Source organism: Sturnira hondurensis, unplaced genomic scaffold (assembly GCF_014824575.4).
Source record: "Sturnira hondurensis isolate 20B ecotype Veracruz unplaced genomic scaffold, ASM1482457v3 Scaffold0006437, whole genome shotgun sequence".
In the NCBI taxonomy this organism is placed as follows: Eukaryota; Metazoa; Chordata; class Mammalia; order Chiroptera; family Phyllostomidae; genus Sturnira; species Sturnira hondurensis.
Genome location: NW_028079068.1, coordinates 8,140,211 through 8,716,926, shown reverse-complemented (window position 1 = coordinate 8,716,926; position 576,716 = coordinate 8,140,211). Strand labels below are relative to the sequence as shown.

At 42.1% G+C, this 576,716-nt stretch overlaps 2 protein-coding genes, 5 long non-coding RNA genes and 3 pseudogenes across 11 annotated transcripts; 3 read left to right on the top strand and 7 right to left on the bottom strand.

Annotated features, from left to right (window-relative positions):
- Nucleotides 1-24,403: 24,403 nt before the first annotated feature.
- LOC118989142 (uncharacterized) lies at nucleotides 24,404-134,642 on the bottom strand. Of its 2 annotated transcripts, none has more exons than XR_005066957.1 (5): nucleotides 133,881-134,642; nucleotides 112,323-112,446; nucleotides 91,000-91,166; nucleotides 47,463-47,517; nucleotides 24,404-25,843 (listed from the first exon to the last, which is right to left on the bottom strand). It is a non-coding gene; the product is annotated as an uncharacterized LOC118989142 (long non-coding RNA). The 2 variants fall into 2 exon arrangements; XR_005066958.1 differs by lacking the exon at nucleotides 133,881-134,642 and adding an exon at nucleotides 118,097-118,974.
- A 23,204-nt stretch (nucleotides 134,643-157,846) lies between these two features.
- MKLN1 (muskelin 1) lies at nucleotides 157,847-495,394 on the top strand. 3 transcript variants are annotated; one of them, XM_037049180.1, is made up of 21 exons: nucleotides 157,847-157,983; nucleotides 186,346-186,468; nucleotides 189,177-189,244; nucleotides 283,255-283,391; nucleotides 369,371-369,440; nucleotides 377,037-377,179; nucleotides 378,365-378,453; nucleotides 389,754-389,863; nucleotides 392,704-392,896; nucleotides 409,689-409,766; nucleotides 411,561-411,626; nucleotides 419,078-419,190; nucleotides 425,621-425,833; nucleotides 433,773-433,994; nucleotides 436,878-437,007; nucleotides 462,785-462,932; nucleotides 463,880-463,994; nucleotides 465,248-465,387; nucleotides 472,612-472,714; nucleotides 479,377-479,431; nucleotides 491,152-495,394. In XM_037049180.1, exons 4-21 carry the CDS (start codon nucleotides 283,384-283,386, stop codon nucleotides 491,271-491,273), a joined length of 2,118 nt encoding a protein of 705 aa, XP_036905075.1. In that variant the 5' UTR covers nucleotides 157,847-157,983; nucleotides 186,346-186,468; nucleotides 189,177-189,244; nucleotides 283,255-283,383; the 3' UTR covers nucleotides 491,274-495,394. The 3 variants fall into 3 exon arrangements, with proteins under 3 accessions (XP_036905075.1, XP_036905076.1, XP_036905074.1); XM_037049181.1 differs by lacking the exon at nucleotides 283,255-283,391; XM_037049179.1 differs by lacking the exons at nucleotides 157,847-157,983; nucleotides 186,346-186,468; nucleotides 189,177-189,244; nucleotides 283,255-283,391 and adding an exon at nucleotides 327,721-327,859.
- On the bottom strand, nucleotides 215,677-233,621 carry LOC118989139 (uncharacterized). Its single transcript, XR_005066954.1, has 6 exons — nucleotides 233,325-233,621; nucleotides 224,492-224,604; nucleotides 223,835-223,954; nucleotides 218,517-218,743; nucleotides 218,037-218,164; nucleotides 215,677-215,720 (listed from the first exon to the last, which is right to left on the bottom strand). It is a non-coding gene; the product is annotated as an uncharacterized LOC118989139 (long non-coding RNA).
- Nucleotides 238,162-239,799, top strand: LOC118989190 (60S ribosomal protein L28-like; annotated as a pseudogene).
- Nucleotides 284,420-327,628, bottom strand: LOC118989140 (uncharacterized). Its single transcript, XR_005066955.1, has 3 exons — nucleotides 327,467-327,628; nucleotides 319,091-319,176; nucleotides 284,420-284,457 (listed from the first exon to the last, which is right to left on the bottom strand). It is a non-coding gene; the product is annotated as an uncharacterized LOC118989140 (long non-coding RNA).
- On the bottom strand, nucleotides 321,806-325,149 carry LOC118989141 (uncharacterized). The gene is made up of 2 exons (XR_005066956.1): nucleotides 324,784-325,149; nucleotides 321,806-322,007 (listed from the first exon to the last, which is right to left on the bottom strand). It is a non-coding gene; the product is annotated as an uncharacterized LOC118989141 (long non-coding RNA).
- Nucleotides 358,911-360,013, bottom strand: LOC118989189 (14-3-3 protein theta-like; annotated as a pseudogene).
- A 10,555-nt stretch (nucleotides 495,395-505,949) lies between the features above and the next one.
- On the bottom strand, nucleotides 505,950-521,032 carry PODXL (podocalyxin like). Its single transcript, XM_037049293.1, has 11 exons — nucleotides 520,619-521,032; nucleotides 520,345-520,543; nucleotides 516,710-517,003; nucleotides 515,760-515,816; nucleotides 514,220-514,750; nucleotides 512,551-512,843; nucleotides 512,122-512,193; nucleotides 509,769-509,916; nucleotides 509,440-509,501; nucleotides 508,999-509,166; nucleotides 505,950-507,978 (listed from the first exon to the last, which is right to left on the bottom strand). The coding sequence occupies exons 1-11, from the start codon at nucleotides 521,030-521,032 to the stop codon at nucleotides 507,781-507,783; spliced, it is 2,436 nt and encodes an 811-aa protein (XP_036905188.1). The 3' UTR covers nucleotides 505,950-507,780.
- A 2,902-nt stretch (nucleotides 521,033-523,934) lies between these two features.
- Nucleotides 523,935-525,435, bottom strand: LOC118989205 (vimentin-like; annotated as a pseudogene).
- A 28,324-nt stretch (nucleotides 525,436-553,759) lies between these two features.
- LOC118989137 (uncharacterized) lies at nucleotides 553,760-555,403 on the top strand. Of its 2 annotated transcripts, none has more exons than XR_005066953.1 (2): nucleotides 553,760-554,695; nucleotides 554,995-555,403. It is a non-coding gene; the product is annotated as an uncharacterized LOC118989137 (long non-coding RNA). The 2 variants fall into 2 exon arrangements; XR_005066952.1 differs by having other exon boundaries at nucleotides 554,793-555,403.
- The last annotated feature ends 21,313 nt before the right edge of the window (nucleotides 555,404-576,716 follow it).

Sequence of the window (576,716 nt, the reverse complement as noted above, 5' to 3'; positions counted from 1 at the left end):
GGGACGTTTACTTTGGGGAGCATTCAGTGGACAGCATTCAGTTTCCTCCATTTAACCAGGTCACCCAGGCATGGAATGCACAGCCCTGCCAGACACAGAGCATTTGGGATGCCTGAGAAACAACAGCTTGACCGAGCTACTGATGCGAAGAGAGGCCACGGGTTTCCTCTTTCTCTGCTTTGAATGGCAGCCTTGACGTCACAACAGCTAGGAACCACTGGAGGGACAAATAACGAGGCGTGAGCCAAGAGCGCCCTGCTCTGCTGCAGGGCCATTTTAATCTCGTTCTGGTATCTTCTGTGGCTGCAGAGTGTCAGCAGGCACAGAGGTGAATGACCGGAGCTTAAAAATAAAGGAAGTTTCTGGGCTGATAAAGCAGACCTTTAACGGGTGCAGACCATTGTCTCAAAAAAGCCCGGAGAAACTATAGCTCCTGAATTAAGGGGGGGAATTAAGTTTGTTTCGGACAGAACAGACCTCCCAGGGAATGCAGCTGAGTCCTCTGCACTTTCCCTGAAGAGCTGAACTTCCTATATTTCCAAGCAAACTCTTCAGTGAGGGGCTGGCACTTAAGTCCTAGGGAAGGCAAGGAGCAGGCAGATAGTTTCTGAGAGAGACTCATCTCATTTTCTAGGATAAAAACACCCTTTGCAGGATTTTACAATAAAAAGTTCAAGCAATTAAACATGCACATTAGCACCCAACCACAGGTGTCTGAATAAATGGGTTTATTCAGAAAATGTTCAGTTGCTGACAGGTGTAACTCACCATTACCAAAAATGAGTTGTCTGTAAAAGTCACTGGAGCAGGTTGAAAAGCACAATCTTTCGCATTTCCATTTGACATCAAAAGTATACATTATATTTAGCGATGTGCCTGCCAGACCTGCCAGACTGTTTGTACGCATCATCAGTGCGATGCGAACTACGGACGCACCACACCGGGCCATCTGCAGGCAGGGTCTGAACGCGCCCCCCCACGACACGCACAGGCCCGAGAACAGCCTTCCATTCTGTTGCTACACCGTGTGTCCTGAGTTCGGGCCCCTCTCTTGGGGGCCACTAACAACTTGCACCAGAATCAGACCCTCGCCTCAACCCACAGTCTTCATGGCCCCCAGGGACAGCAAAGGCCGGAAAACCAGGGGCAGGAGGGTCACCTCTGAGGGGTCAGGGTGTGGCTGGAGCACAGCGGAGAATGATCTGCTATGAAGATTTATGCCCTTCCAAAGACGAAAGGGGGTAATATTCGGACCCAACGCTCTCTCGTAAGATCCCACAACGGGAGTACCTCCCTTGGCCTCCAGGCTGTCTCTCTACAGGTACCTGAGGCCCATTGTTCTGGAATCTGGTCTTTGGACTCACATGGTTCTTACTGGGTAGAAAACACTGTGTCTTGTTCCTGATGTTTAAAACGCCCAAGTGTGTTGTTCAGTGATTACACAATGGAGAAGATACAGCAAAATTATTTTTAACTACATTTTTTTTCAAACGGTCGGTATACTCAAGAGGTGAAAGTTATTCTAGCCCTACCCTTGTTTTTATTTTATAGGAGCTTTTTATAGTTTAAGAACTATAATTAAATTTCCTCTGAACTGATTTATTAAAATTAAGTTTCCATGAAGGGGATGATGGGATTTCTCAAACAGTGAAGTTTTCAAAAGGATGACAGTTTGTTTTTTTACTCTAATGTAAGAAATAAATAATTCTTTTCCACCTGCATCTTGATTAGAATTTTGTCAGTGTTCAAATTCCTGGTTATAAACCACAGTGAACAGTCAGTCATTCATTAAGAAGCAACTATTGAAAGGGCAATATTTAAGCAAAAATAAATCATAATGTGATTGAAACGCTACACACGTCTTCACTTCAAGACAAGCGCTGTGCCCATCTGGGTATTTAGTGGGTGCCAAGCACCACTGGGCTCTAGATTGAATTATGTAATAAAGATAGTGCCACACTTAATTTGTTCACGGAGAGACCCCAAACTGCACGGTATGATGGTGGTGATGACGGACAGTGAGGAGAACCGTCAGCCTGAGAATGAACTACTGATTTTTAAATTATTTACACAGAGGATCACTCACAAATGTGAACGAACGTCTACTGATCTCGTGCTGCAACGAGGAAAGGTAATTTATAAAGATCATTTTCAGCTGTAGTAGGTTCTGCTTTCGTTTTTCTCCCATTTGAACACTAGTCATTTAAAAATCCCTTCTGCTTTTAGTCAGAAAGGCCAAAAAAAGGGGAGAGGAGATCCGTCCCCAGGAGACTCACCGACGATGCTGGGACTCGAGGCAGCAGCCCTGTCACCTGAACGGAAGGCACTGCACTTGCTCGACTAGGTGGTGAGGCCTGGGGAGAACTCAGTTCCAGGGCCCTCTTTCCAAGGGACCGTGGGAGGGAGACGTGCTATGCCAAGTGGGTTCCGGCAAGTGCAGAGGGCCCGGGTTCAGAAGTCCCGCCCCCCACAGCCCACTTGCCATCCGTGGTGGCCATCCGCAGCAGGGACAGTGGCCCTCTTGACGTCCATGTCTCTCGCCCACCAAGTTTTGCGCTAACAGCAGACCCGATTCCTGTTTTTGGTCTGAGGACGGTGATGGGACTTTTCTGTAAATTTTCTTTAGGAGTGAACAGCTATTGTAAACACAGACATGAGCTCTCCCTTTTCTAGTTCCTCTCCTGGAAATGGTAGAGACTATGTATGTCCTAGCTTCAACCTTATTTATTAAAAAGTAAAATGAAATAAAAGTTTTCTCCTCTGGTTTTATCATAACTCAACCTACAGTCATCATCCGACCCTATAACATACCTATGAAAAATGAGTTTTTACAGATCGGCCTTTCAGCTTGTTAGAAAAATCCCTCCCCCCACCACCCCTATTCTTTACCTATATGCAGACACTAACACCCAAGAGTGATGACCATACTAGACAGCTTTGGAAAACAGCCGTCTGTATGCTTACACAGCTCCGCTCTGCCGTTGGCCTTGGTTTCTGAACAGCCAGGCGGCTCTCACCAGGTTTAATTCAGATTCTTTACTGCACACGTTCTTCCCCTCCGCAGCACATCCTGGCCTACGACGGCCTTTGCGAGCCTGTATGCTGCCCACTCCTCCCGCCAGTCTGCAAACCCGGAGAAGGAAGAATGTATCTGTGGTTATCCTTGTGCGACACTGTGGAGGGATGGAAGGAGGGCAGGGCAGGGGAGCGGGGGAAGAGACGAGGAAAGAGGGAAGGAACAGAGCCTCGCAACAGCAGCTGCACCGCTTTGAGTAAACGGAAAGAGTACTTTTAGAATTTCCTCAGAATTTTCATTCATAGAATTGAAAATTCTTTGTAACCATTATCTCTTAGATCTCAAATAACCCCCAGTGACCTTTACCATTCAATTACAATGATTATTTGTGACACAGAGGCAGAGCAACGAGGAGCAATTTGTGCCTCTCCACGACAGCCACTGCAGCGGGCACTGCTGCGTACCGACCTTTCCAGTCATCTGCGTGGAACGGCAGACCTACGTCCCTCTGAGTCTGAGACTGTGATAAAGGTCTAGCATTTCTTTCTGTCCATTCAACATGTCCTGGAAACAGAGAGCCCACTTTTACCTGGGGGATATCTGTGGAAAGGAAGAATGAGTTCTCAAGTTCTCCTCCAGTTTTCACACCCACAGGAACACGTCCGTAGCTTCTGGTGAAAGGATATCTCTCAATGATGAAACCATTCACCTACACTAAGCAGGGGCGGTGGGTCCCCTGTGGTAACCTCCCTCCTGGAAACTATGTTCAAAACCCAGTTCTGCCCTGAGCACCATGACCCCAGCCTCGGACATTTGGCTTTCTAAAACTTCCTGCTCAGTTAAGTTTCCCCATCACTTTATCAAAATGTGTATTCCCCCAGGGTCCACAAAATGTCTAGCATTCTTCTGATGACAAAGTAATAAACCACTCCCTGTATTCTCTGCACTCAAGCAGTCTCCTTCTCCCTTTTCCTGGGAGCCTATACCTTTTCCTTGACTGACATGGCTTTAGAAAACACGTACATTCACACACATGGAGCTGACTGCACGGCACCCATCACGGGACAAGACAGGCAGAGGTGCCAACTCTAACAGCCATGGACCTGGGGCCTGACCTGTACCACCAGTATCCCAGGAATGTGACCTTCCCCATCATGCCCGCCTGAGGACAACCAGCTGTGACCTTTGGACTCTGTGGGCAGGACATGACACAGTCCAGTGTCATTTGTAAGAGTATTTCCAGGTCTAGTTGTGGCTTTGAGGCCACACAGAAGTCTTAACCCCTCCAGCGAGCCCCAGCAGGAGAGGGAACCAAGGCCAACGACCTGTGATCTAATCCCAGAGCCAAAGTGAGTTTGTCGAAGGCCCTTGGGAAAAACTGTGTTTTCCCTGGCTGGGGATTGGCTTCCTTGCTTTAAAAGAATTCTTAGAATTTATTACAGTAAAATTAAGCACTTTCAAATTTCTGCCAGATCCCCTGGAGAAACAGGATTTTATTAACACCAAATAAATGCAATGTTTGAAGGGCAGAAGACCCAGATTCTAGTCCTTGGCCCACTACTGACTCACTGGGTGGCTTCAGGCAAATAACTTAAGCAGACATCGTTTTCAATAAGTACAGAGTGGGCACTTGGTAGGGGGCCGGTGCCCTGTGAGGTCTGCGGCGAGGCTCACTGGTGAGGCTAAGTCGGGGAGACAGAGCCCTCCACTCGGCCCACTGCCTGGGGTGCTGTGTTGTGGCTGGTTTCGAGGTGGCCCTAAAATTTTTGAAATCCTGAAGCCGAAGAAAGTAGGCGCAACCTGTCATTTATCAAAGGGGGAAGATTCACATGGCAGCTAAGAGCACAGTCTTTAGAAGCCAACTCTGTGGGTTCAAGTACCTGGGTCTCCCATTTATGACTTTTAGGTTTCTCCTCTGTCAACTATGAATAAACAGTGTCTACCTGTCACAGGTTGTTGTGAAGATGAGCTGAGTTAACACATGTAAAGAAAGTACCAGGTGAGCATTAGCTGTTAGCTAAAAGTTAACAAAATATTAAAATTAAGTATCAATATAATTGAGTGTACATGGTTTCATTTTACAAAGCAAATTGATACACAGTTTCATTTGGATCTCATAAAACTCCATGAAAGATAATAAAATAACAACTCCCAACCTTTCACAGCCCTTGAGGGTTTGCAAAACACTTCCCCTCTATTTTCTCTCAAGTTCATATTCCCATCATTTATTTTTTTACAAGTCACACTTTAGCGAAGTGACCAGGTAGATTGGAAAAACAAAAAACAAAGATAGAACTTTAAGAGATAAAAAATCATAATTAAAAAATAAATATCTCAAGTGACAGCACCCTAGAAACAATCGGACAGGGAACGCTTTCGATGCCGTCCACGTGCTGGTACCTTCATCTCAGACCCCTCTCCAGAATCAGACTTGCATGTCCATGTATCTACCCCACGCCCCACTGGAACCCTAACGGACACCTCAAAGCCGACGTCTCAAACGGAACTGTTGTCTTCCCTGCCCCTGTAAACAAGATAATGGGCAAACTGTGATGTACTCAGACACAACTGGAATATTGTAACGACGTGCACCAAGGGAATGCAGCCATAGCCAACAACATGGATGAATTTTACCAATACAATACGAAGCAAAAACACAGGCTGCAGAAAACCACACCAGGTGCGACACAATTCTTATGTGTGTAAAAATACCGTGAGCAGTGCACGTGTATGTGACAAAATGTGTGACATACGGGTTTTAAAAGCCAAGAGAATTACAAACGCAAATTTCAGAGTCGTGAGGAAGCTGGAGGACAACAGGAACGAAGCGCTACAGTGAGAAGTGCTTCGAAGTGTTTGTGATGGTCTAACTCTAAAACTAGGTGCTGGTTCCCTGGAGCGTGCGTTGCTTTCATTGTGCTTCAGCGCTTACTCACATGTTACAGATAACCTTTTGTGTATATCAAGTAATCAACAAACTGAAAAGACAAACATTCTACCTCTAAAAACGAATTGTACTGAAAGTCAGATTTCAAAACCAGCAAAGCAATGACGGAAAGTCAATCTTGCTAAAAATATGAACAAATTAATGTACACTAACAAAGCTGGTTACGGAAGGTAATTACTTTAACGAGGACTTATGTAACAAGGATGAACACAACACGGTATGCAGTGCCTGGATCAGACGCCTACGGGAGAATGACCAGGTTTACAGGTCAGAACAAATTTGTTTATCAGGAATCTTTTCTCCTGTTTTGCTAGGCTTTCTTAAACACGGAATGGATTGACGTTACTGGTTTCGTGTGATTTGTTGAGCAGGCGGATGATCCAAGGCCTCGGAGGACGGGAACGGCTCCCTGGCCTGCCAGGTCTTGGGCCTCGCGAGGCTGGGGCTTGTCCAGGAGCAGCTCAGAGCTGCGCCTTGAAAGCCCGTGTGTGATTTTAGAGTTACTCTACTTTTCTCCACCAGCACTGACGGCAGACAGTTTGTTGTGGGTAGACTCACAACAAAATACTCTTTCCTCTTTCTAACACATCTAAGATGCCATTACCCACATGAACATGCCATCACAATCTATTCTAGGAGGAAGTAAAGAGCTTAAAGCAACGCCAGGCAAGATGTGCCTTGTCGATTTATCCGTTTGAACAAGCATAAAAACGAAGAGAGACCTGTGCATTTCTTGTCCTTTTCAAATAGGAGCTGGTTCTGTTGGAATGGCCAGGGAGAAGACAGTTGGATTCAGATTTGGCACAGGCACGGGTTTAGGGAAAGAAACTCTTTGTAGCTGGTCCTAAACATTACGGTAACTTGGACCGAGTGAGTTTCCAGGGGAGAAGTCGCCACATGTTGTAACAGAAGCGACTGGGTTTGGCAAGGAAGGAAACAGAAAAACCACACGAAAGCAGCGACGTCCCCCAGCATGGCGAAGCGGCGCAGGCCGGGACTCCTGCCTGTGACCCCCGCCTGCCCTCCTCTGTAGTTGATCGGGTGAAGCAGTGCCCCTTTCACATCAGTCTTCACCACATTCCGGAAAGCTGTATCCTTAATTTCCAGTTAATTCTTAAAACAGAGCTTTCTCTTCCTTCCTACTGAAAAAACGAACAAATAATTCAGACTAGAGAGTCAAAAACAGGAGTGCCAGCAAAAATTCAGGGTTTGAGAAGGAGGAGGGGGTCCATTTTTCAAAGATATTAATTTTATAGCTCCAATTAGATACAACCATGCTCTTGTCATGTACGCACCATTCCTCCCCATTTAAATTTTGGAAAATCACATTCTTGCCTGTATCTGTCTTGCTATTTTGACTGGTCATTCCCAAACGTAAGCTGCCCTACTTCAACGCCTTCCAAAGCCAAGAGGAGGCTCAGTCTGCTACAAAGCAGGCTGCTAATGAGTTTTTCACTGAGTGATTCTGCATTCTGGCATGGCCTTGGTTTGGGTATGAATTCCAAGGCTATTGTACTAACAATAACAGAGCTTCTAGCTCTGTTCAGGGTTGGTTTTTGTTTTTTGTTAGGTGAAAAATATTAGAAAAGGCATAAACCTTGCCTCACAGAGTAAGTATGTACACAGACATGTGTATTTCATGAAACTTACAAGCACAGAGGTGAGTCTTCTAGACCATACCATCTGTTTTACAGAAAAAAATTACATTATTTAAGTCCTCAAAAGTCATCACATACTCACGATTACAGACAAGAATGTGAGGCTAAGTACTGAACACTGCATAGCTCTGATTTATATATATTTGTCACTTTCATTATAGTTTGCCATTTCCAAGAAGAAAAATAAACTGATAAAATGGTGCTGAATACAGTATCTAGTTTCCAGTTATGAAAAGCAAATGAAATGAACTGAACTTTGACCAAAGAAACTGAACAAAATATAAACAATACAGTTTGGGTTTCCAAAGTAGCTTTCCACGTTATTACCATGTACTTCTTTTTTTAAAAATTATTTTATTGCTGTTCAAGTACAGTGTCTGCATTTTCCCCCCACCCCAGCCAAGCCCACCTCCCTTCCCTTGCTTCCAGCCCTACCCCTTCGTTTTGTCCATGGGTCCTTTATAGTACTTCCTGAAAACCTTCCCCTAATTGTCCTCTCCCCTCTGGCTATTGTTTAAATTGTTCTTAATTTCAATGTCTGTGGGTATATTTTGTTTTTTTTTCTTTTGTTGATTATGTTCCAATTAAAAGTGAGATCATGTGGTATTTGTCCCTCACTGCCTAGCTTATTTCACTTAGCATAATTCTCTCTAGTTCCATCCATGCTGTCACAAAGGGTAGGAGTTCCTTCTCTCTCTCTCTCTCTCTCTCTCTCTCTCTCTCTCTCTCTCTCTCTTTCTGCCACATAGAATTCCATAGTGTAAATGTACCATAGTTTTTTGATCCACTTATTTACTGATGGGCACTTAGGTTGCTTCCAGCACTTGGCTACTGTAAACTGTGCTGTTATAAACATTGGGGTGCATAGGGTCTTTCAGATCAGTGTTTCAGGCCTCTCAGGATATAATCCTAGCAGTAGAACTGCTGGGTCAAAAAGGCAGTTACATTTTTAATTTTCTGAGGAAATTCTATACCATTTTCCACAGTGGCTGCACCAGTCTGCATTCTCACCAACAGTGCACTAGGGTTCCCTTTTCTCCACATCCTCTTCAACATTTGTTGATTTTTTTACGATGGTCATTCTGACTGGTGTGAAGTGGCATATCTCACTGTGGTTTTAATTTGCATCTCTCTTATGGCTTGTGATGCTGAGCATCCTTTCATGTCTCTGGACCCTCTGTATGTCCTCCTTGGAGATGTGTTTGTTCAAGTCTTTTTGCCCATTTTTTAATTGGGCTTTTTGTCTTCCTGGAGTAAAGTTGTGTGAGTTCTTAATATATTTTGGAGATCAAACCCCTCATCTGAGGTTATCATTGGCAAATATGTTTTCCATTTAGTTGGTTCTCTTTTCATTTTAATGCTGTTTCCTTTAGTCATGTAGAAGCTTTTTAATTTGATGAAGTCCCATTTTGTTTATTCTTTCCTTTATGTCCCTTGCTTTGGGGGACATATCAATGAAGATGTTGCTGTGTGGAATTGTTTGAGATTTTCCTGCTGATGTTTTCCGCTGGAACTTTTATGGTATCACGACTTACATTTAAGTCTTTTATCCACCTTGAATTTATTTTTGTGTATGGTATAAGTTGGTGATCAAGTTTCATTTTTTTGCATGTAGCTGTCCAGCTCTCCCAACACCATTTGTTGCAGAGGCCATGTATTACCATGTATTTCATTAAAAAGGAACTGAGATTGTGTTTAGAAGATGGTGACAAACCGAGGTGTGCACACGCACACACGAACAGGCACGTAGGAACATGCATGTGGAGAGTGCGAGACAAAAACACACAGAGAAAGAGAAACAGAGAGGAGTCTGGAACCGTGAAGGAAACAGGGACTTCAGGAATGTTTCCCCAATACATGATTTGATGTTTCCTTAAAAGCACCAGTATTATTTAAATGCTGTCCCCGACCAGCGTGGAGTACAAACTATAGGACATGAGTCTTGAATGCACAAGGATACACATGGTGTCACTAGACTTCTTGGGCGAAGGAGTTTTACTGAATGAGAGCTGTGGCCCCTCAACAAAGGCAGGCCCTGGAGCAGGGACAGAGTAGATACAAGTGCCTGAGGGCCAACTGCGTGCGTCCAACCACCCCTGTCAGGCCAGCCTGCTCTCCTCCCAGCTCACTGCCAGCTGATAATGATCACAGAGCACACGGCGAGTCTGTCAGCCACTCAGCCCATATGCATTAAGCACCTACTATGTGTCAGGCCCTGCACTTAAGAGATGCTGAAATAGGGTGACTCAATGAAAAGAAGTTCCTGTCCTCATGGAGCTCGTGGTCCTGCAGGGAAGAGTGGCAGGCCCCTGGCGGGGGGCGGGGGGCCGGGGAGGGGCAGTGGCAAGGACACAGGGAATGATGGAGCGTGCCGGCTGTTGTCACTGCTCTGCCCCCTACCTCGGAAACGTGGTTTATCACTCTCATTGTTGCTTCCTGTACATGTACAATGGGATGATAACATGGGGAAGACCATGCTGGATTATGTTTGTAAAGCACTTAAAACGAAGTCCCTGGCACCCGTCAGGCCCAGTAAATGACTACTGTGCCAGTGATTCCCTCAGAGAACCAAGGGACATACACGAAGAAGCTGGTTCCTCTTCCCCAGCACACACTGAGGTATTGGACAAGGCGCTAACACGCACCACTACCTTACCACATTTCTGTAGGACTTCTGGCAAATGCGATGGCCGCCAGCATGCCCAGGCTAGACCAGAAAGTCCCAGAGCCAGCCCGTCCCCTCCACATTACTCACCCACTTCTAGTGACCTTCTCCTTTCTTCTGCTGTTACATTAACTGCTTCATTTCCGCAGTACTACATTCTGACATCTCCCCTTCTCCGTTTGCAACTTCCTGCTCTTCAGCTCCCTTCACCACTCACTTAGGATGACCCAAACCAACAGTCCCAAACCCCCAATCCGGTCCTTCCACCGTGTCCCCTAGTTAAGTACCAGCAACAGCCCCACAGAACCCTAACACGTTAACTCTTATTCCTCTCCCCCCCTCATCTTCCACATCCAACAACTCCCCAAGTTCCAACACGACGATGTCCTCCCTGCCCTCCCTGCTCTCCAGCGGACAAAATGGCCTTTCTAAAACCAAGTCTGATCGTGTGACCCCAGTGGGCACCGTTCACGAATACCTCCCTGTGTCCTTCGGAAAATAACCAGACCCCCCGGCACAGCTTCTGAGACCTCTCCACAGCCGTACCTCCCTGCAACTGTCTCTCCGTTCCAGCCCCACGATGTCCAGCTCTCCAGATCCAGTGTCTCTCTCTGGCCTCTGGGTCATCTTTCATCTTGGCACTCGTCCTTTATGTGTCACGTGAAGTTCCACCGCATCTTTCAGAGATATTCCCTGTCCCCAGACTTGGGTAGGTCCCCTGGGTCAGTGTTTCTAGGGCAAACCCGCCCCTGCAGCACACTAACCCAACAGCACAGAGTCCCCTTCACTAGTGCACGTCTGTGACGCAAGACTACGTACGGCTCTCTCCTTCACCACCGTACTGCCATGGCCATGCTGTGCTGGTCCATAAGACAGTATGGACCAGCAAGTATTTGCTGAATAAGTGAACAAGCAGTTGATTTTTAACTCCTTGTACCTGATCCTCCCAAGTTTGCCCTTGAGACTCAGTTCCACCTCTCCAGCCCAGATGGACCACCTGCAGCACCTGCACGGAATGGGCACAAAGGGGCAGAGGTTGTCTTCTGCCTCCCAAACCTAGCACAGTGGAAACAGCAGGGGCTGGACAGCAGGGGTGCTGACGAGACCCCTTCTCCAGCCCACTAGCCATACAACTTCAGACAAAGCTCTCTGGGCCTCAGTTCCCTCACCTCTGAAACAAGGACCAAAGTACCAACCTTACAGGATTAGATAGGACATGGCTGAATGAGATAATATATGTGAATGCCTTGAAGGCGGCACAGAAGCAATATATGGCTGCTGGGTTCAAACACCTGGAATTGTTTTTTGCTTCCACCTTCCCCCCACCTGGGCCAGCCCCCATTATCCAGGCAGTCCTTAAATTTTGTCTCTTGACTCTGCCTCGTTTTCTGTCGGCCCTCATTCAGGCCCTCCTCACTGCCTTCCTGGACTATCGCGGCAGCTAGGACGGGCTCCTGGCTCTGGTTTCCTCACGGCCCTGCCACCCCACATGCTGACACCAAAGTAGGCTTCCTACAGGAGATCCTACTGCCACTCTCCTGCCCCAAATTCTTCAACTGCTCCCCACAAGACTCGGGATAAAGTTACAATGTTTAGTTACATGACATTCACAGCCCTCCCTCTCTGGCCTCAACAGACCTTTGCTACCTTATCTTCTCATTAGTCACTCTGACACACACTGTTGCCCAGCAACATCAAATCAGTCACTGCCCACTCGGTACACTGCTACTTCCCAGCCCTACCTCTGCCTCTGCTCACGCTCCCCTGGACTGGAACACCGCCCTCAAGTCCTCACTTCCAACGCTGCCTTTCTTTCGATGGCTGCCTCAAATATGCTCCTTAACCCATAAAATAGTTCTTGATCGCCCTAGCAACAGAAAACCTTTCTTTCCTACCATGTACTGTGTTTTGTTTACTTCTCTCTCCATGTTTATAAACATTCTCTATGTTTACCCTAGTTTTATCTGTGCACAGAACCTTAGCTCTGGGGGCAGCACCACAGCCAGGCCTGGGCTGTCACGTGCAGGAAACCGCCCCAGGAAACGGTGCTGACTGTGCGCAGCTACAGGGTCCTGCTGAGGAGCACGGTATCCAGGGTCCGCCATCCATCAGCGCAGTCTCTGACCATCAGCTTTCAGAACAGCACCTGGCACTGAGTGACACTCCACAAATCACAGCCAAACGAGCCTATCCGCAAGGGAGAGCCACTGTTGGCCACAGGACAGAAATTCTGTCCCTGTGAAATAAAACACAAAAGAAGATGTGAAGCCTTTTCTCTCCTACAATATACTTGAGAGATGCAGGCCAACTTCAAGTTCACTGTCTCCTACAAGCTATACAGCTATTTTCAGCAATAAACATGACATGAAAGGCTTTCGAATATTTAGCATGCCAAAAGTACTAAATTAACACGGAAATAAAAGCAACTCTTCGAATTCTGGCTGGGTGGCTCAGATGGCTGGAGTGCTGTCCCATACACCAAAAGGTTGCAGGTTGGATTCCTGGTCAGGGCACAAATCTAGGTTGTAGGTTCAATCCCCGGACAGTACATGTACAGGATGCAACCAATCAATGTTTCTCTCTCACATCAATGTTTCTCTTTCTCTCTCTCTCTCCCTCTCTCCTTCCTCTCTCTCTGGAATCCATAAATACATGTTTGGGTGAGGATTTTTTTTAAAAAATCATCCTTCAAAAGTATCCTTTAGAGAAAACAGTTTTTCTAACAACATCTAAAACCTTTTTAAGACCTCACCTTTTATTTAACCAAAACTTCTTTTGGTTAAAAAAAGAAGATGTCCATTAGAACAAACACCTTTTCTCATAAGACTTTTTCAACTGGCTGAGAATTAAAGAATTTCAGAAATAAACCCAATCTCTTCATTCTTAAAATAGAAGAGATTTGTCAGGACTCTCATATCCAAAATTCTAGTATTATGTAAGCTGCTTTATAAATCATACATGCAACAGCTCTCGTTTCCCTCAGATTTTATTTTAACTCCCGCTGGGCTCCTGCAGCACCACGCGAGCCTCTGTTGTCGCCCCTGTCAGCCCGCAGCGCCCCCTCTTTCCAGGCCTTGTGTCCCACCACACTGCGCCCCCTGGGGGGGCCAGGCCCGGGACTCGCTCGTTTCTGAGTCTGCCGCACTTCCTACTAGAACACAGGACGTGGCTCAGTAAAACGTTCACATGAATCCGTGACTCTGATCCGTTCTCAGACCGTAAACCCCGTCATCAGACCTGACTCCTTCCTACTGTGGGCAGTAAGAAAAGGGTAGAAGGCTCCGAAGGCGATGGCAAGCCCCACGTACTAATGTGTCCCCGGGAAAAATGGCATCACTGCAATGAAAGGTAAATTCTTCCCAGCTAACACAGTACGTCCAGGAGGCGACGTTCACTTGCACGTCTATGTGTCTTTTGCTATGTGAGTTAAAATTAATCACACTCTATCAAAGTCACACCTTTTAAATGTGCTTCATTTAATGCACTTATTTAGTAGCCCTGAAATAAACACTGATGGGTAAAAACCAAATTAATTTAAATCACACCTTAAAAAAACAGTTATGGAAGTACCTAGTTGAATATGTAAAATTATCTCATGAAAAAGCCAAAAACACCTGCCTCTCCATTAACTGCTGAATTCAACCAACAGTGTCAATGTGCACCCTGCAGTGGTCAGGAAGCGGTCCACTTGTCCAGCACTACGCAGCTACACGAACCGGGCGTCAGCGGTCTCTGGACCTATGGGTACAGGCTGCTCTCCCCAGGCCCAACAACGCACACACGCCCCATGTTCCCAAGACAGCTCATACCAAGTCGATGACACATTTGAAAAAATCTCCACATAAAATTACAGACATGACTCTCACATTTGGGCTTTCCAAACATGATGTGTGCGTTTATGAAACACCATGCTTCCACGTCATCAGGAATTCTGAAAGACGGCATGTTCTGGGAATCCGGGTCTACTCCTCAGCGGAGGGGCCAGACAGGGTGTGTAAAGGGCCAAACCTTTTCAGGTAACTGCTGACCCTTGGCGTTAAGTGTATAAAGAAGTGAAAGCAAAAATAGCCAAGCATTTCAGAATTTTCCATTTACAATGGGACTTTTAAATCAAAAACAGAACACATTACTTCATATTTTCTTAAATACATCTAAAACCAGCACACGTTCCCTCCATTTAAAGAGGCAGAAAGGGAGGCAAGAGCTCAGTCATTTTGTAAGATAACTCAATACTTTCAAAAGCAATTCGGCCATGAACCCAAACTAACTAAATTTTCCCATAACCTCTTCTCATGAGAAAGGGGCTAAAAAGGCTTATTATTATTTAACTGAAGACTAAACAATGTGAGTTATTTCAATAACTGGTCCAAGAAGCATCAGAAGACCAACCTGGGACATCTGTTAACATCCTTGTCCATAATTTCCCTTGAGACAATACGCATGTATCATAATTAACAGGTGTCCTGGATTTGGGTGAGAATAACACTCCTTCACATGCCCACTGGAGGCTACTTGCCGCCCCCTTCTGATTACGCCCAGTGGAGCATAAAATATTTTCATGATATAGCAAAATCAATAAAAGTATAACTCCCCCCTTTTCCTGCCAATAATGCCCTCAGTAACAAAAGGGGCAAAAACACCACCACAGACATCATGATACTCTCAGACAGAATTCAAGCAGAGTTCTAAACAAATCAACGCACGCTATAAACTTCTGGGGGGACGTGCCTCCCATGCCTATGTTACTACTCATTCTGAGATAGGCAGATCACCAATGACCTTCTGGGTCACTGACTCAACAGAAAGCTGACTATAAAAAAGAGCGGGAGAAAAACAAAGGATGGGGGGAGTGCTTCCTTCCACCCCTGGCCCCTACTGCCTTGAATGAAAGAAGACAGATGGCAGCCACCTTCCCCTTAATTAGGGGGGGCAGCTCTGAAGGGGACAGCCCTGCTTGCCGGGCACCATCCTTAACAAATCATCTCGACGGTGGTGCTCTGCTCATGCACCCCCGCTTCAAACTGCTCCCAGTCTTTAATGTCTACACTGAATCTCTGTAAATTTCACTGTGAAAAACTACAGCTCTGAGCACAATGCTGTAGGTAACAACGGCACTTAGAGATGTTTGCTGAATTAATTCTCACTCATTCACGGAAGGAGCCGGAGGGGTTCCCCATGAAACGGCGACACCCCACGTCCTGTCACCGCCACGTCGAGACACAACGGGAACGCTCATGGCACAGAGGCCCGGACTGAAACTGACTGCCACCACACGGGGCACTGGATTTGGAAACCAGACCCCTGACGCTGCTCCCACTGCCACCCTGCGGTCACTGCACCCTCCCACCTTCGAAGTGTTGCTGGGTAAGTGGCCAGGACCCTCTGCAGTCAGCACAGTCCATGCTACGAGGAAGGACCCTTGAGTCCCAGATCGCCAACTACCCTGCACTTCTTTCTGTTTGGCACTTTCAAAACCACGGAACTTTGTATTAAAAATGTATCAAACCGCGCGACACCTACGAACGGTGGGATCAGCGTATAAACGAACACAATGCAAAACGGGGGCCAGGTGGTAGAACTGGTCCGGCGCCACGGCATCTCCGCACGGGCAATACAGCCTCTCAGTCACCTGCCACAAGGTACTGCCCCACGCCTACGAACCCACAAGGCATGAAACATTCGAATGGGAAGGGGAAGTTCAGTTTCTGTTGACAAGGTGAAGTTCTTTACACATTTTATCCCCCTTTTATATTAAATCGTTTTTTCCCACATTATTAAATAATTTGTATTCCTGGGCTCTTTTCCACTCCCCGACAGACTCTTCTCTTTTTCATCATTTTTTTCAATTACAGTTTACATTCAGTATTATTTTGTCTTAGTTCCAGGTGTGCAGCAGAGTGGTTAGACAATCGCATACTTTACACAGTGTGCTAACCCCCGCCCATAATTCCGGTACCCATCTGACGCCATGCGCAGTTACGTGCTATTGATCTTATTCCCTGTGCCGTTCTTCCCATTCCCGGGACTATTCTGTGACTGCCGATCTGGTGTTTAAACTACAGCCCCTCATCCAGGAGCCCTTCCCACCTACTTGCTGCAGTTCCCACACAGGGACACTGTCTTTCTATTTCTCGTGTGCACAGGCCCTGTCCTGCTTCCCAGTGAGAATAAGGGCAGCAAACTGGGGCTGTTTTGCTAGATGTGCTCCTGGCACAGAAAAAGCTCTGTCTGTGTCATTGTCATTCAGTTAATGGCAAAGTTCTTGAACCATTTGGGGAAAAAAAGAGCTTTTGTTTTCTCATTGATAATACGTTTCAGTCTCTTGCTATCTCTTAACAAGCCAGCCAGCACGTTAGATACAGGAAGACAGAAAAGATCAAAGAAGCAATTAGCTATTTAACAAACTTCATATCCTCCTTCCCAACGAAGGGGAAAACACTTGGCATTTGTCAGGTACTGGGTGTCTAATAATGTTAGCAAGAAAAAACATGTAGAGGAGTGACTAAGAAAGAAACAAACAAACTTACTTTGTTTTCCAGCACAGTAAGCAGATCAGGAACGAGGCGAGGGTAATTCCTTCCTCGGGGCCCTGCTTTCACTTTAAAAGCAGTGCCTGCACTCACACCCAGGTTTGCGCGGACTCCCAAATGCCTGCACGTCCCCGGATGCCCTGAGTTCACAGTTGTCTCGAAGCCCCAAGGACCAGGGATCCCCGGCACAGACTGAGGCGACCTCTGGACGCCATGCTGGCACCACTCCTGTGGTCACCACATGCGCCCGGGACACCCGCTGGTCACCCCAGGAATCAGGCCACCAGCAGATAGCTGCTCGAACGAGTGTCCAGAGACTCGAGCCTCTGGCATTCTCAGGTTCAAGGTTGGAAAATGCATTAAGACAAGAACCACGCAGTCAGCACTATTCTGCACCACTAACTTTCTCGTATTTAAATGCTCATTTAAATAAGAGCAAAGGGAACAAAATTAGAAGGCGTGTTTCACTGTTGACTGTGACTGGCATCTGCTGTGTACTGGGTCCTATCTTGCCCCCTGAAACTGCATTTAAGATCAGAAGTATTTTCACTCCTCTGTAAAAAGTGAAGATTTTTTTTTTGAGAAAGTAAAATAAAAGCAGGAAAACAGTGTAACTCTGCTTAAAAATGCAACCCTTACTATATCTCATCTGGTTAATTTTTACAACTAAAACGTAAAAACACAAACAAACAAACAAGCTGAATGTTTGTTTTGAAAGTCCTTCATCCATGTACTGCCCAGCCCATAAAAACAGAACTTCTCCCAGCAAAACGGGACACTTTGACCTTGTTTACTGCAGTGTTTTGAAACTGCTGTCTCGTAACTCCTGACATCACCGGCTGCGCATTAGCACCTCGGCTGCTGCTGGCTGCACAGGCGCGGCTCCCACCCGCTGCCTTGCCTGGCACCCGGGTGAACAAACACTCCACAGAACAGAAAGCACACCGGCGTTAGCATGGACCCGGCGGAGCTCACAGGATACCTTTCCCAAGGGTCACATCTCTCTGGTCACTTTTACAAGAAAACACAAGCACCCAGCACGGGACACTTTTGAAAGCCTCAGCGTCCAGACCTCATGCAGACCATTCTTTCCTCTGACCCTCTCCCCGATCGCCATGTTGGCAAGCATTTCTGCCCCAGACATTTGCTAACAGGAGATCCCGACCTACTTTCTCCCAGTAAAAAATTCCCACAAACTTTCCTGGAGGGTAATTCATTTCAGCATTTTTTAGTTTCAAAGAGTACTGATGTTTTGTAATTCTGATCTTCAGATTCACACCCCCCCCCCCCGCCCCATTCCACGGAGCACGTCTGTGGCGGTGTACCTGAGGGCTGCGTTTTTAAAGCAGGGATCTTTGCCTGCAAGTCCCGCAGACTTCCCTCCTGTGTTCCTCAACTCTCAGTCCGTAGACAGCAGAACCAAAGCAAAGGCCAGTTGCCAACACCTGTAGGTTCGTCACCACCACAGTTCGGGGAACATCTCCCACAACCCAACTCTTTAAACAAAACTAAATCCCTGCTGGTAGTGCATGTTACAGGGAAGTAACTAAACATCCAAGTTCAACCTGTCTGGAATCAATTGACAATGTTCTTGTTCCTTTCTTGAAACAACTCAGAAAACACCAAGTCCTTTAACTCTAGTCATCAAGAAATAAAGAACATGAAATACATATTGGAGCAATGCTGGCCCTTGTTTGCCAGAGAAGAGTGAAAAGAAAAAACATCCACAGTTAATAAAATTAATTAACACAAGCTAAAGAACTACTAAAAAGACCCTCCAAACATCATGCTGTTACTATGACAACTTCAAAACTGTTATGGGAAAACGCAAGGGATTTTAAGATCCATGACAAACAAGTGTCATCCAGGCTGCTAGAAATTACTGCGACTTGTATGAGGCAGCAGAAACACTAAGTGACCATTTGTAATTCCAAAATATCAAATCGTTACCTTTTGAGAGATGCTGTGCTCCTCTCATTCAGAGCATGAAAAGTCTGACAAGTGCATGCAGAGCTCTCTCTGTCATCGGAACCCTTCTGACACTTTCCCTCCTGTAACTGAACCACTCCCACGGTCTATCTCGTCGGTGCATTATTTTTATAATGAAAGCAAACTTGGACTTACTCTGAAAGGGACAGGGCAAGGAAAAATCCCCGACAGTCTCATGTTTCCAAATACAAACAGGGAAGCACACACTCCGGTTTTTTAGGCCTTGAGAGTAAAACAGCAAATGAAAACAACATTTCTCCCTTAAAATTCCTGTTGGTAGGTATTTAGACTGATTTACATTTTACATAATCTGATGGCTCAATCAGGAAGTAAAAATTTTAAGTGCTTGTATTATGGACGGGAGGAATCACATGACCCACAGCAAAAAAAAAAAAAATTGCAGCAGACCAACACACGAAGAAAAACTTAACAGGGTTTAAAAATACTGTCTTTAGGATTCACCGAGCCATGAATATATTATGGGGCTTTTGAGAAATAGTAATTTGTATGGAAGCTTTGAAAATAAGCCCTCAGGACATTTTAAAAGTATTATGAGATCAAAGCAATCACAGTGAGAAATGAAAGTTTAATTAATACAGGAACTGTTTCTTTGAAGATCTTATCCATTCAAAGTTTATTTTTTAAAGGCCATTTTTCAATGTTATTGGAAGATCAGGCCATACGTAAGTGCAATCCCACAAATGACCGGTGGCAGCCACGTACAAATACTCCAGCGTTATCCGCCACGGAGAGCTGCGTGTTCCTGGAGCACAGCAGCCAACTCTTTCGATTCACCCGGACTCCACAAAGGTCTACTGGCGCTCACGCAGTCACGGCATTTTAGTACAGGAAATGCATTCTCAAGAGGAAAACGTCAGGGCCACAAAATTTTCATCTGAGGCATGTAAGCTGTAAGAGGGTCATCATTAGGTAGTATCTGAATAATCCTTGTGTGTCACACACCATGTTCGTACAATCAATGTCAGAAAGTGGGAGAGGAATGTGAAAGCACTTTAATGAGTGTAACAGACTGACAGGTGACTTTATTGCACCAAAACGCCTTGAAACTTGTTCTCCGTGTTTCTTTTCTAAAACAGAGGCGGTTAATATAAGTGTCTTTGAAATTCAAAAGGTTTGGCCTATGACTGTTTTATTTCTCAATACAATTTCTATTACTAATATGTTAACATATAATAACTAACTAATAGTGATGATACAAAGCAAGGTTGAGAGCAGGTATTTACATCTCTAAGCTGTAGCTTTTATCACTTCAGTGCTTCACATTTTTTCCAAATACTTTTCCTATTTGTATTTTAGCCTTTAAAAAATTTTATACCACAGCTCTAGGCAAGTGGCAGGGCAAGGTCAGTAAGAGGAACGGGCTGTGGCTATTTCTACATTCCCAGCTCTCCTTTCCTTAATGCTGAAACACAAGAGGCAGCAGGGCACACGCAGCATTAGGAAAGACAGACATCTGTCAGACAAAAAGCCCGAGGCTGATTAAGAACAGTTCAGAAAGGTTGAGAAGCACAAACTCTCCAAGGGAGAGTTTCAAACGACACTGTAATCGTCTCCCTAAACTTGGTCTCACGCTGGGTAACTGAGTTAAGGAAAAACAAACCAGTTACAAGACATCGTCAAGGCACAGTCTTGCTCTGCGATTTGCCTAGGTCATACTTTATTGAACATAAATCTCAAAGTAGACACCTCGACTCCCCAATGCTACAAATCAGGAAACTGGAGGAGCTGACAGACTTTGCTCTGTCACACAGACTGACAGCTGACACTGGCCCCAGGATTCCTGACTTCCTTAGGCTACGGCTCCCTGTCACCATGCGCTGCCTCATGTCTACAACCCGAGGTTCAACTAAGTCTCTAAAGAGTGGAGCCCTGGTTGCTGATCTTAGTCGTGAACAGTCGAAATAGGGTCAAAACGCAGAGAGGCTCACTCTGGCCCACCCTCATTATTACCGGGGCCACCTCAGTCCCCCACCAGCCTGCGCTGAGCATCAAACGTCCTGAGCTGAGCAGACGCAGGGCAAGCTCCAGGCTGAGGGGTAAAGCTTCTGGGATGATGCCGGCCCCTCTCCCCGGAGCCTGCCCCCACAGGTCAATCGAAGCCTTCTCATGTTTTCACAGTGTGGAAATCAAGGCATTAAAATAAGAAAAAGCACTTATTGCCCTAGCTGGTTGGGTGTCTCAGTTGGCTGGAGCATCATCCCATACACTACAAGGTTGTGGGTTTGATCCCAGGTTGAGGCGTATACAGGAGGCAACCCATCAAGGTTTCCTCCTCTCTCTCTAAAATTAATAAATACATCCCCAGGTAAGCATTTAAAAGAAAGAGAAAAGGCACTAGTTTTAGTTCATGTCACAGCTTTCCTGAAATTTTGGACAAACGTGAGAACCACACAGTATTCTAGAAAATAAAAAAAATTAGCTCCCACTTTTTAATCTTCACCAAAATTAACTATATGGAGATTTAAGAGTTGAATGTTAAAAGAGAAAAAAGAAAGCAACTAGGAAAATTATTTATGAATTTGAGATAGAAAAAGTCTTAGCTTTAGAAAAGTAATGAAAAAAGTTAACAGGTAATCTGAATCAACCTGACTGAATTGAAATGCAAAATCGCTGTATGTCAGACAAAAAAAAAAAAAGCAGCAGACAAACCTGAAAGGTAAACAGAAAAATAAAATACTCGCAACAGGATAATATACTTTATATGATTTATCAGCATAAAAGCTAAATGACACTGAAAGACTATGCACCCCCAAATACAGAGGCCAATAAACATGAAAAAGTGTTGAACATCACTAGCAAACATGGAGATTCTTTTCCCCAAATTCAGAGATGGACAACAAAAAAGAGCAAAGCTGGTGAAGCGACATGAGACAATCATTTCAGGAAATCAGCAATACCTTTTTATAAGCCTGCAAACTGCTCTGACTCATAACATGTCTATAAATACCTCCGAAGAAAACCAATCACAGCTACACAGAACGGGAACTGCGCAAGGGCAGCCTCCCAGTAACACAACACAGGGCACAATCCAAACACCAGAAGGGGGGAGAGCACGTGATTTCATAAATTATAACGAACCCCTATGTTTAAAGGACGTTTTTTGGAGAAAATGACACTGCAGATCACAATGAGGAATGCGAGGTGGGATGCTGCTGAGGGGGAAGAAGTTGGAAAGGAGGGAGGGAGGGGGTAAGCGAATGGTGGGGCAAGAGAAGCTCATCTCAAAAGGCGGCTGGAAAAGGATACATTGAAAAAGCTCTTTTAAGAAGGAGAAGACAGAGTTTTTGGATTGTTTCATTATGTCTTTATAATACTGAGATGTTTGACATTCTCTGTGAAACACATGATTTTTATAATTAGAAAAATGTTCCTGAGGCAAACGCATATCCCGTGAAGTGTTTCTCGGTCACGCAAAATAATTAAAATATTTACAAAGCCCTTTTAAACAAAAGAATGCTTATACGTTATTATTAAGTGCGGGAAAGAAGTGCAAAACAACATGATCTTATATATATATAAATTCACATTAAAAAGACTGGAAGGATAGCCCTGGCCAGTGTGGCTCAGTTGGTTAGAACATCTTCCCAAACCCTGAAAGGCGATGAGTTCGATTCCCGGTTGGACACATACCCAGGCAATGGGTTTGATCCCTGGTCTGGGTGCAGTCCAGGTGCACACGGTCCCCAGTCCTGGCACCTAAGGGAGGCAACCAATCGCTGTCTCCTCCTTCCTCTCTCTCTAAAAAAAGCAATGAAAAATGTCTCCGGGTGGATTGAAAAAAAAAAAGAGACCGGAAGGATATGCATCAAGATGTTAACAGTGGCTTCCTCTAGGTAGTGTTATTGTGTATAATTTTTGCTATATCTTACAAGTTTTCTACAATTGCCATGTGTGGGTTTCACGACAATGAATAAATATTAGTATCACGACGGCAGGGCTGGCACACACATCAAGAAGATGCTATCATTCACAGTTAAACTTCAAAATACAGAATGTCTATAGCCATAAAATTCTGTCTGATTATAAAAGGATTTTTTAAAAATTTAGAAACCCCTCGTGTGGCTTCAGAAACCAGCAGGCACTGGTGCGTGTGTGGGAGGTGGGAACACATCATATTCTTAGCTGTCAAACTGTTTTCTCCGTGGAGCGGCTCTGTGAGGGTCACAATGAGACACGAAGCCCTCGACCTCAGGACATCATTAGGAAAACGGTGAGGCGGGTCAGTGGGGCGGAGGAGTGAACGGCCACAAAGGGGGGGCAGGAGTCCATGAAAACAACAGGCATCCAGACAGAAGATGATGCGAGAAATCACGGGGTCTCAAGTAGCTGAAAGAAGGGTCTCGAAGAGACGTATGTAGCCCTGTGTCCACAGCAGCCACAAAAACCAGAAGCAACGCCAGTGGCCACCCATGGACGAATGGATAAACAAGACGCGGTCTCTATGAACAACGCTGAGTCCTTCAGCCTCGAACAGGAAGAAGATTCTGACGCTGCAACGTGAAAGGGCCTTGAGGACGTGACGCTAAGTGACATAAGCCGGACAGAGAGAGAAGCCACACTGTATCAGTCTGCCACCGACATGCGGTCCCCAGAGCCGTCCAACTCGCAGAGACAGAAAGCAGACCTGGGGTTGGTGGAGGCTGGGGAGAAGCGGGAATGGGGGGTTAGTGTTCAGGGGGTGTGAAGTTTCGGTTTTGCAAGATGACAGCGCTCTGGAGATGGATGACGGCGGTGGCCGCTCAAGGACGCGAGGGGGCCTGATGCACTGAAGCAGGCCCTCAACAATGGTGAGGACGGTAGGTTTTAGGCTGTATGTGTTTTGCCCCAGTTAAAAGCTATGCACACACACTGAATACACTGACGTGAAGGAAGGAAATCAGAAGGCCTAAAGAATGCCTTCTGATGGCGTGAGCGGAAGTTTAAAGAATGTCAAGGGTGCCAGCATCAAAAGCAAACAGACCTTATTTCTGACACTAGATTCTTTACATGTAATCACAGAAGTCAGCTCAGGAGAGGCGATGAAAAGCGAAAACAAGAAGGGCATTATGTGTAACTTGAAGAGAGCACACTAGACCTCTCTGTGGCTTTTTGAGGCCTTCTCATCACAGCCTGAGAAGTTCCCCACCACTAGGAAAGAACCTGCAAGTCCAAGTAACATGACGACTTTCTCACCAGCTCACAGGAAAAAACCCCGTAGCGACGAGGGGAACCCACCCTGAGCATGCTCAGAACGCACCCTGTCCTTACTGCACTATCGCTGCAGAACTGAGGGGTCTGGGGGCTGCACAAAGGCCCTTCCTGGAGCTGACCCGGGAGAGCTCTCGCCCAGGCTCACTCGGTGATGCACACTGGGTAGGAAGGCACCTGCCAGCTGTGGCCAGAGCCAGTATCGGCTGCATCACAGGAGCAGAGCCAGACTGGGGTGGGGGTCCTCAGGACGGCAGGAGTGAGGAAATGGAGGCAGCACATGCACCCAATTCTTCCAAGGTTGGCCCTGGCGATGCAGAAGGCCTGTGTCTTCTTTTTTTTTTAATTGACAAGATTTGAGTAGTTTTAAATGCTGTTGGAAAAAAAAAATCAATGGCAAATGGGAAGCATAAGGTCAGAGAGAGAAAGTCCCTGAGAAGGTGAGAGGGGTTGGGGAGGGCTCCCAGAGCCCTGGACACGAGGACAGCTCCTGCACTGACACAGGAGGCAGGGGAAACAGGGCCGGGGCAGACGGAGTGTGGTGATGCCGGCAGGACCCTCGGCAAGTGCGCCCTTCGGCGAGTTCTCTCTTCTCTGTGACGTGGGAGGGCGGCTAGCTACAGTGAGAAAGAGAAACGCATGCGGGAGCTGTGGGATCTGAGCGAGGGCTGGGATGGGGGGCACGGCCCCCACACAGTAGAACTGTCAAAGGGGCCCTGTTGAACTCGTTTCTCCCTCACGTCAGATCACAAGGGCCATGTGCCAACACTCTCTGCATCTGCGGCACTTACCAGACAACGCCCAACCGCACCTGCACAACCAAGACCAATGCTTCCCATGGAATACGATGCCCATCTCGTGACCATGGGGAGAGAGCTCACCATTCACTCAGTGCAACCTGGTCTGTCTGTGAAACCCAAGTATCACGTGTGAACTGGACTTGTGTCATCAGTACAGCATTAATAGCCTTCACGTTTGCTCCGAGCTGGATTTTGTTTCCGGGTTATCCTTAACCCTTCCGATACGCACACAGGACTACCATGAGGGTCCACTCTGCCTCCAGGGTGAGCAGGCAGCACCAGGGGCAAAGAAGGCCGTCACGGTCACTTTGCTCAGACTGGGCTCCAGTTCCTGCTCTGGCCACGAAACTGCTAGAGAAAGCAAAACCAGGGCCAGGAGGTGAGCATGACCGTGAAGTCCAAACACAGGCGAGGAAGGTGGCATTTCAGGAGACTGGATGTTGTCTTTTCTCTGAGCTAGCCCAGCCCAGGAGGAGGAGAGTACGATGTGAGCTTAAAGAGTATCTTTCCTCGTAGAGTCTTTTTATAGAGACAACGAAGTTCCAGTCACTGATAGGAAGCACCCCCTGTATTTTCAGGGCACAGGCATCCCAGGGAGCTCAAGAGAAAAACCTCTACTGCTACACACGTCCCTTTGGGAGAGAACAGGAATTCACAGTAACACCTGTCCAGTGCAGCCAGCCGGGGTGTCTGCTACGAAGAGAGAGAGAGCTGAGTCACGGGATAGTGTAAATGTAATATACTTTTGCTTTTCAGATTCTTCTTTTAAAAACATTCCCTTTTCTGTGAGCCTTTATTATAAAAGTAATACAGTAATCACTGCCAGCCAACAGCTAGATCGCACTCACCATGACCTGGGGACAGCTCAGCCTTCTTGCCTCCTCCAAACGTGTGGCAGGCATGCTTACTCTCCTGGCTTTAGAGAAAAGCACCGTAGGGCCAGCTCCTTCGCTGTGGGGACCAGCAGAGCCGGGGGGCCAGTCCAGGAGTCCAGCTACATCTCTGCGCCACCATACCACGAAAGCAAATTCTAAAAACGAAGGAGTCAAAAAGAGACAATCATAATCTGTTCTACCCCTTGAAAAGAATAATTCTGGTGCATTTCTTACTCCATTCATCCTTCACTTTTCCAATTAAAAAAACCTTTTAAAATACTTTTTTTACTGTATTCAAGTAAAACTATTTACAAAAACCTTTGCAAGTAAAGATTCTAGTCATAGACTTTCGGCCAAGATGGAGGCATAGGTAGACACACTGTGCCTCCTCGCACAACCCAAAGGACAACAAAAATTTAGAAACAAAAAAACAACCAGAACTGATAGAAAACTGAACTACACGAACGTCTGACAACTAAGGAGTTAAAGTAGACACATCCATCCAGACTGGTAGGAGGGGTGGAGTCAGGCTGCCAGCGGAGCGGGGTCTCGGCAAAAAAAAGTGGTGGCTTGCAGACCCTGGGCGTGCAACACGGCAGTCGCCGGGCCCGGGGAGGCAATGGGCAGACACGGCGAGGCGCGCGAGGTGGCTGGAGGTGGCTGCCCGGTGGCTGGTCCCACATTCACGCGCAGATAAACCAGGTGAAACTGGGGAGCAAGACAGAGTGGGCAACCCGGGGTCCCAGTGTGTGGAACTAAAGCCTCAAAACACCCAGTGAAGACACCTATGTGGGTTGAGGGGCCAGGAGAGACTCCCAGCCTCACAGGACAGTACCCTGGAGAGACCCACAGGGTCCCCGGACGCATACAAACCCATCTAGCTGGGAATCAGCACTAGGAGGGCCCAGTTCGCCTGTGGGAAGTGGCTGAAGAGACTGAAATCTGAGAGAGTGCAGAGCAGACGCCATTGTTCCTCTCAGCCCCCGTCCCCACATACAGTGTCATAACCGAGCCACTGGGTTGCCCTGCCCTGGGGACCACCTAAGGTTCCGCCCCTCACTAAGTAACAGGCAGGACAAGACAAAAAAAAAAAGCCCAAACAGAAGAACAGATCAAAGCTCCAGAAAAAACACAATTAATGGATGAAGAGATAGCCACCCTATCAGATGCACAGTTCAAAACACTGGTGATCCGGATGCTCACAGAATTGGTTGAATTTGGTCATATATTAGATGAAAAAATGAAGGCTACGCTAAGTGAAATAAAGGAAAGTGTATAGGGAACCAATAGTGACAGGAAGAAAACTGGATGCAAATCAATGGAGTGGACCAGAAGGAAGAAAGAAACAACCAAGAGAAAAGAATGAAGAAACCAGAATTCAAAAAAATGAGGAGAGGCTTAGGAACCTCCAGGACATCTTTAAACGTTCCAACATCCGGATTATAGGGGTACCAGAAGGGGAAAAGAAACAGCCACGAGTAGAGAACTTATTTGAACAAATAATAAAGGAGAACTTCCCCAACCTGCCAAATGAAATAGACTTCCAAGAAATTCAGGAAGCTCAGAGAGTCCCAAAGAAGTTGGACCCAAGAAGGAACACACCAAGGCACATCATAATTACGTTAGCCAAGATTAAAATGAAGGAGAGAATTCTAGAAGCAGCAAGAGATAAGGGGACAGTCACCTACAAAGGAGTTATCATCAGACTGTCAGCGGATTTCTCAAAAGAGACCTTGCAGGCAAGAAGGGGCTGGAAAGAAGTATTCCGAGTCATGAAATCCAAAGACCTATAGCCAAGATTGCTCTATCCAGCAAAGCTTTCATTTAGAATGGAAGGGCAGATAAAGTACCTCTCAGATAAGGTCAAGTTCAAGGAGTTCATCATCACCAAGCCCTTATTATATGAAATGTTAAATCTAAGAAAAAGAAGATAAAAACATGTACAGTAAAATGACAGCAAACTCACAGTTATCAACAACCACACCTAAAACAAAAGCAAAAGCAAACTAAGCGAGCAACTAGAATAGGGACAGAACCCCAGAAATGGAGATCACATGGAGGGTTAGCAACAGGGAGTGGGAGGGGGAGAGAGGGGGAAGGTACAGAGAGTAAGTAGCATAGATGGTAGCTAGAAAATAGACAGGTGGGAGGGGAAGAGTAGTATGAAAAATGTAAAAGCTAAAGAACTTAAGACACATGAGCATGAACTAAAGGGAGGAAATGTGGGTGGGAGAGGGTGTGCAGGGTGGAGGGGAATGAAGGGGGAAAAATGGGACAACTGTAATAGCAGAATCAATAAAATATATAAAAGATTCTAATCATAAACTTGTTTAAAGTCAGCAGATCTATTTTTTTGCATACACTATGCAAAAGTTATTAAAATAATTTTCATTCACAAGCTTCTCACATTATGAAAATTTTCATTCTTCAGTAATATTTTTTGGCTGACCCATCCTTAATACAGTGAGTTCCAAATGAGGCATTTTGAATCCACCCATATCCAAGTTTTCAAATAAAAAAAGCCAAGTCCAAGTGCTTGCTTCTCGCTAAAGTTGCCCTCAGGCCCAGGCTGGGCCTCACAGATCTGACAATGAATTTCTGTGCACACAGAAACGTTACATTTAACGTGGGAATGTTGGAACCTCTGGCAGCCCCAGCCATCTCGGCTTCATAAACAAGCAAAAAATGCCCCCTACAGCTCTGTCAGGGATCTTTGACGCAAGTGCCCCACGACAGGAAAGTTCTAGACTGCCAGCCACCCGAGGCTCACTGAGGTTGACTAGCGTGAACTGTTGTTTGCTGGACTGCAGTGCCAGCACGCACACTCTGTAGGTCCCTCTACAATGGATCCACATGTCCATGGACAACTGAGTTTCAGCAAAGACATCGAAGCTGTTCTGCAGGGAAAGACAAGTATTTTCAACATTTCAGGCTGGAACAACCGAGAAAACACTGACAAAAACACGAACCTTGGCCAATAGCTTACCCAGTGCTCAAAAATTCATTTGAGATGGATCACAGACCAAAGCATGAAAGTTAAAACTATAAGCCTTCTAAAATAAAACTGATTCATGTGGCTCAGTGGGTTGGGCACTGTCCCGCAAAGCGAAAGGTCATCAGTTGGATTCAAGATCAGGGAACATGTCTGGGTTGCGGGCTCCGTCCCAGATGGGCACACAAGAGGCGACCAACTGATCGGTGTTTCCCTCTCACATCAGTTTCTCTCCCTCTCTTTCTCTCCCTCCTCCTCTCTCTATAAAATAAATAAATAAATACAAACCATTTTTTAAAAAAGATAAAAGAAAACACAGAAGAGTATCTTCACTTAGAAAACACAAGTACTGATAACATCGGGGGAACTCTGATTACTTAAACTTACTTCAAAATTAAAGCCTTCTGCTCATGAAAAGCCATTTTTAAGAAAATGAAAGGTAAGCCACAGACTGGGAGAATATATCTGGGAGCATATCCACATTTATATTTGTGTTAAAGATTAGACAACTACCACTTCTTTCACAGATTTTTTTTAAATGGCTAAGGTGGATGTTTTACAAGATGCATCTACTCTTCTGGCAAAAAAGCTGGAACATCATCTTAAGTGAGTGTGTGTGAGTGTGTGTATGTGTAGGGGGGGTATGATTAATGACTACAGCCTCCAGAGCTGCAAAGCGTGTATTTGTATAATTATGTCAGCTCATTGTTTCTGGCCAGCCAAGTTATTCTGAGGGTTAGTTTTCCCAAACCCCAACACCCACTGCAGTTATTCTGACCTCATCTAATCTTTGCCCTGGCTAAATGCCTGGCTAGAGGTATTTCTGATTTAATTCTTCTGATACGCTTCTGACAAATCCGGAAAAGGAAGGACTTTCACTTGTTATGGACTGGAAGCCTGTGCCCCTCCTCCCAAATGTATCTGTTGAAATCCTAATCTCCGGTGTGATGGTATTAGGAGGTGAGGCCTTTGGGAGTTGATTAAGTCTTAAGGGTGGGGCCCTCATGCATGAGATTAGTGCCCTTATAAAAGGGACCCCAGGGACCCTTGTCCCTTCTGCCATGTGAGGACACAGCGAGAAGACAGCCTTTTAGGAGCTAGCCTCGAGATCTGTGAGGAGTAAATTCCTGTGGTTTATATGCCACCCAGTCTATGGTACTTTGTCATGGTAGCCGAAATTGACTAAGACACCATTTCAAAATGATGGTCAGGGCACACGAAGGATCCCATGGCAGTTATAAAAAAGTATGTACACCCACCACAATAAAAATACTATCAATCAATGGCTGAGAGATTTCAACAAATGTCAGGGAGCCAGTAAATGATGAAGTACTGACTGGGGAGGCTGAGCAGAGGCCGCTTCCAGCCCCGGAGATTCTCTGCGAGGGCTGCCCCTGAGGAAGGCGATCCCTGACAGAGCCAGGGGAACCCCAAAGGGGCTCAGAAACAGCAAGTACAACACAGCACAGAAATGACTAGGAGGGAAGAAAGGAGAAGATTAATAGGAAAGTCTCGGTATCAACAATTGTTCCTTCCAGGCCTAACCCCTGTCTTTGTAAGAAACAACAAATGTTATAGGTCCCCAGGCAAAAGCTTTAAAAGATGACAGTTCTCTAAAGAAATTAAACAAAATGCCTGGTGAGGACTAAACAGCTGGCGTGGTTCTGAGAGCACCACAGCCAACCCCTCCTCACTCGGACACGCAGCGGCTCCCCAGCACGCGGGGGGGCTGCACTGCGCTACCAGAGGGAAGTCTGCCAGACGCACCCATGAGTACAGAGCCCCCCCCCACCCCGGTCGGCCTCATGGCCCCCTCGTCTCTGTGTGGTCGATCCATCCGAGGTAAACACACATTTAAAGAAAATCTGCAACATGAGAGTGGAAAACTGAGATAAACAAAACACCCGAAAGTTTTAAAACCGAAAATTCAAGTCAGCAAAGATATTCTATAACAAACTCAAAAAAACAACTTTTTTAGTGTCTCTAGAAATACATGAGAAGCAATAACCATATCCACGTAACAAGTACAAGTACTCCCAGAAGAAATACCAATCCCAGAAAGAAAAAGTCCATGAACTTAAAAATGGGAGCCCCCAACAAGCACTAGCCTAGAACACCACGTGCACGCGCCTGGGTTCCCCATCGGCACACACCTGTGATTCCGATGATTTAACTCTACAACACACCCAGCGCCTCACCCACAACGTGCTGTGTTTACCGCACAGTCAGAGGTTTAAGATGGCACACACAGAACACGTTCATGGTACAGAGACACAGTGCCCACTGTTCAAGAAAACCCGTGTCTGGTTTTAGCTGCTCTGCTAGTTTTCAGGACAGGATGGGAGAAACCAAAGCTCCTGGTGTTTTTAGAGGGACATACTAAACGCTCCTGGAAGGATTAATAAAGAAGAGCTAGCTAAATGGGAAGACTTCAAGATACTGAAACGTATTAATGAGGTATGTGAAATTTCTGGAGAACTTCACAAAATGGTAAACATCCCGCCCATCCAGATGATTTGCATTCTGTCCTTCCCAAAAGCATAGCAAGGGACTGGATTACTGGTTCAAAACCTTACTATTCCCAAAGCCCTTTTTTATAGCCAAAAATACTGTAATGCCCTACTTGCTATTCTGAAAGAAGACTCATTAATGAATATTAACAAGTATACATGTAATTTTTAAAATATCAATATTCTAAGTGTAATGTAAAAGAAACTAAAAAGCAATTTATAATAAAACTATGTATTTCAATATATAAAAAAGTTTCAGGTTCAATTAACCATGAAACAGATGCTTATAATTTACTTATAAAGAATAAGTGTGGACTGTAAGAGATCGAACCAGAAGCCTTCCATGTTGAAAGTGTGAGAAAAAGAGCAGAGGTGGACAACAGAATGAAAATGAATATATTGTATATATATTAGAAGTATGCACAAGTTATTCTGTGTTTTTATGTAAAATAATTACCTACGCTCAGATAATTATAGACTAATTTTTCACTGCATAAATATCAAACAGGGCAGCTGAAAGTCATGTGGGATACAGAGCAGCTTTTTGTCTTTTCCACTGTGAAACATCTGAAATCTCTGACTCTTGACACAAAATGACCTCCATTGTGTCAACAGAAGCAAACACCCTCCCGACTATCTATTATGTCCACTAGGGGGCGGTATTGTCCCCATGGGAAGCCCTGTTTGGATGACCTATGGGAGTTTCCTTCTCGCCTTCCCTAGTCTACCACACTGAGAGTCAAATCCTGAAGGACAAATAAGCAACATATATAAGAAATACACTAATACGGAAAACACTATAAAGAAATTAGTTTAGGCTTATGGCATTAACAATAGCTATATTCAACACTGTTTCCTCTTACTGAATTCAAGATCATTGGTTACTCCACACAGAATATGGAGTGAGAAGCTGTATCTTTGTAACACTTACTTAGATAGCAAAAAGTGATTCTGGTTTTTAACATTCAGATCTGGCTCATTAATGATAAAAAGGGGTTTTTCACAGAACTCTACCACATTCTCATCTCCTCACAACAAGAAGTAATGCCTTCTTTCACATGTGGTCATTACAGGAAGGGGGAACCATTTACTGTCAGTGACTTTCTGATGCAATTCTACCACCTCTTTCAAAGAGAGAATTCATCCAAGAAGCCTTAGTCACTGCTTCAAGGAAAATGCCACTGCGCTGAATAGACACAGACTAAACCACACGCCGAGAAGCCCCGGAGCTGATCCCACGGTGAGAAAACAGACGGAGACCACCTGGCAGAGGGGAGATCCCAGGTCAGAACAGACTAAGCGGCATGCCTCAGAATTTGGTCTTTAATTCAGGGAAAAGGCTGACAAGACGTAGCATCATTGCCTCATAAATCAAGCTCAGACATCGATTTCCCCTCTGCCCAACTTTTAAAGCACACTTCCTAAAAATACAAGACTTCGGTTCTAAACCAGGAACTTATGCGTAATTAGTATCTTAGCAACTATAGGCATTGCAGTTTTAAAATTTCATGCCCTGAAAGGAAAATGGAATCCTATACTTTAATATTTAAAAATGAAACTACATTTTGAAGAGAATGGATTTCCCATCAAAAGGATGATGTACTGAGTAACATTATAAAGCGATTCAGAGAGAAAAACTTCAGTTCTGTGCTCCTCTCAAGGAGAGGATCAATTTTTTCTAAAATCTCAAATCTACCCAAAAGGAAAAAAGGAGCCGTTCCTCCAGTTTCTCCTTACCTGGATTACCAATAATTCTTCTGAAGAATCGGAAGGCAGATGCACGTCCTCATTTCTGCGGAGGAGGCAACGCAAAGTCTAAAGCCCAGGAGTCGCCCAAGACCCGGACTATTTGCCGCCGGAGCCTGAAGTCCCCCTGATGAATGAAACTGCACATCGTGATATACAAGTTCTGAGCCAGCTATTGGCTAAGTGAGGGCAATGCGTGTGGAAGTCTGATTTGCCACTTTCAGGGCATGCCTCTTACATCCCATCTCCGAAAGAAGAGAGACACTCCACTCCTGAGTGAGTCAAAACTAAAGAAAGGGTTCGTTTTTTTCTGTAGCATTCTGCCTAACACTACGGAAACCACAAGGAGAACACACCACAGATCTGACTCCACCAGGCAATGTCAATGAAGAAAGAAATTACGATGTCGACACTGGAAATTCACAAATGACTCTCACACCACAGCCCAAGTTCTTTTGTGTTATGAATGCCTAAGAGTTACACATTGGTATAGACATGGTACACACATTTTAAAGCCAAGAATTCTGAGCCACGGTTTGGGGGCTCACAATTACCAAGTGGTAAAAAAAATCTCAGAAGACATTTAACCTTTGTGCTACACTGACAATCAAGCAATTAAACCAAGAATGATGGAACAATGGTGTAACTGATCTCTCTAGAATTGGAGGTTTTTAATACACAGTCCTTGGACCATGTGCATCAGAATGACCTAAGACTGGACTCAGAATCTCTGGGGTGGAGCCCAGGCATCCACGTGATAACCAGCATTCTAGACTATTCTATATACTTTGCAAAGCTGGAAAGCTGTGTTTCCTGCCACCAGAACTTAACAGCAGATTATGGCTGCTGCCATCTTTCTTTATTATTCAGTTATCTTGTCTTTGGTTACTGCTGAAGCCTGAAGCAGTGAGAACACTAACGCCCCCTCGGGACACAGTCTGGCTTTGCCTGGTCTCCCTCCCCACCCTGCCCTGAGAGAGAAGAGCTCAGGCTGCAGAACCTTCAGAAGCTGAAAAACGCAGGGCGTGAGGTTGAACGTGAGCATTAGTCAGGGATGCTACCAAACTGTAGCATCTTTGGCTGGAAAACACAAAACGCACTGCTGAAAACAGGAGGAGGAACAGAGGGAAAGCGGATGCTGACGTTCGCTGACTGCGCACAGTGCTCCAGGCAGCACATCAACGACCTCATAGGCTTCTCTTTGCCAAAAAATGTCTCACCGAAAACCAACCTCAGCAGTGTACGAACACACACGCTCAGGAGTCCTCCCAGGACAGCAGAGGCAAGCCAGCAATGCGCTCCCCAAGGAGGACTGGGTGCTGGCTTTCTGTGCCCGCCTCCAATCCCTGTAGTCTACATGAAGAATTAAAAAAAGGAAACTCAGAAACAGTGTCAGAAATGTATTCACAATGATGTCATCTTCCCCTAGTTCTTGGTTCCTTATATATCCAAGCTAGGATTCTGTGAGCCTTCAGAAGGTTCTGACTCGCTTTCCATGATCTATTTTAACCAGTGAATTTTCTTTAGTCCAAAGGGCTGGGGGTGGGGTGACCCCATTATTACATTATATATAGGAAGTTAAAATTCGAATATCACAAGCAAGTACAAAAAATTGTCTTACTCCAATGTGCATGAAGTTTCTAAGCAAGCCTCCTGGGTTCGGGGAGCCCAACTCGGAAAACAGTGTGTTCATGCACAAGCTCTTCCAACTGCTCCCCTCTGTGTTTCAGGACGACGACACGCTCCGACGTCCACACACAGGCAGGACTGCGAGGAAGCTGACCTGCGCCTCTAGCTCCCTACTGTGAGCCGACCCTAGTGCACTGGGTGTTCAGAACTGGGTGTTCCGAGTGTGCGGTCTAACAGGTGACACTGGGGTGGGTCAGGGCAGTGGTTCTCAAACGGTCTGTCAGCACCGGGGCCCCTTTCTCCCCCAGATGAAATCTCAGGGGAAAGCCCAACGACACGTGCCAGATGAAAGCCCGGCATCCCTAGTTGATGTGGTGGACCGGCGGGTGCAACGTCCCCCCTCACTTGGGCTCGCTTACTCATCTCGTCCCCACGGCAGCTACTGAGGCAGCACTGCCAAAACCCAAGGGCTCTATGTTATCCTGTCTCAGACCTTGACGATTTTTAAAAATTCGTACTTTACCACTTTATTCTATGTGTGCTTTTGTATCTCAAAGCTGAACATCAATGAAATTTTTTCAAAGTCACATCGTGTTTCGAATGCTGCGCAATAAATACACTGAGCTGGAATCCGTTAATCTATTTGGCTTGTACAGACCCTCACATAAAAATTTTGATCTCTTTTGTACCTCTTTGGTAACAACACCCTTAAGCATATGTGCAAGTTCAAGGTCACTCAAGGACCCTCTGCCATGATTTCACGCTCACTGGCCGCCATTAGGTTGCTACATATGGCACGACAGTTTCAGACTACATAGTGAACTCAAGCCAAAGAGAGAGAGATGCACTCATGCCCTGAGATCTAAAATGAGGAACAAATTTGAAGTGTTGCTAGTTAATCATTTCTAAAGAAAGGAGAATACCAGGTCAGCACAGAAGAAAACAAAATGCCCTCATCAAGAGACAGCACTTTAAAAATTCTGCTAGCAGAAAAATGTAAGAGCCTTCCTTTTAAAATATTTTTCTGACTTTTGTTTCCCAGTTTAATAAAAAAGACAATGTGGCCCTGGCTGGTGTAGCTCAGTGGATTGAGCGCGGGCCTGTGAAGCAAAAGATTGTGGTTCGATTCCCAGTCAGGGCACATGCCTGGGTTGCAGGCCAGTTCCAGCAGAGGACGCTCGAGAAGCAACCATACATTGATATTTCTCCTTCTCTCATTCCCTTCCCTTCTAAAGATAAATAAAAAAAAAAGACAATATGCCTCATCACACCCCAAGAGCACATGTGACAAACTGGCCAGAGTGAAGGGACTGTCCTGGGTCACCCGGGAGCACCACCTCCATCAGGGAAAGGCCCCGGCCTTCTGGGACCACCTGTCCCTCAGCAGAAACAGTGTCCCAAAGCAGCAAACGTGACGTCCGAGAGACTGGCGTCAGCACTCACACACACAGAAGGAAGTGATCTGCCATTTCAAAACGCATGCTGAACCACAGTCTTACTTCAGAATCCGCTGGGTTCCCCTGTGATTTCCATTTTAATTTATTATTGAATATATGGAGGTACACTAGTAGCACTTGGATGACTTTTAAATGGCCTCTTTCTGGGAACAAAGCATGGCGAAAAGGAACACTGACATGAAGTAGTCCTCAAATGCTTAGTATGTTCCCCAAATTTACTGCCATTGGTGACTGAGGACTGGAGCTACTCCTCCCCCAGGAATGGTGCTATTAATGACAGTCACATCCCACAGGAACTTATTCCACTCACAACGTGTCTGTAATACACCCCAAATCAAATGTCTATTGGAACTGTGTTGCAATACTAACAATTATATAAAGAATAGCATAAACAAAGAATAATTACTTTTCTGTATGCAACGTGTAAGAAGGTTTCATCAGAAGAGCGTGAACCAGAATAAGACGCTTAGGAGATCTGAAAGTCAATGACACTAGTCACAATCCTTACTGTACCTTTAAATATACTGTATTCTTTTTTTCTTGATGATTACATACCTACTCTTTAGTTTAGCAGCTATGACTATTGTGATTGGAGGCTCGCCAACACTGATCAAAGAGGGAAGAAAAAAACTAAGAAAGACATTTACCTGAAATATAGAAAAAAAATACGACACAGACACGTGTATGGCATTAACAGACTACAACCTGACAGGGGAATAGGAAAAGATGAGAATGTAACGTTCAGAGTTGTAGGGAAGAGGGAGGAGGTGCCGGGGTGACATCTCCCCTGAGCCAGGGCGGCCTGGCTGCTGCGTGGAGCCGGGGATGCGAGGCTGACCCAGGCACTGTGCGGCCGGGCCCGTGAGAGAGTGCGTGCGAAGCAAGGGTTTCTAACCTGGGAAAGCTCTGGGTGGCAAACTTGGTAAGGATCTGGCTGCTGATCTTTCAGATTTGGTCTGGCTGGTGACTCAGTTAATGAGATCAGAGTCGGGGGTCAGCATGGGATGTGTGCCCAGCTCCATGGTCACAGAGCCTGAATGGCCCTAAGCAGTCAGCTCCCAAGCATGTGGTGCTGGCCAAGAAGGACCAAGCCACAGCCCGTGGACAGCTCAGGACAAAGCCACAGTTCTCCGGAGCTCCGCTGGAAAGATAAGTCATTTTTCTACAAGACTCTGTGAATTTCTTAATTAACTGGGGAGGGGTGGGTACAGCAGAAACTAGGTGTCACAATCTGAAAAATTTGTTTCTACTATCATACCTAAAGTTAAAATGTTTACTGAAAATGAGTATTGGACCCTATCTTATAGTGACAGGAGTTTTATATATTTTTAACGTTCCTAAGGTGCTAAAAGTGAACCTGCAGTACAGTGCCATTTAAAGGCCTTTTAAATAACACAAACTTTGGCCTTCCTAAACAGATGGGTGGCATTTAAGTGTGTGTGTGTGTGTGTGTTTAAAGCTGGGGAATTCCAGTTCCACTATGAGGGGAAGTTAGGAGAGAGACTGAAAAGGAAGGGAATTATCGGTCATAAAGGTACCCCCCCCCCCCCCGCCACCTTTGCTTCTGGACAAGGCAAAGTGATCTATCTAATGCACTGTTTCCCCAACTTCGGAACAACCCATTAACGAGTCCTGAAATTTCATGCATTGCCAGCAACAGTTTTACAAAAGCAAAGCACAGTGGAAGAGATAGAAAGTAAGAGGTCATCACACTTAGTGGAACTATTGTTTCAGAAACTTGTTTCATTTAAATGTGTGTGTTGCACACACTGTTTCCTGATGTACACAACCCTTTCTGTGAATCCCAGGCAGAAACCGGTCATTAGGGAAGAAGATTAAAAATCCTGTTTGAACCAGGGTGTGCAGGTCATGTGGGATGTAATTTAATCAGTGCTTTCTCTGCCTCCGTGGCCTTATCTTGGAAAGGAACCCACAGAGATGCATTTACATTACTAACCAACGATTCCTAAAGATAACAGGCAAGTCTTTACTCGCTCATTCACCCTGGTCAGTGTCTATTCTCCCTATGCAGAAGTTACGGAAGAGAGGGCAAAAAAAATGCTTTCTAAGTCAATAGGGTCCTATAGTGATAGCTAATACATACTGAGCGCTCACCGTGTGCCTGATGGTGGTCTAGGCCCTTCACACATCAGGAGGCACTCAATCCTCTCAATCCCCCTATGAAAGTAAATACGAAGGTTGTCCCTGTTTTACAGATACGAATCTAAGGAATTAAGCCAACAGCCAGCATCCGACCCAGGAAGTCTGAGCCCAGAGCCTTCACTCTCAATGCACCAGTGACCACCACAAACACCCGTAAGCGAGAGAAAGACTGTGACACCAGGAAGGAGGGAAGGAACTGGTAAGGGAGACTGGAACCCCAAAGGCCAACTTATGCTGTTACCACCACTAGGCTGTGCTGTCCACCCCTATTTCTCCTGTGGGACAGTCCAGTCCACAGTGTACGCCCAAGATGGCTAGCTTCTTCAACACTCTGATACCCCGGGTGCATTCCGACCACACTCCCCAGCAAATTAGTCCCAGCTCCTTCTTTCTTCCCTGCCTAGAAAACATATAACAATGTGACTGAGTGGGTCCTTACTTTTCTGTAATGAATCTAAGTCTTACTTCTTTATCTGTTATATACTTACTCTGTCCACTAACAGGTGTATGAATAAAGATATGGTATATAAACACAATGAACTATTACTCAGCAATAAAAAAAGAAGAGATCTTGCGATTTGCGACAAAATGGATGGATATAGACGGGACTATACTAAGTGAAAAGTAAGTCAGACAAAGACAAATACCACATTATTTCACTTACACACGGAATCTAAAAACACAAGACAAAGGAGCAAACAGAACAAACCAGAAACAAGCGAATGGCTGCCAAAAGGGAGGAGGCTGAAGGATGGGTGAAATTTAAAAACAAATGAACAAACACACAAACGTTTTAAAACTTCATTCTCAGGTGCTGGTACTTAAGACATTTTTTTGAAGATTTTATTTATTTTTTTTTAGACAGGGAAGGGAGGGAGAGAAATATTGGTGTATGAGAGATACATCAATCGGTTTCCTCTCACACGCCCCCAACTGGCAACCTGACCCAGGCCCCCAGGCATGTGCCCTGACTGGGAATCGAACCAAGGACGCCTTAGTTCTTAGACTGGCACTCAATCCATTGAGCCGCACCAGCCAGGGTGGTACTTAAACTCTTACATTAGCCAATCATTTCTGACACATCTCCCAAGTCTTATCTCCACAACCTAGTGACTCCTGCAGCCGCAGTGATGACTGCCAGTCGAGGTGACCCAGGGCTGGTGAAGGGACCTCCTTCTTTGTACCCACCTGTGTCACTTCACTCTCTTCATCGCTTGTAAACAGGATCGAAAGAAATCGCAGGTAAAATATACACTGTGACAAGTGTACCCGTGTGTTTTAGAAAAATATGAAAGAATTATATGCCAAAGATTTCCTTTTCCTCTCATCTGCCCACCCTTGTCCTCGGGTTCTATAGCCAGCCCTAGAGATAGGGCCCATTCAAACAATAAATAAAAATAACTCTCTTCTTGGTAGCATGGTTACCTCCCCCAGCTCCCAGGCCCAAGAGTAAGAACCTAACACAACACTATTTAAATGCTGAGTAGCCACTGTGCATCTCTACCTATTGAAGTGAGAGGGAAGTACTTCTCCTCCTGGCCAGTGCAAATAAATCCTGGAACAGGAGGGAACCAGTGTTCAGGTCTTCATCTGACCACCACACCTGACCACCGAAGTCGAAACTCCCTCTTTGAAAACACCTGGTGGCCAAACACAGTACCTTTCAAACTTTAAGAGATTTTAGTGCTTCACAGTGCACTGGACATTTTGATGTAGACAATAAAATTATTAGAATTCAGGACTATTTCAAAGTACAGTGAAACACTCAGATAACAGACGAAATCTGAGGTTTACATTTACTGTGCCAAGATCTCACCACACTCCACTTGTATATGTATTTTCCAAGCAGTCTGTTGGACGTAAGGCATGGCTTAATACACCTATTAAAAAACACATATAGGGTAAGTTCTCTTTGGAGAAGTTGTCTCCTCAGGCCCTCTTCCAATTTTTAATGGGATTGTTTGTTTTTTTGGTGTTGAGTTTTATAAGTTCTTTATAAATGTTGTATATTAACCTCTTATCGAAAGTATTGGCAAGTATGTTCTTATTCGTTGGACTGTGTTTTCATTTTGTTGATGGTTCCCTGTGCAAAGAAATGTTTAGTTTGATGTAGTCCCATTTGCTTATTTTTTCTGTTTCCCTTGCCCAAGGAGAAATATCAGAAAAAATATTGTACAGACGATGTGTTGTAGACATGTGCACCTGAAACCTGCGTGATTTTGTTCACCAGTGTCACCCCAGTAAATTCAATGGAAAGTAAATAAAAATACATAAGGCACAGTGTTGACAAAAGAAAATTTCTACCTGAATAACACTCTGTACATGCCGGTGTCAATGCCATACTCGAAGCCCAAAACACAATTTTACTATTTACTATTGTAGTAACTTTTAGGTTATTTCTAGGTATATTCAGGCTACTTCTTCTCCAGGTCAGATTCAAGTATTTCTTTATGCCAGATATTCGTTGTGTCTACAACCAACACTTTTCACTTGGGCCAAGGGGCACATTTTCTGCAGTGAGAAGAGGATGAGTCACGTATGTACCAACCTAGCCAGCCAGCTTCTAAGAAAGATGGAAGAAGAGAATGCCTGCACTTGACACGTAGGACACTCACCGGCGGCACTGCAGGCCGGGGCTTTTTTGGTGATGATGCTCGGTTTCCTGCCCCATTTACCCTGTTTCCTTAACTATACTGGGGACCAAGGGCATTCATTTTCAGGATATACATTCATATGAGAGCAGTAGTTGTGAAAATTAGATTTTAAAAAAATGGGAACGTTATATGATTTATGGGGCAGGGGGTGGGGGAGTCAAATGTAAAACTGTAGCCTCAGCAAGCACAGTGCACTGGTAAGTTCAAGGGCAACGTTAAAAACGCTCCTCCACCAATAAAAAAAAAAATCAGGTGTATAATAACCATCTACACAGGAGCATTTTATGTATTGAGGGAATTTGCCAAAGGCCTCCCTAAAATACAGGAATTAAGGGTCTTCTTTCCTGGGTTGAACGGGGGTACACAGAGCTGAGAGAGACATGGAACTTCTCAGGGAGCAATGACCATCAGAAAAGAAAGTGATTCCAGTTTAAAAGTTATCCCATAAGAACTTCACTATCAGTGAGAAAAAGACTTAAACATTTTTTTTTCTCATCTGTGCACATGCTGGGCTTCCCCCAGCAGGGCAGTGGAAAAATTACCATGCATGGGGATGAGTTGGCTTTGCTTTCCACTACGCTTTGCTGAGACACAGACTTTCCAAGGAGTGTGTTCAAAAACAAAAGACCAAAAGACTACAAAACTCAGGCTTAATATTCATTTTTGAAAATTACTGAAGTGCAGAAAACCCTTTCACAATGCATATGTATATTAAATCATATACACTTTAAATATTTTGCAGTATTATTTGTCAATCATACCTCAACAGAGCTGAAAAAAGTCATTAAAACTTCTGGTTGAATAAGTACTATCTACCTGTTGGACCAGTTTTATGTGTTAATTGCTCTGGCCTTGTGCAAGTCCCACCAGCTCTCAGAAACTCAGTTTCCTTACCTGTAAACTGAAAAGGTTAAGATAATGCCCTGGCCATGTGGCTTGGTTAGCTGGAGCATCATCCCATGTGCACCAAAAGGTTGTGGGTTCAATCCCCAGTAGGGGCGTTTATAAGAGGCAACTGATCAGTATTTCTCTCTCACATCCATGTCTCTCCCCGCCCCCCCCCCACCTTTTCCCTCTCTCTAAAAATCAATAGACATTAAAATGAAAAAAAAAAGAGGTATTTTTAAGGAATTCCAAATGCTGAAATTTAAATTATTTTGTGCCTTATTTTCTCCTTCAAATATCTTTGATTTAATCCTACACTAATTTCACCTTAAGAGATTGGGGAGGAAGCGCAGTGGGGGGACAGGAGGGCTTGTTCAGACAGATGCAAGCACCAGGCCTGCTTCGCCTGGGACATGTGTTTTAAGAACAGGCGAATGCATCTGAGCCGACAGTGGAAACGTAATGCACCCCCTGTGTACTAATTCTAACTCTGGCAGCATCTGCAACACGTCCTCAATTGCAGCTACACCCGTCTTTCACAAACGCGTACCGGTGAGCCACTTCCAGATCGACTGCAAGCTGACGTGCACTCTGAAAAACCACCCGAAGCCAAAACTGAAGAAGAAAATGAGTCACTGTGAAGGACAACTTTAGACCAGCCATGCCATGGTTCCTTTCCACTAAGGTGGCAAACTGAACAGTTTACAAATATATTCATTTGCCCCTTCGGTCAGAAGTGCTAGATTTACTTTCTTCCAATCAGTGATGTAGACATACCGAAAATACTGAAATCCTTTGGAATCCATTTGCCTAAAGGTCCATTTCCTACTAAAACAGCAAGATACACTGTGTACAACTAAAAATGCCAGATATTCAGGAAACACAGCCAAATATTCTGGAAATACATTCAGATACTCATGTTGGATATGCAGATTTTAAAGAGAAGTGCTCCTGTATGTATTACACAATTCTGTCCCCGAGGACTGAACAGCAGACTGTAAAGTGCAAATATTTATTTGAAAATCTCAAGTATCAGGGGCATCAGAGTAATGCTCCAAACTTAGGGAAACCTGACTCATTTTTACATTGCATTAAAACGTCCTCCCTTTTAGTTAAGTAGTATTTTCCTTGTGGGGCAACCACAGCTAAACAACAAAGTCAAACCAAAAGATTTTTTTCCTAAAGCTTTAAATTGCGGCAAGTAACTCGGAGCCCACCGGCATGTGGTTTTGCAAAGTCTATGGCTATGGGTGGCTCCCACCAGGATTCAGGTAACTGAGTTCTTTCACACACTAACCCAACTGCGCTTTCTTCCATCATTCGCATTCTGTAAAACTGGACAACAGCAACCTACCCTCACGCTCTTCACCCGATGCTCGGCACACCAGACACACTCACCAAATGCTATTAACGTCACTGTTTTCTTTCTGCCATACAAATTATCACAAAAAATAGAGACAGAGCAAAACAAATCCATCCCTCAACAGAGAAACACAACTAAAATAAATGTACTCGGAGTGCCATGAAGTACTGTTGTACGTGGCAGCTACAGCAGCAGCTGCTCTGTATTGAGCACTTACAGTGAACCGAGCACTTACAGTGAACCGGAGCATTTTATTTACCTTCTTTTGTGACAACATAAACGCTTAAGTCTTTAGTACTGTTAAGCACTGAAGCTCAGAACGAGCCACCTGTAACACACTCACTGCTGCCAATCTCGTCTGCTGCTTCGTTCCTTCACTCGCACCTCTGAGAGACGTTCTTGGCCGCCTGCAGGGACCTCTCACCCCTTTCATCCCCAAGCCAGGTGCCTATTCTCACTCCAGTTTCCCCTCCCAGGAAACAATGGAGAAAAATGGCCAGAAACAGGGGACATGTAAGAAATACTTTTTAAACACGTTGTTCTTGTCTGAGGCTCTTCAACTCGGACAGTATTTTATGTTCCCAAATAATGCTTACATGTCTGCCATCATTTGTCCCCTTATGCCCTTCTCTGAAGCCAGTACAATCTTGTCCTGTGGGACTCAGTTTGCTTTTGACAATGGATGGAGGAAGAGATGAGCGCTGATGAAGTGGGGCTGGGGCTTCGGGCACGGATTCCCTCCCTCTCCCAGATGCTGGCAAAGGTGTTGGCTGGAGGGACCATCATGTACATTCAGATGTTTTCCTACCGCCTTCCAGGCAGGGGCTGTGACTGGAAGTAAACAAGGACCGGAAACTGTGGCATGCTGTCTCACTCACTGTTAATAGACCTTTAGAAATAGTCTTCCAAGACAGGTGATTATTCATGTAGTTAGTTTGTTTATTTATTTATCTTAAATGCATTGGGGTAACATTATTTAATTAAATTATATAGTTTCTAGGTGTGCAATTCTGGAATATATCATCTGTATGGTGTATTGTGTGTTCAAAACCACCAGGCATTGGTCTGTGTGCCTGTTTTCATGCCCATACCAGGCTGTTTTGATTACAGCAGCCTTGAAATACAGTTTGCTATCAGGTGTTGTGATCCCTCCTGCTTTGTTCTTCCTTCTCAAAACTGCTGCAGCTATTTGGGGTTGTTTATGGTTCCACATAAATTTCTGAAATGTTTGTTCCATATCTGTGAAATATGGCATTGGTACTTTAATATGGGTTACACTGAATCTATAAATCGCTTTGGGTAGAATGGCCATCATAAACAAATCAATAAACAAGTGTTGGAGAGGACTTGGAAATGCACTGTTGGTGGGACTGCACACTGGTGCAGCCACTGTGGAAAACAGTATGGAATTTTGTTTAAAAGAACCATTTTGTACATTCTAACCTTTAAAACTTATTGTATATAGTGAGTAATCTTAGATATATATATATAATTACGTTTCTTTTATAAATAAACTTGCCATTTAAAATCATTGAGAATTTTGCTAAAATAAGCATTGTACAGAAGTCACTATGATATTTTAATTAGGGCTTCAACATAAGTAAGCAATAAATTTTAGACTGTTTTCTCCAGCAATAGACTTAAAACTAGAACCAAATGTATTTCTCATGTAACAAACCAAGCTGCAAACTTATGCTGTTTAAAACTTAAGTTCTTAACTATCCTGAAGAGTGCATTGTCGTTTCCAAAAACTTTAAATGGATCCTGTTTACTGGGTGCTTTACTAAATGATCGTTTTGTAGCCCCATTAAGAACACACAAAGGTAAGGAATCACATTTTCCCACAAAATCCCTTCCTCTCATGAGGTATCAGCTTCTTGAATGGGTGACATGGTATGACTACATTTCAGTTCATCAAATGCTAAGGTGTAAATACTAAAGATTCTTGAGGAGGTTAGGTGACTTACTTCAATATATTCCAACACACAAACTTGCCAGCACACTGTGGAAGTGTGAGGTCCTACAAATGACAACGCAATTGACTTTAAAATAGAGAAACAGTGCAGTACTACCTTTGGGCCAGCAGGTGTCTCTCTGCAGCCCATGACGCCGACCAAAAAGACAATGGAATACAGAAGCACCCCCCACCCCACCATCCCCCCCCAACCCCACCCATGTGGTTCTGGAATCCCTGGGACAGTAAGGACATGAGTTCTGAGATCGGACCACCAGATTGTTTCTGAGAAACCGAATAGGGAGAATCTAAACAAATAAATTTAGTGAAAAATAAGTTGTTAGTTTTTGGAAAACTATATTTAACATGCAAGATGAAATAGTACAGAGAAATCTATTTCATTCAGAATGGTAAATAAAATGATTCTTAGCTACTGGTCAGGAGAGCAATGTCAAAGGTCAGACAGAAAAAGCGTTGAGGCACGAAGAGTATGTGATCAAATAGGAACAGAAGCTTAATTACAAAAGGAAAGGGAGAGTTGGAATGTGAGAGTTAAGTTGAGGCAAGTCTGAGGGGGATTTTAGGCATCAAAGAGACTTGTGCCCATTACTGCTAAATATGGAGAAGAACGTGCTCCCACCACAGCCTAAAATACTGCGAGTCTGTCCAAGTACATGGACTCACGGGTTATGAAACCCATTTTGGGGAGCAATACAAAGAGGAGCTCAACAGCCACGAGGGTGTGAAGCACAGCGTAAGGCAGACAGTCCAAGATGCCACAATGGCCATGATGGGGGGAGGTGGGTACCAGACTTTCGGGGGTGGCCACCTCCCAGGTTACACAAGCGTCTCGCCACTATTCTGCACACCTGGAACTAATAAACTATTGTATGTCGACCGTGGATGAACATTTTTAAAAAAAATTATTTAAAGAAGGAAGAGAAAAAAGAAAAAGCGATGGGAAACAATAGACCAGAAAATTCGATCACAACTCAGAGTGAAGGCCTCACTCTGGGAAACCATACGTGTGCATGCACAAACATGTGTGATGGATGGGTCCTACTGTAACACAGACGGGTGCGCCAAAGAAAAGGTCCGAAAGCCACCGCCACACTGAGTGCCCCAAGTGCCTACCTCTCTCAAGTCAGCAATGTCATCTGTAATGCCATCAACTAGAAAAACCACTTCCCAACGAGACTGGTTGGGAAGTCTCGCTGTAGGAAGTGCGGAGGCGGCAGGAGAGGGCTGGCTGGGCACCCATGGGCGGCAGTTGAAGTTCCAGAGGGATATTTCAGCAGCCAGAGGGTTCCCCCTGAGAAGAGTGGGGTCTAAACCCTAAACTGGGGTCCCCAGCCTACAGCACCAGAGTTGGGAAAGGACACCAGAGAAGAAAAACATGGCAAAACAGAGAACGGTGGAGTAGTTAAAATAGACTCTGTCAACTGTAAAACAGAACTCGGGGGAAGGAAGGCACGACATGAATGCCAACTAGAGAAAGGTCTGACTCTATGTATGAAATCGGACTGTGGGCCCCGGCCCCCACCTGGCGTTTTCTCCCCACCCGAGTACAGTGTGCGGATGTGTCGAGGGAGGGGGCCCAGGGAGGCAGGAATGCTAGAAGGGAGCGGGGAGGCCAGACCTGGATCCTCACTCTGGCCAGAAGACCCGAGTCTCCCCACACGGCGAGGCAGAAAGGTGCAGGCCCAGACCGATGGGGCCGGTGGGGAGAAAGATGACGGACTCAACGCCACGATCTCCACCACCAAGCACAGACCTCGGCACGGACACGGCCCTTGCACGTGCTTTGTTCAGCGTGTCTCAGTAACACCAACAGTTCTGACGTGAAGTCAGGCCGAGCAGAGCCAGGGGTCTGAAATGTCTCACTCCGAGTTACCACCAGGAAATCTGGGAGCTGCTCTTGGTATCGCCTCTCTGCCTTCACCCTCCACAAGCCCTTTCCGTGGCTGTCTCTAAACTGAGCCATTTCCCCAAATGGCAAGGAACTCTCTCTTCAAGAATTTTAAAGCAGCTTGTTTTGTTTCCAAATTGAAACTGACCTGCCACTGGTAAGGTCATCATGAACGGAAGCTCAAAGGCAAAAATTAATGGGAGTTCATAGCCTCAGGGTGCGCAAAGATGAAGAAATTAGGTTTTCCGGGCCACTGTAAGAGGTCATGCAGAGACCACGCCAGAACTTACCAATGGTGTTCAGGCCACCTTTAGAAATAATGGATTTGTTTCTGTTGGATAGTCTTTGGTCATATGATTGGTTTGTTTTGGGCTCAGGTACGTTTAAAAGAACTTAATAGCAAATACTTATGTGGTATTTACTATGTGCCAAGTACTCTTCTAAGGACTTCACAAATATTTACTCATAAAAACTTAACCAATGCATATACAACCCCTGCTCATTCCAGTTACCTGTTCAGTGGTTTATTCCATTCCATTAGAATTGTCTGTTTCTTCCATTTTCCTCCTGCAAAAAGGTAAGGAAAACATTGCTAGTGAGTAGCCAGAAATGCATATGTCTTTTATTGCTGTTTGACATCTTCTAAACTTGAGATGGGGCTTCACTGAACTTCAGCCCATCACTTCAGCTGCCTCACTCCCTCAGTCCCCGAACAGAACCGTCAAGGCGATAACCCTATGTGTGTATGTACTGGGAGATTCGAAAAACAAACACCTCACTGTTCCTGAAGAAATCGACATGCGTAATAAAAGGTTACATGCATAGAGAAACAATTTATAAGGTTCTCCTTGCCTCTGAATCCTTCTGCAAATAGATGGCTTTTCAAAGCACATTCCCTCTGAAGTTTTTTCAGGTGGGCAGCACCTTTCCCCCACTGGGTGAAATAATTGCTGTTTAAAGATAGAAACAATTGGTGGGTGTAGCTATTACAGATTTACTTAAATTTTTTTTAATGATCATGGGAAAGCATCGTTAAAAGGGAAAATTTTGCCCAGGAAAGGCAGCTGTTCAGAGAGTCTCCACCAGGTGACAGTGGCCTTGAGGGAATTCATGATGTCTACATTTTGTCCCTGAACTCTGCAGGCTCCAAAAATATCAGGTCCAAACGTCACTCGGGTTCCAGGAATGCTCAAGTGCATCGATACGGACTCAGGCCAACAGCGCTCACAACAGCCTGAATCACAGGGTGTGGCAGGAGTAGGTTTACAGTTGTGAGCCCATGACACGCGGAGTTTATTCTCATGCTATTACTTATTAATGACTGTAAACCAACTTTCCTCCCACCCTGTATCAAGCTACGATGCCTGTGGGCTCATCTATAAGGAAAACCCTAACTGTCAGAGAGCCTGGACACTTGCCTGTCCAGCCAGCTTGACCAATGTAGCGACGTCTTTAGACAACCCGTGTTCCTGAAACCCCAGGATAGGCGCCGCCTGGGCAGGTCAAAGATCAAGCCAAATTAGCAGCAGGCTGCCCGTGAACCTGCCAGAGCAATCCCAACCCAGATGCCACCGTCCTCCGACGCCCTCTCTGCAGACCAGTGGCCATCGTCCTCCCAGACAAACACGAACGCCTCCGGCTGTTCCCTCTGCTCCCACTCTCCCCCCCCCAGTTCACTACCCACAGTGTGTCCCGAGCAAACCTTTAAAAATGAAAGCAGACTGTGGCTCTGCCTTACCAAGACCCCTTTCAGGCTCTACATCCATCTAACAATAAACACCTGGACGTGGACTGCAGGCCTTGCTCTGGTGCTGCCCACCTGTCCCGCCCCCTCCACCCACCGCTCTCCCTGTCATCCTCACGCTCCAGCCCCTCTGGCCTCCTCTCTCCCCCTCAGATTTCGCATGCCCCATTTCCTCTGCCTGGAGGCGAACACACACACACACACACACACACACACACACACACACACACTCTGCCCCTTCCCTCCAGAACATGCATACAGCTAGTGACCTACACACACACACACACACACACACACACACACACACTCTGCCCCTTCCCTCCAGAACATGCATACAGCTAGTGACCTGCACATCTGAGCTCAAATGTCACAGGACCCCAGGGCGAGGACAAAGCTCCCAGACACCTTGATCGTCTCCTTTATAGCGCTTACTGAAGCTTATAGTCACACATTTCTGAGGTTATTAACCTACATTAATCTCTCATGCGCTGGCTGGGAAAAGCTCCGTGAGGGTGGACACCATGCCCATTCTGTCAGCACGCTGCACAGCAGCGGACACCAGGACATACGCTGCTGCATGAGCACTGGCTCTGGGCTATCAGAATCGGTTGCGCCCGTCACCACAACAGGGATGATTCTGCCAGGCAGGCCACACGGCTTCCCTGGGTGGGCTCTGTGGCCCTCCGATGTGCCCTCCCACCTCTGGGGCGCCGGTAATTCGATGAGCACCATCTACACTCTCTTCTGTAACCTTTGTTTCCTCGACCTCCACGGCCAAAATAGATCTTAAGATACCAGAAAAGAAACAGAGCACAAAGTCCAAGATACCTCTGGATAGCAACTGCGCAGAGAGGACTTGTGGCAGCGGGTTACTAAGAAACACTACAAACAAAAGGAAAACATACATTGTAGCCAAAGGAAGTCCTTGGTGAGACAACGCTGGCAAACAAATGTGCCGGCAGGCGCACCCAAAGCAGTAGTCCTCGGAGGAGGGGACACGAAAGGGGGGGTTTGCGGTAGCACGCTGCCCTGACAAAGGGGCTGACGGCAAGAATGCGTGGAGATCCACGAGGGAGGCTCCGCACACTGCACCTCCTCCCACCCCCAGGGCCTGACTCTGCGTACCTGGTACACAGAAGGCCTGCTGTGTGGCCACTGCGGTCTCCCATTTGCCTCACAAATCAACAATTAAATGACATTCCCTAACTTACTACGTAGAATGTTTGAAATGGTTCGCAGCTGTGCTTAATATTTTAAAGATGTTCTCCTGGCATTTCAGTCCTCTGATGTGATGAGGATGAGAGCAAAACTGATAGGAAGAAACCCCACATGCTTCTGGCTCCAAATTCATATCTGGTCTTGAGTTTGGAGAGGGCCAGCTGCACGCACTCACTCAACAAATAGCAAGCACCTTGAATAAGCCAGGCATTGTTCTAGCGGCTGTGCGCGCACACTCAACAAGACAAACCCCTTCTACTCACAGAGCTAACATTCTCGGAGAAGACAGACAATGAACGTAAAGTAAAATACAAGGTATGTCAGGTGTGTGAGTGGAAAAGTGTTGAATTTTAAATAGGGCGCTCAAGGACAGCCTCACTGAGAAACTGACAAATGAGTAAAAGACCTGAAGGAAGTTTGGGAATGAGTCACGGTAGGTATCTTGCGACAGTTCCAGACTGACAGGTCAGCAAGTGCAAAGGTCCGAGGCAGAAGGGTAGCCTGCCTGACTGGGACATGCAGAGGAAACGGTAGTGGGACATGTAATCAGAGAGGTGAGGACTGGGCTTCTGGGGCACGATGAGGCCATGGAACACGACTGAGATGTTCTGGGCAGGGGCAAGTGTGATCTGAGGCTGCTGTGCTGAGAACAGACTGAGCAGAAAGCACGGGAGGAAGCAGCAAGAAGCAAGATCAGTTACTGGGCCCTGGAACAGCCCGAGAATGAGATCACGGTGGCTTGTACTGGAAGGCAGCAGTACTCCTGAAAAGTGAACAGATTCTTCCTGGAACTTGAAGGACATGCCCTGTCATCCTAATCCTTTTACCACTACAAGGTATTTTTGTTTTTGTTTTAGTTGTTACTTTTACAGAAGAAAACTTGGTGACTTTTTACCTGCCGTAGAAGAACAGAGGACCACCACAGATAGTGGAAAAGACCAGACAAAAAGAAATCTTTGCATCACGCTGTCAAAGGACTGAACACACACCAGTATTGGTTATTAATGGTCACCTGCTTGTTCCATTAACATCTCTCCTTCGCTTTGAAAGTGAAGGCTTCCCTAGGTCATTCCACACATGTGACCGTGATAGGTGACGACTCTTTCACCAAACGTTTTCCCCTTGAAGATCTACAGCTGTTCCAACTGGAGAAACCCCAAGCAGAAGTCTTCTTAATAGATCCAGGTTTAGGTCACTGAGGGCTAGCCCTGACATTCGTCAGTGGTGCCAGTTAGCCCAGAAGCATGCTTGACACATCCCTGAGGAAGCCACACTCTGTCACAGACCCTGTTCCCTGAAAACCCATGAGGACGACACGCTGTCAAGCACAGGAAGGGCATGACAGAAGTCTAAAAAAATTGAAAGTACCCTTTTTATTCTCTCCTCTGTGGTTTATAGAGTGGGGGGAGATGCACCCTGAGGACATTATACTAAGTGAAGTCAGTCAGTCAGAGAAAGACAAATACCGCATGATTTCACTTATATGTGGAATGTACACAACAAACTAAACAAATGAAACAGACTCACAGATACAACACACTGGTGGTTGCCAGGTGGGAGGGTGTTGGGGGACGGGGTGAAAAAAAGGGGCAGGGATTAAGAAATCCGAACTGGCAGCTATAACAGAGCCACGGGGCTGTAAAGGACAGCACAGGGAATACAGTCAATAATATTGCAGTAACTATTTATGGTGCCAGGTGAGAAAACATCAAGTGGACCCCTTTGTGGAGCCCATGACTGTCTAACCGCTATGCTGTATGCCTGCAGCTAATACAAAATACTATTGAATGTCGACTAATTAAAAAAATTAAATTAAGATAAAAAGTATAAGCAAATTAAACACAAATAAAAATAAAAAGAAAAACTACTTTAAAAAAAATAGGGGTCACCGCCTGTGACTGCTGTTAACAGAAGCCACTCCAACGCTCCAGGGTAGGAGAGCAGCGCCCCCTCCACCTCCACCAAGGAGCAGCTTGTCCCTGCCGCGCAGACTCCCCTCCTCGAACGCTGATGCGCTTTATTTGTCCAGCGTTCCTCAAAGTGTGCCCAGACAGGCAGCTCGAACGCTGATGCGCTTTATTTGTCCAGCGTTCCTCAAAGTGTGCCCAGACAGGCAGCTCGTCCACGTGGCCCTGGCGCAGCCATCGCCCACTGGAGCTGCGCGCTTCAAACTCAGTGCCCACAGGACTCCCCTGGGGGCTCTTAAACGCAGGTGCGGAGTCAGAGGCTCTGGTTTGGGCCTGAGATGCACNCACTCCAACGCTCCAGGGTAGGAGAGCAGCGCCCCCTCCACCTCCACCAAGGAGCAGCTTGTCCCTGCCGTGCAGACTCCCCTCCTCGAACGCTGATGCGCTTTATTTGTCCAGCGTTCCTCAAAGTGTGCCCAGACAGGCAGCTCGTCCACGTGGCCCTGGCGCAGCCATCGCCCACTGGAGCTGCGCTCTTCAAACTCGGTGCCCACAGGACTCCCCTGGGGGCTCTTAAACGCAGGTGCGGAGTCAGAGGTTCTGGTTTGGGCCTGAGATGCACTTCTCGCAGGCTCTCCAGGGGTGCTGCTGTGGCGTGTCCACAGACCCCAGTTTGAGCAGGCGTGGAGTGGTGGGAACCCTCGCCCTCCTCTCTCCTTCCCCCTCCCTTCCATGCCCTCGCCAAGACCCCTGACAGAGACGGAAACCACTGCAGTTAAGACATTGTTTTACACTGAAAACCAGACTTTGCCTTTCGTAGTTGGGTGTTGAAATCCCGGCAATCAGTCTTTTCTGGAGTACCCTTAACTGGCTGATTAGATCAGAAACTTCCACTGAGCCACCACGTACTGTTCTTTCGTTCTCCCTTTCCTTCACTCAGCCCCTCCCACGCTTGCAGAAGTCCCTACAAAGGACCACTGCTAATAAGCACGCTCCCGTCTCCGGGAGGTGCACAATTCCAAAACGAATGAACCTTCTCCGGCTCAGCCTTTGTGTGCTCAGGCTACTCCACAGACAAGCCGGGCTTGGCTGGGTCAGCACAGATTTTTGTGGGTGACTGCTTGCAGATACTGGCTTCCTAACAGTGAGTCCTAGCGCATCTCTCTCCAGGACCCAATCCCACCACTTCCAGACAGAAGGGTCTCCTATTACACATATGGCCAAATCGCTCCTACAGAATACAACCCAATACTTTCTAATTACAGATCATTCACGTGGAAATGGAACCTGAGTTACAACATTCCCCTTGGATTCTTCTGAGTGACTTTAATTCATGACCATTCATTTTTGTTCACATTTCACAGGTTTTTATTTCTTTCTTAACTTTCATCTGAAGTATAATAGTGGAGAGACTGTAAAAAAACAAAACAAAACAAAACCAAAACTACGTCTCCAGGACAAGGATGCCCAGCGCGTGCGTGTGTGAGAAAGGGCAACTTTCCCTTTCTCTAAAGCTCTAAGACAACGAAGGGAGATGGTGCAGAGGGAAAGAGGCAGCACTAACCCCTCAGACCGCTTCCCTCCTCCGGGTGCCTGTGAAACCAGACGGAGGAACCCAGCAGAAAAGAGGCCAACAGACAGGACGGCCCAGTGGCAACGGTTGCTTTGGAGACCAACCCAGGAGACCACAATCACCTGTTTGCACACTCCTTAGAGACCAACTGGAATTATCGCTGGGTTCTATTCAGGCAACAAACTATTAGCCAAACTCCAGTGAGGAGGGAGAAGGCGCACACAGCTTGGGGCAAGATGTAAAGGAGAGGCGGACCACCTACGCACAAAAGCATGTGGCAGAGAGCAGACAGGCTCCTTCCGCGCTGTTCTTCTGGCCTGAACCCAAAGGTGAAACAGAAGAGGAGGACTTGGCACAATATAAGGAAACGCTGTCTAACAAAACAGACTTCTCCACCACACAACTATTTTTTTTTTGCAGAGTGTTGCGCGCCCACCACTGCTGAGAGCCTCATCCCGCCACCCTGACCCTCCCCAGCATCTGCCCATCACAACCCCGCCAGGTACCTGCCGTTCCCCAAAGATGGCCTCACCGCCCTCGGCATTCCACACACTGTGCCTGGGATTCCCCTCTGTGAATCCCGAGCTGTCTCTTCTTTCTGCACAGGGTGAGAGCCTGCTCCTCGTCCAGGTAGTCTCCACACCTCGTCCCTGCGCCCCTCGCTCTGCTGCACACACTCACAGACCGGGAGGCCCCCGAGGGCAGGAGCATCAGGGGGCACTTACCTGCGCGTCTGCAGGGCCCACGGAGTGGCCTGGACAGAGCACTCGTTTGATGACCAGTGAAGGCAGAGGAGAGGAGGGAGGTGAAGAGAGAGAAACGGTGCCAGTGGTGCCAGTCAGCCCTACATTATCACCTGTCATGAACACTGCAGACGGGACTCTGATACTGGGAAGGAAGTCGGTTTGAAAGAACCTGTTCTATGTAGAAAGACATAAATTACTGTGGCCTTCACTGAGGTTTATCATTTCATGTATATTTTAATCTAACTATTTTAACAGCCACTTAAAAATAGGCCCAATACGTGTGCATGTTATTTAATAGTGAAAGTTATTTTTCCTGTAAGCCAGCATACTAAAAAAAATATTCCATTGTTCCCGGGAAGCCTACAGAGCACGTGCCCATGGCATTTCCCTGAAGCCTGGACTGCGCACAAATACAGCGAGTACAGGGACCGCTCCTGGGGGAGCGCCAGTGATACTCTGCAAGCCTGTTGAAGCTCTGCATGCCAGAGAGCGAACTGTGTCTTCAAACTCCCCCCGATCTGTGCCATCCTCTGTCCTAATTACTAATTAAGACAAATGAAGGACTGTTTATTTTACAGTGTGTTCTTGTTTTCCTAAGAACCTACACCCAAGCTAATCTGCTTTTTGGTCCACCACTGGCAATTTTCAAAACATGGCAAGTGGAGTTCTGTGGTCACTTATATGAAGAGCCATTCTGATTGGGACTTGTCAAGGGAGTGACAGGTGAATCAACCTGGGAACTGCAGAGCCATTGCTGTAACAATAATCACTACTTGGAAGGATTTCCATAAACCATGCCAGCCTCTCCCAAAGAGCAGAAGACGACAAGTGAGCCCACACCTGAGACCAGACGACCGTCCCACAGAGCCTGGCTCTGCATCAGCACCAGCATGCACACTGGGTACCCTCCCCCCTCCCCCGACAGACGGCCACGAACACACTCCCCTCCGGTACCTCCCAACAGCTTGCTGCCTTCAGTCCCGTGTACTTTTCTGGGCTGCTGCCCTGGGTGGCACCAGCTGGTTTCTGGGCCCCGTGGGTGCCACTGCCACCCCAGGATGCTGTGGGGCAGGGCGTGACAGAGGCCACCGCCTCCGGGCAGACGGTGGCAGGGCCTTTTGCATTCATTGCAGCTGCCCTCCCCGTTCCTTATTATAGAGGAAAGCACAGTGGGTCTTCTCCGTAAATAGACCATGGCAGTCTAGGAGTTAATGAGGTCTTTACATCACTTCACGCAACTTTCGAGAACAGCCTTGAGGTGTGTTTTTCAGAGGCATCAGGCACAAGTCCTCCGGCCTCTGCCACCATCACAGCGTCAGACAAGCTTATTTTACCATTAACTCTTCCTTTAAAAAGCCTCTCTCTCTCCTCCAGGTTTTACAGCGGCAGTGAGGTGGGCTGGCCAAGCAGCAGAGAACGTGGCAACTGGCGCCGGTGCAGACCCCGAGCACAGCAACAACGGGGCAGCCGCCGCAGACCAACAGCACACACACGGGGGAACAGGATGTCTGGTGGTTACTCTAGACTTGAGGTTGCTGGTAGATGGGGTACAACTTTCAAAACAGAATCTTCTTTACTTTTAGCTTTGCCAGTTCTTTCATGTATTTGAGCCGTGGGGTTTGCTGCCTCCGAAACGGCTCAGTCGGCCATGGGGGAGAAGACTGCTTCTTGGGAAGCCCCTCTGGCCTCTAACTACTCCTGGGCAAAGGCCGGTCTCCCATCTCAAAGCCCGACCAGCTTATCGGAAAGAAGACATTCAACACCTACCACCCCTGGCTCCCATAATCTGAAAAGGAAACCGAGGAAAAGCAGCGTCCCTGTGGGTCCAGGAGTCCTAGGTCCCCATTCACCTGGAGAGGACCCCGGGGTTGGGGGAGGGCATTTACACAGAAGAGGAGCTGTGATTCCACAGGCTCAGAGAGGTCAAACGGCTTCCGAAGCTCAGCTCCGGCTGAGGGCATTTCCCTGGGCTGAAGCCCTTTTCTAACCTGTCCCAGAGTGCTTCCCTCAGGACAGGACCCAACACACGCCCGTTCTCACAGTCACAGAAAGAACACGACGTAGCTGGGACAATGGGATGCAACCTTCAATAGGCTGCAAAGGAAAACATGAAACAAGGCAGGAACCAGTAACTGAAGGTCACAGGTCCCGATGCGGCCCATTCCACGGGAACAGGAAAATAAACCCCTCCCTACAGGCTGTACTGAACCACCCTCAACCACCTCCCCAGGACGTAACACGTGAGACACACCCCAGTGCGCAGGCCGAGTGGGCAGGGGCAGGGGGCCTCTGCCCCCACTACAAGAACAGAAAGTTCCAGGAACATTTCCAAAGGGCCTTGTCACAGACTTTGCAACTTGGGATCCATGCAGGGAGCCCTGTGGGGACCTGTATAGCATATGCTGCCACCCTGGGCTTGGGGGAAGTTGCCGAGTGCAACTCCAAGGGCCAAATACGGAGCCGAACTTTAGAAAACCCACACACAAATGAGAAGGGGGAGTGTTCTCCTGGAGTCAGGTGAAAAAGCATTTTTTTAGAAATGAAAACACAGGGTCCAGCAGAAGTAACACATACCTGAGTGTGGTTGGTAGGGTAGTAACGGGTGGAATAATTTATCGTTTTAATTTGAACACTTCACGTAAAATGTTATATGGTGTGTTTGTGATATTGTTAGGTTACAGAATTACATGCTTATGATTCTGTAGTGTAAGATTTTGTAACAAAGAGGGGCATTATTTGCGCTGGCCCCTGTCTCTGTTTCTCTACATTGAGAATGAAATGACTGGGACCCTGGCCAGGTGGCTCAGTTGGTGGAAGGATCATCTCGTGCACCAAAAAGCTGTGGGTCAAAGCATATGCCTGGCTTGCAGGTTCAGTCCTCAGCAAAAGTGCATACAGGAGGCAACCAATCAACATTTGCCTCTCACATCGATGTCTGTCTGTGCCTGCCCCCACCCACCCCCCCCAATCAACAAAAGCATATCCCCCGGTGACAATTTAAAAAAAAAGAAAGAAAAGGAATGACCAGGAAGCACTGGTGACACCACAATCCCGGGCAAGAACAAGGAGTTCACATAAGCCTGGGTGTGTCCTTGCTCCCATTCCCGCCCGCCCACAGTTCCTGGGGCAAACAAATTCTTGGCCGAGCAGGCATGTGTGGGAGGCCTGATTTATTTTCCAACTATTAAAGCTTTGCCCAGAACTACTTAATCTGAAATGTTCAAGGTCGTGCATTCAAACACAATGCTACAGCCTTGTAAAATAAGCAACTCTGGGGTCTGTGGGGAGTGTGAGGAGAGGGGAGAGGAGTTAACCATCCTCATTTGATCTAGCTTCTTAACCCACTCTTACTTTGAACCTGCTACATATTCTCAGGAAAATGGATAAACCTGAAAAACACACAGCTAAGAAAATAACAGCTGGTTTTAATCAAATGCTTACTCTAAATATTGTTACTATTTATTAACGTATCTGACCATCAATGGTCCTTTGAAGGGGCACCAACCTCCTATGAGCTCGTCCCCATTTACAGGTGCACAGAGACTGGGCGACCTGTCCGCTGCCCAACAGCACCTGTAGTCCCGCCTGCACGGGGCTGCACTCCCCCCCACCCCCTGCTCTGCTCTCCCGACCCAGCGTGTGACAAGAGTTCTTTTCCGTTATGGCACGTCTAAATGATTTTTCCTGTGCAGCAGAGTTTTGTTTAAGCCACTTTCCTGGGAAGAACATTATCAGAGCCAGTCCCCACCACAAAGTACAGATAGGACAACACCAACTCGGCTGCTTAAAAAGCCCTATAAGCTGGAAAAGTCCCAAGGCTCAAACCACAATTCCCCTCACACATGGCTGATTACAAGCAGTTCTACGCAAAGCTTTGATCCCTGTTAAAATGTAAAAAGCTCTGGGAGGTGTACAACACTTTGTGTGGTTATCAGTTTGTAGGGGAAGTTACATTGTTATCTTTTTAAAATACAGTTTAATGATAAGAACTTCAGGTGGTTTCCAGGTATCCAATTCACCTGTCCAGTTCTGACTTGTTCCCTGCCGGGTGCCTAGAACTCCCCAGGACCTGGCACATAAATAGGTGCTCAATGTACCAATGTACCAGCGTGGGTGAACAAATAGGTGAGTGGGAGGAATGAACGGCTATAATTCTCACAGAGGCCAGGCTTAGGACAAATTTATGATGCACGCAGACATTAAAGGGGCAGCCAAGTTGGGCAAAGCTATCACTGGAAAGGTCTAAATCTGAACAAATTGCTCTCTGATGGTATTAACTTCGGGAATAAAAACCCTCAGGCATGTTTAAATATACAGGAATGGTCCCTTTTGGAACTTATTAATGGGTTACACATTTCAAAATGCATATATAGCTAATTTATTAATAAAGAAGGAAATCTGTTTAAGAGGGTTGTGGTACCTACATTTTCCCCCTAAAATTATAACCTCCCAAATGGTAAAGTGCCCTAGAACATTTATTCTCCCTAATATTCTCATATCCAAGTCCTGTATGTCCTCAGGACCTCCCCATGTCTCCTCTTCCAGGAAGCCCTCCATGATTTTCCATGCAGATACCTAACTCTCCAGTCTGTACTTAAGAGCAGTCAGTTCTTTCTTTGTGTACATGAACTCACTTTCTGAATTGTAGGTTTTTTTCTCTATACTCCATAGTTGTCCCCAAATTTATTTCTGTATTCCACAGGAAACCAAACATTTTTCCTAACATAAATCAAGCATCCAATCAATATTAGAGGCTAATGTTTTTTAAAGACTCTTATGAAAGTGCTCCAAGGATACCACCACCATCTGTTTCTAACATTTAGATATATTTCAGCTACTTTTATAAACTATAGTTCCTTTAAAAGTGACACCCAAATGGCCTGTGCGCCAACTTCTTACCCACTGCAGACGTTCCCTGGCACCCCATGCCTGGGACTGGGTCTGGGAGACCCAGGCAGTCCCCACGGCGGACCCTCTGCCACCTCTGTGCCACGTGGACTTCTGGTAGGTGTGACCCTGGTGGGGGAAGTTGTAGTCCCGTATCAGCCTTGTGAAAGCCACGGGCGTGCCCGGTGTGCTCCCATGCGGCCGTTCAAGCACACAAGCACCCAGGACGGCCCGCGTGTGGGCTCCCATGAAGTGCCGGGCGAGACTCAGGGGCCATCGGTGCGGCCTTGCCTGCATCACAGTGGAAAGTCCTTTGTGATAATACCCTCCTTGAGAGAGGGTAAATGTTTATTCTAAGAATTAGATATTTCCTGTATGACTTCAGATTTATGATAAGGAATGTGAGCAATTGTTTCCATAAGTTTAGGTACAGGGTTACAGTTTTGAAACAAATATTCCTTTAGACTGGTTGAACTGAAAACTATCCTGGGATCCCAAGGCAGGTTATTTAAAATTCAACAAAATTTAAAAAGCTTTGTTACAATTTCCAAATAATTATAACAGTAGTTTTTTAACAAATATTATGGATTTAAAGCAAAGTATATAATTTCATTAAACAAAGAAGATAATAATATGAATATAGCTATTATACAGTTATCAACACCTGATTTAAGATTTTAACTTTTTCGTTAAAATCTTTGTCTCGTTCTCATTCTGCAGTACACATTGTAATTGTAAGCTTCGGAAAATGTATACTAACTCTGGCTGGGTGGCTAAATTGGTTGGAGTGTCAGGGCATGCACCGAGAGGTTGCGAGTTCGATTCCCAATCAGGGCATATACCTAGGTTGTAGGTAGGTTCAATCCCGAGGTGGGGCATACAGGAGGCAACTGATTCATGTTTCAATGCTTCTCTCTCTCTTACCCTCTTCAAAATCAATAATCATACCCTTGGGTGAGGACAGAAAAATACCAGTAAAATGTTACTTTATCTGTTTTATATGGTAGACTTCATACAAGCGCTCATTTGAAAAAAGGACTTCCTATCCCCCCGATAGGAAGGAAAACCCCCCGAAAGTCTGAAAACCGGTCTACGGCTCATAAGCAGCGATCTGTGGACCAGCTGCAGCGGCCCCAGAGGAGCGCTCTCTCTCAGGAATTCCTGGGCCCTGTAATTCCTTCCCAGCAGACATGGAATGGCGGGGAGAGCCTGGTCTCAGGGGTGAGAAAACAATACGNTGCTTCTCTCTCTCTTACCCTCTTCAAAATCAATAATCATACCCTTGGGTGAGGACAGAAAAATACCAGTAAAATGTTACTTTATCTGTTTTATATGGTAGACTTCATACAAGCGCTCATTTGAAAAAAGGACTTCCTATCCCCCCCGCAAGTCTGAAAACCGGTCTACGGCTCATGAGCAGCGATCTGTGGACCAGCTGCAGCGGCCCCAGAGAAGCGCTCTCTCTCAGGAATTCCTGGGCCCTGTAATTCCTTCCCAGGGATTTGTAATTCCTTCCCAGCAGACATGGAATGGCGGGGAGAGCCTGGTCTCAGGGGTGAGAAAACAATACGAAGGAAACCACTGATCTAATCAACACATCACCATCTTCACAGAATTCTTGGTCAGAGGCTCTGATAAAATCAAGACAGAATCTGTCAACAACACACCCTCGGTATGCGAACTCTTTCAAAAAAGGAAACAAAGTTAGTTTTGCATTTTATGTCCTTTAGTGAACTCATGTTGGACCTATTAATACCGCCTAACTTTTCTCAAAGTTCACAAATCACCTACTTGACTATGTTTCACTGCTGATCAAGCAGCCACAGAGAGCACCCATTTGGCTTCCAGGATGTCTTGCTTTATTTAAAATTTGGACAAAAGAAACCTCAAGTTTAAATGAGAAATAAGGTGTCCACTAAGAAAAACACTCAGTAAACATGACACAAGTTTAGGAAAAATGAAAGTTTGGACAAAGGTGGTTTTTCTCCCGTGTTCACCCCTTTTTAAGTCCTGCGTGGTTTTTCAAAGGGGGTCAGCACTGGGTCTTTGCCCGCCATCTGCAAGCTCCTCCTGCAGAGCGGAGTTGGAGACCATCCCTTTCATCCAGCCACGGGCTACTCCGCACACTGAGCTACACTTGCCAAGGGACAGACAGCTGCAGTTCTGAACTCCTTTCGGTCTAAAACTCATTTTTCTGGCTTAAAAAGATCGGGAGTTAAAGCAGCAGTTCCGCAGAGACACAGACTTTGGACGTGGAAAAGTGGGGTGCAGCTACTCCACCCCGTCTTTTCCCAGGTAAGGGAAACAGGCTGCAGAACCGTCCTCAAGGTGGAACAGCCCTCGGCTCGGCAGCCTCGGTTCCAGGCCCGAGGTACAAAGAGACCTAAGTTCACACGCAGATTCTTCCTCTCACTAGCTGTAGGCTCTTGGCCAAACCCCATAAGCCACAATTTCCTTATGTGTAAAAGTGGGAATACCACCATCCAAGATTGTTACGTAAATTAAAACAAAGATACTTACTGCTCTTCCAGAATAGTAACTGACTCCAAGTAAGATACTTTGAGTGTTGGAGTGTTTGAAGGTAGAGACCAAAGAAATTGGGAATCCCTCAGAGCTACGGGTATGAAGGTTCTGGGCTTGAACAAGACACTTACTTATTCTACCCCAGGTCTGATTTTTCCAAAACTGAGAGAGGAAGGCTTTAGGGTCCCAGGAAGGGCAAGCCCTGGCACACTCGAGAGACCTGCTGAAGTAGGGATCTCTGATGAAGATGGCTGGCAAGGTTCTTGGGGGGATGCTAGCAACCACCTGGCTTGGGGCAATTCTGCAAAGACTCCCTTGGTGAGGGGGCAGAGTCACTAAAAGAGCCCCTCTTGGAGCGGACCACAGGGGTCTGGGCCTAAGCAGGAGCAACTGTGAATGGATGAGACCGGTTAAGTCCCTCTTCCCGTCTGGGACGAATCTCAACAATGGCAGAGAATACATTTCCAACAGTCTGAAAAGTGGGAATCTTCACCAGATTTCATTTATTTAGAAAAATGATTTGATCAGGTTCAGCCTAAGGTCACACAGCCAGTAACAGCTGAGCTGCGATTCAAATCCAAGTTTGTCTGATTCCAAAGCACTCACTCCTATTACCCGGGCTGCCTTTGCTGAAAGCATGAGTTCCACTGGCCCTGTTTCCTTAGGTGGAGATTAGTACCTAATTTTCCAATTGAAAATATTTTCTAACTGACAAAAAAACTTTTGGCAGGACTTTCAGATGTCCTAGATCTATGGGGCCGCAGCTACAATGCTCCCTCCGCAAAGAGGAAGACTGGAGGAAAGAATATGCTGTGAAAAATATGTATGAAAACCATGCAGGTGGGAATTCTAGAGGCACGTTTTAAACCCAATGTAAGAACAGAATCTTGGAGAGTAAAGTAAAAAACGTTTCCCCGGTTCAGATTAGGCCCTGGGGATGACTCAGGCAGCCAGTCGGTTATGCTGCTGGTGAAGACAGCCTGCGCTCATTCCCACCAGCACTGGGCATAAAGTTGACAGAGTGGAGTGTCTGGCTCTCTGTACACCTCGGCTCTGAAGGAGAATGTGAAATAAGCAGGAGTCTTGTCCAACAGCCAGGTATGAGGGGTTTGAGGAGAAATCTCTGACGAACTGATGAATTTAACTTCAACCAAAGAACTCTTTGGTTTTCAAATTATACTGTTATCGAACTCCAGGGGGTTCGCTGCTTGGCGTGCCCGGTGCAAAAAGACATGGTGGTCTCAAGGTAGACTTAATGGACTTGCAGCGAGTAAAGGGGACAGAGATTCGAATCTAAGCTCTGCTCCGGCAAAGGGAGGCTTAGACATTGCTGACGCTCTGTCTGTTACCTGTTGACGTCTTCTTTGCAGTGTGCTGCACTCTTATCAGGTTGGGTTCCCCTCAAGCTGACCCTGTTTACAGCTGGTCTGCGTAACACTGTGCTACATTTTAACATGTAGCAAGAACAGCATTTAGTAAGAACGGCCCAAACCTTGAGACCCTTGTCTGCTCTAAATATAGCCACTAACAAAGGCCACATTTATACCAATGACTTAATGCCACATACCAAAGGAGACAGTTTTAAATCAACACGTATTTCCTAGTTGTGAAATATATGGCTTGCGCATGTGTGAAAAGATGCTGAAAGAATTTCTATTTGTCAATGTCGAAAGTAAAAACCCACGTACCAAGGTGTTGGGAATTAGGTTTACCTCGAAGGCCTGGCTAGGACGGAGACTCTGGAAGGGTCACCAAAGCCCTGCTGGCAGACCAGCACCAGGCCTCACCTGCAGCCCGTCAGAAAGGACGAGTCCCCAGCTCCACCCCAGGGCTACTGAATCAGAAGCTTCACTTTAATGAGACCCCCAAGACCTGCATGCACATTAAGGTTTAGACGTGCTGCACTTAAGTGCAACCAGGAGACTAAAGTAGAGGTCTCCGTTCTGTAGCTGTTATCATCTGCCAGATCTTTCTCCTGAGTAAGAATGTTCCTTAAATACTTCAAAGGAAGAGAAAGGCTATTTACTCGCTTTGGGAAAAGGACCTGCCTCCCCTCAACCTGCCCAAGCCCGACCTCAAGGGAGTGCGCCACCTCAGAAGCTTCTCCTGACCACACCACGGAGGCTTGGCTTTCACTTTTGTTTCTAATTGTCCTCAAATGATAGCGACTCCTAGGACTTTAAAAAAATCTCCTAAACTGGAAAATAAATGTAAAAAATTTATTTTACCTCTTAGCATCCTTTCTCTTTCCACAGCAAGTCATTAACAGTGTGTTAATTCTTAAATATGAACGGGGCATTGTAGATGAATACAATTTGTGAAACAAAAAGAGACTTTTTAAAACAACATCACATCCTCGACTCAATTGCCTCCAGCTTCTTCCAATTTACCTTTTGTTTAATTTAGATTTCTAACCCTGATCCTCCTTAGAGCAGAGGACAGATTTTACTCTCACTGGTGTCAAATACTCAGAAAAGCTACCAGTAAAGGGGAAAAATATTTATGGTTTCACATTTAGGTAATACTAATACACATACTGATATTTGCAAAAAACAATCAGTATACTTAATCCAAAGTTAAGAAAACCTGAATTACAGGAAAATTCTGTACTTCCAAGTTTAAAACAAATTTTAAATTATGTTTGAGTGTGTATACATTGGACAGAACAAAAAAAATGATTCAGCAAAATAAAAAAATGCAAATAAGTACATAAATAAAGAGAAAAACAGTAAGGGGATCATCAGAGTGCAAATTAACCTTAAAAGGTAGCTATATCAGTGAAGAGCTATGAGCTATTTTGCACTGAAAACTTAAGCACCCATTCGATAAACAGGATCTGAGTTTCTCTGATGGGCTAGCATGACACACTGTTTTAGTGGTCCCCAACGAACCGCGTGGTCCCCAGTGGCCTTCTGGGAGCCACCCCGTGGGTCATGGACCAATGGAGTGTTAGCAGACATAATTGCAAGCAGAAACTTGATTAAGCACTTGTATGGGGCTTCCCTCTTAGAATATCTACTGATATTCAGCTGCCATATACAGAAGACCAAGCAAGCCAGAAAGAAAGAGATCAAAACCTTCTGGCTGACCGAATCAAGGTGATGGACCTGTGAGAGAAGCCATCTTGGATATTCCAGCCCAGCCACCATCTTGCTGGAAACACTCTCGCCAGTCAGAGACCAGCAGGAGAACCACCTAGTGGAGCCCCAGCCAACTCAGAGACTCGTGAGCAAACGAAAGGACAGTTGCGCAAATCCAATACATTTTCTGATGGCTTGCTATCCAGTAACAGGTAACAAAAAGAACTAAGAACTATATCTGGCTTAGAATGCAAGAGACTTAAGGTACCTTTTTTCTGTCTTCTGTCACTGAGTTACAAAAGATAAGCTCATATTTAAAAGGACATTTAGTGCCCTGGCCAGTGTGGCTCAGTTGCTTGGAGTGCCACTCATAAACAGAAAGGTCATGTGTTCAATCCCTGGTCAGAACTCATACCTAGGCTGTGAGTTGGATCCCCAGTTCAGGTGTACATGGGAGGCAACCAATCAAGGTTTTTCTCACATTGTTCCTCCCTCCCTTCCTCTCTCCCCCCTCCGTTCCTGTGTCTTAGAAATCAATGGATGTATATCCTCAGGTGAGAATTTAAAAAATAAAAGAACATTTAGTAAGTTCAGATAGGGAGTAAGTAACTAAAGATGATTCTTTCAAAGAATTGGAGAGCGTTACTGATAAAACAAAATTAATCTTTTCTCTATAAATATAGAAGCTGGGATGAAATATCACTAAGGCAAAAGCAACCAGAACAGTATCTTGGAAATCAGAGACCTCAAGGCAGTTTTAAATGCTAGAACATTTAAAGCACAAAAGTCAGAAACATACCACTATCAGGGAAAGTAAACCTGGGATTCAGATAGAGGTGTAATAATGATTTGAGCCCAGAAAATTATTCTCAGGTTTCTATTCCAGATCTTCTGCAACCGAACATAAGGAAGAGATGGAAGAATGAAGGGAGAATGGGAAACACTGCAAAAACAGAGAATGTGTTTACCAGGGATTCCAAAAGAGTTGAAATATGAATTAAATGGTGTAAGAAGAGAATGATTACAACCTACTTGAAATAATGCTTTCACATTATTAAGTCATTTTGTGTTTACTGTCTTTTATCAAACTCACAACAACTTGTAAGGCAGAGATTCTGAACTTGAGAGAATGAGGTTCGCAAGCTCCCACCAAGAATCCTTCCCCCAGAAAAGGTATGGGCCCCAGAAACACAGAACTACATACATAGTTTTTTTAAATTATATTTTATTGATTATGTGTAATGTTAACAATTGTCCCAATTGTTTCCCCTTTGCTCCCTCTACCAACTGGCTGGGGGTAGTACTGGGCCTGCAGCCACTTAGCCAAAAGTACAGGAGCTGGGGGCTAGCATGCTAAGGCTGGTTACTGCCTATTTGGGGCAGGCCGTTTTAAATTTTCTTACTCTACCAAGCACCCTTCACTCCCTCAGTCAATCTCCACACCTTTGTTCTTGTCCATGGGTCACATGTATAAGTTCCTTGGCTACTCCATTTCCTGTACTGTAGTTTACATCCTCAAAGCTACTCTGTGACTTCCAATTTGTACTTCTTAACCCACTCACTTCTTCAACCATTCCCCCAAACCCTTCTCCCATTGGCAACCATCAAAAAACTTTCTCCATATTTATAGAGAGAGTTCTGCTTGTTTGCTTAGTTTGTCTTTTAGATTCAATTGTTGATAGGCATGTGTTTATTGCCATTTTATCGTTTATGGGTTTGATTTTCTTTTTCTTAAGTAAGTCCCTTTAACATTTCATATAATAATGGTTTGGTGATAATGGACTCCTTTAGTTTTTTTTGTCTGGGAAGCTCTTTATCTGCTTTTCGATTCTAAATGATAGCTTTGCTGGGTAGAGCTATCTTGGCTGTAGGTCCCTGCTTTTCATGACTTGGAGTATTTCTGGCCAGTCCCTTCCAAAGTTTCTTTTGAGAGGTCAGCGGACGGTCTAATGGGAACTCCCTTGTTGGTAACTAAACTGCTTTTCTCTTGCTGCTTTTAAAATTCTCTCTGTATCTTTAACTTTAGACATTTTAATTACAACGTGTCTGGGTGTGGACTTGTTTTCATCCATCTTGTTTGGGACTCTTCTGTGCTTCCTGGACTTGCATGTCTATTTCCTTCACCAAATTAGGGAAGTTTACTTTCATTATTTTTTCAAATAGACTTCCAATTTCTTGTTCTTTCTCTTTTCCTTCTGGCATCCCTATGAAGCCAATGTTGGTACACTTGAAGTTGTCTGAGAGGTTCTTTACACAGTTCTTGTATTTTTTTGATTCATTCTTTCTTCTTGTTCTGATTGCTCCCCCCCCCTTATGTTACATAACATTCCTTTGATTCTTGGCATCATCTTTTCTACTGCTGATTCCCTGTAAGCTGTTATTTCCATTCACACATCCTTCATTTCTGCCTGGGTCTTTTTTATTCTGTTGAGGAACTCACTGAGTTCCTCATAACCAGTGTTTTGAATTATGCATCTGATAAACTGCTCATCTCCTTTTAGAAAAAGATCTAAACAAAATTTTAGCTTTGATCTGTTCTTTCATTTGAGCCACAATTGTCTCATTTTGGCAGCCTCCCTGTTGGTTTCTATATAGTAGGCAGAGCTGCTTTGACTCCGTGTCTCGGTAGCATGGCCCAATGTACTAGGTGTCCTATAGGGTCCAGTGGCACAGCTTCCCCTATCACCCAAGCTGGGTACTTGAGATGTGCCCTTTATGATGGCTGAGTACACCTTCCTCTTGAGGTTGAGCCTTGACTGCTGCTGGCAGGTCAAGGGAGGGATTAACCCAGGCCAGTCAGCAGCAAGGACTGGCTGTGACCACTGATCACCAACCTCCACCTTCCGTGGAGGATCAGATGTGCAAGGGCAGAGTGATTCAACGTGGTCTCTAGCTGCCCACCAGGTGAGCAGGCTCTGGGATTTCCCATGCGGGGCAGGCCAGGGTCAGCCCCCACCTGTGTTCCACCCAGGGCCCCACAGCATGAGCTACAAAGCACTCTGCAGAGGGCTGCTATGTGTACTAGGCTCGGAGGTTCCCAGGCGAAGCCAGTCTGTGATCCAAAGCTGGCTGCTGGTAGTACTGGGCCTGCAGCCACTTCGCCAAAAGTACAGGAGCTGGGGGCTAGCTTGCTAAGGCTGGTAATTGCCTGTTTTGGGCAGGCCATTTTAAATTTTCTTACTCCCGCCTAAAACCATGGTCCACACCACAGGCCACATGACAGCTGAGCTGCAGTCCATATTCCTCCATCCAGCCCTCTCTGCCTGCTCACTGAGAACACCCTACATGTACAGTTTTAAGGAGGACCATCTATGAATTCCATGTTAGGAATCTATACCCTCCAGGAAAATAGGTATTAGCCTAATTTCACTGATGAGTAAACACAAGTATTCAGAAACTGAGTTATCTAAGATGATATATCTGTGACTGACAGAATGAGCAACAGAACTTCAGAAGTCATACCACTAAACTCTCATCCTTGACTTTGCTTTACAACCAAGACAGGACTGCTGAGCCAAAGGAAAAATAAGTGCTTTCCAATTTGCTACTTAAGCCATCCAAGAAATGGAGAGTCCTGTGAAAGTGCAGGGAAGGCGAATGGGCAGGGAGACCAGCCCCTCCCCGGCCACAGCATCGGTAATGCAGTCAGCAGCACGCATTCGTATCTTACATGCCAGACACCCACCAATTCCAAAGCTCTTAACCTGGGATGCAGTTTCTGTTCAATGATTTCAACATGGAATTCGTCATCTAATTTATAGCTCTGGCACAGATGGGCTCAGCGTCCTCTCTTGTGCCCTAACCAGCTTCCCACAGGTTCTCCTGGGAGCAGCACGACTGTGGCTGAGGAAATGAGAGGGGTGGGCAACTCAACTGTGCTCAGACCACTCTTAAAGCTTCTCTCAAGGGCTCTAACGCGTTACTGTTCGTGGTCGTAGTGGCTTTCCGCACGGTGAAGGCTTCCCGCCTGTGAGTGGAACATACACCTTCTTCCCTTACTTATTATTAATTCACTGGTCCAAGCCTAGGTCTTCTTGCCAGTGGGGATCGCTAATGTGAACTTTACGGATGTAGGCTGGAGATTAAAGTCCACACGTGAATTTGGATGATACAATGCCCAACAAGTGTAAAACATTTTATTTTTATATTTTGGGTGGTTTAGTATTACTTGCTTCTCTTATTCCGTAGCCACTTCAAAGCACTAAGAAAAATCTGAATGCAGAACGGACTTTTCTGTATTCTAGTTGATTATTTCATCATTAAGTTGAAAAGCTTCTTGCTGATACATCTTTAGGGACAGTTACCAAGTTAACTTTCCCCTTCCTCCATGCCCATGGGAAACACACACCACCCCAGGTCGGGTACTGGTGAAGTTGTTGCCAAGCTACTCTATCATTTCCAACATCCCTGGTGGCAACTACCACACCTGGACCAAAAAGATGAGGCCATCTGGGAACACAGATACAGGCACTTACAGCTAAAAAACACTAGGGGCAGATCACTAGGAATATCCATCTCCAATCTCAGTCTTCAATCAGAAAGTTCTATTGTACAATAAAATCATCCTTAAAAAGACAAATCTTTAAAAATATTTACCTGCCTCTCTAGGCTGCAGCCCCACCCTTCAAGCCCCTGCCCCATCTTCTACTTTCTGCACAACTGCCACCCCTTGGCACTAAAACTTCCCATAAACCAGAGCAATTCTTTCTCTGCGGGAAGGAAGTTCCCAGAGAGAGCTCCCACGGCATTCCACCTCCCTTGCCCCAGCAGTACCATGGTCTTCCTCCTTGTGCAGTTTCATTTCTTCTTTAAGCACCATGAGCATAGGACCTGTGTGGTTTGGTCTTTCTTCTAGTGCCTAACACCTTGTACATACAGTGAGTGTGTGACTTGGAAAGGCATGTGGATACACACGAAGATTTACTGAGCACCTATTATGCCCCAGGCACTGTGTTTTACCTACACTACTGTTTTTTTATCTTTACAACATCTCTATCACATATCACCCTCATTTTGCAGGTTAGAAAACCGGAATTTAGAGAGGTTATGGGTTGGCCAAACTCACAGAGCTAGTAAATAGCAGAGTTGAATTTCAAAGCCAGGTCTGACTGATTCTAAGAGCCAATGAACTCATAAAGTTAATACCCAGTAAGTGTTCAATAAATCATTTAGTGAATAGCAATTCTATGCAAGTACTGTACTGAGAACACCTGGGAATCAAATGCTTTAAATTCAGCAACTACATGTAACTATACTAAAAAGTAGAAAGTGGCACATCCGAGAAAAGAGTTTGCGTAAATGCTAAGAATGTTCAGAGAAGCACGAGACTGCCTTTTCTGGAGGTGGTGTGGGTGAATGGAAGGGTGGGTGCAGAATTAAGTAATTGTGAGAAAAGAGGGCGCTGAACTGCAGCTTGGATTTGGACAAGCAGAGATGAGAGATAATAGTATGTTAAAGATTAAACTAGACTCACCCTAGCATTCTTCCTAAAGCAGAAAGGCAAAGTAACAAATTACACTCAGTAAGACTGTATTGTTGACTGCAAAAACAAATCCATACACTTGTTTTTATGTAATATTAACCCTGGAAGCATTCAGTAAATAGTTACTGATGAAAAGGAATAAGAAAAGGGGCTGCGGGGGCCTGTAGTATTCCTTAGAATATTTAACTCAAGCGTACCGTTCCACAAGCAGCCTGGTTTTATAATACATGTTAATTAAACCTCCTCCTAGTCACTAACAATCTTTCATTAAGTTGTATGTGCTCTCTACCGAATCCTAAGTCTCTATGTGTTCTTCAGATTCGCTACAACTAGCCCAATCACTATCATGCCACTTTTTCTCCCAAAACTAAGGACGGATGTATTTTAATCTACTTATCTGTATACCAAAGGATTTTTCTTTGGAAAACAGCTTTGTGTTACAAAAAAAAGTCAAATAACCAAATGTGCTCATCCAACTAAAAGAGAAACGAGGAGCCATTGACATACAGAACAGTTTAGAACTATAAAGGCAGATTCACTGCGACAATAAAGTATCTGATCCACTTCGACAGGAAAACGAGCGTTCCTCCGATCCACGTGTCAGCGAACAAAACAAGCCAGGAGTCCTGTGCCGTACGCAGTGGAACCCACTTCCTCCTTTCCTTCCTGGTCTTTTGAAAAGACATGTTGCAGTGAGACTTTCTTTCAAGTAACGGCACCCATTCTCGTGACAAATGTTTGCCATGAGTCGGGGCGGGGGGGGGGCAGAAAGGAATAAAAAGGCAAAGAAAACAGAAAAAAGAAACAGACGCCATCTGCCGACAGAAGGGAGAACAAAGAAACTTGCGAGCACACTTCCAGACCAGTGTTTCAGGCAACACTGTCAATCAGCTTTTCATCCTTCCTCATGAAACAGGAAATTACACTATGAAAATATGCGGAGAAAGTCTTTTGCTTTCGTGTATTTCGTGCCCCGAAAACTACTATTACTTCTAACTCAAGTTACCAGGACACACGTGCGGACTACTTTGGTCATTAGAGTAGGACCACTCTGAACAAAACGAAATGTCCCAGTGATGTACTTCAGCTGATGCAGGCAGAGCTGGCTAAGGGATGGTTTCTTTGGCTAGGAGCAGTCATTTAGGTTTTAAACAAACCTGGGACAGGAGAAGGCAATAGATACTAAAGTATGACCCTTTACAGTCCGCTTTTGCTTTTTTTTTCCTTGAAAAAACGGTGCCCCTAGTTAGTTTGATCTTTTATTACCCCAAAATAGGGTATTGGACATTACTCACCACTGACTGCAAGCTAGCCAAGCAATGTATCAATTACTCATTCATTCTTTGTTACAAGAAAGCATAGAATCTTACTGTCAGTTTATACTGTTTGTACATGGAGCGCCAGACTGAACTGTCCACCAAGCAATCACACAGCTATGCCTGCACCAGACACTCACTACCTGGCCCCACCCACCAGCCCGGGCCTTATTTCTGGCCTGTCGCAGCATCTTTCCGCTGGAGGGCTATGCCGTGTGCAAGGACAGAGGCCACAAGGCAGGCGGAGTTTCAGAAATTACGGCTGGCATTGTCCTTCAGCCTCAATCAGGGACTGACCAGCGCCTACACCCTCAGGTGGGATACGCTGAGGCACAGGCTTTACACCTGCTCCAGAGTCCCCAGCAGAGTTGGGCTCCAAGTGCCTGCAGCGGTGACTTGCTTGCTACACTACTGGTGCTTCCCTCTCTCAAGGCGTTTCTTTCTCCTTCCAAGTAAACTAGGTGCACTGGCCTCCACGCCTCTCTCAGGGGAACTCAATCTGAGAAAGCACCTCATAGCAGGATGACCTAAAGACACACTTATGAAGCACAGCAGATTCTTGTCTGTTTCATCTTAAATCTTTCAGCAACAAATAAATCAGCTTCAGATTCCCAGTCGTACCACAGAATTAGCACACACAATCTGGAGATATCTACACGATAAAATGTAAAGATAAAATATCAGTGGTACTTTTGTGAAGATTTAAGAAGCGGCCCAGGCCGGGTGGTTCAGTTGGTTGGACCATTGTCTCATGCACCAAAAAAGGCCACAAGTTCAATACCTGGTCAGAGCACATACAGGAGGCAACCAACTCATGTTTCTCTCTCTCACGTCCATCTCTGTTGGTCTGTCTCTCTCCTCCCACTCCCTTTCTCTCCCCAAAATCAACAAATTAATTTTTTAAAAATTAAGAAGCAGCTAGACTCATCAGTCATTGAGAGTACTATGATTTTTTTTTCAGTTCTGACAGTGAGTTAATTCTATTTCAAACAGACAAAATGACTTCGATAAAGTAAAAAGAAATCCTAAAGCACAAATCTGTTATGTGGAAAGTTCAGTTCCACAAACAATTCCTGAAGACCTACTGTGTTCCAGACAGTGTGCTTGGCCCAAACTGAGACACAAAATGAAGACAACACAGGCCCTGTCCCCCTACGGAAGGCACATTCTGGAGAGGGAGACAGACCTCTGCTGGGGTACGAGAAGTACGACAAGCTGTGGACAGGGACACCAGAGGAAGGTCTGTCTGTACCAAAAAGAAACAAATAAGCTTTTGCTAAGCAGGTCCTGTCTAAAGGAGGCTTGAAAAGATGCCTGCGGGAGCCAGCTGGTGTGGCAGGCGAAAGAGCAGACCAGGCAGCAGCAGCAGCAGTCTGTGGAGGAGCAGGGGCGGGAGCCGCTGTGTGTTCATCTCTCCAGGGCTCCGGTTCCACAAAAGTAAAGTTAATAGCCGTACGCAAAAAATTGACTTTTCTCCCAACTGTAATATCCTCACAACTATTACTTACTTTACAACAACTAGAGAAGTTTTCTGCCTCAGAAAAAGCCTCTAGAACCAGCATTTTAGGCCCTCATCTATTACCCTTGTGGCATAAATAAGAGAAAAACAATCTGACTCAAACTCTAGTTACTAGCTACATACCAACTACGGACCTTCTGGAAAAGATAAAACTATGGATGCAGTTAAGTATCAGCGGTTGCCAAGGCTGCGAGGAGATGGGGGGCAGGGGCACGAGCAGGTAGAGCCCAGAGGGTTTGACACAACACCAAGACCTGGGCTGAGCATGACGTGTCAAGGCACGTTCATCACCACTAACAAGTGTACCGCTCTTGTGGGGGATGTTAAAAATGGGAGAGGCTATACCTGGGTGTCGGGGGCACAGACGAAATCTCTACCTTCCTCTCAATTTTGCTGTGAACCTACATCTGCTCTAAAAAATATATATATATATATTTTAAATCACAAATGTTCATTATTACTTATTTAAAAAGTGGAAAACACTCCCTTTCTAAGAAATAAGATTTCTTCTGTCCTTTTCTGCATTTTTGGTTTCATTTAAACTTATTCTCTGAATTTCAATAGACATTGATTGCTACTGTCCATTAACCAAGGCAAAGAATTCCTTTAAATCTTCACGCAGGAGATGAGAGTCTGCGGCCAAGACGGGAGACTCTGGACACTGTGCTGCAGTTCGGTGCCCTGCGAGTTTTCCTGATGGATTCAACAGAGACACAGCAATGCTACGACCTTGGGGTAGTTTTCCTCCTTTCTGGCTGTCATGAAAAAAACCCAATGCCCTTACATTTTGAGGTCAAATTACAGCTTTTATCCTACGTGGAGCACCACCAAATGGGGCATAAACAGAAAGCTCTGGTTACAGCACATCAACAGCATTGTTTCATTATTAAGACCAGAGAGAGTCTGTTATAAAAGTGTAAGAAAAATACTCAGATTAACTTCGCGAATATTTATGGCAGGTGCTATTCTGACAATAAAACAGGAAAGAAAACCTCTGACAAGAAAAGGATCCAAGTTCACGCAGTAACCAACGAGCAAGGGTCGTCTATGATCTTCACGAAAGAAAGATAAAATTAAAACAATTCAGGCCTCCTGGCATCAGTACCCTGGGTCTTACAGAAAATTCCCCAAATCACTCTTTCTGAACCCTTAACTCCATAAACAAAAAGCAGGCCCCGACCCTATAAACTATGGCAAGAGCTACAGCCCTGTCTGGTGACTTGTTCATTTCTTCGTTGCTTAGAAGCCACTGGAAGTAACTCACGTTCTGCATTCTCTTGCAAAGACAGCTTATTTTAAGTCATCGTTACACACACAAATAAAATGACTTTTCAGAACACTTCTTTACTGGGCACCATCTATGCCCCCGTGGGTTCTCCCTCTTTTTGCTCATCCCGCCTATCCCAGACCGTGGGAGAAAATCAGTCATCAACTCTCTTGTTCCTGTCCCTTCCCAGTCCGGAGATACCACAAAAAACCTTGAAAGTAAGAAACAAACTCAAGTCATTTCCACTAAGAAGTATTACAAAAGGCACATCAAGAGACCTTGGCCCTGGCATCCTTACTTACTAGCGGTTAGGCTGTGGCCTTTCTAAACCTTGGTTTCTTCAACCAGCAGGTGAGGAGGCAGCATGAGATGGCCTCTGAGGGTATGTCCAGCCCTGAAGGTTTGCTTCTATGGAAATACACACAAGCAGAGAGGCCCTGACTGTTAAGAGAATGTGGCCTGGCATGTGAAGCAAACAGGACAGCAAGAAAAGTCCCACGTCGGCAACAAGATTCCAAGCTTGCATCTCCCTGGGAACTCAGCCTACTCAGAGAGTAATTTCCAAGACCATTACTAACTGTCTATACAAAGAATCATGAAGTAGGTTCCACAGGAGGTTACATTTAGAAAGGTATCATTTCCATGTTCAAGTAAGTTTCAGAAACTGTGCTCAATAGTTAGATTTCTTACCACCTAAAACTTTAAAAAATGCTCAGTGCGCACTGTAAATTTCCAGGAGGAGGATTAGAACTCAGCACTTTCCCTAAGTTATTTGCCACAGGAAACACCACAGAATCCTTTTTCATAGAGCAAATCCTACAGACACAGTGTTCCCCAGGGATATGCTCACTTCAGACTCCACTGTAAGTGACAAAAACAAGTGAACTTGACACACCACCCAGGGCACCCACAGCAGCACTGGCTGTAGGTCAGGATCCTGGTCTCTGCGGAAGGTTCTGCTGCCAACTGGTTCCTGGCCCTGGACCCAGCTGAGCAGCCACCCCTGCCTGCTGGGCCCCACCTGCCCTCCAGGCATCAGCTGGCGGCCTGGCTAGCCCAGGGCAGCAGGACAGGCGGCCATCTGAGGTTCCAGGTCTAAGTTTTGCAGAGATGCCAGCTGCCGAGGCTGTCCTCAAGTGACAATTCAAAAAACCATGACCCTTTTCCCACTGCCATCTTGATTTCTATGTTATCACATAATGGATATGGGGAATGTTCTGAAGTTGTTATTGCACAGTAAGGAGAATTCTAAAACATCCCAAATTTTGTTCATGTTGATATAACCGAAGAAAATGAACAACAAAACCTCTCCTTGCACTATTTATTTTCCTAGAAATGTCCCAATTAAGCAAATGACAAGCAAATACTGGAAATTAGTGGAAAAAGACAGGTTTCTTTGAAATTAAAAAAAAGGTTTTTCTGATAAGTATTATTGACTGAAAGGCAGTTAACATGTTTGTCACTTTTGAAAAGCCACAAATGAGTTTCTCTGAAAAACCCAACGTCTTTTTAAAAAATCCACAAAATTGGGACTCTGCCAAAGCGTGAATGTTACAAAACCAAGTGGCACATGCCCTTCTCTGAGCTTCACGTCACCGAGTGACGCGAGGACCTGGCCCCTGGCGGTGGGTCAGACAGCTCGGATGTGGATTCCCATGCTGGCTCTACCGGGGGTCCCTGGGCAAGTTAACCTCGGGGTCCCCGTCCATCACACTAGAACCGGAAGGCCTCGGTCCCAGGGTGGTTAGGGTTTTCAGTTAAGACAAAACTGAGTTTGCCTCGCAGATCAGGAACTTGCATTAGTCAGAACTCAGTCTGGCTGAGAGCGACAGGAAGCCCGAAGTAGCAGTGGTTTGAACAAGAGGAGTTTCTTTCTTCATCAGGGAAAAGTCCAGCAAGGTGAGCGTCCCCTCCATCTACACAGTTGCTCCCCCACGTGTGATCTCAATTTCATGGGCCAAGAGGGTGACACCCACATTCCAGAAAGACAAAGGGCAAAGGGGGACACATATCGTCCCTTAAGGAAGGTTCTGGAGAGGACCACGTGATACCACATACCTCCCATTATCCAAAGTTTAATCACCAGGCTCTACAGCTGCCACGGGCCCCAGCTATGACGTAGGGACCCAGTGACTCAGTAAAGAAGTGGTTATGGATACTGGGGGACAACCAGCAGGCCGGCTCCACCATGACACCCCCAAACGGCTCCCATCTCACACAGCTTTACCTTTGGGCGGGATCACCTTCCGTCTGTGCACGCAGGTAACAGCCACACCAGTTACTTGAGGCTGGCATCCATTCTGAATGTCTGGGTTCCCATGCTGGGCTGGTTGTTAAACACTCTGCAAACTGCCCTTGACTTTGGGAAACACTGCCTTCAACTTCCACAACGAACAAGATTTCCTTTGTAACATACACAGTTTAGGACATAATATTCCCCTAACTGGTTTTAACATAGTTCCTCCCCTTAATTTTCTTTCCTGAAAAAGTACAGATCCTAGCAACTTGCTTTAAGAAAAAATAAATAAAAATTTTGCAGAATTACAGGTGTCTGTTTTCAAAACCTAGTAAGACCTCCATTCCCTATATAGCCACTCCATTTTTGATGCCATGGTCCTCTGGAAGCTGAAACACAGAGACTTGGTGCTGGAAAAAGACAGCTTTGTCCCCAGAGCTCAGGGCCTGACACTGCTGGACCTTCCTGCCTCTTGGTCATTGATACAGTTGTAAGCAAAGGATGGGGGGAGAAGGGACAGTGTGAATTATGAAGTCCATCCTCAGTGCCCATGTGACTCAGACATAGGCAGTATGTGCTGAGTAAGCGGTGCTGCACCACTATTCAAATGAAACTCAATTAACACCAGTATTCATCTTTTTGAAAGGCGGGAAATGGAGCAGGGTGCCCCAGATCTAGAACAATTTCTTTTCAACATCATCCTCCTGGGCTAAGTATCTCCTAAAGTTTAAATCAGCATCTCCTGAGCTATGTTAAGAAAGATAATTTGGTACTAGGAATATTTTTTCTTCTAAAATGTATCACATTATACGTAACAGGACAGTTTTAAATGGCTTTAATTGCCATTAAATAACCAGCCCATAAGAAACGGCATGCTGACCTCGGTCTGCTGAGCCTTCATCCGAGGGTCACGTTAAAACCTCTGGGCAGGCCTGGCTCTCTCAATCAGCTGTACAATTAACTCTTTCTGTACTAAGTGCCCTTTACCTCCGGAATAGTCTATTCTGCATCCTGCACATTTTAAGGATGTGCTTTTTTTCCCTTCCTTATTTTATTGACTGATTTTTTTTTTACTAAGTGTCGCAAGCACATAGTCACAAGGCACATAAAGAAAAGGCTGCACAGTGACGAAGTCGTTCTCTGTCTCCCGTCTCCCTCTGGTACTGATTCTCTTCCAGATGGAACTACTCCTGTTTCCCATAAACTAGTCCAGATGATAAATGGCAAGGCAAATACAGCCTGTTTTGCACAAAAGGATGCATTTCAAACATTCTATTATTTGTCATTTTCATTTTTGTCAGCACTCATTGTAACTAACATTACTAAATATTTTCTATTCTAAACTGAATGGTAACATTTACTGTTACAGGCAGGAGCTGTTTAACAGTATGTGTGTTAAACAATCACCAATTCTTACCATGAGAAGCTATCTGGACCAATTTTCTTTCCCACAATTAACCTACTAGGGCACACTAATTCTCAAAAGATAAATATGCACCTTCTGAGAGAAGAATCAGAATCTGGAGTGGGGCAGGCAGGACAGAGAGAGCTTTCCACACACTCCCAGAAATTCTGGCATGCCCTCCTGGGCAGAGTCCCCCCAACCTCACCTGTGCACAAGTCACTGCATTTAATGGAAACGTACTTGAATACAGCTTTCAGTGCAGCGCTGTCCAAGAGAACCCTCTACAAACTGGAAACGTTCCATGTCCGCGCTGTCCAACAGCCACCACATGTGGCTAACAAGCACTTGAAATTGGCCAGTATAATTTGGTTCCTCAATTTTAATTAAGATAACCACACGCACCTAGTGGCTACCAGTGCTGGTCTACTGAATAATGAGAAGATAGAAAAAGATGAAAAGCCCAGTTGTAAAATAGAAAAACAGTAAAAAAAAATGTGTGTGTATGAATATGCACAGTAAGCAAAGCAAATTAACCTCAAGATGTCCTGAATCATCTTTCTTAACATACACAAGGCTGAGTGGACTATTTCCAAAAAGATTTTGCTTAAATTTGGAACAAGCATTAAAGATACGTTGCAATTACCTCTAAAATCTAAAAATAGTTTCAATTTACTAAACCGTTTAATTATGCACTCTGTTTAAAATTTTTCCTGGCATGATGTTTCCTGTGGAACACACTAAAGTAACAGTTACTCTGTTAGGTGAAAAAAAAAACAAACTGCAGAAGAGTGTATATAATACAATTATTACGTCAACTGTGCATCTACATACACACACACACACACACACACACGGTCTGTCTGGAACAAGCCCAGCCACTACTAATATAACCAGAACGGTTTGCACGGCACTGATGTAACCTGGCAGCCAAGGACAGTGGACTGGAAGGCACACGCATGAACAATGGCGACTTCACTGTATTAGTGGGGGGTGGTAGATGCCATTGAGTGAGCACGTGTACTGTGTGGCCATCACATTCAAAATGACTGAGCAAGAAGAGAAAGGAATCTGCATCAAATTTTTCATGAAGCTTGAACATTTCTCTGTGGAAACTATTCAGATGACTCAGAAGGCTGCAGTTATGGGCAACTGGTGATTGGCAGCTTCATCATGACAATGCACCTGCTCATGCATCCAGTCTTGTGCAGAGTTTTTTGGTGAAACACCAAATCACCCAGGTGACTCGGCCCCCTACAGCCCAGATTTGGTGCCCTGAAACTTCTGGCTTTTCCCCAAACTAAAATCACCTTAGAAAGAAAAGAGATTTCAGACTCTCAATGAGATTCAGGAAAATATGATGGGGCAGCTGATGGTAACTGGGAGAAATGTGTGAGGTCCCAAGGTGCCTACTTTGAAGGGGACTGAGATGTCACTGTCCTATGTACAATGTTTCTTGTATCTTGTATCTTCTTCAAGTAAATGTCTCTATTTTTCATAGTACATGGCTGGATACTTTCTGGACAGACCTTGTATGCACATGCATTATGTTTGTATATGAACAGAATGCATCCAAAACAGTGCTGTTCAACAGCACATTCTGCAATGATGCAAATGTTCTGTACCTATACTGTCCAACATGGTAGCAACTAGTCACATACGGCTACTGAGCCCTTGAAATACAGCTCATATGACTGTGAGCCCTTGAAATACAGCTCATATGACTGAAGAACTGAACACTTATTCATATTTAATTGTAATTAATTTAAATTTAAATAACCACAAGTGGCAAATGGCTACCTTACTAGATGGCACAGGTCTAAGAGAATAAACCGCAAATTATTAAAATAGCTACCTCAGAGGGATTACAAGTAGAAGGGAAAAACACAACTTTTTACTTGAACTAGATACACCACTATACTATTTGAATTTAATTATTTTGTTTTGTACAGTGGGCATGGATAACCACCCATGGAACAAGCAAATAAAAAGGCAAACTATCAGAGTCAAGCAGGCTGTTTAGAAAAAATGGACATGGATTGGGTGCTGTAAACAACAGAAATGTATTTCTTACAGTTCTGGAGACTGTGAATCCAAGATCAAGGTGCCAGCACGGTCCAATGCTGCTGAGGGCTCTCTTCCTGGCTTGCAGACAGCCACCTCCGGCTGTGTCTTCGCAGGGCAGAGAGGGGTCCAGCTCCGCCCATCCCTCTTTCTCCTCTAACAAGGAGCTAATCCCATCATCAGGGCCCCACCCTCTTGTCCTTGTCGAATCCTAATTATCTCCCAAAGGCTGCATCTCCTAATACCATTAAGACTGGGGGTTAGGGATACCATCTGTGAGTATCAGGGGATGGGGACACGAACATATAGTCCATAACAGGAAAAGACAGGGAAGGGAGATTCCGTCTACTTCCGGTATTTTCCTCCATTCTCTTAGCTCACCAGGCACTCTAGAAATGTGCACTACTCGGTTTCTAAAACCTGGTTCTTGAAGGGCTGGGACTATGGTACTTCTAAGAACGGCCACGTCTCAAGACTTTGGAATATTTCGATCCCAGTTTGTAAAGAAAGCAATAGTGATCCAATGTTCTCATCGCTTTACATAATTTCTCGATGCCCTCAACAACTGAATGGTGTTTCAAATAATGCCTGTAAGCTAGCATCCCCAATGCAGGCTTCCTGGTCCTAGGCAGCCTGTACGTCCATCAACGCTCAAAGCTGCCTCCTCGTGCCCCATGAAGAGGGTTAAGGTGCTTGGCAGGGCGAGTCTGGGGGTGGCTGCTTAATGGCTGCAGAGTTTTCTGTTTGGGTGATGGAAATGTTTTGGAACTAGACAGAGGTGTAGTTGCACAACATGAATGCACTAAATGCCAACAAACTGTTCAGTTGAAAATGGCTAATTTTATGTTATGTACATTTTACCTAAAAAAAACCCCCCAAATCTATTTTTATAAAAGGTAGGGAGGGGGGCAACATTCCATCATCAAACACAGACTTACACTGAGAGCCTGGGGGTGCACATCCCCAGCACATCCCCCCCACGAGTCCCTACCAACCTGGTCTTTGCAATCGACCTGTGAGTGTTCCCCTTTCCCAGCAAAACCTTGTCCTTTGCCCATGCTGAGTGACGCTGTAAAACCCACTGCTCTCCAGTTACTCCCTGTCAATATTTTGTCATGTTGTTCTGCTGCTTCCTACCCACAGTCCCTAAGGAACTCGCACTACCCATGCTCCTGGCATCTAGCACTGTGGGAGAACACCCCGTTCCCTTCCCACAGTGGTAAGAAAATTCCCCAAGAAACTGAGTACATCCTCCGTTGCTCTGGCTTCGCCCAACCACTGCGGTTGACTATGTGAACAATCAGTGCCATCATTATGACTGTGGTCAAGAAAATGATAAACCAATTGCGGGTGGGCTAAATTAATTAGCTGACTGTTCTAATGTATGATACCATCAGACAGTAACCCCTGATGGGAATGCTGATTGTCTTTTTCAACCACTTAAGGTAGAAATTCAGGCACAATCAAAGCTGCTTTCTTGCGCTCTGTAAAAAAGGTTGACATGCCAGCCAGGGCGGGGGGTGGGGGGGGACTAGAAAGTGGCTGTTTAATGGCCGCAGGGTTTTCTTCTCAGGTGATGGAAGGAGGGGATGAAGGAAACTGGCCTGCCTTGGCTCTCTTCCACACTGTCTCATCCACTCCGCTGTCCTGGTCATGCTCTAGAATGTGTTTCTGAAACACGTTCGACCCTAACACCCTTTTCACACAACACCCACCAACATCCTCCTGGTAACGCCACCCCTCCTTTCCCTGTCTCTGTAACTGGCACCTTCCTTCACCTAGACAGACATAGCGCGCTGTACAAAAATCTCGGAACTGTCTTTGGCTCTCCTTTCTTTTGTATCCCACAAGTGATCTATAGCAAATTGTACCAGATCTACCTCCCAAGTCCCCCCACAACCACCTCCCCCGACCCCCACTGCCACCAACCCGGCCTCAGCCACCACCTCCTCTCACGTACACCACACCGCCTCCACTGTGGGCTCCCACCCCAGCATCCAAAGGGACTTTTTAAAATTAAAACGCCTAACACATCTTTCCCTCTTTTCAGAAAATCTCCCCAGGCTCTGAGAATCAAAGCTAAACTGGCCCCCAGTTTAGGGCCCTACAGGGACTGGACCCAGGGCACCTCTCCAACTTCATTTCCAAAGGCTTTTTCCTTTGTTGCCCATCGGCTCCCACAACAGCACTGGGGCCACCGGCTGTTCCTCTAGCACAGTCTCACCTTGCGTGCGACCTGTGAACTTGCAGTCCTCTGTGCCTGGAAGGCTCTCCTCACCCCACTGAGCACAGGGGACTGAATGCTGTGTTCTCCCAGAGCTTTGATGTTAGACCCCTAACGCCCAAGGTTTATCTGGAGGTGGGGCCTTTGGGGAGGGGGGTGATTAGGCCAGGAGAGCGGAGCCCTCGTCATCAGGATCAGAGAGAGCCCTTCTGAAGAGACAGAAGGCAGATGCGCTCTCTCCTCCAGGTGAGAACCAGGAAGGCGCCTCCCACCGAGGCCCCACCCGTGCGGGCACCCTGGTCTCAAACTTCTGCCTCCACACTATGGGACACAAACGTCTGTTGTTCTTAAACCTCCCCGTCTATGCTACTTTTGTTAGAGCAGCCCAAGCTGACTAAGACACTCAAGTCTTTGGTTAAATGTCACCTCCTCAGAAAGACCTGGTGACCGAGCTGGAACAGCAGCATGCCCTCCACTCCCACCTCCCTCTACCCCCTCCTCAGCTCTGCTTTTCTTCACAGCACTTCCTGTCACCTGACATAGTTACCCCATGTCCACTGGCGCCCCGGGGGGCTCCCCCACCAGAACAAGAGCTCAGAATGGGCAGAGATGCCCTTTGGGGCCCTGCCACATCCCCAGCACTCAGAACGGTACCTGGCTGGGAGTAAAGCTTCATAAATATTTATTGAGTAAACAGTTCTCAAAATAGCCTCTCAAAATAGTATGTGAATTGTTTGTCTAGAATAAGACAATAGGCCAAGATGGAGGCATAGGCAGAAACGCTTCACTTCCTCGCAGAACCAAAAGAAGGATAACCACCAATTTAAAAACAATAAACAACCAGAAGTGCCAGAGTATCAAACTGCACGGAACTCTGACAACCAAGAAGTTAAAGAAATGTTCATCCAGACTGGTAGCAGGGGTGGAGATGGGCAGCCTGGGTGGGGAGGAGGTATGGGGTGGACCTCACAGGCAGAGGCAGGGCTAGCTAAACGGGAAACTGAAGACTCAAAATCTCTAGCTATAAAATACTTCGGAAAAAAGAAAAAAAAAAGGAAAAAAGAAAGAAAAAAAAGAGAAAGAAAAAAAAGAAAAAGAGAAAAAAAAGAAAAGAAAAAAATAAAAAATAAAATAAAATAAAATACTTCGGGTGTTGTGAGGTGGGAGAAACTCCAAGTTTCACAGGAGAGTTTGTAGACAGCAACGCAACACAACACAGCAAGGAGGATGCCCCGCCCTGGTGAATACCTAAGGCTCCACCCCCTTACTAGGTAACAGGCCAGGTGTCCCAAGACAAAAAAATATGGCCCAAATGAATGAACAGACCAAAACTCCAGAGAAAGAGCTAAGCAACGAGGAGACAAACAATCTGATGCAGAGTTCAAAACACTGGTAATCATGATGCTCACAGAACTGATTGAGCTTCATTGCAAAATGAAGGAAGAAATGAAAGCTACACAAAGTGAAACACAGCAAAATATACAGGGAACCAACGGTGAAGGGAAGGAAACTGACTCAAATCAAGGATTTGCAACAAAAGGAAGAAATAAATATCCAACAGGAACAGAATATAGAAATAAGAATTCAAAAAAAAATGAGGAAACGCTTAGGAACCTTAGGGACAATTTTAAGTGTTTTGACATCCAAATCATAGTGGTGTCAGAAGGAAAAGAGGAAGAGCAAGAAATTAAAAACTTATCTGAACAAATAATGAAGGAAAACTTCCACAGTCTTACAAAGGAAATAAACTTCCAGGAAGTTCAGGGAGCTCAGAGAGTCCCAAAGAAGTTGGACCCAAGAAGGAACACACCAAGGTACATCACAATTAGCCAAGATAAAAATTAAGGAGACAATCCTAGAAGCAGCAAGAGATAAGAGGACAGTCACCTACAAAGGAGTCCCCATCAGACTGTCAGCTGATTTCTCAAAAGAAACCTTGCATTTCTTGCCTGCAAGAAGGAAAGAAGCATTTCAAGTCATGAAAGTCAAGGACCTACATCCAAGATTGCTCTACCCAGCAAAGATACCATTTAGAATGGAGGGGCAGATAAAGTATTTCTGAGATAAGGTCAAGTTCAAGGAGTTCATCATCACCAAGCCCTCATTATATGAAATGGTAAAGGGACTTATCTAAGAAAAAGAAGATAAAAAGCATGTATAGTAAAATGACAGCAAACTCACAACTATTAATAACCACATCTAAAAGAAAACAAACTAAGCAAACAACTAGAACAGGAACAGAACCAGAGAAATGGAGATCACATGGAGGGTTTCCAATGGGGAGAGGGAGGGCAAGAATGGGGGGGTAGGTTAAGAACAGAATAGGAAACAAGCCAAGGAACTTGTATATACAACCCATGAACTAAGGGGGGGTGCTGGAGAGCTGCAGAAGCAGGGTGGAGATGGAATACAGGGGAGAAAAAAATTGGGAAAACTATAATAGCATAATCAATAAAATATACTTAAAATAAAAACTGAGTAAAAACAAAAGGAGTTGAAGTGGGAGAGAGGGTAGAACTATTGGGTTGGCCAGAAAGTTTGTTTGTTTGTTTTCTGCAAGATGGTGTTCACAGTGCTTAGTTGTCTTTAACTTCTTTCACAAAAAGTTTGTTAGATTGTATTATGACAGCGGCTGTATCAGTGTGCATTTAAAAAACATCAAAATGGGTGAATTTTTGTGAACCCATTTTAAAACTGAAGATGGAAGAAAATAGGTGACATTTTTGGCATATTACGCTTTATTATTTCAAGGTAAAAACACAACTGAAGCACAAAAAAGATTTGTGCAGTGTATGGAGAAGGTGCTGTGACTGGTCAAACATGTCAAAAGTGGTTTGCGAAGTTTTGTACTGGAGAGTTCTCACTGGACAATGCTCCACAGTCAGGCAGACCAGCTGAAGTTGACAGTCATCAAACTGAGACGTTAACTGAGAACAATCAATGTTCTACCACATCAGAGACAGCCAACATACTCAAAATATCCAAATCAATGAAGTTACTGGTAAAATGAAAAACACGTCTTTTATTCTACAGAAAAGAACTAAATGGACTCTTTGGCCAACCTGACATTATGATCAGAACACAGGAAACACACACACTCCAGAAAAAACGGAAACCTACTTCCCATCGGTAGGGCCAGGCCAGACCTGGTACAAGCAGCTTAAGTCCCTCCGAGAAGTGCGGAGGTGCTGGTCTCCCGCTAACTGAAATAGACACACTGAAACAGACCCAGTTGGACTATTAGAACTAAACTATTGCCTTCAGCCATCTAGAAAGTAGCTCCTGTACATCCTCTGTAACAGATAACCCTGCCTTTTTACCCCTTTTGTGGAGGCAGAAGTTTTTACCCCTTTCAGGGGTAAAAAGAGAACTAGCTACATCTCTCTCACACCTTTCAGATGTAAGGCACTTAAAATTTCAAACCCGTGGGGAGATATTGTAAAGCAGGGGTGTCGAACTCATTTTCACCAGGGGCCACATCAGCTTCACAGTTGCCTTCCAAGGGCCGGATATAATGTTAGGATTGTATAAATGTGACGACTCCGTAACAGTTAAGCAAGAGCTCGGTGCTGCCACCGGGTAGAAACAAGGTGGAGGGCTGGATTCAGCCTGCGGGCCTCGTGTTTGCCACCTGTGTCTTTAAGCTTCAGTTTGAAGTTGGCTCTTTAAGAAGGTACCAAAGGGGCAAATAAAACAACTCAGTGAGAACATGTTACACATGAGTATCACAGTGCCAACAAATGCACTATAAACTGAATAAAGGCAGTATAATTTTCAGGCAGAGTAAGGATTCTGCCCTCCAGCAATTGCGCAGAAACCAAGAGAGAAATAAAAACATCACAAGACACGATTCCCCGCTAGCTAGCTCTCCAGCTCCTCACTGAAGCGAGTATTCATCGTGACACAGTCTGTCAGAGCCCGTGAGTTCTTCTATCCGTGGTCCGCCTTCTAGAAGAGGCGACGTGGGGAGCAGAGCAGCCGTGCTCACGGCACTTAAGAACTCGAGCTTTAGGGGGGTGGGTGGGCTGGAATGGGAGCAAAAGACAGAAAACTGTACCTGAACAACAATTAAAATAAATACATTTAAAAAAAACCCCACGAGCTTTGCAGCCCAACTCAGACCGTGTCCCCCTGTGCGGCTGCTGTTTGACAGACTGATCAAATGACTGCACGCCTCAGAGCCTCGGTGCCCTCCCGATGACACAGGGCAGAATGGGCAACATGATGGGCTTTTTTAAAGATCATATACAATGACGTGTATGAAACGCTCAGCACCGACTTTCACAGCCTTTGTGATACAGTACTGAATTACTATGACGTCCAGATGTTTCTTACAATCACCAGAAGGTGTGTCATTCTCATAACCTTTGCACTCCCAAGTGTCCATCTCTGGAACGGAAGAGTCGATAAATTGATGAATAATGTCTCCTGAATGTTCATACTTTTACGTGAAAGCCAAACACAGAGCTACGACTTAAAAAAGAGCGAAAAAAGAAAGGACCATCGAGCCTCACAGAGGTGGCAGGTGGGAGTGGCAGCGTTTACAAGGAGCAACAGGAAAGTGGGCAGCAAGCCTCCAACAGCGGAGGGAGGAGTCAGCACGCCAGGGCCTGAGGCAGAACGGATCTCGGCTTTCTTGGCAGGAGGGGGCCACAATCTGCAGGGCACTGGTGTGCCTCACCGAAGACAACGCTTCAGAGCACTAATCATAAAACTGATCTATCTGGGGAATTCCTGCCCACTTCTAATCTGAAAAATGCCAACCGAGCCTTCCCCTCTAGGGACTATTTCTGCAGAGTGTGAAACGATTCAGCAGTTACTGTCTATGGCTTGGCGTAGCATCCAGCTAAGGTCCCAGAGTGAGGCCCATGCAGGCTCACACACACAGCACAAGAGCGTCCGGGGCGTGCCATTCTACCATAAATTCTAGTCTTTCTCCAGCAGAAGGTAAAGGAGAAAAGCTTAAGAACACTTCACTGCAGTTAGAAAACAGACATCAGTACTTGCCTTTTGAGAGAAGTCAGTTTGACAGAGATGAAACCAGCCAAGATGACAAAGGCAGTGCAACAGGAGGAAGAAAAACCCGGAGGCCATCAGGTGGTGGATCCCAGGGGACAGAGGCGGCTCAGTGGCAGGAAGGATGGAGCCGCGCTACACCAGTGCACCACCTGACCGGAGCAAGGGGGAGGAGAAGCAGCACACATCTGAGGAGTGAATGAGCTTAGTAACGGTCACTAGGCACGATCGGAATGACAGCAACCTGAATAACACGGCGCAACCACCGCCCAGTGCTGGGCAATCCCTGAATTCATGCAAACAGGTGCCAGTCTGCCCGGTTGTAGGATTTTCTCCAACACTGCTCAGCAGCCCGGGTGTAAGCAAAGGACAAGATAGTCAGGAAGTGTATGGCTTTGGCAAGACAGAGATTTAAAACCTGGTCCATGGATGCTCAGCTGGAGGGAAAGGAAGATAGGAGGGAACTGACAGGTACAGAGCAATGGAGCCAGCAGACTAGGGAGCTCAGAGTGATCGAAGGAGAGATGGGCTGTAACTCTGTGGGACCAGGTGGACGGACAGGTAGGTGTGGTCAAATAGGGACCCCCTGACTTACTGACCTGAGCCATGAGCAGCCGAGGTCTAGGGGGTGGGGAGCTGGAAGGTGGTGAGATCACAGAGGATGAGAAGCCACCAAATCCATGCAGTCCGGGATACAGGTGGGTCATCCAATGAAGCTGGGACAGGGTGGAGCACAGGTATCAGTGGAGAGTGGGGGTAATGAGAAAGTCAGCAGGTTACGATTGCAGGGAGTGCAAAGGCATGGTGAGACACACGACTGATGCTCAAAAGGGCACCTTCTTCATTACAGGAAGGTGAAGAAGCCAAAACCCAGTGGGGGGCAGGGCTAAGGATGGGCACCGGCAATTCCATCTTCTGAATAATTTCGCATCTCTGTAATAATAAAATTAATCTACCTAATTGGTAATGCCTGCCAATTTTTTAATCTGAAAGATAGGAACCAGTGTTTCCCCCAAATTTATACAGAATAAATACTAGTAGACTATTACAGGTTTCCTAAAATAAAACCCTTGGTGATTGTGAAATTGACCTCAGTATCTTTAAAAGGGGTCACACATTTACCCCCACACTTACAGAGTTAAGTAAGTAAATCAGTTATTCCTATTAGAATTTTTAAGTGCCAAGTTTTTACCACATCCCACACCAGTTGGAAACAAAGGTTTGTCTTTAAATTGGAACTCTTTTTTCCTTGTCTTTTGTACTGAAGATGCAGTACTCTGGTGCATTTTTACTATCTCACCATCTTCTCTTATCTTGTCACCAATTCAACCTACGAACCCATTTATGCCGCGGCATTTTGTTACTAAGCAAGTACAGGGTTGGCCAAAAAGATCCCTTGTTTTTTTCCTGTAAGACAGTGATAGTAGTGCTTCGTTGTCTTCAACTTCGCTCTCAGCAATTTTGTTAGACTGTATCGTGGCAGCCGTCATATCTGCGTGCATTTTTTTTAAGCATAAAAATTGGTGAATTTTGGGGTAGCCATTTTAATATCGAAGACAGAAGAAAATAAGCAACAATTTTGGCGTATTATGCTTTATTATTTCAAGAATGGTAAAAGTGCAACTGAAACGCACACAAAGGATTAGTGCCATGTGTGGAGTAAAGGCGCCGTGACTAATCCAAGTGTCACAGTGGTCTGCGGGATTTCGAGCTGCAGACTGTGCACCGGACAATGCTCTCCAATCGAGGAGACCAGCTGAACTTGACAACAGTCAGGTTGAGACATTAACCGAGAACAATAAACGCTCTATGTGAGGGAGATGAGCCGACACACTCAAAATATCCAAATCAATACAGTCTTGGGTGAAAATGAAAAGGGTGTCTCTTATTTCACAGGAAAAACTTAATGGACTTTTTGGCCACCCCGATATTCATGGCTTTTCTACTCCTCTGAACAGAGGAACAGACCTGCTCAGGTATGGCCTCCTTTGGGGAAACTTCACCGACACCCACACCTCTAGTCCCCTGTTTTCCTGCAAGAACAGCTCACAGCTCTGTTAATGCACTCAGCACACTGTCAACCAAACAACCTTTACGACCTTAGACAAGTATGCAACCTCCCGGAGCCCTAATTTATTCATGTGAAAAACAGAGAAAACAACAGTAACAATTAACAGGGCTTTTGTATCAATTCACAAGTTAAAACCAACGTCTAAACGGCCCTCAGAGCAGTGCCTGGCACACACAGTAAGTGCCACACAAGGTTTTCCCAGCACTAGAACCACCATAGTTACCTAAATGTCTCTCCTGTTGGGCTCGCCAGCACCTCTAGCATAAAGACAGGGTCTTCATCTCTGCATCCCCTGTGCCCAGCACAGTGACTGGCAAACAGGAGAAACTCAGAGAATGAATGCATCACACATCAACTAATAAAAGGATGTTTGTCTTACAAAAATGTGAAAATGTATGTATTAAAAACCATAAGCCAAAGCATTACCTTCTTTATAACCCACCTGGTTTAAAAATCATTTAAGGCAGTTCATAAACCACAGCCTGGCACTTCCAGTATGTAATTAAATGAAACGAGTTAAATGTAAGGGTAGAACTGCTTCATCAATGCCACCGAAATGTCAGGGTCAGAATGGTTTTCTTTAGGATTAAGTACGTACATTTACACACACTGTTTCTCTAAGAATGAAACCTGCTTCACTTTGGCTACAGAACACACAGTGTCCAGAGCCTCGGCTCAGAACAGGACCTGCTGTCGTGGTTTCTTCCACAGATCCAGGGAGGAGGGGAACGGCCAAGTTCACCTACTTAATCTGCCACCTTTCTGCAGCAGAGTCTCCAAGTGTTGGCGACAGAAGGGAATCAGCAAGCGATGTCCAAAAGAAAACCCAAGCCTTTGAGTTTTGAGAAAACTCAAGCCTTTGGCTACAAGCTCCAAAGGCTCCTGAAGCCCGCGGGTGTTCCGAGTGGGGAGCCGGCTCCCCAGGCTCCAGGAGAAAGCAGCCATTTGCTGCTGTGTTTCAGCCTGAGTTTCACATTTCTTCACAACAGCTGGTTGGAGGGTCATAACACCACCCTCTTTAAAACTGGCACTGTTAGCATTTAAATATTCTGGTTCTTTACAGATTTCTAGCTCTACTGAAAATGAGTCTATCACATAACTGGTAGGAATTTGCTCTTTCCCGACGCTCCTTACTTATTAAAAGGGAATTTCAGGAAAGTCCATGTTAAATAAAGTCCGAGAGGAACAGAAATGACCACCACATGCAAGCAGAAACCTATATAAGAAGGATGAGAGTGAAGAGACAAAGGAGAGCCTTCAGCGAACCCAGGCTGTTTGCGTGCACTTGGCCGGAAGAGTCCCCATTCCTCCTCGAGGAGGGACGAGCCTGCTACTTTCTCCCCTGAGCCACAGAGCGGTATGTTTCGGTCATCTAAGGCAGACTAAAGTCACTAAAGCACTGGGACAAGTAAGTATCAACTCAAGCACTGAAAGAAGAAACAAATGATGAATAAACTTCTCTTCTCCACACCCTAGAATTCCTACTCATGACAACAAACTCAAACGGGCACAGGGAAAGATAATGGCTTTTCCAAATAACATCACAGCAGTAACTTCTCCTCTGTGTTCCCAAATGAGCCAGCATTAATAAATACAAACATTCCCATTAGAGAAAAAGTAGTAAAAAGAGAAAGACAAAGCACAACACACACATGTCTTAGCAGTGTGTTTTTCTACAATTAAGTGTTAAGCCTTTAAACGAAAAAAAAAATGAATTCTGAGGTCTCAATCTGACAGGGACTGCATTTGAGGATTAAAATTTCCAAGTACATACCTCTTAGTTCCTCTTCTTTTAATTACTGCATAAATGGTTGCCTAGGAAACCTCCTGACTGGATGGAGAGGCTCAAGTGAACTCTCAGCTTGCAGGTATGACTCACTGACTGCCTCTGCTCCCATACGTAAGTCCTCCTGGGTCCGTAGAGGCAGATATTTTTGCAACCTGGATGACATTAGGAAAGCAAAATGAGAATAATTATTCCTTTTGAACGCAGGTTTCTAACAGGAATAAAAGTTAAGGACAACACTCTCTCCACATCAAGTGTAGGAAAGACATATTCTCAAATACGCCCAAAGACTCTGTACCAGGGAATTATGCAGTGTTACTTTTACGGCAACCTGTTGCCGTGAGAGTGATTAAACGGTGAACAGAGACAGTATCAAACAGTAAGACCACAGAGAAACCAGAGGAGAGTTGAGGGGTCTGACCTCCCCAAACCACTGCAAATGCCCCATACCCTGAGGTCAGGTTCCCTCGCGTTTCTCACAACCTGGCTACACCTCTGCCCTAAACCCTCTGACAGTGACAAGAAAACACAGCAAAGACCACCAGGCGCCAGCAGGTATGTCACCTGGGACAAGGGCACCTGTGAGGGTTCTATCTCAACCTCGGCAGATGCCCCCCAGAGGACTAAAGCAGATTCGGCCTGCAGATTTCTGAGGAAGGGTAGAATCTTATATAGTGACGGCAAATTACAGCAGCAATCACTGAGAACAGCCTCAAGGCCAAGGCCGAGCCCAGATGACACCATGGCTCTGGAACTGCTTTGTTTAATGCCTCCCTGTGTCCACACTCTTCTGCAGTGTGACAGGGGGCAGTCCTCCCATCAAAAGGTGAAATATATTTCTCCACCCCTTTGCATCTGGGCTGGCCCAAAGGGGCCTGCCTCGCAGCCTCAGCTCTTGAAACTGCTTCTGGGACCTCAGGACACAGATGGGACCAGCTGGGAAGGACGGAGCAGGGCAGCTGGGCCCAAGGCTGGAAGCAGAGTCTGCCTGCCCCTACCCCATACCAAGGGCCTGGACTCCTTTCTCTGAGATCTTATCTCAATCTGGCTGCTACCTCTAACACCTTTTCATCCTCATCTCAACATCGTCATCTCGCTCTCATTGTGGTAAGAACAATCACCATCTCAGTTTTAAAGTTAAAACCTATTCCTCCGGAGAAGAAGCAACTACTAAGTCCCGCCTCCACTCCCCAGCTACACTCCTGTCTCAGAGCTATTCCAGGTGGAGGGGTGGGGAAGGAAGAGGGCAAAGGAACAGATGGGCCGCACTAAAAGCCCTCATCCTTTTCCCTGGAAAATTAACGGATTCTGTTAACGCCTACCCCTGCTACTCCACTGCGGCCAGTGCACCGCTCATGTTCATGGCTGGGCTTCCAAACTCCTTCGGCAGCTCCCCGAGGCCCTCAGAATAAAAAACATCTACCCTGTCGTCAGCTTAGTTTACACAGCTCTGCACCACAGACCCCTGAAAACTTGACTGCACTCCACGATGACCTTGAACCTATAAAAGAAAAACTGCCCCAAACCGGGTCTGGAACCGAACCAAGTGGCCTACTACATAATCCGTAACTTTCCAGTGGGGAGAAATCAACAGCATTTCAGATCAAATGCTTTTTTCTACTGCAATTTTCTAATGAACTTCAAGAAGACTGAGGCTTGTTCTGGAGAACTCATTCCCATTTTCCAGTTCAACTCTCAATTACCAGTTAGAGCCTAAAGATTTTTGGGGTCCAAAGTGGCGGCAGATTAGGTGGAAGCTACACTAGCCCCTTCCCAAGACCAAACTGGAATAACAACTAAATTACAGGAAAGGCAGCCCAAATAACCAGCTGAAGACCAGCTGGAGAGACGCCTTATACACGAAGGACTTACAGAAGACACACTGAGACTGCCAGGAGGTGCGAGAGGGCTGGCGGGGGCTCCCACAGCAGCAGCTGAAGTTCTGAAGGCATAGCCCAGCTGAGGGGGATCCCCCTCCCAAGCGTGGGGTCTAAACACCAAGCTGGGCTCCGCAGTCTAGAGCACCAGACCTGGGAAAGGCGCCAACATAACACCTGGCTGTGAAGAGCCGAGGGGCTCCTGTCCGCCAGGGCAGGATGGCTCAAGATGCAGCCACTTACCCTGGGCTCCGGCAGAGGAAGGGCAGAGTGGACCAGAGCTGCCCGAGGACAGTCTGGGGTTGACAGCTCTTGGGAGAGAATTGAAGGGACAGCCTGTGCTGAGTCACTCTCCCACATGGCAGACACCACCTTTCTCGGGTGGAATACTCCCCTCCAAACGGCATCAACGGGGGGGGGGGGGGGGGGGGGGCAATAGCTCTACCCTCTGGATTCCTGTAACCCCAGCCAACGTAAGAGCACTTAAATATGTAAAGCAAATCTCGACAGGCATGAAGGGAGAGACTGACAGGAATACAGTCATAGTAGGGAACTTTAACACCCATGGACATCAATGGATAAATCTCCCAGAAAGAAAATCAAGATGGAAACAAGGGTCTTAAATGACTCACTAGATCCAATGGATTTAACTGGTCTCTTCAGAGCACTCCACCCCAAAGCAGCAGAATATACATTCTTTTCAAGTGTGCACAGAACATTTTGTAAGATAGACTCTATGTTAGGACATAAAACAGTATTACTAAGTTTAAGAAAATTGCAATAATGTCAACTACCTTGTCGGACCATAATGCTACGAAACAAGAAATCAATCACTCAAGAAAACTGAAAAACACAGAGAGACATGGAAACTAAACAACATGTTACTGAACAATGACTGGATTAACAATGAGACCAAAGAAGAAATCAAAAGATACCTGGAAATAAACAGAAATGAGAGCACGACAACCCCAAACCTGTGAGACACGGGAACACATCCTAAGAGGGACAATTCGCAGCACCACAGGCCTACCTCAAGAAACAGAAAAGCTCACTGTCTAACTAGATACTTAGAGGAACTTGAAGAGAGAACCACAAACAAGGCTCAAAAAGTGAGTAGTAAGAGAGAAATAATAAAGATCAGGACAGGAATAAATGAAGTAGAGTCTAAAAAACAAAAGATCAATGAATCCAAGAGCTGGTTCTTTGAAAAAATAAACAAGACTGACAAACTCTTCACCAGGCTCATCAAGAAAAAAAAAAGAGAGAAGACCCACATAAATAAACTCAGAAATGAAAAAGGAGGAGTAACAACTTTTACACCAAAGAAATACAAAATACTGTATGAGACTATTATGAACAACTACACACCAACAAACTGGACAATCAGGGTACATTTCTAAAAACGTACAGATTCAAAAACTAAATCAGGAACAATCAGAGAACCTGGAGTCCAGCTCCCAACTAGTGAAAGGGAAGCAGTAATCAAAACACTCCCGACAAACAGGTGGTTCACAGAACTAGAACAAATATTCCCAAATTTTATGTGGAAATACTAAAGACCCCAAACAGCAACAGCAATCCTGAGAAAGAGCAACAAAGCTGGAGGAATCATGGCTACCTAGTATCAAACTACAGTACAAGGCCAGAGTAAGCAAAACAGCATAGTACTGGCATGAAAACAAACACATAGACAAGGGTAATAGAACAGGGAGCCCAGAAGTAAACCCGTGCTTTAAAATCAATTAATATTCAATGAAGGAAGCAAAAACATACAATAGGCTAAAGATAGTCTATTCAATAAATGGTGTTGGTAAAATTGAATACATGCAAAAAATGAAACGAAACCACCTTCTTAAGCCACACACAAGAATAAACTTAAAATGGATTAAAAACTTAAGTGTTATACTAAAAACTATGAAAATCCTGGAAGAAAACATAGGCACTAAGCTCTCGGGCGTTTCTCATAGCAACAGTTTTTCTGATGTATGGCTTCAGGCAAGGGAAACAAAAAATGTGGAGCTGTATCAAACTAAAAAGTTTTTGCACAGCAAGGGAAACCATCAACAAAATGAAAAGACAACCCACTGAATGGAAGAACATATTCACAGTAATACATCTGATAAAGGATTAATATCCAAAATTTATAAAGAACTTTTTAAACTCAAGACTAAAAGAACCCAAACTCCAATTTAAAAATGGGCAAAGAACCTGGACACTTTTCCAAAGAGGGCATTGTAGATGGCCAATAGACATATGAAAACATGCTCAATGCCACTAATCGTCAGAGAGATGCAAATTAAAACCACAATGAGCTATCACCTCACACCTGTCAGAATGGCTACCATCAGTAAATCAACAAAGAACAACCGCTGGAGAGGATGTGGAGAAAAGGGAACCCTTGTGCACTGTTGGTGGGAATGCAGACTGGTGCAGCCACGGTGGAAAGCAGTGTGGGGTTACCGTATTTTTTGGGCTGTAAGATGCACTTTCTCCATAAATGTGGGAGGAAAACTGGGGTGCATCTTATAGTCCAAATATAGCTTCCCTGGCTTGCTATGTGTGTGTGGGGGGGTGGCAGCCTATGTTATTTATGTTATTAAATATTTTACCACATTTTCTGTTTCAATGTTTTTCTTATTTTCCTCCTCTAAAACCTAGGTGTGTTTTATGGTCCAAAAAATTCAGTACTTCAAGAACTTTAAAATGGAACTGCTTTACAACCCAGTGAGTCCACTTCTGAGACCTCCTTACCTGAAGAAACCGGAAACACTAGCTCGAAAGAACGTAAGCTCCACTATGTCTACCGCAGCGTTATTTACAACCAAGATTTGGAAGCAGCCCAAATGGCCATCAGTAGATGAGTGAATTAAAAAAGCTGTGGGACATTTACAAAATAGACTACTACCTGGCTGTGAAAAAAAAATTTTTTACCCTTTGCAACAGCATGGATGGACCTGGGGAACATTATGCTAAGTGAAATAAGCCAGTCAGAGAAAGACAAGTACCATATGATATCACTTATATGTGGAATCTAATGAACAAACTGAACTAACAAGCAAAATAGACCGACTCATAGGTAGAGAGCAGGATGACAGCCGGGGGTGGGGAGGGGCTAGGGAGAAGGGACCAAACAATAAAGGGAAAAAGCGGAACAACTCATGGACATGGACCACAAGGTTGTGACTGCTGGGAGTAGAGGAGTGGGTGGAGGCAGGAGGGGTATAGGGAAGATAAATGGTAATGAAAAAATACAATAAAAGATAATTAATAAATAACTTTTTTAAAAAATACAAAATTTTTAACCAGACATTCTTTTCAGTGATCTACTCATTCTTTCTCCCTATAAGGTACTCCTACCCAGAGCGAATCTACCAGGGGCCTCTTCCCTTGCACTGCAGAACTGCAATGAGATGCTGACACATGCTCATAACTGAACTGTCTGAGCAGTTTTCTTAACCAACCCTAACCTCAAGTAGGTCCTAACACCCTGCAGTTTCCAGCACACTCCTGGGTCTCCAGCCTCTACAGGCCACTGAATAGGCAGCAACCTCCCCCAAGGGCACCCTCAGAACCTGATAGAGGGCTCTGAGGGCACCCCCGGCTCTCTGTCTCCCCCGACTTATCACAACCCCCATCTTCCCTAAGTTTCCTGGCAGCCACCGCCCCCGCCCCCAAAGCCAGGCCCTGTGTCAGTGCTTCCAGAACGGCTTGCCTCGAGTATCCAACTGCTTCCCAGCCACAACCACGGCCATGCTGCGCGTACTGTCTCTCTCTCGACTCCAAGCTCACGAGGGCAGCCTGGCCTTTGTATTTCCGTACCTACCACCTCATCGCAGAGCCTGGCTCAAAGTGGGCACACGATAAACGTTTGTGAGCTTAGGGCTGCCGTCAACCCCATTCTAGATGCTCTGAGTTTGGACCAAGACAAAATCAGATGGGGTAATCTAATACCAAGACTCTGATTTCTGCATCTGAGTGTGACGAAGCTGAAAAAAACTGTACTGAAAGAGGTCACCACTCAGCAGCCTAGAAACCATCCCTGAGATTCAGCCTGGCTGGTTCTAAAGACAGCCTCCCTCTGGGAGGGTGGCCGGGAACCCAGCGGGCAGCCCCACAGCTAGCGCTCTCCTACGAACCCGGCACACAGCCGGACCTTAAGGACTGACTCGGACCCCCCGAAAAGCACAGACAGGCAAGCCGGAGGCAGTTCAGATATAAAATTTCTTGAAATTTTTTTCAAGAAAAATTTGGGGGAAATGTGTAAGGGGGAAAATACAGGGTATTTTAGAGAAGCAGGAAAATTCAAGGAGAAATAAAACGTGGATAACAGCTTTAAAGTGTCCTTACAAAGAGGAATCTTCCTGGCCTAAGAACATGAAACCTCAGTTTTTTCGTGAAAACGTCAGGTAAGTTTGAGATGTAAAGGCCTGAGAAATGAACTAGGAAAACACGAGAGAAACTTTTTTGTTTGTTTGTTGGCTTTGGATGGGGTTGGAAGACTTCCCAAAGCCTCCTGGGAGTGCAGCATTGGTCCCTGCCCATTTCCCTCCATCAGTCAGTCCTCTCTCTCGGGAACTGTCCTGAAGAACAAACACTGCCCAGAAGCCTGGGCACCATGTTGGCAGAGGACAAAGCAGATGACCCCCGGGCACTCTGCTTTCTCTACACCAGTTGCTGATTTCCCTCTAATTTAAGAAAACATCCATTTGGTGCCAATTCCGCAAGTGGGCTTGCGGAGCGGCAGAGTGGGTGGATGGCAGGCTCCTGTTCACTGCTGGGGTTCTCCCCGTGACCCTGGGGAGACAGGTGTGTATGTAAGCGTAGCCTCGTCCCCCAGAAGCCAGGCATTCCCTCACAGAGGCTTCGGAACGCACAGCTGGTCCACAATGGAGGCTTCTGACTTTTTCACCACACGCCACCTGCACATGGTACATCATGGCACTTCATCTCAGGATATTTTCCCCAAAATTGCTCCACATTTATTCTTTTCTAAGACCACTCCAAGAAACTGACCTCTACAGTAACAGCAGATAGCAACCCTGTCAGACCAGAGTGACAGAAACCTGCCTGACTCTGAGCTTCAAGGACAGGAGAGCCTGCAGCTCAAGAGGCGGGGCAGGGGCACATTTAGTGTGGAGGAGGGCAGGCACCAGCCCACTGTATCCCAGGCTCTGCAATTTTCCTTACTTACTGCAGGAAAAAAAAAAAAGCCAGGATATAACCAAAGATCAGATACCTAATGGGCCTTTAACCTACCTGAGAACAAATCAATTTTTTGTATTTCATTTCATCAGGCTCAGCTTTTCTCATTCTTACACAGCCACATGCAGAAAAAAGAATGAGTAATACTCAGACACAGTAACGGCACACTTGAACAGCCCTCACACAACGGAGCGCTGTGGGACGCGTGCGATGTTCACCCCACGCCACACTCTTCACACACGGGAAAACTTCAGAGGGGGCTTATTATAGAACACGTGGGAATCCCCTGATGAATTTAAGGCTCTTTCAAGTGACTGAAAGCAGAATCGAGGGGCCAGGGAAAGGATTTCCCCTATGGCTGATTAAAAGCACTATTCTGTTTTTGAGTTGTCACACCAAGGCACCATGAAGTGAGCAAAACTCTCAATGTATTTTTTTAAACGTTTTCCTCTAGTACTGGGTCCTAAGACTGACAAAGACAAAATACTCCTAACGCACGCAGAACTACATCTTACGTAAGTTCACAATCACGAGAAGGAACATGAAGTTCTGATGTTCTGAAAATAGACTTTAAGTGGTCCACTTAAGTGAAATGTTTGCAACTATGGAGTCCAATGTCTGCAAATGTGGATTTGCACAACTGGTCATTTTGGGCATCACAAACTTTACTACAAAGTTTCTTTCTGAAGCAGTAAGTTACCTTAAAAGCATGTAAAATGATGATGCAATGAACAAAAACATTATACATGTAATTTCAAGAACAATTTCTTATTGTACTAAAAATAACTTATTCTCCTTTCATTCTTATTTAGGAATGGACTGGAAAGTAAAAATATAGTCGTTTGAGTTGAGCACAAATATCAGACAAAAAAAAAAACAAAACCAAATCCATTGAGAATTTCATCTCACGAGCAACACAAAAACCAGAGGCAGTCTGTGACCTGAACTCCTATGCCTGGCTCAGCGTTGGCACTGGCCGCAGAGGTGGGTGCAGGGCCACCTGCTGTGACGTCAGAACCTGTGTCACAGGGCATCACGATTCATGAACTGCTAGAGCAATCTCATACACAGAGAAGTTTTCATCAAAATAATCAGACTAAATATACTTTGTTACACTGATTAGATAAAGCTCCAGTATGGATAAAACATTCTCACGCTCGAGTTCCTTCCCCAACTGTAGAAGCCAAGGCTTCCTTCTGCAGGAAGAATTAAGTACCAGTTGTGTGGCCCCATGAGCAGAACGGCCCAGGTGGCACAGGATGCCCTGCGCAGGGTCTAAAGATGCTAAAATGAAACCAAGAAACTAAACGTGGAAGGACTAGAGGAAAAATTCGACACAGCTACTAACTACAGCAAATCCGCCTTAGGCCTAGCTATTTTTATTAATTCCTAAGACTTTAAACACACAATCTATACGGTGGCCAAAAAAAGTATAGCCACGGTTCAAATACAACAGGGCACAGATAAACAGAACGATTAACAAAGTTCTTAAACCAAGTCTACACTGTACGTAATGCCTTATTTATGGAAAGGGGGCAGGGGATAGATTTACGGGGGAGAAACCTGGTGACCACTCCCCTGGCGGCCAGATGATCAAGGTCAAGTGGGTCTCATATTCCCTTCACACAGTGGGGATGAGAATGTCACTTCACCCCTGCAGTTGTCCTCTCAAAAACCCATAATCCCGGCCTAAGAAAGGGATTGGAAAAACAGAAGCAGAAGTCCAAACTCAGAGACATCCTCCACATTATCTACCAGCATTCCTTCCAGCTGACAAGGTCGCCCGTAACAAGCAAGTCTGAGAAACCGTCACAGCCCAGAGGACACTAACACATGATGACAAGATGTAACAGCAGACGCTGGGTGGGTCCCGGAAGAGAAATGGGATGTTATGGAAAAACCAGTGAAATGTGAGGGAATCCCGGAACAGAAATGGGATGTTATGGAAAAACCAGTGAAATGTGAGGGAGGTGTAGAATGAACTTCACAATAAAGAAAAGCCCAGAACCAATGACGTCACTGGTGAATTCTATCAAATACCTAAAGAAGTATTGAAACTACTTTTCTTAAGTTGGTACAGATATAAGGACAGACATGTAGACCAATGGAACAGAACAGAGAGGCCAGAAATAGAAGCGCACACACACACAGTTAACTGATCTCCAATAAGGGCACTGCAAATACATAAAGGGGAAAAGGACACTGTCTTCAATAAATGGTGCTAGGGAAACCGGATACCCAGATGCTAAAAAATCAAACTGGAGCCCTGACTGGTGTGGCGCCGTCGGTTAGGTCAAAAGCAAAAGGTCACTGGTTGGATTCCTAGTCAGGGCACATGCCTGGGTTGGGGGTTCAATCCCCAGTTAGGGCAGAGGCAAGAGGCAACTGATGGATGTTTCTTTCTCCCCTCTTTATCTTCCCCTTTCCCTTTCTCTAAAAATAAATAAAATCTGAAAAAAAACATGAAATTAGACCTTTATATCATATACAAACATCAACTCAAAAATTGGTTGAAGACTTCAACGTAAGATGAAAACGTAAGATCTGAAACTATGAAACTCCTAGCAGAAAACATGGGGGGGGAAGCTCCATGACATTGATCTTGCAACAAAAGCAAAATTAGACAAGAGAAACTACAAAAACTAACAAGACTTTGCACTGCAACGGAAATAATCAACGGAGTGGAAAAAATCCACAGAATGGGAGAAAATATTTGCAAACTGCATATGGATATACAGTTATGGATACGCTACTACTCACAATCTATAAAGACACCCTACAATTCAATAGTAAATAAAATGATTTAAAAATGGGCAAAGGACTTGAATAGACATTTCTCCAAAGACTACATACCTGTAGAAAGATATAAAAAAGATGCTCAAGATCACTAATCAGGGATATGCAAATCAAAACCACAATGAGATATCATCTCACCTGTTAGGATGGCCATTATCCAAAAAAATATAGATAAATAAATAACAAGTGTTGGCAAGGATGTGAAGAAATCAGTAGCCTGGCGCACAAGCAGGTGGAAATAAATGTACAACGGTGCAGCTGCGGTGGAAAACAGTATGGAGGTTCCACAAAATATTTAAAATAGAACTGCTATATGATCCAGCAATTATATTTTGGGTACATTCACTCCAAAAGAATTAAAAGCAGGGTCTCAGAGACATTTGTACCCCTGTTCATTGCAGGATTCTTCTTATTAGCCAAGAGGTGAAAACAGCCATCCACGAATGAATGGATACAGAAAATGTGGTACACACTTACAGTGGAATATTAATCAGCCTTTAAAAAGAAGGAGCTCCTGCTACACTCGACAACATTTTAGAGGAACCTTGAGGGCATTACGCTAAGTGAAATAAGCCAGTCACAGAAGGACCAGCAGTGTGTGAGTCCCATTTACACGAGGTACCCAAAGCAGTCCCAGTGGAAGACGCAGGCGCTGAAAGGAGAACAGAGTTGCCAGGGGCGATGAGGAGTTGCTGTTCAGTGCGTAGCAAGTTTCAGTCATGCAGAATCGAACAGTTCTCGAGACCTGCTACCCAATATTGTGCTTACATTAACAATCATGTACTGTACACTCAGGAATTTGTGAAAGTAAAAAAGGAGGAATCACCATTCTCTTTATGTTCAGGAATACATACACACTTAGTGAAAGTGTAAAAACACATGCGAGAATGATAGACACCAAATTCAGGATAGTTACCTCTTCTGGAGGGACACACGTCATGTTTTAATAATTGTGTAACATTTTAATTCCATAATCTCCCTTACACTTTCCTCACATGCCTGCAATATTCCGGACTTTAAAAAAGGTAACTTTAAAGAAAAGAACAACTTGTCCCTGTATCATTTATGCTCTACCATCTTTTTACCACAATAAACAAGAGGGATGACATTCATGTGGACAACAGATTATCACGGATGTTACCAAATTCTGAAATAAGAACATATTTTGTAGTGGAACCAAATAATAAAAAAAGAGCAACAGCATTCTCTTCTCTTTTATATTCTTTCTTTTTTTAATGTTGCAATCTCGAAAGCATTTACAAGTTGGAAACTCCTTAGTGTACCAGCAATGATCATCCTAAATTGGCTCCGACACAGATAAAATCCTGTGTAACTTCTATAGTAGTTCTACTTCTCTTTCTCCTGCTTAAGAAATTATCAGATTTCAAGGGAGTAAAGTAGAACTATAGGGATAACTTTGCTTTTGTCAAGTTTCAAACACAGTGGCACCATAATTTGAATCAAGGCATTATGACTGTGAGCGAGGAACAAGCCTCAGAGAAAACTTCTAAAAGTAGTATTCGGAATAAAAAGAGATGTCCAGAATTGTTCTTTCTAAATTCCAACACTTTCCGATGTAAAAAGCTGCTAAAGTATAATCGTAATTATGTAAAACACAATGTGTGCATGAGACAAATGCTAGCAAAATAAAAAAGTCCCGGATAATTTAAATAAAAAAACACACTGACACGAATCATTCACAGAGCTGACATAAAACTGTTTCCCTAAATAAGAGTAATTGCACAACTGCCAACTTCACTGTTTATCTCTGATCTTCATTTCCAATGTCAAAGTATGTTAAAATTTCATCCATGCCCTTGAGGCTGGTCCACAGAAACCTCAAGGTTTCAACGTGTCTTTCCACACTGCCGCCCAACCTTGCGAGCTGTGTGTGACAGCAAAATATCACATAAAGTAACTCAGAAGCTGGGACGAGGGGGAAGAGTGCGGGGGATGGGGGCAGGATGAAAAACTCAAAAGATTTCCTAACTTACTAATTCAGGGCAAAACAGGTGTCATACAGATTCAAGGTATGAGCACCAACCATCCCAACTTTTTTTTAACCAACTATAATTATTCAGGACCAGTACTAAGGAACTAAACTTTGTGTTCTATTATTTGTTTGATAGAAAAGATTTATAGACACAGTTGGAAAAGGAGGAGGAAAAAGTAATTTAAAAATCAAAATTCTCAAATATAGGCAAAAAAAAGATTGTTTTACCTGGAATGAAATCTGTAATGATCTATGTTTGGCAAAAGCTTTCCTATTTTAAAGACATTTTAGTCACAATCTCTTCCTTTTCATCACTGTATGTTTCGAATGCTTCTGCTCCTTGACACTGTCAAAAAGTCTTTTTCTTTAGCAGTTTCCCAGCAATCACCTGGATCCTAACTCTTCAGGCACATTTTAGAAGGGAATTCAGACCTCAAGTTCAGGTTAGTGACAACATAGGCACGCCCTCTTGTGGCACAAAAGAAAACTGCCTGTGAGTGGTACTCAAGCCCAGGAAGTTATTTCTGAGTTTCCCAGCAGTGGAGACAGTACTTAATGTCCTCAAGCAACTGATATTCCTCAAGGTAGCTCAACCAATATATTTAATGTAGCACCTGACCACACATTACAAGAAGGTAAGTCTGAGGCAGTAGGCAGAACCTATTTCCAACTCCTACTGTTCGATGTAGTTTCAAAGCAACAGTTTAGGTTGTATTTTTTGTGTATACGCTCATGATCATTAACAAAATAAGAAAGTGAATAGTGGGCAAAACTTTTTCTAAGAAAAAGGAGTTATTTTCCACACTCGCAAAAAGTACAAAGGTAGGGTATTACTCTGTGTATCATGGATCTACTTATTACCAAAAGCACTTCCTTCAAAGGGACACGGCAGAAATCTCGATTCCCCAGATTCCCCAGCTTCCCCAGAAGCTGTCTCCTTCATGTATCCCCCCCCCAGTGCATGTGACGCTTATGTCACACCCCTCGCTTCTGTATCCCCACACGTATGTCTTGTCTTCCGAATGACTGACAAATACGAGTGTCCCAACAAACCTTTGTTGAATATAGGATATGTTTTGGGAAGAGGGGAAAGGAGAAAAAGTAGAATTTGGTTAAAGAGCAGGTACCTTATTTGGAAAAATGGCTTCATGAATTTCAGTCAAGGAATTAGTTGCTCCTGCAATTTTTTTGTTTGCATGAACTTGGGCAGAATCATGAGCAAAATGTTCTACGGCTGTTGATTTTTCATTAAAAAATTTTTCTACCTGCAAGATGTTCACTTTTACCTAAGGAAGTTAAATCTGACCTCCTATTTCCTGTACAAGGACATAGGCGCAAAGGCACGAAGCCTCTGGACCCAGAGATCCCAATTCCTAGCCTGGGGCAGAACACGGCTCAACCCCGCTGGAAAGTGCTCCAGAAGCGTTTCTCCTTTTTGGTTGTGCTCTAGGCCCGCCACCATCACACCCACAAGGCTCTCCTGCCCAGATTCCCTGATGTCTTCACACGTATAGGGTTGGGGACAGGCGAGTGGACACCCTAGGCCTAGGAGGATGTGCCTTTCTGAACCTAAGAGAGACAAAGACGTCAGCTGCCATCAATCTCCTCCCTGAAGAACTGAGATGTGAAGACAACCTCCCACCACACATTTGAACTACTTTGCACAAATAGAGTATTAATATTAGGAAGCTGGCATTTCTCTTAATAGGGAATGTTGACAATTATCAAACATAAAACCAATCACTCTAAACCAATGTTCATATGCAAAGGAAATAAAGCTGTTACTGATCACAAAATTCTGGCAAAGGCAACTACAAATATTTCTGTTCTACTATTAGTGGGGATATAAGACTGAAAGCAACAAATGAGCAAACAAGACGGACACACACACACTCAGACACAGACAACAGAACAATGGTTACCAGAAGGAAAGGGGGCGGGGAGGAGGTGGTGACAGGAGGTTTGACCCCAGGTGGCAAACAAACAATGCAAGGTACAGATGACGTATTACAGAACTGTCCACCTGAAAGCTGTGCAATTTCATTAACCAATGTCGCCCCAATAAATTTAATTTTTTAAAAACCCAAGGAGTATCTGACATAGAACATTAATTCCACGGGCCTCACACCCAAGTATTCCAAATCAATACATTACAATGAAATCAGCAATACACTCTAATTTCTTGAATGATCATATTAAAGGGAACTTAAAATTTCCATGGCCACACATTTTTTAATAGTTTTGTTGAGGTACAACGTATATGCCATGAAAGCCAACCATTTAGGTGAGCTTTAGTAAGTTCACATGACGGCACGGTTATTCCCAAGAACACATCCATCACCCCAACAGCTCCTTCATACAGTTTACAGCTGATCTGCTCCACTGATCTGATCTACGGCTTTGCCGTTCCTAAAACTTCACGTAAATAGTATCGTGTAATACATAGTCCTTTGTTTCTGGCTTCTTTCATTTGGTATAATGTTTCTGAGGTTCACCCATGTTATCATATACATCAGAAGGACATCATTCTTTTTTGTAACTGAACAACATTCCATTGTGTGGACATTCTGTTCCATTCATTCACCAGTTGACGAGTCTGGGTTGCTTCCAATTTTTAACCATTGTGAATAATGCTGCTGTGAACGTGTTGTTGTTTTTGTTTGTTTGTTTGTTTGTTTTTGAATGGGCACATTTTTAAGAATAACTTTATCAAAGTATAATTGTTTCACACTAAATTGGACATATTTAAAATGTACAATTTGACATGTGTATACACCATGGAACTATCGTGCATCACCAAGAAAAGGAATCTATCCATCACCCCCAGTGTTTCCTTGTGCCTTTCCCTTTGGGGTCCTCTTTTTCCTTCTCTCCAGAGCCATCCTCAGGCAATCACTAATCTGCTCTCTATCACTGTGGATTAGTTTGCATTTTCTAGAACTTCACCTAAATGGAGTGGTGGGGGGCAAAGGGGTGTCTGAATTTTTCATGCAGCGTAATTATTTTGAGATTCATCCACATTGTTGTGTACGTGTATATATAACCCACTCCTTTTGACTGCTGAGCAATCACAAATAAAGCTGCTATGAACACTGTATACAAGTCTTGGAACATTCTCTGTCATTTGTCCTTAGATCACAGGTAGCAAACACAAGGCCCACGGGCCGAATCCAGCCCTCCACCTTGTTTTTATCCAGCAGCTGCGCTGAGCTCCTGCCTAACTGGTAAGAAGTAGTTACATTTATACAGTCCTAAAATTACATTCAGCCCTTTGAAGGCAAGCATGAGGCTGATGTGGCCCCGGTGAAAATGAGTTTGACACCCTGGCCTTAGAGCATACCTAGAATGGAACTGCTTAAATGTACATTAAACTTGTGAAGAAACTGCCAAACTGTTTTCCGACATGACGACGTCACATTGTATTCCCACACCCACATTGTGTAAGGGTTAGGGTGTTCCCCCTTTCTCGCCAACAAACACTCGGATGTAATCGTTTTAATTTTATTGATTAGAGTGATTGTGAAGCAATTATCTTATCTACAGCTCTAATCTGCATGTCCCTAATGACTAATTACGTATGTTGAAACTCTTTCCCTGTGCTTATTCGCCATTCATACATCTTCTTCAGTGAAATGTCTATCCAAATCTTGTGCACATTATCTAAATCAGGTTGCTGTCTTATGACTGATTTTTTCTAGATAAAAACCCTTTATCAAACATATTTTATAAATATGTTTTCCTAGCACGAGGCTTGACTTTTCACTTTCTTAATGGTGGTGTCGTTTGAAAACTAAGACTTAAATTTTGATTCAGTCCGTTTTATCATTTTTTCTTATACTTCGCCCTTTTTCCATCCTACTAAATCTTTGCCTACCCCAATGACACAAAAGACTTCCTGCCATGCTTTTGTCCTCATATTTCGGTCTACAATCCATTTTTAGTGCATTTGTGAGTGTGCATGCTAAGGTAAAAAGCCAAGGTACATTTCACTTCGCGTGGCTTTCCACTGTGGCAGTCTCTTTGTTGAAAAGGCAGCGCTGTCTCTCTTGAATTACACCAGCATGTTGGCTGAAAAGCAATTGACCACCTCTGTGTTCTATTTCTGGATATTCTGCTCCACGGACTGGGATGTGTGTCTGCAAATACCACACTGTTTTTATTTTTGCAGCTTTACAGTAGGTTTTGACATCAGGTCGTTTAAATCCTCCAACCTTATCCTTCTTTTTAAAAGTTATGTTGACCATTCTACATTCTCTGCATTTCCATATACATCTTAGAATCTGTTTGCCAATTTCTGGAAATTTCTTTTTGGAGAGATTCTTCTCCAAAAATCTTTTCTGAGATTTTGACAATGACTTCGATGAATCTTTAGATCAATTTGGGGAAAGCTGCAGCATTTAACAAAATTGAGTCTTCCAACCTATAAACTCAGCGTATATTCTCACTCATTTAGTTATACTTTAATTTTCTTCAGAAAAAATGTACTTTTCAGGGTACAGGACTTACACTTTTATTGTTAAATTTATTCCTAAGTATTCTGGTCTTTTTGATACTGTTATATCTATTCTTGACATTTCATATAATTGGAATCATATAATCAGCTTTTTAGGATTGTCTTCTTTTACTTAGCAGAATGTTTTTAAAGTCCATCCATATTACAGCGTCTTTCAGTACTTCAATCTTTCTTATTACCAAATAGTATTCATTACGTGATACACTACATTTTATTCGTCTCATTAGCTGATAAAGCTCAGGATTCTAAGCGTTGATGGTTCTTTTAGTAACCTGTCTGGACTTAAACTACAGAATCTGTCTCTTTCAATGAAGTGTAGCCCCTGATGATTTTGCTGAGTTTTCAAAATTCTCATTTCTAGTTTCTGGCCTGCCTCCCTAGACGTTACCTCTGTGTCTGCCCAGGTTAGTGTCACCCAGCGGTCAGAGCAGAGGCTGTGCCCAAACACTCTGCACCTGTAAGGGTTCCCCACTCTGCTGATGGAGTTGTCTATGGGCCAAGGAGCATTCCAAGTTGCCCCCGAGCTTCTGAGGGGCTTCCCCTGGCTTTTGCTTTTTGTGTGACTCTCTGAGTACCCATCCCCGGGCCATGCAAAGCTTAGCAGTCGCCACAGATGTGTGGAGAGCCGATCACAGGGCTTCTATGGCTCTCTCATCGCCAGGCTTGCCCTGTTCAGTTTCTGCCTGGTGGTCCCAAACCAGGACTGAAAACCTGAGATGGCAAAGCTGTAGGTCCTCTCCATCCTGTAGGAACCGTGGATGCGGGTTTTAGCCAGCAAAGCTGTGGGGTTTCCGCCCACAACCCCAGCCTCCACCACGAAGTCCCTCACTTCTGGTAAAAGCTGTAGGATGATAAAACTGCAGTTCTTACCAGCTGGGGTGGGGGTGGGGGAACAGAAGAGGCCCCGTGCACGGTGGCCACCAACTCCTCCTCTTCCTACCCAGAACACCAGCACATTCACCACCCGCTTTCCCAGTGCCCAGAAATGACTGTTTTTGTCAACTGTGTCCACTTTTATACTTGTTTTGTTGAGAATCACTCGTCTTCACATCATCATTAATGGGAGTGACCTTGGCTACCCATTTTAAATTTCTCAATTTCCCATCACATAATCCCTTATGAAAATAAAGTATGACCCCAATTCCACTTCAAGTATCAAATATAGAAATGCTCTCAAGCCTGACATAAAATTTATCATCATAGTTTGAATACTTTCCATTAAGAGAGTGGCTCTTCCACATAGTTTCAGCAAACTAACATCAACGTGCCAAAACCATCAGATGTTCAGTGAGTCTGAGGTTCCTCGGGGACAAGCTGACTGATTCTCTGGCTCTCGGCCATGTCTCTGGACCGCAATACTCTTCGACAGCCCAAACACGGTGGACTTGGGGTGTCATTAACAAAGCCCGATGTACATAATTCTTGAAGACTCTACCAGTATTATTATGCACTGTGATTACTCTCAACCCGATTTTGTTACATTCCATTCTTCTCCAGGTGTTACAAACACTAAATCCTAAAGCCTACCTTGCTTTTAACACTATTACTTGATATTTACAGAATGCTTTATAGTTGGCGAGGCACTTTCACCTACTACCTTATCTGAGCCTTGTGAAGACCCCATGGAGTAGGTAGAGCAATTATCATCCTCGTTTTCTATCTGTTGGAACTGAAGGACACAACGATTAAGTGTTCCACCCAGCTGTTAATCAGATCTAAGACCCCGGATGTCTTGTCTCAGGGCCTTGGGAGTGTCTCTGCCTCAACTTCTTCCAATGCTTTTGGCAACTTCCTTTAAGTTGAGGAAAAGAAATTACCCCCAAACACTAGTTCTCCCAACACTTCCAGAGGTGGTGAACTGGCTTAAACATTTGTTTCCTTAAAATTTTTAGTTATCAGGATATGAATGCAGAGCCTGAGCAAGAAGAAATGAAGCCAAATTTTGTAACAAGTACAAAAGCGAATGTTAATGCAATCTATGCCCACCTCTGTGCATGCACGCACACACACTCTACAAAACACAAATCTACGAGGGAAATAGTGATTCTACCCACCCCCACCCCCCCACCACACACAGACACACGGGTGATGGTGTTAAGTGTCACAAATCCGGTGGTCATTCCAGAAGATCTTAAAATCTTCCTAATGCATGCACTCAGAGGAACATGTCATTTCTCTCACTGAAAAAAGTAAAACCAAAACTTCCTTGACCCCTCTTGATCCTACAGTTTCTCCACCGGGAGCCTGTATATCCCCTTCTCTGATTCATTCATTTCCTTTGACTCTCCCTCCAATTTGCTGAGACACTCTGGTCCTCCTTATCGCTAAACCCGGCGGCCAGCTGCAGCTCACACCTTACCTCACCTGCCCGCAGCATTCCCACGGTGGCCATTCCTGCCTCCCTGAAATGCCGTTTCCTTGGCAACTAGAATATCCCAGTTCTTGCCTCAGGGCCGTTCCTCGGTCTGCTCAACCCTTGTTGCACCCATCTCTCGACCTCCAAGTGCTGCGGCCGTCCCCGGCTCTCTCGTTTTCCATCTACTCTCACTCCCTTGGTGGCCCCAACTCTTCTTGGGGGTAAATGCTAATGGCTTTGACCTCTCTCACTGAACTGGACTCTGCTCCTTGACCTTTCTCCTTAGATGACTGAAGAAGCATCTCAGATTTAATGTGTCCAAAACTGAGCTCCAGGTGCTGCCCCAAATCTATGTCTCCCGCAATCTTCCCAAATTCTCTAAAAGGCAACTCCATCCTTCAGTGGTTCTGGCCAAATGCTGAGTCAACACGGACACAACTCTTGCTCTCCCATCCCATGCGTCATTTCATGACGCCACAGTGTAACTGGAATTCCACCGCTTCCCATGGTTGTGGTCTCAGGAACCCCCCCCCCCCCCCCCGCTTCTCAGCTGGGTCACTGCAAGCAGCCTTGAACTGGGCCTCTCTGCTTCACCCTTGCCATCCCCCATCCTCAGCCCAGGGCATTCCCATCACAGCAGCATCAACAGAAAACCCATCTTGCTTCTCTTCTCCAACCCCACCAATTCCTCTTCATCTCGCTCAAAGCCGAAATCCTTACAATAACCACTGCTCACGTGATGGGATCACCCGTCACCTTTCATCTCCTCTCCCCATCACTCACTACACTCCAACACCACTGAGCCTCCGTCTACCATTCCAACAAGACTCACGCCTGCCTCAGGGCTTTCGTTTCGCTATTTCCTCTCCCTGGACCAGCAGTCCCCAGCCTCTCTGGCACCAGGGACCGGTTTTGTGAAGACGGTTTTTCCACACAGGGGGGTTGGGGGAGACAGGAGAGGAAGCTCAGGCACCAAAGCGAGTGAAGCTTCTCTTGCTTGCCCACCACTCACCTCCTGCTGCGTGGCCCGTTCCTGTTCCTCCCAGGCCACCGACAGCACCTGTTTGCAGCCTGGGGACTGGGACGCCCTGGCCTAGACCTCCCTTCCCCAAATAACCACAGGGGGCTTTCTCTCACCTTCTTCAAACTCTCAGCTCAAGTATCGCCCTTTCAGTAAGTGGACTTCTCTTACATTTTATGCAGAGAACGTACTACCTTCTAATGTATTCTATATTTTACTTCCTTACTGACTTTAGTCTCTCTGATAGAATGTCAATTCCATAAAGACAGGGGGGTTTGCTTACTTTGTTCACTATTGCATCCCAGTGCCTAGAATAGTGCCTGGCAGGTGGCAGGTACTCAATAAACATTTGGTAAACCAAAGAATCCTATTTTTCAAACAATACAGACTTACGTTAATTGATCCATACACAGACCAGAAGATTAAAGGCCTACAGAGGGCTGAATAATAGATAACTAAGAATGTTGATTGTATATGATGATACGGACTAGTTTCGTCCATTAGAAATACACTGTAAGCCACAAGCAATTTTCAATTTTCTAGCAGTCACATAAAAATATAAAATTAATTTTAATGAGTTATTTAACCCAGTATATCCAAAATATTATCACTTTAACATGTGGTTCATACAAAAATTATGAGTAAAACATTTGAGTCTTCTTTTACATTCTAAGTCTTTGAAATGTGGTGTTTTACACACAGCACAGGACTAACTGCCTATCAAGGGCCAATGGGTCCATGTGGCCAGTGACTGCCAGGGCAGCACAGATGCAGACCAACATTAAAATAACCCCATGTGGTGAACGTCATATGTATTACTGTTTTTAAACTTGGCATTCCAGAACAAGGCTCTGGCACCACCACCTCATCGCTTCCCAGTTTTGTCAAAATAGTTTCAACAGACCTAACGAGAGTAGTAATAGCTTCCATTCTGAGAAACAATGTATTATCAAAATAACTGGTTCAATTTTTTAAAATTTCATTCAGATGTTCTGATTAGCAAGAATAAATGCCCTTATTCTCTCAGAAATAAAGTTAAATTGGATAAATTCTGTGTTCTTATCCACATTAGCAGGAAAAAAGTCATCATTTCCAAATAGACAGGCTATTAAAATTCAATTTACACTAAAAAAACAGTATTTATTTCAAGTTAACCAAAATACACTGTGTTAAAGACAGATCTAGTTGCATTTAAAAAATCCAGAACAGCTGCCTTAGTAATAATTTTGCATTTCATTATATAAAAGTGAAAAAAAAACAGTAAGGAGAATGCCTTTAAATTTTTTATATATGCACTTAAAGCCTCACTATGCTTCTTATTAGCTCAAGTATTATGCATGGAAATGCTTTAATTCTTTTTAATCATCAAAGGATTAACCTCAGAATCTCATTATTTATAAATATTCACTTATTATAATTATAATAATTGCCATCATTATTCAACAACAAAATTTAAAGAACCCAATTAAAATACGTAATATTTAAAAACTTTCAAGTTATAAAATTTCACTTTTAAAAAACCTAAGACGAAACCCACAGCAGCAGCTACTTACTCAGCTGTTACAGGGTGTTGCCTCCCACAAGGTGGCAGGGTGGAGCTCGGATCGGCCAGGCAGAGAAGCTCCAGGCGGTGAGTGTCCCAGCTCTTTCTGACTCCGGAGAGCGTTTATAAAACGCCTGCGTGAGAAAGAAAACTGGAATCACAACCAAGATAGAACTCTCGCCAGTAGACTGTCTAGACAGGGAGTAACTCCTGTTTCTTCTTTTCTTCCTCGCTCTCTCCTTTGTTTTTTAAATGAGGGCTCCAAACAAGTTAATTCCCGGCCTGGGCGTTGCAGGTGACCCGATAGAGCCATACTGGGTATTACAACCGCCCTTCTGCTTTAAGAAACCTTTGGGGGAAGCCTAAATCAGTTCTATATAATGTGCACCCTGTACCACAACTTTTTTTACCCGTCTGACCCTTCAACTGGTGAGATCCTCTATCCCTAACCATATAATTTATCATACAAACCAAGGCACTTTTGAAGGTGAAAAATAGAACTTTTGAGATTATTTATTAACCAGTAAACTTATTACATTGCCTCTATTCTAAAAAATAAAAATAATGTACATTCACTACATTAAAGCAAAAACTCTAAAATTTCTTTATATTATGTAAACACTTAAAATATAAACATATACTTTAATCTGTTTTCTTACTTAGATTGTATCTATAATATTGTGTCACTGGTATTTTTTCTCCGGGAGAAAGGTTGATATGGCTGTATTATTTTTAATTTTTCACAAAGTCGCAACAAATTTTTGCAAAGTTTCATAGTTTTTAATCCTCACCCGAATATGTCTATTGTTTTTAGCGAACGAGAAGAGGGAGAGAAGGAAACACCGAAACATCGGTTCCCTCCCGTACGTGGCCAATGGGAGACCAGTGCGCGGGGTGACGCTCCCACCCGCTGCACCACCTGGCTCCTGCACAAAGTCTCACTTTTTGTTCAACTGAAATCACTGATATCGTCATCTGACTCTTCTGTATCGACATTATTTTTAACCAGAAAATGCTCTTTCCACAGCTGCTGAGAAACCTGGTACACTCAAATCAAATTCTACCAAAAAGGGTATTTTCAGTTTTTTACAGCAAAATAATAAATATTTCGGTCCAAATATTTTCATAGCTACTATCTTTTCCCCTAGATTGGCATTCTTTCCCCCCCCCCCCCCACTGTTGCTTGCTCCGAACCACTGACCATGACACACTGCAGGACAGACGGGCTTTTTCCCAGTGCAAATCCAATCCTGTCACTTCCCACACAACAACTCTTCCGTGGCTTCCCACGGCTCTTAGGGTGGAACCCAGAATTTTAACATAGGCACCAAAGGGCTGCTCGACCCGTCCCTTCCTAACTTCTTGGGCCACAGCGGCCACCCGCCACAGCGCCAATTCTCCCCCGCTCCAGGGCTGCCACATGTTCTGTCCCCTGCTCTTGGAACTCTCTTCCTTTCACTCACGGCCACCTGTCATTAGCCGTGGCCTTCTAACGCCGCCAGTCTAAATCGCACCGTGGTATTCTCTCTCTCCAAAGTACCAAAGGCTTTGTACTTTTCCTACTAAGCCTCCATCACAATCTGTATTTACCTATTCGTGTTTTTAGAAAGCTGATCCTTAGCAGACGACAGCCTGAGACCGCAGGCTCATTCCTGTGTAACGTGCCCCTTTGTCACCACTCTCTACCCAGAACTGAGCTCAGTCCCTGGCACCTTCTGAACGTTCAGTAAATATTTGGTGAACAGAAGAATGAAAGACTGAGCAGAAGGGGGCAGGGAAACAAAGGACACGTCTAATTATTTCAGTCAACTTGTTATCTGTGACCAAACCACCTCACAATCCCAAATCCAAGTACGTCAATTTTCCCTCTATACAGGATGGATCTCATCAGCATATAAACGGTGAGACAGAGAGAACACCTTTCTCTGGGCCCCACGTCCCCAGGAGTACATGTCCCATTTCTCTCGGCATACTCCAAAGAGCTGTCTCCCATTCTCACTCGAACCCACCATTCCAATCAGGCTTTTGTCCCCACGGCTCTCCTGAAACTGCTCGTTTAAGTCACCAATAACTTCCATCTCAAACTATCCAACAGCCAGGAACTGAGGCAGACACTTCAAATGAATTATCTCATCCATTTAAACCATTCAACACAATCGCCCTATGAGGCAGGTACCACTGTTATCTCCGAGAAAGGTTAACTAAACTCATTCATGGCCACTTGGGTAAAAAAAAAGCATGGGAGAGCTCTGGCTGGGTGGCTCAGTTGGTTGGAGCATCATCCCATACACCAGAAGGTAGCAGGTTCGATCCCTGGTCAGGGCGGACAGGGAGGCAACTGATGGATGTTTCCTTCTCACATCCATTATTTTTTCTTCTCTCTTTCCCACCTCCTTCCCCTCGCCCCTCTCTAAAATTAATGAATATATCCTCAGATGAGGATTTTAAAACATCAATTATTTCTCCATAAAACTGGAAAAATAACTTTTAAAAAGGCATTGGAGGCTATTTTTACTCAATCTAACAGTTTCCATCTTACCAGACCCACCTGTGGTATCTGACAGAGGTGGTTACTCCCCTCTTTATTTAAACTCTCTCTGCCTGGCGTCCAGGACCCCACCCTCCCCTGACTCTCCCGCTTCACTGGCCACTTCTTCTTGGCTTACTCCACATTGCCAGCCTCTTAATGCCAGAGCGACCCAGGGTCTCACTTCTCAAACTGCTTTCCACTCTGTGCGCCTCCCCTGGAGACCACCTCAGTGGGTCTTGTAACAGCCTGAACGTCTCCCCTGAACTTCAGGCTCCTATTTTCAGCTGCCCCCTTGTATCGTCCCTCACATGTGTAACAGTCATTTCACACTTCACATTCCCTGTTCAAACTCCCCTCAAAGATGTTTCCCCTCCAAGACTGAGGCTCCTCCAGGATCCCCCATCTCAGTAAATGATAAGTCAATCCTCCAAGTCACCCCTGGCTTTTTGCTTTTCCTCCCACCCCACATCCAAGCCATCAGCAAATCCTGTTAGCTCTGCCTTCAAAACATGTCTGAACTCTTAACTTCTCCCTCCTCCACCACCGCTGCCACGTGAGCCCCCTCCATCTCCACGGGGATTACCGAAGAGCTTCCCGGCTGATTCTTCCCTTGCCTCACTGCACACCGCTTTCAAAATAAAAGGCCAGGGTCATACCGATAGAGCAACATGACAACGTGGCTCTCCTCTGCTCCAGACCCACCGATTATTTCCCATTCATTCAAAGTAAAAGGCAACATGAAGGCCGCCTACAAGGCCCACATCTGGCTGCAGGGAACGGCAACCTCCCCTGCTTCATCAGCTGCCAGCCTCTCCCTCGCTCACCACACCCCTGCCCCGCCGCTGACATTCCGCCAGGAGGTAAGCACACTCCACGCCTGGCCTGAGGCTGGCCACTCACTAACCCCTCTCGGGAGAAAGCCCTTCTTCACGGACACTAGCAGGGCGCTCCCCCACCAACTTCAGGCCTTTTACTCAAGGGCCCATCCGTCAGGGGCCTTGAGGCCACTGTGTTTCAGGTAACACCACATCCCTACCGTTACACCTTCTACTCCACTTTCCCTGATTTGCTTTTGTTTATATTCATTCATAACACCCCCCACTGGGTACCTCCACACTTTTTTCTGTCTTCTCTCTAGAGAATTCAAACTTCGTTAAGGAAAGAAATTTCTGTTTTACTTAATACTACATTTCTCCAGTGGCAAGAAAATGCCTGGCACATAACAGATCTCCGATATGTTGTATAGTTAGTTAATAAAAGGAATGGTTGAGAATATTGTGGGTAGACAATTTAACTAAATCTCCAGACCCTAAGGCTCTTATCAGCACAGTCTTAAAGGGCACCGGCTTTGCAGTTAGAATCCAATTTTGCATAGTAACCTGAACACAAAATCTTCGTATGACTCTATCATTCATGATCCTATTTCCCACTGATATTTTATTGACAGGTTTCCTGTATTACATGAATGTTACTAACTTTAAAAATTAAACACGATAGTTTAGAATATGACATCTGGGTCACAATTCCAATTCCTCAAATTGCACTCCAGTCACCTGATCGCTGCCCTCCTTTGGTGAGGTATACGGTCATTTACTAATGCTTCTCCTGGGAGCATGGTCTTCGCAGACAGAGTCCCCGTGGAGCTCTCAACGCTACGTGATTCGCTGCACTACCTGGAGGCAGACTTGGCAGCCACACAGAGGTTTAAACTGGGTGGTAGGAAGAACAGTGACTGAGAGACTGGCTGGGGCTGCTGTCTTTTTACCAGGTTTTTCTTTAAACTTCTCAGGTGTATCTGTAATTGCCTTAACTCTCCCAAAGGCATTTCTCAGCCTGCAGGCAAAGTATTTCAAGGTCCTTTTCATGAGTAAGCCTGTCTTCCGAGAATGGCACAACGCACCAGCTGCACCAGCCTGCACACGCTCCAGGTCTCCACCAGGTTCCTAGTGGATCCCACTCACAAATATTTTATCAATGCAGCATCTTTATGTGCTGAATGAACTATGGTCCACAGATAAAACTGTAGAAAGTTGGATTCTGATGTAATTATTTGACTCTCGAATACTGTTAAACCTTGCCTCATTTCACCAAGCAATTCCAAACCATTTGCATTTTTCCTGAGTCATTAACCTACAACTTACTGAATAAAAACTATACTTTTAACACAATGCTATTAATGCTTTTAAATGTCAATATAAAACACTGCTAAAATCAGGATAAATCCAACATGTCCCAAAGCATATGATCTAGTATAAAAATTCTACAACTGTATGTATAGCGAGAGGATGGTGTTATCCTCAATGTTAATCAAGTACCTACTGTGTGCTGGGTATTTTACCCATATCATCACACGCAATCGGAATGGTGAGTATTCAGCACCAAACTTCTAAACCCCCCACGGCACCTCCTTAAATCCCACCAATGCATCCTTTTACGTGCTGACTGGCCGTAGTTCAGTCCTACGAAGCAGAAATTGGTCCGTTTTTGCCAGAATAAGGAGCTAGTATCTAATGCCTATAACAGAACTGTTGTATCTAGTAAATATGGAAAGATCAATCTTAACCCCACAGGACAGGCTAAAGCGTCTTAAACGTTTTCAGTAATTCAGCCTCGTAGGCTCAAAGGACGCACACATTCGTCTTCAAAGGATACAAACCATTCTTCAAAGAAACTGCACTATGATGACCCTACCCAGGTTTTTCAGTTCAGGTTTTCAGAAGATGGACAGTTTGTTGTATTTTTCCCTCAAATAATTCAGGCAAAAGTTGTTTTCTCCGTGTCATGTAAGTTGTGAAATCTCACATTATTTTTTGTTATGAAAGCATATTAATAAGCGTAAGCTCCTTGAAAAGAAATATAAAGATTCCATTGCTGTTCTTTACTCCGAAGTGAACTGGCCCTCTGAAGGGGCAAAAACAGAAGCCCAGCCCTTAAAATTCCATGAAAAATGTTGTTTGCTTTCTTCGAAGCTAAAGAGCTCCCCATTAGTCATCAAAATAAAACTGTTTCCAACAGCAGGTGCTTGTCGGAGGACTTGAGGTGAACAGAGTAAAATCGGCACCCACACCACACACACTGACGCCACCTAGTCTCCCAGAGGAAACAAACAACCTGGCGGTCCTACCGGTGACCATGATTTCCTAAGCTCCTCTCCTGTGTATGGTTTCAGACCAGCAGAGGAGCCGGAGTCCTGCTCCCCAGCTGCCCTGCGCCTGGGCCCTGCACCTGGGTCCCGCACCAGCCAGCACACGCACCTCCTGACCACCGCGTCCCAGACTCCTTCGCCACCGCCTCTGGAGCCCCGATCTACGGGAACGTGCTCCTGGGCCTTTTACATAACTGTGGTTGAAGATATTTTTCACCAGGTTCTTTAAACAAAGATTCACGTGACACATTTCTGCTCAAGTTTAGTTCCAGGAAATGTTTGGTTTCTGCAGATGTTTATGTGCTTCCGGTTGTCAGTACATGAAAACGCTAGAATCCTGCTTCTGTTTCTCACTTGAGCATGCAGAAAAGGCAAAGTCAAATATATGACCAAATCTGCTCTGAAAACAGATTCACGGGAGCACTTAATCTTTCAACTTCTTTGAGATGAAGTTGGCTTTATTTTTTTTTATAAAGTTGCTTTATCTTTTGGCCTGAAATGTGTTAAAAGTTGCTTTAAGTGTTTTCAGAACCAAGAAAAGCTGCAAAATGTAAATGACATATATAATGTTGACCTGCTTGTAATTTCCAGAACAAAACGGGAAAAGAAAAGCACTGTGGTGTTTTTTACACCGAGAAGGTATAAATGCCCAGAATTAAATTTTCTGCTATCCTCAAAACACAAAAGTTTCCATAAAAAACAGAACAGTACCCTCCCCGATTTACCCAAATCTGGTTCACCAGCTCAAAATACTCAGATATGGCATTGGCTGAGGTTCCCTACCAATCCTAAAATGCCTGAAGATTTTATAAACTGCTTTTTGTTAAGAGAGTTCTTCAAACATTACTTTGAAAATTAAAAACATTTTAGAAAACTGAATTAAACTGATTTTATCACAGGTGTACACTGTAAGTCACTTCACTTGGAAAACAGTCCCACTTCTACGGTGGGTGTCATGATCATTATCAGGCAAGAACGGTTTGTAGCTCCTTCACCCCTTCTCAGCACCGGCGTTCGGCGGTAAGTGACCCGAGCAGCAAGTCACGAAAGTGTCCATCAAAATCTTGAAGGTATTTACTATTACTATATTTATACTGTCTTCTTTCACAAAGCATTTGAAACAGCCTATAAAAATCCAAACATTACAGAAGAATTATATTTTATAAATATAAAAATACAGACAATGAAAAAGCATGCAATTATGTAGGCCAGAAGGTTCCTTAAATCTAGCCATAAATTTGGCCCTACACTGTCTGGTCGATAAAACAAAAAGAGAAAACCAATCAATTACAAAATTCACACTGGCCATGATGGATTGGTAAGTCTCAGGAAAAACAGAATTTGTTCCGGTATGCAAATCTGAGAAACGTATCTCTCACAGATTATGTAAAAAATATATTGGGGTCTTTTTCAATACTGTCCCTGAGCAATATCCTAATTGGTTCAGCAGTTTCTCATAGTATGTAACATATACAGTAAAAATATAAAGCTCTTGATAATCTGGACAAATAAAAGTATCCAAGAAAACTTTCTGCAATAATGAAAACGTTCTGTATCTATACTTTCCGATATGGCAGCCACTAGCTCCATGTGGCTATTGAAATGATACTAATGCAAGCAAGAAACTGAATTTTTTGTTACACTTAATTTTAATTTCAATAGCCTTATTAGAAAAGCAAATGTCTACCCATTGGACCACACAGGTCTAAAACCTGTTATCAAACTCTTTTTAATAGCTAATGTATTTGGGGGTGGGCAAACATACATGGACTCTAACAAAAAATTAGAAATTGTACATATTTACTTTCATAGGTTTGAGTTTATAATATTCATTTATAGTCAATGAGAATGAGTTTTCCAATAAATAAAAATTAGCCATTGAATGTTCTGAGTAATAAACTTAGATTAACCCCAGTAAACACTTTATTTCTGTATTGTGTTAAATGCACAGTGCAACGCCCACATGGGACTTCTAACTACACATTCTGAGCCATCCAATTACCGAAGGCCACACACAGCAGCCATCTACTCAGAACACCTAAGAAAACAAGGCATGGCAGTAGGGCAGTTCCAAGTGTTTCTCTTCACGGGAAGAACTTCCCAGGAGCCCACACGGCCATCCAAGAACTACTCTCCGACTTGCCGATGAGCGCTCAGGTGCAGGAAACGAGAATCACAGGGCAGTACAGACGCATGCTGGCTTAGAAGCCCTGTGTCCCCCAAAGAAACCAATACCTCACTGATTCAAGCGACAGCTTCCAGGGTCCCGCCAAAGTTTATGCCACCTCTGAAATGTGCTCCCAGTTAATGCTTCTAATCAAGAATTTAGGGTTCGCCCTGGCTGGCGTAGCTCAGTGGATTGAGCGAGGGCCTGCGAACCAGAGTATCGCGGTTCGATTCCCTGTCAGGGCACATGCCTGGGTTGCAGGCCAGTTCCCAGCAGGGGACTCACAAGAGGCAACCATACATTGATATTTCTCTCTTTCTCTCCTTCCCTTACCCTCTAAAGATAAATAAATAAAACCAAAAAAAAATATTAAAAAAAGAATTTAGGGTTCATGTGTAGTTCTTTCCAGTGCTAATATATTTACCAAATAAATATCACTTTTACCACAAGCAATGTTGCCTAGTAACATGGTTGACTTTCCACTTTTAGCAGGATTCAGAGGAAATGAGTATAAAGTTCATTTAAGGTCAGATTTCTCCTTAGAGAATGAGAAAAAGTTCTGTTAATTCTTTAACCATTATGCATGTTCTTTTTTAAAATTTATTGATTTGAGCGAGAGGAAGGGGAAAAGGGATAGAGGGAGGTAGGGAGGCACAATGATTTGCTGTTCCACATATTTACACATTCATTGGTTGATTCTTGTATGTGCCCTGACCAGGGATTGAACCTGCAACCTTGGCTTACTGGGATGATGCTCTAACCAACTGAGCTACCTGGCCTGGGCTGCTGCTCATGATTTTAAAAGTATTCCTAGCACATCAAGAATAGAAAAGAATTTCCTTCACAAAAACCTTTAAAAAAGTTACACTTAATTATTAAATAATAAAAGTATTTCCTTTAAAAACCAGGAAATGAGATCAAGGTGACTACAACCATTAATTCTATTCAATAAAATAAAGGTCCTAGTCAATTTAATAAATGCAGTTACATATATAAATTTTAATGAAGTGACAAAACTTTTTAGCTCCAAGTGATAAATGTTGACACGGGCAATTATGAAGAAAAGCTATTAAAACTAATAAAACATTAATTCATCAATGTTGCTGGATAGATATGCAAAGAATAATATAATACCTAAAAGCCAAAAAAACACCCACTACTTTGTAATTTCCATAGAAAAAGCTACCACTTAAGATGGCAACTTAAACAACAAAATGAGACACAGACCCCTGAGCTCACGGAGAGAAAGCAGACTGATGGGCGCCTGAAGCAGGGGAGAGGGAAGGTGGGCCAAAAGGGTGAAGGGGTCCAATGGGGATGCAACACGCAGCATGTGGACCACAGATAACAACACTGTGTTACATGTTTTAAATTAGCTAGGCGTGGATCTTAAAAGTTCTCATCGCGAGAAGAAAAAATCTGTAACTGTGTATGGTGACAAATGTTAACTAGGCTTACCGTGATTATTTCATTTTCTCGTACACCTGAAACTAATATAATGCTGTGTGTCTATTATATCTCAATTAAAAAAAACACCAGAACCAAATCTGAATGAAAAATTGATCAACGTATCTCTAAACTTTTTCTTAGTTCTGATTCCCTACTTATGTCATTTTATGTTTTTGCTGTAGAACAGCCTCAAAACTTCCTTGAAAACAGGTAAGCCATTAATTAATAATAAATTTATTTTTAAAAAGATCCCACCAAATCCCTGGAAGTAAACACCAAACCGAAGACTCCACTGGCAAGAACTACGCGATGACACTCGAGGCCCCGTCACTGACTTGTACAGGGAAGCCCACGGTGGTCTGGGGCGGGGACAACTCCGGCACAGGGCAAGCTGTCCGGGTTCTGTCACCTCCTGCGTGACCACAAACCTAAACAAACAAAAGCACAACGAACCCACCCCACAAATCCTGAATCAATTGTGACAGAAAGAGCAGATGAGAATCTCGGGGTGGAAAGTATATTTTTGATTTAAAAAATTCCCCCTCCTAGTCCTGATATACTCCCCCCATGGTACCAACAAAGTCCCTGATCCCTGCCCCATTTGAAATAACTCAGTTAAATTTATTCTTTAAAATTGCTGAATGCCCCACAAGTACTTTATTGAGCATCTACTGTGTGTCATGGTCAGAAAGAGAATATTCTTATACCTCTGCACAGCAACAGCTTTCTGGGCACATTTAGGGGTTAAAGGATGAGCCCTAAAACCTCAAAGATGACTGAACAGAAAGTTAAGTGATCTCTCTCCCCTGAGTAAGTGTTTATATTTCAGAAGCATGAACCAGAGCCACTGGGATATCCCAGGAGTTAAAAATTAGGAATCTCTTGACTTAGCTTATTGCTGTAAGTAACAATCTGTCCCTGCCCCAGAAACCTGGTGCTGACTTTCAGAAGAATATGAATAAATAAAGGTATTAAAAACTTACCAGTCACTGGGCACTATGCTAGTTTTTAAGGACAGAACTGTAAACAAGAGGAAGTGCCTATGCTCAGAGCTCATCATCAATGTTGGCACTGGAAAGTAAACAATCGTCACCACACGGTGTGACAAGTCGGCGACAGGAGATGTCCCGGGAGCTGGGAGAGGTCTGGGAATCTGAACGGAGACCTGGCGCATGAGGAGTTAGCCAGATGCCTTCATCGAAAACAAGAGAAATCCCAAACCAACCAAGCTTCACTTTCTTCACGTAACAAGCAACAAGCATTTTCAACTCTTAACAAGGAAGGATGGCTCAGTCAGGCCAGACAAGGCCCAAGGGCCTCCTGTTTTTCTCCTTTCCCCTCAGTGCGGTGACGGTGTTTGGGCGGGGTCCCTCTGTGCCTGGGTGGTGGCGGCCGCTCAGCCCCAAGTGGGCTCAGCTCCCAGGTTAACTCGCGGAGGACAGCCGACTTCCTGTCCCACGGGCCAGAACTGGGTCACGTGCTCACGCTCCAACCATCAAATGGCAGGAATGGAACCCTCGTGACACCAGAGACTGGGGCCTCAGCCCACCCTCCCCAAAGTCCATGGACACGCCGAGAGGAGTGGATTCTCAAACAAAACTGCGTTTCTGTTAGAAAAGATGACAACACTGAAAGGTTGCAGGGAAAGCTATGTGCTATCGTCACTGGGTAGTATTTCGTTTTTATATAGTACTGTATTTGGCACTAAGAAGAAATATAAAGAAAAAAGACCACCTTATTCTTAACCATATGCAAATTTACATTTTTTAAGTTTTCATGGAGAAAAACTAAAAATAAATGAAAGCAGTACAGTATGAGCTAAGTCCCACGAAGGCTGGGAGGTCCCACAGCAACTGAGGGAGACCCGGTCGTAAACAACCAGAGGCAGTTCTCAAAGAAGGAGATTATGAAATGACCAGGAGGCTGATTTATGTTCAAAGGCACAAAGGTAAAATGTTAGGGATGAACAGCTATGTTTACACAGCTGTAAGAGAGACTCTGTGGAGAACACTAGAACACAATGCCCACGACTGCATGCCCTGCTGTATAAAGGCACTGATATGGATTTGATGAACGCATGAATGAATGAATGAATGGGCTTGGATCTGAATACTATCTGACTGGAAACTACCAAAAGTTTCTAATCAGAGGACATGTATGACCAAAGCTATTTCTGATGAAAAACTCTTATTTTTAACCAGAATGGACTGGAAGAAAGTAAGACAAAAAGTGTCATCCATTGGGAAGCTACTAAAATCGTCCAGGCATAAGGCAATCAGGGCCTTGATCCAGGGGTTCAAGAACTAAAAGTCAAAATTACAATTTTAAAAAGCGGTGGTTATGCATAGTTATTTTATTTACAATTATCACAAGCATATAAAAAGTGTTACATTTTTAGATTCCTTTATTACTACATTATGAAAAATAGGGTAGCTAATCTTTCATTTAGTTTAAGCGATCCTGAATTTTAAAAGCAGTTTCTATAGCACTTCAATGGGCGTTTTGCCCTAAGTTTCCTTTTCAACTCCAACAGGAACCATGCACAACTAGACCTAAGTCCACCAGAACCGTGGTCTCTGGGGCCTCCTAGTGCTAGCTGTCTAGAACCACAACTTCGGTAGCAAACTATTAAAATTGTGCAGGCGTGCCTCATTCTATCGTGCTTCTTTGCTTTATTGCACTTCACAGATTCTGAGTTTGCCACAAATTGAAGGTAAAAACCCTCCACCAACAAAGAAGTTACAACTTGCTAAATTTAGCCTATGATAGTATTTATTTACCAATAAAAAGTTTTTAAATGAAGGTATGTACATTGTTTTGCAGTTTTTTTAGACAGTGCTATTGCATACTTAACAGACTACAATATAGTCCCAATATAACTTTTATATGCACCGGGGAACCAAGAAGTTCATGCGACTTGCTGTATTGCAATATTCGTTGTCTTCAGTGGTCTGGAACCAGACCTGCAGTGTCCCCAAGGCACACCTATATAGACTCATTCTGTCCTCTACTTTTTCTTCTACCTTTACATCCAGTTTTAAGGACATCCCCCTAAATAACACCTCATACACCATTTCACAAGCATGCTAAGGCTATGGTGGAGGTAAACAAAATATCTACAAAGCTAAGAATCATTAGATCATTCACGCTTATTATCTCCAGCATTATTATTTTCTATAGCAACCTACAAGAAGCTACTGCTAGGGATCTTTCTGTTTTATCTTTGTTTCAAACAAGATTTTACTTATTGTTGGCTCATATCTTACATGCCATTTCGTCTTTATTTCACCCCTGGCAACTTCTTTCTGTACATTTGCTTCTCCACGACCATTCATTATAAAAGATAAGTGCTTCTACCTGTCAAAAGACTCTAGTAACCCTTCCTCATGGAAGAATTTCCGATTTTCTGGCTGGACTGGGGGTATTTCTAGCTCATTATGTGCACTTGGCAGAGCTCTTGCTGACCAGCAGTCTTGGCCCCACACAAATGGGGCTCCACTTCCAGCCAGACCCTGAATCCCCCAGCCCCTCTTGGAGGCAGCAGAGACGTTCCAGCCAACCCGAGAAAAGACGATCAGGTCAGAGAGGAGGGCTGGGCAAGGGCTGGCAATGGGGTCTAGTAACAACATGCACAGCACAAAACATCCAAGTGTCTGTTCCAGGGAAGCATGAATTTTAGGAATACAAGCAGCCTCCATTCTTCATAAATGAAGAATCTGCACCCTTCAGTTTATAAATGATAAAATATTTTACCAGAAGAGCTGCACTGGCTCCAAGTCACATGTCCTAGCTAAATTTAGGCACCTGGGAAATAGCTGAAGATGAGGAAGTGATAAGTACAGAAAAGCTAAGCAAACAAACAATACCCTCCTCTCCAAAAGGACAACACAAACCAGGGAAAACAAACCAACATAACGTGTTAGAAGAAACCACCACGCTGTGAATGACGTTTTATAGTTATGCTAATATAAAACACTGATTACTCAAAATTTAATTATAATGAGAAAGGAGGAGGGCCCTTCACCTAGGATAAGGGTGTATAAGAAAGATAAATCCTCTTCATCTGTCATGAGATGTCGAAGGTAATGCCTAAGGCTGCAAAATTAAAAATTGGAAAGAACAACAGGCCAGCTAGCGATTTGGAGATAAAGAAGAACCAGGTCTCCAAGATGAACCCCAAGAGCAGGGACTGGGGAGGAGTGAGAGTGGGGAGGGGTGAGAGCTGGGAGGTGGCCGAGTTCTGCAACAAGCCTTGTACAGCTCCTAGACACTTGAAATTCTGCGCATATGTAACTGAGATTAAAATTAAGTGACCAATCAGAGAACAGAGCCTCAAGTTTCTAACTGTATAATCCCTTGAGAAAACACTGATATTTTTGATATTTTTACCTACAATTTAATTAATGTTCTATTGTCCTTGTTGTGACTCTTCATGGAAGCAAAAAAAAAAAAAGTAAAACATTCACCAAATGCATTAGGAACATACGAAGAATCTGTACGAGGTGCTGGGCAAACGGGAGTGAGATCCTCCTGCAGAAGGTCACTGTGTTGGAGAAACAGGTAAACACACAAATAACCAAAAAGCAATGAGATTACTTACGCACTCTTAACACTAACCATCCTGTGGGCCTTGGCTTCCTCATCTGTAACATGCCTCATCGGGTTTTTGTGAATATTTCATGATTCACATAAAGTTCTTGGAGCACTGCTTGCCAGAACATAAGCCGAGTTAAGGCTGAAAGACAAACCCATGCCTGCCTGACTTGAAAGCCCATACTCATTCCGCCACATCACATTTCTAAAATCATCCTATTCTTTTTGTAAACCAGAAACTCACTTTGCTCCTGGATCCAAATGGTATCAAATGAACAAATAGTGACTCTGTATGTATGAAAATGAAGAAGAATAGAATCTAAGGGTAAAAAGAAAACCACTTTTCCAGCTTTTTTTCCTTTTCTGGTTTTAATTATTTACAAATGTTTGATTTACTTAAAAATAGTCCCCTATGTCTTATGAGTTAGGCATAATGAAAAGTAAAGTTCTTAACTTACGAAGAAGTAAAATGTGGTAGTGAATTATTTTCATAACCAGAAAATAGATTAACATACCACTAGATGGCACTGTACTAGATAACTTTGTTCAAAAAAATTTTTTTTAGCACAGATCCAACTTCACAAATTAAAAGAATGTTTTCTTGCAACAGAAGAAGGTAGGCTTATATTACTCCTGTTTTAAGCTATTTCATGGCTTTGAAAATAAAGACATGGTTTAATGGAAAAGAAAACAATTGTATAATCATGTTAAATTTTATTTTTAAGTATTCTGATATCTTAAATATCCTGATATCTTCTAAGAATAAATAATTCTGAATGTCCCTCTGGTTTATAGTATAACAAATAAGTAGAGGAACACATGGAGGTTTGAACTACACTAACTTGGGCAAGGTAGAACTACATTTCCCAGAATTCCCTTCCATAAGTGGTTCTAGGTCAGAGCTGACCAATAGAGGAAAGTACCTGAGATTTGAAAGGAGGAACTACATCAGCAGCTGTTACTCTCTGAAGCCATTACTTGCTTCTTGGTTAGAGGTGGTGACAGACACGGACACTGCTGGGTTCCAGCTTACCCTCACACCCCTTTGGTCGGCATTCAGCTCTTTTTCCCAAATACTGGGCCTACTGACCAAGAAACACCCAAGGACCATCACCAAACCTTTGACAGGAGACACAGAGGGGACATTCAGGAAGTATTTAATTACCGACTGATGTATATTTAGTTAGCCACAATAACAGTTAATGACTTAAGCTCCTCTTCACGCAGCAGCTTTAATGTATTAATATGTGCCATTAATTTAAAGAATTATATAACCTTTTGCATGTTATCAAATATTACCTAACCTTTTAAAGAATAAATCACATCACAGGGTAATTAGTAGAGTACTGAACATCTACAGATACTTAAGTTGAGATGTCCGAGAGAAACAGCTGCGGTTTCCATGGCTGAAAATCCTCCAACATGTATAGCCGTCTGGCTTCAACAGTCCAGCCAAATGCCTGCGCTTGAGAGTCGATCACCAAAACGGCTCCTTTACCAGTTTTATGTTCAGTGCTGATGATCTACACCTAGTGCTTGAATCCATGAGCCGAGTCCATAACAGGCTCAATAACCGTGTATTAAAAGAATTGGTAAGTTATCTCCCTATTGATTCAGGCTGTTCAACTCCTGTAACATCTGTGTTACCAGAAAGTAATACAAACAAAAACACCACAGAAAATAAGAAATATAATTTGCTAGACCAGTTTTGTGAATTAAAAAAAAATAAGACTTTTTGTTCTCTCCTGTTACTTCTTGTGTTCGCCTTTGGAAATGTCATTTAGTGGCAGTGCTTCCATACAGGGATCACTCCAAGTTGTTTCTCTAACACTGAACTTCCAAAAAGTTATAATGCCGTGGGGCCCGTCGGGCAGCATTCTCTCCATCCGTGCGTGTTGTCAGTGTTCACGGAGGAATTCCTGCATTCCAAATCCTTTACAACCATCATCTCCCAGGCCTCTTGCACTCCTCTGAGACAGCTCCTATCATAGAGATCCCGGTGCTGACAGGTACTAGACGGATAACCCAATAAGGCATAGAGGGACTGAGTAGCTTTTCCACGCTTATACATCCAATACATATCGAACCCGGGATCTGAACTTGGACTGGTCTGACTGCAGAACCCAACTTCCCAACCACCATTCAACAGACCATCCTCCCCTCTCCCATTAGATCAGACAACTTGAGAAATAAATGTCTGCCTCTGATTCATCTTAGTATCTGCTCATAGCATGTAATGCACTTGTATTTAATATGTGTCAAGAGTTACCTGTTGATTAAATATACTCTGAGTGCAAAAACTAGCTGAGATATATTGCTTGATTATCAAAGAATAATTCCTGCTTCAAATTAAACCAGAGAACACTGTACTAAGTTTCAGAAAACTTAACAGGTCAGACAATGACAACAAAAACCAGAGGGTAATTCAATTTGAGTCACGGATCCTCCATACCTCAAATCTATCCTCATCTTTACAATTCCAACTACATTACAGGAAATCACACAGTATTATTGTATCTTTAGACCCCTATATTCTACTGACTACTGGGCTTTCTTCTGAAATAAACTCCAGGTCTCTGCCCCTCCCGAACTTACTGTGGCTAAATGGGCCAAATCCAGCCATGTTCTGAGAAATGACAATTAGAGAATAACTTGAAGCATACAATGCTGTGTAAAAAAAGATTCTTTGCTGCCAGCCCTCCCCAACCCCACCCCCAGAGATGCCACCCACAGGTTTTGTTGCCCTCACTGAATTAATGCACCGAGGTTTTGTCCTGTGAAGACACTGGATCCTGCTCTCTCATGTCTGCTAGCAAGAATCCCCTTCTTGGTACTCCTAATGAGTAACAGACGGCCACTCTGTTCAAATACACCAAGACATTTACTACTGTGCAATTTGAGGTACAAATGTTATCCATTTGGACTACATCTGAAGCACAATAATCTCACAGTAAGCAATTTTATGGTAGGTCTAGAACACTACCAGGACTCCTTGTTCTTCCACGATTTCATTCCCCTCCGGCCAGCAATTCCGTAGAGTGAGTCCTTTCTCTCCTTTCTTTTCCCAAGTCAGTCCTTTCTTTCAGGCCACTCTTACCTTCACTGACAGACTCCAGCTGAGCTCTTCTCTCACCTCCTGAGGTACAGAGAGCAAGTCCTTTTCCCTTTGGGCCCCCGATGCGGTCATTTCGAGTCACCGCTCAGCCAGCAGCCCACCATCTAACCCTTAGAGTCTCCCTTCTCCTTGAGCACACTCGCAGCCCCACTCCTGTCTGTTTAGCGTGGGCTCTCAATCCTTGCTAGTCGTCAGTTCCTTCTACGACTCTGCCAGCATCACCCACTCACCTGACTCAGCAAGAGTCACACAAATTGCATACTTTAAAAATACCTTAGCTGTATCTCGAGCATTGTTCTTTCCTTCACATGTGAAGAAAATAAGGCCTGAACATTTGATTGCAGTTTAAGTCCCTGACTCTAGGTAGGCAAACGCCCCCGGCTGTCCGTGACTTTTACAGGGGGAAAGGTTTCACTACAGACATTGGCTGCTTTTAAATTTATGCACTGAGAACAAGAGAAGAGCCTTGAAGATACAGCTAAGGAGATTCCGCACTTCCAAACACTTAAACGTATCACTGTAAATGTTCTAGTTCTGCCAACCTTCAGAAAAAATAAAGAGCAGAGAGAAGTATCTATCATCGATGATATGGTATTACTTGCCCTAAGGAAGAATGTGGGGTGTTTACAGTCCCTCTGATTTATGCTTTGTTTCCACCATTACTCTACAAGGCCATCGGATCCATTCTAATGATCCCAGAAGCCACTTACCCTTTTCCAAGCATCCACCCGAAGACTGAACCTGGCTTCTAGTCTTCTTCTTTCTTTAAACTCCTTCCAGAAACGGGCTTCAGAGATTAACTTTCTAAAACCAACACGAACTGCAGACTTTGAGTTTCTTTAACAATTGGTCACAGCATGTGCATGAAACTCAAAAACTCACTGAAAGCTTTCAAAGCACCACACTGAACCAAGATGCAGAGATAAGCCGAGCCGTCTGACAACACAGAGCCCACTGGCGTCCTTCCACGAGGGTCCCAAGTTCCAGCAGTAACTGCTCTGTATCTGACTTTTTTACTTTGTCAGCATCATCCACTCGAACAGCCTTGCTATGTCACTGTCATTGCTTAGATCTGTAAGGAAAAATGTCTTTTACCGGCACAACCCAGAGGACTGAAAAATTCAAAGAATTTATAGGTTAAAAAAAAAAAAAAAACTTTAGCCCTGACTCAGAGTTGGCCCCACTCAGCTCTCCTTCTCTATCCCTACAATGGCTGTTCCAACCACGTGTGACACATTCAGGCCATCGCAGCATACCTATACTAAATGCCTTACATTAAAATAAAAACCTTCCAGGCCCGGCCGGTGTGGCTCGGTGGGTTGAGTGCCAGTCTGCAAACCAAAGGGCTGCTGGTTTGGTTCCCAGTCAGGGCACTTGCCTGGGTTGCAGGCCAGGTCCCCGGTAGGGCGTGCGCGAGAGGCAACCACACATTAATGTTTCTCTCCTTCTCTTTCTCCCTCCCTTCCCCTCTCTCTAAAAATAAATAAATAAAATATATATATATATTTTTAAAACGAAGACTTTCCTCCACCCTTTATCTGTGATCTACCTCAATTTTAGGCTCATTTTTATAAAAACGTAGTCTATACTCCTCGTCTCTACTCATTAAGGACCACTGTGCTTCGTCATTGAAAGGAAGTTTCAAGTGACACTATGTAACGATTATTCTCACTGAGCGCCTCTGACTTGGTCAAATCCCGAAGCCTCACTTGACTTCTCACTCCTCTCCCCCACCACCGTAGCACAGGATATTCACCACTTCCCTTTCTGAGTCTGCTCTCAGACAGTCTTTTCCTGAGTACGCCCTTCGAACGTTGAAGAGTCTGGAGCCCACTGCTCAGCCCTCTGACACTGCCCAGCGAGCTCTCCTTTCCGCGACATCACCCACTCACTGCGTGACTGCGCACTCTGTGCCTTCCACTCCTCCACTTCAGAGTCACATTTCCAACTGTCTGCTGCTTACCACCATTGGGATGCCCCATTCCCAAATATCCAAGCCACACCCAAGGCTTCCTTTGTACTCTCCTATCCAGAGGCAAAAATCTACAACAGTCTCCTTTTTTTCCCATTTCTCTCACAACGGATCTTTATCGCTCCAGTCACTAAATTCCACAAATTCTACCTCCCAAAACCATATTCTCCACTGTCTTCTCTTCCACAGCTCCCCACTGTCAATGCTTCAATCCAGGCCCTTCATCTCATTCATTTGGACTACTGCTCAAGCCTCCTAACTAGTCTATTCTCTTTAGTTTTCCCCTTCCAGCCCGATTTTCACGTGGCTGTCAGGCATTTGACGGAAAGCGTGAACCTGGCCCTGGCTGGCGTGGCTCAGTGGGTTGGGCACTGTTCGACAAACAGAAAGGGCACTGCCAGTCTGATTCCTGGTCAGGGCACATGCCTCGGTTGCAGGGCAGGCCCCTGGTTCGGGTCGTGCAACAGGCAACCGACTGATGTTTCTCTCCCTCTCTTTCTCCCTCCCTCCCCCTCTCCCTAAAAACCAATATATAAAATGTTTTAAATAAATAAAAACTAAAATGTCAACCTGTGCCATTCCTCTGATTTTAACAACCCCCCCCCCAAGTTCCTCATGGCCACAGTGGCAACGACCGGCTACCAGCATTATACAACACAGGGCCCCTTCTGATCTCATTTCCCCACTGCTCCCATAAGCTTCTCAAAAAATGATCCTTACACCTCCACAGCTTGGTATTTGCTCCTTTCTCTTCTCCACATGGTGAGCAACTACCTCCTCTCAAAGCCTCAACTCAAATGCCAGTCTTCCCAGACCTCCCCCAGCCAAATGGATGACACGTTTCCAGAGCAGTTTGTTTGTACACGAGGCCTCTGCGGCAACGCTTGCCACACAGCGTCGCGCTCACTTGTCTCTGGCTCCCCAGTCGTCGCTGAAACCCACCCAGTGGAACACCCCAAGACCAGGATCTGTCCTCGCTCGTTTTCAGTGCCCCCCAGATCCTTTGAGGCTCTTGTGATCTCTGTCTCATCTCAGATCTCCCGACCATCAAAGCTCGTGAGTTCGCTGCCACACCGACGGACTGTGGTGAGTGTGTTTCCCACAAAGTGTGGGGAAACCAGTCATCTGTTTATTTAGCTAACGTTTACTGGATGTGGGATTCCCAGATGAGTAAGGCTTGACCCCTCCTACTAAAGAGCCCAGTCTAGTAGGGAAAACAAGCTCACAAACAGACGCTCCTGCAACGTGTTGCAGAAGCCCAATGACAGTTATCCCAGGAAATTTTGGAGACAGAGAGGTATGGGCGAGACCATTAATGCAGCAAGCGTGGGGCATGAGAATAGAAAAAGGCCCCTGGAGGGATCTTCTGGGCCTGATGGCACCTGAAGTGAGTGCCAAATATACCAATTAACCACATTAAGTTTCTGTCAGATGCCACATACAAGTAGTAAGAGAGTCATGACATTATATAATAAATATCTGATATAATACCTACCTGATTATATCATATGATATCATGACTTTTAGCAAATATATCCAGATCTCCAAGTGTGAAAACAAACCACACAGCCTGTGATCGATCACCTGAAACACTCCCTTCTCACTCCCTCTTTTCTGTCCTCTGACACCCACTGACCACAACCACACGTAAGAACGTCCAAGGCTGTGTTGGCACGTGTGGAGTCCGTGCCTCTCTCTTCACGCCCCCTTCACTCACGTTCTGTGCTATCCACACCAAAGTCTCTCTGGCTTGCCTCACACGTCCAATCCCTGCTCACTGTCCTCTGACCCCTGCCTGCTCTTCCCACGCTCACCTGCCACCCACGCTGCAGAACCAGCCCGAGTCAGTTACTGCCCCCTGTTCACTCAACGGTGATGTTACCGAGAACAAGCATATCTCTCTGCACTAAAAAGAATTTATAACAGTTCTTTTTTTCACAGCATAAAGTCTACCCTTTAATCGGAAACCACAGGTATTACTATTACTGTGATTTAGTCTGTCAAGTCTTTGGGGGACCCAAAGTTTTTATCTTGGAAGAAAATAACCCTATTGGAAAAGGAAAATCAAACAATCAACACCATCCATGTGGTGAAGAAAACTCAGTATTTAATTTCTGGCTTTGTTACTGTTTTACCACATAATTACCCTGGTCCACGTTAATCTCAAACCCTAATAGAAATCTTGAAATATACTACATCACATGAAGTAATTTTTGAAGTGTTTTCATGTTTTTGCTACACATTATTGACAATTATTTTTATCATTTGAAAACATTAAATACATGTACAGTTACAGAACGTAAAATCCAGTATCATCTTTCAATTCAGTATTTACATTTGCCAGCTACTACTTAACATTTACTATGTATCAATTGCATCTCTACAAGTTCAATTAACAAAGCATATAAATAAGACAACTGTGCTTAAAATTAGAAGAAAAGGGAGAAAGAAAATAGGTGATCCCTTACCTGGAATCTGACCTTAAAGTTATACTAATGGGGGGAAGGGAGGGAAAACAGAGGGGGAGGGGAAGGGCACAGATAAGAGTAGCTCAAAGCGAAGTAGAAAAACTTATCAAGTTAGTTAATGTCACTTACAGTTACAAGATCCCCAGAAAACAAACAGTAGCATCCTCCTCCATCCCTCCATCCAAGAGCGAGGCGCCGCGCCATTCCAGGGAGGCTCGGTCGTGCTACAGGGAAGCGAGATGGGTGTGAGCTCTCCAAGTCGCAGCGATGAAAGGCAGGCCCGCCACTCATCCTCCCACCTCCAGCGCTTTTTAGAAAGTGAATCATCAAATTAAACGTTATAATCCAATCTCCAAAATTGTTCTACTCCACTTCAACTGCCGTCACCTCTAATAATCCTACAGGCAAATGCATTGGTCTCAAGCATCACTCTCTTTGGATTCTGTAACAGCCGAGGCTCCTGGTCACTCCACCTCCTCTGCTCCCGGCAGGAACACCGCGGGCTCTCCGCCCTCTCCAAGGCTGCAGGGCTAGCTCCTGGCCTTCATCAGCCCCCAAACCTCGGCCTCCCCAAAGGCGCAGTCTTCCGAGCTCTGGTCCCTCTGCCTACCCATCCCTTGAAGAACTCAACCATCACTTTGGAAGGACAAATGTGAACTTCTCCCCTTCTGGGTAGACATTTCAGCATGAACGGAGGTTCTATAGTTTCAACTGGTTGGGAATTTCCCCTTAAATGTCTAAAACCAAACGAGCACCCTTGTCCCCTCAAAACTGGTTTCTCTTTCCAGCTGGTACATGCCTGATCATTCTTCAGATCTGGACGCCTCGAGAATACTTTTTACTCTGCTTTTCCTCTCTCTCACCCTGCTGCACTCCTGGGTCCTACCCGTCCCTCTCCCATCTCCCTCGGTCGCCGACTCCATCACTACTCTACCGTTGGGTTACTTCACTGGGATGGACCTCCCACTCCTCCCTGTGTCCACCTCCCACGCTGCTACCAGTTCAACCTTCTGCTAGATACCATGGCTTTTTCCTCTTCGTACCGTTGCTCCTCTGCTTCAGAACACAGGTAAGTGTGGTGGCTTTAAAGTAGGTTCCCAGATTCTCTGACACCTCTCTTCTTTCAAGGAGGAACCCAGCCCCCTTGCCCTTGAGTGTGGACTGCACTCACTGACTGGCTTCTAAGGCACAGAATGCGGCAACAGCCCTGCCTGCGCCCAAATCCCTGCGCCGCAGAAACCAGTAGACAGTAGTAAATGTTTGTTGGGATTCTAAATTTGATGGTAATTTGTTACATGGCAATAGGGTATCGATTCAGAAGGGCTCTCTGCAGCTGAGCAGGTCAAGTCCACACTTTTAAGTAGGTCAAGGTCTCCCACTAACTGCCCTTACTTTATCTTTGAAAATAAACACACTGCTTCAGTTTCAGGCCAGCGAGTCCATGACCCCACCACGTAACATGACAAAATCCCGCCTAATCTCACAGGCCATGTCCATCTCGCTTCTCTCCACTGACTAAATTCAACGCTTTCTTTTAGTCTAAATTCAAAGCCTATTTACTAAAGAAATTTTTCTACTTTTTAATACATAGAAACATCTATCTGATTTCTAAAACTATATTTAAGTAACGTAAGCTACAAATCATGGGTTTGATATCATTATATTTGCCATATTAATGAACAAATAGATAGGCACTTTTTATTTAGAATTAACGTTCACGAGGTTTCTTTCAAAAAAAGTTTTGAATGTCTTTTAACCATGAACACATATAATAAAGTTTTACTGATTTTAAAAGTGTCAGTTTGAGGGGACAATTTGGTGGAATACATTACAAAGATATATGGATGGTCTATGAGTAAGCAATGCCATTCCCAGGGATGTGTTCTATACATGCGATGACACAAGAAAGCAAAAACGCAGGCACAAGGGTGCACTCCACAGTTCATAGTAGGGATACAGCGGAAGTGACAGGAAACACCTCAACAGAGGAAAAATTAAATTAGGACACAATGGACTGCCATGGGTCCATTTTTTAAAATGCACTGAGTCTGCAGGTAACTGACCTGTTTGGATCTCTATGATATATTAAATTAAAAAAGCAAGTTTTGCCCTGGCCAGGTGACTCAGTTGCTTGGAGCATCGTCCTGTACATCAAAAGGTTAAAGGTTCAATCCTGGGTCAGGGCACATACCTAGGTTCTGAGTTCAATCCCTGGATGCATACAGAGTCAACTAATGGATATTTTTCTCTCACACTGATACCTCTCTCCCTCTCCCTCTGAAATCAATAAACATATCCTTCCTTGGGTGAGGTTTTTTTTTAAAGCCAAAAGAGAAAAAAACAATGAAAATTCCACAAAGAAAATAATTAACTGTGTAAAACCCATCTGAGAAAAACTTTAAAACATTCCTGGAAAGGCACGAATAAACACTTTAACAACAAGAAGGACATTTCTTATTCTGGTATATAACAAGTAAACATCTAAAGATGTATAAATTCAATGCGATCCCCATAATAATCAGACAATCGAATCTGAACCTCCTGTTAAAAATGCACACGCACACACGGCCAGAAAGACACTAAGTGCTAGAGAGGAGGACCAGTCCTTCCAGACACTAAATTATACTTCAAAGCCTCGATAAGGAAGAGTGTGCTACTGACCCACGGCAGACAAACCAGTGGAGCACACAGAAAGTTCGAAAACAAGAGTCAACTCCAGATGGGACTTCAATACATATGTGGAAAAGGCAGCATCTAAAAACCACTGGGGTCAAACGGACTTTTTAATGAACAGCTAAAATAACTGATTAGCCATTTTGAAAAAGATAAAATGAAATCTATATACTTTATACCACACACAAGAATAGACGCCAGATTATCTAAATGTAAAACAATGAAGTCACAAAAGCACTAGAGAGGAAACATGGTAAATTCTTTCGCAACCTTGATACAAGGAAAGACGTGCTAAATCTAAATCAGCAAGAATAAAAACACGTAATTGATTATGTAAAACTTTTACATAATTAGATTATGTAATTTTATTATTTTTTTGCCACCCGTGCATGCCCCAGCCAAGATCAAATCCGCAACCTAGGTATGTGCCCTGACTGGAGACCAACCCCGCAACCTTCTGGTGTACGGGATGATGCTCCAACCAACCAGCAACCAGGCCAGGGCTGGTTATGTAAAATTTCTAGCAACATTTTTTTACATGGCAAATAGAAAAAATCATTAGCAAAAGACAGTAAATAAAATGTGAGAGAATATTTACCTCATCTGGCAGATAGAGGGCTAAAATCCATAATACATAAAGAACTAAAATTTAGGAAATAAAGAGCAATAAATTGACAAACATGGCCAGGAGATGAACATGCACACACATACACACATGTACACAGTCACACACATCACTCCCTTAAACATATGAAAAGATGTTCTATTCCACTCATAAAAGAAATACAAATTGAAACTATATACAGAGCTATTTCTCACCTACCAGACTGACAAAAATAAAACAGCATAACAAGTCCCTCTTGGTTAGGCCATGGGGACACAGGCACTCTCACAGAGACCTCCTTGGAGAAGGGCTGCATCCGGGGCCGAGGCCAGGAAAGCACAGAGGGCCGCTCTGCGCCGGGACGTGAAGATGCGTCAACAGGACATTGTGGCCAGCTCGAAGGGGCTCCCTCTGGCCAACTCCAGGACAACCCGAACATCAAAAATAAGTAATGACAATAAAATGATTTAGAAAATAAGAATCCATGCATCTACACTGATGTAAATAAATGAGAAGTAAGGGAACAGTCCTCTTCGTGGAAGAAAACCAACGAAAAAATGAAGAGGGGATGATGGAATTTCACACTGCCATCAGGAAATCATAGGAATAGCCCACTCAGGCAGGAACCACCCCTGGACTCTAAGGCCTACCTGAGAAGTTTGAGGAACCACAGGGGGTTAACTAGAAACATCGCTCCGCAAGATACACTGTCTGAAAGGGAGGAGAGAGCCCCCCCCCCCCCCCAACAGACCTGGCAGACCACGCCTCAGCCAAGTGACCAAAGTCAACATCACGAGCAGTAGGACTGGACCGGCAGATCTCATGCGCCTCTGAATACGATGCCCCTGAGAACACAATGCCCCTCGTATAAGGCTTTTGCCAAAAGTGCAAAGACCGAATCGAACTGTGAGGAAACGTCCAACAAGCCAAAACTGAAGGCATTCTAGAAATAATTTGCTCACACACTCTTCCCAAACGTCAGTGCCATGAAACCTGAAGAGTGAAAAATTGCTGCAGCTAAAAGGAGAACACGTGTAACATGTCATCCAGACTCTCATACCGTAAAGACATTTTGGGAACAATTGATGGAATGTGACTAAGGTCTGTATTTAGATAATATTGTTGTGCCAGTGTTAACGTCCTAATTTTAGAAAAAGAATAAACTTAATAAACTAGGTGGGGCAGGGGGGAAATAAGCTCTGGCCAAGAATGCACAATGTGAATCTAACAATGAGGAAACATCAAACACGGAATGAGAAACTTTCTAATACTAATAAAAAGGCCAGGTAGTCTCATCTCCAAAAATGTCAATCTGATAAAAAGCAAAGAAAAATGGTGGAAATATTCCAGATTAAAGGATATTAAACAGATGTGACAACCAAATGTGATATACAACCCTAGACTGAATTTCATACCATAAGAAAAAAGAACTGTCATAAAGGACTTTCTTAGCCCAAGCGACAAAACTGTGATCGAGATAACATATTAGGTGCAAGTATTTTAAGAAGATAAATTCATGAAGTAGCAACTATTATGTAAGCCAATATCCCTACTAGGAAATATACACTGAAATATTTAAGGGTAAAGGGCCATAATATATATGTAGCATTTTTAAATGATTCAGAAAAAACATATAGATATATACACACATAAATATAAGCAGCAGGAAAATGCACACAGATGATAAAGTAAATGGGAAATGTTAGTAAGTAAAAATAAATGTTCTCTGCATTATCCTCAGGCTTCCTGCAACTTTTTAACTTTTAATGGTATCCTCTAAGTAATATTATTCAGAACTATGAAATAGATAAGATCAGTAATCTTTTAAAAACTACCTTAAGAGTTAGAGTTTAACATACTTTAAAAATAACTATTTCTCAAGTGCTCATTTGAGAGGTAAGGTAACGCAAAATGACCATGTTATATCCTAAGGAAAACACACCTGGAAAGAAACCAAAATTCTGCAAAAAGAAATTCTGTTGCGTGTGGATAAGATCATTAGCTTCTCTACAGTCAGGCTACATGGCTCTGAATTTGGACTCCAAGTCCTAAGCCTTCCTAGCTTTGATTCCCCCCCCTTAAAGGGGAATGGTAACGGTGTCTATTCCCTAGGGTCACTGTGGGATTCATAGAATAATAAAAGAAAAACATCTTAGTCAAGTGCCTAACACATGGAAAACACTCATCCCTATTATTGCTACTACTATTTCTGTCCTGTACGGTAACATATCCAGTGTAGGGGAGCGGGGCCTTTGATAACAGATTACAAAGGGAGCTACAGAAGAACGCATCACGTTTATCAGCCCCACACTCTAGTAAAGATGACCTGATTTTAGGCACCAGGTTTTTAAAAGCAGACCAGGCCTGGAATGAAAAATGTTCTGGAAATATCAACTGAAAATGTCCAGTTCTTCCCACCTTATTTCTATGTTCACCAAGCAAAGTTACTATCTTACGGTCTCTCCTTCCAACAAGCTGGCCACCGCACATCTACCACTGTGAGTTAACACACTAGGATATTTAATCTCCTGTAAACTTGCGGAGCTTGGTCACTTCACTCAGTCTCACGGTCCCCACGGACTCTGAATGAGCTGATAAAATGAAATTTCTTCACCTGCGAAGTCCCACCCTAGATGCCCGATCCCACAGTGCAGCCCTCCTCTCTCTGCTCCGAAGGCCCGCCTGAGCAATCAGTGGCTTCCCTCCCTGACAGGAATTTAACTACCACTGGTGAAATGTTCACTTTCCAGAAGCCTCTGTCAAGGGCAGACCATCTGTCTCCATTAACCCCAGGATGCCTAACGGACACCGGGAGCAAGTCAGCACTCACTGATGAATAAACACTGGCCTTCGAGAGAAAAGGCACGAAGTACCAATCAGTAACTTTGTGTTAATCGTATGAAAACAGAAAGTAAACTGTGGCTGAGAGTTAATGCCAAAATTAATTTTAACCTTTCATGCAACATATTTCGAAACACTGTGAAGTAGTTTTTAAGCATAAATATCACAAGTTCCTCATATAATTATATAAAAACTATCACAAAATAGTCAAATTGCTATCAAATAAAAATACTACTATTTACTCAATAAGGTTTTCTTTTAACTTACATATAATTTTTCACATAGTATGGAAGGATCTATCTTTTCAAAAATGTCAAAACAGCCAAACATTACTCTTAAATGTTCATTTTCACTCAGCAGCTTTTTAAATGTACTTATCTTTTGTCATAGAAGGCAGTACGAATGAATATACACAAAATGTAAATTCTCCATCCCACTTGCCATCTTCTGTACTTTCCCACTGAAATAAACTACAAAATTCTATCCTTGTTTCTCACTTCTAGAGGAGGAAAAAAAATTATCCTTCTCTCCAAGAGGACTATCCAGTGTTCTACCCCGTCTTCCTTGCCGCTTTTCTCAGTGAAATTCCAGCCTTCCTGGACATCAGACCCCCATCAAGTCCCTCCTCTCCACATCAACAGCTCCTGCAAAAAAAAAAAATCTTACATCATGACATTCTTTTTCCTTCAAAACTGAAGAGATAAAAATTTTCCTCTACTTCTTTGCTTCAGATCCCATTCTCCAAATTTCCTTGTGAAGTATCCTGTGTGCTACAAAGCTAATAATAGTGTCAACATAAGTCTATGCTTGCTTATTTATTATCTATTTATTTATATTGATTTGAGAGAGAGAGAAGCAGGGATGGAGGAGGCAAGGGAAGGGACAGAGAGAGAGAGAGACAGACAGACAGACAGACAAACGGACACAGCAATTGGTTGTTCCACTTACTCATGCATTACTTATGATTCTTGTAGGTACTCTGACCGGAGATCAAATCTACAACCTTGGTGTATGAGGATGATGCTGTAACCAACTAAGCTACCCAGCCAGGGCCTACTATTTATTTTGTTTATAATTGTACTTATATTTTAGATTTTATTTATCTTTAGAAGGGAAGGGAAAGAGGGAGAGAAATGTATGGTTGCTTTTCTCGTGTGTCCCCTGCTGGGGACTGGCCCGCAACCCAGACATGTGTCCTGACTGGGAATCGAACCGCGATCCTTTGGTTCGCAGACCAATGCTCAGTCCATTGAGGGCCAGCCAGGTCGCCTACTATTTATTTTTGAGTAAGTAATTCACATAGTTCAAAATTCAAAAGGTTAAGAAACGGTATTTAGGGAAAAGTTTCCCTATCCTCCCGACGCCTATCCACTTCTCTGGAAAGCATAAAATGTTAGTTCATTCTTTATTTATCCACATGTAGGTACAGATATAGATGCGTAACAGCTGTTTATAAATTTTCATGCAACTCTTTACAAATTCTTTTTATACTTTTCTATGCTTTGCCCTTACTTAAGATTATATCTCTAAGAACATAGTACACCAGAATATTCACAAACTTTCTCTTTCTATTTTTACGACTATAGGTGACCTCTTCAATACGTGCTCTAGTTTCTTGTCCCGTCAATTCACTTGACACACAGTGCCAGACAAGTTTGCCTGATTTTTAAAAAGAAAAATAAGTACACATTCAACCCCTAAATTTAATTATTCTCTATATTTTGACCTGTAGCACAGAGATATCAGAAACTGTACTGTGGTTATACTGAGGAAAATTCTCTTTAGCAAGTACTTAAAGGCACAACATCAGGGTTCCTGCAACCCATATTCAAGGGGCTAAGAGCGAGCTACAAATACACATACCACATCTGAATCAAAACACATGTGCACAGAGCGTGTGGGCAAGTGCAGCAAAACGTTAACCGATTAATCCAGAAGAAGGGCATACGGGTGTTCAGAGTACTATTCTTCTAAAGATTTGAAATTTTCCAAATAAAAAGATGTGATGAAAAAGGCTCTGGTACTTCACGGGGTCCCTTCATTTGCCACCTTAAAACATACAACGGTCATATCCCCACTCCCAAGCCCATGCCCTAACACAGCCCAACCGCATCTCCTGCACTCTCCCAAAAGAAAATTAAAATGAGCTCTTTCCCTATTCTTAACTGCTGATCCTGCCAGCTGCTCCCGTCCTGGCTCCCGGGGGTCCTCGCCCCTTCCCCGACCTCGTCCAGTCCACCCCTGGGGCCCTCGGACATTTCTGCATCTCATCGTTTCATGGCCTATGCACTGGAAACTACCCAAAGGGAAACTCTTGATGAGTAACTCTTTTGTAATTTCCAGCTAATTACGATGCACATGATAGGTGTTCAAATTTTTTTAAATGGGCTTTTTTTAAAAACAAAGAAGGGCATGAGAACTACTTCTGAGCAACAGGGGCAGGCCCCCAAGCTCAGTTCCATCTTCTTAGAAAAGCACCTGCTGTCTTTGCAGTATGCTCTCCACACTGCACTCATCTCGTCTTTCCTGTCCTTGCACGCTGTCACAACTGTCTTCTCTCTGCCACAAACGATGACAGAGTATTCTACTGAGGATGGAAAAACCTGTTTCATAACCCCAAATACAGCCGCTCTCGAAGTCAGAATAGCCGAAGTCTCTGAAATTTTACTTATGTGACATGACTCTCTCACACGAAAACTGCAAACCATTTGGTAAAAGCACCTGCCAATGACCTGCCTGGGCAATGTTCCTCTGTGGGACCTGTCCACCGGCGTGAAGCCGGGGCACCTGCCTCTGAAGGTGTTAACTTCCGTTAGTCAAGACAGAGCTAGAGACGTCTGAACACAGAGGCAACTGCCATGCTGACAGCCGCTTGGATCTAGGAACAACACTACACTTCGGAAAGTTGATTCACTAACAAAAGATACAAATGACACCCACTTAAAAACATAGGAACAGTATCTAACTTGAAATAGACACAAACTGAAACTGCACGAATACACAACAGGAAGAATCCTTGTCTGGGTCAATTTCCTCTCCTGGGAACAAGCCACAGACCCGGAAGGGACCCGACTTCAGCCCTCCGAACGGAGCTCAGAGAGGTTAGACTCCTAGTCTGACACTTCGTAACTGAAGAGGTCCAGCAAGGTTTAGAACTCACATACGTTTGTCGAGCTCCTCTGCCCATTTTACCTCTTTGTCAAGCTTCTCTGCCCATTTTACCTCTAAATTTCACAAATTTAATCTTCTGTCCAAAAAAAGCGGAGTGGGTAGGAAAGTGAAAGACCTGCCTGTGGTCAATGATGCCATCAACCAGGCGTGTAACATTATGTCAACTGTCTCATCTATAAACTCAGACTGAATTAAAGCAGCTCTGAAGCCTCTCAGAGCTATAATATATTCTGATCCTTGATAGCAACATAAGTAATAGTTGAGTATTTAAAATAAATTTGATGCCGTCCCATTTTTTTATGCCAAACTTTGTTACAGTTTAGGCAGTTTCAAGACATTATTTTAACTGAAACAACACCTGTATTTACCAAATATGTAAGCAGAAAGAATTCTGAAATTCCTTATCTACATAATTAATATTACCTGAATTTTGGAAGAATGGCCTTTTGCACAAAATGTAAACTTCAATCTGAAACCAACTTAAATGTCTATTCAAATATCCCACAGAGTGTGGGAAGTTTTACATTTCACATACCTTTTCCCCACTCAACACGTAATATGCTTTGCAAACATGTTCAACTGTTTAGAAAGAGCTTGCCCGAGCATGGAATGTTACAGACTACAACAGCCTTAAACGTCAGAGTTCTAACTAAAACTTGTCTTTCGCTCTGGTCTGCCATTAGTTAGGCTAAAAAGATGCCTGTGGTAACCATAGAATGTGACGGGGCTATCCACACCGTGAATGGGGGGGGGCCGAAGGAGAACCGGAGAAACAAAAAAGAACCCAAAAAAGGAAAAAGGAAGGAAGTCAAGAGGGTCAACGGCAGAAAGGAAAGAGAATAAGCCAGGAGGAGGGGAACGGCCAAGAATCCTCGTCAGGACCCCCGGGCCTCGGTGTGCTAGCACCCCGCAAACTGTGTAGATGGACTCCAGACACGTTTAAGCCCTTTTTAGTTTGTTTTCTTTTGTTCAGTTCTGGACAGAAAGTCTGCCCGGACAGAACACGTTCACTTGCACCTGTTCCTAGACTCCATGTCGAGAATTAGGAAGCGTCCAACGTGTGAAAAGTAACACAGAAAGCGCTACGATCCAAACACACTGGACTGTCCACCTGGCATGTCCAGGACCTGGCATGTCCCTGACGCGTCACCGTCCCAGAACTTGGACCTCTTAACTCCAGAAGAGCACAGTGACCCAAAAAGATGTGTTAGCAAGTGATATGTATATTTATAAAATTGCAACTCAGTGCTTTCAAACCACTGGCCCTCTCCAAAATCAACAACAAAATACAGTCACAGAAGCAGGTATTTGCAGTCGGACTCGCCAGGCGCCACTGCTCACGCACGGCGGGCCCTCCTTCATCAAGGGCTGGGGGCCACTGGGCACAGAAGGAGCCCAGGACATCGCTCCACCATCACATCCCCACACACGAGCAAACGCTCTTCAGCTATTACGTGGATAATCACATGGATAATCATTTAAAAATCTTTTTAAAGCGAATCTGTCGTTGGGACATGTCTATTGTTTAGAATCTCAAAGGATTTTTTCATTCCGCAGATCACATGAATTGACTAAATTGGGTGTTGATTCATTTACCGTATAAAAACCTTGTTCCAAACTGCTGAAGATCTATGACAAAGAGCAAACTCCTATGTACCTTTTCAGAGGCATCAGATTAGTAGCAGAAGGAATCTTAATTCCGAACCCGTTCAAAATCAAGCAAAGGAGGATTTTGGTATCTTTTGCCATGAAAACAGGAGAACCCTACAAACACAGCAAGCTCCATAACCTTTCACAAACTAAAAGGCATAAAACAGAAAATAGGTTTCGGAGCTTATAAAAGGTATATACAATTTTGAAAAGCTAAAAAAATAGAAAACGATGAAAAAATATGTAATCTTTCTGGAAACATAAACTTTATATTTTTAGAAAATGGACATTATGTGCAATGAATGCCTGTGACATCAATATAAACAAAGTAAAACAATTGTCAGTGACCTTGACAAGGGACAGATAAGAAGCTTGGTGTAGTTATGCGCATTACAACAAGACTCAGCACTCACGAAATTTCCCCTAGAAATAGGAAGCAAGCACTCAAGGTCACAGGCCGTGTACAATTCTACAAGAGAAAGATCTGAGGTAGCAGTTTTTGTGAGTTGTTTAAGAACAAACAAAAAAGTATCAGGCACATTCCCAGAAACCCCCCTAGTGGTGTAAATACCATCAAGAAAAAAATGGTTTCGAAGCCCAGCTGCCCCATCCCGGAGATGAGAAGCAGCGGCATCTTCCAAATATGGGGTCAACAAGCTTTCCAAAGTGGACTGCTCGGGTGCGACTTTGGGTCTCCTGACAAAAGAGCACCAGAATGGAGAAGAGTGCCCCTGAGACCCACCCCAAACTCCTCAAGGAAGGAAAAAGCAGGCCAGCCACTCCCCGCCCCCCCAACAGTCTAATTAAGTAAGGAATCCTGGATCTCCTGATCTTGGGGTTCAAGCAGCACTCCACACTGAGCCCAGCGTTGCTTCAAAAAACTAGAGCACTCCTGGTCACGACTTACCATCGTCTCACGACGCGAACAAACTCAACTGCAGCACTTTAGGGCCAGAAAACCCACTAACCTCATTTAGAGACATGAACAGACTAGGACGCTCCCCCACGATTCGGCAGCTAGTGGGAACTGGAATCCAGTGGGAAGCACGTAAAGCACTAGAACAGTATGCAAAAAAGCAGGCCTCCACCAATGATCATTACAAACACTCTTCTACCTCAGTCCTCTCTCCCCCAAAACCGAAGATCAGCCTCAGCACAGAGACAGGGAAAGGAAGCCGCAAACATGGAGGCAGGACCGACCCTAAGGAAATCCGCAGGGAGGTCTGGCTGGCCAGAAGCCCGGCTGTAAGAGAAACAGAAACATCAGAGGCTGGAAGAAAGGACCCCCAGGAGACACAGGACAACAGAGATGTTGTCAAGTGCTAGTACCATCACATCCGAGAAAAGCGTCTTAACTCTGAAGCACAAGAGGCCTTACAAGGTCCCGAGGGAGGGTGGGGGGAAACTCCAAGAAAGACGGGCGCAGGGGCTCACACAGCAAACCCCCTCCCGCCGGCTTCCCAGTGGAAACTGGCCCATGGGTCATCCCCAGCACTCTCATCACACAGACGGCCAACCCCAGCTTCCAACTGTTGGGTCTGAAGACTTCGAAACAGCTTCAAAGTTTAGTTCCAAAGATTATGGCAGAGATATTTGAGTCAAGAAATGACTGCAGCCCTGGCCAGGGTGGCTCAGTTGGCTGCAGTGTCGTAACTGTAGAGCACAATGTCACAGGTTCAATTCCCAGTCAGAGCACATACCTAGGTTGCAGGATCAGTCCAGATGAGAGACAACTGGTCCATGATTCTCTCCCTCTCTCTCTCCCTCCTTTCCCCTCTCTCTAAAGCCCGTAAGCATGTCCTCAGGTGAGGGAAAGAAAGGAAGGAAGACAGGAAGAAAAGGGAGGGAGGGAAAGGGGAAAGAGGGTGGGCTACACGTGTGTGTAGCACATCACCCTCTGTGAAAGTGAAAAATCATACTACTTTTTCTTTGAACTAGTTTCTTTGAAACTAGTTCCAAATCAAATATTTGGATGCCAAATCAACTCTAAGATTTAAGGTTCAACCATTTTATAAAAGCAGTTAGAAAACAGAGAATTTTAAGTTAACTGTATGATGAGTAGATGTAAAAAGCAGTGAGATCTCCCAGCTTCGGGGCCTGTGCTACACAAGTCACGTTTTCTAATCCACAGATCGTACCCAGTAATAAGCACTGCGCCTGCCTTCAAGAAATTTGATTTAAACTAGTTAACAATCATGAAGCAATCTAAAAAAATAAACTGGGTGTAAATCCTGGGCTTAACTTTGGAGAGGCATTTGATTTTGCTCAAAGAGCAGCATCGGATATTTTGAAGTATTCGACAACAATGAAGAGGAAAACTCATTAATTTATTTTCTGACAAAGAAGTCTGTGCTATACTAGTCTAGGCCTAACGTACACAAAAAGTTTTGGAACGTTTAAAAACTTAAAACCTGCCATTTTTACCCTCCCATTTCCTACTGCTCACCCATTTCTTCTTTTTTATTTTCCTTGTCTCAGATGAGATTAACCTCCCCCCCCAAAAAATCTTACTCTTTTTCTCCATTAAAATCACTCCTATTAGAATGTAATGTGAAACCTCACTCCAACTCACCTCAGACCTTGAGCCCACCTGGTGCTTGGCACCTGGGAGTCCCCTTTCATCTGGAACGCTTCCGGAGCGCCCCATTTGAATGCCTTGGGCTCTCCACGCACCTCCCCCCGAAGGGTCCCCCCAAACATACACTCTGGATAAGAACAGTATAGCTTTAAGATATCTCCTGGTATCTCCACCTCCTCCCCATTAAATCCCAGCCCCGGAGCCCCTTCATTTAGAAACTGCAGAACCTCCACTGTCCCCCGAAGTCCTCAAAATAGGGGATAGCTGTGCCCTCACTTGCTCTTCACGTCCATGGTGGGCACCTCCGTCCTGTCGCCAGGACTGTAGCAGGCAGCTCTCGTCGGGGGACACGTGGGTCAACGCCATCAGAGTCTACCATGGAGCCAGTCGTAACCGTTTTACTTAGGGAGCCCGCAGTTATATAATGTGCCCCTATCACACCCCGAAGCTGTGCATCTGCGTGATTAGGTCTGACACTACACTTAGGTTTAAGGAGCAGCAACTAGTTTTGTCATTTTTTTTTAGTTTTGTCGTTTCATAACACTAGAAATATTTCAATGTATTTTAACTGGAGAATCCACTTAGTATTGGTTAAGAATATGCAGTCTGAGTTTTTTCAAGAGACCCAAGTTTTTCCAAAATACATAGAAATTCTCAAGAACTCCCAAAACAAAATTAACTAATGTGCTCTTTATAGTGGCGCCTTGCAAATGGTCGGCTGCTTCAGGATGAAGCTGGACAACTCTTCCCCAGCCCCTGGCTGCCAGAAACTCACTGTGGTGGACCATGAGTACAAACTCCGTACCTTTCATGAAAAGTGTATGGCCACAGAAGTTACTGCTGACACTCTGGGTGAAGAATGGAAGGAGAATGTGGTTCCAATCAGTGGTGGGAACAACAAACAAGGTTTCCCCATGGGGCAAGGTGTCTTGACCCACGTCCACCAGCTGCTGAGTTAAGGGGCATTTCTGCTGGAGACCAAGGAGGATGGAGAAAGCGCACGATCTGTTCAGGGCTGCATTATGGACACCCAGTGTTCACCTTGGTCATTGTAAAAAAAGGGGAGAAAGATACTCCTGATCTCACTGATGCTAATGCGCCTTGTCACCTGGGGCTCAGAAGAGCGAGCAGAACCCACAAGTGTTTCACGCTCTATAACGATGATGTCCACCGATATGTTGTGAGAATGCCCCTGAACGAAGATGGTAAGAAACCTAGGACCAAAGCACCCAAGATTCAGCGTCTTGTTCCTCCACGTGTCCTGTAACACGGACGCCGGCTTGCTGCTCTGAAGAAAACAACATACAAAGAAAAACAAGGAAGAGGCTGCAGAATATGCTCAACTTCTGGCTAAGAGAACGAAGGAGGCCAAAGGAAAACGCCAGGAACAGATTGCCAAGACAGGCAGGCTGTCCTCTCTGACGGCTCCTACCTCTAAGTCTGAGTGCAGTCAAAAACAAGGTCTTCCAAGAACAACAAATAAGAACAAACATCAAAAAAAATTTAACCCATTTCAACCTTTTAAAATTCCATCTGCCAGAGAGCAATCTTTAAATGACATAACGTTGCAGACATCAAAGAACAGGTGCTACCCCTCAAAACCACGGAGAATCAGGTACAGAATCACAGAACCTCAGAGAAATTATTTAACCCACTGGTCCTGAAAATGCAGTCCTCCGACCAGCAGCAGCGGCATCACCTGGAAACTTGTGAGGGGTGCAGACTATTAGCTCCCGCCCCCAAGACCTTTTGAATTAGAAACTCTGGGGTGGCGTCCAGCAGTCAGGAGTTAGCAAGCTCTCAGGGACTCTGATGCACACAGAAGTNATTCCATCTGCCAGAGAGCAATCTTTAAATGACATAACGTTGCAGACATCAAAGAACAGGTGCTACCCCTCAAAACCACGGAGAATCAGGTACAGAATCACAGAACCTCAGAGAAATTATTTAACCCACTGGTCCTGAAAACGCAGTCCTCCAACCAGCAACAGCGGCATCACCTGGAAACTTGTGAGGGGTGCAGACTATTAGCTCCCTCCCCCAAGACCTTTTGAGTTAGAAACTCTGGGGTGGCGTCCAGCAGTCAGGAGTTAGCAAGCTCTCAGGGACTCTGATGCACACAGAAGTCTGAGAAACACTCACCCGACCCAACCACTCCACTGACTCCACTGATAAGAGAGATGAAGCCGGCAACTTCCTTCAATTCTTCGGTCAGGTTAGTGACCGAGGTCACTAGTGAGTTCCCTATCAACTTTCAAAGCGATTCTTACATCAGTATCTGAACCCACGCAGCCCAACAGGATCTTCCAGGCTGAATACATCTACACTGCAGCGTGAATTCTCCTATCACTGCTATATAGTCAGAGACACATACAATTTTTTATGAGTAATTTACCTTTAATATCTAAAAAGAGACTTCACATTGCTGACCTCAAAGCAGCAACTCAAATCCCCCAGGCTTTTTTATTTGTTTGGTTAGTCGGGTTAACTACTGTTCCAATTAGCAGTGGTGGGTTTTGTCTCGTTATGGTCGTGTTCTGGTCCGGTTTTGAGGGCAACGGCAGTCCTTTATAGAACACATGTTTTTGATGGTCTGTTTTTGGTTTGTGGGCTTCTCCCCAACCAAAAAGGTTCACACCAAAGGTGTCTGAAGAGCATCGTAAAGAGCTAAGAGGCCAGCAATTGCTAAAAGAGAAAGTAAAAGAGCAATCACAAAGGACGGAGAGGTCAGACGTTGCTAAAAGAGAAAGTAACATCTCTCCCACCCCACCCCCAAAAGAAAACTACGCGTTTTTACCTTGGAGTACATAGTGCAATATTTTTTAAACAACAGATTTATATCTTCATTTATGTTTTACTTACTCTAGAGTAAAATTAAGTTTTCATTTGTGGAACACCGAGGGGCAGAATGACAGGAAGCCAGCCTGTGTCCCGGGCACAAGGACAGGCCTGTGACCCGGCCATACAGAGGAGGGACGTCAGCCTGCTGTACAGCGCGGGAGCAGGGTGGGCATCACCTTCTTCACGGGCTGGACCCCACGCTGGGCTGCGCCATCAACCCGCCAACACAGCAGCAACCACATAAAATGAAATCTGCGATTTTCAGCCTCCGGGCCCTCGTTCTGAACAGGTGTTGGACGTATCTCATAGCTTTTCATACAAACATTTCTCTGTCTAGTGGTGGTTATCTGCACAGCTAAACATCTGTTTCTATTTACGTTTCACATGTCCTCTTTGTGTAGTTTATAACTTGGGTGTTAGGGTTACCACAGAGGGAGACTTCGAGGTTTAAGAAATAAATGTTTCCAGTCCCGTTTCTCATACTGACGCTGTTTTCTCAGTGCCACACCACACTGAAGGTATTTCCAGTCCTCTCTCCAGACTCCATGAACGTGTATAAATTACCTCTGACTTTACACACCAAACTCTCTAAGAGTTCAGTGCCTGATTTTATTTCTCCGAAGACGACTCAGGATCAAGTGCACAACAAGACTGAGACGACTACTGATCTGATTTACACGTCCAGCTCTCTCTGTCGGACCTGACCACCGAATCGTCTCGGGATTTTATTTTTCAGTCCATCATCAAATAAAGTCAAAAATATCCTCCAGTAACACCTGTGAATGGGAAGCATCGTGTTAAGCCCTAAAAAGTGATTCAAGATTTTTCTTTTAAAGGCAGAATACCTTAGCCTAAGTGTTTGGCTGTCAAATACCAGACCTAACATCAACAAACCGTCTAGAACTGCACCGTCCGATATAGTAGCTACTAACTACTTGTGGCTATTTACATATAGACCAATGAGAAATACATTTCCTACTAACACTAACCAAGTTTCCAAGTGTCCAACGGCCTCAAAGTGACTAGTGACTATCCCTGCTATAAAAAAATACATCATTATAATCATTCTTCTGTCATTTGAGAAAACTCCACAGAACAGTGCTGCCTCAAAAATGCCTCTGGTAACACTAAATCTGAAAGTTGCAGTGCAATGGCATGTGATGAAGCACCTAGACTCTGCCAAGGCACACCACAGCACCTCTTTCAGTAATGCGGTGCCATTTCCCCCCCGCCTGAGGAAACCGAAAGTGATCACGTTGAGCTTCTCCCCCAGTGCATACCGGTGACCAAGAAAAGCTGTGCCGGCCCACTGGTCAGCTGAGAACAAAATTAGAAAACAAGGGCAAAACTGGCTTCGCCTGGTCTTTCCCATTCCTTTCCTGAGAACGTGCTGGCAGTATCCTGTGTTCTCGGTGCAAGGACGTGTTTGAGCCTCGTAACCAGCAGCAGAGCTGGTGAGGACGATGAAGAGTGAAGACGGGTGACACAGGCAAACACCACCGATGCAACGCGAATTCAATTCGGATGACGCAGTAAGCTTAAGGGTCTACCGTGTGCCAGTGACGCACAGGAAATAAAACCATCACAATGCGCACCTTTCACAAGCTCGGTTCAGGACGGGTGTCTAACGTGGGAACAACAACAGCATGCTATGTTGTGACACAGGCAGTGAGGCAGGCATGTACAAGGCATAGAGGAGACACGCAGGGGAGGGTATTTTTTAAATATTCTCTATGAGGAAACCAGGGGAAATTTCCCGAAGGAGGGACGCAAGCAGCAGAAGAGAAACCCAGGCAGAGCTGGGCAGAGGAGCCACAAGGGAGGGGAAGGGGAGGGGAAGGGGAGGAGGGCCGGGGGCTGCAAAGCTGCTTCCAACATGACCTTACCTCGGATGATGTCAAACTTGCCTCTGTAGGTCTGTACACTTTCCTCTCCCAAACTGCAAGCAACATGAAAACCAATCCCTACAACCTGATAAGTAATATGCTTAGCCTGCCATACAGTTCCCAATATCAGATAGCAATCACTAGTAGGAACACCAAGGCATTTCTTTGGGACACAATACCATTCAGTAATGCGTATTTAATAATGAAAAAAACATTTTCATCAAACCCTCTGTTGCCAGGGAAATACCCGTATTTCCTGTTAGTCTTATTTGGAATATCCCCAGAAAATATATCACTGAACACATTTTCAAAACAAATGGATTACTCCTGTACTTAAATATTCCTTCCGAGAGTTTATCTGACCAGGAGACGAAATAAATCAAAGGGAGAAGGGGTTAGAGAAGCTTTGCTTCTGTACTGCAGACCAAAATACTTGTTTTCCTCCAAAATTTACATGGCAGAATATACGCTACTCTGCACACTGCCTGGTACTTTCTGGGACATCCAGCCTGCAACCACCAAAACTGTGTTGTGCCCAGCACGTAAAGGACTCCTGTAGCTGCCCACATAAATCCTTGGAAAATACCTCCATTTTACATGTATGTTCAAGTCTCAAAACAACAACAACAACAAAAGAACACACAGAGAATGCGTTTTCTTCAAATTACTGGGGTCCCCTCGCTCTTCTCTTAAAAAAAAACAACACTCCTTGAAACGTTAGTAGTCTATAAATAGGCCTTTTCAGATTCACCCAGTGATTCTCCTCACTTTAACACAAGCAAAACTTTCCAGATAAAAATACATAACATACAAATACATCTACATACACACACTGGCCCACAGGCAAACATATAATCAGTCCTTGTTACACAAACAGGTGGTTCTTAAGTAAAGGTATACTTTTAGTGCAGAATATATAATGGTTAAATACGAGTTCTGGAGTCAGCCTACCTGGGTACTAGTCAGAAACCGTCACTGACCATTTTAACTTCGGGAGCTTCAGTCTGCCCAACTGTAAAATGGGGAAACAACGTTAGAGCAAGTACATATATCCGTGTCTGTGTAGTCCCAATGCCCTCACATGCTGACCCCACGTAGAGATTGATCAGTAAGTGTTAGCTATTTTTACCATTTCATCTCTAAAGATAAATATTTCACAACTACCTGTTCCATCAAGCTAGCCATGTCTGTAAATTGTCAATCCTCACGCATCAAAAGCACTTATGGAAGGGTTTTTTTTTTAAATGCCTGATGTCTAAGCCCTACACGGATTTGGGTTCAGTTGGTCCTGAATTGGGTGGGGCACCGCAGTCCTTTTAAAGCTCTCGAGTTGTTTATAACGTGCAGCCAAGACTAAAAGCCACACATAGATCTCTGTAAGTCCAGAGATATACACAAGGGTAAAGTCTGTTTCATTTCTTCTGACCGTAACAGCGCACAGGCGGCCCCCCAACCCAGAGGAACAAGGCTCACCTAGCTGCTGCGACCACGAACTCAAGAGTGCGGTGGGATTTACACCCACGTCCGAATACTGCTCACGGAGGTTCAACCTGACCCCCGGCGCAATCGGGGTCTGCCCGGGGCACACGCCCCCTCGCCCCTTCCCCCGCAGCCTCCGCGGACGCCAGGCCCTCGGGACCGTGCGTCACCGCGCCCTCCCCTCCCGCCCACGGCACGTGACTCGACACGCGCCAGCTGCACGCGGACTCCAACAAAACAAAAACAGAGGAGGCCTGGCAGCCGGGCGGCGGTGGGGCGCGCGGGGGTGGCGGGGAACGGGCGCGCCCCCGCCGCCACTGCCGGGCACCGCGGCTGCGCCTCGGGCGCCGCCGGCCGCGCGCCCCCGCGAACCAGGGGCGTGAGGGCAGAGGGCGCCACCCTGTTTACAGCCCTTGCTCCGGGCGGTCCCCGCCCGGAAACGGTCTCCCGGGAGAGGGCCTCCGAGTGCGCACCCACCCGCGGACCGAGACGCTGCTCGGAATAAAACCGTCGCCACAGCTCTGGGGTCGGGCTCACGCGAGTCTGCGCTCCCTCTCAGCCCACCGCCCACGGCGGCTCCGTGTCAGCCCGCGTCACGACTCCGCTACGCACTTCGCCCTCCTGTCTCAGCTCCAGCGCTTCCGCAGACCACCCTCACGTGGCCGCCTCCTCCCACGGCACTCCCCCGCGCTCAGGGCTGCGGACCCTCACGCGCCTCGGGACCCCGAGTCGGCTCCCACCCCGTGGGACGCCACCCCTTTGGGACCACCCAGCCCACCTCTCTCGCCGGGGTGGAGGGGGCATGCCTACAAAGCTGTCAGAAGCCTAGCTTTCCACATGACGAAGCTCACTTCACCCTTAAACGTCCCCACTCATCCTTCAGCCTAGCGTCCAGCTCAATCACACACTTAAACCGGGGGTAGGAGCAGGGTGGGAACGTACTGAATTTTCTCCCTAATTCGCCAAAACACAAGACGCAGCTCTGCCCTTGCTCTTGCCTTCCGACTCCCGACGTCGTCCCACCCAATGCAATTTACAAATAGAAATGCCCACCCACCACACACCTGCTACTCCGCCTGCCCTCTGGACACCTGGAGACCCACCCAGCGCGCCCGCAGGAGTCCGCGCCCCGCCGAGCCGGGAGCGAGACCGTCCGGTTCCCCGAATGAAGAGGGAGTGCGAGGGGACAGGCATCCCCCCTCGCCCCGCCCGGGAGCGCTGTCCTCGCGTCCCGCAGCTCCAGAGCAAAGCAGGGCATCCTGCGTCCCTCCCAGCGAAAGGAGTAGCCGGAGGCCGGAGAGCGGGGTGCTTCTCCCTTTAAGAACCCGGGCGCCGCGTCCTCTGTAAGCACCCCCCACCCCGAGCGCGCGCCGCCTTATTTCTGGGAGACAGCAAGGTGGGGTTGGTGGGAGAGACGAGCGGGTGCTCTCGAGGTTCGGGATGTTGGTCTCCGCGGAGTGAAGAGGTGGGACCTCGAAATGGAAACAGCCTCCCTCCCTCCCCTCCTCCTCCTCTTCTGTTTACCTCAAGTTTGAATTTTATCTGCGCAACATTAGCTGGAATGCGGACATTGAAAAAAAAAAAAAAAACTCTCAACCCGGCAGCAGCTCCGGAGGAGCCATGTGGCATCTGGCCACCTCCAAGGGGAGAAAAGTGCTCTTAGCAACACAAACATGGCGAAATCGCCCCGGCATTCCCGCGAACCGCTACGACCCTTACCTTCCCTCCCGCGGCTCCCGAGCGACCAGCCGTGACCTGCGGCCCCTCCCGAGGGGCGGCAGGGGGGCCCGGGGAGCCCGAGGGTGGAACCTCGGGGCGTGCGAAAGAGGAAATAACAGAGTCCGCAGTGGAAATGTTTCGGCTGGACCACCGGACCCATCCTCCTCGTCTGCAGCGAGCGGACGCCTCGTTCCCCCCCCGAAAGGTCTACGCGGAGAACAAAATTCCCATCCCAAAGTGCTGCCGTGGGTCGGGCTTTCCCCACCCTTCAGAACTTACCTTTGGGGCTGAACCCACGCCGCTGCTTAAATCCCTTTCTCTTCCCTTCCTCCAGAGCGAGACGCAGGGGGGAAAACGATGCGCATGTACATTTGTAGAGCATGTTCTTCCAGAATTTCCCTTTGGTTATCACGGGGAGCTATGCAGGCTCCAGGGACAGGTGCAGTGCTGGCCGAGGCTGCTGGCTAAAAGTTGCTCCGTCCGCGGTGGGCGGCGGGGTCCCCAGGCCGGGGCTGAGGACCCGCTCTCCCTGCGCGCCCCTCCACCTCCTGGCGTCACCCCCTTCTCCTCGCGGGCTGCTGCTGCGCGCGGCTCGGCTGCAGGGGAGGTGGCGTAGTTTCTCTTCCTCCCACCTCTTCTCACTCACTTGTTTTCGTAGCCTGGGCTCCCCTAATGCTTTCCTCTCCACAACGTTGTTTCATTATATCATGTCCATCATGTGACACCGGAGAGGCTTCTCTATGGAAACTTAAAGGGGCTCCCACGTGACTGCAGCAGCGGCGGCAACAACAGCAGCAGGACTGGCGGCGGAGGACGCGGCGTTTGTACCACCACCCACCGAGAGCCCCTCGCCGAATCCCGGAGAGGCTTCTGGCGCTGCCGAAGTCCAGATAAGGCAGCCAGGGCATCCGGGAGCTGTGGCGTCTGTGCGTGCGCGCAGCCTTTGCTCATTGCATAGGAAACCGAACAGAAGGAGCGTCCTTAAATCCTTTCCCACAGTCACAAAACCCACGCTCTGTTAAAATGACATTTCGTGGCTCCGACTTTATTTTCCACAAGAGCCATGAGTTCTCCATTAGGTCTAATCAAATGTTACCAAATCAAACAGAAAAGCCGGATTTGTACCTGTGTAAGTTTAGCCAGCTCTTGGGTAGAAGAATGGAAATGACAAAACAATAATAACAGAAATAGAATCGAGCATCGGATACATAATTACCATCGCCACCAGCTTTAAAGCTTTCTGGAACTGCATTCCTCTGGTAACTGTGGATGATGCTCGCAGGAGGCAAAATGCGATGCAGTTTTTCTCTTCCGCAGCTATATTAGGGCTTTGTTGCTGACAACAGTGAAAACTTGTTTGTGTCAGGAAGTGAAGTACGAAGATACGACCTGGAAGGTACAGACAAAACCAAAGTGGCAGTTTTTTCATGACTTTCTGACCACATTCTTTGAAATGGTGAGAAGCAGCTGATCTGCTGTAAAATGCATAGAGTATGGTTGGTAGGAAATAAAATAATCACAAAAACATATTTTCCCTTAATCATACTTTACATGCTAGACTAGAAATTACAGGGGTGTGTGTGTGTAGAGAGAGAGAGGAAAGCATGCTTATTGGCAAAGCATTTTTGCCAATAAGTGTGCCATCACTCCTAACACTTAGCAAACACTGTGAAAGACTTACTCAAGTCCAGTGATGTGCGGACACTGTAACACCAGTTTTTTGAGCGTCTTCGGTATCACGGACTCACAGCCCCTTTATAGGCTGATGACTATAACTCAAACCTCTGCCTTAAAGTTTGTGTGGACCACGGAGATTCTAGCCTGTAAATCTAAAGTAAATAGCTATGTCTATGCCTCCACTCATGCTTTTCCATTTATATGGAAAACTCCCTGTTTGGATTGGCAGAATTATCTCAAACTTCGCAGACAAGTGAAGAGTGGGGTGGAAGATTATCCTTTCTTTCGGCTTTGCCTTCACTGTGTCCCTTCCCACCTCATCAGCCCTGATGAATGAGCTCCGGTACATCCCCTTCCAGTAATTCCACAATACATCCCCCAATTTTTACCTTTCTATCCAATGAGTAATTCTCCCATCCCTCTCCCCTTTTCTGCTCTTGCCCCCCAATTCAGCCCCTGTGTTGTTTGAGTGCTTAGCTCAGGCCTCCCCCCAAACTCCCTCCCAGTCCCCTTTCCCCAGCAGCTCCCCCCACTCCACCGCCCCCCACCCCTTCAAGCCGGTCTCCCTTCTCAGCAACTCTGCCCCCTTACCTCTCTTTGACCTCCTTTCTTTCCTTCACAGCCTGGCCCTTGACTTCTCGGCCTCTTCTTCCCCTTCTTTACCTGCAATATCCTGTCCCTACTGGGGTCTCCTTCACACCCTTCTATCCGGTCCCATCTCTTCTGACGCCAAACCCAGCATTCCTCAACTGCTCGGCCTGGTCGGCTTCAGCCAGAGTTTGTGCCCGTGCCCCAGGGCGGGGAAAGGAGTGTGTGGTGCAAAGTGGGGGCAAGAACCCCCCCCTCGGCGGTGGCCCCCTGCCTCGCCTCCCTCCGCCCCTCCTGAGCCCCGGGTGGCGGCGCTTCCTGGGCGGATGGTTGGGACTTGCCGCAGCAGCTGCGGTTCTGCTGTGTCATGCAAGAAGGAGGGCGGCCGGAGCTGGAGGGGGAGGAGGGGAGGAACCTGATCTCTCCGGTAGCGAAGGGCTGGAGGCAAACACCGAGCTCCCCCAGAGCCGCCCGGGAGCAGGGAGGGCTCCGCTACCCCGGGGGGCCCTCCCCGCGGGGCAGATGGTAAGTGGGGCGGCGCAGGTGGTCGCCTTGGGAAGGGAGCGCGCAGGGGGGTGAGATGGGGAGGTGGGGAGAACCAGGAGTCACCCGGGCCAAACTGAAGGATCCCAGTGTCCAGCTGAAAGGAACTCAGGCCATAATAAGGATGACCAGAAAAACGCAGCAATAATTACCACTCGAATAACGGCCCGCAGCTGACTCAGGCTACACGGAAGAGTTGTGCATCCCTAACCCAAGACGGACCTAGAGGCAATCATTCGGGGTCTGAGACCCATCATCCCACCAGCCCTGGCTTTGTAGGGTAAAGCTGGGTAACAAAACAGCATATACCATACCAGTTCCTCTAGCCTGGCTGAGCTGTATGAGTTGTCTTGTTTAAAACTAGGGAAGGCGATGGAAACCTGCCCAGCCTCACTTTAGCCACGAAAATAATGCTTTTGGCCCGGGGCCTCAGACAAACAGCCACTGGTGCAATTAAACAATCAATAGGAAAAATAGCTTCATTCCCCTCGCCACCTCCTTCAACCAGGGTAATTGATTCTGCTTAAAGGAGAAAGCCCACGCACGTATATTCCCTCCCCTACACCGCCGGCCCCCCCCCCCGTCAGCCTCCACACAACATGGACTGTGGACCCCACTATTCACCCCACTATCGGGCCGTGATTCACGTTGCATGAGGGGACTGCTCTGGACTCGGAACAGTCTCACCTCCGCTGCCCTTCACCACAGGGGACTCAGAAACACAGAGCTAGCAGAGAGCAGTGAACGCAGGGGCAGGCTGGGCGCATCCCAAAAGTACTCACTTCGCCTGAGTGCAATTCTCAGGAAAACCTTTCTGTTCGTAGTTGTATTCCTTTCCATTTCACTCCTGGAAATCTCAAAGAACTTTCTGAAGTATCTTTTTTTTTTTAATGTCAGTCATATGTTTGGGAACGTAAGGGGTTGGTGGGATTAACAGAAAGGCTCATAACTGTCTCAAAAGCACATGCCGTTGCTAGGGAACTCAGGCTCATCTGCTTTCTAATCATTAGCATGTTCTGTGGAAGTCAAACTTCTCAGGGTGTATTAAGATGAGTGGCATTTGGTTGAAAGTGTGCTTGCTTGTATCGTGGCCTCCCGGATTATTATCGATTGCCTCACACCCACACATCTTGTTTTCCTAATTCGATTTCTGCATGTGCGTCACTGCTAGGGACACGCAGACCAGACCAGTCAGGTTCACTTCCTGTTTCTCAGAACTAGTTTATATTTGGTCTCGGAGCTGGTAAAACATTATCACACTGATCCTCTTGGAAAGAAACCTGCTTTCAGTGAAAACAAATTAGCCCAATTAAACACAAATTCCCATGGAAAACGGCATCATTTGAGGAACAAAGTAGCCTGACAGTTACCATTTGAGGAAAAAAAAAACGTTCTTGAAATATAAAGCCTAGAAAAACCCATCATCTTTATTTTCTTTTGCCTAGAATGTTCATTCCTCAGCAGTAGAAATGAAACAAACTCAAGTAGAGAAATTTAAGGATGATATTTCCAAAATGAAGCTCAAAAAATACACATTGAAGCTGGGGAAATCTTTTAGACCAAATAAGGCATGGAATTGGATGGCATCCAGGCCCCAGGAGCACAAATAAGCTTGAGATAGCATTGGGGCGCTCGGAGAACAGAGTGTGATCACAAGGCCACTCTGCAGATAGAAGCCCATTACTCTGAGTACTAATTGTCTCTTTTACCAATGCCCTATGTCCCTGGCTCTTTTTTCTCAGTTCCTTCCTCTTTATAACAAGGATGTCACAAAGGCAATATCATAAAGATAAGCATTATGTAAACAGTTCAGTTGGGTTCCGATGTAGATCACTTGTTTAGATGGAAAAAACAGTGTATATGGCATTGAGGAAAGGTCAGCTGACTGAAAGTTAGGAAATTCACTCTACTTCTACTGACCCATGACCTTGGACAAGCCAGGCCAGGTCTTCTCCTGGCAGTTTCCTCGGAGAAGCTCAACAACAGTGCTGGATGGACTAAAAGATGTCCAAGCTTCCTTCCATGTACAAGCCTCTGTGATTAGATTGAACCCACTCCATAAAAATTTCAATTTTAGTTAGATTTTGCAGTGTTAAATTTCGACACTGAAACTTTAATATCTATCCATAGAGACCTTGGAGGAAATTGAAATGGGAAATGATTTGCTGTTGACGCATCATTTTTTAGTGTCAATTGTCAGACAATCCAATGACATTGAACTTACTCTCAATGTACTTGCTCTCTGCTTGTGTGGCGGTGTTGTAGAAGGAACAGAAAGGATAGGAAATTGTATGGAGGGGGCTTAAGTCATTTCGTATTTAGTCAACCCAAACTACTTTTACAAGCAAAGCAATGGAAGGATGAGGAAGGGTCACGTAAGAAATAATCAACGGAATCCTCCTGGAGCTAATCATCTATTCACCGGTATTTTAATTAGTGAGAGGCGAAAGTATACGTAGCATGGATTTTTGAAACGTTCAGATTCACAATATTAAGAAGTAGCATAAACAAATGTGAGATTTGTGCGAGAGAGAAAAGACCTGGCTTTGAAATCCAACGCTGCCACTGTATTTATTCATTACTGAGTGCCTGCTCGGAGTCAGGTGCTGTGCTAGGCACTGAGAATACAAAGATGAATAAGATGGTCTGCTCCAAAGGCCCTGACAGTATAATGGTGAGACAGATGAGTGTGGAGATGAGGGAGATGATGCCAAAAAGAGAGCTCATTGGACGAGTACCAAACCAGGCCTTCCATGGTAAGGGTCCCAAACCATAGAAGGTTAATTTGGAAAGGAATTCTGAAAGATAAGTAGAAGTAATCCAGACAAATGGGCAAATTAAAGAGAAATGTATTCCAAAGAAAGAAAGTACTATGTATAAAGTCCTGGAGGTAATAAGGTGTACCCAGAGAGTTGAGGGGGAAGAACAGTGCCCAGTGGAGTAGTAGATTTCTCAGTAAATACATTGTACCAATGCATGCCAGGAGTACTGAAGGATACACCCAGAAAGATCAGCAAGGTCTTGTGTGTCTAAGAAATTTTCCATTTATTATACGGCCAATGGAGGACCACTGGTGAATTTTAAGAAGTCTGTCCATTTTAGAAAGATCACTGCAGTTTGGAGAATTTCTTAGTGTGAGTAACACTATAAGCAAGGAGACTAGTTAGGAGATCAGCACTGTAGGAAAGAAATGATGGACATCTAAACTGAGGCAGCAAGAAGGTCAATAGAGAAGAAGGATTCAAATCGTATGTAAGATACAGAACCAACTGAGTGTTATTATTGATTGCATCTGCAGGATTTGGAATAGAAGGAGACTTATGACCAGGTAAATGGGAGGATAGGGGTACCCTTTGCCGAGATGGGGATTTTAGAAGACAGCGTAGGTTGAGAAGGGAAGGGGATTAGTTTAATTTGAAACACGCTGAGTTTGAAGTGTCCACGGGGTATCAAAATGAAGCTTTCTGTGACCTAATGGAACAGGGAAGTCTAGAACTCAGAAGAGGGATCTGTGCTAGAACCATCAGAATGTGATGGTTTATGGAAGCAGATGAAACCCCTGACAGAAAAGGTGGGACATAAGAAGACCAGAGGACCTGCTCTGGGACCTTAGGAAAATGCCCACATTCAAAAGGCGAGGAAACACACCTGCAAAGGAAACACATGCAGAGAGATAGCAGGACCAGAACAAGTAGCTTCGGAGAGGCCAAGGGAGGAATTGTCAACAGTATTAAATGCTAGGGAAAGGTCAAGAAAAATGAGGACTGGAAGTCCTGGGACTTAGCAACAAGGAGGTCATTGTTGTGTTTGGCAAGGAGGAGTTTATTGGGGTGGTAACCAGATTGCAGTGAATCAGAGGAGGAGCAGAGAAGGTAGAGGAAGTTCTTTTGGATAAAGGGCAACTGGGCGGGGGAGGATAAAGGTATTGGGAAGAGAATAAAATCATGGTCTGTTAAGCCTGCGCAGGGAAAGAAGAAAATAATACAGTAACAGAATTTTTTATTCTTTGAAGCCTTCTTCTTCAAATTCAATGGCGTGACCATCCGTCCAATGCTCAAGTCAAAAACAAAGGAACGTGTAGACATGCATGATGTGTCTCTTTCCCTCAGTCCTCACATCCAGTCTATCAGGAATTCAGGTCAACCCTACCTCCAAACCATTTTCACAATCTGTTTCTTTCTATCTGTACTGCTACCGCCCTAACACCAGCACCATCTTCTGGGCTTCTGTAAATAGCTTTCTAATTGGTTTTCCTGCTTCCACTCTTGCTCCTGTTCTCCACAGCACAGCCAGAGTGACAGGAAGCATAAAACATAAATCAGATCTTATTGCTTCTCTTCTTGCAACCCTTCCATGTCTTCCGATTGCACTCGGAATAAAGTCCAGACTCCTTCGCTGGCCTACAGAGCCCTGGGTGGAAACCCAGACCTTTTTCCATCTCATCTCCCACCACTCTCCCTCAATCTAATCACTCTGGCCTTTTTTCTGCTCCTCAAACACATTGGATTGGCTCTTGTTTTAAAGGGATCACCCCAGATATTTCCTTTTCCTGGAATACTCTTTTATTCGTTCTGATCTCTGTTTAAACGTCACCTCCTCAAAGAGGCCTTTGCGGACCGCCTTTCCTAAAGTATCCTCTGTCCCCCAACCATCCTATGTAAAAACTTAATTACTATTTGTTTTTATTGTCTATGGTTGAGAACCCCTCTGAAGTTTAAACCCTAGGAGGATTCCTGGCATACAGTAGGCACTTAAAAATGTTCACTGGATGTTTATAGGAGGAAAAAGAGGACAAACAGATTATTAGAAATACCAGCATCAAGGATCAAAGCCTGGTGTGGTTGAGGAATGCCAGGGATGCTGGATTACTAGGCTTTTAAGATTCCAGAAGTAGAGGAGTTACTAGCTGTGTGACATCGGGCATTCATATTTCTGAGGTTCACTTTGTGAATATGGACTATCAGTAGAATTAACTTAAATAGTACAGTTATAGGTATAAGGCAGCCTTATCAAGCTATTATCAGGAAGTCAGGACTTCTGCGAATCAATTTATAACCTCTACATATGACCTCTTCATTTAGGCTTCCCTGATGGAGTTAACATTTGATTGTTATTAGAAAAAAATGGCTAAATTGTGACTTTTAAAAAATGCTAGAGTACCCGAAAGACCCTGGATATTAGCTTATTTAAGAAGAAAGCCAAGCATTCCTACAAATCAATAAGAAAAGGATTGAAAACCCTAGGAGACTGGGCAAAGTGTTTGACAGTTTGCAGTTAAGAAGATGCAAATGGACCTTCAAAATATGTAAAAATGCTCATCCTTTCTCATAACAAGAGCTACACAAATTACAATGCAATTAGATGTCGTTTTTACTTATTACTTTGGCACGAAGCAAAACGTTTAATAGCATACTTTGTCCGCCATGCTAGGAAGAGGGTAAATGTTGTCAGTAGGAGTGAAAATCAATACAACTTCTAAGGAGGGCAATGTGGCAGTATTTATTAAATTTTTAAATGTACAAAACCTTCGACCTAGTAACTCCACCTGTCTGTATTCTGCTGATAGATGCATTCACACACGTATCAAAGGATGACTCATCCAGGATCTTCACTGAAGCTTTTATGCTAAAGACAAAACAACCTTCAGGCCCATTGACAGAGAAGTGATTAAATAAATTATGGTACAGTTATACAGGTTAAAGGTAGGCAGTTGTTAAAAACTTCGGGGGCAGTTTTAGGTGTACTGATGTGAAAAGATCTTCATAATACATTGTTGTGTAAAAAAAATAAGATGAAGAACACCATGTATTTTGCTAGCATTGTGTTTCTTTTTAAAGATTATTAACTTTTTTTAATCTGAAAATGTCGGTGAGAAGTGAAAATAGAAAAGTGAGAGAGCAGGTGTGGAGAGACCAGTTGAAACAGCATTTCGGTGATTCAGGTCACAGACAATGGCTTCCTGGTCTAGGGTGTACAGGAAGAGGAATGCTCAGAGTTCACAGTTATTTTACCTACGTCTCTAGTCTGTCTCTGTTTCACTTGTTGGTTCAGTTTGTTTGTTAAATTCCACATATGAGTGAAATCGCATGGGTATTTGTCTTTCTCTGGCTTATTTCACTTAGCATAATATTCTCCAGGGCCATCTCTACTGTTGCAAAGGGTAACATTTTCTTCTTTTTTACAGCTCAGTAGAATACCATTGTGTAAGTGTCCCATAGTCATTTTATCCACTTATCTATGGATGGACACTTGAGCTGCTTCCATAACTTGGCGATTGTAAATAACGCTGCAATGAACACAGGGGTGCTTATGTTCTTTCGAATTAGTGTTTTGGGTTCCTTTGGGTTTATTCCCAGAATTGGAGTTGTAGGAAAGTTGGGGGCGGTTAGGGGGTAGAACAATTGAGAAAAAAGAGAAAGGACTCATGGACATGGACAAAAGGGTGGTGATGACTGGGGAAGGGGGTTATAAGGGGACTAAATGACAATGGGAAAATATAACAAAGCTATATTTTAGAAAAACAAAAGAGTTATTTTAAAGAACTTGATGATTCAATGGAAATAGTGAGTTATAGAGAGGGAGATAATGTCATGGTTGCCTTGACATTCAAGGTCAGATGCATGCGTACATGTGTCAGTCACCAAGATGGACAATCCTGGGACAGTGACACTGTTCTGGGGAAGAGAGAGAAAAAAGCAGCGATGTCTTCTGCAGACCTGTAATACAGGTCTTAAGTCAGGAAAACTGCTGGCACTGGATTCATAAGTCTGGAAGAAGATTGTTTAAGGAGGGTAGATGGAATCAGAAGAAAAGCAGGCTCAGGACTAAGCTCTTATCACTTAGAGACTGGATGAAAAAGAAAGAGCTGACAACAGAGACTGAGAATCAGAAACCAGAAAAATGAAACCAGAAGATTATGGGGCCACAGAGAGCAAGAGAAGAACATGTCAAAGAAGAACATGTTACATGTTGCCAAAGGGCCTGAGAAGGTCATTAGAACTTGTTTCTCTTATCAACCCTAAATTCCTAGAAAGCCAGGATTATTTTACTTATTTTGGTATCCTCAGGGCTTGTCCCGTGCCTCACGCATAATAAATAATCACCCAAATTTTGTTCAATTGAAAAAAGAGATACTGTGCAGAGGCAGACAGGCAGAGATGCGGGAAGATAATAGAATGTGTCTTTGGGTCCCAGAGAGTGAGCGAGTGAGTGAGTAGGTAAGCAAGCAAGTAAAAAATAAATAAATAAAAAGACAGATGCCCTTGAACTTTATTGCAAACCAAACCCGATCTTAGAAAAAGGAGGAGGTTCTGCTCCCTTGATATTGCTCTTGAACTAACACACTGAGCCCTCACAGTGCCATATTGTTGTGATGTTAAGTGCCTCCTGAGCACATTTTGGGAAGTAACATTCACCTGTGTCTGGTAACTCTGAGTCATTTTTGGTCTTTATTTAGGTCCTGAGTGATGACAAAAAGAGCAATTTGCTTTTCCTTGTCTGTCTGACTCTGTCCTACCGCCTTAAACCAGTTGATGGAGTCTGGAGAATCCATCTGGGCACCACTACAGTTCTGTAACACCCTGTAACCACTCATAAGGACGCCCAGACCTAGTTTCCCATCAGAGAAAATGATGACTTTTGGCAGGAAGAGATGTTTTACCTCCGGGAGAAACCGCCAGCTTCTCAATCTGTTAGTGTTTCTGCTTTAGGAGAGAATGTAGAGAATACAAAAGGAGAAAAGGTTTTGACTTCGTCCTGGGAACATGGAAATCTATATAACAAAAGAGATGCCCTGACCTTTTGGTACAGTGTCCTTGAATTAGAACTAAAATTAGTAGATGTAGTTGAAATGGTATTTAAAATGTTACGACATTCTGTATTACTTAGTTAGACCACCCGTGGTAAAATGTTTCTGGAAAGGGCCACATGGGAAATATTTCAGGCTCTGTGGGACGAATCGTCTCTGTCCCAGCTCCTCACCCCTGCCATTGTAGTTGAGTGAAAACAGTCATAGACAATGACCAAATAAATGAACATGGCTTGTTGCAATGAAACTTTATTTATGGACACTGAGATTTGCATTTCATAAAACTTTCACATGTCATGAAATAGTATTTTTTTAATCCTCACTCGAGAACATTTTTTTCATTGCTTTTAGAGAGAGAGGGAGGGAGGGGGAGAGAAAGAGAACAAAAAAAGAAAAATTGATATGAGAGAGACGCATCGACCTCTTACCTTCCATTTGCTCCCCAGCCAGGGGTCAAACCTGCAACTTGGGTCTATGTGTCCTGACTGAAAAATCGACTCCATGACCTTTCAGTCTACAGGACAAAGTTCCAGCCAACTGAGCCACACCAGGCAGGGCCAAATAGTATCCTTCTTTTGATCTTCTTCAGCTACTTAAAAATCTGAAACTCATTCCTAGCTCGAAGGCCATACAAAGATATGGGGTGGGGTGGGTTTAGCCAGTGGACAGTAGTTTGGCAACTTTTGATTCAGGCAACATGAAAATTATGTCTTAAAAAAACATTTTCGGATTCACACTCGTGAAGAAAGTGATCTGTTCATACACAGCTATGCCCCATTTATTTTAACTTCTCAAGTGTACTGGAACATATCGACACATTTGCCTACATCTGACTACTTGGAAATAAACTTTGTCTCCTCGGTTCAGAACTCATTTAACACTTTGCTCCTTCTCTTCCTTGAAATGAATGAATGTGCATGAATGTAGTATTTTTATAGAGCAAACTAAAGAATTCTTACTGATTGACCTTATAAATACCCAAACCAAGAGAGGACATAGGAGTTCTAATCACATTCTAAAACTACATTCAATTCATTCAGTAAGTATTATTAATGATCTACTTCTTTCATTGTACATACTGTTTTGCAGTTAGTGATAAAAGAGCAGAGATGATTGATTGATTGATTGATTGACTGATAGCTAGCTAGCTAGCTAGCTAGATAAAAAATCTAGTCACTGGCTGATAGACACCAGTGAGAATTGTTTGGATACATCACAGTATAAATGTAGTCACTTAAGCAACAGATAGGGAGGTAGACAAAACTAAGTTTAAATATGAGCTTTTTTGTGTCCCAGATGTGTGACCATATAAGCTTGAGTTTCCTCTTTTTAGAACAGGAATAAAAATACCCACCTCTTAAGGAAGTTGTGGGAATTAAATAAGACAGTGCTTGTAAGTCAGCTAGCACAGTACCCAGTACATGGTCAGTAATCAGTTAACGGGAGCTGTTGCTGTATTCCACCAACACAAAGGTATAGAGTGTGTTCAAAAGAAGCACACAATCAAAGACAAAGCAGAGTGAGTGAAGAACTGACGAGCACAAGTGGAAACTCACAGACCTGAGGATCGATGACTGGTAGAACAGATCTGGGTGAAAGTAAAAGCAGAAGTGTCATTGTCACAGGAGCATACATACGGCAGCTGGACAGTTGTCTTGCCTTTGCTTCCCTAGTAACCAGCAGCTGGGTTGTCTTAGGAGCTCCACCTGTAGGTCTAGCTCTCCAGCCTCCCCAGTACTTAGCTGCAATTCTGACTGGGGAGAAAGTGGATCATCAGTGCAAACCCCAGCATCTTGCTTCCTTCCAGTGAAGTTAGCTGTGAGCCTTAGACACCTGCAGCTTACTCCTGTGTTTGTCCAGTTCTGGACTTCCTGGACCTCCACGCGTCAGACTCTGGTCATTCAGCCATGAATACCAATCTCCCTGTAGATCTAGGACCCTGTCCTGAACCCCGCCCTACTTCACCATGACTCTGACATCTTCTTTAGCTTATCTCTAACCATTTCCTCTTCCCCAGAGGGCTGTATTCTGCTGTCCACACCCCTTAAACTATGGTACACATGTGACTTAGCCTTCACACTCAACTGCGTAGCATTAAAGGCTTCCTGAACTTCACCTTGCTGTGAGACATACAGCTCAGCGGCCCTAATCCAAGCCAGCTTCTGGATTCACTGCGCATGCCCTGAGAGCACTCCGCATCCTAGTCCTGGCTCACACTCTCAACCCACTGGCTACGCGTCGTCAACTAGTTGTAGCAAGCCTTATGAGGTTATGGCAACATCAATAATGCTTTCCCAATGCAAATGACAAAATTATTGGCACAGGGGCATACTTCAGAGGTAATGGAGAACTCTAACATCTACTGACAAACTCATTCTGCAGGAAAGTGAGCATCAAATAAAGTTGGCATGACTTAAATTTAAACGAATTGCGTATTGAAGAGGTACCATTCTGTACTTAATTCTAACCAGCTGAGAAGAATGTCTTGGTGAAGTGGCAGTGACAATCAACATAAGCGACCACAGCATCCTTGAATTTGTAGTAGCCAAAGAAGGTGATTCTGTACTTTCTAATCTGACACAAGGAAGACTCGAGTAAGTTAACACAAGATATGGACATGAGGGTCTGTCTGGCTAGGAACTAAAAAAGAACGCTCAAAAGGAGTAAAATGACTTGAAACTTAAATTTTAATAAACCCCATGATTTCCATGAAGAAAAGGGAGCGTCTGGTAAAGATCAGTGTGGCTGCTCAAGAAGTGTCCTGATAAGATCATATTTTTATTTATATTTTAAAATTAAGTACAGTTCATAGTTTATTCAGATTTTTTCTTTTTTGATCTGATGTGTTTTTTAAAAATTTTTTTAGAAAGATTTTATTTATTTAGAGAGGAAAGGAAGGAGAGAAGGAGAGAAACATCAATGTATGGTTGCCTCTCGTGCACCCCCTGCTGGGAACTGGCCTGCAACCCAGGCATGTGCCCTGACTGGGAATCGAACCTCGATCGCCTGGTTCACAGGCCCGCGCTCAATCCACTGAGCTACACCAGCCAGGGCTAATGTTTTTTCTTCTAAAATTGTTTTTAAATTTTTCAACTACAGTTTACATACAATATTATATCAGTTTTAGGTGTGCAACATAGTGATTAAACATTTATATAACTCATCATGTGATCTCCCCAATAAGCCTCATTTGACATCATTCACAGTTATTTAATATTATGGTTTACATTTCCTCTGCTATACTTCCCATCCCCATGACTCTTTCTGTAACTGGCAATTACTTCTTTTTTTTAAAGTATATTTTATTGATTATGCTATTACAGTGGTTCCATTTTTTTTCTCCCCTTTATCCCCCTCTGCCCTGCACCCCTCTCCCTCCATCAGTCCCCACCTTAGTTCATGTCCATGGGTCATACATAAAAGTTCTTTAGCTCCTTCATTTCCTATACTATTCTTAACCTCCCCCTGTCTATTTTGTGCTTCTTATTTCCTGTACCTTTTCCCCCATGCTCCCCTCTCTCCCTCCCCACTGATAATTCTCCGTGTAATCTCCATTTCTGTGATTCTGTTCCTGTTCTAGTTGTTTGCTTAGTTTTTGCTTTTGCTTTTTTAGGTTTGTTGATAGTTGTGAGTTTGTTGTCATTTTATTGTTCATAGTTTTGATCTTCTTTTTCTTGGATAAGTTCCTTTAACATTTCATATAATAAGGGCTCAGTGATGATGAACTCTTTGAACTTGACTTTATCTGGGAAGCACTTTATCTGCCCTTCCATTCCAAGATTGCTGGATAGAGCAATCTTGAATGTAGGCCCTTGCCTTTCATGACTCTGAATACTTCTTTCCAGCCCCTTCTTGCCTATAAGGTTTCTTTTGAGAAATCAGCTGATAGCCTTATGGGAACTCATTTGTAGATAATTTTCTCCTTTCCTCAGGCTACTTTTAAGATTCTCTCATTATCTTTAATTGGGTGATGCAATTAAGATGTGCCTTGGTCTGTGCTTCCTTGGGTCCAACTTCTTTGGGACTCGCTGAGCTTCCTGGACTTCCTGAAAGTCTATTTCCTCTGCCAGATTGGGGAAGTTCTCCTTCATTATGTTTTCAAATAAGTTTTCAATTTCTTTTTTTTTTAATATTTTATTTATCTATCTTTTTAGAGGGGAAGGGAAGGAGAGAGGAAAGAAACATCAATGTATGGTTGCTTCTTGTGCATCCCCTGCAGGGAACTGGCCCCTGCCGGAAACTGGCCTACAACCTAAGCATGTGCCCTGACTGGGAATCGAACCACGATTGTGTGGTTCGCAGGCCCGCGCTCAATCCACTGAGCTACACCAGCCAGGGCAGTTTTCAATTTCTTGCTGTTATTCTCCTCCTTCTGGCACCCCTATGATTCAGATGTTGGAATGTTTAAAGTTGCCCCAGAGGTTCCTAAGCCTCTCCTCATTTTTTTGAATGCTTGTTTCTTCATTGTGTTCTGGTTGGATGTTTATTTCATTCTTCTACTCCAAACCGTTGATTTGAGTCCTGGTTTCCTTACTGTCACTGTTGGTTCCCTGTACACTTTCCTTTATTTCACTTTTCATAGCCTTCACTTTTTTCTCTATTTTGTGACCATGCTCAACCAATTCTGTGAGCATCCTGATTACCAGTGTTTTGAACTCTGCATCTGATAGGTTGGCTGTCTCTTTGTTGCTTAGTTCAATTTTTGGAGCTTTAATTTGGGCCATTTTTCTTTTTGTCTTGTCTCGCCTGTTACATAGTAAGGGGTGGAGCTTTAGATATTCACCAGGGTGGGACAACCGACGTAGCTGCATTGTGGCACTGTCTGGGGGGGACAGGTCTGAGAGGGAACAGTGCCACTTGCTCAGCTCTCTACTGGCTTTCAGTCACTTCCCCCACTTCTGACAAGCAAATTGAGCCCTTCTGATGCTGATTCCCAGTGGGTGGGTTTGTGCATGTTCTAGGACCCTGTGGGTCTCTCCAGCAAAGTCTCCTGTGAAGCTGGGAGTTTCTCTTACTGACACAATCCCCACAGATTTTTACAGCCAGAGGTTTTGAAGCTTTACTTTCCTGTGCTGGAACCCTGGGTTGTGTTGTCTGTCTTGCTCCCTAGTTGTTCCTCCTGGCTTATCCACAAGTGAATGTGGTACCACCTGGTCTGCCTGGTCCACCCAGCCACTGCCCCACCTGACCTGGTCTGCTGACCTCACTGCATGTCTTCTCTGCCCTGGCTGCCAGCCTCCATACCTCTGACCAGGCTGGATGAGTGTCTCTTCTCTTAACTTCTTGGTTGCCAGACTTCTATACAGTTTGAGTTTTCGGGCAGCTCTGGTTGGTTTTTGTTTCATTTTAAAATATTTTTTAAAAACGATTTTAAACATTTTATTTATTTTATTTTTTTAGAGAGGGGAAGGGAGGGAGACAGAGAGGAGAAACATAAATGTGTGGTTGCCTTTTGCATGCCCCCCACTGGGGACCTGGTGTACAACCCAGGCATGTGCCCCAGACCATATTCAAACCAGCAACCCTTTGATTTACAGGTTGGCACTCAACCACTGAACCACACCAGCCAGAGCTGTGTTTTGTTTTTAAGTTTGCTGTTCTTCTTTTGGTTGTGTGAGGAAGCAAAGCATACCTCCGTATGCCTCTCTCTTGGTCAGAAGTTCCAGATAACTGTGTATTTTTAAAGGACACACAGGAAAGGTGAGAGTCAGAGATAACAAGACCTCATTCAAAAGAAGGGCTCCAACCTGTGAAAATAATGCCAGGGGCTAACATGTGGAGACAAGTAGGGCCTGTGGAAAGTATTGAAGACAACTAATGAGTTTTTGTTCATTTTTTGCTTATGTGTATAGTAAGAACATTATGAAAAAGGGGTAGTGCCACTGAATGAGGCATCCTTAATGTTAATAGTTAACTGAAAAACAGAACCATTCAGCTGTAGCATTTCCCTCATATTTTTTATAGTTTTAAAACCATTATCTTCAATACATATTTTTGATAGATATGTGGTAGTATTTGTAGGAAGGAGGGCTCCAAAAACAGTAGTTAAATGGTGGTGTATCATACAATAAATTGGTCTTGAGAAAAAAATGTGGAATTATTTTTTTTCTTTCAATTTTTTTATTTAATTATTTTTCAAGTACAGTTTTCTGTCTATTACTCCCATCCCGTCCCACCCCCCATCCTCCCCCCTCCCTCCCATTTCCACCCTTTGGAGTTATTTTTTACTTGGCTCTTCTACTATTACTCTCTTTTGGCAGATGAGGGGTCCACTGGGTGTCCTAAAAGGGGCAGTGGCGAGCAAAGGTAGGAGACAGTCATAGAGGAATTTGGAGGCCACCGTCAGAAGTGTGATGCCCATGGAGGGAGCCGAGAAGGGTGGGTGGTCGTCCTGAGGAATGGAAGGGTGGCACATACTAGAGATGGGACTGAAACAGGAGAGGAATGCTGTGGTCAAAACCTCTAAGAAGGGGTAAAAAGGAGACCATGGCTGCCCCACAGAAGCCAAATCACTGTCATAGAAGGCAGAGGGAAGGTGTCTTAGTCTGTTTGAGCTGCCACAACAAATACCATAGACTGGGTGCATTAATCAGAAATGTTTATTTCTCATCATTCTGGAGGCTAGGAAGTTCACCACCAAGGTGATGGCAGATATGGTGTCCGGTTTGCAGACAACCACCTTCCTGCTGTATCCATGAAGACAGACATCATCAGTCTGGTGTCTCTTCTTATAAGGACAACAATCCCATTCATGGGGGCTTCACCTTCATGATCTAATTAACTCCCCAAAGCCCCATATCCTAATACCATCATATTGGGCTTAGGGCTTCAACATATGAATCTGGGGAGGAGAGGGGATGTGTGTTGAAAAGACCAGGCAGGGCCAAGATGCAGGAAGGATTAGCAGAACTGCTACAAAGATGCTCAGAAACAATGTCTAAGATGGGGTCAGGGGGATAATGGCTTGTGCTGGGCAGAACATTGTGAACTATGACTGGTGAGTATGTGGGTGCTACTGTGTCCTGCCTCTTCTGAATCCCTGTTGTGATCGACTTAAAGCCCCAGTGCTCCAGGGCCCAACTTGGTTCACTCCGGCTGACCCCCAGAGGGCTCCTCTGAGAACACATTTAGATCAAGATATAGGTCTGGGGTCACAAACCAGGCAAAGACATTGCCAAGTGGTATAACTAAGACCCTGAGTTTAAAAAAGAAAAAAAAGAGAGACAAGGAATTGCCCAAATAAGTAACCAGAAAACAAAGCAGCCAAGAGACAGAGACTTCACCAGAATAAATTCAGAGGAGAGGAGGAGCGGAGGCCTAAGCCTCTGGGGTCTGTAGAACCCACATTACAGAAGGAATTCAGAGAACCTAAATATTATTTGGTTATGGGGGAAAAGGTTGCAACCATGTTTGATTAGACCTTAGAAACTGTGATGCACCCAGGTGACCCCGATGTAGCTTGAATGTAAAGAAGTTAGTACCTAGGGAGGGACCACGTCTTTTCATGATTTTAACTGTAGTTTCTACCCCATTGATAGTGGTAAAGCGAATGAGTTTTCAAATGTCAAAGTATTTGTCATTTTCTATTAAAAACAATGATCTTGATACCTAAAGATATACTCCTTTCCTTAGTTATCTTTAAGTATATATATATATATATACCTATATATATATATATCCATTTTCCAGCTGCTCCTTCCTTTGGGATATGCGTTTAGCTCTGGGGAAGTAGACTTCTTCTTTATCTCAGGAGGTAGGGCGTGTTGTCCAGGCTAAGTCAACCAGGGAATTGGTACCACAAAATTAAAAGATAAATGAGAGATTTTAGACCACAAACATGTATATGATAATATCCTTAATATATGAAGAGTTCTTACAAGCTTATAAGACAAAGACAACATGTCAAAAGAAGAATGGGTAAAGAACATGAAAAGGCAAAGAGAAAAAGGGATTCAACTGGTTAATGAAAAAGTTTCAGTCTTACTAGTAACTAAACAAATGAATATTAAAATAAAACTGGATGTCTTTGTGCCTAGCAATAAAAAAAAATTACACTGATATCTTGCATGGATAAAGATGCAGGGAATAAGCACCTTCCTACAATACTGGCATTTAAAAAAATATTTTATTTATTTATCTTCAGAGGGGAAGGGAAGGAGAGAGGGAGAGAAACATCCATGTATGTTTGCCTCTGGTGTGTCCCCTGCTGGGAACTGGCCTGTAACCCAGGCATGTGCCCTGACCAGGAGTTGAACCGCGATCCTCTGGTTCGCAGGCCCGCACTCAATCCACTGACAATACTGGCATTTAAATTGGTTCAGGTATTCTGGAGAGCAATTTGGCATTGTGTATAAAAGAAAAAACCTTAGCGTATGTAAACCACTTAACACAGTAATTTCATACTGAAGGCTTTATCTTAAGAAAACAAACCAGAGTCACCCACAACATTTAATGTGGAAGAATATTTAGTATAGCATTGTTTATCCTATTAAACACTTGCAGATAACCTAAGTGTCCAACGTGAAGTATTGCATAAATTGTAATGTACACCTATGGTGAAATTTATGCATCCATAAAAAGCAAATTATGGAAAATGTCCGGACATCAAAAAGTGTTGGTCATTTATTATTAAATATATTTGCTCAGTGCTGGCAGGGTGGCTAAGTTGGTAGGAGTGTTGTCCCCGATGCCAAAAATCTCGTGGGTTCAATCCCCAGTCAGGGAACATACCTACATTGCAGATGGATCCCCAGTCAGGGCATGTGTGAGAGGTAACTGATGCATCTCTCTCTCCCCTTCTCTCCCACCCTTACCCCTCCTTCCTCACGCTCTAAAATCAATAAGCATATCTTCATGTAAGGATTAAAATATATCTAATATAAAAATATATATGTCCTCAGAAAGACTAGACAGTTACATAGACAAATACTAATAATGGTGATATCTTAGTAGTGGAATTACAATTCATTTTCTTCTTAGTGAGTTTTCAATATTTTATATTTACCTCAATAAACATATGTTGCTCTTTTAGTCAGGATAAAAAAGAAACATAAGGTGAAAATGGAGCCCAAGGTGAATGATGAGAGAGTTTGGAAGAACTTCGCATTTTTAAATGAGACTCAAACCTTCTGATTCAGATAAATGACATCCCAGGATCCAAAAAGAACTTCCAGATATTATCACAGACATGCTCTGAGGAACCATTGAGGGCAGAAGTACCATATGGCTGGAACTAGACAAATATACCAGTTTTTAGAAAAGAAAAAGGTGGGTTCCAGAACCTAAACTGGTGAGTTGTATTAACATAGGAAAAGGAAGTTGATATTAACAAGAAGTAGCATGGGTTCACTTAAGTCCTTTCAAGCTATGCTTATTTTCCTCCCCCCACCATGTGCTTTCATCATGTAATCCTCATCCAAGATATCTGAGTGTTATTATCATTCCCATTGCACAGTTCAGCCCAAGATGTCAAGCGACTTGCCCAAGATCCTATAGCTAGTCTGAAAGATTACACACATATTGGTCATTCCTGACATTGGGCAGAGGTTTTCATGGGATCCTCTCATATAATGTGTAATAGAACATAAAATGGGATATTGTAGAGTACTTTTAGTAGATGAAATGATTATACCCAAAACATGTAGATTAAGAGAGCATTATTTTTACCTGGAGGTTTCTAGTGGTAATAATACTATCTAACCACTTTTCCAGTACCCATTAAATGCAAAGTTCTGTGCAAAAAAGTACTTTCTATCACTCCAGTTACTCTTTCTCAACAGAAACAGGCACTGTTCTCATTCCCATTTCATAGATGAGGAAAGCAAGGCTCAGGACGGTTAATGAACTAGCTTCCGATTAGACAGCTAGTAAGTGGAAACGCTGAGATTTGTCACAGAAAGTCTGCCTAAGAGCCCATATGCTTAACTATTATACTAATGTGTGTACTTTTGGCCCTTGGCTCCCGTTTTGCTCAACTCATTTTTTCTTTTTATTTAAAAGGAGGTTTATTAATCCTAAGTAATGACTCAAAGGGCATATTTCTGCTAAGAATACAAATCTGAGGAAACAGAAGAAAAGGAAGGCAAGAAAGCCAAAATTTATCGAGCTCTTCCAATATATTAGGCACCAGACTGCCCTTGTTTAAGCCTCAGAGGCTCTTTATAATGTAAATATGATTACCCCCATGTTCGCCAATAAGCAAGGTGAATGGGCGAGTGATCGACACGCCCAAGGTCACTGGACTACACAATAAAATCAGCATTTGAATTTGAGTTTTTGTCTAACTCCTAAGACTTCACTCTTTTTTACTATTGGCTAATAAAGATCAAATAGAAACATACAGTATTTAGGGGGGGGGAGTGCAAAATCCTGCAATTGGCTTTAAAAAGTCAATGGTATGATATAAGAATTGGGAGACTTAGGGAACATTTCAAGGGCAAGAGGTCTCAGGATTTCGGTTGATTGTGAAGTACTGAGTCAGTAGTGTTACTGCCTCAGATGGCATTAGCCAAAGAACCATGTCCCAGAAAAGAGGGGGAATGCCCCTACTGGTTTGTGCATGGCTTTATACCAGATGAGGAGAATTGCAATTAATTATAATTAATTGCAATTAATTCTGAGTGCCCCATTTTTTAATTTTATTTATTTATTTTTAGAGAGAAGGGAAGGGAGGGAAAAAGAGAAAGAGAAACATCGGTGTGTGGTTGCCTCTCATGTGCCCCCAACAGGGGACCTGGCCCACAACCCAGGCGTGTGCCCTGACTAAGAATCACCCAGGCAACCCTTTGGTTCACACGCAGGCCTGAGTGTCACATTTTAAAGAGATAGACCAGGCTATGGATCTCCAGAGGAGAGCAGCCAGTTGACAACAAAAGATATGCATACGTACAAGCAGGTATACATACAGAAAGACTGGATTATTTCACGAAAGTTAAACAAGTGAGAAAACCCAAGAGGCAGCTGAAAACCATCTTCAGATAGCGGAAGTGCTGCTACCTGGGAGGAATTCTTCTCCTGTTGTCTGTGACTCCAGAAGACAGAGGACTGTGGTTAGAGGGAGGCAAATTTTGGCCAATAAATGGAAGACCAAAATATAAATGTCTTGCATATCTTTCTGGGCACTGAAATGCCAAGTCCAATGTTGAACGGAATTACATGTTCAATTGGCATTCAAAAGTGCAACGTGGTTGTCTTGTGGACNTGCTGCTACCTGGGAGGAATTCTTCTCGTGTTGTCTGTGACTCCAGAAGACAGAGGACTGTGGTTAGAGGGAGGCAAATTTTGGCCAATAAATGGAAGACCAAAATATAAATGTCTTGCATATCTTTCTGGGCATTGAAATGCCAAGTCCAATGTTGAACGGAATTACATGTTCAATTGGCATTCAAAAGTGCAACGTGGTTGTCTTGTGGACTTAGTAAGTTCCCGAGAGATATTTGAGCAGAAGCTGTCTGCTGTACCAGAGACTCCCATCCCATTAAAAAAATTCCAACACTTTGCCCAACTCCACCTTTTCCCAAGCCATTACCTGCGTCCCTCAGAAAGTTCAAAGAGAAATCTTCATTCAATCCATTCCAGCCTGACTTGAAGAATCGATTTGAGGGAGAGATAGGGAGAGAAACATCGATTTGTTGTTCCACTTCTTTATGTATTCATTGGTTTCTTCTTGCATTTGCCTTGACTGGAGATCAAGAGAACAGTGCAACCAACCGAGCTACCGAGCTACCGGCCCAGGGCTACAGCCTGATTTCTAACTCTAGAAACTGTGCTCCTCACTTTGAATTGCCAAATCTAATCTTATCACTCATCCTACCCCAAGCAGAAGTGTTGGTCATCATTCCTTCTTTGAAGTCTCTTCTCCTTGCATACCTGACCCCACCCCTTTCTCTTGCTACCTCTCAAAGGCTCCTGCCCGGTCCCCCCCCCCCCCTTCCTCCTGGGACAGCTGCCTACATGCTTCTTTTTTTTTTTTGCCCCCAGGGGACTGTTCTTGGCATTCTTCTCATGTTTGCACTCCTCAGGATATCCCATCCATCCTGAGGACTCAGGTACCACTGGTTACTCATCATCTCCTCCACACTTGCTCTCCTTCCCCTGTTTACCATAACGTCCTTACTCTTCCTCCTGACCTCTCTCCCCTACTCCCAAACCTGTATCTAATCAATAACTCTGTACCGATACTACTTCCAAATCTCCCTTGGATTTGTCACTACTTTTCATCCACCCCTGCTGTGCTGATTCACACCTTCATTCCATTTTTTAAAAAGACTATTACAAGTGCAGTGGCTTCTAACTGGCTTTCTTGGCTTGAGTGTCCCCTCGCTCTATTTTAGCCTTCATCTTGCTGCAGAAGTTTTATTATTTTTTTAAATATGAATGATCACATCTGTCTCCTATTTAAGAATCTCTTACAATACTTACTGTCTTTCATATAAAGTCTAAATTCTTTAGCTATGAATCAAGGTTCTTTTCAATATGTTTACAACCTGCCTTGCCAGCCACTCTTAGTCCACACCATATTTTCCTCTTTTCTTTGAACACCATTGGCCTTTTCGCATCTTTTCTCCCCATATCCCCCAAGGATCTTCGCCCCTTGGCCAGCTCATCTTCAACACCCAATCAAAACTGCAGCACTCTAGGTGAAGAACGCTTTTTGGCTTCCAAGTCAGACTTAGGGAAAGAGGCTTGGTATTTAAAGCAATGGGCAGCTCTGGCTGGTGTAGCTCAGTGGATTGAGCACGGGCCTGCAAACCACACGATCGAGGTTCGATTCCCAGTCATGGCACATGCCTGGGTTGCAGGCCAGTTCCCAGCAGGGGACCCACGAGAGGCAACCACACATTGATATTTCTCTCCTTCTCTTTCCCTCTAAATGAATAAAATCTTTAAAAAAAATAAAGCAACAGGCAATTGTAGAACCCTGTGCCCAGAAAGCCAATTAAAGGGCCACGAAACTCGTAATAGTCTAAGGAAGGGATTACAGTGTGAATCAACACAGCAGCAGCGGATGGCAAGTAGTGACAAATCCAAGGGAGATTTAGAAGTAGCGTGGATACATAGTTACTGATTAGATACAGGTTTGGGAGTAGGGGAGAGAGGTCAGGGTGAAGGGTAATGACGTTATGGTACACAGGGAAAGGAGAGCAATATTCTGAAATCAAGAAGGACAAAGCCAAAAAAGACTTAAAAGGAACAATCAGTGAGGTCGGAGAAAAGCCAGTGTGGTATGAAGAGGCCAAGTGAGGAAAATGTCTGAACAAGAAGGGAGAGAGTGTTGGTGCAAAGGAGCTGCCGAGAGGGTGGACAATTGATTGATCATTGCATAGAACAACCTAGAGGTCACTGCAAGCTTCACATGTGTTCTCAGTGACATAGTGGGAGACACAAGACTGAAGGGTTCGCTCCAAGAGAGTCAGGAGTGAGAAAGTTGATGTTTGTTGAATGAGTAAAGTATTGGGGTAATTAAAAAAATGATGTCTTAGAGGGAATCTGTAATTGGTCAGGAACCAAAATAGATGGGCTATTTTGAACTCTGAAAATTTCCCAGTTAGAAACCAGGATGTGACTTAGGGATGCAAAGCTTTTCTTAAGAGATGATGGAATTCAGAGTAGGATTCCCAAGGCAGTGGGGTTAGTCTGGGGAAAGGTTCTGGATGCGTTCTCCAGTGGTTGTATTTTATCCTGTGGCCCAGTTCATAAAGGTCTTCATGCGGGACTTCTCAGGGGTTCAGGAAAGAGCTGTCCCTTCAGGGACTTGGTTGGAAGATTTTCAGAGCCTGTTTCCAAACACCTGTTGCTAGTGTGTGGGGTGGGGTTGGCAGGGGGGCGGGGGGCGGGTGCTAAGAAGCCTATAAGCTGGCTCTCATTATTTTGAGTCTGGGCAGCACCAATGCTGCATCTGTAATGTTTCTATATAAAATGTTTACACTGAAATAAAAACAGAGATGGGCCAAGAGATCACACATATCTGATAACTAGTTAGTCTGTTCTTACCTCTCATCCCCTGGAGTATGATAGTAAAATGTGAAGAATACAGACCTTGGGTAGACCAGACCCGAGCTTCGATTGTGTGTTGCTGGGACACTCCTCAAATAGTTTCAACAGGCATGTGGATTACACAACTCCCCTTCTTCCGGGCATGCTCAGTCTAGAGCACCTTCTCTAGGTCTTCCTTATTACCCTCTCAGACAGGGACCGATTGCCTCTTGGTCTCTGCAAACCATTTTTGTGTGTGGCTGCATCCCTATACCTCCTGCCCTGAACTGCAGTTGTTTGCACTATCTGGGTCTCTCACTGAGTTTCCTGAAGTCAGTGATTTATTCCCTTCCTATTTTGATCTTTTACATCTAGAGTAGTGTTTGTGCATTTTGGACATACAAGCAACGTTTGTTGAATGGATGCATGAATTCTTGAGAGTGTGAATGAATGAATGAATGAATGAATGAATGAATGAGTGGCTGAATACAGGAAAAGATCAGAAACATGTTAACCCCCAAGAGGAAGCCAATCCGAGCATAAAGGGTCAATGGCTTTACATATATGCAGAGTGGATGCATGTAATGGTACTTTGCAAATCCAGTTTGAGATGACAGATTCATGGCAGCACAGTGCACGCAAAGCGTTATGCTCAGGTGACTGTTAAGAAGCGTGGCACTCGATGGTGAGAATGGTGTTGGTAAACTCAGGGTCGGGTGGTAGGGAAGGATCTAGACTTGGGAGAGGGATTTGGTCTGTTGAACACAGGAACATTTTGGTCTTCGTTATTTCTCTTAAGCAAGGTTTTTTTCATTTTAAAATTTAAGATTAAGATACACCTTAATAGACATGTTTGTCTAAAGCTTGGCTTTATTGCAAAAAAAAAAAAAGAAAAGAAAATAGCTATCACACCTCTAAAATGGAAGTTACATTGAACCAGTTATTTTATTCTCACATGGCTTTAGTTCCTTTCATGCATAATTTGTAAAATGATAATAGCCCTTGCTAGTATTTACAGTATAAAAGTGTTGTTACTGTAATTAGACAGTATAAAATGGGTAATGATGTCTTCTTTGAAATATAAGCACTGTACACAAATGAACTGTTATTATTTAGTTCTTCCTTTTCAATTTTGTTAAATAAGAATTAGATAAAAACTCCATTTTAAGTACTATCCAGCAGGTAAATGCTTATTGACTTGAATGAAATGAAAAAAAATTTTTCAGCTATAAACTCAGTTTATGCAGCTAAGCTAGTCTAGGCACAAGCCAAAAATATTATATTCCTCTGTGATGTTTACCACTGTTTCTTATCTCCTCTTTGTGCTCTATTCAGAACTGAAGACAAGTTTCAGTTCAGTCAGGATGTGCATTTTAGAGAACATAAATATCCTGGAATGATTACAAGTTAGAAAGAGTGTTTCAACTAATCAAGCCATGCAGCCAGTTTTATTATTGTTTTAGGGCCTAAAGGAACCATGTCAGGCCTTCACTTCAACTCCTGGTTCTCAGGCTGGGCCCAGCTATCACCAAGACCGTTCCAAGTTAGTGGCCGCCAAGCTTCTGTGCTCCCCATGAGCACTACCCAGGCCGACATTTTTCTACCTTCTTGGAATACAGGGTTATGGTGACAGGGTTATGGTTGTGAAAATAACATTTTGGCTGCAGAGGTGTCCAACCTTTGGGGATCTCTGGGCCACACTGGGAGAAGGAGAATTGTCTTGGGTCACACAGTAAATACAGTGTGACATGTAATCACAAAAAATCTCATAGTGTTTTCAACAAATTTACCATTTTGGGCTGCATTCATAGCCATCCTGGGATGCAGGTGGCCCACAGATTGGATGCTTTTGGGGATTGTTATGAATGTCAGAAACTTTACTTTGTATCATGAAGACCTGAGAACTGAAACAGCGTAGTGGAAGGATGCAGGGTAACAGAGCTGGTGGGGGTTTACACACCTGTCCAGCATAATTGCACCTGGCCTCTGTGCGTGCATAACAGCTTCAGCCAACTTCTGGTTCTTGGTCCCTGCGCTTGGACTGCCCCTGTGCCCCCCCCTCCTCCAAACCCCTTACAGTGTTCATCCATTACGTCTTGGCTCACCTTCACTCCTTAGGACGAACCTTCAACATTGCTCACAGTCGTGGTCATCTGTTTTCCTCCTGACCCATTTATTTTGGCTTCTGGATTTTGCTCTCAGAGAGCACCCCTACCTGGACAGTTGCCTGGCCAGTTGTGGGGCCAGCTGCCTGCTCCCCACTCCAAGGTGACCAAACTCCTCTTGCCTCCCTCTGCCTGTCCCCAGACATGAGCTATGGCAATAGGTGAGTGGTAATGACAATGTGACAGCGCTTCTGATCAGATTTTTACCTGTGAAGATCATTTCATTGGTGGGCTGCTCAGGGGCACATTCACACACGCAGCGGGCCTTTGGTCCTAGAAGCCCACGTGGACCTTATAGACCCAGTGAAGGGGTGAGTGCAGAAGAAGACTTAGGAGGAGAGCACAGAAGACAGGCGTGGTTTACTCTAGTTTGCGCCACATCCAGCACTGGTTTGGGGACACCTGTTTAAAAAAGGGGTCACACCCACCAAGGGCATTGCCATGTAGTCAGTGAAGCCAGTGTAGAGGTGCCGAGGGAGACTTCATGGTGGCCCCATTTTCCTGTCATTGGGAAAGAAATCCCGGGATCACTTCTTCCACTTTCGAGGCAAATTTTCAAAAACAGTTGTTTGCATTCATTGGTTCCATTTGTTCAATTCACTGTGACCTGGCTTCTACCTCCAGGGACCCTGCCTTTTGCCCAACGGGCCAAATGTCTTCTTGGTGCTTACCCCACGGGCACATGTTGGCCAAAATCTGCTTAAAACCTGCTTTTCCCTTTTCCTCTGTGATGCTTCACACTTCTCGTCTCCCTTCTCCCTCTTGGGCTGCACCTCCTCACTCTCTCTTTTAAAGATCTCTTTTTCGTGAGGTCAGTCTTCCAGCCAAGATGGAGGCACAGGTAGACACACTGTGCCTCCTCGTATAACCAAATGGACAACAGCAAGTCTAAAAACAAAAACAACCAGAACTGCCAGAAAATTGAACTGTATGGAAGTCTGACAACCAAGGAGTTAAAGAAGAAACACTCGCCCAGGCCAGTGCTAGGGGCAGAGATGGGCAGCTGGGGCAGAGAGGACTGACAGCAAGACGGAGGCTGGAGGACCAGGGCGGGTAAGGCAGCAGTCGGTGGACCAGGCGGGGCACTGACCGATAGAGCAGGCAGCCCCACATTCAAGTGCAGATAAACCGGGAGGAACAACTGGGGAGTGAAACAGACCAGGCAACCCAGGGTTCCAGAGTGGGGAAATAAAGCCTCAGAACCTCTGACTGAAAAAACCTGTGGGGGTTGAGGTGGCAGCAGGAGAAACTCCGAGCCTCACGGGAGAGTTCGTTGGAGAGACCCACAGGATCCTAGAATGTATACAAGCCCACCAACCAGGAATCGGCACCAGAAGGGCCCAATTTGCTTATAGGTAGTTGTGGAAGTGACTGAAAGCTGGCAGAGAGCTGAGCAAGCGGGACTGTTCCCTCTTGGATCCCTCCGCCACAGACAGCGCCACAACGCAGCTACGTCGGTTGTCCCACCCTGGTGAATACCTAAGGCTCCACCCCTCACTACGTAACAGGTGAGACAAAACAAAAAGAAAAATGGCCCAAATTAAAGAACAGATCAAAGCTCCAGAAAAAATAAAACTAAGCAACAAAGAGATAGCCAACCTATCAGATGCAGAGTTCAAAACACTGGTAATCAGGATGCTCACAGAATTGGTTGAGTATGGTCACAAAATAGAGGAAAAAGTGAAGGCTATGAAAAGTGAAATAAAGGAAAGTGTACAGGGAACCAACAGTGACAGTAAGGAAACCAGGACTCAAATCAATGGTTTGGAGCAGAAGGAAGAAATAAATGTTCAACCAGAACACAATGAAGAAACAAGCATTCAAAAAAATGAGGAGAGGCTTAGGAACCTCTGGGACAACTTTAAACATTCCAACATCTGAATCATAGGGGTGCCGGAAGGAGGAGAATAACAGCAAGAAATTGAAAACTTATTTGAAAACATAATGAAGGAGAACTTCCCCAATCTGGCAGAGGAAATAGACTTTCAGGAAGTCCAGGAAGCTCAGAGAGTCCCAAAGAAGTTGGACCCAAGGAAGCACAGACCAAGGCACATCATAATTACATCACCCAAGATTAAAGATAAGGAGAGAATCTTAAAAGTAGCCTGAGGAAAGGAGAACATTATCTACAAATGAGTTCCCATAAGGCTATCAGCTGATTTCTCAAAAGAAACCTTATAGGCAAGAAGGGGCTGGAAAGAAGTATTCAGAGTCATGAAAGGCAAGGGCCTACATTCAAGATTTCTCTATCCAGCAATCTTAGAATGGAAGGGTAGATAAAGTGCTTCCCAGATAAGCTCAAGTTCAAAGAGTTCATCATCACTGAGCCCTTATATATGAAATGTTAAAGGAACTTATCCAAGAAAAAGAAGATCAAAACAATGAACAATAAAATGACAACAAACTCACAACTATCAACAACCAAACCTAAAAAAGCAAAAGGAAAAACTAAGCAAACAACTAGAACAGGAACAGAATCACAGAAATGGAGATTACAGGGAGAATTATCAGTGGGGAGGGGGAGGGGAGAAATGGGGGGAAAGGTACAGAGAATAAATAGCATAAATCATAAGTAGAAAATAGACAGGGGGAGGTTAAGAATAGTATAGGAAATGGAGAAGCCAAAGAACTTAGATATATGACCCATGGACATGGACTAAGGTGGGGGTGAGTAATGGGGATGGGTAATGCAGGTGGGAGAGAGTATGCAGGGCAGAGGAGAATAAGAGGGGGGATGGGACAACCGTGATAGGATAATCAATAAAATATACTTTAAAAAAGTAAAGAGTTTTTAAAAAAGGATCTCTTTTCTGCCCATCCGTTAAGCTTTGGTGTTCCTACCCTCGTCCCCTTTTTCTTCCCTGACATTCACCCAGGCTATCTTTCATCCCTGCAGATTCTTTTGTTGTCTGTCATATCCTGGTGATTCCTCAACCTGTATCCTCAGACTTCCAGATCAAACTTCTTACTGGTACCCTACGAATGTCCAAACCAGGAATCAAACCAAACATGACCAAGGCTGAAGTTGTCCTCTCCTCCTTCAAATCTCCTCTGTTTTGTATTTGTATTTCTGCTGTTAGTAGGCAATAGCATTGTCCACACAGCTGTTCAAGTCAAAAAATCTGAGTAGCAACCTTGACTTCCTTCCCTTTAAAACTCAAACATTCAAGCAATCACAAATTTCAGTAAAATTCTGCCTCCTCTATGATGTGGCTTGGAAGGTTGTGAATAATTGGTCCCATGTACCTTGCAGGCTCCTCTCTGACCACCCTGCCTCAGCTGTGCTGAATGATTTTCAGTGCTAGACGCGCAGCAGGCACAGCCCTTTCTGTTACCTGCAACACTTGCATCTGCTGACAGAGACCCGCCTCACCTCACAGCCTTGCAAGTCTTCGTGGAGAAGTCACTAACTTCCGATTCTGCCAAAGTCTGGGCTAGGTGACCTTCTTAGAGCTCTGGCTGATTTTCTCTTCATAACACACTGCTTTTTCAGAGCTGCCTTTTCTCTTTCTATCTTGCCCTCTGCTGTAATGTCCTGTAAGCAGGGACCATATTTTCCTAGTCACCTTGGCATTCCAAGCACCAAAAAGTATTTGGTACAAAATATCTGCTCAATAAAGGAATGAATGAATATAAATGTTAAAATGTGAGGATATAGAGGCAACCTCAGTATCCATCAACAGGTGATTGGATAAAGGAGATGTGGTACAGGTATACAATGGGATATCACTCAGCCATAAAAAAAAAGTAAACCTTACCATTTGTAACAACATGAATGGACCTGGAGAGTGTTATGTTAAATGAATTAAGTTAGAGGAAGACAATGCCATATAATTTCACTTACATGTGGAATCTAAAAACCAAAATAAATGAACAAAACAATACAGAAACAGACTCACAAATCAGAGGACAAACCAAACTGATAGTTGTCAGCTGGGAGATGGCTGGGGCGGGGCTGGATGAAAAAGGTCAGGTACAAAGATGTACAAATTTGTAGTTTCAAAATAGTCACAGGGCTGTAAAGTACAGCATAGGAAATATAATCAATAATATGGTAATAAGTATGTACGGTGCCAGGTGGGCAGTAGACATATTGGAGAGGATCATTTTTAATTATATAATTATTTAACCGCTGTGCTGTGCACCTGAAACTAATATAATGTTGAATGCCAACTGTGATAGATAAAAAGTCTAATTGTGAGAATATAAAATAAATTTCCAATCCGAAGGTGCAGTTAGGATTGTACTAAATGAAGGGCCATCAAGTCCCTCCAACGTGTAAACTATCTGCTGATTGTCGGAAACTATTTAGAAGAATGTATTAACGTTAGAACCACGAGCAGAGAGTGGATAATAGAGGTAGAGTTCAAATCCGTCCCTTACGGACTTCTTTTCCAGAGTTCAACTTCCAGACCCGCTGAGCCGCGTTTGGGTCGCCCACGCGTTCCATCTTCCTGACTCTCCATGAACAATTGGATTTATAACCCACGCCATACTTGAGAACATGGGGATTCAGACACGGTAAGTGTTAGCTTTTCTGTTTTTCCTCTGTTGTTTAGTCTCCCACTATATACTATCCTTGCAGAGCAGTGATTTAAAAATGCCCTCTCTGGAGTCTCCTCATCAGGGTTGTGACCAGCTTCCCTGCTAGCCCCGCTGGCCTCACAGTGTTTGAATGTCCCATGCCTGGGAAGAAATGCAGTGAAGTCTCTTAAGGAATTGTGTCCTTTCAAATTTTCTTTTTTATTTCGTGACCATTTAAATTCCCCACGATTAATCTCTCGATTGTTTCCTATTATGACTATGCCTAGAGAAAAGTGAGTTTTGAGAAATCAGAAGGACTTGCAGCCCGCTCTGGGACACCTTTGGGGCCAGATGCACACTAAGAACGCAGGACACGAGCGGTGCACTCAGTTCAGACAACTCTGCCTTGTCCTTACCGCTTCCGGACAGCCCCTGACTCCATCCACCCACGAAGGGGCTGGTGGTAACCTTCTGTAGCCCCTTACCTGCTTTGTTTTTCACTTAAAAAAAAAACCTCAGCATTATCTCTTCCTATTTGTTTGTTCTTTATTTCCTCTTTTAGAATGTAAGCTTCGTCGGGGCAGGAATTTTGGTGTTCGGGTTTTGTTTTTTGGTTTTGCCACTGTGTGCTTAACACTGGGTATATGGTAGGCACTCAATAAATATTTGTTGATTAAATCAATGATGTCTTAGCCCTGGCTGGTGTAGCTCAGTGGATTGAGCGCGGGCCAGCGAACCAGAGGATCGCGGTTCGATTCCCAGTCAGGGCACATGCCTGGGTTGCAGGCCAGTTCCCTGCAGGCCAACTCCCAGCAGGGGATGCACGAAAGGCAACCATACATTGATGTTTCTCTCCCTCTCTCCTTCCCCTCTAAAGATAAATAAAAATAAATAAAATCTTTAAAAAAATAAAAAAATAAATGATGTCTTAAAAATGTAAGAGTCTGATGCATACCTAGGGATCCCGAGGGATCTATGCAAGTCTGCTTTGCAGCCTTGTCCCCTTAATGTTTCTGCTGACAGAGACGAGAACATTGATGATGTGCTGAACAAATCTAGAGATGAGAGACAACTAGAAGGAATAATTAATAAGTTGGGTGCTGCAATCAGAATTCCCCTGCCCTGCAAAGCATGACAAAATATAATGATGAATGACATTGGATGATATAAAGTCAATGAGGACAAATATAAAGTACTCACAGATCCCAAACTTCAATTGTACTAGTACAGGGAGAGGGCGAGATGGCCTACAATTGCTCACACAGGGAGCGTTAGTCTCCCGTTGATTATGAGTAGATGATGAATTAACACAGTGTGATATAACTTCCAAAAAAATCAATCTTTTGTTGTATTAATAGAAACAGAGTGTGGAAGTGGGAAAGTGATTCTCTAATGCTCACTGGTGATCAGGCCACGTTTGTTAGGTTTCATGAATTTGGATTTTCAACCTTTAGAGAGACATTGGTAAACAAAAGATTTTTCAAGAAGAGTAAAAGGATGCCCTGGCTGGTGCGGCTCAGTGGACTGAGCAACGGCCTGCAAACCAAAGTGTTGCTGGTTCAATTCCCAGTCAGGGCACATGCCTGGGTTACGGGCCCGGTCCCCAGTTGGGGGCACACGAGAGGCAACCACATATTGATGTTTCTCTCCTTTTCATTTTTTCTCCCTCCCCCTCTGTCTAAAAAATAAATAAATAAACTATTTAAGGGGTCTGGTCATCAGTGTCATAGCAGAAATGATTCAAGGAGCTCAGGTTGTGTGTGGGTGTGTGAGGAGGAGGGCAAGAGCTAGGCTGTACTGCAGAGGAGAGATTGGATTGCTCCTAGGTAATCCCGAATGACAGATCAAGGACCCATGAGTGAAAGATGTAAGCAAGCCACTAGAATTTTCAGCAATCAGATTTTCCCAACAATCAAGTTGGAAAACTGCTGGAGGTCGTAAGTGTCCTAACCCCGTTGGTAATTCAAGCAGAAGCTGGGCAGGCATGCTCCACTCACTGAATGCGTTGGTGATGGAAGTTAAAACACCCGCGTATTGGATTGGGTTAATCACAGTAGAAGGCACTTACAAGTGCTTACTATTTGGTAGATATTATAATAAGCCGTTAATACGGGTTGCTATGAATACTCACATCAGCTCGACTAGCGCCATCTTACAGGTGAGAAAAGTGAGATTTAAAGGGATCAAGTAACTTGTCCAGGGATTTACTGTGTAAAACAGAGCAAGAATTTGAACTTGGGCAGTCGGATCCCCAACCTTTATTATTCTGTAAGGGCTACCACTTCTGAAAAACCAGTTTGTTCCTACCCTAAGATTCTGTTGGAAGTAATCGAACCAAGGAACTTATCTCCAGTCATAAATGATTCAATAGTAAATAGGTCCTTCCAAGACAGTATGTGGGAGTTAAATTAGCCTGGGCACTTGCCGCTTGTGGTACACTGTATGGAGCCCAGCATAGGATGTGGCACACAATACATGCTCAGTAATTATTTATTCAGTAAGAGGAATACGTGGATGCAACCACACAGCGGCATGTGAAATGACAGAATCTCAATATATTGTGGCTGAGGAAAACAAACACATTTTTGGGTGGCCTGCTGAGGACACTTGGCAGAAAGTGATAATCCATCATTCTTGGCAAAAGCATTGAGGATTTCTGCTCAGTCGTTTAGACAAATATTTATTGAGTACCTGTCCTGTACCAGGTATATCCAATGTGCTGAGAATGCAGAGGGGAATCAGAGGATGCACTGTTAGTGGGGGACATGAACAGGTAAGCAAATTCTTGTGATACAATGCTGTGAGTGCTACAGCAGTATGTGTATGTGTGTGTGTTTTTAAGTATTATAGAAGCATAGAGCAGAAAGGAACTAATTCTAGCTGGTTGAAAGAATTGTCTAATATTTGGATACATTTTTTTAATGATTGTCACCTATGTTGTGTGAGTTTATTCGGTCTTCATAAAGACCATGTGAAGTTCTGATCCCTTTCTGTAGGAAGAAATAGAGTCTCATAGAGGTAAGGTGAGTTCTCCCAAGGTCATGCAGCTAGTAATAATAATTACCGACATTTACTGAGTGCTTAGGATACCCGAGGCTCTGTTCTAAGCCCTATTAAGACATTTAACCTTCACAACAATTCTATGAGGTCATTATGGCTATTGTCATCATTTTATAAATGAGAAAACTGAGGCACAGGATTTACATAACTCACCTAGAGTCACATAGCTAGAAAGTGGCTTTAGCAGGCATGCACTTACCCACTGCACTAAATTACCTTTAACTGCTGCTCTGAAGAGCTGGAACTCACCCATGGATTCTGACTCCAAGTTCAGCTGCCTTCCCAGTGACCATGCCCTTTAGCAATATTGCAACCAAAGAAAAAGAAATGGTGTGTGCATGGATACAAGGAGAGGTTGCGTAGGTTAGGCAGTGCTTGGGAGAGGTCCGATAAAATCTAGACGATGCATTAGTTGTGTGTGCGGGGTTTCTCTGGGCAGCCGGAATTTGGTCTGTCGTTCTCCACATCAGCAGTCTGGGAACAAGCCACCAACACTTACCCTGCATTGTTCTAAAAGAGCACAACAAGATGTGAAACATTAAGAGTGAAAGAAGTTCGTCAATACCTTATACATAAACAAGAAGGGAGGGAAGGAGAAAGAGAGCACACAATTGCCTAAATCGCTCCAGCTTTCTCTCCATAATAAAAACTCCTGGATTGAAAAATAGTTCCACCTAACACTATTGTGCCTTAATGATTAAATTGCATTGGCTCCGTGGCAAATCTGACAAAGAATTGGTTATTAAAATGGATGCACTAGATTACCCTTCCCTCAGTAATTACAACCTCACTAATGTGGATATGACCTATGCGACCAAACCTACTACACTTTTAAGACATCCATCTTCCACCATTTTGGGAGATTCAGAAATTTTAAAATGAGCTGCAAGCTGGGATTCCTGTGGTAGTGGAGAAGCAGAAAAGGTCAATATTCTTTGACATTTTTTTCCTTCAAAGCAGGTGGGTTTTTTAATTTGGTTTTTAGAATTTTGATGTGTCACCTATAGAGAGACCTAGTGGATTCAACAGATTCTCTTGGCCTTTGTGTTTATGGATTTCTGTTAGTTCTTGGCTTCAAGTCCTTGGAAACATTTGTTTTGATGGTGGTAGGAGAGTTAGTCATGTTTTATTTTTGTTGTTCCTATTTATTTTTAAGATCCTTTAGTTCAAGTCCACTTCCAAGGTATTGTGTAACTGTATTTATGTTTCCACAAATAAAATATTCCAGTAGTAACTTCAAGCATAACTTTATAGGAATAGTTAATAATCCAATGCCTAGCTGATGTCCATCAGAATGATTTTGTAGTGTTAGAAGCTAGAACAAGGGTTTGCACTGGAAAATTATGTTTGAAATTTGTAATTGGACTTAGCCTTTAACGTGCAAAATCTCAAGGTTCTTAGACCAATTATTTTTGAGTTACCAAGCAGCCAAAATTTTATAAACATATTTTTCCTTTTCATCACTGAGTCAACAAAAGCTGGAAAATTCTTTTCTCACATGTTCCATTCTTTAACTCAGCCTGAAGGTAAATTGCTTTTTGAAAACCACATCCCAAACAAACAGTTTTTCATGAAGTTATGAGTAAATGAATAGAGTGGGCTCTACTGGCATTTGGGATGTACGTGTAATTAGAACTCTCGGGATTTCAAACATATAATTTACTAAAGTTGGGGTTTTTGATTCTTAGCTTTGAATCCATTGGGATGAAATAAGTGACCCTTGATGGAAATAGGTCAAGAAATCAACTTTCTCAGGTTGACTTTTAGTTTGCTGGTCACCAAATCAAAACACTGTGTATTCCCAGGTTTAAAAGATGTCTGAACCTTCTTAAATGCGTTAAAAGATTGAGGTAGAAAGCCAGTTTGGCTTTGCTGCTGTGAAGAACAGATTGACCCGTCCCTTCTTGGTACCTCTTGGTCCGTTTCTTCATGAGAGGGGCACCATCTTGGCTGCGATAGGAAGCACGTTGCATTTCCGGTACATCCTCCAGTGTGTAGGGGAGGCAGAGAACCTTGACTTTACAGTAAGAGAAATCACTACCAGCCCTTAAGCTGACTGAATGTACTTTCTCGTGCAAAGCTTGTCACAAACCAGGGGCTGCTACAAATGCTCTCAATCACTAGTGTTTATAAACTTACGAGTTGTGACACAAGATTTGTGTCCAACTATATTATTGTGTGACCTTGAACAAGCAACTTAAACCTCTCGCCAAAATAACTATTTCATAGGGTTATTGTTTGTAGGAAATAATTGAGATTGCATTCAAAAATACGTAACTCAAAGCCCGGCACATAGCTGTAAATGCAGATTGAGTTTATATGAAGCGTAACACAATCCATAGAACTCAAACAGACAAATGGGCTGTTTTTTTTAATTAGAAAATTTCACTTCTAAATGAATGACTTCATTTACCAATAACTTTGTTCTAAAGTCTACATTCAGAACATAATGTTGCTTTAATGATAATCTGTTAATATATTTCATAACAAGAGCAGACTATAGTTTCTTCAGGAGAAAATTATATAGGAACGAAGAAAGAAAATTGTATAACTGAAATGTCTTTCAAAATAAATGAAGAAGAGACTGTTATCTGACTAAAGAAGATTCAGATGATGACATAATTAAATGTCTACATGTAATTATAAAACATACTTGTTTTTGTAACTCGGCTTAAAATGTTACTGCTCTTAAGGACTAATCTTCTCATAATTGAATGACAAACCCTACGGTACCACTATTACCTATTAATATGCTAAAAATACCCATTAACTCTCTTTTGCATTAATTGCACCTATTGTCATGACTCTACATGTTTCCCCAACAGAAAAGGAGTCATTTAAACTCCTGTTCTCCCTGCATATTAGAAAGTAGGAGACAGAAGCATTCACCCGACCTCTTTAACTACGGAAAAAGGATTTTCCCAAGTTACCAGGAACTAACACTGTAGTAAAATTACAAGAAAATTGTGTTAAGAAACTCTGTCTCATCTGCAAGTTATTTGACTGAAATTTGAGGTGCTGCATTTTAGCACAAAGGTGACTTTGGAGGAGAAAGTTTATGCCAAACTGGATCAGTTGTTTTTGTGTTATGTAAGAAGGAGAAAAAAATTAACTGTTTACTCCTAAGCAATAATTTTAAGATTATTTTATTATATTAAATGACAGAATTTCCAAACCTCATGAAAGAGTATTGGTACCTAATCAAGACTAAATATAATTAAATATTGAATAAATTGTTTTGCCCAATTATGTTTAAAACATACAAAGTAATTTTCTTCGCTGCTTGACGAGTGAATTCTATTTGAATTATGAAAATGTTATTATAAAACAGCTAAAAGGTGTTTCGTTTTAAATAACTTTTTCCTGATTATAAAGAATGTGATCTCACTTATTTGTAGAATCTAGAAAAACAAAATGAATGAATAAGCCAACAAAACAGAAAAAGACCTGTAGATATAGAGAGCAAGCTGATGGTTGCCAAAGGGAATGGTTGAGGAGAAGGGAATAAAATTTTTTAATAATGTGAAGTAGTCAGTCTACGTTCAAATTTTCACTGATCTTGTAAATGTCATAATGCCTATTTATAATTTGTTTGAAGCAGGATTCAGATAAGGTTCACATACAGTACTGAGCTTGGTCGATATGTCTTTTACATCTGTTCAAATACATGTGGGTTTCCACTGCAATTTATTTGTTGAAGAAACCAAGTTGTTTGTCCAGCAGAGCTTCCCGGAGGCTGGACTTCCTTCACTGCAGCCCCAGTGTGTAGGGGACGTGTTCTTCTGTTTTCTGAGTTTCTTCAAACTATCTGTTGGCTTTGTAAGATTCAGATTGGTTTCTTGGCAAGACTGCTCACCGGTAGTTTTGTGTGTTGTCACTGGGAGGGGCATAATGTGTAATTGTCTCTTCTTTTATGATGTCACCTAGATTCATTAGTCTATCAAGGCTCTTGAACTAGTGATATATTTAATCCGATCATTCCTTGAGTTTATTTCTGGCACATGCCAATGATGGCCAAGTAGGTGTTTCGTTTTCTTGGTTTTGTTTTTTAATTATCATTTAAACTCATTAATTGAAACATTGTAACTCAATATTTTATTTATTATTTGTATTAATGCTGCAATTATTCCCGTCTGGCCTGTGGTGGCATCTTCAAATTGGCTCCTCAGTTCTTTTGACATGACCCTAATAGTCTGTGATAGCTCCCCTGCTATTGGTATGAGATGATGGACTTAAGTGTATATAAATATATACAAAACCATAGGACTGAAACTATGATAGCAAAAGACTGGAAACAAACAACCTATTAATAGAGGAGTGGTTGAACAGAGTGTGGTACAGCTACACAGTAGAATTCTGTGCAGCTACAAAATGGAATTAAGAATCTTTAGATAAGCCCTGGCTGGTGTAGCTCAGTGGATTGAGCGTGGGCCTGCGAACCACAAGATCGGGGTTCAATTCCCAGTCCAGTCAGGGCACATGCCTGGGTTGCAGGCCAGTTCCCAGCTGGGGACTCACGAGAGGCAACCATACATCGATATTTCTCTCCTTCTCTCCTTCTCTTCCCCTCTAAAGATAAATAAATAAATTTTTTTAAAAAAAGAATCTTTAGATATATTTCTATGGGTTGATCACTAGGATATATTGTAAGTAAAACAGCAACTAGGAGAAAAGTAGTTCAAGATGCTATCATCAATGTAAAAATGGATATGAATATATATTTACATACATTTATATATATACATATGCAGACCTACACACATATATAGATATGTATATATTTGCCTATATTAAAGAACAAACAAAATAATAGTTACCTAGAAGAGGTGGAGAGGAAAGAAGTGGAAGGGACAGTGATAGAAACTAGACTTTTTTTGATTTACCTTGTTTCATCAATTTGACTTTGAAATCATGTAGCTATTTTACCTAATTATAAAAATATTCATTTTAAAATGCAATTCCTATTTTTTAAAAAAGCCCAGTTGTGTACCCAGCGGTTAGCATACAGAGCGTTATTTTGAGAAACCTCAGTTTGACTGACATAGTCATCGTGTGGTGCACCCTGAAAATAGACAGAACTGTGAAACACTTCTCATCAGCTCTTGGTCATCACATGCTGGTGGTGATGTAGATATTGCTGGCCTGGAGAAGAAGGGACAAGCAAATATTAATTATAAAATATTCTAATTCTATCATGCTCCGTGTCCTTGAGAATCAGGATTCTCAGCATGGAAGGGAGAAAATAGGGATTTTTAAAAAAGAAAAGTTTAGCTAATTACCCCGTAGTTCTGAATTTGTATTAGAAGTTAGTGATAGAAACTTATGAAGCACATATAAAAGTACATATGTATTTTTTAGCTCTTCTATTCACTAAAAAGACCTAGAAATAGTGACTAAGCCAGTAGCCGTAAGAACCCTTGGTATCTGCACCATGATCTGGCTGAGGGAGGAAAAATATCCACCCACATATACATATAGACCATGAATGTATACACATTTAGGCCTTGGCCAGGTAGCTCAGTTGGTTAGAGCGTCATTCCAATACACCAAGGTTGAAGGTTTGATCCCATCAGAGCATGTACAAGAATCAACTAATGCATGCATAAGGAAGTGGAACAACAAATCAATGTTTCTCTCTCTCTCTCTAAAAGCAATAAAATGTATATACATTTATGTACATGTATATTTCACATACTGTGTGTGATATTGGTTACTTAGACATTCTTCTATTTCTGGACATTTAGATTATTTACAGATCTTTACAGTTCTGTGTTAATACTGCAACAAAGCACCTGTGTACTTATTATTCTCTAATACAAATTCCTGTGAGTGGAATTACCTGGCCGGAGGGTAGGAGCATAGTTAAGCTCTTGATTACTATTGTCAAATACCTCTAGAAAGGTTATAACAGGTTACACGCCAAGCGGCAGTGCGGGAGAGGCCTTGCTTCATCCCACTAATAGTTACAGACATTTTAGACATTTACACAGATGTGTTTCTGTCAACATGAACTAAGTCAGGTAGAGTCGCTCCTTCTTTTCTTCTTTGTTTCCCTCTTCCTAATGCTTTTGTAGAGAAACTTTAGGAATCAATAATACCACATGGAAAAAATATACCGAAGTAACATTTTTGTATGTATGTTCTGAATTAATAACTGTACATCAACGAAGATTAGAATGGCCTGTCAAACTAAATGCTTACTTATAATTAATGTATGGAATTGCCAATATTTTAGTTGCAAATGTATATATCATGAACATATTGAAATAGTAACTTTTATAGGTTTTTGGTAATTTGGTTACTACTTTTGAAATTCCTTGGGGGGGAGTGGTGAATTATAACCTTACAGTTGCAGAGTCCAGTACATGAAACTTTATTTCCCATTGTTTAGAGTGGTAACTAACATGGCAAATGTTTCTTACATGTATATTAAATATTAAGAAAGCAAAAAAGAAAGTAGATTGTAGATAAAAATCGTAGACTGTGAGATCTAGAGAGATTTTAAGGAGCATCGGGTCCTGCCTCTTCACTTTGTCCTTTGGGAAACTAAGGCAAGACAGGACTCCCCTGCGATCTGACAGCTGGTTTGTGACGGAGTGAGATAAAAATCCAAAATGACTCAGTACAGTGTGCTCTTCACCTAACTTCTCAGAATTTACAAAAGTTGAGGGCAATATGCAAAAATAAAAATAATTGCTGGTAGAGAAATGGAATTTGGAGTGATTCCCTGTGAACTATTGTTATATTACCTTTTTAGTAAAAACCTATAGAAAATGGATCAACAACTACATTATAAAATCAGTTGACAATCACTTGTGTTATCTGGAAGCTAGAAATAAATTGTTCTGATAGTAGGGATTTATAGCAATCAGAATATATGGCGTCTAAAGGCCACACACACACACACACATACACACACACTGTTGCAAGCACTTAACTGGCATTATCTCACCGAATTTAACAACCATCTCAAACACACAGAGGCTATGTGACTTGCCCCAGGTGGTCTCATGCTTGTTTCTCAGGACTGAATGTAGGCAGGCATTTGTTTTCAGTTTCAAGCCTCAATGGTCAATTTCACTGCTGCTCACGGTTGCTGTGATTATCTGACTCTTCCCAGCTCTGTCTCTACAAGGTCAAAGTTTCCACCTTATAAATTCATTCATTTGAATGATATGATACAATTCCTCACCGCAAAAATTTTTAGACAGTTCTTCAAAACGCCTTATCTGCCATTTGCTATGCGACTTTTCATTCCTCATCTATAACATGGGTATTATGGTAATGCCTACCTCATTAGATTATAGGAGGATTCAGTAAGATAAATTATATCCGTGTTTATTGAATATTCAGGAAACAGTAACTGCTACCATCAGCTATGACTGTCCTCATCCTCATTATTATCAATAACATCAACTTTATTATTTCTTTCCTATTGGCCATTTTTTAAAGGCAAGAACTTGTAGAATGGACAATACATTATCCAAGGGGCTCGTGACTTATCAGTTGGTCTCCTGACAGGAGGGAACAGGGAAGTAGTAAAGCAAGGGGACAGAAACGGAGATACTAAAAAGAGAGGTGGGGGACCCCAAAGATAACTTAGAGCAGTTTTACTCCAAACCAGTTGGGTTAGTGTACAGAATAGTTCATTGGAGGTCCAGTGCTCTTATATGGGATCCTGTCATCTTTATCGGTTCCCAGAGGGTCTTAGGGAATGAGGAAGGGCCGTGTGTCCAGGATGACTGTGGACACAGATCACTTGCTCCTGCCCAAGGACTCCCAGGCACCGAGGCCACCTGCCTTCCGTGCTGCAGTGGTGGAAGTGGGCAAACAGCCCTGTGCAAACACTTCTGTTTACTGTGCCTGGAAATAGGCTTTTTGCCATGGAAAAATTTCTCATTGTACCCATAGGTACAGGACACGTATTGCACAATGGAAAAGCAGTCTTTTTAAGACTCCTTGCTACCCTGTGTACATGCTGTGCTTCAAGCCCAGGGCTGTGTGCCATTTCTGAGGAGTCATTCCACTTTTTCTCAGGGGTAAGGCCTAAAGGCGGCCTTTCTTCTAGAATCCTCCCCTGGTCATGGATACCGGAAGTCTTACTGTTTTGTGCTACTGGCTTCTCCCTCGGGCCCATGTACCCTTTTATTCCCATTATTTTGTGTCTCACTTTTCCTTGTTGTGAAGGAACTTAAGCATGTGGTAAAATGTAAAATGGTGCAAAAGGGCATTTAGAGGAAGCTACATCTCACTCCCATTGCAATCCCAGTGCCACTGGGTCCCCAAAGTAACCACTGTTCACTCAGAAAACAGTGGGGTGCCTTCTCTGTGACAGCCACTGTCGGTAGGTGCTCAGGGTTGAGTAGCGAACAGGCAGATAAGATCCTCGCCTCTTGGTTGGAGCTGATGGGTCACAAACAAAATACATAAGCAAATGATCATCTAGTATATTAAAAAGTGATAAACCAACAGAAATAAATAAGAAAGGGGTAGGATGGGGGAGAATAATCAGGGTTGCTGAGGCAGTAACTGAACAAAGTACTGAAGGAAGAGAAGAGAGGAGCTATCATGGGAAAAGAATGTTCTAGAAAGAGGGAAAGCATGTTCAAGCAAGGTCAGCATGCGGGGGATACAGGGTTTTAATTATTGATTTATTTTTATTTAGAAAACACTTAGTAAAGTGTTTTACTAAGTAAAACACTTTAACATAGTAAAAGTGAGCATTCTTCTGAGCACTTTATATTGCATGTTTATATTGTATTATATTATATTCTATTTATATTGTATGTACAATATATTTATATTGTAACTTTCCTAATCTGGGCAATAAGCCCAGGCACTCTTATCATCCCCATTGTAAAGGGAAACTGAGGCACAGAAGAGGTAGGTCGTTGTGTAAGGTCACAAAACTAGAGAGTAGTGAGACCCGGATGAGTGAGAACGCAGGCTGTCTGGCTGTGCCCGGCCCACCCCTTACCTGCTGTGCTCCGCTGTCCCACAGCAGGTAGGGGCCCCTGGAGAGGTGTGGGCCCCCCGGGGTGAGATAGGCATGCTGCAAGACAGGCACAAAGGAACGACGGGGACATTCTTTCAGAAGGTTCTGGCACACTTACATGCATTTATGTTTGTGGACATGTGTATATGTATGTGTATCCTTGAGGTTTGTGCCTTCTTAGTAGTTCATAGGTAGTTCACATTAAATGTAAAACCATTTTAATTTACAGGAAGGAAAGGCCTGATTTAGGTATACTTTAGTTAAAGACAGTATGCTATCAGGTAATATTTTGGGCATGGGTGATATATTTTTAAAGTCTTACAAATGATTCCCTATCCTGAGGCTCTGGCAGTACTTGTCTGTCTCACTACCCTTCCCTAGAACAACAAATCAACTTTTTAAGAATTCAGTTTAATTTTATTATTGTTTTTAATGCTCACCTGAGGATACATTCATCGGCTGTAGGGAGAGTGAGAGAAACATCAGTGGGACAGAAACATTGATCGGTTCCTTCCTGCTGCGATCGGGAATTGAACCTGCAACCTCTTCGTGTCCGGGACAACGTTTCAACCCACTGAGCAACCCAGCCAGGGCATAAATCAACGTTTTAAAAGAACAACTCAGCCCTGGCAGGGTAGCTTAGTTGGTTAGAGCTTCACCCTGATACACCAAGGTCACATGTTCGATCCCCATTCAGGGCACATACAAGAATCAACTGATGAATGCATAAATAAGTGGAGCAACAAATGGATGTTTCTCTCTGTCTCTCTCTCCCTTTCTCTCTGTCTCTAAAATCATTAAATAAAAATAAAAATAAACACAACTCAGTAGTTTTTACTACACTCACAGTATTATGCAATCACTGTCATTATCTAATCCCAGAACATTTCCATCACCCCAGAACGAAACACCATTCCTGTCAGCAAATCCTCTCAGCTGTCTCCTCCACCCAGTGCCTGAGAACGCAAATCTGGCCCCTGTCACTATAGATTTGCCCATTGTGGACACTTCATATAAACAGAATCATGCAACATGTGGCCTTTTGTGACTGGCTTCTTTCACTCAGCATAATGTTTTCAAGGTTTCTCCATGGTTGTAGTGTGTACCAGCCCTTCATTCCTTTCTATGTCTGAACGACATTCCATTGTGTAAATATTCCACATTTGTTTATCCATCCATTAGTGGGTGAACATTTGTGTTGTTTCTCCTTCTTGGCTGTTGTAGATAATACTGCTGTGTACATTTATGTACACGTTTTTGTGTGAGCATATGCTTTAAACTCTCTTGGGTATACTTAGTGGAATTGCTGGGTCATATGGTTAACTGTGTTTAACTTACCAAATCAACTTTTGAGCACAGTGTATCGCATAGCATCTTGCAGCTTGTAAGGTGAAAAATGTAGGAGCAAGCAGTTGTCATGGCAAATGCCCTATCCTGTTATATTTGTATGAGATGGTGGCAGATTAATGGTGGAGCCTGCTTCTTGGGGTTTCATGTGTCATTGGTGCTCCAGGGATATAGTCTGCATGCAGATCTCACTTTTTAGGGCCCCTGCCACAGGATACATGGGGTGTGACGATGAGGAAGTCACCCTTGAAATAAGTGGAGGGCTCAGGCTTGAGTAACCCAGCTTTTCCCGGTGCACCTAAGAGCAACCACAGATAGAACCAAGAAGAGAAGAGAAGGCTTTGAGAAGATCACACAGCTCTCTAAGAATAATGTTAATGATATTAATAGAATACCTAAGTTTGTAGGGTCCACTACATGCCCAGTATGATGAGTGGCTAAATGCTTTATAGCCTTTTCCTAGACCTGCGCTCTCCAATACGGTAGCCACTGGCCAAGTGTGCTTGACATGTGGTTAGTTGGACTTGACATAAACCATCTATGTAAAATACGCATTGGATTTCAAAGATGCCTTGCCAAAAAGAGAATGTAAAATATCTCACTAATATTTTTACATGTTGAAATAATATTTGAGGTATGTCAGTTACGTAAAGTATATTACTATAATTAATTTCACCTGTTTCTTTTTACCTTTCTTAATGGGGCTGCTAGAAAATTTTAAATTACCTGTGTGATTCACAGTTGCAACACGCATCATATTTCTCTATTGGGTAACACTTGTTCTAGACTATTCTTCACAGTAATATGATCAGCCAAACGGTATTACCCTTCCCACATTGTGAGTGAGGAAATTGAGGCTTAGAGAGCTTAAGTAAATTGCCTCTGATCATACATCTGTGGCTTAAGAACAAATCTGTCTGTCTCCAAGCCTGAATTCTTGCCCATTACTCTGCGCTGTCTTCCCCTAGTCTGGAAATATCGCCCATGTGATGGACAAACGGTTATGATCATTAGCTGTGGCTAAGAGCAGTTTCACGTGTCCATTGCAGAGAACAAGAAAAGCTGTCCACGTCATTCTATGAGGTAGAATTTGGGTTGTATTGGGGACAATTGCCTGTGGGAAAGTTTCTTAAATACTAAGTCTTTGTACTGGTTTGGGGCTTACTAACCAAAGTTAGAAGTTTGATGAAACTATTTGAAAGGCTAGTTTCATTTCTATAGCCCCGTATTACCACGCACATCAGAGTCACAGGTCAGTTGCTACCGCAACACCCAGAGTGAGACGGAGTAGAGTGAGAAGAATCAGTGCCTCAGTTTTGTCCTTTTTTCCCTGTAAAATGTAAACCTGTAATTTCATCGCATTTCACTTGAATTTGTGAAAAACCTCAATGGGATATTTTCATGGCAATGCCACCCCTCTCTAAGTTGTGATGGAGAGAAGGCAAGACTGTATAGGAACGTCTTTTCATTTCCTTTCTTCCCCACTACCTAACATTATCTTCCAAAATACGAGCTCTGTCCAGAAAAATTCCAACTGTTGTTAATTTAATGAGAACAGTTTATATGACATCGATGTAAGCTGGCAGCCAAGGAGAGTGGACTGGAATGTACATGACTGAACAATGATGACTTCACTGTACTACTCAGTTGGGGGCAGTAGCTGCCATTGAGTGAACTCGTGTACTGTATGGCCCTCACATGCAAAATGACTGAGCCAGTAGAGCAATGAATCTGCATCAAATTTTGTGTAAAGCTTAAACATTCCTTCACAAAAACTATTTGGATGATTCAGAAGGCCACAGCTATGGGCAACTGGTGATTGGCAGCTTCATCATGAGAACCCTCCAGCTTTTGCATCGCATCTCATGCAGAGTTTTTTGGTGAAATATCAAATCACCCAGGTATCACCCTAGAGCCCTGATTTGGTGCCCTGCAGCTTCTGGCTTTTCCCAAAACTAAAATCACCTTTGAAAGAAAAGAAAGAGATTTCATACTGTTGATGAGATTCAGGGAACTATGATGCGGTCGCTGATAGCAATTGAAAGAATTGTGCGAGATGCCTACTTTGAAGGAGACTGAAGCATCATTATTGTCCTGTGTACAGTGTTTCTTGTGTCTTCTTCAATTCGTGTCTATACTCTTCATAGTGCATGGATGGATACTTTTTGGACAGGCCTCAGTATAATGTCTGAATGCAGTTGTGCTCTCCTTTTCCTAAGGCATCAGTGTCAGCCATCACTCACAAAGAACTCTTGTGTGTGCATATTAATGCTATTACCATGTTTTAGATACTATAATTTAATTTTACCTTCATGCTACATATACTTATGCATACCATGTATCATGGGTATAATTTAGTTTCAAATACCAAAGGGGAAGCCTGGTTTGGAAGACTAGTACTTTCAACTGTTTTTTCCAAATAGGGAGAATTGGTACAGTCAGGATTTATGCCTGAGGGTCTCATCCCAAATGTTTAAACCCTCTCGTATTCTTAGAAGCTAGAATGTTGAGGACAGCTATTAAGCAAAATCACAATTTTGTTTCTGTTTCCCCCTACCCGACTCCAAATTTACAGACTACCCAGAAATATGGCAATTTGACTCCTAAAAAATTAAGAGCAGCTCAAAAATCAAACTGTAGGAGCCTAAAATTCTCTTGATGTGTATGTATTATGTTTTTTAATTTTTATTTTTAAATTCAGAGTCAAAATTTTAGTCCACCTGAATTCATTTTACTTTGGTTTAAATAGCTACGTGGAAAATAAATTTCAGCATTTGTTTTCTGCTTAGTCATCCTTCCTTAATATTCCTTAGCGGTTTCGAAAATACTTCAGATAAGATAATAATGAAGCATAGAGAGTCCGAAAGATAGAATAGTGTTGGGATTCAGATGACCTGAACTCTAATTGTATTTCAACAACAAATCAGTAACAAGGTCTTAGGGAATTTAAGTACCACAAACATTTATTGGACACCTATTATGTTCAAGGCATTGTAAAAAATTCTATAGAATACGATGTGGATCCTTAGGGCGCTTTTCACTCAGAAGGAAAGAAAGCATATTCACAAACTATATCATAATATGGCACAGAGCATATGAGTAATGGAATAGAACTTACGGAAGCACAGAAGGAAATGAGCATCATTCCAGCAGGGGAAATTGGGCATGGCTTTGTGCAGAAGGTACTGTGTGGGATGGTCCTGGAAGTATGGGTGGGATTTCTGAGTGGGTCCAGAAGGAAAGGTACAGGGAAGAGGAGACAATGTAAGCAAAGGTGAATGGTAAGAAAGTGCAGAGCTAGTTTAGGAAACTTGTTCGACAGGAAGGCACAGTTAATTCTGGATAAAACTAGGAGATAAATTTTGACCTCCAGATTAAAATCATGTGGTGGTAGAGCTTGAATTTCATTCTGAGGAATTTGGACCTTATTGGTGGAAGGGAGGCAGACAGGTTAAAGAGCAGACTGATCAAGTCTTTTTCACAGTTGCTGACAACTCTGAGTGGTGAGCAGAAGGACGGAAGGTTGGAAGATCAGCCAGAAAACATTATGGTAGGGTTCTGGCGATGGGAATGGATAGAGAAAGCAGACACAGGGGACATTTGGGGGGAAGAACTGACAGGGCCCAGTGACAACTGGATATAAAATGCAGAAGATGACTGAGGTTTTGAGCATTAATAGGTCAGGTACTAGAGGTGCTAAAAATGTAAGAAAGTTTGCGGGGGGAGAGGCTGAGTTTGGTTTGGGGCACATTAGCCTATTCTGAACACATCAGCCGGTCACAGGAAACACAGGTCAGTTCCTAACTCCCCTCTCTCCAAAACCCTTTAATGCCTTCCCATCCTACTCCAAATAAAAGGAAAACCCTTACAGGGGCCGATAAAGCCTCGCACATCCTGGCTGCCCTTCTTCCCTTTGATTTCATCTCCTTCCTTGTCTCCTTCTTAAGGCACAGGAGCCATACTGGGCTGCTTGCTGTTCCTCCAAGGCCACTCAGTGTGAATCTGCCTTAGTCCTTTTCTTGGTTTTTCTCTCTGCCAGAAGCCCTGTTACTCCTTTACTCCTTTACTCCCATCTGTTACTCCTTTACTCCCATCAGCTCTTACTCAAGTGCCACCTATTTAGAAAGTCTTTCCCGATCATCCTGTATAAAGTGGCAGCCACCAACGTGCTAGCTCCCACCACTTTTCCCTCCCCCCTCTTTGCTGTTCGGCATTGTGCTTATCACTGTCTGACATGCTAGGTATTTATTTGTTTATTATCATGGCCCAGCAACTGAAGCTGTAAGAAACAATTAATAATGTAATAATCCAGTGTTTTCAAGGGTGCAATGAGATTTGTTCCTCTCACACACCATTATTGGGACTATACATTGATATAATGCCTTGGAAAAGAAATTTGGCAGTGAACACAAAGAGCCATAAAATGTTGATGTCCTGGAACAGTTAATGTTTTGAAAATTCTGAAAATCAATTCTGAGAAGATAATCTAAAATATGGTAAAGAAGATATGCAGGAAAATGTACATTGATATAATATTTATAATATTAAGAAGAAAGATTTTAAACATCTAACAGTATAAGGAGATAGTTAAATTAACTAAATTACTGTTCATTTACTTAATGATATGTTATTCACTGTTATAAGGATAGCTATGAAAAGCTAGGAAGCAACAGGAAAAATGCTTGTGAAACAATGTTACATTTAAAAGCACAAAATCCACAACTGTATACAGTATAATTGCCATTATCTTTAAATATACACATTGCCAATATCTCTAAATGAAAAAGATGAGAAGGAAAGTAACCCAAATGCCAATATTATTATTTTTTAAATATTTTATTTATTTATTTTTAGAGAGCAGAGAAGAGAGGGAGAGAAACATCAATGTGTGGTTGCCTCTTGAGTACCCCTCACTAGGGACCTGGCCTGCAGCTCAGGAATGTGCCCCGACTGGGACTAGAACCTGTGACCCTCTAGTTCCCAGGCCAGCACTCAATCCAGTGAGCCACACCTGCCAGGGCCAAATGCTGATATTAAATACTTTAAGATAATGGGATTATAGGTGGCTTATTTTTTTCTACATCTTTTAGATTTTCTATATGTAGGTTGCATTCTTTCTATAATGTGGTTATTTTATTTTTGAAATAATATATATATTTTAAATAAACTCAAGATGGATAAAATACTTAAATATAAGTCATGACACCATAACAGTCCTAGAAGAAAACGTAGGCAGTACAATGTCAGATATCCCATTCAGCGATACCTTCACCAATATATCTCCTAGGGATAGGGATATAAAGGAAAGAATAAACAAATGGGACTACATCAAATTAAAAAGCTTCTGCATGGCTAAAGAAACCATCAGCAAAATGAAAAGGGAACCAACTGTATGGGAAAACATATTTGCCAATGATACCTCAGACAAGGGTTTGATCTCCAAAATATATAAAAAAGTCATACCACTCAGCACCAGGAAGACAAACAATCCAATTAAAAAATGGGCAAAAGACCTGAACAAGCACTTCTCCAAGGAGGACATACAGAGGGCACATAGACTTATGAAAGGATGCTCAGCATCATTAGCCCTCACAGAGATGCAAAGTAAAACCACAGTAAGATACCACTTCACACCAGTCAGAATGGCCATCATAAACAAAGCAACGAACAACAAGTTTTGGAGAGGTTGTGGAGAAAAGGGGACCCTAGTGCACTGTTGGTGGGAATGCAGACTGGTACAGCCACTTTGGAAAACATAATGAAATTTCCTCAAGAAACTAAAAATGGAACTGCCTTTTTGAGCCAATGATTCCACTGCTGGGATTATACCCTAAGAATCCTTAAATACCAGTTCAAAAGAACCTATGCACCCCGATGTTCATAGCAGTGTTATTTACAATAGCCAAGTGCTGAAAACAGCCTAAGTGCCCATCAGTAGATGCATGGATCAAAAAACTGTGTATATTTACACAATGGAATATTATGCAGCAGAAGGAAAGAAGGAACTCCTACCCTTTTTGAGAGCATGGATGGAAGTAGAGAGTATTATTCTGAGTGAAGTAATCCAGGAGGTAAAAGACAAATACCATATGATCTCACCTATAATAGGAACCTAATGAATAAAACAAACGAGCAAAATAGAACCAGAGAAATAAAGAAATAAGGAACAAACTGACAATGATCAGAGGGGAACGGATAGAGGGATAACAAAAGAAAGGAGGGGAAGCATGTATAAAGGACACATGGTAATGGACAACAGCATGGGGATTGACTGAGGGCAGGTGGGCAGGGCAGGGGAGAGCAATGATGGGAAAATTGGAACAACTGTAATTGAACAACAATAAAATGTGTGTGTGTGTTTGTATTTATATATGATCAAAACAATCTGCTGCTACAACACAACTCACCCTCTGGACTGCATTGCTGGGTGTCAATGGGAAGTGTGTTTCCAGGCCAATGGAACCTGCATTTAAGACTGAGGGCCACTGACACCAATGGCTGGCCCTACAGCTCATTAGTCCCTGAAGTCTCAGCTCCCCCTCCTCTTCATTCCTGAGTTCTTCTCCACTTGCCTTTATAATTTTAGGCTATGTCCTCCTGATTATGATGCTCACAATCATGAAACAACAAAGGTCAAAAGAACACAGTCTGCCTTGTGCACCCTGACAATGTTTGTATGTCTGGGATTGAGGCTAAGCCCCCTTATCCACGTCTCTCTCCTTCCAGTTTTCCTTGCTTTAGCTACCCCCCGACACTCTGGTAGACATGTAAGGTTCCCTCTTTGCTCTCTTCCATGGTACTTATCATCATCTGATATATTTTTCTATTTAGTTGTTTATTATATCAAGGGTTAAAAATCAAAATGGTTAAAATAGACAAAAGAAACAATCCAACGTCTACCTACTAAGTGTCAGTTAAGCTCTTTATATGTATATTACTTTATTTTATCCTTACAAGCCAGCAAAATACTTGACACTCACACTTTAGGAATGAGGAAACGGAATCTCAGAGAAGTCAAACAATTTACCCAAGACTGACCTAGGAGGTTACCAAACCGGAATTTAAACTCTTCTTTCTGATTTCAAATCCTATGCCTTTAGCCTGTATAGTAATGAACACACATTAATTATCAAGGTAGCCTGTTAATTTATTATATAGACATTGCCCAGGCAAAGTAAGCAATTCAGTAACCAAATAATTCAACCTGAAACTCTCAATCAGTTGATGCCGAGTGTCTTTGTGTCTGAATTAACTAGTTAATTGCTTTGGGTTTTCTCTGTGTAATAAAATAACTATTAATAACTTAATAACTATTTCAGATCTTAAAATTAGCAATTTAAGGTATTTCCACTATTTTGGTTACCTGCAGCATTCTAAGTATTTAGTCCTTAACTAAAATAATTTATTTGTTTTGATTAATGGTCTTAGTTGAAGGATTGAACTTTTTTGAGACCAACAGCAACTTTTTCTGATAAAATAAAATCCTTAACTATTAAATATTAAATTAGATTCTTTCAATGGAAAGAATTATGTGGACTTAAGAATTAAGACTATTAATAGAAGACATGTATGATGTCAAAAGGAATAAAAAACTATGCTATTTCAGAGGAAATTTTTAATGAAAAGAGATTTTCCGTTTAATAATGCATCTATTTCAAGCAATAGTCAGTTTAGTAAAGATTCTAAGCAAATTTGTTGTAATGAGATTGAAAGGATTGAATAGGATACTCTGAGAAATATCACTCATATTGTTCACCATTCTAACAGCTCAGCAATGTTCTTTCTTGTAGGCCTTCTTTGACTAAAGTCCCATGTAGAAAATCCTTTGAGCTCCTGGCACAGACGTAAGAAGCCTTAACACAATCATCCTCATCGTAGCTAACATTTTTGAGAACTTACTGAGCCAGACTTGGCTACATACTGCACTTGATTCTCCTATTTACTGATGAGAATCCAATAAAGTAGGCAGTATTATTATACCCATTTTGGACAGATAAAGAAACTGAGGCATGGAAGTATTAAGTAACTCGTTCAATATAACAACTTCTTTTATTGGTTGTTTTGCCTTGTCTGTGATGTGAGAAAATAATATTTGTTAAAAAGTAATGAAAGGTTTGCCTTGGTCTGGGTGGCTGAGTTGGTTGGAGATTCATCCCGTACACCAAAAGACTGTGGGTTCGATTCCCAGTCAGGGCTCATAACTAGGTTGTGGGTTCTATCCCCAGTTGGGATGCATTTGGAAGGCAAGAGATCAATGTTTCTGTCTCACATCAATGTCTCTCTCTCTCTTTCTCTCTAAAATAAACAAAGGTATCCTTGGGTGAGAATATAAATAAGTAAGTAAATAAATAAATAAATAAATGGAATGTCACGTTCAACTGTACAGCTTTTATGTTGAAAGGAAAACTGAAAGGCTCTTCGAATAGGCCAGTGATTATTTCCACTGGAGAAATGATTCAGTGAGAGTTGAGATTTTAGACATAAGAAGTCTGAAAGAGTGTGTTTTCCTTATATAGACTGTAATTCCCTCACATCCCTTTCTCCTATCACCCTGCACCATAAATGTTCTTTCATTATAGAAGAATGTTTTCCTCTCCAAGGACTTTTAACTGGTGGAGCTGTCCTTGGTCTGAGAGGTCAGAGAAGAAAAGTTTTGTCTAGGGTCTGTGACTTCTCACGAAAGTTCCTGCACTTCTCGGTTGATGTGTAGAAATCTGCCTACCTGTCATGTAGAACAGATTGGGAGAATTCTTAGGAGAGGCTATGAAACTCTAAAGTCCTTCAGTGTGGTACATTTTTAGTTTTCTCTCCCTTTAAGCAATGTTTTTCCACCTTAGACTGGGAAATGGGGAACCTGACGTTTACCTAACTCAATTCAATACTTTTGAGTATGTACTTTGTGCATAATACAGTTACAACCACCACAAAAGATAAAGACAAGTTCCTTTTCTCAAAGACTACACATTCCAGTGATAAGACACTAACATATAAATACGTTAAACAACCCAACACCGCAAAGGGATGCATCAGACACCAAGAGTAGCATGGACACCAAGAGTTAGATGTTCAAGGCAGGCAGGGGGGCCTTCAGGGAGAGAAGAAATCTAATAACTTGAATAGGAGGAAGCTAGTCACAGAACAGAGTATATAGTTAGCCCCATTTACCTAAAAATGAAATAAATAAAAACTGTGTATGTATATTAAATGCAGAGAAAAAGGTTGGAAGGATACCCAGCAAATCTGGGAGGAGGAGCAGAGTGCAATTGGCGAGTGATGGGGGAGGGCAGGGAAGGGCTAGAATGCACAGGGACTTTTTACTGTATATATACTTCTATATTGTTTAAATATTTCTCCAGGAATTATGTAGTTATGCATTATTTTATATAGTTAAAAAATACAAAATTTACAAAAGGATGAGTATGGGGTTTGTAGAGTAAAAGGAAGAAGGTATTCCAGGTAAGAACTTGAGTGAGTCAATGCTCAAGGGTAGAAAAGTGCAGGGAGCCAGCGGACAGACAAGTGGGGGCAGCGTAGGAGGGATGTAGCAGGAGTGTAGCCTGGGGCCAGGTGGAGAAAGGCTGTGAGTGCAAGATCTAGGACTGTGAGCCTTTCACCTTTGACAGGAACCACTAAAGAGTCTCTGAAAGATTTGGTTCAGGGTTAATTAATCTCACTGCACAAGGATTAGTTTATTAGTGAGCATGCACAGAGACCCAGGAAAGTTAGACAGTATGAACGGAAGTCTACCTATCTTGCACGCTATGAAAACCATAGAAATGTCTCCCATTTTAACTGCAGCAAAAAAGGGTTTGATTGTGCTGTCGAATACAAATAAGGAGCAGCCACTTATACTTAATCCACAGTATTAATTTCACCATAAATCTTTGCATAATGTTTGACATCTATGAGAAATAATTCACATGTATGAGGGAGATTTCTATCCCTAGTATAAGAGGAATGACTGTTACATTTGTAAAATTTGAGTAAAAATTACTTGATTTTAAAAACAAAAATCAGGTGTATTCTGTAATATGGTATTTGTTTTAATTAATTTGTCCTTTCCTTGGGTGAATTGGTGAACTAATATTTTCTTTATTTTTAAAAATCTTTTTAAAATTTATTTTTAGAGAAAGGGGAAAGGAGAGAGAAAGAGAGGGAGAGAAACATCAATGTGTGGTTGCCTTTTGCATACCCCCTATGGGGAACATGGCCCGCAACTCAGGCATATGTCCTGACTAGGAATTGAACCAGCAATCCTTTGGTTCACAGGTCAGCACTCAATCCACTGAACCACACCAGCCAGGGCTGTTATTTTCTTTAAATTTGTGTTTATAATTAAAGCACTATTCAAATACCATGTACATGCACATATTATACTTTATTCATACGCATACATATTCATACAATAGACAAAGTTTAGCCAAAAGCTGTAGCTACCTGGGAGTGGGGAAGTAATCCTCCTACAAGCCAATCTCAAAGGAAACAATATAATATGAGGAAAAATACTGGAACTAATTGAATCTTGAGTCATGCATTGTGACTCATTTTAAATGATTGGATTCTGGGTAAGATGAATTTCTTCCCTGACCAAAAAGTGGAAGAGGGGCACGTCAGAGTCCCAGAGTGGTGATGAGAGTGAGGTTTGTAAAAACACGATCTTTATCTATTGCAAATTGTCTTATAACCAGAAGTGATGTTTGAGAAAGAAACAGTTAAATTTAATTTTGTTTTCACTTTCCCTCTTCAAACTTTAAAGACTTTAAATCCCCCTTGTCCCTTCACTGCCCCCCGCCCCCACCCTTGCATCTGCTTGCCCTTTTCCAGAGAGGCAGATGAAATCCTTAATAGGCCAAATTGAGTCTCCCTGACCAGGGAAGGCAAAACGAATACGAGGGGATGAGAAAGAGCCAAAAAGCTTTACAAATCATGTGGAAAAAAAGACTCCCGATTTCATATGTTGTGTTTGCCTCAGAGTGCCTTCTCTGTTCTTTTTAATCCTTCTTTATCCTTTAACATCACTCTGTGACATCTTGTCCCTTCAGGAAGAGGAGGGGCAGCACCAGGCATCTGACCTCGGTATGTTGGGAAAAGGCAGGAATGCAGGGCGATCCTGCGCCTTACATGATTAGACAGACTCATGAATTTTAGCAAGACAATTTTGGAATTAAAAAATCCTTAAAATAAAATCTAGACCAGAACAAAAAAATCTTCTCATCATTTTAATGTAGTTCTTAACACCCAGTTTTATCAATTCAGTTCAGTAAATACGTACTGCCGTCTGCCAAGTTGAATTTTTAAAAACCACGTAGTCCTGATGGCATTGTGCTAATCGCCAGGATTGCAAAACCACAGAATCTCAGCTTTTAGTACCATTTAGACAGAGGAAGTCTGTTCTCTGCCTCTTTCCTTTCTCTTCATTCTCTGTCTTTTCTCCCCAGCCTGTCTTCCTTTCTGATAAATGGGCACTCTATTTCATTTCAGAAAGCAATACATTTCAGAGGCAATACATTATTTGAACTGTATTTGAATCAGTCTGAAACCTCAAAGATGGAAAATCTTTTTGAGTTTGATGTTCTCCTACACATAGAAAAAAGATGGACCTTCTGTGAATGACAAGAACTTCAGCAAAGGTTGAGAAAGAATATTTGTGAGTGCAGAGGTTAATGAGAAGGTCATTCTAAGCAGGAAGATGGGAGCTGGTTTTGCAATTGCACAAAACTTTTTGAAGAGAAGAAGGCATAGGGATTGGTGAAGAATTGATATGCTAAGATAATGCTAAGAAAAATTAGGAACACCTAGAGAGTAAGGAAATATTTTGGACAAAAAATAATAACAACCACCCTCAGTTTATCTATTTGCACATCAACATATTTGAGACGAAACATGCAAAAACATAAATATCACTTTGCTGATGCAGTTAAAGATCCCCAAAAGCAAAGGAACAAATATCCCGTTCATTCCCAGTTACACATCAGAGTTAGTTGATTAATAATTTGTGACCTAAAATGAGTTGGGGAATTTACTGTCTTCAGTTTATTTCTGCTTTTGCTCTAGGTTCAGGGATAAAACTTTTAAGATTTTTGTATATCTAACATTTGTATTAAAGTTAATTTTATTTATTGTATTAAATTTGTTGTGTTATATTAAATTAAAATTTTTATTGTATTTAATTTTATTACATAAAATAAATTTTAACTTAATCAAAATATCAAAATTTTATCACAACATAAATATTGAATACATATAATTTATAATACAGCCTATATGTTTATAATCTACTTATATAAAATATGTTATTGAAATATATAATTAATAATATTCTTAATCGTCACATGTTTATATATATATTAAAATACTTGATTTTTTCTTTATTTTAAAAGTTTAATTGCTTCACTATTTTGTTTTTGCGATATTAAAAATGGCTTATTTTTGGAGTTTTATAACTATGCATTTTTTTATTTTTCTAACCAACAGCTAAATTTAGGGGTTCTGTGTTATGTCACAGATGATTCTTGTTGGTACAAAAAGTTTATATTTTGGGGGGCTATAGAGACATCTTGTCCTTTAAGCCTTATGTACAAAGTTTTTTGTCAATTGTTTCTTTACGCCCCTTGTGGTAGCCTGCCAGCAATAGGCAGAAATAAAGCTGAGACTGTGTCAAAAAATTCACTGTCCCACATTCATCCTTCTTCAGCAGCGTTTACTCAATAGTGTTCCCCATTCAGCTACTGTGCCAGCCAACGGAAACAGCTAGTTGTTGTCTGAAATGAAGAATAATTGGAAACATGGAGCCTGTTTCTTTTCCTGCAAGGAACAATTCACCCATTTAACATTCTTTCGGTGCCCTTGAATTCCGTGCTGGACGGTTGTTGTTGACCGTTTCAGTGGAGGCCAACAGGAGAAATGTTACCCTCCTAGCCTGCTGCTGACCCTCCCCAAGTGAAACAGTGACAGCCACCTGATGACCTGGCACCTCTACCTAGTAACATGTGGCACTAGCAGCTTTATCTAGGTATGTGGATATCAAACTGGAAAAGCCCACGAAGTTTAAGGTCACTTGCCCAAGGTCACTCTGCTGGCAAGGGTAAAGCGGACTGTCCGCTTCCATCATCACCTTATACTGCAATATGCTTTCGTCTTTCACGGCTAAGACTATGACTGACTTTGTAATCTTTCATACACATGTAAAAAGATTGTATACTCTCTTTTTGGGAGGTATATATTTGTGGGTTTTATACTACATGCTAATAATATATATAATGCATGTATAATAATAGACTTATAGGTTGTATCATTATACTCTTTATATTCTTGCAGTTGCCTCCATATTCTAGCAAATTCTGAGAGAGGTATACACTATGGATGTCAATTTCATCAATTCTGTTTGCCTTTCTAGTTGGTTTTGATTTTTTAAAAATTTTGTGCTATATCTTTAGTGCTGACAACTGTATTTTTTTTTCATGTCTATATCTGTACCATAGGAAATCCAGCTGGCTACATAGAAAACAATACCCAAATAAAAGTGGCTTACATAAGTACAAATGTGGTTTTTTTCAACCATAAAAGATGTCTAATGGTAAGAAGTTCAGGGCCGGTGGAGTAGCTGCAGGGTCATCTGGAATGCAAACTCCGTTTGTCTTTCTGTTCTGCCACCTTTACCATGGAGTGTGCATTCTCCAAGGTGTGGTGGCAGCAGAGCTTCTGTAGCACCAGCCATCACATATATATTCCAGTCAGAAAGGAGAAAAAAGAGAAAGGCAAAAATAAGTAGCTTCTAGCTGAATTAGACCTGGCCACTAAACTTTGCTTTCAACTTACTGTCCACCCCTGAGTGTAAAAGAGAAAAGTTGATTTTTTTTATTAGGACGCATGGCTGTGTCGAATTAAACTGAGGTTTTCGTTAGCAAGACTGAAGAGTGATGGGCATTGCATAGGCATCTAGCAATTTCTGCCACGGTGCCTTTAATCATTCCATCTCCTTGTTTTTTATTTACTACTTTTGGTCTTGAATTTGACACTAACATTGCCATTCTTGCTTTTGGATTTGCCTGACATACATCTGTCTGATCATTTGTTTTCAAAATTTGTCACTTTACTGGAGGTCAATTTCTTATAATAGCTTAATTTAGCTTTTTTTTTTTTTGCCTTTTTAACCCAATCTGAAAGTTTGTCTTTTGAAAGGGAAGTTCGATTAGTTCAAATTTATAATGGTAACGGATATATTTATCAGTATTCTTTCCATTTTTATTTTTACTAATTATTCTACTTCATTGTTGTTTCATTTTTTTCTTCCTTTCCTTAGGGTTACTGGCTTGATCCTTTTTGAAAAGTTATTTTCCCCTCTGTTAAGTTGAGAGTTTTCCTATGAAGTGCTTACTTCTCCTAAGTAAATTAGTATCTTTTTTTTTCCCTGAGTAACCTGTATCCCAGAGATTCCTGTTTCTCAGAGATTCGTTGTGAATGTGCCAAGGAAGAAGTGCAGGTGAGTTCTTCAGGGAAGGTCACTGAGGCTGTGCAATAATGAAGGAGGCTTGTGTGCCTCACCTCCTTCCACATCCTGCATAGACAGCTGCAAACTCCTAAGCAGAACTGGAAATGAGCCCAGTTCTGACTGAGCTCCACCCCTCTGCGCAGCACCTCCCAGACTCCCTTGCGTTTAGACCACTGAAGGAAAAGGAGAGCTATTGTCCTTGATTCGAAAAGTCCACACAGGAGTGGATGATGATAAGTGTTCATTCTCTGAGCCTTTACTAAACGCGAAACAAGTTATCACAGGTGGTACAGCAAGTAACAATAATGAATAACACTCCAGTATATTTTGTGCTTGCTACCCCCATTGCCTTTGTTTCAAAAGAAGTTTTAAAACCTTTTTTCCGCAGTAGGCTTGAGTTCTACAAAGTGCGGTGTACTTTGGTAAGGAACTGGCATATAAAATTTAGCTTTAGATTACTCGGTAAAATTATTAAGCCTTCTTTTTTACTTTTACATTTACATGATTATATTGTTTCTAAAAGAAGCCTTTTATCTCTTGTCTGGTTTCAAATTATACCTTCCGCCTCATGCCACAGCGGTGTACTTGTTCCCGAGAGCAATCAAGACTCCTCCAATTACGTGAATGGTACAAGTATTACCATCTAGGTAGGAATTCGGCTGTTTTCCTTTTTCATGGGGAACAATATAAAAGGAACCAAAGTTATGTGAAAGCCACGTGATTTCTACCCAACTCTGTTCTAATTTTCTTCTTTTTAAAAAATTATTACTATTTTAGATCCCCTCTGGGTATGATTTGGCTACAAATTGATACGCACTTTGATCAATTTTAGACAAGACAAATAATTTGTAGTGCAAATTATTTGTACTCAGCAAAATTCTTTATTATATGTTAATATATATTAAAAATCAAATAAATAAGGACCTATTACATATAAGAAATTCTATACCTTGAGACACTTGGGCTGTAATATTTGTCCCTGGGGCTCTCCCTTTAGCTTCAAGTGTGGAGTAATCCCCTTACAGGACCTACCATATATTTGGGGGGCAAAGGGACAAAAGATCAGTTCTTTTGCTGGAAGTGCCTCCCTTCCCATCACCACTAGTTTCTAGCAATGTTTTAGACACAGAGAGCAAGGCATGGTGTCATGGGAAGAGAATAATTAATAAATTTTAAGTCATCCCGGCTGGTATGGCTCAGTTGGTTGGGCATTGTCCCACAAACTGAAAGGTCACTGGTTCAGTTCCCCGGTCACAGCACATACCTGGGTGCAGGTTCAGTCCCCAGTCAGGGTGCGTTCAGAAGGCAGCCAATTGATATTTCTCTTCCTCTCTTCCTCCCTCCCTTCGGCTCCCTCTAAAATCAAAAAGAGAAAAAAATAGGGCATGGACATGGTTATTGTGTGGAGGAGGGGAGTGGGGAGGGGTAGAAGAGGGTATAAGGGAGATAAATGATAATGGAAGAATACAATAAAAAGGAACTATGAAAAAAGAAACCATCAAAAATAAAAATAAAAAAATATATATGGCATGCACCTGAATTTTTAAAATAAATAAATGAACACATTTTAAATGTACCACTTCCTCCTCTTAGGTATTTTTCCTCTGGCATTGACCGTGAAAGGGGATGGCCTCACTTAGCCCCAGGAGAAGTGAGAGAAGTTTGAGAGTGTGGAGGAAAAGTATCTGGTGAAAATAAAATTATTTTAGGAAAATAAATATATGAATAGGAATGTTATTAGATTTGAACATTAAAATATATTAGCATGTAGTATGAGTTTAATCTTAATAGATACTAATATCTATTAAAAATGAAACTTTACAACATATGTTGAAGCTGGATGACAAGTTCATTAAGATAGAAGTTGGGGGAGTGACGGGGGTCACCTAAAGTCATGTCAACAATTTAAAAAAATTAAAAAGAAAGGAAATTGGATCCATTTTTACTATTCTTTCTATATTTGGCTATTTGAAACTTTCCATAATATAAAGCTTAAAAAAAGAAAATAAATGAGGTTTCAGAAAACTGTGCTGAATTGAAAAAGAGATTCCTCTTTTTTTTTGCCACATGAAAACAGCATCATTAATATGTTCATCAACAAAGTTCAAAACTGGCCTGGATTCACAATGTTGACAAAATGCTTCAACCCTGTACATGAGTGCTGCAATTGACGTTCTATCATTGAACTTGGGGGAAAAATAGATTCACATAGCTTTCATGAATTAATTGAAAATGCTAAAATTGAAAATTTTCAGTAAGTGGGGGCAAAGGAGGGGAATGGGGGATGTCTGTAATAGTGTCAACAATAAAAATAAAAATTGAATTAAAAGAATTTTTTTAAAAGAGATGACAATTCTTACCTGAAACAAGTCATCAGTTCTCTAGTTATTTTTACTATCATGTTATTTGGATTTAGAGTATTAGACGGGGAATCAGAAATCTATATAAGCCGATCCCTAGAATAGAGAACTTATTTTATCTCTTAGTGTCTCCATTTTTTCTCTCTAGTTAAATGAGAAAAAATAAAAATCTGAAATTAAACTCTATATCCTCCAGAAGTTTTCTGAGGAAGAACCATGTTTGAATTATTTTCCCAATATATCATATAGAATTCTGTTACTACAGAGAGACTCTCTTCATTGCTAAGAACAAATAGAAAATAAGTTTATCCAAGAACACATATAAAGGACACATGGATGAAGCCAAAGGGGGGTGGGATTGAGGGTGGGAGGCAGGAAGGAGGTGGGGCGGGGCGAAAATGGAGACAACTGTACTTGAACAACAATTAAAAAAAAAAGAAAATAAGGACTATAAATAGATGAATCATTCTAAAAGCCTGTGTCAGAGTGTCATCTCTTTGTAAAATTTTCCACTTAAGGTGCCATGTTTTTCATTTTCTTCTCAGCTGGCCTGGGCTTAGAGCAATGATCTACCGCTCTCAAGTATCAAGTATGTGCTGGAATTTAGAAATATGCATAATCCTGGCCTAGGCTACAATTTGATTGGGTTGACACCGCACGATAAAGGATCTGAAATTCCAGTGCAGGGGTGTCCAACCTGTGGTCCATGGGCGACACACAGCCCGGGGTGGCTATGGATGTGACTCCACACAAAATCGTAAATTTACTTAAAACATTATGAGTCGTCTCTGTGATTACGTGTCTCACTGTTTTTAATGTGTGGTCCAGGACAATTCTTCTTCCAGAGATGCCAGAAGGTTGGACACCCCTGCCAGTGAATGACAACTGCGTTGATCTCACGCATTTGTCTTTGTATGACAGATGTGACCACGGCTTGCTTTGTGACTCTTCTGTTGGCTTGCTTAGATTTCAATCCAATTTTAAGGTACTGTGGGGTAAAGTGCACTGCGGAACATGTCACCCAGTATCAGGAAGATGTGGAACGGCTGTGCTACTCAGCTCAAATTAAATCCTGAGAAATAAACCCCCCCAAGGAACTGAATGTAAGGAAGAAAGGGGAATACAATAACTTATTAAAAATCAACCGGATATCGACTAAATGCCTCTTCTGAAGATTTCTTACATTTAGGTACCTAGCAAATACTGGTTTCCAAAATACTTTCACATATGTTGTCTTCTTTGAGCCTCCCAACAAGCTGGCGAGGTACGTAGGGCAAATTCAAGATGAGAAAATTGCACATCAGAAACTTACTGCTTCCTGAAGGCCTTATTCCAGGCTGAAGTGGGCAGGAAGCTCAGAAACTATGCAGGTCTCCAGACGCTGTCCTGTGGTCATTCCCCTTCGACCACCCAGTACTGTGCTTCTGCATTCTGTTTAGTCTGTGGAGGGTTCAAAAGAAGTCAGGACATGATCCCTGCCCAGTGAGTTTATGATCTACATGAGAAAAATGCAAGTTTTGCATAATGAAACAAGTAGAGAATTATTTCATGTTAAACTGTAGGAAACGGACTATACACACCATAATATTTGGATTACTTGGAAAACAAGGTGCAATAAATTCTAACCCAAACCCTGAAAAATGTTTGTAGGTGCCCTAGAATACTGGTCAGCTGAAAATGTCTCAAGTTTTTCAGCCAGGTGACGACGTTTTCCTGGAGAAGGCCCATGATTACTTATTGACCAAGAGCAAAGCCTTCAGAGGAGAAAGAGAAAGACACTAACTTTTCATACCTTATCAGGTACTTGCAGGTACGAACCTGCATAGCCCTGCGGTGACAAATGATTGCTTTCAAGAGCTGATTCTCGAATTGTCGAATTCTTATTGGACTTGGTCCCGCCTCAGACTGAGAACAGGAAGCTTGTGGGAGCTGGTTCTAGCCCTGGCCCATCTTTGTTATGTTCTCTAGGTCTTCAGTGAAGGCCATCAAGCAAATCGCCTCTTTGCATCCTTCTTTCCACTTAAGTGCAAAATAAGTAAAGGGGATAGTTCCAATTAGCATTTTTTTTAAGTTTTCAATTACAGTTGACATACAATATCACACTAATTTCAGGTGTACAGCATAGTGATTAGGTGTTTATAAAACTCATGAAGTGATCTCCCCATTAAGTCTTGTACCTACCTGACACCATAAGTAGTTATTACATTATTGACTATATTCTCTATGCTGTTCTTCACAGCTGCATAAGAAGCCCAGTCCAATTTTTCTTAAAGAAACTGCCTGGAGGCAGGAGAATGTACACATTTGTTCTACGCTCAGAGGGACTGTGACGTCAACAGTCTGCAAGTACTTCGTGACCACTTTGCTTTCCTGATGTCCTCATGCTCAGACCTAGAACTTCCCAAACCCATGTTTGTTTCAGAAGCAAAATTCAATTGGAACTATTTGTTCTTTCGTTTTCAGCAGAGCAGGCCTGTCCTTGGAGACAGCTGAAGGCCAGTCACTGTCTCTTCCTGTCTGTGTCTTCCCCACTGAGTGGCATATTGCCTGGGAGGCCCCCTGGGGACTTCCAAAGCCATCAGTGAGTGACTGGCAGTAATCCTTTTCTTAAAAAAAAAAAAAAAGCAGCAGCATTATGGGTATTCCTACTTAGTCTTCTCAAAAATGTTAATGTGCTGAAGCACCCACTGGAATAAGCCAGCATGGATGGATCTGTTGTAGAACCCTGCTTGCCACCAGGGTGGAGTCAACACAGCAGCCCCCGCTGGCAGCTACGCCAGAGTTGCTCCCCGAGCACCAGTGCGTGCCCGCCCGGAAGGAGGAGAGGGTAGTGGGAGAAGTCATCTTGGAGTTCAGAATACAACCATGCTGCGCTGTGAGTAAATGTGGGGGTACCACCACCGACCACATCTTACACTGAACACGGGAGTGCGAATGTGAACACAATTTGGACTCCTAAACCCAAGCACATAACCATTACCACCGGATCACCCATGTGTTCAAAGATGCGTCCTTTGAAGTACTTTTCCAGGAGTGGCAATGGATTTCTGCTGAGTCACTCAGCTTTCATTTCATCCAGTGATTATGAGCATGCACTCGGGGACCAGCTTTGTCACGCACTGTCTGTGTGGCTGGGGGCAGGTTACTTAAACATTCTCCAAATCTGATTCCCCTGGTGTGAAATGGCAATAATTCTACCAGCTACCCCATAGAGTTGTTAGGAGGCGTTAATGAGCATAGCCATGTGTTAAAGAACAAAAAAATCAACCAAGTAAATGTGAAGATCGAATTGACTTTATTGAATAATTTATGAATCAGATAGCATCTAGTAAGTAGAAAGATGCTCCAAGTTGCTGTACAAAATGGAAGGCTTTTATAGACAGAAATGGGATGGGGCAAGAAAATTAAAAGAGTGGATTATTTCAGGCAAAGACATCTTCTTTCAGGGGAAGGCAGGGGTCTTACCAGGCAGATTACCTGACTAGTGCCGACTGGGAAATTCCAGATTCATTGCTTCAAAATTCCACTCCTGGGAGAGGCCACAGTTGCAGTTCGGTTAGGTATTAAATCTTGGTGGAGCTTACCACAAGGGACTCCATTTTGGATCTGTTGTTTCTTCTTAACACATAGAAAGAGCTTAAGATATTGCCTGGCTCATGTTGTGTGTCAGTGTTAGCTATTTTCATTCATTCATTCATCTAATACTAATTTTTAAATCTCTGTTCTGGACTGCTAGGTATTGAGAAATAAAGACAAATAAGACACAGTATGTGCCCCCAGTGGGCTTACACTCTATATTATAAGCTTGTGCTTTATTTCTCTTTTTTTGCCTAGCACAAAGCTAAGAGCTTGTGCTAGCACAAAAACGCAGTAAATGTTTTTGAATGAGTGATTGCACTAGGAAAATGGAAAATATACTGAAAATTTCAGTTCAAATGATGTATTTAACAGTGCCTGGCACACAGTAGGTGCCTGGCACCATATAAGCATTATTAACTATTTTAATTATTAATTTAGTAAAATAAATGCTGAGACTGAGCGTGCAGACTGGAAGTTGGGGGTGAGGAGGTGGAGGTGCACTCAGGGAAGCCTTCCAAGAGGCAGTATCGTTCAGCTTAGTTTTGATTAGCGAGTGGGCGTTAGCCAGTAAGAGAAGAGGGCTAAGTGCGTTCCAGGAAGAAGGAACATTGTGTGCAGAGCTAGAGAGGCGTGAAAAAGCACAATACATTCAGGGAGCTCCGAGTAGGGAAGTACAACTGGAGCTCCATCCTCATTGTGACATACAGCATATTTGAGATTAGAGGCTGTGAAATGAAACAAAACAAACGAGACATTGTGTCACCCTAGCTTTTAGCATTAACTAAATACCCAGTCATGGACTAAGTCGCTAGGGAATTTTAAGTTGTTCAGTATAACACTTGCCCTGTACGAATAGTGTCAGTTGCTCTGAGGTCAGCCCCTTCTGGTCTTCTGATAGAGGAAGTAAATTCACCGAGTTTACCTAATTTTTCAAAGTAATTGAGATGAATTACAAGAAAGTTGATGGGATCCTAGAATAGATGAAGATGTTCTTGCATAGTAATGTTGACCTGAGGGCCAAATCCTATCCACCACCTATTTTTATAATTATGATTTTTTTGGAACACTGCCATGCCCACTTGTTAATATGTAGTCTAGCATTGCTTTATCATTACAACGGCAGAGTTGAGTAGCTGCAACAGAGGCTGTATGGCCTGCAAAGCCTAATATTTACTTGCTGGCTCTTTACAGAAAACGTTTGCCAATCCCTGCTCTAGGGTCATCTCTTCTAATCTAATGACAAGTAAGAACCACCTAAATGTTTAAGACAGGGGATTGATTTACGAGTAGTTTAGAACCAAAGTGGCACACAATAGGTTATTAATTTTTTTTAAATTCACTCCCAAGGAGAGAGAAGATTGCAAATATGTTAGCCATAAAGGGTGCAATGAACGTGAATAATGAATGAATACAGATTCTGTGACTGGCCTTCAGATTTGACTCTGAGCTTCCTGTCAGTTAGAAAAAAAGGGGGGAGGGTGGGGAATTGGTCATCTGTATTAGTTACCTATTGCTTCATAACAAGCCACCTTAAAAGTTAGTGGCTTAAAATAGCTACCATTTATTACTTCTCATGAGACTGTGCATTGGCTGCGTGGTTCTGCTAATCTGGACTGGGCCACGCTGATCTTGGCGGGCTTGCTTATGTATTTGTGGTCAGCTGGCGTGTGAGCTCTGGAGTGACTGGTCTGGATGGCCCATTTCCACTCCACACGGCCTCTCACCCACCCTCTAGCAGGCTAGCCTGGCTTGTTCACAGGTTCCAAGACAGAAAGTAGAAGCATACACTTGAGGTTTAGGTTTGGAACTGGCCCATTGTTGCTTCTGTTGCAGTCTAGTGGCCAAAAGAAGCCAAAAGGCCAGCCTAGATCCAGTGGGTTAGGTGGGGAAATAGACTGTCACTTGGGAGGAGCTGCAAAGTCACATGGTAAGGGGCAGGGAGACAGGGGAGGGGGAGAATTGGAGCCACGATAGAAATCAATCAATCAGCATCTAAAACAGCATGTATTCCAACCATAAATCTCCCTTAAAAAGTCATCTCTGTGGTCTAAAGTGCAAAGGAATAGTCACCACCGTACATCTATCTATTCAGCATGCCCGACAGATATGAATCATCATTATCTTCAACTAAGAGGCCCAATATCCGCCAGCTAATGACACATGCAGAGGAGCAATGGAAAGAAGCCTGTCAGGAATGTATTACATATCATATGAGACCCAGACCCATATAAAAATGTCATCTTGATGAATTTCATCATGGAATCAGAATCAGATTTAAGGGATGAGGAAAACTTGTCACAGGAGTTACTAATGACTAAATAAACGTTAGCCTTTGAGACTAGAGCCTAAACAGACCTACGACATTCTTGCTGACCATTCCCACTCTTCTCTACTTCCATTATTAGGTGGCATTAAAACTGGTCACTGTAGCCCTCACTGGGTGGCTCAGTTGGTTGGCGTAGACACCACACCAGGGGTGTCTAACCCACAGCCCAACACAAAACTGTAAAGTACTTAAAACCTTATGAGATTTTTTGTCGTCATTAGTGTTTGTGTATTGAACTTGTGGCTCAAGACAACTCTTCTTCTTCCAGCGTGGCCCAAAGACGCCGAAAGTTGAACACTCCTGACCGTACACGAAAAGATTGTGGGTTCGATTCCTGGCACATACCTAGATTGCAGGTTTAATCATTGGTCAGGATGCACACTGAAGACAACTGATTGATGTTTCTCTCTCACATCATTGTTTCTCTCCCTCTCTCTAGAAATCAATAAATATCCTCAGGTGACGATTTAAAAAATAAAATTAAAAAGTAAAAAAAATGGTCACTGTATTCAAAGATGACACTGCTAATTATGGCTATGGATGTAATTGAAAAAAAACAGAGAATAAATACTCTTTTTAAAACTCACTTGCCATGTGCTGATTTTTAAAAATTTATTGCTGGAGGCCCTGACTGGTGTAGCTCAGTGGATTGAGCGCGGGCCTGTGAACCAGACGATCGAGGTTCGATTCCCAGTCAGGGCACATTCATGGGTTGCAGGCCAGTTCCCGGCAGGGGCCATTTCCCAGCAGGGGATGCACGAGAAGCAACCATACATTGATGTTTCTCTTCCTCTGTCCTTCCCTTCCCCTCTAAAAATAAATAAATAAATATTTAAAAAAAATAAAAATAAAAAATAAAAATTTATTGCTGGGATATCTTCCTTATTACCAAACTTGCCTTAATAAATAACGTTAAGAATAAAGAGCAGTAGTGATTTCAGAAATCTCCCTTAACTATTCTTTTCCTGGAACCATGGGCTGCCAGTAGGAAGAGGATAAACACAGGTAACCCTTGAGCCTTCGAGTCATTCAGAATCCCCCAAAACTCCAAAAAAAAAAAAAAGCAAAACACTAAAAATGAAAACAAGACTTCCAAACCACCCAGACAAGCCACACAGCCTAGGTTTGAGAACATTGCCCCTGGCCCAGAGCCAGTCAGGGTGCCTGGACTTGTTTGCAAGAAGCCAGTGCCCTTGTACGCTTACTTGGTCTTCCACGGAGCTGCCACCATCAGGCTTCTGTAGTGGCAGCGGCAGCGCATGCGGGTGAACAGGACAGAATTTAGGGAGCTATTAGATGCCTGTTGGCTCAGACATCAGGACCAGCTGTGAATGAAAACACGTTTCAGCTTCGACACAGGGAGAAGGAACCGAGTTGTTGCTATCACTGAAGAGGTGGAGACAGACCTTTGGGATATTTGCAGATGACCCATTTCTGGGAGGGTCGGGGAAGACACGGCCAGGTCCGAAAGCACAAATGAAGCTTCCAAAATTGGGGTGCAGAAAATCAGAAGTTAACCTTTGGGTCGGTCACATAAAAGTGAAATAATATATATAATACAATTCCTGGTCGAGTACTTAGGAGGGTAGTCTTTAACAAATGTTGTCTCCTCCCTGCTGTCTGCATCTCCCACCTACTTTAGGGATTTCTTAAAAAACCAAAGACCTGCCAGCCAGCTGCCACTGGAACCATGTCAGCTAGGGTAAGCTGCTGATCACGCTAACCATCAACAAAATTCCCACTCAGGTGGGTGGAGCAGGGCATGTCACCTGGCCATCCCCTCTCCTCATCACAGCTTGGAGGCAGCACAAAGACATTCTTTCCCTCCTGCAGAGGAAGCGTGTGTGTTCTCTCAGACCTACCTTGGCATTCCTTGATGTCTTAGAGGAACAGATGACCCCGGCTGAGCAAGACAGTCAGCAGAACAGCAGCCCGAGATGCTGCAATTGGAAATTTCCATTCTTTGCTTGCAGCTCTGAAAAAAAAAAAAAATCTGAAGAGCCCAGGAGCTGGGAAATTTCCACGATGGAAAATTTTAACATATTCTTTAGCTCTAAACTATGCAGGTTTATAGAGACTATTTTTTTCTTTTGGTGATTTTCTTCTTTCACAATAATTTATGAAGATGGTAACACCACAGCTGTGGGAATAAGGAAAGCGAGAGATTTGGAGGGGAATGGGCATGGTTTGGCCGGTGGGAGCCTGAGCCATACACATGTTTGACCACCCGAACCATAGAAATGCAGATCCCTGCAAGACCCACAAGCTGGGAACTCATCCAAATAGAAATGGTTTGCCCAGGAGCACTGCAGGGAAATCTGTGCAAAGAGAAGTGGAAAGTGGATGGATACAACTTGGGACCAGGAGATGGTGAGGTCTGTTGCTAGGAAAAGAGATCTCAGGCAGATTCCTTCCACCACTGCTTCTTAAGCCTAAATGTGCACACAGATCACCTGAGAGTCTTGTTAAGATACAGATTCAGATTCAGTGGGTCTGGAGTGGGCCCAAGACTTTGGGTTTCTTCTTTTCCCCCATTTACTGAATTTATTGGGGTGGCACTGGTTAGACTCTGTGTTTCTAACTGGCTCCCAGGTGATGCTGATGCTGCCCCGCTAAGGACCACACTGTGAGCAGCCGGGCCATACACAACAGGCCCTCCTCCTGCTGAGGTCAGCTTGCCTTCCATAGCAAAACACAGTCAAAGGGCAAAGACCAGCAGGAGGAGAGCTCCCGTGGGGTTGTTTTCTCAGGTAACAAAGCCAAGGTCTCAGAGTAAACTGAATGTCTTTTGACAGGATGCTCCATGCAAGTCTGGTTAAAGTGGACCTTTTGAAATGTGGAGATGCAAATAGTTATCAGAAGCCTGCCCAGAGAGAGACAAATGGGTGGCTTCTAGAACTCAATGCCTTTGCAGAGACACCCCTATAACAAGTCGATGGAGATTCCCAGGCTGGTCCTCTGCCCTGGGTGACTGTCCAGTATTGTGGCAGGTGGGGTGAAACACCAAAGAAATAGCTTCAATTACTGAAGGAAGACTGTTGGCCAGAATGGTATAAAGGAGAGAAGGACTATAAATTATGTCCATCCCAGCCAGGATAGTTTTCTCACTTTTATCGAAATAAAAAAAGCAATAGGAGAATTTTTCTATTTCCTTAACAGCTATTTCACCTTTGTGCCACCCATTCGGGAGGAAATGAGAGAGGTATCCAAATCTGTGGCATCTTTATTCCGTAGTGTCACCTCCAATTGATCTGTAATGTATCTGCTGTGTGTATCTTTAAAGCAACATTTGTCTTGTTTTCCATTTTCCATTCAATTGAGTTTTGGATGGGTTATTACCACTTACTTTTCAAATTAAAGTGTACAGAGGAGCATATGGGGGGGAAAGAAGGAGGGAAATTACTAGGATGAAAATGTACTGAAATCAGAGTGTAACAAGCATGAAATAACTTTATAATAGAATAAAAAGTATTACGGTAATGTTAAAAGTAAATAACCATCCTAATATCCTCACATCTACGTAATATTTGAAAATTCTAAATGGCTCTCGGCATTAAGGATTTGGTCTTCTAGAAACTGGTTGATGTCTTGTCTTTCAAAAAATCTTCACTGTGGGGTAAGGTATGATTCAGCATGGAAATGAACTTCCTGACTATTTAATTAAAAGACATCAATTTGATCTTTTTCTTTCTATGGGTCTCAGTGAGCCATTATTCACCTAAGAACCATCTTCAAATGTACAGCCAATGAAGTAGAATTTGTTTGATTCATCTAAAGTCTATCTTTTTAGTGATAAACATAATAGTTATACAATTTAACATTATGAAGCATTTATAACAAGTGAGATGGGTACCACAACTTTAGAAGATGGGTACCACAATTATATAAATGAGAAACTGGAATTCTGAGAACTTAAGTGCACTGCCTGGGATCCATACATTCTGGCCAAGCAGGGAATGACCTCCTCTGACCAGCCCCACTTACGCTAGCACTCTTTCCAAATGCCTCAGCTACGTCTCAATTCATTTCCCTCACCCCAGACAGATGGATCCTTCTCAAGTGTAACAATGTCACAAAACTCGATTCAAATACTGAATGTGTTGTCGGTCGCTTACAGCCGCTATTGCTCTAGCAGAGCAGTAAATCCAGGAAAATGCTTTTGAAGAGTTCATTAAAACTGCAAAAATAAAGTCTTAGAAACAGGTGCATTCGTTAGCTGGAATGCAGACGATTATGTTAATATCGAATTCAGGTGACAAATTTAAAGCCATCAAAATCATGGAGGGTAAAAGACACAATCACATGTTCACAGTGAAAGGTAACTTCTCCTTTTGTAGGGCTCTCTGCTCTGTTCAGCATGTGATTGCCTTTCCGGCTGTCAACGCGGGGACCTCCCATGTGAACGCACAAAAATAAAGTCGATTTTGCACTATCATATCTCCTTTAAAAATCCGTGGGTCTCTATTCAGGAAGAGAAGGGTAAGGAATTGCCTACCACCCTAGTGCTATTTTCTAAGTAGGAAATCTGGCACCTCATTTGCCGCTGATTGTCAGATTGAGTCCTAGGAGAGAGGAGACGCTTAGAGAAGGTGGTTCAAGTATGTGGACAGTGATTCCAGGTTTGGATAAGACGGAGCAACAGCTGTTTGGTGTTGCCCCTTTTTTTTCATCTTGAAGAAATAGCATAAAATATATATGTGACCACATATATATATTTAGGGGACTGTACACCAGGTTGTTAACAACAGCTATGCCAGAATGGTTTTGATTTTCTCTTTGGGAGGTATTTTTGTATTCCTCACATTTTCTACAATGTGTATGTGTTACTTAGTAAATTTCCAAATTATGAAAAATTACTGTGGAGCCACTAGCCTCTATACGTTAGTTGCTTAGCCTACAAATTTGGATTACTATGTAACTGCCTAGCACATGGGAGCTGGCTGAGATGTTTCCCCCAAATCTTTTCATCTGAAATCCAGGATATCTGTGGAAACACTGATTTCTCCTTTCAAAAGAAAATATTTTTTTTTAAAAAAAGAGCACTAGGTATCCAGCCAGCTTACAAACAATTATTTTTGAGGTGTTGTTCTTCAGCACCTCAATCAGGCGGGCATTCACCAAAGTGAATACATCTGCCACCTGCGAAGGGAAAAAGACTAAGCCGCCTTTTAAAGTGAATTAACTTTATTTTTAATATTTTTAGTTACATACTCTGGGGAGAATTTGTGAACTAATGCTTGACACATTGATTTTTTTTTCAAATGGTGTGCTATGATGATTACATTACTGACTGCAAGGTATAAATAATGAAGCTGCTATAGACTTGAACACACAAACTTACAGAGCATGTTTATGCATACTCGTGTGTGTGTGTGTGTGTGTGTGTGTGTGTGTTGGGCTAGCTATCTTGAAATTATGGGGAAAGACTACTTGTACAGTGTAATAGTCCTATTTTTGCCTTCCTTCCTCTGTGACTCTTCTACTGTGCCCTGTACATTATTACTTTCCTTTTTCCTACACAACTTAAAAACAGCATTGACCCAATTTTAAGTGAAGGGCTATTTAGAACTCAGGAGAAACCTCCTTGGGTTGGGATTGGGTAAGCAAATACTTTTATATACATGTGCACATACTGATAACATGTATGCATAGCTGAATTCTTGCTCCAAACTGCCATAAGTCTCAATACCTGGGACTTAAATACAGTGTGGTCAGTTCCTTTGACTGCTGGACAGCTCCTTGTCTCCCTGGAACACTCTCCCACCCACTTCATCTCCTGTTTAATCCTCAGAACTGCCAGCCCCGCAGAAGATGCAGGTATGAGACCAAGTGAGGAAGGCGGTCAGAAAAGACTCCTATTATTCCAATGTGGCGTCACCACTATAAGTCTAGAGGGTACACTTCAGAGCAAGGTCTAAAGATGAAAGAAACTCGAAAGGTCACTGTAGTCAAGTCTTCTTTAAATGTACGTATGTCTTCTACAGCATACCTGGTAGTCATCTATTCTGATCTTGAAAATTTCAATAATGGAAAACTGTTCCACTTTTTTTTCACTGGTATACCAATAGATGGGTAGACCAAAAGGGCACAGATAGTATTACAAACACAATCAAGTGGGCAATACCAAAGAGAAAAAATGAATTCTTCTTAATCCTGCCACCCTTTACAAAATCAAGTATTTTTTGAATTTCTGTTACTGATCTAGGACTCCTTCCCCGATATACTTATTGGTCTAAGACATATAGGGCCCATGGGGAATGTAAAGAGACTGAACCATTTGGCTTAAAAACTTTGGAAATGTTATTGGCTCATGGTACCCATCGCACCAAGAGAAACAGATCCTGAAAAGGAAACTTGTGTAAAGAAGTTATAAGCCTCAGCACCACAGCAGTTCCTAAGTCTCTCCCTAATCCATTTCCTTTTGTCACTGTGACACCCATACAACAAAAGAAAATCTCTGAGATGATTTTATCCACAAGTATTTCCAAGAGTTACAAGTACTATCTAGTTTGAGCAAGGTGTTCCCGAGTTACCTAAATTGTACCTCTGATGTACTCTTTTCAAAGGAAACTGGAGAGTTCAGCAATATTCCAAAACAACTAGATGTGACGATGCAAAGAACAAAAATAACAAAAGAAGATCCTTCAAAGAGTGTGAGCTGTAGAAACAGATATCCTGCCTTTACACGTTGGCTATGTGGGAGGTTCTTGAAAATGAAAGTGGCGTTGAATTTTGGGCATACGAATTCAAAAAATTAATTATCTAATAGAGGGGATAGGAGACTGTGATATTTTTGGCTAAGTAAATAGAAGGAAGAGGGTTTTTAAAAATTATTTTAATGAATTGTTTTAAAAAACTATTGGAAAAATTCAAACAGTGCAAAAAATATAAAGGAGAAAACAAACAAAAATACCCCATATACCACCACCTAAAAATAACTTTCATAGATTTTATGGAATATCATTACAGACATGGAAATGAGGGACACTTTAAAATTTTAAAAATCAACTTGCCTTCAGGCAACTAAACATGGTCTTGTTGATAATGGTCTAAAGAGACCCAACACCCAACTTTTAAAACTATTTCACCTGAAATATGACGAGAGGATGTAAAAAGAGGAAGAATTCTCAGTTCATAAGCAGCTACAAAAATGTGAGTTCAGTAGAAACATTTTTCAGTAGAAAAATAGCAGCAGATATTTTTATTTTCATCAACATATCCATAATCTGACCCTCCATTCAGCTGCATCTAAACCTATTACAATAACACAGGTTTTCATAATGCTTTTTGGTTTACAAATGAACTTTACACTGACTCTCATGACCATACAAAACAATCAGGGTTGATATCTAGTTGACACATATTCATTTGGCTATTCTAGCTGCTGATGACCAGGTGTCCAATCTGCTTTATTGGATGTCTATTTTGATTGGTCAGGGCCGGCGCCATACCAGTTATTATATATCACATCAGTTGACATATCTACTGTTTTCTCCTCTTTTCTCTGAGCATACTGAATTTTCTCTGAGCAAGGTTTGTGCTCTTCATTTTCTAATTTTAATTTTTTTAAATATGTCATTTTAACCCCGTTCATTTCTCTTGCAAAGGTGAAAAGATTTTTCATTTGTTTCTTTATAAAAAGGGAAGAGTAAAATTCCCCTCCCCCAACTTCTGGGTATGCCTCATGAAAAATCACAGTGGTGCAAAGACTTAACTGGAAATTTTCAAACTCAAAGGAAATTTTGCTTGTTTACGTTGCAAAAATCAGGGGCATCACGTTGTCTCCATGATCTGTGTTAAATTTGGTAAGCATTGACACTGATTATTCTAATGGCAGATTATTCCAGTTATTTCTATTGAAAAATGCTATGGTGACTATCCTCTCCCACTTACATTTGACTAATGCTAATACAGAATTAGAGACCATTTCCTGACCTACTAACCGACTTACACTGAGAGAACGCAAATTAAGTAGGTGGAAGAAGAAAGCTAATATTTCCTTGGTAAACCCCATATCATAATTGCAGGTAATTGCTTAATCAAAAGTATTGACTTTCTATGCAATAATAGCTCTGTTTATCTTATAAGTACTAGGATATTAGATCACCTGATCATTTTGGGGGGGAGGAGGATAAATAATTTTAGTAAATGGACATTTTTCCACTGACATGTTTTAATTTAAAGATATACTTTCACTTTAATTGGTCCTTCATTGAGAGTGGCACTTAACCATTCCCTTACTGTCCATACTTATGCATATCAAGCAATAGGCACAAAGTTCATGCCTCTGCTACTTGCTTTTACTTTTATTGTAGATAAAGAGTAGATGCCCTTACATTTTATATAAGGGCACAGGGCCACACTTAAAACACTTCTTCCTCCCTCCCTAACTTCATTAAGTGGCCACCTCAATTCTTTGTTCTTTGAAATTTCCCAATCAGGCACAGTATGCCCACTTCCGTGCCAAATGACTACATTTGTATAGGGATTGAATGTGTATGAAGCACATTTTGCATATGGCATTTGGTCCAGATACAAGGAGAATCGCTTTGGCCATTTCTGTTTATAATTTAAGCCCCCAAGCCCCACAGCCATATACTCAGGCAGTTGTGGGAGGTATTTTTTAATGAAAAATAGAGACATTTATTGAAGAAGATACAAGATACAAGAAATATTGTACATAGGACAATAACACCTCAGCCCCCTTCAAAGGAGGCACCTTGGTCCTCACACAGTTCCAATTGCCATCAGCTGCCCCATCATATTTTGACTTTAGTGGCATTGCCTTTGGTTATTGAAAGGAAATCTTACAGTTGATTTAATAATGTTCAATTTAAAGTGCAGGATTCTTTTTTGCCATTTTAGAAGTGGAACATCTAAAAGGCTCTCCAGTGATCTAAGTGATTCTGTTTTACTTAGATTCCTGGAAATTGTCAAAGGGCTTTAAGGGAGGAGGGAAAAAAAAGAATGAGGAAATTTTCCCTGTGGGCAATTGGGGAAAACAAAAATATTTTTGTGTTGTAGAGACTTCTCAGGAAAGGAGCGTTGGCCAGCAGCAGCATCTGTGCAAGGGGAATTTCCACATTTGGGAAAACATAGTCATAATTAATGACTGAGGAAAGCCAAGAAAATGGACCATGTTGGAAAAATATGATCTCCAATGGCCATACCATTGTCAACAGATTGGGTCAGAAAATTTAATTGTTTTAGAAAGAGATTTTTATTTGTGGATATTTGCATATAGATCTTTCCTTCTGTGGATTTAATAAATACCCTGTTCTCGCCTGGGGAATCAGCTTCTTCTAGTCAGACCCACTCTCTCTGTCCCTCTCTGCCCTAAGGGAGTATTTGCGTTAAACTTCTGGCCTGGACACTGGCTTGTAGTCTTTTGCTTTGAACATGATACTTCGGACTAGCCAGCAGGGCTATTAGCATCCATTAGAACAGAGATGATTATCCGGGATTCTTGGACAAGGGCGGAAGGATGAGATTGCATGATCCTAAAGCAGCCATCATTTATTGAAGACTCCATGTCCTAGACCCTGTGCTAAGAACACTGAAAAACTATCCCAACTTAGATAAGAGGAAACTGAGGCTTAAGGAATTTAAGTAACTTGCCTAGAGTCCTGTAGCTCTTAGCTCCCTAGCCATCCTTCTTCCATCTCCTCATCCTGTATGCAAAGTCTACTCCCTAAATTGGAACTCACTCTGCATACAACCTTTAGATTACTTAACAACTCCCTTCCTCTTCCTCTTCCTCTTCTCCAGGTCACTGTGTTTAAACTAAATCTGGTCTCCGGGTCGTGCTCATTAGAGAACTCCATGGCTACATATTATTCTCAAGACAAGAAATCTGGGTTAGCAGGCTCAGCACCATTTATGTGTCTACTAAGGGAATGAGTGTGGTCAGAATGATCTCGCCCCACCTTTCGGTTTTCTTTTATCTCAGTAGTCCATTTTATTTAAAAAGGTACGACCATCTTTTGCCTCTTCTCTCTTAATTTCTCAAGATCAGAATATAGCTTACTGAATTTCAACATATTTTCCAAGGTATAGGCCAAGTTTTTCTGAGGGGGAACTATAGCTAAGAAAAATAATTCCCATATTTGACATGTAGATGAATCTATAAAATCTATAGATTCTGTAGATTTTAGTCCAGTACAGAATCTATAAAATGCAGAATACTGTTTTCTGAAATGAAAAAACTGCAAGTTAAATCCTGTCCCCCTAAAGCAAGAATTTCATACTAAACCATAGGACGTGGCTTCTAAAGTTAGCCCTGACCTGCAACTTGAATATGAGAAAACAAACCTATCTGGGACTAAAGAGTCTAATGGCCCTGGATTGAACCTCGCTGGGTAATATAATTTAAAAAGACCACAGCATCTTGTGAATAATTTAATATATTTCTTTTTTGTTGAACTTAAAATAAGTCAATTAAATCTTGTTAATATTTGCTTTCAGAGTGCTTCTTAGACTTAGCCAGACATTACCCTTTTTTAGAGATGTAAAAATCAAAGGGATATATTAGTTTTCTACTGCTGTGTAACTAATTGCTACAAACTTAGGGGATTCGAACAACATCTCATTAATTAGCTCACAGTTCTGTAGGTGAGAAGTCTGGGTGGGTTTGGCTGGGTATTCTGCTTAGAGTCCTACAGTGTAGAAATCAAGGTTATTAGGCTGGACTCTTACCTGGGAAAGAATCTGCTTTCAAGTTCATTCACATCACTGGCAGAACTCAGTTCCTGTGTCTGGAGCACTGAAGTCCTCATATTCTTTCAGGCTGCCAGCCCATAAGTGCCAGCTTCTAGGGGCCACACACATTCGTTCTCATGTGGTCTTCTCTATCTTCAAAACCAGCAATCACTGTCTAATCTCTCTCACATTTAGAATCTCTTCTACTTCCTCTTCTGCTACCAACGGAGGAAAAATGTTCTTCTAAAGGGCTCACCTGATTGGGTCAGACCCACCTGGAAAAACTCTCTAACTCTTAAAGTAAAATGAAGGGGCAGTACCTAGATTAGTGACTGAAGCAGTGACCTAGATTAGTGTCTGACTGAATGACCGGGAGATGGGAATCTTGGGGAGCTATCTTTAGAATTCTGATAACCATAAGGAAATAGAGTGTACCCAGTTCGAGTGAGATAGAAATCTGGAAATAGTCTCCCTTCAGAACCCCTATTTAAATTTTAATTTAAAAATGTAACCAAAGAATCCAGTGTAATTTTCAATTTTATTCATTTCTGTTTTTATATACAGATGTTTTATTTTTTTTAACATGCATATTTGGGAGTTGAAACTCCATATTTTCACGGATGCATTATCAAAAATGTCAAGGCTGTTTTGGGAACATGTGTTTCAGAAGCCTGTGAATGTCCAAGAGGTAATGTGCAAGTGTGAAGCTAGACAGGGGTGTGTGTGCGGGGTGGGGTGGGGGGGACAGATGAAGAAGGGGGAGGGGCTGAGATTGTAATGAACACAGAGAAACAGCTTATTTCTATTTTTAATATAGCCCCTGAAGACCTTTGAAGATGATCTTTTGTTATTTTCTGTTGTCAAGTCCCAAAGTTCAAAACCCTTGGGATTCTTTATGTGCAATTCATGAGCACTATTTGAGGACGTTTCTAAATATAGGGGCATTTGGGTTATGTCGGGTCAGCATCACTAGGATGCTATGCCCCTAGTGTGGATGTGAACTTCCCGAAGTTTCTGTTGCACAGTATCAGTGTGCTATGGCTGACCAGATGCATGGGAGGCTGAGTGTGGGCTGAGCCCATTGACCCAGTGAGGCAGATGCAGAAGCTGGGGCCTGCAGGGCATCACCTCAGCACTGAGAAGGTGTAGACAGGGCTGAGAGGAAAGGGAGATGAAGGATGACTGCATATTAATTTCTCTGATTTTAACATTTTAGCTAAAGGACAGCTTATTCAAAAATCTGGTTTTCTGGTGAAGAAAGTGGAAGTAGTTTTCGTCTTTGGGAAGAACATAAATAGATATGTGAAAATCTCAGCAAAAGGCAGAAAGTTTCGGGTACTAAGTATTTCTCTCTTCTTCCATGAACCCTTGGGTTTGCCCTGCTTGAAAGCCTAGCTGAAAATAAAGGAGAAGAGGATTTTTCTCAGATGTTTCTTCCACATTGCCCCAGACCTTTACAAAATGGTGAGGAAATGTAATCATTTTATTAGGCAATATGCTGTGTTCATGGATAGGAAGAATTAACATCATTAAAACGTCCATATTGCCCAAAGCAATCTATAGACTCAACACACTTCCTATTAAAATACCAATGGTATATTTCACCGATCTGGAACAAATATTCCACAAATTTATATAGAACCAAACAAGGATGCTGAGCAGCCTCATCAGTCTTGAGAAAGAAGAATAAAGTTGGAGGGATCACAATACCTGCTATAAAACTATACTACAAGGCCACTGTAATCAGAACAGCCTGGTGTTGGCATAAGGATGGACACATGGATCAATGGAACAAAACAGAGAGCCCAGAAATAAACCCACATCTCTATGGTCAATTAACACTTGAAAAGGGGGACATGAGCATATAATGAAGTAAAAATAATCTCTTCAATAAATGGTGTTGGGAGAACTGGATTGGTACATGCAAAAAAAATAAAACTAGACCACCACCAACTTATACCATACACCAGAATAAATTCCAAATGGATAAAAGACTTAAATATAAGTTGTGATACCATAAAAGTCTTGGCAGAAAACATAGGCATAAAATTTCAGATATCCCACATAGCGATATCTTTGCCAATATATCTCCTGGGGCAAGGGAAATTAAGAAAAAATAAACAAATGGGACTACATCAAATTAAAAAGCTTCCGCATGGCTAAAATGAAAAGGGCACTGAGAGCCCTGGCTGGCGTAGCTCAGTGGATTAAGCGCGGGCCTGCGAACCACACGATCGCGGTTTGATTCCCAGTTAGGACACATGCCTGGGTTGTGGGCCAGTTCCCAGCGGGGGACTCACGAGAGGCAACCATACATTGATATTTCTCTCCCTCTCTTCCTCTCTAAAGATAGATAAATAAAATCTTTAAAAAAAAGAAAAGGGAACTGACCGCATGGAAAAACATATTTGCCAACGATGCATTGGACAAGGATTTAATCTCCAAAATATATAAAGAACTCATGTGACTCAACACCAGGAAGACAAACAATTCAATTTAAAAATGGGCAAAGGATCTGAATAGACACTTCTCCAAGGAGGATATACGGAGGGCCCATAGACATATAAAATGATGCTCAACATCACTAACCATCAAAGAGATGCAAATTAAAACCACAGTGAGATACCACCTCACACTTGTCAGAATGGCTATTTTATTAATAAATCAACTAACAGGAAGTGCTGGCAAGGACGTGGAGAAAAGGGAACCCAAGTGCACTGTTGGTAGGAAGGTGGACTGGTATAGCCACTCTGGAAAACAGTATAGAATTTCCTCAAAAAATTAAAACTGGAACTGCCTTTTGATCCAGCTCTTTTGCTGCTGGGAACATATCCTAAGAATCCTGAAACACCAATTCAAAAGAACTTATGCACTTTTATGTTTCTATATATAATATGTATATTTCAGCCCTATATATAATAGCCAAGCGCTAAAAACAGCCTAAATGCCCATCAGTGGATGAGTGGATTAAAAAACTGTGGTACATTTACACAATGGAATACTATGCAGCAAAAGGAAAGAAGGAACTCCTACCTTCTGCAACAGCATGAATGGAACTGGAGAATACGAGTATTAAGCTAAGTGAAATAAGTCAGTCAGTGAAAGACAAATACCATATGATCTCACTTATAAGAGGAATCTAATGAACAAAATAAACCAATGAAGAAAATGGAACCAGAGACATGCAAACATGGAACAGATTGACAGTGGCCAGAAGGAAGGAGCATGGGGGATAATAGAGGAAAGAAAGGGGAAGGAACTAGTCAAAGAACATGTATGAATGACCCATGGACATGGACAACAGTGTGGGGATTGACTGTGGGAGCAGGGGGTACACTGGGTGGAGGTGGGCAAAGGGGAAAATTAAGACAATTTTTATGGTTAATAAAATGGTTAATTTTATGGTTAATTTTTTTAAGTTCTTGCTTCTATTATTGGCTGGGACACTGGATGGTTGGTTGGTGATGCTATTTACTAAGACAGATAGGCTGGGACTGAGAAGTGTGCCAGACCATGTTCACTTCCTCCCCAACAGCCTCTCTTCCTCCTTGCTAACAGAGCCCTGACCTTATTGAGGATGGCAGTATATCCAGCCTCAAGTGATAAATCATGATTGGTACAATTCAATCCTAATAATCCCATTCTCTTTTGTTAGCCACTCAATTTCCACATCTCCTTTGCAGTTAAGGGTAATTCATTTATAGCTAAAAAGACCTAAGTGAAAATCTTCTGGGGATAGATACGTCAGTCTGGAACACCATCACCGTGTCTGGAGTCATGGCAGCCATCATGTGACTACAAAACTAAAGACATGATGGTTAAAGGACAAAATGTTAAGGATGGTGAGGTAGAAAAAAAATACTACTTGATGATTTAGAAATTGCAGCTGAACCAGCACCAGCAACCATTTATTGCCAGATATCTTGTTGATGAAAAAAGTAAAATTATTTAGTTAAGCCTCTTGTTGTTATTTGATACCAGAAGGTTAAGAGTTCTCCTTTGGCCATGTTCAGTTTGAGATGCCTATTGGATATCTATGTGGAAGTAACTGTCTGATTTATTCCCTTCCATAATGAAATAATAAGTTCTAGACATTTTTATCTTTCCACATTACTATAATACTAGAAAACAAGAGAAGGTATATGTACTAGGGGGCTCCCCTAAAAAACAGAATTATCTTCTGCAGGGAGAAGATAGTACCCCTGCAAGGGGCTATCCCTACAAGGGTAAGCCTTGTAGTACAGGCTTCCCCTACTAGGTGAGTGTTCTAGGAACTCATCTGTATCACTATACCAGCTGATGTTGTGGTGAGAAGCTGCGTGCAGCTTCAGTGATTTTTTTTGAAGACTCTTTCAGTGCATTTGCCCATTTCATGATGGGTGATTTACCATTGCACCTGCTCGCACTGCACTGAGTGTTCAGCAGTTTTTTACCAAAAATGGCTTGACCCCCATGCCCCACCCTCCCTATTCACCCAATTTTGCCCCAGCAACTTTTTTTTTGTTTTCCTAGGATGAGGAAAGTCCTCAAAGGGAAACATTTTGTGGATGTGGAAGAGGTGAAACAGAAAACTGCAGAAGCACTAAAAGGCATCAAAATCGACGAGTTCAAAACTCTTTTGAGCAGTGGAGAAAATGTCTCCATAGGTGTATTGCATCAAATGGAGAGTACTTTGAATGTGACTGAAATTTAAACATGAAATAATGAGCACACTATTTTTAATAGTGCTATTAAACACTATTTTTAACATCCCAAAACATCTGGGATGTTTTGGTCTTACCTTGTGAAAGAGAACAAAGTTGCAGTGACCATGAGTGACCAGCACAGAAGCTGACAGTCAATATGTAAAACCATCTCTTTTCATCTGGTAGTGACAGGAGCTGCCCCTGTGTCTGCCCAGCTGCAATGGAACTGCTCCAGTTTCCTGATCAAGAGGAATAGGCAGACGTACAGTACCGAGCCCGAGTACAGTATTGAGTGTGAACCTGTACTGAAGGCCCTCAACTCCTTTTGCTACAACGGGCTAATTCATCGCAAGTTGGCTGTGGAGTACCCTGCCCTTGGGAAAGGTGTGGTCAAGGTCACCAATTAGAGATCAGCCAGCCAAAGCCAGGCACCTTCTATATGCAGACCATCGTCAACAAGAATGCACCTCCATGAGCAGCATCCAGCACGAAATCTGCATGAACAAATACTACCTGAGTCACTGTGTCGCCGACTGCCACAGGGCCAGCGCCATGGCACGCAGCCAGAAGTCCGGGATGTTGAAGAGGAAGCAGACCCACCCCACCAAGAACTCCTGAGCACCACCCACCCTTTCAAGTAATATAGGTATCTGCCAACTTACCTCAAAAAAAATTAAACCACCTCTCCTAGCATTGGTATGTTAGCAAGGTTGAAGTTGTTAAAGCAGGAAAACTGGGGCAATGGCAGAAGCTCAGTCTGGTCTGAGCATTTCCAAGCACTTTCCATCATCTTGGTGAGGAAGCGTTGTCCTAGACTAGAGTACATTTTTCTATTAAGATACTTTCTTACCTATATATATATATATATCAGAGTGTTCATATATTGCTGTATTTCCTCTTCTGACATATAACAAATTGCCTAATGAAAATTCCCCCACCAGCTCACCCAGGGAACCTAAAGTAGGCCAAATTGAGCTTTTAGCACAGTTTCTGGCTGCTGATAAAAATCAGCATCTACAAACCCAATTGCATCTATTTCCATTAGAGCTGTCATTCAGAACTAGATCTCCAGTTTCATAGATTAAAAGTTTGCCAACCCACTCTTTCCCCCCTAACTACTTTATTGTACGTCGGTTGGTTTTGACTCCATCTCTAGAAAACAACGATCATTTTTTTTTCATGCCAGTGGTCCATCAGAAACAGCTATTGATTTTGTGTGACTAGACAACTGACCGAGTCTGCAAAATTGGCTTCACAGGGTATCTTGTATTCTTCTGCCCATGCTGTGAATTTGTGTTCTCCTGAGGTTAATTGGCTCATCATATTCCATTTTCGTGTTCCACAGGTCATCACTATGCTGGGGATTTTTGCCCCTACACCTTTCACTTTATTTTCCCATAATTTATTACAACAACCCTTGTATTTTCTTAACAGATTTGGATCTACATTAATTTTTAAGTTCCAGGAGGAACATTATGTTCCCAAACATTATGTTCTGTACTCTCATGCTCATATCACTTTATGTAGTGCCAGACTCCTCCTGGGATCTCAAGAAACGTTGTTTCCTTGAAAAAGCTAGGCGATTACTCTGGGATGCCCATAAAATGTCTTTCTCAGTTGAGTTATTCCCACCATTTATTTATCCCCAGTGGCTTGGGTAAAAATATTGGTTCATAGAACCTAAGTCTTTGGAGAAGCTTTGTTAGTCTCTCCCCATCTCTGTAAGAGCAAAGCGCGTATCGACTGCTCTTATAAGGAGTGTTGGGAAGAAATGATGAAAAGCATTAGGGACAAGAAAGCCTTTCAGTAAAACTATGAAACGTTAAAGAGACGATGGTTTTATTCTCACCAAGCAGGCCTCAGTGTAACTGGGGCTCACTTGACCAAGAGATGCAGTTCACCATTGTTACAAAGAATGACTGCCCAGCAGGATTCCCTTCTGTTGGTGGCATCTACTGCAGTCAGAACTTCTTTCCAAATACTCAAGACATGCTGTACCTGCAACATTTCCTCTTCTCGCAGCTTCTCAGCTCCATCTAGAACGCCACAAAGTGAATTTGAATCTCACTCTGAGCTCTCGCAAGGTTGTTTGAGTTAGAGGAATAGGACCATGGACAGAGGAATAGCCTACAAGTTGCTGGCTCAGTGGGAAGGCCAACTCTGCCTGCTGAGAATCCCAGGGATAGGGTCTTTATGTGAACAGACTCTTCTTTATTCAAGGGTCACTCTCCCCTTCTCTAATTTCCTTTTAGAACAGCATGGTTTCTTCTGGAAACATGAACTCCCTCCACCAACTCTATGCTCCCGAAACACGCAAAGAGTACTCATTCTTGCAAATGCAGCTCTTAAATTATTTTAAAATATTTTCATTATAAATAAATACCTCAATCAAACTGAAAAATATGGAGAAGAGTTTAACAAACATCTACATATAAAATACTCAACAAATCTTAATATTTGACTTGTTTTAGGGGGTTTTGTTGGTTGTAAAACGCCTTACAGGGATAGTTGAAACCCATTGCTTATCCCTGACCCATTTATTTCTCTATTTTTCTCCTTTCCCCAAAAGTAATCACTACCTTGAAGTCCCTATAAATCATTCCCATGAATGTTTTTATACTTTTTCTTGTATGTATGCATTCATAAACAATATACAATATTACTTTGTGTTTGTAAAATGTAAAAGAATACAACATCTTGCTGTCCATAACATTTTGCAATGCTTTTTTGTGGTCACCATTACTTTTTTAGACTTGTTCATGTTGCAGCCTGAAGAACTAACTCATTAATTTTATCTGTTGTATGTTCTTCCCTTGTTTGAATACACACGTTACTTTTTCATTCATTTGTATTATAGTGAGTAAGTTGTTTTTAGTTTGCTGTTTGCTATAAGAAACCATGCTTCAATCAACACTGAAAACCCAGTCTACTGGTGCACACCATGTGAGAGTTTTTCTAGGACAGACTTTCCCAACCTTGCCATCATTGACATTTTGGACCATAACTTTTTGTGGTGGGGTAAGATTTTTAGCAGTATCCCTCATTTCTACTAGTAATCAGTAACACCCTCCCACACACGTGTGTAACAACCAGAAAGTTCTTCGAACATTTCCAAATGTTTCCTGAGAGGCAAAATCACCCCTGGTTGAGAAACACTAATCTAGGCAACATCCCTAAGAGAGGAATTGCTGGGACTTAAGAGTTATTTTTGTGTGTTATCCTTTTGCTTACTAAGAGTCCTGTTTCCCCACATCTTACAACTTTGGGTATTTTCAGAATTTAAAAGAGTAATTTGCCTATTTATGGGGAAATTTTTCTTATTTTATTTTGTTTTCCCTTAATTTCTAGTGAAATTAAGCATCTTCTTGTATATTTCTTGGCCATTAGGGTTTCTTTGCTGTGAATTGCCTATTCATAACCTTTGCCAATTTTTTGCAGTTGTTTTTTTTCTTACTGTTTTTAGTAGTTCTTTATAAATTTTAAATATTAATATATTAATGGTTTTATGTCTTGGAAAGTATCTTCTGTTAGTTTAAGCCCGTCTTTGTATTTTGTTGATGCTGCTTTTTATTTTATAGTAGTAAAATGTATCAGTCTTTGCTTTTGTGTTTTATTCTTTTGTGCTTTATTTAGTAAATTCTCTCTATCCCAAGTATGTAATGATAGTCTCATTTTTTTCTAGAAGGATGAAATTTGACTATTTACATTTAGGTCCATACCAAATGAAACTTGTGGTATGAAATACATTTATAATTTTTCCAACACAGATTTATTACATAGTTCATCCTTTCACTCCTGGTTTGTTATGCCACCTCTTATTTTAATCATTAATTATTTGGTAGGACAAACCCCCGACTTACTCTTTTTCAAAATTGCCTCGGGTTGTGATTCATTATCTGACCAAAGAATGGTGTCTCTTTCTCCTTCCAACGGAATCTAGCTGTTTTCAAGTGTCCATGAAGCCTATTCCATAGTGCTTGGTCTAAGCCCATTACAGTAATTCCATTCCATTGCGATTGGTTTGGCTGTTGGCATGTGTTGCATCTCTTGCCAATGAGACCAATGTGGAATTATGCTAGAGTGGAGGTGGGATATAATAGGTAAGTTTTCTTCTCACTTGAGAAGGTACATAAGAACATGACTTGCCTTGCCTATCTTTGTACAGAGTTGTGGGGAAATGTGAGGCCTGAACCTGTGGCAGCCACCTTGCTACCCTGAGGGGAAAAGCTGGAGACCTACACACTGAGAAGGGCTAAGCAGACAGATAAAGAGGGCCCAGGTCCCCAAGAGGTCACTGTGCTGCTGAATTAACCAGTACTGAAACCACCTTCCACTGGACATTCTGTGATGTGAAATAATAAACCTGTTATGTTTCTCAAGATTTCATTTATCTATTTCTAGAGAGGGAGAGAAAAATCAATGTGTGGTTGCCTCTCACACGCCCCCAACTGGGGACCTGGCCCACAACCCAGGCATGTGCCCTGACTGGGAATCGAACCAGTGACCCTTTGGTTCACAGGCCAGTACTCAATCCACTGAGCCACACCAGCCAGGGCTAAATTTGTTATTTTTAAAGTCACACATTAATTTTATATTTTTTTATTTGTAGCCAAAGGCATCCCCAACTACTATAATGTATTTTGACCCTTTAGTCTTCAACATGAATTTTGTAATCATTGCTTCATGTTACATAATTAGGTTGGAATTTTAAAAGTTGAGTTTGCCTTGAAATTAAACATTAACTTTAGAACTGACATCTTTGGTATAATGGGTATTCCGATTCATGAATATGGCATATGTCTCCCTTTTTATAAATCTTAGTTAACTTTTTCCATAAAAATCATGCATACTTAAAATCCACATTTTATATTATATTTATTCTTAGGTTGTAAATGTATTATTTATTGTTTTTAAGAGTGGTGTCTTTTATTTACTATTAAATACTGTATGCGATAAACACTGACATATTGAATTGCAATTGAATTTTGTTTGTTGACCTTATACCCAGAAATCTTGCTGAATCCTTTCTAGTTCTAATACTTTTTCAGTGTATTCTGTTTGATTTTCCTTATAAACAATCCTATTATCTGAATAAAAAGGGTTTATTTTTTCTTGTGCCCTCTTCTGACAAAGGGGATGCTATAGAGTCAGCCATGGAAGTGTGCTGTTGCTTCATCCAATTTCCTGTCACATGCCCTTACCTTCCTGCCTCATCATTCCCTCATATAAGGCCCATCATCAGGCAGTGGTCAGCTTTTTAAATCCTCTCTAACAAGCCAGCTGGTATGTATGGGGAGGGGAGTTCTCGGTCTAGTCCACAGATTCAAGCAGTGAACCTGCTTCTGATTCCAGCCTACTTCCTTCACCCCATGCAGATCACTTTAACTTTCTCTTACTCTGCAGAAGCCTCATTGCAACATCCTCTTCCTCCTTCCAGACCTGGAGCCCAACCAGGCCTGTGTCTCCAGTCCCATTTGTTGTTCTGTGTTCCATAGAGAAGTTTATATTTAATAGTTCTCTTTTATATTTTAAAAACCATTGCATTGTGTTTGGAACCAAGTGAGTGCCTCAAAGGTCTATGTATAACAATGCTACAATGACCAGAAACCCTAATTCCAAACGTGTATTTTGTAATGGGTTATAGAGATAGTTTCTGACACTGTGAATACTACACGTCGTAATTACCATCAGACACAAGGCTACTCAAAATCTTCAACAATGTCTTTCAGCTCCTCATGCTTTGTAAATGCTCTGGTATCTGTGTTTGGCATCTGAGTACAAGGCAATGGAGGTAAATACTATTTTCTGCACCTAAGAAAACTGAATCCACTTGCTTAATTGTGGCCAGGAGTAATCAGGCAGAACCACAAGACTGGAAGTTCCTCCAAAGGTAGGGCTGTGTGGCCTTGTTCATACTGTGCCTCATACAAAATGACCCTCGGTGAAAGTTTCTGACCCGGTGCCCAGATTTATTCAACAGGATATCCCATGGGTTGAGGAGACCCATCTGGAGGTCTTATATAGTGCTTTGAGTTGAAGGAAAGAAAGGAGAGAAAGGAGAGGAATAAGAGCTGTGAGAGCTGATTTTCAGCAAAGTGAGTGGGAAGGAATTGTCAATGGCATTTCATCTAGAAAGTGAATTTTGATTGAGAGTTAGAATTTTTTATACTAATCCCTTTATATACACTATCTTAGTATGTAAATATAATCAAAATAGCATTCATTAACATTGCAAAACTTATTTATTAAAATATGTAAAATAGCCAGCTGCAGCAATAGCGACTAAGCAGTATAAAAATAGACTATTTTGTTCCATAAATATTTACTGAGTCCCTACTATGTGCCAGCACTATAGACAATTGGAATACAAAGATAAATAACACAGGTCCTTGTGTAGCTAACCATCTAGTTGGGCTAGCTGATGGACAAACAACTCAAATACGATGGGATAAACTCCTTAACAGAGTGTTAGTTCAAAGAGATTTGTATGCTCAAGTTCACAGCAGCACTGTTCACAATAACGAAGAGGTGGAAGTGACCCAAGGGTCCATCAACAGATGAACAGAATAAAAAAAAGTGGCATGTACAAACAACAGAATATAATTCAGACTTAAAAAGGAAGAATATTCTGGTACATGTTACTAAGGATATACTAAGTGAAATAAGCCAGTCCCCAAAAGATAAGTGCTGTATCATTCTACTTATATGAGGAATCTAGAATAATTGCATTATAGAAATGGAAAGTAGAGTTCTGGTTGTCAGGTCCTGGGAGCAGGGAAGGGGGAAATGGTAGTTGTTTAGTGGTCATAGAGTTTCAGTTTAACAAGATGGAAAAGTTCTAGAAATTGACTGCACCACAGTGTAAACATACTCAACCCTATTGAACTATGTACAGTTGAACTGTGTAATGGTTAAGATGATGATTTCATGTTATATGTAATTTACCAGAATTTTTTTAATAAGCATAAAAAAAAAAAACCCTGGCTGGTGTGACTCAGTGGATTCACTTCTGGCCTGTGAACCAAAGGGTCTCTGGTTCAATTCCCAGTCAGGGCACATGCCTAGGTTGCAAGTCAGGACCCCAAATGAGGGTGTGTAAGAGGCAACTGATCAATGTATCTCTTGCACATTGATGTTTCTCTCCCTCTCTTTCTCCCTCCCTTTCCCTCTCTTTAAAAATAAATAAATAAATAAAATCTTTTTTAAAAAAGGGCCTGGCTGGTGTAGCTCAGTGGATTGAGTGCCGGCCTGCGAACCACACGATCGCAGTTTGATTCCCAGTCAAGGCACATGCCTGGGTTGCAGACCAGTTCCCAGCAGGGGACTCACTAGAGGCAACCATACATTGATATTTTTCTCCTTCTCTCCTTCCCTTCCCCTTTAAAGATAAATAAAATTTTTAAAAAAGAGTGTTAGCTTCATGGCAGTAAGGTCCTATGCTTCAGTTCACTCTTGAATTTCTAGTACCTAACAGAATGTCTGATACCTAGTAGGCACTTGACAAATATTTGACCTTCCTTCAGCTTCTCCTGTCCATCCAACATCCTACACAACACAACAAAGGCCAAGTCATCTGTGAGCCAACTCAGCAAACAAAGACACTGCTTTCCTCAGGGCCCGGAAGAGGAAGAATTTCAAATATTTGTGATCTGATATTTGTCCTGATCACACCAACTAGTCTTTACTTCTCAATTGTGCTTCTCTGAGCTTTTTTGGCATTTAGATTTCCTAAAGATAGACACTGCTTCTACTTCCCAAAACAGAGTTGTGATGGACTTTGTTAAGAAAAAAAATGTGGAAGGAAGTCTGTGAAATGAAATCATTATTAGGCCACAGTACAAGTGACTCTGGGGCCACACTCACAGGGCGCAGGAGGAAAATGAGGTCATTAGCATGTATTTGCCGTCCTGTGGCCTCTGCCATCCCCTCACTGGTACAATCTGGTTCTAGTTGCTTGGTTTATTTTCTTGTGTTTGTGTTTCACCTGGCCAAAAATAGAGAGACAAAAAAAGTTTCCTTGTGCTTATTTCAGTTTCTGCTTTTTTTCTCCTGTGATTGGCTTCCTCTTGTTGTGATCCTCTTTCTAACACCTGGTCTTTCTCTGTTTCTACTTTTCTCGATGAGGGCTTTTCCTCGTGTTCTAGAAGCCTGGGGTGGTGCGACGTATCCTTCAAGGATAGGCAAATGAGCATTCAGGGACAGCACAAGCCTGGACCCTTCCAAGGGCTTGAGGGGTGCGCACTGAGGAATTCCTGTTCCTGGCCCAGGCATAGGACAGTGCTGCTGCTAGGTTTCAGAGCAGAACAGAAGCGCCTTGCTAGTACTTCAACGGAAGCCTGGGGGATAAAAGTATCCGGGTATTTTCCTTCTGTCTTCTCATGCTGGTGTGATGGGAGGTGAGGGTAGATTAGAGCCAAACAAAGGCCTCCTTGGAGACAGGGTCAGTCATACAAACAACTGGAGTTTCCAGGCCCGGACATTTAATTATGTTCTTTTAAAAATGCAACACTTCAACAGTTCTCACTGTGACAGACCATGTTCTAAGTGCTTTTAAATATTAACTTACTTAACCCTTTAAAAATCAACTCGTTTGTTACTTACAAACAGCCCTGGGAAATGGGAACTACTATTGTCTAAAGTATATGGATGAGAAAACTGAGGACCAGAGAGGTTAGACTTGCTCAAGGCCACACAGCTCATAAGTGATAGCATCAGGATCTGAACCCAGAGAGCCAGGCTCCTGAATCCATGCTTTTAACCACTGCACTATGCTGCCTCCTTAGCTTATGTAAAGTCAGCCAGGATTTCCCTTGGAGGTCTCATGCCTGATTTCACAAATATCTTCTCCAAGGTATAATGCCCTCTGGTAGGAGCTGGGCAATGCAGCTCTTGAGATAACTGCCAGCAGTCATGTGTTCACAGGCTCCATCCTGCAGGAGCCGTCCGAGTCCAACTTCCTCACTCTGGGATCTGGGCCCAAGAAAGCGATTTATACTTATACAAACTTTAAGAAATAAAAGTGGAGCATATGTTTAATAAAAATAAAGTGCCACACTCTATTATATCGCTCGTGCGCAGTGTGCCCCCCTCCATCCCCAAGTCCAGGATCTGTCCCCAGTCAGGGTGAGTCTGCAGGCAGCCGTCCCCACACTCTCCGCCCAGACCTTTGTGAACAGCATCATGAATTTTTTAGGTGGTTGGCTGGACTTGGGAGTACAGTTCAGAGCTGTAGACAGATCTTTTGTTGAGAACAGCAAACTGGTCTGGAGAGGAGCCCACGACCTTGGCCTCTTAGCCCTAGAAGACCACGACCATGGCCCTGAATATGTGCAAATCCTCTGACCTTCCCCACCTCCTTCTGGCTGGGCCCCAGTTGGCTTTCCGTGGTCAGAGTGGGTTATCTGAGAAGAAAGCTTCACAGGAGGTTTGGATGAGCCCAGCTTTCTGCTGCCTACACAAACTCTGACTTATATGCTGAGGGACTGGGTTTCATTGTTGTACAGAGATTTGTCTCCCATGACTCTCGCCAGCTTCCCACTCACAATTCCCGAGGCCTCTGCCCATTCGCTATCACCAAAATGTTTGTCCGAGATCTTTCTCCCACAGGGCTCTGGTTCTAATCTGACTGGAACTGGTAAAAAGTGAATTCCTGCTAAGAAATGAGCCGGTAACATCTGAGGCAGGGCTCTCTTCTATATATTGCACGTGCAGCTTAATGGGGATACTCAAAACCAAAAAGTTAGAAAACCCAAAGGAGTGAATATCCAGGGGTTGATTGTCTGGTGCTTTTGCCCAGAGCCATGTGGGGGTTGGTGTCCTGTATGACTCCCCACATTCATATATGCATCTAAAACTGGCCCTGGTGTCAATGTCAGGTCCATGGACATCCTCATGTCCGGAATAAAACATTCACTTCAGAGCAACGGCTATCTCTTAGTTTGTTCTTAGGACTCACCAAATCCTAGGCAGCTGCAGCTCCTTTGTCAAGTGGGGTATTTCCTCTGACATCACTGGGCTGCTCATCAGCTTCCAGGTGGGTCTTTGCCAGGAAAACCTGAATTAAAGAGGAGGCTTGGCCTTCGGGGAAGAGGCCTATGTCCGGGCTGACTGGGTGTGTCTGCTCCAAGCAGACCATTCAGGGCCACTGATTCATTTGGTTAATGTACTTTTGACCCAAAAGGGAGAAAAGGTACAGGCAGCAGAGCTAGAGCAGTGCCCTGTCACTGGGTGGGATTTTTGACGGGGTGGGGTGGGGGGGGAGGTGGGGGGGTGGTGACAGCCCCACCTACTCCATCGGAGCCTGCTGTCTTTCCTGCCCATCCCACCAGCTTCCCCCTCCCTCGCCACTTCCCTCCCTCTTCTCTTGAAGATCAGCTACTTAGGTGACACCTTTTGCTTCTAAAACCTTCTTTGTATTTCTTCCTTGACCCTTTCTCAAAATATTCTCGCTTTTTCCTCCTTCGATGCCAGACTGTTGGCATCTGTCTCCTTGTCTTGTGCAGGCTGCCATCTCTGGCTTACCGTGGTTTCATAATTGCCTCTGGTTAAAGTTTAAATAGATGGGTTTCAGCCCAAGAGAAAAATGTAAACAAGCCATTTCTTCAGTCTTTCAGAACTGCTGACTTCCAGTGCTTTTGACTTGTGTGCTAGGAAATTCATTCAGCTCCTCCCTAACGGAGCAACTGAGAATGGCCACTGGGCTTTCAGAGATGTGAAAGCCACTCTGAAACCATTGAGAGGCTTTTAGATGACCTACACTTTTCCTTTTAACTCAATTAAGCCGTCAGGATCCAGTTCCTACTCTAGGATGTTTGTCTGGTGTGTTGAGGTGAGAAAACAGTTAAGAAATCTTTGTGGGCTGGCTTCTGACGAAAGGAAGGAAGTGAAAGGAACTGTCATTTCCCTGCTGGAATTTTTTCTTTGGGGGGAGGAGGAGATTGTATCTGTTGCCCTGGCGTTTTATTGCCGGATGAGGCTATCTTACGAGTCCTGAGAATGGGACCATTCTTAGCCAATGCAGAAGGAAGAGGACAGGTGGAGTCTGAGCTGGTGATTTAGGCATATATTCCTCCATTTGCTGTGTTTCCTCAGAAGTAAGCAGAGCACTTTTTTGAGTCTTGACCAAAAGTATTGAGTGTCTATATTTTTCTGCTTTGTGCGCTTCATGCACTTGTGATTTGGTGTCAGAATGGGTTCCGGATCTTTTAGTCCAGGATCTGATTGGATCCTGGCTTTTCCCTACACAAAAACCTTCAAAAATTCCCCATTTCAAGTTCAGACTCCTATTCACGGCCCTCCGTGGCCTGGCTCTAACCCACCTTCACCTTCCAGTTTCCAACCAGACACTGATCTCAATGACCTTCCCACCGAGCTCCAGAAGCAGGTTCCTTTCCCGGCTCTGCAGGGTCCTAATGCCTGCTGCCCCTGCCCCTGGCCTCCTCAGAGCCTTGTCAAAAATCCATCTTTCCACGTCCTGTGAAACTTCCCCTGCTCTCTCTGTGCAATCAGAACTAGTCCTTCCCTCATTTTCCAAGCAGCACGTGGTGGTCCCCTCCATGGTGGTCCCCTCCATGGTGGTCCTTATTTCATTCCCTATTGTCTAGTCTATGTTCAAGTGTCAGCTTTCTGAACAACCGGTTACTTAGCTCCTGGAGTGGAGGATGGTTCATCATATCTGCCTGTTGCCCTGCCCTGTGTGTGGCCCAGCGTCAGTACTCCAGAAAGATTCAATCTGTATTTTCAACCTCCCTGAAAACTTGATGTCAATATTGGAAAATAGCTCCTAAGAGAAACCAGAGGAGTGAAGACAGTGTATTGGAATCAGACAGATTGGGGTTCAAATCCAAGCTCTGCTGAGTGTTAGTACTAACGGGCCTTTCTAATGCTTATCATTTCCAAGCCTCGCTTTCTTCACTTGTAAAATGAAGGCAATACAATTTCTTTCATAGGTGTTTGTGAGAATTAAAGTGAGGTCTTGCAAGTAAAGAACCATGGTTCTGCTTTATCCTCACCCTCCTCTGATGTTAAAACATTTTAAATGTTGAAGCATTTTACTCCGGAACATGAATTGTATTAATTTAATAGATGCATGCCACATTTTCTGTTGGCCAATGTAACCTTCTTTGATGCAACAACAATTTCTTCCTATTCACATTTGCAAGTTTTTCAAAGGCTTATTACCTTTAAAACATTTTTTATTGATTGATTTTAGAGACAAAGGAAAGGAGCGGGGAGAGAGAGAGAGAAACACTGATTTGTTGTCCCACTTATTCCTGCATTTATAGGTTAATTTTTGTATGTGCCCTGACCAGGGATCAAACCCACAGCCGTAGTGTATTGGGACGACACTCTCACCAACTGAGCTACCCAGCCAGAGCTAAGGCTCATGATCTTGTAATTAGAATTGGACTTGTCTGTTGGCCACTTGAAGAAATAGCAGTGATGGGGATGACGACAAGGCAGCTAGTTGCTCTCTTTGTTGTTGAGTTATTTTTTCACGTGGAGGATCATGGTCACACCCTTTCATGTCTAGTGTTAACTTTTAAAGGGAGAAAAGACACTCACTAGGGACACCCTTCTCTTTCGCCTCCGCAAAAAGTCAGTTGCCACTTTCACTCATGGGAGGGAAGCAGTAGATTCTATTCATCCATCTGATATTTATTGAATGTCTACTGTGTTCCAAGGCACTAAGATAAAAGGTGAGTCAACAAAGATCTGTGCCTTTAAAAGTTTGAACCTCATGGGTTCTGGGGGAAAATGAAGCTTCTCATTAAGCAAGTGCTGAATGGGTATAGAGGATGGGACAGTCATCTTATCTTATCAGGAAAAGCTATAGAAAGAGGCACTATCTGAGCCGAGCCTTGAAATATCAGTACATGGCTGTCAACAGAACATGGGGCAAAGCGCTTCAGATAAAGGGAGCCCAACTCTTGTTTCTTCCCTTCTGATCACTATACACAACCTGAAGCATCCGGGTCTGCCATCTTTCTCCTGCACGGCCCTCTTCTCCAGGTGACTCAAATTCCTCTTTGGCAGCTGCAACATTTTCAGTGCTGGTTCCAATCAGAGGACCAACATTAGAAGCTCTGCTGCTGCTGTTGTTGCCAAGGCCAGAAAACAGCTGGAGTGGTTTGAGCTCCCTAGGGAAGGCTGCAGGAGTCGATCATGTGTGTGCATGCCCACTCATGTCTCTGTAGATATGAGTTTGAGAGGGTGTGGGGGTGTGTCCATTTAGGTGACTGGCTAGATGTTTATCTGCAGGTGTTGCCACAGAAAATAGAAGTGGGTATTCAGAAAACAAAGTGTCAGCTCGGGATCTCACAGACAAGCTGAAAGACTGCTCAACGAAGGGGGAGGTTGAAACAACTTCAACCAAAACAGAATGAAACAGAGAAGGAAATTGCATCAGAAGAGGAAGAATGCCAAGGTCATACCGAAAAGCCACAAATGTCACAAAATAAAAATAAAATTGGTGACTCTTATTTTACTTAGTCAAATAGTGTTACAATATTTCTCCTTTAAAGCATTTTTATATTACTGAAATAATATTTAGTGTAGCAAATATGGAAAACATAGAAGAACACAAATAAAAATTGTTAGGAGGTCTGTCCAGAAAGTATCCATTCAGGTACTGTGGAAAAATAGAGGAATTTATTGAAGAACATACAAGATACAAGAAACATTGTATATAGGACAATGACACCTCAATCCCCTCAAAGTAGGCACCTTGGAACCTCACACAGTTCTCTCACTTACTATTAGCTACCCCACTGTATTTTCCTGATCTCATTGATAGTCTAAAATCTCTTCCCTTTCAAAGGTGATTTTAGTTTTGGGAAAAGCCAAAAGTCACAGGGCACCAAATTTGGGCTGTATGGGGTTGAGTCACCTGAGTGATTTGATGTTTCATCAAAAAACTCTGCATGAGACGTGATGTATGAGTGGGAATGTTGTCATGACGTAGCTGCCAATCACTAGTTGCCCATAGCTGTGGCCTTCTGAATCATCTGAATAGTTTCCACTGAGGAATATTCAACCTTAATGCAAACTTTGACGCAGATTTGTTGCTCTACTCGCTCAGTCATTTTGAATGTGTTGACCACACAGTACACATGCTCACTCAACAGCATGTACCTCCCCCACTGACTAGTACAGTGAAGTCATCATTGTTCACACATGTGCATTCCAGTCTACTTTTCTTGGCTACCAGGTCACATCAATGTCACACAAACTGTTCTTATTATATTAATAATAGCTAGACTTTTTTCTGGACATACCTCATATATTTTAAAGTTACATATACTATATCTTATTTATTTGGATCAGTGATTGATTATAATTCTGCCTTCAACTCTGAATACAAGTGATTTACCTCCAGCACTAAAAATATTAAAAACAGCCCTGACTGGTGTAACTCAGTGGATTGAGCACAGGCCTGTGAAGCAAAGGGTCACTGGTTCGATTCCCAGTCAAGGCATGTGCCTGGGTTGCCGGCCAGGTCCCCAGTAGGGGACACATGAGAGGCAACCACACATTGATGTTTCTCTCCCTCTCTTTCTCCCTTCTTTCCCTTCTCTCTAAAAATAAATAAATAAAATCTAAACAAAATATATTAAAAACAAGTTCTGAGATTGACTTACTGAAGAACATTATAAAGGTCTCCTTATAATCAGCACAAATTGAAAATTTTGAATAAAGGTACTCTAATAATGAAGCAATTGAGATGTCAGAACAAGAAATATAGATCCCAGGATGTCATTAATTTTTTCCATTTCCATTGACGTAGAAATGTTAGTCTCTTTACCAAAACAAAGGGAAAAGATAGTTTTCCTCTTGATTAGAGTCTTGTAACTGCACAAATAAAAAAAATTTATAGGAGTAGCTTTAAGTGAGGTAGGTCTAAAAAAGTTAGTTAATAAAACACTGGAATAAGTTTGGCATCAGATCTCATATGAATCTTTTGCATCTATTGCTTTATAAATATAGTCATAGGAATGGGTCTTCCATCCCCTGGTTGGAATTGTAATGGCTTCAAATGATTAACTGATATGCCAGTCTCACAAGTGGTCAAAAGCATATTGAGTGTTGGGCAGTGAACTGGGGAAGTTTTGTGTACATTAGCTAAAGTACAAAACAGTACTTCTCAACTGAACAAATTATTAGTCCATATGCTAGTTTACCAGGTAACTAGTGCATAGGGTTGAGGTAGACAGAGGGAAGAAAAATTGACAACGAGGAGAGAAGCACTCAGTAATGAAATGTGGGAACAAAGAAACTCACCCTATCTGCATATAGTAGGTAGTCAGTAAATAATTGTTGAAGGAAAGAAGGAATGAAATGAGTGAACAGATGATAAGTACAAAGGAAGTGGCACAAACAACTAATTAAAATGAAGTTTAAATTTCGTTTCATGACAGGATCATTTTGCCTATAATAGCTACCTTGGCAATACATAAAGATGTATAATTTTCAGAAGTTGTGAGACCCTTAACAAGGAAGCATCTAGTTTTAGGGAACATGAGCATAAGTACTCTTAAGTTCTTTGCAGCATTATTTACAATTGCCAAGATTTGAAAGCAGCCCAAGTGTCCATCAGTAGATGAGTGGATAAAACAACCATGGGCCATTTACACAATGGAATACTACTCAGCCATAAAAAGAGGGTTTTACCTTTGCAACAGTATGGATGGACCTGGAGAACATTATGCTGAGTGCAATAAGCCAGTACAAGAAAGGCAAATACCATATGATTTCATTCATATGAGGAATCCAATAAACAAACTGAACTAACAAGGAAAATGGGAACAAATTCATACATAGATAGAAATCAGGTAGGAGTGGAGGGATTGAGCGAAAAGGAGAAAGGACTAATGGACAACAGTGTGGTGATTGCCCCGGGGAGGGGCGTATAAGGGCACTAAATGGTAATTGGAAAAAATACAATAAAATTAAACTAAAAAAGAAATCTGCAAATTTAAATTTTTATATTTTCTACAGGTTTTTGAAAAGAGTTTATTTATTTATTCACTTTTAGAGAGAGGGAAAGGGAGAGAGTAAGAGAGGGAGAGAAACATCAATATATGGTTGCCTCTTGCATGCCCCCGACTGGGGACCTGACCCAAAACCCAGGCACATACCCTGACTGGGAATCGAACTGGCAACTTTTTGGTTAGCTGGCTGGCGCTCAATCCACTGCTCCACACCGGCTAGGGCTCTATAGTTTTTTTTAAACAAGTCTAAATTCAGTGTCACTTTAGGAACATAAAAATATATTAGGTATAAATTGGCTTACTCAAAACCATTACATATTTTAAGTATAATTTATTCAAATATTATAAATTAACTAATTAAAATTGTTCATTTGAAAATAAACAAATAGGGCTATGAACTGACATCAAATATCATTTGGCTCCTGAAAATTGAGGGGAAATCAACAAAAAAATTAGAAAGAGAAGAAACCATAAACAGTAGAATAAAAACAAACAAACAAAACCGGAAAGTTAGATTTTTTCTAGGCCAGCTGCCTTCCATTAGGCATTGTTTTCAGAAAAATAATCTAAGGGTTGTGGGGAGAGGGAGAAAAAAGTAAACCAAACCCACTGCCTGTAACTTTTCCCCACTCATCCACATTTTTGTTTAGAGTGAATGCTCCCAGATTGGCCAGTTTTCCTGCTTTCTGGGCTGCCACAGCTCCAGGAGTTCTCCATCTGGACTCATTTCCCAACTCAGACCTTGCTGAGGCTCTCCAGTTCCACTCCAGAGGAGCCTCATAAACTCCCTACCCCAGTTCATGGTTGGGGAAGTGTGTCCTTTCTGGTGGTGTTCTCCAGAAATGGGAAACAGAGAAGATGTGTGCCTGTGTGAATTTAGGGATGCTAAAAACCCCTCTTCTTTTAAATCCACAGATCTTCCCTCCAACAAGTGACAAGCCATTCTTAATTCCTGCTCCTCTGGACTGAATCACTTGCCTTGGTGATCCAAGGGACTCTGCTCTTTTCCCAAAGTACCCCTCTCTCCCAAGGCGATTTCTCCTCCTCGGAGAAAAGCTGTCAGGTCAGGTTGCACTGCCCTTGAACCAGACAACTTTCTCTACTTCTCTTTATCTGTCTAAATAAAGCTAACCTACATTTGCTGTCTAATTCACTGGGATGCTTGCTGTTGCTATTTAAAGCATCCCTCAAGGCTCTGTAGAAAACAAGATGCATTATCTCCAGGAAGGAACCTTTATGTTTGCTGGTCATGTCAGGAATTCAAGAATTTAAAGAATCCATTCAGTCTTCAGTAGTTCAATACATTGCTAGGATCAGTTATAGCAAAAGAGGTAGCTAGAAAGTTAATCTCTCTGTCTGTCTCTTCCTCCTTCCCACCGTGTATGTGTGTACATGTTGTATGTGTGTGTACATGTTGTTTCTAGTCTTCAGGAAATCCAGCTTTTCTGAAGATTAATTGCCAGGCACAATGTATTGCTCACTCTGGACTCTAATACTTGGCCCTTCCACTCTGAGATTACTTCCCCTCTCGGGAAACCGAAAAGCAAAAAGAGATGTCACCTTAGTAAACAAGCTTTTGGCGAGATTATGGCTCGTCTCCACCTCCCTTCCTTCACTCTCCATCGGACATTTCATTAGACAGTCCTGGCACTTCCACGCCCCAGGGGGAAAAGGAAATTGTAAACGGGGACAGGAACAAAATATTGGGGCTGTACATAGGACTCCACTGTGCATTTCGATATGACTGCTAACCCAGAGGGGTTTCAAATGTGTTGCTTGTTTTTTCACATCTGGCGTTCGTGTCAGCCTTTTGGCTTGCTTAGTGGGAGGGAGAGCTGGTACAATGAGATGGTTTTAACCATTAGTGCCCTACTGCTCCCTTAAGCACCCGCTTTTATCAGTATCCACTTGTTCAACCACGATTTTGTGACGTCCATTGCAGTGAGTGAGTCAGAAGCCACAAGCTAACAGGTCTATTCTGTCACCTAGGAAACCAGCGCATCATCCACAGGAAATGCAGGCCCCAATGGGGAGTGTGCCCAGATCGGGTTATGAAACCGGCAATGACTTTTTCAAAGGAGGTCACATAATAATGCGTAAAATTTCGGTCGAGGGTGGGAGTTGGGTCCAGGCTTCTAGGCATGGACGGAGGACTGTCAGGCAGAAATATCAGGAGAACGTAATCAGCTTAAATCATTTAAGATATCTGTTTTAAGAAATTTACCACCCCAGCTGGTTAGCTTAGTTGGTTAGTTCATCCTTTTGACACACCAAGGTGGTGGGTTCAAAGTCAGGGCACATGTAAGAATCAATCAGTGAATGCATAACTAAATGGAACAGCAGATTGATGTTTTTCTCTCTCTCTCTCTCCCCCTTCCTCTCTCTCTAAAATCAGTTTTTTAAAAATTACTGAGGGCAAGGAGTATGGAGACATGGGTTAATTCCCCTCCACACCAAATACATTTATTTTCCCATTGGCTGAGGGGTCTTTTTGTATGTTTGGACAGTGTGTGAAGTGAAATGAGGAAATTGATGAGATGTCAAACCAGGCTTTATGACCTTCTTCATGGTCACTCTTCCTTGGGTTAAAAAAGTGATGGAGAGTTCCTTCGGAGAAAAACACTGCCTGATTCTCATGCTCTCCCTGGTCCTTATTTCCTTCTCCTGACCTCTATAGTTCCACCTTAGGCTATCCAGATATCTGTGAGTATATCCGATACACAGAGAAAACAATACAACTAAGACAACTAAATAACATATCTAACACAACTGAGAAAAATAACCTGTAGACTTTCATGTTATTTAAAGAGCTTAATGTTTCCAGGTAGATTTATACTCTCCATCTGCTATGGGCAAAAGGTTCTACGAAAAAGTACAATGTGAGCACTCCAGAACTTCCTGTTTTAGACTTAAAGAATATTAGAATAGGGGGAAAAAAAACCCAGAGATCACCTGGTCCAACCACCTTATTTTTCACATGAGAAATAAGTCTCAGAGAAGACATTTGTCAAAGGTCATATATTGAATTGGTATGTATGTTGGGGGTGGGAGAGAGTAGAGAGAAGAGGTAGGAAGCTTGACCACAAGATTGAAATTAGTCAACAGGTGATATGCCCACTGCAGAGAGCTTGTTAATCGAGGTATGGAGTCCTGACTAAGAGGGGCAATGGTAGGTACCTCACGGCTGGTTAGTGTTACCAGGAGTATGACCTTCTCTCCCGAGTACCCATTGAATGTGCCCACAGGAGGATAAAGATGGTGTTAAGAGTTTTAGTAACTATAACCTAAGAACAACAATGAACCATAAGCTAGACTATTTAGCTTGGAGCCCAAAGGATTCATTATGGAGGAATGGAATGAGGTGTTGTCAAATAATTGAAAGGCTGTCTTGAAGACGGCTCAGACTTATTTTGTGTAACTGGGGAGGACAGTCACATTGGTACAAGTTAAAGGGTGATGGATTTTAGATCCATATAAGTAATTTTCCAGTAATTTAAGCTGATTGAAATGAATTAAACTAGCCAAAGGGGTTGTGAATTAATTATTTATCTTCAAAGGTGTCCAAGTATTCTTTCTTCCAAACACATTGATTGAGCACCTATCATACGCCAGTCTTGGACTAGAGGGCCTTTTTTTTAAAGGTTTCACTTATTTATTTTTAGAGAGAAGGGAGGGAGAGAGGGAGAGGAAGATCTGTGTGTGAGAGAAATGTTGATTAGTTGCCTCTCAGAGGTCCCCAACCCAGGTATGTGCTCTGACTGGGAATCGAACCAGTGACCCTGGGGTTTGTAAAACAATGCTCAACCCACTGAGCCACACCAGTCAGAGATGCTCGCAGAACTTTTAAGTTATTGTCTATGTTAATGAAGGCAATACTAGCTGCTGTATTAAATCTGTATATCAAACCTAAAACTGTCTTGTGGCTCAGATGATAGAAAATTTATTTCTCACTCATGCACTATCTAAAACGTGTGTCCCTAATTGTGGGTGGATCTCTTCCAAGTGGTAGTTCAAGGAACCATGCCCTTCCATCTTATAATTCTGCCATCTTCAGCCTGTGGCTTATGACTTTGCTCTAGGCACTACCGTCCTGCTGACAGACAGGGCAAGAATGTGGAGACTGTGTGGGGATATTTTTAGGGGCTGGACCGAGAAGTGACACACATAAACTTTGCTCATGTTCTATCCAGGAGGATTCAGTCCCATGGCCTTGTCTCACCACAGGGGAGGCTTTAAAATGCAGTCCTCTGGCCGGAAAAGAGAGGAAACAGGTTTGACGACTGACTAGAAAACCTCTGACCACGCTGTCCAACTCTGACCTTCTAGAATTCTGGGGACAGAATGAAGACAGAAATTTTTAAATTTTCCTGTTTAATGACAGTGTCATCATGTCTTAGGTTTACATTAAATGTAAAGCAAGATAGAGAGCAATGTATATAGTATGCCACTTTTGTGAATGAAAGGAGCAATAATAATAATACAATATTTATTTGTATTTGCTTGCATATGTATAAAGAAATACTAGAAGGATGCAAAGAAAACCACAGGGACTAAGGTGGGGGCAAGAGGAGGATGGAGAAATCACTGGGTGCAAAACTTCTCCATGTACGCCTTTAGATATCTACTTAATAAATTATAAACTATATAAGTTTTTAAAATATTTCTATTGAAGAAGAGTTTTTCACTGACTGGTCTCTTTTTGCCATCAAGTGAAGAAAAACTTGAGGAAAGGACTATGTGGGAAGGTGAGCGGGGTGTAAATTTATGAACCTGAGGTAACAAGTAGTGATAAATAAATATAAATATGATAAATATGATACTTTTCCTGTTCTAATGAGTCTGTACTAGATTAATTAGATTTTTTAAAGGAAGTAAAAGAATAATAATGGTTTTATGTGGAAACATCTAAACATCTCAGAGTGCTTTTATATTCTACATCTCTGTTTATTTTCACAATATTCTTAGTTACTATGATACAACAGATGTAAATTAACTTCTTGTTTTATAAGGTGCTATCAGAGTCAAGAATAGGAGTTTAGTTGTCAACAATTCCTGGTAGACATGAGAGTCAACCCTCTTCATGTCTGGATAGCATTAATATTGGAAGTAAGTAACAAAAATCCTTTATATTTTATAGCATTTTCATAAATATTTTCTTACTTAGTTTTCTCATTAGCCATGTGAGTTACCTGGGACTGGTATTATTCTTAGAGATGAAAAACAATGTTGGCCACTACAAATAAAATTAAAAGGCTAATGAATAATTGAGGGAAAGAGGACTGTCCTTACTATATAAAAAGTTAGTACAAACAAATAATTAAAAAGCAAATAATTCAAGAGAAAAATTGGCAAATATTATACACGAAAAATCACAGAAAGAGATCTCAATGACAACCAAATAAATCAACATTAAAAATATCTTTTCTCTTCAAAATGAGTAGAGATAAAAGAAAAATAGTATCTAGTACTGACAAAGGTACATGAAAATAAGAACATGGATTTTTTTTAAAGGATTTCTGTTGGCAAAATCTTTCTGAAGGAAAATTTGGAAATATATTAAAATTGTAAATATATGCTAGCACCTTCATTCTACTAATTTATCCTCATGAAGTATCCAGAAAAACATAACAATTTAAGCTAAATGATATTAATATTAATATTCTTAAGAGTTCAGCAAAAGGTGGATCACATGATGTAGTAAGAAAGTGAATAACAAGCTGCCATTAAAATACTATGCAAAAGCAATAGCTGAAAGCTAAAGGAAAATTCCACTGTGCAATGTTAAATAAAAAAGCATAATTCAGAAAATATATAGAGAACCGTATATATACATTAACACATCTTACAAACAGTTAGCTAAGAATGACTTAAACTTAGGCACATTTCCACCAAAAAGAGAAATATTTGATGGTCCTTGGAAGTTTTAAAACTAGACAGCATTTTCATCTCCTTGCTGGTATCCATTCTACTGGGCTCCTTTACCAAAAATAGGAAATCGGTCAAAGTAGCCCTTTTGCCAAGTACCATAGAGAACTCCTTGACAGACTCCATGGGGAATTTAATGTTGCATAGATCTAATAGACTTTGGATCTATGGAACTATCACTATTGTTCAGCAAATGTTTCAGAATGAGAGTTTTTACTATATCTAACCTTTAAATGCTTGAACATATTTTTAGCCCTTACCTGAATTAATATTTAGATTATAGGCATTCAAATTTGATGTCATTCACATATTCCAAATTATTCCCATTTCTTGGATTTCTTTGCTTTATTTCTTACTGATTGCTGTTCATTGCATAGACTCAGCCAGGATTTTTCACATGTTTTGAAAACACATGTGCTCTGGATCACCCCTCTTGAATAATAATCCATCTCTTACTCACATGCAACACTGGTAGGTTTTTTTTAACCACATTCAATTTGTTAATCTATTTTATTTGCATCATAATCAAAAGCCTCTTCTCAAAAAAACATTCAATATTCTCATTGCTGAACATCTGTGGGGACTTCCAGTCAAGATGGCGGTGTAGGTAAACACAGCTCACCTCCTCACATAACCACATCAAAATTACAAGGAGACTATAGAACAACCATCATTCAGAACTGTCAGAAATTGAGCTGAATGGAAGCCCTACAACTATGGAATTAAAGAAGAAATGACATTGAGACTGGTAGGATGGGCAGAGATGTGGAACAGGCTGGTCCCCTACCCATGCCTGTCCAATAAAAATTAGGAGGGATATCTCAAGAGTGAGGGGCCCCAAACCCACACCAGGCCCCTCAGCCCAGGGTTCCAGTGCCGGGAAGATAAGGCTCCATAACTTTTGGCTGTAAAAATCAGCAGGGTAGAGGGTGTGGAAAACAGGAACTTCTAGAATCCCAGGCAGTTCCTTTTGAAGTGCCCTCGCACAGATTTACTTGGACTCACTCCCTCTGAGTTCAGTGTGGGCACAACAGATTGAAAGACATCAGAGACATACAGGGAGAAACTGAATTGTCCCACATCAGGGCAAGAAATGAGGTGTGGCTTTTTCCCAGAGAAAAGGGCTGGCAAAAGCCATTGGTTCTTTTCTGAGCCCTTCCACCAGACAGCCACAGAGCTGGCAGGTGGGTACCATATCTCAGACTCCATCAACCTGGCTTACTCTGTGTGCCCCACTCTGGTGATCCCTAAGGCCCTGCTCACCCCACATTTAGGGCCACCCAAGCTGTTTCCCATGGTTTTTCCATATGAATGGCTTGTCTTGGCCCATGCTTCAGATTTTCCTAAATTCTCTCAAACAAGCAGCATCTGGCTCCAGCAGGTCCATACTTATCCATAAGTCACCCCTGGCCTAGCTTTAGCAGCAGCCAGCCTTTGCTCACACCTGGGCATCTCCAAGCCCGGCATAAGTAGCAGCCACCTGCAGATCACTTTGTAGCTTATGATGTGTGGCCCTGGATGGAACACAAGCAATGGCTGACCTTGGACATGCCAACATCAATCAAGACTCAACTACAAGAGGAAGGTATACTCAGACCACACAAAGGGCATACCTTGAGTACCCTGCTTGGGTGATAGGGGAGTCTGTGCCACTGGACCCTACACAACACCTACTACATTAGACCACTCTACCAAGCCTGGTAGACATAGCAGCTCCAATACATAGAAACAAACATGGGAAAGCTGACAAAATGAAGAGACGAAGAAACATGGCCCAAGTGAAACAAAGAGAATAAAACTCCAGAAAGAAAACTGAACAAAATGGAGACAAGCAATTTACTAGATGCTGAGTTCAAAGCACTAGTAATAATGATGCTCAATGAACTTTGTGAAAACCTCAACAGCAGGCCCTGGCTGGTGTAGCTCAGTGGATTGAGCACAGGCCTGCGAACCAGAGGATTGGGGTTCGATTCCCAGTCAGGGCACATGCCTGGGTTGCAGGCTGGTTCCCTGCAGGCCAACTCCCAGCAGGGGATGCACAAAAGGCAACCATACATTGATGTTTCTCTCCCTCTCTCCTTCCCCTCTAAAGATAAATAAATAAATAAAATATTTTTAAAAAAACCTCAACAGCATAAAAAAGATGCAGTCAGAAACAAAGGATACATAATTGAAATAAAAAAACAATTAACAGGGAATCAACAATAAAATGGATGAAGCTGAGAATCAAACCAGTGATTTGGAATATAAGGAAGCAAATATCAGCCAGTCAGAACAACAAGAAAAAAAAGGAATCCAAAAAAATGAGGATAGTGTAAGGAGCCTCTGGGACAACTTCAAGTGTTCCAACATTCATATCATGTGAGTGCTGGAAGGAGAAGAGAGAGAGAAAGAAATTGGAAACCTATTTGAAAAAATAATAAAAGAAAACTCCCCAACTTGGTGAAGGAAATAGACATACAAATCCAAAAAGCACAGAGAGTCTCAAACAAGATGAACCCAAAGAGGCCCATACCAACTGTATCATAATTAAAATGCCAAATATTAAAGAGAAAATCTTAAAAGCAGCAAGAGAAAAGTAGTTAGTTACCTACAACAGAGCTCCCATAAGACTGTCAGCTAATTTCTCAAAAGAAATGTTGCAAGCAGAAGGAATTGTCAAGAAATATTCAAAGTGATGAAAAGCAAGGACCCACAGCCAAGATTGCTCTACCCAGCAAAGCTATCACCTAGAATCAAATGGCAGATAAAGGGTTTCCTGGACAAGAGAAAAATAAAGGAGTTCATCAGCACCAAACCAGTATTATATGAAATGTTAAAGGGTCTTCTTTAAGAAGAATAAAAAATATGAAAAGTAAAATGGCAATAAATGCATATCTATCAACAACTGAATCTAAAAAACAAAATAAACAAGCAAATTGGAAACAGAATCATAGATACAGAGAATATTTTATGGTTGCCAGATGGGAGGAAGGTTGAGGGAATGGGCAAAAAAAGTGAAGGGATTAAGTACAAATTGGTAGTTACAGAATAGTCATGGGGATGTAAAGTACAGCGTGGGACCAGAGTAGCTAAAGAATATATATGCATGACCCATGTATATGGACAACTATGTAGAGATTGACTGAGGGAGTGGGCAGGTCAGGGTAGAGGGGGACAAAAGGGGAAAATTGGAACGACTGTAATAGCATAAACAATAAATATAATTAAAAAAATATTCTCATTGCTTTCACAGTTATCATAGGGGTTGATAATGTTGCAAAACACCCCAAAATGAATACAGCAAACCTGTTAGTGACATAAAACTTGTTGGCCAAGGTTTTCAAAAAACTGTCCAACTGCTAGTGTCATCCTTCGGGGACAGGCAAAGTTGAAACGCTTTTGCTTGGAGAGTAAATCATTTTTCTTCTCAATGCAAGTTTACAAGTGGACAAGCTGCCGAAGAACACCTGCCTTTTCCACTGCCACAGTGCCATTCTGGTGAAGTAATTTGTAACAATAGTCATCAAATCACATATAAATATGTAATCAACCAAATTTATTTTTAGATAGCTCAGTTGGTTTGCATTGCCTTAATGAGGCCGAGGTCATGGGTGTGATCTCTGTGTAGGTTGTTTAGCACACAGAGAAAAACTGTTTCCCGCAAGTAGTCTATACAGACATCCCACCATCTCACAAATGGGCCTAGATATATGTGTGGTGAAGCCGACATATCATTTCAGTACCGTCCGCATAGAACAAGGCCATTACCAACCTTCATAACAATGTGTGACCCTGCAGTCTTCGAACTCAAAACCTCAATTAGCCATAAATATGAGAGATCGGCCTTAGTCATATAGTCAAACATTTTAACAATCTATTATATAAAACAGGTTGGATCACAATGTTCTCCAAATATAAAATACTGAAGAAAGTCAGAAGAGGCTCATTTTTTCTAATTGGGATCATTAGAAAAATAGGAGGTGGTACCTGATTTACCCACCTCTCCTCCCCGGGGGACCTAATGACAGTTCATTTCTATCACATTAGTATTCTGAGAGTTGCCAAAGATCAGGCCAGTGTCATGAGAGAATGTTACAGCTTTGCGAAAGTGCGTAAAGCTACAGACTCACAACTCATTTTCTGGCTTCAAATACAGTTTTCTCGCCCTGTTTTTTGGATCCCCTCCTCCCTCCAATGCCAGAGCTGCAGGCAGCTCTCTAAATAACACCGTGTTCCTGGCCTCCTAGCTTGCATTTGTACGTCTGGGCAGGGCCCCTTTGAGGTCTGCCCCCCACCGCCTCCCCTCTTCCAAGCTTCTCTTCCTTTGTCTGAGTCAGCCGTGAGTCACCTCACTCATTATCGGAACTCAGAATGCCTCCCCATTCTCTGGGTCCCTTTTGTCTCCTTTCTTATGACTAGTTTCCTGGCATCCTAAGGTCTGTGGCCGTCCTTGAGGCTAGGGGCTGGGTCCTTACTAAGATGGTCTAGTCAGTAAAGAGATTGGCAGACAGCAAGTAGAATTAAAATGATGGTGACAATAATGACAATGATGACGATGGTGCACACAGTTGCTTCAGAAGCAAATTCTGAAATTCCACTTTAATGGTGGAATTTGGTGTCTTGGCCTGTGTCAGCTTATACAACAGCACAGGGACCTTAATTCTTGGTCTCTTCTTCCTCACCATCACCACCTGCCCACACATGCACACCTACACACCCGCACACGGACACACACGCCTGTATGGTACAAGGTGAAAGTTCACACGCTCCGTTCTCTGTGGAAAGGCAGGTAAAAGAGCAATGTCCTTACATTGGTGGGCACTGTTTTTCTCCAGCCTTTCCAGATTTGTTATTCTCATTTCTACTCATTTGATTTTACATTCCCAGTGCTTGCCTTTTTGTGTGTGTGTGAGAGAGATGGACCAGAAAGGACAAAAAAGAAGTAAAAGATATATGTCATGTTGGTATTTCCTGGGCATATAAAGAATCCTGGTGAAATGATACTAATAAGAAACTCTGAATTCACTGTGGAAAATATCAACAACAAAACATTGTTATGAATTCATTAATCTTTTAAAAAATATTTATTTATCTTTAGAGGAGAAGGGAAGGAGAGGAGAGAAATACCAATGTATGGTTGCCTCTTGTGAGTCCCCTGCTGGGAACTGGCCTGCAACCCAGACATGTGCCCTGACTGGGAATCGAACCACAGTCGTGTGGTTTGCAGGCCCACGCTCAATCCACTGAGCTACACCAGCCAGGGCTAATTCACTAATCTTCCTTAAAGCCCTCTGTAAGACGGTTGTTACTTCACTCAGTTGGATAGTGACTAGTTTTCAGTTAAGTCAGGTGAGTTCCTTTAGAAAGGCACCTCCGAGACCCCCCTGTCACGTCTTTCAATCAGCAGACATTCACTGAGCATTTTCAGTGAGCAAACCCAGAGCCAGGTCCCGTAGCACACTGTTTCGCAGCCTTCACTGTGCATGCACGTCACCTGGGAAGCTTACTAAAATGCAGATTCTGGTTCCAGAGGCTTGGAGTGGGGGCTTGAGGTTCTTCATTTCTCGAAGCTCCCTGGAGATGTCCTCACTCCTGCCCACAAACCCCACTTTAAGTAGCAAGAGTGTAGGGTCTCTGCACACAGCCGGACAAAGCTTGACTCTGTCCCTGAGGAGTATCTGGGGACCCACAGGCTCTGTGACGCTGCCCTATGCATTCCTTCACCTCAGCTGCTGACATTCTATCCACGAAGCACAGACAATGCTGACCTATTCTTCCCAATACTCCTGGCTTTCTCATGTCTTCACTCCCTGTGGAGGTTGTTAAAATCGCAAGATGCAGGTTTGGGATTAGGGCAGGGAGAAAGGCTCATTTATCTTCAACCTGGCTGTGAGTCCAATCTAGGCCATTTTACCAGAGAGCTCTGAACTCACATTTTTAGACAGAGCCTTTCTTTGATTGCTATGGAAAGCTCCTTTTTTTTTTTTGGTTAATTTGTAGCCTCCACCAATTTTTCTGTTGGTGGGGGCGCGGGGGGGGGTGTCTTTGTATTTTACTTTCTGAGTTGTAATAATACTTTATGAAAAGATTCAGGGAACTCTTTTTTCCCAATAAAGATTCCTTTTAGTCTCTTAATTTTGCCTGTGAATGTTGGACTTTGGAATCTTAGACTCTAGGCTTACATTAATTTTCTCGCTGATCTGAGTAATCCCCTTCAGCTGTTGTGTCATAGTTCCTTTACCTGTAAGCAGAGGCAGGGAAGGCTACGTAACTCAGAGAACTGTTGAGTATAAAAAAGAAAGTACGTGTGGGGTAGTGCTCAGCAAATATAGGACACGAGTACTTTGTTTTCAGAGTATATATTAACCTGACAGTGTTACTGAATCTCGTGCAGGACATCACTGACTGGTGTTAACAAGTACCCGTTTCATTTGTTTTTATTTTGGTTTTGGTTACGCAAACATTTGTTGAGCACTGATATGAACCATGTGTGCTGGTCTAGGTTTTGGTAGTATTAACATACGTAAAGTAGAATTAGAAGCTGCCTATTAAAAACTCTATGTGCATAGAAATGTTTATGCTTTTTATATTTCTTTTGCTTCCCTGATTACCCTTTCTAAGTTGTCACCAGATGAATCTCCTACCACTCCTAACGTGTCCAGGTAGAAAAACCTTCTCAACACTGATGCAAATGCCCTGGTTGTTTCTTGGTGTCTACATTTGCTATTTCATCTCTGCTAGAACCTATGCTTGTTAAAATTATTTATTTATGGGGTCGAAGTTATGAGCAGTAGTATTCTGATTTAGACCAATAGGCTTGTCTAGCTTTGAGGAAATAGAAAATTTGTACTTTCTCCCCATCTATGATGTCTAATGCCTTTGAGTTCTCTCCACTATGGCCTGTTAAAAATTATATATATAATCAACCATTAATAGTAAAATAGAAAGTTCTGCAAACAGTTGTTTTGCCTGTCATTGGAATTTGATTTTTTAGTAGATCAAAGGAAAGAAACTCTAATGGCAAAGTTTTAACCATCATCCAGATAGAAAATAGTTCTCTATTATTCTTCCTATACACAAAATTGCCATATGGGTTCCTACACTGAACATAGATTTTTAAAAAATTAAGTCAACTCTATTGAATCCCATTCATTTGCAAAGCACTGTACTGTTTCACATACATTTTCTCATCAGATGGGCCTCTGGCTTTCTCACTGCAGGGGAGAAAGTGAGACTGTGCCTTGCTTTGCTGCCCTCTCCGCCTTAGAGTCCTTGTTTCTCCATGGTTGTGTACGCTTTATACTGGTAGCAAGGGAACTCAGTTTGAAGTGAAATTCATTCTTTTTTCATCCTTTCCAGGTCCACAGCAAACAGTTGGTTGGTTTCTCATTTCTGGGAGATGAGTGGTAGGTTGATTTAAGAAAACGTGACTGAAATAGTGTTGAGGATCAAAAGTTCTTTAACATCATCATGTACCCACATGGGTGGGCACCTACGTCTGGTGAGAAGTCTTTCTTTTTCTGGCTTCCTTCCAGATAATCCATGGACATTTCTACTTCCCCTCTAATTTATTTCTTTATCTATGAACACAGTTCCCTTACTACTTCCCTCCCTCTTGGGAGAAAGGAAAAAATGTCCTGGGGAAACACCAGAGATCATATGTATTACCTGCCATTTTCTCCTCTTACCATGATTCTGGATCTTGGACTTCACTAAGGAAAACAGAGCCTCAATGAAGTTGCCTAACCAGTGAGGAAGGAATCTTCCCTGGGCAGTAAGAAGAGGGTTGACCCACTATCTCATCTCTTAGGAATGGCTCTCCAGCTGCTGACAGAGGCCACATGGGTTTAACCATGAGGCCAGTAGGGACCTCCCAAGTAACTAACAAAAAAGAAGCAACTGGAACTAGCCAGAGCTGAACTGGTGCAACTGACGCATCTGTAGAACTGCCCCCAGGGACAGCAGCCACAGTCCAAGTTGCAATGTCCAGACAGTGTAGCAAACTCAGAGACGATCCAATATGGGGATGAATGGTGCCCCAGAAAAGACTCTGAGAAAGGATATACTTGTGATCAGTGTGTGGTGACGTGTTAATTTCAGAAGCTTATTCTTCACTCTTTCACTTACATAACAGACATTGGAGTGAATATGCTTGGTGCAGGGCTGGAGGTGGACACACTCTGCCCTTTGGGAGTTGACGGTTCAGAAGAGAGACAGAAAGGGAGTAAGCATAGGAGCTCTAGGAGAACTTGGAAGAGGCACTTAAGATTCAAGAGGCAAGAAAGGTCCTTTAGAATTTGTGAAAGGCTTATACAGAGGGGGAGGAGGAAGGACACTCCAGGTGGAGGAGGCAGCAGTGCACAGTCACAGAGGCAAGAGAGAACAGGCAGCTTGTTGGAGGAGGAAAGTGGTTTGGTGTGGCTGAGGTCAGACCACACAGCGGGAGGGGCAAGAGGTGAACCTGGAAAGGTGAACAGGGGTCAGATTACAAAGGCTCGATCTCGTGTGTCTGAAATCTATCATGAGGGCAGTGGGAACTCCTAACTGACTCTGCGGAGGAAGGGCAGGTCAGATCTTCTTTATAAGGTTTTCTCACTGGTTGTAGTGAGAGACTGGATGCAAGGAATGCAAGCATAGAGGACGATCTCGTGATCACTGAAGAAGGAAATAATGTGGGCCCTATTGCAAGAGTCAATAGGGCTGCAGAGAAAGAAGAGTTTGGGATCATCAAAAAGGAGATTGTTCCAACTGACCTTGGTGGGGCCCAAAAAGCTCAAAATGGCTCTCTGCTCTGTGGGTGGGGGAAGTTGAGGGAAAGAGAAAGCTTACTGGAAGAAGATGTTGAGTTCAGGGTGAAGCAGAACCCCAGGGCAGAAACCCTGCCATGGACCTATCAGTGGTGGAAGCCGGGGCAGCTCAGTGACACTGGGGACTCCCCAGGAGTACCCCAAAGGAGGCTTAAGGACAATTATAGCCCCCACTGACTAAAGAGGATGGAGTTCCTAATACAGGCTCCTATTAAGAAGCCTGGCTGATTAAGACTGAATCTGTGCAGGACTGAGGCTGCAGATGAGAGGTCTTCAGAACCTGCAGCCAAGCAAGGTCTGACAAGCAGTTTCCATGGAGATGTGCTGTACGCAGGAGGGAGTGAGTAGGAGGCTGATCCACTCCAGAGCCTTGGGTCACAAGGCTGTGGCAGGCTAACAGATAAACAGGAAAAAGACGTGGTCAATCAGTAGCAGTTCATTGGGGTTGTATTGTCCTAATTCTAGATTAAGTCTAACAATCTAGAAGGATTAGAGTAAGCCACTTAATGAACCTGCTGGTTATTTCAGGTAACACTTAATGAGGGCATACGGAAGTAAATGCCGATTCAGGCTAATTCCAAATGTTATACACCCATCTTAAACCCTTCTGCATCCCTGGACTCTTAAGTAGCTACAATCATTTCCATGGTTCTGGAGAAACAGGCAGAGATATAGGAAGTTAAAAAAAATTTTATTTGCCATGTTGATGGCACCAATAGGAAACCCTGGGAGCCCTTTGAGAAACTCCGATGCTGGCAAAAGCCCAAGTTGGATTATACTGTTAAACAATCTGAGGAATATTCTGGACAGAAAGCAAGCAGCAGTGCGGCCCCATGTGTTTCTGTGTGTGTGTGTGTGTGTGTGTGTGTGTGGTTAAATATACATAACATAAAATTTAACATTTTGACCATTTTAAACGTGCGATTCAGTGGCATTCAAGTAGCTTGGTAATCTTGTATAACTATCATTAACTATTTCTAAAACTCTACTATCATTCAAAATAAAAACTCTGTAGGCAATAAATTTCGTTGGAGTGGACTTCAAATGTTTGAAATAACTTTATCGTGCTGTGAAAACTCTGCCTACAAGGCAGGGTGATGGTTTGGCTCCTGCAAATAAGCAAATGGGGTTGGTCTTGATTTAGTTGGTCAGTTGCTCTGATTCAGACCTAACGTTTTTGGACAAAGAATCCTTGTCCTGTGGGTGGATATATTAGACTTAACCTCTGGAGAGAGCTTAATGACTGATGGGACTAATTCACTTTGATCTCCACGTTATTCACATGGTTTATGGCTGCGCTTTATTAAGAAGTCAGTAAAAATTAAGTCAGGGATACCGGTCCTCATGAAAATTCTACTAGAGGCAAACTTTGTTCCAAAGATACTGGTAACTGGGTTTTGATGAAATTCAACAGTGAAGGCATCTTGGGACTGGACTTTTCTTTATGAGAAGTTTTAAATTCCTAAGTCAATTGCTTTACTTATTATATGGTTTCTTCATGATTAAATCATAATGTTTATTATGATTTTCTATTTCTCTTAAGTCAATCTGGGTGGTTCTGTCTTTCAAATAATTAGTCCATTTTATCTATGTTATCTTATTGGCATACAGTTGTTCATAGTATTCACTTCTTTGAGTATAATCCTTTTTATTTGTGTGGGGTCAGTAGTAATGTTCCCTCTTCTTTTTTAGTAATTTGAGTCTTCTTTCTATTGTTTCTTGTAAATGTTTCTGGTTTCTTGTAAAGTTTGTAAATGTTGATCTTTCTGAAGAACAAATTTTGGTTTTCTTCATTTTTTCTATTGTTTTTCTAATTGTTTCATTAATTTCTACTCTAATCAACTTTTCTTTACATCTGCTTTATTTAGGTTTAGTTTGCTCTTCTTTTTCTGGTTTCTTATAGAATGATGGGTTATTGATTTGAGATCTTTCTTTTCATTTTTTCTTTTTAATATAGGCATCTACAGCTATAAATTTCCCTCTACGCACTGCTTTGACATATCCTAAGTTTTAGTATGTTTTCCTTCCATTTTCATTCACTTTAGAGTATTTTCTAATTTCCCATGTAGTTTTTTGACCTATTGGTTATTTAGGAGTTTATAGTTTAATATCCACATATTTTAACATTTTTTATTTTTTATTTGTAAATATATTTTATTGATTATGCTATTACAGTTGCCTCATTTTTTCCCTTTATTCCCTTCACCCTGTACCATCCCACCAGCATTCTCCCACCTTAGTTCATGCCCATAGGTTGTACATATAAGTTCTTAGGCTTCTCCATTTCCCTTACTATTCTTAACTTCCCCTGTCTATTTTATACCTACCATTTATGCTTCTTATTCCCTGTATCTTTTCCTGCATGCTCCCCCGAACCGCTCCCCACTGATAACCCTGCAGGTGATCTCCAGGAACTGTGAGATGTTCCTGTTTTACTTGTTTGCTTAGTTTGTCTTTGTTCTTTTTAGGTTGGGTTGTTGAAAGTTGTGAGTTTGTTGTCATTTTACTGTTCATGTTTTTTTTTTAAATTTATTTTTAGAGAAAGGGGAAGGGAGAAAGAAAGAGAGGGAGAGAAACATCAATGTGTGGCTGCCTCTCACATGCCCCCTACTGGGGACCCAGCCCGAAACCCAGGCATGTGCCTTGAGTGGGAATCGAACATGCGACCCTTTGGTTCACAGTCCGGCGCCCAGTCCACTGAGTCATACCAGCTGGGGCGCACTGTTCATGTTTTTGATCTTCTTTTTCTTAGATAAATCCCTTTGACATTTCATATAATAAGGGCTGGGTGATGATGAACTCCTTCAACTTGACCTTATCTGGGAAGCTCTTTATCTGCCCTTCCATTCTAAATGATAGCTCTCCTGGATAGAATCATCTTGGATGTAGGTCCTTGGCTTTCATGACTTTGAATACTTTTTTCTAGCCCCTTCTTGTCTTCAAGGTTTCTTTTGAGAAATCAGCTGATAGCCTTATGGGAATTCCTTTGTAGGTAACTGTCTCCTTTCCTCAGGCAGGTTTTAAGATTCTTTCCTTATCTTTAATCTTGGGTGATGTAATTATGATGTGCCTTGGTGTGTGCTTCCTTGGGTTCAACTTCTTTGGGACTCTCTGAGCTTCCTGGACTTCCTGAAAGTCTATTTTTTTGCCATATTAGGGAAGTTCTCCTTCATTATTTTTTCAAAGATGTTTTCAATTTCTCGCTCTCCCTTTTCTCCTTCTGGCAGCCCTATGATTCATATGTTGGAATGTTTAAAGTTGTCCCAGAGGTTCCTAAGCCTCTCCTCATTTCTTTGAAATCTTATTTCTTCATTCAGTCCTGGTTGAATGTTTATTTCTTCCTTCTGCTCCAAACCATTGATTTGAGTCCTGGTTTCCTTCCCATCACTGTTGGTTCCCTGTGTATTTTCCTTTATTTCACTTTGTATAGCCTTCGCTTCTTTCTATTTTGTGACCATACTCAACTATTTCTGTGAGCATCGTGATTACCAGTGTTCTGAACTGTGTATCTGATAGGTTGACTCTATCTTCTTCACTTAGTTATATTTTTTCTGGAGCTTCTATCTGTTATTTCATTTGGACCACATTTTTTGTCAGGGTGCACCTGTTATGTATTAAGGGGTGGAGCCTTGGGTATTCACCAGGGTGGGGCAACCCACGTAGCTGCATTGTGGTGCAGTCTGTGGAGGAGGGGTCTGACAGGGTACAATGCCACTCGCTGAGCTCTTGGCTGGTTTTCTGTCACTTCCCCTGCTACTCATAAGCAAATTGGGCCCATCTGGTGCTGACTCCCAGGTGGGCAGGTGTGTGTATGTTCTAGGACCTGTGGTTCTCTCCAGTGAACTCTCCTGTGAGGCTGGGAGTTTCTCCTGCTACCTCAACCCCCACAGGTGTTTTCAGTTAGAGATTTTGAGGTTTTTATTTCCCCGCACTAGAAAACTGTAGGTTGCGCAACCTGTCTCCTTGCCACTTGTTCCTCCTGGTTTATCTGCATGGGAATGTGGGACCGCCTGCTCCACCAGCTGCCACCTTTCTTGGAATCCTCTCTGCCCCGGCTGCCTGTCTCCACCCCTCCTGCTGGTCTAAAGGAATGTTTCTCTTTTAACTGCTTGGTTGTCAGATTTCCATAAAGTTCTGTTTTCTGGCAGTTGTTATTTTTGTTGTTGTTTTTAAATTTGTTGTTGTCCTTCTTTTAGTTGTGCAAGGAGGCAAAGTGTATCTACCTATACCTTTATCTTGGCTGGAAGTTCTCTAAAGAATCACATATTTTTTAATTTACCACATTTCCTTGTCTTACTGATTCTAAGTTGTTTCCATTGTAGTTAAAAGTCATAGTTTGCATGATTTCAAATTTTTTAAATTTATGAGGGTTTGTTTTATACTCTAGAATATCATCTAACCTGGAAAATGGTCCATAGTCCCCTAGAAGAATGTGTATTCTGCTGTTGGTGGCTGGAGCATTTTATCGATGACTGTTAAGTCTAGTTAGTTTATAGTTTTGTTGCAAACTATATAATACATTGTTATAATATATGATTTTATGTCTTTTAAAGAAGTTGAGAAAAAGGGAAAGCAAGTTATATTTACAGTTTATTATATCAACCTTCTTATTTAACATTTCTGGTTCTCTTCATTCATTCCTGTGGATTTGAGTTACTATGTTGTAACTTAGTTTTTACTCAAATTCAGCTTTGTTTCCACACACTTCCTTTGCTATCTTTGTAAAATATATTCTTTTATAGAATTGCTTTTTTAGATCATTTTAGAAAATAAAGGAGAAGAAATACGCATTATATACTGTCTTTTATAATATACAATTACATTTACCAGTACTCTTGTTTTTTGTGTATGGGTTTGAATTACTAACCAGAGTCCCTTGTGTTCCTCTTTATTTCTTGTAACTCTGGTCAGCTAGCAATGAATTCTCTCAGGTTTTGCTGATCTGGGAATGTCTTTATTTTACTTTCATTTTTGACAGTATTACTAAGTAAAAGATTCTTAGTGGACAGGGTTTTTTTTTTCTTTTCCCTTCCCATCACTTTGAATATGCCATGTCAATGTCTTCTGGCCTCCATTGTGTCTGGTGAGAAGTTGAATGTTACTCTCATTTGGGTTCTGTTGTATGTGATGAGCTTTTTTCCCCTTGCTGTCTTGTTGCTATTTTTCTCTTTAACTTTCTCTTTCAACATTTTTACTATGATGTTTCTGGATGTGGATCACTTTATCTGTTGGGGTTAGTTGACTTTTTTGAATGTGAGATTAATGTTTTTCATCAAATTTCACGTTTTCAGCCATTATTTCTTCAGCTATTTTCCAGCTCCTCTCTTCTCCTTATAGTACTCTCATTGTGCATTTGCTGATGTGCTTAGTGGTATCTCATATTTTTCTGAGGTTCTGTTCATATTTCTTCATCATTTTCTTTCTGTTCTTGAAATAAATAATATGTCTATACATTCATCTATTCTATCTGTCTTCAAGTTTGTTGATTCTTTCTTCTGCCAGGTCAAATATACTATTGAGAAGCTCTCGTGAATTTTTGTGTTCTGTTATTGTACTTTTCAAGTTCACAGTATCCATTAGGTTCTTTTTAGAAAAGTAATAATAATAATTTCTATCTCTTTAGTGATTACTTTATAAGGCATTGTCATCATACCTTCTTTTGCTTCTTTAAGCATGGTTTTATTTAGTTCATTGAACATATTTATAATAACTGCTTTGAATTCTTTGCTAAGTTGGGTATCTGGGTCCCCTCACTGGGAATTTCTGTTGACCGCTTTTTTCCACCTATGTATGAGTCACAAAACACTTTCCTGTTTCTTTGCATGTATAACAATTTTTTATTAAAACTGGACATTTTATTTTATTTTTTAGTTTTAGTTTTTATCCTCAGTAAAGGACATGCTTATTGATTTTAGAGAGAGGGGATTGCTGAGAGGAATAAAGAGAGAAAGAGAGAGAGAGAAACATTGATGTAAGAGAGTAAACATTGATGTAAACATTGATTAGTTGCCCCTCACATGAGCCCTGGCCAGGGACCACACTTCCAACTTAGGCATGTGCCATGACTAGGAATTGAACCCAAAACCCTTCAGTTTTTCAGACAGTGCTTCAACCAACTGAGCCACAACAGCCAGAGCAAAAACTGGACATTTTAGATAATATAGTATATTAACTCTGAATATTGATTCCCTCGACCTTCTTGTTTATTTTTGAGTACATGAACTTATTGTTATAGTTTGCTATTTATTTGCTTAGTGACTTAGCTAGAGTATTTTAGTACAGTGTATTTCCCAGCAGTGTGAAACCTCTGATGTTGTTCCTTAGAATGTGCCTGCTTGGTCATGTCCACAGTCATCATGGGATGACAGTGATTGTAGCATTGCCCTCTTGGACTGTTTCTATTTGTGATCTTTCTGTTAAGTTGTCTGTCTCTGTTGGTAAGGTCACTAGTCATTAGGCTTCATTAGTTGCTAGCTAGTCACTCTATTGTTTACAACAATTCTCTGGAGCAAAAATTGCTCCACAATCTGATCCTGAAGTAGTTTCTGAGTCTACTGTTTGAGATTTATTCTGACCCCAGGTAGGGCTCTTCTTAGCTGTCTTTTTTCCTTGGTTCTTTCTGGTACACTAGATAGCCTACAGTCTATCTAGTTGCAACTGGCTTCCTCTTAATTGCTTATCGCCAAAATATCCATTGTTTTAGAGACCTCCCTTCAGCTTGATGTCCTCACACTCTGTTCCAAATAAAATTTATTCTCTTGTGGAGAGCTTCAGAACTCTCTGTTCTTATCTCCTGCATCTTTCCCTGGGCAAAATATCTGCTCTCAAACTGGGGGAAGGGACAGCAACCACTTCTCTTGGAGTGATAACCTTGCTTTCCAAGCAGGTCACTGTGTGGTAGCATGTAGCCTCTGGTTTTCTTGGCTGTCATCTTCCTTTGTGGAACAACTTTAAGTGGTTGCAATTCCACTGCTGGAAATATACCTGAAGAATCCCCAAATCCCAATTCAAAAGAATTTATGCACCCACGTGTGTTGCAACCAATCAAGGGTGGGCAGATCCACTCTTGTATTCAGGAGATGGAAGAAAATGTGTGAAACCATGGGGATGCTTGACATGCCTTTATTCACAGGTAGGTGAGCCATGCATGCCACAAGCTGTGTGTCTTAGTAGTGGGAAGCTCCTACCTGTTTAACTACTAGAGGGGAACAAAGCTGCAAAACTGCCAAAACACTACATAACATAACATAGCCCTGTGCATGGGAGCCCACTTCATGTTATGGGAACAGTTTATTGTACCCAGCCTCAAGGCTTTGAGTACACTGGTTCTCATGTCCCTCCAATGCTATGGAAACACTGCTTCCCTTAGTTACCCAGACACCTGGGTGAGGAAGCTAGACTCCCTTCACTTATCCTACACCACGCGTTCACAGCAAGGCTCTTTACAAAAGCCAAGATTTGGAAATAGCCTAAGTGCTCATCAGTAGATGAGTGGTACATTTACACAGTGGAATGGTATGCAGCATAAAGAAAGAAGGATTTTGCCCTGGCTGGTGTAGCTTAGTGGATTGAGCACGGGCTGCGAACCAAGTGGTTGCCTGTTCGATTCCCAGTCAGGGCACATGCCTGGGTTGCAGGCCAGGTCCCCAGTGGGAGCCACATGAGAGGCAACCACACATTGATGTTTCTCTCCTTTCCTTCTCTAAAAATAAATAAATCCATTTCCTACCTTTTGCCATAGCGTAGATGGAAAGGGAGACTATTATGCTAAGTGAAATAAGCCAGGCATTGAAAGAGAAAATACCATACAATCTCACTTACAAAAGGAATATAATGAACAAAATAAACTAATGAGAAAAGAGAATCAAAGGCATAGAATCATGGAACAGACTAACAGCTGTGAGAGGTGAGGAGGTTGTGGCACTGATTGAAAGAAGTTAAGGGGATTAGTCAAAGAACATATATAAAGGATCCAGGACAACAGAGAAGGGACTGACCATGAAGTGGATGGTGGGCTGGGTGGAGGGAGGCCAAGGAGAAAAGGGGGGACAACTGTAATGGCATGAACAATAAAATATATTTTGAAAAAATCTAATCAGGCCACAAAAATTAATTTTCACCAGTATGCTTATTTTGTTGAAGGATGGGTCTTTGGAGCTCCTCACCCACATTCCTAAAATTATTCCCTAAAGTCATCTTAATAGCAGTAAACCTTTTCTTGACTGCTAACAACATTTTTATGAACTTCTGTACAGAATTTTGTTTCTGATTGAAAATAAGGGCAATAGAAAGACTAAATTGGAGATGAATCGTGGATAAAGGTACTGATAGATTACCCCTGACCAAATGAAAACTTGACAGAGAGGCTCTGAGAACCATCCCCCTTGTACATTCCAAGCATAGACTACCAGCAGATACTGATCAAAATAAACTACTAAACCAGGTATTAGGTGACAAAGGTACAATTTTTAGTTCTCTTTCTGGCTTTCTGGGTAACTCTGAGTAAACCAGTGAACATCCTCTGAGCTCTAGTTCCCAGTATATTGTGTTATAGTATTTGTCTCACTACTGGTCCCCAAACAGGGGCTGTAATACTGATGATCGTATTTATGATGGAGTGATTTTCATAAACCTTCCCCGGTCCTTTTCCCTCTTGCTGTCTCTTGTGGCTGACATCATGCATCTGGGAAGTATCTGTCTGGGCATTAAGAGTTATTGCTGTTTTGGATCTGTGAATTCCAGACTGAGTCCTGGTGTCTAATCACCATTTTCTAAACATCTTAAACTTGTTGGATGAGGAAATAAAGTCCCAAAGGCTTATCTCTTCTCTCAGTAAATGTTTCAATTTGTGAAAGAAAAAAAAGTGGGACACTTGAAATTTTTGGCTCTGATCTTCTACTCATAGCCTATAATTTAAGCCAGAATTAAGTCTCATTCTACCCAGGCATCATCATTTTTGGTTACTTAAAATGAAATTGGTTCAAAGCCCAGGTCCAAGATCATTGTTGAATTTTACCAAAATAAAACTCTTTCAAAATAAAAAAACAAAATAAAACTCTTTCAAAATGTAGAAGCAGAAGGAACATTTCCCAACTCATTCTTTGAGGTCAGTGTGACCCTTATACCAAAGCCAGACATCACAAGAAAAATACAGGGCAATATTGCTTTATGAATGTGGAGGCATAAAAATTCTCAACATTCTATAAGAAAACTGAATCTAGCAACATAGGAAGATGACTATATACTCTTAGAAGAAAACATAAGACAGAAACTTTACAATACTGGATTTGGCAATGATTTCTTGGAAATGATATCAAAGGCATGGGTAACAAAAGAAAAACATTAAAATAAAAAATTTGTGCATGTCAAAAGAGACAATCAATGGGGTAAAGAGGCAAATACAGAATTAGAGAGAATATTTTCAAGTAATATGTCTGATAAAGGATTAATATCCAGGATATATAAAGAACTAAAACTCAACAACAACAACAAAAAAAACCCCACAACCCAATTCAAAATAAGCCAAGGGCTTAAATAAACATTTCTCCAAAGAAGATATACAAAAGACTAATAAGGATAAGAAAAGATGCTCAACACTCTTAATCATTAGGAAACTGCAAATCAAACCATAATAACGCTGCCTCAAACCCATTAAAATGGCTGCTGTCAAAAAACACAGGAAACAGGTGTGGCAATGAAGTGGAGAAATTGGAACCCTGTACCCTTTTGGTGGTGATATAAAATTGTACAGAAGCTATGGAAAACAGTAGGGAGGTTCTTCAAAAAATCAAAAATACTGTAGAACTACCATTTGATCCAAGAGCAAATTCTCTTCTGGATATAGTCCCCAAATAATTGAAAGCAGGGTCTTGAAAAGATATTTGTATACCCATATTTACAGCATTTTCACAATAGTAAAATATGAAAGCAACCCAAGTGTCCACTGACAAATGAATGGATAAGCATAATGTGATGTATACATACAATGGAATATTATTTAGCCTTTAAAAGGGGGGGGGAATTCTGACCTATTCTATAACATGGAACCTTGAAGATATTAATGGTAAGTGAAATAAACCAATAACAAAATGGCAAGTACTATATGATTCCACTACTATGAAGTCTCTAGAGTAGTCAAAATTGTAGACAGAATGGTGGTCTCTAGGGGAAGGGAGAAATGGGAATTTATTGTTTAATGAAAATAGAGTTTCAATATTTACAATATGAAAAGTTATGAAGATGGATGGTGGTGATAATTGCACAACTTTATGGATGTATTTAACACTACTAACCTGTATACTTCAAAATGTTTAAGGTGGTAACTTTTATGTTATGTATATTTTACTATAGTTTTTAAAAATAGAAAAAATGATATAGAATGATCAAGGGGGAATTATCCCAGGAATTTAAGGTTGGCTTTACATCCAAAAATCAATTAATGTAATATACCATATCAATAGAATAAAGGTCAAAAACCACATGATCATCTCAATAGATGCAGAAAACAGCATCTGGCAAAATTAATATCCATTAATGATAAAAACACTCAATAAACTGAAAATAGGACAGAACTTCCTTAACATGATAAAGGGCATCTATAAAAAACCAACAGCTGCCCTGGCTGGTATAGCTCAATGGATTGAGCTCGGGCCTGTGAACCACACGATTGCGGTTCGATTCCCAGTCAAGGGCACATGCCTGGGTTGCAGCCCAGTTCCCGGTTCCCGGCAGGGGACGCACGAGAGGCAACCATACATTGATATTTCTCTCCCTCTCTCCTTCCCTTCCCCTCTAAAGATAAATAAATAAAATCTTTTAAAAAACACCCAACAGCTAATATCACACTTAACAGTGTAAGACTAAATGCTTTTCCCCTAAAATTATGAACAAGAGAAGGATGTGTGCACTTGCTGCTTCTATTCAATATTGTACTAGAGGTTGTATCTGGGATATTTAGGCAAGAAATTGAAATAAAAACCACCCAGATTGGAAAGAAAAGAAAAAGAAAAAGTATCTTTACTTGTAGATGACATCTGTGTATAAAAAACAGCCTAAGGAATCCACTAAAAAATTATTAGGACTAATAAAAAAAGCTTACCAAGGTTGCAGAGTACAAGATCAATATATAAAAGTCACTTGTATTTCTATTTAGTAGCTATGATCAATTTCCCACCAAAATTAAAAAGCAATTCTACCTACAATAGCATCATAAAGGATAAAATACTTAGAAATAAATTTAATAAAAGAAATGCAAAACTTTCCCCCTGAAAGCTACAAATCATTGTTGAAAGAAATTAAAGAATACCTAAAGAAAAGTAAACACAGCCTACAATTATAGATCAAAAGATTGAATAGTGTTAAGATGGCAATACTACCAAAACTGATTACAGATTTAACACAATCTCTATCAAAATTCCAGCTGAATTATATTCTTGTCTTCTTTTTTTCAGGAAATGATAAGCTGATTCCAAAAATCTTGCAAAACTAACAAGTTGGAGAACAGTAATATAGTATGATACTAACATAAGGAGATACAATAAAATGGAATAGAGTCCAGAAATAAATGATCAATTGATGATCAGTTGATTTTTGAAAAAAGAACAAAGTGGGAAGACTAATTAAGATAGTGAGAAACTGGAATGAGGCGATCAGTAGAATGGAATAGAGACTCCAGAAATAAATCTTCACATTTATGGTCAGCTGATTTCTGAAAAGGGTGCCAAGATCATGCAATGCAGAAAGAACAGTCCTTTCAACAAATTGTGCTGTGTCAACTGGATATCCACATGCAAAATGATGAAAATAGACCCTTCCTTACACCACACACAAAAATTAATTCAAGATGGACCATTGACTTAAATATGAGGTAAAAATATTAAAAATCATCAAAACTTAAGCTTTTATGTTTCAAATGTAAGAAAATGGAAAGACAACCTACAGAATGGAAGAAAATATTTATAAATCCTATATCTTATAAGAGATTTATACATAGAATATGTAAAGAACACATAACTCAATAATAAAAAGAAAACTAAGCCCAGTTTTTAAATGGGCAAATAATTTAAATAGACATTCTTTAAAGGACAATGTAAAAAGTCCAATAAGCATATGCAAATATGCTCAATATCATTAGCCATCCAGGAAATGCAAATCAAAACCAAAATGAGATACCTCTTCATGTGTCATAAGATGGCTATAATGAAAAAGACAGACAACTACAAGGCTTGGCAAGGATGTAGAGAAATTGGAATCTGCACACATTGCTGGTGGGAATGTAGAATAGTACACCACTTTGGAAATGTCTAGAAATTCCTCAAAAGAGTAAACATAAAGTTACTATAATAACCTAGCAATTCCATTCCTGGATATACAACCAGAAGGAATGAAAACATGTCATCACAAAAAACTGTTCATAGTGCTCACAGCAGCAGTCACAGTAGCTGAAGTTAGAAACAATCCAAATGTCTATTAACTAATGAAGGGTTGAATAAAATATGATACATACATTCAATGAATATTATTTGGCAATAAAAAGGAGTGACGTATTACAAGATAGATGAAACTTGAAAATAATATGCTTGGTGCTATTTACCACATTTTGCCCTGTATAATTCACATCCACATTTTTGGTCCAAACTTTCAGGGAAAAAAAACTTTCGTTTTAATTTTTTGATCCAATTATTTATTTATTTATATCTAGGTACTTGTTTTTTATATTATAAAGGAATTTTGGAGTTTATTTTTGAACATATGGTACAAGAAAGTTCACGTAACAAATAATTACAAAACACAAGAACAGATACAAGGCATTTCAGGTACTACCCATACATAATGCGCCTCGTTATTTTCACTCAGAAATTTAGGCAAAAAACCTATGTGTTATACACAGCAAAATAGGATATATAAAATGTCCAGAAAAGCAAATCTATAGAGATAGAAAATAACACAGTGAGTCTAATCACTGAGGTTTGATGGAGAAGGTCAGGAGGAAATGTGAGTCACTACTAAATGGCTACAAGGTGTCATTTTGGTGGTGACAAAATATTCTAAAATCAGTTGTGCTTCTGTTTGCACAACTCTGTGAATATACAGAGCTATATACCTTAAATTGTATAAATTGTATGGTGTAGGATATATATCTTAATAAGTATATATATATATATAAAGCCCTTTTTATTACATAAAAATCTTTTATTACCAAATCATAAGCATGTAATTCTATAACAACAATATCACACTCAAGCACACCATAGGACATTTTAGGTGAAATGTCCAAATTGCTGTCTATCTTGTGTGAGACATTCGTGTCCCCCACCCACCACACTCAATGGCGTTACTTCTGCTGGACCCTGTAGTGAGGTAGATGATAGCCGGGTAGATAGATAGATAGATACATACATACATAAATACATGATGTACTGTAAGGCCAAGGGGTCTAAGAATGCCGAAGCCCAGGCTTAGCCCAGGTACCACTGTTACCCTTGACAGTACAGAGTTAATAGAGTGTAATATTTCATTAAACAGGCTGCACCTAAAATGCTAAAGCAGAGCTCTCTAGTAAACTGGCTTGGATCTCACAGTCAAGACAGAAGATTCACAGGGCATATTTTCTTGCCTTAAGCCACCTGAATCTTGCAATCCTATCAATCTTTACTGGGAGTGATATGACAGTAATGAAAAGCATTTGCACCCCTTTATTCTGTCCAGGTATTATTTACAATAGCCAAGATATGGAAGCAACCTAAGTGCCTGTCCATAGATGAATGGATAAAGAAGACATGGTACATATATGAATGGAATATTCTTTAGCCATCAGAAAAGGATGAAACCTTGCCATTTGCAACAACATGGATGAATATACAGGATATTATGCTAAGGAAAATAAGTCAAAGAAACACAAACACTCTATGATTTCATTTATTTGTGAAATCTAAAAAACAAAATAAATAAACAAACAAAACAGAAACAAACTCATAGATACAGAGAACAAATTGATGCTTATTAGATGGGAGAAGGGTTGGGGTGATGATACAAGGTAAAGGGATTAGGTGCACAAATTACCAGTTATAAAAACAGTCATGGGGGTGTAAATTAGTACAGCATAGAGAATGTGGCCAATGATGTTGTAATAACTACATATGGTGTCCGATGGCTACTAGGCTTATCGGGATGATCACTTAGTTAAGTTATATAAATGTCTGATCACTATGTTGTACACCTGACACTAACAAAATATTGTATGTTAACTGTAATTGAAAAGTTAAAAAAATTAAAGAGCATTAGGGAGAACAGAGGAGGAACAATTGGCTCAACTTCACTGCAAGGAGGAGAAATGCCCTCCTAACATGGAGGCCACCTGGAAGGAAGAAACAGAAGAGAGGGGAGGGGAGAGGAAAGGCAGGAGGGGAGCGGAGGGAAGGGGGCGGGGCAAAAAAGATGGAGAGAAGAGAGGAGGAGAGGGGAGGGGAAGCCTGGAGACCCTACTCACTGTAAATGTGGCCCTGTGCCTGCAATCAGAGAATACTGTCTCTTCTTGCAGAATAGGAAGGAGAGGACAAAGAAGGCCAATATCCCTCTCCTGGATGCTCTGTGATGGGAGGAAGATTCCTGACAGAGATGTGGAGATGCAAGTAGCAGAGGAGACAGGGTCAAACCAAACCCGAGCAGAATGCCTTGGTGAGTAATAATACTGAACAGTTCCTTGCAAATCAAAGGCCCTTAGAGAAAGCTGCTCATTTTGCGATTTGCGTGTAAGATTTTAACCTGGAAGAAAATTGGAGAATTATTAAAGTGATTTGTGTTTCATAGCAAGATTATTGCTGTTGGTATAAATGAAGTGCTTTGCAAATGTTACAAGATATTGTGGGCAGGGGAAGTCATCCGTTTACATTCCCAGAGCTTTACTTTATTAAGTGCCTTTAGTGGTTATTTTTCCAAAGTCATCTCTCTTCTGAGTGCACTTGTAGTTGGGGTACACTACGGTTCTACTCATGAAGAAGAATAAGGATGGAGATGAACTTCATAGTGATCTAGAAGAGACACAACCTAGTGACTTGCTTTCTGGTGCACTGATTTGTAAAAGAGAAATGATCGACAGGGTACCTTTGGTGCAAACAGTCCTTTTCTCTCTGTCTAGTTTCCAGAGCTGCAACAGTCTGACCTTTCAGTGCTATTAAGCAGACCAAACCCCCAGGGAGGATGTGGGGGTAGCTGGGGAGCCAGTTTTAGTTGATAGCAACAATTCTTTGTGCAAACTTCCTGCACCCTGGTTTTGGAGTGACACTTTTTTGTCACCTGTTTGAACTTTCCTTTGAGCTGCTTTTTAAAAAAATATTTTATTTATTTGTCTTTAGAGGGGAAGGGAAAAAGAGAGGAAGAGAAATATCAATGTACGGTTGCCTCTCATGAGTTCCCTGCTGGGAACTGGCCTGCAACCCAGGCATGTGCCCTGACTGGGAATTGAACCGCGATCCTTTGCTTCACAGACCCTGCGCTCAATCCACTGAGCTACACCAGCCAGGGCTTTTAGCTGCTTTTTATATGCAAGACCTTTGTTAGACTCATATGACTATGACCACCAGCAGTCATCCTGTGCAACCTGCCTTCTTACCACTGGGATGTATGGCCTTCCAGAGAGTATTACCTCAGGGCATCTCATGTTTCCAATCAGAACTCCAATCACAGTTTGTGGTTTTATACAGAGAGGTGATTTGTCTGTGGTTCCCCTCTCCTTTGCAAAATTCTAGTACATAGAGAAAAAGAATCAGAATAGTATAATGAGCATACCATATCTATCACCTAGATAAAACAATTTCAAAAATTTGCCATATATTCTTTATTTTTCCTTTTTCTCTTTTACACTGAATTTAAAGCAAGATTATATATATGTATATGCATGTGAGTGTGTATATATTTCACCCCTAAATACTTTAATATTCATTCATAAATAATAAACATATCTTTGTTAGGCAAGTACAATTCCATTATCATATCTAACAAGATTTGTATAATTTTTCTTTTTAAAAATTATTTTATTTATTGATTTGAGAGAGGAAAACATCAATTTATTGTTCTGGTTACTTATACATTCATTGGCTGATTCTTATATGTGCCCTGGCCGGGGATTGAACTTGCAACATTGGCACATCGGGGTGAGGCTCCAAGCAACTGAGCTACCCGCTGGGGCAAGATTCATGTGATTTTTCAACACCATTTACTATCCATTCACATTCACATATTGCCTATTTATTTCCAAAATGTCTTTAAAAAACTGTGCAGTAAAATATATATTGTGTAAAATTGACCATTTTTAAGTGTATGATTCAGTGGCATTAAGCACATTCTCAATGTTATACAGCCACCACCACTCCTTCCAGAGCATTTTCATTGTCCCAAACAAATCCTATCCCTTTTACAAATAAGCCCCCAGTTACCGCAAACATCTTTTAAAAATGGTTATTTCCATAAGATCCACATATTTCATCTGGTGGTTTTGTTTCTTAAGGGTCCTAACCTGGAACTGCCTCCTCTCGCCACATCCACATACATTTTATTTTCATGACATTGACTTGTTGACAATTCTGGGCCAGTTGTTCTGTAGAATGTCCCACTTTTCTGGATTTGCCTGATGTTTGCTCATGGTGTGCTAAACTTGTTCTTTAGTCCTCTGCATTTCTTGTGAGTTCAGAGTTAGATGGAAAGGCTTGACAGGAATCAGGTTAAACTTCTTGGTAAGAATTCTTCATGGGTAACACTGTGTAGCTCCTACTGTGTTGTGCGAGGCTGTACATAATGTCTGGATGTGCCATTATTGATGAGGCTCACATTGGTCACTGGGCTTAAGAGGTGATGACCACCTCTTAAAAAACGGGTTTTTAAAATTAAATTCTTGACTACTGGCATCATTTTAAAATGACTATCTTTACTTCAGATGTTCAGATAAAGGGACTCTGAGGTGTTGCCTAGTACCTAGGAGACCAGCTTTATCCTGTATAAAGGATAAGATCATTGAGACTGAGTCTTTACGCTCTTTTTGGAGCAGACACTCGAGTTTGGGTTTATTGCTGAGGGTGGTCAATGAAGGCAGACATTTTCAAAATACGAAGTTTAACAGAGACTATTTTTTCTCTGGGCCCAGAAGAAGGTACTCTGAAATTGATCATCAGCCAGAACTTAACGATGGATAAATAGAACTTTTTGTTAACACTTATTAAAGATGTCAGAACACTTTGGGAATTCAGAAACAGAAGGATCTTTTATGGCATTTTACAATAACTCCCTGTCCACTTTCTACTCCTCCCCCCACCAAAAAAGAAACCACTTTAGACTCTAGAATAAAAAATTAATGAAAGGGATTTTCTTTGGATCCAGAATAGACAGATCTTTAGATGTTTCTTAGCAGAGTACTGTTTAAATTTTAGAGTAAGGAGAATGTATGCAATGTATGCCACTGTTCTCTTTCTTTGATGTTTACCTCTTACTTTTAGCTACTATAAACTAAATAACTGATCCATTGAAAATACAAGCAACTAAGTTAAAGGATTTCATTATTTAAGCTACGAATTTTGGTTTCTAAGGAAAATGAGTTATTTTTAATCTCCATGTAAACACTTTTGTTTTACAGCAATTAAATATCCTAGTCAGTTAAAACTCTGCTCAAGGTTGCTCTGTATTTCTGGGTACCCAGAGGAGGGTTTTGGTTTCTATTACTGTGTGTGTATGTTTGTTATTTTGTTTTTCAGCTAACACAATGATAAGGGAGTTGTGAATTTCATACATAGCAGTACAGAACTTAACCATAGGATCCTGGACTAACAATTTTCATTTTACTTCTGGAATTAGTAATATCCTTTTTCTTAATTTACTCTGTCATTTTTAAAGATTCTGGCTTCAAAATTACCAGTTGGGTAGGGAGGTGGTGAAGGTCCTTTGAGGAAATAGTTCTTCAACAATAGCCCACTAAAAAGCTGACCAACACTCTCCAGTTGAGAGTTACTATATTAGGTGAAGACCCCACCAATGGTTTACGAAACCAGTGTAAAGGGTCGGCCATCCTTTCCCTTTCCTCCTCTTCTTTTCTTCTTCTTCTGCTTCTCTCCTTGTCCTTCTCCTTCCTTGCTCATTCTTTTTTCTTCCCTTCACTTTCACTCATCCTAGACTGTCATTCTTCCATGACTCCTGCAGTTCTCACCAAATTTCTGTGTTCCTGAAGGATCCCCGCCTCACATCCACCCATGGTATGTCACTGAATACTCAATCAAACCAGCGGAGGAGGTCTGTGCCTGAACTGTGTTCTGAACACTCTCTGCCAAACTCCCATTTGTTGTGAACCGCCAGCTTCAGTTCCATCCGGACTCTTTAGGCTCCTGGTGTTCTATAGGAATAATAATGAAATTACTTGAACTATGCCTAGTACTTCAAAAAAGCCTGAAGACATTGTATGAGGTCTGTCTGGAAAAAGTCCAGCTACTGTTAATATAATAAGAACAGTGTGCATGACATTGATGTAATCTGGAAGCCAAGGAGAGTGGGCGGGAATGTGCATGTGTGAACAATGACAGCTACACTGCACTAGTCAGTGGGGGCAGTAGATGCCATTGAGTGAACATGTGTACTGTGTGGCCAACACATTCAAAATGCCTGAGTAGAGCAACAAATCTGCATCAGATTTTGGGTTAAATTTGAACATTCCTCCATGGAAGCTATTCGGTTGATTCAAAAGGCCACAGCTATTGGGCAACTGGTGAGTGGCAGCTTCGTCATAACAATGTGCCCACTCATGCATCACATCTTGTGCAGAGTTTTTTTGTAAAACATCAAATCACCCAGGGGACTCAGTCCCCTACAGCCCAGATTTGGTGCCCTGTAGCTTCTGACTTTTTCCAAAACTAAAATCGCCTTTGAAAGGGAAGAGATTTCAGACTATTAACAAGCTTCAGGAAAATATAGCAGGGCAGCTGATAGCTACTGGGAGGACTATATGAGGCCCCAAGGTGTCTACTTTGAAGGAGACTGAGGCATCATTATCCTATGTACAGTGGTTCTTGTATCTTGTATCTTCTTTAATAAACGTCTCTATATTCCATATTACATGGCTGGATACTTCCTGGACAGACCTCATATATGGACTCATAACAAACCTAAACAGGATGACTTAATAATGGAATGCTTCCCTCCCTTTTCGAAAGAGTTGGGTGGGGGGCGGGGGCTGGAAGATGGAGGACATTAAGCCACACTAACTCATTGTGAAGATTGTATCTTCATACTAAGAAGTTCTGGTTGGTTGCATGTTGTTTTCTGTATGGTAGAGAGAGTATATTGGAAATATGGGTGTAGAGATGAGCCCATTCTGAATTTAGTCTCTAACAATAAGACCTGGGCTATTTATTCAACATCTCTGAATTTCAGTTTACTCTTCTGTCTAATAGGACTAATATTGGGTTGACAAAAAAGTCCATTTAGGTTTTGTTTTTGTTTTTTTTTTTTAGTAAAAGACACCATTTTCACCAATACCTTTACTGATTTGGATATTTTGAGTATGTTGGCTGTCTTCTGCTATTGGCTTCCAGTGTGTAGAGGCCAGGGGTGCTGCTAAACATCTTCCAGTGCATAAGACAGCCCCACAGCAAGAAATTACTTGGCCAAAATGTCAATAGTGCAAGAAACTTTGCAAACCACTTTTGACATGTTTAATTAGTCACAACACCTTCTCTATACATTGCACAAATATTTTTGTTTCAGTTGTGTTTTTACCTCTCTTGAAATAATAAAGCATAATATGCTGAAAATGTTGTGTATTTTATTCCATCTTCAATATTAAAATGGGTGCATAAAAATTCACCAATTTTGATAAGTTCTTTTAGATGCTAGCTGATATGACAGCTGTCACAATACAGTCTAACAAAATTGTTTGGAATGAAGTTAAAGACAGCTAAGCACTACTAGAACCATCATCATAAAAAAACGAAATGAACTTTTTGTCCAACTCAATAATTTCTATTTTTCAGATGATCTGGTGATTTTAGATGATGTGTATAAAGCACTCATTAATACAATACTTGGTACCTAATAATACTTAATATGTTTTCTCTGTAAATGCAATTTATTTTGTAGATAAAAATCTTGCAAAGAATAAAGCTCTTGTGGGGGGGGGAATGAATCTGAGCTATGAGAAACAACACGTGCCGTGGGAAAAGGGAAAGAAGATGAAGTTTGTGTGAGAGATGAAGAAAGTTAAAGTATCATTATGGCTTAGTTTGCACCCCTTGAAAAGGGGGCAATGGAATTTATTTCCTGAAAAGTACTATCCTTTCACATCTTCCATCTCAGCCCCAAAGGGACTCTACTGAAAAATGAGATGTTCTGTCCTGGCTGGTGTAGCTCAGTGGGTTGAGCACAGGCCTGCGAACCAGAGGATCAAGGTTCGATTCCCAGTCAGGGCACATGCCTGGGTTGCAGGCCAGTTCCAAGCAGGGGATGCATGAGAGGCAACCATACATTGATATTTCTCTTACTCCCTCTAAAGATAAATGAATAAAAGCTTTAAAAAAATTTAAAAAGAGAGATGTTCTCTTAAATCTCTTACCTCTTCCTCCCTCTAGGCTTTGACTATCTCCCAGGTCATCCCTTTCTCTAGGAACTCCCAAGACAGGGAGAGCAATCGCCCCCTTTCTATTAATGGGCTCAGGTTTACAACTAAGGGCCAGAAGCTACCTCACACTTAAGAGAGCCCTTCTCCCATACCCTGCTAAATTTCATTTGGTGGAGCATCTTTAGAGAGATGACCTGTAGGATGCAACTTTTAAGTTTGGTGTTTCTGTTGGACAGGCCAAATGATTTTGAAATACTCTGTTTGAGGCTGAATTTATCCCCTGTTATGTTAATGGCTATAACAGGTTGTTTTTTAAAATGTTTTCAATCACCACGTCTTTATTTATTGTCCTCAACACCCGGAGGCTACTTGAAGAAGGATTTAATTTTTAAAGTCTAGTAAATAAACAAAAGTTTCCCAATAACATCTTCAGGCAAGCACCCAAAGAACTCATTTTTGCCACAGTGCTTGCTTGGCTCCCCCAGAAGAGACCATTAGTACTGTGCTCAACAAACCTTGTATGATCTTTTTAAAAATATACTTCCAAACACAAAGTTACTTAATTTATTTTTTGTTCTTAATCACCATGTTTGGGGGGAGGAAGCAAAAGCAAGGCAGGTTTTACATGTGGTATTATCTGACTAGATCCTAAACACAGTAAATCTAACAGGCTGTGTTGGGGGTTACATGTAATAAGTAGTTGGGTGACGGTTATTCACTGTTCTCCCAAGAATGTGGAAATGCTCAGCAAGCACTGGTTAGATAAGCAGAGGCTAGCTGGCATGGTTTCAGCTCTGTAGGAATTTATGAGGCTTTAAATTAACTCCAGAATCCCATTGCATGCAATATTCCCTGATGTTGAGTATGTTCTCTGATACTTTCTTTTATCTCAGTCCTCTGAGACTCCAGAAATTTACCCTAGTGTTTCTTCCTACTTGAATGTTGGGAAATAGGGTTAGGGTTGTATTAATCAAGATAGGCTCATTGTTATAACAAATGACTTTAAAATTTGAGCAGTTTGACCCAATAAAATGTACTGTTCTTGCCACAGCCCAAAACGGATAGGTAGGGGTAGAAGTGCGTGGAATGTGGTGGTTGATCTCTGTTCAGTAATTCAGGGATATAGGATCCTTCCCACTTAGACTGTATGTTCCTCCCCTTTCTCAGAATCTTCTCCATTCACCAGTGGGTGGGGAAAGAGTATACTGAGCACTGCACAGGAGGCTTTTAAAAGCCCAGTGTTGGGAACTGTCTGGCCTGGTTTCAGGAGCTGTAACCTCGCTGACAGGAGATAGGCCCCATGGCTAGGGAACCTTGGGACCATAAGTCACTAAGGAGACAAAACTTATCCTCTTGGCAGGGGTACAGTCTTTGACCCCTTTACTTCACCCTGGTTGGCCCCTGGAGGATGACGGATAATCAATGATGGATAAGATTCCTCGAGGAAAGAACAACCTAAGACAGGCATAACTGTGAAGAGGCCATTAGGGAAAGACTTAGGGGATTATGGAGGAGAGATAGAGGACACTAACCCTTCAGCTTAGTCTGAGTCCTCATTCTGTCTGTAAAAAGTCTCCTAATCTCTTGGCTGCCTTGCTTCCCCTGCCTGATTCAGGCCTGAAAAAAATGCCAATGGGGGGGATACAGCCCTGTGTGGGGATAGAGGTTTCCAGGAGCAATCAGACCTGAGAAAAAAATGCATAAAATCCTGTGAAATCTGCTTTGTTAAGAATGCCCTCAATTTAAATATTAAGGGTCCAAGCACAAAATAAGTTTGTTTGCCCAGGTTTTATGGCCAATTGGCATCACCCTGTCTAGCAGACCCTGACTCAAAAGGCCCTCATGATTCCTAGGAGCGTTATCTGTAACCTTGTCTCCTTTCTTTGATCATTATTGTCTGATATTGATTGATGAGCTTTACATGCACGCTATGTATATCTATGCAAACTAAATTCAGTAAAAGCTAACTGAGAAAGAGGCTCGAGGCCCTTCTCCTCTGGGAGATTGGTCAGCCTTTTCTCCCCAAGCAGATCATGTGTTGGTAGATTTATTCTCATCAGGGGCAGCTGGGAAGGCTCTGCAGGATGGAGCTCCCCTACCGGCCAGACCTGGAATTGGCATTCATCACTTCCATCATATTCTAGTGGCCACAACTCAGTCATATGCCTCTGCCTAACTTCAAGAGAGCTAGCCAGTACAGTATAGCTGTGTGCCCAGCTCACAGGAAAGACAGGTAGCTCCTAGAGGCAGGCCAATAGTTTAGTTCTTGTGTATTATCAAAGATGTACAAAAAAATGTACTGTTCTATTTTCAGGTGACTGAATTCCTAGCCCTACCACTAATGGCTTGGTCAGTTTCTAGAAAATGCCCATCTGTCAGCATCAGCACCAACCTCATTACCACCACAAATCAGTCCACACTGCAAATGTACTTCTTTATGTATAGGACTTTTCAGAGGCTCATGAGACCTGCATCAAAGCCCATGCAGAGGTTCTGATTAGAAGTTGCCCGTGCACTTGCACGCTGCCTTCTGGTCAGAAGGTTCCCCTGACAAAGTCTGGAAACGAATCCACCCAAAGCCGTATGTAATATCTAAATCAAACTTTGTCACATGGGACCCATGAGAAGAGTAAATGTGTGACAGACATTTCAAGAGCTGTCTCGATATCTCTCCAAAAACTATAAAAACAAACTTCTGCCTTTTCTCAATCAATGTCTTTTTCACAGTTGTCATAGACTCCATAACTGTCTCCACTCTTGCTTCGTGCTTCTCTCATCAAGCAATTTACAAGGGCGATCTCATAGTGCAACCATGTTAGAGACATCCATTTGTCCTCATTCACTCATTGGCTGCTATTTCCATTGAGATTGTTAGCTTCCTCCAATAATGTTTTTTCACACTCTTGTATAAAGAGGATGATGACATGGACCATACAAGGTAATGGTGTGCACTCTGTGCTGTTCTTCAAGTCGTGGTGATGAGTTTTCACCTCCCCATCCACACTTTCCTCCTGTAATCCACACTCCGCATTTACTATATGGCTCATGGGATTAAAGATGCGGTCTTCATTCATGTACTTATTCATTTCTTTAGCCATTCATTCCTTCTGAAATATTGAGTATCTACTATGTGCCAGGCAGTATGCTAGATGCTGGAATGAGAGTGAAGAACATTACATACAAGGTCCCTACCCTCATGGAGTGTATGGGAGAGATATATTTTAAATAAGTAATAATGCAAAATGTTAATTACAATTGTAGTAATTGTTATGGGAAGCTTATTTTTTTTAGCATTAAAAAAAATTCTCACCCAAGGACATTTTTCATTGCTTTTAGGGAGAAAGGAAGGGAGAGAGTGAGAGAAACACTGATGTGAGAGAGATACATCAATCAGTTGCCTTCTCATACATGCCTGACCAGAGATTGAACCCAAACCCTGGGTATGTGCCCCAACTGAGACTTGAGCCCATACATTTTTGGTCCATGAGACAATGTTCCAACCAACTAAGCTGCACACCAGCCAGGGCACTTTTTTATCATTTTAGATGACCCGGAATCACTAATAGTTGTTTTTTAAACTGAGACCTTTGTTCCTTTATAAAAACCAACTTTGTTTCTTTAGGGTAATCAGTTATTCTTTCGTGTGCTGATAATATCCATTAATTCATTAAATATCATTGTAAAACTACTGTTTACCAGGCACTATGCTCAGCTTTCGAAATACAAAAATGAAAAGACAAGATTCCTGGTGCAGGGTCATAGTGCAGTTAAGTAGATTGGCATGCAAACCACACAGTACACTATGATAACTGTCACAGTGGAGAAGTGTGTAAAGTGCAGTGAGGGATAGGAAGGGGAGACCTAAATCTGTCTACACAGGTCAGAGGAGACTTTACAAAGGAAGTAGCACTTGGAGTTGAAGGGTGAAAAAGCCTTTGCTAAGCAGACAAGTCAAGAAAGAGTGTGTGATGGCTGGTTGGTCATCAAAGACTTGTGCTTTTTCATTTCATTGTACGAAAATGTTCTGGGAGTGCCCTATTCATTTCCAATTCCCCATACATCTAGTCAGGTGACCAGTTCTCACTAATGGCATATGAGCAGAAGTGATGTGCATCATTTCTGGGCTGGGTTAACAAGTAGGTGTGCCTTTTCTTCCTTCTTTTTCTCAGCTTTTAGCTCTGGAAGTAAAGGACTGAAGCTTAGAGGATGGCAAAGCTGCAAAATAGGATTCTGGGGAGAAGGTTGTTTGCCACACTGAATTGTTAAATGACTAAGAAATAACCTCCTATTGTGTTTGTTAATCTACTGATATCATATAGCTTATGTATTAAGAAGCAAGTTATACTTTAATTTAATATGAGGCCGTCTAAGCAAAGTGAACAGATCTACAAGGCTTACCGATGTGTCTAGCACAGAGTACGTACCCAATAAATACTTGATATTGCAGTAAAGGTATCATGGGCAAGTGTAAACAGTCTAGTATGGCCATACTATAAAATACACTATTGGTGAGCATGAGGGGAGGGTAGCTGCATAGTCAGGGCGGATCACAGAGAACCTTGAATGCGATGTTGGAGAATTTAGGTTTCATTTTGTGGAAGTAGGGAAGCCAGTGAGGAACACTGAAAAGGTAAAGGCAGGGTCACTGAAACAACAGGATCTCTGAGAACCACACACCGCAGAGCCTGCTTTCCCTATCTGTAGATGTAAGATGATAATCCGAAGACAAAAGATAGGATGTCAGAACCAGAAAACATCAGAGTCTAGTCACATCTTATTTAACAAGTGAGGAAAGTCAGACCCAGAGAAGCCAAGTACCTCGGCCAAGGTCACCCAGCTAAAATTTGGCAGAGCAGGGGGCGAGAAGGCTAGTTGCTTGTTTGCCAGCCCCGGGGCATTGCTCTTTCCATTGCACCACAGTGCTTCGTCGCAGTGGAGACCAGCTGGTGCGCCTGTGTTTTCAGTTCTCTAATGAAGACATTGGGGATTTGGAGGCAGGGTATTTTCCATAGAAGGCTGTCTTCTCTGTAATTCCTCATCTGGCTTGAACCACTACTTTGGAATAGGTCCATTTTTCAGCAGCAGATTTCCCTGGAGGACGACCGGGAATGTGCTTAGTGACCTGTGGGGTGCCCTTGCACTTTCCGAGCTTTTGTTGGGAAGATGAGAAGAAAGTAGCAGTGGTTTGAGCTCCTGAAAATGCTGCCTGGTCCCTTAGCATCTGGGGAGTTGTTAGCTCTCTCAGTGACTGTGGTTCAGCCCTCCAGCTGATTGTCCTCAGGGGTCAGATCAAAACACCTCCGGCTTGTCTATTTAAGGGTCAACCCCTTATGGTTGGCATTTTGATATCATTTTCTGTTCATCATTTCCCTACTTCTGGTTTTTATATATTGTTAAGCTGATTCATTATTCATTATGATTATTACTTTATTCCATGTGCTATCCAAGGCCACATGACATGCATTTGTTTTTAAATAGCAAGTGGCGGGGTGAAGGGACAGCTATGCTGAGGCCAGTCTCAGGGAAGCATGACATGTGATCTGCCTTAAGAAGGACAGGATATTATTGAATTACTTTACAACTGGGATAGCCAGAGTACAAGTTGGGGAGCAAGGGAGGTCATTTGTTCAAAGTCTCTAAGAAATCTTGGCGACAAAAATATTTCTTGATGATTTTGGTCTAGAGTTTTATAATCCCCCTGCTCCTTGTCCTTTGGTTGTATCATTTTTGCCTCCCTTGCATGTTGCTCAATTGATTGCTCAGTGGATGAAGTATTACTGAAGATGAGGTTGCTACCTCAGTCCCTAAGGAGGAACTTGGTGGCACCCAAAGACAATATCTGATGTAAAGTGCTTGGGCATTGAAGTCAGAGAGACATCTGCCACTCACTCGTTGTGAGAGCCCTGCAATTTTCTTAACCTCTCTGAGCACCAGTTTCCTTTCATGTAAAGTAAGAAAATACTGTGAACTACTGGGGGTTGCTGTGGAGATTAAATAAACTAACATATGTAAAGCTGCTCTCTTCATGCTGGGCACATGGTTGGCTCTTCACAGAGGCTTTTCAGGCCCCTGAGAAGTTTCCAGGAATAGCATTCTTTTTTCCAATCCCCATTTTGGGATTCAGATCAAAATGAGAAGTGAGACAAGACAGAGGACAGATGGAGACCAAATTATTATTGACCGTTGTTTACTGTGGGATAGAGCGGGATACTAAGTACTAAATGAGTTTCAGAATTAGGAAGACTTACTCACCCAGTCACAAGTAACTAACATTTGACCAGGACAGGTCTTCTCATTCTGGGGATAAGGGTTGGGACAGGAGGGGACACTGCCCCTAGAGAAACAGAGCATCTTCACTACAGCCGGCAGATACCTAAGAGGAACTAAACTGAGCATGCCCGGTGTAGGCTTCACCATTCCCCAATCAGATTAAGCCCTTTCTCTAAGGAGGAGGAACGAGAAACTAGACAGAGCACCAGAAGTGTCAAACCTCCACAGGGAAGGAAACCTCAGACGCATTTCTCTCAATATTTCCTTCTCTTGTCCTCATCCTATCGTCTGGTGCCTGTTGCTTTTCAGAGACTCTAATCAGTTGTGTGCCACTGTGGGGAGCCTCAGCGTACAAAAAGTTGGAAGAAAGCTGTGAGAGAGGGAGAGAGAGGTTGGGTTGAGTCACTGGTAGAGAAAGAAGGGTGGGCAGCTGACTCCAGAAAGAAAAGCCTAAGTTCAGAATCAGGGGTTAGAGGTCTGCAGGGAGGATCAGTGCTCAGAGGCCTGTTCTGGAAAGGAGGGCAGTGCAGGAGCATAGTGAGAATCTCCAGGCACTGGGGCAACACCCAGTGGCTCAGTCCCCAGAGGACGGTGGGCAGCAGGGTTCCGGAGGCACTCGGATCTGACCTATGAGTCCCGGAACCTTGTCTCCTGGACATGGCTCTGAATACTAGCATTGGGTTATACACCCTCTGCCCAATTTTTAACCTTTAAAATACAAGCATATTTTATAATTATAAAAAGAATACATACTCGCTTTGGAAAATTCAGAAGCGTAGAGAGATATGAAGAAAAAGACAAAATAACCCATAATGTTAATTTTGACTATATTGCTATTCGTCTTTCTTCAATGCACATCATCATACAGATAAAGCGACTCTCTCTATACATATTAGATTTACATGCTGATTTTTTACTTGATATTATACAGGGGTGACCCGAAGTAGGTTACAGTTGTGAGTATGTGACACGTAGTTTATTCTTGTATTATTTATTATTGTATTATTTATTTGTATTGCAACTTGTAAACCTACTTTTGCCATATTATAATCACTTTCCATGTTATTAAAAGTTCTCAGTAATTGAACATAACTTTAAATGACATTTCCCAATTTTTACGCACATTTGGATCAACCTCTACCAATGTACCTTCTTTTGAGTTGGTGAACAGGGCATTCTGAGAGGCCAGGGCTCTCCAGGGCCTGTCCATGGTAACTACTGCACAGCACTTGATCTTCTGGAGAGTTCTCATATTTCTAACAGTTGATGACACAAGTGATCAAAAGATACCACCCTGAGCCCTGGCTGGTGTAGCTCAGTGGATTGAGCGCGGGCCTGCGAACCACATGATCACGGTTCGATTCCCAGTCAGGGCACATGCCTGGGTAGCGGGCCAGTTCCCAGCAGGGGACTCAGAGAGGCAGCCATACATTGATGTTTCTCTCCTTCTCTCCTTCCCTTCCCCTCTAAGGATAAATAAATAAAATCTTTAAAAAAGAGATACCACCCTGAAAAATGCAGTAATTTGAAGCATAGGCCTTTCTTAACATGATGTCATTCTTACATATTGAAAAGAACCACTGTATTATTTGCTAGAGCTGCCATAACAAAAATGCCACAGACTACATAGTTATTTGCTCACAGTGCTGTAAGCTTGTCCATATTTTATCTGGGTTGGCTTTTCATTATTGAATTACAATAGGTTTTCATATATTCTGAATATAAGTTTCTTGTTAAATATACTTTTGACAAAGGTTTTCTCTCATTCTGTGGGTAGTCTTTTTCCTTTTTTTTTTTTTTAGAGAGAGGGGGAGTTGGGGAGAAAGAGAGGGAGTAGAAACTCGATATGAGAAACACTCATCAATTGCCTCTCGTACATACCCAACTGGGGACCAACTCATAACGCGGGTATTTGCCCTGACTGGGAATCGAACTGGTGACCTTTTACTTTGTGGAATAATGCCTGACCAACTGAGCCACACTAGCCAGGGCTGTCTTTTTACTTTCTTGATGGTGTTCTGTGAGCGTAAAAGGTTTTAATTTTGAAGTCCAATTTATTCATTTTTTTCTTTTGTCAGTTCTGCTTTTGGTGACCTATCTTAAGAAACCATTGCCAAATTCAAGCTTGTAAAGATTTACTCCTGTGTTTTCTCCTGGAATTTTTATAATTTTAATTCTTACATTTAGGTCTATGACCTGTTTTGAATTAATTTATTTGCATAGTAGGAGGTATAGTCTAACATTCTTTTGTATGTGGATATCCAATTGTCCCAGCACCATTTATTGAAAAAAACTAGGCCTTCGCCAGGTAGCTCAGTTGGCTAGAGTGTCGTTCTGATTCACCAAGGTTGCAGGTTTGATCTCCAGTAAGGGCACAAAAAAGAATCCACTAATGAATGCATAATAAGTGAAACAGCAAATCAATGTCTCTCTTGCTCTCAAATCAATAAATAAAAAAAAGAAAAAACTACTTTTTCTCTATTGCATTGTCTTGGCACCTTTGTCAAAAAAACACTTGACCATAAATGTGAGGATTTATTTTTGGACACTCAGTTTTATTACATTGATCTATATGCAGAAACTTATGCCTATGTTTTTATTATTGTAGTTTTCTTATAGGCTTAGAAATCAGCAAATATGTATCTTCCAGCTTTGCTTTTCCTCTTCAAGAGTATTTTGGCTATTCTGGGTTACACTTCCATATGAATTACAAGATCACCTTGCCAATTTCTGCTAAACACACACACACACACACACACACACACACACACACAAACCAAAACCTGGGATCTGAATAGGGATAGCATTGAATTTAATTTTAATTATCAGATTGTTCATTGCTAGTATAGAAATACAATTGACTTTTGTATATTGATCTTGTACCCTGTCATGTTTACTCTGTTCAAGTCATTGTGTTAGCTACTATAGAAAACACAAAAGTGAGCAAGATATGGTCCCTGTCCTGAATAAGCTAATGGCCTAATTCAAGATATAAGACATAAATCTATTGGATAAGAAACAGCCCATTATAGCAACGTGAAGGGTAGTACAGAATTTCCCAATGAACTTATAGACAATCAGAGCTGTAGCAGAGTTTAGGGGATGGAGAGACATTCGGGGTTGGAGAGGTAGGGAAAAATAGAGTTGGAAGGATTTGAAAGCTCACTCTGTCCCTCCCTTTCTTCCTTCCTCCTCCCTTCCCTCCTTTAATTTTCTTGCTTCTTTTTCCATCCCACTCTTTGAAAACATTCATAAAACATAACCATGGTTGTTAGTGGTGGTGTTAGACTTTGGTCCTTGAGCTCAGCTGAGAAAGAATTCAGGGCCAAGAACTCAGTGAAAGAGAGTCTATGTAGAAAGTCACAGAGGTAGACGTGAGCCAGCTGGGCTGCGTGGACTCAAGAAACAAGTTACAGAGCAAAAGAAGGGCCCTTGGCTCTTATGAGAAAGACAACAAAGATATGCACCTGAAAGGGACGGTGTGGGAGTGTTCTAGAGAGAGAGAGTGTGTGTGCACTGGGTCCTTCCTCTTAAGGGTTTTTATCTGTTTCCCAAAGGCGTGGATTTCAGTGGAGGTTTTAGGGGAGGGTCTCAATAGAATATTCATTAGCTTTCCAGGTGTGTCATTTTAGGTACTGGTCTCTACTGATTGGTTGATACTAGTGTAGGGGGTCACTAGTCATTGCGTCTGGTCCTGATGTCAGCCACCGCATTACTTCATCTGGTTTTGCTGCTTTTCTGGGCCTGGAGCTGAAACACGACTGTGGCCTAGGTTTGATCTCTGGTTTGACCAAAGCTCTGTCTCTGTGGTCAACATACCCAGGGCTCTGTTCCTAAGGTGATTGGATGTGGGCCAGAAACTCATTGTCCTGAGGGGTTAATGATTAAGAGAGTGGTATGCAAGGGAGAAGAAGGCAGACAACACAGGGTGCTGGATGGGGCTGGTTTTAATCTGCTGTCTGAGTTTCCCCATTCCATTTGCCAATGAATTTCCCTAACTACTTACTACCCTGCCTCATGGTTAGTTATCCTTATTTCTCAAACCAAGCTGATCATCAGAAGCTCTTGTCAAGCTTATTAAAAATATAGATTCCTGGTTTTCACCTCAGAACTACTGTATCATATTCTCAGAGGCAGGGGCGTAGACAACGGCATTGAAATTTTTATCAGTTGATTCTGATTTTCAGCTACATTTGGGAATCTCTGATTAGTCTAATGATGGTATCCAGGTGTGGACTAATCCCTAGCTTCATTCCATTGCACCTCGGAGCCTATTGAGCATGCTCACAAATCCAGAAGGTCAGAAGCACACCTGAGCAGCAGAGTGTGCGTGAGTCTGTACAACAACTCCTCCGTTAATGACAACCCACTAAAAGTACATACATTACTGAGAGGGCTGAGGAGTGTCATGTGGGTTTATGGGGATGGCTTATCCCTACAAACAAACTTTTATTTTCAGAATTTGGTGACATATCTTAAGAAACCATTGCCAAATTCAAGGTCATAAAGATTTACTTTTGGGTAAAGACTTCAGAGTCACTGGTGAGATATATATCCACTTTCTAGATTTCATAAATTATAACAGCTTGCCATATGTACTTAAGAGGTTTTTTTTTCAAAGATCTTATTTATTTATCTTTAGAGTGGAAGGGAAGGAGAGAGGGAGAGAAATATCAATGTTTGTTTGCCTCTCGTGTGTCCCCTGCTGGGAACTGGGCTGCCACCCAAGCACGTGCCCTGACTGGGAATCAAACCGTGATCCTTTGGTTCGCAGGCCCTCACTCAATCCACTGAGCTACACCAGCCAGGATGAGTTTTTTAATCTTTAATATATATTTTTTTCCATTACCATTTAGTCCCCTAAATGGGGACTTTATGCTCCCCATCCTCTAGCAATTTTTTTAAACAAATAAAATGTTCTAGTTAAAAGAGAAGGCCCTTTCATCCCATCTTTACCAAGAGGTAACCAATCTCTTAAAGAAGGTGGGAATCCTTCTCACATGTTTTATATTTTTACTACATGATATATATGTTTGGGGTGTTTAAAGATGTTGACAAATAGTGTACCTATTTTCTGAAACTTGCATTTTTTTCAACATCATGTTTTTGAAATTTAGCCATGTTACTTATACAGCTAGTCCTTTCTTTACAACCTAGTAATATTATACTGTATAGCACTGTGATCCAGTCCTATGCTATAAATGTTCTAGAATTTATTCGGTGGATGGATATTTATGCTCGTTTTTTTGCTGTTTCAAGTCATGATGTAATCAATGTCCTTGTAAACACCTCATTGGGTACATGTGTGGGAGTTCTTCTAGAATATGTCTGGACAGGAAATTTCTAGGGAATAGAATATACACATTCTCAACTTCTCTAGATTGCTCCCTAGATTACTCTCCACAGTAGGTGAACTAATTTTTACTCTCATCAGTGATATATGCGACTTTCTCTTTCACACATTCTAACCAACACTGTGAAGTTTTTAAAAAATATACATGTCTGGGACCTATTTTCAGATTCTGGTAGGGCACCTCTGCAGTGTGGTTTGAAACAGGCCACGGGTGACATGGAAACACAAATGTCATCGAGAGCTTCCGCTCCCTGTATGCATGTAGGGATACACAATCTAATATAGTGAGAGGTGAATTGCCACAGTGACAGCCCTCTGTCACTTTGCTGGTAACATCTGTGTTGGCTGCATTTAGATCCTTGCGGCAGGGGGAGGGAAGTGCCACTGTCCAACTTACCTTGCAGATGCATTATGCATCAAACAAGGGTCTGTGATTTACAGTCCACTGGGTGGTACTTAATCTAAAGTCTCACCTTTGCCAGCTAAGGTGACAGGTGGGAGTCACTTTCTGGAAGCTGTCTTGACTCTTACTAGGTGTACAGCTGGGTGTCAGTTGTCACGGCTTGTGTACGTGCCATCGTTTAGGACAGAGTGCGTGTCAGCGATGTCTGCCAGCCTGCTGGGTGGTGTCACTGTGTGGAGCATTTGTGGCTTTTTCAAAGCCCCGAGGAATCTGAGAAGCAAGTGAGGGAATGATGCATGAAAACAAAAGGCAATGGAAAGAGTGACCAGCCAGCAGGCTCCAGCAGGCTAGAACGCTCTGTCCTTGTTATTACTGCTTCATGAAAATGCCGCCGGCTTCCTGGCAAGGTCTGGAAGGTACAGGCTTCTTAAGAAAACAAGGACAAGTGATCTGTACTTTGAGGCTGGAATTGGGTTTCTCAGCTTCCCCATTTTCCAGTGGAAGCTGCAGGGTGAGGTTGGGGAACCCTCTGCCGCTTGGTGGGTTTGGGTCAGTCTCTCCCTCTCCCCTGGCTGCTTTCCCAAGAGTTTTGTCCTCCCACTCCAAAGCAGCACAGCTCTGGTCTCAGAGGCCCAGAAAGGCTGACGGGGGAGAGAAGTTGGGCGGTGCCCCTGACAGAGCAGTTCCCCAAGGAGTGATCTGAAGGTCAGTCTCTGGGAGGCAAAAGGGCTTCGGCCATTATTCCCATTCAAAGGGTTTTACACCACAGAAATGTGTCTCTTGGTTTGGGACGAGACCAAGGGGTGCTCTCGTTCCTAGCCCTCTTTCCTCTGAGCTAGTCATTCCCTGCTATCACACAGTCTCACATGGCAGCCCACCTAAGTTTTCAGGATTGAGGGAGAAGCTCAGGAAAGGTAAGAGTGTTTATTAACTCTGTTGCATGGCTATTTAAACTTGTCATTATTGGGCTTGTAAGAGGTCGACCTCTACTTTTCCTCCAGATAATCTCCTTCCTTTGTTGCAAATCTAGATGCAAAGTAGGGAAGCAGTCAGCATTCTCTTCCTCTCTCACTATCCACCAGCTATGAGGATAATGAATAAAAATAGGGCTGGATACAATAGGGCTGAGCTGAGGGTGTGGTTTGCTTGGCAAGGGCTCAGGCGAAGTTATTTCTCTTGGTTCCCAGTGCTCTTGACTTTGTCTGTGCCTGATGAAGTCCTAAAAAACCAGCTCGAGTGTGACTTTTTTCTTTTTGGTAAAACTCCCATCCATAGAGTTAGTCACTCCCTTCTTTTTGGTCCCATAGTATTTTGCTCTTATAAAGAGCATTCATTGCCCTGGCTGGTGTAGCTCAGTGGATTGAGCACGGGCCTGCGAACCAGATGATCGAGGTTCGATTCCCAGTCAGGGCACATTGCCTGGGTTGCAGGCAGGTTCCCTGAAGGCCAACTCCCAGCACGGGACACACGAAAGGCAACCATACATTGATGTTTCTCTCCCTCTCCTTCCCCTCTAAAGATAAATAAATAAGTAAAATCTTAAAAAAAAAAGAGCATTCATCATATTGTGTGATAATTACTTGGGATCATGCCTTATTTTTGTGTGTCTTTTCCAGCATTTATTGACTGTACTTTAACATAATAGTCCTTTTATAACTATTTATTGGATGAATCAAAGTTCCTGAGTGAACAACAATATTCAGGTCTTGTATTTTCTTAATGACCCCTGCCTTTTCCATGGGGTGACTACAAGCAGTTTCTGCTCCACATGAAACAGAGGACACGCTGCCACGAACTGTAATTTTTTTCCTGAGGAACCACTGCAGCAGGAGCAGGTATTACAGATACATCATTTTGTTACAGGTACAGAAATTGTTTCCGGGAAACACTGCCATTATTACTTCTGAAAGGCAAGTCAGTAGAAATTGTTATTTTCCATTTACAGATGGACAAATGGAAGCTTTCTTTCTCATTTACCAATTACAGAATATCCACTCTGTTCAAAGTACTGTGCTAGGATTTCCATGGTCTACAAAGATATATAAATACAAGACAAGGTTCTTGTTCTCAAGCAGGGTGTTGTAATCTGGTTAGGATGAAAAAATATTTGCATGCAAAAGTAACTAGAACCTGGGAGCATTTAAGTTGAATCATATGAATTGTCCAGAAAAAAAGTACCAGAGAGAATAGAGATGGTAGGCAAAAGAATGTCCAGCCAAAGTGACCAGGGACATTGTTGTGGTCAATATGGCATTCGAGCTGAATAGATTCTGTGCTGGTAATTCTCCATTTGGCTGGTCCCTGCATTAGTTTCCTGTGACTGCCGTAACAAATTACCAAAGACCGGGTGGCTTAAAACAACAGAATTTTATTTTCTCACTGTTCTGGAGGCCAAAAGTCCAAGGTCAAGGTTTTGGCAGGGCCATGCTCCCTTCAAAGGTTCTGGGGGAAAGTCTGTTCCTCACCTCTTCCAGCTTCTGATGGCTCCAGGCTTTCCTTGGCTTATGGCCACTTCACTCAAGTTTCTTATTGTGTGGTCACAACGCCTTCTCCTTTCCTTTTTCAAAACTTCCCCTGCTTCTCTTTCATAAGATACATATGGTTGTATTTTGGGCCCACCAAAATAAACTAGGAAAAGCTCTTCTACTCAGGACCCTAAACTTAAGCGTATCTTTACTATATAAGGTATTAGGGCACAGACATATTTTTTTGAAGAGGCCACTAGTTAGCCCATGACAGCCCTCTTATCCTTCTCTGCCCCGCTCTGTGCCTCATGAGGCTGTTACCCAGAAACGACGTCACCTGGGCTATATTGCCTTCTATCTTAATGTAGGGTTTGGCCAGTGGGAGGTATTAGCAAGTATCAGAGCTTATGAGGAAAACGATTGATCAACTTCTTTCCTCCCAGCACCGTGATTCTGGCAGCAGGTATGTGTCTTTATGGCTCTAGCCTTTTCTTGACTCCTATCACACCATTTCTTTCCCTTGTCTCTTCTGCTCCGGGCTAGTCCCAGAATCCTCAGTGCCTCAATACTCCTCCTACCTTCCTTTCAACCCTGCTTACATCCCTGTAAATAGTGTCTTCAAGTATTTTCAAAACCCCGGCTGAGTTGCCTTTAGTTTTCTACTATGATCTTGACTGATATAGATGCTGGGAGGCAAAAATTTTAATTTCCAGAACAGAGATAGACTCAAGTTGCCTCAGTATAAGTTTATGTAATGACCAGTGAGAACTGGATGACTCAGCACACAACGTGACCACAGCAGCTGGGTTACCTTGTGGGTTCTTCAGCAGTAAATATCTGTTGCTTTGTACTCTATCTGCTATTATCGTGCACCTGCTATTATTGTGCCCTTGCTACTAAATACTTTCTAGTCCTTTATCTTACAGCTTCTATTGCTTCATGGTTGCTGCTGCTACGTGATTGTACAGTTCCTTTCCTCTGTGTATCTTTTAGCTTCTCCCTAATCACTAACCTCACTGTACTTCATTTTAACTCCCCTAAAGGACCCGACTAGTTTGGCTGTTCACCATCAAGTGCAGGCTGCTATTAGGCAGAGCTTCTTTGGTAAGCCATCACATCAGCATAGGTAAATTTATTGCCCTCGGTTAGGCTCCAGCTCCTGGACTAAATGGTTTCGTTTGGAATGGTAGAATAAATTGATACATAATTTGGTGTCCTGTCTGTTAAAAATCACCAGGAGGTGGTTACGGATGTGGGAGGCATTCTGATACTTCCCCAAAAGGGTGGTGTACCAAAACCCACAAATACATCTGTTGTCCAGTTCAACAGCAGAGGCCTGGTGGTCTTAGAAAAGCGCAACACACCTCTGGGAAAAGCAAGGAGCCCAGAATGGCTGGTGGAGTAATTCACAGAGAGAAACACTATAGTTGGTAGTGAAGCTGGAAATGTAGGTCCCAATGCTCGTAGAGGGCCTTCAGTTAAGATTAGTTTTAGAAGGAACTTTAGACATTATTCTACGGGCAGTGAGAAGCTACTGCAGGTTTTAGAACACAGGGGAGCAAAAGAAAATCAGCTTCTAGAACTATTTAGCTTATGGTAATGGCGTTCAGATTAGATCGTAAGTAGGAGAACGTGGGAACAGAAAGACAAATTGGGAAGGTGTTCAATAGTCCAAGTGAGAATACAGGGGACTCAAACCAGGGCAAGACTGGGAAGGAAAGGAGGAGCTAGGTGCGAGGTGCTCCAGGCATGAGTACACTTAGGACTGATGCTAGTTTTTAGCTACTGGTTCAGAATCTTGGTACCGCCTTGGATCCTTTCAATTATTTTAATTTTCTTTTAAATAAACTGCACCTTTTAGGAGAAACACAGGAATTCTATTAGGTATGCTGATAAAAATGACAATATTATCAGCTATTGCTATATCTTAGAAGCTTGGCTTCGAAGCCCGAAAATTTAGGAAATGGTGGTACCATTGAGAGGAATTGAGTCTGGACACCTTAGCCTATGTTTTTAAGAAAAATAGAACTCAAACTAAGAGTTAATGCTAATGGTTTATTTAGGAGATGCAATCCCAGGGCAGTCAGAATGAGACAAAAAGGGAGGAGAGAGAGAAAAAGATGAGAAGTAATGCAAGATGCTTGCACAATCTGCAGAAATAGTAGGTGGGCCTGCATGTCCATGCAGAATTTCTCCAGACATGCTATATGGCAAAAACATGCTCAAGTAAGTTCTTGGGAGGGAGAAAGGGAAAGGACTTCACCTTTGTGGTTCCCTCCCATCTCCTATTTTCCTCTGATCAAACTATACCACACCAGGAGTGGGAGTTACTTTCCTCATACTTCTGGGTTACGTCATATTTTCCCCATTGTTAGTTGCTGAGCAAGCCACAGCCAACACTCTATGGTATGGTCTCTCATCACGGTTGGGAGAAGAGACAGAATTCATGGCACGTAGCTGGTGAGCCTGGTTGCTCAGTGGCAAAGAGGAGGACCAGGCAGGGTAAGTGGCAGATAAAGTAACAGGACTACATGGGCCCAAACAAAGCAAGTCAGCTGCAGTGGTGGCTGAGACAGAATAAGGGACCGAGGGTTTGAGAAATGATGACAAGAAACCTGATGAGGCACGTAAGATGTGTCTGATAAATTGAAAGGTCCAAAAAAGGTTAGGCCGCAACTTGCACTTCTGTCCAGCAGGCAGCTGGACATTCAGAACTGGAACCACCTCCAGAGAGTCAGTGTTTTTGAAGGTTACAGCAGGAATAACCATAGAGAATTATATTCCCAGACCATGTAGAAAAATGAGGAGGACCATGCACTGTGGAGATGGGTAGAGCTGTGCTCGAGTCACAGGTGTATATGATCCTGGGCAATTTAATACTTAATCTCTTTAAACCTTAGTGTACTGTATAGCTCACGCTTGTAAAGCATTTGGCATGATGCTATACATACAGTAAATGCTAAATAAATCGTGGCTATTATTATGATCACTGAGGTCATTCTTGGATAACTGTGATCTCCTCAATGCTTTCTCTTCTCCAGACTGACTGCCTGTGCTGCTCCTAAATGCTCCTCGGGCAGAATGGATGGCTTGAGCCAGAGTCCTTTAGGTACTCCTTAAAGGCAGTTGCTCCCGGACCACTCTGCACTTGAGGTCATGAAGCCCAGTGAAGGTGGGTGGCCCACTATAAGGTGCTGACATGTTAGGCACCAAGAAGGCAGCACCACTGACCCATCACCTTCGGCACATAGCTAGGATATATCTTGAGTAGTCCCCTTGCCCCTGTACACTTTTTTCCCTTCAAAGAAGGAAAACGAAGTTTTTTGGTCAAAACTCTGTCCCCCCTCAAAATCACAGCCAAGTACATAAGTATTACTAGATCCACACAATAAATAGGTTTTTGTAAGACTTTAAAAACAGAAGGGATTACCCGTATACACGTGGTATTTGATAGGATATCACCTCTAAATTATATGTAGCAAACTTTGTTCCCATACATTGATATCCTTTTGAATTTATGTAAGTATATTAAATGACAAGAGTAATCCATACCTAAGTATATAGATGCTTTGGAAATTTCTGGAACAACAAAAACCAACCCACGTCACTCAGAATAAAAAACCCAAATCCTCAGAATTAAAAACTCAATGGCCTTGAATGACCTATGGGATCTGGACCCCTGTTATCAGACCTCGGCTCCGACTATGAGGAGGCAGTACAGCAACTTCGGTGCTTGAAAGCACCAAAAGTCTCTAGAGACAGACTCCCTGAGCTCCAGTCCCGCTCTGTGACTTGACAGTCATGTGATTTGGAGGAAGTTTTGTCACCTCCCTGTGCCTCAGTTTCCTCATCGAGAAAAGAGAAAAACAGCCTTCTCTTCGCCTAGTTACTGGGAGGAGTAGTTAACATCGTTAAGTGCTTGGGACGGTGCTACTAGGGAGCGCTATTTTGTTTTCCAAGGCGAGCACAGGTTTATTTAGAAAGTCACGGAGGTAGAGCTGCGGGGAAGGGGGCGGGGGAGAGAGAGAAAGCCCGAGTGCGTGCGCACCTGCTAGTGAGAGGTATTGAAGTGTTTGGTAGATAAATAAAATACTTCCCTTCATTCATGGCACTCCAGCCACACTATTCTCCTTGCTGTGCCACCAGCGGGCCAAGCGTGCTCCTGCCCAAGGGCTTTTTATTTGTTGTTCTCCCAGAGGGCCACATGTCCAATTTACTCATCTCCTTCAAGTCTTTGCTCAAATATCACCTTTTAAATGATGACAACCCTATTTAAAACTGCAATACTCTCCTCTACACCTCTGCTTTGTTTATTTTTCTCATTAGTACTTACCTACTTTTAAGACTGTATATAATTCACAGATTTATTCATTTTTCACCTGTTTTCCCCCAACCAGAAGATACACGAGGGCAGAAATATTTGTCTTACTCTCTGATGTATCCCAAGAGCCTAGAACATTGCATGGGACATACTAGGTTCTCACTGCTATTTGTGGAAGGGATGATTGCACAGTTTTCAACAAACTTGACCTATTTTGAAGATAGATATGTAAATAAATTTCCTAATGTGTGTGTAAATTGTCAAAGATCTCCCCAGTAGTTCTTTTAAGTTGACTAGATATGATCTCCTTCCCACAATATTGTTTATTTTAGGAAATTGATTATGAAAGTGATTTTTTCAAAGATATTTAAAGATAAACTTTAGCTGAAACTTAGGTCAAACTGTCTTTCATTCCTAATGAGTGTATTCTGAATTAATGACATTGATCAACTCCAGACTAATTGCTAGTGCATTCTGTGGCACTGTCATTTATCCACATGACCTAGAAGTCATGGCCTGTCATCAGGCTATGGAAGGAAGAGGACTAATGAACACCTACTCTACCTAGGTTAGGTGAGCTGCTGGGCTCAAACCCATGTGGCAAATACAATAAAACCAAGGCCCAAATCCATACCTAAGACGTGATGCAGCTAGGATTCAAACCTTCGGTTTGCAAAATCCATATGGATAGTTGTGACGACAATTAAAATAACATGTAAAGCCGAGAATACTCAATTAATAGCAGCTTTTTATTTTTTTATGGCCATGTTTTAGGAATGATAATGAGATTTTTTTTCGCCATGGGAAAAAATCACACTGCCTCCCCAGGGAGAAAACTATGAACCCCTAGTTATCTGGACAGCAGAAGTAAGTCCAATGGGACAAATCAGCAGTGGTTACATTTTAAAAAAGAAGAATTTTAAATTTAATAAAAGTTTAAATACTTACACTTTTATTTATGAAGAGTTGACACATTTGAGACAATTTGACCACTAAAATTTTGTTTGTATGGTTATACAAAAATGACAGTTGATGTAATACCGGATAAAACATCATACCATGGTTGTATAAAAGTGATAAAAGGAAAAAGCCAAACATTCAAAGTGATTTAAAAAGTGGGGCCAGTGGGGTTAGTGAGGGAGGACAGAAAGAAGAGATGAGGGAGAAATAGGAAAACAAAACCTTCTTTACAGAAGAATGCCAGCTAATAAATATTGAAGAAACAATGAGGCCTAAGGGAACCACCATTGTGTAATTCCCAGTGTTAATAACTGAGTTGATCAAGGACGATCAATGGATGATAAAGCCCTTGGGTAAAGGGCTGATGGGTGTCATGGGTTAAATTATGTTTCCATAAAAAGGTAAGTTGAAATCCCAACCCCCAAGACTCCAGAATGTGATCTCATTTGGCAAAAGGGTTGTTCGAGATATAATTAGTGAAGTTGAGGCATAATCCGGTAGGATGGGACCCTAATCCCAAATGACCGGTGTTCTTATACGAAAATGGTCATGTGAAGAGAGGGACACAGGGACAGTGTCTCGTGAAGACGGAGGCTGAACAGAAGTGCTGCGCTGGCAGCCAGGGAACATCTGGGGCAAGGAGCTGGAAGAGCCGAGGCGGGATTCTCCCTAAGGTTTCAGATGGAGCCCTGCCCACACGTTGTTGACATACTTTTAGCCTCTAGAACTGCGAGACAATCAATGTATGCTGTTTTAGCCACCCAATTTGTGAATTTGTAATCTAGGCAGCAATCTAGAGATGTTGAGAATGTGTATATTCTATTCCCTAGAAATTCCCTTTCCAGATATACCCTAGAAGAACTCCCACACAAGTGCCCAACGAGGTGTTTACAAGGACATTGATTACATCATGATTTGAAACAGCAAAAAAACAAGCATAAATATCTATCCACAGAATAAATTCTTGTTATAGCAACCCTAGGAAAGTAACACAGTGATGAACAAGAAAGAACCATGTATTGAAGTATCCACTCACAGATATGAAAGAAAGAGCTTTCCAAAGGAGAGCTTTGTCAGTTACTACTTAATCAAATATTAAACTTAACATCATTAACAGTGGGAAAACTTGAGATTATATACCTCCAGATCTGATGCAATGGGACGTACATTATCACTCTGATAGATTGCAACAGGCCCAGATTCTTTCCCTCCCTCATCCACATGCCTTGCAATGACTTTGCAACAACTCCCTTCAAGAACTACAGTCTAGCCCTGGCTGGTGTAGCTCAGTGAATTGAGCACGGGCCTGTGAAGCAAAGAGTTGATGGTTCGATTCCCAGTCAGGGCAATATCTAGGTTCCAGGCTAGGTCCCCAGTAGGGGACACATGAGGGGCAACCACACATTGATGTTTCTCTCCCACTCTTTCTCCTTCCCTTCCCCTCTCTTTAAATAAATAAATAAATAAAATATAAAAGAAAAAAAAGAACTACAGTTTATTTCTCCACCACTTGAATCTAGAATGGCTTTGTTACCTTCTTTGGGCTACAGAACGCAGTGGAAGTGCCAGAGTTCCAATTCTAACACTAGGCTTCCACAGATCTTGCTCACTCTTTTTCAGATTCCTGTCTTGTCCATGAGAACAGGCCAGGGCTAGCCTGCAAAGAGTGATAGGTGAATGGGGCTGGGCCAAGTCATCCCAGCTGAGGTCATCCCAGACCAGCCAGCCCCTAGTCAATCTGCCAAATGACTGCAGATCCATGAATGAGTCTAGCCAAAATCAGCCGAGCCCAGTGCAGATCAAGAGAATGACTTAGCCAAAGGCTGTTAATATTATGCCACTGAGTTTGGGGGTGGGTTGTTATGCGGTAATAACTAACCGTTACAATGACCTATATAATATTCTTGCCAAATATGTTTTAATGGAAACTAATCCGAAGGAAAAAATCAGGAAAACCTAGAATGTGGGACATACTACATTACACCTGGCCTGAACCCTACAAGCCAATGTCATGAAAAACAACAACAAAAAAGTAAAGAGATCATTTCAGATAGACAAGGTTTTTCAATCTCAGCAATAACTGACATTTGGGACAAGGTAATTCTTGGTTGAGGTTTTCCTGTGTATTGTAGGATATTTAGCAGACATCCTTGGTTTCCATCCACTAGGGGCTAGTAGCAGCCCCAGCTGTGATAATCAAAAGTCTCTCTAGGCATTGCTAAATAGCCATCTTAGGGCACCGGACTAGAGAGACAGAATCAAATATAATGTATGGGCTTTGTTAAGATCTTGGTTCAAATAAAAAAAAGATGGTTATAAAAGACATTTGGAACAATTAGAAAAATTTGAATGTGTCATTAAATATATTGAAGTGTTCATTTTTCTAGGTCTGAAAAATGTTATTGCCATTATGTAGGTGAATGCCTTTAATCTTAGGAGGCGTATATGCATTATTTTGAGTGAAATGTCATAAGATATTCAACCTACCTCCAAGTGCTTCAATGGATGCAAACGTACATTTATAGAAAGAGATAAAGCAAAGGTGACAAAATATTAACAGTTGGTAAACCTAGGTGAAGTGTATTCATTGTATCATTCTTTCAAACTTTTTAGTTTGAAAATTTTCAAACTAAAAAGTTGGCGGTAACTTCATTTTATAAAGAGTTAATCTCATCTCCAGTGCCCGACTCCTTATTAATTTAACGTAATGCCAAGAACAGGTTTGTTCTAAGTGAACCCGGAGCTCATTCTGTGTTGCCTGGACAATGAGCTAGCTCAAACCAGGTGTGGGGCGTTGGGGCTGAGGAAAAGGGCTGCTCCCAGCCTGAGGAACTGTACACAAGCTCAGCTTCCCATGGGACCCACGGGCTTCCTTTCTCTTATGTAACATCCCACAAGACCAAAAATCTAGGTGCCGGGCAGTTTGTGTGTGTTTCCCAGGCAACTCTGGCAAACAGCTGGCACCAAAATCCAGGCTTCCTGGTGCCAAGTCAGTCTGATTTTTCCATTTGCTGATAAGGCTACTCTCACATTTGTTCCATACAAGGAGACCAAAAGAGGGGTGAAGTTCCCTTTCCTGGAACACTAACCTCTCTGTGAGGCCAGCAGGTCAGCCAGGAACAATGAGGATGGGGTCTCCATGCCCTCCCTTCTCTCAATGACCTTGACATTGTAAGTTTCCTCTTTCCACAGTAAAGCCTAATTTTTTAACCTGTATCATATGATGTAGAATTCCAATGAAGCCCTGGTGCATTAAGGTGGCAACTCTAGGGAGCCTCTTCTTGCAGGAGAGCTAATATTTAAAACATAGCCAAAACTCAGAAACTAAAAAAGAAAATGCCGACAAATGCTTTTTGTGTAAAACATATAAAATGTTTATATGGTAAAAATGAACATGGCCAAAACAAGAAAAAATTGTAAACAGAGCAAAAGATAAACAGCACAGAAGAAAGATTATTTGCAACCCAAGAGAAAAAGTCCATATTTCTTTATTATACAAAGAGATCTTGGCCTTGCCAGGGTATGTCAGTTGGTTAGAGCATCATCCCAATATGCCAAGGTTGTGAGTTCAATCCCCAGTCAGGGCACATATACAAGAATCAACCAATGAGTGCATAAATAAGTGGAACAACAAATCAATGTTTTTCTCTCTCTCTTTAAAAAATCAATAAAAATTTAAAAAATGTAAGAATCTTAGTCTTATGAGGAAAAAATGAAAAGGAAAAAATGGGCAAAGATTATGAACAAATATTTCATAAAGAAAAGAGTGGCAAAAATGACTTGAAAACCTCTTAACTTCATTAGTGCTTAGAAGAGTGCAAATCACAATAATGTGATACCATTTTCACCTGTCGGAATGATAAAAAGTTGAAAGTTTTATAAAACTCAGTGTTGGCAGGGGCATAAATACTTATACTTTGCCATGTATAATGCACACATTTTTGCCCAAATTTTTGAGGGGAAAGTAAGGATGCACATTATACATGGGTATGATGTTCACATGCCATGGATATAATAATGGGTATAATAATCCCATGATAATGCACACAAAATGTGGGTGCATGTGATACATGGCAAAATATGGTAAACATACTATTGATGGAAAGGTGGATTGAAACCATGTAGGGGCTACAATTTCAAAACACTGAATCTTAAATGCACACATATTTTGACCTAGCAATTTCACTGAAAGGAATTTATTCTACAGATAGAGTCATACAAGTTCCCAATGACCTATGTGTAAGAATATCTATGGGAAACTTCTTAATAATAACAATGGATAAATATGATTGAAATGTTCATCAGTGGGGCAACAGTTCAATAAACTATGGCATACACAATGATTAAAAGATCTTGTAAGATCTGTGTGTGCTGACATGGAAATATTTCTGATATGTTATTAAATGAATAAAAGCAGGGTACTGGGGACATCACCACCATACTTACAGCACTCCTGACATCAAGCAGTTCTCTGTGACCCATCTGGTTGCCCTATAGTTTAATTACATTTGACACTATCTACCTGGAGACAGTGTTAGATCCTACATATTAAGGGCTCAGTCCCACAAGAGCTCCCCACTTCAGGTGCCAGTGTCACTGTGAGTCCCCTGGTTACCTGCAAATTCTGACTTGGCTACTAATTGAAGGTTTGTGTGACCTCCTCCCCCCTGGATTCAGTAATTTGCTGAAACAGCTCACAGAACTCAGGGAAACACTTTGATATATTTACCAGCTTCTTATGTAATAAATGATCATTTAAAGGATACAGAGGAAAAGCTAGACTGGGTGAGGTGTAGGAGGGTCCCCCCCCCACAGTTACAGGAGCTTCTCTGTCACTGTGAAGTTGGATGGGCTGCATCGCCATCCAGCTAAGTGCATGTGTTCACCAACCTGGAAAGCTCTCTGAACTCCGTACTATTGGGAATTTTTACGAAAGCTTCATCACATAGCTGTTAACTCCATTTCTAGCCCCCTCTGGAGAATGGGGGGTGGGGCTGGAAATTCCACACAGAACTCAGGGAAACACTTTGATATATTTACCAGCTTCTTATGTAATAAATGATCATTTAAAGGATACAGAGGAAAAGCTAGACTGGGTGAGGTGTAGGAGGGTCCCCCCCCCACAGTTACAGGAGCTTCTCTGTCACTGTGAAGTTGGATGGGCTGCATCGCCATCCAGCTAAGTGCATGTGTTCACCAACCTGGAAAGCTCTCTGAACTCCATACTATTGGGAATTTTTACGAAAGCTTCATCACATAGCTGTTAACTCCATTTCTAGCCCCCTCGGAGAATGGGGGGTGGGGCTGGAAATTCCAAGCTTCTAATCATAACTTGGTCTCTCTGGGGACTGGCCCCCACTCAGGAGCAATTCAGGAGCCCACCTCACTGGAACAAAAGACGCTCCTCTCACCCAGGAAGTTCAAGGGGATTTAGAAATTCTGTTTCAAGAGGCGAAGACCAAATATTAGAACAAAAGAAGAATGCTCCTAGTGCACTTATCACTTAGGAATTTACAGGGGGTTTAGCTCTGTTCCAACTGGGGGCAGAGACCAATACATATATTTTCTATTATCTCACAATAGGGCACTGTATATTACATGATCTGCTTCATGTAAAAATGGTGTGTATATTGTATATGCTATGTGGAAAGAATACACAAGAAATAGTTACCTTCAGATAAGAATGGGAGATTTTTCTTTCCATTTTAAACTTTCTTGATGTTTGAATTTATTTTTATGTTGGTGTCTTACTTTCAATAGTTGCCGTGACTTTAAGCAAAATGACATATAATGAAACCAATTTTACCATAGGCTAATTGATATAAATAAAAGTTCCTAAGGCGTCTCATCAATGTTATAATGAAACACCTCTGAACAAAACGACATTATTCAAGGATCTGCTGTATATAGATTGTGCCCTGAAACAATTTTCAAAATGTCAATCAGTGTCCCTTCTGATACTTTTGCAGAAAATATTTTAATTACTGAAATAGGATGAGGCTGTATGCAGGTAAATTGATTTTAGCTGAGGATGCTAATATGCAGATAACAGTGAGCCACTGCAACTAGGTGTATGATTTTTAGAGCCTGGCAAGACTGAATCCCAACTTTCTTAAAGCAGTTTCAAGTCATTCAACCTTCTTAAATTATACTCAGGACAAGCAAGCCTTCAGCAAGGCTCCTACTGGAAAGCCTAGCAACAAAAAAACAATGAGATGGGAAATTTTCTTTCTCCTTCTCCCTCTCTCCTGAGTTTCTTCAAGAACATGGAAATTAAGATATAAACATGATTCAGAAAGTAATGAAATATAAAGAAAATTTGCAAAGGTGCTTGGATGATTCCTTCTCTTTATAAATGTACCATATTTGTGTCTGGCTGATTCTTTTTAAAACACCCGAGGTACTAATCTGAGAGGACAGCCTCTATCAGGGGAGCAATTTCTGTTCCCAGTGAAGTGGCACATTCAGTTCCTGGTGCAGGCCCACTGAATTCCTATTAGTCATTTCACAGCTGTATCTTGGGAAGAGAAAATCTCAAACGCTTTTGGCTTTCACAAGTAAACTAAAAACAAGGCCTTCCCTCTTTTCGAGCAGTTCCTGTTTGTTTACACATTTCAAGTCAGTAAAACTTGTCTATCTCTGTGGCTAATGCTCCTAAATGTTTTAGTTTGTGGGCCGACCTATCTACCTGGTTTCCACTTACTTGTACCTTGATTTGTTGCCCTAACATAGCAGGTGGATGCTGGGTCACCCAACCCACTTTGTCATTGAATTGATGATGCAATTTTTGTTTGGTGGTTTATGATTGTAACGTTGTTCGGGGATAGTGCTTAAAAACATAGGTCACCTACCAAGTGAGACACTGGCTCTGATCATGATTTGCTTGTTATTTTTTAGGTTGCTTAAGGACATGGGAGGAATGCACAAATTTGTTCTTGTTAAGAGTTGCTATGAATACTGAAGGTGCATATACAAGATTATTATTATAGGTTGGATTCTGACAGCTGGCCCTGATTTAGTTATTTCCTCAAGAAGACACTCTGAACAATTATTTGAAAGCCTTCCCTCTGCAATTACAATAATAATGATGATGACTCTGCAACTGAATATGCAATTCAGGGTGCATACATTCAGCTACTGTTTTTAGCTTGTTTCTCTTTTTACATTGATATCAGCTGCCCGTTGTTGGGATTACTGAAGAACAGAGAACCATTTTCTATTGAGGGTCACTGAACTCCATGAAAAAAGTAAGCTACGGCCAATACAGGAAGTTGTAAGAAAAATAATTGTTAATATTTAAAGGGTGCTAACTATGAGCAAGTTTTTTCTCCTTGGAGAGAGAAATACAGCCCTTTCAGAACTCATCTGCTTCTAAAATTAACAACAAAATATCTTATTTAATATTATAAATATCTGACAATGGTTTTGTTCTACAGTCAACTAAGGAGATGAAGTGCAAAAGACGATGAAATGGAGACAGTGTATGTTGTAGGTAAGTGGGGAGACAAAAATAGATTCAGATGCTGAAGGCACCAGGTGATGCAGGGTAATAAAAGACAAACAAACAGTAACAGTAATTGGACAGTAACAGGGTGGGAGAGCAGCAGGTGAAGGAGACAAGTGGAGAGAGGAAGGGGAAGAGGAAAATGGGTAAAGGAGAGGAAAAAGACTCAATAATGCAGGGGGGGAGATTAAAATACATTTATATGTGTTTTAAAGATGACTGTGGAAGTTCTAGAGCGTGGCGATTTATACCATCACTTGGTACCAGTTTATCTTTGACACGCTGATAAACGACTACAGTTCACAGCTCTTTAAGGACTTGAATCATATTAAATGTAGATTTGTGAATAAGGTGGGAAAGTTGAAATGGAAACCTTGCAAAGTAGATGTGCAAGCTGGCTGCCATTGCAGTATCAAGTTTCTCGAAGCAACTTCTCAGGAGAAACTCCAAAGCAAGGAGCTCAGGTGTCAGTTACCAGCTGACAGACTTCCTGCCTGTCGTTACCAGGCTTCCTGCCCGCCACTATGCTAAGACATAAGTGGGAAAAGTTCTCAACCTTGGCTGCACATTGAAATCTTCTGGGGAATTTGTATCAATGTGTAGGCCCCACCCCTAATAGGTAACTGGTTTGGGATGTGGTATGGGAGTTTTTAAAGTTTCCCATGTGATTCCAATACGTGGTGGAGAGCGAGAGCCACTGATTAAAGGCTTCCCTCCACATGTGCTCACCAGAATCCCATTGAATGCTGCTTTTTTTTTTTTTCTGGGCTATGAGAGCAGTGACCCAAACAATAAATTGGTTAAAATTAAGTCAAAGGCCAGAGGTTTTCAACCTTTGTGCTACGTATTTAGTAACTGGCATTGCTGAAAATCGGTTGTAGAGGTTGGGGGAGGGCATCATTTTGAGCTCACTTGGAAATGTACAGGAGGCAAATCAAAATTATCAACATGATCAGAAAGATCTATAAAAGTTTGCATTTGAGGAGTGATTTGATCTGATTCCAACATTCCGAGGGCAGCTGGTGTCTCTTTGAAGATAAACTTCAGTTGACCTCCTCAGGCTCATCTGAGATGTGGGGGGACCAGGGAAATGGTTTGCTTCTTTTCTGCGTGTGTGTTGTACTGTATAGCTCAGCGTCGTCCCTCATCTCCCATGTCCCTTTATTCTCTGACCTGCTCTCCAAGTTGGATATGGTCTCTTTTCTAGTGTGGAGACAACCTAGAATTTGTGTCGCCATGCTCTCCTGTTTCTGTCACCCCCCAATTCCCTCTGTGTCAGTAACACTGAAACTTGTTTAACTAGCCCATAACCTGTGCTAATGTTCTCAGGAGGTAAAGGTAGGAAAGGAAGCTGTCCCCACTCAGCCAGGTCCTTTCATGCCAGGCAACAGATACATATTTCCATTTACAGCGGCCTTCCAAAGCCAAGGCTTCCTAACTCAGGATGGGATTCTAATATGATGACTTTCATGTGAAATGGGAAGAGAGAGTTGCCTCAATAGACCCATAGGGGCCAATACCTATAGAACAAGATTATCTCTAGATTATTATTATTTAGACTATTATTATTATTATTATTTAGATTATTATTATCTCTAGATTCTATTATTTTCTGGGGGGTAGCTTTAATTAAAGAAATATATTTGGCCTGTGGCTTAGGAAGATAATGCTATTGCTACCACCACAATGACCACTGTTATTACTTTATATTTTATATGATAATCCTTTCTGACTTCTTTATGTTAGCCTATGTAATATCTGACTATGTATTTGACTATAAGCTCCTTAGTAGTGAGGTGTATGCCCAGCACCTTGCACATACTAGATGCCCAATTAAGTGATCACTGAATGAATGAATAAAAGTTTAAGCAGTCTAAGCCCTGGCTGGTGTAGCTCAGTGGATAGAGTATGGGCCTGTGAACCAAAGGACTGCGGTTCAATTCCCAGTCAGGGCACATGCCTGGGTTGCAGGCCAGTTCCCAGCAGGGGGCGCACAAGAGGCAATCATACATTGATGTTTCCCTCTCTCCTTCCCTTCCCCTCTAAAGATAAATAAATAAAATCTTTTAAAAAAGCAGTCTAGGCAATAAAGATGAGAGGAACCAAGATGAAGTTGGGGTGGGGGGGGCGGGGAAGGGAATGAGAGGAGCTGGTTCTGTCTCCTCCTTCACAAAAGATCAGGTGTGTGAAAGGACAAAGTACTGACATATCCTGATTTAAGAATCCCCTTAACCTCAAACATTTCTCTACCCAGAAGACGGGATCATTTTCTCCAAGCCAATTCCACACTCTTCCCAAAAGACCTTTTAGTTTCAAATGCATTAGGAATCAGTGTTAATTGCTTTTTGGAATATTATTTTGTCAGTTTCATTTAGATGTGGTCATTTGCAAAGCAACTCCCAGCAGCTGACAGATCATCCATAGCTGTGTGGTGTTCAGACATTTCCTGGGATCCCTGCCCACCTCCCAGGCAGCTGGCAGCGCTCACCAAACCAGGGTATGTGCTCACCTGGGATGAGCTTGGAACCGGAGGAGTGCTTTGTTGTGTCTGGGAATTTTAAATTCTGGAAGGGTCAATGCCCAGCCTTACTTAATCTGGAAAATAAAAGTGCAGTAATTCATAATTTAAGAATTAGCAGGTACTTAAAGATCACCTGGTCCACACTAGGTGATTGAGGAAATAGCAGCTCTGACAGATTCAATGACAAGGTCAGCTGACTGGTAGCCGGGAGGCTGGGTCTAGAATTTATATTCTTGGTGTGGCATCAAACAGTGAGCTGGGGTCCTCTGGATTTATGCCTGTGCAGATGGAAGTGTTTGAGTTACTGTTTCTTTTTGAAGCTCTCCTCTTTGGCCCAAGACTTCTGGTCCTCCTTCGCACATGCTTCAAGGTCACAGCTCAGACCGACGTGTTTATTAAAAACTAGGCACCTAGGAGAGGAATCCTTGCCAGTTCCTGTGCCCTGGCTCCAACCAAGCTCAACAAACCAAAGGAGGGATAAAGTGGTCGCTGAGACCAGGAATTTCTAGGTTTGGACGTCAACAGGCGAAAGGGTGAATTGTCGGATTTCTCCAGCAGGCTGAGGCTGCTGCTGCTGCCACCTCCTGGGAGAAGGCAGACCCAAGCTTCGTCTCCATGTACACCTATGCCTTGGGCCAAGGCCCCAGGGACTGACTCTCCTTTGTCCTAACAAGAGACTGGCATTTGTGTTTTATCTGCTCCTTTTGGCAGTGTCCTGCTCAAAGAAGTGATTTCAAACAATAACAACGTTGAAATGAGTTAATACAGAAACCATGAGACAACAAGAAGACTGAGGCAGAACAGTTAGCGTTAGAAATCCAAGTTCTCTCTCTTGGCCTCCTGAATCCTGAATCCCAGGGTGGTGTTAGGACTGCATACGTTTGAGAATTGTTTAACGAAGAGGGCACAGGGGAGTTTGGTGGATTTCAACCTCCGAGACTCTGATTTGCTTGCAGGGCTCTTGTGAGGATTAACTGAGATAATGCATGTAAATTCCTGACCTGCGAGAAATGACCAATGGGAATTACACTGGGACAAGTTCACTTTTCTAATCCTGGGGGTGATTTTCTTCATTTGCTAACTGGAAAATAGGTTGACAGCCCCCTTGCCATTAACTCTTTTTAGTTTCCTGATCTATATATGATCCCTAAGCAAATTCCTTTTATTTTTAAAACATATCATCATAAATTAGTGCTTATGGGCTGAATGCTCGTGTTCCCCCAAATTTCCTAGGTCGAAGCCCCAATCCCCAAAGTGATGTTGTTTGGGATGGGGGCCTTGGGAAGTAATTAGGTGTAGATGAGGTCATGAGGGTGAGGCCTAGTGATGATAGCAGTGGCCTTACACTGGGGGCGTGCTAGACAAACTCTGTTGCTGTGAAGGAGATTCTGGTGAGGGCTTAGGAAGAGGAGAAAGATTCTATCTTAGAGAATATGTAAATAACCATGTACAGAATGTCCATAGAGATATGGACAGTAAAGACATTCTCGTCTCAGAAATGTGGAACACAGTGTTGGAAACTGGAGGAAAGGTGACTTTCGTTATAAAGTGGCTAAAAACTTGGCTGAACTGCATTTGTGTTCTAGTGTTTTGTAGAAGGTAGAACTTATAAGTGATGGAATTGGACATCTAGCAGAGGAGATTTCTAAGCAAAGTGTTGAAGTGGCTTGGTTCTTCCTGACTGCTCATAGTAAAATGCAAAAAAGAGAGAGAGAGAGAGAGAGAGATAAATGAATTGGAACTGTTAAGAAAAAGGAACTGGAACTTAAAGAAATGGAAATTTCCCAGCATGTCCATATTACAATGAAATGAGAAAGCAATGTTTGGAGAAGAATAGCTAGACAGTGGCTAACTGACCATTTGATAAGGAGATTAGTGTGGCTGTGAATCCACAGACCTAGTCGCCTACCCTAGCAGGCCAGACACCTCCCATTCAAAGCCTTGGTTGCCAGGAACTGTAGGGGTGTGACTACCACCAGGTAGAGCCCTGGGAATATGTCTCTGGCCTGGCAGAGCTATGGGGACAAGGGTGGAGTGGAGGTTTTCAGAAAGTGGGGGAAGGAGGGGTCCAGAAGGCAGAGCATCAAGAGAAAAGGGATAATTCTCCAGCCTTGAGATCTCACGAAATTTGCCTTGCTAAATTTTCGACCTGCTTGGGACTAAAAGCTCTTCCCTCCTTCCCTCCCTATCTCTCCCTGTAGGAATGGGAATGTATCTTATGCAGGTTTGGCCTCACAGGCTCATAGCTGGAAAGGAATTTTGCCTCAGGTTGCATTTCACCCACATCAGATTTAGAAGATAGTTAGATGAGACTTTAGACTTTATAGACTTTAGAGTTGATGCTGAAGTAAGTTAATACTTTGGGGGTTGTTGGATGGAATGGATGTATTTTGCATGTAAGAACATGTATTTTGGGGGGCCAGGGGTGGAAGCGAGAGAGTGGCCATCTGTAAACCAGAAAGAAGACTTTCACCAGATACTGAATAGGCTGGTACCTTGATGTTGGACTCTCCAGCCTCCAGAACTGTGAAAAATATTTGTTGTTTAAACCACCCAGTCTATCGTATTTTTGTTATTACAGCCTCACCTGACTAAGCCAATAAGTGAAAAGGAATTCAGGAGAGACTAAGATTCAATTCATGAGATATTTCTTGAGAATCTATCAAATGCTAGTAATAGAGGATATAAAGAATAATGTAGGTGTAGACCTGAAAATTTCCCATTAATTACATTATGGAATAAGTGACTCAGAATTAGGCATTTGAGTTCTAGATTCAGATATATAAATAGCCCAGTTGTATAAGGAAACTTAGGCATAACATCTAACATATTTGGGTATGAGTTTCTTCATCTGTTGCATAATACTATTGTAAAGGGAAATTCTTCCGTGTACAGCACAGCTTGCCTAGGAGATAAAGTACTGAATACTGTGCTATGCTTCAACTCTCCAAACCAGCTATAGCTGTTAGAGAAACCATGACCTTTGAATGACCTTAATAAGCTAAAGTAAGACCCTTACATAACCTATCTGTTTCCAGACCTATGAAATATGGGGTTTGTTTTAACCAGTCATGCACAGAGCTATGGATTTATTCCAGCCTATGTAGAGTGTTTGTCTTAATCTTTAATTACTGTAATGACTCCAAAACCCATTACTAACAATTAAAAAAACCTTCTTTCTCCTTCAGCCAATTGATATATTCCTTTGCCTGGAAACAAAATCAGTTGTATTTGTTTTGCTTTTAAACTCTGGTGGTCTTCATTATTTGACAATATCTTGTATTTGCATAGGATCTTATAGTTTACTAAGTCTCTTGCCAATTGAGAAGAACGGGATGCAATCAAACAGGACATGCTTTTGAACCAGAGATTCTGGTTCTGTCACTGATTAACTGTATTTCTTTGGATACGTTATTGTTATCAGTTTCTTAGCTGGAAACAGAGGGCATTCTGAAATGGGGCAATTTTGAGAGGTTTAATAAGGATACTATATATAAAAATGAGAGAACAGTCCTGGCTGGTGTGAGTTAGTAAATTGAGCACTGGCTGGAGAACTGAAAGGTCACTGGTTGGATTCCCAGTCAGGGCACATGCCTGGGGAGTAGGCCAGGCCCCCATTTGGGGGCGTGTGAGAGGCAACCAATTGATGGATCTCCCCCACACTGATGATTCTCTGCCTCTCTTTCTCCTTCCCGTCCCCTCTCTCTTAAAGTACATAAATAAAACCTTTTTTTAAAAAAGTGAAAACATGCTGGGAAACCACAGGAAGCAAAAAGTGGGTGGTTACTGGAACCGAGAACCAGAGAGAGCTGTGAAGAGGCCACTTGGGTGGAGGACTTGTTCCCTTTGGTTGTAAGGGCCAGTCAGCCCCGACTGAAGTGACTTTGCAGGCAGGGAGTCAGGGGAACGAATGCCGGGGTGTCACTCTCTTCCCATCCACACCTATGAGGATGGGGGTGGGGAGGGTGGTAAAAGTGAAGACAAGAATTATTTGACCTGTCTGAGTATTATTTTTCTCATTTGCAAAAGAGGTAATAATAATATTTATCCATCTGTGAGAGTTTCTGTGAGAATTAAATGAGAACTTACAGCAGACAAGCCCTTTCCCTTCACTTGTTCTTCAAAACCACGGTGTGAAACAGGAAAGACAGAGTTTATTCATTCACTTTATAGAGGTGGAAAATGAGACTCAGAGAAGTTAAGTGACTTTCCCATGGTCTTGTTGCTAGAAAAGTAGCAGAACTGGGAACTGAAACTGGGATTCTCAAAGTATATTCTAGGGTTCTTTCCCTAGACTATTCTTATACTCCTCCATCTCCTTCTGCAGAAGGCTGACAGAGATGGTTTCTTCTATCTAGAGCTGCTATACTGGGAGCAATGGAGACTCGGCCTCTCAGAGAAAAATTCACCGACCCAGGAATCGGTGACAAAGCCAAAAAAAAATTGATTGGGTAGATACGAAAAAGGCCACATGCCTATGAGGTAGCTCTAAGATTCTGACCGATATAGGTGCCCACATTGGATGCTTGGCAATTCCACTCGGATATCCATTAGGTAGCCCCTATACAGTACGCTGAAGTCAGAATTCTTGATTCCTTCTCCTTCAAAGCTGTTCCAACCCTAAATCTTCCCCTCTTGATGAAAGCATCTACATAGTGGTGCAAACCCAAAACCCAGGAGTTATCCTGGAATCTTTTTTTCCTGCCCTCCCTCCCTCATCAGCAAGTCTAGTGGGCTTTACTTCCAAAATACGTCAACCACTTCTATTTCCTCTGCTAGTCCAGACCACCGTCATTTCCGGCCTGGTTAGTATAATAACCTCTTGTCAATTCTCCTTTACTCCAATCCATCTTGCCTCTCTCCAACCCATTTTTTTTTAATCCTCACCTGAGGACATTTTGTTTCCATTGTTTTTAGGGAAGGAGGAATAGAGAGAAAAAAGCCTTGATTGGTTGCCTCCCCATACATGTCCAGACTGGGGACTGAACCTGCAACCTAGGTATGTGCCCTGACTGGGAATCAAACTTGTAACCTTTTGGTTATGGGACAATGCTCCAACCAACTGAATAACAGGGACCAAGGGTCTTTCTCTCTTTCTTTTCTCCTTTCCTTTTCTTTCATTTCTTCCCCCCTTCCTTTTTCCTTCTTCTTTCTTTCTGAAGAATGATCTTTACAAAATGTAAAGTAAATTTTGCTGTTCTTTGGCTTGAATCCTGTCACAGGTCTCCCCTTCACATTTCCATGTCCTAACTTCTTACCAAGACGGTTAGGACCCCATTTGTTCTGATTACACTCTCCTTCTCCATCACTATGCTGCACCAACACTTTCTTTTCCTTGAACACACCAACCCCTTCCCTGCAGTGGGCCCATTGTGCTGGCTTCTTCTGTCTGGAATGATTCGTATCCAGCTTATGCGTGGCTCGCACTTTCTCATTATAGAGGGATTAGCTCAAATATTACCTTCTTTTTTTTTAAAAAAGATTTTATTTACTTATCTTTAGAGGGGAAAGGAAGGAGAGAAGGAGAGAAATATCAATGTATGGTTGCCTCTCGTGAGTCCCCTGCTGGGAACTGGCCCGCAACCCAGGCATGTGCCCTGACTGGGAATCGAACCGTGATCGTGTGGTTCGCAGGCCCGCGCTCAATCCACTGAGCTACACCAGCCAGAACCAAATATTACCTTCTTAGAGAAGCTTTCCTTTACCATCCAATGTAAATATTACTCCAGGGTAGTCTCTTTTTAGCACCTAAAATACACAAACTAAAATTATCCAGTTAATTTATTTGTTATATTTATTATAGGTTGCCCCACCAGAATGTATGCTCCACGAGAGCTGTGTCCTCGTCTGGCTTTTCTGTTTATCCCTGTTTCCTTAGCATTTAGGACAGGGTCTGGCACATCACAGCCTCTCAATAAATTTTTTTTTTTTTTTTGCAGGAAAAGATAGTGAATGGTGACAAACCAAATACAGTTACTTTCTCCAGGAAGTATTTACTTCGAGAACCATACTGGGATTAAAAGTTGAGTAAAGATGACTGCTTGTTGATCCCCCCAAAATGATGGTTTATTATTCAGTTCTCCATGAAGCCATCAATATGTTCCAACATTTGAAGGGGGAGGGGGGACTAGAGGGACTAAGTGGCTATGGACAGTTTCTAGGACTTCCCCATGTTCCTTACAATAAACATCATCCACTAAGGTAATGCCCCAAAGGCAGAGCAGGTAAAGGTGTACCTCCAGGAGATATGAACTACTAGCAGACTCCTGCAAATGTTTAAGTTTCTTTAGTTTTCTATTTTATTTTAACATTTACCCAAATTTTAGGTTCAGTCTCACATCAATCTATATTTACGTTACTATGTGAGGGCTTTACATTATTTTACCATCTGTAAAATCTGTGCTGTAGGAAAGCCATGCTATCCTGAGTCTTCACATTCTCTGTGGCAATCATACCCCAGGGATGTATGTTTGCAGTCTGAGAAGCTCTGGCATTCTTATTGCTTTGTAGCCCAAGTTCTCTTTTAATACAATCCACTCGTTCTTCAAGAAATAGTTATTGAACAACTACCATGTGCTAGACGCTCTAACAGGACTGAGGATATAACTGTGAACAAGATAGGCATCACTTTTAACTTTCTGAGAGTTAGAGTTTAGTGAGAGGGAATGAGAAATAAAGAGGAAATTAAGGTATGTTGACATGTTTGCTAATATAAGGAGGGAAACTCAGGGTTCCAAAAGAAATGTAGAAAATGGCATCTAACCCCCAAATAAGTGATGAGGAATGATTTTCCAGAATGAAATAATCTGAAAAAATCAGAAGGAATAAGCCTGGTGAAGAATGGGAGAGAATATTCCTGGCTTGGCTTATACTAAGCCCTGGCCAGGGAGAACACAAGTTATAGGAGCCAATTCAGCATGTTAGTTCAGCAAGGCTGGAGGTAAAGAGTGCAAAGGAAAAAGGAGGAGGAGGGAGGGAGACAGAAAAGGCTGGAGAGATGACCAAGGCTGACTATGAAAGGCCTCTGCTAAGGCCTTTTGATGTTCCCCAGAAGGCACGTAAAGTTGCTGAAAGTCATCTTCTGTTCCCCAAAAGGAATAGAAAGTCATCTAGGAAGAAGTGACTTACATGTTTTTGTTTTTAAGATCACTCATACACCATAACTCCATGTCTACAAAAATCAAGGGCTCTATTGACAATAGGGTAAGAGGTGTAACTAGCAAGTGGAGCCCCAGACTAATCCCACTGAGTCATTAATCTTCTCCCCTTTTAAAAGTGTCTCTTTTCCACAAAGATAACCGCAGCTCATCTTTGGGAAGAACCTCTGGCCTCTCCCACGGTCTCTGGACTCCCAGCTGGAGTCACTGGGGTTATCAGGTTCCCTCAAGGATCACATGCTGCTCCAACATGCTGCGACACTGAAGGCACGTGTGATTTGGAAGGTTGACATGTTGTGGCCTTTCTGCACGTATTTAGCATCCCTGGCCTGATATGCTAGTTTACCCCTATGGAATAACAAGTCAGAAAAACATTTGAGGAAGTTTGAGGACAGTTAGCGATTCCGATGGGAAGAGAATACAGCTCTCGAGGTGTTTTTACTCCCTTGGTCTTTCACTGAGAAACTCTGCACGAATTTTTCACTTCCCGGGTGGAGATGAAGACACTGTCTAGTGAGGGACAAGTACTTTGGTGACTGCAATGGCTAAGCCAAGGGATAAACGTGCAGACAGGTACCCGATGGGAGCACTATCAAAGCTGCCAGATACTGAGAGCAAGAGTTCCTTTTTTGATAAGAAGCTGGTATGGTGCCCATATGGCATCCAGAGCACAAGGATCGTTAATCCCTCCGTGGTCTCTGTCTCTCGCTCTTTCTGAACGTTTGGGCTAAATGTCTGGCAGAATGAACAGTGGGCAGATTTAGCAACTGGAAAATTGATGTCGCACTGCTACCCCAACTCCGTAAGGAATTTTTCTGTGGTGGTGGCGGCGGTGGCGAATGTCGTGCCTGAGCAAGCCAAGTCCACAAGAGTCATAGGAAAGGGCTCACAACAAATGTTTACAACGAAGGACCCAGAGCGCGGTGAGAAGACACGCGAGCATTTCCTTTTCCTGTCCCGCTGTGACTCTGGAACACGGGGACAGGACATTTAAAACCACGACAACTCCAGAGGGAAAGGACACTAGCTATTCCGCTCCAGTTCCCTTCAGTGCTGTGTCCTGACAGGATTTATAACTCGGAACGGGCAGTGGTTTCCGAAGTCGCAAAGGAGTCCCTTCTCCAAGTTTGTCTTCTCGTGTTCCTTCCCTTCCTTGCCCATAGTTACTATTTATTTCTTATCATTATATTCTTGGCTTTTCCCTTACCTCTGCTTGTAAGACAAGTCCTTTGCGCCACTCGCTCCAAGCCCCGCAGGGAAGCCCCTCAGGTGCTCACACTCCAGTCCCCGTCTCAGTAAGTCACTAAGGAGGGTTCAGCGTCGGAAAGTCCAAGGGAATCCTAGATCCGCGCGCGTCTAAGCCCTCCTTGCAGCGGTAACCGATGCGATATCTGGCTTGCAGATGGCTGAGGTGGGCCGCGGCCCCTTTAAGGTCAAGCCACGCCCCTCCCCTCCTGCTGGTGCGGCCGGCGGTCGGTGGCGGCCGCTACGGTGCTGACAAGATGGCGGCTGGCGGGGCTGTTGCTGCGGCGCCCGAGTGCCGGCTTCTGCCCTATGCGCTACACAAGTGGAGCTCCTTCTCTTCCACCTACCTTCCTGAGTAAGTGCCGGGCATTAAGCTGATGCTGCCCTACTCTTCGGTGTAAACTCGGCTGCGCCAGGCGGGCAGTGGAGGGCGCCGAGCCGAGAGGCCCAGGCGGGGCCTGGTGAGGGGACGCGCGGCCTCCAGAGCCAGTCCAGCCACTGAGTGCGTCGTCGGCCTCGGCCTGAGGGAGGGTTTAGAGTGGGGAGAGCAAGGTCGCGGAGAAGGGGAGAGTTATGTGGCGGGTTCGGGGCGCTCGCACCGGGAGCCGGTGATGCTGCGTTCGGGGTTTGGGGGTAGAGGAGGGCTTTGGGGCGGGCGGCTCCGGGAGGTGGGGCATCGGTCGGAGCTCTGGGGGTCCGGGCGACGGACAAACTGGTGGAGGTCTCCAAAGTCGTCCGAGCTGGCCGGAGACGGGGGACAGATAGTTCAGGCAGTTGCTGCTGGCACAAAGTGTAAAGCTGAGACAAGGAGTTTTGGGGGCGGGGGGGGGTGGTCATTAAAAGTGATCAGCACCAAAAGAGTGGTAAGAGTCAGGGAGGCTGAAAAATTGTGGAATCCATCCGAATCCTTGCAAGTGGGGGGGACACTGTAGGATTCGCAGGGCTCATTTTTCCGCCCCCCCGGCTGGTAGTTCGGCAACATAGGGAGTGGGTGAGGAGGGACATTATTGAAGAGTTCCATTCTAGTATGGCTCAGTACGTGGCTTTATATAGGCACAGGCCAATTTCTCAACCCAGAAACTCGAATATAGACAGAAAAGTGCAACTTTAATGAACTTGACTTCCAACCTTGGCTTGGTCTCCGACTCCAATATAGATGTTTAAAAAGCGTTCCATTGCATTACTACCATTGCACATGTGGTCCATGATACATAATATATTACATGTTTTTCTGTAGCAAATCATCGGAAATGTCAAAAGTACTTTAAAACAGCATTTAGTTATCTTTAACTTATTTTTGATAGGAGGAGCAGATTTAATGCCAATTTTAAATACAGAGAAACTGATTTAGGGAACTGTGCAGACCCTGAGGAAAAGTGACAGTTGGCCCCTGGACCATCATCTCACTAACAGATAATGGTTTTATGAACAAAACAAGTTACAAATAATACATTTTTATATTACTGAAAAATGAAGCAACTAGTATTCAGAGTTTTCCACCTGCATTTAAACAGTTCTTCACGTTTTTTCAAATTTGTTTCCTCTAGTCAAATCTGTCGGGAAACTCAAAATGAAGCTGTTGCTAGAAAACTCTAACTTGACTGCCAGGCCATTGTCCTCTTCACCAGGTCAAGGGTCTGCAGTCAGGCCTTCAGTGCCTGACAAGATCTGGTTCAGTGACGGGGGGGCCAAGTGACCTGTGGTCTGATCTGGCCTGTGTGTCCTATTGATGGCTGCTGTCTGGTTGTGACCTGATTGATGCTGATTGAAACTTTTAATTTGAAGGTGAGCCAGGCACACATGCTAGCCCTCAGCTGGAGTTGAAATGTGGTCCTAGGTACTTGGCTTCAGATTTTCAGGGCTAACAAGTTCTTGAACCTAAAGAGAATCATCATTTTCCTCTGTCCAGGTTAGGCTCACAGACAGTTGGGAACTGGGTGGCATTGTTTGATCTAGTAACTGGAGACATTTTCCTGGTCTTAAGTTAGGCCACTTTCAGGATTTCACTCCTTTAAACTTCTAGTGTAGGAGTGAGACTTGGATATCACAGGTCCCATCTGAGTTACTAGTACATTTCAGGTAGGAAATGATTTAGTGGGATGGCTACTTTGCTGACTTAAGTCTCATTATCGTGGCCCCAGAGCACTAATTTTGGGGTTAGAAGGCAGCTGTTTGGAGTTGGAGAAATCTGTTAATTTTTCTCAAATATATTCATAAACTAGCATCTAATGCATATTTAACTTCCAGACACTTTCATTTACACTGCTTATGATAGTCCATTGACTTATGTAGTATAGTTTTTCTTTTAAGGCACTAAACTATTATAATGGAAGAGTAATCTGAACTTTTTCTTTCTTTCTTTTTCTTTCTTTCTTTTCATTCTTTTGTAGTTGAGTATTACAGAGCTTGAGTTGAAGAGTTTTGGTTTTGTGTCTGCTGGGTTGGTGTGTGCCATACCTAAATAGTAAAACTCTTTTGGTACTGAACTTCTATTAATTTGCAAGTAAGGATGTTACAGCTTTGTTTGATAGGAAGTGTAAGAAGGGATGGACTTTCCTTACCTTTGTACTGAAATCCTAACAGCAACAGCTGTATTGCTACTGGTGTTGACAGTCACATTAAGTAAGGTAAGTAGATCTAATACTAAAGTAAAACCATTTGTTGAAATTGTATACAGAGTAGTAAATATTTATTCATTTATTTATTTATTTTTAGACAGAGGGAAAGAAACATCAGTGTGTGCTTTCCTCCCACATGACCCCTACTGGGGACCTGGCCCACAACCCAAACATGTGCCCTGACTGGGATTTGAACCAGAGACCCTTTGGTTTGAAGGCTGGAGCTCAGTCCACTGAGCTATACCAGCCAGGGCTGGATTTTGATTTTGTGAGTCACATTTGAAAAATAGAACACATTGTGAGATTATTTATTTGGTCTGTAGACAATGGTGGTTATGCCTATGAATTTGAGGATTCCTTATAATCCCAAAGGCTCCTATAACCCAGAGCATTGGAGACTGTCACATTTTTTCTTTCCCTTCCTTTTCTTCCCTTTCCCTAAATTGAGATTGGACATTGGTCTTGTTTGGGAACCTCACTGGCCACTGAAAATAATGTTATTATCAGTCTGGTAATCTTAGAATTTTAGAAAAATCAAGATAGCCACGATAGAGAAAAATATCATGAGGTGGATGGAAGGACTAGAGATTGAATCTGTAGAGCTAGGTCCTATGGGTTGGTTAAAAAGATACCACTAACTATTGATTTGGATATTTTGAGTATGTCGGCTATCTTCCGTGTGATATAATGTTGATCGCTCTCAGTTAATGTCTTGATTTGATTGCTGTAAACTTCAATTGGCCTGCCAGACCATGTAGTATCATCTAGTGAGAAATCTCCATAATGAAACTTCACAAACCACTTTTGACACATTTAATCAGTCACAGCACCTTCTCCATACACTGCACAAATCTTTTTTTGTGTTTCAGTTGTGTTTTTACCTTCCTTGAAATAATAAAGAAAACATAATATGCTGCAAATGTCATGTATTTTCTTCCATCTTCAATATTATGATGGCTACACAAAAATTCACCAGTTTTGATAAATTTTTTAAAAAAATGAATGCTGATATGACAGCTGTCACAATACAGTGTAACAAAATTGTTTCAGATGAAGTTAAAGACAACTAAGTACTACTAGAGCCATCGTACGGAAAAAAACAAATAAGCTTTCTGGCCAACAAAGGACTTAGATCTTTGTGACTTTGTTAATCATGGTTATTAACATGATTCTTTTCGAAGTAGTACTTTTTATCTTGACCAAATGCTGTGAGGTTTTACATTGCATAATTTATTTATTTATTTTTTTGCCGATAGGCAAATAGTTCTATTATTTGCACTGACTTTTTGGTAAATGTAGTGGATTTTTAATAAATGATTTTTGGGTCTGATACAGGGACTTCGTGATATTTTACATATAGATAAGCTACATTTCAGCTACTTGTGGTGATCTGAATTTGCTGTTTTTCAGTCACTCAAAAATCATTTTAATCTTAGAGATGTAGCTCCCAGCACCTAAGATCACAGTGATTTTCTTTGTATTTGTAGCGTGACTCTTTTATCAATTCTGAAAACATTCTGAGATTCTTCAGATATTGTTTCTGCTCCATTCCTTTTCTCCTTCCCTCTGTGACTCCAAATAAATCTATATTATACATTTTGTCATGCCCCATTTGTCCCTTAGGCTTTTCTGTATTTTCTATCATTTTTTTTTTTTCCTTACTCATTCTGGATAGGTTTTAGTTGCCTGTGTTCCAGCTCACTAATTCAGTAGTCAGCTTCGCCCAGTCTGATTTTAATCTCATCTATTTTTTCTTGATTTCTATTATACTGTTTTTTTAGTGCTAGAATTTTTAGTTGATTTCCCTTCCCCCCATGCCCTCTCTTTAACAACAGATCTAATTCTCTGGTGAAAGTCTCCATATTGTTGTACATTTTCTTGAACAGTCAAGTTACTTTAAACTTGCAGGGGTATTCAGCCTTTTGGTGTCTCTGGGCCACACTGGAAGAGGAAGAGTTGTCTTGGGCCACACATCAAATACACAAACACTAGTGAAAACTAATGGGCAAAAGAAGTTTTAAGGAAATTTACAATTTTGTGTTGGGCCGTTTTCATAGTCATCCTGGGCCGCATGTGGCTGTGGGCCACGGGTTGGACATCCCTACTAGTAAAGTTTGTGTCTGAAAACTCCAATATCTGTATCATCCGTAGGTCTGTTTCTCTTGTCTTTTTCCTTTTTGTTAAGTGTCTTGTTTGTTATAGTAATTATCATCATCATCATCATCTTCTGGTAGACAGATAGAGTAGATCACTTTAATAGGCAAAAACTAAGCTGACTTGAGGTTGGTATTTAGGTTTTGTAAACCTCTAGTTTATCAATTTCGGTAACCCTGCAGGGAACCCAGCTGAGAACTGGATTTTTAATGGGCCTCTCCTGCCTTTGTCTCTCCAGCAGCATGGGAGTCCTGAAAGCTTCTCTTTGCTTTCTTCTGGCTTTTTTAGCCTCTTGCACTATGCAGCTTAAGAATCCACAAATGCCTCTAGAGGAAAATCAGTACACAGTGTTGTTAGCTTTGTTCTTTTGTGCCTCCAATCGTTAATGGAACCTTGACTTCTTAGGTCCTGGATGTTAGTTAGGCAAGATCTAGCTACCAAATTTTGTTTCCTTGGCTCCATGAAATTGGAGCGCAGCTGACTTTTCTGCCCCTTTGTGGCTGTCCTTTCCTGGTTTCTCAGTCCCTTTCTCTGTGCCATTAAAGAAATTGATGAATGAAATGAGAGGAAGAAAGCTGCAGAGTATGGAGCTCCCTTTAATGAGTTTTTTTGGTGTTGCAGTCTTAGCTTGTGAGAAAGTCTCTGATACCTTCTGTGTTATACAGCCTTTCTAGTTCTAAGAGGGAATATTGTTCTGTTCCAGGTTATTCTGTCATAACAGGAAGCAGAAAACCGTGTTTAGTTCTTATAAAATAGACTACCATGTCTTATAGATTATGAATTTCTCATGATTATATTAATGCAATAATCTAGCACTTGAGTCCCATATTTCTTTGCTCAGTGTGTTTTTTTTGTTTTGCCTTCTGATACTTTTACCTGCTTATTCCTAGTATCTATTTGGAAAAATTATGGAGTAAACATAACGTTATTTGTTAGCAATTGTTATAAGTACTTATTGACAGAATTAAAATAAGATTTTAAATCCTATTTTAATTCTCGTTTTTGTTGATTTATAAGTTGCTTTGAGACTTATTTATGAAGTCCCAAAATTGAGTGTTTAATCTTTGTGGAAAATATGTACTTATTTTCCCTTCCTATTAATGTGATTTTTGTATTATCTACCTTTTTACTAGAATTTTCATGGGAATATTATATTTATGTTACAACAGTATTTAGAAGGAAGGTACTTGGGTCTAATGTATTAATAAATTGTTGCTTTGTAAATATTATTAGTATTAGTTTTAAAGTTTTTTTACATTCCTTTGGTATGATTGATAGTTTATTATAGTCACCACCTATGTAGTTGTTCTTAAGGCATGTTGTTTTGTATAAATAGCAATATTAAATTATTTTAAGCATCCTTGGATATGTCTCCTCCTCTTTATTCTTTTCCCTTTTGATTTAAGTAGTTTGATCAGAAGAACAATGAAACCTATCTTCTACTTATTCTTCAGCTGTCAGCTAAAATGTTACTTTTCAGGAAACCCTGTCTTAGCCTATCCCCCCAGTGTGTCTGGCATCTCTTCCCCTGCTCCAAGAATTAAATGCTTTCGTACAGATGTATGTTTACGTATATGATTACTTGATTAAAAAGCTACTCCCTCCAACTAGACCACAGGTGCCACAGGAACTATGGAATTATTTCCCCTGTATCATTGTAATCCAGCATGTTCATTAAATTAGTAAATGAGTGAATTAATTAGGCATTTTTTACTACTTTTCTCTTTTTAATGGAAATTTGGGCATGTTCAAAATATCAAATAATTAGTAAGTTTTAATATTAATAAGTTGTAAATCTTTGTGTTTTTCATAGTTTTCAGAAATTTATGAGAATATTTTATGATGAAGTTGGTTACCTTGGGGGCAAGGGGAGTATTCTGTTTGGAAGGACTTGGAAATGAAAGAAAGCTTCTATCTATCTTGATGTTTTAAAAAGTTTTTCCTATGAAGCTATTTTTCATTCTTACAGGCAGTGTTTTTATTCAGACTTTGGAAATTGTAAAACTCAGTATGTTACAAACAAATTTGCCTAGTAGCTTTTAATTATTTGAAGAGCATAATGCCAATACTTTGAATAATTTTAGGATAGAGATCATTTCCTACAGTTCTTTGAATATAAGTATTTGTTAATTGACTCTTTTATATAATAGCATTTTGGTAATTCACATGTCATACAATTCAAGTATTTGAAGCATAGAATTCAGTGGTTTTTAATATACTCACAGAATATGTGTGATCCTCACTGTAGTTAGTTTTAGAGCATTTTTATAATCTCAGAAAGAAAACTATGCCCCCCCATTTGCTTACTTTCCTATCCTTAAGCAACCACTAATCTACTTTCTATCTCTATAGATTTGTTTATTCTAAGCACTTACTATAAATGAAATAATATAATATGTAGTCTTTTGTGATTGGCTTCTTTCACTTAATAGACTGTCTTCAAGGCTCATTCATTTGGTAGCATGTATGAGTTCAATACCCTTGTTGTAGCTGCTAATATTCTATTTCATCTATATACCACATTTTGTTCATTCATTAGTAGACAGGCATTTGGGTTGTATTCACTTTTTGGCTGTTATGAGTAATGCTACTATAAACATTTGTGTACAAGTTTTTGTGTGGTTATATGTTTGCATTTCTCTTGGGTAAGTGCCCGGGAATAGAGTTTCTGGATCCTCTGGTAACTCTGTGTTTGATGGTTTGAAGAACTGCCAGACTGTTAATTTTTCTGTTATTGAAGTAGTGTCAACAAACTGATTAATGTACATAAATTGAAGCCAGGTAAGGCAAGTGACCATCTGGACTTAGGTAGCAAATTGCTTGACTTCAAGTTTATTGCTCTGAGAACTTTCTGTGACAGTTTAGCTAGACCTTTATCTTTATTTATTTATTTATTTATTTACTTATTTGAGAATACGATGTGTATGGATCAGTTCTGTTGGTGATGGTGAAAACAGCACTAGATGTTAGCCTGGCGGAGTCAGATGGGACCTCAGTTCAGAAGCCTCAGTAGTTGAGTTCTGGTTAAGAAAGAATTTGTAGCCAAGACTCAGACTATTAGAGAAAGTTTACTCAGGAAGGTATAGAGGTAGAAGAAATAAGCCATAGAAGAAATGGGCTTCAGGAAACAAGTTAGAGGCAAAAGAAGGGGCCTTGGAGCTTAGGAGAAGGAGAGGCAGGGAAACGTGTGCAGGGGGAGGGAGGAGGGAAGGGCATGGGCATGCTCCTTAGAGAGCCACACTGGGTCCTCTGTTTTGAGGGTATTTATCTAAAGGTCTCAGGAGAGAATCTCAGTAGAATATTCATTAGCTTTCCAGAGGTGCCCTTTCGGGGTCATGTTCTCTACTGATTGGTTGACATCAAGGCAGAGGGTAACATTAGTCATTGCAGCTGGTCCTACTGTCAGCCATGGTGTCCCTTGTCTGGTTTTGCTGCTCTTCTGGGCCTGGAGCTGAAACACAACTGAGCCTAGATGTATTAATATTTGATATAGGACCTCCTTGTCCTGGGAATTTAATGCTTAAGGGCTGTATTCTCTGGTCACCTTTTTACTTCCCCTCTAACCCACATGCCTAGCAACGTGCCTAGCAACATGCCTGAGGAGGAAAGGTCAGGTGAGGATCTGAACTGCATGACCAGCTATGTGAAAGGTCAGGGGGTCTAAGCCACTTGACCGGTGATATGCTATGGGAGGGAAGGTTGCCCTGGGGTGAGGTCCTAGCCCTGTTTTGCCCTTTGCTTGGTACCTGGGGCTTTCTGCCCCAGTGACTTTCTATTCTATACCTGGCCTATGGTTCCTTGTTCTGCTCTTGTCTGTTTATTGGTCTACCACAGTTTCATGTCTTTACCTTTTAAAATATCTTTGTCTTTTAGGATATCATTGTGTGTGTGTATACATACACACATACACATACATAGGTTCACACATTATGCTGAGTAGTTTGTGTTGGGGGTGTTAGTTGAAAATTGGTATGCTTTTTCCTTAAAATTTATATAGTTTGTTTACATGTGAAATTCTGAATGGAAGATATTTATGAAACTTAAGCTGCTTATAAATTTTTTCCTTAGAGAAACTGAGGCATAGTTTTTTAAAGGGCTGAAAATAACTTCTAGTTTGATAGAATAAGACTAGTTTTTTCCAGACCTTAAGAGACTTTCAGCGGATTAGAAAATTCATAGCTCTAGGTCTGAAAGTTTAAGTCTTTGACATCTATCAGTCTCCATTTTCTACAACCTAAAATGCTACTGTGGGTAACAGATTAGAGAAAAAGTTTGGTTTTAATCTATATTTTTACTTATATTGTGGCATTCAAGTTGCAGTTGTGGCTATTCACACATTTGGCCCATTTTCATCATAAGCAAATTATTGGGTGCCTACTAACTCCTGGATCATAGGCCGACCTATTTGAATGTGTAAGAAAGAATCTCTGGTGATGAACTGTTGATACATATAATGATTCAGTAGAGAAGGTAACAAAAGTTAAGTTCAGGTGAGTAATAAAAGCAGTAGAATGTTACGGAAATTATAAGTGAGATTAAGAGGATGGACCTGGTTGGTTAGGGCTTGAGGAGAGACTTTTTTGAAGAGTTAAATTAGCTGTATACCTTCCTTTGTATTCAAGATCTAATTTATTTTACCATTATTCAGATTTTTTTTTGCATACCGGAATTTTCAGCAACTCCTATTTAGAAAATTATGTTAACATTTGGAACTTGTTTGGTTAGTATAGCATATTGGAACCAAGGTAATAATTGGAGGTAGACATTTCCCAGGTAGTTATATACAGGGCACTTGATACAGCTTGTGTCATTCATCAGGTACTTCTTCCTTAGACTTTACATATGTGGACTGGTATTCCTGCCCATAGTTCTCCAAATTCACCACTTCTTAATACTTTAGTAAGTCATTTTAGTTTTGTTCAGATTTATTTCACAGTTTTATGTGAAAGGTACTACTTTCATGTAAAAAGGTACTACTGTTTACTGAAAGCAGTTGCTGTTAATGTTCCAAAGTCACTTGCCATCTTCACCTCTGCACAATTAATATTTAATCTGCCCATATTTGTCAGTGAACTTCTCTATTTATTTATACTTTCTTTATTACTATACATCTTAGGAGAAATAAGCATTCACTTATCACAAATGCATTTAGGAGACTTGCCACTCTGTGCAAAATGTTTAAGTATAATGAAAGCAAAACTCTTTGAATTTTATTTCATTCCTTTAAGGAAATTAAGTAAGGTATTTTGAAAAAAATGCTATGGTACTCTAACCTGTTTTGTTTTGGTTTTTTTTCAGAGCAGTTAGAGCAGTGCTTATTTTTATATTATCTAAAATATATTACATGGATTGTAAGTTAATTTTTAGCAAATATATTTTATTAAATATTTTATTTATTTATTTTGAGAGAGAGGGAACAGGAAGGAGAAAGAGTGGGAGAGAAACATCAATGTGTGGTTGCCTCTCATGTGTCCCCCACTGGGGACCTGGCCCACAACCCAGGCATGTGCCCTGACTGGGTGTCGAACTGCCATCCTTTGCTTCACAGCCCCGCACTCAATCCACTGAGCTATACCAGCCAGGGCTTTTTTAGCAAATATTGAAAGAGATATGTTGTTTTGAGATTTACTGGACATAATGGAACAGTTCTTTTAGGGATATTGTTGAATTATGATGGGCTATTAGGCTGCTATTAAAATGGTAAGTTTTAGAATATTTTTAAGTGCTGTAGAGAAAATGCTTCAGATACAATGGCATTTTAAGAAACCACAGGACAAAAAAATCCTAATTAAATGGTTTAATCCTAGTCATTTTTAAAATGTCTCTTTCTCACCCTCCTCCCCATTTGTATGCTTGTGCATATGGTAAAACTGTAAGAAATTTTACCAAAGTCTTAATAGTTATTATCTCGGGGTTGTAGTTATTGTGTCAAGTTTTTATTTTTTAATGACTTTTGTTTGGTGTTGCCCAAGGTTTTAAATTTTATTTCATTTTAACCAATAAATGTTACTTTTAAACAAGAAAAAAATAGAAGCATGTGTGTATGTACAATTTGCTTGTTCCATCATAAACAAATTATAAGGGATCTTATATCTCAAATTAGCGAGTTTGAATTCACTTTTTGGGAAGTGAGGAGCCATGAAAGGATTTGAAATAGAGAAGAGATGTGAATAAACTCTATGGTTTAGAACTTAAGAATTTAAACACTCTTAAGACCCAACAGTTTCAATCTTTACTGGCTCATTTTGACTAGAAATCTTCAAATTGGAGCATACTTATCTCTGGGAGTACATGTAGACTTTCCGAGAAATATATAGGCAAAAATAGTTTTATAAGGGATTCAGTTTACAGACTATTATTATTATTATTATTATATAATCGCTTCTAAAAATTGATCTGTTTGGGAACTTGTCCGTAGTTTAGGGCCTTTCTACTCAGAAGTGTGGTCCGCTCACCAGCAACACTGTCATTATTAGGTGCTTATTAGAAGTGCAGAATCTCAGCCCTGGCTGGTGTGTGGCTCAGTTGGAACGTCATCCCATAAAATGAAAGATCTCTGGTTTGATTCCCAGTCAGGGCACATACTTGGGTTGTGGGTTCCATCCCAGTTGGGATGTGTGCGAGAGGCAACCAATCTATGTTTCTCCCTCATATCAGTGCTTTTCTCCCTTTCTCCCTCTTTCTGAAATCAGTAAGTCCTCAGATGAGGATTAAAAAAAAATGCTGACTCTCAGACCCACCCCAGACTGAGTCATAATGTGGATTTTTAACAAGAACCTCAGGTGATTTATCTGCACATTGAAGGCTTCTGGCCATTTTAATACTCTCTATTTTATGCCTGCGAGAGTCCTTCATGGTCATCATCTGTTCTATAGACTAAAAACTTTTGGCACAAAGGGACAAATCTGAAAGTTGGTATTGAAGTTGAGAAAGAGAATGTCAAAAAAAAGAAAACTCCTTTTTCACAATAGATGGTTCTCAGTTCTTTCAAACAAAAGGAGGTTATAATCAACTTCTCTGTTGATAGATCATAAAAATAATTTTTAATAATAGCTGATGTTATTATTTGCATATAATTCAGAAGGCAGCCAAAAAATTAAGTAACAGTACTAACAGAAATTCCTTCCATTCCCATGTATTTATTTATGTTAGTAAGGTTTTCAATGTATACATTTATAAAAGTGAGATAGGTATAGACTTCAGGCTGACCCCATTATGATAGCAGTGGTATTCATCTATACATATGAAATAATTATTTAAAAAAAAGTTTTGCCCATATCTCTTTGAGAATCATTCTAATAACATTTTACTCTATAATTATTATCTGTCAAAGTTTGTTATATGTATTATATTGTTTTGGTCAACAGTGTACTTACTATTATTATTGATAATAATATCTGGAAGAAAATTTTTTAATTGCTTAGAATGTTATGGTTAAAAACAAAAAAAAGTCTAAATTCTACTCTTCTTGTTTCCCCAGAGAAGTCATATAGCATGAAAAAGAAAAGACCTATCAGCATAAAAGAATATTAAATTAGTTAAAATTCTATAGAATAAGTTTAAGGAAAAGCAAGAGCAATGTAAATTTTTGAACATATAAGAAGGGTCTATACATTTTAAAAATTTTTTTATTTTTATTTATTTGTTCAAGGGCTTATACATTTTTAAAAAATAGATGATAGTATTTTTATTCTATTGATACTTTTGAAAGAACATATACAGCAGCTTTATTAGGAATGACAGTATTTAGAATACACAGGAATACAACTTTTACATTTATAAGCTATGAATATTTTTGGTTGTCAACTTAAAAATGGGGAGAATATGCATAGATTTGCAAAATTATTTCAGGGAGTATTTGAGCAAAAAAGCTTGAGTACCATTAAATGACAACAGTAGATCTCAATCTTGTTTGCACATTCAGATAATTTGGGGAGCTTTTAAAAATCCTGATGCCCTTAGGTCATAAAATAATCTATTTGGGGGGGGCTAGGCATGAAATGCTAGATTTATAATGAAGTTTCACAAAAATAAAAATTTTTCTATAGTTATGGACATATTACATCTATTTTTTCTATAGTTACATACATACACATAGAAAAAGGTAAGGAAAATATTAGTGAAAAGTTTAGACATGGTAGCTAGCCTTGATTCAGAAGGTCCAGTTTCTCATTTTCATGACATACGGCTTAATAAACAGATGATGCTTTTTGACCAGGATGTAGAATTTGGTTAAGTGGAATACAAGCTGGATTTCAGCTTTTACTCAGTGGATTCTTCCTGTGCAAAGTTCAACCTGCGCAACAATATATAGCAGCCCTGCACTTTTTACCTAATAGTAGGCCTAGAAAGATGTTGGAAAAAATAGAGAAGGGAGAAATAAAAAAATAGAAGACAATTTCTCTGAGCTGAAGAAAGATTGAAGACATTAATTTGAAAAGGCATGCTAAATATGAATGGACTGAAAATATACCCATGAGTAGTATACATTCTGATGTAGGAGCCTGGTGCTAAAAAAGTTTCTCACATGAACACTTTGAGGAAGCTGTATATGCTGCAGGACAGGATGCTGAAGAAGCATCCGTAGTGCAGGCATACCTGAACAAGGGAGCAAAAACACCCCTTATTTCCTGAGGTGACTCTCCTGCCCCCTCTGCTGACAAAGCTTAGCTTGTGCCAGCTGGGAAAGGAAAAACACTTAAAGAGCCCAAATTCATTTTCAAAGAGTAGGCAAAATGGATTAACTTAGAGGTGAGAGTAAACAAATCCCTAGTTGACACACCTATACCGTTAGCTTCTGATGTAATCTTTTAACTGTTTTCTTAGTGTTTCACTTATATTTAAGCTGGTTAAGACTGCTTAGTGTCTGAAGTTTTCTTCTTTTGGATCACCTGATGATACCCAATATTGTTTCATTTGAATTACTATTACCACCAAACTTTTAAATTTTCCTTTTCCATTCATTCTTATAAAATAATAGAACTACAATAAAATATTTTAAAGATTCTAAAAATGGGCACTGAACTATAAAGATGGCAGTGCTTTGGAAATATAATGTTGGCTGGCATGTGGGGCATGTTGGCATGTAGGATATTGGCTGACCCAGTAGCTTAAACTATTGGTTTATCAACTGATGAACATTCTGAATGTGGTAAGGCTGAAAAGGAAAGGCTGAAAGCAGTAAGTGTATAATGTACATAAGTGAGAGTTGTCTGAAAGTTAATTAAGAACAATTGATTATCTGTAATAAACTTGTTTTCAAAGTTCTATCCTCAAATTGCTTCTACCATATAATAATTTAAAAAGTCAGTAAAGCATTTCAAATTTATATTCTGTGCTACAATGACCTATAATGTGACTTGCCATGTGATATATCTTATTAATCTTTGAGGAGAGTATTAAAACCAACAGTCCTGGGCCTTATCCAACAATGATGTTATGATTGTGAATTGTGAATTTTACATGAATGGACATATGTAGAACTTAACTTTTAAAACACTGGCATACAGTTACAGCCAACTAAATCAGTGTCATATTTTTAAAAATTCATATTGATATAGAGATGTCAGAAGAAACTTTACTCCAAAGCTAGCACAAAAATAAGGTAAACAAGTTTTTTAATAATTTAATTTAATTTTTTTGGTGGCAGATGATATCTATTGTGGTACTATTTGGTCTGTAATACTTATGAATTTTTAAAATAGTTTTTAGAGTAGTTAAATGCATGTAGATACTTTGGAGTATCTTTGAGGAACACTGAAAAATGCTGTGCCATAGGACTTAAGGCTTTGGTCGAAGATATCAAGAAGATAAGGGGAGAATTCTCACAAAATGAACAGATTTAGTTTAACTAATAATTGTTTGCTCTCTCTCCATAGGTACAATTTAAATTATTGCATTAAGCTGTGGGGGATAGGTTCGATACAAAGGAAAATACCAAAAAAATCAAAACACTGTAGTATAGGGAGAATAATGAACAAGGACAAGGAGACTTGGGCTCTGACTCAGTTCTGCCACCAATTAATTGGTAATTTTGGATCAGTCATTAAGTTTCTGTAGCCTTTTATTTATTTTCATAGAAAATGAGAGGATTAGATGCTTAATTAGGCCTTTTTGGCACAGGAAAATAGCAAGATGTTGATATTACAGAATAGTTTTTTAAATAAATGTATCCCCTACCTCCCATTACATATACTAACTTAAATTAAGGTAATTTGACCAACAAAGATATTTTGAGAACTTGGCTTAGTAAGAAGGTGATCATGATTATTTCCATATAATTAATTACATATAAATGAAGTCTTTGAGGGTGCTTGGAAAGAGTTCGATATCTTAAATCTCTCTAATTCCCCTGTGCATATATTGTTATTTTGTCTGAGGTTTGAAGAATGTACATGTTAAGCAACCTTTTCCAGATCATGTCCAACTTTAATGGTCTTCGCTTTAGGTAGAAAAGGGCAATTTTTATTTTTGAAATATATTCTGAAGGGTTGGTTGTTTATTTTCAGAGAATATTATGATTCAAGCCCTCTGAGATACTCAGTAAATGAGGACTATTTTTATATGACTTGTTTCAGATTTTTCTGATTTTTGGAGACTCCAAGACATCAGCCAGCTTTTTGATTTTTGGCTAGTGAGAGCTTCCTGTCTTACCATTCTATATGGCAATGTTTGTTTATTTTGTTGCCATTTTCTTTTTCCCAGTGGTTGCTGTATTTTATTTGTGTGGAGTATGTACACATAAGTATGTGATCCCAAAGTGCTTTGAACCCTTGGAGACCATTGCTTCAGGTTCAAACATTTCAAGTGCTTGGTAATAATAAGGTGACGTGAGTTTTGCTCTGGGTGTTGATAAGCAGATGCCTACTGTTTGCTAGGCCATTGACATGTGTAATTTTCAACAAGAACTCTTCAGAGTGTAGTGTAGGTATTAATTTTGAAATGCAGAGACTTAGGTCAGTAAGAGTAGAATAGCTTAATCAGGGCTACTTATTATGTAAGCATTAGAGCCAGATTTAGAGTCCACATCTTGATACATCCATCCATATTTTCTGTGTGACTAGAGTATATTAGCAACATGACAAATTTTAGATTTTATTAATGTAAGTTTTTTGTTAATGAAAGTGATACCATTATATGTCCAGGTTACTTACACTAAGCATTATGAAATTTATCTGTTTAATTTTCTCTATTTTTTGTTAAAACGAGAGAGATCATTTTGGATTAGTTCTTTCACTTATACTTTACATCCTGTTCCATATTTCTTCATTCAGTTATCTCTTCTTTCTTACATTATCCAGTATTTGGTTCCTATTCCTGCCCTAATTCAATGCTGGTTAGACCAACTTTAAAAACTGCCTTAATCTCACATGTCCCATTTATCTGTTTCCCTAAACAGCTAAACTCCCAAGAACAGTGTGTTTGCTGTCACCATTACTTCACTAATTCATTTTTTTTTAATATATTTTATTGATTATACCATTACAGTTGTTCCAGTAGAGGAAAATGAATACTAATTTTCCCACCTTCCACAACTATGAACATTTTGCCTGACTTAAAAAAATCTGTTTGTACCCACCTCTTTTTCTTTCTTCTGATGTATTTTAAGATGAATATAAAATGAATATAAGATTATTTTATTCTTAAATATTTCTATATGCATCAAGAAGAGGATATTGTGTTAGTTTATCAATTGGTCCATAACAAATTATCACAAACTTAGCAGCTTCAAACGATATACATTTATTATTTCACAGGTTTGAAGGGGTGGGTCTCTGTAAGTCCTGAGACCTGTGTGGGTCCTTTAACTGGAGTCTCTTAAGAAACCTGCAGTTTCTTCCATGCTTTAGCCCCCACTGGTTTTTACAGCCAGAAGTTATGGACACTTTATCTTCCTGGCCCTGGAACGCTGGGCTGTGTGGTCTGGTATGGGGCTGTGATCACTCACTCCTGAGTTATCCTTTGCTCCCAAGGTATCCCTCCCAATTTTTGTCCACCACATGTGAATGTGGGACCGTCCACTCTACTGCCTCTCTGTGCCTCTCCCTGTCTCTTCCCCTCTTACCCATCTGGATGAATGTGGCTTATTTATATTCTTGGTTGTTGGACTGCCATACAGCTTGATTTTCTGACAAATCTGGGTGACATTTGTTTTGTGGTCTAGTTGTAATTTTTGTTGTAATTATGCATGGAGGCGAAGCGTGTTCACCTACACCTCCATCTTGACCATAGCTGATCATTTTGGAATTTAACATGGTATACAGTATGAAGTATAAGTCTGATCTTGTTGTTTCTAGATGGCAGTTCAGTTGTATCAACATCATTTATTATATTGAATAAATTCCATACTTTCCTCGTCAATTTGTGGTGCTGTCTGGATCATTTATTAAATTTTATAAATTTCTATTTTAATTGTTTTATTTGGTTCACAAATGTCTGTTCAATAAATTCCCCACTTTTTTAAATTATAGAGACATTATAATATTCTTTAACATCTGGTAGGGTCTAGTTCTTCCTTATTGTTCTTTTGCTCTTTTTCAGGTTTTGTGGGCTGGTTTACTTTTTTAATGTAAACTATTATTTGTGTGAATTACATCAATTTTATTTTTGGCTAGTTTCAGGGAAAAAGTTACTAATTTTGGGATAAATGAAATGTATAAATTAATGTGGAATTGCCCTGTTTATGATGATGTCTTGATTTTAGAAGATTTTTAAAAACATTTTAAAAGTTTATAACTAATTTATTTTGTTTTCATTGTAAGTGGGGTCTTTTCTTTCATTTTATATCTTCTAATTGCTTTTTGCTTTTATGCTTGAGGCTCTAATTTCTGTAGTCTAACCTGATACCTTTTTTCAAACTAAATTCTCTTTGTAGTGTTTTTTTATTGATTCTTTGGTATTTCCTAGATGTATAATCTTACGGTCTGTAAGCAGAGGTAGTTTTTCATTTTCTCTCTTAAATGTTTTTTGTCATTTTCTCTTTTTAACTAGTTAGTTGTTAGAGCAGTTTTAGGTTTATAGAACTATTGAATAGATGGTGCAGAAAACCCATATATTCCTCAATAGTTTCTCCTATTATTAATATGTATATTGTTATGATGTATTTGTTGCAGTTAATTAACCAACATTGATACATTATTAACTATAGTCCATAGTTTATTCAGATCTCTTTAGTTTTTACCTAATGTACTTTTTCTATGTCAGGATACTATGTGACATTTTATTGTCATGTTTCCTAGGTTCCTCTTGGTTGTGACAATTTCTCAGACTGACTTTGTTTTTTTAATAACTTACAGTTTGAGGACTGCTGGTCAGGTATATTGTAGGTACTGATGTAGATATATTGGAATTTGTGTTAATTTTTTACCCCCTCATGATTAAGATGGATTATAGGGCTTTGGCAGAAAGATCAGAGAGGTAGAGTGCCATCTTCATCACACATGAAGGGCACATACTATCAGTATGACTTCTTTTACCATTGATTTTGATCTTGATCACCTGGCTGAGGAATGTTTGTAAGGTTTCTCTACTGTAAAGTGCTCTATTTCCCTCTCTCTGTACTGTCTCTTTGGAGGGAAGTTACTATATGCAGCTGCACATGTGGAGTGGGGATAGGGTGGAATATCTACATAATTTATTTATAATTCTTTATGGTGAAAATTGTCTTTTCTTCCATTTATTAATTTATTCAGTAATTTATATCCATTTGGACTCATGGGCACTTATTTTATTCTTTGTCTTATAATTGAATACTAGTTTATTTTGTTGCTCAAATTGTTCCTGCTTTGGCTTTTGGAAGCTTTTTCAGTTGATTTTGTGCCCCTTTGACATAATTCCCATCAATGGATTTTTTTAAGCACTTGTTTATTTTCTGGTACTACAAGATGCGCCAGACTCATCTCAGACTCATTTCATTCATTCCAGACTCCTGCTCCATTTCTCCATGGAGCTCTGATTCGTTTTATTGGACGTGACATCAGAAACCAAGATTTGGGTGTTAGGTGTGCTACTTGTTTCTTTTTTCATTACCTCTCAGCTGATAATGCAAAAAATATGTATGTATGTATAGTAACCTATATATAAAAACACATATCTATAAATATTTCTAGATGTAACTACTTGCAATAAAGTTAAACATGAATTAACTACTGATGACTCCTACTCTAATCGATCAATTGATAATTCTAGGTTCCTCCTGTGCTGCTGGATCTGTGAAAATCCACAATAAGTGAGAAAGCTGGTTCTAATCATTTGCCAAGCATTTACTTAGTTGTTCAATTCCAGTATATTTGTGTGTAGTGGTATCAGAATTGTTCATTTGTACCCTGTGGGACTCAATTTGATTGGAGGAAGGTGCTCACCTGCAATTCCTTTTGCCCTTAGTCTTATGTAGTGTTAGGGTGGCTGTTGATGCTCGCTGTGGAAGAATTCACAAAGAGAGGAAATACAGAGAGCAAAGTTTTATTCATATTCCAAGAGAGGAAAGGAACTAGGTGTGGAGAATTACACTGGTTATTTGTGAGGGGTTGGGGTGCTGAGCTTTTATTGGATTATAAAGGGCAAAGGCGGGATGGTGGTTTCTGTTCTGTAGCCAACAGGCTGTTAGGGCTGTTGCCACACAGGAGGTTTCTGTTGGTTTTGCAGAAGCTGCAGTTTGCTCCAGTGTTATCTTTTTTTCGCCTGTGGCTGTGGGGTGTGGTTAGTCATGTTCTCTTGCTCTTCCAGTAATTTTCCAGTCCTGCGGACATAAACTCACAAGAGTAAAATGGCAGTCGTATTTAATAAGGTCATAGGCCTGCTTGGCAAATGCTGCCATGGTAGCAAATGGTGCAAGCTTTGTCCTTTCACATCCATTTACAAAGTGAGTTAGGTAAGCACCTTTTCCCATTGCTTTTTGGTGAGGTTGTTTCTTACATTTGTGATACAGTCAGATTCTCTTGTCACAGTTTGCATTCTTTCCTGGAAGCCTCTAATCTTATGTTTTTGGTTTTTTTTAATTTGCATGCGTGAGATTTATTCTTTGTGTTGTCAAGTTCCATAGGTTTGATAAATGCACAATATTATATATTCATTATTACAGAACCATACAGAATAGTTTTTCCACCCTAAAAATACTCTATGTTTCACCTACTCATTTTTCCCTCTCCCCCTGAAATTTCAGCCAACACTGTTCTTTTTCATGTTTATAGTTTTGCCTTTTCCAGATTGTCATTTAATTTTTTCAATTAGCAATACTCATTTAAGGTTCCTTCATATCTTTTTATGGTTTGATGGCTCATTTCATTTTATTGCTGAATAATATTCCCTTGTGTGGATGTACCACAGTTTATCCATTCACCTATTGAAGGACATACTGTTTTCAGTTTGGGGCACATATGAGTAAAAGCTGCTATAAACATTTATGTGAAGGTTTTGGTGTGGGCGTGTTTCCAATGCGATTGGGTAAATACCTAGGAATATGATTGCTGGATTTTATGGTAAGATTTTGTTTAGCTTTGTAAGGAAGGAACTGCCAAATTAATTGTCTTCTGGAGTCACTATACCATTTGGCATTTCTGCCAGCAGTGAAGGGAGTGTTCCAGTTGCTTTGCAACTTCAATTGTATTTGGTACTGTCAATTTTTTTCTTAAATTTTAGCCATTCTAGTCTGTGTGTAATGGTATCTCATTACTGTTGACTTGCAGTTCTCTACTGACATATGGATTATCTTTTCATATGTTTTTCATCTAACATATCTTGTTAGGTAGGGTGTCTGAACATCTCTTGACTGTTTTAAAACTGGGTTGTTATTTTTGAGTTTTAAGAGTTCTTTGTATATTTTGGGTACAGGCCTTTATCATATATGTGTTTTAAAAATAATTTCTCCCCATCTGCGCTTATTTCAGAGCAGAAAGACTTTAATAAAGTCCAGCTTATCAATTTCTTCTTGCATGGATTGTGCCTTTGGTGTTTTACTTAAAAAGTCATCATTGCAGGGGGAAAGGGGAAGGATTCACAGAAATGAGTATAAAGGACACATGGACAATAACTAAGGTGGGGGGGGAATGGGAGGGAGGTGGGGAGCACTGGGGGGGTGAGCAGGGTTGGGAATATAAGACAGAAAATTCTACTTGAACAATAATTAAGTAAATCTAAATAAATAAATAAATAAAAATCAATAAAAATCAGTTTTATTGTTTAAAAAAGTAAGTCATCATCAGACCCGTCACTTTGATTTTTCTCCAGTGTTATTTTTTAGGAGCTTTATCATTATGTTTTATTACTAGGTCTAAGATCCAATTTGAGTTAATTTTTGTGAAGATGTAAGGTCTTTAACTTTTGTTTGTTCATCATGTTAGGGTCTATTTCTGGACTCTATACTCTATTTCATTGATCTTTATGTTCTTTTGCCACACTGTCTTGATTACTGTAACTCTTAATAGGTCTTGAAGGCAGGTACTGTCAGTTCTCCAACTCTATGCTTCTGTGTTGTGTTGGCTGTTCTGTCTTTTGGTCTTTTCATGTAAACTTTAGAAAACTTTACATGAAATAGAAAATACAAAATAGCTTGCTAGGATTTGTTTGAGACTGGGAAGAATGTATAGATCAAGTTGGAATGAACTTGATATCGTAACAATATTGGGCCCTGTATCCATTAACACAAAATCTCCATTATTTATTTAGATTCTTGTTTGATTTCTTTTGTAAGAAATTGTAGTTTTCCTTATATAGATGTTGTACTATTTTGTTAGATTTATTCTTCATTTTTTTTAGGTGCCATTATAAATGATATATATGTTTTACTTTCAAATTCCAATTGTTCTTCGCTGGTATATAGGAAAACATTTGATTTTTGTATATTAACTCTATGTCCTGAAATCTTGCTATAATTATTTATTAGTTTTAGGAGAGTTTTTGTGGATTCTTTTGGATTTTCTACACAGAGAAACATGTCATCTGTAAACAATGCCAGTTTTGTTTCTTTTTAATCTGGATACCTTTTATTTCCCTCTTCATTCTTATTGTGTTAGCTAGAACTTTCAGTGTGATGCTGAATGGCAGTGCTTTGTTCCTGATATTAGGGGCAAAGCATCGATTTCTCACTGTTATGTTTGCTGTGTATGTTTTGTAGATGTTCTGTATCAATTTGAGTAAGGTCCCCTCTACTTTTGGTTAGCTGAGATTTTAAATTATGAGTGGCTCTTGGGTTTTGTGAAATGCTTTTCTTCTGTATCTGTTGATACATACTTTTTGAATGTGATATTGATATGATGGGCTTCGTTCGCTTATTTTTGAATGTTGAAATAGCTTTGCATACTTGTAATAAGTGCTATTTGATCATGTGTGTAACTATTATATACATTGTTAGATTTGATTTGCTGATATTTTGTTGAGAGGATTTTTGCATCTATATTCATAGAGATACTGGACTGGGTGATTTTCTTTATTGTAATATCTTTATCTGGTTTTGGTATTTGTGTAATGGCCCTCAGAGTGAGGAAGCGTTCCTGTGCTTTTGGATCTGGAAGAAAATTGGAGAATTGGTGTCATTATTTCTTTAGATGTTTAGTAAACTCACCAGTGAAACCAATTGTACCTGTTACTTTCTTTTTTGGAAGCTAATTAATTATTAATTTTATTTTATTAATAGTAATTGGCCTATTCAGAAAATCCTATTTCTCCTTCTATGTCAGTAGTTTGTGTCTATTAAGGAATTGGTCCATTTCATCTTTTACAATTTTGTGGAAATAAAGTTGCTTATAATATTCTTTTATTCTTTACTCTCCAGTAGTCAGTAGAGGTACTCCTTTCATTTCTGATACAGTAATTTCTTTTTTCTATATTTTGTAGCTAGAAGTTTGTCTTGTCAGTTTGGTCTTTTGAATTATCCAGCTTTTGATTTCATTGATATTTTTCTTTTCCTATTTTCAGCTTCATTGATTTTTTTTTTTTATCTTCACCTAAGGACATTTTTTCATTGCCTTTTAGAGAGAGAGGAAGGGAGAGTGAGAAACATTGATGTGGGAAAGAAGCATTGATTGACTGCCTCCCATATGCTCCCAGACTGGGGATCAGACCTGCAACCTTTTAGTTTACAGGATGACGCTCCAACCAAGCCCCACCAGCCAGGGGTCAGCTTTATTGATTTTTTGCTTTTTATTTATTTGTATTTTCTGCTTGCTTTATGCTTCAGTTACTCTTCTTTCTCTTGTTTCCTGAGGTAGAAGCTTAGGTGTTTGATTTTAGATCTCTCTTCTTGTCTAAAATCTTGTGCATTCAATGCCATAAGTTCTCTTCTAATTTTTACTTTGGTTGCATCACACAAGTTTTGATGTTTTGTTTTCATTTTCCTTTAGTTTAATATATTTTAAATTTTATATTGAGACTTGACTTACATACTGTTTAGAAGTATGTTAATCCACATGTGTTGGGATTTTCCACTGGTCTTTCTATTACTGATTTTCTAGTTTAATTCTGTTGGGGTCTAAGAGTGACTTTGTATGATTTTTCTATTATTTTGTATTTATTATTGTGTCTTATGGTCTATTTTGATAAATGTCCCTATGTGAGCCTGAGAAGAATTGTGTATTCTGCTGTGTTGGGTAAAATATTCTGTGAATGTTAATTATATCCAGTTGATAGATGATGCTATTCAAATCAACTGTATCCTTACTGAGTTTCTGCCTGCTGGATCTGTCAATTACTAATAGAGGGTTGTTGATGTCTTCAGTTATAATAGTGTATTTGTCTGTTTCTTGCAGTTCTGTCAGTTTTCCCTTCAGGTATTTTGACACTTTTGGGGAGTGCAAACACATTAAACATTGTTATGTCTTCTTGGAGAATTTACACTTTTTCATTATGTAATACCTTCTTTATCCCTGATTTTCCTTGTTCTTAAGTTTTTTGCCTGATAGCTACAAATATAGCTACTTCAGCTTTCTTTTGAAAGCCTAGTGTAGCCTTCTCTGTTTCTTTACTTTTTATCTGTCTGTGTCTTTATATTTATGGTGGGTTTCTTCTGGGCAGCATATTTGCTTTTTAAAATACATTCTATTTTTAATTGGTTTATTTAGACCACACTTAAATTGATCATTGACACAGTTGAATTATCTGTCACAGTGATTTTCATCCTTTTCCATCTCGTGGCACAAATAAACTAATTACTAAAATTCTGTAGCACCCCCCCAAATATATGTATTTTCCAGTCTAACAAAAAAATAGGTGTAATTTTGTTTCTTCACATTAGATAGCTATTGTTGTGTTGGTTTTCATTTTTTGTACTTGATAATGTAAGGGAAAAGAGGTCAGTGCCACTGACTAAATAGTCAGGTATTGCATGTTTTAAAAATTCTTGCAGCAAACTGGTTGTAAATTGCTGATGTGCCATATTTATAATTGTTTTCTATTAATTGTATGTACTTGATTCTTTTCATATTTTTCCTCTTTTTCTGTTTTCTCTGATTTGAAATGAACAGTTAATATGATTTCATTTTCTCTCTTTTCTTAGCATATCATTTACACTTCTTTTAAACATGTGTTTAGTGCTTATCCCAGAGTGTGTGACTAATTTTACAGCTGACCTAATCCAGCTTTAAATAAAGTAGGGTAGTTCAGGTACTTAATACTAGAGTATTTCTGATCCTTTCTTCTCATCCTTTATAACATTTCTGTTATTCATTTTATTTTTCCATATGCAGTAATCACCTAGTAAATTGTTGCTATTACTTTGAGCAATTAGCTATTAGTACATTTAAAAATAAGAAAATGAAGCCCTGGCTGGTGTGGCTCAGTGGATTGAGTGTCGGCCTGCAAACCAAGGGGTCACCAGTTTGATTCCCAGTTAGGGCAAATGCCTGGTTTGCAGGCCAAGTACCCAGTAGGGGTTGAGCAAGAGGTACCATACATTGATGCTTCTTTCTCTCTCTTTCTCCCACTCTTCTCCTCTGTCTAAAAATAAATAAATAAAATCTTTTTAAAAAATCATGTTAAAAAAATACAACAATACAAGTTTCAATTTATCTTGATTAATCTTTCTCTGGTACTCTTTGTGTAGATATAAGTTTCTGACATCCCAAAACTTCTTTTAATATTTATGCAAAGCAGATCTATTGGTGACAGGTTTCCTTTCCTCAGTTTTTGTTTAGGAAGTACACTTTTGTTCAGGAACTACAGCTTCAGATTAGCTAATCTCAGCTGTGATTCTGTCTTGGTCCCTCCAGATTATAGGGAGGTTGTTTCCCCAGTGACCTTAGCTATTTGATCAATTTAAGAAAAGTCATTGATGTTCAGTTTGTTCTGCTTTTATTTTGTTGTCTAGATGGGAGTGATGGACACCTTATAACCTCTTAGATTTTGGAGCTGAATCTGGAAGTCCCTTTGTAAAGTTTCTCTTAAAAAGCTTTTCTTTTTAAAATTGTATTGGCTAATACCTCGATTTTAAGTTAATAGTGGTGACAACAGGCATCTTTGTCCTTGATTTCGGCAGAAATGCTTCTAGTTAAACGCTAGATAAATGCTGCTGGTTAAATAAAGTGCTGGCTTTTGATACATACAAGGTCTGTCCAGAAAAAGTCCAACCAGTGTTAATATAACAAGAATGGTTTGCACATCATTGGTATAACCTGGGCACTAATGAGAGTGGATTGGAATGTGCATGCATGAACAATGACGACTTCACTATACTGGTTAGTGGGGATGGTAGATGCCATTGAGTGAGCATGTGTACTCTGTGGCCATCAAATTCCAAATGACTGAGCAAATAGAGCAACAAATCTGCTTCAGATATTACATTCAGCTGGAACACTCCTCCCTGGAAACTATTTGGATGATACAGAAGCCTGCAGCTGTGGGCAACTGGTGACTGGTAACTTCACCATGACAATTACACCTGCTCATGCATTGCACCTTGTGCAGGGTTTTTGGCAAAATGTCAAATCACCTAGGTGACTCAGCCCAGATTTGGCACCCTGTGACTTCTGGCTTTTCCCCAAACTAAAATAACCTTTGAAAGGGAAGAGATTTCAGACTGTCAGTGAGATTCAGGGAAATACAATGGGGTAGCTGACGGGAAGTGGGAGAACTGTGTGAGGTTCCAAAGTGCCTATATTGAAGGGAACTGAGGCAACATTGTCCTATGTACAGTGTTTCTTGTGTCTTGTATCTTCTTCAGTAAATGTCTCTATTTATTATCTATTTTGACGAGATACTTTCTGGACAGACCTTGTGTATAAATAGTTAAAGATGTGTCTGTCAACTTTTTTTTTAATTGAGCGCTTTTGTTTTTATTGAGTGTTGAATTTTGTCAAATGCTTTTGAGGGGGCATGTATAGATATGAGTGAATAATTTTCCCTCTATATCTATTATCATGATAAGTTATATTAATGAGGATCCTAATAATGAACCATCCTTTCATTTTTAGAATAATCTTTACTAAGTCTGTTGTTTTAAAAAATGCTATAGGGTTTTGTTATCCAGCATGTGATAGGATTTTCAGATGAGGCTTTTTTATATCAGTATGAATGAAGATTTAGAATTTTACTGTGTGTTTCTATTAGTAGTCTTTATCAGGTTTGTATCTGTTTCTGCTGTCTTCATTAAAATGTACCTTTATCTTTTTTCCTGTGTTCTTGAGTAGTTTAAGTAATATTAGGACTATCTATTTTTTAAGTGTTGTAATATTAAGATTTCCTTACTGAGGACTTCTGGCCAAGATGGAGGCTTAGGTAGACTTGCTTCGCCTCCTCACACAACCATAAGAAGGATAACAACTGGTGTGGGGGGCTCCGCCCACAGCCCCCCACCCCCTCGCCACCAGGGATGAGAATAAGTCTACCAAGACATAATCTGCTTAAGGAGGAAAGGTAGCCAATCTCTCAAAGGAGAAGGGCCAAGAGCCTTTTTCAGTGGGCTGTTAGTGGGTTCATTTTGCACAGGAATACAGGTAAAGCTCATTACTTATTCTCAGGCAGTAAGGACCAAATAATAGATAACATACAAAGAACTCTGAGGGCCTATTCTGAGTCAGGGCCTGTTAGCTAAAGGGCTACAAAACTTTGGGAAACAAACTCATTTCCTGCTCGGACCCTTATTTAATTGAGAGCATTCTTAGCAAAGCAGGTTTAACAGGATTTTACCTGTTCTTTCTTAGATCTGATTGCCCTAGGGAATCCACCCTTTTCAGCACAGGGCTGCACTGCCCTCTGTCATTGTTTCAGGCTTAAGTCAGACAGGGGAAGTAAGGCAGCCAAGAGATTAGAAGACTTCTCACAGACTGAATGAGGACTCAGGCTCTGTCAAAGCTGTGGGTGAGGGTCCATCACCCCCTTTTTCTATAGCCCCCCGAGTCCTTCCCTGGGGCCTCCCCGTGATCATGCCTGTCTTAGGTCTTTCTCCCCTTTGGGGAATCTTACCGGTCATTGGCTAACCAATCAAGCATTGGGGGCCAGGCAGGGTGAAGTAAGAGGATCAAAAGCGGCACTCCAGCCAGAGAGGTAAGTTTTGTCTCCTTAGTAGCTTATGGTCTGAAGGTCACTCACTCAGCCTTAGCCATGGGAGGGGGGGTGCGGTTACAGCTTCTGAAACCAGGCAGGGCGTTTCCCAACAAACAACCAATCCCAAAACAGAAAATGACCAGAACTGCAGAAAATTGAACTGTATGGATGTCCTACACCCAAGGATTTAAAGAAGAAACATTCATCCAGATGGGTAGGAAGGGCAGAAAAGACGAGGTGTGGCGTGGTGAGGTGTGTGGCGGCAGTGGCCAGTGGAATGGTCAGTCCTGCAGTCACATGCAGTGGATAAAAACCAAGAGGGACAACTGGGAAGTGAGCAATCTCAGCCCCAGGCCAGACTGCACATCCCAGGGTTCGTGCTGGGAAAATAAAGCCTTGTAACTTCTGGCTGTAAAAACCAGTGGGAGTTTAGGCAGTGGAAGAACCTGCTGGTCTTTTAATGTGCCCAAAGGGTCCTAGAAATACACAAACCTACCTATTCTGGAAATCAGCACCAGGGCAGCAGCTAGAACCATGACAGTTGCTTATGGGAAGTAGGGAAAGTGACTGGAAATGGGGTGAGGGCCAAGCAAGTGGCATTGTTCCCTCTCTCATCCCTTCCCTACAATACAGCATCACAAAGTGACAAAGTGGGTTGCACCACCCTGGCAAATACCTAAATCTCCGCCCCTTACAAGATAACCAGTGTGTCAACATGGGAGTCAAAGCAGCTATACCTAATACACAGAAACACAAAGAGGCTGCCAAATTGAGGAGACAAAGAAGTATAGCCCAAATGAAAGAATAGACAACAACTCCAGGAAAAAACCTAAGTGAGGAGGAGATAGGCATCCTTTCAGATGCAGAGTTCAAAATACTGGTGATCAGGATGCTCAGAGAAGTGATAGAGTGCAGCCACAAAATAAAGGAAGAAGTGAAGGCTATACAAAGTGAAATAAAGGAAAATATACAGGGAACCTACAGTGAAGGGAAGGAAGTCAAAGTTCAGATCAACAATTTGGAACAAAAGGAAGAAATAAACAGTCAACCGGAACAGAAAGAAGAAACAACTCAAAAAAAAAAAACAAAACAAGGAGAGGCTTAGGGACATCTGGGACAACTTTAAACTTTCCAATGTCGAAATCATAGGGGAACCAGAAGGAGAAGAGGAAGAACAGGAACTTGAAAACTTACTGGAAAAAATAATGAAAGAAAACTTTCCCAATTTGGCAAAGGAAATAGGCATACAAGTCCAGGAATCTCAGAGAGTCCCAAACAACTTGGACCCAAAGAGGGTCACACCAAGACACATCACAATTAAAATGCCAAAGGTTAAAGATAAATAGAGAATCTTACAAGCAGCAAGAGAAGAGAGTTACCTACAAAGGAGTCTTCATAAAACTATCACCTGATTTCTCAAAAGAAACCTAGAAGGCAAGAAGGGGCTGGAAAGAAGTATTTAAAGAGATGAGAAGCAAGGTCCTACATCCAAGATTACTCTATCCAGCAAAGCTATCATTTAGAATGGAAGGTCAGATAAAGTGCTTCCCAAACAAGGTAAAGCTAAAGGAGTTCACCATCACCAAGCTCTTACTATATGAAATGTTGAAGGGACTTCACCATCACCAAGCTGTTACTATATGAAATGTTGAAGGGACTTACCTAAGAAAAAGGAGATAATCAAAACTATGAATAGTAAAATGACAATGACAACAAACTCACAGGTATCAACAATGGAATCTAAAAAAAACAAACAAACTAGAACAGGAATAGAGTCATAGAAATGGAGCTCACATGGAGGGTTATCAGTGGAGGGAGATGGGGGGAAATGGGGGGAAAGATACGAGGAGTAAGAAGCATAATTGTTAGTTACAAAATAGACAGGAGGATGTTAAGAATAGTATAGGAAGTGGAGAAGCCAAAGAACTCATGGACATGAGTTCTGGGGGTGGGGATAGCTGTAGAGAATAGGGGTACCCGGTGGAGGGGGGCAAAGGGGAAAATGGGACAACTGTAATAGCATAATCATAAAGTATACTTAATAAAAGAAAAAGCAGCCTGGACCAGCTCCTCTCCTCTCCTCTCCCTGTACACACATGTTTATGTACCTGCATAGGGTTATACAAGACATAAGGACAGAACAATATGGAAGGCCACCACTGGGTTGTCATATGGGCTGTCTAATCTGAGATGGGTGGCAAGGATGGGATGTGGGGTAGGTGACATGGGATGAAAAGTGTCTTCATAAAAATTACCTAATATTTGGTCCTGTTACTATAAAATAAAAAGTATAAATATCAAGAAAAAAAAGATTTCCTTATTGGGACATTCTGTACCTGGTGTTTTTGATGGTTGAATTCTGATAACTTTCTCTGTTTCTTCTGTGGAAATTTCTCTATTTAGATTTCCTATGTCTGCTGGGTTCAGTTGCTCCAGTTTATTCCCCAAAGAGTTACTGATTTCATCTAAGTTTTAAAATTTATCTCTGTGCCCAGACTAGTGTGGGTTATTGTATTGAGTGCTGGCCTGTGAACCTAAAGGCCACTGGTTTGATTCCCAGTCAGGGTATGTGCCTGGGTTGTGGGCCAGGCCAGGCTCTCATTTGGAGGTGTGGGAGAGGCAACCTGTCAATGTATCTGATGTTTCTCTTCCTCTCTCTCTCCCTCCCTTGCTCTCTAAAAATAAATAAAATAAAATCTTAAAATCTATCTCCATAGACTTGTGCTGAGTAGCTGTGTGATTCTTAAAATAGTCTCTACTTTCATGTTATTGGTCTTTAGCGGGGTTGGTTTTGATATTTTTATTTTGCTGTTCTTTTTTCACTTTAAATTTGTTATATGTTTTATTTTTAGTTCATGTTGATGTAGTTACTAAATTTTACGGATTTCTAGAGAGCTGCAGTATTTGATATCAACTAAATTCATGTAGCATTTTAAGGTGGATTTAAAATTAAATAAATATTCAGTTCCTCAGTCTAATCAGCCAGATTTTGTCTATCAGCCACATGTGTCTATTGTCTAGTATTAGACTGTGCAAATACAGAATATTTTCATCATTGCAGAAGTACATTGTTATTGATATTATTTTGTAGCAATTTATACATTGCTTTATATTTCTTCTTTGATCCAAGAATTTATATAGATTTTTTTTTACTTTTTATTTCGAATTTTGGTATTTTTAAATTTTATTAGTATAGCAGACAAAAATGTATGTGTATTTTAGATTATAGTGGTTTATTTAAACTACTCTTATTTATTTATTTTGATTTATAAAATGTAATTTTGTTTTACATTACTCTGCTGTTACATAGGGCATAACATTCTCACAGGCTTTTTGGGACTACAGTAAATGGTTAATAACACACAGTAGTGGTCCAACTCTAAATAACAATCACTAGTCACAAATCTTCATGGAAAAGTACTAAGTCTTAGACTTGGACTTGTGTACTTCAACTTATTTCCCCATTCTACTTCATTAAGAAATGATATGAACTTTAAATTTGCCAAAAGTGATGCTTATATTCTGGCAGCAACATGCCACATAATAAAGTGAATACCAGAACTACAAAGGCAGGAGGTATAAGTGAATTTTTATTAGGAAGGGAAGCTGTAAGCTGAAACAGCAGCAAATGAAGAGTAAAGAAGGGAACCCCCTGTTGCCACAGATACACAAGCCCCCCACTGTATATGACACAGGAGGCATTTCAGTTTGTGACTCCCAGCCCAAAAATACCAAATGCTTTTTCATTCAATTTAATGCTTCTGGATTCCTACCCAAAAGGAATACATGAACATGGAGAAGCTGCTTACTGAAAGGAAAGCTCCAAAGAGGAGCAAGGGAGGGAAGATAGAAATAAGAAGTTATATAAAACACTCTTTAAATTTTAATTAACTACCTTTTCATATCTTCACAGTAATACAAAACATAGTCACTTGCAGAACTGGTTCAGATTACTTAAATACCAGATACATTTCTAGTCCTCTGTGTGTTTAGAACTTACTTATGTTTATATGAAATGAAGCTGTTAATACTTTTCTGTAGCAGTAGCTGCACACCACAAAGGCCAAGACAAAAACAAATCAAGGAATGGATTTTTCTCTTAAAATTGCAGTGTGAAAAGACTATAAACAGTTGATTCCATACACCTGGGGGGGTTTCTTTGCTCTAGGACATCCAAATGGAATAAGGAGTGGAGATGTGTACAAAGGTTTCTGGAGGGAGAAGAATGACACCCTGTATATAGTTTTCTGCCCCTTCTGCTGCATCACATTCTTCTGCAGCACTGCCTAATGTCCATAATGTGAGGTTGTCCCTAAGCAGCTGCATGATGAGGGTGCTGTCTTTGTATGAGTCTTCATTCAGTGGATGGAGTTCTGCAGTGGCCTCATCAAAAGCAGTTTTAGCCAGTGTGCGGGTAAGCTCTGGGTAATTCAGGATCTCAGTGTAGAATACAGAAAAGTTAAGAGCCAACCTCAGACAAATTGGGTGAGTGGGCTGCATCTTCTTCTTGCTTATATGTATAAAAGCCTCTTGTAAGCTCATTGGGAATTATATATCGTGTTTTCCATCATCAGCTCCTGTAACTTCAGCAAGGTACTGGAAGTAATCTCCCGTTATTTTCAGTTGGAAAACCTTACTTCTGGATACATTGCATTGGCTATTAAATACAAATACCATATGATCTCACCTTTAACTGGAACCTAATCAACAAAAGAAAAAAGCAAGCAAAATATAACCAGAGACATTGAAATTAAGAACAATCTGATAGTAACCAGAGGGGAGAAAGGAGGGGATAATGAGGAGATGAGGGGAAGGGTTTTCAGGAACAACTATAAAGGACACGTGGACAAAACCAAGGGTGGGTGGAAGCAAGGGAGGGAGGTGGATTTGGCTGGAGTTGGGGGAGAGTAGTGGAGGGTAAATGCAGACAACTGTAATTGAACAACAATAAAATAATACAAAATAAAATAAAATAAAAAATTCCAGGATCATGGTGCAGATGGACCACAGGTCCGACTCCACTTTCTCCTGGTAGTCTTTAATCAGCTGCAACTTCTTGTCTGAGATGTCAGTTTTTCTACTCGTTGCTCGGGATGACCCATCAGGCGGCCCATGGGCCAAGACCACTTTCTTGTAGGCCACCAAGAGCAGGTTGCCCTCCTCGTTGGACAGCTCGGTGCCAACAAGGCCTTCATGCACGTGGCCATGTCGTAATGCTGGGCCTGCTCAGCCAGCTTTACCTTCAGGATCAGCTACATCTTCTCCATGGGGACAGGGAGGGCAATGAGGACAGTCACCAAACAAAGGAGACATGTAGAGCTCAGGCTTCCTGCAGGAGCTGTCCCTAAGGAGAGCTGCTTCAAGGCTGGCTGTTGCCTGGGGCCAGCCTCTCACCCCTCTCCAGTAGGGTCAATCCCAGGGAGGGCTGGGGACCTAAACTACTGTTTTTCTTTTTTTAACCAATTAAAACAATATTTTATTTCATTTATTTGTTTAGAGAGAGGGGAAGGGAAGGAGAAGGAGAGGGAGAGAAATATCAAATGTGTGGCGGCCTCTCATGCAATCCCAATTGGGGACCAGTTCCACAACCTAAGCATGCGCCCTGACTGGGGATCGAACCAGCGACCCTTTGGTTAACAGGCCTGCACTCAATCCACTGAGCTACACCAGCCAGGGCCCTTATTCTTGTTTATGGCTTTGAATTTCATTGTCTGAAATCAACATTTCAGTCCTGCATTATTATTTGCATTTGCTTGGTCTGTCCTTGCTAATCCTTTAAAATTTGTAACTACTGAAATCACTTTATGTCTCATATCTATCATAGAATTGTACTTTTGCCCTATTAATCAATCTAAAAATTTTTTAAAGTTGTGTTAAGCTAATTTTGTTTATTGATACTATTGATCTCAGTTCTACCCTAGTGTTTTGTGGCATATTTTACATATACACATGCTCATAAAATCTTTTACTATGTCTTTCTTCTTATTATGCACCGGGTACCCCTATTCTCTTCTTATTTATTTATTTAAAATAAATTTCTTTTGGCATTTAGGATGGAGTGTGTGCAACTTTTGTGTTTTTTTGGTTTTGCTTCCTTTCAATCCAGTCTCTTTGATGTTAACACTCTTAAATCTCCCTGAGGAATCAAGCTAGAAATATCTGCCTCCCTCTCCAGCATCTTAGGTGATGATCTTTACCTTCCAGGAGTTAATATTTGTGAGGCAGTTAAGAAGTCTGTTCCAGCAAGTTTCAGCCTTTTTCACCTCATGGCACAGATAAACTAATTACTAAAATTCTGTGGCACACCAAAAAATATTTTTGCTGATCTGACCAAAAAATAGCTGTAATTTTGATTCATTCACACTGGACAGCTATTGTTGTGTTGGTTGTTGTCATTATTTTATTTGACAGTCTAAGGGAAAAGAGGTCAGTGCATTTGACTAAATAGTTAGGTATTATGTGCTTTAAAAATTCTTGTGGCACACTAGTTGAAAATTGCTGGTCTGTTCTAACATCCACTTACTCTGTCTATTCTTTAAATTTTTAATATTTTTTTCTTATATTGTTGCTGAATATGTGTACATGCCATTATGTCATTTTTATGCTATGGTTTTAATTCTGTAGTTAAATGTCTTTAGTTCATATGACCAGATTTTATCCTGAATATTTTCAACTCACTCCTTGGATATGTATAGTTTGTAGTTTCTCAGGGACCCAGAAAACTTTTACCTGTTATTAACTATCTATACTTTTAAGTTTGATGCACAGTTTGATTATATATAAAGTTATAAAGTCCTAGACTCACATTTTATGCTTGGGTATCTTAAAATCTTTTGTTTTGTTGAACTTAAGGTATAAAATACAGCTGTTGTGAAGTTTCTTTATGATTTTTTTCTTTTGTGTGACTTGATCTTTTTATTTAGAGGCTTAAATAACTTTTTAAAAAGTCTTTAAAGTTTATATTAAGGATATTCTGGTTTGACTTTCCCTGATTCTATGTGTCCTTTTATTGTGTAGGTTCTGGTCTGTAGGAAGATTTGCTTGCAGCATAATTTGAAATACCTGTCTGGTTCCACTTATATATTTATTGGGTCACCTAATCACTGCTACTTTTTTTGTTGTTTGTGGTACATTATTTCCACTCATCTTCTAGTCTGGTTTTTCTTTTGAGGGCTCTTTTTAGGGGAAGATGGAAAGCCTATTTTTTTATTTTTTTCTAATTTAGACTTTTTTCCCCTGAAAGCTATTCTCCTTCATTTAGTGAGTCTTAATAGCTTTTCCTGTTGTCTAGTCATAATATTTTTAAGCTATTGTAAATTTGATTTATTGCTGCTTAGAAATGCTTATTTTTAATGTCAGCTATTCATTTCTTTTAGGTCATTTTGAAATAATAATCTTCATCCTTTTTTGTGGGCATAATTTTCTCACTTATCTTTATTATCTGTTAGAATGTTGCTTGTTTCACATTTAATATTTTTCCTACATTATCTTAGTGTGGGCTTTCATTTTAGTTTCTAGTGTTTAAACAAGTTCAGTTTTCCAGTAGTTTTAGAAGAAAGAATGTAGCTAGGCAGCAGGGATGGGTGAGCCACTGCAGTTTTTGAGCTTTGTGTCTCAAGGCCCCTCTCTCTTTCTCTCTCTTTTGTGAAGTATTTTTAAAATTGGGACTATCTTGAGCCTTTTAAAGGCTTTTTGCCTTTATATGTGTGTTTTCCAGGTATTTTGCTTTGTGAAGAGGCACCTTTAATATATTTTGCTGTTGTGGTACTTTTCGAGGTCTGTGTTGCTTGGGCCTCTGCCCACGAAGAATGTGAGTCTTATTTCTCCTGGAGGTTGTCATTTGTTATGCTTTGCTTAATTTGTTTTCTGTTCCCTGTAGTTTCTCTTCAGGGTGGGTCTCTGTCTCTGAACTTTACAATATATTTGTAGGATAGTTCTTGAAATCTTGTTAGAGTCTAGAATCAGCATTTACAAAAATGTTCTCAGGCCCTCTTAGAGATTTCCTGCTTTCTTTGAATTTACCTTCTCTTGGGGTCTATGAGGACATTATCTGACTTTACCCAGTTCTCAGATTTTCTTGGTCAAATTATTTTCTATTACCTGGATTTGAAACTTGCTGTTTCCTTTGTGAAGAATAAACTTTTTCTTTATTTTTACTTGAGTGGCTCCTTCTAATTAGTGTAGTTAGCAATTTTTTCAGTGGTGTTTTTTTGACCACCAGAGGTAAAGAACTCTCCTATTCTATTTTAGCCCATTTCTATTTATAGTACCTACCTGTCTATAATGATGTTGTTTACAACTCTGTTTTCTGTGGCTTCTCATTTGAATGTTAGCATCACAAATGGGGATCATGTCTGTCTCATGTACCACTGTGTTCCTGGAGTCTAGCATAGTGTTTGGCATGTAGAACTTGGTGCATATTTGTTGAATAAATGCATTTTCAGTTTATGATAGGTAGGGCTCTTTTCCTGTTATAATAGGCTCTGTGTGAAAATTGAAACATATTTGGAAGTGAGTCTTAAACCTCTATAGTATGTACAAATATAAGTGGTTTTTGGTATAGCTATAATTATTATATTCTTTAACTCTCTACAGACAGGAAGGTTCAGAGTTGACTTGAATATTTTACATTGTGAATTACAGATTTCTATTGTACGCTTTTTTGTATGTCTCCTATTTTATACTATGTACATTTATTATTTATTAAAAACATTATAATCCCATTGGCCACAGGTACTCATTCTTGTAGTGTTTTGGTGTTACCCCAGTGCAGTGTTCACACATAATGAGCCCTGTTATAATCAGTGGAACAGATAGTGTATTGTTATTGACTGATGTGTAGAAAGAGAACTGGTTATACGAAATAACTTGAATGAAGGATGTGAAGGCTTATGATAGAATTATAGAATGCTAAAGTGGCCTCATGAATGGTATTTCAGAGTTGCTCAGTGAAACTGCCCTACCCTGATAAGAGCTAGAAGAAACTTGAGACCAAGGAATTCAGCCTTTTCCTTTACACTACAGGTAAAGGAATTAAAGCCCTGTGAGATTATGTGATGTGTTTGAGGTTATCCAACCAATTAGTGACCAAGCCCCATGGTTTTAGGAGTCTAGTTGAAGTTGATTTCTTCTAGATCCATTTGTTATCACATTTAACAAAAGGACACAGGTTTTAGTAGGATGTTTGTAAATACAAAAAGGAAAATATTCCAGAGTTGAATCCTACTCTTAAAAAAAAACAAAAAACTCTTAGTGTTTGAGCATATTCAAGCAAGAAAAGATTTTGAATTTGCTCACTCAGACCCAAAATGTGCAATAAATTATCTTGTCATAATGAATTTTAATAGTTTGTTTCTGACATTTAATTGGTTGTAGATATATAGATATAGCACATTTCAAACTATGCCAAGCAGAAACATATAAATTGGAAAAAGTAACACTGTATTCTACATTTCAGTTGACCATATGATTTACTATAAATTTTTAAGTACTACTAGAAGAATTTACTCACAGCCTTGCCTTTGTAGTCTAAAAGACATCAATATGGTTCGTTTTTATGACCTTCAGTTTTCATGCTGCATTGGTGGTAATGAAAATGTAAATTAACCCTGGTGGAAATAGGAAACCAGTTTGGTCCTCAACCCATTTCCCTTATCAATTATTCTTGGCCAGTTCTTAATTATTGTTTGCATTTTAAATATATAAGTATGTTTAAAATTATTTTTTAAGATTTTATTTTAGTTTTAGAGAGGAGGGAGGAAGAGAGAAAGAAAGGGAGAGAAACATCGATGTGAGAAAGAAACATCCATTGGTTTGCCTCTAACATGTATCTGGATCAGTGACTGAACCTGCAACCCAGCCGTGTTTCCTGTCTGGGAATTGAACCAGCAACCTTTTGCTCTGCAGGACAATGCCCAACCAACTAAGCCACACCTGTTAGAGCTTAAATATATTTTAAAATGGCAGGTACTGAACCATAGTCTTTATTATTGAATCCTAGAACTTCTATACTGAATTGTGTCTTCTATAACTTTTCTTTGCTTGTCATTTGATTTTTTTTTTTTAGACAGTAGAAAAGTGTTAAAATTAGTTGTGGAGGACTTAAAAGGATGCTGTAATCTTGTTCTTTTGGTTGGCAAAAACAGCCTTCTGATAACTGGAACTAACAAGCCATCAATTCTATTCTCCTCTGTCCCCTCGATTCTCTCTATTTTATGTCTCCTATGTTCTTTTTAAAATGATTAACATTGGGGGTTTATTTTTATGTAAACTTCACATTTCTTTCTCTGTCTTTTTTTTAATTGTATGTTTTTCCATGACCATTTATCCCCTCCCTACCCTCTTCCCCTTTCATCCACCCTCTCCCCTTGCTACATTCCTCTCATTTTCTTGTATTTTTCTTTTTCTTACTTTGTATATCTTTTCTCTGTTTCATTTGTTTTGTTTATATATACTTTTTATTGCCTTACAATTCTATTTTCATACTGGCCTTATCATAGGTCACTGGTCAGCCCAGTTAGCTGACATGGGGATGGTTGTAAGGGAAAGTCACAGGTACAGAATACATCATTGCTAGTGATAACTCCATACAGAGTGTGAGGGTTGGATATTTCTCAGAGATTGGATATTTCTTAGATATAGGGATAGTTAGTTAACTGGTATTGTTAATGTCTCTTTCTTAGTCCTTAGAATGAGAAGGAAAAACTATACCAGTAATGGTGGTGCATAGCCCTAAAATAGTTTCTCATATGTCTTGCAGGAGAATGCTTTATTTTTGTTTTTGTTTAAAACTCACAAATTACATTACTATCATGGTTTGAACTCTATTACTATATAATTATTTTTTCATACAGTTAATACTTTCTGTTTTAAATTCCCCCTAATTTTACAAAGTTTGCATCTACCTTATATATCTTTACATTTCATGATTCACTTTGTTATTATATATATATTAATTATACATAACATATATTAATTATATATAATACATATTAATTATACATAATATATATTATATATTATATATATACAGCGATGTTTCTATTATTCACCCAATCCAAAGGGTATCCTATTATGTTATTTTAGTCCATTTATTATTCTTTTTAAAGATTTTTTTTTAAGATTTTTTAAAAATTTATTTATCTTTAGAGGGGAAGGGAAGGAGAGAGGGAGAGAAATATCAATGTGTGGTTGCCTCTTATAAGTCCCCTGCTGGGAACTAGCCTGCAACCAAGGCATGTGCCCTGACTGGGAATCGAACCACAATTGTGTGGTTCGCAGGCCCGCGCTCAGTCCACTGAGCTACACCAGCCAGGGCCTTTTTAAAGATTTTTATTTATTAATTTTTAGAGAGAGGGGAAGGGAGAGAGAAAGAGGGAGAGAAACATTAATGTGTGATTGCCTTTGTGTGCCCCCAACTGAGGACCTGGCCAGCAGGCTGGTCATGTCCCCTGACTGGGAATCAAACTGGCAACCTTTTGGTTTGTAGGCCAATACTCAATCCATTGAGCCACCCCAGCCAGGCCTATTTTAGGCTATTTATATGTATGGCTATAATAGATGCTTGGTGCTAATATTGTCATTTTATTTTAAATTTTTTGTTTTTTAATATTTCCTACTTAAAAATTTGTTTATTTCCTGCTTTTTGCTCTATGTTCTGTTGATTTCTGTCTCAAATAATATAGAAGGTATGTAGTATGCTTCTGTTTTAATTTTACTTAATTCTAAATTTAAATAGTACTTTTAAATGTAGTGCTTTCTTGTTATCAATTATTCTCAGGAACAGTGAAATGTGAAGCTCACTTACATGTCATCTGATCTCCTGTGCCCAGTTTTATTATATTTGGTTGATTTTCCGTGGTCCCACCGTTACAATATATAAGGCTCTCTATCATACTTTAAAATATTCAAGTCAGTAATTTTTGTAAATCTCAGTTTTTTAGCTTTAGTCTTTGACCATGCTGCAACCTTTTCATAGAATTCTTATGTTTATTCTGTGTTTCGCAATTCATTCTTTAGAAAACACACCTTTTTCTCTGGCTATGAACATAATATGTTAATTTTAGAAAATTTGAAAAGTACATAAAAGCGCAAAGAAGGCAGAAAAAGTCACTCTGATCTCACAGTTGAAAGCTACTTGAGTATATGTTCTTTGTCTTTTCTCCCCATGCATGAATGTTATTATTATACATTATACTTGATTCATCATATACGCACTGTAAAATACTTAATTATGTAGTGAACATCTTCCAACTACAATAAAGTCAGGCTGTAGAATACATCATAGTATACTCTGAGTAACGTAGGTATGTCATAATTTAATGAATTCCTTATTGTTAAACAACTAGGTTGTTTACAATTTGCTCTTATAAATTGTGCTGTGAAGAATGTGGTTGGTATACATCTCCTGGATATTTTTCTTTTTGGTTAAGTTCCAAGAAGTAGACTAATTCTCAGCCTATACAGTGTGGTAATTAAGAGTATTGACTTTGGAATCAAATTATCTTGAGTCACATTTTTACTGCTTAGGTGTGTGTATTTAGACAAGTTATTAATAATTTATTTCTCGGGTTTCTTAATCTGAATATTGCAGATAATAGTTTATATATAAAAACCACTTAGAACAGTGTCTGGAGGGTAATAAAAGCTCAGAAATGTTAGATGCTCCCATTGTTGTGGTTGTCATTTTTATTTAAAGGATATGCACATTTGATATGTTTTTGATATGTATTATATTAAAATTCTGTCCTGAAAAGTGGTATCAGTTTGCATTTCTATCAGCAAAATATGAAGGTACCTTTACTGGCTCTAGCCAACAGCTGTGATTATAATTAAAAGATTTAAAAAAATTTTTTTTGAGGATGTGAGTCCAATATTATAGGGATAATCTATGTCTTTGTTTTATTTTCCAATTTTTGGTTATTATTGATTCTAAATGTTTGAGTTTTGCTTATTTCTGTGTTGTGTATTTATGTTTAAGTGCTCTTTAAATAAATATTCAAATTTTAATGAACCTTTTGTGTTTTATATTGCCTTTATTTTTCTAGTTGGTTGTTTGCCTTTTAATTTTGTTGTCATTTTTTGTATTTATTTTTACCATTGTGAGATGTGTATGTAAAAGAAATTCTTTTCCATATAGTTCTGCCTTTAAAAAATTTATTCACTCATCTATTTGATATTATTAAATACCTTCTCTATGCCAGTTTAGATATAAATTTTTAAGTATATTTGTCATTTGAGAATAATTTTACATTTATAGCAGGTCCTGAAATAACATCGTTTCCTTATAACATCAATGGGATGACCAGGGGCACTTAACTCATTTATATCAGTTAACTTACAGTGAACTTGGTTTTATTATACGTTGTTTCACATAAAGTCACAGAACTTATTGATGGTGGTAAGGGTGGACTTAACCGTACAGAAAAGTAGCAAGGGTAGTACTGAGTTCCCATATGCCCCTCACCTAGTTTGTCCTTTTGCTGACATCTTTTATTACTCTATTTTGGTGTTTATATTATTTCAGCTTTGACCATTCTTTCATTTTTTCATGTTGGTTTCTTTGTCCCTTTGACAAGCCCCAATTTTATTTTATAGTATTTTATTTTAATATTACATGATGTTCTGGTATGAATCTTCTGAAAGCCCTGCCCTGACCCTAGAATTGGCCACTTGCCCAACAATCCCTATTTACTTAGTTGGACTATGGTATATAGAAACCAAGATCTGGTAATGGGTGTACTCATTGCTACTGAGGTGTCACTCCTTCTGGTTCCTTCCTCTTAGTGAGCTCTGTGTGTGTGTGTGTGTGTGTGTGTGTATGCACACATATCTGTAATTACTTAAATCTGTCTATATTATGCTAAACACGAGTTCACAGTGATATCTTTGACTCTAGTCCAGTAATGCTGGTTCATTCTAATCTCCTACCTCTTGCTTTCTGTAACTTCTCACTCCAAAGTGAGAAGGTTGGCTCTCACCATCTGCCATCCATTTACTTATTTGTCCAACCTAAGTATTCACGTAAATTGTTTCAGAATAACCCATATTCCTGTGAAAGACAGCTTTACCAAATAAAGTACAGTTATCCATTTGTCTTTAGTCTACAATTTCCAGTGAAAGCACTATCTTCCAAAGTTATGTTTCTTTTTTTACCTATAGTTCTGCTTTTGATGATGAGCTTAAAAGACTTTCTTGATCCAAAGATTGATTACATACATGCTATATAATATATAATATGTAACAATTTATGTAATATGTATTAACACAGTATAATTGTTTCTAATATAACATGTATGTATGGTATTTTATTTATTATTAGGTATTTTATTGCTTTGTTTTTTCCCTTAATACATCTGTAATTCATTTTGTCACTTAGTGTGAAAGAGAACTATGTTTTTCTTGGTTTTCTCAATTGTTTGAAATGCTTCCTTTATCATATTTTAAAATCTTACACATAATACATGTTTTCTGGTTTTTACTCTTCCATTTTCTTTTCTTGTTCAAGTTCCAGAGATTACATAACTTGATAATAATTTTAGTATCTGGTAAATTATGCCTCTTTGCATATTTATGTTCACTTGTTCTTTTAATTAATTGCTGTAATTTTATTTCCTTTATTTCAGGAACATTTTAGTGGATAAACCAAATGACCAATCTTCAAGGTGGTCTTCAGAGAGCAACTATCCTCCCCAGGTAAGGTTATGTGCAGCACCTGATGTCATTTAGAAGTTTAAATCAAAAGTTTAAATAGGTACTTAAACTTTAAAATCATTTGAATGATCATTTAAATCAAAGTTTAAATAGGTACTTAATTGATAATTATGAAATTTCCTAATAGTTTATCCAGTGTTTGAAATTGTGATGTGAATTTTTATTTGCTCTTTGTTTAAATTGGAAGAATTTTATTTCATAGGCAAATGTAGTATAGGATTTGATGAAACTTTTTTACTTCTGTCTATTGGAACATTTAAAATCTAATTTATATTTTTTATGGATTACTAGTGATGCAAAAGTAAGTTTCGTGATCCCTTTTGAGGGAAATGTTAACTAAAAAGAACTAGTTAAGAGGCTGTTACTGTTCTGAACAGTAACTGGTGGGAGCATTGATCTGAGCAGAGGTTGTGACCTCTCTGAAACTCAGGTCATTCATTCCTTCAGTATATGCTGAAGGAAATGTTAGTAAGTTTAACTTTGACTCAGTGACTACCTTTTAAAAAAAATGAACTTAATATATTCGTTATTTTATGAAAGTAGTATATTTAGCTGACATCAGGACCATGAGCTAAATTTTTTCCTTAACAAGTGGTGTCTAAAGTCATCTGAACTTAAAGGTATTCTTTCAGTTATACACTTTCAGTATTAACACTTATTATTTCCACATCCTTGAGGAAAAACTAATGTTCTGATAGGTGAATAAATAAAAGTTACTTAATTTCTTATTTTACTGTAATTCTTAGAAATCTAGACTCTTATTTTCTTCTTGTATATTATTATTTTTTATTTTTTGCATACCTTTATCACCAAATGTTTAAGTGTTTCATTGCAAAATATATGTCCAAAGAACATGTACAGGTTATATATACAATGTAAAGAATGATAGAACAAATACCTATTTACTCATCAACCAACTTTAGAAATGGAGTTCGACTACAACTTTTTGAAGCCTCCTGTGATCCTNTCCATTTGTTTGTGTCTTCCTTGATTTCTGTCTTCAGTGTTGTGTAATTTTCTGCATACAGGTCTTTAACCTCCTTGGTTAGATTTATTCCCAGATATTTTATTTTTCTTTTTGCTATATCGAATGGGATTTTTTTCTTGATTTCTGCTTCTGCTGATTCATTGTTAGTATACAGCATTTTGTTAGTTATATATATATATATGGGGGTGTGTGTGTGTATGTGTGTGTATATATATATTTATATGTTTATAAATATTGTATGATTTGAGCTTTGTCTGGCTTTTACTTTACATAAATATAAAATAAATAACCCATTAATCTTTTGTGACTTGCTTTTTCTACTTACCATTATGATATTTATTAATGTTTCTGAGTATGATTGGAGCTTGTCAATTTTTACCTCTGTTAGTATTCCAGTATGAGCATGTCAAAATGTATTTATTCATTTTGTACTTGATAGGCTTTTAATTGTTTTTCAACAGCAGTTTTTTGCTACTGTAAACAGGGTTCTGTGAACATTCTTGTATGTTGTTTCCTGGTACACATGTAGAAGAGTTTCTTTAGGCTATATACCTTGGAGTAGAATTACTGGATCATAGGATGTATGTACATTCAGCTTTTTTCAGGCAAGGCAAAACTGGTTTTACAAAGTGGCTATATAATTTATACCCTCACTGGAAGAGTATGAAAGTTCGTATGCATTGTATTCTCCCCATTTTTCTATGGCTGATTTTTAGATTTGACTGGCCTCTTGGATCTTTCATTGTAACTCACAAGATTTAGGCTCCTGTAAGCCTCTGGTCATAGCATTTTCATCAGCCAATCAATACATAACTTTATTTATGTTTCTGTTTAAAGGCACTTTATTTTATGTATATTATTTATTCATTAGCATTGAAGTCATAGCCAACAGCACTTAATTACTCATGCCTGAACGAAGCTTATCTAACACATATTTTCTCTGTAAGGCTCATCACAGCCTTCTTATATTTAGAAACAGTAGACAGCACTTCAGCACTATACTTAGGGACTAATTTAGACAGCGAAATCACTAACAGAAAGTACAAAATATAAAATATATGGCACTAAATAAATGGAAAAAAGGACTTGTTTTATATTATGAGAGCTAAAACAAGAAGGTGTAACATCCCTTGTTTGACCTCAACTGGGAGATATGCATTAGGAAACTCAGATTTTTTGCTGTTCTGTGTGTGTCTGGGAATAACTGTGAAAGTGCTGTGTGTATGGATTTTGGTGATAAAAATAAATTTTAGTGTGTAGGTGAATTCACAAATATGGAATCCAGGAATAAAGAGTGACTGTATTGTAACTAACAATTAATCTTGTATAACTTGAACAAGTTTGAGAATTTGAGAAAAGAGGACTCTGAAAAATCAAATTCATCGTAATGAAAATATAGGTCTTGAGGGCCTTTTCTACAGTCTACTGATACATTGGATACAATGTTGTTCTATATGTTTAATTACTGATTTAGGTGTCAACAACTGGAAGCAACTTTGTGCATGTGGGCATAGCTGTAAAAGATAGGCACATTAACAGCAAGCTGACAACTAACCAAATATCATGAGGAAGAAGACAAAAACCTAAGTGAAAAATAGAAGGACAAAAATATAGCTTTTAGGGGGTTGTTAGTATAAGGATAAATAATATTCTATATTTTAATAGCCTACAGGATAGTGTTATCTAGTAAACTTTCTGCAGTGATCTAAAGTATGTATTATGTTGTTAGAATGAACTGTTGGATTCTCATAGTGCTTTACTTTTGTCAGTAAGAAATTTTAATTATGTTTAATATATGCAGCTTAAGCAGATAAGAAAGCTAATAGTATGAGTTATCTAGAGAAGGGTGGTAATCAAACTCAATCCCTCTTAGCTACTCCTTTATTTCCCTAGAACAAGGAAAGGCTTGCATATATGCACGGGTGCTAGAATGTATAGCATGATATGAGAACAACATCACCAACATCACCACAGAGTGAATAAACCCTAAATACCTCTCTCTGTATAGCTCACGTTGGAGTATGAGTGGAGTAGGTAGAAATAAAATATTTTCCTTTTAATGTATGTTTATTATTTTTTTCAAATGACAAAACTAAAACATTTTGTCAGGACGTAAATGCATATTAAGTTGTTTGAATCTAATTACTTAACTATATTGAACTGTTAGTATTTCTTTTGGCCTTGAAAGTTTTCTCTCCCTCTCTTTATGTCTATAAGTAAAAAAAATCTTTTTAAAAAATGGTCAAAGGACCTCAATAGGCACTCCTCCAAAGAAGATGTACAGTTGGCCAGTAGACAAAATGCTCTGCCTCACTAATCATTAGAGAGCCCCAAATTAAAACCACAATGAGATACCACTTTTTACCTGCCAGAATGTCTATCATCAATAAATCAGCAATAAGTGCTGGCAAAGATGTGGAGATGAGAAAACCCTCGTGCACTGTTGGTGGGAATGCAGACTGATGTAGCCACTGTGGAAACACACTATAGAGTTTTCTCAAAAAATTAAAAATGGAACTGCCTTTTGACCTAGCAATTCCACTTCTGGGAATATATCCGAAGAAACTGGAAACACCAATTTGAAAGAATATATGTGCCTCTATGTTCATTGCAGTGTCATTTGCAATAGCCAAGACCTGGAAACAGTCCAAGCGCCCATCATTAGATGAGTGGTTAAAACAGCTATGGTACATTTATGCAAAGGAAAACTACTGGCCTGTGTAAAAAGAAGGAAATGTTACCTTTTACGACAGCATGGGTGGACTTGAAGAGTATTATGCTAAGTGAAATAAGCCGGTCAGAGAAAAGACAAAAACCTATGATCTCACTTATATGTGGACTCTAATGAACAAAATAAACTGACAAGCAAAATAGAAAATAGAGGCATGTATACATGGAACAGACTTGACAGCTGTCAGAAGGGAGGGTGCTAGGGGAACTGAATGAAAGAAGGTGAGGGGATTAGCCAGAAAACATATCCATAGTACATAAACTCAGACAATAGTGTGGCTATTCCCACACTATTTCCCAGAAGGAAAGGGGAAGGGAAAGAGGGTTAGGTGGAAGTGGGCAAAGTCGGGGGAAATGGGGAGGGAAAGAGACTTTGCTTGGGGCGATGGGTGCACAGTGCAGTGTGCAGGTGATATTTTATTAGGTTGTGTACTTGAAACCTGTATGCCTTTGCAAACCAAGCACCCCAATAAATTCAATTTAAAAAAATAAAAAAGATCAAAACAAATGAACAAAGCAAACCAAACCAAAATAAACTCATAAAAACAGAGAACAAACTCATAGTTGTTAGAAGGGAGATTGGAGAGGTGAGCAAAAAAGCAAAGAGAAATATAGTCAGTAATAATTTAATAACTTTGCACAGTGACACAGGGTTACTAGACTTGGTGTGGTTTTTACATTGTTAGATATATAAATGTTGAATCCTTTTGTTGTGCACCTGAAACTAATAAAGTATTATATGCAAACTATAGTTTAATAATAAAAATTTTAATAGCTACTTAAAGTGTAAACAGCATGTAAACCTAAACAGTTGTTATGGTATAGTAGTTAAAGCTTTGTCTTTGAAGTCATTGAATCAGGAATGCTTTTAGCTTTGAATAACTGAAGGTCCTATTGCAAGGGGTTAAACAAATAGCCACCCTACCCTCTCCCATCCATACACACAGAAGAGAACTAGATCCTAGGCAGCTAGTGGTGAAAGTTGAGTGGTTCAAGATGACTATCTCTGAGAGTCTCTTGATCTTTCTCTTTATTGTTGCGTAGTGGTTATTGTACCTGTAATTTCAAATGACAGAGGTAGCATTTGTTTCAGAAAGCAAAACAGCCTACAGAAAACTTTTGCTTAACATCTCAGTGACCAGAATTTTGTCATGTATTTACCCTTGACTGGAAGGTAGCTAGTAAGAATTGAATTGATTGAGAATAGAGGTTGCATCAGCCACCCAACAGTGTAAACCAGAGTCAGATTGACTGATTCGTAATCTCAGGTCTGTCATTTATTAGCTGTTTAACTGTAATCAACGTACTTAGTCTTTCCAAGCCAGAATTTTTTCATCTGTGAAATGAGGATGAAGAGGATAATTATTGTTATTATTATACTACTCCTGTTCCTCCTACTCCTACTAAAATGAGATAACACATTTAAAAATCTGTGTGTGACAGACGAGAGTTACTGCTCATGTTAACTGTGACCATATCATCATCATCTTTCCTGTCACCACGAGCTTCATTCTTTTATTTTATTGAGGTGAAGTTCACACAACATAAAATTAATCATTTTTAAGTGTACAGTTCAATGGCATTTAGTATATTTGCAGTGTTGCGCAACTATCCCTTCTTTCTAATTCCAAAATATTTTCATCACCCCATAAGGAAACCTGGTATCAGTTAAGCGCTCTCTTTTTCCTCATAACCCAGCTTGCTTTCTCTCTTAATAGACTTACCTGTTCTGAATATATTTTTAAAGATTTTATTTAATTATTTTTTTAGAGAGGGGAAGAAAGGGAGAGAAACATCAAAATGTGTGGTTGCTTCTTACGCACCCCCTACTGGAGACCTGGCCTGCAACCCAGGCATGTGCCTTGACTGGGAATCAAACAGAAGACCCTTTGATTCACAGGCTGGCACTCAATCCACTGAGTCACACCAGCCAGGGCCTGTTCTAAATATTTTATGTAAATGAATCACACAGTATATGACCTTTGTGTCTGACTTGTTTCACTTAGCATGTGTTTGAGGCCTAACCACATTGTAGCACTTGTCAGTACTCTTCCTTTTTATGGCTGAATAATAGAAATACTCCTTTTTTGTTCATCTCATCAGTTGATGGACATTTGGGTTGTTTGCACCTTTTGGCCATTGTGAATAGTGTTGCTCTGAACATTCATGTACAAGTGTGTGTTTGAATACTCTTTTCACTTTTTATATTACCTAGGTGTAGAACTCCTTGGCCATGTAATAATTTTATATTTAACTTTTTGAGGAACTGCCAAACTATGTTGTAAGTTGCCTGCATCATTTTACATTCCCATCAGCAATGTATGATGTCCAGTTTCTTTGCATCTTCATCAATATTTAGTATTTTGTGTTTTTATATTATTATAGCCATCATATTGGGTGTGAAGTTTTATTGCATCATGGTTTTGATTTACATTTCCCTGATAAGTAGTGATGGACATTTTTTCATGTGCCCATTTGCCATTTGTTTATCTTTGGTGAAAAGAGCTATTGTAGTCTTTTGCCCATTTTTAAATTTGGTTGTCTGTCTTTTTGTTGTTCAGCTATAAGAATTCTCTATGTAGTCTATCTAGATATTAAACCTTTAACAGATATACTATTTGCAAATATTTTTTCTGTTCTCTAGTTTGTCTTTTCCCTTTCTTGGCAGTGTCCTTTAATATACAAAAGTATTTTTTATGAAGTCCAGTTTATTTTTTATTTTGTTGCTTGTACTTTTGATGTTGTATCTAAGAATTCATTGTAAAATTTAAAGTCATGAAGGTTTACTCATATTTTCATCTAAGAGTTTTATGGTTATTGTTCTTACATTTAGGTCTTTGATCTTAAGAATCAATTTTGGATTAAGTTGACTCATTTTGAGTTAATTTTTCTGTGTGGGGTGAAGTAGGGCCACTGATTTCCTGATGTCTTTATCACCTGTATTACACATTAGTATGGAGCATGAAGCCGCTGCATCAAGCATCCAGGAATCACTTTCCTGAATAGCTTTTCCCCCAAGTATTCAGTCAGTGGTAGTTTCCTTAATTATTTATAATTGAAAACATTCTTCATAATGTAAAATGTGTTTCCTAATTAACTGATAAAATGATCTCATTTTGATCCTATACGTATTAGGAAAACATGAGCTACATTAGACATATTTATAATAGGCCTGGGTGTTTTAATTTATAAAATTGGCATGGGTAATTCTTAAATCTCTTGTTGGTTTCTAGAGATAAAATTTTATCACTGATTTTGAACATTGAATTTGCTATTATAATTGATGAGAATGTAATTGTTACTTTTGCATTTTAATCTTATTTTATTTGGTTATTTGTTGTCTGTTATCTTTTATTGAATGCCATTCCTTAATTACAAGTTATCTCACCAGTCCTTTTTTCCTCTTTCACCTATAGTGTTCGTGATGATGTATTTTCCCGGGAGATACTGGTAGTGTTGTGGTAGTCTGTATAAACCTGTTGCATACTATTCTTTAGAATGAAATAAAAATCTTCTGGTGCAGGATGAACAGATTAGACCTTATATGTACTTCTGTTATCTGTCTAAAATTTTAACTTCTAAACTTGTTTCTTTGCTTTATTTATTTTTTTAGATTTTACTAATTTATTTTTAGAGAAAGGGAGGGAGAAAGAGAGAGAAACATCAACGTGTGGTTGCTTCTCACACGCCCCCTACTGGGGACCTGGCCTACAATCCAGGCCTGTGCCCTGACTGGGAATCAAACCATGACCCTTCGGTTCAAAGGCCAGCGTTGAATCCACTGAGCTATACCACCAGGGCTAAACTTGTCTCTTTGCTTTAAATAGAGGAGAGTATAATTTGTTCATTCCTTTTTTTAGTACTTGGTTCTGAAGCTTGAAAGGCCTGCTATAGTCCAGAATATAACATTTGGAAAGTACGAGAAAACGCACGTCTGTAATTTGAAGAAATTTAAAGTCTTTGGCGGAATGAATGAAGAAAACATGACAGAGCTATTATCCAGGTGAGATATAATTATGGGGTGGAAACAGTTGTCTTCTAAACAAGCTGCAGTCTTAGTTTAGTCCTTTTGTAGCTAAATCTTCATGGTTTGATTTTTTTCCACCAAGGAGAAAAGAATATTTCCACTATTCTATTTCTAGTGACTTATTTTAATGTTGTGGCTTGAGTTAGGTTTTTTTTAACCACAACATACTAGTTAATATTGTTACCAAACAAAAAAGAATAAAACTTTTTAAAATTTTTACTTGTGATCTTTTAGTCTTATTTTTGGACTTTAATGACGTCAGAAAAACTTCCCACTTTTAATAAAATGTTTCCTATAAAATATAGATTCTAAAACATTAAGATTGGTTGCTGTAATCCAGAGTAATATTCTGGGAGTTTACTATAAATTGGAGACTAAAAAGAGAAAAAGTATGTTAATACACCTAGCATAGTGCCTACCACTTGGAAAGAGCTCATTAAAATTGAATTTTAACAACATAGGCCACCAGGAATGGAAGGGTTAATTTACCCACTAGTTAATGAAAAATCAAATAGCCAGTGGAATGCACAAATAATGCTATGAGGTTTTAGAATACATTTGTGACATGGCATGTCCCTTTAGCAGAATACTCTATATAGGTAAATACTACATTTATACTGTATTTGATTTAAGTCATGAAAGTATTTCAGGACCTTAGGCAACCTGAAGATAAGCAACTCCCGTAAATACTTGTGTCAACCTTAGTTAAGTGGAGAGATGATGTGAGTTTATTTTTATTTAGGGCAAAGTATATACTGTTAAACCAATAGAGTAAGGTCATCTTTGAAAATTTGGTGAGCTATAAAAGGAACATTGGTATCTCAGTCAGAATTAAGTAACTTAATTCTTTGACATTCTAATATTTGGTCTTGTTTAAATTGTAAGATAGGAATGTGAATTTTAAAAAATGTTCTCTTACTGCTTGAATATTTTATATTCAGTTGTACATTAAGAATATTAAGTCATCACACATTTCCATTTTTTAATTGAAAGACAGTAATGCAATTGATGCGAGTGTACAAGTTTTGACCTATATTCTCATGTTCAGCTACTTCTTTGGTCATATATTTTTAGCATTGGTTTAATCTTAAAATCTGAGTAATCTGGGTTTTAGTGCATTTACTAAATTATGAAATTAGATTTGATTATCTTTTTTCACAGCGGCTTAAAGAATGATTATAACAAAGAAACATTCACCTTGAAGCATAAAATTGATGAACAGATGTTTCCTTGTCGATTCATTAAAATAGGTAAGAACTGTAGTATTCTGAAATAGATATAAATTCTTTGTACCATCAGTCAGCAAAGTGCAGCCCAGCTGAATCCTGCAGTCCCCGTTTTTTTTTCATTATAATATGATGGGAATACTTCCACACAGGTTGTTCTCATAATGTTAGTTCTGCTTTTGCGCTACAAAAGTAAAGTTCAGTAGTTACAAGAGACTGCATAGTCCACCAAGCCCAAAATGTTTACTATTTTGACCTTTACAGAAAAAGTTTTCTGACCCCTGCTTTATAAATCTATAATAGGCAGTTAATTCAGTGGAACTTTTTCCAAGTACTTTCTCACTTTAAAGTTTATTAGAAGATTTTATGAGATATAGTTATTTGATTGCCTTGATCATTTTATTGGTTTGTCAGTTGTTCTAAAGCTATAACATCTGGAAATCAAATACTGATTAATTTCTTAAGGCAGTATATTATATTTTCCAGTCTGTTTTTATGTTTCATTGTTTTAATGAAATGTTGCTCAAACACATAAAACTAATTTCATGACCTTGAGTAATAAGTTGCAAGGTAATGTTTGAAAAATACTACCTAACAAGAAAGAAAAAGAAAAATACTGCCTAAGGCATATATTTATTTACCGAGTGTTTCAGCTTGAGAAAGTATTTGTAATGCCTCCTCAAAATTAATATTTGTATGGTAATTTTGTTTTCCTTGAAAATTTATTATTTAGAAGGTAGGAAGGTTAAGGACGTGAATCTTTCAATTTCCATCTGTATCTCATACTTCTGGAAATATGTTAGAGTTGGGATTAAAGTGAATCAGATCCCTCAGAGAATAATAATAAAAGAGAGAATCCCATGTTTTGATTGGGTAGAAAAATTCCTCTTTTGGAATAAGCAGTATACTTCATAGTTATTGTTTGCTGTTTTATCAAGAGTTGGCCTGTTCTAGTTTACTAAGTCAAATAGTTCTGTCAGGCACAAAGAGTATCTGAAGTCTTAATAAAGATTACTTATAAAGGGAAAACTATTTTTAGGAGAGTTGGGCTGCCCAGTATGTTAGGTTTTCTTTTTGTAGCTATAGTTTCTGTTGTTATATTAAATAATAATCTGTGTCCTATTTTTCTGTGAGAATTTATGAACATGCAGTTGTATTGAATAAATTCAACTCTTGGTTGTTTCTTCTTTGGTACTAATGAGTTATTATTTTCTCAGCATGCAGGTCACCCATTCCTTACAGACTCTTGCATAGCTTTAACAATTCTATGATCTTATATTTCAAATGTACAAGCAGTGAAAATATGTTATGTTTTCATATAATACTTTTAGATTTTATAGTTTTAAAGTACTTATTCAACTTTTGTTTTGCTTAGTCATGCAAGATGAAGTGTTGTTTTTCTTAAGTACTTTCCTTGGTGCTTTTTGTACCTTTCCAGTGATTATTAGTTTTTGTTTTTGAAGGGAAACATCTACTACTGCTTCAGTAGTTCTTAATCCTTTTGTATTATTCATTAGAAGTATTAGTAAAAGTCTGTTTCACATAGTTGCATAGTTTATTTTCTTAAAATTTTATAAGACAACAGAGGTCTCTTATGGAGCTGTTAGATATTCATCTGCATAAAGAAAATAATTTAAACCTTTTTCCAGCCTTTTTTGTTACCTTTTTTAATGATAGGGCTCTGTGATGTTACTTTACTTTGGTTGTTTTGTTTTGTGGTATTCAGGCAAAATGGTTTTTGTTAGTTTTTTAATATTTGATTGATTATACCATTACAGTTGTTCTATTCCCCCCCTTCATTCCCCTCCACCCTCACACTCCCTCCCCCACTATTCTCCCCCCTTAGTTTATAACCACGTGTCTCAACTTCTTTAGATTCTATATTTCCCCCACTATTCTCACCCTCCCCCCTATCTATTTTCTACCTACCATCTATGCTATTTTCTGTACCTTCTCCCGCCTTCTCCTCCTCCCACTCCCCTGTTGCTAACCTTCCATGTGTTCTTCATTTCTATGGTTCCACTCCTGATCTAGCTGTCCTCTTGGTTTGCTTTTGTTTTAGGTGTGGTTGTTAATAACTGTGAGATTGCTGTCCTTTCACTGTTCATATTTTTCATCTTCTTTTTCTTAGATAAGTCCCTTTAGAATTTCATATAATAAGGGCTTGGTGATGATGAACTCCTTGAACTTGCCCTTATCTGAGAAGCACTTTATCTGTCCTTCCATTCTAAATGAAAGCTTTGCTGGATAGATCAGTCTTGGCTGTAGGTCTTTGGATTTCATGACTTGGAATACTTCTTTCCAGCCCCTTCTTGCCTGGAAGGTCTCTTTTGAGAAATCCACTGACAGTCTGATGGGAACTCCTTTGTAGGTGACTGTCCCCTTATCTCTTGCTGCTTCTAGGATTCTCTCCTTCATTTTAATCTTGGCTAATGTAATTATGATGTGCCTTGGTGTGTTCCTTCTTGGGTCCAACTTCTTTGGGACTGTCTGAGCTTCCTGGATTTCCTGGAAGTCTATTTCCTTTGCCAGACTGGGGAAGTTCTCCTTTATTATTTGTTTAAATAAGCTTTTCATTCGTGGCTGTTTCTTTCCCCCTTCTGGTACCCCTATAATCCGGATGTTGGAACGTTTAAAAATGTCCTGGAGGTTCCTAAGCCTCTCCTCATTTTTTTGAATTCTCATTTCTTCATTCCTTTCTGGTTGGATGTTTCATTCTTCCTTCTGGTCCATTCCATTGATTTGAGTCCTAGTTTCTTTTCCATCACTATTGGTTTCCTGTGCATCTCCCTTCATTTCAATTAGTTTAGCTTTCATATGTTCCTCTAATTTGTGACTATAATCAACCAGTTCTGTTAGCATCCTGATAAACAGTGTCTTGAACTGTGAATCTGAGAGGCTGGCAATCTCTTGGTCGCTTAGAGTTATTGGCTCTGGGACTTTGAGTTCTTGAGCCATCTTTTGGGCTGTTCGTGCCTGTTACATAGCAGGATCGGAGCCCTAGGTGTTCACCAGAGCAGGGCAACTAAGTCACTGGGTTGTGACGCTGTATGTGGGGGCGGGGTTGAAGAGGAGCAATGGCGTCCCGTCTGCCGCCTCCCGCTGCCGCAGCCACAGGTGCTGGAGCTGCCACCGTCACCGGGGCCGAACGTTTCGTCCCACTGCATGCGAGTGTGCCACCGCCACTGGGCTCGCCCTCCGGAGTGGTCAGTCTCACTGTGCGCGAATGTGCGACCTCGGTCTGTCTGCCCCACACCCTGACCGGGTCCGGGCCACCTGCGTGCCCAGGTCAGGGGATCCTTCCTGCCTGACCCCGCTCCGATGTTGCCTCCGCCCCTCTTACTGTCCCGGTTGAACGGTTCGTTGTTGGACTTCTGTATAATTCAATTTTCTGTTCTTTGGCTGTGTCTTTGTTCTCCAAACCTTTGTTGTATTCAAACTTGGTTGTGGGAGAAGGCACAGTGTTTCCACCTATGCCTCCATCTTGGCAGAAGTCCCAAAATGTTAATTAGAGCTTTCCAAATAATTGTAGATAATTAACTCAGTTGATATTTAGGATGTTAATAGTTAAATAACTTCATATTTCTCACTTTTCTATTAAAAGATGTTAATGGTGGTTTGCAGTATCTTTGCTTTCCAACCTTTTCCCAACATTCTCTTGATATGTATTTTTCTTATAATAATATAAGGAAAAGATGGAACTGAAAGCTGTATGTTAGGTTAGTTGTATTTTTAGTTTACCGCTATGTTTTTGTTTTAATGCTCAGCTGAGGATATGCCCACTGATTTTAGAAGGAAGAATGGAGGGAGAGAGAGAGGGAGGGAAACATCAATCTCTTGCCTTTCACACTCATCCCCACTGGTGACCAAACCCACAACATAGACACCCGCAACCTAGGCACATGCCCTGACCAGGAATCAAACCTGTGACCTCTCGGTTTCTGAATGATGCTCCAGCCAGCTGAACTACACCAGCCAGAGCTAGTGCTGTGTATTCTTTAATTGAGTGATGTGTAGCTCTCTTTTGGTGGTGATTTATTATGGACATTTGTTTTTACCTAGTTGGTGTAAATTGTTAGATTTGTACTTAAGAGAAAAATGTGTTTGAATACTTCATATTTGTGTTCTACAGTAGTGTGTTTGAAAGATTTTGCTTTATTTAAAAAGTTTATTCTTAAACAACAAAATGTCTGAATATAGTTAGCCTTCAATTATTCATGGTAATGGAGGGGGACGGAAAGAAGCAAGACTAATTCAGTGGCAGATAATCTCTAGATCATGCACTGACAGTTAATTATGATAATTTTTCTAATGAACAAACTAAACTAACAAAGTGGAGGCAGACTCATGGATACAGAGAACAGACTGACAGCTGTCGGAGAGGAGAGGGTTGAGGTCTGGGTGAGAAGGGTGAAGGGATTGAGCAAAGAGAAAAAGAAAGCCTTGTGAACACAGACAATAGTATGGTTGTTACCAGAGGGCAGGTGGATGGGGGTAGGTAGAAGAAGGTAAAGGGGGATAAATGGTGGTTAAAGGAGACTTGACTTTGGGTAGTAAACATGCAATACAGATGATGTGTTATAAAGTGCATACCTGAAACCTATATAATTTTATTAACCAAGGTCACCCCAATATATTCAAGTAAAAAATAATAAATGTGATCATTTTCATTGGTAAGGTATATAGATTATTCATTCACCTTGGCTTAAACCAAATTTAAGTGGTTTTTAAAAAATATTTTATTTGTTTATTTTTAGAGAGGGGGAAAGGAGGGAGAAAGAAAGGGAGAGAAACATCAATGTGTAGTTGCTCTCTCTCGCCCCCTACTGGGGACCTGGCCCACAGCCCAAGCATGTGCCCTGACTGGGAATCAAACTGGTGACCCTCTGGTTTGTAGGCCGGTGCTCAATCCACTGAGCCACACCAGCCAAGGCCAAATTTAAGTTTTCAAAAGTAATTTAAACTCATGTCTGAAAAAAATTATTTCATTTTGCATGTCTTTTTTTATGTATTTTTATACTTGTATTCATATAGCTCTTGTTTACATGACTTCTTAAATGTGGTATTTTGGGTACTATAGAAAATAATATGCACAAATATAATTTGAATCATGTCAGCAATTATTTAAAGCTTATATTTTTATTGTTTTTGATAGTATGTAAATACTTTCACAGGTGGTATGTCATTTGAACATTATACTGACAATAAAATCTTTCCTTTTTTGATTGAAGACAATAGTGAAGGATCAAAGATACAGCATTTGGTATATGATTGCATATGTGTGTATATTGTTTTAAAGTAATAATAATACTAGGTATCATTTATGAAGCACTTGCCAAACACTATGTGAGATAGGCACTATTGCACTCACTTCACAGAGGAGGAAACTGAAGTTTAGAAGTTAAGTAGCTGGGGCAAAACCATACAGGGAGTAAAACGTAGAGATGGGATACAAACTTAAGTCTACTTCTAGAGATTGAGTTGTCTCACTGTGTGATATATGTAGGTTTTGTTTCCTCTAGTAGATTGTGAAATCTTTTGGGATAGTAACCCTGTCTTCTGTTTCCTCAAATTTCAGAAATACCAGGTACATATCTTCTTGAGTTTATTTTGCAGGAATTTAGAGCAATTGATCAGTGTCTTCATGAACTTGATGGAATGTTGCAACTTTATGTTTTCTAACCTGTAATATATTCAGCATGTCTTCCAATTATGAATATAGGCAATAATTCATAATAGTGTTAACAATACTTATGATTGTCACAGAAGTTACAAATATTTCCCATCACTTCATAGTGTGGCAAATATAGTAAATTTGAAATCAGGGTAATTATTAGACCTGCCTCTGGATCTTGTTATCTAATGTGTTAGTAAAAGTGCATATGTGGTTCTGTATTGTAATTTTGTTTCTTTATAGTTTCTATAACTATACTTCAATACAATTGGTTTACTCTGTAATCCTGTGTATTTTCCTTTATGCTTTTAAATCTGAAGGGGGTTGGTCACAGGGTTCACCAAACAGGTATAGGGGATTCATGGCACAAAAAAGGCAACGAGCTCATGCTGGAGTGATGTCTTTGACAGGACTTGGTGTGGAAGTTGAGAGCTGGCCTTGGGAATAAGCTTGGTTTCAATAAGACCTGTAACTAAAAGGAGAATTTAGTATAAAGAAGGAGAGTTATTAACTGGAAAACAAGTTGGAGAGAACAAGATAAAAATTTGGAAGGGAAAACCTCCTTGGTAGATTAGATCACATGAGAGGAAACAGTGGAATAGGATGAGGGTTTTGGTTACAGATTACTGGAAAGATTTACACCCTGATTCATAGCCAAGTTAACAGCTGTGTCAGGGAAATTAGCAAGGTGAGCTGGGAGAAAGTACTTGGGGGAACTCTTAGAAAGATTCTGGGGGAGTCCTGGTATTTGGTAAATGGGATTACTTGGATCTGTGGATTTTTTTGATTTTTGTGGCCTAGGTGGTTGTGGTTGCTTTAGGGAGAAGCTTCAGCTTTAGCTGGATTCAGCCTGCAGTCTGGATTCTCAGGAGTGTTTAGAAGGCTAAGATGAGTACTAAGTCTGGGGAGGTTCCCTGGTGATGGCCCTTCATGCGAACATGTGGAAAGGTAACATTTTAAAAGTGTACTAGTAAAAGGAAGATTAACATAGCAATAGTAGCTAATAATAGTAGTAGTAGTAGTAGTGCCTGGACTAGTGTGGTGCAGTGGGTTGGGCATTGTCCTGCAAACAGAAAGGTAGCCTGTTTGTTCCTGGTCAGGGTTGCCGGCCAGGTCCCTAGCTGGGGGCATGTGAGAGGCAACCCATTGATGTTTCTCTCACACATTGATGTTTCTCTCCCTCCCTTCCCCACTCTCTAAAAAATAAGAAAATCTTTTAAAAAATAGTAGAAGTAGCTAATTTTTACTGAGCACCCACTATGTGCCAATTACTGTGCTAAGTGCTTTATGTACTAATCCCGTTAATTTTGTAGTAGAATAGATGCTCATGCAGAATGTTAGTGTTGAATTTTTATGGTCTTCCAGAGCCTGACCTTAAAATTGTTAGCATCTTTTAATAGCTGTTTTAGACATCTAGGCAGGAGTTTCCCAAGTGATACTCCCAAAGCACACTAAGTGTGCCACAGATGTGTTTCACTGTGAAGATGTTGATCCCTCCTCATTCCTTGGAAAGCAGGAGCCTGCAGCCTAGTACCCTTCTGTGCTGTAAAAATATTATCATTTTTTATGCATGAAAAAGGACGAGAAGCACTGATTCTGATCATACCTGTGTCTGATTGTGTCATGTAGAAAACTAGCAGTGGGGCCCTAGAATATAAACTCTTGGCCTTGAGAATATGTATTACAGATTTCTAATCTTTTTACTTGAGGTGGGAGCAAAGGCATTATTTGTTGAGGGACAGAGAATGTGTGCTTGGAGCTCCAATTCACATTTAAATTTATGACATATAATACATAGTATGTCTAATATGCATTAGTGTTGCTAATGCCACCACAATTTTTAAAAAATTTTAATATGCTTGTTGATTTTTGAGAGAGGGGAAGGGAGAAAGAGAGAGAAATGTCACAGAGAGAAACATGGATAGGTTGCCTGCTGTATGCAGCGGACCAAGGATCTGACCCACAACCTGTGTTATGAGCCCTGATGAAGAATTGAACCCTCAACGCTTCTGTTACAGGACACCACTCCAGCCAACTGAGCCACACCTGCCAGGGCTTAATTTATTTTTTTATTGAATTTATTCAGGTGACATTGGTTAATAAAATTGTATAGATTTTAGATATACAGTTCTAAAATACATGATCTATATATGGTATTGTGTGTTTACCACACCAAGACAGATCTCCCTCCATTATCATTTAACCCTCTCATACCTCTCCCTACTTCCTTCACTTTCTGGAACTGCATATTCTTCATTCACCTGTAATCTATGATGTTCTTTTGAGATGACTTTCTTATTAACATCCCTCTCAACAGTGTTCTTTGAAAGGTGATAAAAATTAGAATTAATTTTATTTTAGAAATATTTCTAGTGGACCATTAGGTATATAGGAGAAATATCACTAAAACATAATTGCTTGAAGAGTTTTAATAAATGAACATTTTACTTGGGCTTGAACAGATGTAATAGGAAGATTTTTTTTTCTTCTGGTTTTTCTGAACTTGGACCTAGAACTCGAGGATGGATTTCAGATCTGTAACATTAGATGTCTGATTATACTTATAGACTATCTTTTTGGGGCTTTGGGTTTAAGGTCCTATTTTATTCTGACTATTATACTACTACTTGATGGTTATTACTGTAATGTAGTAGGTAAACTTTTTAGGTGGTACTGCTTTAGAAAGAAATGAATACCACAACAGTAATTTAGTATTTGTTGCTATAAAACTTTGTGAAATTTTTATTGTTTGCATATATAAACTGATAGCCATATGAAACATCCTAATGACTGGTTACTACTGACTGTGTCTGTCTTCACTGACAGCTTCCTTTGGATGACAGTATAGGGAAGTATCTGACTAGTACATCTTAGCTCATCGAGTCTGATACTGCAAAAAAAAAGTAGTGGACTTGGAAATTAATAGCCTCGATGTCAGATATAGTGGACATTCTGTTTTGGTACTTAATCAAAATTTGACAAGTGATAGTTTCTTAAAGGTACTTGCATTATTCACTCTGAACCATATCAGTGTTACAATAAAATCTGTTGGCCTGTCTTGCACTTTGAATTAATCTTACCCATGTATGGTTTTGTAATACCATTCTTTGGTCATTTAGAAAATATGATTCACTGAGTTATATATAGATCTTTTACATGTTAAAACATTTAACTGCATAATATTGTTTTAAACCACTCTCATTAACATCACCACCAATCTTGTCAGAAAAGTTTTAAGTATTGGAAAGTTAAACTCACAGTGGAGACCAATTTTCCAACATTCTAATTTTCCCTTGAGAGCTTAAATTTTATATTCAGCAACAATACTGTCAGTTTTTTTCCAACATTCTAATTTTCCCTTGAGAGCTTAAATTTTATATTCAGCAACAATACTGTCAGTTTTTTTCTTTAGAATGTCAGGTAAATATCTGGCAAAAATACTCAGACCTAAATAATCTTAGATGGTCTTTCAAGAAAAAGTGGTATCTTTGAGGCTGAGGAATAGGACACAGATGGCTGTTTCAGCTTACAACTCTAATAACTGTGCAGGTCCTTTTCCTTGCAGTAACCATTTACTTTGGAACACAGCAAAGATGCTTTATGTGTACTTCCCATCGTGTAGCACAGAATATTAAAAAGATGTGTCCTTAATGATAGAGATTTCTTTTTCTTTTAAAGATTTTATTTATTTATTTATTTATCTTTAGAGGGGAGGGAGAGAGGGAGAGAAACATCAATGTATGGTTGCCTTTCGTGCGTCCCCTGCTGGGAGTTGGCCTGCAGGGAACCGGCCTGCAACCCAGGCATGTGCCCTGACTGGGAATCGAACCGCGATCGTGTGGTTCGCAGGCCCGCACTCAATCCACTGAGTTAAACCAGCCAGGGTGAGATTTCTTAAAATTACTTTTTACTACATCGTCATGGACATTCTTAAATGAATTGTCATTTTTTAAATCTGGATGATGGTGAGGAATATGTCCAGTATGTATTGTGTTAAGGAACACTACTAGACTTTCATGCTACTGTTGTACTTTCCATGGCACTACCAAGGTGCTAGCAGTCTTACTCATCATTGCCTTTGCACCACGAGTGCAAATGTCAGTACACACATACTCACTGATGAGGTCTTAGTCATATTATGAAAAATAGCTCAGACTACATGGAAGTACTGTTGGGATTCCCAGGAGCCCCATGGATCACATCTTTAAAACCTCTACTCTGTTCCATCATTACTGATCATCTATGATAAATTCTTCTAAATTCTTCAGAGATTTTTTTGATACGCTTTTCTCCAGTGATTTAGGTTTTCCTTCCTTCATTAATATCAAAATTACTGTTTTTTAATATTTTCTTACCATTTTTGTTTAAGGTATTCTTGTATTTCAGGTTAGCTTGTTCAGTTACATGTCAAGAAAAAATGGATACATACCATTAGGATTTTGATTAAGATTACATTAAATTTATAATTAATTTGAAGGGAACTGACATGTTTACAACATTGCATTTTTCTATCTAGGAACATAGTATGTCTTTCTGTTTATTCAATTTCTAAGTAAAATTTTATGTTTTCTTAAATAGATCTTGAATATTTTAAAATTTATTCTGAGATATTTTAAGCTTTTTTGCTATTGTAAAGGCGACTTTTTGAATTACATTTTGGAGTGGGTTATTATAGGTGTAGGGAATATTTGCATGTTTACTTTGCATACACACTTATAAAAAATTTTCAGTTGAATCTCTTGAAATTCTTTAGGTAACTGTATCATCTTCAAATGACATTTTTTAAAATTTATATGTTTTTCCTTATTGTGCTGGCTAAGATCTCCTATATAGTACTGAATAGTCAAGCTATTGGGCCTCTTTGTTTTGGCCCTGACCTGAATGGCAATACTTAATGTTTCTCCATTAGGCTTAATTTTTGAGGTTTTTAATACTTAAAAAATAATCTGGGTAAGGAAGTTTTATTTTGCCTTTTATTTAAGAGGCTTTATTTTAATGACTGGGAAGTAAATTTTATTTGTTTACTCTTAGCACCATTTGAGGTAATCACGTTTGCTTCTCTTTTACTTTGTTAATATTGTGAATTACATTAATGTAGCTCCTGTTATTCAGCCATCCTTCCATTCCTGGAATGAACTCTATTTGATTTCAGTGAAAACTTGGTAGTATCTTTTGCAACTTAAAAATTAAATTGAGTATATATTCGTAGCTGAGATTGGCCTTAAATCCCCTTTCTTCGGGTTTTGTTTTCAGGATTATGCCTCTTGGAGAACTTTCAATCCCTTTCTGATATAGTTTAAATTGTATCATAATTATTTGTTTTTCTGGGTTTGCTAGAATTTGCCTGTTGAATCACGTAGCTCTGGCCCTGTTTTGGCGGGATATGTACATGACCACTTTGACTTTATCTTACTGTATTTTTATAATTAAAGAAACCTCATGATGGTGATGATGTTTCTTTTTGCTCATGTAGTCCTAGCACTTAATAGTATAGTGCTAGTCATAACGAAACTGTTCAGAAAATCTGTTAAATGAATCCTAATAGGCTTGTATAGTGATTTTACTTTGCTAAAGTTTTATTTGAACTATGTTAATTTTTCTTTTTTCTTCCTTCTTTTTTCTCTCTCTCTTTTTTTCCCCCTTCTCAAAGTTCCACTCTTATCCTGGGGACCCAGCTTTAACTTTAGCATCTGGTATGTTGAACTTAGTGGCATTGATGATCCTGATGTAGTACAACCTTGTCTCAACTGGTATAGCAAGGTAGGACTGTATTTTAAAATCCTGATGTTATGTTTCTAATGCCTGTAAAGGGAAAGTCGTGTTGATCTCTTGTCTTTATTGAGAATAACTTAAAATTTTGAGAATAGTGCTAATATGATTAATCAACTAACTTTATGTATTACCAGCTTCTAAGCAATCTTTTTAACTTATTAAATCACTACCTCTCTATGAGATAGGTGTAGTTATTATTTATATTTTTCAGATGATGAAATGGAACATGAGAGGTTAAGTATTTTGCCTGTGGTCATACTGTTATAAAGTGTTCAACCCAGTATATATGCTCGGGTAGTCTGGCTCCAGAGTCTGCTATTGTATTATTATACCTCTGTGACTCTGAATTTTGTGATCGAAATAATTAAACACAGTCTTTATGGGGTAGTTTTGGTTCTAAATTGCTTTTATAACATTGTCCTTAATTGTATTTGTGTTGAGTAAACTAGAAATTTTTACTTTTCCTTTTAAAGAATGTGAAATAGTTTATATAAATATTATGCACTTGTGCTTATATGAAAAATAAAAATTATATAGTTAACAATTTTATTCATAGGGCATTTTATACAGTAAATACATCCTGAGAAATAGTGAGTTGAAATTATTGAGAAATAGGCCTTCTTGGTTTTTTTGTAATTAACTTTTTGTTTCATTTTTGTTTTTAATGTATATTTATTTGACTTGGCTAATTTTGGAAGAAGGGTCTTTCTTGTTGATGAGGTGATATGAAGCTTTAGTCTAATCATTAAAGCTTTAATTTTTTGTTATTTTTATTTGCAAGTAAACTGATTTACTCATAGGAGATTGGGAAACAGGATTTTGTATCAAATATCAGCTCCTTTTTGGTCAGTTTAATTGAACTTTTTGACTAATTTATTTTTGGCATTTGATTATTCTTTTTAAAACAGAAGCTGACTTTTAGTGTTTTCTATATTTTTCATATGTTTTTGAATTTCTTATAATAATGTAAATTCTTACAAGATAAAGCCAGTATTTTTAAATATTAAAAATCACATTTACTGTCCTGACTGATGTGGCTCAGTTGGTTGAGCATTGTCCTGCAAAGCGAAAGGTTGCCGGTTTGAATCCCGGTCAAGGCTCGTGCCTGGCTTGTGGGCCCAGTCCCCAGCTGGGGCCTGTGCAAGAGGCAGTCAGTCAGTGCTTCTCCCCCTCTTTCTCCTTTCCTTCCCCTCTCTCTAAAAATAAATAAATAAATAAATTTTTAAGAAATCACCTTTATAGTGTAATTCACTTAATAGGTGGTATATACTTAAAATCTTCTAAAGATGGTCTTTTAAATGAAAAAAAAATAGCTCCTCTGATAGCGGACTAACATTTTTTCTTTAGCCTGTGATGTGAGTGTGCGTGCGTGTGTGTGTGTGTGTTTAATATGTACTTACAAATCTCTTGATTTTGCAGGAAATTGCAAATTTCACCTCTTTCCTCAACACAGTGGAGAGATGATATATTTATAGAGAACTTAAAATTATTCAGCCACATTCACTTTTCAAGTTCTCTGTGTTTACTCTGAAACTCTAGAAATTAAAACTAAAGCCTTTACCCTCTTTTGAGATTCAGCCCTACTTTGAAGCATTAAAATTCTGTTATTTCATAAATCCTCTCCTACTATGTATCTATATACCACCTGATAGAAAACTTAAAATGGGGGTGCAGTTCAGACTCCTAAAGTCAACACAATAAAAGTTACTACTGTTTAATATGGTTCTGGGTAGTTATTTATGGTAAGTATTTACAGGCCAAGGGTAAGAAACTAATTTTACGTTTAAAATTAGTTTGGACATAGAATCATTCTTTTGCTATTTGAGGTGGGAGAGCATTGTTTAACTACAGTGCTTAGTAATAGTGTTTTGGTAACCTTTTATTAATTAAAATATCAGCCAACTGATTTTTACTTCATAAATCTTCCTAAATGTAGCATCTTATTTTCCCGCCTTATTAAAATATACTGCTTACAAGTAAATCATATTTTTGTTTGTTTTTTGTGCTCTGTGTCATTAGTTTTGTTAGTTCTTATTTAGAAAATCTAGAAATCTCAAAACATATTCTTGAACTTACTGTTTTTTAAAAAATTCTTTATAAGTTTGTATATATTTTTGACATACTTTTAGGGGAAGGATTTAATAAACATTTCTTTTTTGGGGGATTCTAGCTAATTGAGATTTTTACTTATTGCTGTTAAATAGATGAGGTAGCCCAGAGTTAGAAAAAACTGTGAAATTTAAACAGTCTCTTTCTGATAATTTTGAGTCACAAAACCTGTTTGCGAATTTAAACAAATATTTGATAATATTTGTCATTCAAGTAATAATATTAAGAACCAAGAACAAAAAGCATAATATAATTTATGTATATTATTTAATGCTTTCTGTGCTTTTAATCCTAGCATTGTACTGTGATTAGTAAAAGCTATGGAAGTTATAATTTTTACAATCTTAAGTGGGCTTTGATAGTTTTTCTGCTTTTCTTGAAAGATCAGCCTCTAGAATTAGGTCTGGTTTCATTTTTTTACCTTTCATATTCATGAAATACATACCTGTGTGTGTGTGTGTGTGTGTGTGTGTGTCTATCTGTATATCTTTATCTTGTTCTTACCTTTCTGTTATATCCTTTGTGACCTGTGGCAGGTTATTACAATTAACTGTCAGTTTTGCCTTTTAAAAGTGGAAATAATAATGGTACTAATGAATAGGGTTAGCACAATGCTTTGTACATGGTAAGTGCTCACTTTAGATTAGTTACCACTTATTTCCTATCGTAGTAACTAAGCAAATCTCTTCTTTTCATGTTTTTCTCTTGTGTTCCAGTAGTACCGTGAACAGGAAGCCATTCGCCTTTGCCTGAAACACTTCAGACAACACAACTATACAGAAGCCTTTGAATCACTGCAAAAGAAAACCAAGATTGCCTTGGAACATCCTATGTTAACAGATCTGCATGATAAATTGGTGTTGAAGGGTGACTTTGATGCTTGTGAAGAGCTGATTGAAAAAGCTGTAAATGGTATGTTATAAATATTAAACTTAGTTGAAAATTGCTGTTTTATAGAATGGCGTCCTTTATGAAAAAACTTCTTCACAGTGACTTTCATGTTGACAAAGAACAGAATAGGTGTTTCTGGTATAATAAAAAAATAAATATTTAGTCTTTATTCAGTTCCTGGCATCCAGCTTCTAAAAACCCTTGGAATCTGTGGAAGGATAAGAGTGTCTTGTATGCTGAGATGACTGGGTGGCTGGCGTTCCTAAACAGCTTCAGATCTCCAGAAGGACCAAACCATATGATTAGAGGACTAAGTTTCAGTAGCACAGCGTCCCCTATGCTCAACTCTGGGGAGGGGAGGGATCAGAGATTGAATTCAGTCACCAGTGGCCAATGTTTTTAATCAATCATGTCTATGTAATGGGGCCTCCAAAAAAAAGGACCTAAACAATGGGGTTCAAAGAGCTTCCAGTTTGGCAGACACATCAGGGTGCTGGGAGACTGGTATGCCTAGAGAGGGCATGGAAGCTGTAAACACATACCTGTCCCCAGTACTTTGTCCCATGCTATTTTTCCATTTGGCTCTTCCTGAGTTGTATCCTTTATAATTATCCAGTAATAGTAAGTAAAGCACTTACCTGAATTCTGTGGTCACTCTGAGTTATTGAACGTTATGGGGAGTTGTGTGAAGCCTTGATTTGTAGCCGCTGTATTACAAGTGTGGTAGCCCAGAACTTGTGCTTGGCATCTGAAGTGGGGATGGTTTTGTGGGACTGCGTCTTTTGACTTGTGGAATCTCATGCTTATTCCAGATAGATAATGTTAGCATTAAATCGAATTGTTAGATATCCAGTGGTGTCATTAGAGAGTTAGTGTAAGAAAAAACCTTGCAGATTTGATGTTAGATGCATTGTGAGTGAAAGCAGGTTAATGCTCAATACAGATTTGTGGAATAAAATACAGTTAACATTTTTATAGAAAGAAATACAGAATAATAGACTTTTGAAATGCTTTTATATATTTTAATCTTATCACTGTTATCCAGTATTAGTTACTCACTTACCAGATATTGGTTGAATTTTACAACGGGAGAAAACAGAACTAGTATTGCCTTTTTTATAAATTTAAAGTTAAGATGAGTTGTTTCTAGCTCCCATGAGATCTCATATAAACAGTGAACCTGCCTCTCAACCTTCTGCCTTGTTACTGTTTATTTAATTGGTGATGATACTTGCAAATAAGTGATTATGTATGAAACAGTATACTTTGGAATATAAACAAAGAGAATGTATATAATTATCCTTCCCAAACCATTGAACTGCAGCCAGTAAAAGTATACATGCATATATGTATGTATGTATATACATATGCATTACAAAGAATGAATTTTATAATTTTTTATTCTTACAGAATGAGAAAGGCACAGTAATTTTGTGGGGGTTTTGTTTTGCTTCAAATCTTCATCTTTAAGGCATGTAGTATATTGTTAAGGTGAAGTAAGCAACAAGGCAACAAACACCACAGACACTTAATGTAATTATTAGGCTACAAATATTTTAAACTATCTAAACTGTACTCATACTCATTTAATAAAATTTCTTAAAATCATGTCCAACTTTGATAGTACAGAGACTTAACCTCTCTAGGAAGAAACCAAGTTAAATTGGTAGTAACTCTATTCTTGAGACTTAGAGCCAAGTTATATTTTTTTGACTCCTCAAATGGCTCGCAACAGTGTTTAGTTAATAAACATTCCTTCCAGGGTTGTTCAGTTTGCTGCTGACTTCACTGATGATAATTTGTTGGACAAATAAGGAAGTAAACACTGCCGAGTTTTTTGGCTTCTGTTCCATTAAAAACATAGCAGAGAAAGTCAAGGATTTTCCTGCCTGCTAAATAGGAAAATCTAGGGAATCAAAAGCATTTTCCCTCAAGCATCTTGTCATGGAGGGAATAAAAATTACTTTTAGCATATGTATGTATTACTATGCTCTTCAAGTATGGTCTGTATTTTAATTGTGTCTCTAATTAGCTTCTTATTTGCCTGGAAACATCTCTACATTCCATTTATATAATTAATTCATTAGGGGGGATTCCGGAACCAATCATTGCTATTTTCCTCTCTGACAATGCCAGAGAAAAAAGGTAGAACCCAGTGATGATGGGCGTCAGTTATCACTTAGGAGTAGGAAATTGTCTTATTTCCTGTTGAAATAAAAACCTACTTTCGTGAGATAAAGGTAGATTAAATTTTAATGAATGAAACACTCCAACAGGCTCACTAGTTCAAGTGTTTCCTAAAGTTCAATTTGAAGTCTTCATCTCTTTTCCTCTTTCCTTTTTTACCTCTTTTACCCTTCTTTCCCTCCTTCCCTCCCTCTTTCCTTCTTCCCGTCCTTTTCTATTTTTTCTCTTTTATCTGTCCTTTCTTACCCCTTGCTTTGTGCAGTGGTGGTTAATCATATGGCAGGCCGCCTTCTTTCTCCTCAGAGCATGATTTGGTATCTCACATCATGTTGGAGTTCCCTTTGTGGCATGGTTTCTAACTGCAAGTTTAGTATTGTTAGCAGCTCTAGGACTATTTCCATTCTATATTTATTTCTGAGTGAGCATTGGTAGTTTGTGCCTATTGAAGAATATGCTTATTTTACCTATTAGTGAATTTATTGGCGTAAAGTTGTTCATAATTTATCCTTTTAATATCTTTATGTTATCACTTACTCTTTTTTTTTCACCTCTTATTCTTGATACTGGTAATTCTTGTCTTCCTTTTTTTCCTTAGCAGTCTGGCAAGAAAACTTAATTTTGTTTTAAGAAAATAGCTCCTGGTTTCTTTGTTTTGTGTTGCCTTTTCTCCCTCTCTTTATGATTTTTCTGTTTCTTTCTATTTAATTTCTTCCCTTGTCTTTCTTCCTGTTTCTTTTCTTCTACATGCTTTGGTTTTAACCTGCTCTTTTTCAGTTTCATAAAATGAAACCAGAGGCTGTTGACTTGAGATCCTTTTTTAATGTAGGCATTTGATGCCAGGAGTTTCCCTCTAAGCACTGTATTAGTTCTGTATCACAAATTTTGCTCTGCTGTGTTTTTATTTTTGTTCAGTTTAAAATACATATGTATAATGACTTATTTTTCTTTCCAATCCTGATGATTTTCTTCCCTCTTATATTTAGTCTTTCGGACAGGATACTTAATACAAGGTTGAAGTGACTAAATGGTAGTGGATTTCCTTGGGTATTGTGATCTCAAAAGAAGTGCTTTCAACATTGCATTGTTAAATATGATACTTGATCTGTGATATTTGGAGATCCTGTATCACACTCCTAGATTACTAAGAGTTTATAAATAGCTAGTAAATTTTACCACTTTTTCTTTATTTTTGTGTTGTCATTTTTTTCTTTATTAATATGTGAAATCATAGTGATTTGCTAAATGTTAAACCTCAGGTTTACTTAACTTTGTCTTTTATTTTTTGCTCTATTTTGCATATAGATTGATTAATGTTTTGTTAGAAGTCTTCCAGCTATTGTCATTATTAAGATTGGCCTTGTAATTTTTCTTTCTCTTACCTTCCTTTTCACATTTAGTATCACTGTTAGGTTAATCTCACATAATGGGTTGAGGAGTTAACCTGTTTTTCCTATCTTCTGAATATGTGTAGGATTTGAGTTACTTCTTTCTCCTATGCTTGGTAGAACTTACCGTGGAGCTCTCTGTTGGAATTTGCTTGGGGGAGTATATTTTGTCTGTCAATTCAATTTCTGTAAATGTAGGATTCTTCAGGATTGTTTGTTGTTTGGTTAGTTTGAGGAGTTATATTTTTCTAGGAGTTTTGTCATTGTCAATTAAAATTTCAAACTTACGGGCATGAAAATATTTCTAATGTCCCCTCATCTGTTTAATGTTTGCAGGATTTCTTGAGAGGTCTCTTTTTTTTATTGTTCCTTTTTTTTCCTTTTTCTTTTTGTCACTCTCACCAGAATTTTATCAAGTTCACTGGGTTTTTTTTGAAAGAACCGATTTCTGGATGGTTGACTCTTTCTGTTATTTTTAATGTCCTTGACTTATGCTATATGTTTATTATTGTTTTCTTTCTCTCTTTGAGATTACTTTGTTGTCTTATTAAGATGGATGCTTAGCTTATTAATTTCCAGGCATTATTATTTTCCCATTTAAGGGTGTCAATTTTCCTCTGTGGTGAACAATTAGACAGATATTAGCAAAGCAGGGATGGTGGGCCAGGTTACCAGGGTAGAAAGCCTCAGGTACCTAGCAACAGGCAAAACTGGGCTGGGACCTCACCCCCAGGGTAACTTTTCCTACCCTACCATATCGCTGGTCATGTGTTTGGGACCCTTCCCTGACCCTTCCTTGATCCTGGTCATTGGGGTTGGACACCCCTCCCCCTCCCTGTGCTTAGATGGGCAAGGATCAAAGGGGCGGGAGAATAGCCCTTAAGCATTAAGCCCCCAGGACAAGGAGGTTCTGACCTACCCATATCAAATATTAATACATCTAGGCTCAGTTGTGTTTCAGCTCCAGGCCCAGAAGAGCAGCAAAACCAGACAAGGGACACCATGGCTGACAGCAGGACCAGCTGCATTGACTAATGACCTGGCACCAACCAATCAGTAGAGACCATGACCCTGAAAGGGCATCCCTGGAAAGCTGATAAATATCCTCTGGGGATCCTCTCCTGAGACCTCTGGATAAATACCCTCAAAACAGAGGACCCAGCGTGGCTCTCTAAGGAGCATGCTGCGCCTTTCTCCACACCCTCCCTACCAGGCACTTTTTACTGGCCTCTGGCTTTCTCTGAAGCTCCAAGGCCCCTTCTTTTGCCTCTAACTTGTTTCCTGAGTCCATTTCTTCTATGCTCACTTCTTATGCCCATGTGACTTTCTAAATAAACTTTCTCTTACAGTTTCAGTCTTGACTGTGAATTCTTTCTTAGCCAGATTTCAAGTATTGAGGTGGCTGAACTGAGATTCAGCCTGACTCCATTTCACTATCAACACCTTTGCTTATTTTTAGCTGTGCTATGAAGTATTTTTATTTTTAATCCAGTTTAATAATTTGATTGTGAAATGATGGAGTTGTTTTGTGGACTATAGTTATATAGAAATGTAGTTTTTAATTTTCAAATACATAAAGATTTTCTGGTTATTATTTGTTACTGATTTCTGGGTCATTTGCCACTTAAAAATTCTTTTCTCCTTTTCCTTTTTATATCTTTGTATAACTCTTTAGTTGATTTATTTTTTTAAGTATCATTAATCTTTTTTGGTAATTATTTGTTGAATGAGATGAGTTTCTTATGGGTTAGAAGCTAGGGCTGGGTTCTAGGGTAGCAACATTTTTGTTTTTCCCTTAGGATCCTTTCTTCTCAGCAGTAGTCAAGATGCAAAACACTTCCCCCTCTCTCTCCAGCTACCAGACTGGTTTTGGAAATGGCTTCTTTCGTATTCCTGCCCATTCATGCCTGTATGCCTTTGTTTATGCTGTATTCCCTTACCTGATTACTGTCCTTTATATCCCTACTTACTTTTAACTCATTCTTCAAGGCCAGCTCTTTTAAAATAGCTTCTTTTATTACTTCTGTACCCCAGTTGCTTCCCCCTTCTCTGAAGTCCTGTTAGCCTTTGTGTTATATTTCTCATTTTGTGCATAAAAGATTGTTAGTTTTCTACTAACTGTAGTTCCACATATTACATAATTATCGTTGCCATAAAGAACATGTATTTGAGGGTGTTACAGTGTGCCATTTACTCTTCTAAACCCTATGTGTGAATTATTAATTTGGTTCTCATACCTGCCTTCTGTGGCATTATTGTTATCCCCATTTAATGAATGAGTAATTTGTCTAAGATAGCATAGCTCGCAAGTGGCATAGAGCAAAGATACGAATCCATGCTCTTTACCGCCATGCTTTATTGGCCTTGTAAATATTTACTGGTTCAGTTCCCCCATTATTTATTATTGTACTATAACTGCCCGAATTCATATGTTTTTCTCCAGAATTTGAAAAAATTGCCGAAATGCATTATTTTTACAAAATCTGTTTTACCCAGCCATTATGATTCTTGAATTATCAGAAAGGTTGTAATGCTCTATGTGTTACCGATAAGTGAATTTTTAATTTTTAATGTAATCTCTTTTTATAGCAGTACGTAATTCTATGATTTTTTTTGATCTTGGATGAGTTTCGAACATTATTTTCTCTTTTGTTAAAAGCTTCCTTCCCCAGTTTTCTTTTTTAATCATGTACATTTTAAGAAAGTATTCACTGTTAGAGACAAGAACAGTTTGTGCCTAGTTAGGACTGTATGAAATGTCTTTATTTATAATCATCGTAGGGAAAAAATAAGGTAGTATTGGACCTGGATGGAGTCTTTAAATAGTTTGAAAATTGTTAGCACCTAGGTCTTAGTGTACTTTCTTTTATGTTATATTTTTATTCCTTTTTTGTAGTATACTTTTATCAGAATCTTCTGATTTCCTGCTTTAGATTTTTGTCAAAAATTAGACATGTAGAAATATTAGCAACTGCCTGACTTCCTCTTTAAAACATAGAAGTGATTTTTTCAATATAGGTTGTTCACAGGCATGTTTAAGTGCCTCAGTTTTTAATTTGTTTTTGAGACTTTCAAAATAGTGCAATGGGTGTTATCATATTTTTGTAGATTATAATGTCTTTGTTTCAATAGAAAGCCTATATATATATATATATATATATATATATATATATACACACACATCTTTTTAGAACAAAAGTCTTTTTTTATAAGAACCTTTCAAGAATTAGAAACGTAGGGAACATTGTAAGATTGCTTGGGATAGACATGAACTTTCATTGTTTTTAGATCCTGAAAGGAAATTCCTTTACATTAAAACAAGGTACTGAAAGCAATATATTTTGGAAAAGTCTTTGCTTTAATGTTTCCAGCGTTTTTATTGATTGCCTCGAAGGATTTTAGCCTTATGATTTTGATTTCCAAAACTTAAACTTGTTCTATGAAAAAATGAAAAAAATTAAAAAATGAAGTTTCTTCAGCATGAAAAACTTTTATGATTCTGAAACAGAATTTACTATTTTTTAAAAGATTTTATTCATTAATTTTTAGAGGGGAAGGGAAGGAGAGGAGAGAAATATCAATGTATGGTTGCCTGTCCTGTGTCCCCCGCTGGGAACTGGCCTGCAACCCAGGCATGTGCCCGGACTGGGAATCGAACCTCGATAGTGTGGTTCACAGGCCCGTGCTCAATCCACTGAGCTACACCAGCCAGGGCCAGAATTTACTATTTAACAAAGTCTTAATAAATATTTGTATCACTACCTTTCCTTTTGAAGATATAAAAGAAGATTCTCAATCATGTTATTTCATTGAATATAGTGACTAAATGTGAGCTGCTCCAGATTTGATCTGGACTGTTTAATGATAACCCAGTTACCCTGGCAAGAGTCAGTAATGTATATTATAATCAATTGAATGAGGGTCATGTTTATTATGTTTCTCTGCAAAGTGCAACACAGTTTTCTTTTTAAAATGTGTTATTTTTTGTTTGGGGTGGTTAGATGATATTTTGAAATGAAAATGTCACGAAGGGAATAATAGTTGGATCTTTGTAGTGCAGAGAGATGTGAGAAGGCTAGGATATATGTTTCTAGCTTTTATGTCTTATATGACACCATGATTTCTCCAGAGGAAGAGGTATTTTGTTTTTGATTTTGTTTTTTGGTAGAACAGCTGGCTTCACAAACTGCTCATTGTTTATATGGAGCCACTTCCAGCGGACAGGGATGGTAAGTCTGGGATAATGGCGGTGTTCCAGAGAGGAATCAAAACGTAACAAGGACACTTGAGCCACAGTAGCCAGTGTCTTAAGAGAGGCATTGCATTTTTTCCTTTAAATCACTATGGATATATGTCAACTCCATTAATTTTATTCTTTTATTATGTTGGATTTATTTAATATTGTAGTAGAATAATCTGGTGTGGTAAGTTTTGTTTCCTAAAGTACTGTTCTTTGTAATTTTTTTTCATTTTGCCATGTCTGTTATCATAGCATTTTATCTTAGATTGCAAGTTAAAAACTATTCTGTTATGTTTATATTAGATTACTAGCTTTATATATGTGTATCTGTAGTCATGTGCAGTCTATGAAGACTTGAAAAGATTTTGGACTTTGGAATTGGGCTTTATACATTTTTCTTTAGATTTAGTTGTTGGGCATGTTATTTAACTTCTCTGAACCCTGATTTTCTAATCTTTGCAGTAATTAGTAATGACCATTGCATAGGCTTATTTTAAGTAGCAGTAAATGAGTAGACCTTGTGGTTCTTCCACACAGTAGATACTCAATTAATTAAGTCATTTCTTTCTCTGGTAAGGTCTTTTCAAAAGTTATTTCCAGATTTAATAATGCCATATCTAAATAATTTTCTTCAGGTTTTCTCTTGGTTTCCACAGAAGAGTAAGATCTATCAAAGAGAATTGTATGACTTTTAGACTAGTGAGGATAAAAGGAATTTGCTAGGGAAAGAGGAAGGCAGATTTAAAAGTTTACAAAACAGTTTTAAAAAGGTATTTGCTTGACTACTCTGTGTGCACTGGTGTGACTTGTCAGGGCGCCATTATGTACTAGGGATATGTTTTATTGAAAGTAGGACTTTTGTGAGTAGATTGTTCAAATGTAAGGACCTTAGTAACATTAAAAGGACTCAAAAATGACAACTATGTGCCTAGTTGTCATTTTCCTACCCCCTGCCTTTTTTTCTATTCTAAGTGCTTATTATATACTGAGCATGTATGATTCTACACTATTAACCATCATTATTCAAGAGAAGAGTAATTTTATCTACCTAGAGTAAGATCATAATTCTATTTTTATGTTTAGAGTACTTTAATATTTTCATTTTTGGAAGTAATACCCTCTGCAAGCCTGATTGTGAATCGTTTGGGCATGTTTGGCTCTCTTTGTCCTTGTTAAAACAAGCTAATGTCCACGTACAGGGACTGCTTGTAGAAACATGGATGTGTCTAGTGAGCTGTGAGGAACAGATGTTTCAGGGGTAACAAAAGATGTGAAACTGGCTTATGTTGGTAATAACAGTGTGTTACAAAATTCTCCCAAGGTTCAAAAAATGGTTCTGTATATCTAGTTGTTTTGTGGCTTTTCTTCTGGTAATTTTAGTGTTTGATGCAAAAAAATTGGAAAAATAGGAAAGTGCAAAGAAGAAACTCATCAAAAGTCACTGTAATCTTGTCAAAAATAATTTTTAATGTTTGGATGTATGTCAGTCTTGTATTTTTGCCACTTGTGTGTCTGTATATGTATTTACTAAATTATTTTACAAAAATTATATAATGTTTCAGAGTTTGCTTCTTTTTTTTACTTTGGAAATTACTGGCAGTATTTTGTTACAACAGTTGTTTGATAGAAGAAAAACAGCATGAAAGTATTGGTGGGTAGAGTATTTGTAAACTCCTCAGGTTAGTGAGAGTGGGGCAAGGCTTGGTTAAGAAAGCAGCTAGAGACGTGAATTTTACATGCTGTGTGTAGAATGACTTAAAATTGGGGATAGTGTTCTTTCTCTTATTAGCACGGTTTCTGTGACCACTCCTTTTGGAGAATTAGAGGTATTTTCCTCTGTGAGATTGTGATTCCTCTTTCACAATAGTCACAGAAGGTTGAAGGGCAAAGAGAGATAAGAGGCTTTTCTAAGACGAACATAAGGTAGAATCAGCCAGACACATGCAGTTGCAGTAAATATATTGCTTCTAACAATGGTGAGATTCTAGCGTGCCTGAATTTGGAGGAAACTCAGGCCCTATGCAACTCTGAAACACCATTTTTTCAGATAAGGAACCTACTCGACTTATCAAAAGTTGTGTACTAGTTAGTGTAACTAGTTAGTATGGGAGATAGATAATGTAGTGGTAACTCTTATATACTGTGAAATTTGTAACTTTTCTAAATTTCTCTATTTTTGCTTTGTATTTTTCATGTGTGCAATTTGCTTTTCTCAGTTTTCTACTCATTTCTGTATATTCCATACTGCACTTTTTTTGTGTAATCTTCAGTAGCTGTTATGTAGAACTAGTATATATTTTAAAATCATTGTCTTTATTGAATACTGTTATCTACTCTGTTTAAGGTTACATAAGTAGTGCTATTTAACTTTTATGTGTCTTTCTCAAAACTGAATAAAAGTTAGTTACTCTGTTTTATTTCCATATAATTCTAAGTTTATGATTAACATTTTTACTATAATCTTACCTTTACTATTATTAGGAGCTCCACAACATTTCATCTGAAAAAAGGATTTCCATTCTTGTAATGGGAGAAGAGCATTAGTCCAAAAGAGCTGAATGGAGCAACAATTGTCAGAAAAGCCCATGGGGAGTAAATTATAATATAGAAACACTCTCACTAAAATAAGTTATGAACCTATGTGTCCCCATTACTTTAACAATTATAAGTTCTAATTTATGAGTTCTAATTCTAAAAGGAAACATTAGAACTTTCTTTTTATAAGAATGTTAAGGCATTGGCAGCAGCGCTGAGGCCTGTAGCAGGGTAAGGGCTGGTCCAGCCCCTACCTAGGCAGGAATTGCATAGAGTAGAATCTGCCCACTTTCTGTTTTTTATCCAGATCAGATCTGGCCTGTTTTTATATTTAATATGGAACCATCAAATGGGTTAGTGCCTCTCAAACAATTAACAATACTTTAGACATTAGCACTTTATTTTTCTCATTGGGTAGCTAGTTGTGGGAGGAGGGAAGGTATTTATACCTTCAATTGATTACTTTTCAAGAATTTTTAAAGATGAATATTATAGTCAATCTTAAACCTTTTGTAAAGTCTCAGGTGTCTTTATTTAAAAGATTGGGAGTGGGCCAGTGCTTCCTTAGCAGGGAAGATGGGAAATCCTTTAATGGTTTATCTTAAATCTGTCCCCTTCCCCATTCTCAAAACAGAGAATATACTCTTAAATGTCAAACATTTTTGTTGTTGTTTTTTAAACAATCGATTGCTATCTGATTCAGACTGTATAGACTTAGGAATTATAATATTGCCATTTCTGTGAATTTTACTATGTGATGTGTTAGCTGAGGTCTCTGCCAAAGCAGAAAAAATAGGCTATGGTCGTTAGATAATTGCATTTCTAATGCTGAAGTATTATCAGACTGTAGTATTACTTTAATGTTATTAAAACAATCCATAATCTGCTAGTTTTGCATGCACCTGTATGAAAGCAATTCAGGAAGTTGAACAAAACTAGTTAACTGGGGAATTAACAAATGTTGATCTAGTATAACATTTTATCTTATTTTTTGTATATTAAAAAAGTCTGCACGATTACATTTACTTCCTTTGTAATTCACATATCAAAATAATGGTAATAGTATATGGGTGCCAAGATTGAGTATGAAGTAAAAAACAAAACTGTGTAGCATTGAAGTTTTAGGTATATCTGTGTGGTGGTACAGCCATGAGAATAGGGATTTATAAACTCTGTACACATGAAATTATGTACAGAGAATTTTTTAAACTTTATAAACCATATGAAAATATAAATCTTTTTTAAAAATTTTATTTTAATTGTTGTTCAAGTACAGTTTTCTGTCTTTCACACCAATCCCAGCCCACCTGCCCTGTGCTCCCCACCTCCCTCCCATTTCCACCCCGTTTAGTTTTTGTCCATGTGTCCTTTATACTTGTTCCTGTAAACTCTTCCGCTTTTCCCCTGAAATTCCCTCCCCTCTCCCCTCTGGTCACTGTCAGCCTGTTGTCTACTTCAGTGTCTTTATTTATATTTTGCTTGCTTATTTGTTTTGTTGTTTAGGATCCTGTTAAAGGTGAGATTATATGGTATTTGTCTTTCACCCAGCATAATGCTTTCTAGTTCCATCCATGCTGTTGCAAAAGTAGGAGCTCCTTCTTTCTTTCTGCTGCATAGAATTCCATTGTGTAAGTGTACCATAGTTTTTTGATCCATTCATTTACTGATGGGCACCTAGGCTGCTTAAAAAATGTAAAAGTGCTGTTTTTTTAATATTTAAAAATATATATACTTTATTGATTATGCCATTACAGTTGTCCCATTCCCCCCCTTCACTCCCCTCCCTCCTGCACACCCCTCCCCCACCATTCTCCCCTTTTGTTCATGTTCTTGTATCACAAGTATTTTAGATTCTGTATTTCCCATATTATTCCTGCCCTCCCCCCTATTTTCTACCTACCGTCTATGCTACTTATTCTCTGTACCTTCTCCCCCCTTCTCCTCCTCCCACTCCCCTGTTGCTAACCCTCCATGTGATCTCCAGGCTTTCTAGGCTGGAGATCACCCTCCATGTGATCTTTCTAGGCTTCAGCTCCTGATCTAGCTGTCCTCTTAGTTTGCTTTTGTTTTAGGTGTGGTTGTTAATAACTGTGAGTTTGCTGTCCTTTCACTGTTCATATTTTTATCTTCTTTTTCTTAGATAAGTCCCTTTAACATTTCATATAATAAGGGCTCGGGATGACGAACTCCTTGAATTTGACCTTATCTGAGAAGGACTTCATCTGTCCTTCCATTCTAAATGAAAACTTTGCTGGGTAGAGCAATCTTGGCTGTAGGTCTTTGGAGTTCATGACTTGGAATACTTCTTTCCAGCCCCTTATTGCCTGTAAGGTCTCTTTTGAGAAATCCACTGACAGTCTGATGGGAACTCCTTTGTAGGTGACTTGTCCTTTTATCTCTTGCTGCTTCTAGGATTCTCTCCTTCATTTTAATTTTGGCTAATGTAATGATGATGTGCCTTGATGTGTTCCTTCTTGGGTCCAACTTCTTTGGCACTCTCTGAGCTTCCTGGATTCCCTGGAAGTCTGTTTCATTTGGCAGATTGGGGAAGTTCTCCTTTATTATTTGTTCAAATAAGTTTTCCACTCGTGGCTGTTCCTCTTCCCCTTCTGGTACCCCTATAATCTGGATGTTGGAACGTTTAAAGATGTCCTGGAGATTCCTAAGCCTCCTCAATTTTTTGAATTCTTGTTTCTTCCTTCTCTTCTGTTTGGTCGTTTTTTTCTTCCTTTTGGTCCACTCCCTTGATCTGAGTCCCAGTTTCCTTTCCATCACTGTTGGTTTCCTGTGCATTTCCCTTCGTTTCAATCAGTTTAGCCTTCATATGTTCCTCTAATTTGCGATTAAAATCAACCAATTCTGTGAGCATTCTGATCACCAGTATTTTGAACTGTGCATCTGAAAGGCTGGCTATTTCTTGGTCACTTAGAATTATAGGCTCTGGGGCTTTGAGCTGTTCTTGAGTCATAATGCTTGGTCTGTTCGCACCTGTTATGTATGTATGAGGGGTGTTATGTATGCTATGTATGTATGTATGTGTTGTGTATGTATGTATGTATGAGGGGTGGAGCCTTAGGTGTTCACCAGGGCGGGGCGACCTAGTTGCTGGGTTGTGAGGCTGTATGTGGGGGCAGGGTCAGAGGGGGAAAAAATGGCACTTTGCTCCGCTCCGCTCTCTCTCAGATTTCTGAGAGAAATTTACAGGTGGTGCATATAAGACTTAAATTCCTAAATTTCTGAGATTTCCCCTCTGCAGCTTCCCACAAGCAAATTGGGCCCCTCTGGTGCTGGTTCCCGGGTGTGTGGGCCTGTGTACTCTCCAGGACCCTGTAGGTCACTCCAAGGAACTCTCTGTGAGCCTGGGAGCCTCTCCCGGCCCCTTGACCCCAAGAAAATCTTTCCAGTTGGTGCTTTCAGGCTGTAATTCCTGTTGCTGGGGCCCTAGCCTGAGCGGTCTGTCTCACTGTTCGCTTCTTTGCTTGGTTTATCTGCGCACAAATGTGTGACCACAGTCAGCCAGCTGCCCTGTGCCCTTACTGGGTCCGACTGTCGCCACCCCACACCTGGGATCCACCAACTGCCTCTGCCTTCGCCTCCGCCTCCGCTCTTGTGTCGGTGGGACCAAAGGATCTTTTTAGCCGGACCCCACTCTGCCGCTGACTCTGTCCCTCTTACCCATCTGGCTGAGTGGATCGTTGTTGTCGGACTTCCATACAGTTCAATTTTCACTGTTATGGCTGCGTTTCTGTTACTAAAACTTTGCTGTCTTTAAATTTAGTTGTGGGAGGGGGCACAGTGTTTCCACCTATTCCTCCATCTTGGCCAGAAGTCCCTTTCGGCCTTCCCTTGGCACCAAGTCGTATATGCGCCACCTGTAAAGCTGCTGGGGGAGGGCTGCACTGCTGGGAGCCTGTGCAGCGAGACAGGAAAAAATACTGTATTTTTTATTTTTGTGTGTGAGTGTAGTAACTACATGTAAACATAATATAATGTGTATTCTGTATTAGAAATCAAACATCATGATTTACTTTTTTTAGTGGTAAGTCAGCATCCATTGGATGTTTTCTGAAGTGGATCTTTTTAAAGTAATAATGGATTACAACTCAAAATAAAGATATTAATGAATCATTAAAAAAAAGAATTTTGAGCCCCGGCTGGGTGCTCAGTTGGTTAGAGCATTGTGATACCAGGTCAGGGCATAACAAGAATCAACTGATAAACACATAAATAAGTAGAACAACAGACAAATTGATGTTTCTCTTTCTCTCTCCCATTTCCTCTTCTCCCCCCTCAAATCAATAAATAAAATTTAACAAAAAAGAATTTTGCCTTTCCAAGGCAAAGAAAAAGAGAAACTGATTGAGTATGTGGATGGAAGTTTCCATTAAAGCCATCTGAAAAAGCTTGGAAGGGTGTGGTTACCACTGAGCTTCGTAATTACTCAGAAAAGAGATTAGGGAGATTTTTGTATATTACACGGTCTCTGGTGAGTATACAAGTGATGAAGAACAGACAGTTTTACTTAAATGTTCTTTAGAGATTTATTTGCTTTCAGTGACTAAGCAAAGGGAAAGTCTTTACGCAGACTGAAATCAGAGTCCAATGAAAGAATTTATCATAAAGTTAACTTTCTAAGTTATCTGTTTGGGCTCCTGTAAAAGAAAACCCTAGTTTGAAAAGTAATGAAATATCACGTAACAAGAAGTCCGTAGGTAGTTTCCATGGTTGATCGACTCTGTGATCCAGTTTCTTTATCTGCTCTGTCATTACTATAGAATTGACTTCATTTTTATGCTTCTACAGATTGGCTGTGGCGTTTGTGTACGTTGTATATAGATACGAAAATTTATAGAAGAATGAAAGTAGTTTCTTCTTCTTTGTATGTTTGTTTAAAAGTAGGAAACATGTCCTAGATATAAACCCCTCCCCCAAATCTTCATGTTTCATTAGCCACTATTGTGTTCCATATCTTTCTTTCTTTCTTTCTTTCTTTCTTTCTTTCTTTCTTTCTTTTTTCAGTTACTTGTTTTATTTCTGTGCTTTGGATTTCTCCCTTTTTTTTTAAAATTCTTGTTCAAGTACAGTTTTCTGTCTTATATTCCCAGCCCTGCCCGCCCCATATCTTTCTTAAATTAATCTTTGGTGAGGGGCATGGGATTAAGGCTTGATAATTATTTGGGTTAGAATGGGTGTATATGGGGAGTTCAGTCTCCATGACGGTTATAGTAACTAGTCATGGAGACTGAACAAATAGTAACAAATTCTTAAGAAGTAGATTAAGAATTTATTGATGTGTGATTTGGGTTAAGAAATATGTGCTTTTGGTCAAGTTTCTTAATTTCTCTACACATCTCCCCATCTAAAATATAGGTGCTAATACCTAGTTCATAGGGTTGTTTGTAGAATTAAACCAAATAATTAAGATAGCATGGATTCTGACATTTAGTAAGTATGCAATAAATATGTTAATTTCTATAACTGGTACTTTTATCTCTATGTAGTTTTATATTCAAAGAAAACTATGAAAATGGCATTTTCACTTTAAAAGATTAGTTTCGATTTTTCCTGAAGATATAAGGACCTAAACCAAAGTTGTTGAAGCTCCCATTTTGTTCTTTAGTCTTCTTATACAAGGGGGACCCCCCCAAAACTGGTATTCATTTATTAAAAATTGTGTATTTATTCTTACATGTTTAAACTTTAGTAACCTTTAGAGTACTCTCCATTTGATGCAGTATACCTATTGAGATATTTTCTCCACTGTTCAAAACTGTTTTTGAACTAGTTGATTTTGATACCTTTTAGTGCTTCTGCTGATTTTTGTTTCACCTCTTCCACATTGGCAAAATGTTTCTCTTTGAGGACTGTTTTCAACCTGGGAAACAAAAAAAAAAGTTGCTTTGGGCAAGCAACTTTGGGTGCATAGGGAGGGTGGGGCACCAGGATCATGTCTTTTTTGGTCAAAAACTGCTGAACACTCAGCATGGTGTGAGCAGGTGCACTTGTAAATCACCATAAAATGTGCAAATATGTTGAAAAAGTTAAAAAAATTCACTGAAATGGAATGCAGCCTCCCACAACAATGCCAGTTGGTCCACTGATACAGATGGGTTCCTAGAATACTCACCGAACAAGGGAAGCCTCTACTGCAAGGGGCCCACCCTCCAGAAGATAATTCCAGGTTTTTTTCAAATTATACTAGTAACAAAAATAGGGAAAGCACAGTAAGTTTAATATCAGCTGCCATTAAGACAATTTTATATGCTTGTGTTAACTAATATTTTATTTTTTATATTTGAGGTAGCATGAAAACTGAAGTGACATATTTTATGAAAATGTACTATTGTATTAATGACATATTAGTAATTTCCCTTAACGTAGGCTTTTACATTTTTGTCTTTTTTGCTATAATAAAAAATGTAATCTGGTTAAAGTGTAATTCTCTCACATTCTTTGATATTTGCAGATGGCTTGTTCAATCAGTATATCAGTCAACAGGAATATAAGCCACGATGGAGTCAAATCATTCCCAAAAGCACCAAAGGTAAGCCCTAACTTCTAGGTTGTGGGTGTTTTGCTCTAATATCTCATTTTCACTTTTCCTACAGTAGCTCAAGTTTCACGTGCTCTATTAATGAAAAGCAGGTGTTTAAAACAAGATGTAGGTGCCTTAACTAGATGGCAAGTTTAATTTATGACATTAAATTTTTTTAAACTTCTTTATTTTATTGCCATACCAGAAGATTGGACAGTTTTACATAGAATGCCATCATGAGCTACTTTGATAGAGACTCTGTAAAATTATAAATCATTGTCTTATAATGCCAGACATGTTCCTGAAAAACCTTAAGTTCCTTAGAATTGTCCACTAGAGCTAATAGAGCTCATGAGAATAGTGTAAATGGGCATACTGTTCTAGATCTTTGGAATTTTATAACCAGGTACTAATAAAAAAAAGAGTAGTAATTCTAATAAAAATAAATAATATTAGTGTAGTTAAATCTTTGCAGGCACTTATATGGAACATTACAATGAGCTTGGAGTCTTAAACTCTAGGGCTCATGCTGCTTTCTTTGAGTGCATTTGCTTCTGTTATATGGATAGCATTCTCCTATTATATCAGTCATATCTGAGGTAATTTTCTTTAAAGAAATAAATATTATAGCAAACAGACTGCAACTGTGTATTTGAAAACTAATGGATAAAATATATAAAATACAAACATACGAACAATAAATTCATTTTTCTTATATGTTTTTGCAAGTGCCAATACTTACTGAGAAGAAAGGAAAGGAAAAAACTTCAGTGATAATGAGCTGCAGAATCAAAATCTAACTATTAGAAAGGAGAAAGAATTTGCAGAGAACTTTTGAATGATTGCTTTTGAATATACTAGTAATGAAAAGCTTCAATTTTGATCTCATTCTTTATGTATAAGAACTAACATTTTAGTCTTTTTCATAGTACCCCTGAGAAATTAGTAAAAGGTTGGGTATTTCCTAATTTTACATAGGAGGAAATATACATTGTATACTTTACAAAGAAAATTATTAGCCAAAGTAATATATTTCAGTTAATGTGAGAGTTATAAAAAAACCCTTTGGTTTTCTGGTTTGTATCAGATAAGACATTAGAATCCTATAACCTATTGAATTATTGATATGAAGTTATATCTTCATTTATGTTAAGGTTTGCTATAAAGTAAGAGTATTAGTTATAAGTTTAACAATAGTTCTCTCCTGCAGATGTTTAAAAGTTTCACTGATGGAAATATCAATCAAAGGAAGGCAAATCTTACATGTTCTCAGTCAGTACTCATATAAAATAGTGATCTATTGGACGCGAACTGTTTTCTGAAATATTGACACAAAGTTAACACAGTAAGAAAATCATTAGTATAAAACTTGATAGCATCTTAGCTTTAGGTAGCTGGTTTTATGAATTTTAAAATCCCATTCTACTTATAAGCTTTGCCTGGATTATATACCTGATATTTAATTCTGTAATTGTTTTCCACCTTCACTTTCTTACTTCAGTAGTTTAGAGTTATCTTGTCTTAGGTTTTTGTGGAATATTCTGTGTCTGCTGGTTTATGGCATTGGTCATAAATACATTGAAAATCGCTTCCAATTACATTAATAGCCTGAAAACAATTGGTAAAAAGAGCAAGATAATTATTATAAACACAACTGTTACATTATTTTTTTAGTCATTTTACTATTAATATTGAAAGAATAAGTACCTTTTATTTTTATTAGTCATTACAGACTATAATTTACTCTGGTTTTCTGGTGGTTCTATATTGTTCCTTTATAAGAAAATACTGTTTCTATTTCAGGTGATGGAGAAGATAACCGACCAGGAATGAGAGGAGGCCATCAGATGGTTATTGATGTTCAAACAGGTGAGGGATACTTGCAATGGAAAACAAATTTTTAAAAAATTACACATTTTTGAATATCAGGTGAACATGAATATACTTTCCATTTATTATAAAGGTTAAATGTTATTGGCCATAACCTAGTGGCAGAGAAGATAGGCACTAGCCATGGGTATAATGTAAACTAGGCAGCAACTTGTAAGAGGAGAGGCTACTGCACAAAGGAATCAGATAACCTAAAGGGAATGTAATGCGTAGCCCTTTATAGCTGTGTGTGTGTGTGTGTGTGTGTGTGTGTGTGTGTGTGTGTGTGTGTAATTTTATTTGTGGTTTTCATTGTAAACTGATATATTTCTAGATTTTCAGTGCATTTATATTTTAATGCCATACTATGGGAATTATAGCAATAAAATAGGCTTATGGTATATTTTTAGAGGGGGAGAATACCAAATTAGGTAGCTTAAGTGTTGGTGGATCTATTAATTGCCAAACACTGTTCACAAGCCTATAAAGAATTTATTTTAGTTATTCTATTTTGCTGCCTTTTAAATTTTATTTTATAATTCGGTATTGAAAATTTTTCTTAGATTTTTACAGGCTAGGACAGCTTAAATACCATTATATTTAGAGGTTAATGCTAAAATTATAATAGTTTTTAAATTACCATCTTGAAAAGCAAGTAATACCAAGAATTTACTATGATTTTAGTTTGTTATCTGATTTTAGACAACTATACTACATAGAATGCCAATATTCATCCAAGTAATATTTTACATCTTCCAGTGTAACTTATTTCTGTTGTGTTATGCTCACTCATAGTGTTTCAGGAATAAATAAGCTTTTTTGTAGATCGTAAAATAATTAAGAGTGAAAATTATTTTAATGTAGATAATCTAGACTGAATATATTTTCACAAACATTTTGTAAATAACAAGAAATTATAATATTTTATTTAAAATTAACTGTTCCCTCTCCAAGATACATCATAATTAAAATGCTGAAGGTTAAAAATAGAGAATCTTAAACACAGCAGGAGAAAAGCAGTTGCCTACAGGAAAGTTTCCATAAGACTGTCAGCTGATTTCTCAAAAGAAACTTTACAGGCAAGAAGGGATTGGCAAGAAAAATGCAAAGTCATGGAAAGCAGGGACCTACAGCCAAGACTGCTTTACCCATCATAGCTATCATTTAGAATTGAAGGGCAGATAAAGAGCTTCCCCAAAAAGAGGGGAAAAAAAGAGTTCATCATCACCAAACCATTATCATATGAAATGTTAAAAGGACTTATTTAAGAAAAAGATGAACAGTAAAATGCCATAAAATACAAATCTATCAACAATTGAATCTAAAAAACAAACTAAGCAGACAGAAGAACACAGACAGAATTTACCAAGGCACTTTTAAATACTTGAGGTATTTATTTCATCATGGATGTACCAGTGCGCTTTTAAACAGGTTGACTTAATTATCTTCAAAGAGATTATGGTTTTTCTAAATCTTTGAAAGAACCTTGGTGTGACCACTGGGGTTGAGTGTGTGGGAACAGAGTGTGTGTGTGTGCCTTCACGTGTGTGACAGATGCACTGGGATGTGCGTCCTCTGGACTTTACTACTGTCTTTTTATTTGACCTTGAATGAGTTTTCATAATAATGATAAAAATGAGAGTAATAAATTAAGTTGTAGTGAGAGTTAAAGGAAATAATATATTTTATATATAAAGTATGTATCATTTATATATTTTATATGTAAAAATATACAGTATATACTGATTAGTTCTTTTGTTTTTGACAGAATCTCACAATGGATATTTTTAGAAATTATTTATTTATTTATCTATCTATCTATTTATTTATTTATCTATTTATTTTTTAGAGAGAGGAGCAGGGAAGGAGAAAGAGTGGGAGAGAAACATCGATGTGTGGTTGCCTCTCACGTGTCCCCCATTGGGGACCCGGCCCGCAACCCAGGCATGTGCCCTGACTGGGAATCAAACCAGCAACCCCTTGCGTCACAGGCCCGTGCTTATTCCACTGAGCCACACCAGCCAGAGCTCCCAGTGGAAATACTTTTAAATAATTTTACAATTTGAAAAACCATTTAAAACAACCATTTGAAAAATGTGTGGTGGGAAAAAACAAGAACTTACTCAGTATTTATTTTGATATATTTATTTCATCTTTTATATATATTGTCTTGATTTTAGAAAGGAAGGGAAGCTGTAAGTATACTTGTAAGATTTTTAGAATTTTAAAAAAAAGTTAAAACCCCGTCTAACAATTATGTTGATAGCCCTGGGTAGTGTGGTTCAGTGGATTGAATGCTGGCCTGCAAACCAAATCACCTCTCTGATTCCCAGTCTGGGTATAAGCCTGGGATGCCAGCCAGATCCCCCCAGTAGGGCGTGTTGTGAGAGGCAACCACGCATTGATGTTTCTCTCCCTCTCTCTCCCACCTTTCCCCTCTCTAAAAATAAATAAATAAAATCTTTTTTTAAAAAATAGAATTTTGTTGATAAAGCAGTAGGTAGGTTTAGTAATAAACAATGATTTTTCCCCAAGTAGAGCTTGAAGAACCTGGAAGTTTTATCTTTATAAAGTTGGGGCCTAAGTAGAGGTTAGACAAGCCCCATTGTTAAAGTATACATATGCATCTTGAAGGTTTCCAGAGGGAGGGCTCTTAATCTGTTCAATTTATGTACAAAATTTTGTTTGTATATTTTTCTGGGAAGAGAATCCATGAATTCAGATCCTCAAAGGCACTGTTCACTCAAAAAGTTAAGGACACCTTTACTAGAGTAAAACTTTATGAAGTTCATTACATGTTCCTTTTAAAGTGGTTTGTATTTCAGAGCAGTTATTGCTTCATAGTGTTTCATGTGGCTTGTTTTCTTAAATATTAAAAACTTTATAGTACCTAAATTTTCTTTTTTTTTAGTCTACAGTTTTTTCCGTTTGCTACAGCTCTAAGAATAATTTTAGAAAGTACATGATGCTATAAATTTTACTTTTTAATTTTCAGACCTTTCTTCCATCCTAAGTGAATTCTGTCGTTCCATACCATGACAGAGAAGGAATGTAATATGTTGGTATGATTAATTATAATATCTGTACGTGGCACCTCTCTACTTAAATTCTTCAACTCTGAATTGACTTTCATTGATGAGGAAAATAAGGCGAATAGAAAGAGAGAAAAGGCACAACCATTTTGTTTCATTGTACCAGTCTCTTCAGATGAAAATTTAAATGTTCATTCTACCGGGCAGCTCTTTGCTATGTAACTGTCACTGAATTACTAGCCCTTTCCCCTCTCAATCAGAATAGGTAGTAGGACACAGGCAAAAAACCAGTAATATTCGGCATCTACAAAAGAATTTGAGGGGATGGTGCTTGTCACTCAGAAGAGCACTTCATGGAAATCTGTACCTTTGACTATTTTCTACCAATTCTATGCAAGTATTGTTTTATTTTTACACATGATGCCGCATTATTGGTTTTCCTTATATTCCTTAAAGAAACCTTTGAAGGAAGTAGGTAAACATGGGTTTTGGTTGTTATTTACAAATATATTCATATGGCTATATTGCTCCATCTACACATAGCATAAATCTTTTTCTTTAATACGGTTATCGAAAAGGAATTCTGAAACATAGCCTTAATTAAGAATACAAAGTATATTGTCATAGGCAGAAAAGACAGCCTTTTAGCAGAAAAAGTAACTACATGTTGAATTTACTGAAAAGATCAGTGTCTAGATAGTTTTTTTTTTTTAAGATTTTATTTCTTTATCTTTAGAGGGGAAGGGAAAGAGAGAGGGAGAGAAGTATCATTGTATGGTTGCCTCTGGTGAGTCCCCTACTGGGACTGTCCTGCAACCCAGGCATGTGCCCTGACTGGGAATCAAACCGCGGTCGTGTGGTTCACAGGCCCGCGCTCAATCCACTGAGCTACACAAGCCAGGGCTAGATAGTTTTTTTAATCTTAGCTTTATGTAAGAATAGAGTTTTATTTTAGAAGGGAGGTGGACGAATTCAGTTGATAATCTGCTGGGTCATGAGAGTTCAAGGAAATTGTAAAGCATATAAAACATCATTCCCCTTACAATCTATTCCTCTCTTCAAAAACTCTCATACCCCCCCCCCCCAAAATACTGTCATACCCATTTAAGGTCTTTCTAACTACATTTTTAGATGGATTAAGCTTGTTTTTATCTTGAATATAAATTTATATTTCTTAAGACTTTTTTCCATTTTACTTGTTTTTTTCTCAGCATCTGTATTAAACTAATAATTAAGTGAGACTCCTTCACTAGCCTGTTAACCATTCTCCTACCTCTTCTGTCTGACATATGAATTTTATCTAAGGTTGGGCCCACCCTTGTCAGTGCTTATGTAGTATATGCATTCTCCACTGTTTCAAAGTGGGAAAATCATTTAGTTACAAAAACAGTGTGCCATCTTGTGGAGAATAATGCAATCAGCACAGTCTAATTTACCCCTAAAAAATAAGAGTTAGATATGGCATTTGGGCTCTTAAAGTAAAAAGTCTGCCTCTTTGTGAAAAATAGTGTTAAAGAAATGGATGTTTTAACGTTTCTACCTTATTTTTAGTGGACATAAGATACGTAGATTAGTACTACTGGTGCTCAGTAGCTGTAGAGTTTATTCAATACTGGTACCAAAAAGACCCATACCGAAGAATATGATCGAATTTTAGTTTTTGTGGCCTGAGTAATGAGAGATTTATTTATTGGTTTATGATTGATTTATTATAATCTCTTAGAATAAAATTGACGTAGCATTTTGAACAATTGGTTTAACAATAGGCTTTATTGGTCAATTTACTTCAATTCCTTTCTTTCATTGGCTCCTCCTATTCAGTTAGTTTCACGTGCTGCAGGTAGAGATCTGACCTGCTACGTCTCTGCCTAGGGTCTTCTGCAGCTACTCCACATTCCAACGTCTGTGGCTCTGGCTCCTCAAATTCTTAGCCTCTAGTATTGTCATGTAACCCCTTCTGTGTTCTGGCCACTGCCTGTCTTTTCAATCTAACCTTCACCTACTACTTTTTGTGTTCTTCTTTTTTAAATTGAACAGTGCATTTATTAATTACATAGTTTTTACCACTTTGCACGCATTAGTTAATTCTCACAGTGGCTTTATGAGGTTAAGAACTCATTTTAGAGATGAGGAAAACAGTGTTTAAGGAACTTGTGGTGATTGCACAGCTGTGGCGGCAGAACTGCAATTCTGAGCTCCCTCTGGCTTTAGAGTGCCTGTCTTTGAAAACACTTTGTGTTTTTCTGTCTCCTACCTTTATTTTTTACTCTGTTGAAATCCCCTCTTCCTTGTTCTCCATCCTGTCAACAAAGCCACCTTGTGATGCAAATACCACTGTTACCTTGAAGCCTTCCTTTCCTGAGTCCCCTTAACCAGATGTACTCTCTTCCTTCTTTTGAAGCCTCATGGTGCTTTTTACCTTTTTTATGGCACTTAGCTAGCCTGCGATCGTGGTGATTTATGTACTTGTTATATGCTCTCAACTTGACTGTAAGCTCCTTGAGGATAGGGACTGTGTGTCGTTGTCCCTCCCCCTTCCACCCCCACCCCAAAGTGCTTGCCAATTCAGATTAGTACTCAAAACATACTGACCATACCTCTGAATGCTGGGAGAAATGGATGACGTCTGTAGCCTGTTCTCCTTTAAGAAAAAAAGAGAGGGCTGCTGCTTGAGGAGGATTATACTGCCCCAGGGATGTACATGGATAGTTACACAACCTTTAAGCATGAGAATGGACATTCAGTAAAACCAAACTACTACTGTGTTGCGATAATGTTTTCCTTTTTTTCTTCTCACTACAGTTCTGTCTGGTTATTTCTATATTCTTTAAAAGTCTTTTGTGTTACTTATTCATTAAATAATACTTCTGCTGGTATTTGTTTCTAGATAATATTTTATATCTGAGGGACTTAAATAATTTGTAGATTTAATTAAAATTGTGTTATATACTTCATTCAGGTATGCCAAAGGGTCCTCTTTCTGACTGATTATTCAATTTTACTATTAAACTTTAACTGGGACCAAAAAAAGTATTCATAGACAAGAATGACATCTTGGATTCATTCCATCGGGATGCTTGTTTTGTGCCAGATTTTATTTTGCTCAGCTATCAATGAGGCTGTTGTGGAAATGTGGGTTTTCTTTGCTGTGAGAATTTATGCGTACAAAGAGACTTGCTTTTCAAAAAGAACATTGAGAACCCAGAGCCCAAGAGGAAGGGTTATTAAAGTTAATGAACCAGGGTAACCTTATCCAGAGGGTGCCCAGAAACACTACAAAACAAAAGGTCAATTGCTATTGCTGTTTTAGTGTTACACCCCCTCCCTCTCCAGGCTTCAGAACTGAACAGGGTTAACTGCCTTTGTAGTGAGGCCTTGGCAAATAATTTTTAAGCCAGATGAAAAATCTTCATATTTTTCCTGTAAAATTCTATATATTACTGTGTATCATTTGGAAAACAGAATGTTATTTAACTAACTAATGAAAGGTTGTTTTGTAGTTCTGAGATATGACAAATTTTAATAGTTCAATTGCTATTATTTCACATTTGTACTGAACCAAAAGTATTCTAGGTACCGAGTTAAACATGGAATCAGGTACAGTAATACTGGTTTTTATGACAACTGTAGTACTTAATAACTACAAATATTTATTTCCGTACATTTTAAAGCAGGGGTGTCAAAGTCATTTTCATCAGGGGCCACATCAGCCTCACAGTTGCCTTCACAGGGCTGGATGTAATTTTAGGGCTATATAAATGTAACTACTCCTTAAGAGTTAAGCACGAGCTCTGTGCTGCCACCTGTTTTTTTAAAGGTATAAATGCTTGTTCATACTTGACAGCTTTCAGGATGTTTTCATGTAGCTGATATCTATAGAACTTCACCATAGCACTGAGAATTTTATAAACTAAGAAGCAGTGAGGTTAGGTGACCTGTTATTGAGTTAGCACAAGAACTCCACCCTGTTACAGTGATCTTTGTATTTTACACTATATATTTCTCTGGGATTTCTCTTTTTTTCTTTTTATAGCCTGAAGCTGCATTATTAATATAGTAGATGTAAATTTTTTGTGGCTGAACAGAAACTCCTAAACTGGCTGCACATTAGATTCACCCTGGACACTTTAAAAATACAGACAGACTCTTTTTGCCTACAGAATCAGAGTCTAGGGAATGCCTCCTCAGTAGCTGTATTTTTATAAATCTCTCGAAGTAGTGGTTCTGCAGCAGCCTTTCCATATACTTGTGTTTAGGAAGTACTAGTCTAGAAATATTGTGGAATGTTACCAGTTTAATAGTTTTAAGTTTATTTACGTGTACCTTCTTAAATGATCTTAGAGGCAACTGGATAGGTCTGGGTGCCTAGACTTATATTTTGTCTTTATCTTTTCACACATATTTTTTTAATTTTCGTAGAGACCGTTTATCTGTTTGGTGGCTGGGATGGAACACAAGATCTTGCTGACTTCTGGGCGTACAGTGTAAAGGAGAACCAGTGGACATGTATCTCTAGAGACACTGAGAAAGAGGCAAGTTCTCAGAATTTTTATCTGTCTGTATTGCAGTAGGGGTACGGGTGTACGCTTCTTTTTCCGGGTGACTTATATTCTTTTCTAATATCCATCAGCATTGGTAGCAGGAGAATTTGTGGTGAACAAGTCTGGCGTAAGTACTTTCGCATTCCAGCTTCTATATATGGTTGTACATGAACAAATCTGTCTTACAGAGGTAAATAAAAGTGGGTTTCAAATATCATTTAGCTTTTACTACTTCACAACTGTAATGTAGAGGTGGCAGGTGTTCCTTTAACCTCTACTCTTTATTTCAGGCATTCATCTTATTTTGAGTTCCTCTAGAAAATTGTGCTTTGAATGTCTTCATTTTCTTACTATTTTGGTCCCTCTGTATTTGACCAAATAATTTTACAAATGATGCATATTTTGTTTTTAACTAAAATTGTACATATGTATTTGTGTCTGTCTATTGATTCATGTATCTGTAAAGCATTTCCATATGAATAAAATGGCTTGGATTTATGGCTTTGAATTAAATAAGTGTATAATTATACACTGGTATAAAGCAAAAATTTAGATATTTACAAATTTTTATAGAATTTTTATTGTATTCTTTATCTAAGATGTATCAGATTACAGGGTTACTAAACAAGCTCTTAAGTTCCAGCAGTTCTAGCACCCAGTATTTCATTTCACGTGTCTTTTCCTCTCTGTCTTTTTAGCATTAATTCCAACTTTGTGATTTCTTTCTTCAATATTTTTGCCTGTTGCTGATCCCCAAATCTTTTTTCATTTATTACCACAGTCTTTAAGAAAAATATATCTGGCCATGTGGCATCTGCTCAAAGCCTATGTTTAGCTTCCATTTCTGTTGTCTATATTTTATTTCATTCAGAACTTTAAAAAACTTTACTGGCATATACTAATAAGCATTTATTTTACTCAGGAGTTCACAGATTGGCTGGGTCATTCTTTGGGTTTTGATTGGCTCGGTGATGTGTCAGGAGTCAGCTTGCTGTCAGCTAGTGCAGTGCAGCTTCAGCTGGGACTGCCTGGCTTTGTTCTTCGTAGCGCCTCACCTTCCTGGTGGCCCGCTGAGACTCGTTCTCGTGTCAGAGGCAGAGCTGCAGGGGGGTTGAGGCGGGCATGAGCATGCCACCAAATTTGTTTTTGTCCCATTGGCCAGAGGAACTCAGGTGACCAAGTCCAGAGGCACTGTATGATGAGGAGCACTATGGAAGGGAAGTCGGAATAACAACAGTAACCAGAATGATGAAGCAATTTATCTACCTTACTTCCTTTTGCTTAGAGTAAAAACTTCAGATTTCTCATCATGATTTTGTCCCTGGTGACCTTTCTAGCTTCATCTCCAGACTATGTGCCGGCCATACATACTACAGTTGCTGGAATGATTCAACTTTTCACCTGTGTCCTTTGGCCATTTTTTTTTCCTTTGCTTGGAATTAACAGAGTGTCCTCCTCCCATGTATCCAGCTTTTACCTAGTAAATGACTATTTTTTTGACTATTTATTTTTTAAAACTTGGTTCAAACCTCACTTCCTCTGTGAAGTGTTCTGAGTTCTCCATGCAGAATTAGAAACTTTTTTTTTTGGTGTGCTCATTTAACACCTTACAATTCCATACAGGGGTTACTATAATGGTTGGTTTGCATTCCCGTTCTCCTACCTAGACTCTGAATTCCTTAAGGCATAAATCATGTTCTTACTCTTCAGTGAGTAAGGAGGTGATAGGAGTTAACTGAAAAGTTAATGCTAGAGTAAAACAAAGGACTGATAAATACAAAGTTCAGGAGCGTGGCCGTTTGGCTTGAAAAGAGGTTGGTTTACACAGGACCTCAAAGGTAATATTAATGTCCTACTTTTGAAGCTGGGCATGGGCATTATTTTTTTATACCACTTCTATATGTTGTTAGTGATATTTAGAATGCAGTTAATAATTATTTAAAACTAACCCTGGAAAAACACAGATTGTTTTGACAAGAATGCTGTGTCTGTTATTTTGAAGACAACAGGTATAAGTGGGAACCTAGTGCTGGAGTGCAGATTTAGTATAGTTCATTATTATTTTCTTCATATAGACACCAAAAAATCTTTTGTTGATCTGTCTGTGAATTGAATGGTGATATGTGGCTCTAGCAGAAATGCTCATTTCTTCCAGAATTAAACAGTTAATATTCCATTATCTAATTTGACTTTCTCTACCAGTGAGTACAAGCTACTGTTTGATGATTCCCCAGGGCATGTGTTTTAAAAATATGATGTACAATTAAAAAGCAAAATTAATATAAATCACTTAAGTTAAATATGTATCTAATAACACATTTAAGAGATTGAAGGAATGGGATGGCTCAGCTCTTAAAGAGAGTAATTGGCTTATTTTTATTTATGTATTTATGTATTTTTTAATAATTTCTTTTTAGATTTTATTTATCTATTTTTAGAGAGGGGGGGAAGGAAGAGAGAAAGAAAGAAAGAGAAAAATGAGTGTGTGAGAGCTTCGTAGATTGGTTCCCTCTCACATGCCCCCCACTGAGGACCTGGCCTGTGTCCTGACTGGGAATCGAACTGGCAACCTATCAGTTCGCAGGCTAGCACTCAATCCACTGAGGCATACCAGCCAGGGCGAGAATAATTTTTTAAATGTTCAAGGTGATATGCAAATAAGTTTTTATAGGTTCAAAAATGTGTTTTTCTTTAGTTTTGCATTTTTATAAATCTCTTTAATGTCTGACTTCATGGAAAACTACATCTTCATATGTGCTGCCACACTTAATCTCTTGTGACATATCGTTTTGTGTGAAATATATAAAGAAAATTGGACCTCAGATATGTTTTTGAAAAGGAAAGTAGTGTTTTAATATCCTCTTTTATATAATTACACGAAGTACACTGGGATCAATTTATTAAGAATATCCAAGACCTCGGCCCTAGCTGGTGTAGCTCAGTGGATTGAGCGCAGGCCTGCGAACCACACGATCGCGGTTCGATTCCCAGTCAGGGAACATGCCTGGGTTGCAGGCTGGTTCCCTGCAGGCCAACTCCCAGCAGGGGATGCACAAAAGGCAACCATACATTGATGTTTCTCTCCCTCTCCCCTTCCCCTCTAAAGGTAAATAAATAAATTAAAAAAGAAAAAAAGAATATCCAAGACCTCTATCCTAAAAATTCCAGGTGTGCTGCAAGATATTAGAAAAGACTGACATAAATGGAGATTTAACTGTGTGCATGGATTACCAGACCATATGAAGACATCAGTTCTCTGCAAATTGATTTATAGATCATGACATTCCCAATCATAATCCCAACAGCTTTAGAAATTAACAATATGATTCTAAAACTTATGTGCACATGGAAAGGACCTAGAAGAATCATAATAAATTTTTTAAAAAGAATAGAGAGGTGTTATCTTACCTGACCTCAGAGAATCTCATATTGGTATATGAACAGGCCAAAAGATAATGGAGCAGAATAAAGTGTCCAGAAAGAAATATATATGATCAATTAATTTTTGACAGAGGTCAATGGGGAAGAAGATGGGGAGCAACCAGAACTCACAAGCATTTCTGGCAGGAATATGAGATCAAAAAAGAACATGTGTAATTGTCTAAAATGACTTTTGAGATGCTACTCAGAAGCCCTATCAGCTAACATTTTATATTCTATTACATTAAAACACATTGTTCTGTCTTGTTCTTTGAATGGATCTTTTATCTATGTTTTTTTACCCATGTGTTGGTCATTTGAAAAATTGGTTCCCTGAGTTATGCACATCTTCCATATCTTCATGTATTTTATATACAATATCTAAAAATAATATATTTGTTAATATCATTATAAACTTCATTGGAAAAGTTTTTAAGTGTTGGGGAAGTGTCAGGGTCACAATGGCTGGTAGGAGTTTCTATTCTTAGTTTGCTGTAAGTTTTTCCTCATGTGTATTGGATTTTATAAAATGCTTTTTCTATATTTTGACACAATCATGTTTTCCCCCTTTAATTCTGTTAAGGTGATGAATTAACTTGATTGATTTTCAAATGTAAAGTCAACTTTACACTCCTGAGATGTAAACCCTTTAATTATAAAATATCCTTTTTATCCTGCTGCATTCTACTTGATAATATTTTGTTAAAAGTTAGTTTTGTGTCTTTGTGCATGAGGTATATACACTAGCTGCCTGTATATTATTTCTCCTTCTCCTCCTGTCTACTATTGGTGTTACTTTGTTTCACTGTTATGTTGTCCTCCTAAAATAAATTAGGAATGGAATAGAATACAGATTTAAAATGGAAGCTTTTTTTTTCTTTTCTGTTTTCTGAAAAATTTTGTAAATTTGCTATTATTTCTTCCTTAAGTGTTTAATAAAATTTACCAGTCTAGATATATGGGACTAGTTTATTCTCTGTGGGAAGATTGTAAATTATTAATTATCTGTGGAAAGGTTTTAAATTATGAATTCAATTTTTCAGTAGATATAAATGACTTCCAATTTTCTTCTTCCCCTTGTGTAAGTTAAATTTTTTCAAGGAATATGTCTTTTTACCTACTTTGTCACATTTTACCTATTTTTTTTATAGGAGACCCTATTTCTTTTTAACTTAGAGTGAGCCCATAGTGATAGTCCTGCTTTCATTTCTAATATTGGCCATTTCTATTTTCTCTTTTTAAAAAATTAGTCTTACTAAAAAATTAGTCTTACTAATTTTAAAAAATTAGTCTTACTTATTAGTCTTACTAATAATTTTATGAATCTTTAAAAAAACAACTGTTAATTTTGTCCATTTCCTATTCTGTTGATTACTATTATTATTATTTTTTTTTTTACTTAGGTTGTAATTGCTCAACATTTTAATAGCACTCATGCTTGCTTGATGAAGCAAGAAGTTCTGTTATTCTCCTAATAAAATTTCAAATTTCATACTCTAGGAAATGTGGCATTGATTTATTATATATTACCCTTACTCTATCTTTATTTTTGAGATTATTTCATTATGAAAGAAATTCTTTCCCAAGGAAAAATTTTCACCTTATCTACTAAAGATTTTTCTTGACACAAATCTTTAAAAATAAGTTTTAAAGTAGTAATTAGTATGAATACTAAAATGCAGATTTATATCAACTTAATATCTGGATTAATAACACTAATGTCAAATTGTCCTTTATGCCTGATACCTCTGTTGCTTCGTTTAATCGAAATAGTGATGGTAGATTACTCTTCTTTTATATCCTACTCTAGAAACCTATAATAGTTCTTTGTTGCTTACAAGATTATATGTCTTCTCTGTCAGTCATTCACCAAGATTTCTGTTTCCACTTTGTACTTCAACTCTGTTATTTCTGGAACAATAATTCTTTATCTCAGTTATAACCACACACATTGTAATAAATATATTTTTGTTTTTGTTTCTCTTCTGGAAAAAATAACCCAGAATAGTGGAAAGAACCCAGATTTTGTCTTGGTTACCCTGGGGCGTAGATTCTCTGTCTTTCTTTCTAGTTTTGTGACTGTTTACAGATTATTTAAGCTCTATGAAATGATGGTAATATTTTCTTATAGAGTTGTCATGTTGATTAAATGAAATATATACACACATACATACATAGTAATAATATAGACAGAATTTAGGAGATAGTTAAGAAATATTAGTTTCATTTCCTTTTAATTCAGCCCTGCTAATTAAAGAGGTTTTTTTTTTTTTGTTAATGGACTCTATTTTTGGTTTATACTACAATAATTTTTATATTTTATTCAGTCCTATGATACAGGTGATCTCACCTAATTTTTGTTAGTAGTATACTATTCTTCATACTGCTCCCTAATTGGGTTATTTTTTCAGTTAGGAGAGTCAGATGTATGTGGTATAAAGGGGAGATGAAGAAGTCAGAGACTTGGATTCTCATTCTGCTTGTCACTAGCTTACTGGCTTTCAGGAGGATGCCTTTGGTCTTTAAAAGGAGATAATTAAACTAGAGATTTTATGAAGGTTCCTTCTAGTTATGAAATTCAGTGGTTCTAGATATTCTTGGAGTGCCTGTCTTGTGCTAGATTCTGGTAAGGAATTCTGATGAGAAATGTTTTAAAAGACCAAATATGTCTTTAAGTAGATTGACATGCAATAGAGAATTAAACTTTGCACAAATGACTAAAATGCAGTGGAGTATATAATAGAAACCATATAATTGTTATGAATAGAATACCACAGGGTACAGAATAGTTCATCTCATCTTTCCTGGTAGATTTTAAGCATTTCTGAGGTAAGATTTGTATCTTCTACTGCTTATTTTGCTTTCCTTGAGATTTAAGCTTAGTGTTGGACTTATGTTAGTTCACTTGCTATGAGTTTCTGAGCAAAGCTTGTACTGAAAGTCAACAAAAAGGGGCATTGAATTTTGTTTTATTACTCTCGGAATTGTTTTTTCTCTACAGAATGGTCCTAGTGCCAGATCGTGTCATAAAATGTGCATTGACATTCAACGGAGGCAGATCTACACGTTGGGCCGTTACTTGGATTCCTCTGTGAGGAACAGCAAATCTCTGAAGAGTGACTTTTATCGTTACGACATTGACACTAACACGTGGATGCTACTCAGTGAGGATACGGCTGCTGATGGAGGGCCGAAGTTGGTGTTTGATCATCAGGTTTGGTGCCCAGATAAATATATGGTAGAATTACTTAGTGCTTAGTAAGTCATGCTGTGGGGTTTATTTCACATGTTATGCTGAGTTGTTTCTTAGTGATTTTTATTACAAATTCCCGTGACAGATAATAAAAATAACTTGTTTCAATAGGTATAAAGTTATTCTTTAACATTTTTTGCCCTCGTTTACTGTAGAATAAAACACTAAGATCTCAGGACACAAATGTGAATTTACAAAAGCATTAGAGAGTAGACAGAGCAACACACATTCGGAAAAACAAATTTCATTTTATAATAAATATCTATAAATCATAACAATAGCAGTTTTCCCTTTTAAAGCTTTTTATTCTACATTCCTGGAAGAAATTTAAAATTACTTTATAGTGAATTCAGGAATTTGAAATCTAGAGCTTTTCATTCAATTTGAGTGAAATTATTTACCATTGTATGTAATCATAAATATGATAAAACTAATAGTAATTTGACATAAACTAGATAAAGTTTAAATTCAGCACCAATAGAAATCATACAGTGATGCTGTAGACAAGACTACACACAGGGATACTGTAAGCCATTTTTATATTTATATATGTAGGTCTCATCACCATCTCCATCAGTGTCATACCATTGTTATCTGTATTTGAATACTGTTTCCATAGCAGTTCATTGTAGTTCAGTACCTCAAACAAAACAGAAATCACTTCAAATTTTATAGGCAGTTTTACTTGGTTCAACCCCTGTTCAGAGTTTTTTGGGGGGTATGGAGGAGAAAAAGACTTTAAAAAAATCTACAACACTATAATGATGGACATAGTATTAGCTAGTATCTGAGGAATGGGAGGTAGTGCTAGAATTATGAGAGAATCTAACTTAGACCTATTTAACCTCCTATCTTATATGCAAGTAAAATTCAAGTCTTTATTTATTATTTCTTTACATATTTTTGTTAATTCTTTGCTTTAAAAGTATTGTACTGCTATGTTTATATTAACGAGTAGTGATGATAAGAGAATGGTAAGGAAAAGAAGAATGGATTATATGCCTATCAAGTAAGTGGTGGGTGGAAAATCAAAAACATTAGTCTTCAAAGTACTCCCCAGATTGAATTTGGAACATCTGCTGGCTCTACATAACGGAGCTCTGCAAGGCTTTGCACTTCCCTGCTGACATTCTCAGTGTTTTCATGTGGAAAATAAGAACTCCAAAAAAAGTTTGGCTGGTTCTGATCTTTTAAAAACAGAACATCAGCAGATAACATTGTGAGGGAAACAATTTATTTTCTTGCTTTCAACTGGTAATAAATTTTTTTTTTTTTTACAAAAGATGCCTATGTCTTTATTTTAACAGTTTGAAAGAAGAATAACATAAGGGTAGTATGAGTACAGATATATTGCCTAGTGTATGGTCTTTGTTTCTTTTGACCTTGATAAAATTGAATGTTCCCTGGAAGCTCGATTCTGTTTAATGTCTGGTTTTCAACAGATCAGATGTTATAACACAACACTAGGGATGAAGAAACCAGGATTTCAGTCCTAATTCAGCTAACAACTAGCTCTCTGACCTTGTGTAAGCCTTCATTTGCTAGTCTTGTTTCATGCAAATAAAGCTGTAAGTTGGAACTTCAAAAATTCCATGGGGTTGTTCATGACACTAAGATTTGACACTTACTGTTCAAATTAGAAAGGAATGTGAGAACGCTAGAGGCATAAAGACATGTTTAAAAGTTACTTTGCCATATTTAATTTAGTGAAAAACTTGGATTTATTAAAAAATATAGTGGCAGCTTAGTTCTGAAGCTTTGGATGTTGTTGCTTTGTATGATATTCAGGAACAATGAGAAGCAAACAAAAAAAGATCTATAAAAAAACACAAGGCACATATTTAGCAAGACCAGGAGCCAAAGAAAACCCACAACTCCCAATTTCTTGTAAGTTTAGCCCAAACCAACTGAAATACCCATACATAACCTGTATTGAAGCTGACAGCAGTGTAGTAGGGAACTGGGAATGTAGAAGAGCCTAGCAGAGATACATCTTAGTGGGACGTGTTAGGAGCGGGGCAGAAAGTTTTGAACCCAAGGCAGCCTCTGGAGGAGTCAGAGAGATAGGAAGCACCCAGAAAGTCAAAGATGTGGTAGGTGTCAGAAAGCACCACCTTCAAAAAGTACGAGGAACACCAAGACGTCTGGTGACAGTGGCTCCTTTTGCAATATCCAATAAAGAAATTGGGGAAGCTCAAGTCTTGTGATAGAAGCCCACTGCCAACCCAGGTGAGGGTTCATAGAGCTAAGGAAGATGTGACTTCACAGATGCACTATATTTTGAAGAAGTCATTTAATTCAGTAGCAACAAAAGAGGGTTTCCTTGAACAAGAACATCACCCTTTCATAGGAACCCTCTGTTATTTGGTACAGGGAAATTCAACTTTAAATGAATTGAATTTAAATATGAAAATCTACAAAACAATAAACACCAAATCTTTAAAGAGGTACTCTACAGGACACATGGAAGTTCTGGCCAAGATGGAGGCATAGGTAGAGACCCTTCGCCTCCTCATACAACTAAAAGAAGGATAACAACCAATCTGAAATCAATAAGCAACTGAAAGTGCCAGAAAATCAAACTGCATGGAACTCCAGAAACAAAGGAATTAAAGAAAAAAATCAACCAGAACAATCAGACCAGTAAGGCGGTGGATCAGGCGGGCCAACTCAGAAAAACTGCTGTGACACAGTGCACCTTGGGGTCAGGGCTGGCTGTGGAGCTCAGACCTTGGGGGCAGGCTGGCTACGGAGCTCAATGAACTGCATGGGAGGGGCTGACTTAAGGGAACTCAGAGGTGGCTGTGGGCTACGGCGGGGGCTGGCTCAGTAGGAGAAACTCCCAGTCTCACACAAGAGTCCGAGAGTCCATGGAAAAGTGCTCTAGAGATGAGCAGGCTAGCAGCACTGTTCCCTCTCTGGCTCCTCCCCCATCGGCAGTTCCGCAGCGCAGCAAAGAGGGTTACCCTGCCTGGGTGAATACCTAAGGCCCTGCCCCTTACAACCTATCAGCTGCACCAAGACAAAGAAATATGGCCCAAATGAAAGAACAGAGTAAAGCCTCAGAAAGAGAGCTAAGCAAGGAGATAGACAACCTATCTGATGGAGAATTTAAAGCCCTTATAATCAAAATGCTCACAGAACTAATTGAGCTTCGTCGAAAAATGAAAAAACAAATGAAGGATACCCAAAGTGAAATAAAGCAGAATGTTTGGGGAACCAACAGTAACAGGAAGGAAACCAGGATTCAAAGCAACAATTTGGAAGAAAAGGGAAAAAATAAACATCCAGATCAAAATGAAGAAACAATTTGAAAAAGTGAAGAGACTCTTAAAAGCCTCTGGAACAACCTGAAACACTCCAATGTTCGAATTACAGGGGTGCCAGAAGAAGAAGAGGAAGGCCAAGAAATTGAAAACTTATTTGAACAAATAATGAAGGAAAACTTCCCCAATCTGGCGAAGGAAGTAGGCTTCCAGGAAGTCCAGGAAGCTGAGAGAGTCCCAAGGAAGTTGGACCCAAAAAGGAACATACCAAGGCACATCATTAAGTTACCCAAGGTTAAAGATAAGGAGAGAATCTTACAAGCAGCAAGAGGAAAGGAGAGAGTTACCTACAAAGGAGTTCCCATCAGACTGTCAGCTGATTTCTCAAAAGAGACCTTACAGACAAGAAGGGGCTGGAAAGAAGTATTCCAGTCATGAAAGGCAAGGACCTACATCCAAGATTGCTCTATCCAGCAAAGCTTTCATTTAGAATGGAAGGGCAGATAAAGTGCTTCTCAGATAAGGTCAAGTTAAAGTAGTTCATCATCACCAAACACTTATTATATGAAATGTTAAAGGGACTTATCTAAGAAACTGCAGAAGATCAAAACTATGAACGGTAAAATGACAACAAACTCACAACTATTAACAAATGAACCTAAAAGAAAAGAAAAACAATGAAAACAAAAACCAAGCAAACAACCAGAACAGGAACATAATCAGAGAAATGGACATCTCATGGAGGAATTTCAGTGGGGAGGGGGAAGGGAGGACTGTGGGGAAAGGTACAGGGAAGAAGAAGCATGGTTAGTAGGCATAGGTAGACTAGGAGAGATAAAAAAAATGGTATGGGAAACAGAGGACTGAAAGAACCCATGGATGTAAACTAAGGGGGTGGAATGCTGGGGGGTTGGGGGGACAGGTGGAGGGAGAATAGAGGGGGGAAATTGGGAAAACTGTAATAACATAATTAATAAAAATATTTTTTGAAAAAAGGACACATGGATAAAACCAAGTTGGGGTGGAAGCAATGGAGGGAGATGGGTTTGGCCAGGTCGGGGGAAGTGGTGGGGGGTAAATGCAGATAGCCAGCTGTAAGTGAACAACAATAAAATAATATTTAAAGAAAAGAAAGACGTACTCTAAAGAAAAACAGCAAAACTTTTCTTCACACAACAGTAGATGAAAATTATATTCCAGTATCCAAACATGAATTACATGATTTAATGGAAGCTTGAAACTCTGAAGAAAACTACAAAGCATGAATTCAAGAATGCAGATGAAATGACCAAGTAATAGGAGCAGGTGAAATTGGACCTGGTAAAACTCAGGAGAGAAATTGAAGAAAAACACTTTCAGCAGTGACAACCGAGCTACACAGAGCATAGTGAAGAATAGGTAAAGGTAATTATACCATGGAAATAAGAACAGATAATAAATAAATAAAGATTTAAAAAAGAATTAGGCAGAAAATTACAGATCAAGAAGACAGGCAAAAGTGAGCCAACATACTTGTAATTGGAGACATTAAATACAAAAACCAAAACAATGGAAGTTGATTATTTATAAATAAAATTCAAGAAGACTTTCCTGAATAAAGAAGAGTATTTCATATTTCAAAAGGTGAGCTATATTCTGGGAAAACTGAACTAGGCACTCAACTGTAAGACATGTGTTAGTAACATTGGATTTCAAGTATAAAGAAGCCATTTTGGGGGGCAACTAGGCAAAAGTGATCAAGTTAACTGTAAGAGAAATCAAATGAGACTGATACCAGATGTGTCTACACCTACATTCAGTGCCAGGAAACAGAGCAACATCTAGAAGGTATTCAGAAAAAGAGAGTGTGAGGCAAGAATTTTATATATAGGCAAACTCTTCAAGTATGACTACTTTTTGCAGAAATTACTAGGAAAAAACATGAGCTAGCCAAGAAATGACAGGAGAAACATCAGGGAAAACATTGGAGATCTCAGCTTATTGACATTCTCCCTGGGTCATTGTGGATCACTGGCAGGCTGAACAAGAGAATACATTAGTAATGATGTTGAAAAACAAGAAAGAATGCCCCTGGAGAACTTAAAAAAAAAAACAAATGGATAAAATTCCTTTAAGGTAGAAAGCAGACAAGATCAGATCCAACCAGAAAAAAACTGGAGCGTGTATGATAGCAGCCACATGAGCCTCAAAGTTTATATAGCTGGGGCAAACAGTAGGTAATCTGTGGGAGGCTGAACAGCAGAGCATTCTTCAATTTGACTGAGTAGCGCTTAACTGTGATCATTGTTCATAGGTCAAGGGGTCGAGTGTGGGCAATGGAGCTAGAAAGAGCAAGGCTCCCAAGGGCACTGGAGAGCAGCTGTGAAGCCCTTCGTAGCATCACATCTCATTTCTTCCCACCCAGTCCCTTTACGCAGGCTATTGTATTTGCAACAGGCAAATGATTAGAGATTCTCAGATGCAAAAAGGACTAGAACAACAACCAAAAAATCAAAATATTTGAATATATTTAATACCATGAGAAAGATGCTGAACTCAACAAACTAAAAATTAACAAAGAAAAACTAGTATAAACTGAAAAAGCCTTTAAGATAAGTTTAAGTGATATTTTCAGAGTAATTCAGGTGGATATTGCGTTCATTAAAAAGACATGCCTAGGAAAATGACAAATTAAAGATTTTTTAAATTTCAGCAAATTAATTGGGAAGCAGAATGAACATACTTACCTGTAAGTGGTTACTAAATTAGTGAGTTGAAATTTTAAGAGAAAAGAAACAGAGAAAAGATCCTGAAGTTTCAGTGCCACCTAATAAGAGCTCTAGAAGAGAATGCAGACAAGAAAAAAAAACCAAACAAACAAACTCAAGGTGAAAATGAAGAAAACTCCGAGAAAGACAGTTTTTAGAACAAAGGGAACACCAGGTACAGATCCAGATGAATGAAAGAAAATATCCCTGCCTAGATACTTCCGAAATGAAATTTTAGAACCAAGGATTAAGAGAAAATCCTAAAAGCCTCAGAGAGAAAACTGGTTACCTTTGTACGCAAATGGATGAGAACAGGCACATTGAAATTACCCCCAAAAGGAAAGAAAAAATTCCTTTGTGTGAAGACCTATAAGGGCCAGATAACCATAGGAAAACTGATAAAACATAGATGGGCCAAAATTAGTATGACTCTCTGAATTTATGAAGATGTAAATTGGCTTCCATGGTATAAGTCCCTTGGGATTTTCAGCATGATCACCAGTGTTTGCAAATTGGAGCCTGAATTACTTAGGACAGGGTGATGGGACCTAGCTTCAGTGAAGACCTAGACAGTCATACATACAGCAGGTGATTGGGGCCATGCTGAGTTGTTCTCAGAAGTATATGGATTGCTTTTAATGATAGGATTATTGAAGATTCGAGTGGAAACACTTTCTTTGGAGGGTCAGGGTCATGAAAACTTTCTCAGTTTTGCAACCATATTCACCAAGATTTCACCCTTGAGGTATAGTAGATTTTTCATCTTAATTTATGAAAATTGCCAGAAACCTGGGTAGTAGCAAGTGAGTAGATCTCTGATGGTGGGTGAAGATTAGGATGGGCTACAGTTTTTTCTTTGAATTTATTGGGGTGACATTGGTTAAAATCTTTTCAGTATTAATGTAAAAACCAAGTTTTGCAATTGTTTAAAAAGCTTTTTGTTAAAAACAATACAAAAAGAAATAGCAGAAGTAATTTGATAGGGGAGAATTGAACATCCAATGGCTAGCATTTGTGCTTTAGCAAAATAATTTGTGTACACAGTTTTTTTCTTTAAATATAAATGCCACTTGTATTCACTGTCAATTTCCAACCTGATGTACATATTCCTTGAAATAAATTTAATTCTTATTTATTATCTTTTGACAAATGACTTTTCCCTGATATTTTTGTGAAAAACTATAATCTTGAGTTGAAAGAATGAAAGAATTAAGGTTGGCTTTTGAACATGAGTTGCATAACACACCTGAAAGAAAATTAAATTTACAGTATTGTGTTAAAAGAAGACAAGGTTCATCACACCATAGATGTCAGTCTGGAGACTGATTGCTTTAAATGTCTTTTTGTTTGATGTACTGTTTTGTAACAATTTGAGTGTTTTGTAAAATAAATGCAGGGAGATGAACTTAGCTGCATCACTCATTCACACATTTGCTAGCAAGATTAATAAGATGTTTCCCAGGAATAGAAAGTTTTTATAAGGAGGATTAAAAGGCGCATGTGATCATTGTTTACCTGTAGAGTATGATCTGTGTTTACTCTTAGGTTTGAAAGTCAACACCTCATTCAGTGCCTCATTCAGTATTATTGGTTAATTTGGTAAAAATTACTAATCTCAAGAAAGCATAAAGCTCTTTAACCCAACATATTTTATTCTCAGTGGGAAAAATGGAAATGTGAAAAGGTATTTGGAAATATACCTGCCAGGTGCTGAGCAGTATTGCAGTAAGTGCGTGTGACAATCAGTTGTGGTACTTAGTGTTATTAAGACAAAGTTCAGTTTTGTTTTCTTTTTTAAAGAATCTAAAACTACTCACATTGTTTTCACTTTAGTACATAGGACAAAAACAGTCTAAAACTATTCAATCTGTTGTCTTGTTCTGATAGATGTGTATGGACTCCGAAAAACATATGATCTACACCTTTGGTGGTAGAATTTTGACCTGTAATGGCAGCGTGGACGACAGCAGAGCCAGTGAACCACAATTCAGTGGGTTGTTTGCTTTCAACTGTCAGTGTCAGAGCTGGAAACTTCTTCGAGAGGACTCCTGCAATGCTGGGCCTGAGGATGTCCAGTCTCGGATAGGACACTGCATGCTCTTCCACTCAGTAAGAATATTCTGTACATTGTGTTGTATTATTTTGTCATCTATATCTCAGTAGGAAAAGAAGTGGTGAAATAAATTCCTCAGTAAGAGACCAAAACTTTTTATTAGAAATAAATAACTAATGTTAGTAGCGATAGACAAAAATAAAACTCTTTAACACTGATTTGTTAGCTAATTAAAATTATTTCCCATCAACTTAGTAATTCCAAAATAGTTATCACTTAGATACTAATCTAGGCATTTTTGTGACTAACTTCACTGCTTATATAAATATTGAGGCTATTTCTATTTATTTCTCTTAGTAACTAGAAGGTAAATTTTCTTATCTGTTCTTATTTTCCCCTCTGCTCTTCTTCATTAAATGCAAATAATTAAGAATTGACTTTATAGAATGAAATTAAACTTTATGAGCCAAATCAACATACCTTTCCAGATGTTACAGTGAAAACTTGGACTTCTTTCTGTGAACATAACTTGAAAAATATATTATGGAATATTTTAAACATACCAAAGTGGGGAGAAGAGTATGATAAATTCCTTTGTACTCATCAGTTTCAGCTGTTATCAGTATTCCACTGTTTATTTTTCATATATTTAACCCACTTGTATTTCATTTATTTTTTTGATGTTTCTTTGAATTTTAAGTTTATTCTTAAATTTTCTTATGCTGGTGGGATATATTAAAGCAAATCTCAAACACTATTTTTACACCTGTAAATACTATATGTCATTAATAGCTAAGGACTTTTAAAATTCATCATTGTAATACCATTATAAGACCTAACCAAAGTAAAAGCAATTTCTTAATATTTTTTAATATATAGAATTGTTCTGAAATACTGAAAAATACCTTTCATAGTTGGTTTATTGAAGTTGGGATTCAGAACCAGGCTGTAGTATGCCCTGGCTGCTATAGCTCAGTGGATTGAGTGCTGGCCTGCACATCAAGTGATTGCCGGTTCAATTCCCAGTCAGGGCACATGCCTAGGTTGAGGGCCAGGTCCCCATTAGGGGGCATGAAAGAAGCAACCACACATTGATGTTTTTCTCCCCCTCTTTCTCCCCTCTCTTTCCCTCTCTCTAAAAATAAATAAATAAAATCTTTTTAAAAAAAAAGTCTGTATTACATTTGGTTGTAATTTCTCTTAAAATTTCTTATAATTCATAATAGTACTCACCCGTTTGTTAATGAAATTTAATCATGTGTGCCTTAGAATTTTCTGTATTCTTGATTTGGCTGATTTTACCCTCATACTGTATGATCTTTTATCCATATTTCATGTCGACTGGTCATTAAAACCAGAGCGTAAAGGTTCTAAAGGCAAGATAAAAAAAAACTTTAAAGAATTTTTTAGTTACAGTTGACATATATTATATTAGTTTCAGATATACAACCCAGTATTTAGATATTTGTGTATCTTGATCACCCTGCTAAATCTAGTACTTGATTTTAGATTCACTTTCCCTCCTCGGGGGGCAGGGGGTACAAAAGGAGAGGTACAAGAATACTTCAAAAGTGGTGTGATTGAAAAATATCAAGAGGCATTTAATGTGTAGTCATATTTTACTGATGTTAAAGTTGTTCAGTGAATTTGGGTGTTATCAGCCTGCTTATTAAGTATAAAGTTTCCTGTCAACTTTTTACCTAATGGCTCTCTAGCAGCCATTGATAGTCACTGCCTAGATTTTATTAGGATTTGTCAAATGGTGATTTTCCTAATTGTGTCATTTCTTCTGCATTTATTGACTATTATATTATTAAAAAACTCACTCCTATTAACTACATAGCTACCCTGATAAGTAAACACACAGGATAGGTTATAAGAATGTTTGATTCTTTTCCTTTATCACTTTTTCATATTAATGAGTTAAGGCTCCAAAGTTAACCCAGTGGATTTTTAAAGTATTATTATGAACTTATTCACTTTTATATATTTGATATGTTTAATCCAATGATGTCATTATTCTTTTTGATACCCATATTTTTCTCTCTCTTTGGCCAATAGGCATGCCCCACCTTCACAATATACCCATGTGTGTGTATGTGTGAACTGTTTTTTAAGTAGAGATAAATTAAATCATGAGTTTATAATGATGTATCTAATTACAATTAAAGATTATACTTTTAAAATTTAATATCTTTGATTTTGTATTTATGTATCTTTTAAGTTTAAAATCCTCCTTCCTGATGTCAATATTACATTGCTTGCTCTGTCTTATAGTTTACAGAATATCAAAACTAACAACAAAATCAGTGAATGCTGTTTAAAATTATTTTCTTATTATTTTTCTATTTAGGATATAACCCACTAAGAAAAGGTAGTCAAAAACATGAATTAAAATCACTGGAAATATTACTTCTGTATGTGATGATCTCTCTGTGGTCATGTGTTTATATACCAATTATTTCTTTTATTCAAATTTCAGAGACTTTTTGAGTTGTTATCTAGTTAAATAAAAATATTTACCTTGTTCTAAGGGTAAAACCGTAAGTCTGGATTCTTTACAAAAGATCGGATATTTATCCCTGTCTTCCTGATCTGTCACTTCTCCAGTAGGTAACTGTCTTTTGTTAGTTCTCTTTGTTTCTTTCTGGAGAAAGAAACATACACTTACATATTACTTTTTCTCCTTTCTCATACAAAGGCAGCACCCTGTATACATTATTCTGTGCCTTGATTTTTTACTTTAATAGGATATCCTGGAGATCACCTCTTTGCAATATATAGAAAGCTGCATTTCTCTTTGTGCCATCATAGTGCTGCATTGTATGGGGTCCGTCATAAAGTTACTTCTGTAGAGGTTTCTACTTTTAAAAGATTATTTGGAATGTTTCATGGGAGTGATTACTTTCTCTGTCCTTTACTCCCTTCTTATTTTTCAGAAAAATCGTTGCTTATATGTATTTGGTGGCCAGCGATCGAAGACCTACTTGAATGATTTCTTTAGTTACGATGTGGACTCTGATCACGTAGACATAATATCAGATGGAACCAAGAAAGACTCTGGAATGGGTAAGGCATTTAGTGACTTCTCTCAGGTCTTAACTACTTTATATGGTAGGAGATTGCAGCCCATTTGCGTTCTAACCATTCTTTGCTCTTTCCCCATTTCTTTAATTGAAGTAATTCTGACTGAAATAAGGAAAACTCTGTGAGCTAAATTATTCAGTTTTGTCTGTTTTTTTTTTCATTTTAATTTTTTATTTTTTTAAATATATTTTATTGATTATACCATTACAGTTGTTCTATTCCCCCCCTTCATTCCCCTCCACCCACACACTCCCTCCCCCACCATTCTCCTCCCCTTAGTTTATAACCACGTGTCTCAAGTTCTTTAGATTCTATATTTCCCCCACTATTCTTGCCCTCCCCCTATCTATCTTCTACCTACCATCTATGCTGTTTTCTGTGCCTTCTCCCCCCTTCTCCTCCTCCCACTCCCCTGTTGCTAACCCTCCATGTGTTCTTCATTTCTATGGTTCCACTCCTGATCTAGCTGTCCTCTTGGTTTGCTTTTGTTTTAGGTGTGGTTGTTAATAACTGTGAGATTGCTGTCCTTTCACTGTTCATATTTTTCATCTTCTTTTTCTTATATAAGTCCCTTTAGCATTTCATATAATAAGGGCTTGGTGATGATGAACTCCTTGAATTTGACCTTATCTGAGAAGCACTTTATCTGTCCTTCCATTCGAAATGAAAGCTTTGCTGGATAAAGCAATCTTGGCTGTAGGTCTTTGGATTTCCTGACTTGGAATACTTCTTTCCAGCCCCTTCTTGCCTGTAAGGTCTCTTTTGAGAAATCCACTGACAGTCTGATGGGTACTCCATTGTAGGTGACTGTCCACTTATCTCTTGCTGCTTCTAGGATTCTCTCCTTCATTTTAGTCTTGGCTAATGTAATGATGATGTGCCTTGGTGTGTTCCTTCTTGGGTCCAACTTCTTTGGCACTCTCTGAGCTTCCTGGATTTCCTGGAAGTCTATTTCATTTGGCAGATTGGGGAAGTTCTCCTTTATTATTTGTTTAAATAAGCTTTTCATTCGTGGCTGTTTCTTTCCCCCTTCTGGTACCCTTATAATCTGGATGTTGGAACGTTTAAAGATGTCTTGGAGGTTCCTAAGCCTCTCCTCGTTTTTTTGAATTCTCATTTCTTCATTCCTTTCTGGTCAAATGTTTCGTTCTTCCTTCGGGTCCATTCCATTGATTTGAGTCCCAGTTTCCTTTCCATCGCTATTGGTTTCCTGTGCATCTCCCTTCATTTCAATTAGTTTAGCCTTCATATGTTCCTCTAATTTGTGACTATAATCAACCAGTTCTGTGAGCATCCTGATAAACAGTGTCTTGAATTGTGCTTCTGAGAGGCTGGCAATTTCTCAGTTGCCGAGAGTTATCGGCTCTGGGAGTTTGAGTTCTTCTTGCGCCACCTTTTGGGCTGTTTGTTCCTGTTCCGTAGCAGGATCGGAGCCCTAAGGTGTTCACTAGAGCAGGGCAACTAAGTCACTGGGTTGTGACACTGTATGTGGGGGCGGGGTCAAAGAGGGACTATGGCGTCCCGTCTGCCGCCTGCCGCTGAGGCCCTCACTGGTGCTGCAGCTGCTGCCGTCACCGGGCCCACGCGTTTCGTCCCACTGCACGCAAGTGTGCCACGGCCGTCAGCCCTCGCCCCCTGGGGCCTGCGTGGTCTGTCTCACTGTGCACGAATGTGCAACCACGGTCAGTCTGCCCCACACCCCAACTGGTTCTGGGCTGCCTGTGCGCCTAGGTTGGGGGACCTGTCCTGCCTGACCCTGCTCCGCTGCTGGCTCCGCCCCTCTTACCATCCCCGGTGAATGGTTAGATGTAGTCGGACTTCCGTATAATTCAGTTTTCTGTCCTCTGGCTGTGTCTTTGTTTCTCCAAACCTTTGTTGTATTCAAACTTGGTTGTGGGAGAAGGCACAGTGTTTCTACCTATGCCTCCATCTTGGCGGAAGTTGTCTGTTTAAAATATATGAATTATCATTGTAACAGAAAGACGATATGTGAACTTTTAAAAGAATTATTTGTGTGCCTATTTGGGGAGGAGGGTTTGCAAGAATTAATATCCAAAAAATGTATTATTCTATATTTCCTAATACTTTCCATCTTTTTTTGATATAGTGACATAGTATGTACTGGTGTAATAGAGTATGTCTTTGTTTGGAGGGAGGACATGTAATTGGTAATGCCTTTTCAGTTTACAAGCTCAGCATCCAGGAAGTTATTCACTTAGTAATACAGTGACTGGTTTGCCTGAGATAGTCCCAGTTTTATGCATATTGCCCTGGCATAATTATTAATACTGCTCCATTCACTCTCAAAAGTATCCTATTTTGGATGATATACACAGTTACCCTACATAGTATTTACTTTGCCTGTGACTTACACAGAAGAATGGTATTTGGTTAAGGTTTAAAATGCCTAACTTGAGCAATAGGGTAAGAAATTAGACCAGCTTGCTTTTCCTTTTAGCTATTATTTATTAAAACAGGTCTTTTAATTCTAATCATTGTTTGTATTTAGGAGGAAAAACTTGTTTTTTAACAAGAGATAGTGCTAGAGGTAAAAAAATAAAAAGTACACGTGAAGTAGTTTGCCCTCAGGCCCCTTCTCCCATACCACCTACAAGCACTTTATTTTCCAGGGGAAAATGGAATGATAGAGACTTGGTGGAGGCATAGGGGACAGGGTGAAAAATAGGACAGCGAAACCTATCAGCTGAATAGTGGAGCTTTTAACCACGTTCCTGTTCCCATGGTGCCAGGCATGTGTCTCCTAGGAAAAGACTAGAATCCCTTTCTCTGGAGGAAATGTATGGCCTCAGAGAAAAGATTTTTAGATAATGTTTCAGAACCCCCCCACCCCACTTCCAATAAAATGCCAGATCTTGTCACCTTCCCCCCAATACAGTGACTACTTTCACAGCCCAGTCCTCCTGTAGTGTTGCCCACAGTACACAGACTGTCAATTAATGTTTTATTTTGTAGCTCTTAATGAACTGTCGGATAAGTATCTTTTGTATTAGGGCCTTCATCATGAAAGAGAGACATGAAAACAAAGCAAATCTGAAAACAGGAATCTGGAGTAATGCATTGTGAACACAAGTACTGTACTTTTTGGACTATAAGACACACACCCCAAATTTTCGAGGAAAATAAGGGTGGGTCTTATAGTCTGAAATGTAGCCTCCCTGGCGGTTTAGCGGGGTTGCCACCGCATTTTCCTCTGGAATGGGGGTAGGGGTGCGTCTTATAGTCCGGAAAAATACGGGGTCAGGACTAATTTTCTCAGGGAAAAGGATACTGCATCCATGTAACTATAGTAGGATGCAATGAAAGATCAGAGACTATGAAAGATCTTTTGGAAAATGAATTTTGCTAGAATAAAAGAGTAGAATTGTAAAAAATCCGAAAAATAGACAAAGAGATGGAAATTGGAGAAAATAGGGATCTTAGAAAATCAATCCAAGAGGTCCAATGTTTCTACAGCTATAGAGAACAAATCAAATGGAGGAGACTAGAATATAAAATAAAGAGCAGTGAATTTCCCCAAACTGAATAACATTGGCTCCAAATTAGAAATGGATCCCTGTAGAAGTCAGTACATCAAATTTAGAAAAACAAAGACATGACCCTTCTCACTCTGAGGCACATCAGTGTGCATTGTGGGATTTCACATATCAGGCATAAGGAGAATATCTTAAAAGCTTCTAGGGTAAAATGATGTTGTATTCAAAGGAATAGGACTTAGAATGATACAGAAATTTTCAGCAGTATTGGAAGCTATAAGATAAGGGGGAATAAGGTTTAAAATTCTGAAGTGAAATTATTATCAACCTAGAATTCTATCCGTAGCCAAAACACCAGTGAAGCAGGAGGATAGAAATACTATTTTCAGATACATAAGGTTTATAGAATGTGTCTCAAGTAATAGAAAACCCAGAGAACCATGGGAGTCTTTTCTCTCATAGAATAAGTAGTTCAGGGGTAGATAATCTGGCACTGATGAAGTGACTTGAGCAATGTCACAAAGGCCCCCTGATTCTTTCTAGTTTTTCTGTTTTTCATCCTTAACACAATGGTAGTCTCATGGTGGCAAATTGGCTGGTGTATCTCAAACATCATGCCTTTTTCTCAGATAGGGAAAAAGGAAGAAAAGCAAAACTTTCCCAGAAAGCTCCCTACTTGCATTTCGTTGACTAAACCTGTGAAACCTGGCTTCAAGAAAGTTTGGTAAAGCAACTATTTAGCTTTTCCAGCCTATATTTATATAATACACTTGGGAAGGGGGGTTGGAAATGGCTGTTAGATCAAGCAATCAGTAGTTGTCTGCCACACAAGATTAAAAATGTGATAGATCTTATATCCACTCTTCCTTAGGCAATTAGTACACAATACACACTAACAAAAGGGAGTAGAAGTAGTTAAAAAGAAAACATGGAAGCTGGAAAGAAGAAAGAGGATCTGACTCTGGGAAGCAGTGAAAGGTCATCTCAAGATGGTAGCTGCATAGCAAACCGAATAAGCATCTAGTTCAGATTGGAGCAGGAGGACATAGGAAAGAAGAGCACTCTTCCTCACCAGAGTGAGGTTTCCAGATAAAAGTCAACTCAATAGGTGTGTTTGAACATTTGGAATAAAAAATTGCCAATAGGTTCATAACATCTGATATAAAAGATTGAGGGTAGGAACATAATAAGAAAAGAAAAAATTATACAAAAGGACATACAGTACATTTCTTGACTCTACAATGAGCATTATTTCTCTAATTATCATAAAGCAGAAACTACAGTGTAACCAAATATTGGGATAAAATTCAGTGGAAGGATCGGGTGAGAGGATGGTGTCAGTGCAGTAAAAATCTTCATGTGCTGTAACAGGGTGTCAGTAGGTGATGTCTAAACAAGCAGCGTAAATATATTTCCACATTTAGAAATGTGGAAAGAAATATGAGAAGTGACTAATAGGGTTACTTATTTAATCTAAAATTGTCTGTCTTGCTTGTTTACTCATTTATTTTCTGCTACCATGGGTTAGTGTGGGGATATTTTATTTAATTTTTGACAACTTCTAGCTTTTAAGAGTACTCTAACTTTCCATTTAAATAAATAGAAGAGAGGTAATACTTCCCTACAATCCTAATGTACCTCTCCCTGAAAAAGGTAATGAAGATAGTGATTGATTCGACAAAATATGTTGAGAATTGCTACATGACTGGCTCAGTGCTGGTCTAGGGATGCAGTGGAACAAGATGATCATGGAATCTCAGAGTGCTCCTAACCTAGCTGGGTGATCATATTCTGAGGGATTATAGTAGCTGCTCTGTATTTAGATCTTGCCGTGTGCCAGTCACTAAGCCTGGTGGTTTATAAATATCTGACTGGTGGTGGTGTTCTCATTTACCAGATGAGAAGAATTGAACTCAGTGACATAATATATTCAGCATTACATAAGCAGAAAAGAGAGTTGGAATTAAGAAGTTTGAATGCAATGATGGCCCCCCCCCCCACCACCACCATTCTGAGCTGCCTCCCATGATTAAAAGAAAAAAGGGGCAAAGAGCCATAGTGGCAGATAATTAGTTTAAAAAATTCACTGTCATAAGGAGGATTTAATGACTATCCTTTGGAGATTTAAAAAAAATGGTCATTGTAATGCTTCATCATTCATGGTTATGGCTAGATTTAGAGCCAGCAAAGTGTGACAAATATTTTTTGTTGTTGTTGTTCAATTTTGTTTTGATTATAAAAGCAATATTCTCATTGTAGAGACTTTGGAAAATATAGAAAGAGGTAAAAAAATGTATCAAACGATCCAGATATAATCTATTAGTTTTGATGTGAAAGTTCCTTCTACTCTTTTTAAATTTATGTATAAAGTTTAGATGAGTTTTATATTCTGCAATCTTTAAATTTTCATTAAATTGTCATTTTTTCCATCATTATAATTTTATTATCATGGACTAGAGGTATTAGTGGTAAAGGCAAGTGGATTTGTTTTTTAAATTACTGCCATAATCAACTTTTGTAAAATCAAAGCCACCAGTTTTGCTCTGTTCTTTTAATTGATTTATGGTGTGTTATCCCACAATGCAAACAAATTCATTCATTAATTTAATATTTGTGAATCATTTACTAGCATCTAAGTTTGACTCTCTCCATTCCTCCTTCTCAACATATTTCAGTGCCTTCCATACGCCAAGTATATTTTATGGCTCTTATAAGATCACTTCTCAAAAAAGACTCACCTTCTAGTGGAGAGAGGCCTACAGTTGGCCTTCTATATACAGTGAAGGAAAACATTGGGTGCTGTGATAATGAGTAACATGGGAAGTCCCGTTTACGTGGAGTAGGTTGGAAACCCATTTCTGAGGGGGTTATCTTTAAGAGTTAAGGCAAAAAGTAGAGAGTTAGAAAGAACCATATTAAGAACTGAGTGAAGAGCAAGTACAAAGGTCCCAAAGCAGGAAAGAACTTAGCATATTCCAGAAACAGTTGGGGCTTAGTGCAAATTGATATTGGGGAAAGTTGGTATGAAATGAGGTTGAAGAAATTAGTTGAGTCTGATTATTCATTGCCTTTTACAAATACAAAAAAAGTTTTTTTTTCTTCTAAATAAAATAAGGTACTATTGAAAGGCTTAACGACAGGGTCTTTATCTGAGTTTTGAAAATACCACTCTTCTGTCTGGGTACACATTTCCCAAATGGTTAATTTTACCAATATGCCTATAAATTGCATTGTCTAGAGGCTATATATATAATGGGTGTCTTAACTGAAGGTTTTTATGGGAGAGTTGAGTATATTGGTTAGAATTACTGTACTTGGAAAATTTTTCCAATTAAAACTATTCCAGTTATACTTGGAATTATGGAAATTTAGTGGCTCTGTTGACATATTAGACTGAAACTGAAATTATTTTCTTTTCATTTTGTTTTTTTCCATCTCCTTTCCCTCCACCCCTCTTTCTTCCCTTCTTTCCTCTTCCTTCTTCCTTTCCTTCCTCTCTCCCTCCCTCCCTCCCTCCCTCCCTCCTTCCTGCCTTTTTATTCCTCTCTCTCTTCCTTTGCCTCTCTTCCTTCCTATTTTCCCCTTTTCTTTTTTTTCTTCTTCCCTCCCCATGTCCCCCGCACCCTTTCTGTCTGTGAAAACTGAGGTTTTCAGCCCTGCCCTCACTCCAAGAGTTTCTGATATGTGAATTGAGAACCACTGTTCTAGCTCTCCAGAGCCTGCCTTAGTCCTTAGCCAAAATAACCTTGGGTAAATTACTTAATGTCTCAGCCTTAGCTTGCATGTCTAAAAGTGACCAAAATTGTGTTTCAAGGCTAATTCTGTCCCTGCTCAGAGCAGGGCAGAGATGGATTGACCATCTAGTTTGAACTGGTATTAATGCTGGGTACCTCAGTTTTCACAACAGCATTTGAGTACTACTTACAGTTTCACTAATCTATCCAGTAATCAAGTCACCAGTTTTACCTCCACCTTCTCTCTGTTCCCATTGCTGCTCACTAGTTTAGGCTATATCTATTATCAGCTGTTTGGCCTCTGTTTCTAACCTTCCTCTTCCTACTCCTCTCCCCACTCATTTTTCATCCTGCAAGCAGAATACAGTTGTTCTGTGTTACCAGTTAAGTACAGAACCATGTGCCTTAACATTTACTCAACAGATGAATTTTAATCACCTATTAGGTGCCAGATAATAAGCTAAGCATAAAGGATACAACTGTAAGGGCTCTATTTTTATGGGCCTTGTAAGTTGCTCATAGGGAGGAAAAAGTAGGCTGACAGCGTTGCCTTTTGATTATTACTCATTAAGAAAATCTCTTTTAAAAAAATAAACCTGATGTTTTTTCTTCCTTGCTTAAAAGCCTTTGTTTCTTTTTGTCCTCAGGATTAAGTCTAAACTCAGCCTGACTTACAGGTTCCTTAATGATATGCCTCAGTTTATTGAGTTCCAGCCCCATTCTTGATATCCACCCACACCTTACCACCAATACTTTGTTTCATGACCACTGAATATTAATTCTTTAGAGATAGTGTACTTTTTCTTGCCTTTGGTTTTTTGCCCATGCTGTTCTCTCCCACCTCCAAAATGCGGCTAATTGGTGCTCCTCTTTCAGCTCTTGGGCTGTTGCTCCTTGTCTCCTGAAATACTCTTAACTCCTCAAGCCCAGGTTAGGAATTAAAGCATATGGTTCTAACCTCAATTGTTAACACAATTCTAGGCATTCATTTTACAGTATAATCTTGACTGGTCTTTTCAAAACCTGTGAAAAGCTCAGCTGAAATACATAGGCTTTATTTAAGATTTCTTAAAGAGCATTCAATCTTATCAGTACTGTAGATCTAAAAAATCTTTCACTGGATTTAGTTAGATAGTTCAGAAAACCTAAAAAGAAAAGAAAGAAAAAAAGAAAACCTCATGTCAGAGAACTATGGTGTAATGCAGCGATTTTCAGCATTTTCATCTCATGACACACATAATTACTAAAATTCTGCAGCACACCGAAAAAATATTTTTTGCCAGCCTGACAAGAAAAATTGGTTTAATTTTGATTCGTTCATACTAGATGGCTGTTGTGTTGGATGTTGTCATTTTTTGAATTTGACAGTCTAAGGGAAAAGAAGTCAGTGCCCCAACTAAATAGTCAAGTATTGCATGTTTTAAAAATTCTCGCCCTGGCTGGTGTAGCTCAGTGGATTGAGTGCGGGCCTGTGAAGCAAAGGATCGCGGTTTGATTCCCAGTCAGGGCACGTGTCTGGGTTGCAGGCCAGTTCCCAGTTCCCGACAGGGGACGCACGAGAGGCAACCACACATTGATATTTCTTTCCCTCTCTCCTTCCCTTCTCCTCTTTCTGAAAATAAATAAATAAAATATTTTAAAAAAATTCTTGTTGCACACCAATTGAAAATCACTGACATAATGTTTTGTCTTCCCATAGAATTACTTTTACCTGATTTTTAAAAGTCCATTGAAATTTAATTTTATCTTATTTGTAAGCCATGAAAAGTCCTTTTAAGAACAAGGCAGGGTACTATTTAAATTTCCACATTTTTTAATATTCTTACAAACACTGACTTCATTCCATTATGTGGATGCTCTATAAACATTCTTTTTAAACATTCTATTTATTAGCTGTTCTTCTAAAGCTTTTTTTACTATAGTTAATTACTGTAATTTGAGATGGACTTAATATATAATTACTGATTATTTATGATTTAGTAATGTGGGTTATTTGATTAAAACTGCATTTATGGTGTGAGGTTCAAATTGAATTGTTTGCAATCGTAGAATACATTCGTTTGAACTATTGAGATCGCCAATTAGAAATAATATATCTAATTCTAAATTGCTGCTTCTTGTTAGGATTTTTTATTTTGTCAGATACTATAAAATGGTTGTTCTTTATAATTATTTAAATTGGTTATCTCAAGATCTGAAGAAACCTCAAGTCTTATTTTTTAACCAGAGTGTAACAATTGTATGCTCCCATCAGATGAAAATTATAATTTAAATGAGTGTATTGTCAGCTGCTTAGAAAGAAAGGATTTATTAGTATTGTGTCTAACACATACATAATTAACATCAAAATTCAGCATATCTAAAATTTGCATTTATTTCTGAATAACTTTTGGCAATAAGTCTGTGAACACAAGGGGTTTAGCAGACTCTCCATATGTAAGCTCTGTATTTAAAAGTAATTGAAAATTATGTTTAGAAGGTAGTCTGTCATACCACCAGAGTTTTATGGTTTGCTGTAGAAACTCAGTCTATTATAATAAGATTACTTTTTCATATCTGTATTAAATTCAAGGTAACAAACATCTTCATCATTTGCCAGATGCTAAGTCAAGCACTGATGTTACGGAGCTCTTACAACCTAATCCCTGTTCTGTAGCAGTTATGTGTTTACTTGTTTTGTTCCCTGAATTCGGTTGACTTTATCTTCCCGCATCTGCCACTGTTTATTCCACCCTTTTCTAACCATCATGGCAGATTGGTGTAATTGAAAGAATAGTGAACTGAGAATCAGAAGACTTGGTCTCTTCATCTGGGTCTGCCACTTATCCCTCTGCAACTTTGGCAAAATTTTGTAACTTCTCTGGACTTGATTATTCATCTGAAAATGAGGGGATTGGAATAGTTGATTTTTAACGTCTCATCTAGATCCAAAATTTTGACAGTTAAATTTCATTCCCTTCTGCTGTTATCAGGCTGTGAAACTAACACATGAGTGCTATGTTAGTTAGTGTCTGCAAGATCTGATTTATCTATAAACATATTTTCATGAACCTTAAAAGCAAAATCTTACTGATTCTCATTTCAGCCCTAGGAATATGCTTTTACTGTGCTTATTGACATTGTGTTTTTAAACATATAAAGTTTTAATGGGTTTGACCCTTTTAAAGACTTTTAACAACTAACTAATAAATAAGTATAATTCATCAGTCCAGAGAAGATTGTAAGGCTAATGATTTGCTGTCATTAACATAGATTAGTTATCTGAGTTAGGAAATAAATGGTAGTGCTGGTTTTCAATGTAACTTGGCTTCATTGCTTTTGATTTAGCATCTTTTATATTTAGTATGCCATTATTCCAATAAAACTGGGTTTTGTTCTTTTTTCCTCTCAACATTATTGGAAATAATAACTTGCCATAATTTTCCCCTTTTATTCTTCCCAGGAGTGTTTTTCCTAGTTACAAGCTCATCAAACTTCTCATTTGATAGTAAATGTGAATTAAAGTTCACCTTAAAACAAACATCAAACATGCAAGAACACTAAAGACAGTTTTGAAAATGAAAGGTAATAGAAGTAGTATTAACAGTACAATTTACGTTTTTAAAGCTACAGTTTCATACAGATTAATGGAATGGAACAGAACAGGTGGTATAAAAGTATCCCCAAATGCATATGAGAATTTAGTATATGATAAACTGGTATTGCCACTCAGAGAAGGAAACTGGATTACATAGTAAATAACATTAAGATGTCACTTAGAGTTGGTAAAAAAAATAAAATTAAATCTGGGTCTCCAATGTTTATGTATCACAAAACATGCTAGGTAGACTTGAATTTTATGCTTGAGAAATAAAATTGTAAGTCTGATTGTTTTTAATAATTTAGGATTGGAAGAAGACCGTTCTAAACATGACACAAAAACCCATAGTTATAAAGAAAGAGATTAAGTTTGAGTTTATGCAAATTTAAAAAAATGGAAAAAGACATACATTAAATAAAAAATTACAAACTAGTAATGAAAACAAAGGTTAATATCCTATTATAAACAAAAACCTCTTGCAAACCAAAAAAGGAATAATCCTGTAGTAGAACAATGGCAAATAACATGAATATATAGTTCAAAGAAAAAGTAATTCAAATAGCCAATAAGTTTACTATGTAAAGATGCTCAGCTTCATTCATAATTTAAAAAATGCAAAAGAAAAGATCACTCACTGAATGTAACTATCTATTAATAATAAGATACGTAGCCTCGACTGATGTGGCTCAGTGAGTGCTGGCCTATGAACCTAAAGGTCACTGGTTTGATTCCCAGTCAGGGTTCATGCCTGGGTTGTGGGCCAGGTCCCCAGTTAGGGGCCTGTGAAAGATAACTGATTGATGTATCTCTTGTGCATCAATGTTCCTCTCCCTCCCTTCCCCTCTCCCTAAAAATAAGTAAATAAAATCTTTAAAAAATAAAATAAAATACCTTTATTCTTTGGCTAAGCATTTTTTCCAGGAATTGTTCCTATTCTTGTACAAATGTGTAAAAATACATTACATAGAGATATTTATTGCAGCGTTGTTTATAAGAGTAAATATTCCAGAAAAACTGTAATTGTCTACTATTTAATAACCAGTTGAATAGATTATGGTTAGTCTATTCAATGGGTTGAATTCTTTGTAGCTTAATACAAAGTAGATCAGTAAATACTGTATTGCTGAGGGTCAAAAGCTAGTTGGAATTTTACAGGATATAAATAATAAGTGGTAGAAACCAAGCTGAGGTAAAATAATAAAAGTTTTAAACTAGAGTTATTCCTAGAGCTTAACAGGATCTCACTTAACATTTAAAATGTCCCAAATTTATGGGACAGGCACTGTTAGTTGCCATTGACCTTTCTTCTTTTTATGTATATTTTATTGATTATGATATTACTGTTGTCCCATTTCTTTCTCCCTTGGGCCCCCATCTGCCCTGTACCCCCATTCCCTCCAGCAATCTCCCCCTTAGTTCATGTCCATGGGTCGTACATATAAGTTCTTTGGCTTCTCCATTTCCTATATTCTTAATCTCCCCCTGTCTATTTTGTACCTGCCACTTATGCTTCTTATTCCCTGTACCTTTTCCCCCATTCTTCCTTTTCCCCTTCCCCTTCCCCATTAATAACTCCTCTATGTGATCTTCATTTCTATGATTCTTTTCCTTTTCTAGTTGTTTGCTTAGTTTGTTTTTGTTTTTGTTTTTTATGTTCAGTTGTTGATAGTTGTGAGTTTGTTGTCATTTTACTGTTCATAGTTTTGATCTTCTTTTTCTTAGATAAGTCCCTTTAACATTTCGTATAATAAGGGTTTAGCAATGATGAACTCCTTTAACTTGACCTTATCTGGAAAGTACTTTATCTGTTCTTCCATTCTAAATTATAGCTTTGCTGGCCAGAGTAATCTTGGTTGCAGGTCCTTGCTTTTCATGACTTTCAATACTTCTTTCTAGCCCTTCTTGCCTGCAAGGTTTCTTTTGAGAAATCAACTGACAGTCTTATGGGGACTTCTTTGTAAGTAACTGTCTTCTTTTCTCTTGCTGCTTTTAAGAATCCCTTTTTATCTTTAACCTTTGGCGTTTTAATTATTATTTGTCTTGGTGTGGCCCTCTTTGAGTTCAACTTCTTTGGGACTCTGAGTTTCTTGGGCTTGTGTGCCTATTTTCTTTGTCATGTTGGGGAAGTTTCCTTTCATTATTTTTTCAAATAATTTTTCCATTTCTTGCTCTTACTCTTCTTCTGGCAGCCTTCTGATTCAGATGTTGGTACATTTATAGCTGTCCAGGAGGTTCTTAAGCTTCTCCTCATTTTTTTTTTTTAATTCTTGTTTCTTCCTTCTGTTCCACTTGAATGTTTATTTCTTCCTTTTGTTCCAAATCATTCATTTGAGTCCTGGCTTCCTTCCCTTCACTGTTGGTTCCTTGTTTATTTTTCTTTATTTCACTTTGTATAGCCTTCACTTCTTCCTTTATCTTGTAGCTGTACTCAATCATTCTGTGAGCATCCTGCTTACCAGTGTTTTGAACTCTGCTTCTGATAGGTTGGCTATCTCCGCATCTTTTTAGTTCTATTTTCGGAGTTTTGATCTGTTCCTTCATTTGGGCCATATTTCTTTTGTCTCTGCACACCTGTTACTTAATAAGGGGCAGGGTCTTAGATATTCATCAGGGTGGGGCAGCCTGCTTTTCTGCTTGTGACATATGTGGTGGAGGAGCCAGGGAGGGAATGGTGCTGCTTGTTTGGCTCTCCTTCAGCTTTCAGTCACTTTCCCCACTTCCTATAAGCAACTGGTGCCCTTCCAGTTGCTTCCCTGGTATTGTTTCCCTGAGTGGGTGGGCTTTTGTACGTTCAAGTGGGCCCCTCAAATGGACTCTCCTGAGAGACAGTTTCTTCTGCTGCCTCAACCAGCACAGGTTTTTACAGCAAGAGGTCATGAGGCTTTATTTCCCAGCACTGGAACCCTGGGTTGTACCGTCTCTCCTGGGCTGGGATTATTCTCTCCCCAGTTTTTATCTTCATGTGAATGTAGGGCCTCCCGGTCTGCCAGCTGCCACCTTACCACATGTCCTCTCCACTCCAGCTGCCTGTCTTTGCCTCTCCTACCAGTGTGGATAAATGTTTCTTCTTTAACTCCTTGGTTGTTGGTCTTCCATACTGTTTGACTTTCTGGCAGGTTTTTGATTGGGTGTTATACCTCTTTTTGTTGTGTGAGGAGGCAAAGCATATCTGTCTAAGCCTACGTCTTGGCCAAAAATCACCATTGGCCTTTCTTAACCAAATCATGATTTGTCTAATGGCAAGTTGCCCAGGGTATGAATCATGATTAGTAGTCTCAAGCAGTCATCACTCATTTGCCGGATTATTTTACTTTCCCTACCTCCCATGTGACACAGTTCTGGCCAATGAGACCTAAGGAAAGTCTCCTGGAAGACATTTGAGAAATATAACTTCTCTAAGGAAGTGATGCCTAGAGGTGTTACTGGTGGCTTTCAAAAGTGAGAGAAAGGCCAAAGAATTGTAGGGATATTAACCTAACACCATGATTCAGTTGAATTGTTGAAATAATTCTGGAACTGTCTACTTGAAAATTTTGATATATGAGCTAATTAATTCACTGTTATTCTGCTTTTCTTTTAGTTGAAGCTGACACTATCCTAACAAATATAAAATTACTAGAAAGCTACTTTTATTATATCTTATATTTCTGTGACAGTTCCAAAATTTTTTTTCATGTGTCTTAACTAGTTAATAATAAATGTGTATATTAGATCATGAAACAAAAATAGAGTTCAGATTAATTCATGAATTAATCCAATAAAGTATGTTCCTTGGGAATTAAAATGACTTCAAAAATATTTCTGTTAACTTTTTATGCTTCATATAGGGTTTCCTTATGTTAGAAATTCTGATAAAGCTTCCCCCTATTGGGTAAACCAAAGAGAAAGAATTTTTTAAAATGTAATTTAGACTGTCAGATTAAATATGTAATTTGACTCTCCCATTAGCTGTCTTATGTCAAGTTTTAAAGGTACTGAAGAAAAAGATAGAGTTGAAGGAGTATTATTGTAATTTCCTGGAAAAACTAAAAATAGGTTGGCAGTAGTAGTTGTTTGTTGTATAATTCATATTCTCTGTTTTCTCAGACAAATGTCCTTTCAAAGTGTTCATCATTAACATATGATCTTATTTACTGATCTGTTTGATTAATTTTTCCTTATGAGTCATTTTATAAAGACTGGTTAAGATTCCTGGCATTCAGTCAAGCTTTTTGGCAGTTGAATCTAAAAGCTTTTAAAATATTGTATGTTGTAAATCTCCTATCCTTTTCCCTTCCCTCTGCTACTGCCCATTAGAAACTATTAAATTGAAAAGAGAGCCTTGCTTTCTTCTTGGAAAGTGAATTAATACTGAAGATGTATTAGTACTTGCAACATGTAAGAATAAAAGCTTCTTTCTTGGTTTTAATCCTTAGGTCTCTTTAGTTTTTGATAATGCCATTTTTGTTCAGCCAGTATTATTTTAATCCTCACTCAAGGATATGTTTATTGATTTTAGAGCAACAGGAAGGGGGTGGGAAAGGAAGAAGGGGGGGAGAGAGAGAGAAACATTGATTGGTTGCCTCCTGTAAGCATGCCAACTGGGGACTGAACCCTCACCCTAAGTGTGTACCCTGACTGGAGGTGGAACTTGCAGTCTTTTGGTGTGTGGTACATTGCTCCAGCCAGCTGAGCCACCTGGCCAGAGCCAACCAGTGTTTATTTTTATAAAGTTATTATAGGAGTAATGCAATGTGCATAAAGTAGAATTAAAACAAAATAAAGGCTACAAAATGAAAAGCATTTCTGCCAAAATAGCAGACTAACACAGGTTGCTGATTCTCTTCCCCAAAATCAACCCTGGAAAAATAAGGAGAGGCCACTGGCTTCCAGGAATCCTTTAAATAAGACAGAAGGCTCACTTTCCCCTAATTTAGCTTGACTGAGTTCTTGTTCCTTCACTGTGGAAACCAGCAGCAGTAATCCCTAGTCACTAGTGCTAGGACCGAAGAAAACTACATGACAGTATACAAGCTCTACTGGAGCTAAGAACTGATGAAAATAGATGTGGACTGACTGTCACCAGAAAGGGAATAAGACTGAGGTGTCTCTGCCCCAGCATGGCTGAGAATGAGTGGGTTCTTGACTTCATGCAGGAAAGATTTCACAACATGAGTTCAGGTGATTGGGAGAGTGTGTTTATTAAAGCCGGGGACAGTGAAACACAGGAAGGGCTTAAGATAGAAGAGGCAATCATAGCAACAGGAGTGAGCCTAGGTGGAGCTGCCTTGGTCCTTGGGAAACATGTGGAAGAGTTGGACCCAAGCAAGGCTGCGTTGGCTCTGTGGAGAGTTACAGTCAGAAGAAGTGAGCCAGCTGGGTTGTGTGGACTCAGGAAACAAGTTACGGAGGCGAAGGGAGGGCCCTAGGAGACAGGTCAGGGGATTAGGCTGGGACCAGCTGCCACTGCCCGATGCTCTTCTGGTTGCAAGTCTCCTGGAAACCCTTAGAGCCTAAGGGAAAGAAAGCAGAGGTAGATGCCTTAAGAAAGAAAGAAGGGGGAAAGGAGCCAGCATGCTCCAGAAAGAGCGTGCACAGGTATCAGCTTTCTAGGTGAGTCCTTTGATACACTGATGCATCACAATTAGCCGGTAGAGGTGTTGGTTATTCTCTGGTCAGCTTCACCTTCAACAAATGTCACCAAATTGGGGCCAGACAGACTAAGGCAGGTCTGCCACGGCACATTGTGGAGTGTGTAAACCATTTGCTCCTAAGTGTCCGTGGTTAGGGAAGATAAGACCTTGAAATGTATTATCAGACTGTAAATTACTTGACCATTTAACTATGTCTCAGTTTCTCCATTCCACTTTCCAAGGAATTTTTCTACCTTACTATCATGCCCCATGATCATCCACTCTCAGGAATTCATTTCTTCCCTCCCTCACTGGAGAGAAGACTGCCTTTTACTTCCCTGAAGGGTTTAAAAATATGAAACCTTTGCATGGGAGAGTGATAGTAAATGGAAGTGGAAGCGATCGACTTGTTCTTCATGCCCAGGCTTCACTACCCTATGGCTCTCCCTCCATTTTCCTTAGACTCACTGGTGCTGATGCTCGTTGAGGCCTGGCCTTTGGCCCCTTCAATATGTTTTTTCTTAACAGAAAAAATAGCTGATACCCTGAAAAACATGACCTCATAGACCAACGTAACTAGACAGTTGACTATGACTATCTCAGAAGAAATTAGTAAGACAACATACATGATGTATTCTGATAGATGAACCAAGAATTTAAAACAAGCATGGTCAATATAGTTAAATACATAAGGGAACATACTAGTAATACTAGTAAGATCTAAATATCATAAAAATAGAACCAAATGGAAATATTAGATACAAAAATATATTTGAAATGAATAATGCAACAAATCTAAATAGAATGGATATGAATTAATTCATTAATTGAAAGATTAGAATGAACACTCTTCCAGGAAGAAACAGAAAAGAAGGTAAAGAGATTGAAAATTTTTTTTAAAAACCAAAGTGTATATAAAACAGTTGCACAAGGGTGAACATCTTAACAGCAATTCCAGAAGGAGAGAAAAATTAAAATTTAAGAAGGTGGAATAATTTAAGAAGTAATGGAAAAAAACTTTCCTAGAATTTAAGAATGGAAGTGCTCAAATTAGTGAAAGTGGGTATAGTTTGCCAAACAGAAATATGGGGAAACACATACCTAGACATACTAAAGAAAATTTTAGGATATCAAAGACAGCCTGGCTGGTGTGGCTCAGTGGATTGAGCGCTGGCCTGCAAATGAGGGTCACCAGTTTAGTTCCTTAGTCAGGACACATGCCTGGGTTGCGGGCCAGGTCCCTAGTTGGCATATAAGAGGCAACCGAATCTCTTGCACATGGATGTTTCTTCCTCTGTTTCTCCCTCCCTTCCCATCTCAGTAGCAATAGTGAATGGAAGAAATCAATTAAGTTAAAAGGTACTCGAGCTCTGGCTGGTGTAGCTCAGTGGATTGACCTCAGGCCTGTGAACCACACGATCACAGTTCAATTCCCAGTCAGGGCACATGCCTGGGTTGCAGGCCAGTTCCCAGCAGGGGACTCATGAGAGGCAACCATACATTGATATTTCTCTCCCTCTCTCCTTCCCTTCCCCTCTAAAGATAAATAAGTAAAATCTATTTTTTAAAAAAGGTACTCGAGGGAACTGACTCTGAACCAAGAAATTAATACCCTTCTAACATTCAAATGTGAGAATAAAATAAAATATTCTCATAAATTTGCCTTAGAAAGTTTGCCATATGAAAACCCATGTTGGAAAGGTACTTGGAAGCAAAACTTGGTGAGAAATCTAGATGTTAGAAATATGTGATAAATGGTGATAAAATAAATTATCTTGAGAAAATTTGTTGCCTGAAGAAAAGCACAAGGACCAAAATTCTAAGCGATGAAAACAGTGGGGTGAGCGGAATGGGGCACCACGTATATTCAGGTATCGTGATTGGACTTACAGGGAAGAAAATACACTGTATTATTAACACTTTTTTCATTCCAAAAGGTGTCATACAAGGCTCAAGATCTAACAGATCTTTACTTTTGAGCTTCTTTTTTTTCTGTGCCTGTATCACTGCCACTGTTTGTTATATTCCATCCTTTTCTTGAAATCTGTTCGTTTTGTTGAAAAAGCTCCTCAACGAATTTTTTTCAATGCAGTCATTGATACAAACTTTTGTATTTCTCCTGGTCCAAAAAGTCTTTATTTTGCTTCACTGTTGGATTTGCTACTTTAACTGAAAGTAGAATTTTAGTTCCCTATCTTTTCATATCCCTCAGAAGTTTAAAGTTACTACTCCATTGTATTCGAGCATTCATCATTAGTTTCATCCTTGTTTTTCTGTATGCAACCTACTTTTTCTCTCTCTGGAAGCTTAGTACCCAGGGCTCTTTCAAACAGTACACCCACTTGTTTCCATTTAGGGAAATTTAAAACATTTTTTTCTTCTATGTTATTTCACCTCTCCTGATGTTCTTTTCAGACAGTTTTCACTTCAATGTCTTATCCTCTGTGTCCCTTAACTTCTTTATCATAATTTCCATATGTTTTTGCTATATAATTCTAGTAATTTAGCAGTTTTATCTTAAGACCACTGAGTTTGTTTTTAACTATGCCCATTTTGTTTTTATGCTGTCATTTGATCTTTTTCTGTCAGGTTTTTTTTCTTGAAAGTATTTTCTTCTTTTTATGGAAACTTGTTCTTGTTTTATGTATGTAATATTCTCTTGACTTCCTATGAGGATAATGAGTTTTTGATTTTTTAGAAATTCTGTTTCTTTGTGATTTATTATCTCCTATTTATTTATCTAGGTCCCAGTCTTTACATTGTTGATTTCATTCTCATGTCTAAACGTTAAAATTTATGAACAAAGAGCTACATCAATTAAGAAGGGTAATGGACAGTGGTTTCCTGTGCATTGCAAAGGTCTATTTTTACAGTAGATCTCTCCCTTAAATAAGCCACTGACCAAGAGTTTTGCATAATTTTATGGTATGCATTAGCCAGCAAGCGTTCTTAGAGAACGCATAAGCAGAATAGTCAGCCCTCAACAAAGCAAGCCCCCTGTGTCCTCCCGCAGTCTCCCCTAATGTTGTTGGAAGGATTAAGGGTTACTTTAAACTCGGCTCTCATTCTTATTCAGGCCCCAATGTCCTTATTAGAAGCTCTCCACAGGAGGCCTCTTCACAGTCTACTCCTGCTTTTTGTATTTGATGACTTATTTTGGAAGTTTTCCATCTTGATCTCTGGTGAGGCGGGCTCTCTTTTTCTTGGCTGTGACTTCTCTGTCTTTCAAGATTCCTCAGGATTTCTTATCTCTTGATGACGTGCTTTCAGTTCTTTTCTAGTGCTGTTTTTCTTTTCTTTCTTTTTTTTACTAGACTGTCTTTTCTGCCAATGTAGTGGGTTAATGGCAAAGAGGGTAATGTAGTTAGTGGTTGGTTTGCTGTTTGAATCCAAAACGTCCAGTTCAATTTCATAAGCAGCTTCAGTTAGTAGTAAAATTTAAGTCAAAAATGCCTACTAGTGCTAGACCATTATTCTTTTACGTGTGTGTGTGTGTGTGTGTGTACCTACACACATACATTTGCCTATAATTTTTTCATTTTAGTTTTCTTCAATAAGAATGTAAAATCTCTTTAAAATGAAAAATAGGTGTTTTTTTCCCCTTCAGTTTAAAAGGGAGGTTTCCAAATTAGATTTAGAGTGTTAAAGAAATGGGCATTTTTAAAGTTTTTTACCAAAACCTAGATCATTTTTGAAGATAGATATGGAAAACTTTATTTTTGTTATTTTTTTAAATGTTTCTTGAATTGTCACTGGATGTAGAATGGGATGGAAGTATTAAGTGCAAATTGTAAAACTTAGGCAAAAGACCATTAACATAGATATTGTACATTCAGTGTAAGTTTGAATTAACATGCTGACAGTTGTAGGAAACCTTAACTCTTACAGAGTGATACCTAGTAACTATCATACCAGCAAAATGGTTTAAAAACATTTTTTGTGCATGCCCGTAAAACTGTCTTTTGAAATCTGGATTTCCTTTCCATCTAAATAACAGTATTCCAAATATTAATGTACATTTTATTCATGAGAAATTTGGGAGGATGTGTGAAAATTATTTATTTGTTATTAAAAGCCTCCAGTCTTTCCATCCAGATATATTTTTTGTATTTCGTTTTGGAGGTTTTTCCCTTCTTACAGCTATAAAAGCAATATTTTCAATATATTGGAAAATTCATTTGATATAATAAGGAAGCAGAAGTATCCTAACCACTGTCCTCCGTAACACAGTTCATAGTTTGGTGTGTGTTCTTTCACATTTTTTCCATTCACGTGTAAACATTTGACGCATAAACATATTTCATTGTCAGTTGTATGCAATAAAAATTATATTTGTAAGGGCCTACAAATGTAAGGATTGATAGAAATTTTGTCCTTCAGAGATTTTGCCTTTGAGTATCCTTAGAGTAAAATATTTGGATACTTCCAAAGAAATTTGTGAAACATTTTTACTCTTCTTTTTCACAAGTTTCTGCTGCAAGCTTTTTCTCTGATATATCAGTTCAGGGATTTTTCATACTTATAATATCAACCCTTCTGGTGGTCATGATAATATGTAGATACAATGATTATTGATATTTCTGTAATACCTTCTTTTCACAGCCTCCTAATTGATCTCTATCTCAAGTCTTTCACTTTTTCTATCCGTGCTGCACACTAATACCAGTTGAATATTACTGGAAATTGTCACCCTGTTATTGCAGTCACCCTTCTGAGTCTTACATTAACAACAGAAATTTCAAATTTGAAGAGATCTAATACTTTATGTAGCTCTACTTTCTATTTTTAAATGAGAAAACTGAGATCCAAAAAGTATTTTTAATTAACTTTTTATTTTTTAATATATTTTATTGATTATGCCATTACAGTTGTCCTATTTCCCCCCTTCATTCCCCTCCACCCTGCACACCCCTTCCCCACCGTTCCCCCCCTTTAGTTTGTGTCCACGTGTCACAAGTTCCTTAGATTCTATATTTCCCATACTATTCTTGCCCTCCCCCCTGCCTATTTTCTACCTACCATCTATGCTACTTATTCTCTGTACCTTCTCCCCCCTTCTCCTACTCCCATTCCCCTGTTGCTAACCCTCCATGTGATCTCCATTTCTAGGCTTCAGCTCCTGATCTAGCTGTCCTCTTAGTTTGCTTTTGTTTTAGGTGTGGTTGTTAATAACTGTGAGTTTGCTGTCCTTTCACTATTCATATTTTTCATCTTCTTTTTCTTATATAAGTCCCTTTAGCATTTCATATAATAAGGGCTTGGTGATGATGAACTCCTTGAACTTGACCTTATCTGAGAAGCACTTTATCTGTCCTTCCATTCTAAATGAAAGTTTTGCTGGATAAAGCAATCTTGGCTGTAGGTCTTTGGATTTCATGACTTGGAATACTTCTTTCCAGCCCCTTCTTGCCTGTAAGGTCTCTTTTGAGAAATCCGCTGACAGTCTGATGGGTACTCCTTTGTAGGTGACTGTCCCCTTATCTCTTGCTGCTTCTAGGATTCTCTCCTTCATTTTAGTCTTGGCTAATGTAATTATGATGTGCCTTGGTGTGTTCCTTCTTGGGTCCAACTTCTTTGGGACTCTCTGAGCTTCCTGGATTTCCTGGAAGTCTATTTCCTTTGCCAGACTGGGGAAGTTCTCCTTTATTATTTGTTCAAATAAGTTTTCCACTCGTGGCTGTTCCTCTTCCCCTTCTGGTACCCCTATAATTCGGATGTTGAAATGTTTAAAGATGTCCTGGAGATTCCTAAGCCTCTCCTCATTTTTTTGAATTCTTGTTTCTCTATTCTTTTCTGTTTGGTTATTTCTTTCTTCCTTCTGTTCCACTCTCTTGATTTGAGTTTTAGTTTCCTTTCCATCACTATTGGTTCCCTGTGCATTTCCCTTCATTTCAATTAGTTTAGCCTTCATATGTTCCTCTAATTTGTGACTAAAATCAACCAGTTCTGTGAGCATCCTGATCACCAGTATTTTGAACTGTGCATCTGATAGGTTGGCTATCTCTTGGTTGCTTACAAGTATTGGCTCTGGGGCTTTTAGTTCTTCTTGAGCCATAATGTTTTGGTCTGTTTGCACCTGTTATATATGAGGGGCGGAGCCCTAGGTGTTCACCAGGGCGGGGCAATGAAGTCGCTGGGTTGTGATGCTGTATGTGGGGAGAGGGTCAAAGAGAGGCAGTGGAGGTCCCCTCTGCTGTTTCCCCCCACTGGGGCTTGCACGGTCTATCTCGCTCCTTCGCCTGGTTTATCTGCATGCGAATATGTGACTGAGGTCAGCCTGCCGCCTTGTGCCCTCACTGGGTCTGCCCATTGCAACCCCACGCCTGGAATCTGCCAGCTGCAGCCTGCCCACCTGGGTCAATCTGGCCTAGTTTTCCTGTGCAACCCCACTCCACCAGCCGCTGGCTCTGCCCCTCTTACCGATCTGGGTGAATGGTTAGTTGTTGTTGAACTTCCGTACAGTTCACTTTTTTGTGTTTTGGTTGCATTTTTGTTGCTAAGACTTTGTTGTCTTTAAACTTGATTGTGCAAGGAGGCACAGAGTTTCCACCTACGCCTCCATCTTGGGCAGAAGTCCAAAAAGTTTCTTGATTAACTCACCCATAGTTAATTGGGAAAGTCTATACTAAAACAAGATTTTTTACTTTTATTCCCTTTTGTTTACAGTACTTATTGGTATTTAAATTCCTAGGCTAGCCCAGGAAAACCTATTGAACACACATATCTGATTTTTGTATTATAGGAAAGTAACCCCAAACCAATGTTTTCAAGCGGGAAATTACTTTATAAATATGGATAGTGTTACAAAAATATTTTAAGAACTCTTATGGTAATGTTGTTAAAAAGAAAAGATTCTCTCAAGACAGTTATTTCTTTTATACCCTATAGAATTTTATTACCATTTGTAAAGATGAAAGATTTATTGATGTGAAATAACTTGATAATGTGGAACCAATATTGAACCTAGTGGTTTAATATCATGTCTTGGCTGCAACTTTTCATTTTTTGCTTTAAAGAACAATGTCTTGGTGTAGGCACTTAGCATATTATGATGAGTTACTATGTCACTGTAACTCTGGCTAGCATAAAATCAATACTAGAACACAATGACCAAAGGGGAAAAAAAGATAAATTGGATTTTATCAAAATGAGAAACCTTTGTGCTTCAGAGGATACCATCAAGAAAGTGTTGACAGTTCAGTGGAAGTGTTCTCTTGCAAATACTCAAGCTTGCCTTCACAGGGTGAAAACAGCCGGAGACAACTTACAACTTGTAAATGCATGGGCAAGGCCTCATTTGACCCTGGGCAGGCCAGATCAAGCCATAGTTTGCCAACCCATGTTACAGAATTCTTAATTCAAAGGCTCAGTATTAAGACAGAAGGGGACAGAGAAATTTAAGTGCAATAAATTTAGGCCAGTTATGTCCTGTACTTCTACCACTAATAAAAAGTTATTTCATTTCTTTACAATATTATCTTTCTTCCAAGATTTTCTTAGAAATAGAGGTCAGAATTTTGGCACTTCTGAAACTTTATCAAGCCTTAGTAAGAAAATACCAGGCTTGCCCTGGCTGGTGTAGCTCAGTGGATTGAGCACAAGCCTGCGAACAAGAGGATCGCGGTTCGATTCCCAGTCAGGGCACATGCCTGGGTTGCAGGCCAGTTCCCTGCAGGCCAACTCCCAGCAGGGGACGCACAAAAGGCAACCATACATTGATGTTTCTCTCCCTCTCTCCTTCCCCTCTAATGATAAATAAATAAATAAAATCTTTAAAAGAAAAAGAAAAATACTGAAAAATTGAAAAGCAGGTCTATTAAATTCACAATATTTTAATTAAAAAAAAAAGAAAGAAAATACCAGGCTTTACATAACCACTTAAGGAGTATGGTACAAGGGTTCATGTTATTGTTAAGATTAAGTCAATGTATGGATATGTATAAATATGTACACTTGTGTGTGGATACATACACATATATTGTGGGTTTGTGTGTGTAATTTTAAAATATATTTACTGTGGTATACATGTTGATAGTCTCTAAAATACCTCAAACAAATTTGTTGAATAGGAATATAGAAGGACACATGAATTTAAGGTAAACTAGGAAAAAATAAATACAGAATTATTTGGTCTTAACTAAAGTAGATAAAGACAAATGAAGATCAGTGTGGAAAGCATCTCCCACCATACTATTCTGGATTGGTTGAAATATTTTTCTTTAGTTTGATGTTTGTTTAGCTTTTTGAGCATATGATAATTGTTCACCTATAAGAAATGTAACTTTGAAACAATAACATTGTTTTTGATATATGACAATTATGTTGCAAACCATAAAATTGTATTTCAATTAATATTTTCAAATAACAATGATGAGAACAATTTGAATTTGAATTGTTATTAATATGACAATTTGAATTTGTCATATTAATGTTTTATAGATTTCTGGGTAATGCAGAATCATCATCATTCATTTAATGGATTTCTTTTTTTAAAAAAAACCCAAACATTATTAACTCTGGGGAATTTGATCCACTCAGGGAAACATATTTGGAGCATACTGTATACCAAAATGGTTTTTTTTTCCTTGGAAATTAAGTTACTTCATTGTACCTTGTTGTCAAATACATGGACTGGCAGAAGTAACACCTGCTTGAGTGGTTGGTAGGGTAATAATAAGGGTGTAATAATTCATAGTTTTAATAGGTACATTTCACCTAAAATGTCACATGGTGTGCTTGAGTGTGATATTGTTATGTTACAGAATTACTTGCTTATGATTTTGTAATAAAAGAGTTTGTAATTTTTAAAAAGGTGTATTATCTGACCCTGTGTTTTAAATGATTCTGAACATATTAAACAGATCTGTTTCAGTTTTGTCAAATTTTGTTTTTCCAAGTCAAGATTTGAATATTTTTTCTCTACTGTTAAAGTACAGCTGACTCAGATAATAAATCAGTTAAAGTATTGCCCTTTTCCTCATCAGAATGATACATTGTGTACTTCCTTCTACCTCTTTCTGGCTCCATTCTGGTAGTTATCATTTATTATTTCCGTCAACAAATAGTTGATAGCTATTATATGCCAGGCCCTATTTTAGGCACTAGGAACAAAATAGTGAACCAAACAATGTTCACCCTTGTAAAGCTAATAGTCCAGAATGGGGAGAGAGTGATAAACCATTGTTTATTGTTTAATGTAAAAGTTATGTAGTGTGTTGGGAAATAAAGGCCGTGACCTTACTCTACTGCAGAGTGGGGTAAAGATGTACTAATCTTTAACAGAGTAGCACCAATCTGTTATCTAATACAAATATTGTTATTTTTTCTTTCATTTTATAGTTCCAATGACAGGATTCACACAGAGAGCAACCATTGATCCAGAACTGAATGAAATACATGTCCTATCTGGACTCAGCAAAGACAAGGAAAAGAGGGAAGAGAATGTCAGAAATTCATTCTGGATTTATGACATTGTGAGGAATAGTTGGTAAGGAGCTCTTGTCTGTGCTGCCATTCCAATGTAACATTTACTGGAGGTTGTTAGTTTATTCAAAAGAAGACAGAACTGGAAGGCTTGTGTTAATTTGATGTCATACATTTAAATGCCAGTGTTGAAGGAAAAAGTCAAAATCAGTCCCTGTATATATACAATGGCATTCAGTGAATGGGTTTTATATTTGAATTCTTCAATTTGTAGATGGTTACTGGTCTGGAAGTCAAGAAAATTGTATTTTAGTGTAGATTTTGCTTCTAAGCATGTGTGTGAACTTCAGAACAATGTTTTTTTAATGTTCCCAATTCTTAGGTTTTATAAATTGAAATGGATTGACTCCAGCAGGGTGGGGGCAAGGCACATTATTATTTAGCGTTTTCAAATCGGACCTTTTGGTCACAGAGCACAGAACTGTTGCTGTAGCTATTGTTTGGGGAAACACCCGCCTAACATTCTGTGATTGTTGCACATTCTGTGATTGTTGCGTAAGGGAGTATTCTGCAAAACAAAGGCACTTCAAAGAACTTCTTCCCTTCAGCAATGGAGGGCAGTGCTCAGCAGCTAAGGAATTTAGTACTTTCTACATATGACATTTGTTTACAGTAAGAATGAAACAACCTACTGTACTTTTTTATTGTGAATAGATGGGATATTGCCTCTTTCATTCTTCAGTTTGAGCCTTCATACATGTCTTATTTCATAACATGAGGTAGGTTGTTCTTAAGCGAAGTTTGATGGACATTAAAAAAACTTGAGAACTCAGTTCTAACAACTCAGATTATTTTATAGACTCAGGAGAACTTTAAGATTTGGTGTAAAGAAATTTATAATTGTTTTGTTGGTAATTTGACATGCGATTAATTTCCTCTCTACAATTGCATTAACATTGTGTCTACTGCTAATTTTCCAGGATAGCATGCCTTAAAAGCAATGTCTTTCAGGTCTTGTGTCTATAAAAATGATCAGGCTGCAAAGGATAATCCAACTAAAAGTCTTCAGGAGGAAGAACCATGTCCACGATTTGCCCATCAGCTTGTATATGATGAGTTACACAAGGTATCCTAACTACATTGACCTGTAAATTTTCCATGACCTACAATCTGAAAGAATCCCAAAATATATATGTTTCTGATTATTTTTAAGTGGATTTGAGTAAGAAGTTATGGACATTTAATAGAATATGTAGCAGACATTTAATATCATTTCCCCAAAAAGTCCTTAAAAGAATAAACATTTTTGTATAGTCCCTAATTCCTGGCACCTTCCTCTTTTGCAAATGGTCAGTGGCTGTTGCTTAGGGGCATAGATGAGATTCATGGTGTGGCCTGTCGCTCCTACAGTGTGAGTGTTCCGCTGAAGGAGTACAGTTTTCAGCACTTGGGTTCCTTATCCCATGATATGAAAAGATATATGTAACTTCCCGATTTTAGATTTTATTGTGTAAGAAATATTTTTATCTTTATTTTTCTGTCTATGAGTGACACATTCTTTTCCACCCATGTTGTAAAAACAGTCTGGCATTCTGAACTTTTAGTGTCAGTGTTTAGGATAGTTTCTTGAACTAGTTCTCAGATTATATAGTAAGTTACTGACGAACCTGTGTTTTTCTGTTTAAGCTACAGGTGATTATTTAAATTTCATATCATTTGAGACCTTTAGGTAAAAGATACCATGAGAGTGGGACAAGGGAGTCATCAATAAGAGAAAAATGACAGTTCATGGAGGAAAATAAGAGTTTGGGTGATTCTGGCTTCACATTGGCTGAGCTACAGAGTTTCAATTGGCTGGGCTTGTTGCTGGGCAAGAAGGAAATCTTTCTTCTTCCTGCTGGGGTAGTAAAGCGGTTGTACTTGCTGTTTGGTAATGAAGTGACCCCTCTTCTGATGGGGTCTGTAATTGATGTCTTCCAATATGGGGATAACTGACTCCCAGTGGTAGGTAATTGACTTCTGTGGTCTATCCCAACTTCAATTTTAGTTGAGATTTCCTTTAATAATTTTCACACTGTCATTGTTTTTGTTTCATGTTTTCTATTGTCAGTATAATTGTGGTAATAAAATTTATTTTAATATAAAATGTAATTTAAGGAAGTAGCCACAGTAATTTAAAATAAAATGGAAACAAGAAAAATTTAAAGAGAAGCCTTTGGTAGAAATGCAATAATGTTTTGGTTTTTTATATATATATGTAAGGCTAAGGAGGTTACCTGTTATATAGTACTAGCAAAGTGAAGAAATTTGACTGTGACTTATGTAATTACTTAAGTATGCATGCATTTTTAAAAATCTGGTTTGTTTTGTTTTTTATAGGTTCATTATTTATTCGGTGGGAATCCAGGAAAATCTTGCTCCCCCAAAATGAGATTAGATGACTTCTGGTCACTGAAGTTGTGTAGGCCTTCAAAAGATTACTTACTGAGGCACTGCAAGTACCTCATAAGAAAACACAGGTATAAAAATAACTCACTGAAAACGTTCTATTTATATCAGCTATTGTTAGTATTACCTCAGCTTTGGTGATGTGACTTTGTCTTTGGAAAGTTAGTAACATGACAGTGTAAACACTGTGAAGATCATGACTTTAGTAAATGTCCTTTTATTCTCCTTACTTTTATTTCCTTATTTCAAAGGAATATACAAAGTGAGGATAGGTACTGATGTTGAAATTTTTACATTTAGAAAAAGGATATTTTGCAACTATTAAAACAATGGGAAAAGTTTCTTTGAGAGTGATTAACCTACCATCAAGGAACTCAAGGCCGAACCACCATAAAAATTACATCAGTTCTAGATAATTGTCATATGCCTGACCTGTTGATAACTATGAATCTGATGATGTAGTTGATTCATAATCTCTTTATAATTTGATGTTTTAGAATACAACTTTAAATATGATTATAGTTTTACATCATTACTTTTGCCATTTAATTACAAAAGTGTATAATCAAACATTTGCATGCATGTCTCCTGAGTCATGTTTGCTTTTTAGCCTTAGAAGTGATAGACTACTGAAAAAATACAGAAAAGCATATCTTTTTCATTACTGATAATATTTGATGATAAAAATGTATAGTTTGGAAGGGGAAGGTTAGCGCTTAGTGAGAACAGCTGCTGTTTATTCGAGCAATGTCTGGGTAATATAACTCATCTAAGGTCATTTACCTCTAAGTGGCACAGGCAGGATTTGGCCCTGAGTATTCTGACTTCACAGTTCTTCCTTTCATCAGCACCCCCAACACCATCACACGCACATGTATACACATACATACAAGCACTCCCTTTCCCTGTCGCTAAAAAAGTAAATAAAATCTAATAAGTGATGAAAGACTAGCAAATGTTGTGAGTATGAGAATGAGCCATGAAATAGTGATTAAAGTTGAACGGCAACAAGTTTGTGTTGGTGGGCAAATGATCAACATTTGAAATTTTCTACTGGGGGGAGAGATTGTGTGCTAGCTCATTTCAGAATTTAAACCAGAAGAGCCCTTGAAGGGGAATGTAAGAATGATTAAAGACTCTTTTATATACAATATTCTTTTATATACAATATTCATTTATATAGATTATTTTTAAAGAGTTTGTTTGTTTATAGAGAGGGGGAAGGGAGGGAGAAATAGAGGGAGAGACACATCAATTGGCTGCCTCTTACATGCTCCCAACCAGGTCCAAGCCCCCAAACCAAGCATGCCCCCTGACCAGGAATCAAACCAACAACCCTCCACTTTTAGGAATGACAACCAATTGACTGAGCCATACTAGTCAGGGTTAGATTATTTTTAATTAGAATAGTAATAGCATAAAAATATGGAACAGAGTATTCTTCTTTTCTGGTTTTCATTACTTTTTGCTTTTAGTTCTATAGCTAACAGCTATCTTGGAAAAAGTTTTATACCAGAACCTTGGGTTGATATTCAAGCTTTCAACTTAATCTTGCTGAAGAATACATTGCTCATGTATAAAATGGCCAGAGCAACTAACTAAAGGTCTAGAATCATCAGTAAAACTATTCATTAAGGGAATGTAGGGTCAGCACAAGTAATACCCCTTTTTATTACAAAATCATAAGCATATAATTTTGTAACAGGACTTCTGGCCAAGATGGAGCCATAGATAGATACACTTTGCCTCCTCACGCACCAAAAGAAGGACAACAACAAATTTTAAAACAAAAACAACCAGAACTGCCAGAAAATTGAACTGTATAAAAGTCCGACAAGCAAGAAATTAAAGAAGAAACCTTCATCCAGACTGGTAGGAAGGATAGAGACAGGTATCTGGGGTGGAGAGGACTCCACCCCAGCAAGGCAGCGGCTGGAATATTAGGCAGGCAAGGTATAGCATGAGGCAGTTCCACATTTGCGTGCAGACAAACCAGGAAGAACAACTGGGGAGTGAGACAGACTGCACAACCCAGGGTTTGAGCATGGGAAATAAAGCCTCAAAACCTCTGACTGTAAAAACCTGTGGCGGTTGCAGTGACGGGAAAACTCTCAGCATCACAGGAGAGTTTGTTGGAGAGGGCCACGGGGTCCTAGAACATACACAGACCCACCCATGGGGGAATCAGCACCAAAAGGTCTCAGTTTGCTTGCTGGCATTAGAAGAAGTGACTGAAAGCCAGACAACGGTTGAGCAAGTGGCTTTGTTCCCATTCTGACCCCTACCCCACATACAGTGCCACAAGTCACGTGGGTTGCTCCACCCTGGAGAATACCTAAGACTCTGCCCCTTAAAAAGTAACAGTTGTGCTGACACAAAGAAATATGGCCCAAATGAAAGAACAGATCAAAACTCCACAAAAAGAACTAAGCAATGAAGAGATAGCCGACCTATCAGATGCACAGTTCAAAACACTGGTAATCAGGATGCTCACAGAAATGGTTGAGTATGGCTGCAAAATAGAGGAAGAAATGAAGGTTATGCAAAGTGAAATAAAGAAAAATATACAGGGTACCAACAGTGAAGGGAAGGAAACTAGGAATCAAATCAACAATTTGGACAGAAGGAAGAAATAAACATTCAACCAGAATAAAAAAAAGAAACAAGAATTCAGAAAAATGAGGAGAGGCTTAAGAATCTCTGGGAAAACTTTAAACGTTCCAACATCCAAATCAGACGGGGAAAAGGAAGAGCAAGAAATTGAAAACTTGAAAGAATAGTGAATAGTGGAGGAGAACTTCCCCAGTCTGGCAAGGGAAATGGACTTCCAGGAAGTCCAGGAAGCTCAGAGAATCCTTAAGAAGTTGGACCAAAGGAAGCACACACCAAGGCACATCATAATTACATTACCCAAGATTAAAGGTGAGAGAATCTTAAAAACAGCAAAAGTTAGTTACCTACAAAAGAGTTCCTATAAGGCTATCAGCTGATTTCTCAAAAGAAACCTTACAGGCAAGAAAGGGCTGGGAAGTATTCAAAATCATTAAAGGCAAGAACCTACATCAAAGATTACTCTATCCAGCAAAGCTATCATTTAGAATGGAAGCAGACCTTATCTGCTTCCCAGATAAGGTCAGCTTCAAGGAGTTCATCATCACCAAGCCCTAATTATATGAAATGTTAAAGGGACTTATCTAAGAAAAAGAAGATTATCAAAAATATGAACAGTAAAATGACAACAAACTCAACTATCAACAACTAAACCTAAACAAAAACAAACTAAGCAAACAACTAGAACAGGGACAGAATCACAGAAATGGAGATCACAGGGAGGATTATCAGCAGAGAAGAGGAGGGGAGAATGGGCAGAAAAGGTACAGAGAATAAGAAGCATAAACAGTAGGAACAAAATAGACAGGGGAGGTTAAGAATAGTATGGGAAATGGAGAAGCCAAAGAACTTACATGTATGACCAATGGACATGAACAAAATGGGGAAGGAGAATGATGGTGGGAGGTGGGGTGCAGGGTGGAGGGGAATAAATGGGAGAAAAAATGGGACAACTATAATCAAATAATCAATAAAATATACTTTAAAGTTTTTAAAAACTGTAACATAACAATATCACACTCAAGCACACCATGTGCCATTTTAGGTGAAATGTTCAACTGGCTGTCCATTTCATGCGAGACATTCACATACCCTACCAGCCACACTCATGCATGCCTTACTTCAGACCCTGTATTTCTTGACCGCCTTCACTGTTCTAGACGTCATTCTAGGTTCTGTGGATATGTCAGTGAAAAAGGCAAAAATTCCTATCCCCAAGTTTCCATTTTTAATGAAGAGGTACTAACAATAAAATTAATAAGGAATTTATGTTTTAGATAGTAAGCTTTGTGAGAAAAAAACTAAATCAGGTTAAGAACTATTTTTTTACAGGTGCGGGAGGTGGGGGCGTGATTTTTAAATAAGAGTAAGGATAGACCTCACTGCAAAGATATTTGCATACATGCCTAAAGAACATGAGGGAGTGAGTCATACAAGATATTTGAGGGGAAGGGTGTTCCAGGTAGGTAATAATAGATAAGGCTCTGAGGTTAAAAATATGCCTGGATTATTTGAGAAATCATGTGAGAAGGACAGTACGGTAGAAGTGGAATAAGTGAGGTGATTACAGTAGGAGTGAGGTCAGAGAGAAAAAGGGCTCAGATTGTGAAGGTCTTTGGGCTTTTCCTCTGAGTAAAATGGCAGCATTCAAAGATTTTAAGTAGAGGAGTGACACATTCAGACTTAGCTTTTAATAAAAACAATTCTTGATTTTCTTCCAGAAGAACTGGGGAAAAGGTCACAGCTATTTTTACTCAAATGGGAATTCTTCAGAAACAACAGGTTAACATAGTTCAGTTCGGTTCACTTTAGGTTTTAGGGATCATCTGTTAGCATAGCGGGAGAGGCATGGGCTGTATTACGTTTGTGAGTCATCAACGAGGAAACGGAGCTTGCTGGGGAAGAGTAAGAAAACTAAAGGGATGTAGGGCATTAGCTGAGGACCGCTACCATTTGAGGGAAGGTGGACAGAGAGATTGAGAAAGTGCAGTAAAATTCGGGATAAACTTCGAGGGTTGCAGCAACTGAATTTCTTGATGGATTTGATATGGGTGTAAGAGAAAGAACTGTCAGGGATGACTTCTCTAGGGCATCTTAAGAATCTTGTCTACTAAATTGAACGAACAATAAAAGGCCCATCTCTGACATTTGAAAAAGCATACCATATTTTCTACCACCTCTTAGATGAATTAAAGAGTTTGGGGGGCATTATTACATTGCAGGCAGAATTGATAGAAGTTGGTTCCTTCCTTCTGACTGGGCTGCCTTATTTTTTGTTGTTGTTGTTCTTATGGAAAGCAACTACTCTGTTTTGTTGAAGTATAAATTTGGAGGGAAAGAGGTATATTGTATGCCAAGTAAGTGTCTCCTGATATTTAATGGTTCCACATGATAGAGTAAATAAAGTGCCACTATTATTAATTTTTTATAACATTCAAGTTTCCAAACTTGTTAATGATTGGGGTATAGAAAAGGAGAAAAGGGAAAAATAGCATTAATTCCTGCTCCTTTTCCAGGGCAGAATTGTTAGCTGAAATATAATTCTAGACTGCAAACACAAATCCAGTGATAATTTTTTGCAGGCCAAAAAAAGCTTAGAAAAAGAAGAGAGAAAACATAACTTTCAGGAAAATTGATCTGTTTGTTGGATTTAAGAGGATGGTAGGTATGTTTTGGTTAGTTTATTTCAGGTCAGGTTGTTGAGGTTATTGCAAAGGAGAAAGACATACTTTGGAGACCTCACTGAAAGAGAATTTATTAAGAGACTATCCAGAGAATTAAGGAACTTTCTCAGCATATGACCACTGAGGCATAATGGAGAATTGTTTAGGGTACTGAACCAATTCTAGTAGCTAGGAGCTACTATAGTAGTGTTTCTTGGAACCAAGCCTGTTTCAGCTTCTTTCTGACTGCTTCTCCTGTTTTACTGGTTACTCCTACCTGACTCTGCTTTTCCTCAGCCTTATCACATCGATGGATGGATAGATGGATGGATGGATAAATGGATAAAGAGATAAAGAGATCGGTAACTACTTATCTCTTTGGCTTCAGTTGATAGATAGGTAGGAAGAAAGGAAGGGAAGGAATCTATCATCTCTTGTCTTTACCACCTTCTGTTTTATCTGCCTTTTATGTGGTTCTGTGTGTCTCACATTCTTATTCTTTAAGAGAGAGTATCTTCTTAGAAGAGACTTCCCTAGGGAGTATCCCTATTGGGAGTAATTCTGCCAGGCCACTTTATAAACTGCTGATCAAGCTTGATATGATTGCCTTTGGCTCAGGTACCAAAACCCTTGTCTAATCAATCGTGGACAAGATGGTAGAGTGACCTGAGCTCTGCCTGAGGAACCCTCTTCTGAGGGTTGTAAGGCTGGCTGACAGTCATGGTGCTGTCTAGTACAAGAGAGCTGGGATGTTTTGCTAGTCTTTGCCCCTGCCTGCAATACGGGTAACCCTGTTACTGAGATTCTCTCTAAAGACAGGAAATGACTGATGCCAGCAGCCTATGAAAGGCTCGTTATTTTCATTCCCCATATGAAATTAAGTGTCATTTTTTCTTTCTCTGTGTACATGTGAAGAGCATACATATTTGTTATAAATAAATCCATATATAATTATGCTATAACAAAAGGACATTTTCTTATTTACATATAGTCCCAAACAGACTTTTTTAAAAGAGAACTTACTCTTTCCTTTTCAGCTGTGGTATCAGATAGACCTGTGTTAATTTCTACTTCTGTCGCTTACCAGCTTTTATCTTGGCCAGATTCATTCTCAGGGCTTCAGTTTCTCATCTGTTAATTTAAAAATGACAATAAAACCATCTTAAAATTATTGTGAGGATAATAATAAGGTGATACGTGCTTGATACAGTATCAAGCACATGACAGTGCTTAGTAAGTTGCTGCAGTTTTGTTATTGTTATAACTGGCTGAGGTGTGGAAACAGTTTCATTAAAAATATCTAACCAGTGTTAATGATACTCATTAAAAGAAACTACTCATTTCTGTTTCTCAGGTATCTGTTAAACATCTTCAGTGGTGGGGGGCGAGTATATTGTATAAATCTAACCAAGTATTTTTATTTTATCTCTACTTGTTTTTTCTAAAACATATTTGGCTTTTTGTAGTTTATGTAAAATATTTGTCATATTCACTATATGTTATGGTTGATTTTATCTTAGTGTATAGGGGTTTTCCCCCCTATTTTATTTATTTTCAGAGAGAGGGGAAGGGAGGGAGAAACGGAGAGCAACATCGATGTGTGAGAGATACACTGATCAGTTGCTTCTCACACTTCCCCAGCTGGGAGCCTGGCTCACAGCCCAGGCATGTACCCCAACTGAGAATCAAACCGGTGACTTTTCAGTTTACAGGCCGGCACCCAATCCACTGAGCCACACCAGCCAGGGCTATCTTAGCTTACAGTTTTAAGAGGAGGGTAGGAAGTGCTCTTGCCCAGTCTCCAGGAACACACCTGCCTAGGACCACCTGGCATTACCATTATATCTCACAGACTCCATATCTGTACTATCTACATGGCACTCTTTCTATTTCTAGATTCCCGAAAGCCGTTTTTTCAGATCCACACTAACTCTTCATATATAGTGTTCCACTTCAGTTCTGAAAGACATTTCTGATGTTTTCTTATAACTCCGGGCAATTATTCTTGTTTACATTTTCTAGGTTTGAAGAAAAGGCCCAAATGGATCCTCTTAGTGCGCTGAAATACTTACAAAACGACCTTTATATAACTGTGGATCATTCAGACCCAGAAGAGACAAAAGAGGTAAAGGTGGTAATAAACTTAAGAAATTGAGCTCTTAAACAAAAGTCTTTCCAACTTATATTTGCTGATTTTGCTCTTAGATGTTTAAAGGAAAAACATGACACATAATATTTAAGCTGGCACAGAGCAGATGAAATAGAAATTGAATAGGCTTATTTTCATGTGATATAACATGCAAGTCACACACACAGAAGAAAACCCCTGGATCCATTTAGAACAGGATTCTCAGATATAAAGTTCTGGATGTTTAAAAAGATTTCATTTGTTTGTTTGTTTATGGATGGGAAGAGAGGGATAAAGAGAGGGAGAGAAACATCAATGTGTGGCTGCTTCTCATATGGCTCCCACTGGGGATCTGGCCCACAACCCAGGCATGTACCCTGACTGGGAATCGAACCGGCGACCCTTTGGCTTGCAGCCTGTGCTCAGTCTGCTAAGCTACACCAGCCAGGGTCAAATACAAAGTTTTAACGTAGACATTAGTTTTGTGTGTTGGGAAGGAAATAGAAAATTTTACTCTCATAGACTCATTCTTCTTTTACTCGTGGATTACAAAATGGTTCAATATAAACTTTTTTTATTTATACTTTAAGAGAAGAAAGAAAACTCCCTTTTTCTGTAGGAGAAAGTGAAGAGAGGTTGGTGGGAGTAGAACCCTTGCTGCCTTGATATTTGGTTGTATGAATGTTGTAGCAGGATAGCTTGACTGTGGGCTACTAACTTCACACATCAGTGGTCTCTAAGATTGAGAAATTAGTAGCAGATCATTACTTTTTGGGGGTTTTGTTACATGACATACATGGAAGCAGGTTTAATATTACTGTTATGTGACTATACCTGCAACAGATTTCATGGTTTTATAGACTGTTTTCCTACTAACTGCTGAGATTCCTTTGGTCACTTTTTCCTTTTGCCACCTGTCCTTATTCATAGTTCATCTAGCAGCATCTGAACCATAAACCACTGACGGAACTGGTGCTGATGACATGTAGTTCTATCCCTTACAACTGTTCCCTGTTAGCTGTTGCTTTGCTTTGGCTTTGTAATAGCAACATCAAGCAGTGCTTTTCTCCATCTAGCATCAGCACGGGTTTCAGATTTAATATCAAATCACTTTGAGGCACCAGGTTTCTTGTGCTTTCAAGCACTAGAGCCTGAATGTCCTTGGCACCAAAACAAAGAAATACTCTTTCATAGTTGCCTACTGTGAAAATAAGTCCTGTTCTTTCGCTTGTTATTGGTTATACCCTTCACTAGGTGAGGAATCATCAGGACACACTTTAGAACCCCCTTGAAGGGACACAATTAATTATTTTTCGTTGAGTCTTCAGTCAGTTCAAGGTACTATTTGAAATAGGGGCAGTTATCAGTTTTGTCAGCAGACTATATTTGATTTCATTGTTACAGTTTATAACTGAACATAGAGGCCATTAATGTTCATTTTGTTAGACCTTGAAAGTTAGTCTAAAATGTTATAACCTGGGAACATTAATTTCTCTCTTATTTTTTAAAACCAAACCAAAACAAAGTATTGCCAAGGAAATAATTTCAGCTGTTTGAGCTACAAGTAAGCCAAAGAAAACAGGCAGTTTGTTCTTAATGCTAAGCTAATGGGAAAAACCAGGACAGGGAGGTATCTCAAGTTCAAACAGAGCAATTTTTAAAATTTTGGTGATGGGTTTCTCTTTGTCTCTTTTTCTTGATCGTCTCAAATGTTGATTTTGTATGCCACAGACTTTCATTCTGTTTCTTAAAAGTTTTATCCATAAAGATCTGTTAGCTTGTTTTTGTTCTCAGGGTATGTTTTATAAAATCTCTATATTAAATGATAATATCAGAAACTAAAAGTAGTTTTTAGATTTTTTTTAGGGGGTAGTTATCATTATGGTGGTGATCAGTGTCCTGCCTGTTACTGAGGAAATGATGGTGGACTAACATTATATACCAAACAATTGTTCTTGGCTTTTGTCTGATCTCCAGAACATCAGTTCTAAATTAGTGATGAGTTTCTAGTAAACCTTATGAAAATGACACTTTTTCTTAGGAAAGGCCCAAGAAAAGTATGCCTAAATCAACTCTACCATTTTCAGAGAGATTTCTATAATAGAGAAGGAGCAAGAAAAACAAGTTTTCAACTAATATTGCACATTGTATATTAAAGACATTTCTGCTGAGCTTCCAAAGTACTGGTGTCGTTCATTGAACAGATGTGTATTGAGTCTCTACAGTATGCTGTGCATCTTTTAGGTACCAAGCAATAAAAAAAGGTAAAGGGATATCAGCTATCGAGTGAGAAATGGGAAGTTGATTATTTTCTCATATTAACTAGAAATACTATTAAAAATAACCACCATATAGATTAAAAAGAAAGAAAGAAAGAATTTTATTAAATAGGATGATTATAATAGGCCTTATTTAGGAATGACATTTTTACAAAGACTCGAAGGATATGAGGACGTGATCTAAGACAGTAACTTAGAGAAGGTTATTATTAGCTAGAACAAGGCTGAGTGCATTCTGGCTTTGTTTAGGAGAACAGCAAGGAGGCCATTGTGGCTGGAGTAGAGGTGAAATGGGTAAGGGTAGTCAGAAATGAGGTCAGAGCCCTGACTGGTGGGGCTTAGTGGGATGGGTGTCACCCTGCTAACTGAAAGGTTTCTGGTTTGATTCCTGATCAGGGCACATGCCTGGGTTTCCAGCCAGGTCCCCCAGTCGGGAGTATGTGAGAGGAAACAGGTCGATGTTTCTCTCCCTCTTTTTTCTCCCTCCCTTCCTCTCTCTAAAAATAAATGAATTTTTAAAAAATGAAGTCAGAGAGGTAAGAGTGGAGATTGAAGATCAGATTGTGAATGATTTAGTTAGCTGGTATTTTGACTTTTACTCGAAATGAATGAGGAGCTAGTTCAGGGTATCGTGCAGAGAAATGACATGATCTGCCTTATGTTTTGATTAGATCATTCTGACTACTGTATTGAGAATAGACTAAAGAAGGAGAACGAGTATTCAAACACAAAGACCCATAAGAGAGATTGTAGGAAACTAAGAAAGGGATTATTGCAGCTCAGACCTGAGGAGTAGTCAGTAGTAGTAGAAATAGTGAGAAGTGAAATAGATTGGATTCTCAATATATTTAAAGGTAGAACTAACAGAATTTTATGATAGATTGGATTGAAGGTTTGAAAGAAATGACTCCAAGGTTTTGACCCGACTGGATGGAGTTATTCAATCAAATGAAAATGTTCTGGGTAGAGCTGGTTCGTGGTGGTGGGTGGGGACTCCTGACTGGGACCAGGAGTTTAATGTTGTATGTGTTTAGGTTGAGATACCTATGAAACAGCCAACTTGAGGTATTATAGTGAGAGTTGGGTAGTCAGGTCAGAGTTTGGAGGAAGTCTGGATTTATTCAGATTGAGTAATATCACTTGATACCCGAACCCTCAAATAAGTAGAAGAAAGGAAATTAGTGAAATAAAAACAAACAATAAAAAATTTAAAAAGTGGAAAGTTGGTTCTTTGAAAAGGTGAATAAAATTGGTAAACCGGTAGATAAGACTTATCCAAAAAAAAAGGTGAAAAATTACCAACATCACAAATGAAAGTGGGAAATTATTACATACTCTCCATATATTGAAAGGTAATAGGAAATACTATGAATAATTTTGTCAACAAATTCAGCTTGATGAAATGGACAAATTCCTTAAAAGACACAACTTACTAAAGCAGATACAAGAAGAATTAGAAAAATCTTAAATAACTTCATGTCAATTACAGAGGTTGAATTTGTAATTGAACGCTTTCTAACACTGAAAACTCTGCACCTCAGTGGCTATATCAGTAAATTCTATCAACCATTTAAGTTACAAAAATACCGATGCTACAAATACTCTCAGAAACCAGAGGAAGATCGAACACTTCTAAATTCTTTTATGAATCAGCTGAACTCTGATATTAAAGCCTAATAATAAAGATATTAGAAGCAAAGAAAATAACAGACCCCTCATAAATATAGATGCAAAATTCTTTGTAAAAATATTTACTCATTTGTTTTTTTAGAGGTGAAGGGAGGGAGAAAAAGGAGAGAAACATTGATTGGTTGCCTGTCACCCATTCCCCTGCTGGGGGACCAAACACACAACCTAAGCATGTGCCCTGACCAGGAATGGCACCCGCAACCCTTTGCTCTGCAGGTCAACACCCAACCAACTGAGCCACACTGGTCAGGGCAATGCAGAATTCTTAATAAAATTTTTTGCTACTTAAAATCCAGCAAAATATAAAAAGGTTAATGCACAGAGGCCAAGCGGGGTTTTAGCCTAGGAATACAGGTTGGTTTCACATTTGAAAATCGGCCATTCACTACATTGACAGAGTAAAGGAGAAAAACCATATATCATTTCAGTAAGTGAATAAAAGGGTACTTGATAAAATTTAGAATCCATTCTTGATAAAAATTCTTAGCAAACTAGAAAAAAAAGAAACTTTCTAAATCTCATAAAGGGCATCTATGGAAAACATGACAATGGACATCCTCTATTTACCATGTAAAAAAAACAAACATCATATAGATTAGAAAGAAAGAAGTAAAATTGTTTCTTTGCAGATGATATTATTGTATATATAGGAAACCCCATGTAGTCCACAAACAACATACTAAGGGAATTTAGCAAAGTTACAGAATTCCAGTTCTGTAGGGGAAAAAAACAATTATTTTTAAGTTAGCAGTGAACAGTTAGAAGATGAATTTAAAAATCTGTTTATATTAATATCAGAAAATAATCAAATGTTGTAGTAATAAGTCTATTGTAAGAAATTGAATAAGTAGAGAGATACATCACATTTATGGATTGAAAGACTAAAAATTGTTAAGATGCCCATTCTCCCCATATTGGTTTTTAATTTAATTCATACCCTAACAATATGCCAGGAAGTTTGGGTTTAGTTGTTGAAAAAGACAAACTGATTCTAAAATTTATATGGAAATGCAGAAGTCCTGCACTAGCCAAAAGAGTCTTGAAAAAGAAAAAGCATAAGGTTGAACATACTATCTGATTTCAGAATTCTGTATAAAGTCACTGTAATTGGGACATTGTGGTAACAAGTAGATCAGTGGAACAGAATAGAGTTCAGAATTAGACCCACATCTATGGAATCCGTTTTTTTGACCAGGGTACCTAAGTCCACTGGGGAAGGGAAAGTCTTTTTAACAAATGGTGTTGATATCTCAACCCCGATCTCATATTTACACACAAAAATATTAAGATGAGTTATGGATCTAAATATAAAACCCAAAACAATAAAACTTTAACAAGAAAACAGATTTTTTCTTCACAATCTTGGAATAGGCAAATATATCTTGGATATGATACAAAGAAACTAATCATAAAAGAAAAAACTTGATAAATTGGACTTAAGTAACATTAAAATTTCATTAAGACATTATTAAAGAATAGACAAGCCACAAACTAAATAATATTTGCAGTAGACATCTCTGGTAGAACTGATACCTAGCATATATAAAGAACTTCTCTTGTACATATGGGGTGGGCTAAAGTAGGTTTACAGTTGTGAAAAAGCGAAAGTTTTATTCTTGTATCATTGTTGTATTATGTGTATTACAAATGTAAACCTATTTTTGCTCACCCCCGTATATTTAACTCTTCCTTTCATTCCCTATTTTCCTTGCTTTTGCTCAGATCATTACTTTTGGAATATTTGTCCAATTTCTGACCTTCAAAGGATTATTAGTCAGGACTTAACATATATTCATGTGGTCGATACTTGAAATTTTGAAGGCAGAAGCAGGGGTATGTCATACATCCTGAGGAATCAGAGGTATCAGCTGCTCAAGCCTTGCAAATTGCCAGGCAACTCCATGGAGACTCTACTCATTGGCCGCCTCTTTCCTTTAACTTGCCTGTTTTCTACCATACACATTTTCTACTAAAATACAAATAAATAGTTCTACTACAGTTTTGCCAATTTGTTAAATGACCAGTGTTGCAGTAGTATTTTCTTACTTATTTTGTTATTGTTCAGTTACAATGTCTGTTTTAAGTTAACTGACTGGTTAGCCTGGGAATCTAACTAACACTTATAATGTTATTTCAGTGTAAAAAAGGCCTTTGAGCCTTTATAATTACCTAACAATGTAATAGTATGTGATCATGGAATCCCAGTCTAACTTGTAATTTATGAATGCCCTATACATAATAACCATGCTTTTTTCCTCAGAGTTTGATTTACACAGCCGAGACAGGTGATTTACAACACATGCATTTATTTTTGAAATGAGAATACATGTGTACGGGGTTCAGTAACTGTCCAGGGCACCAATCTATCCATATGTGAGACTCTCAAATGAGTAATTTTCCTTATTTTAGTTGGACAGTTGTTTGTTAATAAACACATTTAAAAAATAAAGCATTTATATTTTAATAAATTTTTATAATAATTCCAAGACTTGTTCCAGTATTTTGGAAAAGATGAGCAGTCCAATAGAAGTCAGCCTATTCATTAATCTAAATGTGTTATTCTTCTTGCTACTGTCTGGTAAATAAACTTAAGTGCAGAGATATACAGTGGCTAATGAATGGTCAAAACTACAGAAGTTATTTTCCTTTAATGTGCTTAGCCAGTTAATTTGCTCTGTTTTTCTTTTACAGTTTCAGCTCCTTGCTTCAGCTCTATTCAAATCTGGTTCAGATTTTACAGCTCTAGGTAAGTATGCCAGTGTAGTTTATTCAGCCAGATGCCCTAGCAATTATTTGGGAAGCTGGATTTTGGTGTTTTTTAAATGAAACTTCAGATAAGCTGCTCTTTTAAACAGTGGAGTAAGTTTCAAGGTATAATGCAAAATTTCCAATAACCTACTACAAGGTTATTCTCAAGCATTAGTCACCAGTTCATAAATCTGTTTGCTTTTTCTATTATACCAGTTGCTTCATCATTATGCAAACAGATAACAATAGAAGCATGATCAAAATAAATTAACTTGTATAGCATTGTTTTAAAATGCAAGCTGTATTACTGATGTATTTAGTATGAGATAACACTTGTTGGTTGAATGACTTTTCCTCCAACTTTGTTCTTTGTGGAGTGGTGTGGTGTCAATAGAATGGCGCCGGGGTAAGCAATGAAATAAATCATCTGGGAACAGAGAAAATGAATGATCTCTTTCCTGAATATGGGAATTTTTATATGCCAGTTATCTTAGTTCAAGACAAATTGTACTTGAAACTCAAGTGTTTCTTTTTTTTTTTTCTTTAGAGGGGAAGGGAAGGAGAGAGGGAGAGAAATATCAATGTATGGTTGCCTCCCGTGCATCCCCGGCTGGGAACTGGCCTGCAACCCAGGCATGTGCCCTGACTGGGACTTGAACTGCGATTGTGTGGTTTGCAGGCCTGTGCTCAATCCACTGAGCTACACCAGCCAGGGCTCAAGTGCTTCTTAAGCATCAGTTTAAGTAACTAGTTTTTTAAACATCAGTTTTCATTTAGGACTACTCTCATTAAGTATTAATGAATTATTAGAGTTTACTACACTGTAGTAAAGTGAGGAATTTGTAGAAGTTCCAGAACCCAGAGCTTTAATCAGGTGAATTTTCAAGGATCTTTTTGTTAGAAAAGATCATAGCATCACTTATTATAGCATCACTTTTCGACAAGATTTCATAGTGCCTTTTGCACTATGGGAATTTCCAGCTTTTCTCTTGTCATTATAGAATGTGGTCACATGGTGAATGCCTATTAATCCCATTGATGACAGTGCTGTTATTATGTGCCTTAGAGCTGAGTAGCAGTGTTGACGTTTTCTAGTATAAACAGTACTCTTTATCTCTAAATTAAATAACACTTGGGATATCAGTTTAATTTCGTTATTCTTTGTCCTTTGTCTCTAAAGGTGAACCATACCTCAAAGAGGACAAAAAACACCATATGTAATTGTGGTGCTTTTCACTGGGGTGGGAGAGAATAGCAGTATTCTTTGAGGTCTTACCCTGCCTTTTTCCATAACGAGTAATTAAGTCTTCTCTACTAATCAAGGCGACTGCAGTGTGGAGTCTGTTTCCAGGACAGGTAGGCTTCCGCACGGCAGTGCTGAGCAGACTGCTGCTGTAAAGCATGACTCCAACGGGCTCTTCTGAAAATTTAGACGTTGTTTGTGACTGTTCCATGCAATGGAATGCATAATGGTTTAAAACAAAATGTTTTCAGGCTTTTAGAAATCTCAGCCCTGTGATAGAAAACCTAAGTATAAGCATTACTTTAGAAAGTCTATACCCTTTTGAGTTTTATCACTTGAAACAGATTTAGTGATATGTGAATTGAGAGCCTGGCACATAGGTATGTGCTTTGAGTGAATATGTGCCTTGTCATGTGTGGAAACCACAGCCTGGAGCTGTTGCTTTTACTTGGTTGGTGGGCAGCACTGTCATGTCTCCGGCTGACTCACAGCCTTAGAACAAGACTTGCTTTGCAGTCATTTAAATGTGTTAGGCTGTTGTCGGCACATATTTTACCTTTAGCTTAACTCCTTTCATCTGTCTGCCCTGTTCACTGCCAGCTAATATATTTTTTCAGGAACAGTTAGTTTTACTTGCATTTCAGAAAAACCTCAGGTGCTCTGAGAACAATGCAAACACAATAGAAAAAAATAACAAAAGGAAAATTCCCACGGGGTTTTGTTTCATACGTTGTCTAAAGGGAGGCAGTATGTTTAACAATTAGAGACGGGAACGTAGTGCAGTGGTTCAGAGGTAGAATCTACATGTAGATATCAGCTCTGTCACATGCTAATTTTATTTTTTTTTTAAATTTTATTTATTTATTTTTAGAAGGGAAGGGAAGGAGAGGAGAGAAGTATCAATGTATGGTTGCTTCTGGTGCATCCCCTGCTGGGAACTGGCCCCTGCTGGGATCTGGCCTGTAACCCTGGCATGTGCCCTGACGGGGAATCGAACTGCCATCTTTTGGTTTGAAGGCCCATGCTCAATCCACTGAGCTACACCAGCCAGGCTGTCACATGCTAATTTTAAATCGACCTTGAGCAAGTCACCGTATTAATCATTAATTTCGCCATCTATAAAATGGAGATAGAGTACTTATCTCAAGTTGTTGGGGGAATTAAGTGAAATAATTATAGAAAACAGCAAAATAAAACACTTAATAAGTGACCCTTTAAGGGCACTGTCATTGTTAACTCCCTTAAAAATACCATTTTTGTATCATTGATGAATTTGGATGAGGAGCAAAATCACATTGTATGCTAATTTTAATAAAGAGAAACCTTATATATTAATAAATAAGAAGTACTGTGCATAAAAATTTATGAACAAAAGTACCTTTTGTAAGTTTCATGCCCATCTTCAGTTCTTGGTTCTTTTTCTTCTTCATTTTCTATCAGATTGTTTACTTTTACTTCACATAGGATTGAAATTAATTGGGTTTTGTATAAACCCAATTTAATTTTGTATAAACCGAAATTAATTTTTTGTATAGATGTGTACATCTTCAGTGTATAGATAAACTGAATAGTTCATTTTTTTAATTCTCTAAGGAAAAAAATTGCCTCAGCCTAACTTTCTGACTCCCTTTGGAATTAATCCAGTTTATCTTCACTTCTTAGAGTTAAATCAAAGTATTTGTTATATATATTTTTAATGTATTTTATTGATAATGCTATTACAGTTGTCCCATCTTTTTCTCCTCTTTATTCCCCTCCACCCTGCACCACCCCCTCCCACTGTCATTCTCCCACCTTTAGTTAATGTCCATGGTTCATACGTATACGTTCTTCGGCTTCTCCATTTCCCATACTATTCTTAACCTCCCCCTGTCTATTTCGTACCTACTGTTTGTGCCTCTTATTCCTTGTATCTTTTCCCTCATTGTCCCCTCTATTCCTCCCTGCTGAAAACCCTCCATGTGATCTCCATTTCTGTGAATTGGTTCCTGTTCTAGTTGTTTGGTTAGTTTGTTTTTGTTTTTTAAGGTTCAGCTGTTGATACTTATGAGTTTGTTGTCCTTTTACTGTTTGTATTTTTTATCTTCTTTTTCTTAGATAAGTCCCTTTGACATTTTATAAAGGGCTTGGTGATGATGAACTCCTTGAACTTGACCTTATCTGGGAAGCATTTTATCTGCCCTTCCATTCTAAATGACTGTTCTGCTGGGTAGAGTAATCTTGGATGTAGGTCCTTTTCTTTTACAACTTTGAATACTTCTTTCCAGCCCCTTCTTGCCTGTAAGATCCTGGTGTAGCTCCTGGTGTAGCTCAGTGGATTGAGCACAGGCTGCAAACCAAAGGGTCGCTGGTTGGATTCCCAGTCAGGGCACATGCCTGAGTTGTTGGCTAGGTCCCCATTGGGGTCACGTGAGTGGCAACCACACATTGATGTGTCTCTCTCTTTTAGGAAAAAAAAAAGATTCTCTCCTTATCATATGTTGGGTCATGTAATTATGATGTGCCTTGGTGTGTGCTTCCTTGGGTCCAACTTCTTAGGGACTCTCTGAGCTTCCTGGACTTCCTGCAAGTCTATTTCCTTTGTCAGATTAGGGAAGATCTCCTTCATTATGTTTTCAAATACTTTAAATTTCCTGTTCTTCTCCTTGACACCCCTATGATTCGGATGTTGGAATGCTTAAAATTTTCCTGGAAGTTCCTAAGCCTCTCCACACTTCTTAAAATTCTTGTTTCTTCATTCTGTTCTGGTTGAATGTTTATTTTTTTCTTCTGCTCCAAACCATTGATTTGAGTCCTAGGTTCCTTCTTTTCATTGTTGGTTCCCTGTACATTTTTCTTTATCTTGGTTTTCATAGCCTTTATTTTTTCCTCTTATTTTGCAACCATACTCAACCATTTCTATGAGCATCCTGATTACCAGTATTTGGGAACTCTGCGTGAATAGGTTGGCTATCTCTTTATCACTTAGTTCTATTTTTTTTCTGGAGCTTTGATCTTTTCTTTCATTTGGGCCTTTTTTTTTTTTTTTTTTTTTTTTTTTTGTCTCAGCCCACCTGTTACATAGTAAGGGGCAGAGCCTTAGGTGTTTGCTGGGATAGGGCAAATCTGTCTCTGTGTTGTGATGCTGTATGTTGGGGAGAGGTCTGAGAGGGAGCAGTGCCACTTCACTTGGTCAGCTCTCTACTGGCTTTCAGTCACTTCCCCCACTTCCCACAAGCAAATCAGGCCTTTTCTGGTGCTGAATCCTGGGTGGGTGTGTGGGTTTATGTATGTTCTAGAATCCTGTGGGTCTCTCCGACGAACTCTCCTGTGAGGCTGGGAGTTTCTCCTGCCACTGTTGCAATTTCCACAGGTTTTTATAGTCCCGTGCTGGAACCCTGGGTTGTGCAGTCTGTCTTGCTCCCCAGTTGTTTCTCCTGGTTTATCTGCATGCGAATGTGGGAGTGCCCAGTCCACCAGCCACCACCTCGCCCGCCCCAGTACTCTTACCACTCCTTGCTGCGAGTCCTCTCCACCCCGGCTGCCTGTCTTTACCCCTCCTGCCCGTTACCCCTCCTACCCGTCTGAATGAATGTTTCGTCTTTAACTTCTTGGTTGTTGGACTTTCAAACCATTTGATTTTCTAGCAGTTCTGGTTACTTTTGGTTTTAGATTTTTTTTTTAGATATTTATTTATCTTTAGAGGGGAAGGAGAGAGGGAGAGAAACATCAATGTATGGTTGCCTTTCGTGCGTCCCCTGCTGGGAGTTGGCCTGCAGGGAACTGGCCTGCAACCCAGGCATGTGCCCTAACTGGGAATCGAACCTCGATCCTCTGGTTCACGGGCCTGAGCTCAATCCACTGAGCTACGCCAGCCAGGGCTTGGTTTTAGATTTGTTGTCCATCTTTTGGTTGTGTGAGGAGGCAAAATGTATCTACCTATGCCACCATCTTGGCTGGAAGTTCTCTCAAAGTATTTGTTAATGTTATATATAATTTAAAGGATTAGAAAGATAATGATTTATAAGTTGCTGGCATTGTCTTAGTTTTGAAAAAAATAACCTCTACAGACCTTAGGTGGCTGTGGGCACTTTTAAGCTTGAACTGAAACATTTTGCTAATTTTAAGAGCTGTGTCTTATTATCTGAAAGTATGCTTTTGATCAATTAAGCATATATTCAGCAAGGTATGTTTCAAGTAGGAGAAATCTGGTCTATATAACATATTGCCTTTGTTGGTCTTCATGCTTCTCTTTGTAAGTTTTACAGTCCAAATATGAAGTGCAAGTATGAATTCAGATAAATATTTAAGATATTTTATACCTCAAGTAGTGTTTTTTGGCATGTGTGACATTTGTAAGGTGCCTTAAAAATTTCACAGAATTCACTGTGTCCTTTTAGCCCACCAAATATAGATTTCAGCAAGATATTTTCTTCAGCCTCCTCTGTCTGTAGCTCACATGTTTAGAGATGCTTTTTCTATAATAATATGTTTATTATTAGGAATTGGAAGTATAAGTAAAGAAACGTATCCAGGAGAAAATGAGAATTTTTGCTAATACTACTACTTTATCATAAATTGGAAAAGCTCCCTAGTTCTGTATAGTATGTTAACTTAAAAATATATTCCTAATAGGTTACTTTCTTTGTAGAACAGTCATTGTCTTCAGTCATGGTTCTAGTGATAAAGTGATAGCTAATATTTATTGAGCACTTACTATGGGGCCAAGTACTATTCTAAGTACTTCCCATGTCGTAACTCATTTAATCTCCATAGTAACCCTGTGAAGTAGCTACTGTTATGATTCCCTTTTATATATGAAGAAACTAGGACGCAGAGAGGCTAAAATAACTTGTCCGGGGTTGGTGCTAGTGAGTGGCAAAACCAGGATTCAAACCTTAGTATTTTGGGTTTATAGCTCGTTCCCTAAGCCACTAACTACACTACCTTTCATTGAGCTTTACCTATTTTCACTTCTGTGTTCAGTTCCTCATTTTATTTTGTGGTGAAAATGAACTGAGAGAAACAGTAATTAGAATGGAACATGAGATTTAGAATCAATACAACCTTTTTTTGTCCTAACTCTGCCATTTACGTAGTCATGTCACTGTTGCTGAGTTTTCCTAGTGCTCTACCCCTCTTTCATGTATTTTTTAAAAAGATTGACTGCAGATAAACCTTAAGATTCTCCTTGACCAATTTTTCTCAGTCTCTCTCCACACTCCTCATGTGTATCCACTCATATCCACTCATGTGTATCCACTGACAGACCATTACACAAACACAACCGTATACACAGACGTAGAGCTACAGTTGGTTCTCGTTATTTGCTGTAGTTACATTCTGTAGCATTACTGGGAGCACTGAATTAGTGAATACTGAGCCATTCCTCCTCCAGGACATACAGAGTTAGGTTCCTGCAAGCCTCTGGGCACAACATTTTTATCAACCTATCAATATGTAACCTTGCATTGTGTGTGTTTCTGTTTAAAAATACCTTATTTCTAAAATTTATATTGTTGATTCATTTACATGGAACTCATAACCAGTGATATTATAAACTGATTTTTAAACAAAGCTTACTTAACACAGATTTTTTCCATAAGGCACATTATGGCCTTCTTGCACTTAGAAGTATGAGATACCACTTAGCACTGTACATAGAGGCCATTGTAAGTAGTCAGGTCACCAAAAAAGGCACAGAAGTGCAAAAGGCATGGCACCAATAGACTTTATACCATGAGAGCTAAAACAAGAAGGCAGAGCATCACCTTGTACATGTGATGACTCAAATTGTCACTGCTCTGAGCATGTCTGTGAAGTGCCACAAGTATTGATTGTGGGATTACAAATACATTTTAGTATTTTAGTGAGGCAAGTGCTCAGATATGGAATCTGTGAGTGATGAGGATTGACTGTACGAGGTCTGTCCAGAAGGTACCCAGCCATGCAATATGAAAAATAGAGACATTTGCCCTGGCTGGTATAGCTCAATGGATTGAGTGTGGGCTTCTGAACCAAAGGCTCATCAGTTCAATTCCCAGTTAGGACACATGCCTGGGTTGCGGACCAGGCCCCCAGTGGGGGATATAAGAGGTAACCATACACTGATGTTTCTCACCCTCTTGTTCTCCCTCCTTTCCCCTCTAAAAATAAATTAATAAAGTCTTTTAAAAAAGAAAATAGAGACATTTATTGAGGATAAACAATACCAGAAACATTGTACATAGGACAGTGATGCCTCAGTCCCCTTCAAATTAGGCACCTTGGGACTTTACACAGTTCTCTTAATCACCATCAGCTGCCTGTCATATTTTCCTGAATCTTCACCAATGGTCTGAAATCTGTTCCCTTTCAAAGGTGATTTTAGTTTTGGGAAAAGCCAGAAGTTGCAGGGGGCTAAATCTGGGCTGTAGCGGGGCTGAGTCTCCTGGATGATTTGATGTTTCATCAAAAAACTGCGTAAGACGTGATGTGTGAGCAGGTGTGTTGTTGTGATGAAGCTTCCAGTTACCAGTCACCCATATCTTTGGCCTTATGAATCATCCGTATAGTTTCTGTGGAGGAATGTTCAACTTTAATGCAAAATTTGGTGCAGATTTCTTACTGTATGCACTCAGTCATTTTGAATATGATGGCTGCACGATACACATGCTCACTCAGTGGTGTCTACCGCCCCCACTGACTAGTACAGTGAAGTTGTCATTGTTCATGCATGTGCATTCCAGTCCACTCTGCTTAGCTGCCAGCTTACATCAGTGTCAGGCAAACCATCCTCCTTATAATAACAGTGGTTGGACACTTTCTGAATAGGCCTCAGATGTGTGCATGCGCACACTGACATAGATGTATAGTTTTGTGTGTTCTGGTTTTATTATATAGTGTAAAATATGTGTTCTGCATTGTAAATTTAAAATATCATGATGTGGCTTGGAGATGTTTGCATGAAACTGCACTAGATCTATTGTATTCTCATTAAGTGATAGGTAGTGTTCCACAGTAGGGGCCTACCGGAATTTAACAGTTCATCTGATAAGAGTGTAAATTTCAGTTTCCTTGTTGGTAATGGGTGAAAAAAAGTAAAAGATGTTCCTTTTAGGATTAAATGAATTTAGCACATTACCTACAACTTAATAAGCACTCAGTGAATATTAGTTAATAAAAATAAATAAGTGGACTTTGGAGTCAAAGCCCACTTATAGACATGGGTTCACATTCCATACTTTTCCTTTACCAGTTGTGGGACCTTACTAAATTACTGAATTTCTCTCAGCTTTCCCATCTGAAAGTGGAATTGATAATAACTGCTTCATTGTTTTTTGTTTATGTGTTTGTGACAACTAAATGCAGTCCTACATGAAGTACCTAGCACACAGTAGGAACGCTGGTGTTTCCTTCCTTCCTAAATTATTTGATATCATGAAAATGATACTACTTCAATAGAATACTATCACAGAATTGATACCTTCTCTTAAGAATAAAACATACCACAACATTTTCACAAATAAAGAAAATAAGAGGAGACCCTGAAGAAAATATACAGAGAAACAAACAAACCTGTCTATCAAATTAGTAGTAATATTACTACACAATGGAGGTTGAAATTAAACCTTTTGTGTACGGTGCTTAGACTATATATTCTCAGATGTAATCTAAAAACAAAAGGAAAGAATCTTGAGTTTTGGTGGTAGTGATAATGGGTATAATAATTCTGAACCATGTTTTATGTGTATTTTAGGCTGAGCAAATGAGTAAGTATGATGTTGCTGGGAGTTGGTTTCCTTAGTGAAAGAAAGGAGATATAAATATGGAATGGGATAAGGAAAAAAAGAATCCTGTGAAGTTCTTAAACATTTGGAATTAGCAATAAAAACATGATTCTGTTTAAGAAAGCTGTATGTAGGGACTTCCAGCCAAGATGGAGGCATAGGTAGAAACACTGTGCCTCCTCGCACAACCAAAATTGAGGACAACAAAGATTTAGAAACAAAAACACAACCAGAACAGACAGAAAATTGAACTCTATGAAAGTCCGACAACCATTTGTCCAGACCAGTAAGAGGGGCGGAGTCGGAGGCCAACGGAGAGGGGCCACAGTGGGAAGAGGAGGTGTCTGGCAGACCCGGCTGCACAAGCAGCTCAGGGCTAGCAGACCCTGGGCACGGGGAGGAAACAAGCAGACCCAGTGAGGTGTGCAAGGCTGCTGGCTGACCGTGGTCATACAGTCGCGCGCAGATAAACCAGGCAAAAATGGGCAGTGAGACAGACCGCACAACCCAGGGCCCCAGCAATGGGAAATGAGGCCTAAATGCACTGATTGAAAACACTTGTGGGGGCTGAGGTGCCCAGAAAGACTCCCAGCCTCATAGGAGAGTTTGTTGGAGAGACCCAGAGGGTCCTAGAGCGTGCGTAGGCCTGCCCATCTGGGGGGACAGCACCAGAGGAGCCTGGTGTGCTTGTGGGAAGTGGTAGAAAGGACTGAAGTATCAGCGGAGCAAGCGCCGTTTTTCCCTCTCTGACCCTGCCTCTACATACAGCATCACAACCCAGCAACTGGGTAGCCCTGCCCTGGGGACCACCTAAGGCTCCACCCCTCATACATAACAGGCACAAACAGACCAAAAAATTATGGCTCAAACAGAAGAACAAGTAAAAGCCCCAGAGCCAATACTTTTAAGCAACCAAGAGATAATCATCCTATCAGATGCACAGTTCAGAACATTGGTGGTGATCAGGATGCTCACAGAACTAGTTGATTTTTGTTGCAAATTAGATGAAAAAATAAAGGCTACACTAAGTGAAATGAAGAAAAATGCACAGGGAGCCAGTAGTGATAGAAAGAAAACTGGCGCTCAAATCAATGGAGTGGACCAGAAGGACGAAAGAAACAACCAAAGAGAAAAGAAGGAAGAAACAAGAATTCAAAAAATGAGGAGAGGCTTAGGAACCTCCAGGACATCTTTAAACGTTCTAACATCCAAATTATAAGGGGTACCAGGAGGGGAAGAGGAAGAGCAACAAGTAGAAAAGTTATTTGAATAAATAAAGGAGAACTTCCGCAATCTGGCAAAGGAAATAGACTTCCAGGAAGTCCAAGAAGCTCAGAGAGTCCCAAAGAAGTTGGATGCAAGAAGGAACACACCAAGGCACATCATAATTACATTACCCAAGATTAAAATGAAGGAGACAATCCTAGAAGCAGCAAGAGATAAGGGGACAGTCACCTACAAAGGAGCTTCCACTAGACTGTCAGCTGATTTCTCAAAAGAGACTTTACAAGCAAGAAGGGGCTGGAAAGAATTCAAGTCACGAAATACAAAGACCTACATCCAAGATTACTCTATCCAGCAAAGCTTTCATTTAGAATGGAGGGACGGATAATGTGCTTCTCAGGTAAGGGCAAGTTAAAGAAGTTCATCATCACCAAGCCCTTATTATATGAAATGTTAAAGGGACTTATCTAAGAAAAAGAAGATAAAAAATATGAACAGTGAAAGGACAGCAAACTCACAGTTATTAAAAACCACACCTAAAACAGAAGCAAACTAAGCAGACAGAACAAGAGCGGAGCCACAGAAATGGAGATCACATGGAGGGTTAGCAACAGGAGTGGGAGGAGAAGTGGGGAGAAGGTACAGAGAATAAGTAGCATAGACAGTGGGGAGAAAATAGGGGCAGGGCAAGAGTAGTGTGGGAAATGTAGAAGCTAAAGAACTTATGACACAAGGACATAAACTAAAGGGGGAGAAGGCGAGGGGGGGTATACAGGGTGGAGGGGAATGAAGGGGGGAAATGGGACAACTGTAATGGCATAACCATTAAAATCTATTATTTTTTAAAAGCTGTATATAATGTGTACAGATACATGTACAGACCTAGAAACTACACCACCCTTGGTAATTAGCACAGCTGATCTTGGTTTCTAGATATGATTCACCACCAAAAGGAATTAGGGCTCTTGGAAAAATAGCTGACTCCAGAGCTGTGAAGATGAGCGTGGCTATCAGAAAATGAGGAAGTGCTTAAATTTAATAGGGATGTTTCAAAAAGACAGGAGCTCAAAAGCTCTCACTGGCCAAACCCAGGACCATATCAGTATTAAAATGAGCAATGACAGTAATGGATATAACACTGAACAAGAAAAGGATCCATGAATACCAATACAAACAAAAAATGGAGGGAGGGTCAGAAGCATGAAAAAGAAAAGGAGTGGAATATCCTCAGTGGACTAGAAAAGGAAAACGCTTGCAAGGAAAAGAGAAGTCCATTTAGTTATTGAAGTGCCAGTTGTTTGGTTAGGCTCTTTTCACATCAGTGTGTTTACAGCGCTGTCAAGTAGTCAGAGCTCTCAGATCAGCACCCATGTCTTTGGTTTTAAAGCCTGTTTGGGTTTTGGTTTTTCCATTATATAGTGCTATTTTTCTCCACTCTCTTTTCTGTTACGTGTTGAGTTTTAAACACAATTGATGAGTGTCTTTGTATCTCTTCTTCACCAGGCTTTTCGGATGTGGATCACACCTATGCTCAGAGAACTCAGCTCTTTGACACCTTGGTAAATTTCTTTCCTGACAGTATGACTCCTCCTAAAGGCAACCTGGTAGACCTCATCACCCTGTAACAGAAGAGTCGCTGACCAGAAACGGAGAACAGGAGTCTGCTTTCAGTATTCTGGATTTCAAGTCTATTGACCGACACGGGCTGCAGTGATAGAGGACTGCGCCAGAATTTTGAAGGGACCTTTACCATCACAAGTTCTCACCCTGTTTCGTCATACCTGACCTCAGCCCCATTCTCCTCATCCCATTCCTCAATTAGGTTAATAATAAAGTGAAATTGGTGTACTTTCCATTTAAATATATATATTTTTTACTTTAAATTTTAAGAATTAATGAGTATAAAAATAATAATCAGGTAGTTTACCCTTTCCTGATTTTTATTTCATTTTTATAAAATTAGGGCAAGTAAGCACTATTAACAATCTCAGTGCTACAGAATTGGGATTTTGTTATTTGGCCTTTCCTCTTCCCATTTCACTTGACCTTGCATCACACAACTGCTTGTATATGTGGTGTCACTTGTTTACCTCTTTACTTCATTCTTAATAGTATGTAGTTCTCTATGGCAACTGATGTATGTTAAAGTGATAAATATGTGTCTCTGTTGACTAGAGTCTTGTATTACATTAAGCAGTAGGAGAAACAGAAGGCTCAAATTTATGCTCCTTGTCACAGAACTAAAAAATGAAATCCAGTATTGGTCCAAGCACATATCTGAGATTGATATGTAGTATTTCTATAATGGATATTATAATAACTTTGAATCACAGAAACCTTAAACTAAGAACTGAGTATAGGGCAGAACCTTTAAGAGCCATTATACAAGTTACCAGCAGGAGGGTTCCGGAAGTGATTGATACGTTTATTGATATCTTTGCAGTCATTTTGAAAGAAAATTACTTTCCTCTGGTAGAGCTGTGCAGAACCAAGCCTTCTGTTACTTTCTTGTGCTGTCAATTTGTAGCATTTTCACTTGGGAGGGTGGGTTTCCAGAACTCTGCTTTTGTTAATTTCCATATGTACTGGCTCCCTACAGCTGCTTCTGCCTATTGATGTTTTAGATAGTGGTGTATAGTTGTCCAAATGAATACAACTGACGGGCGTTTCATTAAGCACACGGACCAGGCTCTTTAAGAGGAGGAAAAAGAAAAATAATGGTGCAAATACTTTTTCATTAAAACTTAAAAAAAAAAGGAAAAAAGGCAGATGGGCTTTTCCACTTTTTTGTGGGGTGGTGGAGCTGTGTACCGCTATGGAATGCAGTGTGGGAAACCTACACCTGGCCAGTGCCTGTATTCGCTCAAAATGTGTTCTGTGTGCAACTGATACCACAGCGCTTAAAGTATACTACGTATAACGAATGTCCATCAGTCCAGTGGCTCTTAAAAGTGAATGACTTTATGGAATTCAGTATGTCCCTGAGTAGCAAGATAGGTGTCACCAAAGAAAGAAGAAATTGACTTGCACTTTTGAAAAGTCTCATGTATAGGCGTGAGACTTTGTGATCCATCTTCACTCTGTGTTGCGTAGTTTTACTACTTTCAGGGAAGGGCAGAAATATATTTTTCCTAGTTCTAGGCTTGAGCCTTGGGCTCCTTAGCTCTCAAGCTTTCCAAAGCTTTCGGTAGTGATTTATTAGACAATTAGATCTGTACCTTACCTTGTGAAAATGGAGTGTATCATTTAGTAGATAGCAAATTGTGTAGCTACAGAATAACCAACCGTCTTTACAGGTGAGCACATAGGATGTACATACGTACTTGTGCAGTTTCATAAAATGACTCCCCTGAGTGACCGAGCAGAGCATAAAATATGAATGTCACTAATATGGTAGCCAGTTGAATCTGGTTTTGTGAAAACAAGTACAAATCAACGAGTTGATGGGGAAGAACTTGTAAGAGTTTCTAAATTTAAAACCGAGTTTTGCTCTCTGTGTATTCTGGCACTTTAAACACATTAACCAAATGAAATTCCACTGCCCTCCACCATTTATTTTTGTAGTGCTTGGTCATTTTTCTCATTTATTTAGACTCCACGTTTGGAGGAAACTCCATTCCTGACCTCACTGATTTTTGTTGTTCTTGTTTTCCCTTGCCAGTTTTTGTGTGTGTGTGCGTGTGTGTTACATATGCTTGTTTTAGTTTTTTCTCTTCTCACTTTATTAGATGTGGAACTTTTCCTCTTTTCATTTCTGAATTTTTCTTTCACTAACATACTTAAATGGGATTGAATCATAGCAAACTATTTAGTGCTGCTTAAGAGATGGTATTGAGGTGATTATTGACTAGGTGAGTCAGAATTTGTACCGTGGAGCTTGCACTGCTGGTAACGATTGTAGGAGAATGCAGGGCTTCATTATATCGATGCCCAGGACTGACACACTACTCACGTTGTACATCCCCGAACTGAAACTTGTCTGTATACTGAATGAGGAGCTCCATTTACAGCCAGGAATTCCAGCAGCATGTTTAATTTAAATAATCTTAATTTGGCATTTAGATACATCATTTAGATAGGCAAGTAGCTAAGTTTTACTATTTTAAAATCTTTCATTCTATGTTAGTAAATCTCAGATTGAAACACCTGGCTTGTGCTAGTCAGTGGGGTATACTTTGCTCAATTTCATTATTCCTTGCTTCAACTTCATTTCCATTTCTTCCCCCCACCCTCAGTGGAATATATTATTCTGGAATAATAAATATTTTATTAAAACTAGAAGTAAACTAGATCTCTAACATTGTCAGTTCTTGTACTTCATGAGAAATTACCTGATTTACCAGGGACTTCTAAAATGGATTTGCATTTCGTGGAATGACACAGACCTCCTGTGGACAGCTTGATTAATTCAAGTGTATTGATTTCTTATTCAAGCAAAGGCATTTAGGCGCGGGTGCCTAACTGCGCTAAAGCTGAGAGTGTTAAGTTTTAGCAAGATCATTATTTTAAACCTGGGTTTCATTTACACTAAAACTGGCCTATCCATGTCTAGCAAGTAAGACCGATAGAGACCGTTAGAAAGTTAATTTTGGCTTGCTGGGCTTAGAGCTCAGCGATTTGTTTAAGATTGTAAACTCTTCTTGGGTGAAATGTGTGTATTGAATAAAAGTGTTTGCCAGCTTATCCTTCCAGTGGACCTGTTCACATCTGCCTTAAAAATGCTATTTAGAACAACATGAACAGTTTCGTCTAATAAAAACAGTTTTAAAATCTAACCTACATCATTTAATCATTTATTGAGAGCTGGAAAACGATGCTTAATTGATGAAAGAGCACTTAGAAAAGAATATGTTCCTGATTTTATTCTCTGAATTATACTAGTTTCATGGTAATAACATGAGAAGTTACTCTGTAATTATTCTTAGTCCGAGCTGTCCTACCACCATATGAAATTCACTAGGTAATTGTGGGCCATTGATTATTTCCTGAGAGGATATGTTAACCCTTCAGCTGGTTGTATGTTGCAGAGCAGTTGAGAACTGTGATTTGAAGTGATTTCTGTGGGGGCCAAGAAATCTTAAGGATGAGTACTCTAAACAGTCATCTAGCTATAAAAAAATACACCTTTCATAATTCTTCCTAAAAATCCATGTTCGTCTATAGTGTTTTGCAGAAATTCTCACTGGAAGTTTCACTGACATTTTAAATTCTTAAAATAGCCTTGATCTGGGATGTGCAGGCTTCCTCCGGAAAGGTCTGTAGTCATTGGAGAAGTATATCAGAGGGTCTGCATGTGACGATACTCATAGGTAAGATCTTCGGACTCCTTCATTCAACATCATTCCATATTAGATACCATCTTTTGTGGTGTTTGACTGTGGCCTATTATGCTGAGATAACTTGGCTTCCTTAAACATCTAGTGCATATAGGTCATCTGAAGGTGGGACCTTCCAAGTGTGCGGGAATAATCAGGAGCCCACCAGATCAGCTGAATGGCGTCACCATTGTTTGTTTTGGTGGGAAGGACCCATTGCAGTTTATGGAATTCTTCACCAAATCCTCTTACTTTTCTTAGAAAGTTCTGTCTTAGAGCTTTTATTTATACATAATTTTAACCTTGATTTCCTCCTACCCACCAAATACTGTGAATTGTGTTTTTATTACTTTTCTGACTGGCTTCTTGGCTGTTACAGCCCAGAGGTGTTCGATAGCATTGCTTACAAGTGTTAACACTGCTTGAGGGGGAAAAAGGTCAAAATCATTCTGAAGCATCCTCCTCCTTGATCCTTGTTGATGGCAACAGAATAATGAAATTAATAATTGTACGTTGTTAATTAATGGCATTAAGATAGTGCTGTAAAAATGCGGGTCATTTTCATTTGGGGCCTCATAATGTGGTTGTGGCTGCTTTCATGGAGGAGACAGTGTGGACTCCTTTTCCTGGCACTAGGAATATAGTGATAAAGTTATTGATAAGGGACAAGTTTCCTCCCTTATAGTTCAGAGCTAATGGAATTCTCTAGTCACCAGAATTTCCATTTGCCTGATTTGTCTTTTTTTTTTTTTTTGCCTTTTCACCCCTGCTCCCAACTCTTCCGAGCAGCACTGATATTCTGCTGAAGTTGGAATTTGTGTTAAGAATTGATTTTTAATTTCTCATATGATTGAGCATAGCTGTGATTGCCATGAAATGATTGGTATTTGTTTATTCTTAGGTAAAAATAATGCAGGCTTGCCCTGGCTGGTGTAGCTCAGTGGATTGAGCACAGGCCTGAGAACCAAAGAATCACGGTTCCATTCCCAGTCAGGGCACATGCCTGGGTTGCAGGCCGGTTCCCAGCAGGGGACACATGAGAGGCAGCCATACATTGATATTTCTCTCCCTCTCTCCTTCCCTTCCCTTCTAAACATAAATAAATAAAATATTTTTAAAAAATAATAATGCAGGCTTATAAATGTCTCTTCCCCTCAACAATGTGTATTTAGCTCAAATTCCAAATGACTTAATCTTATTCCTAGTCATAGCCAATGAAAAAATCTTTTGACAATAGGTCCCATAGCTCTTAACGAGTCATTAGAGGTTATAGTAGATCAGAGTTTCTAGTGGTGCAGAGAGAGAGAGAGAGACCCTCGTGGGAAACCCGACCTCTGTATGCCTTTTTCTACTAGGTGGAACTCAAGTGACCGATCTCGAACCAGGAGTCCCAATTTAAAGCTTTAAAACATCAGAATCAAAGGGTAGTTAGTTCAGTTTATCTTTCACGTTGGAGTCATTATTTGGAAATAAAGTCTGCAAATATATTTTCATGCCCTCAAGCAGTGCCTGGTTTGATTTAAAACAGAATGTTACGTGGATGTTACCTGAGAGCTATCGATAGGGTCAACAACAAAAATTGGGGGGTGGGGCACATATTTACTAGGGAAATAGACCTTTTGTAAGATACCACTTATAATTGTGAAATAATTTGTCTTTCTGTTCACATCATCTCAATGAACTATTAAACATTTGTGTGCAGTGTCCTCTTGTGCTTGTCTGTGCCACTCTTACTTGGAGACTTAGGAACAAAGCCAGAGAGGAGGAGGAGGGTAGGCTAGAAGAGGAGGAGGGAACTTTTTCTCCCAGATTTGAAGGTCCCCAATCTAAATGATAAAGAAAGCTCTTCTTTTCTAACCCTAAATTAACTTGACTAATGCAGTGCTGAGAAGAAGGCTTAAGCAAAACGGATCAAAGCGCAGTTATTCTGAATAGTCTCGAAAGCAGCATCTCTTGGTTTGTTTCTTTTCTCCTCTTCTCCCAAGTAGCTGTCAGAGCTCTTAAGACAGAAAACACAGTGTAGTGGGTCCTAGATCCTAAACTGGGTGAGCAGTTTCTCATGTTCAGCTAGTTCCTCGATGAGGATCCAGAGGGAACGCGATCAGTGAACCGTTCTAACATGCAGTGATAGGCTCCCGCAGGACTCGCCTTCCCTCCAGTTTAAGCTCTCGCTGCAGCTCAGGTCCGCACCATCTGGGCGCTGGCTTTCACAGCAGTTAGGTCGGGGTCGGAGCTGTCTGCCACGCAGGGTAACCGGCCTGAGGAGACTCACTCTTCAGTTTCATTCAGTGCTTAATGAATGCCAAGTTAATCGGCAGGAAGGAAAAACTGTGGGTACACTCAACAGGCCTGTGTGCATGATTAAAGAGTTGCTCAAGTAGCCAATTTTGAGCTTTATGTCTCCTTTGTTAACAAATCTCAAGAAAGTCTTTGTTCAGTTTAGCTAGTGTCAGTTGGTTGGTGTTTGTTTTCTAGTCCTGCAAAGTAGGAAAAAAATTGTCATTTCACGCTTAACTTATAACCCATACAGAATTGTTTCTATGTTTTAAAATAAATTAATTGCACATAATCCCCAAAGGTCTCTGTTTATTCTGCTTGGCCAAGAAATACCTGAATTCTGGGCTTGGCATTAGAAATATTTAATAACTTGGATTTATTCTTTAGGTTGCCTCCACATCTGTAAAGTGATTAAATTAGAGAAGGTGTCTGGAATAAGTCCAATTCCATTGCAGCTGACAGAGTTTTAATGAATTCATTTTGCAACAGAAAAGAGGAGAGGATCTTACGCCCCTCAATGGTTGCAAATGCCCGTTCAGCACATCGCCTTGTAGTTCTCTTTACGTTCTTGAGATGAGAGGGCTGGAGGACCGAGGGCAGAGACGCACAGCTTCAGGTTTTTTTAATTGTGTACTTAAAGAAGTTCTACGGTACTTTCATTTTTTAAAGGCTTAGCTTAATTTCACATATACATATTAGCTATGCTTGTAAAAGTCCTGAATACAAAGTTACAAGACATACTAAAGTTGTCTACCCAACCCCAAATTTGATAGTACGGTATCAAAGTCCAAAAGTGTAAATACGAGCAGTCTGTGGGGCAGATAATATATTTTAAGAAGTCATGGATGTGGTCTCCTTTATAATTTTTTTCTTCTTTCCCAAAAATATTATTTTGGTGACTGACTAGTTATAAATTATGTTCTCCCTCAATTATAAACCACCCATTTGGAGGAATAAATGGGGACTGACTTGCTTAAATATCACATTTAGCCTGGCCAAAAGATGCTGTGATTGTGTTATTTTGTTAGATAGCTTGCGTTTTTGACTTGTGCGAAATGTCTTTTGAAATGTATAAATTAGATAGTATAGCATTAATTTTCCTTTATTTCTTTAGTTCAATTTAGAAATTGCAAAATGTGACATTTTTTATGAGCATATTCCTTTAGGGATACACACACAGCTGACCCTTAAACAATTGACCTTTGAACTACACAGGTCTACTTATCTGTAGATTTTTTTCAACAAATACTGTAAATATATTCTTATGATTTTCTTAACATGTTTATTTCTCTAGCTTCCTTATTGTAAGAACATAGTATATTATACATATAATGTACAAAAATATGTGTTAGTTAACCAACTGCATGTTTTTGGTAAGGCTCCGCTCAACAGCAGGTTGTTAATAAGTTTGGGGGGAATCCACAGTTATACATGGATTTTTGACTGCCTGTGAGTTCAGGGCCCCTACCCCCCACATTGTTCAAGGGCCAGCTATGTGTGTTTTTTTCTTTGAAAGAGATTTCTTTCCTGTCACAACTTCAAAATCTATGGACAGTCGAGTCCATAGCCTCAGAGGAAGAGCACAGGAAGGCCACGGTGAAGACCTCGTCTCGGTCTTCATCTTGGAACGAGCATTGTTCCATCTTTCGAAATGGCGTGTGTCCGAATCGTTGTTTGCATCGACTCTTTTACTTCGTTTATAAATTAGAAGTACCCAATGGTCAGAAATTAAGATCCCCCCGGATACAGATCCTCACAAAGTCAGACTGGAAATGAGGTTGAGAAGGAAGACTCAGCTCCATCCATAGCCAGTAGACCCGCTCGTTCCAGGCCTGCTGATTGATGCCGTGGAGAGCGCCGCCTCTTTGTCACAGCGGCTCCCTGGCTGGAAATAGGGTGTTAGGGCGCCTGCTCATTGGAAGGGTGGAAGGTGTTAGATGTCTTTAAGGAGACTTTTAACTAACACTTACTGATGTTTGTGATTATAAAAATCTTTATTATAGAAATCCAGGAAATAACTCATTGTAAAGAGGGAAAACCACTATGTAGTAACGGATGAGACATACTCATTTTATTTTTCCTGATTTCTGTTACCAAGCATGGTAAAGGCCAGAAAATAGCTATAAAAATTGACAGCATCATTCTCACTGATTTTTACCACGTGTGTGGAGGGCTGGGATGCAAGCATTTGTGCCTACCCTTCCTCATATTCCGTTAAGCATTGCCCTTTTCTAGACAGTCTGGAAATAATTCTGTTGCTATGTATCTTTCGAGCCTGAATCTTGGGTGTAAGATATTTACCCAGAAGCTGTCGGGAGTTACCTTGTTCAGGCCACTGGGAATTCCGTCTCAAAGACTCTTTAATGTTTAAGCTCTTTATGCACCATTAATGCACATGTGGAGCATATTCATATCCATGAAGAGCTGTCTGTTGAGATACATCTTTCAATAGGACCATAATTCAACCCACACCCAAAAAGGATGAGGTACTTTTGAAAGGCTAAAGGAAAAGCAAAGCAAAAAGAAGACAGGCAAAATAAACATAAATGTAAAGGAGTCCTTGAAACATGAGTTCCCCTAGTCACGCATCAGCAAATGTGTCTTCAGAAAATGTTTCTGTGCTCGCCGGAAGTTTGGGGTTTCATTTGCGACTCCTTAGTGCAAGAAGGAGATAAGTGCAGCCTGTCGAGGTTCTGTTCACCTTCTTCTGTGACCATGCAGGGGCCCAGGGCTGTATCCTGAGGTACCTACATCAGAAATGGAAATCCTGGGGGAACTCAGAACAGCAGACAGGAGCAAGCTGTAGCTTTTAAACAAGTGCTTTGGGGCATCAGATCTCCTATCATTACTGTTCTAAACCATTGTCGAGCTATGTTGAGAGTTCTGCAGTCTTCCCCGTATGCCTCACAATCATTTCTAGTTTCATTTACTTTTGCTCAGTCTGTGTGGACATTGTAGGGTGGGTTGGTTGGTTGGTTTAGTCCAAGTAATCTGATCCTAGGTTTGATGAATGTGTTATCAACACTGCTTTGTGAATAGTGATCTGCTGAACAATTGCAATTGTAGAATTGTATGTAATGTACATATGGAGAAAGAATGTATTTTGTTCATTTTCTTAATAAAACATATATGGACACTATTAGATGTCTAAGACTATTTTTGAAATTAACTTTTAAAATGTGTACTTTGCAGTTACATTTTTTTCCTCTAAAAGGTTTTATTCAGGCTTCAAAAGGTAGAAAATGAGCCCTGGCTGGTGTAGCTCAGTGGATTGAGCGCAGGCCTGTGAACCACACAATCACAGTTCGATTCCCAGTCAGGGCACATGCCTGGGTTGCAGGCCAGTTCCCAGCAGGGGCTCATGAGAGGCAACCATACATTGATATTTCTCTCCTTCTCTCCTTCCCTTTCCCTCTAAAGATAAATAAATAAAACCTTTTTTTTAAAAAAAGGTGGAAAATGATACACCATGTGGAAGGGCCATTGGCCATTTTCCTTTGAGAGTGCTAAAATAATGAAGTTCTGTGGACCTCACAAAGTTTCTGGGGAAGTATTGGTTTTTAAAAAAACAGTGGTAAATTCATAAAATGGAGTTTTAAATCTGTGTTAATGACCATCACTATTCTATGTTTTGTACGTTTGGCCACGTGTTTTTTAGATTTTCTTTAAGGGGGACATACTTGTACCAGTTAGGAACTGGAAGAAAAAAACAACCAAGAGAGAAACTGAATGGTAGAAAAGAGAGAAGAAAGAGAACCTAGAGCTGGAGGTATTGCAAAGTTTAGAAGAATTCTGGTTTCCTGTCCAGGGTGAACCTCGAAGAAAACTCGTCCAAGAAACACGTCCAAGAAAAGGCATGTTAGGGCTGGTAAGCCATTCGGCTGGATTCTCGGTAACAAGCTCTGCCCTTGGACCCTCTCTCACCTGGTTCACGTTTTCTTGGCTTAGTCATCCTACACTCGGCAGCCAGTTCGTTGTCAACTCATTACATTTAAAAATAAGAATTACACTTCCTTGGTTTACAAATCCAATAATCCGTCTTGCTGTCTTGCTTTCATTTCTTGAATGTGGGTTGAGCATGCTTCGTGAATAATAGTTGTTTTCAAAACAGGGAAAGGTAAAGCAATAAGATAAGGGATTGGCCTTTCCTTGGTTAATCCTCCAAAAAACTAACTCGATAGATTGAAATGGGGGACACAGTCTCCTCTCCCTTTTATGTTCGTCTTCCGCCAGATAGACAGCAATGAGCCAAGTGGGCTCTGTGTCGGCCTCAGCCACCGTCCCCACTTCTCTGGACTGTGGAGACCCACGGGGACTGGAAGAGCTGCCCTGGGTGGGGGCTTCTGGTTCCCTGAGAGGTAACCTAGCGCATCATGGGGAAATGGCCAATGTGTGCCTATAGTCACAACCACAGAATTCACAGAAATTTTAGAAAGTGTTGTGTTACGGAAGGCAGTACTCCTTACCACTAACCCTTCCCAGTTGTGAGGTACGTGAGTGTGAAAAGGACCAAGCCCTGGCACGTGCTTCAACACCAGTTGGTTCCATTTCTGTTGTCCTTGGGCAGCACGCGTCACGCCACCTTCTCCTTTGCTTTGTACGTGTCTTGGAGGCACAGGGAAGGCGGACAGTGGGGGATGATGCTTGCCCCCCCCCCAGCATTCCTACTATGAAGCTTCTCCAATGTCCACCAATGTCCAGGGTCCAGAGGGACTTTCCTCCCTCCGTGCTTTCCCCTCGGGGAGGCAAAGGCCACCAGCTACATCTTCTAGAAACTTCCTTCTTCCAGGGAAGGAAGAGAAAAGCTGTTGTTAGAGGTGGCCTGTCCACTGCTGTGCTACTAAATTCTGATCGGCACACCCTGGGAGGGGGGATTAGGCCCCTAGGCAATGTCCATGGCGTGTGATGTACAGCTGCCCTCTGAGCTTGGGCTGTAGGAACGGGTAGCCCAGCGCACGAGTCAGCAACCTGACTTATTTCCAGATCTGCCAGTGGCTACAGCATCGGGCACAGTCTTAACTTCTCTGCCTCACTTTCGCATCCCTGAATGTTGGCAGCAGATCCTGTTTGCCAGGATCACACTGACTTTTAGTCTATAAGATGCCAGGGTCCTTGAAAAATACTATGTCAGGATTCATCACGCGTGTTCATCATAATAGCCAGCCCTATTCTTTCCTCTTTCCCTTGGGGTCCAGAAGCAAGGGCAGGGGGACACTGGGAGTGACAAAGAGGCATAACAAATTTAAAATGACAACGGAGAGTGGCTCTTGGTTGGCAGGGCAGGGAGGAGGGTGAATGACCTATTCAGGAAGAGAATGGAGACGGAGGTCTAATTTGTAGCCAACAGTAAACTGTGAGTCATTCTCTTCTTAGAACAGTGTGCCTCAAGCGCGGTCCAGGGGCCTGCCTGAGTTCCTGGTACTTGTATTTCTTTCTGTATCCTTGGCACACGCTACGAGTTAACCTCAGAATACCCCTGGTCCAACTCTGGCCCACCCTAAGGATGTGACCTGCCTTTCAGAGCTCCCGCATAGAAAGAAAACCATATTGTAACAATCAGTGCTCTTAGCCTAGAAATCCACCGTGTAGTCGGAACTCAAGCATTAACGTGATGTTGAGAAAAGAATGTAAGGCTGACAGAACAGACGTAGTTCCAAGGCCTCACACGACCCTTTAAATACCTGTGTCATATTTTATTTTTTTTAAAGATTTTACTTATTTATTTTTAGAGAGAGGGGAAAGGAGGAAGAAAGAGAGGGAGAGAAACATGATGTGTGAGAGAAATAGCGATGGGTTGCCTCTCACGCCCCCCACTGGGAAGTGGCCCACAACCCAGGCATGTGCCCTGCTGGGGAATCGAACCGGCATCCTTTTGGTCCACAGATCAGCGCTCAGTGCGCTGAACCACACCAGCCAAGGCTACCGGTGTAGTCTTAAAGGAAATCTGTACTCTGTACCTAATTTCCCTATTGGTAGAATGGCGAGAGTTCCTAAATAACATGAGTAAAAATGTTCTGTCCGTGTAAGAGGCCGGACACTTAGCAGACAGTTGTGTGGCAGCTGTGGATGTGGACCGGATCCGCTGGACGGTCCCTCTGGAATCGGGACCGAGTTCCTCCTTCCCAGTGGGGACACACAGGTAGATCACAGCACCCCAGGTGGAGAGAACCGAGCCATCTTTGAGGGATTCCTTTCCCGAACCCCCTTGGTCTTCATCGTAGCTAGATCAGGAACAGGCAGAGGCTTCTCCTGAGCTCCTCCTTTGGGCAGGAAGGGGGCGAGGACAGGACCTCCGACTATTCACTATTTTCATTTGTCTCCACGCCAGGGTCTTCATACCTGACCCAGATTCAGCAGCACCACCCCACCCCCCTCCGCAAAGTTCTTTAGTGTTGGGTGACTCAATTCTACCTGAAGCAGCGAAAGGAAGAGGTGAAACTGCTGTGAGGGGAAAGGTCCCTTCAGTGGGGAGCTCACGATCAGCCGCCATCTCAGACCATCAGCAGCTCGGGCCCTCTCCCTTCCCCTTTATTTCAGCGTCGGGCTGAGCCTCCAGAGTGAAGAACGCAAGCCAATCAGAGCACAGCACTGGGGCTTGAATCAGCTTACACAAAAGCACTTTAATTGACAGTATACAATCTTCAAAAATATATATTTCTGTAAGAAAATGGCGATAATGAAGTATAGCCTTTACAAAGAAGTTTCTCAGTAAATTCCAGTGTACTTCAGACCCCTGTCCACCAAGACAGTGCTCTCCCAGTTTCCCGGGCAAACTGTTTCACATTCACTAAACACAAAGACCCGCACCCGACAGCGATCCCCTCCTGTTACTCAGGGCGGGGTTTTCACCAGACCTCCGTGAGTCTGCCTCCCCCGATCTTGTTCCCTGTGATCCTTCGTCTGCTAGGAGCATAGGTAACAACAGCTCATTCAAAACTGTCTTCTTGACAGAGAAGAATTGTTCATGTCAGTCTCAGGCCTAAATAACTCAGAGAAAGCGTGGAAGGCCTGTTTTTGTCTTCCTGTGCTCCCTAGACTCACGCTGCAGTGGGATGAGATCTAAGCAGGGAATTCTGGTCTTGTATCATGCTAATAATGCCTGTGGCTAATTAGCAGGTCCTTCTCAAAATAAAAATTAAAAAAAAAAAAAAAGCAGAGGCACACAGCACTAGTCTGCCAACCCAGGTTTTAATCCTGTTTCTGTCACTAACCATGGGATTTGGGCTGAGTCCCTGAATCTTTCTGGGCTTTTGTTAAAAACACACCAAAAAACTGGCCGAGGGAGGCCTCAGGTCTCTGAAACTCCCTTCCGGTGACCAAGGCGCTGCTTTCCAACCAGTACTCACTGACCGCCACCCTGACTGGAACAGGCCGGGACTTTGCTGGGGAGGGTCACATTGAAAAAAAAAACTTTCTGATATGCTAGACAAATGTTTTGTCATCGGCCTGTCTTATATTTCATCTTTTCATTAAAGAAAAATCAAGCAAAAACTTGTCGTTTCTAGGAAAATAGACATTTACATTCCTGTTCAGAGAAAAGAAAAAAAGCTACCTCTATGTCTAACAAATATGTTTCCAAAATATATTCATTTAAAGCCGTGCTGGGTGGACGAACAACATGTGGCCATTTTATTTACATAACCATAAAAATATGTATATAGGTATCAGCTTGAACTTGTTGTCCAAAGTTTCTCCAGCATATTGTCAAAAGGGGTAAAGCTCAGGAGTCGTCTCAAGAACCTTCTGCTAGCTCTCCTTACCAAGAGGGGAACAGGGAGCCTGCGTCCATATCACACCCGTATTCTGCCCGCCGCCGCCAAGGCCTTCCAAAGTACTGCTTTGCTCCCCACTCACAGGGCGGCATGCTTCCCCGGGCTTGTCTGACCGTCCCTGCAGAAGGCCTTGTCTGCAGCTGACGGACACCAGTGTGTCACTGAAGAGCTCATCCTCTCTCCCTTTGGTACAACTTGTTTGAAGTCATGAGTTCTGGTTGTTCCTCCCCTCTCTCCTCAGCCCCCGAATCTGAAATGCCAGCCAGCAGTCAGAGCCCAGTACATAGACGGGAAGAATGTGGCCCTCGCAGACGCACGGCCATACAGCCTTCGATGGCTCTGCAGTTGCCCTGAAAGGTTACAGAAATAGTTTGGATGCACCAAACGATGGAACCTCTGAACCGGCTCTCGACTGAGGGCAACGGTCACTCTCTAATCCCTGCCAGGCATCATCTCTCTCCCCAAGAAGCCTGCGGGTCGTGGCTGGGGGTCAATATTCAGAGACCTATTTGCTCTCTCTGTCAAAAGGCCCGAAATAGGGCCTTTCACTGAAAGGTGAAATAGGACCCAGAATCAGCAAAGCAGGAGAATCCTTCTGGCCTCTCCCCCCAAGGTCGTGATAGAAACCCACTGGGTGGAATGAACCAAATACTGAGCAAGAAGGAAGAAATCAGATCTTTCTTCCAGTGTGACAAGACCCCCTCTCTTCTCCCCCAAACTACCACAGTTCTCCACCCTTCCAACCTCTCCATACTACAGGCACAAGGCGGATGCTTTGGGATCCTCGTTAGCCCAGCATCTCTCTAGCTCTTGGGAAGTTCACTGGGGCCAACTTGACCTCCAGGGCAAAGGGCTAAATGCAATGAAGAAGGAATCAGGCAGTTGGGGAAAGACATCCATCCTCCCCATGAGCTCCTCCCCACCCCCTTTTTTTTTCAAAGCACCTATCCAAGAGCGGAGAGCCTATTTCATCAGAGCTGTCGCAGCCTGAGCCTGCCTCTAGGTTTTGGACTTCGGGCTTTTTGCCCAGAAATGGCCACTTTCACTCTCCTAAGCAGTTCTGCCCATCTTCCTCATTGGTCCCAGGAAGTTTACACCCAGGAACAAGAGACCCTGGGCAGAGTCTGAGATTCCACACGGGATTCTCCCTTTCCAGAAAACCAGATTAAACCTCGCCATGGCCAGTGCTCAGGCTCCCGCCACACAGGCGGCTAACTGCTGAGCTCCCTCCATGTGCCCTCACCGAGGAACAGGCGCTGTTCTCTGTCCCTGAGATGCTGCCAGAGACTGCAGGGCTACAGAGAAGAGGACACGGTTCTGTGACAGAACAGTAAGGTTGCTGGGAACAGACGGACGGCCAGCCCCCTGGGCTGCCCCACATACACCTTAAAATGCACACCGAACATTCCAGGCCTTCCTTGCCCTGTGGCATGGGAGACTTGCAATCAGTGAAATGACCTAACTGAAAGTCTCCCTACCATTTGAGCTTTGGCCTTTAGCAGTAGAGGGCTGGATTAAAAAAAAAAACAAACACACAAACAAATAAACAACTACCTACATCAAAATAACAAAACTCTCAGCAACTGGAAAAGTCCCCAAATTTCCCATGAAACCGTACAGCCCATCCTTCCTGGCTGTTTCAACCGATTGTCTCTTGGGACACCTCCCTCCTATCGGGGGTCCCGGGGAAAGGCTGTCCTGAAGCTGCTTGTTCATGCTGGCTCTCAGTGGGTGGGGCTCCCTTGCTTGGGTCTCACCCCCATTGGATGAGCGGTGCACAAACAAAATAGGAACCGTTTGCCTTCAGTGGCTGCTGTGGATTTTAGTCCCCAGTGCAAATGGGAGGCCAAGGGAACAATTGGGGGGGCCTCTTATAGGAGCACCTGGGCGATGGGCCAGGCCTCACCCTAGGAGGAATGGCTTCCCCTCCTGCTCACTTGTGGACAGAACCCTAAGCAGACCTTGTTCCCCCGGGGGTCTTGTGTGGATGAGATCCCAATCTCACTAAGCAAATGTCGAGAAACCAGAAGTCAGAACAAGACGTTCAAGATCATGAATGACTTGGGTTAGTTCCAGGGCCCTGAGACAGAGTGGGAATAAAAACTGAGTGAAGGGAGGGGGAAGCACAAAGGGGGTGTGGGGACCCTGACAGAGGAGGCTGGGGTAGGAGATGGAACTTGGGCCCTACACGTTCAAGTAATCGGACCCCACTGAGACAGGACCTGGCCCTGCTCCCCTTTCTATCCCCATCCGAAGACTGGCCACTTCCCCACTGCCCAGGGCAGCGCGGCAGGGAGACCGCAAGTGACCAAAGCAGGGTGGCAAGGTGGGAATGAGCACTGGACGGAAGAGGGAACCTCGGTGTTCACTCGGACCCTATCACCACGTAGCTGTGTGATCTTGACCTTACTCTCCTCAGGCCTCAGTCATCTCATCTGTGGAATGGAAGGATTCTACCAGATGATCTCTAAAGTCCCTTAGACGGCTCTTTCTTCTATGTTTCCTCCTCTCACCTTCAGCAGCTCTGAGCTCAGGCACGAGTGGGTTATGCTACAAGAGGAATCTAGACAGAGTGTGATTTGTTCAGCTCGAAAAGGGAAAAATTAAGGCCCTGTGGGGGTTGGGAGGCAGGTCCCTCTGAGTCTGCTTAGCCCCCCACCCCAGTCTTTTCCTCAGATGGGGAGGACTTCCCTCCCTGGTCCAGTCGGCACTTGAGGTGGTTCGGTCCGGAGCGCCGTGGCACTGTCGGCGGCCGCCAGCAGACCTGGTTAGAGGTGGGTGTCTTCCTCCTCATCCAGGTCATCCTTCATCAGGTTGTCCAGAGGGACGATCCAGCTGTCCCCCAGCTCCCCGTTAAGGTTGACCACCTTTTTCTCCTGCATCTCCGAGGAGGTCTCCATCACTTCCAGCGTTGGGTTGTCATGGTACCCGTTCTCCACCGTCTGTAGCTCCTCTGTGAGTCGCTGCTGCAGTGGGGAGGAGGAGCCAAGGAGAAAGGGTCAGCCGTGAAGGCTACTAGTCTCCAGGTGACACGCGCACCCCTAGATTCCAGCAGCCCCAGTTTGGCTCATATGAGCAGTAAGTGCTCTTGGAGGCCATCCTGCCTACTGGCCTGCCTGGGCTGGGCTGGAGATGAGGACTTCCTAAAAGTCCCTGCTCCCCTTGCCATCACGCTGGTGGCAAAGCCATGGAGTCGGAGCAAATGGGCTTTGTTCTCCAGAGTCCTCCACACTCTTCCCTCCATTCCCTTTCCACGACGAACCTTCCTCTCCAGGCCCCCCCCCCCCATGTACTGAGCTGGGAGGGACGGCAAGAACACATTCTCCAGATGGGCAGCCTGGGACCTCTCCAAGCCCAAGCACATTGGGTACAGTGGAGCACAAAGACACTCTGCTGCAGACGGGGGCTGTCTGGAGACAGTGCTTTCTCTCTGTCTTTAAGATACAACGTGGGAGCTCAGTCAAGTCACCTGGGAAGCTTTTAACCAATACACTGACCCTGCGACTGCGCTCCACTGCAGCGCGAGGCTGCCGAGCATGGGAATGTTTTTAAAGCTCCCCACAGCGCACAGCCAGGGTCGAGAACCAGGGCTGAGTCTGGGTGGAAGCAGAAGGAAGAGAATCAAAGTCAGGTGGGCGAAGGAACTGCTCCTGGCTAGACAGGTGAGCCTGCGCCCACTGACGTCAGCGACTCCTCGGAGCAGCTTGGCCAGGTGGGTCTTCTCCCCACAATGCAGATGAGAAACCTGATGCTCCCAGATTATATGACTTGCTCAAGGTCACACAGACGAGAGAGGCAGAGCTAGGGCTTAAACCGAGTCTTTCTGACTCCCGAGGCCCACGCGCTTCCCTCTCACCAGGCAGGTGTCCATTTCCGCAGTGGCTGGTGTCTGCCTGGGTCTGTGGCCCGTTCGCTTTGCTCTAATTCGGGTGACAGTCACCCGGTGGGGTTGGTCTGCTTCCCTGGCCAGAAGAGTGAAACCTCACCTGGTCCTTCCTGTGTGAGAGTCGCTGGTGGCAGCAGCCATAGAGGGCCGCCACGAGGAGCAGGAAGGACGCCATGCAGACGATGGTGGTGATGAGGGGCATGCTGAACCGGTCCTCAGTCACTTCCGGCGGCCCCTGGTTCCCCAGCTGCATGTTACTGACGCCCACCTGGCCAGCAAAGAGAGAGTTACGTGGCGGCAAACAGGTCCCGGCCGCCCTGTCTCTGAACTGCCGTGTATCATTCCGCTTGGGGATGCGCGGGGCCCACAACACTGCCCTGCCGTCCCCACCCATGTCCTCCTGTCTTCCAAATGCTTGCAGATTAGAGGTTCATCTACCATGAGAGAGACACGGTGGAGCAAAGTGACCAGGGACTCCCCAAGGGACAGGCTCCTGACCCCATCTGTTCCAGCACGCGGTAGAGGGGTCCATCCGCCTTACCTCCCTGAGGTCGTCCCATCTGTCCTTCAGCAGTTCGTACACGTCCTTGGGAAGGAGCTTTGCTGTGGGGGCCGGGGGAGACGATGCTTCAGTGCTCTAGCTCAGAGTGATCTGGGAAGGGCCAGAGACTGGGCCCCGATGGGGGACCTGCTGCGTCCCCGCCCCCTGAGCAGTGTCTCTGGGAGGGCCTTGGGAAGGGGAATGGCTTGGCCGCTCAATTCACAGGAAACGGAGGGAGTGGCAGCAGTGACCCATCTGGCTCCTGAACTGTCACCCCCGCCCCTTTACCACCCCACAAAGGGCTCAGCCCCTCTTTGTCCCCAACTCACTCTGGATGATGACCTCTTTGATTGCCACGGCCTGGGCGTCTGAAGCAGGGACCAACCATATACGGCACTGATCTCGACTGGAGTCGAAGTTGGCTTTTGCCGCTTGGCACAGCAGTGTGGCCAGCTTGTTATCCGAAGGGCGCCCTGCCTGTTGTGGGAGATCACAAGTGACTACCCAGGGGGCCCGACAGCAGCCTAGGCAGGTGGGGCTGCCCTTGGGGGCCAAGGCCAGGAGGACGCTGTTCCCAGCACGAACCTCTTCTCCTCTCCAGTTCCTGCTGGGGCCACTCCCAAGCCTGCCAGGAGTCACGACTTCTGTGCTGTTCTTCAGGACCTGCCTCTGCCCCCTGAGCCCCATGCCAACCTCTGCCCCAGCCCCGCTCCCGGTTTATCCTCTCTATGGCTGACAATACCTCCCACTATAGCGCCCTTTTCTCTTAAAGGGTCACGATCTAATGCCCTTTACCACCTCTCTCCCTAGAAGGGGCTGGGGGAGGCAAGTGCCAGTAGGGAAGACCAAGGCTGGGAACCTCTCTCCAGCCTTGAGGTCCAGTTCGGAGGCCATGGAAGAGGACGTGCGGCTCTCTGCTCAAGGAGACCTATCCTGGAGTGCAAACGGGCGCCATCCCCTAGGCTCAGCCCCTCCAACACCAAAAGCAAGATGACAGGAAGGAAGGCTGGGCCGCCACTGACTGAGTGAATGTGGGGGTATCTTGGAGATGCACTGGGGATGTCTTGGGAGGGAGCTCTCTGTATTTCTAAGCAAGAAGAGGTTGGCTGACATGGCGTTAGGGGTAAGGGCGAGGAAGTTAAGTATGGGCAGCTCTCACCCAACCCCGCCCTGCCACCCAGAGGCACCCTGGGCTGACGTTCCCCTGGCCCGAGTTTGGAATAAGGGGCCGAGATGAAGAAAAAGACCCTTGGTTTGGCTTATTTCAGAGCCCTCCCCACCTGCCCGACACACACACCATCTGTTGGAGTTCTACCTGGAATTTCCTTAGGCTTCCTAATTCCCCAAGCCTGACCCCAGGTAGGAATCCAGGGCTTTCCGCCTTCCTTTTATAGGAGAAAGAAAAAATGCTTCTCACACCCAAAGACACAACCTGCCAAGTTTTAGCCAAAAAGAGGGCCTGAGGGAAGGTGTCAATGGCAGACCCTGCCTGGTCCAATAAGCCCGACCTCAGGGGACATGGCTCGCTGCCTTGGAAGACTCTGGTCTAAAGGTATGCTTTCGTAAAATTCACTTGGGGGAAACACCAGCACCATGGACACCCACAAGGAAACCACTGCAGAAAATACAGGCCATTAAAGTGCCGTAAAGCCAAGTTCTCCATCCTTAGAAACCAATGTTCTGTTTAGTTCTTACCGGTGTTTGTGAAAATAGGAACTGACCAGGAGAGGGCAGCAGTGAGCCATCCATCACCACAACTCATGGAGCTTAGCCATTCACTGAAGTAAAACCCTTAATCTTGGAGATTGGCAGTGTGAAGGCACACACTGCTACACTCTCATTTTCGTGCAAATGTACTCACACACAGGCTGACAACTGCACCCCAACACACACACACACACACACACACCACCCCAAGTAGAAGAACAACGGTTGGCAACGGCTCTCTGATGCTTAGGAGCTCTGACTTCCCAGGTTAGGGGAAGATTCCCTCCACACTATTCTTCCACTGAAGCTATGGGCCAGGAAACAGAAAACCAGACAATAAGAACAGAGAGTTAGGCAGACCAAGCCTCTCATTTAATTAAAAAAAAAATTATCCTCGCCTGAGGACATGCTCCTTGATTTAGAAAGAAGGGGAAGGGAGAGAAAAAGGGAAAGATTGATGACCTCCTGCTCACACCCCAACTGGGGACCAAAACTGCAACCCAGACTTGTGCCCTGGCTGGGAATCGAACCCACAAACCCTTGGATCTATAGGGCAACCCTGCAACCAACTGAGGCACATGGGTAGGGGCAAGACTCTTCTTTTTAACTGTGGCCTCTAAAGCCTAAGAGAAATAGACTTAAAGTCACCCTGAGCTAGAGGCAAACAAGAACTAGGTTTGGGATCTCTAAACTCCCAGAGCAAGTGACTTAAGTGACCCAGTGAAAGCCCAGGAGACCTGGTGCTTTGGGCCCTGCGGCAGCTGTGGGGGTGCGGCTCCATTTAGAGAAGTCCCAACCCCGCTTTGTCCCTCTACGGGCAGGCGCTACCTCCTACTAGGACAAAACGAGACCAGGGAAGTGAACGCATCTCTCAGACCCTTGTGCGAAGGAGCCCTTCATTCCCTTCCACCCTGCTGTTAAACTGCGTTTTGGAGGTGGAGATCAGGGTGGGACTCAGGTTAGCGAGGTACTCACACAGAGGTCGGTTTTCGTGAGGTTCAAGATGAGCATCGTCTCGTTCAACCTTTTGGGAGACTCACACTTAATCTGCAAGAAACCACTGGGATTAGCGTTCAGGCTAAGGCTAATGGGACCTCATCTTTGACTCCTCCCTCTCTCCCTTCCCCTGGGTGAATGAGATATAAAAAGGAGTTTCTGGTGACCAGGGGCTGGGCTGGGCCAGGGTTTCAGAGCCAGGTGTGTTACTGGCTATCAGGCTGTGTAAGCCAGAATCTGGGGGGAGGGGGCGGTGGGGGTTGGGGTTGGGGTTAGGACGATTGGATGGTCCTTACCACCCCAGCCAGGGGCCCGGGCTGAAGAGAAGAACAGAAACACTCTTTCAAGAAAGAGGCCCTTCCACCGGAGCCTGGACTCACTTGCTGCCCCATCCCCTGCTAGAATTACCATCTCATCCTTAAGAGCCGAGGTGGGAAAAGAGGTGTTGGAGTCTTGGGGGGCAGTTGGAGCCAACTGAGTGCTGGAGCTTGTGGGTCTGACAGGAGGTGGGGTCACGGGTCCTGATGGAGAGACTGTAGGCGGCAGAGTTCCAGGGATGGAGGGAGAGGTCCCAGCAATGGAGGGAGAGGCCCCAGGGACAGAGGGAGTGATCCCAGTGACAGCATGAGTGGTCCCAGTGACGGCTGTCATCGTGACAGGGGTCTGTTGATTTCCGGCCGAGGTAACAGAGAGCGCTGTGGCTGGGAAAACAAAGGCGGTGAGAAAACAGGGGTGGTACCTCTAAGAGAAAAAGGCCAGTCTTTTTGTACTTAGTTTCCTCAGCTCTTTGGTCTTATCCCCGACCTAGACTGCAGGCTGGAGTAAGCAGCCCATGAGGAAGATAAGGCAGAAGAGGCCAATTGCTGTGACATACTGCAGGATGGGTCAGACTGGATGAGACTGCGTGGGAACAAGATGAAAGAAACAGCAGCGATGACCGTGACATCAGCAGCGATAGCTAACGTTAAATGAAGCACCAACTTCCTGGAGAGACTGTCGGAAGTGCTCCAAAGGTACTTTTTAAAAAAATATTTTATGTCTTTATTTTTAGAGAGTGGGGAAGGGAAGGAGAAAGAGTGGGAGAGAAACATCAGTGTGTGGTTGCCTCTCATGTGTCCCTTACTGGGGACCTGGCCTGCAACCCAGGCATGTGCCCTGACTGGGAATCGAACCGGCGACCCTTTGCTTCACAGGCCCGTGCTCAATCCACTGAGCTTCACCAGCCAGGGCCCAAAGGTACCTTCTTATTTAATTCTCACGACAATGGCAGGAGGAAGCTATCATAATTCTCCCTATTTTATAAACAAGGAAACGGAAGCTCACAGTGGCATGACCCTTTGCCTAATGTCACAGGCTCACGGGGCAGAGATGGGATTGGAATCCCGGTTTCTCCAGCTCAGGGCCCTTGCTCTTGCAGCAGGACCCGAGTGCCCCACTCTGGAGCGGCAGCCTGCGGACCTCCGTCTGCACCCAGACTGCCTGGGAGGGCTGGAAAACGCAGAGTCTCAGGTTTGCGTGCGGAAATTCTGCTCCGACAGACCTGACGTGGCTCGTGATCCATCAGTGAGTTCTGAAAGTAATTTACTGGGTCGGACCAGCCCATTAAAGAGGGTGGGGGGGGTGGGATGGAATAGAAGGGATCAGGGTGCGCCACCTACAGTGAGGGGAAGCCCTGGTCAGTGAACATTTGTATCAGTCATGTGCACTTCACAAGTACCTTATATGTATGTCTACTGCGTCATGTATGTGTAAAACCCAAGTGTGTGTTTACGGCAGACAGCCATCAATCTCACGTGAGAATTTCTAGTAACACCTGCCGCTTCGACCTCCCAGCATCCCACCCACGAAGAGACCGCTGGCTGGTTCATGTGCTCGCCCGGGCAGGGCGTGCCGCTGGCCTCCCCTCCGGACGCACAGTCCTGTGAGCTGCTGCTCCGCACTGAAACGGGGAGCGGGCGGAGTGTATTCAACAACCTTTGACCCTCAGCCTGAATCTCCATCTTCCGGCCAAGCAACTATATAGATTCTAAAGCATTTAAAAGTTCCCTCTTATTTGGAAATCAAAGGCCTTACTTACTCGGTGTGTTAGTTGGCCCTTGAGATGTGGTGTGGCCCGTCATCACGTCCGGACTCCTTGACGGTGGGGACCCCGTGGGTGAGCTCCCTGGGGCACTCGAAGCAGTGGGCACGTGTTGCGAGCCTGCTGGGGTGGATGAGGACGGAACAGCAGGAGGGGCTCCTGTGGTGCTAACCACAGTGGGAGTTGGAGGAGTCGTCTGACTTCCTCCCTTAGTGGTTGTGATTTCTGTAGTGACTGCTTTGTGGCTACTCTGGGTTCCCGATGGAGCTGTATCTTTCTTTTCATCCTGGCTGGTTGTGATTGCTGGCTTCGAGGAGACAGCTGGGACAGTCGCCGTGGTTGGTCCGGTAGTCTGGCCTAAGCCTTGAACACCCTTTTGGTCTCCTGCAGTGGTAGTGGTGACCCTTGAGCCACTGGGTGCTGGGGAGGTATTTGTGCTTGACGAGGTTGGGGCTGCAGGGTCACCGGGTCGGGTAGTTGTTCCTGGGCTCTTTGTCGTGGGTGTTCCCAGGGAGCTGGTGTCTGCATCTAAAGACAACACAGAATCAAGTTAGGGTGGCAGCTGGAAGTTCTTCCCCGCACCTTTCTCCAGCTCTTCCCCGGGATCCAGGGGCCTTGCTCCCAGCTCTGCCATTTGCCTTGCTGAGGGCCTGGGCTCTGGATGTGCCCAGATCTTTCTGGGGTTCAGGAAGCCTCTAAGAGGCAGATTGACAGGGAAGCAGAGACCATCAAAGGGAAATGTGACGAAGAGAAAGGCGAGGTGTGTTGTCCCGCTGCACGCAGCACCCACCGTGAAGTCGCTGCCCTCCCCGAGGGACCCCTACACTGCAACACTGTGGGGCCAGGCTGCTGGGACCACCGGTGCCGCCTGCTCCCTGGCCCCCAGGCAGGTGACCCTGCGGAAAACCCGACAGACCCTAGCCTGTTGAACTGCCCTGTTCTAAGCACAGTCAGAGAGACGTGCCCGTTCTCGGGGCTTGTGATCCAGGAGAAACGGACGATCAGGCTAACATGACACCAATCACTGCCAAGTTCACTGTGAGGCAGGCAAAAGAGGACAGGTCAGCATGGTAGCTCATATTTGTCAGGGGTCAGGGAGGGGAAGTTCCTCTACCTGTTTGTTTAACAAATTCTTTATTGAGGGCGCCCTCAGGTGCCAGGTTCCCTGTCGGGCCCTGGGGCACAACGATGACCGAAATGTACAATCCAGACCCTCGGGGAGCTTCCACTCTAATGAGGAAGGCAGAGGTGGCACAAGCAGACAGAGCAACCGAACCTCAGATCACGGAAGGGAGCCGGGTAGACGGAGAGTCAAGGAAAGGAGGCTCAGAGGTGCCCCTTACGCTGAGACTTGAAGGAAAACAAGCAGAAACTGTTAGGAAATGGGAGGAAAAGGGTACCAGACAGATGGAACAGAACCTGCAAAGGCCCCAAAGTACAGAGAAGAGCCAAGAGAAGACAAGTGTGAGTGGCATTTAGTGAGGGGACGGGAGGAGCAGGGATGCAGGGCCTTACAGGGAAAGTGACAGGAACTTACCGTCCAAAACCCCGTGTTTCTGAGAATACGGGAGGCGCTCTCTCTCAAAATCATACCCTACGTAATATGGGATGTGAGATCACTCCTTAGAGACCAAATAAGGACTTTAGCTTTATTCTAAGTTTTTTTTTTAAAAAGCTTAAAAAAAAAGACATTGAAGGCTTTAAAGCAAATAAGCTTTTTAAAATGAGTACATTTTTAGAAGAGTTTATTTTTTATTTTTAGAGAGGGGAAGGGAAGGTGAAAGAGAGGGAGAGAAATAGCGATGTAAGAAACATTGGTCAGTTGCCTCTCGTACACACCCCGACCAGGGATTGAACCCACAACCCAGGCATGTGCCCTGACTTGGAATTGACCTGGTGACCTTTGGCTTTGCGGGACGACGCCCAACCAACTGTGCCGCACCAGTCAGGGCTAAAGCTAAGTTTTATAGGGTGATTTACAAAGAAACACACTCTTGCTGATTCAGAGAATACATATGGATTTGAAGGGCAGAGGTGTAGACTTGAGAAGACAAGAGGCTATGACAGGAATCCAGTGAAATCGGTAACAGTACTAACGTATTAATACACGGGACGAAAAGAGAACGGATGCAAGACTACATTCTACCTGCTGGTGGTCTAAGTGACGAGGAGAATCCAGTACAATTCCTGGGTTTCTGTCTTGAGCAAACGGGAGAGTTGAGCTATGAAGGGGTCGAGCAGACCTTTGCCATTCTTAGAAGCTCCCCATTTTCCTGTACCTGGGGAATCTCCCACACGGCGAGGCCGAGGGCAGCTGCCGAACAGGCCAGACACCTGCCACCCCAGCCTCCCTCGTGGCTGGAGCTCAAGCGTGTGCCAACTTGCCCTGAAGGAGACACCACCCTGCCGGGCAGTCCCGGGAGAGACGGCCGAGCGAGCAGGAGCTCAGACGCAGCAGCAGTGAAATCAAGCTCAAGCTCAAGTCACCGTGGAGGTGGTGCTGGGCGACGGTCCAAAGCCAGAGCCGCAGCACCCCGTCCGTGTTCGGCGCTGGCGAGCCGGGCTGGCCTCTTGAAGCCAGTTCTGCAGCCCGAGGTAGGTGATTTTCCTGGTAGCTGGAAACACGGTCTCCAGTGGCTCCAGCTCCCGTGCAAGCTAGACAATATCCCACTGTCTGAGCACGCATGCACACCGGAACACACTTTGCTACTGAGAGGCGGAAGTTTGTATCCGGAGAGTTGTAGGCAACAGGACTTTGAGGGTTATTGAGCCTACTTGGGACTGAAGGCAGGTGAAATTTTGCAGGTGTTTATTAGGGATACGACTCTAAGAGAAGCAGTCACAATGTCACATGTCATCTAGAACAAAGTGGCTTTGGCAGCGCTGAGTGCTGTCCGCACAGTAGGATAAAGGGCACACGTGCCAGGACGTGTGAAAAATCACTAGTTCTATGGTTTGACCATGGTTTTGCTTCTATAGTTCAGAAAATAATGGTGCTTCTGCCCCAGCCGGTGTGGCTCAGTTGGTTGGGCATCAACCTGCAAATCAAGAGGTCGCTGGTTCAATTCCCGGTCAGGGGCATTGGCCTGGGTCGCTGGTTGCAAGTTCCGTCCCCCACTAGGGTGTGTACCTGAGGCAGCCAATTTGTATTTCTCTCTCATACCACTGTTTCTCACCCTGTCTTTCTCCCTCCCTCCCCATCTCTAAAATCAAAAACAAAACAAAATATGTTTTTAAAGATTTTATTTATTTGTCTTTAGGGGGGAAGGGAAGGAAAGGAGAGAAGGAGAGAAATATCAATGTATGGTTGCCTCATGTGAGTCCCCTTCTGGGAACTGGCCTGCAACCCAGGCATGTGCCCTGACTGGGAATCGAACCGCAATCGTGTGGTTCACAGGCCCGCACTCAATCCACTGAGCTACACCAGCCAGGGCGAAAACAAAATATTTTTAAAAAATATATAATAATGGTGCTTCTTATATCTGATCGTGTCACCGTATCTTTTTTGGCAAAAGATAGGAGATTTCTGAAGGGAATATCGGCATACTTGAGGCACTAAAGGATGAGGAAAGGGATGGTGACTTTCTCACTGTGCAGAAGAGCTTAAAATGGGCTTTTCAACCCCAGAACTAGATACTTGTTTGCCACAGGAGGTTATCCTACGTATTATGGGATATTTAACAACATTCCTGGTCTCTGCCCACTGGATGCCAGTAACAGGTACACTGCTCCCCAGTTGAGACAACCAAAAATGCCCCCAGGTATTGCTAAATGTCCCCTTGGGGGAGACAGAAGTCACCTCAGTGCAAACTACTGGCTTAAAGAAAGAGATGAATTCTAATGCCTAAATCCTCCTCTCAAAGCACGGACTGAAAATCAGAGATTTTCTGAGGCTGCCTACGGTAGAGGAACCTCTGCTTGCCGTGGAAAAGCCCAGAAGATCAAGAGTCAGACTTAAACATTTGATCCTATGAGCTGCCAAATTACAGTGTTCGTTTCACTCATGACCTCCCCCCATTCTCTGATGTGAAAATGTACAGGACCTTGAGAATCGGAATGGTGGTGTGTGAGCGAATGCAGATGAACCAGAGAACCTTATGAGTCACAATCTGCAATGGGACTCACTTGCCAGGAGACACAGTCACAGCTCCGTTGTCTGATGGTGCAGTTACCACCTTGCTTAACTCTTAATAACCTCACTAGAGCCCACTGACTGAGAAGGCCATTCCTCCCCCTCATCGCCACACCCCTCATTTTCCCCAAACCTATAAAAAGAGTCAGACCCCAGTATGCCACAGAGAGACAAATACAGAATCTGACCCAGGAGAAGGCTCACACTAAAAATATCTGCATAGCGCTGGCCAGGTGGTTGAGTTGGTTGGAGCATCATCTCGCACACCAAGAGGTTGTGGATGTGACTCCCGGTCTGGGCACCAAAGGGAGGCCATGGATGGATGTTTCTGCCTCGCCTCAGTCTCTCTCTTCCTCAGATCAGTAACATGTCCTCAGATGAGGATTTAAACATTTGCACAAACCCTGGCGAATATAATATGAGGGTGCTAGAACAGAAGTGATAATCAGAGTCTTCTATCAGGCTGAACTCATCAATGCAGGTGTGCACACCAGTCTCTGGACTCAGTGCGCTGGTGCAAGCAGCTGGAAACAGCTCTGAACAGTTTCCGTAGCTGGCTGACTACAATCCGGGCTCCAGGGCAGTCCACATTAAATAAAGGTAACTCGTCAGAAGTAACCTGGGATAAAGAATGGGAAGAATCTCAGGTCCCGGCGAGACAAGAGTGTTCAAGTGGATTATCATGTGTGACCTGCTCACTGGCATTCTAACTTTGGTCCTTAAAAGATCGCCCATGCCTCCCTCCGCCAAGGCTTTGAGAAACGCTGTTTCATGCATCCTGAGATGCACATTTTTCATGTCTCCGATATGAGGATGTACTATAAATTATTGTACATTATCACACTTTGCCAGCAGTTTTCTCTCCACCTAAGCAGTTCATGAAACTATAGTGTACCTGATCGTTGATGGTGTTGTGGATTTGATTCTAAGGGGTTGTTGTGGCTGTTTGCAGGTATGCTAGGGGACAGTGCTGATTTCAGGGGTGATGAACATTAGTTTCCTTGGGTACTAGAATTTCATTTCCAGGAGAAAAGGTGGGTATAATTACCCATGGGTAGCAGGACCAGCGTGGTAATCAGAAGAGTCTAATGAAGAGGATGTGGGGCAGTGCCTAATAATCATGCATTCTTTAAAAACAATGTTTACTGATTTTTAGAGAGAGAGGAGAGGAGAGAGAGAAAGAGAAGCATCAGTTTATTGTTCCACTTATTTATGCATTCGTTGGTTGACTCTTGTACGTGCCCTGACTGGGGATCGAACCCGCAACCTTGCCATACCGGGACGATGCTCTAACCAACTGAACTACCTGGGCAAGGCTAATCATGTGTTCTTTAAGATCAAAACGGATGGGCAGCCCACTAATGTCTGGCCTCTAGGCCTAGCAAGCCGAGACCTGTGCTAAGTCATCACAATAGATAACACAGCCAGCCATGCATCCATTCCCAGAACTGAATCTTTTCATAGACTCAGGGTACCATGAGTGAAGTATCAGCTTCCCAACACTGCTATAATACAGACCACAGAACGGGGTGTGTGTGTGTGTGTGTGTGGCTTGAAACAATGGAAGTGTATTGTCTCATGGTTCTGGAGGCCAGAAACCCAAAACAGGCAGGGACGTACTTCCTCTGAAGGCACCAGGGGAAGAATCTTTGCTTCTTCTTCCTAGTAAGTCATCTTTGGTGTTCCTTGGCCTTACTCCAACCTCTGACTCCAAATCACATGGCCTTCTTCCCCGCCTGCCTGTGTCTCCGCTCCTACAAAGAGCAGTCATTGGATTTAAGGCTCACCCCAATCCGGTGTGACCCCAGGGTGCTGGGGACTAGGACTCACACATAACTTTTTGGGGAGGACACAACTGAACCTTCTAATCTGCTTCCCCAACCCCACTATTCCACTGTAAAAACCAGGGTCCTTGGTCGGGAACCTCAGAGATCAACCCTGCTTTAAACAGAAAGTTAGCTGATGAAAGCCTCTGAGGTGGCTCACGAACCAGGCTCGCACCAGAAACAGCACCCGTAACTGCTCCCCTCCTCTCGGCTGGCAAGGACACCACCTACACCAGCACCGAGCGCGGGTGGCTTCAGTTTGCACCCCCAACGCCACGCGTACCAGGCACTGGACTTCATTTCCGAAGGAGCCGAGTCTTCAGGGTTGCCGTCAGCAAGAGGTTTTTCCGCCCGCTGCTGTAACTGGACATCAGAGACCAGGAGGCACCAAGCAACCCCCTGGCTCCCATCCACATCCCCACCGCTTCATTATAGTACCCACGTAGGATTCATAGTGAGGCGAGTGCATCCTGTAAGGTCCGTGTTCTGATGTTGCCTTAGAGTGAATTCCCTGGTGAGGCTGTATGCTCCGTGGAGCAGCGTGACGGTGAATAAGGCATTCTGTAAGGCCGTGCACGGTGCGGCGGACAGAACACGGCAGCTGGGAAAACCGCATTCTGAACTGGATGTGTCTGTTTTGGCTGCCTCCCTGTACCACGGGCGCCCCTTGCTCACAAGCCCTGGGGGCAATCGTCTGGGGAATGCGGAAAGAAAGCGACCAGAAGGCCCAATGGGTTGTCCTGTCCACGTGGGTATGAGGAAAATGCTCACACTCCACACCTGTCCCAGAAGGCTGTGCAGGTGCCCTTCCACACACTTCCTTGCACCGGTCCTCCGTTCTTGTCCTTCCATGTCCCTAAACATCTACCTAGAGTTCCTAAGTTGGTGCCTGTGGATTTGGTCAGATCTTCACCTCAGTGTAGCTTACCTTCCGTTAAAAACAAAAAGACCATGAAATGTACTATTCCAAGTCTGGCCATTGGGAGAATTGTGTAGGCCTTCCTTCAGCTGACCTCCACAGCTAGACCAGGCTGATCTCCACAGCTGCCCACTCCTGTGGGCCCCAGCGTGCTACGCACACCACAGAAACTTTTCCTCCTCGGACAGCTGACCCCAGGGAGCTACTTTCTTCAAGACCTTGAGGTACAGGTTGGGGGAAAGGCGACAGGGTGGACGGAACAGGCATGCTGAGGGTGTGGCCACACTGTAACTTACACGTAGCTTCTTTTAGGACCTGCTCAGGTCTGGTCCTTTATATCCTCTTCAATTTGATCATGGAAAACTGCCACATAAACCCGAAGGGAAAAGGCAGGAATAAAGTCATAAAGATAGTAGCTCGGGCCGGGTAGCCAGATGGTTAGAGCAGTGTCCCAATATGCTAAGGTTGGAGGTGAGATCCTTGGGCAGGGCACATGCAAGAATCAACCAATGGATGCATTGATAAGTAGAACAACAAATCAAGGCTTATTTCTCCCTCTCTCTCTCTACAATCAATCAATAAAAATTCTGTTAAAAGAAATAAGATAAAAGAAGAAATCAATGAAATAGAAACCAAAAAACAATAGCAAATATTAACAAGGTCAAAATTTGGTGTTTTAAAAAGACTAATAAAATAGCCCTGGCTGGTGTAGCTCAGTGGATTGAGCGCAGGCCTGTGAAACAAAGGGTCACCGGTTCAATTCCCAGTCAGGGCACAAGCCTGGGTTGCCGGCCAGGTCCCCAGTAGAGGGCAAGTGAGACACAACCACAAATTGATGTTTTCTCCCTCTCTTTCTCCTTCCACTCCCTTCTCTCTAAAAGTAAATAAATACTTTTAAAAAAAAGATTAATAAAATAGTAAAGACTTTGGTGAGGTCAATCAAAGGAAAAAATAACCCAGAAGGCACAAATACAAAAATATGAGCTCTAATGATAACAGCTATTTATAGTGTAGGCCATTATGAACAAATGTTGATAAATATGAAGCAGACGAGGTGGACAAATTCCTAAGAAAAATGCAACCTAACAGAGTGACTGAAGAACTAGAAATAATCATCTGTCCTGTTTTCACAGAGAAATTAAACTGGTAGTTAGTAATTCTCTCACGAAGACACTCCAATCCTCAATGCAAGGGTCAAATGATTCTAACCTTGCCTGCGATTTCTGTAGCATAAAAAGAATTTGTCAATCAACAAAACATGAAAAGTACAAACCAAGGGGGGAAAATCGATACATCTGGCTTCCCCAGAATTAAGGACCTGTGTCCATCACAGGAGACCACCGGACTTCGAGTTCCAGCTAGTGACGACAGAGAGCTGGAAACCTAACCTTACGGCAAGAAAAAAGCTGGAGAAACTGAAAACTAGTGACTCTTCTTGTACCCATTGGAAAACTGAGGTCGTGGGCAGGCAACCATGCTGAAAGCTGGGGGCAGGCAGCTGCAGGGAGGAAGCTGGACCTGAGCACCTGCTACCCAGGGAAGAAGTCTAAACATTTTAACGAGTTGGGAAAGGCTGCCTGTGGCCTGGTGTGAATGGGGGAAGCTGTGCGAGCTGCAGACATTGAAAGGTTCCAAGTCTTAGGTTTTCCCCCAGGAACTGGAAAGAACTTTGAGAAAGTTCCCCTGTGGGACTGGCTGGGTAAGTAAACAGTAGGCACTTCTGAGACTCCCTGTGGGCCCTCCCCCCACCCGTCACCTGTGGGGAAGGAACAAAAGCCCTGCTTTTCAGTGGAAGTCAACAAAATTTGAAGCCTGAGGCACTGGTGGAAACCCACCAGCGTTGGGAAAGGACAGTGACAGCCACCAATGAAACGCTGCCCAGATTCCTGTTCCCTAAACCCCTATTTCTGCTAGGAAATCAAAGAATTAAACTGTAGGAGAAAGGCCAAAAATTATAGCCTGAAGGCTGTGGTGGAAACCTGTTGCAACTGGGAAAGGAAACAGGAAAATCAGTGCTGTTTACCCCTGGAGAGGGCGAGAATGCGTGCTAAGTCCAGCTCCACTTCTAGAAAGAGGCAAGAACAGCAGTGAAGGCCACACCCAGAAGCCCCTTGTTCCAGGGCCCGTGCCTGTCTGATGTTAATCAGAGTGCCCCCTTTCCCTGCCATTAACGAAAATGCTAGCAAGTGTGAAGGAAACTTAAGTGGAGTACAGCTGGTGGGAGGTCTGAGAGCTCCCCGGGGAGCAGTAGGTAAGCCCTACAGCCAAGAAGCAGGGGAACAATCAGGTGTTATATATGACAGCCTCCGGTGCTATATCTTTTTTTTTTTAAGTTTTTCAAAGATTTACTGAAGCAGAAATAAATTGACCAGGTACTCGTTGAGGAAAAAAGGAGTTTTCATGGTATTCAAAACTACTTTTTAAAAAGTATTCTAGCACAGGCTTCTTCAGAAACTAGATTACCTTGTAAACTTTTTTTCTGAATCTCTTAGGAGTCTTGGTTTAAGAACTGGAGCTTATGCCCTGGTTGGTGTGGCTCATCTGGTCGGAGCTTCATCTCAGAACCACAAAGGGTGCAGGTTCGATTCCCGGTCCCGGTGCATGCAATTCCCTGGTACGGGTGCAGATGGGAGGTAACCAAACCTTGTTTCTCTCTCGAATCAATGTTTCCCTCTCTTTTTTTCCTCTCTCCCTTCCTCCCTCTCTTTCTAAAAGCAATAAAAATGTCCTGGGTAAGCATAAAAAAAACCCTAGAGCTATTCCTATTTCAAATCTATCTTGCACTCCTGAAAAACTGCAGAAAGGAATTTGAAAGCTGTTTCTTTAAGACATGGATTTTGTTCTTACTCTTGCTTGTATATATTGCTGCACCAAGGCTGTGCAATTTTCATTTGAGATCCTCATGATGCTGAGAAGTTTCATTGATGGATGACCTGTCCATCTCTGGTTTCAACTGTCTTAATCGAAGGTGTCCTTTTTGAGTGGGTGTCAACCAGAGGCGGTGACTCCAGATTGGTTCCCAGGTTTAGGGAAGAAAAATTGGGAAGCAGCAGAGTCCTGCCCTCCGCACCTTCCAGCAGCTTCCTGTAGGTGGCGATCTCAACGTCAAGAGCCATCTTAACATGCAGCAGGTCTCGGGGTTCTCGAAGGTGAGGAGACATTTCTTCATTTTCTGAACCACATCTCGCAGGCGGCCCATTGTGTCTTGCCAGTCAGCAGCTTCCACTCCATTGGAAGAGCCAGTCAGCTCTTCCATTCCATGCACCTGGTGTTCCAGAGACACAGTTCTTCTAAATGCATCCACGTCGCTGATGAGGGACAGCACCTGTTTCCCATACTCATTTGACGCCTGCTCTGCCTGGTGCAAGGCGTCCTTGTTCCGATTAGCAGCCTCGGAGAGGTCAGCAAACCTGGACTTGTACCTCTCCTCAGCCTTCCTGACGGTTCTTGGCAGCCACGCTTCCATGCTGTGGGCGTGCATCACGCAGGGCTGCAGTGAGGTCAGGCTCGGAAGTCCCCACATCAACTCGGAGGTGCTGCGCCTGATTCTGGGCCTGCCTCTCCTGGATCTCCTCATTATGGGGTTTGTTCCAAAGGCAATCTCTCCTTGCAAAGATTCCACTTTATGCTCAAGGTCAAGTCGTGCCAAGGAAGAAGCACTGGCAGCATCCTGTCTGAAGGCCTGCGGGGTGCCCTCGGCTTCCTCTCTCTGAAGCATCTCCTTCCTGCAGCTTCTCCCGGAGCCGCATTAGGTCCTCAGCCAGGCTGTTGGGCTCCGCCTCATCGCAGGCCCTGAGTGGGGGAGCTGGTCCACCTGCTGGCGCAGCTCCTGCATCTCCTCCGCCTAGAGGTCCCCCAGGTGCGCCCTGCCCTGGCCCTTGGGCAGCTCGTCAGCCATCAAGACCTTGTTCTGCTGCTCCAGGAAGCGCAACTTGTTGATGCGGTTGGTGAAGCAGTCCTTCAGCTGCCGCAGCACCACCTTCCTGTTGGTGCGGGTGTTCTTGAACTCGGTATTGACAACGTCGGCCAGAGAGACGTCTGTAAGAGCCCTGCAGCTGCCACACGCCAGCGACACTGCTCCACATGCGCACCACCAAGGAGCGCACGGAATACACAGTGCGCGGAAGGAGACGTATGCACTGTGGCTTGGCCGCGGGGCACCACAGGCTGCCCAGGCTGTAGGAGCAGGTGGCCATGGTCATGTAGCTCCGCCTGGAGCTTGGCTGGCTGTCGGTGCCAGGGTGCCAAACATCGTGTGGTAGGAAGAGGAGGTCACAGACCTGGTGGGTATGGCTCTGGGCGAACAGTCAAGCAAGGGTGTGGCAGGGGTGGGCATTGGGGGTGCTGCTGCCTCTCAGTGCGGGGATCCCAGTGGGAGAGCGGCAGAGAGAGCCGGTGCAACCAGTTTTCCACCAGACCAACCTCTTAATAGATTAACACAAACCCTCACACTGAAGACACAGCAGAAGAAAAGCCATGTGCTAGGCAGCCACTGGTCTGTCTGTCTATGGATTTGCCTGTTCTGGACAGTTCACATAAATGGAATCATACAAGGCATATGATTCAATGACTGGCTTCTTCCACTCAGTATGTTTATTAAGGTTCATCCTTGTTGATGAACATGTACCACTCTTTACTTCTCTGTGTTACTGAATGCTATTACACTGTATGGATATACCACATCTCGTTTATCCATACATCAGGTGATGGGCGTTCCAGTAGTGTAAACTCTGGCTATCATGAATGATGCCGCTATACATCATAGACCCACTTCTGTGTGAACACGTGTTTTCATGTCTCTTGGGTGTAGATTTGGGAGTGGAATTTCTGGATCTTATGGGAGCTCAATATTTAGAATTTGGGGGAACTGCCAAACCGGTTTCCAAAGTGGCAGCACCAGGTCACACGGCCACCAGCAGTACACGTGGGTTTCCGTTTCTCTGCATCCTCACCGACTGTCGTCACGGGCCTTTGACATTGTAGCCATCTCAGTGGGCATGCGGAGGCATCTCACTGAGGTTTTCACTTGAATATCCCTAGTGGCCACTCACCCAGCAACATAGAAAAAGGATAATGCATCACGATCAAGTGGCATTCAGCTCATGGCTCGTTCAGTATATGAAAGTTAGCCAGTGCAATTCACCATATTGACAATAAAGAACAACCATATGACTGTCTCAACATACTCAGAAAATTCATGACAAAATTCATCATTCATATATAATTTTAAAAATATCCCAGCACCAAGATAGAAGGAAACTTTCCTAACCTAATAAGTGAAACATCCAAATAACCCTTCAGCTAACATCACAATGAACGGGGAGAGACTGAATGCTTTGCCCTTAAATTTGGGAACGAGACAAAGCTGTGCTCCCATCACTGCACTGAACATCGCAATAATAACAGAAATCCTAGCCGGTTCAATAAGGAAGAAAACTCACCTCTTAACACTTAACAATAAAAATATATTTTTTTAAGATTTTATTTATTTATTTATTTATCTTTAGAGGGTAAGGCGAGAGGGAGAGAAACATCAGTGTATGGTTGCCTTTCATGCGTGTCCTCCTGGAGGCTTCCCTACACGGAACCAGCCTGCAACCCAGGCATGTGCCCTGACTGGGAATCGAACCGCGATCCTCTGGCTCGCAGGCCTGTGCTCAATCCACTGAGCTACACCAGCCAGGGCAAAAAGAATTTTTTAAGAGGGCAACAGAGCCACAAGAAAAAAAAAATCCCCAAAGAAAATACACGGATGACAAACACATAAAAAGATGTTCATGAGTCATTAGGTAAATACAATTTAAAGCTACGATGCGATACCACTCCACACACTTGTTAGAACGGCTAAAAAGAAACTGACGATACCAAGGATACGAAGGAACTCGCATCCATTACCAATGGGCCTGCGAGATAGCACCGCCACTTGGAATACAGTTTGGCCATTTCTTTTCAAGCGGTATGCTTCAGACCATAGGGTCTGGCCATTCCAGTCTTATTTAGCCCAAAGAACTAAAAACTTGTGGTCACACAGAAACCTATATGCAAATGTTTGTAGCAGCTTTATCATAAACACCCCAAACTGGAAACAACCAAGATATCCTTCAAGTAGTGAATAAACAGACTGTCATACGTCCATCCAGGGCCCACTTAGCAAAAACTAGGAATGAGCTGCTGATTCACACAACATGGATGAATCTTAAAGACATTTCAAATGAAAGACTTGAAAGCCTACCTAGTGTTTGATAGAGTGGGAAACAGACCAGTGATTACCCAGCATTGAGGGAAGGGCAAGGAATTGCTTTTGGGACAACGGAACTGTGCTGTATGGTATTGGGGGATGGGTGTCAAAGACCATTTGTTGAAACCCATAAAACTGCACACCTTAAAGAATTAACTTTCCTTAGTGCAGATTTGGGGTTGGGGGAGTGGTGGTCTATTGAGATGTTCAGGAAATCCCGGGCTGTAATGGAGGCTATGGAAATAAATTTTACTTACGTTACAAATGTGTGTAACATACGATCACTGAAGAAATGGGGGAGGGGAGAGAAAGTGGGCCAAAGCCACTGGAAAATAGTTTGTTGACTGGAGACCGTAAAGCTCCGACAAAAAGGACGGTGTATAAACAGTGTACGTGGTGAGCTTGTGTCTCAAAAAGGTGTGGGTTATCAATTCTCAATCTACTTCACACACACACACAGGTAGGTAAACACGTAGGTTTGTGTGCGCACACAGGGTAGTACATAAACGTGTTTCCTGCCTCCGGCCACTGACAGGGTCGAAAAGCGGTGACCCGCCCAGGTGCCCCCGGTCATTCTCTAACACAATGAACCAGGGCTCCCTGGACTAAGGACTTGATTCTAGTGTGGATGTAGGGAAAACGTAAAGTGAGCCTGAACATTGTGTAATCCCGGAAAGTAAGGGCACTGGGGGTGGCTGGGAAACAAGTCCCGGAGACAAAGCGCTCCCAGGGGCCAAACCGGGAACAATTTAAGCAACGCAATTTAAAAATACTGCATTGGAACCAGAAGAGTAAAATAAATATCTATGAGTCCCTGCTGATAAATGATCGAATAAAAGAAATAAGTGGGCCAGGAGAAACAAATCATTCTTACAGGAAAATTCTAAAAAATATAGATACCCTTCCCTCCTGCAGGAGAAACATTCCTTCCCACTTCCATGTGAGTGTGGGCTGGTCCTAGCAACTCCCCTCCAAGGAAGGATGGAAAGGAAAGTCAGCAGCAGAACCTGGAAGCCACATCATCCGAACCACACGGTCACGGTTGACAACACCCATGACAAAGTCGAAACTAGCCATCAGTCATCCCGTCCCCTAATAGGAGGGAACCTTCCCCTTGTCTTATTTCTAAAAATACCTAACCCCAGTGTAACCATAAAAGAACATCAGACACACCCAAATTGAAAGACATTCCACAAAAATATCCAGCTGGTATTCTTAATGACCATTAAGGTTATGAACAATTAGGGAAAGACGAAGAAACTGCCACAGATGGAAAGAAACCAGTCACACATGATTAAATGCAATGTCATATCCTGGAACAAAAGAGACCAGAGTAGAGGACATACTGGTAAAATATGAACAATCTGTAGTTTATTTAGTTAATAGTGTTGTACCAGTGTTCATGTCTTAGTGGTGATAAGTGTGCAGTGGTTAGGTGAGATGGTAACATCAGGGGAGCCCTGGCTGGTGTGGCTCAGTGGCCTGAGCGCCTGCCTGCAAACCAAAGGGTTGTCAGTTCGATTCCCAGTCAGGGCACACGCCTGGGTTGCGGGCCAAGTTCTCATTTGTGGGCATATGAGAGGCAACTGACTGTTTCTCTTACACATTGATGATATTCTCCCTCCTTTCCCTCTCTCTAAAAATAAATAAATACAGTCTTTTTTTAAAAAAAGATGTTAACATTAGGGGAAGCTGCAGGGAAGGTATATGAACTTGTATCATCTCTTCAACGTTTCTGTAAATCTACAATTATTTTAAAATAAAAGGCAGGAAAAAAAAAAGAAACCAAAAGGGAAATGAAAAACAGTCCGGAGAAGATAGTTGCAACATATATAGTCATAAAAGATTATTACCTAAAAATATTTTTAAAAAACTTCTATAGGTAAGAAAACCCATTAGAAAAACAGACAAAAGCCCTGGCTGGTGTGGCTCAGTGGATTGAGCACGGGCCTGTGAAGCAAGGGGTCGCTGGTTCGATTCCCTGTCGGGACACATGCCTGGGTTGCAGGCCAGGTCCCCAGTAGGGGACACATGAAAGGCAACCACACATTGATGTTTCTCTCCCACTCTTTCTCCTTCCCTTCCCCTCTAAAAATAAATAAATAAAATATAAAAAAGAAAGAAAGAAAAACAGACAAAAGGATTAAATGGGCACGTCACAGAAAAAGTAGCGCAGCTAGCCTCTAAACATGTGCAAATGTTAGTAATCCAGGAAATGTTGAATCCAGGAAGAATGATCACTCCATACACACCAGACTGACGAGTGGTAGCCAACAGGTGGAGGAGTGTACATTGGTACAAACAATCGGAAAACGGTGCGGCACTGCCGGCTGAAGGAAGCATGCCCACAGCTTTCCACGTGCAGCTTTCAGTTGGGGCACTAGGCACTGCCCCTAGGAAGACGCACACACGTATACGTCAGGATGCGTCCGTAAGAATGCCCCTCCCAGGACTTTGGTATTGGCTCCATACAGGTAACAGGCAAATGTTCGTGAACAGTAGTATGAATAAACAAGGCATGGAATGTTCAATAATGGAATACTAAACAGCACTAAAAAAATCAGTGAATGAGTATTGTACTATATTTTATTATATAATACATATATGAACATGAATTAGTCTAAAAGTTATACTGAACAATAAGAATAAGAACAGCCTTGGCTGGTGTGGCTCAGTGGATTGAGTTGCCAGTTCGATTCCCAGTCAGTGCACATGCCTGGGTTGCAGGCCAGGTGTCCAGGAGGAGGCGTGCGAGCACAACCACGCATTGATGTTTCTCTCCCTCTCTTCCTCCCTTTCCTTCTCTAAAAATAAATAAATAAAATCTTAAAAAAAAAACAAGAATAAGACTACTTGTATGGTTTTATTTATAGGGTTAAAAATTTGCAAAACTAGCCCTGGCTGGTGTAGCTCAGTGGATTGAGTGTGGGCCTGTGAACCAAAGGATCGTGGTTCGATTCCCAGCAGGGCACATGCCTGGGTTGCAGGTCAGTTCCCAGCAGGGGATGCACAAGAGGCAACCTACACTGATATTTCTCTCCCTTTCTCATTCCCTTCCTCTCTAAAGATAAATAAATAAAATCTTAAAAAAATTGGCAAAACTAAGTATAACTCTAGAGCTAGATACAAAGTATTACTACAATTTTACAGAAAAGTTTAGGGTAACACTACTTCTGGGGGAAACAAGGAGGAGACACAACAGGGCTTCTGATTTGTTTGCTTGTTTTTGCAAGGAGGGAGTGGCTGACCACTGCTGAGTGGTGAAATCAACAACACGGAAGTCCCAGTATCTCACCTGACAGCCTCAATGGGAAGGGTACAAGCAGGAGCCAGAGGGGGCTGACTGGCAGGGCAGTGGCCGTGTGTGTACATAACTCTTTGCCAAGTGTTAGGTAGGAAGAGGAGCAGAGAAATACGGAAATCATTGGAGGAAGCTGGTAGCCAAGAAAGTTCTGCTTGTCTTTGGAGGTAGGAGACGCCAGAGCTGATACAAATGCTCCGTTTGGTTTGTTCCTTCTCTACAGTCTCGTCAGGTCCTTGCAATAAAGAAGGAAATACATGTGTGTTGATCTAGGACCCCCTGTGGAAAGAGGACCGGGACTTCATCACACATGAAACCAGAAGGAAGCAGACGGAGAGAGACATAAGTGCATTTTTTAAATTTGGGTAGTGAAACAATAAATTTCCATTTGACAGCTTCAGTTTTCTCAACCAAGTCCAGACAAAATCAGCTATTCTTTTTTTTTTAAGATTTTATTTATTTATCTTTAGAGAGGAAGGGAAGGAGAGAAGGAGAGAAATATCAATGTATGGTTGCCTCTCCTGAGTCCCCTGCTGGGAACTGGCCTGCAACCCAGGCATGTGCCCTGACTGGGAATCGAACCGCGATCGTGTGGTTCGCAGGCCCATGCTCAATCCACTGAGCTACACCAGCCAGGGCGAAATCAGCTATTCTAATGTAAATAAAATTAAGACAGGAGTAGTTATGTGGAAAGAAACAGTCTGAAATACTCATCTTGGATGTGGGCAAGCAAGCCTACTGGTAGAGTGGTTCTCAAACGTTAGCACATCAGCAACGCCAGCCCAGAGGTTCTGATTCAGTGGGTCTAGGACGGACTATCAGAATTTCCACTTCTAACAAGTTCCCAAGTGGTTCTGACACTAATGGTCAGAGGACCACTCTTTGAGAGACACGATGCTAGGAGGCGGGGGAGTGTAACTGCCAAATGGTATTTGGTGTCAGAGGCACCAAACCGTGAATTTAAAACGAACCCCGTTGGCCCGAGTGTGACTTGTACCTGAGTGGTGTCCTGCTGCTCCGGCAATGGTGTGGAAAGAGTGCAAGCAGGGCTCATCTGGGGACAGGGTTGGTAGGTGACCAGGATGGTGGGAGAGGGGGCAGGGGGCTTGCGGGTATTCGCAAGGGAGGGATTGTAACGGATAGTGAGAGGCAGGAGGGAACAAGACAGTTGATAGGCAATGAAGCAGTGATGGGCCCCGAGCTCGGACACGGTGCTGTGCGGTACCTGAGCAGGTGAAGTGGATGGGGGAGGATTAGTGGTCAGAGAATGAAGTGCTGACATGTCAGAGCGGGTGTAGTTTGCGGGTGTGGTGTGAAATGTGAAGGACTGAATGCACAGGAGCCGGGGCGTTTGACTGTGTATCCACATGGGTACGGAGGTCCCTGAGAGGGACGTCACAAACTGAGATGGAGAGGAGGGAGGGAAAGTCCTCCGTGTGTGATGTGCCCGAGCGGTCGGGACGGTAACTGCAGACAGGAGGGGATATGGAAGCTGGGCTTGAAGGCTGTGTTGAGATGTGTGCGGTACAGGGGGCGGCAGCAGAGAGAGAGGCGACGGGTCCTCCACACGCTTGCCTCGGGTTGCGGAGCATGGGGGTGAGTGGGACAGGCAGGAGAACACTGCTCTGCACCGTCAGTGAGCGCCTGCTTCTTCCTGCTCCCGGCTACCACAGACCTAGGATGGACTCTCCAGACTCCCCACTATTAATAGCGGGAGAGGAAACTCTAAAGAATGCCCAGGAAGAGGGTGTGTGGAAGGAGGGCAGGAAGGCAGCGAGCTGGGGGGCTCTGGCCTGGACACCAGCGTCTACCACTCCTCCTTCCTTTGTTACCCCAGCTCACCTCCCCCAGCCACTGTTATCTCCAAGGAAATAAAGCCAGAAAGCTCCCAGGGGGCACAGCGAAAGGGCAGAAGGCAAGCAGGGAAAGCCGATGCCTGGTAGGGCAAAGGAAAGAGCTCGGACTGGGACATCAGAGACCTGAAGCTCCCGGCCTGGTCCTGCCTCTGATCCACAAGGTCTCCGGTGAGTCCTTGGGCCTCTGTAAAAGAAACACATCTGTGGCCCTGGCCAGTGTGGCTCAGCTGGTTGGGGCATTGTTCTATAAACTAAAAGGTCACAGGTTCAATTCCTGGTCAGGCGCATGCCTGGCTTGCAGGTTTGGTCTCGGTTGGGGTGAGTGGGAGAGGCAACCTCACATCAGTGTTTCTCTCCCTCTCTCTCCCTCCCTTTCCCTCTCTTTAAAATCAATAAGCAAGCCCTCGGGTGAAAAAGAACAAAAGCACATCAATGACATGGGCCAGATGACTTCTAAGGTCCCCGAGAGGGTAGGCACTTTCCCGCGTGTGATGCTGCGTTCAAACATAGTCCGCCTTTGCTGTGACAAAGAGCCACCCTAATGCGCCACTTCAGAGCTGACCTCGAGACTCCTTTTTCCAACACGTGACATCGGCTTTGTGAGCCTCTCCCTCCAGGGACGGGGAAAGGGCCTCGGGGAAAGGGCCTCGGTGCTGCCTCAGCCCCTCTCAGACCCCAAATCCGTTACTGCCCCGTTTCTGGGTAGGAGCTGGAAATGACAGGGGGGCTGGCGGGATGGGGGAGCTTTGGAAAGGCGCAGGCCCCAGACTCCTGAGTCAGTGAGGGACCTGGGGCTGCCCTAGGAGCTGAGAGGGGCCCGGGCCCACTGAAGGCCTAGGCAGGACTTCCTCCCGGTGCCGGTCTAGCAGATGCCCTATCCTTACACCGCATTCAGCCTCCTTCCCTGGTTTGGAAAGAGGTGATACACCCCCCCCCCCAATGTTATGTCCCCACCTCTGTGCTTCTGGGGTTTTGTAAGTCAGCAACCCCTCACTCCAGCTGGGTCCTCACAAGTGCCCTGCCTCAGCTGAGTTGGGTCATCCTCTCCCGCGGCCTCCCTATTGCTTAGCTGAGCACTCAGTGCCTCCCACCAAGAAGCCTTCTGAATTCCCTTCTCTGCCCTGGGGTTGGGGCTGGGCTGGGGGGGGTCCTGTCCTTGGAAGTCGCTTGCTCTGGTGTTCTGCCCTGAGTGCCACGTTAGTCCTGCCACTCCCCCTTGTAAATGCTCGTCCTCTGTGGCATTAAGAAAGATAATCCCACCCTGACCAGTGTGGCTCAGTGGGTTGGGTGTCATCCCACAAAGCTAAGTGTCGCCAGTTAGGTTGCTGGTTCAATTCCTGGTCAGGGCACATGCCTGGGTTGCAGGCATGGTCCCTGGTTGGGACGGGTACAAGAAGCAACCAATTGAGGTTTCTCGCTCACATCCATGTTTCTCCCCCTCCCTTCTTTCTCTAAAAAGAAAGTCAAGAAAGAAAAGAAAAGAAAAGATCAAGCTAGCTAATCTCACTACCTCCAGCCCTCACAAAGGTCCTAACCAGGTTGCTGGGGGCGGGGAGGGTGACAGCCGATCGAGGTGGATGGCACCAGCAAGGGGCATGTGGCCAGGAGCTTGGGGAGGGGAGCAGGGCAGCTGCTCACCTGCCTCCCCCTTAACAGCCAGCAGAGGTGCTCCCCCAGGTCCACACTGGGCTTGAGGGAAGCCCAGAGCCTGTCTGTGCCTGGGGTCTGTGCCTGGGGTCCTGTGGCTGCCTTTTGAATTCCCACAAGCTGAGTGGCTTAAAACAACAGCAGTGTGTTCCCTCAGCCTCCCGGAGGCCCGGAGTCTGGACTCAGTGAGTGGGCGGGTCTGCCCCCTTCCCCAGCCTCCTGGAGGGCAGCCTCCCTTGCCCTCCAGCTGCTGGCCGCTGTGGGCACTCCTTGGTTTGCAGGGGCCACACCCCAATCTCTGTCACCACGGTCACACTGGTGCCTCTTCCGTGCTGTTCTCTTAGACAGAAACTTGTCAAAGAGAAAAAAGCATGACCGCCAAGTCAAACTTGTCAGCAAGCAGCTAGATGACCCGGGATGACCTTACTACCAGATCCTTAGCTTAGTCACATCTGTCGAGACCCTGTGTCCAAACAAGGTGCTAAGTACAGGTTTCAGGGATCTGACATCGACATCTTTTTATTTTGGGAGAGGGGGACGTTTTTCAGCCCTGCCACATCTGACAAATGGGGATAATGTTCTCTGGGGCCTCTCTCTGGACCCCTTCAAATAGCCCCTGGGCCATGGGCTCCAAAGATGCACCCAGTCAACTTCCTGGAGCTGAGTCCTGAACATTAAGACATGGGGCCTTTAGGAGGTTTCCATGGGGTCAGGAGAGTCGATGCCCCGCCCCCTCCACGCCTGCCCATGATGGAGTCAGTGTCCTCAGAACAGAGGAGGAGCTTCCTGTCTCTGCGAGGTGAGCACGTGCAGGAAGGAGGCTCTCCCCCCAGTCGTGGGCTTGCAGCCTCCAGAACCATGAGAAAGACGTGCCGTTGTTCAGGCCGCTCGGGTTACAGGATCACGTTGCAGCAGCCCACCCTGCCCGAGCCAAGGGGCTGCGAGGGGCAGTTAATAATGAGAACGAAAACAGCAGGAGGAGGGGCTCCGGTGTCTGGGGAAGGGCGGAGTCCCAACCTGCCTTTATCACCCTGATTTCCGGCGCGGGAGTGGTCAAGCAGACACGTGTGGCCACAGGCTCTGCTCATGCCCCCCATCCCTGGCCCTTCCCTGGGGCCCTGACCTTCCCCCATTCTGCTGGTGTCTCTGGACAGCTGGCCACCACCCCAGGGGGTGAGGCTCGGCTCCCCAGCCTGGCCGCTCCCAGAGGAGGCCTGAGCTGCCCACTGAGCGGAGACCATCCCGGACATTCTTCAAATCTGGAATTGCTCAGCCCTCATCAGCCTCTTTCAGCTGGACTGCCCAACACCGGCCCCCAGGGGGGGCCCTCGCTTGGCCGGTTCCCTGGGCAGCAGCGGGCAGCCACATCCAGCAGGGAGGTCTCCCGGGAATGGAGCCAGGAAGGCTTCACCTGGGCACACCCTTCCCCGCAGGCAAGGGCGGGAAGGCCAGCGGAATTCACCTCACCTCCTCTGCTCAGGCCAGCCCCCACCAGGGATGTGGCCCAGAGCCTGAGGGCACCCTCTCCAATCTGCATGCACCCGGCCCAGTCCCACGGGGTGACAGCATCTCTTTCCCCTTCTCCTCCACAAAACAGCAGCTGAGAGCACGCTCCCAGGAGCCTGACCACCTGGGCTCAAGTCCCTGCTCCGTCACACACAGGCCGTGTACCTGGCGAGGGTCTTAACACTGTTCCTCAGTTTCCCTGTCACAGTGAGGAGGGTAATAACGGTGACGAAGCCACACTGTTAAGGGCTGAGAGCAGCGCCTGCACACAGTCAGTACTCAGTCAACGTCAGCCACTCTGGTATCCCGAGGCAGCCGGAAAAGGCTCCCTCCGCTGGCCAGCCCCCGTCATGACCTCACCACACCTGTCCTGACACACAGCCTTGCCATGCCTGCCTCTTCCTGCTCGGGGAGGCTCACACCTGCATGGGCCTCGACCCAGGGGAGGGTGGACACAAGGTGTCCCCAGGCCCGTCAGGGCTCTCCCAGGTTCCCCAGTGAGGCAGGTCTGCTCAGGGGAGAGGTGAGGGGGATGACAGCCCCAGATGAGGGGGTACACTGAAATCTTCCAAGGGGAGGAAGAGGAACCTGAGGCCGGGGTGGGGCCTGGCTCCCGGGAAGCTTCCTCAGAGAAGAGAAGCCTTGGGAATGGGGGGTCAGAGCAGGGGTGAGGAGGGAGGGGCTTTCCTGCAGGCAGCCTCGAGTGCTTGGGTGCCCTGGAGCCCAGGCCTCAGTGGGTGGCCAGGCCTCCCTTCCTCGACAGCTGTGTAAGGCCGGTTGGGCTCTGAGACCTGTGCCTGGGTATGGCACAGAGAGGTAGGACGGGCATGCCCGCCTCCTGCTCAGCCTCCTGCTCCTGGGCTTCTCCCTCCGTGAAGGTGAAGCCCAGCTCCAGCACCTGCCTCGTTCCCCACCCCGCCCTGAGGGCCAGGGATGTAGCTCAAAGACGCCCAGGAAGGCAGCGGGGAGCTCACGAATCACAATGCGCTGACCATCCACTAAGTGCCCCACTTGTACCTCTCGCTTAATGTTGAAAGCCCCCCAAGAGTTTTGATTACGAAGAAACCGAAGTGCAGAAAGGTGTGCTGACCTGTTCAATGCCCCAGCGAGCATGAGGTCACGGGCCTTGGGCGCCAGTGTGACCAAGGAGCAGCCATCTCCAGGCCCCGAGTGGCCCTGAGGAGGAAGGCCAGGCTGAGAGTGGGGGGCTGGCTCTGGGCCTGGGGCAACTACTCGGGCAGCCACTTGCGTTGTTCGGGCCTTGCTCCCATTTGCAGAATAATGACATCGGGACACTAATGTGTAAAGGGCTGGTAAACGGTTTCTGTAAAGGGCCAGAGCATAAATATTTCAGACCTTGCAGGCTCCACAGTCTCTGCTGCAGCTACTCAACTTCACTGTATCTCAAAAGCAGCCATGGGCAGTATGTAAGTAAGTGAGCATGACTGTGTTCCAATAAAACTTTATTGACACACACACACACACACACACACACACACACACAGAGCTCAGCTGCAGTTTGCCGACCCCTGATACACACCATCCCTTCTGGGTCTGGGGCTGGAAGCCTAGGTTTTATCCCGCTGTCGACCCAACTCGTTGGTGTCCCTAAAGAGCCCAAGAGCCACCCGCACTAGCCTACTGCTAGAAACTGAGCTGGTGTGTTCACACTGCGACCACAGACAACGGGGAATGACTAAATTGTTAAGTCTTCCAAAACAAAAAAGTAAACCCCCCCCCGTCAGAGGGGCGAGTGCAGGCGATGGCCTTACAGAGGTGGCTGTCCCTCTGTGTGGTGTTGCCGTGTTCTAGCCATGGCACTCCTCGGTGGGGAGTGGAAGGGGGCCGTGCCCGTTCCCCTGGGGCCCCTGGCGCCTGCACAGCACCCGTTCCCAGGGATGGGGCCGCCTGGTGCTGCCCTCTCTCTAACTCTCCCTGGAGGGGCCAGTGGCAGGCAGCTGGGGCCGGGGCAGGGCTGGGGCAGAAGCCCACAGCAGACTGCCGGGGCACCTACCTTTCCTGGGATCCTCTGGGGCCAACTGCCCTGGTCTGGGCCTCTCTCCTCCTTGGTTTCGACGAGGAGGAAACCCAGACCTGTCCCGCCTGCCTGCACTGGGCCTGGGACCAGGGGTTTAGGCTGCGGTGTGTCTCTGACATGGGTTCACAGCAGCTCCTGCAGGGTTCAGTGGGGAGGGCCTCGGGGAACAGCCCCTTTCCCACGTATGTGTACAGAGTTTCATTCAAGAATCATGTTCGGAGAAAGACCCATACCGCAGGGGCTGATGGAACACACCCATGCAACCAGCACCCACACCATAGGACAGGCCACTGAACCTCGAGAGCCCACCCCGTGCTCCCCGCAGTCACTCCCCACCCCCAAGGGTAACTGGCTTCAGGGTGAGATCTGCCTGCTTTTGAATTTTATATCAACGGCGCCACCCAGCGCTGGCTTCACCCCCTGGCATTCATGTGCGTGACTCGTGCTTCCTGGGTGAGCAGTTGCAGGCTGTTCGTTCCCACTGCGGTAGAGTGCAGGAACCTGCCAGCGCTCAGGCTGGGCACGCAGTGGCTTCCAGCGCATGGCCACTGTGAGCAGGGCTGCCACCAACACTGCAGCTCGTGCCTCCGGGCAGGCTGAGTGGCGTGGACAGGATGTGTTGGCACTGGTCCTGCAGGGCAGGGGGAGGCCGATGAACCAGGAGGGCAGGCGGGCTGGCTCCAGTGCCAGCGGAGGACACAGCTCTGGGCCCATCTCCTGAGCTCCGCCCCCACGCACGATCTCAGGCCCTTCTGTGTGGGACACACACTTGGCTCAGTCATCCCAGACGCACTCCCCAGCCAGCTGGTTGTTATTGAATGTGGGCTGGCTCTAGTGCCAGGGGCCTGGATGACAGGGAGTGGAGGAGGGTGAGGATGAGGAGTGAGGAGGCCTGTTCCCGAGTGGCTTTGCTCTTAGCCCCCAACCCTGGCACGCCAGCTCAGAGGCCTTAGTTTCCACATGCTCCACAGAGGGGTGGCCTCAGTGACCTCTGAGATCCCTCCTGACGACAATCAGAGTCAGAGTTAGCTGCACACCCCCATCCCACCGCATCAGAGGCTCTCCCAGTGAGGGTCAGAGGGCAGAGCCCCACCCCCACGCTGGAACAGGACTGAGCTCCTGAGCAGGAAGCTTCGAAATACATTCTTGGAATTATTATAATTCCGTTGCTGAAGGCAGAGGTAAGAGGAGAGCCTGGAACCCAATCAACTGGGCTGCCCAGGGTTTCCGCCCTGCCCCTACCTGTGGCCGAGCCCCCGCCACTCTCTGGTTCCTCTCCCACCCACGCGGAGGTCCCCACTGCTCTCTGTTGTTGTTGTTCTGAACAAGAGGGCGTGCACACGCTGACCCCTGAAGGCCTCCAACAGGTGTGCTGGGCTTCACGGAGGGACGGCCAGCCTACCCAGGGAAGGGGCCGGGCTGTTCCTGAGCTCGAAAGAGGACTAACCTCCTTCAAACAATACCCTTCCCAGGGCTTCCTAATCCCTTGGCGCGCTGCGGACCATGTGAATCCTGACCTGTCTGACCGGGCAGCGTGCCCAGGCGCTGCCAACCCACTGGCCTGCGAGGTGGGGGCGATGCCCGGATGACTGAGCTCACCTCCCTGCCAGGAAGGGCTCCTGTACGAAGGCCAGAACAACAGGCCAGCACCCCGGGAGGAGGTGCAGTGCCCTTCAGCTCATCTCTACGGTATTTCAAGGAGCACAGATGTGAGGTACACGCAGCCACCTCGGGAAGAGCAAGCTCTGGGCGGTGGGAGACTGGGGGCCCGTGTGAGCCTGGTACCCCATGGGGCCTTGGTCTCCTCGTCTGTCAAGGAAGAGAGAAATATCTCTCTGGGAACAAAACAAACTTTTAAGAACACATATAAGCTTGGAGGGCCAATGTGAAGATACTCCAGATGCACAGAGGGGCAGGTCTGGCTGGACGGGAAGCCGGGCTGCCAACCGTGCCGACACTCTGCTGAGCGCTGGGGCCCGGCGCTCTGGCAAGAGAGGGTCTGAGACCCTGGAACACGGCATATACGTGTGCTCCCTCCCCCTCCATTTGAAGGGCTTTTCTACAAACCCAGCAAAAACAGTTTATCACCAAACTTGTACAGCTAGCATGTATTGAGGCCTCATCATACGAGCCAGACATCAAGGAGTTTTATATGTGATCCCTTCTACATCTCCCACACCCTGTGAGGAGGGGCAGGGGAGACGGGACGGCCACGAGAGGGGGAGCGAGCCATCTGTGGAGGGCAGTGGTCTGCTCCGCTCCACAACGACCACCATGGCACGGGGCTCGCGCCACGCTTCCTCGGGTCGCAGCTGACCCCAGGCGCACCTGCTGTGCTATGTCCTCGGGCACACACACATGCTCCCACAGCTAGAGCACGCGCACATTTGGCATCGACTCTTCCCTCAGCAGTCAGTTCAAAAACAACCTCCGTAATTATTTTTTTCTGAGGGAGCATGTTGCCATTCCCACGCCACCTCCCGAAGCTGTGAAAATAACCAGATGTGTACAGGTCTCTGGGCTGCTCCTGGAAACCTGCGCTGGGGACCGGTCTCCAGTCCCTGGCAGAGAACAAACAAGGGCCAGGAGCCAGAGGGAAGTCCAGCGTGGACGGGGGACAGTCGCCTCTGGGAGCAGAGTGAGAAAGCCCTGTGAAACAGGGCCTGTGAATTTCTCAGGGAATGACGGGTTTCCGCCTGGTGGAAGCCGAAGGTTAAGGCAGCAAGTGGAGCTTTCCAAATTCCCCAACGTGTTTTTCTGTCCTGGAGAGAGTTCACCCCTTCCAGGAATAACACCTGCATCCTTCTTGCTGCATGGTCCTCAGCGTTAGCACCCGTCCCCGGAATGAATCTGTGTGTGCTGGGCTTCGGCCCAGTTCGCAGACTCCTGGAAGCCCCCTTACTCTGCACAGCAGAGGACCCAAGAGTCTTCAATAAAGTCAAGACTGCCTTTGGCCACAGAGGTAGGAGAAAGCCTGATGACTCCCTGTTGGAGCCAGGAGTCTGGATTTCTTTGCTGTTTAAGATGGGAGAGCTCTCGGCTTCCCACCAGGGAATGAGAGTCCAACGGTGGCATTGCTTAAAAAGAACAAACTTCATTGGCCCTGGCTCAGTAGCTCAGATGTTTAGAGCATTGTCGCCATACGCCAAAGTTACAGGTTTGATCCCCGGTCAGGGCACATACAAGAGTCAACCAATGAATGCATACATAAGTGGAGCAATTGATATTTCTTTCTCTCCAGCCCCTTCCTCTGTCTAAAATGAATACAGCCTTTAAAAAAAAAACAAACATTCGTAAATGACCATGACTAAACAACTTAGGGCTGGTGGAAGGTGGGGGGCAGAGGAGGGCCAGGCAGACAGTTAAAAGCCAGGACTGTTCCTTTCAGACAAAGCCAAGCTGCCCCAGTGTTTGAGACTCGGGAGTTGGAGCTGGTCAAGGAAGCTCGGTTTCCTCTGGCCTCCACCTCGGGAAGTGAATCAGGATCCCAGAGCCAGCCCTGCTCAGAGCCAGGTGTCCAAACAGCTGGCAACTCATCCCCTGACAGTGGCTGGGGTTTAACGACACCAGAGGGGGAGAGTGCCAGGTGAAACCACACGCACACACGGTTGTTTTCACAGCTCTGAGTTCTGCAGGCCTGGCAAGGGGGCCGGGTTTTCTTAGCTCCTATCAGGCTGGTACTGGAGTCGGACCTGGGGTGTGGCAGCGGAGGCCCCATGCCTCACATGCTCCCATCCCAACTTTCCTCTCTCCACTCTCCTTTACGGCGTCTGTAGTCCTGCCACCCTGCCCACCACAAGCAGAATCCCAAATGTCTAGGCCAAGTTTATCGGGACCACCCTTTGCCCAGAGCTCTAAGGCATACACACCTAAGTGGAAGGGGCTACGTGGAGCCTCAGACTCGACTCCGGATAAATCTCCACCATCCTCCTGCCTTGCAGTTCCCATCTGGGAAGTGGGCGCAGTACTCTGGAGTACAGCACAACCCAGGCCACGGGGTTTTGGAGGGGCTGGGCCCAGGGGCGCTGCCCACCTCACCCTCCCTTACAGTCTGGTCTTTGCTTTCACAGTGATGGCATCGTACCTCAAGATGAAGCCCAGGGAGGAGCTGATACCCACCTCACTCAGGCTGGGGAAACAGGGACCAGAGAGGCAGCGAGTGACAGAGCAGCCAGGGCCAATTGTGGCTGAGTATAAGGTCCTGCAGGACCACTGGCTGGGTACATCCCCCATTCCCAGACCCAGGCAGACTTCCCTTTCCTCTGCATCCCTGGGTCCTAACGTCAGAACTAGAGGGACCCTAGCCAGCACTTCACCCCACCCCAGCAAGGGAGATGGGCCAACAGAAGGTCGGAATACAAGGCACCAGGTCACACCTTCTTTGGCTTCTAGAACTCTGTGGTCCAACTCCCAAAGCAGGCTTGCTGTCCTGCGGGGCAACAATGTTCAACCTTTTTCATCTCCTGGCACACATAAACTCATTACTAAAACTCTGTAGAGCACCAAAAATTATTTTGCCGACCTGACAAAAAAGGTGGGCATAATTTTGATTCATTCACACCGGACAGCTACTGTTGTGTGGGCTGTTGTCATTTTTTAATTTGACAATCTAGGGGAAAAAAGAAGTCAGTGCCCCTGACTAAGCAGTCAGGTACTGCGTGTTTTAAAAACTCTCGCGGCACGGCAGCTGAAAATCGCTGTGGGAGCGCCTATGAGCCCGGTGCTCCTGGCTGCGGCTCCTGCTCCCCCTCCTGGCCGTGGGATGGGGAGGCCTGTAGTGAAATGAAAAGTCTTAGGCCAGCAAGACCAGGAGAGCCCCCAGCACAAGGGGTACACACACCTCCCCCACATCTTCCAGGAATTCCAGGTGTCACGGCAGGGCTGTCCCCTGCAGCTGTTTTTTGATGAGAACAGCTTCCCCCGCCTGCAGCCGTCTCCAATGATTCAAAGCCTCAGAGCCGCCCAGGGTAGCCTCCCCCTGGCTCCTCCCTCCAGGGTGCATGCATCCACACTTGAACCCAGTCCCATCACGCCAGCAGTTCGGGCACAAAGAAGAAACGCTGAATAGGAGGGTCCTTGAGATCTCCTGGACCAGCCCCGCCCCCACAGGTGAGGAAACGGAGGCCCCCAGGAGGCCCCTAGCGTCTTCCTCTTGCAAACCTGTTTTCTTTTTCTCCCTGCTCTTTATTCGACACCCAACTCAGATGGACCATCCTGAGTGTCTGCTCCATGCTCACCACCCCCCACCCCTCCCAAGAGTACAAAGCTTTATTAACAGGAGGCTCCGCAGGCAGTTATAGCTGGTGTGTGGGCAGGATTGCCCCAAAAGCCCACGGAATTCAGAGGCGTGATCCGGTGTGGTCAGGACCAGACTTCAAGAACCTCCCCAGGCCGGGAGTAAAGCCCAAGTGTTTCTCCGCCTCAGTGGGAGTTCGCAGCATCCCAAGGGGAGAGCGAGAGCCTATGCAGAGGCTCCCACCCTGCCCCTCCCCAGCAGCCGCATGTCTGCTGCACAGTTTCGCTAGTGCTTGGGCCCACTGAGACTATAGAGGAGTTGGAGTCGGGATGACCTCAGGGTGAGAAGCAACTCTGTGCGGTGCTCTGGGGAGTTTCCAGGTGAAGGCGGCCTGGCTGGGAGAAGGGAGGTGCTGGGGAATGGGTTGACAGCACAGGGCCTGGGGAAGGGAGCAGCCTGCTGAGACCCAGACCACACCCTACTCAGCAGCGCCCCCTAGGGCTGGCATGCAGGGCCACATCTCCCTGAGCTGGGGGACCCCAGGCTCACGGAGCTCAGTGACCTGCCTGCAAGGGTTGCCTTGCGTGCTAGCAGCAGCTTGAAAAACACAAACAAGATGTTCCTTGCCCTTCAGCCATTTGGCTCCCTGACTCCCAGGAAAAATGACAGCCTGAAGGTGGATGAGACCCATGCACCAGAGCTAGGAGAAAGCCCCGAGCCCCTCTGTACCTAGTGAGCCACCGAGGCAGTGCTGGCTGACACTGCATCCTCTGAAACCCCCTTCTCCCAGTCCCGGGGCCAGGTGACAGGGGCCCAACAGGAGAGAGTCCGGAAGCAACCCCATTTGCCACAACCAACCCCATTTGCCACAACCGGGTGAAAAGATCAAACGTCAAAAACACCCACCGAGTGCTCTTAGCAATGCCTTCCATTTCTGAAATGCAACACCATTATTAACACCCAGAAGGGGTCTGGAACGTAGCCTGTTACCGCACAGGTTCTGATCCAGCAGCCTCCAGTCTGGCTCCAATCAACCTTCTGTGCCATTTGCTATGAATGCCCTAAGGTGGGTGGGCCTGCTAAGGCTTCATTTCCACGTGAAGAAGGTCTCGCTTAGCAATGCCCCAGACACACACCTGCTGTGTTTTCACCCTTTACATCTCAGCCTAGTCCAGGTCTTCACGCGGACTGTCTGGGCCGCAGCACTGAACATCGCGGGTCTCAGTCCCGGGAAAATCAGGGCGGTTGGGACTCTACCTTTACACCAGTGTTTTCCCACGAGATGTTAACAGATGATCTATCCACTAAAAAGAGGGTGGAGAGAACGGAAAGGCTCCACAGTTAATGGATGTTTGGGACCCCTGGGTTAAACAAAGGTCAAACAGTAAAAGGTCCGGTCATTTAAGATCATAATATTGATTTTCCAAGGAAGGGGGCAGAGTAGGCAACATTACTCAAACATTTTGGGTTATAGTTCTCTTTTTTCCATTTATCATTCACTGAGAGGGTAACTATTAACGTCTTGAGGACTACTAGTGGTCTCTGTGGACACAGTTTTGGGGACACAGCTTGTTTTAACACAGTTATAAACATTTCAAAAACAAAAAAAGGAAAATAAACCATATGGCCCTGGCCAGGTAGCTCAGTTGGTTGGAGTGTCATCTCGATGTGCCAAGGTTAAGGGTTCAATCCCTGGTCAGGGCACATACAAGAAACAACCAATGAATGCATAGATAAGAGGACCAACAAAGCGATGTTTTCCTCTTTCTCTCTGTCAAATTGATACATACATTAAAAAAAACAGTGAATGCATGAACGAGTGGAACAACCAATCAATGTCTCTCTCCCCCTATTTCTCCTTAAAAATCAATAAATTTTAAAAGGACCTTTAAAAGAGAAAGACCATATGGTGCTCACCCTGATTTGCCTTTTAGGTAAGCCAAGGCACAGAGCACTGTCCCACTGGGGCCGTGTGCAGAGAGCCAAATACATCCCTGTGAACAGCTCCTATCTTCCTTCCACTTCCGGTCTTTGTGAGGAAACGGTCGGGGCCCAGGTTTCTGTTAGTGGCTGGATTGTAACCCCTCGCCTCTCCCCTCCTGTCCTCCCTGGATGGGGTCACTGGGAATTTGGTGTGAGAAGGTAGAGTCGGTTGAGGAGGAAGGAAGCTATTTAGAAGGAGAGGGGAAGAGACTCAGCTCTGCAGGCTGGGCGAGGGCAATGGAGCAGGGGTGGCTGAGGAACAGCCTTCCACCAGGTGGAGAAACAGCTGCAGGCGTGAGACCCCATTTCAGTGTGCTGGGCAGAGCCTGCAGGGACCAGGGTGGAGATGGCTTCCGGAAAGCCTCACTTCCCTTGAAGCCCCACAGTAAAGGGCAGTGCCCTCCAGGGCTGGGGTGAGCTGCACATACTGGGAACCAAGAAGGTGAGGGGGCTGGCCAGCAGAGTCCCACGCTCATCCGGGACTGCCCTCTACAACTAAGGCCCCAGACCTGGGGCCGTCACCCTAGTGACCTGGCTGTGGGGCGGTGACTAAATCAGGGAGGGCTGGGTCCCAGGGGAAGACCACAGAGGAGAAAGCTTGGCCCAGCGGGGTCCAGCTTGGAAGAGGTCTTTTTTCACCACGCCTCACCCTACGCTAGAGCTGAAGCCAATAAAGAAAAGAAAAATAAATGTGTCAGGCACATCATCTACGTACATGATTGTACCGAATCCTCACTGTTGAAGAAGGCATCCTACCCATTTTATGGCTGGGAAAATGGAGCCTGAGAAACAAGCCTGGAGTCACAAGGCTGGTTAAGTACCAAAGCCCAAGACTAAAACCCAAGTTTCTAACTTCAAAACCTGGGGCACATGGCAAGAGATTTCAACTTTTCTTCTCTTTGACAAAACTTTTCCTCAAAAAAATTTTTCATGTGGCGATCTACTGCACAGGACCAATAAATGCAAAGCTGCATGAAGTGGGGGGGGATGTGAAGTCGCCCCCTCCTCTTAGTTTCCCCCTCCAGGCGTGCACCCCAAGCTCTCGGTGGCCCCCAAGGCGGCTTACAGAACACCCCCACCCAGGCGTGGGAGCCAGTGGCCTCTGGCTGCCGCACTCCCCAGCCACGGTGCTCAGAGAGGATGGGATCGCCCTCTACCCTGCCCTTGCCCTGCTGAGGGGGGAAGGGGAGGGTGGGGTGTAGAAATAGTTCTTTGTCATCCAGAGCCAGGAAGGAAAGGCTGGTACCCCTTCTGCCTGCCCTGGTGGAGGCCCTGCCCTTCAGTTCACCTGAGCAGCTCAAGGTTGAGGGCCCTGAGTGGGAGGAAGCTGGGTTTTCACTCGCATTACAAGGAACTGACTGCTCCATCAGTACCAAAAGGCTGGAGCCACAGAAAACAAAGGCTAAGCTGGAACTGGCTCAGCCAGAAGGTAGGCCATAGGCCACTGAGGGCTACGGCTTATAAGGAGTCTGGCACAAATAACGCCCCTTTTTTATTACAAAATCATAAGCACGTAATTCTGTAACATAATATCACACTCAAGCACACCATGTGACATTTGAGGTGAAATGTTCAAATTAAAACTGTAAATTATTACACCCGTATTATAACCCAACCAACCACCCTCAAGCAGGTGTGCCCCTGGATTTTATTCACGCAGCTGTAAAGCTGTTCTGACTGGCAAGGTGACCACAGAGTGGCTGCAGAGAAAGCCATCGTTTTCAGGGACCATGTCTATGGTGGCATTCGTAGGAGATCCATTTCAATATCCATTTTGTGCCTCCTGATTTTTGGCTAGGCACATGGAGGCCTAAAATAAAAATTACTTCCCGTAGGGAAAGTGCTTTTACTGCTTCCCTTGCAGCTAGGTGTGCCCACAGGTCTAAGTTCCATTCAACAAATGTAACTGCAAGTGTTGTGTGTGGTTTCTGGCAGGTAACCTCAAAAGGGGAGCTGCAGGCTTCTGGTTCCTTTCCTGACATCTGGAGCCCAACTAGCCATTTTGGACCAGGAAGCAGCACATTAATGGTGGCAGAACCGCCACACCAGCCCCCCTGAAACTATTACTCAGAGAGCTATAACTTCTGTCTCTTATTTTTTTTAAGAGTTTATTTTATTTTTTAGAGAAAGGTGAAGGGAGAAAGAGAGGGAGAAAAACCCATCAGTTGCCTTCCACACGCCCACAACCCAGGCATGTGCCCTAACCAGGAATTGAACCTATGACCTTCTGGTTCACAGGCTGGTACTCAATCCACTAAGCCACTAAGCCACTGAGCCAAGCCAGGGCATAACTTCTCTCTTTTATAATGCACTATTTTTTTTAGTTGCGTTGAGAGGCCAAATCAAGTTCTAACAAACAGAGGCCCAAGCTGCTGCCCCACCCACAGCTCTTCTCCCCTCAGGAGTCCCTGCTTCCTCTCAAGCCCATGTGCCTGTTCCTCCGGTGCTCAGGGCGAGCCCACCTGCCACCTGCCTCTCTTCTGGAAATAGGTTAGGAGACTTGCAGTTAGAAAGCTCAGAACAGGCAGGCATCTGCCTCCGGGTTCCAAACCAGCTTGCCACTCACTCACTCAGCAAATGTTTATTGAACATCTGCTACATGCCAGGTACTGTTCTAGGTGCTGTGGCCACAGCACTGAACAGAAGTCCCTGCCCTAATGGAACTTACAGTCTACTCAGGGGTGAGGCATAGAAATGCGTGTACTCAGGTGGTGAGTGCTATGGAGAAAATAAGGAGAGCAAGGGGACAAGGGTGTGTTCTGCAAGGCATCCTGGAAGGCCTCTCTGAGAAGGTTGCATTCAAGCAGAGAACTGATGGAAATGGGGGGATGAGGCATGTGGATATTTGGGAAAGAGCTGGTTGTGAGGTCCTTGGCATCTGGGCCTCAGTTTGCCCCCCTCTGGAACGTCTGTGAGGCAGAGGCCAACTAAAGGCCACCTCATGCTGTCCCAGCCGGAGACGCTAGCTCCAGTTGGTGGGTTCAGAGTAGGTGAGCACGCAAGTCAGACTGGATGGGGACAGAGGTCCGTGACTATCGGGGGGGGGGGGGGGTGGCGCTGGCCTCACCCCTCGCCGACGAGTGTCAGAACTGCCTGCTCACTTGTCCCTTCTATGCTGAGCTGGGGGTTGCACGGTTAGACACCAGACAGCAGCGGGCACCCGGGCAGACCATGTGTGTCCAGGGACCTGGCTCTGGGAGGGCCCCTGCTCCCCAACCTGGGGCTGCATGGCAAGCCACACTCAGCCACTCCTCAGAATTCTCTTCCCCCTGGGCTGAGGCACACAGCCTTCCGGCCGTGACAATTGGCGGACGGGGTGCCACCCTGCGCCCTGGCCCTGGGGAAGTTCGAGGTGGCTGACCCGAGGGGAATAAGACTACAGAGGAAGAAAGGGTGGTGGTGGTGGTGTGGATTGGGAAAAGGGGCAGGACGGAGAAGGGGCCAGCAGATGACACTACGCTGGGGGTCAGTGCTGGCCACTGCTGGAGTGGTCCAGGCTAGGGCCGGGGCTCAGAGCCAACAGGAGAGCTTGCTGGGGGGGTGTGGGAGAGCCCACTCCTGAACCCAGTCGAATGCAGCGTTTGTCCATCCGTCATCTAACCACCTACGTGTTCCACGTTCTGGCTGGAGGTTGTGGACACTATAGGGGTTCCCGGGCAATGAGAGACACACGTGCAGTCACAACGGATGAGGGCCAGCCCTGGGATGGACGTGGTACTCAGGGAGCCCTTGGAGAGCCTGACTCTCGAGTAAGCAAGTGGCTTCCCCTGATGACGGAGGGGAGGGGGGGAGCCTGGGCACCGTACACAGCTGTCACCAGCAGGCAGCCCTTCCTGAAAAGCGTTTGGCTGAGCCTCCCGATGCCCAGGAGAGAAGTCCCGTTAGGGGAACCTACGGCTGCAGGCACAACCACAGCCATCACCGGGGGTCACTGGGAACCTGCGCAAGTGACCTCACAGCCCCGTCTGGGTTTCGTCATCTGGAAAATGGGGCAGGGTAGATGGTTTCCAGAAGGCTTCCCAGCCCTAGGATTCTGTGTTCTATGACCTTGCAGTTTAGTTGGGGATGGTATGGAAATCACCTTCACCCATTGAGTTCTCCTCTGCGGCCTGTTTGGAGGAACCCTGCGGCAGACACTGGTGACAGTGACAAAGCTCTGGCGTGCGGATTCTCTGGGAGGCTTTCCTTAAGACAAGATCTACAGTCGTGAGGCCTGTGGGACCCCCATGAGTCACAATGCCAGACCTGCCACCTCATCTGACCTCCTAACAGCCCCCCACAGTGGACAGGACACATGACAAGGAGAGGCCCGTGCAACTTCACCCGTGTTCCTGGAAATGGGACATGATAGGGACACCCCCACCCCACCCTCGGAACTCCCTGACCTGCTTCCTGGGCACAAATAGGAAATGAGCCCAGAGCTTCCCAGCCTCTGGGTCTGAGGAAGTCTCCGGGGTCTGGGGCTTGAGCAGGGGCTTGGGCTGCTGAGCAGCACCAGCGGGGGAAGCTCGGGCTCCTGTTTCCAGTTGTGCAGGAAGGCTTGGTGTTCAGCAGACCTGCAGAGGACCCCTGGCCTGTGAAGGGCGTGAAGCAGCCTCTGACCCCAACCTCCCTCCCACCAAGTGCAGTGAGCTGTCCAGAGAGTTCTTCCCACCTGCCTTACTTAGCTCAGCGCCAAGCTGTCCTCAACAGCAGCCGTGGGTCTGGTCAGGAACCCCCAGCCCAGGAGTCTGGACCCTTAGCAGCTGCTCCCGCCAGCCCTGCAGAAAGAGCCCACCAGCCATCACTACGGCCCAGGACGCGAGCTGGCCTGGGCTCCCCTCCCAGAGAGCCTGAAAGCGGGGGTGATGTCTGGTTCCCCTCAGTTCAACAGTCCGCGTAAAACTTCAGCAGCTGCCCTGTGCTTTGGCAACTGCACTGAGCCCTGGAGATGGAGAGCGTATGCTGCTGCCCTCACCTTTGGGGGACTCGCTGCGTGGCAGGGGAGGCACCCAGCAGACCCCCTAACCTAATGGACTCCATCTAGGAAAGCAGGGAAGACACCTCAGCAGGGTGATACCTGAGGGTGGACGGGGGTGGGGTGGTGGTGGTGGTGGTAATTCTCCAGCCCCCCCTGCTCAGGGGAATTCAAGCCTGGGGGGAGTCCCTGTCCTCTCTCAGAGTACAAAGGGCAGCTATCAATGCCCCTCCTCCCCCACCTAGGAGCTCCCCCTTTGCCTTCTAACATGGGCCCCTGAGGAAAAGGTAGGTGGGGTACAGCCTCCATGCTGCACCCCCCCCCCCACCGTGCTCTGCCCTCTGGAGGCCCAGGGCCACCCCTGGAGAACTGGCCCAGGCATACCATACTCCCCTCCTCTGCCCTTTCTGGGGTGGCCACATCCCACGGCCCTGGCCAAGGTGTCCCCTGGCACCTTGCTAACTCCCCCCTCCCCCCATTTCCTCGCTCCCCAGACCAACCCTTACCCTCCTCTTCTCAGACCTGCTGAGACAGTCTGCCCCGCCCCCACTCTTGCTCACTCCCACCTTAAAGCCATCCCAGCAGCATCGTGCTGGGAACATCCACTCTCCCCCCACCCTGTCCCTTCTCAAAACCTTTCTACAGCTCACTGACCCCAGCTCAAGAACCCCCATCAAGACACCAACCTCAAACCTGTGTGCTCCCTGCACCCCTCACTTCACTGAGCCCCAGCCCCCCTAGAAAACTTGTCTCCCATCCCATGCTGGCCCTTCTGTGTTAAAATTCTCCACAGAAACCCCACCTCCTTCAGGAAGCTTTGCCTTTGGTCGCTTCTTCCCAAATCAGCATTTCTTTACACAAGCCTCCCTCTTCCACACCGAGTTTCAGGTTTTATTATTACCCCAGGGATGGGCGCCCCACACAGGATCAGACCCCTGCAGCTGGGGGCGCCTCAAGCCAACTAAGCGCTCCGTACACACACTTTACTAATTGCAATGGCTAAGCTTCACCGAGCTCTGACCACAAGCTGGGCGCAATGTCAGGCTTATCCCACAAGTTACCTTCACAGCAACCTGCGGGTCAGAAATCTGTTACCATTTCACAGATCAGGAAAGCGAGGTTCAGAGGCACGGCTGGCCATGTGATTCAACCAAATGAGCCCCAAGCCGGACAGCCCCGAGAAGGGGTCTCACGCACTGTCGGCCCCTGGGTGCGGCACTGTTTCAGCCGCAGGCTGCTGGACCCTCAACTGTCTGAGAGGGGGGGCTCCCAGGGGGCAATCCCTTTGTTAAGGAGACTCACCCTTATAAGCCTGTGTGTTCAGAACTGAATCGCAGGATGCCTGAACTTCTGGGGATCACACCGTCCCTGAAGACTGTGGGTGGCCCGGGTGGCCTGGGTGGCCACACCTTCAGCAGGGCGGAGATGAGGTGGTCCTTACTGACCCCTCCACAGTCACTACTCACCAGGCGGGTAGCCCCCCCCTCAGCCCATTCTGGCCCCGCTGTCTGTGAATATTAACCATAATAATCCCTTGCTGATGTACACTTTTCAAAGCATTTATTTTCACTGCATATGCTAATAATAGCATTAGTGGGGAACTCGGAAAGGCCAAGTGACTTGCTGCTGGGGGCAGGGGGAGGTTCTGGTTGGTTTTTGTTCGCCGCTTATCACACTCCTACCATGCCCCGCGCTGGGCTTGAGGCCGGCCTCCTGGAAGGGACAGGGCTTCCGGACAGTGCCCAGAGCCCGGGACCACAGTCCAACCCTGAAGCCAGCAGAGTTGGGCTGGCCGTTTTTCCCACAGGCAGCTCCAGAGTCCCTCCTCTCAGGGCAGGAGGGTGGGGGTCTTGTCCCTCAGCCCCCCACCCTCTCCTCAAAGCTCAGCCTCTGCAAGCTGGGAGCACTGGGAACTCGCCCACCGCCCTTCTTCCCTTCTGGGCCACACTAAGAGGCTCCTTACAGGGGAGCGCGGGCCAAGGCCCCCGCTGGAGTGATGGAGTCCGTTGGCCTGAGGGCAGGGCTGAGGAGAGCACTTTCTCCAGCCTCTTCGTAGCCCTGCCAGACTACAAACCTCCAGACTGGCCCCCTCAGAACCGTTCCATGCTCCTCACGCTGTGCGCCACCTCCAGGAACTCCCTTCGCGCCCCGGGAGTGCGCTTCCCCTTTGGGCCAGGCTGGTGGAGCCTCAGGGCTGCCCGCGGAGGGTGCTCCGACCTCCGGCCCCTCCCCCGCACCAAGGTCCCCTGGGGGGTAGAAGCAGAGAGGAGACCGTACCGCCATTCCAGTCCACGCTCCTTCTGAGTTTCATCCCAAACGCCAGCACCTGCCAGCAGCAGGGGCCCTTCCCTGCATGGGCTCTCACCGCGGCCCTCCTGACCCCAGGGAAGGACAGGCACCCTTTCTCGCTGCAGACTCCTGCTCGCTCGGCCGGGCAAGAAAGAGCTGCACCTCTGCGGCTGAGACTCCAGCTGTTCCAGGAGCTTTGGAACTTCCCCCTGCTCTGATAGCGTTCGCAGCCACCGCCTGTCCTCCCAAAAGGGTAACATTTCACCTTTAGACGGAAATTGGGGGTGTTTCTAAGGTGTAGCCCCAGCGGCAAGCGTAAGTTCCTGTTCATACCAAGCAGCTGGAGAGGGGCCATGAACTAAGAAGGGATCCTTTGGTGAGACGGAGGCAGGGACCTCACTCGGGTGACTCCGGGGCTGTGGACGGTCTACTTATTTCCCCTGCACCTGCCCCAGCACGGGCTCGGCGGGCTGAGCCTGCTGCACACATTGCCTGCAAAAACCTCTTTGCCGTCAAGCAATATATCGGTGTGGAGGCTTGTCACCTGCTTCAGGAACTTCATCAGGAGCGCTCAGAGTGCCGTTTAGCCGGGAATCAACGATCACATAATACCGCCCCTCAACCCTTCCGACTCGGGTAAAGGAGTAAGCAAACCCTGAGGGTCTCCTGAAAGCCTGGAGCCGCGGGGTGCCCCAAGTCCCCGCTCTCTTTGCCTACAAACTCATTTAGCGCCAGCGCTCCTCCGTCTGGCCCGGTACAATCCGCTGCCCACTCCACCGGAATGGAGACCAGATGCAGTCCGCGCTCGCGGCCCAGCACCTGCGGGTTCCCGGCTTTGGAAGGAGCGTGAATGCTGCAAGGTCAGACTCCGCGCGTGGCCCCAGGGGGAGGTGGGCGGACGGGCCGCTCAGGTCCGGCCTTGAGGCGCGGCGGGCTTCGCCGCAGGCCCGCCCTGCCGGAGGCGCACGGACAAGAGGGTCCCAGCGGGGCCCGGGCACTCACCATTCTCGGAGAGTGACGGCAGCGGCGGCAGCAGCAGCAGCAGCGCCGAGAGGGCGAGCGCGGAGCTCATCGTGTCCTGGCCCCGGGCCCGGAGCAGGTGGCTGCGAGGTTGGCTGAGGCTCCGAGAGCCCGAGCGGTGAGAGCGTGGGAGCAGCAGCGGAGGCCTGGTGGTGGCTGCGGCGGCCGAGCGCTGACCCGGTGCTCCGGAGTCGCTTATTGGTGGCCCCTTCACGCGGCCGCTGCTGCAGAGCCGGACTGGGGCTCGGAGCCAGGCGGTAGGGGAGCCGCAGGCGGCTGCTTCTCGGGCGGTGTCTGCGCGGCTGCGGCCGAGCGAGCGGCTGCGGAGACTCCCGTCCTGTCCGCGCCGGCCCCCGCCCACTCCCCCTTGAGCGCGCCGGCGGCGGCGGGCCGGGCCGGGCAGGGCTGGGCGGGCGCTGGGCTGCGAACAATGAGCAGAGGAGGAAACTCCGCCCTGGAGAGCAGCGGGCGGGGGAGCGCGGCGGGAGCGCGGCGGGAACCGGCTGGGTGGGGGGCGGTGCGGGCTGGAGTGGTGTGTGTGTGTGTGTGTGTGTGCGCGCGCGCGCGCGCAGGGGTGGGATAAGGGGTTGCGGGCAGGGGTGTCAGTGTGTGTGCAGGGTGGTGGTGGGGTCTCCACGCTGGACCGCTCCGGGCCTCGGACTCACAGGTGTCGGCTGCCTTGATTTGGTGGGTGCCCGTAAGACCCTCACACCACCCATGCCCTCGCACGCTCATCCGGAGCAAGGCGAGCCCCCGGCCCTGCGTGTCCGCTAAGTCCCATTCGAGCCTCCAGGCTGCAGCGCGTCCTGCAAGGCTCAGGAAGCATGTCTCCCGCCTGCCAGGTGCAGATCACCTGGGGACGAGCCCGCACCCTGCAGGCCTTCCGAGCAGGTCTGTGCTGCAGGGCGCGTGCACCGGGCAGTCTGGACCAATTAGTTGCTCACTCCAAGCCTGGCTTCCTCACTTGTGAAGTGGAGATGATGGTGAAAATAAGACATTTTGAAGGATTAATATGTGCCAAAGAGCTTTACATATACTAATTTATTTACTCTTCACAACATCCATATTTTTAGCCTCATTTTGCAGAAAATTGAGTCCAAAAGAGGTTAAGAAACTTGCTGGAGATTACATAACTGGTGAGTGGCCGACCTGCCTCTGAGAGCAGCAGTCTGGAGAAACGCTTGCACAGTATCAGGCAAGTAGTAACTTCCCAATAAGTATTATCTATTTTTCTTTTTAAAAACTATTGTTCTTACTCTACAAAGAAAGAACAGCAGTAAAGATTTAGGGTTCTGAGATCAAAAGTGACTTGGTCTCGAAACCTAGTTGTGCCACTTAAGTAACCCTGGGCAAGTTAACCTGTGTACCTCGGTTCTTTGCATCTGCAATACAGGGACGACAACGCCTACCTCCGAGGGTGGGTGCCCCCGAGGTTAACTAGGACGTTACGGGAAGAGCGTTTAGCCAGGAGCAGCAGGAGCACAGAAAGTCTCAGTGAATGAAGCGGCCGGTTCTCCGAATCATGGTGAGAAATGTGCAAAGTTGGGATGGGCATGGGAGTTGAGTTCCATTAACGGAGTTAACCCGGTGAAAGAACAAAGAATCACCCCTCTTTTTTTCAGAAGCTGCTGGCGGTGGGCGCGGGGAGGGGGATATGCAGACCGTGAGGCCTCCTGCGGAGGCAGCGCAGCGGCGGCGCAGGTGCGGGGAGGGGGTGGGGGAGGGTGGGGGAAGGGAGCGGAAGCGGACCTAGAGCGGGAAAGATGATTAACCCGGATTTGGCTCACGTGACTCTTTGGGCTGATAATCTGGAGTCTCTGCCAGGGTGGTCTGGGGTGTCCCCAGGACCCAGCCGGTGCCAAGGGCCGCGGACTCCTTGAGTCCCTCTGGTCGGCTGCACGCAGGCGCGGCCTGAGACACTTGGTCTCCGGAGGCGCGAAGGCGGCGCTGGAACCGGGCGCTGGAACCCGGGAGCTGGAACCACAGCCGGGGCTCCAGCTCGGGAATGGCCGCTCCCGCCGTTTTCATCAGGAAGTTTCTGCGGGATCGTTCTGGCCCCGTTTTCCGCGGCGCAATGGGGAAGACAGAGGTTGTTCCCTGTAAAACTGCAGGATGTGTGTGTGACGGTCTTTGATGTTTTTAGTGCTGTTCTCCTGATGTCTGTGTCAACAAATGGCTTGTCTGCAACCAGGCACACTCTTAAAAACTGAGCATTAAAAAATGTGTATTCTGTGCGGTCTGATCTGAACAGTTGTTGCACTCCATGGGTCGATTTCTGTAAAAACTTGGAGAAACACGTTAACTTTGTAAAGGGACAATACATATATTCAGGGTATCGTTACACCATTTGGGATTGGTCCTGTTACCAGATTGTGCAAAATAAGATGAGAGTAGACATCCAGGCTCGGGAAACAGGATGCTCTTTGTAGCCAAAGACTCATCAGAATTAGAATTGCTCCCGACCCTCCGCAGTACCCAGGAACCCCGTCCTTGATGCACCGAGGGGCTTTCAGGAATGAGGCCTGAGGCTGGCTGGGTTAGGGAGCAGATCCGTCTTCAGGTAACTGGCCTGTGTCCTTGGCCCTGCTTAACATCTCGCTCCCCCTAGCAACCTCCCGGGGCCAGAACACCTGAGCTTTTCTAGTGGAAGTTCAAAGCACTTTGTAGACGCTATTCTGTGATCCTTTAGGGATTAGTTACATTTTGATTATATGAATCCATGCATCAGCTCCCCTAGAAGATTTTAAGCTTCTTAATGTGGGGTCTTTCTTATTCATCCCAGTTCCCCAGACCACCCTAAACAGCACAGAACATCATAGGTACAGATGCAGATACTGAATGGGAACAAGAATACTGCACCCATTGGGAGAGGACACACAGGAAGCCGTGACCCACGGTCTAAGCTGTTTTTCCCCACGGTCCCTATTCAAGTGGGGGCCATGAGTTCTTGGCTCCATGTAGTTTGGTGATGTTAGTGCCCACATCCTTAAGTGCATGCAGGTTCGGCAAATCCTCTTTATCCTCACCCCAAATTACTTTCATTCCCAGTCACAACATCTACACTGAGACTGGAACAGAACCTCTAAATGCCAAACCTCCAATAGAAGACAAAAGCATCTATTCATCCTGAAGCCACAGCATCTGTTCAAAAGGTGCTAAGGATGTTCTCACTTTGTTTTTCTTTTTCTCCTTAAAGATTTTATATATTTAGTTATTTTTAGAGAGAGGGGAAGGGAAGGGAAGGAGAAAGAGAGGGAGAGAAACATCAATGTGTGGTTGCCTTGCATACATCCCCGATTGCAACCCAAGCATGTGCCCTGACTGGGAATTGAACCAGTGACCCCCGGTCCAGTACAGTGGTGCCTGACCCCCAAAAGGTGGTCAATGCACAAGGGCTGAATAAATAAAGAAAAGAAGTAGCTGGATTTTATCTCCACGGTTGGGCTTGATCTCTGACTGACAAGTTGTACAATTCTGTGAATATCAGCTGGGGTTCAGGTTGGGCACCTCTCCCCAAAGTCATGCATTTGGTCATATTATTATTTAACATCATCTTTTTAAACATAGTGTACCAGGTCCTGTGCACAGTGCTGAGAATGCAAACACAGATGGCACAGGTCCTCCCTCTCCGGGAGAAGCACCGCTGGTACCCGACACGGCCAAAGTGCCTTAGGGGCTGTAACAAGTGCTGTAAGCAAAGCGAGACAGGCTCAGCTTGGCCTGGGGTGGTCAGGGAAGGCTCCTGGGGGGCAACAGGATCTTGGGAGAGGAGTATGACCTCACCAGGGGAAGAGCAAAAGGAAAAGCATTCATGTAGATGGAATAACGTGAAAGTGAAGAGGGGTGCTGAGAACTACAGCGATTTTTGCCCTCAGCTGAATGTAGGGTTCGCGGAGAGTGATAGAAGATGAGGCTGGAGAGGTGGATGGGGTGAGAGCCTTAGACAGGGGAGACTCCCTGAAGGGTCATACGCTGGAAGAGAAAAGACCGGCTTTCCGTAGGAGCAAGATCACTCTGGCTGCATTAGACGGAAGGCTTTGAGACTGGAGGTGAGCACAGCGCTGGGAGAGGTTGCGGGGCCCGAGTTCAGTGGCGGTGGGAAAGAACGGGTACTGAGGGGCAGAAGGACTTAGTGACCTAGTGGATGTGGATGTGGCGTGTGCTGTTTTGAGGGCATGAGGCATGGCGGGTGTCTAGGAGTCCAGGGTTCCCGCTTGGATTACTGCCTGCATTATCCTGAGTGCCAGGGCTGAATGTCACTAACTGGGATAGAGGACACAAGAAGAGAAGCAAGCGGGGCAGAAAAAAACCGTGAGTCCAGTTTTGGACATGTTGACTCTAAAGTGCCCTGGGGCACTCAGGGGCTATGCCTGGAAGTTACATCTATGACACTGAAGCTCAAACCTGAGGTCAGGACTGGAAAGAAAAATCAGAGAGCCATCAATGTTCAGGCAGGGGTTGCAGCCAGGAACGTAGGTGATAACCTGGAGTACTCTGAAGTGGAGAAGAGACGGGAGGCAGAATCGCCCTGACCGGGTGGCTCAGGTGGTTGGAGCATCATCCCAATATGCCAAGGTTGCAGGTTCAATCCCTGGTCAGGACTCATGCAAGAATCAACCAAGAATGCATAAATAAGTGGAACAACAATCAATCTTTCTCCCCCCTCCCCCTTCCTCTCTCAAATCAATAAATACACATTCGAAAATAATTATACTTAAAAAATTGCAGAATGAGCCGAGGAAGGGGAGCCGGAGAAGGAGGAGCTGCATAGGAGGCAACCAAGGGAGAAGGGTCGCATGGAAATGGGGGGAAGAATGTTTTCATAAGAAGGAGGCGGCCATGAGTGTCACCTGCTGCAAGGACTGAAACCGAGTGACTGAGCCTGACAATGAAAGCGTCATTGATAATGTACCCAGAGTGACCTCAGTGATGTGCAATGACGTGGGGGAGTGACTGAAGATGGAGAAGAGGAGGCCTCAGGTGCGGCTATGAGAAGGAGGAGGAAAATGTGGGGTAGAGGGCAAAGCGTGTATGTACCAATTTGTTTTATAGTGGGAGAAGCGTCCATGATCGAGCCAAGAGGGAGACGCCAGTCAAAAGGAATAGGTGACAGGACGTGGGATGTGGAGCCGAGAGACAAGGACTACTGAGCTCAGGCCACAGGAACCACCCCTAATGGTACGAGGGTGAGACGCTCTTCATTATGGAAGATGAATATCGGCTTTGGAGTGAGTCCGTCAGTGGGTCGGCATGTCATAGCTGTGTGACCTTGGGCTTTTACTTAACCTCTCTGAGCTGCAGCCTCCTAGAAGATAATTAGCAACATCAATCTTGTAGAACCACTGTGAGAATGTGAGGGAGTGCATGGTGCCGAGCTGACCAGCTGAATAAACGGGAGGCAATATTCCTGCATCAGCAGGACTGCTCGCTGCCCACATCTTCCCAGTGCTTTTCCTCACTCAAGGAGCCGAGAGCCTGTGCTCGTAGCCATTGCTGCTCTTCAGCAGGCATTTCCCTGCTCTGACAGCCTGGCGTTCGGGGTCAGAAGAGCAGGCTGTGCCCCAGAGCCACAGGGAAAGAGGTTTTTCCCAGGGTGGAAAACCAGCTTGTCTCCCCCGCCCCACCCCCCACCCCCGATCAAATGCAAAGGAACTGCTTGTACCAGGGCCCTCAGGATGCAGCCTAGTACCTGACCTTGAGCCTCAGCATTCCCGAACACCTCAGAATCAGAGACAGCATGGGGCTCAGTGGATACTCGAGATTGTTGGCCCAATGCTCTTGTCACATGGGAAGGAAACAAGGCAGGGAGAGTTGAGCTGACGTGTCCAAGCTCATCCGGCTTGCACACAGGTTCGGTTCCAGGGCCAGTCTAGACTCCAGACACAGCCCGTTGCCTCCCCACCGGGATCATCTGCATTCATGCATCTGTGTGCAAGGCTGTCCAGCCTCAACTCAAAAAGCCACAGGTCCTGTGGCAGGAACAAAGAGACTTGTAGAGAGGGACCGGGCGTGGAGGAGATATGAGTCAGTTACTAATTAAGTTGAAATAAAAGAAGACGGAGGCCCCGGCTTCAGCTCCATCTTCCCAATACCTACTCCCCAACCTGTTCTCCAGCCTCATCTCCCACTTAGCCCCTGACCATCCCCCGCATTCCTTCGCCTGGGACAATAAACACAGCTTGCAATTAGCTTCTTCCACCCGGGAGGCCAGCGGGGGCCAGACCAGCGGGGGCCAGAGTGTGTGCCTGAGTGGTACCGCATGGAGCTGTGCTTAAACTGGGGGCATGTGCTGCACACTTCACTTTCCTAAAGTGGTCGAATCCTCATAGATCTGGAGAGGTAAAGTTACCTTCAACTAATTTTGCAGGTGACAAAATGAAACTTAATTTCCCTGGCAGCCACCTGAAGGTAGAAGTAGCTTTGTTATGTGGATGCTGACATGCCTGTGTGCAGTCTCTCCGGTGAGCTCCAGGCCCCTTGAGGAAAGAGCCGTGTCTGGTTCTCCTCTGTACCATCCGCACCCCCACCTGCTCTGCATCTTGCACCCTCTCCTCCCTCCTTTCCTGCCTTCCCTTCACCTGCCTCCAGGGTGTTGTCCTCAGAATCAGATGCAATCCAAACTCTTGTCTGCTGTCCTGTTGCCCAAATTACTGAGCACGGCATTCAAGGCCTCCAAATTCTGACCCGACAAGAAGATGGAAAATCTCTTGGCTCACTGAGAGAGACAGTGCCTTAGAATCAACTATGACAATCTTTGTTTCTTCCTGAGTCTTTGCCTTTGTTTGGAGTTAAGCTGCTTTCCACCTGTCACAGTGTTTGAAGGCTCAGGTATTGTGCAGCCTGTTCTGAGCTGGCCCCTACCTCTTAGGTCACAGTCATGTCTTCCTGCTGGGGTCCCCTTGCCTCAGGTTCATGCCTTAATTCGTTGTCTGACCTCACATGTTTTCTCTTACTTACATACCCATGCACAGACCTCGAGTTCTTTCTTGGAGGGCAAGAGCCTCACTTCATTTGTGTGTCCATCCCATGCTCAGCATGGCTGAAGAGTTGGCATCTGATAATAAAAATGAGGTGAATAGTGTCTGGAGCTCACTGATCCTGACTATACCGTATGTGCTAGCGGGAGCAAAGTGTTTGAAGACAAAGCCACATTTAGTCTTTTCCACAATTCCATGGGTTTTGTTAATAGTGCCATTTTACTAGTAAGGAAACTGAGTCATCTGGGGAAATGAAGTCAACTGGTCTAAGTCCACACAGCTATTAAATGGCAGAGTCAGGATTCAAGCCCAGCAGCCTGACTCCTAAAACCTCACTACGACTACACTCTTCAGAGGACGGATAGGGGTGTGAATGACCAGTGGTATTCATTATATTATAATTCTGCCTGCTGCGTCTCATAAACGTGATTACGGTGACATGTCTGCCTCTTGGAGCAATCTGAAACATGCAGGGCGGATGAAACAGACGACAAGGGTTTTTTCTCAGTTCTGGAAATGATTGCTTCAGCCACTCAACCCGTCCCACACTCCCCCGGAACCCCCAAAAAGCCCAGCTTAAAAATTGACGTGGAATCACCACTTTCAGGTACTGAAACTTCACTATACAATACACACGAGCTGTAGCCTGTGCCCTGCATGTAAGTTTAACACACAAGGATGATTCATTTAATCACTGGATCCTTCACATCGTGAGGGTACTCGCTCCACCTGCAAAAGCAGAGATGCAGAATCAGCCCCAGGGATTCTACAGCACTGGTCCCAAACTGCCTTGATTCATTGGTGTTTTTAACGGTTTTCATTCACTCTGCTGCATAGCTTGATTCACAACACCCAGGCGTATTCAACCCTATTATTGCTTCTGCTCTCGGGGGACACACTCCATTTAGGGGGCCTTAGGTCTACAGGAAAGGTATCTAGCTCAGCCGTCCTTCCCTGCTGCAGAGGGAGTAAAAGGACTGTGGCCCTGCTGGGACCCACGGGCGCAGGGCCGCAGACCCGCAAAGATACATAAGCTGGCTCAGATGCAGACCGACAGCAGCCATGAGACGGGCTGGGATCTGGCACCGAGGTTCCCATGACTTCATTAACCTCTGAAGCATTGTTCTTCCTCGTCACCAGGGGCTTTTGATAACATTTCCACTCAGTGCACAGCTGGGGTTGCGTGACCTGCCTCTGTGCAGCAAAGGGACAGCGCGGAGCCCACGGCCAGGGAAGCGCTAGCCTGCGCAAGGGTGGCTGTGGGCGCCCAAGATGAAATAACGCAACCTCCCGCCTCCCACAGTCACAAGTGGTTTTCCAAGAGGCCACATGGGAAGTCCCCAGTTCTCAAACCGGAAAGAATCCTGACAACCATGTAGCTCAGGGTCTTGGATAAAATTCCAGATTCAGCCTTGGCCTGTATGGCTCAGTTGGTTGGAGCATCATCCGGTAGCCAAAAGATCACTGGTTCAATTCCCAGTCGGGGCACAAACCTAGGTTGTGGGTTCATTCCCCAGTTCAGGCATGTAAGGGAGGCAGCTGATTGACATTTCTCTCCTACATTGATGTTTCTCTCTTCCTCCCTTCCTCTCTCTCTTGAAAAAAAAAAAAAGAACAATGAAAAAATGTCCTTAGATGAAAGTAAAAAAGAAAAAAAAAAACAGGTTCAGAAACTCCTAGCAGGGGTGTCTAACCTTTCGGTGTCTCTGGGCCGCACTGAAAGAAGGATTGTCTTGGGTCACACATTAAATGTATTATTGACATGTAGTCACCAAAAAACCCTCATGTTGTTTTAAGTCCATTTACGATTTTGCGTTGGGCTGCAGGTTGGACGCCCCGTGGGTACAGGCTTCTCCCCCAGCCCCTCCTCCTTCACAGCGGGCTGGTGCGCAGGGTCATCTCTCCGGCCCTCCCACCACACTCAAGGCTCCGTGAGCCCACGGGCCGCATCTCTGCGTTCACACTTACATCCTCAGCGCCTCGCCAGCATCATGCCTGGCCATTGTAGATGCTCAGTAAATACTGGCTTGGTAAATGAATTGATCTCCAGAGACAATTAGAAAGGCCAAAATTGCTGACGAACTTTGAAAACTATGATGCTCTTGGTGGCTGTCACGGGAACTGCTATTGACTCCTTGACCAGACTTTGGACCTCACTCCCACAGGCCGGTACCTAACACCAGCCACGGCAAATCACTTCAGCCTCAGGAATGGGCGCTCCATGTTAAATCCCGGAGCACCGCAAGACTGATGCTTTTTTAAACCTTCCAACCACTGAGGGACAATTTCTGGTGTCTCCTCTGTGCTGTTTCACTGGAGCCCTGTCATCAATCTCTAAACCCAGAGGTGGTGACAGGTGTAGGAGCGTGAGAGGGTCAAGGCCCAGAGGTTTGTTCCTCGGCCCTAAGACAGGCAGCTCTCATCCCTCCTTTTCTTCTTTTAAAAGATTTTATTTATTTATTTCTAGAGAGAGGTGGAGTCAAATGTCAGTGTGAGAGAGAAACATTGATCGGCTGCCTTTCTCATGCCCCCAGCTGGGGACCTGGCCCGCAACCCAGGCATGTGCCCTGACTGGGAATCAAACCAGTGACCTTTTGGTTTGCGGGCCCTCACTCAATCCACTGAGCTACACCAGCCAGGGAAGGTCAGGCTCTTTATAAGAAAGCCTGGGCCCAGGGTTAGGCAGATCCACTACCTGGGGACCATTCCCCACAAAGAGCTCCTGCCTTTCGCCTCTGTAACAGCTACCACCTCCTACAGGATCAAAAGAGCACAGGTCTGTCTCTGTACTGCTGAGTCCAGCGTTCCCACTGACACAGGCTCCTGGGCATCCCCCCTTCTGCCCGTGCCCCCGACATCCCCAAACCCCAGGTCTCCATGCTGAGGGCCTCCCCCAAACTCAGTCTTCTTGTTGTCCCCCCGGTGACTCAGCATTTTCTCTCCACACTTGAAACCAAAAGTCTACCCGAGGCGGCGAGGTCATGCCTGAGAACTGCAGTGCATTGGACGCACGGGGAGGCTTTGGCCAGGGAAGGGCAGTGAGCCTGGAACCCTCCAGATTTCTAACAGGGGCTCAGACCTTGGAGACGTCCTCTTCGTCATGGGTCTCAGGGACACCTGACAACCATAGCTAAGGATTGCTGAGCGCTCACTTTGTGCCAGGCCCTGAGTGAAGTTCTTTGTAAGTGTTATCTAATTTTCACACCACCTGGGAGGAAGGAACTGTTGTCTTCCTATTTGACAAATAAGGAAACGACTAAACAACTTGTCTAGAGCCATACAGCTAGTAAGTGGCCGAGCTGGACTTCAAAACCCAGGTGGTCAGTTGCGCATGCTCCTGACTGTTCTGCCGTAGTAGCTATTTGGAAGATGTGCACCCTTCAAGTGAAATTGTTGGGCTTTTTTTTTTTTACCCCTTGAAGCCTCTATTCTTCAAGAATCAGGTCAAAGATACCCCATCTGGCCCTGACCTACATGGCTTACTTGGTTGAGCATCACCCCATAAAGTGAAGGTCGCTGATTCGATTCCTAGTCGGGACACATGCCGGGGTTGTGGGCCAGTCCCTGGTTGAGGCGTATGCAAGAGGCAACCAACAGATGTTTCTCTCTCACATCGATGTTTCACTCCCTCTCTTTCTCCCTCCCCTCCCTTCTCTCTGAAAATAAGTAAATAAAACCTTTAAAAAAGTGGTACCTCATCTGTGAAGCCTATATTCCAAGTTTCCCCCCACTGTGACATTGCATTCCTATTGCCATTGGAGCTCTTGCTGGTCTATGGGGAATGGTGACCCCTGCGTAGGTCCCACCCCCATCCCTCTTTCTGCCCTTACTTTAGAGGGAGGGTCTCACGTTTACAGCTCTCACAGGTTCCTAGAAGAAGCTCCACCAATGTTTGCTGATGAAACAGAACATGAAAGCGAAGGTAGTGGATTCTGCCACAAGGAACCCTTGGGACTCAGCAGGAAGCTTGGGTGGGAAGCTGGAGGATAGAAACTAAGTGAAAGGAATGACCCTGGACTTCTAGAAGTTTACAGTCTAACTGCGATGTTATATGTGCACCCTTGAAATACAGAGGGTAAGGCTTTATGAAGCAACACACTCGCAAGGGCGAAAAATGCATATCTGCCTATTGGTTACGGACATAGATCAATTCAAAACTTTTTTTTTTTGGAATAGGAGGCAACTCACATGATTCAAAAAGTCTGAATGGAATGTGAGGACTGCTGTCCTCACCCGGCCCCCCACGTACCGGCTCTCCCCCACACTCCCCATGCTGTTCTCGTGTGATCTTCCAGAGCTACTTCATGCATGTGCCAGAAAATAACACGTTTTAGCTACAATCTAGTGCATACCTGTGTATGTTACACATATGTGCATTAGCTCTACAAATATATATCAGTGTAATGTATATTATATACACATTTTATGGGTTGACTTTTCTGGTGATATGCACTAATATAACAAGTTATCAGTTAGAATGTCCACATTTAATAAGCCCACTATGTGCACATACTTTGTTAGAAACTGACGCCAAGAGGAATATAACAGAAAACCGGAAACTTGTCTGCAGAGAGTCCCGCTTAGGATGGGTCGGGACATGTCCTAGTCCAGGTACTTAGGGACAGGCCGGGCAGGCGGGGGGGAAGAGGGAGGTGGGAGCGGAGGAGGGTGGGATTTAGTTTTCAAGGGGAATCAATAGCTTTCTCTACTTTTCATCCCTGGTAACTAAGCATAAAATGACTCATTGTGAAGCAAATCATATTTTCTCCATAAAAAGAACGCTGCAGCTGGAGGTTCCGTTCTGATGTAAGACTGCCGCGTCCAAAACGCTGATGTCACTGGAGATCTCATCAAAGTAAAGAACTAGGAACCTTTATAACCACTTAAAATCATACAATTATGCTCTCAAGCGCTTTACAAATATACATAAATGGACCGATCATATTGACTGCACAAAGGGCCCCAATAAACATAAAAAATACAGCACTGCTACCTTATAGGTTTTCCCTAGGACTCATTTGGTACTTCGGATAAACATAATTAAGAGAGCAATCAACAGTAATTCTCTGTGCCCTCACATACAGTTTGGAGAAGATCTTTGAGAATAATTTGAAGATAGTTTGAGATAAAATCTGGAGGCATGTCTTGATTTAATAATTTAACAAATTTTGAGATAATTCTTGGGTATCTAGAACTAATTAAGATACTTCTTGGGTATATTAAGAACTAATCCGAGGAGGTTTGAACCATTGCTAATTCTTCTCCCAACACATTTTCTTTAACGGGAACAGAAATGTTCAAAATCCTTCCTTTGATCTTAACAATTACCTTCAAAATGGCAGCTGCTCATTCAGACGGGAGAAATCTTGGAGCCCACACTTTGTGCTAGACCCAGATTAAAAAGAAAAAGGAGTAAGACGTGGTCTCTACCTGGCAGAACCCAGAAAGACATGTTGAGGTCCTAACCCCCAGGATGTGAGCATGCATACTTATTTGGAACTGTGGTTGTTGCAGGCGTGCCTACATAAATTAGAACGAGTTCAAACTGGAGTAAAGTGTGTCCCTAAGCCCTCAGGACTTGTGTCCTTAGAAGAAGAGGAGACACAGAGAGGAGACTGCCACGTGAAGGCAGACACACAGGGAGAAGACAGCGACGTGAAGACAGAGGCAGAGTTTGGAGTGCTCGAAGGCCAGAGACTGCCTGATGTCACCAGCAGCCAGTTGAAAGGCATGAGACAGGGTCTCCCTAGAGCCCCGACACTACCAATGTCCTGATCTCAGACTATGAGAACTATGGCCTCCGGAACTATGCAGTGAAGCATTTCTCTTATTTTAAGCCACCCGGTTTGTGGTACTTAGTTACAGCAGCCTTGGGAATGAAGACCTCAAGTCACACAGCTGAGGAGGTGGGGCCAGCCTGGGTCTGCCTCCCAAGCCTGGTGGCACTCTCTGAATGCCACCGTGGAGGATGGGAGAAGCACCTTGACAGAAGAGGACGGGGAGGAGCAGCTACTTCTGCCCACAGGTGAGAATCTGGGAAGGCTTCTCAGAGGAGGGAATTTTGAGCTGGATCTCAGTGGTTAAGTAGGAGTTTGCCAGGACCAGAGAGTGGGGGTGGAAGGACATGCTGGTCAGGAAGAACAGCATGTTGGAGGCAAGAAGTGGCTGCACAGGAGGAAGCTAGGGTGATGAGAGAAAGTTTGTGTTGTTCCCTGGCTAGTGTGGCTCAGTGGATTGAGCATCAACTTGTGAACCAAAAGGTCATCAGTTCGATTCCCAATCAGAGCACATGCCTGGGTCGCAGGCCAGGTACCCACTTGGGAGTGTGCAAGAGGCAACTGATGGATATATCTCTCACACACTGATATTTCTATCCCTCTTTCTTTCTCCCTTCTCCTCTCTCTAAAAGTAAATGAATGAAATCCTTAAAAATAACAAAAGAAAATATGTGTTACTAATGGAAGTGGCAACAGGTTTTACCCTAAAAAAGTTTTCCTTGCACAGCGAGTCCCCATTTCTTCTCCCTCCTCAGTACACTTGAGGCAAAGGTTCATCCCAACAGACTTCTCCACCTGGCCAGCCTTCCTGGGCCCACTGCCCATGGAGCCTCTGCCCTCAGCATCCCCAAGGCTGACCACCCCCCCTTGCCTGCTAGAGGCTTCCTCATTATCACACAGTTTTCTTCGTGGCACTTTTGATTACCTGAAACCATCTCATGGCCATCTGTAGACCCTTTGTCATCTGTCCCCCTTCCCTAAACTGGAGCTTCCTGTGAGCAGGGACCCCCTCCGACTTGTCCCCAGCAGTGAGGTCCAGAATTTGAAACTTAGAAATGGTTTCTATCAAGATCTCTTGAATGAGCCGAGCAAGAATTTTCTAGCAGTGAGAGCAATTTAAAAAATTAAATAGGTGGTCCAGGAGGGCTTATCACTAAAGGGGGTTATATGGGGGCACTACAGGGGGGCTCTCAGGCTTGGAAGGAAATTAGGCCCAAACCCCTAGGACTCTGAGCCTGGCTCTGTGCATAGCGAGCTGGTAGAGAGAAGTCTTTACCTGCAGAAGAGTCCAGGAGCCCCCAGACTGGCAGGGGATGAGAGCACCACGCCTGTCGCTTGGGTTCTAGAACAACGGGCCAGGCTGGGAAGCTCCATCCAGGGTATTTCTGCAGGAACCTGCGGGCTGCTGAACCACGAGAGGTTAAGCCCTCGGGTGGGCGTGGCCCTCCCAAGAGCATGGGGACCCCTGTTCTAATGAGCACACAGGTGCCATCTGGGCCAGGCCAGGAGGGAAGACAGGATGTTGGTGGCCAGACTGGAGAACTGTGTTCTTAGGCGGCATACCCCCCAGTCAAAGGCTGGGCTTCAGGAGGGCGGAGCCCGGGGAGCTGGGAGCCAGGGAAGCCCTGGCCCGTTTACAGTCTTTGTTGCCCTTTTTGGCTCCCAGGCTGGTTGTGTTTGAGAAAACAGAGACTCGAATGTTCCTCAGGTTGTTAATTTATCCTTCCTCCACTTAAGTGTCACAGGCACTTCCTCATGCCTCCGTGCTGCGAGGTCAGAACACTTCACACTTCGGAGCTGAGCCAGAGAGGAAATTGGTAGGACCAGGGAGGGCTGTGACTTGGTGAGACCACACAGCTGAGTGAGCCCCCGCCTTAGAAGCCTGTGGTCTGTTGAGAGGTGAGGCACAAGGACGCACACGTGCGCAAACATGCACTCTGAGACCGAAGGAGGTCTGCGTTCATCCGCACTGGCGGCGTTGGGGGAGCGGTGGGGTTGGGGGAGCAGTGGGGTTGGGGGGTGTCTTTCAGCCAGTTGACCAAGCCCAGGGCACAGAAGCCCAAATACCCCTGTTCGGACTCGGGTGTGACATTAGAGGGTGATTTGGGAGAAAGGGCTAGCGACTGCAGAGCGTTCCTCCCTTCCGTGCCCAGTGCCGTGTTAGAGGCAGGTGCTTCATGTAAGGGAAGTCCCTTAATTCCTGCCACAGCAGTTGTCCAGAGAAGGATGCTGATGCCTGCACGGTTGGCCCATGCTGCCCCACAGCCCAGCAGGACCGAAGCAGGGGGCTGTGAAGGGACCCAGGGAACTGTCCCATGAGGGCACGTGCCGTGGGTGCCTTGTTTCTTTTTCATCCTTGCATCCTCGGGGCCTGCCTCGGTGCCCAGAGCAGAGTAGGTGTTCAGGAAATACCCGCGCAATGAAAGAAAAGAGACAGCCCGCCAGCGTACCATGATTCGTGTTACAGGAACGGCTCCCTGGGTTCAGCTCCCTTGTCCTCACGTGTCCCTCGAGAGGAGGGACCCGACAGGGGTGCTTGCTGTGCGGTCGTGTTATTTTTACTGCAGTTATTATTATTGTCATTCTCCTTTTGTAGATGAGAGATTTGACAGGAAGCTCAGAGTTTAGTTTTCCCCACAACCAGAAGAGCTCAAGGTTCAGCTCAAGTCTTCTGACCCCCAAATTCCAGATTCTTCCCAGCAACCTTGAAGTGAGCAGAATCTACAAGAAAGGACCTCCTTCTCGTCAAGAAGCTCTGGTCTTACTTTAGACCCTGTGCTTGCTTTCTCCTACCTCCTCCTCACCTTCCCTGTGTACTTAAAGGTAAGTGTCTTTGCCCTCTTGGAAGAAGGTGACCCCCGAACGCCAGCACTCACCATCCCTGCAGCCCCTCTGGCTGAGATCATTTGGTACCCAGGTGACGTCCCAGGAATGGATCCTGGCAAATAGCTCAGCTACACCTGACCTTAATTAATCTGTCACACATAGGCAATGCTATCTCAATGGGAGGGCTAAGTGAAATACATGGTATATGGACAATTTTGAAGTCTACACAAATGTTAATTATTATCTTTTGGGCTCCACCTTCCGGGAGTGTCTCTCTGTGGCTTCTAGAATGTGTGAGGCCTCCACAGCTCTGAGGAGGGTGGAAATCTGATAATGCTCATTCCTGTCCTTCGGGGTGGGGGAAGCGATGCGACGGGGATCCAGGGGAGGCGGGGAGGAACCCGGGAGGAAGGGAGGGGACACTGCGTTTGCAGGGGGCAGGAGGAGGGGCAGGAGTTCGTCAAACAAGCATGCAGGCCTGGCCTGTTTGCCTCACCCGGAAATAACCTGGGATGGGGCCGACTCTCCGTCCAGGTGAATTTTAAGCAGAAGCGACGGTTCTGTGGTTCAGACCTCACTTTTCTGACAACGCTCCTGGCTGGAACACAGTCAAGAATCAGGAAGGAAAAAAAAAGTCATTAATTAGTTAGAAATATGCCACAAAGTACACACATAAAGCATGAGCTCGTACATTTAGTCAGGGCCTGTTAATTCTTAGTCACACATAGCTCTAGTGGATTAAGAAGGCACAAGCTAAAGCCCTGGCTGGTGTAGTTCAGTGGATTGAGCACGGGCCTGCGAACCAGAGGATCGTGGTTCGGTTCCCAGTCAGGGCACATGCCTGGGTTGCAGGCCGGTTCCCTGCAGGCCAACTCCCAGCAGGGGACCCACGAAAGGCGACCATGCATTGATGTTTCTCTCCTTCTCCTTCCCTTCTAAAGATAAATAAATAAATAAATAAATAAAATCTTAAGAAAAAGAAGGCACAAGCTTGAAAGAGAGAGTTGTTACTGTGGATGGGTCTATAACCAGGGGAGTAAAAGTAACCTAAAAACAAGGTCAGACTGAAGGAAATCTACCGGAAACAACGATGAGAACTCGAAGTCAGCTGTGGCTCAGTGTGTGAGACCAATCAATCGCCTTAGGTACCTTAATAACCTTTGTATTGAGGTCACTCTGTGACCCCTCAGTACAAAACAAATCGTGACCCCACACAGCACGAGAATGAAGATGAAGAGTTCACGTTGTTGTCAGGCCACCCTCTGAGAGCCAGAGAGGTGAAGGAACTTGCTCAAAGTTGCACAGCCAGGCAGGGTGAGGAATGGCACCCAGATTCCGGTCCCACCTGGCCCCAGGTGCTTTCCATTGCTCGCCCGGGACTCCTAACCAGGACCCCGAGTTCCCAAGAAAACCTCAGGTTCTGTTCCACAACTTCTATCTGAGATATCAGGAATGGGTGTGGTTCCTTTTAGAGAGAATTGCAGCCTTGTAAATGATAGAATGAAGAAAAGATCAGGCACTTAAAGGGGCCCTACGTGTACCACTGCAACAAACCCACAGGCCAGCTGTCTGGAAGCAAAGAAGAACCCCGAGGAAGCTGACAACAAAGGTCTTCCTATGGTGGGAAGAAAGGGTCCCTTTCTCCTGGGAGCCCACACTGACTCTGAGGGTCGGGCCAGGCGGATCCACTCCGAGTCAGGCGAAGGCAGGCCAGGCCAGGCGGGCTGGAGGGCGGTGCCAGCCACGGGGCTGATGGATGGGCAGCTGGGAGCCCCTGAAACGTGCCAGGGGAGCAGGGGGAACAGCTCACCAGGTATATAAATACCAGGCAGGCTTATTATTGGGTGTATACAGCCGCATTATTTTAATCCGTCGATCCTGCCCCCGGCGGTGGGCACCCTGCCAGTCTGCCTTCCCACATCCTGCTGCTGACTCCGGGCCCACCCGTTTCTATATTGAGGAGTGCCTCTCCATAAATAACGACCAGGAGTCAGGCACCGAAGAAAGGCCATTTGGAGCACCGGGAAGGCTGTCGAGCGGGCCAACAAAGGGCAGGAAGTGCCGGGCGGTGGCCCAGTGTCAGTCCCCGAGCCCAGCTCACCTGGCTGGGCTGTGCGGTCTTTGTGCAAGAACTAGAGGCTCGAGTCCTGAACTTCCTGCCATTTGTCAGGCTGCGCTGTGACCTGGAGTTCACCGAAAAACTTGCTGCTCCCAACAATACACACATGCATCCTTTGGAAAAATTCTCCCTCCCTCCCCGTCCAACGGCAATAGCTTTTTATGGAAGTGGCTGGAGGGGTCCAGGGCTGCGTACTGGAAAGTTCCATGTGTATTTCTCTCCCAAAGACGCCAGCTCAGATGAGGATGAAAGAGGGCAGAATCCGGGGTGGGGGACAGAAGCTCTGGGGTTGCACCCAGCTGGGCTCCTGACTCTCTCAGAGCCAGAGCCCTGAGGCCCGGGGGTGTGGCGTCAGCTCTGGGACCCAGTGGACACCTGCTTCTGCCCAACACTGCAGCTGCCCCAGCCCACCTGCCTCCCCAGAGGCTCCAGGACTTCACCGCCCCAAAGTAGGATGCAGTCACCATCAAGAATGTCCATGTGCCTCCAAAGGGACAAAAGCTCAGGCCATGTGACCCAGAGTCTAAAGGGATGGCAGTCTGGGTGTGGGGTCACCATGGCCTGGCCAGCCATGTCCCTCCCTCTCAGGCTGGATCTCGTGTGAGGCGACTCATGGTGGCTTCTCCAGGTGGCAACCGAAGACACCCAGCACCAGCTCTGGTCACTTGAGAGCTGCGCCCACCTGGCGAAGAACACAAAGGCTCCCAGACCCAGGGATGGATGCTGGCTGTCCCCTTGTGAATCGAATAAAAAGAAACGCAAAGAAAGCACTTTCCAACTTGCTAAATTTATTCCATTGAGGGGACTGTCCTTTTATTCTGAGATTATGTTCTGAAACGAATAGAAAGACGTGAATTTTTCTTCAAGGATTATCCTTTAGTCTGAGGTCCTTTCTTCTTCCTTTCCTACTGTTCCTTAGTGTTAAAATGTGCTTCTGTTTATGACATCACGGTAGGGAAAAAATAGTGTGATTTGATGAAACAAAGAGTTGGCGGTCCTAGGCCAGCCCTCCAAACAAAAAGAAAACCACTACCACCTGTGAGAAGTTCACACGGGTAGGAGCCACAGCCCCAGGGGGCTTCTGGCATGGGGGAGGGCCACAGGCCTGTCATGGTGACATATGGGGAGCCCTCAGGGGATTCTGTGCAGAAGCAAAGGGCAAAGTTACTCTGCATTGGAGCTCACAGGGGCGCTGGCAGTGAGAGCCTGGCCCATAGTAAGTGCTGGGTTAGCATGGGCTGAGTCAGTTAGTGACTGGAAAGCATTATGAAGACTTAACAAAAAGCTGGAACTTGGAAGCAAAGGGAGTCTGGATGAGGGAGAGGAGAACCGAAGGGCGTTTTTGGCCCACAGGCCAGGTCGAGCAGGGGCACAGGGGCCCAAAAGAGCCCTCTGTGATGGGGATGGTGGGGGGGCACCTGAATGGGGCAGAAGCAACACCTGTTGGAAGAGTGGAGTATGATGTCACCTAAGTGCACCTGCACCTGGAGAGCCAGACAAATGAGTTCACATCTAACACAGCCGTAAGGGGGGTGGTGGAAGGCTCTGGACCAGAGCAGCGCCAGGCCACAAAGCCAGTTGAAGAGGACTACTCTGGTAGCTGTGTGCCAGAGACTTGCACTCCAGGGCCCCGGGCAGCTGTCAGCTGGCCCCAACCTAGGGGCAGGGGGCTTCAGTCTGGGGGACAGGCCCTGATGGATGGGAAGGGCACAGGGACATGACTGAGATTTTATTCCAGGAGCCTAGAAAAAAATTTTTAAAGATTGTATTTATTTACTTGTAGAGAGCGGGAAAGGGAGGGAGAAAGAAAAGGAGAGAAGCATTAATGTGCGAGGGATACATGAATCAGTTGCTTCTCACATGCCCCCAGCTAGGGACCTGGCCAGCAACCCAGGCATGTGCCCTGACTGGGAATCGAACCGGCAACCTTTTGGTTCACAGGCTGGCACTCAACCCACTGAGTCACACCAGCCAGAGTGAAAGTTTTGACACGACTGAACAACAGAAATTTGGGAGAGGCAGGAGGTATGGGATAAGGCGGAAGATGAGACTGGCTCCGGGTTTACCAGCTTTGATGAAACCGGACAGCTGGACTCACAGTGGAAGTGCCTGGCTGCCGGGTGCTGGGGTGAGACGGCCAGGGAGCAGCCTGACCAGCTCACTCACCCAGCCTACCTGGCCGAAGAGGAGAGAGGGAGGTGCCACCTGGCGCTCCCTTGGGCATGGGTTGCAGGTGGCACTCTGATGAGGGGGAGGTACTCGCCTCCCCAAGAAGGTCTCTAGCTACACCTAATAATGTGTGGAATTCAGGCCTGGATTAAAGGAGTCTAAAGCTCACAGTGATGAGTGGCCACTCTCCTTGGGAGGGGGAGCTATCAGCCGGCTCTGGCAGCTTAGATAACCCCAAGCTATTTCAGGAAAAGAGCTCTAAGAAGGTAAACAGGCTGGTGGCCAACAGATGGGCAGATAACCTGTGCTTAGCTGTTATCTGAGGGGAGGCCCAGAGAGATGGCCCTCTGGGGACAGGGTCCAGGGAGACAGGAAGGTGCCTAAGTGCCTCAGAGGAAGAGGAGGAGGGGCAGGATCCAGCTGGAGAGGGGACGTCTCTTGGCCCCGGCCATCCCTGTGGTTCCGAAGGGAAACGGAGGTGGGGAGTTCCCTGGAGTCACCCCTAGTCCAGGAGCTCTGAACCTTATTTGGGGTCTGAATGTCCAACAAGGGCCCCAGAGACTGAAGGTTTTTTACCTTTTACTCTCTCCGGGTTCCAGGAGTCAGTCCCCTCTTACATTTACAGGAGGTGCAACCCCAGGGTGGCCCTGTGTGCATGTGTGTTTGGTGTGCTGGGTGTGCGCATGCGTGGGTGCAGCACGGTGGGGGTTTTGGTGACTGTGGGTGTCGAATGTACGTGTGCGACGTGGGAGTGGTGTGCGGGTGCACTGTGTGTGGGTATAGCATGTGTGTGTGTCTGTGTGGGCACAGTGTGGGATGTGTGGTTGTGGATATGTGTGTGGTGTGTATGTGACAACACATGCATGTAGGTGTGCATGTGGGTGTTGCACACATGTGTGTGGTGTGTGGGTGCCTGCAGCATGTGCACAGGAGGTGCTGTGTGTGCATGGGATGTGCATGCAGCATATGTGTGCAGTGCATGTGGGTGCTGTGCATAGGTGTGTGCAGTATGTGTGCATGGGGTGGGGGGTGACTGCGTGGTCACAGAGCAGAATGACTGAGAGGACAGGCTCCTGGCCCAGCTCCCACCCCCTTGTCTTAAATACAGATCTGAGCTGTCACTGTTCTGCGGTCACCGGTGGCCATGGCTCCCTTCAGAACATGGTCCAGAGGCCTCAGGCCATCACAGGAGGCCTTCAGAATTCAGTTCCAGGCTTTGTGGCCACCTGCCCACCTTGCCCTCCTGTCATCTCCTGTGGCAGGCCGGTGTCTCCCTGTCTGTGGGCTCTGATGTCTGCTTCCTCTCGGTGGAAGGCCCTCCCCATCTTTAGTCCGCCTCAGAAAGTGTCTCTGTCCCCGATTATACTCTCCCTCCCACCTTAACCCGCCCACCAGACCCACCCCCATCCCACAGCCCAGGGGACTGCTCCACCCACTTGTCTTCACTTCTCTTATTGAACAGTCTGTGATGTCCCAAGGAAGAGAAGGGAGCTCTCCTTGCAGCCTCCCTCCAGTGGCCAACCTCCCCAGGCCCACACGATTCGATGGAGGCAGTAATGGAAGAAGGGACAAGAGAGCCCCTTGGGCGCTGGTGACAGAAGTAGGATCTGTCCTCGGGCCTCTGTCCTGCAGATCCCCGCGCTGACCTCAGTGAATTCTTTCTCTCTGCAGGCCCCTGGCCCCGCTTCCTTCTGCCTGGCCCCAGTCCTGGCTGACACCATGCTGCTCACCAATCCCGCCTCCAAGATGGAGCCCACAATTAGCTGCACGTGTGTGTGACATATGGTCACACACAGGAGCGCACAACGTGTATCACCGTGCAAATGGCTCCACCACCCAGCAGTATCACGACCATCTTTTCCAGGACTGAATGTGAATCCAACTCATTCTTTTCACTGGCTGCTTAACACCGCCGGGCACGCACACGCTGTAGTATCATTGACAGGTCCTCTTCCCTGTGTTCACTGAGAACTGTCTTGGGCAAGGCCCTATTCAGGGGACCAGCATTTACACTCTAGTAAAACAGACAGGAAATATAAAAGTAATTAACAAATAAGCTGGAGTGTTATGGACGGTGTGAAGTGTTATGAGGAAAATAAACCAGGGGGTCTGGGAAGTGTCACTATGGAGGTGACACTTGATAACTCAAACACAAACATCTGGATGGAGAGCAAGAGATGCTTGGCCATGTCCAGTGTGGGGGGGGACACGCCTTGCTAGGGTGGCATTGATGGAGCTGGCAGAAGGGGAGGTGGGGTGCGCCTCGGGGCGCTGGTCTTCGCTTTCATTCAGTGTCCTCAGGGGCAGCGGCAGAGGGTACAGGACGGCGGTCGCCAAACCCCACGTCCACTGCGCGTGAGCCCGTTTCCACAGGCCCAGCGGGGATGGCGTGGGAGCGGGCCAGGCTCTGGAACTTTCTCACCCTTTTGGCCTCTCAAAGTAATAGGAGGGCTTTCTTATCTATGGAGCTGAACACACGCCCGTGCTGCCCCTGCTTTCACAAGATAAAGAATGTGGACGTGCTTTGGAGAGAGAAGCCTGCGTGGGTTTCCCTCGGCTGATGAGACGCAGCACCGCAGACTGGGCGGCGCAAAACGACGCATGCGCAGCGTGTCAGTCCTGGAGGCCGGAGGCCGAACCCAAGGTGTCCGCGGGTCCGGGGCCCTTCCCGGGGGGCCCAGAGAGAGGGTCCGTTCCAGGCTTCTCTCCTAGTTTCTGGGGAGTGACAGCGTGTCTCCAGGTTTCTGCCTCTGTCTCCACAAAGCATTCTCCCTGGTGTCCGTGTCCAAACATCCCCCTTCTTATAAGGACACCGGTCACTGGATTGCCCTCGTTTACACCTGCAAGAACCCCGTTTCTAAGTAAGGTCGCATTCCCAGGGGCCAGGGGTTGTTCGGACCTGGACCCCATCTGACCCCTAACAGTGCCGAATGTCACCTTTCACCGTCGGGGCCATCGCTGTCACCATCGCCACAAAGAATCAAGATTAAAAGGCAAACATGCCAAAATGCTTTAGCAGTACGCTGGGTGTGTCTGGTGTTTGTGGGGGGCCGCCACCTTACGTGAGGTCGTTTTGACACAGACAAAGTAGGTGGCTTCACTGAGTGGCCAGTGCCGGGGAGCACAGTAGGTTAACCCAAAATACGCTTCTTTGGGATATTGATTTTTGTAAGGCTATCGGTCAATGTTAAGAACCTGCAGACAAAGAGAAGCTTTGAAAGCCAAGTAGAAGTTACCCCATGTAAAAAGACATTTAATTCATGAGGGAAATCTCCACTGGTAAGGGTGTTCCTTCGTCATACAGCAAAGAGGACGCGTAAACCTCCAGAAACTCATCAGTGCGGAAGGCGGGACCTAAGTCTCCATAGCAACATTACCCTCATTCACTGTACTTTTCCCAAAAACCTACCCCCCCCAAACACCTTTTGTCTTTCCCTGAAGTGCGTGTTTGAGTGAATGGCTTTCGCTCCTTTGTGGAGTCCCTCGTTTTCTTGGGTCTCTTCCACGTTATTAAACTTTGTTTTCCTCCTGCTCATGTCTCATGCCAATTTGTTCATTAGTCCAGCCAGAAGAATTTAGGAAGGCGGGAGGACACGAATCTCCTCCATCCTCACCCCCAGGCAGGTCTGACAGAGCGCCGCCATGCAGGTCCGGCCCTGGGAAGGCCCAGGCACTGGT

Coding starts and splice junctions, on each gene's coding strand:
- MKLN1 (XM_037049179.1), top strand. CDS start 327,762: ATGGCGGCTGGCGGGGCTGTTGCTGCGGCGCCCGAGTGCCGGCTTCTG. Junction 389,864..392,703: donor GTCTCAACTGGTATAGCAAG/GTAGGACTGTAT, acceptor GTGTTCCAGTAG/TACCGTGAACAGGAAGCCAT. Junction 392,897..409,688: donor GATTGAAAAAGCTGTAAATG/GTATGTTATAAA, acceptor TGATATTTGCAG/ATGGCTTGTTCAATCAGTAT.
- PODXL (XM_037049293.1), bottom strand. CDS start 521,032: ATGGAAGGACAAGAACGGAGGACCGGTGCAAGGAAGTGTGTGGAAGGG. Junction 520,544..520,618: donor TCACTATGAATCCTACGTGG/GTACTATAATGA, acceptor TCTGATGTCCAG/TTACAGCAGCGGGCGGAAAA. Junction 515,817..516,709: donor CGCCCAGCACCACCTCCACG/GTGACTTGAGCT, acceptor CATATTACGTAG/GGTATGATTTTGAGAGAGAG.